General features: G+C 44.6%; 2 protein-coding genes across 2 annotated transcripts; one reads left to right on the top strand and one right to left on the bottom strand.

The window, feature by feature from the left end:
* Positions 1 to 98,368: 98,368 nt before the first annotated feature.
* LOC147700848 (putative DBH-like monooxygenase protein 2) lies at positions 98,369 to 575,981 on the top strand. The gene is made up of 13 exons (XM_086929749.1): positions 98,369 to 98,727; positions 142,581 to 142,727; positions 143,311 to 143,472; positions 170,022 to 170,105; positions 184,133 to 184,297; positions 207,624 to 207,726; positions 282,861 to 283,027; positions 373,788 to 373,879; positions 380,553 to 380,649; positions 388,295 to 388,354; positions 422,816 to 422,946; positions 478,482 to 478,587; positions 572,352 to 575,981. Exons 1-13 carry the CDS (start codon positions 98,458 to 98,460, stop codon positions 572,586 to 572,588), a joined length of 1,821 nt encoding a protein of 606 aa, XP_086785875.1. The 5' UTR covers positions 98,369 to 98,457; the 3' UTR covers positions 572,589 to 575,981.
* Positions 270,198 to 271,136, bottom strand: LOC147700849 (uncharacterized). The gene has a single exon (XM_086928511.1). It carries the CDS (start codon positions 271,134 to 271,136, stop codon positions 270,198 to 270,200), a length of 939 nt encoding a protein of 312 aa, XP_086784637.1.
* Positions 575,982 to 576,716: the final 735 nt, after the last annotated feature.

Below are 576,716 nucleotides of genomic sequence, written 5' to 3'. Positions count from 1 at the left end.
TGTGCAATGCTGTTTTGGCTTTGGTTATTATGCTGTAAAATTACCAATAAACATATTTTTAAAAAAAAGAAAAGTTCACCTTAACGATCAACCACAGATATATGGCAAAACCTCCTTGAGCATGGTGTTCAATCTGTATACAACTGCTCAGAGAAAGCCAAAATAGTGAATGCCAATTCCAAAACAAATGCCCTGCTTGGACAGCTTTTATCCATATCAAACCACTGAGACACACCCAACCTACATTACGAAATGAAGTTGATATCAGTAGAGAACTGAGCAATGTAAACACTGTTCACTCTATGGAGTGAGTTCATTCCATACCATACTGTTAGCAAACAGTGAAACTCTCATGAGAAAAACACCACAGGGTATTGAAAATAATCTACTAAGAACAGCGTACATTCTATGGAAGGCACTATTTGCAAAAAATAACCAAGATCTGAAGATGCTAAAGATCAAACTACCTGCACAATTCGTACTGTAGTGAACACTTTACAGATAGCTCATCTTATGAAACAAAACACGCCTGCATACATAGGTAGCATCTGTTGCACACACTCTTCTGTTTTAAGTATAAATTATCATGCTGGCACAATTCTCTCTAATAAGTCATGGCTGCTCACAAAAAGTTAGTATCTACTACGTAGAATTGTTTTCCAGTTGGAAACTTTTTCTGTAGAGACAAAAAGTTGTGTGTAGCATAATAAATCCAAGGCAACAGCCACTTGCACACACGGTTACTCTTGAATGCAAACATGTATAACATGTTCAATCCCTCTATACAGCCATGGCACATTAGGAGCTCATGTGTTTTGTAAATACTTGCGCCCATTAGCTGGATCCAAGCTGTACAAAACTACTTTGAAAAGTAATATGGTAGTTACCTGCTCTGTAAACTGTAAAACAAACTAGCACACTCATTGGTAATGCCATCAGTGATGTCATCAATGATGTCTTTTGAGATGTCATCAGTAATGTCATAATTGATGTTGAGGAACATGTCATGAGTGATGTCACGTGTGCGGTCAAAAGCAGTGTGTGGAGAGGGATGCAAGTTATAGTTAGCACTGCTAACTAAACCAGTGAATTTCTGTGCTTTTGTTTAGTTCAACATCTGGGGCCTGGCACCAGGAGGCGGGGGCCAGGCGCCTCCCTACCCAAGCCAATTTTTGGACCCCATACCCCGGGGCCAGTGATAATTTTAGGGCGAAGAGAGTACGTGGCCCACCTCGCGGGGCTGATTTAGGCCTGGGGACCCCTGCCTCGGCATTAATATTAGCAGAAATAGACTGAAACCGGCCCCCTCCCTAGGCCAATTTCGGCCCCAGGGATCCCATCCCCTGGGGCTTGGCACTATTTTAAAGGGGGCACACAGCTCTCCTCCCTGGACCGGTCAACCCCGGGGACCTCATACACCGTGGCTTGGCACCAATTTAAAGCCCCTGCGGCCCCAGCCAGCTCTCCACATCCAGTAGGAGCCAGCATTGCTCCCAGCCTGAAGGATCAGCTAATAATGCTACTTTGTTTCCCTGCCGGCATCACTGCAGGCAGGGAAACAGATTTTAAGTCCGCTCCCAACAGCGGCAGCATATTTAAAGCCCCCATTAACTGGGAGAGATTTAAAAATCCTCCAACCAAGTGAAAGCAAACACAAGTTTCCCTGCTCATGCTGGTGAGGGCAGGGAACCTGCTATGTCGCATGCACATCCTCCCTGAAAGGAACCACCCCGGGCAGTGGGCTCCCTGGGGTATATTTACGCTCAGGGAGGGGGGGGTCACACAGCCCCTTCCCCTATATGCAATCAGCCCTGAGGGTAGTTTCCCTAGGCCATTATACCTTTAAATGCGGCCTGGCCACAATTTTGTTTTTGATGCAGTGAGAGCCTTGCAGGATTGCTTTTTTTGTTTTAGATCCCTCTGGCTCCCTCCCTCCCCATAGGGCCAAGGGGGTCATGGTATCCCAACCCAACCCTATATATCTTTTTTTTTTTTACATCTTCAAGACAGGGTACTAAGGGGCACATGCATCAACATAGACAATAGAGATTCTTTATCTGTGATTATTAAGGAATCACAATTAAAGAATCGATGTTGCCTATGCATGTAGGAATCGCAAACAAATTTGCGATTCCTACAAATTACTTAATTGCGGCTCGAAAATTGCGAGTCGCAATTAAGGAATTGATTCCCATTCATTCCTGTGGGCCCAGAGGCCCATAGGAATTGAAGGGAATTGCATGCGCAATTTGCGAGTACCCAATAGGTATTTGCAAATTGCGCATGCAATAATACCCTATTACACCCCTGAAATTGTTAAGTGAACACACGTTGTGCACACACATGCCCTAAGGGCATGTGTGTGTGTGTGTGTAACCTGGAACTTTGAAAAATGCACTTTAGTGCATTTTTCAAAGTTTTTGCCAAATACCATCAAGTTTCATTGGTCGGTAATTTGCGTCCCATATTAGCGAAATCGCAATTTTTAATGGCATTGTGCATTGCATTTGAGGCATCGCAATTTGCGATTCCTTAAATGAAATCGCAACTTAAGTAATCACAAATTGTGCGATTACTTAAATTGCGATTTTTGCATTTGGGATGATGCGTCCCTAATGCAAAAATACCGGTTGCAAAGGGGCAGATTCTGAGAATCTGCCCATTTGCAACCGGTTTTTCCTTTGATGCATGTGGCCCTTAGTCCCTAAGTCCCTGAGTCCTGTGGGCCATGATGCTTACAGCCAATCAAAGAGCTTGTGAGAGTCTGACTCCCGCCGGACCAAGATAGCTCAATGGAATGATTATAGCCAAAGGGAAATAAATCTCCTTGGGTCGATCAGAACGGTCTATTTTTAAACTGGCACTCCCATGAGAGTCTAGGAGACTCTCGGGAGCCCAACTGCCAAAAATTTCAATTACTTTTGACCTTTAGTTTACAAAAAACTATCGAATGGATTTGCACCAAAAAAGCACAGCGTGCAGACCAAGATCTAGCTTTCTGCTGAATTTGGTGTAATTCTGTTCAGGAGTTTTTTCTGTATCCCTGCCTACAGAAGTATGTGCATGAAGCTTTTGCATTTTAGGACCCCTTTTTTCTTGGCGCCTGCTTGACGGATCACCCCAAAACTTGCCATGCACAAAATAGTCAAAAGGTAGCACTTCTTTTTGGAACGTTTCGTGGAGATTCATCAAAAGTTATTAGCAACAGAATATAAGATTTTCCTATGGAAAAGCAGACCTAACTATAACTACCTAGTGGTAACATAAGTATATATATATATATATATAATATATATATATATATATATATATATATATATATATATATATATATGTATATATATATATATATATATATATATATATATATATATATATATATATATATACATATTTACTAGTTTGCACATGGAAAGTTTTGGGGTGATCTGTCAGGTGGGGGCCGAGAAAAAAGGGAGTCCAAAAACACATTTTCACCATTTATTTTTCCACAGGAACTTCAGACGCAGTTACAGCCCAAACTGCTAATTTAAAAGCAGGAAGATCCTGGAGCCACCTCAACCAGAAAGAGGTGGCAGTCATCTAAGGACTCAGCACTCAGACATGAGTCCTAAAACTTATTTTTTTTAAAACATATTGGGGCAGGGTAGGGATACACTGAACCGCTAGGCCGGGTGGTAGTGTCCCTGAGGGACCCCCTGCATGACCCTCCTCAAGATCCCAGAAGCCCCATTCCCTGTGACTGATAACTTAGTTAAAGGGAAAGGGGGCATGCTTCATCGGGCCGTCTGTCAATTAAAGGGAAGGGGGCTGCACGGGCCCCTCCCTGAGCCATGCAATAGCCTTGGGGACCTGATTCCCTGGGGCCGGCTCAGTGATGGTGTCTCAGGGTACCCAACTCCTTGGACATCATCTATTTCACAGTGTCCTATGGTTCTCCTACTGGGTGGGAGCGCACTGTTCCCTGCCTACACAGGCAGGGAAATGCTTTGATTGCTCCCAACCCACAGAGCAAAAGAAAACTGCCTGCAGGTTTGGCCCAATGGCTACTCCCACTGCATCCATGATAGATGCAAGGAGGGGAGACAGCGGAGTTGCGGAGCCCTGGGCCTCTCCCCACTCCCTCCAATGTGGCTAAAGCTGTGGTGCGTCTCAGGTGGAAATGGGCACACCAATTTATATTAAAAAATACTTTATGCCGGCTCCTAGAGGAGCATGCATGCTGCAGGGCCGCAGGTCCGGGGTCCCCTTCCCTCCTCCGTGGCCCCTTGTGAAAAAAAAAACTGTGGATGTCCTGGTTGTAACTGGAAGATTGATCATTTCCTCACCTATTATCGTCTTCCAAAAGTCCTGAAGGTTCAACCAGATAAACTGTGAGTTTTCGGTTCACTCCACCACAGGTCAGGGTGCGCCTTAGCCCGCGCATACCGCTGTAGTGTGCTGGTCCTGATGAATGCTTCCTAATTGCATTTTGAAGCAGAAACATGTTGACCATTTTTTCTTCTCACAATAGGATGTACCTGGTCAATTTAACCAGTTATTAAACATCCGACGAACCTGTTTGTGCTGTTGTCTGGCTATCCACCATTAAAGATTTTTGGCTAAAACTCAGGCATCTTTTATAATCACATTTTTCCACTTGCACCATTGCACTCACATCAAACACACGAAAAAACCCGCTCCACTGTACCCAGGAATTGTAGCACACCGGAGAGGCACTTGGCCTCTCTGGTGCGGACTCTATGATGAAGCATGTCACCAACTAGTTTGGTGAGTGAGGGTCCTTCTGAACAAGAGTGACTCCTCTCGCTGGCTCATTTTTGGTTGCGGTACACTCTTTTGTAGTATTTTGGTAATCAAAACTGTGTAAAAAGAAAGTCGTACATATGTAGTTCAAAAACACTTTATTAAATATATTTTTTAAGTCATTATTGAAATATTTATTTGAACACAATGATTGATAATTTCTGTAGATAAATGAGGGGTGTGATTTATATATAGGGTAGATGTTGGGTGGGGATGGGGAGGGGGAGGGGAGGTTTAACAAAAGGTAATAAGGGAAAATTGGAATAAATTATAAGACAGCTGTGAGAAATTTGGATATTAGTTGAGGGAAGTAGACACCCATCACAGGTGATAGGCACAATCCTTGAAAGGTGAACCCTCAAAGTTATGAAATAAACCTAATTGTAACACCCTGATACTTATGGCACACGGCAGACAGGTCTTTACTTACAGGCAATGTATAAAGTATTTATGTAGCACTAAAACAGTAGCAAAGTTGAAACGCCTAACAATAAAAATTCCAAAATGAATCAAAATAAAAGAGCAACATATATTAAACAACTTGACACTAAAATGACACAAATCTAATAAAGGAAACTGGTAATATGGATTTCTAAAGTTTAAAGTATAGATAATGCCAAGAAGCACAAAGTGCCAATGATATTTATTATTTTCTTTATTTATGCGATTTTTATAGCGCGAACAAATGCCCAAGGGCGTCTCGGCGCTGTGGACGGAGCAGGGTGTGAGCAGAGGGGGGGAGATTTATTGGTTGAAAAGCCAGGTTTTAACTTTTTTTCTGAAGATGGTCAGGGTAGGGGCTGATCTGATGTCAGGGTCAAGGGAGTTCCAAAGTTTAGCTGTTGATACTGTGAAACTGCGATCACCCCAGGTTACAGTTCTGGTTCTAGGAACCGTCTTGATTAGTGTATTCATTGATCGAAGTGATCGTTTTGGGAAGTGAAATGCTAGGGGTTTTAGGAGAAAATGCGGACCTTGTTTTTGCATGGCTTTGAAGGCGATGCAGAGGGCTTTGAACTTTATTCTGTTCTTTACTGCTAGCCAGTGAAAGCCTTTTATGATATGGGCAATGGGTTGAAACTTGGGGGTACCAGATAGCATCCTGGCCGCAGCATTTTGTATGGACTGTAGCTTTTTGATGACTTTAAGTTGGGCATTAAGCAGAAGTCCATTGCAATAGTCCAGTGAGGACATTACAAAAGCGGTAACCAGGGTCTTGCCAGAGTTGGGGGGAAGATAAGGAAGAATCTTTTTTATGGCTTTTAACTTTAAAAAAGAGGAGGACACGATGGAGTTTACATGTGCGGAGAAGGTGAGTTTGTCATCGATGAGGACACCTAAGTTTTTAACCTTGGTGACTGGGAGGGGTGGAGGGCCTAGATCCATGGGCCACCAAGCATTAGGCCAGGTAGGGACAAGCTTGCCAAAAGTGATGACCTCCGTTTTGTTGGAGTTAAGTTTGAGACAGTTTATTGTCATCCAATTGCTGATGGCAAGCATGCCCTGTTGAAAATTGGCGGCAATTTTATCTCCATTGTCTTTGATGGTGAGAACCAATTGGGTGTCGTCTAAATAGGATGTTAGGCTCATCCCACAGTCCTTAATGACCTTAGTCTGTAACATAGATAATAAAAAGGGTTGGACTGAGGGATGAGCCTTGAGGGACACCACAGGGTAACGCCATTTGTGCAGATTGGAATGTTCCTAGCTGAACCGTCTGGGTACGGTGAGCTAGGAAGGATGACAGGAGATCTTTAGCTTTGGCCTGGATGCCCATGGCTTTGACACAATCGATCAAGATTTTGTGATCGACCGTGTCAAAGGCCGCAGTGAGGTCAAGAAGGATGAGCACCGCCGCCGCTCCTCCTTGATCAAAGGCTGCTCCTATATCATCTGTGGTCTTGATAAGGGCAGTTTCGGTGCTGTGGTGCTTCCGGAAACCAAACTGCATGTGATCGAGGAGGGAGTGTTCTTCAATAAATTGAGAGATTTAATGGTTCATCAATTTTTCGTCGCTTTTTACCGGGGAAAGGCAGACTGGCTATGGGACGGTAGTTATTGGAATCGTCTGCATCAAGGTGGGCTTTTTTTAAAAGAGGTTTGAGAAGGGTGTCTTTCCAGATTGCTGAGTATATGCCGGAATTAAAAATAGCATCGAAGATGTTAGTGAGTTGAGGTGCTATGATATCTGAAATCGGAAGGAGTATAGCTGAGGGACAGGGGTCCCTGGATGATCATGATTTAATAGCGTTCCGAGTTTTGGCAACCTGAATGGGATTGGTGTTGTCAAACTACAAAAAAGTAGGGTGATTTTTGGCGATCACAGAGGGAGGGGGTACTGTATTAGCATTGCCAGAGAATTGGGTGTAGATGTTATTTACTTTTTCAAAGAAAAATGTGGCTAAGTTGTCGCAAAATGATTGAGATGGTTTGGGAGTGGATTGTGGGGGTAGGTGAGATAGTTTGGTTACAACCTGGTAAAGCTGTTTATTAGAGTTTTTAGCTTGCTCAATTTGAGAGGAGTAATAGTTGCTTTTTGCTTGCAGGATTAGGAGTTTGTATTGGGTAATCTCTTTTTTATAGATTTCCTTCTCTTCTCCGGAGTAGGTCTTTCTCCAGTGTCTTTCTTTATTCCTGCAGATTTGCTTCTGCTGTCTAAGGGCCTCATTAAACCAGGGTGCCGAGGGTGTACTGCGATTTCTAGACGTGGATTTAGTGGGTACTAATTTGTTAAAGGTGGTAGTGAGCCATTCTGAGTACTCTCCGGCTGCTATGTCAAGATTGTGGGACAGCTCAGTTATTGAAGAGGGCAGAAGGTTTCTAAGTTGCTGGTAGTCCAGGTTTTTCCATGGCCTAAAAGTATGTGTGGAAGGAGTGTTATGATCAGAATGTGGGGAAGAAAATGATAACATTGTGAACATAACCACATGATGGTCTGTCCATCCTAAGGGGAGGATCTTAGTGATGTTTATATTTTTATCATTGGTGAACAGGCCATCTAGGGTGTGACCTGCATCATGAGTACTGCCCATTACCAGTTGCGTGAGACCTAGGGTTGCTAGGTCCGTTAAGAGGTTTTTGGTATCGTTATTTACAAAATTTTCAAGGGGAAAGTTCAAATCGCCTAAGATGGTGGTGGCGTTGTCTGTAGCGAGGGACTCCATAGTTTCCAAAAAAGTGGCAAGAAATTGTGTTTTGCTGCCTGGTGGTCGGTATAAAAGGATACCTTTGAAACGTTGGGATGGGCCTAAGGTGATAGAGAATTGCAGTGCTTTACATGTGGGAAGTGGGACTGGACTGATGATGGTTTTGAGTGAGTTTCGGTAAATTATGGCAATTCCTCCACCAGTTTTTAGCTTTCTGTCCTGACTAAGTATGTTATAGCCTTCTGGAGTGGCTATCAGGAGGTCAGGTTCTGAAGAGGGGTTGGTCCATGTTTCGGTTATAAAAAGTAAGTCAAGTTTATGAGCGCTAATAAACTCAGCGATTTCATCTTTGTGTTTACTTATGGATTAATGAGTGCAGCATGAATTTGTTTTGTGTTCAGTGAAGGAGAGGGTGGAGAACATGCATATGTTCGTTGTGGGGCCCTAAGTTTGTAATGACAGCTTGGGCAGCTATTGTAAAAGTAGTAAGGGTTATTAAGGTTGAAATCAAAGTCAGGGCAATTGGTCGGTGGACGTAAATTGAAAAGGGTTAGGCGATTGTAGCCTAGAGTGGAAACTGATGTTGAAGGACTAAGAGTTGTGGCCCTGGGCCCGGTACAGGCGCGGACGGCCGCAGACGGGCTTGCCTTTGGCGCGCCATTGGCGTGCCTTAGGCGCGCCCGCTGTGCGCGTCCGCTGTGCTTGCGCTTGCTCTCCGATCTAAGTAGTCTGGGGCCGTCGAGAGATGGGAGCGCTGCTTGCGGCATCTGCCGGAAGTGGGGGTGTGTCTGCTCCCGGTGTAGCCCTCCAGTCAAACGGCACAACCTGGGCTGGAATGGGGCCTCGGGGCACAGAGGAGTACGTGGGTTGAAGAGTGAGCAATATGAACACCACAATACGATTTTAAGGTAAAGTGCAAGGGACAAATTATTTTTAAAAAGCGACACCTCTTACATCAGGTTGCACGCGTTTGAGCAAAGCAATGCAATTTAAAAATGCAAGTGACAATTTTAAAAACACTACGATGGTTACACTATTGCAAAGGCACAATTAGACACTTACTGCATGGAGTGCTGATCAGATAGACATTCGTCTTGGTCAAATATATTACCTTCAGACCTCAGTCCTTCATGTCCCAGTTCACCACAGAACTATACATCTGAAGCTTGTTTGTTTGTTTGTTTTATTGTTTTATAGAGCGCAAAATTGACCCGTAGGGTATCAGAGCGCTTTACAGGGGAACATAGCAGTGTACACTAGGCAAGGAATCACAATAGTTTAGCGGACACGTATGAACAGTTTACATATAAGTAACCCCAGATAAGGCCCCAGATTTCTTGAAGAGGTAGTTCGATATTCCGAAGGGAGGTGCTAGTTCGTATTTGTTCAAGGTCTGTGTATTGTTCAAGGTCTGTGAATCGGCCGGAGGCAGTATTTAGGAAAGGAATTTACCCATAAGGAAGGTTTTGGCCTCCTTTTTGAAACGTGCCAGAGAAGGGATTCTCTTGATGGCGGGCAGGAGAGAGTTCCATATTCTTGAGCGGATCCAGAGAAAGCCAGGTTATAAGTTCTTTTTTTCTGGAAGCGTGCAGGTTGGAGTAAAAAGTCTCTGGTGGAACAGGAGTTTCTGCTCCCGCCCGATACCACAAATTTCTGTGCAAGGTAAGCAGAAGAGTTAGAGTATAAAGCTTTGTGTGTGATGCAAGCCAGTTAGAGTTGTATTCTGGCCTCGAAAGGGAGCCAGTTCAAAGCTTTCAGGTGTGGAAAGATGTGGTCAATTTTTTTTGAGCTTCTAAGAAGTCGGGCGGCGGCATTAAGGCAGGCTTTTAGGGATGCCAGGGAGATCTTGGGTAAGCCTAAGAGAGTGGAACAGCAGTATTCCAGTTTAGCGATTACTAGCGCTTGGACTGTGCTTTTTAGGTCGGTAGGGTGAAGGAAGGATTTCAGTTTCCAGAGGTAGCTCAGGTGGAATCTGGCTGATTTGGCCATCGAGTTGATGTGGTCTTGCATGTTAAAATTGCAGTCAAGGGTTATTCCCAGAGATTTTGCTGAGACCACGATGGTCGGTGGGCAATCTAAGACTGTGATAGCTTTGAACCATAACTGCATTTCGGGATTGTTTTTTGGAGGGGAAGTTAGGAGAAATTCTGTTTTCTTGGCATTAAATTTAAGTTGATTGGAGGTGAGCCAATGTATGGTTGATTTCAGGGCCTCGTTCAGGGAGAGAATATCCTCGAGAGAGGAGGCTTTGATGTAGTGCTGAGTGTTGTCAGCATTTATTTATTTATTTATTAATTACATTTATATTGCACACAGCTACCCTGGACAGGATTTCCCGGCGCAGGTAGTTAGACTACTGCAACTGAATAACCAGATAACTCATCACTGGGAAAAGAGCCAGGTCTTAAGATCTCGCCGGAACCTAAGATAACACGGTTCCTGCTTCATAGACCAGGGAAGAGAATTCCATAATCTGGGGCTGAGGAATGCAAAGGAACGACCACCCATTCTGGATAGTCTACAACTAGGTGTTACCAAGTTGCCCTGAGTGGCTGAGCGTAAGGGCCGAGAAGGGACATAGGGATGGATAATCTCCTTAAGATAAAGAGGGGCATACCCTTGATTGATTTTAAAAATAAGACACAGGGTCTTAAATTTAATATGGCTCTCAATGCGGAGCCACTGCAGATCCCGCAAAACAGGAGAGATGGATGATCTCCTTGGGATCTGACATACAAGACGGCCTGCGGAATTCTGGACTTCCTGGAGTTTCTTCAGCACCTCCTGATTTTCCCCAAGGTACAGAACGTTCCCGTAGTCCAGGCGCGAGGTGACCAGCGCCTGGACCACAGTTCTTTTTGTGGAGTCAGGGAGCATCCAGATAATCTTCCGCAAACATCTTAGAATAGTGAAGCATGTGGAAGCAACGCTAACCACCTGTTGCCGCAGGGAGAGGGTACTATCGAGGATAAACCACAGGTTACGAACTTGGGTCACCGGTTGAGGGAGAGAGCCCATTTCCAATGGCCAATTTTGGGGCCCCCAAAGGTGCTTGTGTTTACCTAGAATAACCACCTCGGTTTTCTCTCCATTTAATTTCAACAAATTAGCACTCATCCACTCCGACACCCGCCGTAAACCGACTTGAAGGGAAGAAGGAGACACTTCCTGCGTAGAGGACAAGGTAGTGTGGTAGGTAGTGTGGCTCACTGGTTAGAGGCGGCAGACCCGAGAGCAGAGGGCGGCCCGGGACCAGGGTTCGATTCCCGGCGCGGCAGGTTTCTGGACTAGGGTCAGCGGACTCGATAATTCTCTCGCCTCGGTGCCCACTCTGATCAGCGATCACACTCGGCAACTCTGGGCATTAGCTTTCCTCATCCTCACTAACGGCCCCACCAGACCGCCGGGGATGCCTGGTCTCACCCTGGAGATACCCATTAAGGGACCATCTCTCAGGGAAGCCAGGAAGGGTTTCGCAGCGGTCGAAGCGCCTTGGGACCCTCCGGGTAAGTAGTGCGCTATATAAATGCCTATACATACATACATACATACATACAAGATGATTTGTGTGTCATCGGCGTACGAGAAGAGGGATAAACCCGCATCCTCTACGATTGATGCCAGGGGTCTCACATAGATGTTAAAGAGCACAGGGCTCAGAGTGGACCCCTGGGGAACTCGGTACGCAGATGACCTGATAGTGGATGAGGATTTAGAAGAGAAAACCTGAAATGAACAGTTGCTGAGAAAGGAGGACAGCCAGGTTAACGCAGGCCCTCCAACTCCTGCTGAATGGAGAGACTTTAAAAGAATGGAATGCGACACTGTGTCAAATGCGGTGCTCAGATCAAGTAAAATGAGCGCCGTTGTCTCTCCTCTGTCTAAGCAGGAGTGCAACTTCTCCGTAACTCCCAGCAAAGTGGTTTCGGTAGAAAAATGGATTCTGAACCCCGATTGGGACGGGTGCAGAAAGCCTGAACGTTCCACATGGGCTAAAAGTTGACCGTTAACATGCTTTTCCAGAATCTTGGAAAGCACCAGCAGCAGTGAGATAGGGCAGAAGTTTGACATGACCGTAGGATCCGCTCCCGACTTTTTCAGCAACAGGATCACAATTGCATCTTTCCATTCAAGGGGAATGCATGATTCTCATAAAGAAGCATTTAAAAGTGTTTTAAGAATACCATGAGCTTCTTGAGAAAGCTGTTGCAAGATGTTTGCGGGGAGAGGGTCTAAAGGAGAGCCAGATTTTACCCTGGCTAAACAGTCCGATAAGGATTCATCGTCGAAAGGCAACCATGTAGAGATCTTAGTTGTTGAGGATAATGACTCCCGCTTGCCATCTTGGTCTGGGGACTCACTATATTCACAGAATTGAAGGTCTTTATTGAGCTGTATATTGTTTCAACCTTGGTGGTAAAATAGTTTGCAATATCATTGCATTGGGTATCATCTAAGGCTGGAGGCAGCGGAGTCGTGTTAGATCCTGCCATCTTCTTGACCATGGAAAATAAGGCCCGTGGATAGTTCACTGCGGTAGAGATGGCCTTCGACACAAAAGATATTTCGCCACCTTACATGCCAGATGATATTTGTTTAAGGAGGCCTTGTAGTCTGACTTGCCATTCAGAGAGTAAGTCTTCTGCCATCTTCTCTCTAAATGTTTACATTTTGATTTCATGTCCTTTAACTCATTATTAAACCATGGGACAGGGGGATGGTGAGTCGAACTGCGTTTTATTGCCAGGGGCAGACATATAGCAATAGACTTGGCTAGCCAGTCGGATACCGCGATGCTTAAGGAGCAACAGGGTAAGTTAGTATCCGGGAGATTTACCCATATCTGGTTGTTAAGGGAGTCTAAGTCTAGGTTTTTCCAGGGCCGCCTACTACCTAGGTCATCACTGCTGGTCGACCAGATATCCCCTGGAGTGACTAATTTAAATAAGATGGCATAGTGATCGGACCACTCCAGGGGAAGTGCAGGTACACCGCAGTCCCACGCCAGGTTGGAGATAATAGTATCCAGCAAATGACCCGCCTGGTGAGTAGGACCTGATTATGTAGCAGCAAATTGAGAGCTTCAAGATCAGTCAACAGAGTTGAGCTCCCCGCATCCAGGGGGTCCTCTAGATGAAAGTTGAGGTCCCCCAGGATAGTAAAATTCGCAGCCTTCATAACCAGTGGGGCCACTAAGTCAGAAAATGTAGACAAACAGTTCTTAGGATTCCCCATAGGGCGATAAATAAGTAAACCCGATAATTTCATTTGAGGGGAAAGGGCCAGTTTAAACAGAGCAGCTTCACAATCTGGGAAAGGTTGAGGCTCAAGTTTGCAAGAATAGAGGTCTTTAAAAATCACAGCAATCCCACCACCTTTCTTAATTCCTCGATCACTTCTGGAGATGACATAACCAGGAGGAAGGGCACTGGTGACATCTGGACCTGAACTGGCATGAAGCCAGGTTTCAGTCAAGAACAAAGCATCGTGCATCATTGAAGACAAAAAGTCGAATATGTAAGCTTTGTTCTTCGAAAGGGAGCGACAATTGATGCTCCAGAAATTAAGATGTTTGCCTACCTTTGGGGAGGAGATTTTAATTACGGGATTGTCTCTGCCTCTCGATGAAGGTGTGGCCGGGTTCGAGTGATTAGATCCCAACTTAAAACCGCAACTAAGGCAGTTAAATCTATGCAAAGGAGAGTTGCACACAGTACAGGATGAAGAGGTTTTACCTCTGAGTACCATAAGTTCTTCAGCGGTATACCTAAGGTGGCTAGCCAGAAGTATATCAGTTGCAGCATAATAGCTGGGCGCTGGTCGCGTCAGGGCGCGGACGGGCGCAGGGGGGCTTGCCTCTGGCACGCCTCCGGCGCTGCGCGCGCTGCGCGCGCTGTGCGCTTGCATCAGGTTGTTTTTTAAGGTGTCAGTATCAGCGAGAATGTGGCAAGAATGTCGCCCCGACTAGCGAGCCCCTCGTGAGTCTAGGATGGACCGGACGCATAGTTAGAACGCCGCCATCTTAGTAGTAGCCCAATACAAATGAAGCATACATATGGTAGGAGATATTCTGTGCGTAGTACTTTGGCAAGTGGTTCAAGGTAAAGGTTGAAGAGGGTAGGGGACAGGGTTGATCCTTGAGGGACTCTTACCTTGACCGGAGAGGGAGTAGATAGGTTGCCGTTGATTAGGAATTGCTGCGATTGGTTTTGGAGGAAGGATCTAAACCATTCTAGAACAGAGCCGTCCAAACCCATCCTCAGTTTGAGGTGTTCGATTAGTGTTTTGTGGTTGACTGTGTCGAAGAACAAGGATAGATCTAGGAGGATTAGGAGGCACATTTTCCCTTGGTCCAGGGCTTGGAGGGCATCGTCAACGATGTGGAGCATAGTCGTTTCAGTGATGTGCCCAGGTCTGAAACCAGATTGGAAGTCATCGGGAAGGTGGAAGTTATTGATGTGCTGACTTAGTTGCTGTTGTACACACTTCTCCAACACTTTTACTAGGAGGGGGATGTTGGAGATAGGTCTGAAATTGTCGGGGAAGGCTGGATCCAGCGATGGTTTTTTCAAAATGGGGAGGACTTGACCGGCTTTCAGAGAGTCAGGATTGGAACCCTGCTGGAGCGAGGCGTTAATTATTGCGGTCCAGCTAGGAATAATGGATTGGGCGACAGCCGCTAGGCAAGGCACTTAGAGACTGCTTGGGTGGGTGGCAGAGGCCAGCATGAAAGTTCAGTCTAGGGCCAGTTGACACTGGTCAGCGGGGCACTTGCAGGAAAAGGCCTCTTTTAGCTTGTTGTGTCACTGTAGCTTTAACAGAAGGCCAGACTTATGACCCTTCAAGTCCACTTCTTTGTCCTGGTTACAAGAGAGAGAGAGCAGGTGCAGTCCTACAGGGCTCTTCACAGGTTGCAGACTGCAGGTGCAATCCTATTCTGATCTTCCTTGGGTCCAGGAATTTTCTGAAGTATATGTCTGGAGATGACCCCTGGGGATGCCCTAACCAATGGGGTAAAGGTTCACATGGCTACCCAACTAGGTTTTTGCATTTTCAAGATGGCCGAAGTCTTCTGTTAGACAGATTAGCCCCCCTCTTTCTCCATAAGTCTCTTTGGAATTTGAGGGTTCTCAGAGTGAGGGGGCTACATCCTCAGGTGGGAGGCACTCTCCTTGTACTCTCACTCCTACCATCTCAGGAGTGGTGTCCTGGTTTCTCAGCCAAGGATGCGTATCCTGTAACTGAACAGGTGCCTGGCAGTCCAGGGCTTTGGAAAACAAAGCACCCTTCCGGAGTGACACATTCTATCTGTGTCATGCAGAAGTATGCCTTTGTCTCTGTGACTGCACAGGCAGCATCTCCAGTTCGGAAGTGGCCTCATAAGGGTCAGTCTTGGGAGACTGTAATATTGTAAGAATGAGGGTATCCAGTGGAGATGGTCAAACAAGATAAAAGTTTATTCTTAATTTCAGGTAAGTCCCAGGCTTCAAGTATTGTAAGTAGTAAGGTAGCAGCCCCACTAGGAACAGAATTCCAACTGCTCAACCAACACACTCCAACTGACATTCACTCAACCAGGAACACATAAACATTCCATGACATCACACTGGCTGAGCAGCAGGGCACATAAAACAAAGAGGAAATACATGGCAATAAGAGCAGGATACCACACACCTCCCTCCTTTGAGGAAACAATAGCAAACAATAATACATATAAGAAGAAAACACTCATCATCATAAAAACTGACATACAAAGAAAAAAGAAATACAGAGGGAAATCACACACACACTCTCTCCCCTTCAGAATATGGGTGCAATACATGTGCCCCTATGGGTGCCAGTATGCCCCTATGGGTGCAACACATATGCCCTAGGTTTCAGTGGTCCAAAGTAAATGCCCCATCACCAGCAATCGTAAGGAGAGCACCAGGGTGCAAGACATGTGCCCCACGAAATGTAACTCTACCATGATTTGGGCGCAAATGCCCAACAGCAGTAAACGTAAGTAGTGCTTAAGGTTATATCCAAAATTCCCCATAACATGTAATGTAAATGTAAAATGTAAATGAGAGAAAGGTTTGAGTATAATACAAATGCCCATTACCAGTAAAACATAAGCACTGTGTGGAGTCACAAGGAATATGCCTCATGACATGTAATGTAAATGTAAAATGGTTTGAGCCCAGCAACAGAAAATGCAAGTGAATTTTGGGGTCGCAATATGCCCCCTTAACATGGTTTGAGCGCAACAACATGTACCACCACCTGAAAATGCAAGTAAAATATGGGGTCGCAATAATCCCTCTCAAAATGGTTTGAGTGCAACAACATGTTCCAACATCATAAGTTCATACAGCAAATAAGGCTTGGGTTACCGGGTACCGGCCCCAACACCCGTAAAAATAATGATTTGTTTGGGATGCATACAAACAGGCATATCCCAGTACAAGTAAAAGCATGTAACGTGTGGGTGAAAAACATAACCCTCACCGACAGAACCGTAAGTAAAGTTTGTAAAGGGGACAAAACTCACACATTCGACCAAAACACATGCAACACCTAGTAATGTATTCAAGCTAAATGTAATAGTACAAAATCAGTAGCAGTACAAAAAATGGCTTAAATAAATAAGTAGACTCCTGCAATGTAAAAAAAAATACATGACTGACAGGTAATGCAAAAGTATGCACAGCCAAGAAACACAAAATTAATGTGTGCAGCATGTTAACATGTCAGAAATGATAGGGGCAGCAAATGTAAGAAAGACATTCAAACACATGCAGGAATAATTCAGCATAGCACAAATAACTAGGTAGAAAATAAGAATAGCGCTTGAAATACTTCTCAGGAGACGCTTCTTAAGATCATTACTCTACGAGGCGTGCTTATCACTGGTAAAGACAAAGGGCCTCATTTATGAAAAGTGACGCATCGCTGCGTGAAAACAGCGATGCGCCACTTTTCACTGCTCCCTCCTTGCGACATGATTGATGCGTCATATTTATAAAATGACGCATCATGTCGCAAGGAGTTACAGATACGTCAGTATTTCTAACGTATCTGTAGGCACAAAAGTGACGCATTGCTGGAGTGTGTCACAAAAGTGACGCAACTCCAGCAATGCTCCCTTTCACATGGGGAAAGCCCCATGTGAAAGGGCTTGCGTCAGTCTTACGCCTGCTGTGAGGCAGGCGCAAGATTTTGACGCAACAGCGTCCTAAAAGTGACGCAGTGAAATCTCATAGATTTCACTACGTTACTATTACGAGGCTTTTTGCGGGTGAATGCCCCCTCTGCATACATTATACCTGATGCAGGTATAATGTAGCGCAGGGGTTTACAAAATGACGCATCTGCTTAGATGCGTCTGCTTTGTAAATAGTGCGCAACAGGAGGCAGGTTTTACGCCGCCGATGCGTCACAAAAAGTGACGCATCGGAAGCGCAAAACTGTCGCAAGGCCTCATAAATGAGGCCCAAAGTACAGGTACCAGCACAAAGAAATTGATGTCTCAGGCTTCAGATGATAGGTAAGCTAAGCCAGAGTAACAGTTTCCTAGTTAAATGTTGATGTCAAAGCTGTGCTCATCAGCGTGGGAGTTCTGCTGCAGAGAACATGTCCCTCGAAGTAGATATGTTTCTTCAACAACGTTCTTCATAGAAGGCTGAGTCACTGCTGCTTAAAGAGGACTCTAGAGTTGTGGCAACAAATGTAGTGCAGCAACATTCTGTAGTTTCTGATGCGAAGCTTTCTCCTAGGAAGCCTTAGGTAACGTCAAACACAGCCGACCCGGCTGCATTCCAACTACGGCTCTAGGGCCTCTTGTAGCTCAGTCCATTGAGTAAAGAATACAGAGAGAAGAGGGCGCGTGCATGTGCCACGAATGTCTGTGGACATCAAATGTCGCTTTGCGATGTCAGTGCGCGTCACAGCTAAGGCGCAGGTAAATTCAAATACTGCATGTTAAAGCGCATAGGTGAAAAGGCTCGTCGCCAGTGTAATATAGTAAGAAAGAGTGGGGCATATTATCAAGGAGGTTTATCTCCGCTTTTTTGGCTTTAAAAGCCAAGAAAGCGGAGATAAAAGTATCTCCCTATTACCTAGCTGTCGCTAACACCAGTTAGCGACAGCTAGTAGGAGATAGCGACCATCTTGGGCCCCAATTTGCATGTCAGAGAAATGTATCACTAATGACATGCAAAGTGGGCGTGCCAAGATGTTAGCGACTGGAAACAGTCGCTAACATCGCTATCTCCTATTACCAACTTTTGGAGATATTCGCGCAGGTCGGCGATACATTTTTGTCTCTAACCAAGCAATAGCGATAATTATCGCTATTGCTTGGTAATATGCCCCAGTGTTTCCAGTGGAGATGATGAAACAAGATAAAAGTTTATTCTTCAGTTTCAAGTAGGTCACGGGTTTCAGGTATTGTAAGTTGTAAGGCAGCAGCCCCACCCGGAGCAGCATTCCACCTGCTCAACCCACACACTCCAACTGACATTCACTCAACCTGGCACACATAAATATTCTATGACGTTGCACTCACACAGGCTGTGGCTGAGCAGCAGGACACATAAAACGAAGGAAGAAATGTGCGGCAATAAGAGCAGAGTTTCTTCCCTCAGAGCAGGTAACCCCTGACCTACTGGTCCTCCCACTGTGTTATTGCCTTCACCTCCTACAACTTACTCTCCATCTGGGCCTCCATGCTCTCCACCTGGAGACGGTACCCTAGAAATCTGAGGGGTTGGGGCACCCGGTGCAGGTGCCCTACCTAGCTATTCTCTCTCCGGCAGGAGTTAATTTCCAAGAATGCAGCTAATGGGCATCTGGGGACTGACAATGACCATCCGCTGTGCCACATCACCCCTATCCAGCGATACATGATCCATCTGGCTTAAAATACCCTGGCCATGGGGCTAGTTTAACATTCATAGCTGTCCTGTTATATACGCTCTGGGGAGACCATCTTTTCCACCACCATGGTCTGGCTGGCACAGTTATCCCTCAGAGCAGTTTCTAAGAAAAACAGATTGTGTGGCTGACCAAGGTTAAGCACATCCATTTCAATGTAGATTTAATATTTAGTTTGTGCACAATACATCCGGAGCTTGCCACACATATGCTCCACTGCAGAAACAGACATAAAATCTTGGAGACAAGGATGGTGCACCAAGGATATGAGTCCAGAGATTTTCAATGTTATGAAAGTTAAATCCTTTATTTGTTCAATCTTTAAAAGGCCTCAGCCAACGCGTTTCGTTCCTTTCGGAACTTCATCAGGGTTGCATATAGCCATGTCTGAACTGGGGTGGCACAGTGGGCTAAAGAACGGTGATGGATTAAACCCAGATCTTTTGACTGGGTGTGAGTGTTTGATTGATTCAGATGCTCAGTCCATCACCACCCCCTTTTGTACCACCATTTACTTCGGAGTCTCACACACCCTCACCCTCACACCCTCTCACCCTCACACACCCTCACACACCCTCACTCTCACCCCCCTCACCCTCACACACCCTCACACTCACCCCCCTCACCCTCATACACCCTCTCACACCCTCACTCACCCTCATACCCTCACCCTCACAACCCTCACCCTCACAACCCTCTCGCCCGCAAACACCCTCTCACCCACCTTCACACCCCCTCAGCCTCACACCCCCACACTTTCACATCCCCTCAACCTCACATCCCCTCACCCACCCTCACACCCCCACACCCTCACACCCCCTCACCCTCACACCATCTCACCCTCACACACCCCCTTATCCTCACTCTCACACCCGATCACCCTCACACCTCCTCACCTTCACACCTCCTCACCTTCACACACTCTCACCCTCACACAGCCTCACCCTCACACCCCCTCTCACCCCCACACCCCCTCTCACCCTCACACACCCTCTCACCCTCACACACCCTCTCATCCTCACACCCCCTCACCTTAACACCCCCTCACCTTCACCCCCTCACCTCACCCCCACACTCACACCCCCTCACACCCCCCTCACACCCCTTCGCTCCCTCACACCCCCTCACACCCCCTCACCCTCAAACCCTCACACACCCTCACCCTCACACCCCCTCACCTTCACACCCTTACCCTCACACACCCTCACCCCTGTCACCCTCACCCTCACCCCCTCACCCTCACCCCCCCACCCTCACATCCTCACACCCTCACCCTCATACCTTCACCCTCACCCCCCCTCAGCCTCACAACCCTGCCCCCTCACCCTCACACACCCTCACCCTCACATCCCCTCACCCTCACACACCCTCACCCTCACACCCCCCTCACCCTCACACCCCCTCACCCTCACACACCCCTTCACCCTCACACCCCTCACCCTCACACCTCCTCACCCTCACACACCCTCACACACCCTCACCCTCATACCCCCTCACCCTCATACCCCCTCACAACCCTCACCCTCACACACCCTCACCCTCCCTCACTCACCCTCACACCCTCACCCTCACACCCCTTCACCCTCACACATCCTCACTCACACTCACACCCTCTCACCCTCACACCCCCTCACCCCCTCACCCTCACACACACTCACACCCTCTCACATACCCTCTCATCCTCAAACACCTTCCCTCACCCTCACACCCCCTCACCATCACACTCCCTCAACCTCACACCCTCACACCCCATCACCGTTACACCCTTACCCTCACACCCCCTCACCCTCACACACCCTCACCCACCCTCACTCACCCTCACCCTGACACCCCCTCCACCTCACACCGCCTCACCCTCACCCCCCCTCACCTTCTCACCCTCACTCACCCTCACTCACCCTCATTCACCCTCTCACCCTCACTCACCCTCACTCACCCTCACTCACCCTCACTCAGCCTCACTCAGCCTCACTCACCCTCACTCAGCCCCACTCACCCTCATACACCGTCATACACCTTCACACACCCTCACCAGCATAGCATAACAAAACATAGCATAGCATAACAAAACACAGCATAGCACAACAAAAAAAGCATAGGATAGCATAGCATAGCATAACAAAACAAAGCATGGGATAGCAAAATAAAACATAGCATAACAAAACAAAACCAAACATAGTATAGCAAAACACAACAAAGCTTAGCATAACAAAACACAACAAAACATAGCATAACAAAACATAGCATAACAAAACATAGCATAACAAAACAAAGCATAGCATACCATAACAAAGCATAGCAAAACAACACATAGCATAGTATACCAAAACAGCATAGCATAACAAAACACAACAAAACATAGCATAACAAAACATAGCATACTATATCAAAACAAAGCATAGCATAACAAAACAAAGCATAGCATAACAAAACATAGCAAAACACAACAAAACATAGCATAGCATAACAAAAGACAACAAAAGATAGCATGCATAACAAAACATAGCATAGCAAAGCATAGCAAAACATAGCATAGCATAACAAAATACAACAAAACATAGCATAGCATAACAAAACACCACATAGCATAGCATAACAGAACAAAGCTTAGCATAGCATAACAAAACATAGCATAACAAAGCATAGCATAGCAGAACACAAAATAGCATAGCAAAACAAAGCATAGCATAATAAAACACAACAAAGCATAGCATAACATAACATAGCATAGCATAACAAAACACAGCATAGCACAACAAAAAAAGCATAGGATAGCATAGCATAGCATAACATAACAAAGCATGGGATAGCAAAATAAAACATAGCATAACAAAACAAAACCAAACATAGTATAGCAAAACACAACAAAGCATAGCATAACAAAACACAACAAAACATAGCATAACAAAACATAGCATAACAAAACAAAGCATAGCATACCATAACAAAGCATAGCAAAACAACACATAGCATAGTATACCAAAACAGCATAGCATAACAAAACACAACAAAACATAGCATAGCATACCAAAACACAACAAAATATAGCATAGCATAACAAAGCATAGGATAGCAAAACAAAACATAGCATAGCATAACAAAACTAAGCATAGGATAGCAAAGCAAAACATAGGATAGCATAACAATACAAAGCATAGCATAACAAACCACAACAACACATAGCATAACAAAACATAGCAAAACACAACAAAACATAGCATAGCTTAACAAAATACGACAAAACATAGCATAGCAAAACAAAACATATAATAGCATAGCAAAACATAGCATAGCATACCAAACACAACAAAACATAGCATAGCATAGCATAACAAAACATAGCATAGCAAAACAAAGCATAGCATAATAAAACACAATAAAACATAGCATAGCATAACAAAACATAGCATAGCATAACAAAGCATAGCATAGCAAAACATAGCATAGCATAACAAAACATAGCATAGCATAGCATAACAAAACATAGCATAGCATAACAAATCAAAGCATAGCATAGCAAAACATAGCATAGCATAACATAACAAAACATAGGATAGCAAAAAAAAACATAGCATAACTTACAGCATCACTGAGCACCACCACAGCATCACTCAGAGCACCACAACATCACTATGCGCTACCACAGCATCACTGAATGCCACAGCATCACTCGTACGCCATCACAACATCACTCAGTGCCACCACAGCATCAATCTGTGCAACCATTCAACAACAACTGGTTCAAATATGTTCTCTCAATGTTTCAAGCTTTATTTCAAATGTAACAAAAAGATGTTAATCTTTCACTTCGGTTCTTGAATTTTCGTCACAATAAAATACACTGAACATAATCTTCACAAAAGTTATTTACAAAAGTTTAAGCTATTGCCATTATAAATTACAATAACTTTTATTTAAGTATTAAATATTACAAAAATTAAAAGCCATTGTTATTTGTAATATCAATACATGTAAGTCACGTAAATACAACACATATTGCATTACAAATGCTATACGTGTCACATTTGCGAAAGTTATAACTATTGGCATTGTAAATGACAAAGCTATTAATTTTTCTATTTTCAAAAACAAAACATAAATAAAAAATGTGTCATTTACAATACCAATAGCTCAAACTTTCCTAATCCGAGACCTATTGCATTGCAAATGCTGGTTTTATTTGTTCACCCCCTCTGTGTTTTCCCGTTGTCATTTTTAAAACATTTTAGTTTGTTTCCTTCCCTGTACATGCCAGCCCACCTCCCACGCCTCTCTGTCTTGCCATTCCCTAACAGTGTTATTTATGAGCTTTTCATCTGCAGAGCTGCAGACAGAAGACGCCCATAAACAACTAGCTAATGTTTAGTGGCACCCAATTCTCCTGCCACAGGGGTCGAGGACCAGTCCTCAACACTTTAGCGGCTTAAGTGGGGGGGTTCACTGCTCCGCAGGCACATACACATATTCGTTCTAATACATCAAGTTAGTTCTGTGGTGCCTTTGCTGTAATTAGGAGTACTGTGCTGCTCTTTCAAGATAAAAAATCTTCGGTAGTTAACTACACTTGACTTGCATCGCTTCCGCAGCCATGCCATGGGTTTAAAGGCATCACTAATCTGTGAATGAGCGAATAGATTGGTTTGACAGCTTATGATGTTCCACAGCTACAATTGTCTAGGTAAGTCAACAATTCTTTGACGGCGTCTTCCATTTTTCCCAACATCCCTTAAAATGTTAAGGATGAATACTCGATTGAACAGTTAATAATAAACATGTCAATAATAGTGTTACATATTAAGCACACAATTAAAAACAAGTATTTGTAATGCAATAGATCTCGCATTTGCGAGAGTTTAAGCTATTGGCATTGTAAGTAACAATGCCTTTTATTTATGTTTTAAAAACCAGCACGTAAATAAAAGGCATTGCCATTTACAAATTTGCATTGTAAATAACAATGCCTTTTATTTATGTTTTAAAAACCAACACGTAAATAAAAGGCATTGCCATTTACAATGCCAATAGCTCAAACTCTCACAACTGCGAGACCTATTGCATTACAAATACTTGTTTTTAATTGTGTGGCTCAGAAACTATATAAATGCTTTTACAGTATTATTTCATAATAATCCTTTTACTGTACGCACTTTACTTTATGACAAGTAGTGCAATTGTGGCAATTCACTTCTCTTGCATGAGAAAGAAGACGGCTCAATAAATAACCACTTTTATTGAAAACGCCGGTCTCTCTATTTCTTTGCACTCCTGGTGAAACTAAACATGCACGTTTGACTGAGTGAAATAGCTGTCTATTGTTTCCGCGACTCTGGAGATATACTCCTTATTCTGGAGGGAGCAAAGTTGTCATGTTTATGCGGTTGTCAAAAACTAATCCCTTCTTGTCTTTTCAGGAAAGTTAACACCTTCTTGTTTACTCGGGAAAGTTTCTAGTGACCTCTGAGCTAGCTGGCATTCATAATTAAGTCTAACATATTCAATAGAGACCTAGTCGACCTCAGTCTTACGTCTAAACTATCGTTTATGTTATTCCAATGCGCAGAGCCTATTGGGAATATCGGAACTACACTACATGGCGCACAATGTTTGGTAAGGCGATCATTTAACGCTAGATACTAGAGTAACTCAGTCGTGCTTTTCACACAGACCCCTTTTTCCCTTAAAAACTCCAATAGACGTCTGGAGTGGGTAAAAGGTTAATATCCGCCAGAACTTAGTAGGATGAGAATCCTATGTATTAATTTTTGGTTTAGTCAACGTTGAAGGATACAGTGTTCCAAAATATTGTGCACCTAATCTTTGTTTTCTTGAAACTTGCTCTGCAAAAAACCTTTCAGTCAGTAACATGACGGGAAATGACAATGAAAGAGAAGCGTTAGCAACTCAACTTTTAGTGGAAGACACAAGTCTCCGGCAAGATGACCCGGAGGCTATAATAATCCCGGTCAATATAAGAAAAACTATAACTATGAAACTTTTAAAAAATGGAGTATCACCAAGAGGTGGTACAGTCATATTTGTGGTAGAGGCTCATGAATATCGGCAGACAGAGGTATTCTATTCCTGGATACACTTTCCAGCAGCACATGCTGTGACACGCGAGTTTCACTACTACAAAATAGATGAATCTCCAGAGGAATACGTCCCCTTCGAGGACATTGAAATTCCGATAACATACCAAGAGCATCAGCTCTGGTTTTATGGCACCCTAAAACATCAAAATCACTTCACCAGGCTCGGTCCACTAGGCAGACCAGGAGCCACATGGCCGGCTCTAGCCAGCTATACACCATATCCCGACATTGAAAAAATGTCAGACCAAGAACTTTTAGTTAAGCTAAACGAATTAACAAAAGTATATAGAGAATTAGTTCAATTGACAATTGACGGTACGGCGATCCGCTAGAAATTAAAAGAAACAGATATAGCAGAACAACCTTTTGAACTTTCCAGAATAATTGAAAAATCCTATGAAGAACTAGGTAGAGATAGTTTGGGTGAGAAACCACTAAAACCCCAACTAACTGAAAATCCTGAAAAAACTTTTATCAAGAATAATCTCAATACTCCAAAAGAGGTGGGAGGGTAATAAACAAACCACTCCCAGAGAAAACAGTTTCAGTGCAGAGAGGGTTAAACCTCTTTACGAATTAATTAAACCTGATTTCAAACCAATTATTTGGACTCGGACACACAAAGAAATTTTACGATCATTACAAACAGACATGTTAACTAAAACAAAACTGCAAACACGCGCAAATGAACGCAACCTTGTAATCCGAGTCATCCCAGGAAGATGCGGATTCACATACCTGACCTCTAATGAGGGAGAAACGGTACCGATAGCTTATAGATCACACTTGTGCACACAAGCTGAAATGAAATTCAGTTCTACTGAAAAAATTCTAACTCCGGTTCAAACTGCTGTAGCAAAAGAAAAAGCCCTAGCCAAAGGGAGGAACATATCTGTCCTAACAGCAGTATCAGCCCTTGAGGCAGTAACAAGACCACGCATTCCGAATGCTAAAGCCTTAGATCCTAAATTCTCTTGCTACAACAGACGTGAAACACGCATTTGATCCCAAAATGGAAAAGCTAGAAGATCTAGAATACGAACATGAATATCCTCTGCAAATCGAAATTCTGCCTCCAGAACAATACGCCTGCGTAATATACACGGACAGATTTTGTACAACACTACGTTGTGGAAAAACAAGTTTACAATACAGCGCGCGCGATTGTTAAAGGTCATTGGCGCTTAGGTAAATTCAGACCGATGGTCACTAAAACTGAATCACTCAGAAACTGTACAGCTCAGCGAGCTGAAAAAAAATCTTTAAAGATGGTACTTGAAAATGCCGATCGCAAATTCCCCACACTAATAGTGTGCGATTCGCATTGCTGCTTCCAGTCTTACAATATTTACATGCAGACCTGGATTAAGAATGGTTGCAAAGATGAGACAGGTGCCACAATAAAGCATAAAAAGCTCTGGGAACAAGTAGTTCTTTTACAGAAAGAACTACGAAAGACTCACGTGATACATACGCAGAGTCTTCGACGTGATGGCGTTCACGTTGCAGGGAATTCATTGGCTAACAAAGCCACAGAGGCAGCTGTTCAATCGGCTTCCGTAGCTGCAAAGAAGTGTTCTAGAAAACAAATAGATGGAGAGAACATGGTGGCTGTAAAAGCCTCATTAAAAGGCGACTATGCAGCATTACCTCTCAACTATCCACTCAATAATACATACATAATTGATGTGAACTCCGTTCCGTTTGCTCGAATCCCTGGAGTGGGGGACAGAGTAATTCCAAACACGAACAGGAGGGCTTACTTGATTCAAGAAGCACACATGGGAATGGGTCTGAGGCACCAAGAGATCTTGAAATGTCTAATAGAATTGCAATCACAATACTGGTGTCAGGACTGCAACAGAGATCGCAGTTGTGAACCGGACCAGATACCAGCCCAGACACCTCTATTAGACAGCATTAGGCTATCTACACGCAGACGTCCACACGGAAAAATGTAATCCCATAAATATTAAGACGAGATTCATTTGGATGTGGCCCCAGCGTTCGGCTGATGCCAGAACTATTATAAAAGATTTGTGAGTCTTTATCGGCACATACGCAATTGGCATGCTACATTCTGACCAGGGTCCTGCGTTTAGCTCTCAAGCTTACAAGGAGGCCATGGCCAGCATGGGCAATACATTGCGGTACTCTAGTCCATTCCATCCCGAGGGAAATGTGGTAGTGGAGAGAAAAAACTGTGACATAAAGCAATCTGTAACAGCGTGGGTATTAGGTTCGGGTGACGGGTGGGTCAAACATCTAATAAGTGTCCAACGTAGTCTTAATAATCTGCCAAGAAATTCTCTAGGAGGTATCACTCCCTACGAACTTTTGTTTGGTACTAGAATGATCATTCATGACCTCGATTGTCAGACTTCAGTGGTGAAACAAAAAACTTTTGATATCAAAGATCGTTTGGCTGTTTTACAGGACTTAAATGAAACAAGAAGAAGTCTAAGTAACACAAAGCTAAAGCCAACGACCACTGAAGAAAAACCACCTGTCCCAGAAAGACCTGTCTGGATTCCAAAGATTGGGGATCTGGTCAGAGAAAAGATCGCGGTGAAGAAGGAATTTGGGCCTTCTTACAGAAAAGCAGTACCTGTTTTAGCTGTCAGCGGAACAAAATCAGTAGTACTACTGCCCCTTGCCGGTAAAAAGGACAACAGAGTTGTATCAATCAACCTGGTAAAATCACAATCATGTGGCCAATAATAAGTAGTAGGCCCAGTGGACTCCCAAGAAGTAGCAGAAGATCAAACCTTGCTACAATTCAAGAGGTTCAAACTGAGAGACTAATCCCATTTGCTAAACCTGCAGTGAATAAAAAAGGACTATGTAACAAAGCCACGGAACTTGTGCCTCTTGAAACCCAAATTGAAACAGTTCGTCAAGAAACACCTGTCTACAATGATGTAGCCTCTGAACATAAATATTCAAAGATTAATGAAAATCTGGAAGCAATTCCAACAATTGACAGAACCGCATCTGGCTACTTCATCAATTTCGATGACTTTTCCGAGGATCAAAGTGAACATGAGGAAACGCCAGCAACTAAAACTTTCAAAGACAAAATGACTGAACTCTTTCAACAACTCAAAGAAACATATCTGATTTCACCATGGATTGAATTATGGATGGTGTTAGGTGTACTTTTCCTCCTTCTGTGGCTCATCTTGGTTTTAGGTTTGGGTAGATTTATTGATGGAAAATATAGTACAATGGACACAGCAAGTCAGAACATCAACTTGGTCCTAAAGCCTCACAGATCTTCTCACATTGAAAAAAGAGAACTATCGTCAGTAAACTTCACAGCCATTCCTATACCTGGTGGTGTAGCATGTGACACAACTGATTACGAAATCTATGGCTCGATTGAACTCCTGAAATATCCGCATCAGTTCAAGGTTTCATTAAAGTGACTTTATGACACCTAGTACTTTCTCTGATGATTGGGACTTTGAAAATATTAATAATATGATGTCAGATTTAGAAATGTCAGCAAAATTTACAGAACATGATTATTTACAGGGTTCATCAAATTATGAAGAAATGTATTGCTTTAATCATTATGGGCAACACTATTTGCATAAATCTGCTAATCCTAGAAATGTTTTTACTTATAATCAATGGGAACATTGTCCAACACCGCCAAAGGGCAGTTCGAAAACATTTTATGAGAAATTCCCATACTTCTCAGGGTTTAATAACACTGATCCAGAAACGTTTTATTTTAAAATGTTAAATAAGACAGGAATGAAAAACATGTTGAAAAATACTAAACTGATTTACTCTGAAAAATTTTATGAAAAAATGTCTACATTTGGTTTTGAATTTTGGAAAAACAACATTGAGACAAAAACCATCTGGGGTACAAAAGACTGGCAGGTACAAGGTCTAGAAGCATTATTCAGAGCCTGCATGATCCCAGAACAGATAATATTCCTGAATGAGACCATTCAACAAACAACCTGTCTTGGCCTAGCCAAGATATAAGACTTAAACAAACAGTCTATTCCAAAACCCATACCTGATAGTAATAGCACTACAGATGTAGAGATAGACGTATCCCATATTTTACACCAAAACAGAACAAATCCTGATTGGAAAAAATGGTTGATCTGGCCCACAGGAACTAATAACTGTCAAGATAGATTCCTGAACAAAACACAGGGGTTCAAACAGACCAGACCAGACCCAAGATATTCCCAGAGACAACACCCAGGGATAGTTACAACATACAGTGTAGGAAAACTATGCCTCGAGTGGCTAGAGAAATCCACACTACCTGAAATTAAGCAACACCTGACTTTACTTAAAGAAGGTGCTGACTTGCGAGATTTCATATTGGGACCTCGCAAACAGCGTCAAAAACGTTTCATATACGCCGGTATATACGCTGCTTACAACGAAGCTTGGAAAGTAATGCAAATTGAAACTGCTGAAAAAATACGAGAAATTGATCGTATTAATTTGGAAAAATCACTGTCTGTAGTGGACAATGGGTTAACGACTCTGTATTTTCCTTATCTTGGCGTTAGTGTTAAACGCCATTTTGTATGTTACGGCGGTCATTTTAAAGAATGAGTTGCCTCGTGGTCAGCGTGCCCTTTAGTCCTTTGTCCGTACCACTGACCACTCGAGTTTGCCCAGCAACAGGCTATTTTTAGAAACGGTCAAGCCCGCACATGCGCAGTTCTGACTGACCAGTCATTTCTTAGGAATGTTCCGCCAAACTGACCAGTGGTATTGTAACTCCTCCCATGAGTTGGCTGTGTTCCAAAAATGACCATATATGTACCTAATACTCTGTAACCATGTACCTCCCATCTTTTAATGTCTGTAAAACTGTATAAAAGAAGGACTTACACCGATGTTCGGGGTGATACTTCTTGCATTGCCGAAGGGTGCTGTAGGAATGTACCACCACCCCATGGGGTCTTAATAAACTTGTCTTTTACATTTTCTAGTTTCCGTGCCAACAGTTCTTATGGTGTAGAGGGTATTCTGTGGAGTATGTAGGCCTGGAGAACCCAATACCACAAATTTGCGACCACGAAGGGACTCATCGGCGACTCAGATGCCCGAAGGAGAGGTTGTGACGAAGGATTGGAAACTCGCCATGGACGGGTACACTGCCACTGAGTGACCCGAGTCTTGGCACCTACGGTGTTTTCTTCCCTTCCTTCTGATCTGACCTTCCAGGTGGCGCCGGTCCCCGACTGAGATCCTGCTCGTTTGTGTTGTCGTACAATGCCGGTTTGGCTGCTTTGATCAAAGACCTTGGCAGTTGGAACCTGGATATTTGAGATTTGGGTAAGAATTGTGATTGGTAAGGTAGTCTGCGGACGCTTACTGTGGTTCTATGAATATGACTATGATTTGAGTTAGCTAACATTTGAGTTTGTGAATTTGATTTTATATGTGTAGTGCACTTCACATAGGCAGGCATGTAGAGATGTTTCTCTAACTTCGTTTGTACTTTGAGCGGCACATTTGTGTGAAGTATAGTAAGTGCCATTTTTTACAGTATCACATTTTCGTGGTACTTTTTGAACATGCCTGTTTTAAGCACACTCCGAGGGATGTGCTGTCTCTGAAATGGTACCACGTATAGATTAAATGAATCTCAGCCGGCTCCCCCAGAGGGGACCCCTAATCGTGAAATGTATATAAAGTTTGGCCTTCCCCCTATACTGTACAGTAAATTATGGAATAAATACACCAAGTCTGATCCCGAGTTGCAATGGCCACTACATGGGTCGTTTGATTTACGAAAGTTTCAGTTTGTAGAGCAATGTTTGTTTCAACGCAGGTCTAGACAGAATATGTTTGATTGTGTGCGAATGTGGGAGAAAGCAGTGCGTATGAAGCGTGAGATTGCCTTGGCGGAAAGAGAGCAGCGCAAGGCTGCTCGAGATAAAGCTTTACAGCAGGAGGAGAAGGAGTTACAGGAGAAGAAAGAGAGGGAGGCACGGGAACGTAATTTGCAAACGTCCGGTCAATTTCCTATTCGACGTCCGCTTTATCCTGTCCTTACTAATGAAGTTGATGATTTCTCGTTATTAGATCGGTCTCCGCCCCCGTACGTTTCGCCTACGGCTCCGGATGAGGACTTCGGTGATGAAGATCGAGATAGTGCGAGTACGAGGTTAACTGCTAATAGAGCCGCGGAATTACGTGGTTTAGCCAGGAAATTGAATTTGAATAGAATAACTATGTCAGAAGTTAAAGTTGAAAGGGATAACTGGTCAGAACGAGTACAGATGTGTTTTTTAAATACTTTTGCAGGTGAAGTTATTGAACAATTTCGTAAGAATTCAGAGGATTTAGAACCCAAGGATATATCAGTTCATCATGAGAATATGTGTAAAGGTTTATTTGTTCTTGCAGATGCAGATGCCTTTTTCTTACGATTGGTCCAGCTACGGGATGAGGCGTCCAGATTGCGGGAAGTACGAAAGGCATCAGAGAAGCCCGTGCCGGAGTCGACGGAGCAGTCCAAACAGTGTTCTATCCTTGGAGCAGATAAGGGTTCTAAAGTGCATGTTATGCCTATATGCGTGAAGCTGCACCTTTGTATGTTCCCCCTAAAGGGCAAGGTACCAGTGATGATAAAACGTCCGGCTATGCAAAAGGGTATTTCATATATAATTGGGTGTATACGCCTTGGAATAGAGCGGATGTTATGGCACTGAAAAATGCTTTACCCGATCCTCGTAAAAATCCGGCAGCTTTCTATGAAGGAGTGGAGGGGGCTATTTCTTCTTGTGTTATGACGCTCGTTGATATAGATCTTTTCTTTGGATTAATACTCCCCCTGATATGTGGAGAGCGATTCGTAAGTTTGACGATCAAACGATGTTCGGAGCAACTTGGAAAGATATAGGCCAAGCTGATTTGGACCGGGAGCCTGCATGCAAACCTTGTCAATTGATTTTAGATCTTCCAACAGCTATTTTGAATAAATTGAAAACGCTTGTTCCCCCTAAAAAGATTGATTGGACTATGTTAACCTCGTGTAAACAGAAACAAGACGAGTCGGTATCTGACTTCTTCACACGTTTTGAAGAAGCGTTTCATGATTACAGTGGGCAATTGTTAACAGATGATACGGGTAGGCATCTGTTTGTCGATAAGTATGTGTCTAATCTCCTACCGGAGATTGCAAAGCGGTTGAAAACAAGTGAAAGTTCCTGGACCACGGCGACCCCTGCATCTTTGTTAACTATGGCTCAGTATTACGAGCGGCAGGAATTAGAGGCTAAAGAAAGTGTTGATAAGAAAGCGAAGGAGTTGAGGACGAAGGTGATGTTGGCACAGGTTCGTGGTGCACAATCTAGAGGGAATGATAGAGGTAGGCGAGGAGGGGGTAATGCGTTGTATGGTCGTACCGATATTGCTGAGGATCAATGTGCATATTGTAAAGAATTTGGACATTGGGTTGACGATTGTCCGGTGCTCCGTGAGCAACGTAGTCAGCGTGGTCGAGGAGGTGGAAGGTCACGGAATAATTATTCGGGAGCGAGGGGTGGTGGAGGTGATCGTGGTAGGTTTGAAGCGAGGGGTCGTGGTCAGGATGAACGAAATGCTTTTGATCGGTGAAATCAGTATCACATATCAGAGAGTGAGAACGTGGAGAGTCAGGATTATGTGCATGCATAGGACTGCCTAGGATGGGGTGTGGAATCGGTTGAAGTGCCAGTAGATCAAAGAGGTCCATATGTATCAGCGGGCATTTTGGGTTCTACTGATCAGTTTTTAGTTGACACAGGAGCTACTCGTAGTGCTTTGTCTAAAAACTTGGTTCCAAGGGCTCCCCTGTCTGGCGAAACGATAACATGTATAGGGTTCAATGGCACACCCTCTCCAAGCCCATTATCACAACCTCTTGCATTTTGTATTGAAATTTTTTTTTGTTTTTGTCCATTTTTGTTGTCGCCCCACACTTTAGACAATATTATGGGCATTGATTTGCTTAAATATTTTCGAGCAACGATACGCTGCGCTCCTGAAGGAGTGCGGGTTATTTTGAATGATAATTACCCAGATTCAGGCAGACTCTGTACCATGCAAGAAATTGAAGCATTAGCCTCCCTCCCACACACGTTATGGGCGACCTCAGATACAGATGTGGGACAGATGCTCATCCCGCCTATTCGAATTACTGTCAAGGAGGGAGTATCTTTGCCACGTGTACCACAGTGCAAGATATCCAGGGAAGGTGAAATTGCCCTGACGCACATCGTTCAGGATTTGATTATTGCAGGAGTAGTGGAGGAAGTTCCTTACAATGTCTGTAACAGCCCTATTCTCCCGATCCTTAAGAAAGACACTGACGACAAAGTCTATCGATTTATTATTGATTTGAGAGAAATAAACAAAATTGTCATTCCCCAGTACCCGGTGGTGTCTGACATCACCACCTTACTTACTCTGGTTCCCCCCACAGCTACGACTTTCTCTGTTATTGATCTTAAAAATGCGTTCTTCTCCATTCCCATCCATCCTGATAGCACATACCTATTTGGTTTCACGTTAAATAATAAATCGTATAGATTTTGTCGTGTTCCCCAAGGTTACACGGAAAGCCCTAGCATTTATAGCCAGGCTTTGAAAAGACAGCCTGATTCCTTTGAATTGCGATCTGGAGTGGCCCTTATTCAATACGTTGATGACCTCTTATTGGCGGCAGACACTTATGCACAATGTGAGGAGAGTACTCTTGCTTTGCTCTCCTTTCTTGCTCAGAACAATCACAAAGTTTCTAGAAAGAAATTGCAATATTGTAGACCAAAGGTGACCTACCTCGGTCATCTTTTGTCTAAGGAGGGACGTGCATTAACATCTGATCGAATTCAAGCGATTTTAGATACACCAGTCCCCCGCACTCAGAGAGATTTACGTGCCTTCATAGGTTTAACGTCCATTTGTAGACAGTGGATAATGGGGTTTTCGCACATTATAAAACCTTTGTTAGCGTTACTGTCCAAAACTACACCTATGCCCCTTGAATGGACAGATGAATGTCAAAATGCTTTTGAACAATTGAGACAGGCCCTTTGCTCTGCACCCGTGTTAGGTACACCAGATTACACTAAGATTTTCACGTTGTATGTGCACGAGAAAGATGGGTGCGCATTATCAGTGTTAGTGCAGACACACGGGGACAAGCCAAGGCCATGTGTGTACTTTTCAGCCATTCTTGATCCTGTAGCACGAGGGTTACCTGGGTGTTTCCGAGCAGTTGCAGCGACAGCAGTAGCTATACGGCAGAGTGAGGGAATAGTTTTGTCTCACAAACTGTTGGTGTTAGCTCCCCATGCAGTGGACGCTCTGCCAAACCAAACGAAAACCCAGTATCTTACGAGCGCACGTTTAACAGGATATGAGCTCACATTTCTGGCGCCACATATCACACTGAAAAGATGCGCTACCCTGAACCCTGCCACTTTATTGCCGTATCCGGTTGCGGAGGGCCAGGAGGAAGAACACCATGATTGTGTTTTCCTGACCGAAGAACAAACAAAGGGTCGTGTCGACTTACAGGATACGCCACCTCCAGAAGCGGATGGGGAACTGTGGGTTGACGGATCGTGTTTAAGGCTGCCAGATGGCACAACTTCTGCAGCATACACGATCACGACACTTAAGACAGTGGTAGAAACAGCACGAATACCACAGAAATCGGCCCAAGCAGCGGAGCTAATAGCTTTGACAAGAGCCTGCGAATTGAGTGCTGGCTTATGTGTGAACATCTACACAGACAGCCGGTACGCCTTCGGAGTAGTGCATGACTTTGGCCTACTCTGGAGAGAGCGTGGGTTTTTGACTTCGCATGGAGTACACATTATGCACGGAGAGCTAGTGCGTGATCTCCTAAACGCGTTACTTTGTCCAAAGAAAGTGGCGATAATTAAATGCAGTGCACATAAAAAGGTCACTGACAAAGTGGGACAAGGTAATGCTTTTGCAGACAGTATAGCAAGACAAACGGCTATGTCACGAAATTACTCCCCAATGTATGTAGTGAAGTCGCAGGCTGAGCGATGGCATGATGCTAGAGCGGAGATATTAGACATTCAGAAATCAGCGTCTGAAGCAGAACTCGCAACCTGGGCAACAGAGGGAGTGTTGGATGATGAAGGTTGTTGGAGGAGTAAAGATATGGAACGATGGAAATTGCCTGCAGCTTACTTGCAAGCGATGGTCCAGATGACACATGAGTTGGCACATGTTGGAGCTCTTGCAATCACTCAATTGTTAACGCGGGTTTGGGAGCATCCTGAGATTGCCAACACTGCCAAGAGAGTAGTGCAGACCTGTTTGATATGTTTACAGCACAATCCTGCAAAAGGGACGCATACTCCAAAAGGAGGGTTCGTTCCACCCACTGCACCTTTCGAGGTACTACAAATGGATTACATCCAGCTTGAGCATTGCAATAACCTTAAGTATGTCTTAGTGGTGGTGTGTGCCTTTAGTAAATGGGTTGAGGCCTTCCCCACGAAAGATAATACAGCTTTGACAACAGCTAAGGTTTTGCTCAAAGAGTACTTCCCTCGATATGGCGTTTGCAAATTTTTGTGGAGCGACAATGGTCCCCATTTTGTCGGGAAAATTGTGGAGTATGTGTTGAAGGGATTGGGAATCCAGCAGAAGTTTCATGCTGTGTTCCATCCTCAGTCAGCAGGCCTTGTTGAACGGTACAATGCTACTTTGAAACTAAAGTTGGCCAAGATTGTGGCATCCACATCTTTGAAGTGGCCGGATGCCTTGCCGTTAGCATTACTCTCTATCAGATCAGTACCCCATTCTCGAACTGGCCTCACGCCTTATGAAGTGGTGTTTGGAAGGCCGATGAACATATGGGGAGTTCCTAAGCCTCGATTGTTACATGATGTGCCTTGTATAATGATGAACAATTATTTGGCACGATTAACAAATGATTTACTTTCTATTCATCAACAGGTGCGAGAAGCGCTCCCTGACAACTCCATTGGAGAGGCTCACAATCTTCGTCCTGGTGACTACGTTATGGTCCGCTCGTTTGAGAGGACGAACAGCTTGGAACCGAGGTGGCGTGGCCCCGAGCAGGTATTGCTCGCAACTCGAACGGCTGTGCGAGTGACCAACAGGAAGCGGTGGGTACACTCTACTCACTGCGGCCGTGTCTCTCCGGACCTGGTGAATCCTACCGTGCTATCTGACAACAGAGATATCTTGGACGAGGAGAAGAGCCCAGCTGTAACGTCTGCTGAATCGGAGGGAGCCTTCCCGGACCACATTGTTTCTGGACGACAAAGATACAATCTGCGACCATGATAAGAAGAATTTTTTTTTGGTGCGAGACTGGTTGAGTTACCGCTCCAGGTTTGTGAAACGGAAGCCGGGAATCTCAAGGGGGGGGGGATCAGTTCTGCCAAGAGTAGCGACACCCGTCTTGACCCTGGAGAAGAAAACAACGGCTACCTCGGAGCTCAGCACTCATATTTTATTTTTTAGTTGTACATTTGAGACATTGTGAACTTTTTGAACTATGGCGTCTTCTGCAGCACGAGACAAAAGAATCCTTGGTGCTGTATTATTTGTGTTGACAATTGTGGTAATAGCTGTGATAGCCTGGGTAGTAGAACTTGTGGTACCTGTGCGAGAACATTTGCTGCCGACTACCCCGGCTCCATCTGAACATTTTCATTTCACTTTACCATACCATGAAGAACGACACCAACAGACTTACTTGAACAATAGCTTCATTCAAATCCTGCATCATACCCATAATATGACGAACACTTCTAACTGTTGGGTATGTGGGATGTTGCCTGGGCATCAGAAGAAAGGAGGCACACCGCTTATCCCACTTCCGTTTTCCCACAATGGGTCTTGTCATGCCTGGTACACTCTCCTGTTCACTTTGCGCTGGCCAACAAAAGGGGGGCAGCTTTTCCGTTTAAATAAAATATGTTTTAATGATCGAGATGGCTATCCACAAGCTGAAGGTACTAAGTTCGAATGGGAAGAGTACCGCCCGGACAACGTATCTACACCTCGAGTTTACAGCAATCAGCGAAATGTTAATATGTCTAACTCTCATGTTATTAATGTTATTGATACAAAGGCCGATCTCTGTATACGTAATAAAGGTACCATCCCAGTTGGCAGAAGTGAATGTAACACCACACTTACATTTGACACCCCGAATGGCATCTCATTTGTGGCCTCCCGAAATACGTACTTCATATGTGGCAATAAAGGTTATCATCGTCTCCCGTTAGGATGGCTAGGAATATGCTACATCTCTTTTGTATTGCCCCCTGTATTCATTGCCCCGCCAATGTATCATAATGATTATGTTTTGTACCACGACTTTGTATTGAACAGAGTCAAAAGAGCAGTAGTCCTTGAAGACATAGACCAGACAGATACCGCACTGCAACAATATGTAGATTTCAATTTGGGTTTGTTTTCTTTTGTGGGAGCTGCTCTGAACAGTCGGAAAATACGACTATTAACTCGTGTTGTTGAAGCTGTTGCCAATGATACTGCTTTTGCTTTGGGGAATATAACTGAGGAGCTTCATATCTCTAGAATTGTAACGCTTCAGAACCGAATGGTTCTAGATGTAGTTCTAGCCGATCGGGGAGGGTCATGCCGCATTATCGGAAGTAGTTGCTGTGTTTACGTCCCTGATAATTCACCATCTGTATATGATGCCATATCCAAATTACATAAAATTGCTGCTGAGATACATCCGGACAATGGTACATGGACCTTTTCGGGGTGGTTCTGGTCAATGCTTAGTACATGGGGCTGGAAGCTACTGACAATCTTATGTATAATAATTGGGATATTATTCTTCTTATGCTTATGTATTCAATGTGGTCCTGCATTATGTTCTATGTGTTTATCTGCTTGCATTCCATCCAGACGAGCTTTTGCCCAAAATGAACAAATAATTCATAAAGAAGTGGCCCAAATTATGTCTATCGATATAGAAGATGAGTATCCCGATTATGTCCATTATGAGGTAGCTTCAGCTAAACGCTAAAAGGGTCGTCTGTCGTAATTTGACAATGACTGGGTTAGCGTTAAGCTTTTGCTAAATGTATTTTCCTTATCTTGGCCTTAGTGTTAAACGCCATTTTGTATGTTACGGCGGCCATTTTAGAGAATGAGTTGCCTCGTGGTCAGCGTGCCCTTTAGTCCTTTGTCCGTACCACTGACCACTCGAGTTTGCCCAGCAACAGGCTATTTTTAGTAACGGTCAAGCCCGCACATGTGCAGTTCTGACTGACCAGTCATTTCTTAGGAATGTTCCGCCAAACTGACCAGTGGTATTGTAACTCCTCCCGTGAGTTGGCTGTGTTCCAAAAATGACCATATTTGTACCTAATACTCTGTAACCATGTACCTCCCATCTTTTAATATCTGTAAAACTGTATAAAAGAAGGACTTACACCGATGTTCGGGGTGATACTTCTTGCATTGCCGAAGGGTGCTGTAGGAATGTACCACCACCCCATGGGGTCTTAATAAACTTGTCTTTTACATTTTCTAGTTTCCGTGCCAACAGTTCTTATGGTGTAGAGGGTATTCTGCGGAGTATGTAGGCCTGGAGAACCCAATACCACATGTCCTCCAGAATGTATTCACTGGACAGCATTGTATCATCTGCTATTGATATAATAGAACAGGATATGCTAATGTTACAACATGGCCAGTCCCAATTACGTTCTATTGTACAGTTAGGCTGGACGTTACAAAACCTCCGTTCAGGCTACATGCCATGGCGTCTAATCAACACAACGTCATTATTTTCTATCTTTAACCTTACAGATAAACAAATCTCTTTGGCACAAAAAGGAGCAGACTATACGGTGCTGAGCATTGAAAAACTAGAAAAATTACCATTGACAATTTCAGAACGACCTGTCATTGACTGGATAATACAAGGTACAATTACAATTCCGATAACGACTTTTCAGTTTCAATATTGCCAAAAATATATACCAGCAGGCCTGTATGAAAGGTTGGGTAAAGGATGCATCAAGTCAACCTGGAATTTACCTTATACACATAGATGTTATAGTGAAGGGAAAAAAGAGGTATTTCTTAGTGGCAACAACTGTAAAACATCACTAAGCAGTACACTTCTGTGTCAAGGTATTAACTTGCATGAAGCCTGCGAAGGTTCATCAAATAACCTTTCATGTCACCTGCACGCCACCCCTGCCACACAGATAGAGCCTTTTTTCTGACAGCTTTCCAACGGCAGCTCCGTTATAATAAGTGACCACAGCTGTTGTGGCATTGTGCCAGGAACGGCCTATCTCGTGAGCGTTACTTCCAGGGTCATTTGCTGTCTGCAAGTATTGTATCTAAACAGCAAACCAGACAAGGAGGCAGCAATATGGCCTTCTCTGAATATCTCTTCTATTCGAATTGATACTTTAAGCAGAATGAAGTCTATTCTTTTGCAGACAACTGTGCCTTTAACCTCGTCCAGAGAAATGTATGATCTGCAAGTTGCAAGGACAACGGCAGAGATACATACACTATTATCAACAAATTGCCCTGTACATTTGGTAGAAATGTTAGGTCAAATCTTAAACATGTCAGATACCAGTGGCATCGCACATGTATTTAAGACAATTTGTTCGGGACTATTAGCACCCTTTGAAGCAGTCCTGAGCATCTTCCCGAATTTCGTGCACTCTGTGTTCGGCGGCCTGCCTCTCATCTTGGGACTCGTAGCAGGAATTTTATTTTTGTTCCTTCTGCTCCGATATGGCAAGTCAAGCCACAGACAAAACCCAGGCAACAATGGAAGACACGATCCTAGCAATGCGATACCGAGAGCGAATTACTAAAGTCCTCGGCTTGGCTAAGCTAAGAGATCTGAAAACTACCTGGTTTCTTTCATTCAGACCAATCTGGCAAGATTGCATCTTACCTGTTCTACGATGTCTGCTATGAGTAGAAGAATGCGTGTTGGATGTCTGTCTTACACTACCATCAGCAGTACCTATGGATAGCAATACTTTGCTTGGTTCGGTAACAGCTCATGCAATGTGTTGTCCCCAGCGGCTACCTATTCTGATGACGGCATTCGGCATGGTCCGGGTTGTCCAGGACCCAATGGTCTGCATCCGCGGGCATGGCAGCAGCAGTGGTGGCCTACATGGAGGAATGGAGGAACCACCACCCGTGGCTAGAGGTATGGCAGGGTGGGGCACTTTGAAGAAGCTGCCCGTGAAGCGAGGAGGCATGCGTCGGAGCCTGCCTGCGCTGCTGAGCGATGCTGCGCCAGCTGCGGATGAGCTGCTGCTTGAGGCTGGCAGGCCTGGGGGACTCCATAGGCAGCGGCAGGGCGTGGTGGGTGGATCCCTTGAGGTGGGGGAGGCGTTGTTGGCGGATGTGCGACTTCTGTTGGAGAAGAAGGCTATCGTGGACGTTCCTCCTCTGTAGAGGGGCGAGGGTTGTTATTCAATCCTCTCTGGTCTCCAAGCAGGATAGTTCGGATCTGCGCCCTGTTCTGGATCTGAAGCGGGTCAATCGCTTCATTCTCCATTGTCCATTCAAGATGGTGACTCTGCATTCCATCCTGCCTCTGGTGCTTCCAGGGTGCGTCCTGGCATCCCTGGATCTGACACATGCATATATACACGTCCCGATCCATTCGGCGGATCAGAAATATCTCCGGTTTGCTGTGGGTTCCTGTCACTACCAGTTCCGGCTGCTCGGCTTCAGCATTTCATCGGCGCCCAGGGTTTTCATAAAACTCTTGGCCCCTCTGATGGGTATTCTTCATTCCAGAGGGCTGCAAGTTTTTTCCTATCTCGATGACTGGTTGATTGTTTCTCCTTCTTTTTCTCAGGCTTTGTCGGATGTGGACCATCTCCTGGGTTCTTTTGGGTTCTTCATCAACCACCGGAAGTCCTCCCTGATGCCCTCCCAGTCCCTAAAGTCCCTGCGGGCTCTCTTCCACATGGATCTAGACATGGTGTCCCTCTCCCAGGAGCGCCAGTTGACTTTGTTTCATCACCTTTCTTGTCCCAGTCCCAGGTGTCCACCCGTCTCTGGTTGAGGAGTCAAGGGGAGGTGGCGTCCACTTTACATCTGTGTGGTGGTTAATTTCAATTCATACCACCTGGTTCAGCAATTGCCTAATTGGTTACCTACAGGTTCATCATTGAACACCCAAATGCTTGTGTTACTGCAGGTTTTTTTTATAAACCGGCTAGGACCAGTCCTTGAGGGCTAGCTCCTGTGGCCCCCCAATGTCCCCACCCTGAGCCCCAACCCCTTCTTTCGGGACAAACCTTTACCCCCCCCTCCCTATCCACAATCTATTCAGTGTATTAACAGGCCTTGAAGGCTGAGATTGACAGAGGAAGAACAGGAGGGGTTCCCACTCCTGTACAGAGTTGTTACATATCAGGATCTAAAAAGCCCATGCAACCTTTGGCAATATGTGATCAGCTCGACCATGCCAAACTAGTCATCTGGACTAAAACTGTCTAAACTGTCCGAGCATTACTGGTTAACAATTGTCACCACTTATGCTCTGATATGTTTCCAAGGAACATGGGAGACCGGTCCAATTAATCTAGATGGTTACCGCTCTTTCCATACTCCTGCCCACCCGTCAAAATCAGGTCGTGCCAGGGGTGGGATTCTGATCTCGCTGAAAAACATCTTAAGACTGGAAGTCTTGCCATTTCACAATGATTCCTCTTACTATCACCTTTTACATCTAAAAAGCACAGGTGTACAAACAGTCCTCTTAATGAACTTTTACAATAATAATTTCAAAGGCGACATGAAGAAGGTAGTTGACCGGTTGGAAGGAGAAATGATTGTACTTTTTAACACTCTTAAACAAACCCCAAATATTCTATGGGTGGGTGATTTTAATGTGCACAATTGTTCCTTTTTAAATAAATCAGTATGTAGCATAAGTTATGCTACATACCATAACCAATGAGGCAGGTGAGCTCATATCACATTTATGGAGATGCTCTGAATAAATTCCTTGTTATTAATGATTTAGGGATCCTGAATTCCATTGATGCCAGCTCAGGTAAGCTACAAAATACATTTGGCATTTCTACTCAGTGCTCAACCATCGATTATCTGATGGCCTCGGACCCGTTTAAGAGACTCATTTGCAATGTTCAAATGAATCCTTTTAGTCTTAGTGATCATGCTGCCATTACTGGTAAGCTGGAATGGGTAGGAATCTACCCGGAGCAGATGAGGCATGTCAAGCCGACTATAGCAAGGAACAATGGTATTATACTTAAATGGGCTACAACAGATAAAATATACATTTTTCCTGTTGTTGTTGCAAACAGGAAAGATGACATTACGATCTGCCTTGAACCGGTATCTGATCCTGCCCAGATAATCAGGCCTTCGAATGGATATTACTGGAGATTAAAAACCTCCTAACTAGAATAAATCCTACCGCCAACATGTTAGGCCAAAGATGGTTTGACAAATCCTGCACCAAGACCCTAACAAATTTACATCAGGCTCTCAGATCTACCCCTAGAGATGCTGAATCAGTTCCGCTTGTACGTCTTTGGTATAAAGTGGCAAGGAATACCAGAATTAAAACTCTAAAGGAAGAAGCATTGAAGAATTGCACCTAGCGGCTATCTCAAAAAATGCCAGGGATTTTTAGAGAGTTGTTAACGGTCCCTTCCTCAAATCCCCGACTGGCCCGAGTTTGGACTGTCACATGGAAGAGCAATCCTGGGTTCAATATTCGGCCCAAAAGCTGATTGAGGGACCATACAGTGGGCAGTCAATACCCCCCTAACAATTCGTGTCTCATTTTTAATCATCATGAGATCAGAGAGGCCCTTGTTCAGTGCTCTAGTAACAGAGCCCCAGGCCCGGATGGCACTCCAATAAATTTTTTCACTGAGCAGCAGGATCTCTGGGGACCAGTGCTGACAAATGTTTTGAACGCAGTCGCTAGTGTGGGCCCACCAAACCATTGGCCAAAATCTTTTTTAATTCCCATCTACAAGAAAGGAGATACATCTAAGGCCATAAACTACAGACATATCTCACTCCTGGATAGCACCGCCAAACTCATGGCTCAGGTTCTACTGAACAGACTAGAGGAATGGGCCACTCACAATAACGTCCTGACCCCGGTGCAATACGGTTTTAAAAAGAGGAAAGGCAGTCAGGATCAATGCCTCAACCTAAGGCTGCTGATTGCCAAGTATGCACAAGCAAGGCAAGCTATACTTGGCTTTTATAGACCTATTGGCAGCATTTGACTGCGTTGCCCATCATCATCTATGGAGGATAATGAAAGAAATGGGCATTGATGAGGCAATTATCCTTTTTATTAGGCAGCTTTACTCTTCGGCTTTGGCCTGCATCTGCTATGGGAAGCAGGGCGAGTGCCCTAGGTCATTCCCAATCAAAAGGGGTGGCCAACAGGGTTGTGTTCTTGCCCCATTTCTCTTTTCCATCTACACTAAAGGGGTGGAAACTCCCCTGTCGACACAACCCAAGATGTTCCTAAGATTAATAATGTACATACCCCAAATCTCCTTTATGCAGATGATGTGGTGTTAATTGCCCATACAGGTCTAGCCCTACAGAAATTATTAGAGGTCTATGTGCATTATATGAGCAATTTGGATCTAAAAACCGAATCTATGACATAATATCGACAGACAGAATATCTACATACAAAATTATTGACACAAAAATATCGACATCAAAAATATCAGAGTTATATCTTCATAAAGGTAAGTACAAAAATATCGAGAAAAAAAATATCGTAGTACAAATATATCAAAATTAAAAATATCGTTTTTAATGTATTAATAATAATGTAAAAATATTTTAAAAATACATATTATTTTACAAATATTAAATAAAAACATTAAAACATATTTAAAAAAGTAATACCTAACACATATACATTTAAATTAAATTAAAAACTCTACATATAAATTAATATATATACTTACTCCACATATTGCAACAGTAGGAAAAGTGCTGGATAGCGTAGGGGTAAAAATTACTATTCCCAATCCAGAGGGTGCAACAGTAGAGAAAGCATTGGATAGCATAGGGGTAACAATTACTCTTCCAACTCCAGAGGGTGCAACAGTAGGGAAAGCGTTGGATAGAGTAGGGGTAAAAATGACTATTCCCACTCCAGAGGGTGCAACAGTAGGGAAAGAGTTGGATAGCATAGGGGTAAAAATTACTATTCCCACTCCAGAGAGTGCAACCGTAGGGAAAGCGTTGGATAGAGTAGGGGTAAAAATTACTATTCCCACTCCAGAGTGTGCAACAGTAGGGAAAACGTTGGATAGCGTAGGGGTAAAAATTACTATTCCCACTCCAGAGGGTGCAACAGTAGGGAAAGCGTTGGATAGCGTAGGGGTAAAAATTACTATTCCCACTCCAGAGGGTGCAACAGTAGAGAAAGCGTTGGATAGCCTAGGGGTAAAAATTACTATTCCCACTCGAGAGGGTGCAACAGTAGGGAAAGCGTTGGATAGCGTAGGGGTAAAAATTACTATTTCCACTCCAGAGGGTGCAACAGTAGGGAAAGCGTTGGATAGCGTAGGGGTAAAAATTACTATTCCCACTCCAGAGAGTGCAACAGTAGGGAAAGCGTTGGATAGCGTAGGGGTAAAAATGACTATTCCCACTCCAGAGGGTGCAACAGTAGGGAAAGCGTTGGATAGCGTAGGGGTAAAAATTACTATTCCCACCCCAGAGGGTGCAACAGTAGGGAAAGCGTTGGATAGCGTAGGGGTAAAAATTACTATTCCCACTCCAAAGGGTGCAATAGTAGGGAAAGCGTTGGATTGCGTAGGGTAAAAAATGACTATTCCCACTCCAGAGGGTGCAACAGTAAGGAAAGCATTGGATAGCGTAGGGGTAAAAATTACTATTCCCACTCCAGAGGGTGCAACAGTAGGGAAAGCGTTGGATAGCATGGGGGTAAAAATTACTTCCCACACTACTTCCCCTTTAACACACAACACACTACACATACAAAAAAACACAATTAATATAAATTTCAATTAATCAATTAATAACAATTAATATTATTGAATTGATGTAATTATAAATGAACTAATTAACACATATTAATTACCAATTAATTAACAATAAATACCAATAAATAAATACAATCTCTTTAATTAATTAAATTTAAATATATCACACCCTATTCCCCTATAAACACACAACTTACTACAAATAAATAAATCACATCATTTAATCACTTAATAATAATTAATTACCAATTAATTATTAATTAACAATAACAAACATTTAAATATATTAGCACATTAACTCTAATTAATTTAATCAACTAATTAATAATATTTAATTACCAATTAATTATTAATTAACAATAACAAAAAATAGTAAATACTACTACATTAACTCTAATTAATTCAATTAACTAATTAATAATAATCAATTACAAATTAATTATTAATTAAAAATATTAAAATAAATATTAATTAATTAATTGTTATTAAATTACTTCCCACCCTATTCTGCTATAAACCCACAACCCACTCTGATACTAAAACGCAAAATGTAAACAAAATTACTAATTTCCAAACATACATTAAAAAACATATTTAACAAACATATAAACAACATAATAAAATACATAACACTAAACAAAATTTCGATATTAGTAAATTTCGATATTAGTAACATACATACCTTAAAAACAATATTCTGTCTATCGATATTTTGCACATCGATATTCTATACCATCGAAATTAAAACATCGATATTATTGTATGTCGATATTTTCATTTAGATATTTTGTCTCTCTACCCTAAAAACCAAAGAGGCAAAGTCCTTCATTTTAATCACTGGCCGTAAAGATAGGAAGGTTCCAAGTTTTTATATAGAAGGTCAGAAAGTAGCCCAAACTGACACCATCTTTTACCTAGGGGTGACTTTCTACAGACAACTAAATTAGTCCAATATGCATACCACTAGGGGCTCATCACTAGAAGAAAAGTATCACTGCCCTACATTCCTTTACAAAAAACTGGGAGCTAAACCCCTCGACATGGTTAAAAAAGTTTACACCGCTAAATCTGTTTCGGTAGCAACCTCTGGGGCAGGTATTTGGGGATATTCTAATTCCTCAGTTCTCCAGAACATTGAGGATACCTTCTGTAAAAAACTAGTAGCCCACCCTGTTTGCTGCTCACATTTTATCTGTCACACAGAATTGGATGTCCCATACATTAATGATATTATTAGCTTGGCCCCAATTACTCTATGGCATTCTATCCAGAGAAGAGAATCTGTCAATATCACTTGGAAGCTAAAAGAAGACTGTCTCTTTGTAGCACATGTCCTTAGGATCCCATGGATCACCTTTATTAAAAAAAAGTATATCCTCACTTGGCTGAGAGCCTTTATTTGTCTCGCCAAATGAATGCTCTAAGATTTCAAAAAAGGAGATCAAAACCTGATTACTCAAACAAAGGCTAAATAAGAGATTTAAAACAAGCTGTTCGGAAATATCAGTAAAATCCTACCTAGAGGGACCGATTGACCAGGAAATGACCCCATACTTACTTACTCTTACAAATCCACGTCACAGATGTATTTTACTTAGGTTTCATCTTAATTTTATCCCTTCTCTGTTGGCTTATCCATCAGAAATTTTTTCCATCCACGATCTCCCGCCCCGTCCATGTGACGGTGTTTCACCCAATCAAATTTGCATACATTTTTCTTTTGCAAATTCTACGTGGCATACCTCAAAATATTCATACTGGCACTTATATGTTAATATAATTTCACCCAATGCCGCCCACGAATGTTTTTTGCACAACTACAGCCTGATCACTTTGTATGTTATTCCGTGGCATCTTTTCTATCTCCTTCCTGGAAGACTAGGCGATTGCACAATACTCAAGAATTAATTATATGTTCTTATTCTGTTTTTAATGAATGTTCCTGGCTGTTTTTCTCAACATTCTGCACTTTGGAAGACCAGTCGATTTGCACAACACTCACGAATGAGTTGTATTTTCTTACTTAGTTTTTAATAGCTTGCTCTTAATTGTTTTTCTTAATATTTTGCACTATGATGGACATTCTTTTTATTCTGTATGTTTGTACTTTCATGATCTTATCATATAAACATCAAACAAAGTGATTTGAGCGACTGCCTCCAAGATGTTTCTTATTGCCCCCAGCTGATTGGCCACCTCGCTGGTGCCACTTTGGCAGGGCAGCTTTTGATACCTCTACCTCATGACACCAGCGATGTCAGCCAGGGACTGCTGGAGGCCGCGGAAGCCACAGAGGCCATGGAGTCGAGAGTAGGGGCCCATAACGGTGGCAGTTGTGTCCCTTTTTGGACTGAGGCACACACAGACCCCCTCAAGGGTGACCCACCACAGTCTCTTTCCCTGTTCCCATCTGCTCCACCAACTCCCCCTGGACTCCAACCACAGAACGTTGGAAGTAGGCATGGGTGGAGTTTGTGTAGTTCCGCTACGTGGAACTCCACAAAGTGACTAAAAAACTCTGCCTTGCTGAGCAGATTTCTGCAAATGGCGGAGTGCATTTAGTCACATTGTTCACGTTGATTTTCAGCGCTGGGTGTTTGTCCCAGACTGTAAAATCCGCATGAATGGCACCATGCCCAGAGCAAGAGTGCGCTACTGCTTGAGTAGATTTTGTACTTGAGGGGCAGCTTTCTCAAAGCAAACAGGAGTTTTCTCCAAGCGAGCGGGTGTGACTATCCAACACTGCCCGATTTGAAAAAACTGACCACCTGCGTTGAGAGTTAGCAAGCATGAGTGAGGAAAAACTCCGCTCTGTGGGGCACATGCTCTGCCGAGTGCGAAAAACTCTGCAAGCGGAGAAGAATTTACCAACCAGGCCTAGTGGGTCCTCGGAGTCAAGCAGTCTGGTTGGAGTGGGTGGTGGTACCTGTCGGTTGTTAGGCGGGGTTTGTGGAGAGGCCATAATGCTGCTGACCCTCCGCATGTCCAGAGATGATATTCACAAGGAGATTGTGCACCCCATGTGTTTTCCCTTGTGCTGGGGCGGATAAGAACAGCCAAGCACCAACACAGACACCCTTGTGCCATGGTGCAAGGATGCCTGCGTTGGCACACAGCTGCTCATTTTGCAGTTGAGTTGAGGTGAGCACAAAGATGGCACATATTCCTGTAAATACAACCCATCCATGCATTTTGGCAATGATGAAGCTCGGTACTGAAGATTTCTTTGCATGGACCCACTGCGCCTTTGCACTGCAATTATGATCCAAGTTCCCCTGGTGTGCATCACTTGCATTCACCCCCACACCCAGTTATATTTAGTTGATGAGAGGAGTCCAGGTGGTCTCTACCATGGCAGCTGACACCTGTGTGGTCTGAGTCTGTATGCAAGGACAGCTGCGAATCATGTAGTTTAATCTAGACGAGTATGGAAGTGAGTATTTAAATGTACTACCCATGGCCTCATATCCTCCATCCCTCAGGTCTGTTGTGTCTCCTGTGAGATACCAATTCTATGCTGGGGGACATATTTCATAGACATGTGGTGCAGTGCAGTGCAATAGACCAACTTGCTGCACCAAGCTGTGTGAATAGGAAAGTGCAAGGTTCCACTGTGTTCAGAACAATACAACACATAGCACAAATGTAGATACCCTAGAACCTGCTTTGGAGGACTTCTGCTGTTTGTGCACAAGTGCAGGCAGTAAGGACAGGAATTTACCCTTACTTGTAGAAATGGCACATTGTTGTACTCTCCTTCTGATGTATGATAGCCCAGCTAGAAGGCTTGCAGCGCTGCCCTAGGCCAACATATTATTATTATGATGGAGCCCCTATCCAGATTCTGTGACCATTTTCAACAGCCCATCATCAAGAAAACCCCCTCATATGTGCGGGACACCACCAACATAATATGCATCGTAGAGGAGATACAAGACACCACTGAGATCAATCTTCTTCTCACCCTTGAAGTAGAAGCACTCTACACTAACATCCCCCAACAAGAGACACTCAGTGCAGTAGAGATGTGACTTAGGAAGTAGGGCTGGAGCTCCCCTACACCCATCTCCTTCATTATGGGATGTGTCACAATGGCCTTAACTGAGAACTACTTTGAGTACCAGAAACAATTGTTCCACCAGTCGCAAGGTACTTCCATGGGGAGTACATTTGCTCAAAGTGTGGCCTGCCTCTACATGGCCACATTTGAAGAGAACACCATCAGAAATGCCAACAACCCATACATATATAACCTCACCTTATGGAGGAGGTTTATTGATGATATTTTGGTGTTCTGGAAAGGCGACTGCACCACGTGCGAGAAATTCTGTGAATGGGCCAATGCACAAAATCAATATTTCAGGTTCACCCACACCATTTCTGAAACAAATATCCCCTTCCTGGACCTCAATTTACAGCGGACACCAACGGGTCTGAGCACCAACCTATACAAAAATCCTACTGACAGGAACAGTTTACTGCTTTACCTGCGCCTTAGATGCAATTGTAGCACCACCAGTGATTACAAGATGGAGGCTAAGGCACTTGATAACAACCTCAGATAGAGAGGTTACCCTGCCAAACTGGTCAAGGATGCCGCCAAGAGGGCATTAAACAGAGAAGCACTCTTGCAAAACGTAGAAAAGATACCCACAGAGTCATTAACGTGCGTTACATCATATACACCTAATTCCAATCACATAAAGGGGATCATAAAGAAACATTGGGCCATCCTGAGTACGGGCGAACTAGAGTTCACCCAGCCAAGATTCGCATTCAAGAGAACGAGCAACCTAAAAGATGTAATTGTGCATACTAGACCCTGCACCAGACAGAATGACACCCAAAGAACACCCTGGGACCTCCCCGCCGTCACGGGGCATTCCCCCTGTGGCAACTGTGTGACATGTGACCAAACGAGGGTGGTGAAAACGATAGACCTAACTGACACCTTCACATGGACTATTAAGAGACACACTAACTGCAATAGACCTAAATGCATTTAGTTGGTTACCTGCCCATGAGGCAAAATGTATGTGGGGGTGACGATGAGAGCTGTTAAGATCCGAATTGCAGAACATAAAAGCAACATCAGATGCTAAAGGGTTACAACTAAGATGTTCACACCACCGAGAACAGGGACACAACCCAGAATCACTACAGTGGCTGGTATTAGAATGCCATCCTAGAATCACTCAAAAAGCACTATTCAGGATAGAACAGCGGTGGATATATCGTTTGTCCACATCCACTCTTGGACTGAACGATGACTTTCGGTGGACAGCACTGAACAAAAGATGAATTGCCACATATGTATACCTGAGTAGGAACTCCTCCATGTGACATATTCTGATCTACGAGCAGACCATCACTGCATAGGCGCTGGGTGCCATCATGTAGAAGCATGTCCAACCAATCTCATGGTATCCCTATACACATGGTGTGACAGTAGGCACTCATTTCACCTGATTTTTCTAGCTTCTAGGTACCACTGACCACATTTACCCATACCACAATAATGAGCAACACCTTTATTGGGGAGAGGTATTACATTTGCTGCAATTGTGGCTCTAGCACCTGGCCAACCTCCCTTTAGGGACCAGGTACCACTAACCAATGCAGTCAACCCACTGACCCACTCGATTTATAGTGTAGGAGCCACCACGCTGTGCAGTACTCTTACCATGTGTCCATTTTTTATTCACGCCCTGTTGAATTTAATGCGAGCCTCATTTTACCAACTCTGTTCAAGCATGAGTGTCCTCTTTGATACACGCCCCGCTACACTGCTATCGCAGCTCATTGCACCAGCCCTGATCACACACAAGACCCTCTGACCCACTCCAATATGGCCACCGCAGAGTGCCGCGGGGGTGCTCTAGTTTGCCTTGTATGACCCGCAGGTCAGGTGGTCCGGACTCTGCCCGCCCCCACCAGCCTGCACGTGCCCCGGAAACAAGGTCGTATTCCTGCTCGGGAGTCACTCACCACCAACCGGTTGTAGACGTAGAGGGTAGGTGAATTGCCGTGACCCCGTGGCGGACATGTAAGTACTTGTTGTAGGCGGTTAGCGTTGGATCCAGGACCTACTAGATTTTTAGCACGACGCATCACTTTCCGTGCGTTGAGCTGTGTGTCACCAGGACCACGCACTCCACTGCCATTTGCCGGCCCCATACGCTCGGTAAAGTCCCCAACATTATGCTGTGTGAGCACGAGGGCTGCTGTTCACAACCACGAATGGCTCCACACACGCGCGTGATGTTCGGGTTTCGCCAGTGCTGGCAGGCGGGCTGTGGCTTAGTGGAGTAGCTCTTCCACGTTGGCAACTGTCTGCATAAATAGAGGGGTTGATTGTCTGAAATACATGGAGGTTCATCAATCAAACCGCTACCCATGCCACTTGTACATTTTATTTTATTTTATTTAATTCGCAGGACACCATCCCCTGAGGTGTCTTACTGACTCACCGCACCGGCTGAGGCATTACTCCGTTTACAGGGAGATGAGTTTTGCCATGGCTTTTCAATACACCCCCCACCAATCTGCAGGCATTTGACCCGTGTTTGCAGCATGCCTTCCCTACACCAAAGTGCCTGTTTGCTTGATTATTGGTACTCGCGGACCGCGCACCATGGCCCAATGTCCTTGACTGAGAGATGAGTCTTCTGATGTACGGTGGATTCCCACCTGGATTACCTGATGTACGGTGAACCACCTGTATATTTTTAATCTGCACTTGGGGTCCTATTCATGCCCCCTTTTCCACGGTATTCGCGGTGCACCTTCATGTTGTCAGTGCCTGTGTTTGCTTTCCACTTCATGTTTTTAAAGCACCAACTAGGAGGTCGGATGAACACTTAGGGGCCCATTACGATGTCGGGTGGATTGCCACCGCCGGCCTGGTAGGGGCAATGTGCCCGATATCCACTCCCAAATGCCCCCGCCATATTAGTATGGTGGGGGGACCGCGGCGGACGGAAAGACCGTTCGCCGCTTTTCCGCCCCGGGCGCCTTGCGGCCGCGGCGGAAAAGGTTTACTATGGTGGTGGTGTCTAATAGACACCGCCAGCCATATTATGATGGGCCAAATCGGATGCCTTTCTGTGGCGGCGATGCTGCCACGGAAAGGCATGCGGTCTTCACTCTGGGGGCCCCCTGTGGGCCCCCAGAGTGAAGGAGGGGTGGGGGTGCACACGGGGTGTACCTGTGGTACCCCATCCTAATGGGGGCCTAAGAGTTACCATTTTAGGGGTAGTCACAGATAGTTTGTGAATAACTCAAGGGCTTTTTCCATCTATTTTGTTTTCTCCCTAGGTCATCATCAAGCACTACTGGAGTAACCCGAGGTAGTGCCCTTCCCTAGTTGTAGTTAGCAAATAGCAGCACCACCAAGATCCTGATGAAGTGCCACTGTATTCCATAACCACGAGGCAAGAAACATGTTGACCACAGAGAGATGAGCATAGCTTCAACTGAACCCTCACATTAGGGGAGCTGCCACTCTTCACACATTTTTAATAAGGAGGATAACCAACTTGAATAAAATTATCCTTTGGAATATCCTACCTTTTTTAAAACACACTCACTACACTTCACTGTATCTGCACTTTCACGGGCCCCACACTACCACTTCATCAAAGGACAAAGGAACAAAAGATCTGCGACAAAGAGCCGCTTCCCGGGTGCCGGTTGGGTATTGCAGCACCGACCCAAAGAGGAGCAGGTCCAGATGATGAAGCATGACACCTAGCTTGCTGGGTGTGTGAGGACCCTAGTTCGGCAAAAGCGGGATCCCCAGTGTTTCCCGACCCCTTCTAATATCCCCCTATCACCACCATCATCCTTTGATGGATGGTGCACACCTACTGCTCAGGCGCCACTAATAGAGGAACAGGGCTCACTTTATAATATTGACCTGATAGGGCACGGTTGCTGGACCTCTCTAAACAGCCCTCTAGCCCCTCCTCCACCTTGGAGAGATATTATTAAGATGCCCATGAGCCTTCCATTGATGTCATGTAGTTCATCATAGGCAGCACTGTCCTTTCCAACTACTCCAACCACAGACTCCTTGGAGATGAATGCAGACACCTGCTCCTCCGAGGGATCCAGTTCCTCCCGGGGGCAGTGGACTGCTACCTCTGATCTGCAATGCTGCATTGAGATTGTTTGCCAGTTTCTCCTTAGTTCTGCACCTAGAATCATGCCAGGGCTTCTTCCAGTCAGTCATTGTTCCCTTGACTTCAGCAGTGCTGTTCATCTTGTTCACTATGGAGTGCCATATGGTCTTCTTACTCCCCAGTGATGCTTTGGAGCTGACGAAATGCTGGTGTTGGTGCCTCATCACCTCCCTAATCAAGATCACATTCTCCTGTTGAGTGAAATTGTACTTCCTCTTCCCCTGAGGCTGGTCATCCTGGCTGGTAGTGGGGTTGCTGGGGTTGTTGTCCTGTGCTCACTTCTGTCTGCTCCATTGCTGCTTTCAGGTAGGTTTAACTTTGGTTTGCAAGTAGTGGTGTTTTTGCATTTTTTCCCCTTTAGGCGCAGAAAAGTGACCTTAGGATGGCTAGAGCTTATTTTCCAGCCGCTAATTGGCCAATCGTCACTTTTTGTCCATAGCATGAATATTTTTAACGACTTGACGCAAACTGCAGCATCAAGTTTTCACAGCTGCTAGCTCATCCTAATGCCACGTAGCGCTGTATTGGGAATACAACGCTAGCATGATGTTAGGATCTGTCATACCACAGCAGTACATTTTTTGGTGCTCGCTGCTGTAAAACAGCTTGCAAATATACCCCCTTTGTTCCTGATTACAATCTTGGCAGACAGAGTTACTCCAACACAAACGTGACAGATATCCTGTCTGCCACATTACAAATCCATTATGTCCAATAGAATTTGCAATACAGTGGACGGGATATCCATCACATTTGTGGAGTATCCCATCAACCAAGATCATATTAAGGCACTTTGTTCTGCTTGTCCTCCGCCACATAGCATGACAAGAGGTCAGCCCTTAGAGGCATGAACTAATCCACAATTACAGAACCACTGAATGGGATGGAGGCAAGGGCCATGTTCCTGTTTGAAGTGGAAGTGTGCACAGGGCAATGTTCCTGTTTGAAGTGGAAGTGTGCACAGGGCAATGTTCCTGTTTGAAGTGGAAGTGTGCACAGCTGAAGTGTTCTACTGCTCCAAGTACAGGAGCTAGTCGAACCTGCAAGCAGGCGAGAACTGTTTAAGCTTTTGACAATCTGCCTGCACTGACATAGAAGGTCAGCTCCTACTAAGAGGAGAGTTTAAAAACAAGTGGTTTTAAAAATAGTAAATGAATACATCATTGTGACAACATCAAAACAAAAAAAAAACAAAAACGAATGTTGTCCAGCAATGCACATTGTGCAAGACAAAATTACTGCCACTGACAGTCAGGTAAGCCAGTGGCTTAATAGGGCTAACCCTGTGCTTTATACTATACACTTTGGAAGGCAGAAGCAAAATGTGACTGACAGTAAAGCAGACCAGTGGATCAAGAGGGCTAACTGAAATCCTCTTTAAATATGTATAGTATATATATTTTTAATAAAACAACATGTCTTGGCTAATGCTAGAACAAAAAGGTTAGGACACAACAAACAAAATTAAAGGAATACCCTTTAGCAATGTAATGACATTCCTAGCCTAAAACTTACCTCTGCGTTTTGTAGGGTTGATTAAAGTCCTCTCTGTTGCCCTGCTGCATTAGGGAGCCCTCCTAACCCAGCTGTAGCACCCAAGACACTTGAAATAGTGATTGTATAAGAAGAAGGAAGATTAAATGAAAATGACCTTAAATCTCAATGTATTTAAAGTCTGTGTGTTAGAGGCTATGTTTGAAAGGTGTGTATGTGAAGTCTGCAAAACAGTGTAGGTTTGATGGAAGGGGTGAGTTGGGTGAGTGGTGGTAGCATTTGTTTTAGGGATAGAGAGGGAGTTTAGTCCTTACCTGGTGTATTAGTATTGTCTGCAACAGGCAGTCTTATAGCAGATGAGGGAGCATTAGTGAGAGCACAGCCTCCTCCAGGAGTGTGCAACAGAAACAGGATCCCAGTGTGCTTCATGGAATAGCTTGTGCCAGCTGAATGAGGGACGCTATTTTTGCAACCACCTCCTCTTAACACCCTTACAAGGTACAGAGCTCCTCCCCCAATGCATTGTCTGAGTCAAAGATTTGCTACCACAAATCTGCATTCGGTCCTCCACTAAGATTAAATGGAGGCAGCCCATGTAGTTGCTCTTAGTGTTTTTCCGCCACATATTTCAATGCAAGGGCTGTTTCCACCTTAGCATATTTCTTCTTGTGAGTGTTCTGCATCCTAAAATTGAAATGTGGCTCCTGTTAGTAGCAGAGTCAGACAGTGCTGAGGGTGTGGTATGTACTTATGTGTTGTGAAGTAAATTGATCCTAGATGTTTGTCATTTGGCACATGTGCATAGTATTTGCCTATTCTATTAAGTCTTCATTTTCCGTGGTGAAGGTCTGCGGCAGAGGTTGCACAGTGCATGTAGAGATTGTAGCACCTGCTGAGATGGAAGAGTGCCCTGCATGGTGACACATGTGCACCCCTACCCTGAGCAGGTCAGGTCCCAGGTCATCTGGACCCCTGGTACTGATTTGTGGTCATGAGTGAATACCGTTCATGCATTTGTGCAATTACTAGGACTGTCAAATGGTAATGCTGCCGTGTTAGACTAGGTGAGGCACACTAACTGTTACCTTCATAGTGGTAGAGGGCTACTTCCCCTGCCAGGAGTTAAGTGACAAAAGTATGATGGTGGAAGCATACCCATTCTAGTTGTGAATCAGTAGTGTGAAGGGGTCTTTTCACCTGTGTCACTGCCGGCCCATTCATGTAGAGTTCTGCTGCTTTTTACTTAACGTGTGCGTGCTTTGATATTTGTCTGCCTGTGCTTGGTAAATAAATAACATGGAGTATTGTGGGTTCCATTTTGGAAGCCCAGGGCCTGGAAAGGCTAGCTGGTGGCGAGGACAACCCCATACAAGAGATGTGGGTTACTGACTTTCCTGGAGGCTGGAGTGGGGAGGCACACACAGGAGGAGGGGATTAGAGCATCCTCTGTGTACATCAAAGGTGTCTTTGGCTTAGGAAAAAATTCCTAATCAGGTGGGCTTGGGCTCATTGTTAGGAGAGATGGTGGGTCAGGAAAGGTTATCCCTGCAGGACTGGGGATTCATAACGTAGGGAAGGGTCTAGATCTTTCATATTTCAAGAGAAGCTGACTGGCAGGTGTGCTCACTATTTACTCCCTTGCCCCATACTGCAGAAGCTCCTGCTGAGGAAATCCCACAGAAAGTCAAGACCACTCGCCCTGAGTCTGGAGTACTTACTTTTGGCCTGTTTGCATATAACCAGTGTACCCTGAAAGGAGGAGGAGCAATCTTGGAGGGAGCGAAGTCCAGTCTGGATCCTGCTGTGTGGATCCTAGTAAGCAAAGTTTAAGATGCATGGTCTGGTTGAGAACATTGCGAGATTGTGGACTGTCTGCCCCGCTCATTGTCAAGTTGCCAGTCCCTGAATGCCAACTTGAAGATTAGGGCCATCATCTTGAAGTATCATGCCAAGAGTATCCCTGCTGATAGATCTACAAGAAAGTAGCCGCTGTAGAGAGCACCTCTTATGGTAACATTTACCAAAAAGACAAATTAGATGCAAAGGAGATAGTTGACAACACTGTGGGCTGTCCGGACACCCCAAAACATCATATTTGAGAGGCCGCTAGATGATGTGTCCCTTAAGCATTAGGAGGTTGAGTACAATAATACGTGTACCAGTCCTCCTTGAACTCATCTGCTGCCCTTGGTCAGTAACACTGCTTCTAAGGGTGTGCATCCTAAATACCGAACCCACAAGAGTGGTGGGACAGAATATCAAGGAGAAAATATTGAAAAGAATATTGAAAGGTAAGTAAGTCAAGATTTCCTATAGCTAACTCTACATATACTTAACTGTTAGACCTGTCAGCCTTAGGGTGGTCTCCTCCTAACCTTTTTCCCTCTCTCCTCCCGCTCTGGACTACAAGCTACTAGAGGGTGGGTGTGGGATTCCCTAGGGTGTTTTGGAGCTTACCCTGAATAAAATGGTGGTCACTACTTGGACAAGTGTGCATTACCTGCCAATTATAGACCCCATTGTTAACATTGGTGATCAGCTGTGGGATAGGACTTGTGCTTGTGTGATGCCATACAGTAATTCAGTGTGCGCTGCAACTCTACACTTGAATCAACTCAAGCCTATTTTTGCTAATTGGCAAAAAAAAATGTTGTCTGTCCATTCTGATTGGCATTTTTCTTTTTTTCCAATTCTCCCTGATTGGTGGCTGTGAGTAGTTCTTTCTCAAAGTCCTTTTCCCAAATCTCATTGTTTTTCTTTACAAACCTCTGTGGTCCCACCTAGCACGATGGAATTCGGGCAGGCCAACCTGGAAGCTTGCACAGTGGCACAGCTCAAAGATTTCTGCCAGGATAAAGGCGTACTCTACAAGCAAAGCTCCAAGAAAGCGGAGTTCAGAAAAGCCTTGAGAGCATGGGCAGCTGCCCACCAGAAGGAGATGGGGATGAGGAATGGTCAGGGTCCAAGGAAGGATTAGAGTGAGACGACACAGAGGATCTTGACCTATCGCCTACAGAAGAGGGAAATCCTTTTTTCCCAGAACTGAAAGTCCCTTCTAGGGCAGGCAGCAGTATATCTTCAAGGAGCCATTCCTCAGAGGAATTGGAGGACAGGAGAGAGGAGAGAAAAATGAAATTGGAGCTTGCCAAGTTGGAGCAGGCTCGGGAAGAAGGAGACTGGCCATGGAGGAGAGTAAACTTGCCCATGAGCTCAGCCTAAAGGAACTGGATATCAGGGCCCTACAAATAGAGGCCAGCACCAACATGAATGGTGGCAGCATACCTATTGGAGCTTCAAGTGAGTCTAGGTCTTTATGCCCAAAGATGTGGTGGCCAGTTTCAATGTGGGGGATGATAATGACAGATGGCTAGCAGCCTATGAGTTGCCTTTAAGAGCCCATGGGGTCCTAGAGAGTCACTTGGGGGTAGCCTGTACAAGTACATGCCTCTGGTGGGGAGGGACACACTCCTTATGCTAGAGAAGGCAGATCAGACCACTACCCTGTCATGAGAGCTGCCTTAGTTAAAAAGTTTGGTCTTACCCCTGGAAGGTATAGGCAGACGTTCAGGAGTAGCCACAAACTCCATGCAGAGAACTGGATAGATTTCCTTGATTACGTTAGTAAGGGGAAACAACCATTACAATGCAGTAATTACAACACACTACATTTACAACACAGTCATTACAACGCAACCACCTTTACATTGCATGCAATTACAAAGCAGCCATTAAAACGCATATCAATACAGCGTATGCCATTACAACGCATGTCAATACAACACATGCCATTACAAGGCATTATAATGTAAGTAATGGGGAATAGTAATTTTTAACCCTACACTATCCAACACTCACCTTACTGTTGCACTCACGGGAGTGGGAATAGTAATTGTTACCCTTACACTGTCAAACACTTATCCTACTGTTGCACTCACTGGAGTGGAAATAGTAATTTGTACCCCTACACTAACCAACACTTACCCTACTGTTGCCATAAAAGTATTATGCTTTCTAATCGTATGCTTTGTAATAGAATGCGTTGTGAATGTAGTTTCTAAAAATGCGTTGTGATAGCATGCGTTGTGTAAAATCATGAGTAATGGATGTTGCTCTGTAAAAACCGTGTTGTGAAGAAATGTGTTGTAAATGCTGACAAACTGGATGTGCAAGTAAATATACTCCAGACTGTAGCCACCTTAATTACAGGATCCGATAGCAAGTTGACCAGATTAAATAGCCTGATACGCAGAGCACAAGACTCAGTAGAGCTGACCCAAAACAGAAAGTATGCCAAATGTAGCTCAATACTAAAGAAATTAGAGGCACTGCTGGATGTGATGAATTCCCTAATTGAGGACCTGAAGAAAGGAGCAGGAGGTCAAATATGCATAAATAGCTTTGAGCGCCATAAGAACCTAAATCGAACGATGTTGATCCCAGAAAAAATAGCATCTTCAGAAACTAGGTGATCAGGCTGACAACATTGACAACATAAAGGACAGAACTGATCAAGAACACACTTCACCAAAATGCCAAAAAGTGCTACGAAAGCAACCAAGTCAGAGGCTCAGTTAGATACTAAACAAGCAATTAACAGTGAACACGAAACTGAGCCTAAACAAACAAGCATTGGCATAGCCAATAGGTCTCGCCTTTGAGACCTTAGAAGTGTTAGCCATGCAACAGTTGATGTTGTTGCACCAAGGATATTGTGGTGGATAACTAAACACTTATAAGGTCCCAAAGGCGAGATCTATTGGCTATGCCAATCCTTGTTTAATAGTTGTAGCTGTCGCAATTCAAGGGAGAGGTGTTTTCAGATCTAATGTTATGCTGCACTAGTCTGGATTGTCTGTGTTCAAGTTTGTTTTTAATTAGGCAGGGTAACACAGATTAAAGCAATCTGTGTTACCATGGCACTCTGAAATCGCAGTTAAATGTATTTTAGTCTTTAGCTGAGTAAACATGTTTCCATTGATGTAATGCACTTTACAATTATAGGTCTTAATTAGTTTTATGGCCGCAACCAAGGTCTGGGCGGATTGACGTAAATTTGTAACCCGTTTCTTCTATTTTAGAATTGCCTTGATTTTAATTAACTGCGCAAATAAAGATTTTATTTGTGTACTATTAACACAGGTGACCCAGCACGTGAACTAGATACTTCCTGTGCCTACACTACTAGGTGTATCTTCAGGAAAGTATCTAGGCTTTTCTTTGCACTGGAAGCCTATCAATGCTTTACTATGGAAAAAAATTCACAGCAAATCATGTTTTATCAGCACATATTATATTAGGTGAATCAGTTTGATAGACGCCAATTGAAAAAGCACACTAAAGTATACTATTTATAAACTTCCCATGGCCTTGATAAGACCACCTACCTACCTTGACATTTATAAAATTTAACATATCAAGAAACTTGATTGTCAGCCGCAGGGTGTATGGGTAGGGTGATCAGAATTTTAAGCCAAAAACCGTGACATTTCACAAAAATAGAAGAAGGACTGCATTTATATTTTAACTCAGCACACAGAATGGCAGCGCTCCACAGTGGATATGATAAAGCGGGCTGCAGAAAATATTTTATTCTGGCCTGTAGATTCAATTCCCTATAACATTAACTGATTAATTAATGCACTGTTGCATGATTTATTTTACTAATCCAACCTAGATTAAGTTTGCACCACACATGAACACGCGGGAAACTAATTATATGTGCTTATGTGCATTTGCAAGTCTGTTTTTGTAACACATTATTAATATTGTCCTGTTTATTATGTCTGTCCTATTGTCTTTGTCACCATTAACATGCAGCTGATCATTCATGGCATGTGCTTTTATATGTGCTTATATGTAAGTCTTATGTTGTGTATTGTCTGTCTGTGTGTCATTTAATTATCTTTTTATTCTTTCAGAAACATAAAGCTGGACTACATGAAGAGTGGTGGTTATTTTATGTGCTGTTTTAAATGTTTGCTTCTGCTAAATGTTTTTATTAGTGGGTTAATTAATAATTAATAAGGGACTGGGTGGTACACAAGGGTTTGCTTTACTTGAATTAATCACTCTTTTGTGTTTGTTTAAATAATAGCTCAAGTGTGAGCTGAGGCCTAGTTCTTGCTTGGAGAAAATTGGTCGGCCTGAATTGAGCAGAAGCTGAGCCAAGCTGCACGGTGAAAGAAAAAAAAACATTGCAAGAGGTCAATGAACTTGCTTCTCTGGCTCAGAACTTTTATTAAAGAAAGACTTTTTAAATGGAGTTTATTCCATGGACTGCTCTGGCTGTTCCTATTCAAGGTCGAGGAAGTGACAAGCGTGAATCTGCCGAGCTCTGGTGGAAGTGGATTGGCAACTTTTTGTTGCAAATGCCTCGGAAGTCGTTGTCACTCTGAATGGACAATGGCACAGTGACACGCATATTCTCTGGACTGGTAGCTGAGGTGGCCTGATGGCCATAAACCAATCACAGTGCTGAACTTTCCTAAATAATAACATTTAGTTAGATTTGGGAGATAAAATTAATATAAAATTGGCTCTCTTGTGGGGTTGGGAACGTTCTTTTCCAGAGGGGCGAAGCGCTGTCGGATTGCCTTGGGAGAGAGTAAGCATGCAACTGTTTATTATTTGTTTCCCTTTCAGGCTTGAAAATTAACCTGGAGAAAAGGCTAATGATTACTTAAATTCATCATTTTGATTAATTCTGACAGCTTACTTTGTGCCAATGATTAATGTGATTTGAATTAATAAAACTAAATGTTTGATTTTAATAAAGTGAGTTATTAAAGATTTTACTTATGAATTCTAAAAAAATAAACTTTTCAAAATGACAAGCTGGACTTGTTTTTGTAGATAGTTTATTGCTAAAAATTACACAACATATAGAATCCATTCACCTCATTCATTATGTTTATGGGCCTGGTATTGTTGGTAAGTGTGATAGTGGATTGAGTCATCATTTATAAAGAATTTTAGTTTCTGGGCTCTAACAATTTGGTAGCTTCAGACGGTTTATATGTTGTTTTTGACATGCATGTTACATATATGTTGGTATAGACATAGGATTGATGTTTAACATATGTTAAGTTTTTGATTCTGTTAAGTTGTTATATGTAGTCTTAAGGAATTTTTCCAGCAGTGTGAGAGATTCCTGGTTATATGCCGGCCGGCAAGATAGTGTAGCTAGAAGAGTTACACAGTGCATTTGTCTGTTTCAAAATTGTGGTATAGCATATATCACGTGTTGTGGGCGTACAACACAAGTTTAGGGACCTTAGATTGCATGGTTGAATGTGTAGTGAGGATTGCCTATGAAATTGTAGCATTAAGCAGAGGGACCTGGTGAGCCTGTTTTAAAGCTTTCTGTGAAAAGAGTAGTAGGAGTTATTCAAACTCGAGTGAAGGGTAAAAATAGCGTCGTCTATTCTTATCAACGCCTGACGTTTTCTGTGGTTGGTTCAAGTCCTGCCAAGAATTTGTGTGTGTATGAACAGGGTTTTCTTTGTTTGAAAGGGTGTGAATGCTTTGTAAAACTGAAGGGTAGGGTAAGAATTGCCTTACTAGTGAATGAGACTATTCTGTGAGAATAGCGTCGTCTATTCCACACTAGGGATACTTGAATGAATGTGTAAAACTATCTCTTTGTTAGAGAAGCAGACAAATGGTTTGTTTTTATGTTGTTATTAATTGCGATTTTATAGAAAATGATTTAAAGTGTTTCTAAGTCTTTATGGTGAAGAATATGCTATTTTAGGTATTGTGCGTTATTCAAAACTTTCTATAAGCATTTTGCGTTATTTAAATGCTTAAAAAACTGTCCCGATCGAAAATTGTAAGGGAGGGGCTGTTTGGAGGAGTGAAAGCGAGTGAGGAGACTTTGCAGCTGCAGCCTGCTGCATACGTCAGAGCCTGCCGCGCTCTGATTGGTTTAATATCCCTGGACTGACAGAGCAAGCGCTCTCATTGGTTGAAGAGCGATCTAAATGTTTGAAATGGTATTTGTATTGTAAATACCTTATTAAAGTCATTGCGCGCTATTTTTAGGGTGGATTTGACCACATTCCTGTGAGCCCTTTGCTATTTGTATTTTGCGCTCTTTTTATTTGGCAACCCGCCTATCTACATGCGCTTGCCTCGAGCCTATCTAAATATTTTGCTCGTTTCCCTCTAAATTGTGCGTTGTTTCCCTTCCTTCGTTTTCTTCTGTATTACACCGAGCGTTCTCGGTGTTTGTAAAGGAGGGGGGAGGCCTGTGAGTGAGTGGAGAGGGGCTGACACTGCAGCGGCTGATTACGTCAGCCGCCGCGCTGCCATTGGAGGAGACGCCGTCGCGTCACGGCAGAGCCGCGCTCTGATTGGGCGAGGCCGGCGAGCCTCCACAGAGGAGCTGCGCAGTGATTGGGCGAAGTGATCGAGCCTCGGCGAAGCTCCGTGTGTTGTTGTGCAAGATTAGGGGGAGCCGCGCTCTCATTAGGAGAGGCTTTAGTAGTAATTAGTTTAATTAATTGTTTGTCCTGTTGATAAAATTTGCAGCGTGTCCGCTGTTGCGCAGATTAAAAGCTCTCTCGCATCGTCTTAGTGAAGCTGCGCTCTCATTGGCCATTAGCGCGTCGCGTCATATAAAAGGCCGCGCTCTAAAAGGGCGAGACCGGCGAGCCCACAGAGGAGCCGACGAAGCTCCTGTGCTATAATTGGGCGAAACTGACGAGCCCCACGAGGGACCCGGCGGGGATCCCCTGTGTTTAGAAAGCGCGCTCGCTCTCTCGCTCGTTCTCTCTCTCGGTGAAGGCTTGTTTTCTACGCGCATAGGCATTTTAGAGCGCGTGTTGATTGGCAGTGTTATCAGCGCTTTGAGTGACGGCGGAGGAGGCTTTAAAGGGCTCTGGAAAGCGAGCCATTGCAGTGTAGTATCTGGGGAAAGTTGGTAGTGACGTGTACAGTCACATGGAGTTAAGCTTTGTGTTAATTGGTTGTTGACACTACAGTGTCACGGGGAAGTCTGCTGGTGACGTATGCAGTCACATGTTGGTGTTATTAGAGGCAAGCTTTGTGATGGTTGGTTGTTGACACTACAGTGTCATAGAGAGGCCGCGACCGGATTGGTTGAGGGACTGTAGGCATTTTTCATTGGCTGAGTGCTGTGTAGCCACATAGTGATTGGCTAAAATACATAAATACATTGTTTACATTTCCCAGAATTAGTTTTTCCCACGCTATTTATGCCTAAAGTTTCATTTTTTTTAATTTATAAATTGATTTGATATTTATTATTGATAATTAATAAATAATACAAGAATAAAGACCTTAATTAGGATATTAGTACCAAAGGTGATTAAAGTAAGGATATTAATTATTTAATTAATACAAATTAGATAAAAATAGTTGTTTTAAATTGCAAATAAAATTATAAATTTATAGGTTTGGAATTAAAATACAAATATGAGTTATTGGGATGATCATAAAAAAAAGCCTACATGGTTTCAAAAGGTGAAAAATTATTTTAAACCTGATAAGAAAATTGAGACACGTGGTGGTAAATTACTTCATAAGTATAAAACACCTGCAGCTTATATGGAAGGTGAATATGGTTATCATACAGTAATTTGATTTGATAACTGGATGCAGTATACCAAAAAAGATGGTGTACTAGCCTGGCCAGAAGATGGGTCATTTAATATGAAAGTTTTACAAAATTTGAGAGGAAAAATGATGGATCTTGTACCAAAGCCAAGACCTACACAATTTGAAGCCCTAGTTGAGTGGGAAGTTGAGATGATGGAACTCGAACGCGAAAGCAAGTGTACAGCACCTAAATATTCAAAACATGTTGTAAATAAAGAAACACATGAAGATAAAGTAAGACGCTGGAGAAAAGCAGACATGTATGATGGTTTGTATCCCATAAGAATAATGATTAACGGAGATTTAGAACAAAAGACAGCTGGAAGAGAAATTGATGAGGAATTAGATGATGCAGTTTTAGAAGACATTTATGCCACTAAACCTAAGCCGCCACCTTATCAAGCAGGTTCTCACTCTACCCCGAGAGTTTCTACAGAAGCATCTCCAAGCGCACCACCTAGAGAAGTTGAGGAAGGTTCTCCTAGATTTTTAAAATTACCTGGAAGGGTAGGTTCAGTAAATACTTCTAGTACACCTAACAGAGGCAGAGTAGCTTATCAAGAAAATAATTCTGTAAGAAATCAGGAAAGATTACCAGCTGAGCAAGAAATTTCTAGTTATAATAAAGCAAAGCATGATTTAATTGAACAGCTGACAAAAGGTATGGAAGCAGTTACAGTACCAGTAACTATTGGTCCTGTGGTACCAGTTTTTGACCAAGGAGAAAATAGACAAACAGCCTTAACAGTTCCATTAAATGCTGAAATTCAAAAGGTTGCTGAAAAGTTTTATTCAGAACTTTCAGAGATTCATAGAGAAAAATCTATAATGCCAAATTTAACACTACATGGAAGTTTATCAAGTTCACAGTCACCAACTGTGGCAGGTTCAGACTCAGGTTTGTCAGAAAAAAGTTTAAACAGAACAGAATTATCTCAAAATGGAATGTCTCCTGAAGTCCCTGATTATAAAAAGCTTGATGTAGCTAAATTAAAAGCTGATCTGGAGGAATTGATCATTGGCACAATTGGTACTGATAATTTGAAATTGTATCAAGATGACGAATTATTATTCATATGCAAGAGCATTCAGTGGAAAACTAAAAACAGGTATGAACAACTGGAAGAAATGGCTGCTGAATTAGAAATTGATTTAAGCAAACAAAAACATTTACAGAAACATTACAGGGTAGATTTCTCTGAGAGGGACATTGATAATTTAAACGCTTCTGGAAGAATAATTCATATAAGAGAATTAATAAGCTTTCTCAGAAAATTAGGTGAATTAGGTAAATGGAGAATGAAATGGTCAAAGAAAGAACAAGATAAAAGACTAAGAAATGATGAAATTTCTGAATTTCCAATGAGAGAAATAGCAGGAGGTGGGTATGTGCATGTTCCTTGGTCCAGACAGGATATACTCCTGTTTACCAATGATTTTCCACGTTTAAGGGAGAAACCAGTGGACTGGTACCGACAGGTAGACAGATTCATAAGGGTGTCAAAAGTTCTGTGGATTGATCTGGATGGATTCTTTGACATTGTTGTTCCATCAGATCTTTGGACAGAATGCAAAATCTCTATAGATTGGCCAAAGGAAGAACCTGCCCGAGATAAAATTACAGGTGCCCCATCAAAAGATGTCATGGATCTTTATAAAAAAGTAATTTATTGGCTGAAAGAGAAAATTCCCCCAAAGGAAGTGGACTGGGTTAAAATAGACAGAACAAATCAGGAACCAAAAGAATCAGTTCATTCATTTTATGAGAGGTTACTGTTAGTCTTTAAACAGTACAGTGGCTATGAAAAATTAAGTGAACAAGACATGAGCCACTTCATATACAAATTTGTATATGGCCTGAGACCTGAAATTGGTGACATGATTAGAAATGGAATTGTTTGTTGGCAATCATCACTTGATGACATCTTGAGAAAAGCAAAATGTTGTAGTGATGAAATAGATGCAAAGCAGAAGAGTCTCAAGGAGAAAGCAATGTGGGCACAGGTGAAGGTAGCTGAGCAGCAGCAACAACAACAGCAGTTAGGTTCTATGCAACAGGGAAAATTTAAAGGTAATTTTAATAATTCAAAGCCAAAATTTAATGTAAATATTGAAGAGTTAAAACAAAAGCTCCCATGTTTTAATTGCGGCGAAATTGGACACTGGAAGCGAGAGTGTAAGAACCCGCCCAGAAATTTTAAAAATAATTCATTGAATTCACAGGTGCAGTGTGAATTAAGTCCGCAGCAACAACAACAGCTACAGCGGCAACTGCATGAAATAAATCAGCAGCGACAGTTACAGCGACAGATAGTCAACCAGACACAGCAGAGCCAGTTTCAACAACAAAATCAGGTACAGCAGAATCAAATTCAACAGAATCAATTACCTCAAGCACCATTTCCTGGTTGTGCTAACACACAGAGATTTTCTCCTGAAACAGGTTTCTGTGGAAATAATTTGGTTAAAGATGTGTCAAAAGTCAACATGGCAAATGCTTCTCAATTTTGGTTAAATGACAAAGAGCTGAGTGATTCATCAGAAGATTACTCATGACGGTGCCTGAGAGAGGAGGAAGAGTGTGTGCTTGGACCCACTCTTGAGGTAGATCAGTCTGGTCCATTTGTTAATGGAAAGGTGAATGATAAAGATATCACTTTTCTTGTGGACACAGGTGCTACCCGTTCTACTGTTAGATCAGCAGAAATAGAAAACCTTCCTCTCTCGGGTGAAACCATTCAAGTTGTAGGTGTAGCTAATCAACAAATTAAAACCAGTCTAACAGATCCAGTAAAAGTGGAGATAGGCAATTACAAAGATAAACACAGATTTCTAGTTTGTGACAGCAGTCCTGTGAATTTATTGGGTCGTGATATATTGTGTAAAATGAATTGCAGAATATATTGCTCACCAGAAGGCATTGAAATGCAAACAGCAGAAGAAGATGGTCTTTATAAATGGACCATGATGATGGTGGAGGAAGAGAAAACACCACTATTTCCTGTATTTGATAAAAATGATTTACCAGAAGAGCTCAAAGAGCCAGTCAATCCAGCAATTTGGGACCTAACAGGTAATGATATGGGTCTCATGAAAAACATTGATCCAGTAAAAATCACTGTTAAACAGGGAGTTGATTTTCCAAATGTTCCTCAATATAAAATGAAGGCAGAGACAATTGAAGGTGTTATTCCTGTGATTGAAAAATTCATAAGTCAAGGAGTGTTAAAAGAAATTGAAAGCAGTCCATGCAATTCACCAATTATGGGTATTAAAAAGCCAAATGGAACATACAGAATTGTTCAAGATTTAAGAAAGATTAATCAGATAGTTGTTCCCTGCTGTCCCATTGTTCCAAATCCTGCAGTAATTCTTTACCAGATTCCACATGATGCAGAATGGTACACGGTCATTGACCTGTGCAATGCATTCTTTACAGTTCCATTGCATCCAGATAGCCAGAAAATTTTTGCTTTCATGTTCCAAAATAGGATCCTAGCATGGTGTCGAATTCCTCAAGGGTATACTGAGAGTCCATCTATCTTTAATCAATTATTAAAGAAATCTCTGGAAGATCTAGTGTTGCCTGGTAATTCCACATTGGTACAGTACATTGACGATTTGCTTGTGGCAGCCAAAACACGAGAAAATTGTGTTACTGATACCATCACCCTGTTCAACCGTTTGGCAGATGAAGGACATAAAGTTTCACCAGCAAAATTGCAGTTTTGTACACAAGAAGTGAAATATCTTGGTCACAGAATTGCAAAGGGAACCAGAAAAGTGACAGTTGAAAGAATTAAAATGATTCGAGCAATACAACCACCAACAACACAGAGACAGGTGAGAATGTTTCTAGGAATGGTTGGTTACTGTCGACAATGGATTAGTGGGTTTTCAGTCATTGCAAAACCACTTCAGAGACTGACAAAGGCAGATGTAAAAGATCCCATTAGATTGTCAGAAATTGAGCTGGAAGCTTTTGAGCAGTTAAAAAAGAGCTTATGTGAAGCTCCTGCTCTGGGTATGCCAGACTATGAAAAGGAATTTGAACTCTACTGCAGTGAAAGAGAAGGTTGTGCATTGTCAGTCCTTATACAAAGGCATGGAAACTTAAGAAAACCAATTGCATATTTTTCAGCAGTTTTGGATCCTGTTGCAAAGGCTTTGCCAGGTTGCTTAAAAGCAGTGGCCGCAACAAGTGTAAGTCTTGAGCAAAGTGAGGGTATCATTATGGGTTTTCCTGTAAAAGTATATGTACCTCATTCAGTTGAAATCCTCCTTACTAGAAGTAGAACTCAACATTTAACAAGCAGTAGACTGACAAAATATGAGAAAACAATTTTGGGTTCAGACAATGTAACAGTTGTTAGATGTGTAAACTTGAACCCTTCCACATTATTACCTGATGGAGCTATTACTGAGGTAAGTAATGAGGATGATATTGATCATGAATGCATTAGATTATTGCACAAAACCAAGACAGGACATAAAAGATGTCCCATTACAAGAATCAGATGTGGTATACTTTGTGGACGGATCTTGTTTGAGAAATGATGAAGGGATTCTGAGAGCAGCATACTCAGTGTGTACAGTTTCAGATGTTGTTGAAGGTTCACCTTTGGATGGAATTCGTTCCGCTCAAATTGCAGAATTAATTGGTTTAATTCGAGCCTGTGAAAGAGCAGCTGGCAAAAGAGTAACCATAGTGACTGATAGTCAATATGGTTATGGAGTTGTTCATGATTATGGACAGCTCTGGTCCAATAGAGGTTATTTAACTTCTGCAGGAACTCCAATAAGAAATGCTAAATTGATTAAAAGATTAATTGACGGCATTCAATTACCAGAACAAATAGCTGTTGTGAAATGTTCAGCGCATAAGAAGGGTGATGATTACATCACCAAAGGTAATGCCTTTGCAGACGAGATGGCAAAATATTGTGCCAGAAACAATTACGCAATCAATCGGGAAAAAGACAAAAGTCACACAATGAATTCTCTCATGCTAATTTCTGTAGTTGAGACATGGCAGGAAATAAAAGATTTACAGGATGAGGCAAGTGAAGAAGAGAAAAACATATGGCTAAAGGGTGATTGCAGACCAAGAGAGGAAGACGGGATCTGGGTACACAAGGATGGAAGAGTTGTATTGCCAGACAGTATGATTGCTGACATGGCACGATTGTATCATGGTCAAACTCACATGGGAAAAGGGTCTATGGTTAATTTATTCAGACAAACATGGTTCAATGTAAAATTTAGATCAATTGCGGAGTCACTTTGTCAAAGATGTTTAACATGCCAACAGATGAATATTCACAAAAAAATTGTTACAAGCTTGGGAACCATAGGACGAGAGGGTGGTCCTTTTACCAGGTTGCAAATGGATTTTATTGAAATGCCAAGACATAATGGTTTACATTATGTTTTGGTGTTTGTTTGTTTGTTTTCAAGATGGGTGGAAGCTTTTCCAACTCGTCATGCCAATGCAGCTACTGTGGCAAAGTTACTTCTAAGAGAAATCATACCTAGGTATGGATTTCCGGTCACAATTGAAAATGATCGTGGAAGACATTTTGAAAACAGTTTGATGAAAAGGATCTGTAATGCTTTAAACATAGAACAGAAAATGCATTGTGCTTACAGACCACAAGCATCAGGTGTTGTTGAACAAATAAATGGCACAATCAAAAATAGGATCGCAAAGATGTGTGATGCTACAGGAGTGAAGTGGACTGATGCACTTCCACTCGTTCTAATGTCATTGAGAAGCATCCCAGATAGAAAAACAGGTCTTAGTCCTCACGACATCGTGATGGGCAGAGTGATGAGACAAGCATTTGTACCAGTTGGCAAATTGATGAGCATTAATGACAGTGCAATTTTTGAATATTGCTGAAATCTGTCTGATGTGATGCATTCTGTGTTTCATCAGGTGGGAACTGACATTATTACAAAAGAAAAGGTACAAGCTCATGATTTACAACCCGGTGACTGGGTTAGGACGAAGGTTCACCGAAGAAGGAACTGTTTGTCACCAAGGTGGCAAAGGCCACGTCAGGTTATCCTTATAACAACAAATGCAATCAAATGCAGAGGACTAAAAAGGTGGATACATCCAAGCCATACAATTCGTGTGTTACCTCCTGAAAATGGTGAAGAAGGTGATATAACAGCTGATTCAGATTCAGAAAGAGACCCAGAAGATCCAGATTCTGATTCAGATTCAGATTCAGATTTTGGTGATCCCCAAGAAAATCAACATCAAGAAAATCTAGATGGAAGTCAGAACTTGAATAAAGAAGATCTGAATACTGGAATTCAAGGTGTTGATGATGATGATTTGCTTGAAGAAGAGTCTCTGAGAGAAAAGAGAGATTCAGAAGAAGCAGAAGATTCTGAGCGAGACAAAAATCTGAGTGAAACTCTTGAAAAGCAAGGAAGAAGTAGCTCTGTGAACAAAAAGCTTGAAGCTGGGAAGCTGAAGGTGATTCCTGAAGAAGAAGAATTGCCAAGTACCAGTAAAGGTATTGTTTCAAATGGAGTGAAGTTGCCGAGTAGAGAAATTCCTAGATACAGATTTGATGTCTCAGATACAGACACTGAAAGTGATGAAGATTCTGAAATAAGAAAACACAGAAAAAGAGCTTGGAAAACTGAATGCAACGAAAGTGTGCCAAAGAAAAAAGTCTTGAGAAAAGGAGACATTTGGCCTGAAAATAATCTGAAATTCAAACTGGTAAAGAAATCAAAAGAACAAGTCAACGAAATTACTAGTCAAGGAAGTGAACTTGAAAAAAGTAACGAAGGTGAAAACAAAAAAATAGAAGTCATCACTCGCAAGACAAAAAGAATAATTAGGCCAAATCAGAAATATAGGTCTCCAGAATGGACTTATATAATCATCCCACCTATTGTTGAGGTGGGCAGCAGTGGTCAAGAATTTTTAGAAAGTGACAGGGATTAAAATTTGTTAGAAATTAGTTGAGGATCTATTTCCTAGCACAAGGCTGAAGAAAACATGTATTAGGTACTTTTTGTTTCCTGGCATAAGGCTGAAGAAATTGTGTATTAGGTAACTTTGTTTCCTGGCATAAGGCTGAAGAAAATTTGTTAGGTGACATAAGGTCGAAGAAATTCTGTTTAGTTATTTAAAAAAAAAAAAAAAAAAAAAACATATTTTGTGACACAAGGTCGAAGAAAAATTGTTTAGGGTAAAAAAAAATCTTAAAAAAAAACAAATATTTTAAAAGGGGGGATATAATTGTTACTTACATTTACTTACATTTTATTTAAAATTTTTGTTTTTGGAAATGCCTAGATCAGATACTTCTAGGTGTACAATTTTTAAAAGGTGTTGTAAGATGACCTCAATTTGTGTGATATTATTAATTCTACTTTGGCTAATTTTAGCTGTGGTCTATCCTTTTGATGTTAATAAGCAAAAATCTAAGACTAATATTACTAGTAAAGCAGAGTCTATTCATGAGAAGCATGCTGGCAGGTCCAGTAGAGTTATTAATCATGATCCACTGTCTCATCAAGATAGATCAATTGGTGATTTTTCAACCAATTCATTTTCAAGGCTTTTATCTGAATATGTCAAAGTAATGAATGTCAAAGATTGCTATGTGTGTGTAAAATTACCCACTTCTGTTTCTGAGGGAGTGACTTATAATATGTTACCTCTCACGTATGGCATTACCTGTAGTGTGATTACTAGTCTGTTCTATCAAACTGGTCGTTTGGAGTATTATTATTCAGACTTTGAAGAGGTTTTTGCAAATCTCAAAATTGTAAATAGCTTAAACAAAGTAAGATCTGCGAAACAGATGAGGGAATTCTTTTTAGTTACTAATGAATTAAACTATGAATATGCCTATAGAAATAATTTAACATGCAAAATGAGAGCTGAAGAAAAGACTTTCCTTAACATGGTTGAGGAGAGAAGGGCTGTTTACAAAAGAAATGAAAAACTAAAACATGCTAAGTCTAAATATTGGCAGTTAGAAGATGCCAAATTAAATGGTGTTAATACTAATGCAGCAATACATATTGACGAACCAGTTAGTGGTACATTTTGTATTAGGAGAGACAATACTTTGTACGATAATCTTTTTGTAGGTGCTAGTCAATGTGAAGATACTTATCGTATTGAAGGGGGATGGGGATTCACAGGTGGAAAGGATCCAATTTTCCCTGGAATTTATTTTATTTGTGGCAATAAGGCTTATTTTAGTCTCCCAGATCACTGGTATGGGACATGCTATATCGGCCTGGTCTTTCCAAAAATATTTCATATTGACAGAAATGAAAAAGGTACTTTTGAATTTGGTGAACACTTGAATCAAAATAGATACAAGAGAGAAAGCTTCTCAGAAATTCTGGGAGACATTTTTGGTGCTGTTATTCCTATGGTGGGGATAACGATGAATTCTATTAAAATTAGAAAAGTGTCCACAATTGTGGATAGGTTGTCAACTGATACTGCGAGTGGTTTTCAATTGGTTAGCACAGAACTTGTCGCAATCAGAAGTATGGCTATTCAGAATCGTCTTGCATTAGACATTCTGCTTGCAAAAGAGGGTGGAGTCTGTGGGGTCCTGCATGTTCAACATTGCTGTACCTATATTCCTGACAAGAGTCGGGATATAGAGTTACTTGTTAAAAACATTACACATTTTCATGAAGAAATTGAACCTATGGAGGAAGAAACCTTTACGGAAAAGATTGGAAAAAGAATGGAGGCTATTAAAGATTGGTTTTCAGAACTTGGCAGGTCCATCATTGGCAAAGTGCTCTATCCAGTAATTGTCATTGTTATAATGATAATGCTGCTAAAAATTAGTTGTTTGATTCACAAAAGAAGAAAGCGTCAGAATGAAAAGAAAAGAATTTATAAACTCAGAAAGGAACAGGAAAAGGAATACGAATTAGAAGAAATGCGAAGAGTTCAGTTTGATAAAGATAATCAGACAGCTGAGACAGGGGTTTAGGGAAACTAATATCGAGAGAATTCAGTGTGTGTTGTCTCTAAAATGGGTGAAATTTTTCTAAAAATTTTTGGAGTGTTGTTTGGTGATTTTACTATCACCAGATGAGGGAGTTGATAAAGCGGGCTGCAGAAAATATTTTATTCTGGCCTGTAGATTCAATTCCCTATAACATTAACTGATTAATTAATGCACTGTTGCATGATTTATTTTACTAATCCAACCTAGATTAAGTTTGCACCACACATGAACACGCGGGAAACTAATTATATGTGCTTATGTGCATTTGCAAGTCTGTTTTTGTAACACATTATTAATATTGTCCTGTTTATTATGTCTGTCCTATTGTCTTTGTCACCATTAACATGCAGCTGATCATTCATGACATGTGCTTTTATATGTGCTTATATGTAAGTCTTATGTTGTGTATTGTCTGTCTGTGTGTCATTTAATTATCTTTTTATTCTTTCAGAAACATAAAGCTGGACTACATGAAGAGTGGTGGTTATTTTATGTGCTGTTTTAAATGTTTGCTTCTGCTAAATGTTTTTATTAGTGGGTTAATTAATAATTAATAAGGGACTGGGTGGTACACAAGGGTTTGCTTTACTTGAATTAATCACTCTTTTGTGTTTGTTTAAATAATAGCTCAAGTGTGAGCTGAGGCCTAGTTCTTGCTTGGAGAAAATTGGTCGGCCTGAATTGAGCAGAAGCTGAGCCAAGCTGCACGGTGAAAGAAAAAAAAACATTGCAAGAGGTCAATGAACTTGCTTCTCTGGCTCAGAACTTTTATTAAAGAAAGACTTTTTAAATGGAGTTTTTTTCCATGGACTGCTCTGGCTGTTCCTATTCAAGGTCGAGGAAGTGACAAGCGTGAATCTGCCGAGCTCTGGTGGAAGTGGATTGGCAACTTTTTGTTGCAAATGCCTCGGAAGTCGTTGTCACTCTGAATGGACAATGGCACAGTGACGCGCATATTCTCTGGACTGGTAGCTGAGGTGGCCTGATGGCCATAAACCAATCACAGTGCTGAACTTTCCTAAATAATAACATTTAGTTAGATTTGGGAGCGAAAAATGATATAAAATTGGCTCTCTTGTGGGGTTGGGAACGTTCTTTTCCAGAGGGGCGAAGCGCTGTCGGATTGCCTTGGGAGAGAGTAAGCATGCAACTGTTTATTATTTGTTTCCCTTTCAGGCTTGAAAATTAACCTGGAGAAAAGGCTAATGATTACTTAAATTCATCATTTTGATTAATTCTGACAGCTTACTTTGTGCCAATGATTAATGTGATTTGAATTAATAAAACTAAATGTTTGATTTTAATAAAGTGAGTTATTAAAGATTTTACTTATGAATTCTAAAAAAATAAACTTTTCAAAATGACAAGCTGGACTTGTTTTTGTAGATAGTTTATTGCTAAAAATTACACAACATATAGAATCCATTCACCTCATTCATTATGTTTATGGGCCTGGTATTGTTGGTAAGTGTGATAGTGGATTGAGTCATCATTTATAAAGAATTTTAGTTTCTGGGCTCTAACAGATACATACAGAAGAGGCAGTAACAACATAAATGAAATGCAATTTTTATAGTCCGTAGCAGGCCTGTTAATTAAATTTAACAGCTGAAAAATATCCCTGCTTGAGAAAACATAAAAAGGCACGTCCCACAGTTTTCATTCGACCCTCTCCTAAAACAGGGACATGCGCCTTATTTTCCAGACAGCTGGTGGGAAACCGGGACAACCTGGAAAATCCGGGACACGTGGCCAACCTATGTATGGGTTATGCACCAAAACTAGTAACGATCCTTGACATGTGTCTACAGCAAATGACTTTTACTCTCTTTAACCTGAGGAAGGGATATGCATTGTTTGTATGCCACTGCTGCTCGCTTAATTCTACTATTTGTGAACATGCTGCCCATGTCATACTCGACCTTCCATTAGCCTTGCCATCAACGAGTTATAAGCAGCATCGCGTTGAGAAAGTAAACATAAGTTTACTAGCCTTTATCGGGAAGACTTTCACAGCTGGGCTTTCCAGACACAGCGAAAGCGCCCCCTGGCCTTTATCTCTAGTAGCTGCAGGGGTCTGAGGCCAACTATAGGGGAAGTTGGTGGTAGCCCTGGGTCCTGATTGATGTTTTTTTTTGTATGTTCTTATATAGCGCTCGAATCACCCGGAGGCATCTCGGCGCTTGCCTTGGGAACCCGTCCTGGCTTTTCCCTGTGAGATAGCCCCTAACGGGCATCCCCAAGGTGAAAGCCAGGCATCCCGCCGCGGGGGGCCGTTGTGGAGATTAAGCAAGCTTAATGCCCAGAGTTGCAGAGTGTGAACCCATGATTAAGTCAGGCACCGAAGCGAGAATTATCGAGTCCGTGGACATTTGAGCTCAAGACCCTGCTGCGTCGGGAATTGAACCCTGGTCCTGGGTCTGACCTCTGCTTCAGGGTCTGCCTGCTCTAACCAGTGAGCCACACTTCTCCACAGTGGAAGTGGTTAAATAAGCGAGGACTGCACAATGGAGAGGCTGTAGGCCTCAGTGAAACGAGGTAGGTGGGCCCAAAGGGCAGATTGTTCAAAAGGATGGTGAAAAATAAGCCTGCAAATATGCACAAGAGTAACCTAGAAAGACGATGAAAGGTCCAGGCTTTAAAAACCAAGCGCACGCACCTCGAGCTCCCAAGTGGGGAGTGCTGCCGAGAGTAGGGACGCGCAGCATTTCCCTTGCGGGAGCGAGCGCGATTATTGCTACCAGATGGTGCCGCTCGCTCCCACAAGGGAATCGCCAAACATGCATGCATTGCCATTCAAATCAATGCAACGTGTGCACGTGTTTGCCTCAAAAAGGGAATCGATGGCTCAAGGTATTTTTCCTATGCATCAAATGCGTGCTGCGTAGGCGAGACATAAAAAGGGAACAGCCCTCTCCAGAATCAAAACCAGAACTTGAAGAAGTGAATAGCGAGCTGCAAGGCCCCTAAAGGGAAAGTAAGCCCTTATCCAGGCAAAACAAGAAAAAATAAAAAGGTTCGACAAGTGCAAGAGAAGCATTGAAGGGGCACTATTACATTTGCTATAGAGTTATAGCAAGGAGATAACAGAGAAAATGGATAAACACACAACACAATTAAAATTCTCAATAAGTTCTATCTACATGGAAAGTAAGACAATGTCAACAAACACACAAACAAAGAAGAAGCCCAAGGAGTATAACAACAAATGATTGACCCCTCAAGGTGCCTCCATAGAGCGAGCAATTGTAGAAGCAGTGGATAATTTCAGACCCCAAGAACAAGGCTACAAGGAAGGAAACAAGGGCAACCCCGTAAACAGTATGAGCTTCAATATATCTTCTATAGAAAAGAGGAACAGTAGTGAACTGGCAAGAGCTTAAGGTGATATTGGGTGATATTGCACCTTGAGTACATCTCGCAAGGGAAATTCGACACTCTTTTTAAGTTCAATTTTTTTTATTGAAGCAATAGAGGTGTCAGCAACAATACAAAATATTAATTCTTTCATTACATTGCAATTCCATCTTAAAAGGATTACTCAGATCGGATCAATTAATAGATAAGGAAAAAGTAGAACACTATAAGTGGAATATGAGCAACATTAGAGTATAAATAACTTTAGGAATGTTTGGGAGTTTCAAGGTGGTTTAAGGACCTACTGTTGGAATGGCTGTGGCAAAGTGTGTTGTTTGGCACTTGCATCAATATAAATTGTAACAGGTGACCCGAAAGGTAAGCGTTTCACTGCCAAGTGTATAGGATAAACAAAAGAGGTATCTAACCTAGGGTGATGACACAAGGCATACCATCAAGCCTAATAATAAATCTTTGCAAAGTCTTTCCAGTTTGTGGTAATTTGCTGAAAAGCAACCACAATGAGCAAATCAATGATTTTGGTGCACATGTATCAAAATTCGGTAAAGCGAGTCCTTATTAGGGATAAATAAGGATTTGCAAATGAGGATTCGTTTTTCGGTATGCATATACAGATTCGGTTAATTTTAGTGATTCTGTAAAAATCGCTAAAATAAATCCAAATACATGATAGTGATTCCTTAAAATAAAAATTAGCTATTACCAAATTCGATATTAGCGATTTCAGTAATAGTGAAAACGGTAATAGCGAATTCGCAAAAAACGGGTCATTCGGGAAGCAGGCTGATGACATAACAACCAGGAAGTCATCCAGCCCATGCTTCATTCAGTGCCCTGAGGAGCTCAGAGGAGGAGGCAGAGGCCAGAAGCTGACCTGAGAGACTTCACCCTCACAACCTAGCTACCCTCCACCTAGATGGACAACAATGCTGCAAAGACATCTGCCACGCCCAGGAAGAGGAAGAGAAAGTTCTCTGATAGGGAACTGGAACACTTGATAGAGGGGGTAAGCAGCAACCATGATAAACTTTTAGGAAAGTTGTCCCTGAAAGTGCCAGAAGCTGAAAAGTGCAAAATATGGCTGCTCATCAAGGAAAGGGTAAATGCTGTGGGTGTCACGCACAACAGCATTGACGACCTGAAGAAGAAGTGGTATGACCTCAGGAAACGTGCAAAGGAGCGCATTGCAGAAAGAGTGAAGAAAGAAGCTGGCACAGGAGAGAAGCCAACCAGAGTACCCGCCAACACAGCCCTGGAGGACCTCGTTGAGGGGACTATGAGTCAGAGGCAGTTGTGGGAGTCACCCAAATGGACACTTCCGGCGTAGCAACCACACAACAAGGTAATATGCATGCCTGCACTAATACGCTGCATATTGTATACCCATGCACATCCTCCCAGGCTAATCACAAGGTGCAGGAAGAAGTGCATTACACATATACCCTCACATACGAATTAAATCATGGGAGTCGTAGTCATGTTTGCCAAGTGTGCATGTATAATCACCAATGCGCAAGAAATGAGACCAGCAGTACAGGTCGAACAGTGTGTCTAAATATGTTATTTATTATGTGAAAAGTAGGCTAAATGATGAACAGATAGAGTAACAAAATAAAATAACAATGCACTGTTTCACACACAGATGCATCTCCGGTGGTCTCAGATGACAGCGAGCGCCTCATCATTTCAGAGACACCGGCAGAGACAGATGGAGAGACTCCGCTGGACCGCCAATCCCCACCACCCACAACACCACCACCACCCACAACACAACCACCACCAAAACGCAGGGCACGTTTCCCTGCACTGCAGGTAATGGAAACAGAGCAGAGCACAGCACCCACAAGAGTTCCCAGCCAGACATGTGTTACTCCACCAGCTCCAACACCAGCACATGGCTGAGTCAGACAGCGGTGTAGTTCCATGGGCAGTCTTGCGGTGGGATCCGAACAGGCTCCAAATGTCTATGGTGGGCTCTAGTCCCAGATGCCACGTGTTCAGCGGCTGCAGGGGAGACATATGGGCACAATGAACCTGCATATCTCAAAACTGGCCAAACACATGAGTATGATGACAGACTGTGTGTGTCACCTAACCACAGTTGTAGCAGAGGGGAATCAATAAATTAACAAGACCATACAGGAGCTCACCCATGCCGTCCTAGCAGGACAACACAGTGAGCGCAGGAGGCATCGGCAGAGCTTGCTTTGTTCTGCTGCGTCTACTAGGGCCATCACCAAGCTATGCAACAGCACTGCTGTCTAGTCACGCCGCTCCGTGTCAATGCAGATAGACCAAGGACATTACTGCGGGGATGTAGGGAAGGCCTTAGGCCAGGTAACCACTGCTGTGGAGCATCTACAGTCTGGGACAATGAGTGCTAGCAACCTGGAAGTGGAGGAGGGTAGTAAGGCGGCATCGAGCGTGAGTAGCGTGTCCGTGCTGGAGACTAGAAGCAGGAGGCACAGCTCGTGCAGCTCAACAGCCACAGGCACACATCATGGTGATGTTGAGGAGCCATGCGACAGGAGGCTGGGGGTACATGGCAAGAGCTGCTAGACATGCTGTTCCGCCTATTTGTCCATGGTGGTGTAACCATGGGCCACTTAAATATTGTGATGGCACTCCCGTGCTGTTAGCGGGTATATTTCATTTCACAAAGTATTCAATCACTGTCATGTTTCCTAAATATGAATATTTACTTTGACATGTGCTCATGTGAATAAAACATTTGCACTCAACAATATTTTGTGATGGCTCATTCTTACCTGGCTCTGAAGTGATGTGGTGTGAACTCTGGAGGCGCCGCTCAGGAAGCAATTACAGGGTTACAGCAGGTGCCCAAGTTGAAGTTAATTCCTTTGTAACCATTTTGTAAATGGTTACACAGAAATTAGCTTCAACTTAGGCACCTGCTGTAACCCTTTAAGTGCTTCATGTACTTCAGTTTTTGAAAATCCGTCCCGCACGCGATTTCGCAAATTTTTCTGCAATTTCGCGATATTTGCAGACTACGAAATTGCAGAAAATCCGCAAATTTCGCAAACGGAACGGATTTCACGCCCATGCTTAGTCAATGGTAATATAAGTGGAATTAATGGTTGACTCCAGGAGTTTGGAAGTAGTCTTAATTATGGGGGTGTAGAGGGCCTGTGGTTTTCGTGAAAAGGAAAGATATTCGAGGAAGGAAAAGGGAGATAAAAATAGACCTTCAAGTGAAGTCCAAAGAGGGCATTCATCTGTGGAGTCAAGTAGCCAAAGGGAAGCTTGACGCAGAAGGCAAGCTTTCTGTTATGCAGAGAAATCTGGGAAGTTAACTCCATCCTCTGATTTGGGTCTTGTTAATTTTAATAAAGACATTTGGGTCTTCTTATTACTCCACAGGAAGGAGGAATAAATGCATTTTGACAAACGGAGAGATTCCAGTCCGGTCGAGGAGCAGGGAGGCCGAACCTTTGATTTTAGAGTTGGTAATTGAACACAGGGAGGTCAACCCACTAGCCCGCAGTGCCGTAACAAAAAGAAGGCCTTCTGCTGTAGCGATTGCCATACCATATACAAAAGAAACTTTTAATTGAGAAAAATCTTTCCACATATTATCGGTGGCTCCCCCCCGACTGCTCAAATCTGATATCAACCTAATAAAGTCCCTAAAATCGATGGGAAATGCCAGCAGACCGTTCTCATTATATAACGAATTAACAAAGAGCGCAACAGCTTCAGTATATCACTGAGCCCAATACATTTCCACTGTTTTTAACATTGAGAATCTGTCCTGAAGAAGGTGTTTTATTCACAAAGAAAACGAAACACCGCGTCAACACTTGTTTGTTCCTGTTTCTCTTCTTTATCCCTTGTGTTATTAATTAGGTATTTTATGTAATTATGTAACATGTGATTGATTATTAAATTTTGTGATTGATTTTTTGTTGATTAACATATGTTTTTAAACACGAATTGTAAACTGTTTCCAAACAGCTATATGTAATAAATACTTATAATATTTCTTATTACATAGCTGAAAGACTGTTCATTAATCTTCTAGAATTAACATGTTGGTCTGATGCAGATAATTACTACTCCTAACTTGTAACAAATTAGTTCTACCTTGCCTCTCTCATAATCAGCAGTTTATGTTTTTTGCGATTAAATTAGTCGCACTGGGTTGTATTTAACTCTGATAACAGTTGATAGGATATTACATTAGTGTAACTTTGGGACACTCTGTGTTTCTCTACTTATCTCCCCTGGTCCCACAAACCAAGATAGGGGGCCTTCTTATCTTTTTTTACTTAATTTTAATAAAGACATTTGGGTCTTCTTATTACTCCACAGGAAGGAGGAAAGGATAGAGTTAATTTTCATAAATAAGTTAGCAGGTATAGTAACAGGAATGTTAGAGATAGTATATAAGACTATGGGTGTCAACGTCATCTTTATAGCATATAAGCGTCCCTACCAGGATAGGTAAAGAGGATGCCATTTAGAAGTTAATTCTGAGATTATTTTAATACACTTATTCATACACAATGTAACTGTGTCCGATAATGAAGATGTGAAATGGAGTCCTAATTATGTAATATGCCTAGGACTCCACGTAAAATTAGATGCGCTAAAATCTGGTTTAAAAGTATACTTAGTTAAGGTCAAAATCTCACATTTGTCATTATTCAATTTATAACCAGAAATTAGGGAATAAGACTTCACATCCGCTAAAAAAGCAGGAATTAACTCTTCAGGTTTTGACATAAAAAGCAAGATATCATCAGCATAAGCTGCAAGTTTGATGTGGGAACTAGATGTTTGGAAACCATATCAATTTGGATTTTGGCGTAATTTGCACAGGAAGGGTTCTAGAGCCAAATTAAAAAGGAAAGGATAAAGGGGGCATCCCTGTCGTACCCCTCTGCCTAAATCAAAAATAGGGGAAATGAAGCCATTACCGCAAACTGCAGCTCGAGCGTTGTAGTATAGAAGGGATATCAAAGATGTCAATTTAGGGCCAAAGCCAAACCATTTGAGGGTGTAAAATAAATAATTCCATTCAACTCTATCAAACGCCTTTTCCGCGTCTAGTTGCTAATGGAGGTTTTGGGTGGGATGATTTAGATAAAACATTAAAGAAAAGTCGTGTGTGATCTGTTATAACCTGTCCCTTAACAAAACCTGATTGCTCTTTACCCAATAAGTGCAGTAGATAGGAACCTAAACGTATGGCTAATGCTTTAGAACATATTTTGTAATTGGTGTTGACTAGGGAAATAGGTCTATAATTTTTACAATGTTGGGAGTCTTTTCCCTCCTTAGGTATGAGACATATGTGCGCTTCTGAAAAGGAGCCAGAGGACCTATTTAGTGAAAAAAAAGAGTTTACTAGGGTATATCATTTGGGCACTAGGAGTTTAGAGAAGTGAAGATAAAATTCGACAGTGAAGCCATCTGGACCAGGTGCTTTATCTTTTTTAAGATGAAGGAGAGCTTTAAGAATTTCTTGTTGTGTTAGGTGTGCTTCCAAAGAGGCTAGGTCAACGGGATTACTTTAAGTTTTTTGGATATAGAGAACAAGTGTGATAGTGATTGGTCTGTAGGGTGTGTTTCAGATGTATATAAGGATTTATAGAAAAGAGAAAACATCTAATATCTCAGAATCTTAAATTTAAGAACAGAATGTTCGTCATATATAGATTCAATATTCAATTTGTTATGACAAATTTTTAAATAATTAGCCAGTATTTTCTCTGCTTTATTTTTGCCTCCATAAAATTTTGCACTAGACTTTAAAAGATACAATGAGTCCGTGGATTTTTTGTTGAATTGCAGTTGGGCATTTATAAGAGCTGCTAAGCATTCTTTTGAATGTGATGTATAGTACATATGCTCCAATCTTTTAATGTCAAGAAGAAGATCATTTGTAATTTTGCTCGACCTAATCTGTGGGCGTGCTGGATGTTTATATCCAATAATGAAATCCCTTGCTGAAGTTTTAAAAGCATCCCAAACAGTTGAGAATGACAAAGATTCATTGTGATTTATAGCAAAGTACTCATTGAAAAAAGTGGCAAAAGAGGCTGTAAAAATTGGATCTAGAAGGAGAGAGTTATTAAAATGCCACCTTCTAGGTGCATTCATTTGAGGTAGCATGTTGAGTCCAATTGAGACAGGAGCATGATCTGACAGGAGAATATGGCCAATTTCTGCATGTGTGAGAGTTTGAGAGATATTATGTGATACAAAAATATAGTCTATTCGTGACTGAGTTTGATGGGCTGGCAAATAAAAAGTATATTCACTAGTAATTGGATTACACAAACGCAATGCGTCTAGAAATTTATGCTGAGTAATTGTGTGAACAAAAGATTTATGAGGCTTATTAGGGTCAAGAGAAACTTTGGAACATCTGTACACAAACGGGTCATAAATCTGATTACAATCGCCAGCCAATATAAAATTGTCTTCAATGCAATGAGTAATTTCCTTAGCTAGGGTATGCCAAAAAATAGTGTCACCACCAGTGGGTGCCTAAACATTAAGAAGAGAAACAGGAACACCTTTAAGAGATAATTTGACATTTAACCATCAGCATGCGAGTCCTGTGAAATGAGTTTAACTGGTAGCGATTTTCGACAAAGTATCATGACTCCATTGCGTTTGCCATCACCTTTAGAGAAGAAAACTCCTCCTACCCAACCTCTTTTTAATTTTAAAGATTCGACCTCAGTGAGATGTGTTTCTTGTAGAAAAACTATATCCAAATCTAATTTAGCTAGATGAGTTAAAATTTGTTGCCGTTTAATTGGAGAATTCAATTCACTAACGTTCCATGAAATTAATTTTAAAGACATAAAATTTCAGAAAAAAGAAAGGTACAAGAAATATGACAGATAAATCCGATCCGTTGAAACCATCAATGCAAATATATCAAGAGAAAGGAGTGAGAAAAATAGTTAGCGTAGACATAAGAGAAAGAAAGGAGCATAAACCTGATGGGTTATGCTGAGAGTAGAGGATAGCAATGATAAAACACAGAAAAAGGAGTGTAATAGTTGAGTTATGCAAAGGCAGAAGTACAAAAAATAAATAATTGCAAGCTTAATAATAATTTTGAAAGAAAGAACAATACTAATGGAGACACCTAAAGAGGAAGAGATAAGGAAAAACTGAACAAAACAAGAAACAGAGGACAAAACAAATAACATACCTACATAAAGGGAACATGGATGTGGGGGTGGGTAGAACCACATGGAGGAGACAAATCATTCAGAGGGGACTGGACTGAACCGGGGGAGAATCACGCAACGACGAAAACACAGCTGTAAAATTAAAGAGTAACATTTTAGCCCTGTTCTAAATAATGAACGATGAACAAGAGAATACGAACAATTAACTTGAATTGAAAACAGTAGAACCAAAACTGAATTATCACACTATTAAAAGTAAGTTAGACACAAATCTGCACAATATTAGCCCCTTCCTGTACTTAAAGAAACAATAAGAAGACAAATATAAAGATCAAGGAAGTCATGTTATATGTGAGGAAGAGGGTCTTTAAGAATCCATAAGATCTGTCTTGTGTGAGTTAATGAAGCTTTGAAGACGTAATGGATCTTCATAAGAAGTTGTTCTATTATTATAAGTAACTTTAAAAAGATATGGGTGGTAAAGACCATATCTAGCTCTCATGGAGCGCAAATTGGGTCTCATGTCGAGGAAAGCTTTACGCCTGGCTGCTGTAGCCTTGGAGTAGTCCTGTGCAAAAAACAGTAACGATCCAGACCAGGAGATCCATTGGATAGCTTTAGCGGCTGACAGTACTTTCAATAAATCTGTGTATTCAAGGAAGTGAAAGATGACCCCTCTTTGCCGTTGTGAAGAAGTGCCATTAGTGGAATCTCGACCTAATCTGTGGGCGTGCTGGATGTTTAACACAGTGTCATCTGATAGGTGCAGGATCTTAGGGAGAAAGGATTTGAAGAAACCGATGGGCTCCCACCTTCCGCCCCTACCACCAGGCCGTATATACGTATACTGTTCCTTCTGTTGTGGTTTTCAAGATCTTCAATCTGCTTTTGAAGTAATGATACTTGTGATTGCATGAACGTGACAGTATTGGTGGTGTCAGTGAAAGAGCACATACTATATTCCACTGTTGTAAGTCTTGTGTCGAGTTGAGACCACTTATCTGATAGGACCTGTAATTTAGAATGTGTTTTCTCAACAAAAGGTCTGAGGGCCTTTATCTCTTGTAACAATACCTCCATCAAAACTGGTGATGGTGATTTGGGTGGCAAAGGTGGGTCTTTTTTCAAACGCTTTACATTAGACTTCCCCGATACTGCTGACATGGGATCCTTTGTTGTGCTGTGATCTTCTGAGACCAGTATGCCAGAATCTTCAAGTTTGGAGAGTTCCAATAAGAGCTTTGAATTTTTAATGAAGGAGCGTTTTGTTTTAGTTGCAGTGTGAAGAGAGACCTTCGTCCTACCCATCAAGTTATGAGGTGAGTACAGTGAGAAGTTCAAACAAGCAGACCATAGAGAACAAATATTCAGTCATTGAGGGCCAACAGCACAGGGTAAGTAATGCAGCCAGAGGAATTGTGGTATTATATCATGCCCCATGCACTAATGAAGTACGTTTGAAAGCCAGGCTCATTGTATTGTCCTCAGCGACATAAGCAAATATAGTGCATGCTGTTCATTCTCCTTGAAAACTATATAGAACACAGGAAAGATTTCTTGGCAAAGCAATATGCATGGACAAATATCCAAAAGGGACTTAAATTCCATGTCAAGGACTTTTTGGGGAAACATCCTTCACAACGCAACTAAAACAACGCACTACGATTACAACAAAACTTTTACAATGCAGGATCCATTACAACGCATGCCATTACAACGCATGCCATTACAACGCAGCTGCTATTACAACACATGCCATTACAACGTAAGGCTGGGTAAGTATTTAATTTAATTTTAATCCCCTACACCATCCAACACTTACCCTACAATTACGGCCCCCTGGAGTTGAAAAAATAATTGTAACCCCTACACTATCCAATACTTACACTACTATTACATTCCCATTAATAATTTTAAAAAAATACTTACCCATACTTACGTTGTAATGGCATGGGTTGTAATAGCAGCTACGTTGTAATGGCATGCGTTGTAATGGATCCTGCGTTGTAAAAGTTTCAGTGTAATGGTATGCGTTGTGAAAGTATGCGTTGTAACGTCATACATCCACTTTTTGTTCATCAAGTTGAATGAAGCTTGAAACACTCCTCAAAATGGTGGTCAAATCCAGCTGTTACACAATGCATATATTAGTAAGGTAATGCTGACAGCTTCACTGCCTCAAAAATCAAATATAAACAGGGGAGCAGCAGTTGTAGGCATGGCAAATTGTAACGCGCTCAGCAATTTATGACATTTCCGCCGCTTCTGAGGCACAGAAGATAAAACGCTGCAAAAATGGGAAAATAAGCAAAACAAAATGGCAGCCGCTGTAAAACGGCACGCACTCGGGTGTTTAACTTCGAAAACAGCCGCTTTGTTGCTGTAAGAATTGGCAAACAGAGTTGTTTGGAGATGAGCGTCTGTTTAGATAAGTATTCCTCCGGTCAGCATCGTGCAGGATAATCCGTAAGCCCGGATTCACTGCATAGGTTCAGGGAGCCTCACTCGGTCGCCGCCATTCTCTTTCTGCGCTAAGCCACTCCCTCGAAATGGGACACTCTTAATAGAGCGAATGTATTGTAACGCTGCTCCTATCTGTCAGGCCTAAGAAAAAACCAGCACTTCTAATTGAAAAACCTGATGGCTCACTCGCAAATACGTGTCACTCAAAGGGCAGTAAAAACAAGATGAGGACAATGACCAGTTCCATGCTAAGGGGCACTAGTGAGGGACCAATAATCATGCCAATTAAAAGAGGAATCTTGCAAATTAAAGTAAATAAAGGAGGGTGCACTAGCCAATGCACCATGCAAATACAGAACACAGCAGGCTGGACAGGGCTCCCAACAGCGCTTAACTTATGCTCCTAACAAGCTGGCGTGGAACAACATAAAAAAGTGATAACCCCGAATGTCAAAATCTGCTCATGGAAAATACGTGAGTTAAGTGATGGTGAAGCTTAAATGTCAGCCATTAGTAAACTAAGGAGTTTCAACCTCATTGCCTTGCAAGAAATTTGGCTGACTCTCCAGCAGCCTAAACGCATGACTCTTGTTTTAGAATGGCTACTTTTGACTATATTTGGGTCTCAATAGCCCATTTTCACATCATCCGAAATTTGAACATGATTCCTACTCTGGGCAGTGACTACTCAATGCTCTACTGTGAAGTTGCAGCTTTGCGAAATTCTCACCCTAAGACAAGACCTATTGGCTCTGTGGAACAATTTGAGTCTGTAAAGGAAGTAAAGTGGTCTATGATGAACCAAATTAAGCTGGGAGAAAGGGTGGACCTATTCTTCGACAGCATGAAAGCAATAATTCAATTTCGGCAAACCTCTGGGAGCCAGCAGTTGACTATTGCGGAAAATGAAAATAGCGTGGTGAAGATAGAAATAGATAAATCACCATCAAAACTCCTTCAAGTAGCTGAAAGGAAGCAGCAAATGGCAACCATAAAACTCGCCTCAAATAATACAATGTGAAGGATCAGCAAGGACAAGGCTGAAAACACACAACTATGCCTACAGGTTACTTCAATCCATCAAGAATACACAAAAGCCTAGAATGCCTTTAAGAGAGATGACGAAGATTGGAGGGGGAAGAAGGCACATGAAGTGTTAAAATCAAAGGAGCAGAGAAAATTCTGGTTCTGGATGAACAAATGTTTTAAACCAAACCACCAGAAAAACGCAACAAACATCGCCCCCAGTGACTGGGAAGCTTACATTCAGACCCTCTATGCGGAACCTATGACAGATGATGGCCACCTTAGACCCAAAGGGCCAGGAAAAAATTAGTCAGTGAAACTCATTGATCTATGGATGCGAGCCGAAGATAATTGCGCTAAACTATGAAGAAACAACAGCAAAAATACATCAGCCCTAATAACACAAGCTATTAAGAAAGCGCGAGTAAGTGGGGAGCACGACTCAAATGGCATTCCGGAAGCAGCAAACAAGTGTGCACTACTGAGATGGGCAGCAGTGATGGCACCATTGTCTCAGGAATGTCGATCTGGGGGAACCATCCCGGAGAGATGGAGAAGGTCCCGCTTGATCCCAACCCTCAAAAAAGTTCCTGAACATGAACAGAGAGCTGCATATTATTTGCACTGTTAGATGTGGAAGGGAAGTGCTACTGTAGCAATAGCTATTGGGCTGGGTGGAAGGAAAAAAGTTGAACCTTATATATCAAACTGCATTTCAAAAGAGTTGTAACATCAGGGACAATCTCATCTGCATCGCCTATCTGACTGAAGACACATTATCAGAGGAGAAAAGGGCCCTATACTTAGTATACACTGACTTACATACTGTTTGATAGTGTATCATGCTCAAGGCTCTAGGAAAAACTAAATAAATGGGGTATCCCCCAAACTTTAATAAAAACAATCATCTATCTCTACTTGGGCACTTGGGTGAAAATAAGAGCCAGCTCCAGATGGGCCACTAGGAGAACAATTGAAAGAAAGAAAGGATTGAAACAAGGGTGCATCCTGGCTCCATTGCTGTTCAACTCACACTTGGCAGATGTCCTAGGGCATCTAGCAAGTGAGAGGGCATTCTCCCCTAAATTAGGAAGAGTGAAAGTTCAATTTCTACAGTATTCAGAAGACAGAGTACTGTTACCCCAAACACGGTGGGACTGCAGAGGGTCTTTTCAGCGCTGACTGCTTACTGTAAGACAAGCTTTTTGAAAGTAAATATTGGGGAAAAAAGGTGATGATAATTTCCTAGAAACAGGAAGGAAAGGGTCTTGGTTTATTGAAGGAAGAGCCATGGAAGTGGTGACCACATATAAATACCTTGGTGTGCAGATCATATGGGTCGGTTACACGCACATATTACCGCCCAGCAGGGGTTGCAAAGTCCCTAGAAGGGGCATTTACCAGGGTGAAAAAATCAATGAGCACACCAGACTTATCCCCCTCCTAAAGGTTATAGGCTGCAAATTTCTCTCCACAGTGGCCTATCAGGCTATGGTTTTTAGAGATTGAATGGAAACCTGGCTGGACAGATCGCAATCATCTTGTTATCGTAGAGTATTCGTGTTGTGGAATTGTAACTCATCAGCCCAAATCAGCCTAGAATTCAGGTTAACATCACAGCAATGGTTATTAAAAGATATCTAGCTGGTTTTATTGTCTTAAGAACTGCATTTATTGTAAAGCGGTCTGATATCCGCAAGGGTCTTGTTCGCGCTCTATAAAACGTTCTAAATAAATAAATAAATAAATAAATACATAAATAAATAAGTACATAGCATACTTCTCGAACGTAAAGCAGGTCCATGAGAGCAATGTAAACAAGTCACATCTGGTCATTTATAAGTAATCCAGCAACAAATTGGCACCAGTATTTAACACATGCTGTGGAGGCACTGAAGCACAATCAATATGGGCAAGCGTATTGCCTCCCCTCGTGGCGCCTAAATTACTGACAAAACAAGCAGAGATAATATCAGCAGAACGCATGCACAATCAGTGAAAAAGCTCAGTTGGGCCATAACACTCTACGACTCCGAGTCTCTTCCCTCTTATCTCTCCTCACCCCTTAACTTGACAATGAAGTGTCAGTTAATGGGGTTGTCTTGGTCTGGTTCTGTTAAAGGCGGATTGGTGTGGGTGGAGGAACCGGGAGGGGAAGGACAGTCAACGTTGCCTTTGCACCAATGGAGTAGAATCATTGAACCATGAGCTTTGCATCTGTAGTGCCTTGAAGTTGCTAATAAAAATTCTGGCTCCCACCAATTTTGCACATTCTAAACACCCCCACCTGCCAAGGAGTGGCAGAGGCATGCTTGAGAGGGGACTCTGTATAATTAGACGCTCGCTTCATGAAATTAATGAAAGCTGTAGTGTAGTATCCCATGTTATCCTATGTTAGTGCACCATTCCTTCTCAGAATTGTTATTGTACATTCCTGGCTTAACATTCTATCTGCACTAGCTGGTCAGTTACTACTGGTGTTATGCTGGAGGTGGTTGTTAAGCTGTCTTCTCAGAATAAACTACTATCAACTTCTCTCTGCTTCCTTGGACTAATTACTACATAAATTTGGCGACGAACGGGATTCACTACCCAGCTTCAAGAGAAGAATTTCCACCTTTAAAGATTTTTTTTTTTGGAAAAATTCTGAAAACCTGACAGCGTTCGCCTTTACAGCTAAAAAAATTACCAGGTATTTGTTTTCTTTATTATTCTTATGTGTGTAAGATTGCACCAGCGGCTGCCTACTATGTTAAGTGCCTTGATTGCACCAGCGGGAGTTTTATTCTAAGTTTTCCCCGCACCTGAGCCTCATTTAAGGATCTTCACTGCCTATTCTAACTGTCGAGCGCGTTTGGTGGGGTGCGCTGAAAGGTCTTCACTGTCTACCCTATCTGTCAACCGCGTTTGATGAAGTGCGCTTTATTTACTGTTTTCAGCAGTTTGGCAACATTTGACTTGGTTTCTGAGTGGTATCGCTGGCCTTTCGTTAGCGCGCGCCACTCATGTTGTTGTCTCTGCACAGCGCCTTTTAAAAAATAACAAAGCCATACTTACCAACGCGCGCCTGCCTCGCACTGCTTCCGTGTCTTCCCGAACGAAAGAAGCAACACTCTACACGTCATTCCGACGTCACCACGCATCACGCTACAACGTGTGCGTTTCAGCGGCCATTTTGGTTGTGACTTTTCCTTCGTTTCCATGACTACAAGACTACGATCTTGTTTATAAGCATTTCTCCACAATTTCTTCACCGTTTTCGCTCGTTTTCACTGCATTTACCCTTGACTCCTCATAAGAACCACACTTTTGTCATTTAATTAACGTTCTTATTAATTTTTCTTTTTTCTCAAAAACAAAAGAAGAACAAACTGTGAGAACTTTATTGTGGATGTTTCCATCTCTTCATTCTCCACTACAAGACAACGGTGACTACTTTCTTTATTTTGGGTATTTTGCTACCATTTTCTTTTATTGTCATTTATCTTAATTTAAGTATCTTTCAACTCACAATGTCTAATAATATTACTTCTCCTGCACATTTTCTACCTACTGCTGGAGATCCAAAGGTAGAATGGGATCTTTGGTATCCCACATTTCTGGCTTATGTTGATGTTATTGAGGAAGATGGTTGTTCTCCGAAAAGGAAGCTAGCATTGCTAAAAAACTGTTTAGGGGGTGCAGGACTTAAAGAATTGGAAAATTTACCTCCCATTGAAAATGTTGGTTCTGGTGATGTAAATGTATTTGATATAGTTATAAAACAACTTAGTACTAGATTTGGAAGAAGGATCAACATTGTTATGGAGAGATTCAAATTTTACTCTCGAATACAAAAGGATGATGAATCCATAGAAAATTACGTAGCTGCTTTACGCACTTTAGCTGGTTCCTGTGCTTTTGAAACTATAAACTTTGACCAGGTCCTTAGAGATCAAATTATGATGCGCACTAAAAGCAAAAAAATTCAAGAACGTCTCTGGATGGGGACAGATTCTTCTCTCAGTGCTGTTTTGAACATTGCAAAGGGCATCGAACAGTCTGAACTATTTGTAAACGAAATTAGAAACCAGGATGTTAAAAGTAAAGTGGTCATTCCTGAAGTTTCTTTAGTCAAAAACGTCAATAATTTTAAGAAAACTCCCGTTCCTTTCAGAAAAGATTTTGCAGGAAGGGAGAATAGATTTCCTATTAGGAAAAGTCAAATTATTTGCTATAGATGTGGGGCAAATGACCACGTAGGCAATTATAGAGGTTGTCCCGCGTGGAACAAAATTTGTGTCAAGTGTAAAAAATCTGGGCATTTCAGTAAAATGTGTAAGTCTCCTCAAAAAGTTAACTTTTTGTCCTATGAAGATTGTGAAGATGTCGAACAACCTTCTGAAATTAACACGTTGTTATGTGTAAGTGACACAAAATGTGAAGGGTTTCCCTCTGACATCATCAGTATTAATGGTAAGGATATTTCTATGCTAATAGATTCCTGTGCTTGGTACACCTTAATTGGTAAAAATGTTTTTGATCGCCACTGGCCTTCTACTAAGTTACTACCACCTGACGTAAATCCAGGTGGGTATACTGGTAAGAAGATTGACATGGAAGGTTACATGTGGGCAGACATCAAATTCAAAGACAGGACCATAAAAGGGAAGGTTTATGTTTCATCTAAGGGTGCGTCACTGTTATGTTGGCCTCACCAACATGATCTTGGCATTAAGCTTGACCCAAATGCATCACCCCCTGTCTATGTTGTTCCTCCTGAAAATGATTTCATCCTTCAGTTGAAGCAAAAATTTTCATCTATTTTTTCAGACAGTTTAGGAACTTTCACAAATTTCAAACACCGCATAATACTTAAAGATTCAGCTGTTCCCATCAGACACAGAGTAAGGAACGTCCCTCTAGCCTACCGTGAAAAATTAAAGGGAATTTTAGCAGATTTAGTTGATAAGAAAATCATTGAACCAGTAGAGTCCTCTCCGTGGGTTTCGCCAGTAGTTTTGTCCCTCAAAAGTAACGGCGAACTCCGTTTATGTGTTGACCTTCGGAGTTTAAATAAGGAAATTTGGATTGACAGACACCCCTTACCCCATATCCATGAACTCATTTCCACTTTATCAGGAGCTACTGTGTTCTCAACTCTTGATCTAACTAGTGCATACCACCAAGTGTTGCTCCATGAAGAGTCAAAGTTTTTGACGACATTTATTACGCCTGAAGGCATGTTCCAGTATTGCAGGATGCCCTTCGGCTTAGCCAGTGCGGCTTCGGTCTTCCAAAGACTAATGAAGACTGTTCTAGAGGGTTGTCTTGGTGCCATCGCCTTTCAAGACGATATCCTTATTTACGGGAAAAGTTATGAAGAACATGATGTTAATTTAGAAAATGTTCTAAAATGTGTCCAAGAGAAAGGTCTAACTTTAAAATTATCAAAATGCAAGTTTAGGCAAAACAAGGTCGAATACCTAGGTCACGAAATATCCTCAGAAGGTATAAAGCCCAAATTCAATCATATACAGAGTATTTTAAAGGCACCAGCACCATTGAACAAAGAACAACTTGTGTCTTTCCTCGGCTTAACTGAATTCTATAGCAAGTTTGTCCAGTGTTATGCATCAAAGGTACATCCATTAAGATCTCTGCTAAAGAAAGATATAAAGTTTGTTTGGAGCCACGAACAACAACTGGCTTTCGATTTGATGAAACAAGAAGTAGCAAATGCCCCGTTTCTTAAACCATTCACTTTGGGTAATGAATGCATAGTTTGTGTGGACGCAAGCAATGTGGGTTTGGGTGCCGTCTTAATCCAGAAAGACAAAGGGGATGAATGTGTAGTCTCATATGCTTCTAGGACACTACGTGGTGCTGAATATAACTATTCTACAATAGAAAAGGAACTCTTAGCATGCACCTGGGCCTGTGAACATTTTAGGCAATTTATTTGGGGAACCAGATTCCGTTTAAGAACTGATCATAAGCCCTTGATAAACATGTTGGCAGCTGGTGGCGGTAGAACGTTAACTGCACGTCTAGCCCGTCTCGCAGCAAAACTACAAGAATTTCAGTGTGTTGTAGAGTATATTCCTGGTCGTCTTAACGTACACGCTGATTGTATGTCCAGGTTACCGTTAATTAATGCTATTTGGTGTGAACAGTGTGATTCTGATGTTGTGTTCAACATCGATGATGTCAATGAATGTGCCACTGCTTGTTCTGCTGATAGCATATCTGAGACTGTTTGGAGAGAAGCCATGACCAAGGACACTTGTTTGTCAAGTGTAGTGGATCATTTGCAACATGGTTGGCCTCAAGAGAGGTATCTTTCTGGTGACATTCTCTCATTTTTTAAAATCCAGGATGAACTTATGTTTGATCAAGGTTTTTTAATCAGAGGTGACAAAATCATTCCTCCCCTTACTTTGAGAGAAAGAATTATTTCTATGGCTCATGAAGGCCACATGGGCATGTCCAGCACCAAGAGGCGCATCCGTGAATTCTACTGGTGGCCCGGCGTTGACAGGATGGTGGATAAGTGGGTTAGTTCCTGCTCCCCGTGTGCTAAAAGTGACAAGACTGTCAAACCTTTGTCTACGAGTGTTTCTCCTATTGAATTTGTAGCCTGTCCTTGGAAAAAATTGGGCATTGACATTATTGGTCCCCTATCCTTATCTTCCAACAAGGAGGTCTTTGCTTTAGTGCTCATCGACTATTTTTCTAAGTGGCCTGAACTTAAAGTCGTGGATAAGGTTGGTTCTACTCAGGTTATTCAGTTTCTGGATGAAGTTTTTTGCAAGGAAGGAATACCAGCCGAAATTGTGTCTGACAATGGGCCACAATTTGTGAGTAGGGAGTTTGAATCTTTTCTTGCTAGGTGTGGAATTGTGCATAAGAGGGTGTCCAACTATAACCCTCAGGCAAATGGTCAAACAGAACGCTTTAATAAAGTCGTCAAGGAATCTATCCAATTGGCCATTAAGAGTAACCTTGATTGGAAGAAATCTTTACGTGCTATGCTTTTGTCTTACCGTACCTCTCCTAATTCCGTCACAGGTCTATCACCTTTTGAAATGCTCAGGGGTAGGAAACCTGGTTCCAAACTGCTTCCTTGGTGGTTAAAATCCAAACTCCCATTTGAATCTTCTTTTGATTGTAATGAAGTCAAAGACAGGGTTTTGAGATATCAGGAGAAGATGAAAAACAGTTTTTTGTCTTTAAATAGCCAAAGCACCAAAATCAAAGTTGGCGATTTTGTACGAGTCAAGTTGGGTAGGTCTGTTGGGAACAAATGGAACAAATGGTCTGACCCTTGTAGGGTGATTGAAATTTTCTCAAAAGCTATTCGTGTCGAAGGGGGGAAGGTATGGAATTTCAGGAGAGTGTCTCTATGCAAGAACCCCAGCTGGGAAAATAACAGCCTGTGTCCTCCTATCTCTGTACCTAGTCATCCCACTGTTGAAGATGACACCTCTTACTCTGCCATGGTTGACACCTTTGCACCGGAGAGTCCGGTTCCCAGTGTTCCTGCATATATTTCTCTTCCTCAATCCTCCCCGTCCTCTGATGATTGTGTTATCAATAATTCCAATGTTCTGGAAAGTGCTCCTGATTCCCTAAGTTCTTCTACCAAACACAGTGTTGTTCCTTTCACAATGCAAAGGAAAAGTTCTCGCGTCAAGCAATTACCTGTAAAGCTACATGATTACTTATGTTGAATTTCTTTACTTATGTTGTATTTTTTTTTTGTTTTTTTTTATTTTTTTTTTAGGGGGGAAGGTGTGTAGTATCCCATGTTATCCTATGTTAGTGCACCATTCCTTCTCAGAATTGTTATTGTACATTCCTGGCTTAACATTCTATCTGCACTAGCTGGTCAGTTACTACTGGTGTTATGCTGGAGGTGGTTGTTAAGCTGTCTTCTCAGAATAAACTACTATCAACTTCTCTCTGCTTCCTTGGACTAATTACTACATGTAGCAGCACTGTTGGAGACCGGTCATTAACAAAAGACATAGACTGATACATGTCAGACATTGTTTGATTTTAATAGCCTACCAGCATATTTTTAATGAGATTTTATGGAAGAAGCATTTATGAATAGTATTGTATGTTTTAATATCTTTTGGCAGACCGCTACTGAGATTCTTTGAAGAAGTATTTATAAGTAAAAGTGTCTATTTTTATATACAAAATCTTTTTCTAAAACAAGCGTTCTATGTATGTAATGATTGCAATGATTTTAAGTAATTGTGCAATAAATACATGAATGGAAACATCCACATTTATGTATACCTTAGTGGAGATATATCTTTAAGGTACCTAGATGTGGTGTTAGGAATAGTAAATCTATATTCCCTGTGCACTTACCTGTCGATATTTTGTCCCTCGTAATTCTCAGTACAATATTCTTCTATCTCAATATTGTCTGTGTCAATATTTATCAACACAATCCTTCTAGGCCGCCATTCCTCCTTGGGACGTGCATGAGTGTAACCCTTAGCACTGCTTTATTGACTCTAGAACAAGACTTTGCTGCATGTTGACTACTGCAGGCCTCTCGTAAAAGTTGCCTCCATTATCAAATGGGGAATAAGTAACGCAAATACTTCATTAGAAGGGATGTATGACGTTACAACGCATGCTTTTACCACGCATGCTGTTACAATGCAAGTATTACAACGAAATCCTTTACAACGCATTACACTTGGGGGTGCTGGATAGTGAATAGTTTAATTTACTATTTCAACTGCAGTCCCCGTGGACACTAGGGAAGGTGTTGGATAGTAAATTAAAACTATTCCTTATCCTAGAGCGCCCCCCAGTGTAATGCGATGTAATGGTTTTTGTTGTAATACATGCGTTGTAACAGCACTGTGTGGTAAAAGTTGCGTTGTAAAGGTTGCATACCCATTAGAAGAGAAGGGGGCACTCAGGGACAGTATCCTGGCAGACGCTTGCAGGCCTACCTTAATAAACTGTGGATATTATTTAGGGTGCTGTGTTTATACCTCGTATCTTATTAAATACTACGTTAGGTATGTGACTGGAAATTAGTTATTGGGTTTACGTTTTGTACGTTCTGCCTTGCCCCTGTGTATGCCTTGCATCTTCCAGAGAAGTCTCAGACTGATTGACGTGTACTACCACGTAAGGTCCGATTCCGATCTCTCTAGGAAAGCCCCCGTACAGATCGAATCCAGAGGGCTTTCCTAGCGAGAGGCGTTGTGCAAGTCCGTCCGAGCGAGTAGGATGCAACCGCATGGTTAAGGACTCGATTCAGCCAGACTCCCATAGCACTCTATGGGAGCTTGTGTACAGGCTCCCTTAGCAAAAAAGGGTTGGGTGCAGAAAAGCGTGCACACCGTGGCGGGCACCCCATTTTGCCCGCCACACTGTGCATGCTTGGATCGGGGGACCCATGCGCACACCCCTGTGTTTGATTAGGAGAGCTCCAGGTTCAAGGGGGCCTGCTCTGGTCTCCGGAGTCCGATTCCGACAACTGCTTCTGCTCGCTGAGACGAGTCGATGCAGCTGTCTGAATCGTGCATCGTACTCGGGGGCATATTATCAAGGGGGTTTATCTCCGCTTTTTTGGCATTAAAAGCCAAGAAAGCAGAGATAAAATTATCTCCCTAGTACCTAGCTGTCGCTAACACCAGTTAGCGACAGCTAGTAGGAGATAGCGACCATCTTGGGCCCCACTTTGCATGTCAGTGATATTTATCACTAATGACATGCAAAGTGGGTGTGCCAAGATGTTAGCGACTGGAAACAGTTGCTAACATCGCTATCTCCTATTACCAACTTTTGGAGATATTCGCGCTAAGCGAGAATATCTTCAAAAGCTAACACCTGCCCTGAGCAGTTCTTAGCCATGTTATCCAATGGGAGGTGGATAACATGGCTAAGAGCATTAGCTCCGTAATGCATGAATATCGCTGACTTTTCATGCATTTAGGCCGATTTTTATCGCTTAGGAGATAAACCTTGATAATATTAAGGCTCCTAAGCGATAAAAATCGCCGCAGCTCGTCGATAAAAATATTGCCGCTGAGCCAACCTAGCGATAATTATCGCTAGTTGTTGGTAATATGCCCCTCGGTCTTTCAGAATCCGGCTCCATTGTGCAGCACGATTCCGCTGCGTATGAGTCGCTGCGTATGAGTCAGACGGATAGCTTCGCGTTTGTAAATGAGTCGGGCAGAGCGGACGCAATCTTTGCATCGTACTTGCTTGTTTGTAAACAAGGGGCAATTTGGTCGGAAACATGGGCTCCGAATCGGACTCGCATGCTTCGCATCCTGTACGGAGCCCTTCCTAACGAGATTGGAATCGACCCCTTACAGTGAAGCACTGTAGGGCTAGTACTTGGCACATCTAATCAGGACTAATAATAGGTTGGGCCCTGGAACAGTAGAAGTAAAGGGCCACAATCTCATGGTTGGACCCAGTAACTTCTGACTTCCCATCGCCCTCGGAAAGGGGTTCTGTCAGCGCCAGTGGTGGACATACCCACCACTAAGGCAGAATGTGAAATACAGTTGTAGAGTTACAAGGAGATTCTGTGGTACAAGGGTTCAGCCCCCACTGGAGGGGGTGGAGACTCACAAATCCATACAGAGGTGTAAATCCGCTCACAAATTGACAATAGCAAAAAGTGTAGAGATACATCTAGGTGTAGAAGCAAATATGTAAGTGAATACATGTCATGTGTAGACACCTTCGTGACTAGGCAATTTACAGTTGAAACACAAACACAGTTGATGCAGGTGAGAAACAATACAAGGCCCTGTGCCCCAGTGTCACTCTTTTACTCCTATTTCAAGCAACCTGTTAGACAGGAAAGAGAGAACATCTATACAGAAACTAAAAAAGCTCCTACCTTCCAGGAAAGTTTCGCCCCTTAGTGATTATTGGTCAAAACGTTTCCAGTGCACAGCCACGTGACAGACCTTTTAGTGCCTTGTCTGTCATAGGTGAGCGGTGATAAGTACCAGGCGCACCTGTCACGGTCCTCAGAGCAGCGGTGAGGTCTGGTGCCTGTTGGTTGATACTGAAGACCCCCCCCCCCCCCCCCAGACCATGAGCCCCCGAGCACTCTTACTCCTCTCCTTGGTGCCCCTGGTCCTGGGCCAGCTGCCTGACCTTAGGTTTTCTCTGACCCTTGACCCCGAGGGGAGAGTTCTCCTGCAGTGGGACTTCAACAAGACCACCGAGGAGATCACCTTTGAACTTCAAGCAGCGACCACTGGGTGGATCGGATTCGGCCTGAGCCCCGGCGGGGGCATGGCGGGGGCAGACATCGTGATTGGTGGAGTGTCACCAGCATCAAATCAAACCACTTATTTTGCAGTAAGTGCTCTAAAGATTCCGGGGGGGGGGGAAGGGGGTCGGGGGTTCTGGTTATTTAAAGTGTGGTTTTGTGGCACCAAGTGTTCATATTAAACAGCAGTGGACCATCCACTTATGAAACGTGTGCTCCTGGGCAGAGGACAGCCCCTTCCAGACAGGGCAGAGTATGAAGAAGAGAAGCAAGTGGAGGGGAGGGATGAAGCAGCTGTGAGGCCATAGGGGGGGGGTAAGGGGGGAGGGAGAGGTGGTGCAGGAACTACACCGATCCAAATTCAAGTTGACCAGTTTGGGAAAGTTGTAAACAGATGGAGCGAATTCATTTTCCATCCATACAATTTAGAACCATGTTCAAAATGTGGGTGGTCTGCAGGGGGAGCAATGTTTATGCAACGGGTCAGACATGACACAACCCGATTCACATAATTTTTGCAGTGCTTTTTAGATAAAACTATATCTGATACAAAATTACGTTTATTCCATTTTCAGTACATATGTAGAAAAATCGTTCACCATCGTGGTCTTATATATGTAGAACAAATATTTTCATGGATGAGAATTTCGTTTCGTTTCTCCATGAAACTTGAATACAGGCGCCTATGTACTAACACATATCAGTGGATTTCAGTCACAAAAGAGATGCGAATCCAGGGCAAGGTGTTGAAAGTTTTGTTTTAGAAAGTTGCATACATTAGCTCAAAGTAGTGCGATGCGCTATATAGCGCTACTTGGGGGCCAGCAGGTCTACCATGGGTGGAACATGGACAATTCCATACAACACAGCTCCGTTTTTATAACAATGTTTATTTTTAACATATATAGGCATGGAAGTTGGCTAAACATTTATACCTCCCCGAAGATCAAGTGTTTTTGCAACATAATAACATTTTCATATTAAGGGGTGGTTATCTTAATCGTGACATAAATATAAGGTGAATAATAATGACATTATGTTCCAAATCCTGTTTAACAGTTTGCCGGTGCCCTCTTTGTCGATCAGGTTACAATAAATTCTAGTGCAATGTAACATGGGAAGTAACATGACAATGCATGTCTGTGTATTTCCTCGTACCTGTTAGAATGTGATATAGGCAGTTAGCGCTTCAACCCACTCTATGTTATTACTGGGTATGAATTTTGAACAGCTTGACAAACTCGTAGAAACTTTCACATATTATATAAAAGTGCAAAAACAGTTCTTTGCAACACCTGGAGCTGTTATAATTTAAGATAAAAAAACTATTCTTCATCTCGGAAGAGAAAAAATACCACTTCCAACCCCTGTTGCCATCTAGTACTGAATACTTGCAGCTGGCTGAGCAGTGGTAAACAGGGCAGGCTTGCTTCAAAATCAATAAATGAAGTTTGCAGCACAGAGCCCTAAAAAGCACAGGCATGGGAAATAATGCCCCCCCCCCTCTGCCACCCCTTTAAAGGGCCATGGTAGGATGTTATCCCTGCAGCCTGGGAGTCTGAAGAGGGAGATCCTTTCCCTGGCAGCTATTTTACCATTATACATGTTTAAATACCTGTCCAACCTTAAAACCTTTCCAAGACCTTCATCGAGTATAGAAGTCTTGGTAAGAGCAAAACTTTTTTGTGCTCTGGAGTAACCAAGAAATACATGTGGTCCTCTCATGTATGTACTTGGGTGTGCACTGTGACCCTAAAGATATATGGAAGAACTTGGAACTAGACAACTCCAGTTTGAGACATCTCTTTCATCAACATTTAGGTTTGCAAGAAAATTGGGCAAAGCGCCTATAAAATAAATGCTGCAAATGCATATGTGTGTGAGCATGGTCACCTAATGGGATGTGGTGAGGGGCCATACAAAGATGAGTTCTTTACAAATCACAGAAAATAGGTTCTTGAAGCAACTAATGGCAATCCGCAGACGAGTTCCTTCTGTTAGCCATCAAGAGGTCGGGGTAAGCTTTCTAAAGGACATTGGGGCAAATTTACAAGCCCCTTGCGCCACTTTTGCGCCACTTTTCCCATGTTAAAAGTGACGCAAAAGTAGCGCAAGAGGCTTGTAAATATGCTCCATTGTTCACTTTGGCCCCCTTTTATTATGGCGCAAGATCTGACATGCGAGGAAGCAGTACTTAACAGATTCATTATACAAGACTGTTTAGCGCTAGATTCAGCATAGAGAGTGGTCCGGATGGTGCCACGTCAAGCGCGTCTCCAGGCGATTTAGGCATTGATGGTATGAGAGCAAGTTGCATAATATTTGGAATGAGTTGCTTAACTTGTATATCTCTAACGTGTGGATGGTCCACATACTCGAACTGGTGTTAACCTTTTTCTTTACATCCTATTTCATTCTCTTTCCATCATGTTAATATTAACTGTATTTGAAGAATTTTGAATGCTAAGATGTGAAGTGACACTTATGCAAATATTGTTAATATCTTATTACTAAATACCACTTACAAGATTTGAACAAAAACATAGGGCCATATTCTCTTGGAGCTATCGCTGATTTAACAGCGCTTTATCCCAGCCAAATTCGTGATAAATGTATCGCCCCATTCACAAGCTTGTGCTAACAGCCCACATCACCAGTTTACCCGTGATAGCAGTCGCAAAAATCATCGCCACAGATGACCACGGCAAATAACGCTATTGAGATGCAGAGCAGGCATTCCCATGCAAAAACACACAACACCACCACTCCACAACATTCTCAACGACCAGCCAGGTCGGCAATAAGATCACAAAACATGCAATAAGGCACATTAGCAACAGGAAACTAACACCTGCTCTGGTGTAAAGTGGAAAGAAAACCTTTACCGGAAAAGGGAGCACAGCCCACAGCCAAACATGAAGAAAAACAGATGCCCACGAGCAACTGTTCATGCAGCCCGGAGACCCAAGAGGGCAACAACACACACCGGCACTCCCCCTTTACCCCCCCCCGGACCACCACAGAGGCAGCACAGACCAAGACAGCGGACCTTCAGTAAACGCACCAACCTCACTGATCCAACACCAGAGAATTTCATTGCCCACTACAGGCACAAAAGGACAACCATCATATGCATCCTGACCACCATTGCCCACAGGCTGATGGTGCCAACATAGCAGACAACCAACATCCCTCCACAGACAAAGCAGCTGGCTGTGCTGCCCATGTGGGCCTCATGGACCTTATAACCAACAACCGCCAGCCCCATCAAAGTTCAACATAACTGTCTTGGATGTCATCATAAGTTTGAAACCCCAGTACCCATACTCCCCCCACACTGTGCAGGAACAGCTGGAGACCAAGCAAGGCGTCTACACCATAGCTGGCTACCGGCACGTGTCAGGTGGCAACACCACTAACTGATCACGAATGCCAAGAAAGCCGCTTTCAAGGACCGACTAGATAGCAACGCCCACAACAGCAAGGAATTATTCAACATCGTCAAGGAATTTACCAACCCCTCAGCCAACTCCAACAACATCACCCCCTCTCAAGCCCTCTGCGACTCCCTAGCCTCATTCTTCCACAACAAAATTGCAGACATCCACAACAGCTTCGACAACCGACCCGAAGACCAACCCACCCAACCCTATGCAGAACCCCCACCCCTCTTGAACATCCTCAATGACTGGAACACAGTCTCCACTGAGGACACCATCCGCCTGATGAACTCTATCCACTCAAGATCCCCCACAGACCCATGCCCTCACCACATCTTTAACAAAGCAGATTCAATTATAGCACCGCACCTCCGAGACGTCATCAACTGCTCCCTCAACTCCGCCACCTTCCCGGAAAGTTGGAAACATGCCGAACTCAGCGCCCTTCTGAAGAAACCCACAGCTGACCCCACCGAACTCAAAAACTACCGCCCTATCTCGCTCCTTCCATTCCCGGCCAAAGTCATCGAGAAAGCTGTCAACAACCAACTCGCCGCCTTCCTCGAAACCAACAAATCCCTCGACTCCTCACAGTCTGGCTTCCGAGCCAAACACAGCACTGAGACCGCACTCATCGCAGCAACAGACGACATTCGAACTCTGCTAGACAACGGAGACACAGCCGCCCTCATCCTCCTCGACTTCTCCGCAGCCTTTGACACAGTTTGTCATAGCACCTTAATACAACGCCTCAGAAACATCGGAATCCAAGGAAAAGCACTGGAATGGATCACCTCGTTCCTTGCCGGAAGAACTCAGAGAGTCCACCTTCCACCATTCAAATCGGAAGCTACCGAAGTCATCTGCGGCGTGCCACAAGGATCTTCACTCAGTCCCACCCTCTTTAACGTATACATGAGCCCCCTCGTGGCCATCGCACGCAAACACAACCTCAACATCATCTCCTACGCTGATGACACTCAACTGATACTATCACTCACCAAAGACCCCAACACCGCCAAAACCAACCTACATGAAGGAATGAAAGAAGTAGCCGAGTGGATGAAGTACAGCCGTCTAAAGCTGAACTCCGACAAAACTGAAGTCCTCATCCTTGGTACCTCCCCCTCCGCCTGGGATGACTCTTGGTGGCCAGAGGCCCTTGGAAAAGCACCCATCCCGACGGACCACGCACGGAACTTAGGTGTCATCCTGGACTCCTCACTCTCTATGAACAGACAAGTCAACGCCGTCTCATCTTCTTGCTTCAATATCCTTCGCATGCTCAAAAAAACATTTCGCTGGATCCCCACCGAAACTAGAAAAATGGTCACCCACGCACTGGTCACGAGCCGCCTGGACTACGGAAACACCCTATACGCCGGTACCACCGCAAAACTCCAGAAAAAACTCCAACGCATCCAGAACGCCTCAGCCAGACTCATACTGGACATCCCGCGTAAAGACCACATCTCTGGACACCTGAAAAACCTCCACTGGCTCCCCGTCAACAAGAGGATTACTTTCCGCCTCCTAACCCACGCACACAAAGCACTCTACGAACTTGGACCCGAATGCCTCAACTGACGACTTTCCTTCTACACCCCCTCCCGCCACCTACGATCCTCCAACCAAGCCCTTGCAACTGTACCTCGCATCAACAAAACCACCATGGGAGGCAGATCCTTCTCCTACCTGGCAGCTAAAACCTGGAACTCACTTCCCACTCACCTTCGCCTCACTCAGAACCACTTTACATTCAGAAAGCAACTTAAAACCTGGATATTCGACAAGTAATTCCCCACCCTTCCTCAAGCGCCTTGAGACCCTCTGGGTATGTAGCGCGCTATATAAATCACTTGACTTGACTTGACTTGACTATTCTAGTGGGCACCTTGCACCAGTTGAAACGAACCTTATTGATAGTAGGTTTAGACAACCTTTATAGAAAGCTATCCTAGTGCTAGCTGTGGAGAGCAGCCTGCAGGCTAAGTCTTGAAGGAATGTAAAACAGCGTGTTTTACCAGTCTATCATCTCATGAATGATCAAATGAAAGGAGAACCACACCAGGTATATATATAAAATATATGTATTTATTCTAAACACACCGCCCTAGTCTCTTTATGAGGCTAGGAGTAAAAGTACAATACAAGAACTTAAATAGCACACAGTAAATAAGCACAGCATACGTTTTGCCCTAGGGGCCTAACAAACCATTTCCTAAGAAAGTGGTATAAGAACCACGAGAGAGATAGAAGCAAGGCCTAGAGCCTGTAGAACCGCTGGGGCAACGAGGAACCACCGAAGGTAGGGATGCAGGAGACCCACGGGGGATGCGTGCAGTGTCTAAACACTGCTCCGAATCACCATTGACTTCTATGGAGAAAGTTAAAGGTACAAGTTTAAAGAATAAGGACACTTAGGAGTGGACTACGGTAAAACCCCTTAAGTACTGGACAATTAGAGAGGCAAGACCCATGGGAGCACCAAAGTACTCGTGTTACCTCACCCAGGGATGCATAGGTGTCTTTCCGTGTCGGGTTTCGTCGTCGTTTCCAATGGAAAGCTACAAAGAAGTGCTGCAGGCGACCAGGTGAAAAGTGTCCGGATGGATCCAAGGGTGGATTGGAGATCTGAAGAACCTGAAAGCAGAGGGGACAGAGTCAGTGACCAGGAAGGTGACAAGAAGATTCCAGCCAATGTCGGGTGATTTCAGGATATGTAGGTGAAGCTTGACTCTTCAGGCACGAGGACCAGGAGGCGTCAACGACAATCAGGTGCTGGATTCGAACTGTCCCACGTCGGATGTTGAGTGCTATAGCATCGGTATCTGGATTGGACCCAACAAGCCTTGGCAACAGCAACCCACACAGAATGGAAAGATTGGGTTTGGCGCAGACCAGCAAGGTCTGTGGAACTCACCCTTTGGAGGGGAGTAAGGGCACGTCTGGAGCAACCAGGACAGCCCAAAAACAAAGGATTTACCTTTGTGGGGAACCACCAGTCAACGGACTAGGGATCGCGAAGGAGCCTCGAGCAGAAATGGCAAAAGTGGGCCCACGGAACACTCATGGAGTGTAGGCCCACAATCTTTGATGCAAAAGGTGCTCAGGGCTTGGACTACAAGTAACCCAATGCACAACGTCAGGAAAGTTGATGCACTAGCAAATGTGCTGGATGTCCAGGAGTTCCGGTCCCACGTCTCTCTTGAAGCCTAAAGGTCTCAGCTTTGCTGGGGACTCGTGTCAGCCTCGGAGATGTCTGAAAGTCTGTGTCCTGTGTCGCAGATTCTACGGGATCCGGTGGGAGCCTCAAAAATGCAGACCCGGCAAGATGCTTCTCGGGTGCATGTTTGTACAAGGGAGTCACTCCTTGACCCCAAGGGAGATTTCTTCCATCTTCCAATCGAATTGAAATGTCGAAGGTCCAAGATTTATGTTTCAGAGTTTCGTCCAGGGTAATCTAAAGTCCTAGGGACTGGGCTCCTATACTCATACTAAGTTTAGGAGTTGGACTAATTCTAGGGTCCCACCTATGTGAGGACCTGGGGAGGGGGTGGCTACACCACTGTCCCTTTGTCCAGTTTCACGCCAGAGCTGGGGCTGAGTGCCCCAGCAACTGGTTTGAACTGGGAAATGCACAGGGACACCTTGTGTGCCCCAGGCACTGTCTGAAAAGCATTCACTGAATGCACCCACCCTGCCTCAATACACTAAAGCCCAATATACTAAAGCCCTGCCCCCAATACACTAAGGCTTTAGTGTATTGGGGCAGGGTGGGTCCTGGGAGGTGCTTGCACCTCCCTGGACAGGAAACCTATTGTCCAAGCCTCCCATGCCGGAGTTTTGTCCAGCTGCAAGAGGTCAGACTCGTGTCTGTGGCAGCAGCATCCATTTTGTGATGCTGGGGCTCTTTAAAACTATCACCGAGTAAGTAAGTGTGTACATGTCTTCTTCCTCTAGAAGGGTGGAATGCTACTCCTGCCGCCAGGACTGGTGGGAGGTAGTATTCCAAAGTGTTTGACACCAAACACAACATGTTTTGATGCGGCCATTCAAAAAATGGCATTAACCGCAAGGTTTATAATGCACTTAAGAGTATATGGTATGGCTGTATCACAGAACAGTTATAAGGAAGGGATTCTGAAAGCTGCAGAGGGGCTCAGCTCATGCTAGGGCATCCTCTCACACAAAACCAAGCACTCTGCCTCCAGGATTGCCAAGGCCTGCCATAGGAGTGACTTATAGGTTTATATGTGTCTGTTTTAAAAGGTAGATATAAGTATACTATATCTAAGTAAGGGGTACAAGTACCACCTTACCCAGGCTGCAGTAGCAGACCTGTGGTGCCATTTTGGAAGGCTTCCCAGGGGTGGCATAATACATTCTTCAGCCCCTGGTAGGCCTCTGGGTACCTATGCCCTTGGTACCTAAGTTACCATATACTAGGGACTCAAAAAGGTAACCCAGTATCCAATCTGGAGTGTACCTAATATACATGCAATCAATTTAGAGAGAGAACAGCTAGGCTGGGGTCCTGGTTATCAGGGCCACAGCCAGACTAAAATCGATGAACCAGTGAAACACAGCAAAACGTGGGGGTAACCATAGTAAGCAGATCCTACTCTCCTAAACAACCCTCCCAAACACAGGGATATTAAACTAACCTTGACCAGTTGAGTCTTCACGTTCTATGTGGAAATATCTGGAGAGGCCATCTGCATTCGCATGGTTACTACCATGTCTATGTTCCACTGTATATTCCATCTCCTGTAGGGAAATGGACCACCTTAAAAGTTTGGGGTTTTCACCCTTCATCTGTTTTAGCCATAAGAGGGGCTTATGGTCTGTCTGAACAGTGAAGTGAGTACCAAACAAGTATGGCCTCAGCTTCTTCAGAGCCCAAACCACAGCAAATGCCTCCCTCTCAATAGCTGACCAACGTTTCTCTCTAGGGGTCAGCCTTCTGCTAATAAAATCTACTGAGTGGTCCTGACCCTCATCATTCAATTGTGACAGCACAGCTCCTATCCCCAACTCAGATGCATCTGTTTGGACAATGAATTCCTTGGAGTAGTTAGGACTTTGCAGAATTGGTGCTGTGCACATGGCCTGCTTCAGGTCATCAAATGCCTTTTGACAGCTGACTGTCCACTGAACTTTCTAAGACATTCTTTTAGAAGTTAAGTCATTCAGGGGTGTCACAATGGATCCATAACCCTTGACAAATCTTCTATAGTACCCAGTCAGGCCCAAGAGAGCTCTGACCTGAGTCTGGGTGGTTGGAGCAGCCCCGTCTATTATGGTCTGGATTTTGCTCTGCAATGGTTGAACCTGGCCTCCACCTACAAGGTGGCCCAGGTACCCAACCTGACTCTGCCCTATCTGGCACTTAGTAGCCTTGATAGTTAGGCCTGCTTTTTGCAGGGCCTCCAAAACATTTTTTCAGGTGGATCAGGTGATCTTCCCAGGTGGAGCTAAAGACAGCAATATCATCTAGATAAGCTCCACTATAGTCTTCCAGGCCTGTTAAGACTTTGTTCACCAACCTTTGAAATTTGGCAGGTGCATTTTTCACACCAAAGGGCATTATCACAAATTGATAATGTCCACTAGGGGTTGAAAATGTTGTTTTTGGCTTTGCATCATCAGCTACTCTGATCTGCCAGTAGCCAGCTCAAATGTGCTCAGAAATCTGGCAGAGGCCAACATATCCATGAGCTCATCTGCTCTGGGTATTGGATGGGTATCAGTCCTAGTGACTCCATTGAGACCTCTGTAGTCAACACAAAATCTCATCTCTCTCTTACCACCCTGGGTGTGAGGTTTTGGTACCAAGACTACTGGACTAGCCCAAGGGCTATCTGAGGGTTCAATCACTCCCAAATCCAACATTTCCTGGACCTCAGTCCTGATTCAGTCCCTGACATGATCAGGTTGCCTGTAAATCTTATTTCTAACAGTCAGACTGTCTCCAGTGTCCACTTCATGAGTGCACCAGGTAGTCTGACTTGGAGTCATTTCATTTCATGAAGCTTTATTCCGTACATTATTATACAAATGACCATAAAAGCATACAGGCAAAAAACACAATTACACGAAAATATACAGAAAATAGATAAAACATGATTAAAACATCATACTTTTACAATGGTAAATGGATTTACATATAAAAGTTGCAATAAAAATGCATATATCCGGCGAGTTCACATTAAAAATCAATTTCATAGCCTCATCAATGCTGCAGATTCCATAGTTTATGAATATTGGTTTAAGATAAACCAATCTAAGGTTCAGGAATAAAGTACAAATTAGCATAAAGTGCAGTGTGCTTTGCTTTGAATGCCCATCACATAGGCAGGGGCCAACAGGATGTTTCTTAGGATGAGAAAAGGCCACAAAGACATGGGCCAGTCCGAATCTAATTCTTGTAAGAACGAACCTGTGGGCTGGTCTGGATACCTGGCTTAAGTACAACTGCGGACCTTCGCAATCAGTATATTTGTTATAAAAAATAACAGTAGTCATGTGGGCATTGTTAACTAGACGCCTCTCCACTTAATATGCCAAAAATTTGTTTTTTAGTACCTGTTTAGGAATATCTCCAGCACCATACGGTTTATGGTCTATTATATCCAGTCCAAAAATATCCTGAAGAGCATCTACGGTACATTTTAGCCAAGGGATCTTGTTATAGTTAGCTAAATTAAGACAATCCCGGATGACATGTTGGTAAAACGTGTCTCTTCCTTGTTCCATATGGCACGCCAGATCATTAGGGGCCTTTATGAAACGAGATCAGACAAATAATCAACCCTCAGTTCCCTATGGGTCAACTCAGTTGCGGCCGAGGCAGGTAAGCAGAGAAGTTTTTTCAGGAAGATATTTTCTTCAGTTTGTAGACTGCCTGCATTGGAATAACCCCACACCCCAGCCCCATATAAAGCAATCAAGACACTTCTTGCCTTATAAATCTGCATCATGTCAATAATACGTCTGTCGCCGATTTTAGAAGCGAATTTAAATATTCCGTAGGCACTTTTGGACATCTTGGACCTTACGCTAGCAAGCTCCCTAGACCAACTGCCATCACCAGAGAAGGTCACACCCAGGGAACTGAACTTTTCAACTTGCTGCACTTTTACCCCTTCTATATAAAAAGAGTATTTTTTGTTGGTCCTAGCACGGCAAGTCATGGTATGAGTTTTGCTCTTGTTAACTAATAATTTTCTTTCATTAATAAAAGCAGAAAATCGATCCATCAAGCGTTGCAATCCAATGGGAGTCCGGGACAAAAGCACAGCATCATCTGCATAAAGCAGTACTAGCACTCCAGACCCATTAACCTGCGGTGCATCAGCTTTAACAGTTTTTAAAATTTTGTCAACAGCATTTATGAAGAGGGTGAATAGCAGGGGGGCGAGAACACAACCGTGCCTTATTCCTCGCTTAACATTAAAATTAGGGGTACATTCCCCACTAACCCCATATTGCACACAGTCTTGCATTTTTCCATATAAGCGGGCCAAAAAGAAAATAATTCCCTCTGCTGCGCCAAGGTCTAACAAGACGGGCCATAAAATGGAATGGTCAACCAGATCGAATGCGCTGCTCAAATCGGTGAAGAGAAAGACACAGGGTGCTACGCTTGGCCTTGGTGTATTTGCCGATTAGTCATTCTAGATTAAAGCATTGATCCGATGTACCACAGCCCTTTCTAAACCCATACTGGGAAGTCACAAGAATCCCTTCTTTAATCACCCACTCTTCCAGCCTGGTAAGCAGCACTCTGCTCATAATTTTCACAGAAGAGTCGAGTAAGCTGATTGGGCGGTAGTTGCATGCCTCTGACTTCTCACCCTTCTTATAGATTGGGACAATGATAGAACCACCCCAGGTTGGTGATATCATGGTGGTTACGGCAGCATTAAGGACCAAGGTAAGTATAGGGCCCCATACCAGCGGAAGTGTTCTGTAAACATCAATGGGTACCCTGTCCGGTCCCTGGGCCTTGCCCCCCTTGCTAGTTACAATACTGCTTTCTACCTCAGCTAAAGTAATATCCAAAGGGACTATTGGCCAAGGTGTCATATTATAATTATTTGTACCAGCTGCCTGGAATATATTTGAGAAGTGGGAAACCCAAGCCTTGCTACTAACATTTGAAGCAAGATGGGGAGCTTTATCATCCCTCAAAAAGGGGGAGTTAATCGTGGCCCAGTACAGGCGACAGTCAGAGGTCTCCGCGGCCTGCGCTAGGTTATTCCATGCTTCCAGTTGTAACTCTCTCTTCCTTTTAGAGACAGCCATTTTATATTCATGTCTCAGGAGTGTTACCCTATCCTTGTCCCTGGGTCTGAGAGCTAACGCCTGTTTTAACTTAGAATTAAATGCTGTACACGCATGATCAAACCATCCTTTTTTCCCGGCGGTTTTCTCATTACTTGTCCTAGTAAATATGGTGTCCACAGTTTTGTTAATAATAATAACATTTTCTACTATAAAAGAGGGGTCACTCCCTGCTGTCAGGATATCATAAATGTCTGCCACTGATTTTGTTACTATTAGGCTCATTACCTTTTCAGACTTTTCCCCATTCCACCTCAACCTTGTCCCATTTAATCTATGCGATTCAATATTGTCTACAATTCTGGAGATCTGGTGAAAGCTAGATTTCCAGATCTCAGTCCGCAATATAATACGGTTGTGGTCGCTTAAAGGGGATTCATCGATGACCGGGGTTTGATAGTATGGCACGATACAAGATGACACCATAACATGGTCAATTTGGGAATTACTATTCCTGCCTGTGTAGGTCGGAATTGTTTGGCCCTTAGCATCTTTGGCAGGTTGTAGGAGCTCTAGATCATAAATTGACAACAGATTGTTTATTGCCTCCCCGTACTTGTTATGCGGGAAATGTGGTGTATTGTCACCCCTATTATTTTGTATCCCACAGACCCTGGAAGTCGACATAGAACAAATTGGAGAATTAAAATCACCTAGCCAGATAAAATCAAAAGCAGTGTTAGCCTGCAATGCAAGCTTCAGTAAGGCACCTTCCAGTTCTTCTATTGCTTTATGTCGTGTATGGTCGAAACAATTATTATAAAAATTAATTATAAGCACCTCTTTACCTTTCTTCTCACGTAACCATAAAATTTGCGAATGAGCCCCAACAGTTAAATGTTTAACAACAGTCAACATTAGATTCACAATAGGATAAGCGAACCACCTTTAGCACTACCATGTCGTGACTTGATTGCTTCTAAATGATAGCTAACAAACCCACCAGGGCTCGGATTAGTAGAGCACCAAGTTTCTTGAAAACAGAGGATATTGTAAGACCTTATCAAATCATTCCACCCCAACATCGTTTCCTTGGAAGCCCATCCAGCTATGTTCCAGCTAATGATAGATGTCCCACTCATATTATAACAATTCAGCTGCTCCTGTGCATTACAACAATGAATGCCATCAACTCTAGTCTCTATCTCATATAATCCAGCACTTATTGGTTGCACAGCTGTAGGCCTTGGTTAGAAGCAGGCCTCTCGGTAATAGAAACAATTTAGTCCCCTTCGTCAATCGAACATAAATCACCCATCATAATTCGCTCCGGCTCTGTGCATTTATCACCTAGTTCGTTTTCCCAGTCAGTTGGAATCACATTAGTAGGGGGCTCACAACCCTGTAAATGTCAATCGTTCATATCCAAAGAGCTCAGAGCTTGATACTTGTTCTGTACCGGAACCTCATATAAGGAGGGCTGGATAGGTGTTAAGGTAGGGGTGAAAGGTCTACCTCTACCATTAACAAGTGGAGCGTTGTTGAGATGGCTGTAGAAGTAGCCAAGAGGGCGAACATATATGCTAGTCTCATCCTGTAAAAGAGAGGCCGCTCTTAGCAGAACAGTAGCGACGTGTTGGGGGTGCTTAAAATTAACGATGACACAGTCCCCCCTGCAGGCCTTACTAGAATTACCTATCCAATTTACCCTTCTAGTAGTGAGTATTTGGTCAGAATAGGCATTTGGAAAGCCACATTGCTTGTGCAGCCAAGAAACATTTTTGTTTTTAAGTGAGTCATGCGTTTCTGGCTGAGATTGACTTGGATTTGAATCAGAGGGGAGTACATTAGTTAAGACTACTACGTAGGGTGCACAATCAGGTGGGAGATTGATGAAATTACTTTTCTTTACCATAGTTGACCCTGTCTTACATTCGAGTATTGTCAACATGTGTTCTTTCCGATGTATTATTGGCATAGGTACAGACGTGGGTTCTTTAGTTATATTTGACCTCCTATCGGATGTCTGTCGAACGTTGGTACTAACTTCAAGGTTCTTATCATCACCCCTACAACATTCGCCCTTGCCATTATGCGCTTCTGAAAGCCCACCCAGTCTTGACACCTCTGCTGACAACTGGTCAAGCTTGGATAATAGGGGTTGGATGATCTTGTCGACCTTATCCTCTATAGAGCTGGTTAAAAGATCGAACGCTCTAAACTCAGATTGACTGTCTCCTTACTACCAGTTGCGATCACATCAGAATTGGTGCTTTTGGGGGCAACTTCATTTTATCTCTTATTGTGGTTCCCCCCTTTTTTAAGTTGTTGTTTCCTGCAAGTCCTCACAGCTCTAGGAACTGGGGAACGCTGTCTTGAAGTGTCATTAAATGTATCAAGAACAGTCTGAGCAGGAATAGGAATAGTTATCACTTCTGGCATGATATCAACAAGATCACACCTGTCGTCCACTGGTAGTACTAATGATGGTGAGGAGGGTGAAGAGGATAAAACTGGAGGACTCCCCCTACCTAGCGACTTTCGCCGCTCATCATTGATTTTATTAACTACTTTCACCAGGTAGTTATCCAATGTCGCCTTTTATTTTGACATAATGCCTTGACCGTAGGAACTCAAGGTTACGGAGGGCTAGACACTAGACACTGAAGACAATACAGGCAAAGTTTGTGTCTCCTCGGGAGGACCTTAAGGAATACTAAAATAGTTATATCAATGTAAAATTAAAATGCAGCAACAGTTTAATATGAAATTAAGATCTCACTTGACTTGGCTTTGGCAGTTGGGTTCTGCAGTGAGACAACCAGGATTGCTGGCCCAGCCTAGCCTCGTCCTGTCCCGGACTGTCACAGACTGTCCGCCCATTGTCCGGGCTTCGTCCGGCACGTCTCGCTCACATACCGCGCCGCGGGGGCCAGAAGTAACTATATCTACAGGTGGGCGGGGGCGGGGCTCCTTGCAGGTGCAATCCCGCACGGACTCCTGGTCTCTCTCTCTTGCGGCGTGGTTTTGCAGCAAATTCAGCCCCCTCACCAGGTGAGAACTGATGGCCCTCGGTGTAGAGCCCCTCCGGCACCGGCAACAGCTCCGCTGTCAAATATCACACCAAATGAAGTGGGACCCGCTCCAGCGGGTCGGGCAAAGAGTTATGAGGCCCCGGTGAGCAGGGGGCGGGGCTCCTCGCAGGTGCAATCCCGCACGGACTCCTGGTGGAGTCAGTGAAAACATGTGTTTAAACTGATTTAGAACTCATCTGCAATCAGTTTGCTGCTGATCAGTGAGGCTGCCTGTCAAGGCTACTCTATCAACTGATCCATCATCAGGGTTCTGAGAGAGCAGGTCTGGGAGAGGGTCACTCTCTTCCTCCTGTCCTTCATCAGTAGCCATGAGCAAGCCCATTTCTGCCCTGTCAACATATGGTTTTAATCTGTTGACCTAAAGCACCCTATGGGGCTCCTGGGAGTTCCAAGATCTACCAAATAGGTAACCTCTCCCTTCTAATCAACAATAGTGTGGGGTGCACTCCACTTTTCTTGGAGAGCCGCTGAGGCCACAGGCTCCAACACCCACACTTTCTGCCCTGGCTGGTAAACAGTACAGCCTTTTGGTCATGCCAGGCTTTCTGCAATTCCTGGTTAGCCTCAAGGTTTTTAGTTGCCTTTATCATGTACTCAGCCATCCTGGAGCGGAGACCAAGTACATAGTCCACAATATCCTGTTTAGGGGGTTGGAAATGTAAATGTACAGGAATTTATATAGCACAAATTACCAAGCGGTTTCTAAGCGCTTGCTTAGGGAACCCGCCCTGGTATTCCCCTGTGAGATAACCCCGGCAGGGTATCCGCAAGGTGAAAGCCAGGCATCCCGCCATGAGGGGCCGTTGTGGAGATTAAGCAAGCTATTGCCCAGAGTCGCAGAGTGTGAACCCGTGAATCGAGTAGGCACCGGAGCGAGAATTGTCGAGTCCATGGACAAATTAGGACTCAAGACCCCACTGAGCCGGGAATTGAACCCTGGTTCCGGGCTGACCTCTGCTTCCAGGTCTGCCTCCTCTAACCAGTGAGCCACACTTCTCCAGGGGGTTTGAGAAGTAACTCCCATCCCTCCTTCACCAGACAAAGTGGTCCTCTGACAGGGTGTCCACACAGAAGTTGAAATGGGCTGTAAATGTAAATGTGGGTGTACTTGTAAAGCGCACTGCGACTCCATGGAGTATCCTGGCGCTAAAGACCGCTGGGGAACCCGTCCTGGTCTTCCCTGTGAGATGGTCCCTTTCTGGGTATCTCCAAGGTGAAACCAGGCATCCCCGGCGTCTGTGGGGGGCAGTTGTAGAGATGAGGCAAGCTTAATGCCCAGAGTTGCCGAGTGTGTTCCCTGGTTAGAGTAGGCACCGAAGCGAGATTTATCGAGTCCGTTTTGACCCTGGTCCATGACCCTGCTGCGTCGGGAATTGAATCCTGGTCCCGGGCCGTTCTCTGCTTACGGGTCTGCCGCCTCTAACCAGTGAGCCACACCACTCCACTGTAGCCAACCCCCTTCTGAGGAACCTCCCTGTACGCAAACAAAAGGCAGGGTAGCAGGATATCCAATCTCCGCCTGAACTTTTCTGTGAGACCCTTAATCATACCCTTAAAGGTTTTGTTGAACCTTTCAACTAAACCATTGCACTGTGGATGATAGGGTGTAGTGAATGTATAGTTCACTCCACATTCCTTCCACATTGCAGTTAAGTAGCTAGACATAAAGGGCCCGATGTAGGTGCCCCAAATACCGGTCGGTAAGGGTGAAATTCTGTAAATTTAACAGTTACCGACCGGTTTTTAGGGATTAGAGATGTAGGAGGCAGGTTTTAAGGATTCAGTAATTTACCGAATCGGGAAATTACCGAATTCTTAAAACACCGATTTGGTATATTACCGAAACCTTAATTCCTATGTAGGAGGCACTCAAGTGAGTGCATTTTAGCTTTCAGGATTCGTTATTTACCTCCTACTATAAGTTGGTGGTAAATACCGAGTACCTTGGAAAAAGCAATTTTTAGGTTTTTTTTCAGTGCCAAGGCCTCTTTCTCATTTATCACTGGTGTTTGTCTGTACTTGCCCAGGTTACTGGGACTCACAGAGGAGGACATATCCATGCCTCCATCACAGACTAAAACAGCTTGAGTTGGGACTCTGACTAGGCCAGAGCACATTTCAGATCCCAGGGTTAATCCTACTACACCCTTTTGCGGAGTCCACCATTTGTAGCTGAACTAGGGGGAACAGTTGACTTAGGGGCAATGGTGGCTGAAGTTGTCTCCTTTTTGGTGCAATCACTGGTGCAGTGACTATTCTGCTTACAGACTTTGCACCATGGTTTTCTTGGGCCTGCTTTCTTTTTGGAAGATGGGAATTCCCACCATTAGAAGCTTTTTGGGGACCTTGTGAAGACTTCTGGTCTTTACGCTTCTCTCTACCTTTTTGATCTTGCTTCTTTTGGTCACCACCTTGGTTCTGTACCTTCTGCTTCACCCTGGTTCTGACCCATTTGTCTGTCTTCTTTCCCAATTCTTGGGGAGAGGTCAGATCAGAGTCTACCAGGTACTGATGCAACAGCTGGTTTTGACAGTTATTAATAATTTGCTCTCTCATGATCAGATTATACAATCCTGTATAGTCACACACTTTACTGCCCAATAACCAGCCTTCCAGAGCCTTAGTAGCACAATCTACAAAGTCAACCAAGTCCTGAGAGCACAATCTACAAAGTCAACACAGCCCTGAGTCTGTGTCTTCTGGGTGTCTCTGAACTGTATTATAAACTGATCAGTGGTTAAGCCAAACCCATCTATTAGAGCACTCTTTAGGACCTTGTAATCATCAGCATCCTCTTCTCTTACAGTGAGGAGCTTATCTCTACCTTTGTCTGCAAAGGAGGGTCACAAGATTGCTGCAGAGTGCTCCTGGGGTACCTTCTGTACTTTGCAGGCCCTCTCCAGTGCAGTAATCCATTTGTGGATATCATCCCCATTCTAATAGGGAGAGACATTCTTGTTAAGGTTTCTATGGTCATAAGACCTATCCCTACCACTAGGGAAATTGCTGCCACCGTGGGGCTCTAGCCCCATCTTTTTTCTTGCTCTTTCAAGCTCTAGGCTCTCCTTCTCTAAGGCTACCTGTTGTCTCCTTATTCTCAGCTGAGCTTCTTTCAATGTCACATGATGCTCCCTCTTCTCCTGGGAGGTACCCCTCCTATGTGAAGAAGCAGAGGACCCAATAGATTTCCCAGAATGATTAGATTTAACTGAAGGTGATCTTGGTCTTCTTGGCACACCACCAACTCTTCCTGGGGGGACAAAGAGAGGGCCACTTTAACCTTCCTCATCTCCAGTAGGAGATGGATTCCCCAGGTCTAGGTCATTTTCACCTGCCTGGTTTTCATCAGAGTCAGAGTCCTGGTGGGGCAACCCACTGGGATTCCCCTCCTCAGATGTATCCACCCCATTGCCTACCCTGTCAGGATCTGATGCCTTTTTAAATTCATCAAGCAATAACACCTCTATAAGGCGTTGGGATTAGGATTCTGTACTGGCTTCAATTTTCTCATGGCACACAGCCCTTAACTCTTGGAAAGGGAATGTGTCATACTTAGATGTCTGTACTGACTGACATCTGGAAGAGACCCACTAGGTTCTTCCTTTGAAGACATGACTAGTGAGGTGTGGTGTATGCATTACCTACACTATTTGTTTACCTACTAAACTTCTCCTGAGTTGTAGAAAGGGTGTGTAAGACCTTGACACACAACTCTAAGTTCAGTAGAACTTCCTGTATTATAAGCTAATACTAGTAAGTAAGAACTTTATTGTTTGAATAATAAAAATCATTCCAATGGTAAACATGCATCAGTGATAATAAAAACGTGTATCAGTATTACTGAAATATTTACACATGGTACAAAAAACACATGTCTATTCTCAAATATTTATTATTTTTCCTTTAAAAATCTTTAAAGTGTTGACAGGCTATTGATAATTGGTGAGCAGCAGCATATCGCTTGGTTCAGATTGACTTTGGATTGTGCTTTTGTAATTAGGGCATTCAAGCCTTCCAGTTTGTTGTCAATCCCTGCTGTGTGTACAGCTAGTGTATTTAGAAGGTCAACTTGTAAGTCGAGTTTATCTGAATGGTAGTTTAATGCAATACTGTAGATTGTAAGGTTTGTAAAAGCTGAGGCCAGACAGCAGAGGGTACGAACGCTATAGAGTCGTGACCTTCAGTCTCGATTTTTGTTTTGTTTGATTCTGTTTAAAAAAAAAGATAAGTCCAAGAAGGAGCAATCATTAGTTTTTCTTTGCTTAGCTACTGGTGATTCCTGAGGGATTTCCTGAAAAAATCAACGCCCTTCTGAAGAAACCTACAGCGGACCCCAAAGACCTCAAGAACTTTCGCCCCATCTCTCTTCTTCCCTTCTCGGACAAAGTCATCGAGAAAACCGTCAATAAACAGCTGACTGCTTTCCTAGAGGCAAACAACTTGCTTGACCCATCCCAGTCCAGATTTCAAGCCAACCACAGCAACGAAACCGCCCTCATCGCAGTCACCGACGACATCAGGACCCTGATGGACAACGGAGAGAGAACCGCCTTCATCCTCCTGGACGTCTCGGCAGCCTTCGATACCATATAACCCGCCTCTTCACCACTGGGATCCAAGGAAAAGCCCTGGACTGGATCACCTTGTTCCTCTCCGACAGAACCCAGACAGTCCGCCTCCCTCCCTTCCGCTCAGAAGCTACCGAAATCATCTGCAGCGTACCCCAAGGATCCTCACTCAGCTCATCCCTCTTCAATATCTACATGAGCCCCCTCGCCGCCATCGCACGCAAACACAACATCAACATCATCTCCTACGACGACGACACCCAGCTGATACTCTCCCTCACCAAAGACCCACCCACTGCCAAAACCAACCTACAGGAAGGGATGAAAGACGTCGCAGAATGGATGAAGCTCAGCCGCCTGAAGCTGAACTCAGACAAGATGGAGGTCCTCATCCTCGGACAATACCCTTCTGCCTGGGAGGACTCCTGGTGGCCCTCAGCACTGGGGTCCACGCCGACACCCTCGGACCACGCACGCAACCTGGGATTCACCCTGGACTCCTGCCTCACGATGACCAAGCAAGTCAACGCCGTCTCGTCATCATGCTTCAACACCCTGCGCATGCTCCGAAAGATCTTCCGATGGATCCCCACCGAAACCAGAAAGACGGTCACCCAGGCCCTCGTCACCAGCCGACTGGACTACGGAAACGCCCTAAACGCAGGAACCGCCGCCAAACTTCAGAAACGACTACAACGCATACAGAACACCTCTGCATGACTCATCCTCGACATCCCTCACCGCAGCCACATTTCCGCCCACCTGAGAAACATGCACTGGCTCCCCGTCAACAAGAGGATCACATTCAGGCTCCTCACCCATGCACACAAAGCACTCCACGACATGGGCCCCGAATACCTCAATAGCCACCTCTCGTTCTACACTCCAACCCGCCAGCTCCACTCCGCTAGCCTCGACCTCACCACCATCCCACGGATCCGCAGAACCACCTGCGGATCCGTGGGATGGCGAGGAGGAACGTTCTCCTACCTGGCGGCCATAACCTGGAACTCCCTCCCCGCACACCTACGAATGGCCCATAACCATCTCTCCTTCAGGAAACACCTCAAGACCTGGCTGTTCGAGCAGTAGTAGCACCCCCCCTTTCAGCGCCTTGAGAATCCTCACGGGTGAGTAGCCCGCTCTATAAATGTATTGATTGATTGATTGATTGACTAAGACGGGTGGCGTCGTTGGTGTTAACGGTTTGATAGTACCCGGAGTGGTCCTGGTCCACTGTGCTGCTTGTGGGCTGAATTGTATTCTATTTCCGGGAGAGATTGATTTATCTACATGAGGGTTGATTTCCTGCTTCACGGACAGTCTAGTATTGAAAGGAGTATCGTTGCTTGAGATTGATATTGGCGATGAACATTGATCCTTATTTGGTTGGTAAACTTCTTGGAAAGTGGGGGATATACCTCCAGACTAAGTGGCTGATCTTAGCCCCTTTTTTACTGGCGTACGGGGTTTGTCCCTTAAGGGATGGATTTCTGGGGGTGTGATGGTAACCTGGTTATGAAGCCGTTCATGAATCAGGGCCTGCACTTTAATCTGAACTAGATCAGTGTTGGGGGGAATTTGAGGGGACTGAGCTAATGAGAACAATGTTTCGTTGGGGTTGATTGGGGTTTGGACTTTGGATCCGTAGTTCTTAAAGCAATCTCTGAGTGTCTTCTTTTTTGAGTCATTAGTTGTTTCGTCCTGCGTATGATGATGTTTAGTGGGAGCACTGGAGAGATTGTTATTTCCTTCTTGATAGTGTGGCCTAAGGGTCCGGGTTCATAGTCATGATGCTGTGAAGAAGGTGTTGGTAGCGCCTGAGGGGGTGATTGGACCATCTCCTGTTCCCCGGGTGGTTCTATGGGGGTCTTTGTACGTCTTCTTGCAGGTTTTTGTTATTTCTTTTTTAAGCCTTCCAGACTGCATTGTGATGTGACTGAAACTTAGGGTGGCCGGGTGCCCTTCTTTAAAGTTTTATTTTTTTATTTTTTGCCTTCCTTGTGGAGGAAGGGGTCTCACTGAGGCTCATGTAGATTGCAAGTTTTGGCCTCAGCGGGCTACTGCTGGACTCCACTTGTTTTTTTTGGTTGGTTAATATGGGGGTAGCGAGTGTGGGGGAGCGGGGGTGCAGGGGTGCGCTGACCTATATACTGGACCCTGCTCAACCCATCTTCTCGACCCTCTCTGCTCTTCCAACTCCACCCCCGTTGCGGGATAGCACACACGCTGATCGCAGCCATTCACAGCTCTGTCCTGGGCCATGCTCTCCTCTCGCAGCGGCTCACCGCGAGGTACAGTGGTGGTGGTGACGGCAGCAGGGGGGAGCAAGATGGAGGAGCAAAAGTGGATAGGGAGGGCTGCCTCACAGAGCCCTACAGCACTTCTCTCCAAGGGTGCAAACCAGAAGGGGGGCAGAGGCAGAGATTTCCTGTGTGCCGTTTGTTCACTCCTGCTATCTCCAGTTGTCCCCCGTCATCGCTCACTTTGGTTCACTATGCGATGTGGGGTGGGGAAGAGCAGACTGGGGTACTTCTGTTGCCGCTGGGACCCTCGTTGTCCTCTCTGCAGCTACTGCGGCTGTTGAGAACTCCTCCAATTCAGGGCGCCGCCGCCGCTTCTGCGGGTGCTGCACAACACAGTGATGTCCCGTGGCAAGCACATCTGCACCCGCACCTGGGACAATCCAGACGTACCGCAATCCAGATGCCCCCGGTGAAGGTGCCTGATGCTGGAGCTGGAGGCTGGAGCCGGGCGTAAGCCATGAGCACGATCGCCGCAGCCTCGGCATCTCCCCACTCCCTGCTTATTCGGGGCAATGGTAAAAACAGGATCTGGGTCTGCAATCAACGTGTCTCTGGTGGATGCTAGCAGGAGTCTACAACCCCACGCCTGAACGTCTGGTGCCTCACGGCCCGGCAGCAGTCTCAACGGGCGAGCAGGCAGTCTCGGCAGGCAGCTCCGAGCTCGCCACGGCACACACGGCATAGGCCTGCTCAGGGGTTCCCACAAGGACCCCCAAGGCCCAAAAAATGTATTTTATTTTAAATCCCAGGATACGCAACCTTGCCGATCCCCCCAAAAAACATTAAGACACCACTCTGCAAACGTGCCCCCTGGCGCCTTTGCAGAGGGGGGAATAATTCCCCTTGAATACTCTCGCAGCGGCTCACCGCGAGGTACAGTGGTGGTGGTGACGGCAGCAGGGGGGAGCAAGATGGAGGAGCAAAAGTGGATAGGGAGGGCTGCCTCACAGAGCCCTACAGCACTTCTCTCCAAGGGTGCAAACCAGAAGGGGGGCAGAGGCAGAGATTTCCTGTGTGCCGTTTGTTCACTCCTGCTATCTCCAGTTGTCCCCCGTCATCGCTCACTTTGGTTCACTATGCGATGTGGGGTGGGGAAGAGCAGACTGGGGTACTTCTGCTGCCGCTGGGACCCTTGTTGTCCTCTCTGCAGCTACTGCGGCTGTTGAGAACTCCTCCAATTCAGGGCGCCGCCGCCGCTTCTGCGGGTGCTGCACAACACAGTGATGTCCCGTGGCAAGCACATCTGCACCCGCACCTGGGACAATCCAGACGTACCGCAATCCAGATGCCCCCGGTGAAGGTGCCTGATGCTGGAGCTGGAGGCTGGAGCCGGGCGTAAGCCATGAGCACGATCGCCGCAGCCTCGGCATCTCCCCACTCCCTGCTTATTCGGGGCAATGGTAAAAACAGGATCTGGGTCTGCAATCAACGTGTCTCTGGTGGATGCTAGCAGGAGTCTACAACCCCACGCCTGAACGTCTGGTGCCTCACGGCCCGGCAGCAGTCTCAACGGGCGAGCAGGCAGTCTCGGCAGGCAGCTCCGAGCTCGCCACGGCACACACGGCATAGGCCTGCTCAGGGGGTCCCACAAGGACCCCCAAGGCCCAAAAAATGTATTTTATTTTAAATCCCAGGATACGCAACCTTGCCGATCCCCCCAAAAAACATTAAGACACCACTCTGCAAACGTGCCCCCTGGCGCCTTTGCAGAGGGGGGAATAATTCCCCTTGAATACTCTCGCAGCGGCTCACCGCGAGGTACAGTGGTGGTGGTGACGGCAGCAGGGGGGAGCAAGATGGAGGAGCAAAAGTGGATAGGGAGGGCTGCCTCACAGAGCCCTACAGCACTTCTCTCCAAGGGTGCAAACCAGAAGGGGGGCAGAGGCAGAGATTTCCTGTGTGCCGTTTGTTCACTCCTGCTATCTCCAGTTGTCCCCCGTCATCGCTCACTTTGGTTCACTATGCGATGTGGGGTGGGGAAGAGCAGACTGGGGTACTTCTGCTGCCGCTGGGACCCTTGTTGTCCTCTCTGCAGCTACTGCGGCTGTTGAGAACTCCTCCAATTCAGGGCGCCGCCGCCGCTTCTGCGGGTGCTGCACAACACAGTGATGTCCCGTGGCAAGCACATCTGCACCCGCACCTGGGACAATCCAGACGTACCGCAATCCAGATGCCCCCGGTGAAGGTGCCTGATGCTGGAGCTGGAGGCTGGAGCCGGGCGTAAGCCATGAGCACGATCGCCGCAGCCTCGGCATCTCCCCACTCCCTGCTTATTCGGGGCAATGGTAAAAACAGGATCTGGGTCTGCAATCAACGTGTCTCTGGTGGATGCTAGCAGGAGTCTACAACCCCACGCCTGAACGTCTGGTGCCTCACGGCCCGGCAGCAGTCTCAACGGGCGAGCAGGCAGTCTCGGCAGGCAGCTCCGAGCTCGCCACGGCACACACAGCATAGGCCTGCTCAGGGGGTCCCACAAGGACCCCCAAGGCCCAAAAAATGTATTTTATTTTAAATCCCAGGATACGCAACCTTGCCGATCCCCCCAAAAAACATTAAGACACCACTCTGCAAACGTGCCCCCTGGCGCCTTTGCAGAGGGGGGAATAATTCCCCTTGAATACTGGGAGTCCCTGGGGGCAAAGTAGCCCACCAGGAACCTCCAGTATGCGCTAGGGGGCTGCCGAGAGGTGTAAATAGGGGCGTGGCCTCAGAACACCTCTCTACAATGCAGCCCCCTGGCGCATACTGGAGGTTCCTGCTGGGCTAGTTGGCCCCCAGGGACCACCAGTATGCAAGGGGAATTAGTTCCTCCTCAGCAAACGCGCCAGGTGGCTGCCTTGCAGAAAGGTGTAAAAAAGGGTGGGGCCTCATTACACCTCTCCGCAACGCAGCCCCATGGCGCATACTGGAGGTTCCTGGTGGGCTAGTTGGCCCCCAGGGACCCCCAGTATGCAAGGGGAATTAGTTCCCCCTCTGCAAACGCACCAGGGGGCTGCGTTGCAGAGAGGTATAATGACGCCACGCCGCTTTTTACACCGCTCTGCAAAGCAGACCACTGGCGCATACTGGAGGTTCCTGGTGGGCTAGTTGGCCACAAGGGACCCCCAGTGTGCAAGGGGACTTAATGCCCCAACTTAGAACACGCTACGGGCGCGTTTTTGCACAGTAATGAAGGTATGGGCGGAGCTTAGTATGCTTAGTTTTACTTAAGTTGGAGAAATAATTCCTCTTCAATCCAGTAGTCCCCTAGGCGCCAACTAGTCCAACAGGTACCTCCATTAAGCGCCATGGAGCTGCGTTGTAGAGTGTTGTAAAAAGGGGGCATGTCCTCTGAACACCTCTCTGCAACACAGCTCCCTGGCACATACTGGAGGTACCTGGTGGGCTAGTTGTCTCACAGGGGACCTTAGGATTGAAGAGGAATTAATTCCCCAATCTAAAAGTCGCCACAGGGCGTGTTTGCACACATGTCACCTCAGGCCCGCACCCCTTCCTTCACTATTGAGCACAATATTCCTCTAAAATCAGCGGAACTACGAATTCCGATTTATTCACGTGCTATCACAAGAGACGTCAGTGTTGCAACTATTAGCCCAGTACGTACCCTGAAAAGTAAATCTATGCGTACCTACCAGTAACTTGTATTTCCTTTAAAAAAGGAATCTATTGTGTGGTTTTCACCAGAAAAGTTTCTAAGTGTCTATTTTTGAAACGTACAAATATTCCTCTAAAATCAGCCGAACTACGAATTACAATTTACTCACCTGTTATCAGGAGAGACCTCAGTGCTGTATCTTCCAGCCCACTACTGATCCTGAAAAGTAATTCTAACCATACTTACAGTAACTTGAATTTCCTTCCATAGGCTAACATTGACTGGTTTCACTTGGAAATTCTTCTAAGTGTGGAGTTTTGGAACTTTAAAAAATTCTTCTAAAATCAGCCGAACTACAAATTCCGATTTACTCACCTATTATCAGGAGAGACCTCAGTGCTGCATCTTTCTGCCCACTACTGATCCTGAAAAGTAATTCTTACCATCCTTACAGTAACTTGAATTTCCTTCTGTAGGCAAACATTGACTGGTTTCACTTGGAAATTCTTCTAACTGTGGAGTTTTGGAACTTAAAAAAATTCCTATAAAAGCAGCCGAACTACGAATTCCGATTTACTCACCTGTTATCAGGAGAGACCTGAGTGCTGCATCTATGAGCTCAGTACTGATCCTCAATAGTAATTCTAACCCTAACCATACTTACCAGGAACTTGAATTTCCTTCCATAGGAATCCATTGTATGGTTTTCACCAGAAAAGTTTCTGTCTATTTTCACAAACTAAAAATATTCCTAAAAAATCGCCTGTATGACTTAAACATATTCTTTGAACTGTTTACAGGAGATGCACCAGTGCTGGAACCAGGATCCACCACTGAGTAAGAAAAAGTAATGATGACACTACTTACCTGCTAAGTGAATTTCCTCCCATAGGATAACATTGGTGATTCTATGTGAACATTTTTCGAAGTGTCAACTTTTAAAAGACAATATTATTCCTTAAAAATCACTACTGTAACTAAAACACTTTTACTCAACCGTTTACAGGAGATGTCCAAGGACTGAATCTAGGATCTAGTCCTGACGTTAGAAAAGTAATCCATAAAGTAACTAATTGCATTTAACTAGAAAAACACATTGAGGTCAATGTTGCTTTGTGTTTGAAATTGTCTTGCCCATTGCAACAACTGTAACTACTGTACTTAAAAGTCTATTGCCTATTTGGAAAGTATTTAAACTAAAGTAATTCATTCTGAGAAAGTATATTTTGTGATGTAATGTATAATGTAATTACAATGTAATTTAAAAAAATAAAATATCTAAAGATAAATAGTTTAAAAAATGTAGCAAATCAGTATAAAAAAACAATTAATACATTTAAATATTGTCATTTACAAAACCTTCGAAATTCACTGAAAAAAACAAAGGTTTCAGGCGTGATATAGTTAGGAATTAGCATTTAAAAAAACTTTGAATTTCACTGAAAAACATAGGTTTCAGGCCTGATATCTTTAGGAATTAGCATTTAAAAAACCTTAGAAATTCATGGAAAAAACTGTAGGTTTTAGGGGTGTTATAGTTAGCTGGACTTTCACTCGTACAAAACCATTGAAATTCCTCCGATCTAGTTAGTTGTACTAACTATATCTCGCGCGCCTGCAATCCACTGCAGATGATGTCACATATTACATCATTCATGACATGGTCAGTGACATCACTGATGACATCTCAAATGACATCACTGTTGACATCATCCACGTGATGATACATCTCATCATACACTAGTATAACTTTTCATCACTCACTGTAAAATACAGAGTACCATATTTAAATCCATTGACACACCAATGATGATTCTGCATACCCACTCAGTGATTCCTAGATCTATACACACATCTAATCACTTACCTACATATTCACTCATACATGCAGTCAATGATCAATAGAACACAATCAAATATACTTATACACCTATATCGACATTACACACTAGCACACATCATATTCACTTATAAAGTCATTGTTAGACCTGACATCATTGACGTGAGTCTCCCTTCCATTTTTGATGGATTGCCTCCTCTGTTTTGACCTATTTTTGCTGGTTGTATGTTTTGGGCCCTGTGCCACTGCTAATCAGTGCCACAGTGCAAGTGGTCCCTATGTTAAATTGATATACTGATTGGATTCCATGATTGGCTTATTTGATCTACTGTCAGCCCCGAGTACAGTGCACCATGTGTGCCCAGGGCTTGTAGAGCAAATACTGCTGGTGGGCTTGCAGTACTGGTTGTGCCACCCACAGAAGCAGCTTGTAAAGTGTGTCTCAGGCCTGCCATTGCAAGGCCTGTGTGTAGTCTATGACTACCATGTCGACTTGGCCAAGTACACCCACTTGCCAGTCCCTAAACCTTCCCTTTGCTTCATATTAGACACCCCTATGGTAGGCCCAAGGGCAGGGTGCATTGTAAGTATAAGGTAGGACATGCTCTGATGTGTGTAGCATGTTCTAGTAGTGAATTACAGCCATTTTCGTTTTTCACTATTGAAGGCTACCTGTTCTCATAGATTAGAATGGGCAGTGAAGATTGTTACATCCCTACAATCCTAACTGACTAATGGAACATGGTAGAAATTCGAGTTTAGTATGCCTGAACTCAGAATAATAAAATACATCTTTTAGTAAAGTTTATTTTGATATTCTGTGGGCCTTCCCTCCACAATGCTGGCTCCACCCCCTGTGGCTTGTCTGATGTCTCTGCCCTGCACAGTGAAAGGAGAAGGGGAATCCTGTCAACAGAGTGCTCCAGAGCTGCATCTTCCCCCCCTGTGCTGGCTCCACCTCCTGTGGGGCGTCTGATGTTTCTGCCCTGCACAGTGAACGGAAGAGAAGAGTCATGTAAACACAGTGCTCAGGAACTGGTTTGAACTAGACAGAGGCCTCTCTGCCTTCAGAGAACAAAGGATTTTGGGGTATAAATATTGGGACCCAGTCCCACAGACTTTAGATCACTTCTGGAAACAGAAACCTTTCTGCCAAGGAGAAGAACCAAAGAAGCTGCAGGAGTTTGGACTGCCCCTCTGTCAGTGTGCTGTTTGCTGGGTTGGCCTGCAGTGGTTACTTCATTGCCAAGGGAAAGGAGAAGGAACTTTGTAAGGACTTTCATTTACAGAATATTCTCCAAGGGCTTGAACTGTGCTTGCCTCCTGCTGAAGTCTCAGGGCCAAAAGACTTCCAGCTCCCTCCTGAATTTCCTTTGTCGCATTTACCAACAACTTGAACTAAGAGACTTTTATCATCCTTTAAGTAACCTTTAGTATAGTATTGTGGATTTTTGTCTTTTGTGGTCTTGTGTTTAAGTCTATATAAAGAATACCTATTTTTATGAAACCTGTGTTGTGTCCATCTGTAGTGTTATCACTGTATTACTGTGTATATTCACAAATGCTCAACACACTGCCTCTAAGATAAGCCTGTCTGCTCGTGCCAAGCTACCAAGGGGGTGAGCAGGGGTTATTAAAGAGAGTAATCCCCTTGACCTGACTTAGAAGTAAGGGTCCCTATTTGGACAAAGGTGATAACCATTGCTAACTAGAGACCCCCAGATCTAACATTGGTGGTCAGCGGTGAGGATTTGGACTTTGCATTTGTGTTTCATCTACAGTAATTGGCGTACACTACTAGTGAGTGAAGACCACACGCGACCACATACTTCTTTTTATAGAATCCTTTTTCCTTGGAACTGTTAATTTTTCTAAAGACTCCCAATTCTTATTCCAAGAGTAAACCAGCATCTGTTGCATCTATGGATCTTGATTTTGAGGAACAGAGGTTGGAAACCTACACTGTGAAACAGCTCAAGTATCTCTGCAGGAAATTGAAAGTTGCTACATCAGACATTTCTAAAAAGGAAGACTACCAAAAGGTGCTGAGGGCCTGGGTAGAAGCCATATATATCCCTGATCTTGTTGTGGAGCCTGTTGGGGATACAGATGGGCAAAATGATGGGCTAGAATTTCCAGCCAGGGGATGTGTGCTGTCCCCACCTGGCAGCAGCATCTCTTCCAAAGACCTGTCCCCCAGACAACTGGAAGACAGAGAGAGAAATAGATCACTGAAGCTGGAGTTGGCTAAGCTTAAGATGGAGGGTCAGAGGGAAGCAGAGAATAACAGGTTGTCTTTGGAGAGAGAGAGAGAATGAGAATGGAGCATGAGAGAATGTTGAGGGAGTTAGAGATCAAGGCCAAGGGCTTAGAGATCAATTCCTCTGGTGGAAGCGCACCATCTGTGCCTTCAGAAGGCAGAGTACATATTCCCAAGGATGTCATCAAAGAGTTTCAGAAAGGTGAAGATATTGGTCAGTGGTTTGCAGCCTATTAGATAGCAATGTTGGCCTACCGGGTCCCTGAGAAGGATTGGGGAGCGGGGTTGTGGGGCCGCTTTGTCACTGAAGGTAGGGACACTTTGTTAACCCTGCCCAAAGAGCATAGGATGTCTTATAACCACATGAAGGAAGCACTGATGACAAGATATGGGTTAACTCCAGAACTTTATAGACAGAGGTTCAGGAATTGTAAGAAACTGTAGGGAACCACTTGGGTAGAATATGTGTCTTTCTTTTGCAGAACCATGGATGGTTGGGTGAGGGGTAGTAATATTGATAATTTTTCATCTCTCTATGATTTGATTGCCAGGGAGCACTTATCTGCTAATTGTTTTCCAGAGCTACGCCATCACCTTGTTGATAGCAAGTTGACTAATCCTAGAAAGCTTGCTGAGGAGGCAGACCGCTGGGTCAGTACCAGGGTCCACAAGGGTCTTGGAGGAGACTCCACCAAAGGTGGGCAGGGTCCCCAGCAGAAGAGTGGAGGGGACAAGGGTAAACAGAGGGAGTTCCATAAATGTCCCCAAAGTAATTCCCAAGGGAACCAGGGTAAGGGTTCCCAGCCTCCCCCTGAAAAGAAGTCAGGACCCCCAACAGGTAAACCTGTTCATAGGGGGGCTGTTACCTGCTTTCAGTGTAAGCAGGTGGGACACCGTTGGTATGATCCCCAGTGTCCTCAGAAAGTGCCACCCCGTGCACCACCCCGTCAGATGGCCAGTGTAGCCCTGGGTGGGGAGGAGATGGGTGCCCAAGGTGGGTGGGGTCCCGCAGCAATGTCCCTTGTCTCATTAGGAGATTTTGAGATGGTCCCTAAAACTCAGGTGCCTGATAACATTAAAAAATACCGGCAGTGGGTGACCATCAATGGCCATAGAGTGGAGGCTCCCAGAGACACAGGAGCAAGTGTGACAGCTGTCAAATGTCACTTGGTCTCTGAGGAGCAGATATTCCCTCATGCATTCGTCCCAGTTGTTGCCGCTGACAACACAGAGAGCCATTGCAAGGTGGCTCTCAAGTTCCTTTTGAGTGGGGGGGGTCTCTGGTACTCTTCAAGTGGCTGTGAGGCCGTCCATGCCTGTTGATTGTCTGTTAGGCAATGCTTTAGAAAGCTCCCCTTAGGCTAAGGTGGAGAGGAAGGCACATTTGGAGATGTTGGGTCTGCCTGAGTGGGCATGTGTGACCAATCGGTCTATGACAGCTAAGGGTGTTCAAGAGACCCTGGAGCCTGAAAGTATGGCCCATGGATCTGCCTTAAAGAGAAGAGGTCATGGGCATGGGAAACCAGCCCTATTGTTCCCACGGTCCAGGAGCAGGCAGACCCTGAGGGGGATGCCCTGGAACCCACTGGTGAGCAAGTTTCTGAACTGGGGAACCTACCTGAGCTGACCCATTGGCAGCAAGAAGGGGGTCCCTCCAGGGAGGAAGTTTTTTGAAGAGCAAAAGAAGTGCCCTTCTCTTGTGGGTTTGAGGCAACAGGCCACAAACCAGGCAGCAGGTGATCAGTCTGGATCACATTGGAGCTACTGGAGAACGGTCTCCTCTATAGCGAGCCTAAGGTTGCTGAGCCTGGGTCAGCCCGTGTGCTGAGGGTACCCCAGCGCTTCAGAGCCTTCCTACTGGGTTTGGCTCATAATGTTCCATTAGCTGGTCATCTGGGGCAGAAAAAGACATTTGAAAGGCTTGTCTCCCACTTTTATTGGCCCCAGATGAGAAAGAGTTCAGATACTCATTGTAGGACTTGTCAAACTTGCCAGGCAAGTGGGAAAAGTGGAAGGAGGCACAAGGCCCCTCTCCAACCTTTTCCCGTAGTCAGTACCCCCTTTGAACGGGTAGGTATTGACATTGTGGGGCCACTGGACCCCAAGACAGCCATGGGCAACATGTTTGTTCTGGTCTTGGTGGACCCTGCTACCCGGTACCAGGAAGCCATTCCACTCAGGACAGTGACCGCCCCCGTGGTGGGACGTGCACTGATGGGGATTTTCTCCCATGTGGGGTTCCCCAGAGAGGATGTGTCTGACCGAGGTACAAACTTAATTTCCATTTATATGAAGTCTCTGTGGAAGGAGTGTGGTGTTACCTACAAGTTCACCACTCCTTACCACCCACAAAGTAATGGGCTGGTTGAAAGATTTAATCGGACCCTTAGGGGCATGATCATGGGTCTTGAAGAACCAATGAGGCATAAGTGGGACGTCCTCTTGCCATGCCTTCTGTTTGCCTACCGAGAAGTGCCGCAGAAGTCTCTAGGGTTCAGCCCCTTTGAGCTTTTGTATGGTCACCGGGTAAGAGGACCTTTGAGTTTGGAAAAGGAAGGCTGGGAGTAATCTCCCAGGAAACCTCCCCAGGATGTAGATAGCTACATGCTGGCCTTCAGAAAACAAACAAGGCGTTTCAGGGATCTCGCTCAGGCGAATCTGGAAGCCAGCCAGGAAGAGATGAAGCGGTGGTACGATCAGAATGCCACTCTGATTGAGCTTCAGCCTGGACAGAAAGTTTGGGTCATGGCCCCTGTGGAGCCGTGTGCGCTCCAAGACAGGTGAACTGGTCCATATGAGGTGGTGGAGCGCAAGAGTGATGTCACCTATCTGGTGAACTTGCGGTCTCCAAGGAACCCTTTGAGGGTCCTTAATGTTAACCGCCTGACGCCCCACTTAGAAAGGTCCGAAGTGGGCATGCTCCTAGCGACAGGTGATAGAATGAAGGAGGAGACCGAGCCTCTTCCTGACCTGCTGTCTGCAACAGAGCAAGATGGGTCAGTGGATGGTGTCAGCCTCTCTGCCTCACTGACCCCTGATCAGCAGCAAGATTGTCGCCAACTGTTGGGGCAATTCTCTGATCTATTTTCCTTGGTTCCTGGTGTCACAGATTGGTGCGCCCATATTGTGGACACTTGTGACAGTCCTCCTGTGAAGCACAAGGTTCACAGAGTGACTGACAAGGTTAGGGCTCACATTAAGGAGGAAATCTCCAAGATGTTTGCTTTAGGGGTCATTGAGTCCTCCAACAGTCCTTGGGCAAGCCCAGTGGTCTTGGTCCCAAAGGCTGCCTCGCCGGGTGCCACACCTTAACTCCGGTTCTGTGTGGAGTACAGAGGGCTCAATTCAGTCACCAGGACTGACGCTCACCCCATCCCCAGAGCTGATGAGTTCATTGATCGGCTCGGAGCTGCACGGTACCTCAGCACGTTTGATTTGACGTCTGGGTACTGACAGATCACCTTGACCGATGGGGCTAAGGAGAGGTCAGCATTCTCCACACCAGATGGGCACTACCAATTTCGGGTTATGCCCTTTGGGATGAAGAATGCCCCTGCCACCTTTCAGAGGTTGGTCAACCAGGTGTTGGCTGGACTGGAGGATTTTAGTGATGCCTACCTGGATGACATCGCAGTGTTCAGCGCCAGTTGGGAGGAACACTTGCAGCACCTCTGGGAAGTGTTGATGGCACTGCGCAAGGCAGGCCTCATGATCAAGGCAAGTAAGTGTCCGATCGGGCAGGGCTCCGTTGTGTACTTGGGTCACCAGGTAGGAATCGGCCAGATGGCGCCCCTAGAACCTCCAAGATTGATACCATCCTGGCATGGGAACCCCCAAAGACTCAGACACAGGTGAGTGCCTTTTTAGGACTCATGGGATACTACAGGAGGTTTGTCAAAGGGTATGGCAACATTGTTGCACCTTTGACTGAGCTGACTTCCAGGAAGCAGCCCAAGAAAGTGAACTGGACTGGCACCTGTCAGAAAGCTTTTGATGCCCTGAAGACTGCCATGTGCACAGCACCCGTGCTTCAGGCACCCAACTTCTCAAAAGAATTCATTGTACAGACAGACGCTTCAGAGCATGGCGTGGGGGCTGTTCTAGCACAGATTACTGAAGAGGGCTTTGACCAACCTGTAGCCTTCATCAGTAGGAGGTTACTTCCACTGGAACAGAGGTGGAGTGCAATTGAGCATGAGGCATTTGCTGTGCTTTGGGCGCTGAAGAAGTTGAGACCATACTTGTTTGGGACTTACTTCCGGGGTTCAGACCGACCACTGGTCCCTCAGATGGCTGATGCAGATTGGGGTGAGAACCCAAAGTTGTTGAGGTGGTCCATCTCCCTACAGGGTATGGACTTTACGGTGGAACACCACCCTGGTACAGAACAGAGCAAGGCTGATGGTCTGTCCAGATTTTCCCGCCTTAGTGAAGAGAACTCCCAAGGGGAAGGGTAGTTCTCCCCACATTTCAGCTGGAGGGGACACGTGTTAGACCTGACATCATTGGCGTTAGTCTCCCTTCCATTTTAGACGGATTGCCTCCTCTGTTTTGACCTATTTTTGCTGGTTGTATGTTTTGGGCCCTGTGCCACTGCTAATCAGTGCCACAGTGCAAGTGCTCCCTATGTTAAATTTATATAAATGTAAGTTGATACTACTCACTATTGATACTACGCACTACTCACCCGCAAGTGTCTCAAGGCGCTTGTACGAATACCGCTGTGGAACCCATCCTGGCTTTCCCTGTGAGGTGTCCACTCCTGGGCACCCCCAAGGTGGAGGCCAGGCATCCTTAGCGTTGTGGGTGCCGTTGTAGAGATTAAGCAAGCTATTGGCCAGAGTTGCAGAGTGGGACTCCATGATTGGAATAGGCACCGAGGCGAATATTATCAGGTCCGTGGAATTTTTGAGCCCAAGACCCGCCGAGGCGGGGAATTGAACCCTGGTTCCGGGCTAGACCTCTGCATCAGGGTCTGCCGCTCTAACCATTGAGCCACACTTCTCCGCTGATTGGATTCCATGATTGGCTTATTTGATCTACTGTCAGCCCCTAGTACAGTGCACCATGGCGTGTAGGGCAAATGCTGCTGGTGGGCTTGCAGCACGGGTTGTGCCACCCACAGAAGCAGCTTGTAAAGTGTGTCTCAGGCCTGCCATTGCAAGGCCTGTGTGTAGTCTGTGACTACCATGTCGACTTGACCAAGTGCACCCACTTGCCAGGCCCTAAACCTTCCCTTTGCTTCATATTAGACACCCCTATGGTAGGCCCAAGGGCAGGGTGCATTGTAAGTATAAGGTAGGACATGCTCTGATGTGTGTAGCATGTTCTAGTTGTGAATTACAGTCATTTTCGTTTTTTACTATTGAAGGCTACCTGTTCTCATAGATTAGAATGGGCAGTGAAGATTGTTACATCCCTACAATCCTAACTGACTCAGGGAACATGGTAGAAATTCGAGTTTAGTATGCCTGAACTCAGAATAATAAAATACATCTTTTAGTAAAGTTTATTTTGATATTCTGTGTTTGCAAATACCACTTTTGAAAAGTAGGTATTTGCTTGCCTAACCATTTGAGCCCGCCTCTGCTGACTTGTGTATTCCTTGTCTGGGTTTGTGTGTGACAGGGCTGGGGAAATTCCAGGAGACAGTCTGGGACATCCCAGTGGTGAATAGGGAGATTTACTTCCAGATGGGAGGGGAGAGTGCACCTGGGACCTGAATAGGGCTGGGCCTTCCCTCCACAATGCTGGCTCCACCCCCTGCGGCTTGTCTGATGTCTCTGCCCTGCACAGTGAAAGGAGAAGGGGAATCCTGTCAACAGAGTGCTCCAGAGCTGCATCTTCCCTCCCGTGTGCTGGCTCCACCTCCTGTGGGGCGTCAGATGTTTCTGCCCTACACAGTGAAAGGAAGAGAAGAGTCATGTAAACACAGTGCTCAGGATCTGATTTGAACTAGACAGAAGCCTCTCTGCCTTCAGAGAACAAAGGATTTTGGGGTATACATATTGGGACCGAGTCCGACAGACTTTAGATCACTTCTGGAAACAGAAACCTTTCTACCAAGGAGAAGAACCAAAGAAGCTGCAGGAGTTTGGACTGCCCCTCTGCCAGTTTGCTGGTCTGGCCTGCAGTGGTTTCTTCACTGCCAAGGGAAAGGAGAAGGAACTTTGCAAGGACTTTCATCTACAGAATATTCTCCAAGGGTTTGAACTGTGCTTGCCTCCTGCTGAAGTCTCAGGGCCAAAAGACTTCACCTCCAGCTCCCTCCTGAATTTCTTTGCTGGGAATTCTGACTCCAGTCACTTGCATGCCGCTGGGAGCTGGAAGCGCGACGCATCGAGAAGAAGCGTGTCGCCGTCACAGCTTAAATCATTGCAACGCCGGAGAAGCAAGAGTTTGTCGCATCTCTCTGGAAGCGTGTGTTCATCGAAGCTGTCTGCTGTCGCATTGCCGGAGAAGCGTGACAAATGGAGAGAGCTGTCATCGCATCACCGGAGAAGCGCATCGCGGCTCCAAAGTACAGAGTTGTCGCAAGGCTGCCAGGGCGTCATTGCATCATCATCGCATCGCCGGATCAAGGGCGCCATCTTCTCGCATCGCAACTGGATCATCGCATCGGCATCGCATTGCATCAAGGCGCCATCTTGCGCACCGCAACAGGTCGAGAATCTACGCATCACCTCCGTACCAGTAATGCTCACGACGAGTCCCCTACTCTGCGCAAGCATTGAGGAAGGACGCAACCGTGTTCCCCCGGGTCAAGGAACCAACGCATCTCCCCTCCTGCGAGCCTTTTGTTTACTTTGCGTGCCGCATCCAAGAACTTTGTTGAGAACTTTGTCGCATTTACCAACAACTTGAACTAAGAGACTTTTATCATCCTTTAAGTAACCTTTAGTATAGTATTGTGGATTTTTGGCATTTGTGGTCTTGTGTTTAAGTCTATATAAAGAATACCTATTTTTATAAAACCTGTGTTGTGTCCATCTGTAGTGTTATCACTGTATTACTGTATATTCACAAATGCTCAACACACTACCTCTAAGATAAGCATTTCTGCTTGTGCCAAGCTACCAAGGGGGTGAGCAGGGATTATTAAAGAGAGTAATCCCCTTGTCCTGACTTAGAAGTAAGGGTCCCTATTTGGACAAAGGTGATAACCATTGCCAACTAGAGACCCCCAGATCTAACAGTCATCCTATTCACTTATGCAAACAATGGATCATACTTACATTTACTTAGCTAAACACTTATACAAACACCACTTTATTGATTCATATAATAATAATAATAATAATAACAATATTAGTTACATTTGTAAAGTGCCGGGTTACACTGAAACCAGTGTGTCCCCACGCTACGGTATCAACAGAACTCAACAGCAAAAACCAAAAAGGACCAGGGCAAAATTCAGGAAGCTGGGAATAAATACGTCTTCAGACCCTTCCTAAAAATGGGCTCAGAACTCTCCAACCGGAGTGCCTAAGGAAGCGAATTCCACAACTGAGCTGCTAAATAGCAGAACAAGCGTCCGCCCATCCTGGCTCTTTTAATTTTAGGGACATACACCCTACCTGTTCCACTGGACCTTAACGATATAGATAGTAAATTATACTTGGTGTGTTATAAAATCACTATTACAAGTATACAGTTATCCATTCAGTCACGCATACAATCACTGAGTCTTATGTATACTTATTTATAAACAACAACTGGCACATACATTGCCTTTTATTTTTCTACTTTGTTGGACATGTACCATTAAGAGAGACATTTGCTCATCACCACACCTATAAAGATATTCACTCACCCAAACAACTGTTATAACATGTAGTCTTAAAGTCATATACCTAATAAAAGAACTATTCCCACATCGTTGGGCAGTCACACACCTCCCACAGAACCACATATACATTCACTCTCCCACACAAATACTCAGTTAACTAATCAATAACTAATATAGACTTTCAAATAGCTAGCAACCAATTGGAGAAGTAGTTTTTACAAGGTTTTTTAAATGATAATTCCTAACTATATCAAGCCTGAAACCTTTGTTTTTTTCAGTGAATTTTGAAGGTTGTATATATATATATATATATATATATATATATATATATATATATATATATATATATATATATATATATATATATATATATATATATATATATATATTACATATGTATGTATGTGGACGTATTTATGTATTTATATATATACACATACACATACACACACTTATAGTCTTGAAACGCGTTGGCTCATGAAAATATTGCATGGTGGAAAGCAGCCTGCAGCTTCAAACCGAATGGTGGGACGATGTTGTGTGACATTGAAAACCAACAAAAGAAGGTAAAGGGCAGTTATGGTGCACTTTGGGAGTTGCAGTCCCTGTAATGTTGGAACAAGAATGAATGAATATTGCAACGAGGGAACACTTGTATCACAGAACCATTTGGGGATTGAAAGTAGAAACCTGAACTATAAAATTGTACTCACCCTCGCAGCACTGGTAATAATTGCACAAACCACGAACTTAAACAAACAACTGACTGCCCTTTAAATTTAAATCAAGATTGGAAGAACAGACGTTTGTCCTTTTTCAATGTCTAGGAAGTTACGTTTTAAGAACCAAACGAACCCACTGATGTAACGGCGTGGCATATGATTAAGAGTCGCTAGACTCGAAACGCGTAATGCCTGTTGGTCTTGAAATAAAAAGAACCTTTTCTGCAAGCATTGTTGGCGTGGTCCGTTCTGTGCTGCTGAAGGAGCGCAGGTTGCTGTGATTTAAAATGAGGTGTCTGACACACCTGGAAACGGGCCCCAATCCGTGAGGAGCAGCACTCCTACCTGTCAGGTTGTTGCAAAATGAAGCGAGGAGCTTCTTTGAAAGGAGTGCCCCCGGCTGGAATATTGTACAGGAACGAAGTTTCGATGGAAGGGCCACGTTGAGAGGCCCGCCTCAACTTGGGGAATGAACATTCTGACAGCCAGGATTTGCGAGTGAATTTTCCCTACGCACTTCATGCTTTGAAAATTGACCTTTCAAAGGCGAACTACAAGCTGTAAAATGACTCGGTGGTAGCGGGACTATGATGTTGAACTGCGACTGAGTAATGGATTATCCTCTTTGAAGCAAGTTTTTTGCACTCAGAAAGCAGCGAAGCAAGCAGAGTCTTGCCAATATCGACATTGAAAACCAACAAAAGAAGGTAAAGGGCAGTTATGGTGCACTTTGGGAGTTGCAGTCCCTGTAATGTTGGAACAAGAATGAATGAATATTGCAACGAGGGAACACTTGTATCACAGAACCATTTGGGGGTTGAAAGTAGAAACCTGAACTATAAAATTGTACTCACCCTCGCAGCACTGGTAATAATTGCACAAACCACGAACTTAAACAAACAACTGACTGCCCTTTAAATTTAAATCAAGATTGGAAGAACAGACGTTTGTCCTTTTTCAATGTCTAGGAAGTTACGTTTTAAGAACCAAACGAACCCACTGATGTAACGGCGTGGCATATGATTAAGAGTCGCTAGACTCGAAACGCGTAATGCCTGTTGGTCTTGAAATAAAAAGAACCTTTTCTGCAAGCATTGTTGGCGTGGTCCGTTCTGTGCTGCTGAAGGAGCGCAGGTTGCTGTGATATATATATATATATATATATATATTACATATGTATGTATGTGGACGTATTTATGTATTTATATATATATGTGTATATATGTACATACACACACACATACACACACTTATAGTCTTGAAACGCGTTGGCTCATGAAAATATTGCATGGTGGAAAGCAGCCTGCAGCTTCAAACCGAATGGTGGGACGATGTTGTGTGACCTCTCACAGCGCGAAGGCACTTTGGGAAACATAAAACTTACGCGGTGGTCTTACCGCGGAGAGGAGCACCATCTGCTGCCGGTTTGGACTGTAAAGCCGGTTGCAGAGGCATTCGGTCCAGAACCTTTCAGGACTGTGTGCACAGCGTCCCCTGCTTTAATAAGGCTGCACCCACATTTGCCACCTACTAAGGTACAATACAGCCCCAAAATTACATTGCACCACTGAACTTACTAAAGACTGAGTGATATCGAGCACTGAACTTCATGTCCCAGAATTCTTGTTATAATGATACGCCTACTTGGGACAGCATGATAACGAATAAAAACAACAAATTAACACAATGCTCATTTTTTCAGTGAGGTGATGTGGCAGCCCTTGAAGAAGAGACAGGAAGTCTTGAAACGCGTTGGCTCATGAAAATATTGCATGGTGGAAAGCAGCCTGCAGCTTCAAACCGAATGGTGGGACGATGTTGTGTGACCTCTCACAGCACGAAGGCACTTTGGGAAATATATATATATATATATATATACAAAAGGCATTATCCTTAATGAGGAACATTGCTCCCTTAGACTTGCATAAAGAGCATAGAGATTGACCCCGCTTATGACAAACCTAAACATCTACCGCAAAACCAGAGCGCCTATAACAGGCACATCAGAAGCTCCAAATCATCTAATTTTCATCAACAGCTTGATATTGCAACTAACCGACCCAAAACGCCCTTGTAAATTGTTAAAAATCAAACTAATGGGAAACAGAACTCTCCCTCCTCAGACATTAAACTCTACCAAATTGTTAAGCATTTGAGTCCTTCTTTTTCGAGAAAAGAAAATGTATTGACATTGATCTCCGGAATGCTACAAATCTCTTACAGATCAAAAACCCAAAAACATTGCACCTCCATATCACAGGCAGGCTATCCTGGTAGTCATCCCTCCAAACCTAAAATCAATGCCTGTTGGTCCATCTTTCAGCCATTCAATGAAACTATGATATTAAAGCGGCTAACTTACATAAAATACTCAAACAACTTCAATGACCCTCTTCCCTCCAAATTACTCATTGTGACAGTACACAGCTAGCTGCCTTTATAGACCAGAATCATCAATACCTCTCTTACACAAGACTCCATTCCTGACTGCCTAAAAAGTGGCCAAGTCATCCCTATCTTAAAAAAAGTCTGACTCAGACCTTTCTGATCCCAACAACTAATGTCCTATTTCCAGCATTCCAACTATTGCCATGCTTCCGAATAAAAGTGCTTATCAGCAACTCAGCAATTACATTGCTAAATACCAGGTACTCGACCTTTGCCAACATGGCTTCAGAGCGGGTCACAGTACTGAAACTGCCATGGTAAACATTGTCGATGTGGCATTATGCTTACTCAATCAAAACGAGTCCTGCTTACTAATCCTATTTGACCTATCAGCGGCATTTGACACTTTCAAACACAGATTCTTATGAACCATTTACAACATAGGATGGGACTTGCTGGTACTGTCTTAAAATGGTTCTCCTCATTCATACAAACAGATCTCAAAGAGTCTTGATCAATCATTCCCTAACCAACCAGACACTAGTCACAATCATCATTACCCAAGTCTCTATTCTGTCCCCCACCCTGTTCAACCTGTTCATAGAACTCCTGACCAAAATCCTCAAACTCTCTAACATCTACTACCACATGTATGCTAATAATGAGCAACTTTACATGAAAAAACCTCATCTGAAGACATCAGCATCCTTAATAACACCTTGACTAAATCTCAACAGTGGCTTATTCTCAATGACCTAAAAATTACCACCCTCAAAACCGAATTCTTATCAATCTCTCCACCGAACTCCACCTTTAACATCAAGCACTGGCTCCCACTCCTTACAGCCTTGAATTGTACCCCTCATACTGTTGAATCAGCAAATCCCTATGTATAATTTCTAGACATCAACCTTTACCTTCAGAGCCACATCAGCGCCTCCATTAGAGGGGCTTATCACCAAGTCTACATGAGCCCCCTCACGGCCATCGCACGCCAACACAACCTCAACATCATCTCCTACGCTGACGACACCCAGCTGATCCTCTCCCTGACCAACGACCCCGCCGCCGCCAGAGCCAACCTTCACGAAGGGATGAAAGACGTAGCCGAGTGGATGACGACCAGCTGCCTGAAACTGAACTCAGACAAGACGGAAGTCCTCATCCTGGGCCCCTCGCCCTCCGCCTGGGACGACTCCTGGTGGCCCCCCGCCCTGGGCACCGCACCCAAACCGACAGACCACGCACGCAACCTGGGCTTCATCCTGGACTCCTCCCTCACCATGACCAGACAAGTCAACGCCATCTCCTCGTCATGCTTCAACATCCTGCGCATGCTACGGAAGATCTTCCGGTGGATCCCCACCGAGACCAGGAAGACGGTCTCCCAGGCCCTCGTCACCAGCCGACTGGACTACGGCAACGCCCTCTACGCCGGAACCACCGCCAAGCTCCAGAAGAGACTCCAGCGGATCCAGAACGCCTCAGCCAGACTCATCCTCGACATCCCACGACACAGCCACATCTCCGGACATCTGAGAGACCTGCACTGGCTCCCCGTCAACAAAAGAATCACCTTCCGTCTCCTCACTCACGCACACAAAGCCCTACACGATCAAGGCCCGAGCTACCTCAACAACCGCATCAACTTCTACTCACCCAAAAGCCATCTCCGATCAGCCAGTCACGCCCTCGCCGCCGTCCCCCGCATCCGAATAACGACAACAGGAGCAAGGTACTTCTCCTACCTGGCCGCCAACACCTGGAACTCCCTCCCGACTGACCTGCGCCTGACCCAAGACCACCTCTCCTTCAGGAAGAAGCTCAAGACCTGGCTGTTCGAGCAGTAGCAGCACCCCCCCCCCCCCCCCCAAGCGCCTTGAGACCCTCTGGGTAAGTAGTGCGCTCTATAAATGTCTTTGATTGATTGATTGATTGAATTTCACGCATTAAGGAAACTTAAACCCTTCCTGCCCACTCAAAATAGCAGTTCAAGCTCTTGTGATCTCCAAACTTGACTATGGAAATGCTACCCTTGTGAACCTTCCAAAAATAAAACTTGCACCTCTGAGGGATACCCTAAATGTGGCTGCTTGGCTCATCACAACACTAAAAAAAGTGATCACATTACCACTGTCATTCATTCACTGAACTTGCTACCTTATGAGGCTAGGATTCTTAAAAGAATTGCCTGCATGACGCATATAGCTATCAACCAAAATACTCCTTGCTATCTGACCCAGACACTGGTCCTATCTGGTGAGATTAGATCCTCTTGTAACACAAGCTCCCTACTGCTGAAACCATAAAAATTCAACAAAAAGAAAACCTACCACCGTCCCTCATCTGGATCAGCCCCTAAAATCTGATACTATCTTCCTGTAAAGATCAGGCCCTACCCTTTGACAATCTTCTTTAAAAAAGAAGTAAAAGTGATATTACTGAATACCTTCCTTGTTCGACTTTTTTCGCTTATTTTTATGACAACACCTATTTGTTTCCTGTCAATCTTCCTCTCACCTCATCATGAAAGTATAATGCATTGAAAGCCTAGCTACCAATTTAGATATGCTTCTTGATAAGACCATGTGGGGGAAATGTGCAATGAAGTGGCAGAGCGTGTCATTAGCCTCCTGGGCTTAACGACATGCTCCGCCACTTCAGAAACACGAGGCTGCACCATATTTGCAAGAATGTGGCGCAGCCTAGCTTTTCCCCCTGCAATGGTGCTAAGTTTAACAACTTAGCGCCAACGCAGGAACCCTTGCACCAGAGTGCAAGGGTGTCTTTGTGCAGGGGAGGATTGGTTATGTGTAGGAAGGTGTCCCTTCCTGCACATAAACAATCCTAAAACGCCATTTTGTAACTTTCATGTGTGCTGCTTCACGCAGCACGCATGAAAGTTACAAAATGGTATTTTTTCAAAAAGTTTGGTTATGTACAGGAAGGAACACCTTCCTGTACATAAACAAACCATGGTATTTTGCTTTTTCCATGTGTGCTGCACAAGACAACACACATGTAAAAAGAAAAAAAAGTTTGAAAAATAATGCATTTCTCCTTGTTTTGCAAACTTAAGACCTGAATTTTCTTGGTCTTAATTTTGGCACTGCCTCCTATGTTCGCCACCCTTGTGCATAGGAGGCAGCACCAAATACAATGGGTGTTGCGGTGGAACTCCCACCATAACGCCCACAGCACGCCACTTTAACACAAAACATAGCGTGAAAGGGTGCCTTATGTACAAGGCAGCGTTAAGCCACATTAAGTGGCTTAAATCTGCCTTCACATAAGGCAAGGGTCCTATCGCCACGGGAACGTCACAAAAAGTGATGGTCCCGTGGAGATAGGGGCTTGTACATATGATCCTGTGTCTCTTTGTATTATCTGTGCATATTCTATGTTATCTCCATTGTACAGCACTCTGTTTACACCCTGCTACTCTATGTTTTACCAAAATGTACATTCTCCACTATTTTCCATTGTACAGTGCTCTGTTACCAGAAATGATTTTGTTTGCACTATATAAAAGTTCATAATGAAAATAAATAAATACAAATTTGTGGTAGAGGAATGTGTTGTATTAAAATATGACCACAACATATTATCTCGGTACTGTTGGATAAACTGCAAATTGTACGTTATTTCAGGACTACCACGGTGTTGGGGAAGTTCCTCCGGTTCAGGATACAGTTCAAAACTACAAACTTGGGTTCTTGTCGGAAAATGGAGGGTTTACAACGATGAGGTTCAGCCGCAAGTTCAGAACATGTGACCCCTTTGATGTCGATGTCTCAGTAAGTGGTTATCATATGAGGGAGGATGGTTGCCCATGACATAGACAATAATGTAAATGTAAATGTGTTTGTATTTTATATAGCGCACTTCTACCCAGAGGTCTCGTAGCGCTGTATTCATACTGCTGTGGTACCCTTCCTGGCTTTCCTGTGAGATGTCCACTCCTGGGCATCCCCAAGGTGAATCCAGGCATCCAAGCGCTGCTGGAGACATTGTAAGCGCATGTGATGTAATAAAGAATCCCGAATTGTGTCTTGCATGATCAGCCTTTTCTCTTTGATCACTGTTCCCTAGCATAGTGGTTAGGTGTGATGACCACCATAGGGTGAGATGGTAGCATCCTTGCAATCTAATTTATCATGATGGTAATTTAGTGCTGCTGTTGTCTATTGGTTACATGTTAACTGAATGCAAAAGAGATAACCATTATAAAGGATGGGTAAAAATATGCTCCTGCAAAGTACAAACATGGGTGATAGTTAATTTATTCTTTCCATCCCACACCCCTGCCAGAGAATCTAGAAAAATGTAGTTAGAGGTTGAAAAATTCAACAGTAACATTGTCTATCTTCCCCTCTGTAGGCGGACACCCAGCGCATCATCGCCGCGTATGGGACTTCTGACACCATTCGCTATCATGGATCCAGTCAACGTTTCATGGCATCTGTCCAGTTGCTGTCAGAAGCACCAGTAGCAGAACCAGATCCAGAGCCATCCTTCACCTATGACATTAAAATGTCTAATGTGAGCATTATATATAAAGTTCATTAACTTGTATCCAATTATTCGTACGAAACTGTGCCTCCTATGTTTGACAGAGGGATCATTTGGACTCCGGGCATTGAACACTGTTTATACAGGCATCTGAAGACTCTTCTGGCTTGGCACAGCTTTTAAAACACTGCAATAGGACCTGATCTATAGCTTTAAATACCTGTTTTCTACTGCAAGTGGTAAGAAAAATGGTAGTTAATGTTACTCATTGGGTTACATATTAGTAATAGGTGCAGTGCAATTTTTTGGTGCTTGCATCAAAATTTGAATCAAGCAGGGCCACTCCTCCGTTATGGCGAAAGGGCGTCACCCCACTGAAAAAAAATGCTAGTAAAACCATTTTATTATAAATTTTATTTTTCTTTCCTAATCCTAGCTGTGGATGCCTGGTTCGCACACACTGGTTGCATCTACGATGGGGTGATTGGTGAACTTGTTTATGCGTGTACCAGGGTATCACTTTCTGATCAAAAGCATGTCTGAAATACTTAAAAGTTGCGCTCCCCCAGGGGAAGAGGCCCCTAGATGCACTGCTGAATTTTCAATAGGGAAGTAATCCAATATTTGATCCGGATCACTGTAACTCCAGTTAATCCTTTTTGAATGTTGTTCGTTAATGAATTTCTTAATTTCTTTATATGATCAATCATGAAATTGCAGCATTCTATGTAGGTGTCAATCAATAAGTGAACTCATTTGACAAATCTCACTGTTTACATGATCCCAATGCATTTTGGGCTAGAATGGCCCTTCATCAGGAGTGGTTATTCTGAAAGGCAATATGTTAAAGTGAAGTGAAAAACAGGCCCACTGCTTAAAGGGACATGTCATAGTGTGACCCAAATAGTCTCAGTGATATTCTCATGAACCAAAACTCATGGATGCCGTTAAAGTGAAGAAAATTAAGTAGGAAATGCTCCGGTAAACAATGAGTATGTGCATGTTAATATGAGTGCCCTATGTAAAATAAACTAAACATGCATGTATTCGTCAAGCAAAATCGAGATTATAAAGGTGAATCTAATGCGGACTCCAGAGGAAAAAGTGTTTAGAAGAAAAATCTGTGAACACTTTGCCACGAGCGTGTTTAACATAAGTGCCATGCATATTTGTTACTGGTTGGTGACTTTGCTGGTGGACTCTAAAAAATTCACGCCATTAAAATATACCGTAAATATATTTGACAGAGGGAGATATACTGAATAAAGAGGATTACTGGAGATACAGTGATTTTTGAATCAGTATCAAATATTGGATTACTTCCCTTTTGCCAATTCAGCAGTGCATCTAAGGGATGCTTCCCCTAGGGGAAACACAGCTGCTAGGTCTTTCCTAATCCTACCATTATCAACTGAGGTTAGAGATGGGTGGGGAAATCATGATTGAGTGTCACAGTTCAGAGAGGACTGGTAGGCACTTTAAAGTGTGCATGTCAGTTGGGCCGGTCGTTCGAGGCCGGCTAAAAAGACATGAGCATTTTGGTTTCTCCAGCCCAGCTGTGTTGTACAGCTGGGTTGGAGAAAAGCTGCAGGCTCCCTGTGCCTGGGCGAGCATCAAGTCAGCCCACTCAGGCCAATCACAGTGCTGCTCTCATGCTGGTAAATAGCAGCACTGTGATTGCCCTCTGGGAGCCTGTGCAGAGTGACCAGTGCCGGGAGAGATTAATTGACAAAAATGTGCCTATGAAAATATAGCCATACCAAAATATTGTGGCCAAAATATCGATGTCAAAAACATTGCCATCCTATTTTTATAATGGTAAGAACAAAAATATTGTTGTCAATAATAAGGTTGTATTTAATATTGTTTTTTAAATATATATACATTTCAATATTAGATATATTTAATAGTAACATTATTTAATAAAAATAGAGTACATTTAATATAAAATCAACAAATACAACAAGTTCACTTTTTAAAAAAAGTGAAAGAAACATATATAATAAACAACACCCTTTCATATATTTACATATATATAATTAAAAACTTTTATTACATTTATAATTTTAATATATACTTTCAGATTTTTTCTAATAATGTAATACTATAATAAGGTAAGTGGGTAAGTGGTTTTATTTATTTATTTTTCATGTTCCCTTCTTATGTCGAATCCACTACCCCACACCCCACCCTGCACCCACCCCACCTCACCGCCCCACAGCGTTTACCTGTGCAAGCCACTGCTGCACTAGGGATAATGTTGGATTGCGGAGGGATGAAATTGACTATTCCCACTCCAGTCACTGTAACAGTAGGGAAAATATTGGATTGCAGAGGGGTAAAATTTACTATTTCCACTCCAGTCAGTGCAACAGTAGGGAAAGTGCTGGAAAGCGGAGGGGTCAAATATACTCTTCCCACTACATTCAGTGCAACAGTAGGGAAAGTGTTGGATACTGGAGGGATCAAATTTCCTATTCCCACTCCAGTCGGTGCAACAGTAGGGAAAGTGTTGGTTGCGAAGGGGTCAAGTTTACTATTTAAACTCCGTTAACTTCATCAGAAGGGAAAGTGTTGTATTGCGGAGGGGTAAAATTTACTTTTCCCACTCCTTGCAGTGGAACAGTAGTAAAAGTGTTAAGATTGCAGAGGGATAAGATTTACTGTTCCCACTCTAGACAGTGGAACAGTCGGGATAGTGTTGGATTACAGAGGGGTAACATTTTCTATTCCTGCTCAAGCCAGTGCAACATTAGAAAGTAAAAAATTCTCTTCAACATAATCAAATGAATGCAAAAACACAGGGGCTTATCAGGCCAGCAGAGGACCACCACCGCACGGCCGGTGGTGGCAACAGCCGGCCCTGCATTGGCGGGTCCTTCTGCCATCTAACATAATTTATCCCACCGCCAGATTAGGATGGCGGTGGGAACATGATAGCGTTTGCTGTGGAAGCAAAGACCGTCTGCCGCCAGGAATCGGAGCGGACGGTGCAAGGGGTCCAAAGTAGTGGCGGTGCCTAGCAGGCATCGTCCACCAGATTAGGATGCATGCCAGAACCGGCCTCATGGAAAGGCATACAAAGTTTTGCATCGGGGCCCTTTGCAGGCCCCCGGGAAAGTGGAGGGGTGGGGGACTGCACCTGGGGGGTACCTCTGGTGCGCCCCCTACATTGCCATGCCCAAGGTGGCAGGAAAAGCACACATTGTGCATGGCAATGTACGACGTGCCTCTTTGGCATTGCGGCAGGTGCTGTCTACAGCACCGTCCTCCATAATGTTAAAGATGCAAATGCGGCCACCAGGGTGGCGGTCAGATCCTTATTAGTGGTGCGGGACCGCCGCATCACTGGCGGACGCTCCCAGCACCGCTAGGGTGGTGGGCGCACAAATGTCCGCCCGCCATCCTAATAAGCACCATAGTAAACAAAAAAATATTTACATTTTATATGAAAAATCAAATAAAAGATAAATACATATAACAATATTAAATAACTTCAAATATTAAAATAATTAAAGTAAAAAAATACTTTTTATTTAAATACATGACTTCATGTAAATTTATTTATTAGCAATTTATTTTTATTTAGCTTACATCCCAGCCTATACCTCTGCAGAACTTTCAACCCAGACCTAAAACGTAACTTTAAAAAACTAACTATTCACACTAACATAAATATTTTTCAATAAACTAATTATCAGTAATTGAAAATTGATTTTCCTAAATTAAAATTGATTCCCACAATATACCCACACAAAACATTCCTAAAATTTAACTTAACCCAAATATAATTACACACTTAACATTTAATATTTATCAATTTAAAAATTAATTAGAATTTATTTAAAATTAATTTGCTGCTCACCCTATACCCCTACAAACCCACAACCCACTCCTCAAGTAACAGAATTATCAATTCAATAATTATTAATAATGAAAAACGAAATATGTATTACTTATAATTAATTTACTTCCCACACTGTATGCATATAAACCCCCCAACAAAACATAAAATAAGAAAAAAATATTTACACAATTAACATAGTTAATTATCAATTTAATAAAAAATATTGATTAACTACTAATTATTTATTAATTCATTGAAATTAAATTACTTCCCATCGTGTACCCTATAAAACCTACAACTCATTCATAAAATGGTAATAAAAAAATATTTGCACAATTAACATAATGAATTACCAATTAAATAAATAATATTAACTTAAAATGAATTATTCATTTATTATAATAAAATTACTTCCCACCCTGCACCCATATAACCTCACAATCCGCTACATTAATAAAAATCTCAAAAAAGAATTACATTAAATGTCATATCTACTAAAAATGTAACAACTATATTAAAAAAAATAAACAATAAATATACAAAAAATATGCATCATATACATTTAAGATATATAACAACAATAAAAAAAAATATCATAAAGAACTATGGGACTGAATACAATGTCAGGCTGATGCAACCGTATCGGTCAGGAACCGCCCGAACATAGGTCAGCTTTCCGACCTCGCAACTTGGATGCCAGTAGGAAACATACATTTCATTATGGCAGCTTGTGCGTCAAGCAGAAAAGGCCTGCAGCACAAGCATCCACAGGGAAATGGATGTTTGTAAACATCCCTGCACCGTGTCACAGCCTCAAGGTGCAGGGATGTTTACAAACATTCATTGGGATGTTTAGGAGGCACATGGTGCCCCCTAGGCCCACAGCTAAGGGCCATGGGGGAATGGGCCTTGCTAAGGGCCCCCAAAGTCATTTGCCGTCAGGCTTTCCATGTCAGAAAAGGCCGACATGTAACGTCTGTAGGAAATAACATCATAATCCTGACAGCGAAGCCACAGTCATAAGGGGATTATGGTGTCTCCCTCCACCCTATGCCTCCACCGGCTGCATTGTGATGTGGCGGGCAGACCACAGGGGCAATTGTTAGTCAGTCAGACAGTGCTATCGCTGTTGAACCCCCACCAACAACGTAACCAACCCTTATATTTTTGAGAGCGATATAAATGACTTTGATATTTTAAAAAGCGATATTACTTACCTACAATAGATATTCTTGGCAATGATATTCTTGTAGACGATATTCCAATATCACAATATTTTGGCGACGATATTTTGATACAGGGATATTTTCATTTCAATATTTTGTCTGAATACCATCGGGAGAGTAGTCCCGAGGCGACAGTTGCATGGGAAGGTAAGTGGTTTCATTTATTTACCCACAAGCCCACACTCCCACCTCCCGTTCACGTTGTCTCACTGCTTCCATGTTTAGTGAACCGCCACTGAAATCAAGTATGTTTGGTGCCCCAGGCAAAGTATGTTATTGCTGCAGAAGCATTCCCCTTCTATCCTCTCATTAAAATGAACTGTCACTCTTATGTATCTGTCTTTTCTGATAAGAACAGCTGTAAGTTGTGAGCCTCTCGTTTCTTTATAATTGTAACTCTTTTCTTTGTGTCAAGTCAAGTCAAGTCAAAGATTTATATAGCGCGCTACATACCCGGAGGGTCTCAAGGCGCTTGAAGAAGGGTGGGGAATTACTTGTCGAATATCCAGGTTTTAAGTTGCTTTCTGAATGCTAGGTGGTTCTGAGTGAGACGAAGGTGAGTGGGGAGTGAGTTCCAGGTTTTAGCTGCGAGGTAGGAGAAGGATCTACCTCCCATGGTGGTTTTATTGATGCGAGGTACAGTAGCAAGCGCTTGGTTGGAGGATCGTAGTTGGCGGGAGGGGATGTAGAAGGAAAGTCGTGTGTTGAGGCATTCGGGTCCAAGTTCGTAAAGTGCTTTGTGTGCGTGGGTTAGGAGGCGGAAAGTAATCCTCTTATTGACGGGGAGCCAGTGGAGGTTTTTCAGGTGATTAGAGATGTGGTCTTTACGTGGGATGTCTAGTATGAGTCTGGCTGATGCGTTCTGGATGCGTTGGAGTTTATTCTGGAGTTTTGCAGTGATACCGGCGTATAGGGTGTTTCTGTAGTCCAGGCGGCTGGTGACCAGTGCATGGGTGACCGTTTTTCTGGTTTCGGTGGGGATCCAGCGAAATGTTTTTTTGAGCATGCGAAGAATGTTGAAGCAAGATGATGAAACGGCGTTGACTTGTCTGTTCATAGAGAGTGAGGAGTCCAGGATGACGCCCAGGTTCCGTGCGTGGTCCGTCGGGATGGGTGCTTTTCCAAGGGCCTCTGGCCACCAAGAGTCATCCCAGGCGGAGGGGGAGGTACCTAAGATAAGGACTTCTGTTTTGTCTGAGTTAAGTTTCAGACGGCTGTGCTTCATCCACTCGGCTACATCTTTCATTCCTTCATGTAGGTTGGTTTTGGCGGTGTTAGGGTCTTTGGTGAGTGATAGGATCAGTTGAGTGTCATCAGCGTAGGAGATGATGTTGAGGTTGTGTTGGCGTGCGATGGCCGAGAGGGGGCTCATGTATACGTTGAAGAGGGTGGGACTGAGTGAGGACCCTTGTGGTACGCCGCAGATGACTTCAGTGGCCTCTGAGTGGAATGGTGGGAGGCGGACTCTCTGGGTTCTTCCGGTGAGGAACGAGGTGATCCATTCCAGTGCTATTCCTTGGATTCCGATGTTGCTGAGGCGATGTAACAGGGTGCTATGACAGACTGTGTCGAAGGCTGCAGAGAGGTAGAGGAGGATGAGGGCGACTGTGTCTCCATTGTCCAGTAGAGCTCGAATGTCGTCTGTTGCTGCGATGAGTGCGGTCTCAGTGCTGTGTTTGGCTCGGAAGCCGGACTGTGAGGAGTTGAGGGATTTGTTGGTTTCGAGGAAGGCGGCGAGCTGGTTGTTGACAGCTTTCTCGATGACTTTGGCCGGGAATGGGAGGAGCGAGATGGGGCGGTAGTTTTTGAGTTCGGTGGGGTCAGCTGTGGGTTTTTTCAGAAGGGCGCTGAGTTCGGCGTGTTTCCAGCTTTCTGGGAAGGTGCCGGATTTGAGGGAGCAATTGATGACGTCTCGGAGGTGTGGTGCTATGATGGAGTCTGCTTTGTTGAAGATGTGGTGAGGGCAAGGGTCTGAGGGGGATCCAGAATGGATGGAGTTCATCAGACGAATGGTGTCCTCAGTGGAGATTGGGTTCCAGTCATTAAGGATGTTCAAGGGGGGTGAAGGTCCTGCAGAAGGTTGGGTGGGTTGGTCTCCGGGTCGGTTGTCGAAGCTGTTGTGGATGTCTGCGATTTTGTTGTGGAAGAACGAGGCTAGGGAGTCGCAGAGGGCTTGAGAGGGGGTGATGTCATTGGAGTTGGCTGAGGGGTTGGTAAATTCTTTGACGATGTTGAATAGTTCCTTGCTGTTGTGGGCGTTGTTGTCTAGTCGGTCTTTGAATGCGGCTTTCTTGGCAGATCGGATAAGTTGGTGGTGTATGCGGGTGGCGTTTTTGAAGGCGTCCCTGGTGCTGGTGTTTGGGTCTTTTTTCCAGGCCTTCTCGAGGGAGCGACAGAGTTTCTTTGATTTCTTAAGATCATCGTTGAACCAGGAGGCGTTTTTGCTGCCTATTTTGGTTTGACGTTTTTTCAGCGGTGCTAGGATGTCGGCGCTGTTGGATAGCCATTGGGTGAGGTTAATTGCTGCTTGGTCGGGGTTTGAGGAGTGGGTAGGGGGGTTTTGAAGAAGCGATGAGGAGATCTGGTCATTGGTGATTTTGTTCCAGTTTCTTCGCAGAGTAGGTTGAGGAAGGTTGTGAGTTGTGGTCTTATTGTAGGTAAAGTGTACGCAGCTGTGGTCCGTCCAATGGAGAATAGTGGTGTGACTGAAGGAGACATGTTTGCTGGAGGTGAAGATAGGGTCGAGTGTGTGACCTGCGATGTGGGTGGGCGTAGTGACAAGTTGTTTGAGTCCGAGGTTGGCGAGATTGTCCAGAAGGGAGGTGGCGTTGCTGTCATTGCTCTTTTCCAGGTGAAAGTTGAGGTCTCCCAGTAGAATGTATTCCTCGGAGGGGAGGGCGTGTGGGGTGATAAAGTCAGTGATAACGTCGCTGAATTGTGCGCGGGGTCCTGGAGGTCGGTAGAGGAGTGTGCCTCTGAGTGTGGTCTTGGGGTCGGTGCGGATCTGGAAGTGAAGGTGTTCGGCGCTGGCAAGGTTGACGTCTGAGCTGGTTGAGATGCGGATGGAGTTCTTATGGACGATAGCGATGCCTCCTCCTGTTTGGTCGGTGCGGTCCTTACGGATGATCTTGTAGCCTTCCGGGATGGCAATGGTGATGTCTGGGGCTGATGAGGCGTTCATCCATGTTTCTGTTAGGAAGGCGACGTCGGGAGAAGTGGTGTCTAGCAGGTTCCAGAGGGCGATGGCGTGTCTGTGGACTGAGCGGGTGTTGAGCAGGATGCATTTTAGGTGGTTGGAGTCAGATATCTGTTGTGCGATCGTGGATTAGGAGTTTATCTTGGTGCCGTCGAACTTGCAGGAGTAGCATGTGAAGGGTCCATGGGTGTGTCCAGGAGCGGCTTGGGCGCAGTTGGGGAGTCGGCCGGGGTTAAGGGCTAGGAGGGTGGAAGCATCGTATGTAATGCGGGAGGGCTGGGCATTGCATGGACCAGGGGGTCTGGCGCTGGGCGCGGCCTTGGCGCGGACGGGTGTAGACGGGCTTACCTTTGGCGCACCTTCGGCGCGGCCGCAGCACGTGGACGCTGAGCGTTGGGACATCTGACATAAATGGAGAGTGGAGTGGGGCAGAGGAAGGGAGGAGCAGCTGGGGAGGCGGGTGCGGGGTGGAGAGGAGGGGCTTGCTCGAAAGCACAACAAACAAAATGGCAGTAGAGGAAAATACGAGCTGGGCGAGCTTGGGGCCAAAAAGTGAATTAAGCAAAGGAGAGAAGGCACAGGTAAACGAACAGCAATATATACGGTAGAAGCCTAACAAAGCGAGCGCAGTGCAAAATGAAATATGCTAATGTTAGCAGTCAAATGCGGGCGGTTACAATGAGGACAAGCGCCGCGATGCAAGTAAAGAATAGCAGTGCTAATGAGAAGCGCTACGATACCAGACGGCAGTTTTCAATCAGGGAATCACTCAGAGGATTAGGATAGCGCTGAGGGAATCGGCAGAGAGCGAGTGAGCGGCCGCCTCTTACAGCGTAAGGGAGGTCACAGCGCTTCAATCTACGGGGCAGTTGTAATCAATCCTTGGAAGGGAGGAGCAGCTGGGGAGGCGGGTGCGGGGTGGAGAGGAGGGGCTTGCTCGAAAGCACAACAAACAAAATGGCAGTAGAGGAAAATACGAGCTGGGCGAGCTTGGGGCCAAAAAGTGAATTAAGCAAAGGAGAGAAGGCACAGGTAAACAAACAGCAATATATACGGTAGAAGCCTAACAAAGCGAGCGCAGTGCAAAATGAAATAAGCTAATGTTAGCAGTCAAATGCGGGCGGTTACAATGAGGACAAGCGCTGCGATGCAAGTAAAGAATAGCAGTGCTAATGAGAAACGCTACGATACCAGCCGGCAGTTTTCAATCAGGGAATCACTCAGAGGATGAGGATAGCGCTGAGGGAATCGGCAGAGAGCGAGTGAGCGGCCGCCTCTTACAGCTTTATTTCTCATGTGCTCTGTTGTTAATATTGTTTCTCCTATAGTAACTACATGCTGATGTAAATGTATGTTGTTATTGTTAATAACTGATGCGAATTAACAAGAATACACCCTGTAGTGTGAAATGGTGGATGGGAAGGGTAATACTCCCCTGCAATCAACAGCTGGTACAGGGGATTGTGGCCGCTGGATAATGGTGTGTACGGGAGGTATACAGGGTGCTGAGGAAGTAACCATGAAAAATTTGTTTGCGGGGGGCATGTTACAATATTGATAAATATTTTACTAATAACTCCAATATTTAGGACATTTTTTTTTATGATATCCAGGCTGAGATATTCTGCTACCATACTGACTTCTGGCCAAGCAGCAGTGGAGACTTCAGGGTGGGTGCGGAACAAGTTATAGCTTTGCAAGTGTGTGGCTCCCATCAGATAACTGGGACCCACTGCTTCCTGACACCACTTCCACTGTTGCCCTAAGCAGCCACCCTGTGGCTATAGAATCAGTTAGTTTCCAACTGCTACAAAGGGCCACAGATTTTGCTTCCCATTTTCTCCTTCTTGAGGAGCTTCATTCTGTTGCTGTTCCAAAAATAACAAAGTTGCAAATCTTTTGTTTAAGAATGTATGCAGGGCCAGGAATGAGACAAGAAGTGACCTCACTCTCTCCAAAAGCACCTTTCGAAATAGAATAGTCTCATTCCTTAGACTATTCAATGGGGCCCAACCAAGTAAAAATTCCTTGATAAAACTAAATGGAAAATTACTACATGTTAATTTCTAATGTCTGAAAATCACTACAGGTTCCACTCTCTGTCTGAACATTATTGTAGGGTCAACAGGTTAACTCATGGTTGAACCTTACTGCTTTCCGGACACCCCTGCACGATATGAAGTCCTATAGTCATGCTAGCGCACAGTGACACTCAAAGCCCCCCTAGTCCTTCACAAGGAGTGAATAGTTTCTGGTAACCACTGAACATGACAACCCTAAACCCTTAGGGATTGGGGATACAGTACATTACTTTTTGCTTAGTCTCTCACACTCACTTGTCCTCAGAGAGATGCACAGATTAAACGATGGAGCATTTTGAATAAGTATTTATTGAACCTGCGTCCTTCTAGTGTAAAACATATGTGCTGCAGGAACCATTAGAAAGAAGCAAATGTATAGGATTACGAGCACAGAAAGAGTAAATAGTAAATAGATTTCTACCATAGCGCTAAAGCAGTGGATATATGAAGGCATATCAAACAGTAATCTTTACGTACTCCTACTAATGCTGACCCAATCTAAGTATACCTAGATGTACATGGCATGTATATACATATAAAGCATCTATGTGGGTGTATGAAGCCAAGAATCCCCTAGGAGAAAGCCAACCTTATTACCTTGCGGAGTGAATGAAGGACCCCTTCTTGTCTTTGAGTAGTACACCCCCGCAAGGGATATCAAACCATGTTAATGATTCAGCATGCAGGACACTGTGTCAGCATGGTAGTGTCTCCTCTGTAAGCCCAGTGATGGTGTTCTTCTTCTATACAAAAAAGGTACCCAAAGGGGTTCTACCTTGATTGATATATTATGGTTGCAGTTATGCAAATCAACCTGAATCAATTGTAACTGTCCACAACAGACTCGTCATTCAAGGATGACGATTATGTTGACAGAGTGTGCAGAGATTAAGATATGATACCGAGAATCCTCATGCATAACAGTCAGTCAGTCAGTCAGGATATCTTTATTTCGACTTATTACAAGTCATACAAAGAAAACATAAACGATAAACAGTAAGACATAACATAGGATACATATGCCCATACATACATAGCCCAGCATATTCATAAAACATTAAAACTACCAATAAAAAGTTAAATACTATTCACATGTTAAGACACTTTAAAAATTACTAAGGCGAGTTGTGACCGGCAGCTTTTGCCCTAGCTGCGGCAACTAGAAAATTCGCAATGCAAAAGGTGGTGCGGGGGTTTGGCAAAAGCTGTAAATAGAGCAAGGCAGGACGGACCTGGATAAAGCCTGCTTCTTTCAGGACAGGGAGTAGATATTTTTTCCTCTGCTCCTGGAAGAAGCTACAGAACATGACGAAATGCAGTGTGTCCTGCACCGAAAAGTCGTCGCATCTGCAAGGTGGGGCTTCATCTGGCTTCTGCCATCCCTTATATGAACCAAGATAATAATGTATCAGGTTAAACCTGAACTTGGTTAGCAGAAACCTGTGGTAGGGAACGGTTACAAAAATAAGATAGGATGCAATAGAAGGGGCGCTAACCAAAAGGTCATGAGACCTAACTGATGGCTTCAGTAGTTCTATATCCTCACGCTGCGCTTCCTTCCTATTCATAAAGGCCTTCTTAATGTAACCTATGTCTTCCACCCTGATTGTATCTGGGCATAAAAAGAGCTCAGGGCGGCCCAGGTCGGTAAAAGATTTGATTAGATATGCCAACCATGGGATACTGCTATGCTTATCTAACGATAAAACATCCTTCAAAATTGTATGGTTTAATGGGAGGTCTTCGTTTAACCATAGTTTCAACCATAGGGTCAGGGGTGCTAAGTTCAGTAGGTCGGACAAGTATGGTAGGCCCACCTCTTGATGGATTGAGTATGTTGGGGTGCACTGAGGGACAGATAAAAGAGATCTAATAAATCTGTTTTCCGCTCTCTGAATGGGGTCAAGATTGACATAGCCCCACAGAGGCGAACCATAAAGTGCAATGGCCACTGGCTTACTCTTATAGATCTTTAAGAGAGCTTCCATAGGCCGAGCACCCAACTTGCCTGCGAATCCGAGGATTGCCGAGGAGGATCTGACTACCGCCAGCTTTTTAGCTTTTATCTGTGGTCCCCATGTACCCTTTTGATCAAATAAGACACCCAAGTATGGGAATGTTGTTACCATTGAGACGGGGACCCCACTACAGAAGAAAGATTTGTGCCTTTTTTTAGTACATTCACGCCCCATTACCATGGTATGAGATTTTAGCACATTCACCTTTAAGTCCAAATTGTTCATAAAAATGCCAAAAGCGTCCAAAAGAGTCTGAAGGCCAACACCAGTTCGAGCAATCAGCACGGCGTCGTCTGCGTACAGGAGTGCCGGAATTTGCACATCCCCTGCACGTGGAACGTCCGCTTTCAGGCTGCGCAAATGTGCCCCCAAGCCATTAATGTAGATGGTAAAAAGCGTCGGGGCTAGGATGCAGCCTTGGCGAACCCCCTTTAAAGATTTAAATAATGAGGTGCATCTGCCGTTATTTGACACTCGGACTGCTGCGAAGAGTTCCTGATGCATGGTGGCCATGAAGGAGACCAGGGCTTCTTCAATGCCCAACTCTAACAAAATCGCCCATAGTTTTGATCTATTAACAAGATCGAACGCTGATGACAGGTCCATAAAGGCAAGAAACACAGACCCCTCCTTGACTACGGTATACTTAGAGATAAGAAGATGCAAGTTAGTACATTGTTCGATGGTACCCTTTCTTTCTCTAAATCCGTATTGCAAGTCGGATAGGCCTCCACAGTCCTCGATGTTTTCCCTCAATCTGGCTAGCAGAACTCTGCCCAAGATTTTTATAGTTGAATCCAGTAGGGATATGGGCCTGTAGAATGCGGGGTCATCCCTGCTCCCTTTGTTTTTGAAAATAGGGACAATCGTGGATATGGCCCATGTAGCTGGCGCCGAGTTACCATTCACTGCGTTAAACAAGTTTGTCATAACCTCGGCCCATAGCTTAGGAGAGAACATGAAGAAGTCGGCCGGGACCCCATCCGGACCAGGTGCCTTGTGTTTAGTTGTATCCAGGAGTGCTTTTTCGACTTCTTGTGGGTTGAAGATAATGGGTTGTACATTGCTAATAGTCATCTGGACCTTTTTACTGCCGTCGTCATCATTCCCCCCATAAACATTTTTGAAGAAGGCAAGCCATGTTTCGTCATCGATTACACAGTCCATAGGTGCATTGTTATCTTCTGCAAAAAGTGGTTGCCTTAAAATCTCCCAGAATCTCCTGCTATCCTTTAGTACAGCCACGGAGAGGAGATTGTCCCAAGTTTCGCGTTTGATTGCGTCTTTACGATTTTTTATGGTCACTTTGTAAGTCTTCCTTTTCCTGGAGATTTCGGCTCTATCCTTGGGAACAGATTTTAGTGCCGCTAGCAGTTCTCTATGTGCTTTCGAGCACTCGTGATCAAACCAGCGCTTATGGCCTTGTGCTCCCGGGGTGGTTTTTACTAGGAGTTCCTTGGAGACCTGTGTACAGATTGCCTCATATGCTTCAACTATGGTATGCCCTTGTGTGTCCGGGTTTCTACAAAGATCAACTTGGACTTTAATTTTGGGAAAACATTTATTATAGAAATCAGCCGGTATCACTTTGGCCCACTTCACTCGTCTATTTTGATCAGTGGTCCTCAAAGGGTGTGCCGCTTTTTCCGTTGCTGGGGGTGCCCCCATGTAGGCGCCCCAGGCCACTTCTAAGAGGACCGGGTTGTGGTCGCTGAAGTGAGTTGGTACAGTGACATAGGACATAGTCGATCTTAGGATTCCCCGGGTTACAAAGATGTAGTCAATCACTGTGCCATATAGAGTGCCGGTGAAAGTTGGAGTTCTTAGGGCGCAGTCGGGTTCAATTAAATCAAAGTTGGCCAAAAGTTCCTCCAACTCCTGTCCCTCTGCAGAATGTTCAAAATGAGGGCCCTGTATTGCTGTGTCTTCCGCATCCTTTGCATCACTACCTTTGCAAGCTAATTCACACAAATGAATGTTAAAATCGCCTAATAAAATTAACTCATAAACAAAATTATTATCCTGAAGTACTATATTTAAGATAGTGTCTAGGCTTGCGATATTACGGCCATTATAATCGCTATTCCTAGAGTTATAAAAGTTTACATATAGAGACTTACACTCTTTGCTTATCACCCTCTCTATCATTAGGATATTGTCTGATTCAGAGCTTATCTGCCTATAACTGCCTTTTAGGGCCAGTGAGAACAGAATCGCCAAGCCCCCCTTGGCTCTACCCGCTCTACTCGGAACTGCAGGGTTAGTAAAACTAATGTACCCATCCCACCAAAGGTTATTCGATGTGTCCCAGGTTTCTTGCAGGGCAATTATGTGATACTTAGAAATAAAGCTTAGCCATGCATGATCCTGGCGTTTGGCGTTTAAGCCCGCCACATTCCAGCTCATTATCTTACAGTGGTTAGTGGGAGATCTTAGGTCTACTGGCGCATTTTCGTCTGCGCGATCGGCTATTGTTTGTTGCAATACCTGGCCGCCCCCTGTAGGTAATGGCTCGGGCTCCTCAGCCTGTTTTTGGACTGATTCTAGTTCGAGTCAGTCGCAGGAATTTAGGTCAGACAAGGGGGCAAATCTATTGCCGGTGCCGAATCCCCACACAAGGGGAGTGGCTGCCTGGGCCTGTCCAAATGGAGCCTGTCCAAATGGAGCTAGGTTCCACTGAAGTTGTGGAGTTATTGGATGTACCGGAAACTGATCGTTTCCCCACCAATGTTTAGGCCTTAGACCCCTAGTGTTATATTCGAAGTCCCTTGTACCAGAACCCCAAGCATTCCCTCTTGTCTCTTGTCCCAAAGTTGCCCTGATATTTAAATCATATGGGCGATAGGGTCTACCTGGCTCCCTATAGGCTGCTAATTGAGACCACTCGTTGTGGTGTCGGAGTCTAGGTCCCCCTCCCCATCTATCAACGTTGGAAGGTCTATTATAGGTTGGGGGTTTAGGTAAAGTGGTAAACCTATTTTTATCAAAAAAGAACTTGAGAGTAAGAGGAATTATGGAGCCACTACGTCGTTGAGGCGGGTAAATATTGTTTAAAATGTCTGGGAGGACCTCGGCGTTGCCAAAATTTAAGATGACGCAATCCCCTTGGAACTTTTTGGGCTTGTTGCCAATCCATGGGACCCTCCTTGACATAACAATATCGCCTGCCAGCTTATCATAGCCCTGATCTGTCATACGCATGTTGTTAGTTAACCAGTATAACGCTTTGTCTTTTAAGTCTTGGTTGGACTCTGCTTTGCCTTGCGATAAGACTGGGACGTTGGCCAGCACCAAGACAACCGGCGAAGCCTCCAAGATAAATTGGGCAGAAGTGTCCACTTGGAGTTCTTCCGCTATAGCAGCAGATGCACTAATGCTAGGGGCTGAATTGTCTACAGCCTGACCCTCTGTAAGTAATGGTGGTAGAGGTAGAGGTAGTGAGGATAATGGGGGCGGGGATAACTGTCCTTGCTGTATGGAATGCGGGCTGCTCTCATTAGTATTGGCTTCTGCGTTAATGGGTATTAAATTTGTGACGAGGGAAGATAAATTTCCGACCTCGTCTGCCAACTTACTATGTGCCTCTCCCAGTTTTTTTACCTCAGATGATAATTTGTCCAGTTTCCCTAGCATTGGTTTGATGATAGTCCTGATTTTAACATCAATCATATCCTGGATTCTATTAAATAGATCCTCATCGGTAGTGCTTCTTAACTCACTGTCAGTGACAGGATCGGGCTGTTTCCTTGCCCGAATCTGGGTTGGTGTAGCGACCTTCTTCCTGCTGGGATGTTTACCCCCACGTTTCGCAGTGGATTTCCGACAAGCTCTGACAGCCCTTGTGACAATTGGCGGTGAGTGAAGTGCTACTTCCGTGGCGTCTGTATGTTGGTTTGGATCGTTGATGATGTTGTCTGATAAATTGATCAGAACTTGGGTGTCTGATTGGGGGTAAGAGTCAGCATTATCCTCTGGGTCCAAATCTTGGGGGATTAGTATTTCTGGATACCCTGAAGAATTATCAGGCAGTAGTTCGGATGACTCAGGAATAACAGCGCTTGTTGATGGACTTACTAATGGCATAATGGGTGATTGACTCAGCCCCAAGGATTGCCTGCGCTTGTTGTTGATATCATTAACTACTTGCACAAGATAAGAATCCAGAGTGTTCACAGATTCCACTGGGACCGGAACCCGTTTTTTCCCCATACTTAGAATAGTAGCAATAGAAGACGCTAAAATCCCTACGTGGAATAACACCGTGTAGGTTGTGCAGCAGGAGAGGATATCAATAGCGTGGTAATAACACTCTGTAAAAACCTGCAAGTCACAAAGGGGTACAGTACCTTAGTTTGCGGAGAATGGTGTTAGGAGGGAGGCCTAGCCTGGCCTTTTCGTGCCTCAGAGGGCCCGCCCTTTGCCCGGGCTTCGCCCCGGGCGCTCCCGCGCGCGACTCGCGGGGCGAGAGGCACTCCGCTGTTAAATCGCGCCTCCGGGCGCTGGTGATGACGCTCCAGGTGCGCCGCTTGCCTCCGGGGCACCTGGGAAGTGTAGTCCCGCAAGTGGGAGAGCCTCGCTATCCCGGCCGTTGCCCTCACGGCGCTGGAAGGGTGAAATTGGCGCCACAAACTGCCGTTTTCCGCTCGGCGTGTGTCTCTGTTAAGAGGTGAGCCCCCACTGAGCGCTCGGCGCTCCGCTGTTAAATCGCGCCTCCGGGCGCTGGTGATGACGCTCCAGGTGCGCCGCTTGCCTCCGGGGCACCTGGGAAGTGTAGTCCCGCAAGTGGGAGAGCCTCGCTATCCCGGCCGTTGCCCTCACGGCGCTGGAAGGGTGAAATTGGCGCCACAAACTGCCGTTTTCCGCTCGGCGTGTGTCTCTGTTAAGAGGTGAGCCCCCACTGAGCGCTCGGCGCTCCGCTGTTAAATCGCGCCTCCGGGCGCTGGTGATGACGCTCCAGGTGCGCCGCTTGCCTCCGGGGCACCTGGGAAGTGTAGTCCCGCAAGTGGGAGAGCCTCGCTATCCCGGCCGTTGCCCTCACGGCGCTGGAAGGGTGAAATTGGCGCCACAAACTGCCGTTTTCCGCTCGGCGTGTGTCTCTGTTAAGAGGTGAGCCCCCACTGAGCGCTCGGCGCTCCGCTGTTAAATCGCGCCTCCGGGCGCTGGTGATGACGCTCCAGGTGCGCCGCTTGCCTCCGGGGCACCTGGGAAGTGTAGTCCCGCAAGTGGGAGAGCCTCGCTATCCCGGCCGTTGCCCTCACGGCGCTGGAAGGGTGAAATTGGCGCCACAAACTGCCGTTTTCCGCTCGGCGTGTGTCTCTGTTAAGAGGTGAGCCCCTGCATAACAAATAGGAGAAATTTTCAGAGAAAAACACACAACATTTGTTCATCTCATAACTTGGCAAAATGTCAGCGCCAAACCATTTATATAGGGAAAGGTAGGACGAATGTAGGTGAAATGTCGCCTTACTATATAGGCCTAACTTATAAAGTATAACATCCACTCCACATCCGAAGGACGTTAAGGTCATATGATGCTAAAACAATCTTTTTAAAAGCATAAACGGCTAAAAACATCTAAAAACATTACGTGTTAGAAGGTGCTAAGAGAACAAGGATGTCTGAAAAAAAATTAAGCTCTCAAAAATTCACTAAGGGGTCGATTCCGATGTCGGTGAGAAAGCCCTCTGGCCGACTCCATCCCGTAGAGCTTTCCGAGCGACTCGCACTTGGTGGCTTCGAACGACCAAGTACGATGCAGTAGAGAACTTACGGAGGCGGGTCACTTGGAGTCCTATTGAAGTAAAGGGGAGGCCTGTTGTATGCCTCTTGCATAGGCTCCCATAGCAAAAAAGATAGGTCGCGGTAAAGGGGGCCCCCTGTCTTTGGAATGCCTCGGCGCCGGTGGCGCCATGTATGCATGTGTATGCATGTGTAGGAGGGACCCTTGGTTCCACCCCGTAACGGATTCGTAGGGTCCCGGGTGAAGGGGGGACCCTGCCTGCCCCCGAAGTCCACTTCTCGAAGCATTATGGAGTTGGAGGCTCCGAGTTGGTCCGGCTGCTCGACGTGCGCATTGTACTTGGTTGGCCAGATATTGGGCCCATTACGGTGCACATCGGTAAAGTCGGAGTCACCCAGATGGCATCACTGATGGGTATGGGTCGTTCAGAGTGCAAGGCTATCCTCACATTATACTTGCTCACTCGTTAAGCGGTCGGAGTTGACTGGAAATCGTGCTTACAAAATGAAGTCGCTTCTCACGGATGCCGCCTGGAGCCCCTCCGACTGACATCGGAATCAACCCCTAGGAGTCAATATATGATTAGCCTCAATGAGGACATCAAAAGCCATGGTGCTCAGTGCAGAGCAGAAAAATAAAACAAAGCTATATTTTCATTCCAATTTAGATATTTTTGAGACATCACTGTCACTCGCGTTCGCAGATAATGGTTTCTCCAACACCTTGTGTATCAGGTCAATTGAAAAACATGTTCCAGTTCCCACAGCAGCCACTAAGGAAGCACCTGATACCTGCATACCCATTGCAGAGCCGTTATCCATTCCACTAGGAGCTGAAGAATTCCGTTGAGGTTCGAAAAATGCCATTATGAACATGGGAATACGCTGGGGATATCGATACCCATGGGCCTTTAAGGGGTCAAGGAGTACATCTATGTCCAGTGACACAACCAATTGAAGTGTCAGAAACCTATCCAACATGCAGAAGAGGCAGTGGAACACAGGCAAGATGCAGGTAAATCATGCCGGCCTGAACAATAGGAGCCAATGCTCACTTAGCCCCCGAAGCCGAGGTGGGTCCCAGATGGAGCACCATGTGCTCACGAAAGTGTTGTACCGGCAGGGCTCTTGGGACTGAGACGTCCATTGAGAAGCAGATAGATTGAAATCAGGATGCCCACTACAAGTAGTAGGACCAGCGGAAGCCCTCTAAAAACACTTCATAATACGGAGTGTATCAAGGATGTAATGACTACGAAAGTAGTCTGAAATGCGCTAACCAGTCCAAAGCCTATACGTTCAAATTCGTTTATGATCCCCCTCTTATCAGACATGTTAAAGATACAATGAACCATTTCCCCGAAAGTTCGTATGGACTAGAGCTTTTATCTCAGATGAAGACCTTGGAACCTAGAGGTCAAAAGTCTCTCTGGCTGAGGTTAAGGCCACATCCTTCTGAAAAAAGCATGATTTCAGTATGCTCAGAGAGTAAAACCGTATAAAGGAAACATTCAGCAAAGTCCATAGTGGTGCCTCCCCAAATGTGTGGGCCGGTGGAAACAATACTTGCATACAACAAGTAACCCTGGAACTTGCTATGACTAGAAATGCGATGCCTGGTACCATTCCACACGGCGGCCTGGATCATCCAGCATTTAGTAACTCCCATTCGAGAGTAACTCAAACACTGGATGAATCACTGCAGCTGGATGAGCCCTCCAAAAAGCAGGACAAGTTTGCAACTGAACTATTACAAGTTCTGTGAAGTGTTACCTCTCTGCACATCAAAGATCCAATAAATGCATTTTCACAGATTGAACAACTGAGAAAAACTTCAGTGTCCTCATTCCTACATCAAATCTTTACGGCAGTTCCCAGTACTCATGAATGAACCCCTCACCCAATGCCTCATAACTGCCTACCTAATGGTGCTGGAGCAGTATTGAAATTGGAAGGTCATGACTGGCAGTGTAAAATAGCCATGGATTAAGCATTCTGTGGAGGGGACTCAGCCACAGAAAAAGGTCACATTTTTCAATCTGCAACGTAATGTATTTTGCATCTCTTTGTGCCATAACCCTCTGTCTGTTCATTAGATTGTATGCAGCAAACATGGAAATGCTGTTAATGTAATGCCGGGGCATGTGGCTAGAACGCAAGGATTGTAGAGCTATGTCGATCATCCATGTTGTAAAATAGACAAATCTTATTTCATTATATTGATAGCAGAAGACACAATGTAGCCCAGTGAATACATTCTGGAGGAGAAAGTGGTCATGCCATTGTGAACCACAGCCAAAGCCATTTCTAGGTTAACCATATCTATTTCAAGCAATCTCTCAGCAGCTTCCTATTGGGAGATCTTCGGTATTTCATTGTAAATGGCATATATGATGCTCATACGACCTGGCTTCAGGGGACCTAACAAAACATCCTTAAGATCCATGTTGGCTGATAGCAGGGACAAGTGTTGTTTCACCTGAGACAATGTCAAGGTTTTTAGCCACTCAAGCCATAAATTCCCGACACTGTAAGATGTCACCACCCCAAGTGTTCTGACTGTACATAGCGTGGGTCAGTCCTATGGATACTAAACCCTTTGGTGGTAACCCTTAATCTTGACTGGCAACTATTTGTGTCTATAGGTCAAATCAGCCATCCCTTCCAATTGGGGTCAGAAGAATTATACGAACCAATATGCATCAGGGCATCTAGTGTATCCTCACTGTATGATGTATAATTTTTCCAACCCTCAAAGTGTGTAGGCGAGGGAATAAGAGGTTTATTCAAATCCTTAAACCTGGCTAGCACAAGACAGGAAGTCTGTTGCACAGTTGTGTTCAGGAAAATATTCTGAGTGTGTATGAGGCATACTTTAAACAAGTCCTCGGTTCCCTGAACCTGCCAATATTTAGTCCCCCGGACAGATTTTGTCTTTTGTGTACCTCCAGAAGATGAAACCCTGTAAAGACAGCTGGGAAATGAAAGAATCAGAGGATATCAGCTTGGTGTTAGTCAGCATATTTTTCAGTGCAGATGTTGGTGCCAGCCCATAACAATGAGTATTAAACCCAGAAAAATAAGAAATCATCTATGCAAACGTATAACAACCTACCTTTTTGGTGGTGTCAGGTAATGTTACCATTGATGATGAATGAAAACATTTCATAGGATACTTGCTTTGTAACAAAAATGATCACCATAATGCTGATAACAAAAAACTGTGTCAAAATTAGATTTTTAATCATACAATTCATTGCGTGCAAATGAGGCATAATGTTCTAAATTAGACATCATAGTGCAAACAGTTTCAATGTCCCAGTCATCAAAGATTGTATCAGACGTAATTAAATCATTCAAAGTAAATTTTAAAGTTATGTGGAATATTTAAAAGTTCGGTAGGACCATACACATCAAAGGAAACCCTACCCCATACTATTTCCTCAGGAACTAGAACTGCTGTAATGTTCACTAAGGACAAGTCTCTTTTTTCATGGTATGATAATGTGTGTGGTTTCAAGACCAAGGTCACATGTTTTACTTCAGAGCATTCACGGAGGTTATGTGCTTTCAGGAGCAAGTAATAGACTGCTACCATACCAATCCAAAGCATTAGGAAAAGTACACCAATTGCCAGCCAGGGATAAACAAGGTAAGTCATTTTCAGCCAAAGGTAGAACCCACAAATTTGTGTCTTGAAGGGAACAGTTGGTTGCGGTGTCTCGGCCACACTTGGATCTGATGAAAAGTCATTACATTTGTTGAAATAGCCAGAAGCAATTTCATCTATCCTTGATAGTTCCGCAGGTTTTGTAGAACTGGTAGATGAATCCGTTCAGTTCAGTTCAGTTCAAAGACAAAGTTTATTTGGACTATACAGTCCTTAAACGTATAAAATCGTCATAAAACAGTACTTAAAATCACAATTCTACACAATAAACTGTAAAACATCATCAAAATTAATGAGTTAAAAAAATGTTTTGTTCCTTAACTTCCACCATTAAATATATCCTAAAACGTTCCATAGGTTAAAACAAAACTCATTATTGCGAGTATTTCAAATTACTTTAGCATGTTGCATGCACCCCCAGTGGGAGTGCATGCAACTTTAAATGCAACACCATGGTAGATGACTCATTTCAAGACATATTCATATAGACGTGGGTGTTTAGCCAAATTGAATTCTGTGTTTAATTTGTAATTTCATTTTATTCAATTTCAACAGGGACAAGCTGCATTCCACTGTTGATAACTCCTTCACTTCGCAGAGTTGAGCCATCAAAAGTTTTTAGTCTTTCCATCTGAGCTTCCTGTATGGTAGCGAGAGGAGATCGGTGGTTACCCAGGAGTCCACGTGGCCTACTGTTAAGAATCAGCCACATTGTGTGGTTAAATCGGATCGATTGAGACTAATCTCTTTTTTTTTACTGCCGGCAAGAGGCAGAAGAAGGTCAGTTCTTGTTCCTTCGACAGCGAGGACAGGTACAGGTGCCCTGTAGGATGGTCCAAATTCTTTCTTGTCCTCAATACGTTCTCTGACCAGATCCCCAACCTCCGGGATCCAGCAAGTCTTGCCGGAACAGCTTTCCCTTCTCCAGTGATGGTGTGTTTTAAGTGGGCATTGTTTTGTAATGCCCGGAATTCATTGAGTTCCTATAAAACAGCCAAATGATCATTGATATCAAATGTTTTTATATTCGTCACTGTGCTGCCACTATCAGCATCAGGTGTCCACATTCTTATCCCAAACTGGACCTCGTATGGGGGACGGCCTACCAGGGATTTTCTTGGCATGTTGTTTAGTGCCCTCTGGATCCCATGTAGGCGATTGACCGAACTGACACCCAGGCCTAATACCCAAGACATTAAGGATTGCTTTAGATCCCTGTTCTTCCTCTCCACAATTGAATTTCCCTTGAGATGATAAGGGGAGGAGTACTGCAAGGCCACACCCAAAATTCCCATGGCTTCCTTGTAAGCCCAAAAGCTAAACGCGGGACCATGCTAGGAATATAATGTGCCAATTCCGTATGTCCTTATGTAGACTCGCAAATCCTTTATAACAGTTTGGGTGTCAGCCGAGCGCTGAGGCCAAACCCACAGGTATCTAGAGCATGAATGTACCAAGATATATTTGTAAGCCCCGTCAAATTGTAAGGGGCTGCAGTGGTCCAAATAAACACATGCAAGAGTTCTGTCAGATATTAGTAGTGGTGTTTGAGGTGGGCGTGCTACGGTGAAACCCTTCATCTGCTAACAGATGTGGCACTTGAGAACAAAATTCTTGGTCTGTTTATTAAGACCTGGCCACCAATAAGGCTGCTTCAATAATGAAATTGTTGCAGTGAGCCCTGAGTGTGCAGACCCCAGACCTTTGTGCGCAGCCATAATTAAACCTAATCTGCGATCCATGTTTGATATTACTCTAACTCCCAGTCCTGGAATTTGAGCATATGGGATGTTTTGTGCATCCAACTTGTAGGAGTACTTGAGTGGAAAACCTTTTGGCAAGGCAGAGCTGTTATGCATAGCTTTGACAGTTATCATGATTGCCCCTTCTATCATAGTGCTGGAATGAGCGATTGTAGCAATGGCGACAGTAAGCACTGTCACCTTGGTGGTTTCATCAGCCGAAGAATTCCCTTCAACATGAATGCCAACACGCTGATGATTCAATGTGTGAATTACATCATCCTATGGCAAGCCTTCTTTCAGCTTCGCCAACTGTTCCCAGAGTAACTTGTGTTTGATTGTGCAAACTTTAGAATCTCTGAAGCCATTTTGACCCCAATAGTGAAGATAGAGATCGTATGACTGGACACCGTAAAACGAATCCCACACTATGAGTATGGGGAGTTCCCAATCTGTATTTTGCAGTGCCAATATCAGGGCTTTCAGCTCTGCCAGCTGAGTAATACCCTACTCTTGCAGCAAGCCAAGGTTTCCAGTTACGTTTTCCAACCAACTATTTGGGCCCCCTAGGTGCCTTCCAGCATCTTGTGGTTTATGGCTTGGCCGATATGAAAGCAAGGTCCTGGAATCTATTGGTGACCCTCGGTTTAGATGATTGAGGGTTATAGGCTAAGGAGACAGTGCACCAGCGTACAAGGAACCACTTGCTCAGTTATTTTTGCCACTTCAGCAATGACTTCCTGCCAGTATGGGTATGTGGTACAGGGTAGGGCAGCTCGAGAACATGTGCAGCATATCTACCCAGATGTCTCCACATCATGGACATCCCACGGCCTCCTTGTCAAAGTATCGGTTAATGAGTTCTGGGGTTAGGTATGCCCGATGAAGAACATGAAAGTTAATCAGCATGAATCAGGCATTCCTTGAAATTTTAGGGATTCTGTCCAATGTATTTTCCAAGTCCTTATTTTCCATAGGAATGCCCAAGCTGTTTTCTCATAGGTCCCTCAGTACTGTCAGGGGTTGGACAGGAGTCTTGTTGCTAGGAGCTTACTCAATAATTTAAAATCCAAATTAAGTATAGATAAGGGCCTGTAGGCCGCACAGTCTAAAGGTGATTTACCCGGTTTAAGCAGGGGGATTACTAGCACCTCTCACGTGGTACTGGAGAGGGTATTCAGACAGAATATCGAGTTGGAAATGTCGATTTACACAAATATTGAGTTGGAAATATTGTGACACAGAAATATAGACAGCAAGAATATCATGGTCAAGAATATTGACATTAAGGTAAGAAAAAATGTTTTCAAAAATATTGAATTAATTAATTTCATTTGCAAAAATATAGGGGCCGGATATGATGGCGGACGGACTAAAGTCCACCCGCCATCATAGTGGGGATCTCGACCGCCAGCCATGCATGCGGTGGTAACGCCACGGTCGAGGTCTGGATCCGCCCGCCATCCTAATCTGGTGGGCGATGAATCTTCGTTCGATGGCGGAGGAATCACCACCACACGGCTGGCGGTGGCGGACCTTCCGCCACCGTAATCGGCCCCAAATTTGTTTAAAATATTGATTTGTTAATTAGTGTTATGTATTTTAGTATATGTTTTAAATGTATTTGATATGTGTTTTTGTATAAGTATTGTTTATGTTTTTTAATATAGGTGTTTTTAGTAGTTATCAATTGTATTTTAATTTAATTTTGCATTTGTTAGTTCCGTAGCAGGTTGTGGGTTTATAGGGGAATAGGGGAATAGGGTAGGAAGTAATTTAATTATAATAAATGAATGAATATTTTTATTTATTAATAATTATTTAATTGAGGTTTTATAGTACTGAACTGGAGATTGCTTGGGCCTTGAGGTAACTGTCCACATACGCCATCCTGCTACCCTTGACTTGCTAACTGCCAAAGATGGTCATCTAAAGTAAGCCAGTGTACCCAAACACAACTTCTTTAAAAGTTTCCAAAAGGTTTTAAATTTACAGCTAGCCGTGACAGTGGCCAATATTTGCCTAGTTTTAAGTCAAAAGCTGTGATTTACGAATTGCTTGAATATTTATACTACCGGATCCCTCCAGTGGATTTTGTAGCTATGTGAGCCATTTTTGTGAATTAGTGTTGGAGTTTCTTAATGTGTTTCTTTCTTGTTCCACTGTGTTGGTACTACTAAATGTTTTGCACCTTTACTTTTGACAAGACCTGACTCCTCGAAGCCACAGCTTCCCAGGATTGAGCTAAAGTTTTCTCAAATGAGCCTGCCTGGACTCAAGATGGGTAGGCTAGTGTAGGACATGCTGAGGTCGCACAACCACACCATGTAAAACACCTTAATTCTCACAGACATTCACAAAGTGAAAGCTGCCCAAGGCAGTCAACTTCCACTATGTGAATACCAGCTGCAGGCAAATGCGAGTGTTTACAGGGAGAAAGGGGTCCCTATGATGTCCACTTGCAGCATGCTTATTTTATTCTGAATGCAGAACCTGTTCCTCACATAAATAGCAATTTTAGATTATGAATGCAGGGTTGAAGGTCTGCTTTCCCTTGTGGGGCTCCATCTCTGTACTCACATGCTTTTGCTTGGATTTTCAAAGGGATGCCAGCCTCAATTCATAAGGTAGATTCATCAAATCATTTTGAATGGTCATATTGTGCAATGATAGATCTGTATGTGTGTTGCAGCATGTGGTGCAGCACACACTTTAGGTTGAGTGGCAAAGCAATAGGTGTACATTGCCTGCTTTAAGACTTTACCTTTAGCACATTGGACCCTTGGCACTTCATTGTATTTGATTTGGGACTTTAACTTAACTGGTGTTTTAAGGTTACATCAGCAATGGTGGAGGACAAGATTTTTCAATAATTAAACCAAAAAAGGTTGCACTATGTAATTCTCTCATATGGGTAGTCAATTCTAAGTCATTTAGGATTTCTGTCTTGACACTATTTTCTCCTGGCTCTTTAATAACAGTCAATTTGAATGAGCTTCATTATGGCCAGCTAGGGTTGGTGAAATTTTAACATCCATCTTTTTTCTCCCAACGTTTTAGTTTTCCATACCATCTAATGCAACTACCTACGGCTGCGCATACATTCCACTGCCACAACTAGCTGAGAAAAATCATATCTATAAGGTAAATCTTTCTACTCCCTCAATATAGTGCATTGTCTATGAGACCCATCGGGAATCACTAAAAATGCTGGATGGAGTTGTGCTGGGAATGCAGACCACCATGTCTGTGTTTGCTTTTAGATAAAGCAAATTAAAAAAATATGCAGCCCATTTCCTTAAAGGAAAGCAGGATAGATTTTAAAAACAAAAATACATGCTTTCAATTTTTTTCTTTAAGAGTAGGCAGTGGTCCGTGGCATCACTACTTGCTCTTAAAAAACTTTTCCTCAACCATTTACAGAGGGCAAGTGGTCCCATGGGGATCCCTTCCCGTTTGCAACTGGATTACCACCTACTTGAAGTAGGCGGTAAAATGCACATGTTTTGTGACCACATTTTGGTCGCAAAACATTTTTATATAGCACTGTGATTCGGCATTAGGAAAAGACGCCCTTAACACGCCTCTTCCTAATAGCGACACAGTAACCCATTTTGTGATTCGGTAAAAGGTTACCAAAATGGAAATTCGGCCTTTGTAGATAGAAAAAGGCTTTATATTGGTCGCACATGACCCAATTCTGCAAATCAGGCCTTTGTGATCAAGAAAAAAGCTACACACTTGTGGCCTTTAGTGAAGTTCAGGACCATCTAGCAGGGACACTAGCAGAGTACAGAACAAGGTAAGGTGACAGGGAGGTAGTGGTCCTGTGCAGGGACAAAGGTTTTCCAGAGAAGAGGCTAGTATCTGGGAGCAAACAGGTAGTGAACAGGGAACTAGAATGTCTGCAGTGGAAACTATTACAATAACACAAGTGCAAATAACAGGAAGGTGAAACCAGGTAAACAGTAGACAAACTGTCAGCAATAATTGTGTATCTGCTCTGTGAAAGTGATCTCTCTGCGAAGTGAAAAATATGAGACATATAAACAAGGAGCAGAATAATTTTACATACTTCAAAGAGCCACTCAACATCTTCTATGGAGAAAAAGCCCTGAATGGTTCTCAGTGCCAAGGCACAAGCTTTGGAGTTTAATGGGCACCATTTGGAAGTATTGAAATCAGGATAATAATATAACACACAAGAAGAAAAGGAAAACACTGGAAGGTATACAGAAACTGAGGTCAGGGAAAAGAAATCCTGGAAAAGGAGGTCGATGCCTAAACTGGAATACACAGAAATGTCAATCTGCACGTGACGCTACATAGGACTACAGATACTGGGGATGGGCTCTTAGAAACAAAGAATTGTATAAAAGTTGGGTGTTCAGAATAACCTTCAAACATGCAAGTAATTGTCACTGATCATATTTATGTGTAGATATGACTGCATATTTATTGTTGCCAGGCTGGACTTTTACTTTTTTTGTGACATGAGGAATACGTGGTGCCCTAACATTTTTTAAAGGTGTGATCTAGAATGAGTAAGTAACTAACGAATTTATAAAGCGCAAAAATGCTGAGGTGTCTTGTCGCTAGGGTGTGCAAAGAAACGAGTAAAGAGTCCTAAGTAGGGAATAACCAAGTTTTAACCATTTCCCTAAACAAGGGTCTAGTTGACTGAAGCCTAAAATGGATCGGTAGCTCATTCAAGAGGTTCAAAGCTTGATAGGTGAGGCATCTACCTCACTATTTTTTCTTATCGATTTTAGGAACCCGAACAAAGACTTTACTGGCTGATCTCAGATTTAGACGGGGGTGTACCACTGAAAGAGTTTTTGTAGGTCCAATGAGTGCTTTATGCACCAGGTGTAGCACATTAAACTCAATGCGCTGCCTGACTAGCTGTCAGTGAAGCTTCTAGATGCTGATAGAAATATGGTGGTATTTTTTAACGATTACAGTTTTAGCAATTGATGTTTGTCAACGCCTGCATGAAGTGCATTGCAATAGTGAGAGAGAAGTAAAGCAACTACAACTGTTTTTCTAAGGTCTGATGGAATGAAAGACAGGATTTTAAAGCACATTTTTAGTAGGACAAACGGGGGGTGATGTCACAAGCTTTTTCTACCCTAGGATATTTAACTGGACATCATACAGAAATGCTAAATTCCTCACTTTAGACACCGGTTCCAGGCAGACCCTGCCACAGCCGGCCACCAAGATTGCTTCCAGATTCGAGGTCCATTTCCAAACTCCAGGACCTCTGTTTTAACCACATCTGTGCGGTACGATTTACCACCGGGTGCTGAGCCCTAATGGAAACGGGCGTGGTCATGACAGAACGGTTCCGTCATGAGCACAGCTCAACCGATGCTCATGACGGAGCCGTTCCGTCATGAGCATCAAAAGGGTTATCTCCGTGTTATCTGTATTTAATTTGAAGTAATTCTTATGCATTCATTCCATATTTATGTATTTATTTATTTATTTTTTGAGATTTATAAAGCGATCAAATACCTGAGGGTGTCTCTTCGCTAATATTATGCGCAAGACAACTGTAGAATCCCCCCACCACAGTATCTATACTTGAGGAAATAACAATCTGAGTGTCGTCGGCATATGATATCAACAAACAAATGTAAGCCCTAATTAGTTTGGCCAGGTTAACTAATGTTGGCACCAGTACTGAGCCTTCGGGGACTCCACAGGGGAGAGAAAACCTCTCAGATTTGAAGTTGTCCCAGCACACAGTCTGTCCCCTGGAAGTCAGGAAAGTGGTGAGAAGAATTAGAGCGGCCTCTTTGATTCCTATTGCCTTTAGCCGCTGCATGTGTACTGTATGATTCACAGTAACAAACACGGCTGAGTAGGATCAGGATAGCACTACCTCCACCATCGATCAGCATGAAGATTCTTTCAGTGGCCATTATTAAAGCTGACTCTGTGGAGTGATGTGGTTGGAAGCCATGTTGAGTGGAATCAAGGCCTTTCTGTTCTGAGAATTTGATTATTTGAATGCTTGGATCGGGAAATTTAGGCTGTTCCGAATTAATTTTTAAAGCTGTTGACACATAGACTGAGAGGCCACCAATTGCTCGACCATAGATTTTGCATTTTTCTGCAGAAACAGTATAGTGGATGAAACCAGCTAACGCAATATCTTCTTGCAACCATGTTTCTTGCAAAGCGATTATATCACAGTTAGCCCATTCTTCTAAGGCTAATCCATCCTCTAACAATCTTTTCGCACCGGCAATATTCCATGATAGCACATGTATACCATCCTTTGCTGCGTGATTCACCTTATCTTTTTTCGGTCAGTTCTTCCGCTTGTCATTTAGCATGCTCGGAAGCCATTTCTAGTAATATTATGTTAATGATGATCCCCCAACTCTATCTGCTTCCATTCTTTCCTGGATGAGAGCTGTGTCGCTTCTGCCTTTAGCGTTGTATTCGATTGAGTAAACGGATTTTTGGGGATCAAGTTTGTCCGATTTCCAAGTAAGTGGCTGACTGCTGGGTTTCTTAAGAGGAAACGGATAATGTGGTATACTGGGCTGTGACAGTTGTATGCCCCATGTTCGAAATAGGTCTGATTTTCCTAATATTAATTGCACTATCCCCGGGGATTTCCAAGTAGTCAGTGTTTGTTCATTTGTTGGATCCTTGGACCCTTTTAAAAATTGAACTAGTTCTAGATCTGTAGTTTTAATGACACTTCATTCCTTAATTTCGGCCATAAGTTTCAAGATGTTGCTCCTATTCAATATATCATGACAACCCTGTGTCGTATACTCCGGTGTCCAAATAATTTGAAACCAATCATCACCGGGCTTAGGAGAATCTATCCTTAGTTGTTTACCATCCTCCTGATTTTGTTGCATGATTTTCTTATTTGTTAAGCAAAAGCTTAATTTGCCCATATCCGAATTATTCGGTATTTCCAATGTTGGTCTTAGGAAAAGACTTTGGGGATTATCTACAATATCTTGGACTCCCATTTCTGAGGCTGTTTGTGATGAGGAGACAGTCATTACCCTTTCCCCTGCTTTTTTGCGATGTTCCGTATGTGATTGACTGATTTCACAGATTGATACCCTATTTATACCAGCTGAGTTTTTTGCAACTTGCAGGTTTTGAGGTTTTGGGATGGATATTGACTCGGTAGTTTGTGTGTGCCCCTCCACGTTGTTGTTTTCCAGGGCTAAAGCATTATCTTGGGATGGAATGCTCTTCCAGATTGCTTTAGACTGCGTGATCTCTTTAGAATAAGGATCACAGTTTTTTTCCTGGTTTATGGTTTTGTTGGAGTTTTGGCAGAGCCACTGGTAGCTGGATAGTTGGCTCTTGACGGCTCTTTTTGCTGATTCTTCGTCATTTGTGAGGGGTTTATCTCTCTTCCTGATAGATGGGAGCCCTTGTGTTCCTTTTTGGTCGTTGGTTTTACATTGATGGACTTATCATCTCTTCCTGATATTTCCAAACTATTTTCCCGTAGGCCATCCTCTTCTGTTCTTCTAGTATTTATTTTTGAAAAAATAGGGTATATTCGAATACCTAACTGTGGATCTGCTTCACATTTTTTGTTCCTGGTTTTCCGTTCTTTTTTTTTTTGTCTCTTTGTTAGTTTTTGCTTTTTTGGTTCTGAGACAATTGCCTTGGTTGTTACTATTTTGTTGGTATCATCCCTACTAATAGCGTTACCAGACTTGAGGATGGCTTCATTATTATATTGCCCTAATGAGGGATCATTATCGGTTGGTAGTTGGTGCTCAATTATGAGAGTGCCCGATCGGTCTGGCTCTGTGGCAGGGTTGATGAGGCATTTATTTAGAGTAAGTACCTAATAGAGAGTAAAGATCCTCCATTGATTGTAAACAGGAGGTGGTGGGGGCAGGGATCCTGCCAGAGGTGGTGGTGGGGGCAGGGATCCTCCTAGCCAGTTCATCATATATCGTTTGAACCTTAGACTGGAAGAAGTTGGGCATTTTATCGGTGAGAGGTTGATCAAGAGCAAATTGATTCTCCTGTTGCACATTGGACAAGGCAGTGAGAGTCTTAAAAAAGTTCTCTTGAGGTGTTTTTTGCTGCCCCGATTTCACTTATGTAATAAATCTTTTTTCAACTTTTGAAAGCTTCCTTGTATACAGTTAGTGCAAGTTTGTAGGTAGCTTTAACTTGCTCGCTATATTCTGTCCCCCATGCATGCTCTGAGCATCTACACTTAGATTTTAGAAGTTTAAGGTCAGAGTTATACCAGGGGGCAGAAAGTTTGTTTCTCCACTGTTTCATTGTTCTTTGTGGGGCCAACTGGTTCATGGCTGACCTAATCCAATTTTCGTAATTGTCAGCCGCCTTATTGGTGTCTGCCACTAGGATGGGTGTACTATTATCAAGTATTTCTACTAAAGCGTTTTTCTGATATTATGCCAAGATCTTACTTTGGTGGGGGACAGGTTTTGTACTTAGTTGGTTATTCAGACTGAGTAGGTTGAAGAGAATTGCCATATGATCAGTTCAGGTGAAAGGCAATACTTTTGTCACTGTAATTGAAGGATGGTGAGGAAAGATCACATCCAGCACATGACAAGCCTTGTGTGTGGGTTCTGAGACTATCTGTGTCAGTTCAAAACCGTCCAGATTGTCTAGTAAAGGCGAAGTATCAGCATTCTCGTCACACTCTAAATGAAAATTTAAATCCCCCAGTATCGTAAAATAATATTTGAAATGATACATTACGTTCAAAAGGTAGTCAATGGATCAGAAATATGAATACAAAAGCATGCCCAATAAAGGGGAACTTAGAAAGTATAAGACCAAAGTTACAAAAAACTGAGCCGAAAAGAGGATGTGATAAGCTAAAGTGTCTCCACTCCATACAGAAAATAGATATTGCTACAAATATGTATCTAAACAATGTAACTCTGCACAAATGTGAATTGTGATACAAAAGTAAGCCATAGGCAGATATATCAATTCCTGGTAAATACCAGACCAAGCTTTGGTCAGCCAGAAATCATCTCACTAATAGATTTACCTCAAACAAAAGTCATGGTGGTCTATTGAGCAAGGAAGAAATTATCCCTGGCTCAGGTTTGAAGTAGTCAGTGAAAGTAGGTGAAGATGAAAGCTGAACCACACTAGGGTTAATGAACAAAGCAACACAGGTGCATACTAATTTGTGAATGTCCGACCATACAGATTTAAAGGGAAACCAGAGATTATGTAGATGATTGTAATTTAGGTTAAATGTATGTGAATTTATCCCGTGTGAATATCTTGAAATACTGACAAAGTTCCTGCGGTTGTGGACCCCTTGTAAATAAAGTCTTAGTTAAAATCTGATAAATAGCAAGTATAACTTTTTTTTGTATTTTTTTTTCTTTCTGACCAGTAATTACATAGCCTTTAGTATCATACATATAGCAGAGTAGTAAATACAATTGACACTTAGCGATTGCAATATAAGTAATAAACAGACACATTAACATTTGCACTTCAACAATGTCCATTGACAGCAGAATATGTCCATGTGACCACATCGTTCCCTGTAGTGGCATCCCCACTGGCAACACACCTCATCCAAGTCTGTTAATGGAACTCTCCCCCAAGCACTACATCGCCATATCAACAGCACGCACTGGTTCTCATCACTTATTCAGTAGTATCGTTTCCCAGAAGTCTCTGGGTCTTGAGGCTAGTGGGATGTCGTCCTCATATGTCTCTAAAGTTTCTTTACAATAGGTCATGTCTTTTATCCAGTCTTTTAGTCTGGGCGGCCTCTTGCTCCCCCATCTGAACGCTACTCGTCGCTTCGCAAGTAGTAGAACTACCACCAAAGGTTTCCTACGTCTAGCGTATTTGAATTTCTTAGCTCCCAGTATGCATGTCAAGGGGGTGTTTGGAATTTGTTCTGATAACATAGTAGTAAGGGCTGTGGTGACTGCGTTCCAGTATGTCTGCAGACCTGGGTATCTCAGACAGGTATCAGTTTCTCTATGCCCCAGTTTGTGTAATTTAACTGGTGTGTAATATAGTTGGTGAATAAACTGTATAATGTATAATGCGTAGATTGCAATTGAAAGTAAGAAGTGTGAGTTGTGTACAGCTGTGGTGCCAGTCTTGTTCTTCTATTGAAATACCCAATGATCTTTGCCATCTACTTTGCACTGATACGGGCTTATTTGCCTGTTCATCTTGGGCTGCTGAGTATAGTTGTGTTACTAAATTCTTGCAAGTAGGAGCTGTTAGCAATATTTGTAGTGTAGACAATTGTTCGGGCTCAGTCGGAAATGTGGTGTATAGTGACCTCACAGCCGTGTGTAGCCTTAAGTACGCAAATCTTTTCATTGGGGTCTGATGTGCACATAGGGAGGGATCTGTCCACTTAATAAATGTATTATGGGGGAACAAATGGCCCATGGTGTTTAACCCCATCTCTGCAAGTAATGTCTGCATGTTCTTTTCTTGAGTTACAGTAAGGTGGGGGTGTTTGGCCATGGGCAGTGCATGCGCATATATCGGTAGTTTGTCAGCTCTGTGTGCCAACGCATGCCACGCTCTCGAAGTGCATTTAGCCGTGTGAATCACGTCTCCTGTCGTGTAGCAAATTGTGTCTGCTAGCAGAACTGTCAAAGGCATAGGGGAAATGCTATCTGTTTCCACGGCAATATTTTGTATGTATGATTGAGGTTTAGTCCAAAAGTGTGCATGTTGAGCCTGCGCACATAGGTAATATAATTGAAAGTCCAGTGCCTCAAAACCGCCCAGGTGATATGGTTGTGTAAGGACTCTCCCACTTGCTCTAGCCTGTTTACAAGCCCATGTTAGTCTCTGGAGGGCAGATCGTAGTCTATGAAAGAAGGACTTATTCAGCCAAATTGGTATGTTCCAGAACAGAAATAGGCAAAATTATCATTTTTTGAAGGGCTATCCTGTAAGCCATTGATAAAGGCATTTTTATCCACCTGTTTATCTGATCTTCCAGTCTTGTCATTGTGATACCATAGTTTTCCCTAATGACTACCTCTGGATCTCTGTGTACCCAGATTCCCAGGTATTTAACCGGATCTGTGCGCCAGTTCAGAGGGAATTCTAGCTCAGGCCTTCGTGACTTTAGTAAGTGGAATCACAACCGATTTATCACAGTTTATGCGGAGGCCAGCGTAGTGTTCTTATTTAACATATTCCCGGATGAGCGAGTTTAGATTCCTTTCTGGGTGCGTGGTGTATAGGACCATGTCATCCGCATACAATGCTATACCAATCGGCCTGAGGCCAAATTTTAGAGCCTTTGCAGAGTGTATCTGCCAGATTTTACAGGCTAGTGGCTCAAGTATTAGTGCAAAAGCATTGGTGATAGTGGGCATCCTTGTCTAGTACCACGTGTAATCATTATAGGATCAGAGGTGGAGCCATTTATCCTGACTTGTGCTTTGGGTGTCGTATATAGCAAAGAGATCCATTTTTAAAAGGGTTTGGGGAACCCCATTTTACACAAGCTTACAAACATAAAACTCCATTCCACGGAGTCAAATTCCTTGGCGGCGTCCAAAAGGGCTGCAGCTGCCGGCACGTCTGGGTCTAATTGGTTATAGAGCGAGAAAATAGTGTGGAGATTGTGGGTAGTAGACCGTGTGGGCATAAAGCCCGCTTGTTCCGGTAGTATTAAATTACATAGAAGTGGTTGTCTTCTATTCGCAATTATTTTTGCTAAAATTTTCACATCAATATTTATTAGGGATAAGGGCCTGTATGAATCTCACACCTGAGGATCTTTACCTGGCTTTAGGAGTGCTATTAGGAGGGCCTCATTCAGTGTGGTTGGTAATGTGCCTTCCTCATATGCTTCTTAAAGCATTTTTGCAAAATGTGGAACCAGTATGTCCCAGTATGCTTTATAGAATTCTCCCTGGAGGACCTCAAGTCCAGGAGCTTTATTATTAGGCAGAGAGTTAAATGCCTCTCTTATTTCCTCCTTAGAAATAGGGAGGCAAAAATGTTTTCTATGAGTGTCAGATAATCATGCCACCCCGATGTCCTTCAGATAGTACCAGATAACCGGAGTGGAGGCCGTTACCTGGGCCGTATTCAGTTGGGTATAATAGTCAGTGAAACATTTCAGTATGACCGGTGCGTCCTAAACTGGATCGCTCTGTGCGTCTTGGATCTGCGTGATAAATGCCATAGTGTGTGTATGCCTGATTTTATATGATAAGGCGCTTTCAGGTCTGCCCCTCTCCCCGTAGTTCAGAGCTATATACTTGCGAGAGATGTCCAATCTCGCTAACTTTAGACCCATATCTTTGTTGCCTGTTTTTTCAAAAGTGTTGGAAAGGCATGTTAACACTCAGTTAAATCATCTTGTGGAAAGTTCGGGATTCTTACATCCCTCCAAGTCCGGCTTTCAAGCGCACCACTCCACCGAGACCACGCTCCTTGGGGTGACGGAGAGTTTACGGCACGGTATCGACCGCGGGGAGACATCTGCACTCATCCTTTTGGATTTGAGTGCGGCGTTCGATACCGTGTCCCATTCCATCCTCCTGAACTCTCTTGGGTCCCTGGGAGTAGATGGTCCTGCGTTAGCCTGGATTGCCTCCTTTTTAAGTGAGCGCACTTTCCAGGTTTTTTCAACAAAGGCTGTATCTGGTACTTGCTCATCGGCGTATGGCGTTCCCCAGGGGTCTATACTCAGCCCCCTACTATTTAACATCTATGTTAGACCCCTGGCTACCATCGTGGAGGACGCTGGGCTGACCATATTTTCATACGCCGATGACACTCAGATTGTTTTCTCCCTTTCCAGCAGTGAGTGCAGCAACATATCGGTCCTGAAGGTCGGACTGTCGCGTGTCGCTGAATGGATGCAGAAGCATCTCCTCAAGTTACACGTGACAAGACCGAGATCGTTATTTTGGGGAAGAACAAAGATCTCTCGGGCCCTCAGCACTGGCCTAGTGACATGGGACCCCTTCCCCAGCCGGTCTCTGCGGTTCGCAACCTCGGATTTCTTATAGATGACAAGCTCTCTATGAGGCAGCAAGCCACTAAGGTGGCCTCCGTTTGTTTTGCCACCTTGCGATGGCTCCATAAAATCCTATGGATGCTGCCCCGTGCCACCCAGAGAACCGTTGTCCAGGCGTTAGTAATCTCCCGCCTGGACTACGGAAATGTCCTATATCTCGGTGCCAACACTTCAACCATCAACAAACTTCAGGTGGTGCAAAATTTGTCGGCCCGACTTCTCTGTAATGTACTGAGGAGATCTTCGGCCTCACAGGCTCTTCGTGACCTACATTGTCTTAGGGTCCCAAGCCATATCAAATTTAAAGCCCTGTGTTATCTCTTCGAAATTAAGCAGATCTCGGCCCCAAAATATCTACAGAGCCTTGTCCAAACATACAAACCCAGTCGCACATTGAGATCTTCTGCAAATGGCGATTTTGTTGTTCCAAGATTTAAACTTGTAAAGATGGGGGGGCCGGTCCTTCTCCCATCTAGGCCCCAAATCCTGGAACGCACTACCTATCGCCCTGAAATCAGAGACTGATTTGTTTTGCTTTCGGAAAACACTTAAGACCCTGCTCTTTCAGTAAATCTGCCCTATTGCTCTAGCTGGCTCATTGCACTGTGCTGCGTCTTCTTTTCTTCTTTTGTCTATCCCTGGCGCCGGGAAACCCACTGCGGGTAGCTGTTGCGCATTATAAGTTCAAATAAATAAATAAATGTATTTAATCTCATCGTCAGCAAATTCATTATACTTATCAATGTGTTTCCTAATGTCGGCCAATATCTTGTCACATGGAGTGATTTCGAATTTGCGTTCCAGCTAGATAATGTTAGTCTCAATTTTCTCTAACTGTCGTTGTATATCTCTCAGTATACCTGCATGTGCACTTATACAGTGTCCCCATATGGGGACTTTGAATGCTTCCCAGAGGACCCTTGTACTCTGGACAGAGCCAGTGTTTTGCTTGAAAAAGTTTAGTATGGCTTGGCGCAGTCCCTTCCGGAATACCTGATCTTGTAATGCCATCTGTCTCAGTCTCCATGTTAATTGCCTCAGGGTGTGCATAGGTATTTATAGTTTTATTTGGGCCGGTACATGATCCGACAATGTCTTAGGCAGGTGTAGCACCTCAGTAGTCTATGTACATACATCTTGTGTAACTAACCAATAATCTAGTCTGGACCACGTAAGATGTGTTGACGAGAAACACGTCCCATCTCTTCTATCTGGGTGTCCCATTCTCCATATATCCACTCAGTTCCAATCTATCATCCCTTCTCATAATTCTAGCCGAGTGTTTACCATATCTATCTAGGCCTGTCGATCTATCCACAGCTGGGTTAAGCAAGTATTAAAATCGCCTCCCAAGAGTATGGTACCTGGCTGGAGGGCGCTCAGTTGTGCTCAAATTCCAGCATAAAAAGAGGGGTCATCAGTATTTAGACCATATACATTTAGTATGGTTAACACCGTGCCCCCATAATCTCCTTGCAAAATCAGAAAACGCCCTTGGTCATCTTGTACAGATTTAATTAGTGTGAATGGCACAGAACTAGTGGAGACAACCCCTTCAACAATGATCAACATATCCCCTCAAAAGAATCAAAATAAAGAAGAATACAACAGTTGGTGCGGTTCACACATAGTGGTCAGAACTGCCTACCCTTTGCTTGTGACCTAGGCTACAAGGTTCTGCGCCCACCCATTTACAGCATCACTTCAACAGTTGACATTGATACCCCTCAATGTATACGGAACCGTGTGGGTATCGACTGGAATTTGTCTACTTCAAGCAACGCACAATGCCCTTATAACATAACATAACCCATAGCCAGTACAGTATTATCTTATCGGTTGTCAACTAATCTGACATTGTATATCCTCAGTAGTCTTATAGGTGAGTCTTAGACAGCCTCCGACAGCTGGACAAGAGTTAATTTCACTGCATGGGTTGGCATCGCCTCATCATCCACAGCGTGCCATTTATCCAAAATTATTCGACATCGGACATTGTGGACTATTCTCCATGTTCACCTCGTGGCAATTTCCTCCGTGTGCCCAATTTTCCTTTCTGTTGCATGACTTTCTGTACTTCCGATGATCCATTGAAAATCCACGATTTACCTTCGATGGTGATTCTGAGTCTGGTCGTATATAGCATGGCACATGGTATGTTCAGCTCCCTCAATTTTTGCTTTACGTCGACAAATTTCTTGCCCACTTCTTGCACTGCCGAGGTAAAGTACGGGTATATTGAGATGCCCATGCCGTCACAGGATAAGTTTCCCAGTTCGCTGGCTTTGCGCAGTGCCGCATCGCGCTCTCTATAGTTCCGAATTTTGCCAATGATCGGCCACGGTCTGGACCCAGTAGGTGGTTTAGGCGCCAAAGATCTATGGGCTCTCTCGACAACAAACACTTCAGAAAAAGTGTCTCTTCCAGCAGCCATCCTCTGGGTCAAGTAGGGTTTACTGGCATTGCTTCACGTCTACTCCAGGTACATCCATAGGCGCTCTTCACTTGTGCTCTCCGTGGGTTGCACTGTACCCCTGTCATCTCGTTATTCCTTTGTTTGTGCCACAGACCCTGACTGTGCACCCAATCAGCAAATTCCAGCGCAGTCTCAGAAGTCCAGACTCCGTAGACCCCCAGGACACACCACCGCAGTCCCAGCGTCACCAGTTCAGGGCACTATAACGGATCACGTAGTGCTCAGTGTTTTTTAGGTGAATGGGGGGCAGGGCTTGTACTTATTGGTAGTCCTATTGGGTATGATCGTAATTCCAGGTGGATTCCACACCTGCCTCAGTATTTTCAAATAGCGTGTGGTCTTATCGGTGATTGAGGTGCCCCTCAGTGGGTTGCCTCTTCCTGTTTGACTTACTTGAGCCCACGTGTTGTAGAAGGCCCGGCCGTGACACCACTCCTCAGCGCTATGGTGGCAGGACTTCTCTGGCCCCTCTGTTATCCGGCCACCTCAAGCACAGTATGTGCGTGTTCAGTCACCAGTGACTCACCTCTCCGTGTGAGGTCTCGGGCAGAGCATCACTCCACCTCCGAGGAATCAGCGCTATGAACCAGGAGAGGCGTGGCGCCTCAGGGAGGTCGGTCAGGCAAACGGTATGACCCCTGCAGGTCTCAGTGCTATGGTTGTTGACTTGTTCTGTTTGCTCCCCCGGCCTGTGATCTTTGCTCCCACGGGTCAGGATTGATGTGCCCTGCCACCTTGGGTGTCCAGGCCCAGCCAGCGCCCCGGGGGTCTGAGTCGTGTCGCAGTAAAGGAGCAAACCGGTCCGTTCAGCCAATCTCCCACGCTGCGTGCTTTACATCACGGGATGGCCGCTCACTGTGACCCGGGGATTTGCTTTCGTTTTCGCTCACAGGGCCTCAGAAGTCCAGACGGCTACGCAGTGTGGCAGGGCATCTGTTGTGGGGATGTAATGGCCCACTGATTGGATTGTCGTCTTCCCCACGGCTCCGATATGTTTTCTGGACGACTCTAGTCGAAGTGAAGGATTTTGTGGGCGCAGGCGAGAAGCTCGCTTAGTTAGCGGCCATCTTGCTTGCCGGCTAGCTCCACCCCCCCAAATCACAAGTATAACTTAATGTATTTTTTCTATGTATATTCAAATATGTTGTAGCTTGAATGTTATTACCTGATAGATCTAAATACACACCAAATTGCTTATCCTCTCACTGACAAAGTTTACAAACACATTATGCGTCTCAGTTGTTATTGTGCATTTTTACCTCTCAAGCATGTACACTTGAGTCAAATGTGTTTATTTGTAGAACATTTTGGAAATGTGCCTTCTTGCACTAGTCCACTTATCCCTCTGGCATTCACTGTGCAAAAAATGATACCTCCTTATGTGCAAATATCTCGACTCTTATTTTTAAGGAGCAGGAATGAGTCTAAATGTAAGCAAATTGGATAACAGTCTCCCTGGGTTAAATTCAAGAGAATTTAAAAACAGAGGTGTTGAAATTAAATGTATTTCCATTTTAAATAATAGAAATGTAACCTGAATTTTTGCTCTGCTTGTCATTTTATAGAGTGCAATATTTCTGCTCCTGCAACATTTCCCTCCTATTTTAGCACAGGAAACAAAATGTACATTCTATAACTCGTTTCTGTTCTGTGATCCCCTCACAGTTTGATTCCATCATACAAGACAGCAACAAAAATCTGGTTCATCACATCCTGGTCTACGGCTGTCCAAACTCCACCAACGTCAACATTGCACCTGGCATATGTATGTCCAATCCAAAATTTTATGCCTGTACAGAGGTGATTGCTGGATGGGCTGTTGGTGGCAAGGTAAGTCAATGAATGAAAAACTGGGCTTGTCCAGAGTTTGCGGTCACAGTTACACGCACCATTGAGTACGGAGGTACTCAATGGAGGTGGAGGTATTCTATCATGGAGGCGGGCAATTCTATGGCATCTATAACTCAGACTCTCTATGCATTCTTGGTGCTACAGGGTAGCTTTCCATGTTGCTCAACGATCACTTCCATTTTGATGAAACATCTTTTATTTTTTGCATCAGAAAAATTTCTCTTGTAACTCAAAGTTCACCTCCTGTCTTGTAGCCTCCATTGCTCAACTGTAACATGCCCCCTTTCTCACCTCTCACCTCCTGTTTTGTTCCACCCACTAAGCAACATAACCCCCCCACCCCAAAAGCTATTTTACAGGATTAATCAGACACAGAACTGATTCAAAGGGGTCAAACTACGGGTGCAGAAGACTAAAGAAAGGAGACACAGGAAAAGGAAAATAAAGGAGAGGACAATCTGAGTGCAAATGTTTGATCTGTGTCACAGTGTGAAAATACAAAAGGAAACCTTAAAAATGCAATGACTGATCTTAAACGTTTACACAAACAGCACCATATGAACTATGAATCAGGAGGGAAGCTATACACTAGCAGAAATGACTCAGCATTCTCTTTTAGGTGTTCTTTAAGTCAATGTGATTTCCCCTTTTACCAGGACAACTGTAGCTCAAAATGATGACTTACGTACATAATGTGGAAAGTGTGAGGGCCTAAGGGAATCACCAGGCCTAAGATAATCACGTGCCACAATGCCCACGCATGCAATAAGGAGACATGCACACTTGCTATGCTGGTGCGGACCGGAAGTGCTGTGCCACTCCCGTCCTTTTATTTAAAGCCTTCTGGCCACGCCTGGCCAGAAGGTGATACATTTGTGGATAGTGCTTCCGGGGCTCAAACTGAGACCCTCGGAGCACTAGAGCGCTACATCCCTTCCCAACTTGGATTTTTGAAAAATTGAAAATAAACAGTTCAGCATGCAAAGTCTGCTAGTCTATGGTTAGGCCTAGGATTGGGCCTGAAGTTGTAGTGCCACTTGCCTCTCATGGGTGTTGATTCTTGAGAGCGTCCCGGTGAAAATGGGGTCGTCGCCTCCACAGCATCTGTGGGCAGAAGGGTGCTTGTCTCTACCCTGTTTCCTCCTTCTTCCCTTGTTGCTGATTCATCCGGGTCGTGGGGTTGTTCTCGCGTCGGTGGTATTTGCTTGAACCATGACATGTTTCGGGTTACTTCCTCTCCGTTTCGGCTGGCTGTGATTGCTGTTCCCTTAGCTTCTTTGATGGTCCAGGGTTCTGGCTCAAACGATGTCTTGAATTTTCCTCCTGGTCTTCGTGTTCGGATTAATAGTCTCTCCAGGGTTTAGGGTCCTTGTCTGAGCTCGTCTTTTGCAACTCGCCTACTCATTCGCCCTTCTCCTCCGCTCTTGCGTGTTTGCTGGTGAGTATGGTGCTGGAATCCAGTTGTCTGCCATGGGGAGCAAGTCTCTCCTCAGTCCAGCTAGCATCAGTGCCCATGGCGACTGCTGCGTGGTGCTGTGCGGTGTGCTCCAGTATTTTCTTAGGAACGCTTGTAGCGTTTCTTCCGGGTCACTCCCTTCCGCTGTGGATATTCGCAGAATTTTGTTTACTGTCCTCATAAATCTTTCCACTTCGCAATTTGCTTGAGGCCACAGAGGGGTGACTCGGTGGTGCTTTATGCCTAGACTTTGTAGAAATTCTTTGAAGTCACTCCCTTGGAATGGGGGTCCATTATCTGTCTTGATGAGGAGCGGGATTCCGAACATTGCAAACGATTTGCTGAGAATAGGGCGAATGTTTGTGAAGCTGATGGATGCTGCTAGGTCCACAATGGGATATTTTGTGTAGCTGTCGATTAATACCACAGTGACTCTCCCATCTGGGAAACTTCCAAAGTCTAGACTTCGCCACGCCCAAGGTGATGGGGCATGGTCTTCCGTGATCACCGGGGCCGGCGCGTCTGGATTACTGGTTATCTGGCATGCTCGACATTCCCGCACCACTGCGTCGACGCTTTCTTCCAAGCTGGGGAACCATACTTTCTCGGGCATCCGAGCCTTCATCCTGCGGGTGCCTTGGTGTCCCTCATGCGCTAGGACGGTTGCTCTTTCCTGCAGAGTCTTCGGGATGACCACTCAGAAGCCCCTCAGAATTAGTCCATTGTCAGCGCTGCTTAGATCATTGTGAACTCTCCAGAATTGGTGCAGGCGTGGTCTGTCTGCTTCTTTCCAGCCACTGACATTCTTCAGGAAATTCTCCCACGAGCCTGACAGTATGGCTTCCTTCACGCGTTGGATGACCGCATCATTGTCATAGTGGGAAATGATGGTGTCCGCAGTGAGAGCTCGGGGGCATGCTCCGGTTGATATTATGTTTATGAAGTCTTCAGTCTGACACTCTTGTTCAGTGTTGTGGGGTCCTTCTAAAGAAGGGTGTCGTGAGAGAAAGTCCGCCGGGTTCCTTGCTCCGGGTCGATAGACGAGGTCCATTTGATATTGTTGAACTTGGATGGCCCACCGTTCAATCCTCGGCAGTGGGTGAGGAGCTGTGCCGCGGAATAGGGGGATTAGCGGCTGGTGGTCCGTCACCATTCTGAACGGGTGGCCAGATATGTATAGTTGAAAGTGGTTGCACGCCCACTTAACTGCCAGGGCCTCTCTTTCAATTTGTGAGTATCTTGACTCTGTCGCCGTTAGGGCTTTGCTTGCGAACGCTAGCGGGGCCCACACCCCTGGCTTGGTCTCTTGTGAAATTAGGGCTCCTAGTCCCACTGGGCTAGCATCCACCAGTATCTCTGTGGTTTTTGCGGTGTTAAAGTACGCCATCGTGGTGCTATCTAGTAGGGCATTCTTGATTTGGTGGAATGCTTTGTCTTCGGTGTCTGTCCACTTCCACAAGTTTTCTTTCTTTGTCAAATTCCTTAGAGGTTCCGCATTTGTGGCTAGGTTGGGTATACACCTCGCACAGTTTTGTGCCATCCCTAAGAAACTCCTCACTTCAGACGCGGTGGTGGGTGCAGGGGCGTTCTTGATGGTGTGTGATTTGCGTGGATCTACCTTCACTCCTTCTGAATCAAATATGTAGCCAAAAATTCAATGGATTTCCTAAAGAACTGGCACTTCTCCTTGTGCAGTGTCACCCCATATTGTGCGAGTCTCTGCAACGTGGCTTTCAGTCTGTGGTGGTGCTCTTCACTCGTTTTGGCACGGATCAGAATGTCGTCGCTGACATTTAGTACCCCTTGAAGTCCCGATAGTATTTCCTTAATGGCATTCTGAAATATTTTGGCCGCGGACGATATACCAAAATTCAGTCTTTTGTATCGTCTCTGCCCCAGGTGCGTTGAGAATGTTGTTATATAGCGGCTTTCTTCGGCTAGCCTCAGCTGATGGTATCCTGCATTAAGGTCTAGTTTAGCGAACCACTGGGCCCCGTTTAGATCCGTCAAGATGCCATCTACAGTGGGCGTGAGGTGTCGCTCCCTCCGTATGGCTTTGTTGGGGACCCTCATATCTATGCAAATCCTGAATTTTCCGGGTTGGCGTGGTTTTTCGGCTATCACCATGGGGGACACCCACGGTGTCGGTCCAGACACCTTCTTAATCACTCCCTGTGCCTCTAGCTGGTTCAGCTCTTGCTCTACTGCTGTGCGAAGGTGAAATGGGATTCTTCGGTGCCTCAGTGCTACTGGTTGTATGGCAGGGTCTATGTGTAGTTTAATGGGCAGTCGTTTGATGGTTCCAAGGCCTTCAAATAACGTGGGAAACATTTGTAAGATGTCCTCGGTCTGGAGTACTTTCACTGCGTTTGCAAACGCAATAAGGCGGAGATCTTCCGCAGTGTTGGTTCCGACCAGTAGGTCTGCTTCTTTGTCTATTACATGAAATGTCATCATTACTTCATGGTCTTCTGCTTTGACCTGCACCACCATCTTCCCTCGCAACGGAAGTGGTTCTTGGCTGCCATAGGTGAGTATTCGTGCCTTGGATGGAACTAGTTTTGGCCTTGGTTTCAGGGACTTGTAGTGTTGGATGCCCATTACATTTACCGTGGCCCCTGTGTTGATGACTCTGGTCACTGGTGATCCATCAGTTTGTATTTGGCATTTTGGCTGGGGTCTTCGTCGTTTCTTTAACTCACTTATGAATGATACGTAGTAGCACTCGTCGTCCGCCTCGGTGGATGACTCATCGAACTGTGGATGTGGCTGTCGCTGCGTTTTGCCTGAGCGTGACGATGCTGCGTCATCCAATGATAGCTGTCTTACGGTTCCAGTGACTGTCTTTCTTCCTGAAACTCCTCTTCCACGAAAACCGCCTCTGCACACACTTGCGAAGTGGTTTGGCACTCCGCACTTTGAGCATGTTTTCCCATGTGCTGGGCAGCCATCTTGGTTGTGCTCTTCTCTGCCGCAGTAACCGCATGGTGCTCGGCGTGGCGTTCTGGTCGGCCATCTTCCTCTGCCCCCTCGGTTGAAGCTGCGAGCTGCGTCCACTCTTTCTGTCTTCACTGTTGTCCCTGCTTCTGATCGTGGGTTCAGGGCTGCTTCCATCGCTGTTGCTCGAGCATCTGATAGCTCATGGGACCTGGCGAGGATTAGTATTTCTTCGAGCGATATGCGCGGTTGTCTCAGAATTAGGGTTCTCAGGTGTTTGTTGCGACACCCCTGGATGAGTTGTGCAGTTACTTCCTTCTTTTCATCGTCTTTTGTGCACGTGCTTATGAGGTCCCTCAGGCGTGCATGAAATGCGTCCATTGTTTCCCCTTCTCTTTGTTTGGATTGTCGGAATTTGAAGCGTTCATAGTGGGGATTTATTGGGGATCAAAACGGGCGTTCAGCGCGGCAACTGCTGCGTCGTAGTCGGTGTCGGCCCCGGTGTTTGGTAGGTGTTTGAATAGCTTATACAGTTCTGTGCCTCCAAAGTGTAGCAGTAGTGATCTCTTCACCTCATCATCTTTTTCTCTAGTGGCGGTGAAGTAGTTGTTCAGTTGCCCTAGCCACACGGCCCACCGTGGCGCTGCTGTGCCTGGATCTATCAGTTCACTGAAAGGCGGCAATGCCTGTATTTGGGAGTGTACCGATGGTACTGGGGTTTGGGCTATGGGGACTACTGCCTGAGCTGGGGGTCCTGCTCGTTGTGCTGGGTCCGCCGCTTGCTGCACCCCTCCTGTCGCTCCTCCTGGGTTGGTAGACATGTTTGTGTTTGATAAAGTTGCGTTGTTTCCTTTACTGAGGTCTCACCCTAGCTCTGCTTTTGCCTTTGACTGTGCTTGTTCGATGCTGGGTCCTCGCTGTGTTAACTGGCTAGCCTCTGGGTTGAGTTCTTTCACTAGGTGTTTTTTTTTTCTTTCCACATGCTGGTGCTTGTTTTATGTTTCCTTTCCTCTTTGTGTCTGATCGCCGCTTGGCGTGTGCAGCCGCTCCCTTTTGTTTAATTACATGCGGGTCTTTATTTATGCACCGTCCGGGCTTCGCGCTCGGGTACTTGCGTGCGCCTCTCCCCGCGTGTGTCTGAGCGGAGCTTTTCTCCTGTGGGCGTCAGCTTTTGCTCTTCCGCGCATGCGCACAATGCGGGGCCTGCCAGCGGAGCTTTCCTGACTCGGCACGTCTTGCTGCTTGCGCCGCCCTGGAATTTCCACCACCGGTGTGTCACGCAGCTCCTTGCAAATGCTGCTTACCGGTAGGTGGCTTCTTCTTAGATTAGCGGGCTTGCTTCGGTCTCCTTCTTTGTACTGCTCCGGCGCTGCTGTCGGTATGTTCGAGCGATGTCGTGCGGGGCAGGAGTCGTTCTCGGTCCACGTTGTTTTTAAGTTTATCCCACCCTCGTCGCCAGTGTGAGGACCTAAGGGAATCACCAGGCCTAAGATAAACACGTGCCACAATGCCCACGCATGCAATAAGGAGACACGCACACTTGCTATGCTGGTGCGGACCGGAAGTGCCGTGCCACTCCCGTCCTTTTATTTAAAGCCTTCTGGCCACGCCTGGCCAGAAGGTGATACATTTGTGGATAGTGCTTCCGGGGCTCAAACTGAGACCCTCGGAGCACTAGAGCGCTACAGAAAGCACCTGTGCAAAAAAACAAAATGAAATCACTAAAGAAACAAATCATAAAGAAAAGGAAGAAAAGATAGAAGGTAAAAAGAGGGAAATGTTAAAAAACATGAATAGGAGAAGGAAAGTAGGTTCATGAAGTGGAGAAATTAAAGTAGAAAGACAGCAAATGAGGAATATAGGAAAGAAGATTATCAACAATGTTTACAAAACAGACAACTGTAAGTAGAGCAAGATGGGCCACATATATATTTGCAGTTGAGACTTGTTTTAAAAATGAGAATAACATAATCAAAGAATAGGGAATAACTCAAACCTTTAGGGCCAGATGTAGGAGCCCTAATAATGTCAGTAACGGCCGAATTCGGCAGTAACCGACCGGTATTAGGGTTTCCAGATGTAGGGGGCCTATATTTTACCGATTCTGTAAATTTACCGAATCGGTAAATTTACAGAATCGGTAAAATAACGAATCTGTATATTTACCGATTCGGAAAATCCACATGTAGGTGGCACTCCTTAGAGTGCCACAGGCCCTTAAGAATCAGTATTTTGCCACCCAATCCTATTGGGTGGTAAAATACCGAATTCAGGTGTGCATGCACATCTGTGCAATGTGACACACAGACATGCCCATAGGGCATGTCTGTGTGCCACATGGCACACAAGTCCGGAATTGGGGTGCTAGAGGGTATCAAAGTGACACCCCCTGCACCCTTGCAGGATTCGGTATTTACCGAATCGGTAAATGCCAAATCTGTATTTCCCATTGATTCCTATGGGCTTCAAGGCCCATAGGAATCAATGGGAAATACAGATTCAGTATTTACCGATTCGGTAAATACCGACTCTTACAGAATCGGTATGAGTCGGTATTTAAGAGTCGGTAAATCGGATTTACCTACATCTGGCCCCAAATCTTTTACTTCTAACCTGAATGAAACAAAAGCTTGACCTTGAGTGCAGAGCAACAGATACGGATTCAATTGGTAAAAAAGTGTTAGGACAGGAATCTATTCCAAAGAAAACTAGTGAGACTAGTGAGTCTTGGGATGTTACTGAGCTCACAGCTACAGGATTGGCTTGAGTTTGCAATGATTATCAAGAGAAGAACCTGGTATTCCTTAGCATTACTCTGATCCAGGTTCTGTTGGGATACACAGCCCTTGCTTGTATCTGATTTCCTCAACCATCAATGCTCACATTACTCACTATTCACTTTCCCTCCTGTTCAAATATTCATCAGCTAAAATTACACATTGCATCGCAACTATAAAGCAAGGCAAGTAAGTGCATAGCTCATAGAGATAACTCCCCCAGACAGTATTTACTTATGTAGGAGGCACAGCCCCATCCCTCAATGTGGGTTCCCTTCATCACCAGAATTTGATAGGTGGTGCACCACTTTTCTTGGAATGCTAGAGGCCTTCTTGGCCTACACAGCTGGTATCAGGTTGCCTCTCAGTGTTTCAGTCAATATATGTGCCCTACACTGTGACCAACTCAATTTGCCCATCTGCAGGATTCAGTGTATACAGGACATACATCTGATAATAGAACACAGTAAGATGAGTAAGAGTTGTACATCTTTCTAGGTCTTGAAAGATCAGCATTGTATTCTCATGTCCACTCACAGGAAATGTTTTGGAGATTCCAACAAGACCCAGCAGATCTGTACCAGAGTGTTAGGATAAACATTTAGTGTTGACGGGGGCGATGCCCATTCCACTTTAGCTAAAGCCTCCAAGGTGACATCATTCCTGTTGTATGTAATAATGGGTGGAGAAGGGGGCGAGTGTCTAGGAAGTGATTTTGTAAATATGATCTCGCCGGGCCCTTCAGATTTTCTATGGTTCCTATCCCAGACCTCACCCAATTTGGAGATCCCAATACAGTCCCAGTCTTTAAATCCATCCAGGGGCTCCAATTGTGAACACTAGAGCCCTGCCAAAGAAGGGTTTCCCTTGTGAACTGGCCTCCAAAGCATATCCACCTAAGGTCCATATGCCGCTCTTGCAGGTTGGCCTTCATGACAGAAGTTAGCAGCGAGTTTAGAACTCCAGCTCTGATTATGTAACGTGCAACGGCCATTCAAACAGACCCAGTTCCTACCTGTGTGCTGGTTCATTGGTCATACCAAAATGACAGTTGTTATTCGAGACAGGCTGGGCTGTCCAATAATAAAGCTGCATGGTGGATATATCTTCTCCACTATTGTAGACCACTTGCAAGCTCATAGCAAAGGCTACCCTTGATTGTTTGCCTGCACACAGGAAATTTCTTACCGGTTGAAATACCGTGTTAAAGAAGCTGGCTGGCATATTGTATAGTTCTGGAGTGCATAAAGGATCCGTGGTAGAGCAATCATTTTAAATAACATAGCTTTATCGAACAGGGAGAGGGAGGGTGTGTGAGTTACAAAAGTTGTTGTGCAGTGTATGGGGCATGGTGAGTATATTGATGCCCCAGCAGAACTGCGAGCTCAGCAAGAATTGCACATCCAGGTGTTTAAGATTGTCAAGTTTGACTCGCTGCTGGGACTGCCACACCATTGCCTGGGGTCCACTCTGCACCGGGATCATTATTAGTCCCAATTGACCACAAAGCCTGAGATCCCTCTTGTAATGATTGAAAGCAGCGCAAGAATTCGCAGGCGCCACTAACCTGAATCCTATGCCCAGCAGGGACGATGGGTTGACAGTCCTTGCCACCTCCCACTGCACGTCACCCAACAATGGGATAAGCACCGCTACTGGAGTGCGCACAGCAAGAGGCCGCAAGGGAAAGGAGTGGAAGGATGTGGGGGTCACGGATCTCTTCGGGTTGGTTTCTGGGTTCAGCGGCTTATCAGGGAGCTCTCCCACTTTCGTGAAAGAAGATTCCGTAAATGAAGTCAGTCTCCTCAAAGAGTTGAAGGTAGGTTTTTCCCCGAGGCGTTGAAAAGTTAACTCACTTTTCAACCTGGATCCAGCAGAGAATGCAAAGTAATCCTTCCTCTCCACGATAAGTGAGAGACGTCAGCTGAGGTTTATACAAAGACCCAAAATGCCTCTTTTGAGTGCTTTGCTCTCGAAGTGAATCTGCCGGTTCAAGCAAGTTTGTAGAAATATGGCTCCGTTAGATACGGCCAAACAAAGGGGTTGCCACCGGCACCGTAAATGAACTCAAGGTTGACCTTAACAAAACGAAAAGGTATCTTAAGAGAGCGAGCCCGCTCTCCTCACGGTTTCACAGCAACCGCAGCTCTGTTGTACTCACAGGTAAGCGGCGGGTGTCTGCAACTCTGACCACGCTGGCACTTCGTCGTCGCGGCGAGTGTCCTAAGCTCTGACCACGCTGGCACTTCGTCGTCGCGGCGAGTGTCCTAAGCTCTGACCACGCTGGCACTTCGTCGTCGCGGCGAGTGTCCGAAGCTCTGACCACGCTGGCTCTTCGTCGTCGCGGTGAAGGTCTGGTAGGCTAGTCACTGAATTCTCCAGGTAACGTTCAAAGGGACAACAAACAAAGAACTGACCAGGAACAGGATTGACAAGCCCCGTTTTGTTCCAGGGGTGGAGCTTAAGTAAGGTCTTCCCATTTTCCCAGATCCCAGTGCCGCTTGGCCTTCTGGGACTTGTAGTATTTCCATAGGTGACCTACAACATGATGTTTGCGACAATCTGCCGCTCTGCCAAGGGCGATCGCTACAGAACCCCCTCTCGAGGACTGCCGTCCCGGCGGTCGTCCTGGCTTACCGGGATAGCGTTCGTGGAATAGCGCCACCAAATCAGGACAATGCAAGTGGTCCCAAGGCTCCCATGTGCGGTCTTCGGGGCCGTAGCCCTTCCACGCGACCAAATACTGGACCCGTCCCCGTAGGATACGTGAGTCCAGGATTGACTCCACTTCGTATTCCTCCTGCCCTTCCACTTCCACAGGGCCCGGGCGCTCAGGCAAACGTACGCCAGGCAGGCAAGGTCGTAGAAGCGATACGTGAAATACCGGATGGATGGACCAAGACACGGGCAAAGACAGTTTCATGGCCACAGCATTTATCACCTCACAAACTCCATATGGACCGATATATTTAGGTTTCAGTCTATTAGTTCCTTTGAGGTGTAAGTTGCGAGTAGAAAGCCAGACTTTATCTCCTACCTTGTATTCAGGTTCCTGTGATCTTCTTTTGTCAGCGAATGCTTTCTGGGAGTCTTGCGCCTTTTTCAAATTGTTCCGAGCCTCTATCAAGACAGCCCGGAGGTGAGCATGATGTTCATGGATGGCGGGCACCGGGGACTCAACAGGCCACTCAAAGGGAAGCACGTTGGGGTGGAAACCGTTTAGACAGAAAAAAGGAGAACAGCCCAGTGTGGAGTGCACTGCATTATTGTATGCAAATTCTGCCAACCATAAAAGAGTGGTCCAGTCGGTGGTGTTCTGTAAAGTGAAACAGCGAAGGTATTGTTCTAGAGTTTGGTTCAACCTTTCTGTCTTACCATCAGTCTGAGGATGGTAACTAGACGTTAGGCGAGCGTCAATCTGGAGGATAGTGCATAGTGCCTTCCAGAATCGAGAGGTAAATTGCGTACCCCGATCGGTTATTACCACACTCGGTAGCCCATGCAGACGTACAATGTTTTGCAAGAACACTTTTGCTAATTCACCAGAGGTAGGCAAGCCCGGTAGGGAGATGAAGTGTCCCATCTTGGTGAGATGATCTATCACCACTAAAATGACAGTTTGTTTCTCACAGGGAGGCATTTCTACAATAAAATCCATAGACAAGGTATGCCAGGGTTTGGTTGGAATAGGTAATGGTTGCAACAACCCCGCGGGTTTAGCACGACAAGATTTTCCTTGTGCACAAATCGCACAGTTTTTAACATATTCCGTCACATCAGTTCGGATACTGGGCCACCAGAAGGACCGTTCCACATTAGCGATTGTTTTGTATATACCCATATGACCTCCCAATACTGAGTCATGGGCCCATTCCATCACCTTGTTTTGCAGCTCGAGTCGAGGAATATATAAGGCATGATGATGATACGCTAAATGATTCGTTTCACTGCGATGTTCCGGATCCTCAAGAACCCATGCAGGGATGTCTAAGTCAGTGAGGGCGATTCTGACGTCCTCTAGGAAGTCGTCCGAAGTGATCAATGCTATGGAGGCTTCGGAGTTCTCAATGCCCTGAAGTATAGAAGGAGTCTCAACAGGTTTCAATGTGTCCTCCTCCCCCAACCGAGATAGGGCATCGGCCTTACCGTTTCTGGTTCCAGGTCGATATCGAATAACGAAATCGAAGTCCGAGAAGAAAAGGGTCCACCTTAACTGACGAGGCGTCAATGCCTTTGCAGTCTTCAGAAACAGGAGATTACGGTGATCCGTAATGATCTCTACAGTGTGCACGGCTCCAAGGAGATAGTGTCTCCACTCCTCACACGCTCTTTTAATGGCCAGTAGCTCCTTGTCCGTAATAGTGTAGTTTATTTCACAAGGAGAGAGCTTCTTGGAATAAAAAGCCACTGGATGGAGCTGGCCGGTGGTGGGGTGACGCTGTGACAATATCCCACCAAGAGCATATTGGGAGGCATCCGTTTCTAGAATGAAAGGCAGTTGAGGGTCAGGGTGCCGAAGAATAGGTGCTTGTGTAAACTTCTCCTTGAGAGTCTGAAAAGCCTCTTCCGCTTCTGGACCCCAGTTAAACAAGACATTTTTCTTCAGGAGGGATGTGATTGGATGGATTATCTTGGAGAAATCCTGAACAAAGCGGCGATAATAATTGGCAAAGCCAAGAAAGCTCTGAACGGATTTCACCGTCTGTGGAGTTTTCCAAGTAAGGATGGCCTCGACCTTCCTCATGTCCATCCTAAATCCTTGTGCATCGATCACATAGCCCAGAAACGCCACCTGTCGGACGTGAAAAAGACACTTCTCAAGTTTAGCATACAAAGAGTGTCTTTGCAGCCTCCCCAAGACCTCTTTGACATGTGTGATGTGTTCCGGTAGAGTGGCAGAGTACACCAGAATATCGTCGATATAAACGATACAAAAGGACTCCAAACACCCCCGCAACACCTCATCCATGAAGAACTGGAAGGCGGCAGGGGCGTTACATAGGCCAAACGGCATCACTCGGTATTCGTAAAGACCAAACTTTGTTCGGAATGCCGTTTTCCATTCATCCCCGGTTTTTACTCTCACAAGATGGTAGGCCCCTCGAAGGTCGAGTTTGGTGAAGTATTGCGCACCTTTGAGTTGGTCCATCAAAACGGGAATCAAGGGCAAGGGGTAACGATTTTTAATCGTCACTCTGTTGATGGCGCGGTAGTCTATGCATGGACGCAACTCCTCACAGTCCTTCTTAGGGATAAAAAACATAGGGGAAGACACAGGGGAAGTTGAGTGTCTAATAAACCCCGTAGCCAAATTGTCGTCTATATAAGTTTTGAGATACTGCGTCTCTTTTTCAGTCAAAGCATAGACTCTGCTGCAGGGGAGCTCAGCACCCGGAACAAGGTCCACACGGCAATCATATGCTCGATGTGGAGGCAGATGTGTAGCCTTTTTTTTGTCGAACAAAGAAACAAAGTCATGGTATTCATCAGGTAAGACCGTAGCACAGCAGAATTTGTCGACTGCACAGGCCCCTGCTAAACAAGTGGCAGGCGATGGTTCGGAGGAACCGTGGAGAGCTTCCCTATTCTGGCAATGTTCATGGCAATATTTGGATGTCATCCTTACCGTGCGAGTCGACCAGCATACAGAGGGGTCGTGTAGGGTAAGCCAAGGCATGCCTAGAATGAGCCGAAATTGAGGGGCATCTATAAGGTCAAATTGAATGTACTCATAGTGATTGGTTCCGTACTCCATTAATAATGCGAGGGTGTGCTGAACGACAGGTCCCGATGACAGAACGGTGCCATCTACTGCCTTTACTGTTTCGGGCACGGTTTTCTTGATGCAGGGGATGCCCATTTTACCTGCATATGCTTGATCAATATAGTTCCCTGTGGCCCCCGAATCCAGCAGAGCGTCAACCTGAAAAGGATTCTGGTTTTTCACCTGTAGAGACACATTAATATTCATGTGCGCAACAGCGGGGTGAAGGGTGTTGGCTACATAGGGGGAGACCGGAGTGAACGGGAGTCTTGAATCAGAGGTCTCTTCCTGATCCAAGACTTTCAGTTTTCCGACGGCTCCTCCATCCTCAAGGTTGCCTGTGCTTTGGGAAAGGGATTTTTTCCTGATGCAGAAGCCCGAGCTCTGCAATCATTGATGAAATGTCCGCTCTTTCCGCAATACATGCACAACTTGAGTCTTCGTCTCCGGTCTCTTTCTTCTTTGGTAAGGGGGCCCCGGATTCCTCCAATTTGCATGGGTTCGGGTCCTTCTTGGAGCTTGGCTTTTTCTTCCCCCGTTTGCCGAGGTCTGAACATAGGATAGGAGTACCTGGCGTCCCCTCTGCTCCTATCCCCTCTCCGTTCCAACAATCTGTGATCCAGTTGTACCGTTAAATCGATAAGTTCTTCGCACGTAGAGGGCAATTGGACCACTTGTGCTAATACGTCCTTCAACTCCCCCCGAAGGCCTTGATAGAATAGAGATATCCGTTTCTGAGCAGGCCAGTCTGTTTCCACTATAAGACGATTGAATGTCGTAATATATGATAAGAGATCCTGTGATCCCTGACGTAATGTCATCAGCTCTCGGTCTAGAGATAACATATGGGACTTTCTGTCGAACAGTTTTCGTAGTTCCAGACAGAAATCGGCAAAATTGTGCAATACGGGATCATTCCTTTCCAACAAGGGTATGGTCCAACTAGACGCATTTCCCCCCATATAGGACATGACGAAGGCTGTCTTGGATGATTCATCCTGAAAAATCTGGGGCTTACAGAGGAAGTGCAGGCGGCACTGGTTTAGGAAAGTCTCGAACTTACGGGGGTCTCCGTAAAACCGTTCGGGTGGAGCTAGTGGTATTCCATGGGTTTGTAGTATGTGTACCGTAGGGGCAGCGTCAGCGGACGTGGTAGGGGCTGCAAACGTTCCTCCTGGTTGAAATGAAGGAGGAGCGGGCAAGGTTGCAGGGCGAATCAAAGGTTTAACACTCGGTTCTTTATGAGCAAGATCGGACATTTCTCTGCGCAAGTCCGACACCTCTTTATATAAAGCTTGATTTTCAGCACGTGATGTCTGTACCTCTGTTTGCAACTCTGTGAAGCTTTCCAACAAAGAGGTGAGGACGGCATTGGTATCCATCGTCCGGGCTGGTTAGCGTTCTTGGGCTTGTCAATCTGTAATGATTGAAAGCAGCGCAAGAATTCGCAGGCGCCACTAACCTGAATCCTATGCCCAGCAGGGACGATGGGTTGACAGTCCTTGCCACCTCCCACTGCACGTCACCCAACAATGGGATAAGCACCGCTACTGGAGTGCGCACAGCAAGAGGCCGCAAGGGAAAGGAGTGGAAGGATGTGGGGGTCACGGATCTCTTCGGGTTGGTTTCTGGGTTCAGCGGCTTATCAGGGAGCTCTCCCACTTTCGTGAAAGAAGATTCCGTAAATGAAGTCAGTCTCCTCAAAGAGTTGAAGGTAGGTTTTTCCCCGAGGCGTTGAAAAGTTAACTCACTTTTCAACCTGGATCCAGCAGAGAATGCAAAGTAATCCTTCCTCTCCACGATAAGTGAGAGACGTCAGCTGAGGTTTATACAAAGACCCAAAATGCCTCTTTTGAGTGCTTTGCTCTCGAAGTGAATCTGCCGGTTCAAGCAAGTTTGTAGAAATATGGCTCCGTTAGATACGGCCAAACAAAGGGGTTGCCACCGGCACCGTAAATGAACTCAAGGTTGACCTTAACAAAACGAAAAGGTATCTTAAGAGAGCGAGCCCGCTCTCCTCACGGTTTCACAGCAACCGCAGCTCTGTTGTACTCACAGGTAAGCGGCGGGTGTCTGCAACTCTGACCACGCTGGCACTTCGTCGTCGCGGCGAGTGTCCTAAGCTCTGACCACGCTGGCACTTCGTCGTCGCGGCGAGTGTCCTAAGCTCTGACCACGCTGGCACTTCGTCGTCGCGGCGAGTGTCCGAAGCTCTGACCACGCTGGCTCTTCGTCGTCGCGGTGAAGGTCTGGTAGGCTAGTCACTGAATTCTCCAGGTAACGTTCAAAGGGACAACAAACAAAGAACTGACCAGGAACAGGATTGACAAGCCCCGTTTTGTTCCAGGGGTGGAGCTTAAGTAAGGTCTTCCCATTTTCCCAGATCCCAGTGCCGCTTGGCCTTCTGGGACTTGTAGTATTTCCATAGGTGACCTACAACATGATGTTTGCGACAATCTGCCGCTCTGCCAAGGGCGATCGCTACACCTCTGTAAAGGGAAAATATGTTTTCAGTGCTATAACAAAGTTTTGACCTTTGGTGTTTTCACTGGATTTTTAAGGAAATTTATAAAAAATGTGTTGCAAATTGCAGAGTCCAACATCGCAAGTGGAGAGTTGTTATGTGAAGTGACATACAACACAGTGGAGGAGAGTGTTGTAAAGTCCATTGTCATAGACTGGAGTATTGTAGATTGGAATTGAGTGGAGTAGCGTACAGTGTATTAGCATGTCATACAGTGTAGTAAAGTCTTCTATAGTGTGGTGGCATTGTGTCTCATATAGTGGAGGCAAGTATTGTAGACGGGAGCAGCGAGTCGTTCAGTTGAATGGCATGTCAAAAAGTGGAGTAGGGTGTATTAGACTGTCATAGAGTGTAGTAGAGTGTTTTAGAGTGGAGTAGGGTGAAGTAGTACATCATAAAGTAGAGTATCATCAAGTAGAGTGTTATAGAGTACAGTGGGGGAGGGTGTCGTAGAGTGGAGTGCCATGTCATTTAGTGGCGTGGTGTATTGTGGTGAGACTTTGAGTGTTGTGGCATCGTGTCATATAGTGTAGTACAGTGGAACAAAATGGATGGGCATAGAGGCGAGTAGAGTATCATAGAGTGTAGAACAGTGTTGTAGAGTGGAATTGCATACAATGAAGTAGAGTAGAGCAGCGTAGAGCTGAATCTGGCACAGTGACTTAGAGTGTGATAAAATGTAGTGAAATGGTCTATACTAGAGTGGAGTTACACTAGAGTGGAGTAGTGCATAATGGAGTAAAGTGTCACAGAGTGGAGTGGCTTGTTGTGGACTACAGTGGTGTGGAGTGCAGTAGAGTGGAGTGGCGTGCCATACATTCTAGTAAAGTGTCATAAATCAAAGTGTTGTGTTGCATAGTAGAGCACAGTATTGGAAAGTGATATAGGCCACAGTAGAGTACAGCTACAGAAAGTCTAATTGGTTTTTGTAGAGTGAAATGGTGTACAGTACAATGTTGTAGAGTGTGGTACAGTGGATTGGCATATATTGTTATAAAGTACAATGGCATTGAGTGGCGTACAGTGGAGTGGCATACATTAGAGTTGTGAAGTAGAGTGGAGTACTATGTCAGACAAAGAGTTGCATACAGTGGACCCGGAACTGCAATCTTACCTCCAAAATTTTGATATGGTCTCTCTCTAAGAAATAGTAAATAATACTGTTAAAAAAGAATCACTCATACAGGACAAAGATGCAATGATAGTGCGCACTCATGGCTGGTTCACCATACAGTCCTACATCACGGCGTCACCCCCAGCCTATCTCCACACTAGCTTCTCTAGAACCATCAAGGATAAGTTCTTTGAACTGCACCTAGGCATATTACAATCTGCATATCATATGCCGCCGTGGCTACGCCCTCCGAAGCCAGCAATCTGCTCACTATGCGGGGAGGGAGAGGAGGACATAGTACACCTGCTAACCATATGCAGGATTCTATCAAAGGAGCGTTGGACCCTCCTTAGAAAAACTCTTTAATAAGAAACACACCCTGTCTTGCAGACAAGCAGTGTTAGCAAGCTTTGCCGGCGAGGATGTCCAACTAAGCTGCCGCTTTGTGAAATTCCTATCCATGGGTGAACTGAGCATTAAAAGACAAGCCAAACAACTAGTAGACGGTAATGCAGCTGAGTGGATCATGGTATCCTGACCCAACCCTCATAAGATGCTGATTGCTGCTGCAGTCTTAATGAGAACTTCAGCACAGTTAAATACCGGTACACCACGCACTTTAAATGGACCCGCTCTGGGTAGATCGCACCATAGAAACTATTTTTATGTTGAGCATTCAGTCTCTTCTAAGTATCTAACAATTTTAAATGAATGCATTGTTTTATTCTACTGCAAGATTTTATGCAAATTGCTGCTTTACTTATTTGCACTTTTCTCTGCTGTAAGTCAGGCGGAACACTTATGATATTTATCAGTATCTTGCAGAGGTTGAAAATTGCTGCTCTTGCACTTTGCACTTTCCTTGCATCCTCAAGCACTTTGCTTTCTGTTATTTCACCTATTGTGCTGCTAATTATTTGAATAATGAGGTCAGCTACTCTCGCTCTGCTTCTAAGTTTATACCCACAGGGAAACTGACTGCCTGTTCAGAAAGACTGCCGTGTTGAACACTCATGAAACTCACTATAATCCCTGCAGAGGTTAATTGGTGTCTTGCACATTGCACCTTCCCTCGCATGCCCCAACACTTTGTCTTTTGCTGCTTCATCTATCCTGTTGTCAATCATCAGATTAACGAGGGTAGGTCTTTCTGTTAAGCCACTAAGTTTATGATCATAAAAAAACAGATTTCTCATACTTTTTCTCTCAAAGATTTCAAGTTACTCCCTAAGGGGTATTGTGGTTATATTTTATCTAACTTTTTATGTGTTTTAATGATTACTTATTTTTTTGTTCAAACTGGTGCTGTGAAAATACAATAAGAGATGCACGTTAGTAAAGTAGATGATCTGACGGCCCTTAATTTGACCTTAGTCAATTCTGGACCTACACATAAAGCGGGCCATCTGCTCGACCCCATTATTTCCAATATCAACGAGCTAAAATGGTATAACACCACTCCCATTTGTTGGTCTGACCATCATTTAGTAAAATTCAGCATCAATCTCCCACCTACCTCCACTATGCAATCTGACTTTCTAGCTACGTCCAGGAAAAACTGGAAGTTACTGGACATGGCAAAACTTAACTCAGCACTCCAGGAAAAACCTCCTAGAAATGGTCACAACATGGACAGCCTAGCAGTAGCTACTCAAAAATGGCTCAGTGACGCCGCTGATCACTGTTTACCCACCCCTCATATCAAAGGAAACAGACACCGCCACCCTGCCCCATGGTTTAATGACTTTTTAAAAATCGAAAAATCGCAATGTAAGGCACTTGATCATCAATGGCGTAAAGACTACGCCCCTGACGCAAAAAAGACCTATCATGAAGCCAGAAATGTATACCACACTGCCTGCGCAAAATCACAAGCCTTATTTGTCTCTAACACTATCATGGAAGCAACTAATAAGCCGAAAACTTTGTTCAATAAAGTCAAAGAACTAGCGGGCGCACAAACCACAGCCACGGCTCCCCCCCTAAATATTCAACAATGCCAAGACCTAGCATGTTTCTTTACCGAAAAAATCGAGAAAATCATCAGGGACATTAATACCAACAACAATGAACCATCCCCTTTGGCTGACTCGGAACATGCTCCCTCCTGCGAAAATACCTTGGAATCCTGGCCTCCCATCTCGGTAGACACACTGAAGACCATTTTTAAGACCATCAAGTCTGGCTCCCCCAGGGACCCGATTTCGATTAAAGTAATTAAACAACTGGACGATCGCTCCCTGGAAATCATCGTAGATACGCTTAATTCCTCGTTAAAACTCTCCACAGTTCCGGCCCTCTGGAAACACGCCATGATAACGCCATTGCTAAAAAAGCTCACAGCAAATCCGGACATTCCAGCTAACTATAGACCCATATCCCTGCTGCAACAATGTATAGTGCAAACAAAACAGGTGATGGACAGAATGTGGATCAATGTCACACATTCAACCCAGTCAAACCGGTCCGGTCCTCGGATGCTTGATTCCGTTCAGGGAAGGACATGGCCTTTGTAGTTCGGACTGGACTGTTCCCATGGGGCACAGGGTCAGAGCTGATTTGCATATCGCCATTGTCTAACCCAGGGTGGTGTGGAGTGCAAAAAAACGATGGATTTGGGCCCAGATCTTTGGACTGGGGTGAGTGTGTGACATTGATCCACATTCGGTCCATCACCTGTTGTGTTTGCATATTCCGCCCTAAGTGCGCTGGGGATGCCCAGACGTGGGTCCCAGGCACTCCACACCACTGGAGTCAAGCTAGCCGGGCTGATGAGAGGTGTTACCTCGAAACCGGTCCGGTCCTCGGATGCTTGATTCCGTTCTGGGAAGGACATGGCCTTTGTAGTTCGGACTGGACTGTTCCCATGGGGCACAGGGTCAGAGCTGATTTGCATATCGCCATTGTCTAACCCAGGGTGGTGTGGAGTGCAAAAAAACGATGGATTTGTGCCCAGATCTTTGGACTGGGGAGAGTGTGTGACATTGATCCACATTCGGTCCATCACCTGTTGTGTTTGCATATTCCGCCCTAAGTGCGCTGGGGATGCCCAGACGTGGGTCCCAGGCACTCCACACCACTGGAGTCAAGCTAGCCGGGCTGATGAGAGGTGTTACCTCGAAACCGGTCCGGTCCTCGGATGCTTGATTCCGTTCTGGGAAGGACATGGCCTTTGTGGTTCGGACTGGACTGTTCCCATGGGGCACAGGGTCAGAGCTGATTTGCATATCGCCATTGTCTAACCCAGGGTGGTGTGGAGTGCAAAAAAACGATGGATTTGGGCCCAGATCTTTGGACTGGGGTGAGTGTGTGACATTGATCCACATTCGGTCCATCACCTGTTGTGTTTGCATATTCCGCCCTAAGTGCGCTGGGGATGCCCAGACGTGGGTCCCAGGCACTCCACACCACTGGAGTCAAGCTAGCCGGGCTGATGAGAGGTGTTACCTCGAAACCGGTCCGGTCCTCGGATGCTTGATTCCGTTCTGGGAAGGACATGGCCTTTGTAGTTCGGACTGGACTGTTCCCATGGGGCACAGGGTCAGAGATGATTTGCATATCGCCATTGTCTAACCCAGGGTGGTGTGGAGTGCAAAAAAACGATGGATTTGGGCCCAGATCTTTGGACTGGGGTGAGTGTGTGACATTGATCCACATTCGGTCCATCACCTGTTGTGTTTGCATATTCCGCCCTAAGTGCGCTGGGAATGCCCAGACGTGGGTCCCAGGCACTCCACACCACTGGAGTCAAGCTAGCCGGGCTGATGAGAGGTGTTACCTCGAAACCGGTCCGGTCCTCGGATGCTTGATTCCGTTCTGGGAAGGACATGGCCTTTGTAGTTAGGACTGGACTGTTCCCATGGGGCACAGGGTCAGAGCTGATTTGCATATCGCCATTGTCTAACCCAGGGTGGTGTGGAGTGCAAAAAAACGATGGATTTGGGCCCAGATCTTTGGACTGGGGTGAGTGTGTGACATTGATCCACATTCGGTCCATCACCTGTTGTGTTTGCAACAATGTATAGTATCACCTGGAGGTCTCCCATTCCCTCACACTGCCTCGGTGCCTCATGTAAAGGCTGCCATCTTCGTCGGTGCTGAAGCCACGCCCCCAGTTAACAACATTCTTGATGCAAAACAAAAAATGCTAGCTCATTGTTTGCTGCGTAAGTTTGTGAAATTTTTTAATGGCAGTTTTGCAGATGCGTTTTGCTACAGGGTTATAGGACCTTCTTCAGCTAAGCTCCAGCCTCTTACACAGACTTTTCTCTGCTTTAACGTCAGCCGAAAGCCAGGGAGCAGATGGCTTAGATCGGTTGGGTATTACTGTTTCCAGAGGAGCGAGCAGGTCTAGCTCCTTACAGATCTATAGATTGAAAAGGATCAAATCTGCTCGGGATTGCCTGTAAAGGAAGGCAAAGTAGATTGAAGAGAGGGGAAAAAGGACTCCTTTGTAATATTTTACCAATGCCTCCTCCTTTCAGATGCTGTACTTATCTCTGGCTTATTGCTCGCACCATAAAAGGTGAATGGGACAAGAAAATGATCCATCCATATTAGGCACAAATGGACATCAGTTTGAGGGCCAGTAATATTGGAAAAAATTAGGTCCATTATATGGCCAGCTTTATGGGCAGAAGTTGTAATTAACTTTGTCAGAATAATGCATTCCAAAATATGAGAGGCCTGGGAGCAGTTTGGCTCATCAAAATGCAATGTTAAAGTCTCTCAAAACCGTGAAGTTAGCTAATTGTAATGATAGTTGGGCAATAGCATCATATAATTCTGGGGGGCTACTGTTTAGGAAATCCAGGGGTTTATATATCAACAAACCTGCAAAAGAAAAAGAGGGGGGGGTAAGTTTGACACAAAAAATAAGGCCCTCCATATTCTCGCTTTGACACAGCTTAGATGATGAAACTTCCTGTGTATCCCTATGGATAACAGCTACACCCCCTCCTACACTATCCCCACCCTGGTTGACACACAGATTCCAATAACCTGGGGAAAGGACCAAGGCAAGATCAGGATTAGCGCCGTCCTTCAGCCACGTTTACATGAGAAACATAAGATCCCAAGTATTATCTGATAGGGAGAGCCATATGCCAGCAGAGTATTTAGGAAGGGACCTACAATTAGTAAGGCAGGCTCTAAAACTCGCCACTTTGTGTGCTGTCTTTTTGGGCAAGACAACTTCATCCTCAGACATGGTCATGGGCACTAAACTGAAACCGCAGGCATTACAACTAAAAACAGTGCTCCTTGCGGCTGGATCTTAATGCAAGGCAGGGTGACAAGGACTGCCATTCATGGAGGAGGCACCCTGGAGGTTAGTAAAATGGTCAGCATGACTGGAGCTGGACGAGATCTGGAAGCGGACGGGCACAGACGGGCTTGCCTTAGGCTTATGTGTTTCACTGCTTCTGTTGAATAACACAGGCCCCTGTTCTTTAGATTGTCCATGTGTGCTTCCCATCGTGTGCGAGAAGTGTTTGTGGTGATGGTCACTGTGGGAGTTAGTAGCTTAAATGCTTTCACCATGGCAATATGCTGTGTGTTCCACCAGATGATCTCCTTTTGAATCCTTTCTGTGACACCACTAGATCCTGCCACCTCCCTGTGCTCTGTGAAAATGTATTGTTGAGCCATTCTTGTAATGGACACAGGGGAAGCTTGGCCTGTGGTGTGAGCACTATGCATGATGACATTGTTCCCATCAGCCTCATTACTGTCTTCACTGTTAGGGACTGACCCTTCCAGCCATACAGAGTAGGCTTGTCTGTTCTATTTGTGACTTGACTCTCTTGGGCACTGGGTAGGCTCTTTCTGTCCTTAAGTTCCGTATCTCTCCTTGGAACAACTTTACCTGTTCAGGCTGCAGCAAATAGTTCGCCTGGTTTAATGGGAACCCCAATTTGTGGAGTTTCTGGGTGAATGTTTGTATATTCTGTTGACACTTGTGCTGTGAGTTTGCTTTCACTAGTCAGTCTTCTAATTATGGGTAGACGTGTATGCCTTGTCTCAGACGTTTGGCTATTGCTTTGATGTAGATTTTATGCAGAAGAGTGGCACATGACGTATCTGAGGTGTCTTTGATTCACCGAGAAATGTAGATATGTGTCCTTTACATCTATTGTGACCATGAAGCCTCCTTTCTTCAGGAGTTGAATGAACTATTGCAACTTTGCCATCTTGAAGTGTTGCGTCCTCATGAGGGTGTTTAAAAAACCTGCAGTTTAGTATTGGCCTTAATATCAGCTCCTATTTTGATACTAGGGAACAGGAGAAATAACTACCCTTTCTTGTCTATCTTTGTGGCACTCTTTCTAGTACTTTTTTTTGGAGGAGTTCTTTGACCTTCTGGTGCAGTTGTAGTTTTTTCCTATGTTAGTCGCCTCGATGTTCAACTCTTGCTGTAAACCACTCTCCAGAATGTATTTTCCTGTGACTGTTAACTATTGCCTATGATGCAGATCTCTTTTCCAAAACTTGACTATGCACAGTCATGTTCTGCACTCATTGCTTTGTAGCTAGACTTGCATTACATTATTCAAATTGTCATATATTGGTGATATTGTTTTTTAATTTGAAAACGCCTTGTGTGGCACATTTACTGTGTTCCTGTTTTACAAATGATGCATGAATGCCTAAGCAAATCTGTTAAACATCAGTGATGTGGTCAGCTTCTTTCTTGTCTCCATTGGTAAAAATGATTTCTTTTGTTCCACACCAGGCCTTCACATACCCCAGCAATGCTGGCATCCCATTGGGTAAAGGTTTCGCTCCAACCTACGTCAGGCTAGAAATCCACTACAACAACGTAATGTTGGAAAGCGGTAGGTGCTCGGGTGTGGGATCCGTCGCTTTCCTTTAGTGTATGTTCTACTTTAGAAAGGACCAGATCACTTGGGATCACATGTGTTGTTTCTTTTATAGCCTTCTTAAATTCGGGGTATAACGCTCAAGACTCCATGATTTTTACAGTAGATATGCATAGGGCAAAGTACGGCATTTATAGTGCACCAATGAAAAGTAAAAATATACATATTTAAGAAAAATCTGCAAAAAAAATACATAAATACCCAAGTATACGACACATTAAAATACCTTTTAGCAACTTGTAGCAGTAGATCAAAAGTAAAATTAGTTTGCAGCAAACTTTACTTTTGATATTTGAAAGTCTTTTCAGTAATGTGTATGTTATCTTGGCGCCTCGTATATTGGAGAACATTTTCACTGGTTTCAAGATCTATTTTCTTTTTACTATACATTGGGGTCCCAAAGTTTGCCAATAAATACCTTCTTTACATATTTTAGGTGAAAAGGCTCTCTTCTGGCTTTCTGATAAACTGGTCAAAGAACACATATTTTCCTCTTACAAATTTGCCTTCATCATAATGTGACTGCCCATTTCTGAAATCAAGACAATGCTTTCAATTTCTTGGCATGCACATCTCCAGGGAGACTTTCGAAGGACATAATTATCATCAATGATCTTTATTTCGGCAGACTGACATAAAAGAACAAATAAAAATAGAAATAATATCCATAAAACTTTTTAAACATATGATAAAATAAATTCCATCAATAAAAACAATTTTGTTTCTTATTATAAAAAGAAGTAAAAAACATTTTGGTATACAGCTCGTTTTATCCACCAATCAAACAAAAGTGCTCTAAAAACTGAGCTCCTTAATCAACTGAGAGGCTATGATACACAGAGTGCTTGATCATAAGTCTGTTTTCTTTGTCTACATAAAGTGCATTATTCTAGAGAAAAAGTGAACAACAGTTAGATTACACCACTTGATTAACACGTAGGCCAGTTATTGGTAAGCTTGAGTTTTGCCTAATTCACTACATTGAAAACAAGTACTGTGAAACAGCAAATCATATATGTTGTCTTGTGTCAGTTTGGAGGGATCGGAAGGTCTGCTTGAGCTGCTTGTTTCCTAATGTCCTACACACTGTATTTAACATTTTGTCCTAACATTCTTATATGCAGGGTAGAAGAAGGGCAGAGGAAGAGGGCTTGTTCCACCGTTTCCTTAGTGGTTACCCAAGACGGGCATTGCCACTCTGTTGGTCCAGGGACGCAGTTAGTAAATGAGAAATGTGGCTGGTCCCATGTCTAAATTGGATATATAACTTCCTGGCCAACACGGGCTGAATCTCACCTGAATACTGCTCTGCTTTGTATACACCCCTCTTTAGGAGGAAATGATATGTCAGAGTAGCCAAACAGGGACTGGTCAAAAGAAAACTCAGTGTGTACTCGCTTAAATGTTTTTGTAGGACTATTTTGGGAAATGTTTGCATCTGCCTTGGATCACCCCACAGACTCTCATCCCCCATCCTTCTCAAGGGTTGTCTTACATACTTGAGCCAGGAAAGCGCTCCTGAGCCTGAAATACTAAACACCTCTTCCAGCCACAAGAGGTAATACTGGAGCTCTGGGGTAATCCAGATTCTTCTCCAATATAGGATCTTACACCAATGCAATTAGAAATGCGCCCATATCCAACCTAAGAGGGAGTAGTGGGGTGCTGACCAGAAGCCCCATAAGCTGCCACAAAAATTGATTCTCTGAAATCACCAGAGCATTACATTCTTATGCCCCCATAATTCTGCACCATAAAGTGCAACACTCAGGGCTGGTGGGTGTATATTTGAATCACCTGTGAAATTGAAAGAGAATGGGAGACCCAATAGGCTTTCACCAGCCCCCCAATATAATGTTTGGGTTTGAACCTGCACCTTGCAATGTGGGTAGCCCATACTAGTTGCTCAGTAAGGGTGAGTCAGAGATAATTCATTTCTAAACCCCTCTGTCTGCAGAAACTGTCAAAATTGTCTAAAGTTTTCTGAAGCCCCACTAGGATTTAGACAGGAGGAGGGTGTCACCTACAAACATTAGAGGAGGGACCTTTGTGTTAGCAAATCTTGGGTCATCACTCACAAAATGGTTTAGAACGGCACCTAAATCATTAACATATAGTGTGAAGAGGGTTGGGGCAAGGACACAGCCCTGTCTGACCTCGCTGTTACCATAAAACGCTTCACTCACTCACTCCACCCAACCAACCACATCTAACCTGGGCAAAATGCTGTACATAGAACCTATATGGCAGGACACCCATATCAGCTAGCACCAGCCACATTCTGGGCCTGGGGACAAAGTCAAAATGAGAGTACAGGTCCACAAACACCATGAACAGTCAGCCACCATCTAACACCACAGTTATCCAGAATAATAACTGAAGGCAAAAGACCTGGTCTATAGTGGAGGTGCAATCCCGAAAGCCTACCTAAGTATCTCATTATCTTCCATCCAATCCTGGCACCTCTCTATGATAATTCTGCGGAACATTTGTTTTGTTCTATCAATGAAGCCTATGGGCCTATAGTTAGTTGGTAAAAGTGGGGAGCCTTTTTTGTAGATTGATATAATAGTTGTCCCTGCCCAAGATGGAGGTAAGGATGTCCCTTTTGTGATCACATTAAAGAATTACTCAAGGTATGGGCTTCAGACAACGATCTCAGTTAGAAATAAATCTGCTGGGATCTTACCTAACCCTGGAGCTTTATTAGGTACAATATACTTGTTTGCTGAACTCACTTTCTGACACGTAATATTTGATTATTGTTCGCATCCAGTTTCACCACTCGTTCCAGCTGTATAAGAGCACACCCCATCATCATTATTTGGAGCAGTACCAGTTTCCCTGCCCACAGAGTACAGACTAGAGGAGTGTGCAATTCAATCAGCAGCAATATTATTCTCAACGGAGCAATATCCCTCCCTACTCCCCGTGAAAGTATGGTGGTCTCCCTCTTTTTCTGCGGCAAACAAACCTTACCACTTCCTCTGTTCCCAGGTCCTTTTTTCTTCAATAACAGCTTTTTTATATGCCACCCTCCTATCTTGTATCAACATTTCATCTTGCTGCTTGACAGAAGCAATAAGTGCTAGCTTGGCACTTCTACAGGCTCTATTGAACCAGGAAGGAGGGCTTATCTGCTTATCTTCCCTACCGCACACTCAGGGGGTGATTACGATTGCAGGGGGACTTGGTCTGCCCGCCGATATAGCGGTGATGAGGACCGACTGCCACACATGCGGCGTTCCCACCACAGCAAGCAGGATGCGCCCGCCATACTGGCGGGTGCATCCTGGGCTTTCAACAATGCGGGCGGTGCTTCTAGCTGCAGCACCATCTGCAATGGTAAAATGTATTTATTTATTTATTTATTTTTCACATTTTTAGAGCGCACTGTTACCCGGAGGTGTCCTGGCGCTGACTGGCTGACCATAGTGCGTGAGAGCTGAAAAGTTAGTGCGTAAGGAGCCAGGTCTTTAAAGCTCTTCTGAATGATAGAAGGTCAGACATCTGTCTGAGGTTTAGCGGCAGTGCGTTCCATGCTTTCGCAGCGCCCAAGGAAAAGCTCCTACCCCCCACCGAGCTTTCCGGACTCTTGGGACTGCCACCAGCCCCTGCTCGGATGATCTGAGGGATCTCACCGGTCTGTACCAGTGGAAGAGCAAGGTCATACAGTGGGGGCCAAGGCCATTGAGTGCCTTGTAGACCACACACAATGATTTACAGATTAATCTTTTGCGAACTGGTAGCCAATGTAGCTTCACCAGGTCCCGTGCAGCCGAGGCGAGTTTAGGTGTGCCGGTAATCAGGCGGGCAGCTGCATTCTGCATGATTTGGAGTTTGTTTAGAATTCCCTGTTGCGCATTCAGCAGAAGGCTGTTGCAGTAGTCCAATCGGGACATCACCAAACCTGTGACCACTGTCTTCTTGTGCTCATCCGCTAGAACCGGAAAGACTTTCCGGATGGTTCTAAGCACATAGTGAGTAGTTGAAGAAAGGGCATTTATTTGAGGCCTGAAGGATAGAGCGTCATCCATCAGTACACCCAGGTTTTTTACCTTTGTGACCGGTGATGGGGGGGGGTCCCCATTTCCTTTGGCCACCAACATGGGGACCAGAAGTTATCTTTGGAACTGAACAGCATAACTTCGGTTTTTGCTGAATTCAATTTAAGGCAGTTTTCAGCCATCCAGTTGCTAACCTCCCGCATGCAGCCTCTGAACCTATCTGCTGTGCCGTCAGTTTCTCCCGGTAGCAGTGACACCACTATCTGTGTGTCATCTGCGTATGATGTTAAGTTGAAGCCAAAAGATCTAATGACTGGCGCCAGGGTAGAAACGTGCACATTAAAAAGAGTTGGACTCAGGGAGAACCCCTGAGGAACTCCACAAGGGAGCACAAAAGGGTCGGATTCAAAGGTCCCTAAGGCAACTTTCTGAGTCCTGCCGGAGAGGAAGGCGTGCAAGATTTTAAGTGCCTTTCCTTGGATCCCACAGGCCCTCAGCCGGTCCACCAATAACTTGTGGTGGACCGTGTCAAAGGCCGCGGACATGTCCAGCAAGATCAGGGCGGCTCTGCCCCCTGCATCCATCACCGTTCTTATGTTCTCTACTGATTTAGTCAGTGCGGATTCGGTGCTGTGCCCTGCACGGAATCCGTGCTGTGACGAGTCTAGATGTTGACCTGTCCCCAGGAAGACACTCAGCTGTTTGTTTAAAATACCTTCCATGATTTTCGCTGGAAGGGTAACCTGGCAATGGGCCAAAAGTTATTCAGATCGGTCATATCTAGGTTAGGTTTCTTCAGTAATGGTAGTATGGAAGCTTGCACCTCATTTTCCTCCACCTTGTGGCACCTCCCAGTGCAGCGACACCCCCCCCAAAAAGGGGGTACCACAACAGGCTCCAATCCCAATACCCCCATCCTAATATGGCCGGCGGTGTCTGGTAGTCACCGCTACTATATTAGCGGCCCAGCACTGCTGGCCTAGCACTGCTTTTCCGCCAGTGGCAATCGGTGCGATTGCTACCAGCATAAAAGCGGTGGACGGAACAACCGCCATCCTAATATGGCGGTGGGTAAATCTCAATGTTATGGCTGAACAGATCACCACAGCCGGCCCTGAGGTGGCGATCGTTCAGCCATGGTATTAAGCCCCCCAGTTTCCACAATAAAGAAGTTCTTTAATCCCTCAACCATTTTCTTGTAAATATCACCAATCTTTAGTGGAGACTTGCCTTGATCCAGGGCTGGGTCCAAACAAGCAGCTCCCTATACTTCCCACCTCTAATGTGTATATTGACCCAACCAACTCCTGACAATATACCATAGCACTGCACTTAGCTCTGCAATAATATGGTGGTTAATCCCATCCTTCTATCAAGCTGTTGGACACGGCTGGATGACTCCCTGCAGACTGGTAGGTCTGTGGCAATAATTAAAGCACTGTGGTTGTTATCATGCCAAGAAGTAACTACCATGTCCATAAGGTACGACCATCGTCTTCCATCTACCAAGAAATAATCTATAGGACTGGTGCAGTGAGCGCCATTAAAGATATTCTCTCCATCCCTGTCTGAAGGGGTTCTAACATTACAGGCTTGAATGCCCTGCTTTAGGAATAGTGCATTTAATTGACGAGTGAGAGGAGACCATTTCTGATGAGGGGGATTATTAATTTAGGACTGGACAATCCTCCTCCTGCATGAGAATATTAACGTTGCTGTGCAATCTTTCAGATTGGCAATTAAAGCCACCCTCTCAATTAGTAAGACTCCTACTGGCACTGTTCCCAGTCGTGTGGTTAGCAACTCAATAGTTGGTTCTCCACAGGTCTTAAATACACATTATAAACATAAAGAACAACATCAGGTGAGAATGTTAGGCTAACACATAAAATATCACTGGAGGCTATCTCAGTCTCCTGTACCAGGCACCCAAGTGTGGTGCTGACCCAAATCGTAAATCCCCCAGATTCGGCGATAGCGGCTCAATGCATGAATATCCCTGGGAATCCAGCGATATTCAGGCATTAACGCTAATAGGGGCTTAACCTGAATATCCACCTCCCATTGGATATACAGGTTAAGAAGTGGTCTGAGCAGGCGTTTTGGCGATGTTCGCGCTCAGCGCAATTTTTTGATCGCTTCGCCTGCCTTGTTAATAGGCAATAGCAGTGTTAGCGACTGCTTTCAGTCACTAACAGGTTGGGTACACCCTCTTTGCATGTAATATTAATACTAAAATAACATCCTTAAAAGAAGCACCAACAGCAGTACACATTGTAAAAAAAAACTAAAAACTAGCATCACATAAACAATGATGGGTAGGTACAGGTGTTCCACATTGCATTATACATCTCCCTATTGTAAACAATCCACATAGCATTGAACTAACTTTAAAAAGTAAGGAAGTTGTGGTACCAATGATTAGCAATGTTGGACTTGTAGACCTACCAACCAATGACAATCATTACACATTTTAAAAGTAAATTCAGATAAAAATAGCAGCAACAATTCAGCATCAGCGAGTTATAAGAAAATACAAAGGTAAAAGGACTTTTTACCAGGTTAAAAGTAATGCAATTTAATTTAGGCTGTTGCCGACAGAAGGCGATATGCGAGGCGTATGAAGGTTGTGAGGCCTATGTTTAAAGCTGTGTTTTCTGGGCTTAGGGCCGCGATGATCGCCTGTCTGCAGGACCGGATTCCCAGCCTGTTCCACTCCGCTTTCAATTTATGTCTACGCTGAGACATGAGGGCTGGGCAGAGACAAATCACGTGCTCCATTGTTTCAGCCGTCCTGCCGCATCCTCTGCACCATAATACATCTGACGTACGACGCCAGCCTGGCAGGTCATTTAGAAATTGCCAGTCAACGAGTCTGATGGCCATAAAACTAAGTTTTAGATGCAGGGAGTAGGTGCATGACAGGTAGGTTGCAGGAGCTAAACGCCCATACGAGTTCGTAATGGCCCATGAGTGTCTGCGTTTGACAAGGTGGTTTTTATCACTAAGGAGGGAGCTCATTCTGACGCATTTCTTTACGGTACTTTTAAATACTGTCGTACTGGGGTTGAGGTCCCATAGATCACCCACGGATAGTTCTTGGATGGAATCTTTAAAAAGGCGACCATACGAGCCCCCTGGATTTTTTCTCAGTGATGTCTAACCAAACTAGTGACTCTAATGAGCCTGTGTCTGCTTGTCTAAGTTTGTGGCAGAAATTTAAATACATGCCAGTGCTAGAGACTTCATAATTTAGCAGGCCCAGTTCTATCCTGATCTGGGCGGCAGAGGCACTTTTGGGCAAGCGAAGGACTTTTTTATAGATTTTAGTCACGTGTTGGTTTAGATTCGTATTTAATTTACCCCTGAAAATCTCAATACCATATGCCAGTGTCGGACCAATTTTTCGCTCTCATAACCTCTAATAAGGGTGTTAGACTTGGGCTGGACAGTTTTTTTGAGAGCTTTGAGAGGGTCACCTGTAAGGTCACAGCTTTGCATGATATCTCCTTACGTTGTTTCACAAAATTGCCCCTAGAGTCAAGATTGACCCCTGAGTATTTGTATGCGCTTCCTACTGCAACACTCATGTTGTTATACGACCATCCTCCCCCGACTTTTATTTTTTTCCCAAAGGTAACCACTTGGGTTTTCTTTAGGTTGACCTCTAATTGATTTACAGTAGTGTAATTGTATAGTTTAGTCAAGAGCCTTTGTAAACCTACACGTCTAAGACTAAAAAGCACTAAATCATCAGCATAGAGCAGGTTACTTATGGGAGCTCCACCCATCTTTGGTGGGTGGCTGTTGATTTCTTCTAGGGCTGTCGGCAAGTCAGCTATAAACAGATTAAAGAGAAGTGGGGCCATCACACAGCCCTGTTTGACCCCCCTGGTTGTCATGATTTTCTGAGAGAGATGTGTGCCGGAGTGAAGTAGTGTGGCTCACTGGTTAGAGGCGGCAGACCCGAGAGCAGAGGACGGCCCGGGACCAGGGTTCGATTCCCGGCGCGGCAGGTTTCTGGACCAGGGTCAGCGGACTCGATAATTCTCTCGCCTCGGTGCCCACTCTGATCAGCGATCACACTCGGCAACTCTGGGCATTAGCTTGCCTCATCTTCACTAACGGCCCCACCAGACCGCCGGGGATGCCTGGTCTCACCCTGGAGATACCCATTAAGGGACCATCTCTCAGGGAAGCCAGGAAGGGTTTCGCAGCGGTCGAAGCGCCTTGGGACCCTACGGGTAAGTAGTGCGCTATATAAATGCCAATACATTTACATTTACATTTACATTTACCCCAACTTCACCTGGACCCATGTACCTGAGTGTAACTGAATAATTGCCTCCAGGAGTTTTCGTGGGATTCCCCATTTCTTTAACGTTTCCCATAAGGCTGCCCTAGGTTGGGTACGCCCACTTTGCATGTAATTAGCGATAAATATCGCTGACATGCAAAGCGGGCCCCAAACCGGTCGCTATTGCCTAAAAGCTGTCGCTAACTGTTGCTAGCGACAGCTTGGTAATAGGGCGATAAAATTATCGCCGCTTTAGCAGGAAAAAGTCCTGCTAAAGCGGCGATAATGCCCTTGCTAATATGCCCCATGCTCTCGAGGTGATCGAGGTGATCCAAGTTTGCCATTCCCAAAAAACCGCTCCATACGTTACCACTGCCTTTGTTTTAGCATGATAGATATTTTTTATCGTATCCAGATGGCGGCTCACACCTTCCTTACACAGCCCTTAATAGCCTGAAGGCTCCTTTCCATGCTTTGAGCTCTAGCCACCACCGGATTTTTCCAAGAGTGGTTCTTATCAAATAAGACCCACAAATGTAGAAAGGAGTCTACAATTTTCTTTAAGGCCAACTGGAAATGAGGGGGTTTAGCTCCTCTGCTGGCTCCCACTATAATAATAAATGATTTTGTTTTGCTTACTCTAAGTTCAAGTGAAGCCATAAATGAGGCATATAACCTATGGCAGTGAGGCCATGCGAGGGTCGGATCAAGAAACCCTGAATAAAACGGTCGCCAAAGCCCTTAGAATAATCTTCAGACTTCCAAAATATACCTCCCCTACCCAAGTAAGACTTGAATTCAGAATAGCAAATCAGACAATAAGTAGGAAGGCCGCATACGTAAAAAGCTGGTATAAAATAAAGAGCGCAGCGGCGGGATCAATGAATTCATTTCTATGGAAGGAAATATCAAAAAGAAATTACTCCCCCACCAAGGCCTACCTTCAGTCAGGGATTAGGATGTTAGCCTTGGAAAACGTCTGGGTGTCAGGACTTCCATTTAAAAATGTTAAAGACCTGGTAAACAAGTCGGCAAAGCTTGTCTCTATTGAAAACGACAAAAAAAGCTTAACTAGGAGGGCCCACAGCTGGCACGCCATAACCATACCTCGGAACCAGCTTCTCAGGCTCACTAAAGGAAGGCTTCTTAACATGGAGGATGGGCATTTTACCTGTCAAACCCCACATGCCCCCCTGGAAACGATCATTTGCAACCACATGTGCAGATTATGCGGCGAAACCAAAGAAGATATGCTGCATCTTCTGTGTATATGCAAGTCTCTAGACCGGGAAAGGAGAGAGCTGTTCAAAACGCACATAAACGAAATGCATATCCGGTCTTGCAGACAGGCAGTGAAGGCATGTTTTAACGGGGTCAATACCAGACTAACCTGCAGTTTTGTCCGCTTTATGAAAATTGCACAAACAAAACTTTGCTCTGCAACCTGAGCATAGTCGCCCTTGCTTAAGGCTCCCAAGTCGGTGATTTCTCGACCCCACTGTTCACCGACACAAAGTCTAGTAGATCATGATCAAACAATCGACCATTAGATCTACGGACACACGTGTTTTCTCCAGACCGGGACTCTCCCATAGCCTTCACTCGAATTACACACTTTTACCCCAATCATATTTCATGGATTTTTAACTAACGAACTGTTCGCTTTTGTACATCGGCAACATGTTTTTAATGAGATTCTGAATTTATGCTATATATGTATTTTTTATACTGCTGTGTGAGCTGCTAAGATTTTAATTAATCAAGCAATAAAACTGAATTGAGGCATATAATGTTACAAGAGACTGTAAAGCAACCCCTGTCCTGGCGATTAGGACTTTATCATCAGTGTATGCCAATATTGAAAGGGGGATGTTATCAAATGTAGGCACATCCAAAGGTGAGCCAGTCAAGGCGGCCTCCACCCCGTTTGTATAGATGGAAAAAAGAAACGGGACAAGGACACTACCCTCCATGCCCCCCGTCTTGTCCTTAAAAGGATGTGTACATTCACCATTTGTACTAAACAGAACGCATGCAGTGGCATTGGTGTATAGCTGGCGGATAATGCTGATTATCAGGGGGTCAACACCTATCCCCTCCAGCATAGGACATAACTTCTGATGGGAAACACAGCCAAAGGCTTCCAACAACTCCATAAAGGCCATGTAAATCCTCCCCCTTTTCACTTTAGTATATATTATCTATGCAGAGTGACAGATTTAGGCATTTGGTCCACCATCCCCTTTCCTTTCTGGAATTCATTTTGCACCTGCATCAGTATAATATTTTCTTCCTCCCAGTCCACCAATCTCGATAATAAGAACCGGCCCATGAACTTCGCAGTGGTATCCAGAAGGGAAATTGGACTATAATTCTTAGGAGTGCCCCTATCTCCTTTCTTATAAATAGGGAAACTTACACTTACCCACATATCATAGTTTGCTGGAAAAGATCGATTGCAACCCCATCAGGGACCGGGCCTTCCCTGGTGCACAACACTTCAACCCTCTTCTGACATCTGTTAGAGAGAATCTCAGATCACCCTGTAGCAATAAGGGTAGCTTAGTGGAAGGTTGGACAGAAACAGTGTTAAGGCCAAAGATACTTTCAAAGTAACTCACTCATGCATCATCATCTATGTATGAGTCCAATGAGGGAACCTTGGAGTCTCTAACATAAGGGGCATTTATGACTCTCTAGAACTCTCTACTGCTGCCTGAGGCAGCAGCTTGTTCAAGGTTTTTCCAAGCTTTCTCTCCAATATCCTTCTTTCTTCATTTCCTGGCATTGTTATAATTGATACTTAGGAGTTTTATCACTACTAGGTCTCTACGGTAGGCGTTTATGGCCTTGATAAGGGCACTCCTTGTTATGAAACATTCATGGGCAAACCATCCTTTGGTTCATTTCAGGTTTGCATGCTTGGCACGAGTAAAGGCCAATTTTAGTTTTGATAGGAGTACTGTAAACGGGGTAGCTAAAAGCGGGGGGAATCCCCTGAGCCAGGCAGTGTATAATGTCTTCCCTTGCTTGAGCTATTACTTCATGGCCTAGATTCAACTTCTCAACCTGTGCCCACTTTAGCTGTAGTTAGTTTAGCTATAATATCTACTGCCTGTTGGTATTTTTCCTCTTTGTAGGGAACATTTAAAGAGATGAATAGGTTGACATGATCATTATAGCAAGTAAACAGATTTTCTAAGTGGGCCACTTTTCAGCTCATTGTGAGATAAAGATAAAGTCAATTGTTGACTCCTGTCTGCTCTGCCTAAATGTTTTAGCTATATGCTCTGCTTTTGTTTAGAAAGTTATTTAGGCTATCACATATTCATTATGTGGAAAATGTGTGAGGGGATTGCCCTGGGAGTCAACTAAGCCACATACCCTAGACTCATTATTTTTTAAAAGGTGAGTGTTAAAGTTTCCCACCCAAATAATGTCGGGGTGGGCTTTTTTTCTTGGCTAACTTCATTTTCCCTAACTCCCTGTTTCGATCTTCTACCACCTTCTTCATATTCCTCCCAAATTCATTGTTATAGAAGTTAATTAGAATGCCGGGACCTTCATTTCTGAGCTCAAGATGGAAAACCTGAAAGTGGTTGTTATGGGAGCCAACTAGGTGTGGGCGGAAAATCCGTTCCGCTCGCGGATTTTGCGGATTTTCGGGAAATCCGCAATCCGCGAGATTTGCGAATTTCCCGCAAAATCCGCAAATCCGCGAGCAGCGGATTTTGCTCGCACTGCTCGCACTGTTCGCGTGAGTTCGCGCCCCGCGAATAAGTGCAAAACTAAGTAACTACTTACCAGGTTCAAAAGTTCAGGCACATCATTAGTAGCCATTTCCTGTAGTGCTTCCTGAGGGGCCCCTCAAGAGTTCAGTTGCCAGTTGAAACTATTATGTGACCCTGCTCTGAACCTCAGAATAGTTACACATATGCCACAAAGGTCCTGAATTACAGCTAAGGGAGACAAGCAGGAGCCAGGCTGGAAGTTAAAATCCATTAATCAGCCCCTAATTCATTATTGTCAGTTGGGGCAGGGCAGGTGTTGTAACTAATTTTGCAACAATGAAAGCACTTAGCAAGTGCAAAAGATCACTAATCAGGGCGCACTAAGGAAGCAGGTGCCAGCTAAAAAAATATTCTGTGACACATTAATCAGCCCCAAATTAATTCAGGTCACTTGAGGCAGGGAAGGTGTGCTTTGCTTTGCCGAAAATAATGTACACTGGACAACCAGAGGGTGTGGTGATGAAACAGAGGGTGGCATGGGTGGGCCAGAGGGTGGCATGAGTAGTCAGAGAGTGGCAGTGGTGACAGAGAGTGGCAGTGATGAAGAAGAGTGTCCCAAACAGGCTGGACACGTAGAAACAACAAGTTCGCAAAACTTGCGACCCGACAGGTAAGTTCGCAAATTGCGAAATTGTAAAAACCCTCGCAAACTGGCAGAAACACGGGCGAACACAAAAAAAAAAAAATCCGCAAATTCGCGGGAATTCGCGGATTTTGCGGATTGCGAATCCGCAAATCCGCAAAATTCGCGAACGCGAGATCCGCAAAATTCGCTCATGCTTAGAGCCAACCTGCCTTACTTGTAGAGGGAGGATGATATTTGAAAGCAAGGTGAATAAACCCCCCTTCGCTCTGCCTGACATTGAGGCCACTGTGGGAGTGTGGAGAGTGTAGATCCCAGGAAATAAAACAGGATTCTTAGCCCATGTTTCCTGGAAGCAGATGATCTCCAAGGATTGCCAGAGGTTATACCATTGTTCGTTTCCTACCTTCTAGGTAATTCCAGCTACATTCCAGGATGCGAGGATAGAATTTTTGTATCCACTATCCCCCGCGAGAAAAAGACAAGGGCTTTATCTGCGATCCATGCGGTGGGCTAGTTGGTGTAGCTATTCTCCCAGTCGGCGATGACAGTCAATCACATGATTACAAATCGTAGAGGGGAGCGAATCTATTTTGCAACCTTACCCTATTGAATGTTAGGACCCTCCAAATGTCTCTCAAACGAGTACATCGCCTTTGTCTACCACTTTTTCCCACTCCTGAGTTTATAGCCTGGTTATAAAAGTGTTCCAATGGTAAAGGAATAATTTGAGTATTCCTAAAGGGGGACCTATTGAGGTTAGCCAGGAGGATTTGACCCACATGTGTGTTATTAAAATTTATCACAACAGAATACCCCACAATGGTCTTTGGTGAGTTCCCCACCCATCCCACTCTTCTAGCCATGAATATTTTGTCGGCCAGCTGATGATTCCATTTGGCTGAATTCTTAAGATTGTGAGAAAGCCAATGGAGAGATTTGTCCATTATCTGCGTCATGGATTCCTTCTCGTTATCCCAGAGAGGGAGTGCATTGGCCAAAACCAGTACCAAAGGGGCAGCTTCTGGTGGAAGATGGAGGACTGGTAAGATATGGTCATCTGCAAATGCGGCATTAACATCTTGTATTTCTGTTATCTGATGGAGTGCTTTAATTCCTCCCTTGTTGTAGATGCCTGTTGGAATATATCCCTTAATGCTGTATCTTGTGTAATTGAAGCCTCACTTTGAGCATTTACACGTTTGCTTGTTACAAAAGATGACCCACAAATCAGTGTAGCGGACCTAGTGGTATTGCCCAGCATTGATGGAGTTGGCAGGGCTCAGGCATCGGTGCAGTGTGTGTTACAGTTACATCTGTGGGCATACACGGAAGCTGCACTCTGGGTGGCTCACTCAGGGACCAGGCGTATATGTTGTGTATTTCTAAACCGGCCAGTCGCTGTTCAATCTGTGTTAGCTTAGTCAGAATAGGATCCAACAGTAACATAAACCTTTTGCTTGCTTCTGCCTTTAATTCCTCATTAAGAGGGCCTTTTAGTGGAAGTGTGTTTCCAATTTGAGTCCCTGCTGACCTAACATGACTCGGTGTGAGGGTTTTAAGATGCATACCCCTAGGTTTGGCGGCACAAATAGCTTTGCTTTTCTTGGGCTTAGTAATCGCGCCATCCCTGTTCTGCGGGGGTCAGTGATAGGGTCACTTGCTGATGTGGCGGGGGCTAAGGACTCTGAAAACCCTTCTAATTATGTTGAGCAGGCCAGCAATTAGGGGTGACGATTCATGTTGCCCGGGTAGGAGGTCACCCGGTAATATCAATTGGGGAATGAGCTTGAGGCAGAGCCTCCGCTTTCTCTGTGTACGGGACCCCAACGGGAGAAGAAGGGGTTTCATTGACTGACGTCTCCGAGTTAGTTCGATTTCTTGGGTGAGGACACTAGCTGCTCTAGACAAGAACACGTCCAGAATTGCAACAGTCCCACCTCCTGATCTTTGCACTTTCCCATTTTAATTATACAAAACAGCAGGGGAGGCAAATACCCTTAGTCAGATGTGGGATGTTAGATGGGGGCCCATCCCAGCCTCTTTCTGGCTCCTCAGGGTCACTCCCGGGCAAAGCACGGAACAAGGGTGGGCCCGTCTCTGCATGCGCCCTGCGCCGCGGGTCCGCGCTGGCATTTTGTAGGCACTCCTTGCGCTAGGGAGTGTGGGGATTGTAGTCCCCCAGCTGGGCACTTCCTAGTTCCTCGGGATTCCCGATCCACGTCAGATTAAGTGTCACAGATTCCAGAAAGGCAAAGACCTCCTCTTGTATCAGCAGCAATCACTCCCACAGGTATGGAAAACAAAGTTAGTATTACTTTATTCATAAAAAAATATCATCTCTTATATGTGCAAATAATCGAGTGATCAAACTATCCTCCTTCTAGGGCATGAGATTCTTATTGTCAATACAATGACCATAAACCTTGTTCTTATATAGTAAGAAGATTACAATTTCTTCTCATCACACAAGTGGAAATATGCAGTTAACAGTACACAAACATTTCATAAGAGCAAATAAAAATGGACGCATGAATAAAAACATAGAAAGGGGAGAGTACATTAGACAATCATATTTGTCTTAAAATGGTCACTTATCGATTATGGTCATTGATCAAGGTGCAAAGTATTATAAAATCATTAATATCTACAATGTCACTCAGTGTCTGGTCAATTTAGTACAGAAACATTTTTGCATCTATGTGTTTCGGTAGACTCTTATTGTTCACTTCCACCTTCTTCAGGATAACTAGATGTCTCTCACCATTACACAGTTAATTTGTCTGGGGCTCAGATTTGTCTCGTTCTTTAAAGTTCCCAGTATAGTCCCATGTTACTGTGGACCAATATTCCTTCTTTCATAGTTTCATCCTTCTGTTGATGAATTCATTCTTTGGTATGAGGAGTTCAAATAATATCCACTTTCCTTCCCGGTCAAATATTCTATCACTCAGTCACATGTATTTGCCTATGTCCTGGTTCTTTGCTGATGTCTTAACCTGCCTTTCTTTAAAGAGGCTCAATGATGCCTGTTGGGTACAGAGAATCAGCTTTTGAAAATTCCTCCTTGCGTTCGTCTGTTTAGCAGTACAGCACATTTCATGGGATGCTTAACTAGTCAGTCAGTCAGTCATTAAAACTTTATTTGAGTTATTACAACCATAAAAGTATACACTATACAATTATAAACTTTATAAAAACACGAGTTAAAATTTATAAAATTGCAATTCAGGCATTTCCCGGAGGATAACCCTGGCAACATTATTTCTAACAGTATCCTCCTGAGATGTTAAAAACACATGAGAAAACATATCTGACTAGACCTTCCAAACATAATACATACATTAGAGTACAGTCTCGATAACATATGCCTATAACTCTGTATTCTGGAGGAGCTCCCTAACTCGAATCATGTATTTCCCCAGGGCGCAGGCTATATCCAGGTTTCCCATCCGCACCAGGAGCTCTGCAGCTTGCTTCCTATTCGTAATCCTGTAATTTTTGAATAACGGGCCTAAAATCTCCTTACGTATATCAAGGGTCCTCCTACAGTCTAATAAAACATGAGTAATGTCACAGGTGGAGCCTAACGTACATGTGCAATTACCATTACTATTAATCATGAGGTTTTTAACCCTGGTATTTACATAACAGGGGTTTACACCCATTCTCAGTTTTAAAACCTCTCTTCTTAATTTCTGATTCGGCAACCTATCCAAGTACGGGTAGGGATGATCTTCTGAATTCCATACTTGGATCATATGGGACACTGATATTTTTTGCCGAAGGTACTCGTGATCACAAGTACGGGACACATCCGCTCCCAATGACCGTAGTTCTTTTTTGCCTATATTGGTGTGTCCTAACTGGGCATCTAGTTCTATTCCTAACTTCCCATAAGCTTCCTTTAATGAGAGTCTGACTTCTTTAGCCCATGATAACTCACTGGTGGTAATTTCCTCTCTACACCACTGTGATATTTTTCTGGGTGCTTCCCCTATCTCCAGACGCTGCCAAAACCGTATTAGTGCCATCCTGGTTGTAATTGCCCAGGAAGTGACTCCCATCTCCAATCTTGCTGCCTGTACCATAGCTGATTTAGGTAACGAGAATAAGCTTTTCAGGATCATACCCTCCTCTTTATCCCAACCTTTTTTCCCACTGAGGAGGAGAACCTCTGATCCATATAGGAATTGCGCGGGGACCATTGCCAGATAGGCCTTAATAACCGGCCCGTCTGACAAATCTCCGTAAAAGCTATTAAACCTTTTTATGCCCTTTATAGAAGCTGCTGCCCTAATTTTTAAAGCCTCCAGATGGGTGGTCCAATTCAGGTTACTCGTGAACCATACACCCAAATATCTATATTCCGAAACTCTCTCAAGAAGTTCCGTACCCAAATACCAAGGGAACCGGGTCTTACTTTTGCCGAAACATAGGATTTTAGTCTTTTCCATATTTACTACCAATTTTTTATTTAGGCAGTATTTATGGAACATATCTAGTTTCCTCGGCAAACCTATCTCCGTATGGTCCATGATCACCAGATCGTCTGCATAAAGCAGACAGGATATATGGTTACCCCCTAACTTTGGACTCGCCCCTCTAACCTCTTTTAGGATCTGGGGTAGGTCCGCTATAAACAAAGAAAAGAGCAACGGGGCTAATACGCACCCCTGCCTAGGGCCATTTCCAATCTGGATCCTACCAGATAATCCACCCTCCACATCCAGGACTACCTGGGCCCAGTTGTCTGTATGCAAGGCCTGGATAAGGGCTAACAGGTCTGCATATAATTTATAGCCTTTCAAGGTAGACCATAGTTGCTCCCTGCTTACAAGATCAAATGCTGCGCGGAAGTCCACAAAGCAGCAAAACAGGTTACCCCTTTGCTCTATGGACTTCCGCGCTACTGCCCAGAGGGCAAAGCAATGATCCACAGTTGAATGACCTTCTTTAAAACCCCCCTGTTCAGGAGGTACTATACCATTTTCTTCAGCCCAATCTTTTAGCAACCCCAAAATAATTTTAGAGAACACTTTTTCCCCAATGTCCAAGAGATTTATCAGGCGGTAGTTTTACATCACCTTTTTTGTGTATGGGTCTAATGATAGCCCCTTTCAGCTATCTGGTAATGTTCCTGTTTTTAGTATACTTAAGAACGTCTTTGCAAACAAATTGGCCCACCAATCTATATTTGTTTTTATAATAATGGCGGGTAGATTGTCTGGGCCAGCAGCTCATGTTAAATTTAAGGTCGCTATCACGATTTTGATGTGACCTAGGGAGAACTGCTCCATTACTTCTTCCCTCACTCCTGGCCAACTAGATGGTTGTATTGCCTCCCTCCTTGGCCAATTGCCATAGATCTCCTCAAGGTAAATTACCCACTTATCCTCTGGAACAGAACATTGCATGGACCCTGATATTTTCCCTGTACATTCCGGTATCAATTTCCAGAAGCCTTTGACATTTTTTTCTTCAATTGCCACTAATAGACTCTTCCAGCAATTTTCTTTAAAAGATCTTTTTTGTCTCTAATTGATGCCTTATATTTTATCCTTTGTTTCTTAAGGGTTTGATGTTCTAATTCATTGTAACTGCGCCTAAGGCTTCTTTCACTCTTTCTAAGATTGCGGCAATCTGCATCAAACCATGAGTTATTAGTAGCATGTATTGGGAGTTTCGTTGTCAAACTGTGCTTCCCACGTTTAATGTTTATTCTAAGGCATTCTACAAGTTGTCTTATCATTTCCTCATACCAGGATAGCTCTACCCCATTACTAGGTTTTCTAAGTCAGCTACTAACTGAAAGTCCTTCAGTTTGTTTAGATGTTCTTCACTTATCCGAGTTGTAAGTCGCTTCGGATATTCGACCTCGACGTTCAACACCTTCTGTCTTGGCGGAGCCTTATTTACCAACATTTCTAACAATAATGGGAAATGATCGCTGCCCTCTACTTGAAGAATTTCAAAATGTAGAATTGAGTGGAAGCACCAGGCCTGAATAAAAACATAATCAATCGGGCACAATTGCTATCCTATTTTAAATGTCCGCTTAGCGGGCCGATCTCCTTCTTTCCTACCGTTCACACAAACCAGACCCATAGCCCCCAACAGCCGTCCAAGCTCCACATCCTGATTTGAGAGCTCGGTGTTGATGAACATTGCAGGCTCTATATTATACACTTTTAGTATATCACTATTCCAGGCATCTGTTTTTAGGGGATTCAATCTATGATTAAATTCCCCCAAAATTAAAATCACATCTCCTGGATAGAGTTCTTGTAAATTCTCTAAATCCTTTTTTAAGCGATCCAACTCTGCTTTATACTCATGTTTTTTGCCTTTCCGTATGTACACTTTGATGATACAAAAACCTTCACCCCCTTATGTTGCTTAACTAGATTTGATCTTCTGAAAGAAGGCATTTCTCACAGTTTTCAGTGAGAACAGACAAAATAACATTTGTGCCAAATCTTCAGTGCTTGCATCCACTGCATATATCTGTTAATTAACTAAACATGTCACAGTGTTTTTTTATGTTGTGGCATACAACAGAAGTCGGTACTCCTTAACAAGAATTTTGAAAGATTTTCCATCTTCCTCTACATTGTATGAGTAGGAGCAGCAAGACAATTTGCCTTAGATGATGGCATTGGCTACCATAGGGCTTATGTTCACTGTTGAGAGCACAGGACTGCTTACACAAAGAAAGTACCCAACATAATTAGTTGAGACCCTAGCCATGTGATTAAAATCAGAGTTCAAAGCTGTTTTTCCAAACAATTCTTGAACTGGGCTCATCCCCTGGTAGGTTTCCGCGTGAGATTATATTAGGCTTCCTTACTCCTGTCTCATGTATTTGTAAAAAATTGATAACCGATCAGGTTACTGTTGAAGGTCCACTAATGCAAATCATAGTGTACAAGGAACTGGTGCCATTGTGGCTTTGAGACATCCAATCTTATGTCTGTCCATTTTTTTCTTTAAGCAGCCTCAATAAAAGCTTTTTTTTTTGTTCAATAAGTTTATTAGTTTTTAAGAAGCATATAAATAGTTAAATACAATAAAAAAAGTGATACAAGTGATGGAAGTCAAGAAGAATAATATATCCTTTGGTCTAGTCACAAATAAGTCTTCTTAAATATTACATAAGTATAATATGAAAGAAATAGGGGTAATGCAAAGGAACTATAATCACCATCGAAAGCATCACCATGATATGAGAAAAAATATATGGAGAGAGAGAAAGGAAACAGGAAAAAAGAAAGAGCGCGAAAAAACAAGATAGTGAGAGAAAGAAAAAGAGAAGATAGAAAAGAATACAAGGGGGAAGGGGAAAAAAGAGGAAAGGGAAAGAATGATCTTCTGCAGTGCTACATGTACACAACAATCACAACAATCAACTAGACGATACAAAGGGATACTGATCAACCAACCCTTTCGAAGCCAAATCCATATATGTATCCAAAGCTCTCCAAACACCACTAGAGATAGTAGGGGAAAGATGCGCCTCATACACCGAAGTGTGTGCACTTCTTAAAAAGGAGACCCATGCCCACCAAGTATGGTATGATATGGAAGAAAAAGACTTCCATTCCATAAGAATCACTTTAACAGCTACAGTCAATAAAAGATCCAGTAATTGTAACTCTAAGGAGTCCAAGGGCAGAGGTACTCAGGAAGCCAATGGGCCCAACATAATCATGGGAAAGGAAAGCTGGAATTGAGATTGAAAAATTAACATAAGATGTTTATATATTAAATCCCAAAAGGGTTGTAAAAGTGAACACTCCAAAAACATATGTGGATCATCACCAGCAGTCAGACCACAACTCCAACAAAGATCATCGTCATTCAGATTCAGAGAGTGTAGGCGCACTGGAGTCCAATGAAGAAGATTGATAGAGAAGAATTTAGATTGAATTAAAGAAAGGGCAATTTTATTACGAAGAGAAAGCTTCCCAATCAACTGCTAAGACTCTGGAGATGTATGATCAGTGAGTTCCTGATCAAAATGATGTAACCATTCTTGTTGGGTAACAGTAATCAATGCAGAGGAAGTGGAAGACAGAAATGTATACATTTTCGAATCCACATGCCCAGATCTAAGCCACAACTGGAACAACGCAATAGTAGGAGAATTTGGATCCAGACGCAGTTTAGCAAGAGCAACTTTTATTTTTAGAAAGGTGTAAAAGTCTAAATTAGTGAGAGAGAATTGTTGAGCTAAGGAGGAAAAGGGTAACGGATCATTATTGGAATCATAGAGATGACGAACCAGCATAATCCCCCTAGAAGCCCAATAAGTTATCAATGTTGGATCAATAATAAGTTTAATTCTAGGATTACACTACAATGAAGACCACCTCGATTTATGATTCGGGGTAGCACCTTTCTTATCAATTGACCTAACTGCTGCAATGGTGTCTAAGATGATGGTACGGGGGAACGGAATAGATAAGGTGGATGTGGTTAAAAAGGAAGAAGTTGGCAAGGGAAAAGAAAGATCTTGCTCAATCAACACCCAGGAAGGCGTGTGGCCAGGGATAGAGGAAAACCATAGAGCCCCTTGAGAAGCTAAGAAAGCAACCTGATATTTCTCCCAATCTGGAAAATTACAACCACCCATATCATAAGGTTTTCTTAAAAAAGTATATGCAATTCTAGCTCTCTTATCATTCCAGAGAAATTTAGAAGTAAGGGAGTCAATCTCTTGAAAAAAAGGCAGAAGATAATTTCACAGGGAGCATAGAGGACAGGAAGTTAATGATAGGTGTGATCATCATTTTTAAGGTCTGTAGACAACCCCACCAAGAAATATGCTTAAGGGATCGGTGTAAGCCACTGTGTCATAGAGAGTACTACAGAACCAGATCCCCAAATATTTAAACTGTTTAGATTGCCATTCAAAACTTGCTGTACCCATATGTGGTAGAAAACAGTAAGCATTCAGGGGAAACATTTCTGTCTTATTCTGTTGAGGGTATACCCAGAGACATTAGAAAAAAGAGTGATAGTATCTGTAATAGCGGGAATGGCCGACACAATATCATCAGAAAAGATGAGAACATCATCCGCATAAGCAGCTGTCTTTATGCAATGTGAGCCGAAAGTAACCCCCTTAATATCTGAATGGAGATCAGTCTAGATAATAAAAACAAAAGCTGGGACAAGGGACAACCTTGTCTAGTGCCTTGGCAAAGACTAAAAAACTCAGACATAGCCCCATTGACTCTAATATTTGCTCTAGGTTGGGCATATAAAGACATAACCATATTAACAAAAGAATCACCAAGATTATGTGCACGAAGGATAGCGTGTAAAAAGGGCCAAGAGACCTTATCAAAAACCTTCTCAACGTCAAGGGCCAGAGCAGCTGCTGGGAGGTTAGATCGCTTAGCTGTACCCAAAATATGGTAAAAGGTACGGATGTTGTCCCTAGCAAGTCTACCCTTGACAAAGCCCGTCTGAGATGGATGAACAAGATTCGGAATATAGGATTCTAACCGCTTAGCTAGTATCTTGGCCAAAATTTTTGCTTCCATGTTAAGAAGGGAAATAGGGCGATAATTTTGGGGATTTGAGTGATCCTTACCTTCTTTTGGGATCACCACGATAGTAGCATCTGCCGCTGAACCCGAGACCGAACCTCCTTGATTAAAAGCATCAAAAATAGACTTAAGGCGAGGAACAACCGAAGGAAGACAGGTTTTATAAAACATAATGGGAAAGCCATCAGGACCGGGAGCTTTACCTGAATGTGTGGCCTTAATTGCATGCATCATTTCCTCAGACGTAATCAAACCACCCAATTTCTCACCATCCTCCGTCGACACAGACTGAATAGGGATTGTCTTTAAGAAATCTTGGCATTGCTCAAAAGACAATTGATTAGTGGGAGTATAGAGTTTACTATAAAATTCACAAAAGACTTCAAGAATCTCTTTGGTCTGAAATTTTTTAACACCAGAGCTATCATTAATAGAAGATATCTGGGAAGACTTAAAATGAGATTCCTGAAATGTCAACGTCGCTGCTAAAATCCTACCAGCACAATACTTTAATAGTAAACATTTGGATTTCTGGGCCTGAACCCAAATGTGAGCTCTCTTCGTAACAATAGTATTATAGGAATACTTTAAGTTCTTAATGGTTTGTAAGAAAGAAGCTCTTGTTGTTTAATACTATCTGCTAAATCTTTAAGTTCTTTCTTGATAACAGCATTTCTTTTCGCCATAACTTTAATAATTTGACCTCGAAGCGTACATTTAAATGCATCCCATAAAACTATTGGAGAGCTAACTGAGCCTTCATTATCAGAAAAGAAGTGTTCAATTTCTTCATGCTTGAGATTCATCATGTAGAATTTCTGTATTTAATCTCCAAGAGCGAGGTTCTTTTTTAGGAGCAAGGTTTAAGAGAGAAAAGGAAACAGCCGTGTGATCTGAGACAAGAATAGGATGGATGTATGGGGAAGATGAAGATTGCACGAGAGACGAGTGAACCAAAAGGTAATCAATACGAGAAGAGCTAGAATGAGGAGAGGAAAAGAAAGAAAAATCACTACCTGTAGGATTATGAAGACGCTAAATATCCTAAAGATTAGCAGAGGAGCACATGTTTAACATTTGTTTGTGAGCCCTGGGAGGACGGAACGAAAAAGCAGAGTTCCTATCCAACAAGGGGTCTATTGGTAAATTAAAATCGCCACCAACTATTATATTGCCTTTATGCGGTGTGTCAGCTAGTTTTTTTGTGATCTCCCGCCAAAATGAAGGATCATCACTATTTGGAGCATAAATGTTCAAAACATAAAGATCAACAACACCATCAGAAAGTCTAGACAACAACCAACGGCCCTCAGAATCATGTTCAGCAGAGACCACTGATAAACCAGAAGTCTTAGAAATGAGTGTTATCACACCATTCTTTTTGCCCAAGGCATCAGAACACACCACATCAAGGACCCACTCTTTCCTCAGCAACAAAGCCTCCTTGTAAGATACTTTCGTTTCCTGCAATGGTACCAAGTCCAAAGATAAAGATTTACAGTAATCCAGAATTTTGGATCTTTTCACCGAATGATTTAACCCTCCAACATTTAGGGAGAGAACATTCAAACCAGGCATACTCCTACAAAAACATTAAATCCGAAAAACATTATTAATAAAAGAAAAAATACAAAAAAAATACAGCCATCCAAAGACCCACAATAAACACCACAAAAGGAAGCACCAACAGGAGATCCAGCAAAAGAAAGAAAAAGAGAAAAAAGAAAGAGGAGAAAGAAGAAAGAGGAAAGAGAAAAGCAAAAAGAGGAATAGACAGACAAAAAGAAAAAGACCCACCAGGGGAGGTCTATAAGGGACCAAATTCATACCAGGGGGGACATGGAGGGACAAGCAAGGGGACCGCCAGGAAGGACAGAGTAATAGATCCAAAACCCCAGATTAGATGATAATATAAATAAAAAGGCATAAAGGGTAATAAAAGATATGTGCCAATATACATTATAATGTATAGGAGAGAGAAAAACTAGAATAAAAAGCATAAGCTAACCAAACAAGACATATATCATAATAAAGAAGTTCTCCGTACATATTAGCTAGCTAGAAAAAAGGTAAAATTGCAATATATAGTATAATAAAAACATCATGAATAAATACGAACAAGAAATATCAATAAATACAAATTCATCACAAAGAATAAAATACTCAACGAGATATGTATTATATAAGTATGAACCGTATACCTAACACTCATAATAATTACAAATAATTCATTAGACAAGCAGGATAAATATATAAATACGAAAACAAAATACATCAGTCTCAAATATCTTCCATCATATAAATCATTGCTATATCCAGAAGAAAAGATCTGACTAGTGAACAACAACCAGAAAGAAGCGTGTAATCCATAACGAATAAGCTAGACATAGATTGAAATGAAATAATATAATCATATCGATATGTAAAAGAACAAAACTAAGGAAATGAACACATATAATAAAACATAAGTATATATAAAAAAGTGTAATCAATAACACCAAACATAAACAATCAATAAAAACAGACTAAAGAATATAAAACATAACAGCTAAATACGAAAGAAAGGAAGGGAAAATACAAGCGTAAGAAAAATCGCAACACAAAAAGAAAAGAGGATCAATCGTTGTATACCTAAAAAGAACAACCAAAAACAGCCAACAAGAACATGAATGGTATAAGAGGAACAAACAGAGAGACCAAAAAAAAGAACAACACATCAGAAAAAATAGCAAGCAAGACGAGAAGCTACCACCAGTGACATTGAGGCTCAGCAACATATATCCTTAAACACGAAAATAAAGAAAGAAGAAACAACAATACATAGAAAGGAAAACACGAAGAGAGGGAACAAATATGAATAGCCATAAGGTATAAAACAAGAAAAAACAAATAATCACACCAGAAAATCTGTGCAAAAACTATCAGTACTAAGAGGGCCAAAAAATGACAAAGAATAAATAGTAGCACACAAAGTCTCAGTAAATCCTTTAGATAATCTGTAAAAGGAGAAAAATTTCAATAGAATGTAGCGTTAAGACACAAAATGGCAGTCGTTTACAAGTAGGAAAAAGAAAAGCATAGTAAATGCTGAAGAAGCGTTGAAAAAAAACTGATCAAGCCCACAATGGTAGATATATCAGGCTAATCAGCTCATTATACAGTCTTGGGCAAGATTCTTTGAAGTGACGTCGAGGTGAGGCAAAAGACATCAGCCATGCAGACAAAGAATCTAAAAGGTCCCAAAATAATGCTTTTGAGCAAGTTAGTGCTTCCTTGAAGCATAGAAATGGACAAATATGGTAAAGATCACCATATTCCCAACGTGAAACGCAGGTTCCGGTAAGCTGTCACAATTTCTGAGGAGAAACGCGAGCAACGCCACCAAAAAACAAAATGCCGGCCGCTCGCGAAATCCAATGAGCAGGGCTTCAAAACGCTGAAAAGACAGGATCCTGCCATCGCATAGGAGAAATAAGCCTGTCAAGATGCTCACGGCATAATTAAACGCCGAAAATGCCGGTTCCGGGAAGAAAACGCCGTCTATGGGGATCCGAAAATCACCCCAACAGCCTCTGTTGCACCGGAGCTCCAGCGCGATCCTCCATCTCGCAGTGGTGCGCAAGCCACGCCCTCCAAATAAAAGCAGGAGAATTAGACAGAGACAGAGAAACAAAGTGACACTCATTGCTCTTGTTGTTAGTACACTCCAGATCACAACTTTATCATGGACTTCAATCCTTCTTGGATCATAGATACTGAGATGATTATAATGAATCACCTTCGCCTGATATCTTCCAGAGTTAATGTTTGCATGGAAGCTGTGGGCGCTCAGTCCTTTGATGTTTACGTGTACTGATTTTGAGGTATCACACCAGAAAGGTGACCATTCACAAGTTACAAGACATTTTTAATGTTGTAACATGTAAATGTAAATTGTAATGTAAATTGATACTTGTATAGCGCACTACTCACCCGCAAGGGTCTCAAGGCGCTTGTACGAATACCGCTGTGGAACCCATCCTGGCTTTCCCTGTGAGGCGTCCACTCCTGGGCACAAGACATCAGCCATGCAGACAAAGAATCTAAAAGGTCCCCTAATAATGCTTTTGAGCAAGCTAATGCATCCTTGAAGCATAGAAATGGACAAATATGGTAAATATCACCTTATTCCCAACGTGAAACGCAGGTTCCGGTAAGCTGTCACAATTTCTGAGGAGAAACGCGAGCGACGCCACCAAAAAACAAAATGCCAGCCGCTCGCGAAATCCAATGAGCAGGGCTTCAAAACGCTGAAAAGACAGTATCCTGCCATCGCATAGGAGAAATAAGCCTGTCAAGATGCTCACGGCATAATCAAATGCCGAAAATGCCGGTTCCGGGAAGAAAACGCCATCTATGGGAATCCGAAAATCGTCCCAACAGCCTCTGTTGCACCGGAGCTCCAGCACGGTCCGCCATCTCACAGCGGCGCGCAAGCCACGCCCTCCAAATAAAAGCAGGAGAATTAGACAGAGACAGAGAAACAAAGTGACACTGATTGCTCTTGTTGTTAGTACACTCCAGATCACAACTTTATCATGGATTTCAATCATTCTTGGATCATAGATACTGAGATGATTATAATGAATCACCTTCGCCTGATATCTTCCAGAGTTAATGTTTGCATGGAAACTGTGGGCTCAGTCCTTTGATGTTTACGTGTACTGATTTTAAGTAGCACACCAGAAAGGTGACCATTCACAAGTTACAAGACATTTTAAATGTTGTAACATGTAAATGTAAATTGTAATGTAAATTGATACTTGTATAGCGCAAAACTCACCCGCAAGGGTCTCAAGGCACTTGCACAAATACCACTGTGGAACCCATCCTGGCTTTCCCTGTGAAGCGTCCACTCCTGGGCACCCCCAAGGTGGAGGCCAGGCATCCTTAGCGTTGTGGGGGCCGTTGTGGAGATTAAGCAAGCTATTGCCTAGAGTTGCAGAGTGGGACTCCATGATTGGAATAGGCACCGAGGCGGGAATTATCAGGTCCATGGAATTTTTTGAGCCCAAGACCCACCGAGGCGGGGAATTGAACCCTGGTCCCGGGCTAGACCTCTGCATCAGGGTCTGCTGCTCTAATCATTGAGCCACACTTCTCCACATATGGATGGGCCCTAGTCTCTCAAGTTCCTTATTGGCCAAGCACAATAGCAATAAGGGCAAGCAAACAGCAGAGCTAGAGTTTGCAAAGTTTTTATCACAAGGAATTTGGGAGCCATTCATCAATCCTGCTATAACATTTAAAAATCTTATAGATCGTTTTACTTTATGTAATTTAATAAAAATTTCCCAGTATGGTATACAGGGAACTGCTGTCCTTTGATGATTACATGGAATGATGTTAAGTAATTGACATGAATAAAATTACTTACTATTACTCAGTAGAAAATCTGAGTTAAATGTAAAAAGCAATTTCCAGAAGAACAATGAAACTTGACAGAGGACACAACATTAATACAAGAGAAGCATAGAATTGTTGCCCTACTTATGCAGCCATTTCTCAAAGACATTCCGGCACTAAGAAGAGTCCTAGTTAAGTGTAGATGCCTTGTTAATTAAAGGTTTACCACTAGTACAGGGTTCCTATGCTCCTGAATGGAGGTTTTTGTCACGACCAGGCTTCCTCAGGATTAGGATGATGCTTAAAAGGGGTCCACCTCCAGATTGCCCTACACTCTGACTGTATTACAACACAGAGCATAAAGGAAATCAGGTGAGGGAAAATGTAAGGAAGGGTCTGGAACGGGAAAGGGAGGTTGAAACGAGAAAAGAAGAAAAACCACAAAGGTAAGTACAGTAAATTACTACTATTCTCATTCATTTCTCGCTATAACACCACCTACCAAGTCGACTAGCTGTGGACTGTTCTCCTCTTTCTTGGTAGGTTTCAGATAAACGCCTCTATACCCTAGCATATGCTTCTGTAATACATAAAGAAAAGAAGCATTCATACATGGGGTTCAGCACACCAAGCACCTATAATCACTTCTCTCTAGTTCCATGCATACCTTCCAGCCTTCCCAATATCAACAGAAAAGAAAACCCTTCTTCAAAGTCATCAAAAATAAGGGGCAAAAATAAACGTGGAGGAATCCAGAGGTCAATAACAGTCTTGCACAACTGACTCCAATCAAAGGAAGAACTGACAAGTTTCTTTATCCTTAAATAGAACCAAGTCCCGAATATGTAGTTCCACTAACATTAATTGCCAAGTTCTTTTTGTCCAGTCCAATGCAACAAAACATCGAAGCGCGTCTCAGTCGAGAACGCGAGTACTCACGTTATCCAGAAAGCACTTGCTGATTTCAGCGTAGAAAAAGAACCCAAGGATTCCAATGTTGATCTTACACATCGGGCAACTCCAATGTTGCTGGCGAAGTGTCTCAGCCGAGAACACGTTCGTTAACCTTCTCTTTTTCCCCAAATGAAGGAAGCCGGTTCCAGGAAGGCGTTCAGCAGCCGCTGAACGCTTTAACTAAACGGCTTTGAAACAGACAGCTTCTCTCGTGTCTCAGCCAGAACATGGGAGAATCCAGGGAGGCGCTCGGCAGCCGCCGAACGCTAGCAACAGCTGAAAGCAACCAGCTGCTCTCGTTTCTCCATCAAGACACGATAATTCCCCGGCATGAAACAAAGACATCCAGCAGCCGCAGAACGTTGACAAAATCCATAAACGGAAGAATACCGTGTAGGCACACAAGAACTCCTGAAACGGTTTCAAACAGTTCCTAGAACACAGATCCAGATCGGGTAGCAAAATCACGTACAACACGCAGCATAAAAAATGGCCACCAAAATAGATTACCCAACTACTCCCGGTCGCTAGGCATTGTGGAACATGGAGTCAAATAATCGCATATGGTAATCATTAAAGCAATGCTGAACTTGTATTCATGTAGGCGCTTTATGCAGGTCAAAGGCAGATCATGACAGTATGTCCCTCTCCCTAGCGCCTCCTAGCACCAGACTTCTCCGGATGTCGGGCATAGAACCGGCGAATAGCAAGAGGGGTATGGACACCAGAGCTCAGCTTCCACAAATTATCCTCTGCTGCATAACCCTTCCACGACAAAAGAAACCACAGGTGCCCCTGCCGGAAACAGGAGTCCAAAATCCGACGCGCCTCATATTCCAGGTTCCCGTCACAGAGAACCGGAGGTACTGCCTTCCGGCGAGCCGATCGAGCCGGTTTCAACAGACTGCAATGGAACACCGGGTGAATCCTCAATGAGGCCGGGAGTTTCAGCTTATACGCAACTGGATTCACACGGTGTACTATGGTATAAGGCCCAATGAAACGAGGATGGAATATACTGCGGAGACGAAAACAAATGTTCTTTGTGGAAAGCCAAACACGTCCCCCACCATATACACCGGACCTTCCAGCAATGCCTATCTTCCCATTTCTTATATGTTTCCTTGGCCTAAACCAGATGTACCAGCACCCTCCTATGAATCTTCAGAAGAGCCTTCACCTGGCCAGCCACCTTGGGATGGTTCATCACATCACTCGGGATTGTCACAGGCAGAGTGTTCGCATTGAAAGCAGAGTTAGCGAGAAATGGTGACTCACCAGTGGAACAATGCCAAGCATTGTTATATGACAGTTCAGTAAGCCATAACAGAGAAACCCATGAGTCCGCCGCTTCATCGGCATAGCAGCGCAGATACTTCTTCAAGGTCTGATTTAACCTCTCTGTCTGACTATCAGACTGTGGATGAAAACTTGTTGATAGGGCAGCAGAAATGTTTAACGCCTTACACCAAGTACGCCAAAACCTGGCGACGAAGTGCGGACCCCTGTCGGAGATGATAACCTGAGGGATTCCATGAAGACGAACCACGTGGGTTAACAACAACTGTGCGGTTTGAGATGCAGTCGGGAGGTTTTTACAAGGGATAAAATGTCCAATTTTTGTGAAATTGTCCACTACCACCAATATGGCATCGCTACCTTTATCCAAAGGCAGACCCAACACAAAATCCAAGCTAATGACTTGCCATGGTCTGGAGGGAGTCGGAAGTGGCATAAGCAAACCCGATGCTTTCGATTGAACACTCTTTGCGCTTGCACATGTCTCACATTGGTTTACCCACAATTTCATATCCTTGGCCATGCCTTCCCACCAGAAGTGACGTTGTAAAGCATGAACAGTCTTCTGATGACCCTGATGCCCTGCCAACAATGCGTTATGGCACCAGTTGAAAGCCATTAACCGAAGGGCGTGCACTGGAAGGAACAGACGATTTAGCACCATCGGCAAGCCATGTTTGAGAGAACGATCTACGTTTGCAGCGGCCCATTCCTTTCATTGCTGCAAAGACCGTTGTTTAGCCACCACCTCCAAAAACTGTTCAACTTGTATGGAACACAACACTACCTCTGGAGAGAGAATGGGCCGTGGATCTGTTTTTTGATGACTTTCTGAATCCAGTTGTCTAGACAAAGAGTCCGCTTTCCTGTTCTCTACTCCTGGACGGAAAGTGATGGTAAACTCATACTCTGACAAAAAAAGCATCCAACGCATCTGGCGTTGAGACAGATGTCTTGCTGTTTTCAGGTACTGAAGATTACGATGGTCGGAATACACAGTTACCGGATGATGCCCACCCCACAGATAGTGTCTCCATTCCTGGAACGCCTTCTTCACTGCCAGAAGCTCCTTCTCAGCGATTGTATAATTTGTTTCTGCATAATTGAGTTTTTTGATAGAAATGCTACAGGATGCAACTGGCCTGTCAGTTTATCTCTCTGCGACAAAACCGCCCCGATTGCCACTTCGGAAGAGTCTGCTTCCACTACAAAGGGCACATCCATCTGGGGATGCGTCAGGATAGGAGCAGTACTGAAAGCCGATTTAAGTTGTTCAAAAGCATCCGAGGCTTCAAGTGTCCAAAAAAAAGGAGTACCTTTTCGCAACAAACGAGTGATTGGAGATGCTAGCTGTGAAAAATGGGAAATAAACCTCCTGTAATATTTTGAAAACCCCAGGAAGCACTGGACATCCCTCACATTCATAGGCACCGGCCACTCCTGAACCGCCTTCACTTTCCTCTCCGCCATTCTGAACCCTTTCAGGTTAAGGATCACTCCCAGAAACTCCACCTCATCCACATCAAACTCACACTTGCTTAATTGACAGTATACGCTGTTTTCCTGTAACCTCTGCAAGATCATGAGAACATGGCTAACATGCTGGGCTGGGGACTCAGAGTATATCAACAGGTCATCGATATAGATGACCACAAAGCGGTCCAGGTACTCTTTCATGATGTCATTCAAAAAGAATTGGAATGCCGCCGGGGCATTACAAAGCCCGAACGGCATTACCAAATACTCATAGAGACCTAAACAAGTCTTAAACGCTGTTTTCCACTCATCACCCGCCCTGATACGGACCAGATGATAGGCTCCCCTCAAGTCCAGGCGCATATAAATAGCAGCCTTCCGAACCTGATCCAGCAGGACGGGGATGAGTGGAAGCGGGTATCGATTTCGGATGGTAACCTTGTTAAGTTGTCTGTAATCGATGCACGCCCGCAATTCCCCATTAGCTTTTGAAATGAAAAAAAGTGGCAAGGCTGCAGGAGAGCGCGAGGGACGAATGAAACCTATAGAACAGAAGTGTTCCAGATACTTTTTCAAATGAGCTGTCTCTGAAACTGACAGGGCATACACCCTACATGAAGGCACCACAGCCCTGACTACCAAGTCAATCCGGCAATCATACACTCTATGTAGGGGGAAGTGTTTCTGCTTTCACCTCACTGAATACATCATGATAACCTGTGTATGCCTGAGGCAACTCTCCTTCTTTTCCCGCAGCGGTAGCAATGGTAAATGCTTGGGCCAATGAGGACACATGGGATATGGAAGACTGCAAACAATGATACACACACCCTTCTGACTCAAAACCAACAGATTTACTCTTCCAATCTATGGAAGGGTTATGTTGCCATAACCAGGGCATACCTAAAATCACCTCATATTGAGGAGCCTCAATGATGTTTAGCATAATTCTCTCCCTATGATTGTTTACCTCCCCCGGCATAACGAGTTCCAGAGCCTCAGTACGTGCAATAATGGGGCCTGACTTCAACGGCGTGCCATCCACAGCCAACACTAACTCAGGTTTAAAGGTCGGCACTCTCACTAACCCCAATCTGTCTGCCAGTCCTTGGTTTCCAGTAGCTCCGGAATCGATCATGGTCGATACAGGATGACTGTTATGTTCAGTGTTCAACAACATGGATAACACTATATGTGTTTCTGTGTTCTTACATTTGGACACCTCCAAAGAAGGTATCTTCCACTCCTGGGAAGACTTAGGGTCTGTCAGTACTTTCCTGCTATCTTGCGGACATGCAGGGTTTTCAGTAGCCTTCATTACTGCAACTTTTTTACCAGGGGAAAAGGGATTACTCTTCTTTGGTCTCATAGTACATTCCCGGACATAATGCCCCTTTCTACCACAGTACATGCAGAGACCCTGAGCACGCCTGCTTTCCCTTTCTGCCTTGGTCAAAGGAGGTCTAACGGCCCCTATCTCCATAGGCTCAGGACCCGCATCTTTCATACCGGTGCGTCCTGCCATTTACAAACCCCCTCCAGGTTTATCACCCTTCTTGCATTCTCCTCCTCTTTCAGACATGCGATGATCTAACCTCAGAGTGAGATTTATTAAGTCAGTGCAATTGGTGGGTTGAGGATCAATCTGCACCAACACGTCCTTAAGGTCTTCATTCAGACCTTGATAATATAAGGCCATTCTTTTTTCTTCGGGCCAGGATGTCTCCACTACCAACCTATTAAAGGCAGTCATGTATGTAACAAGCTCCTTTTTGCCCTGTCGCAACCCCAAAAGCTCCCTATCCGCACTAAGCGTAGTAGCTCGCATATCAAAGACTCTTTCGAATTCTTTCCGAAAGTCATCCAAATCCGTCAACAGCGGATTATCATTACGTACTAACGGCACAGCCCAACTTGCCGCATCCCCAGTCAGGTACGAAATAGCAAAATCAACTCGGGATATATTAGTAGGGAATGAGGCCGGTCTACATGAAACATGTAACGCGATCTGAGTCAGAAAGGTTGGTATTTTGTTAGGATCACCAGCATACCGTTCCGGACTAGCCAAAGGTATGGGAGGTGACACCGTGACTTGTATAGGGGAACCACTAGCAGTTGCATCAAATGGATTCCACGCTTGTCTATCCAAACGTTCTTTCAATGCAGCTGTTTCAGCCCGTGATGCTTCTAACTCACCAAACCCAAAGCATGCAACACATCTTCCATAGTGGCCATCTTCCAAACACCCCTGACCGGGAGGAAGAATATTCTTGGGTACGTGATTCTGTCACGACCAGGCTTCCGCAGGATAAGGATGATGCTTAAAAGGAAACACCACCTCCAGATTGCCCTACACTCTGACTGTATTACAACAGAGCATAAAGGAAATCAGGCGAGGGAAAAGGTAAGGAAGGGTCTGGAACGGGAAAGGAAGGCTGAAACGAGAAAAGAAGAAAACACACAAAGGTAAGTACAGTAAATTACTAACTACTCTCATTCATTTCTCGCTATAACACCACCTACCAAGTCGACTAACTGTGGACTGTTCTCCTCCTCTTTCTTGGTAGGTTCTCAGATAAACGCCTCTATACCCTAGCATATGCTTCTGTAATACATAAACAAAAGAAGCATTCATACATGGGGTTCAGCACACCAAGCACCTATAATCACTTCTCTCTAGTTTCATGCATACCTTCCAGCCTTCCCAATATCAACAGAAAAGAAAACCCTTCTTCGAAGTCATCAAAAATAATGGGCAAAAATAAACATGGAGGAATCCAGAGGTCAATAACAGTCTTGCACAACTGACTCCAATCAAAGGAAAAACTAACAAGTTTATTTATCCTTAAATAGAACCAAGTCCTGAATATGTAGTTCCACTAATATGAATTGCCAAGTTCTTTTTGCCCAGTCCAATGCAACAAAACATTGAAGCGCGTCTCAGTCGAGAACGCGAGTACTCACGTTATCCAGAAAGCACTTGCTGATTCCAGCGTAGAAAAAGAACCCAAGGATTCCAATGTTGATCTTACACATCGGGCAACTCCAATGTTGCTGGCGAAGTGTCTCAGCCGAGAACAGGTTCGTTAAACTTCTCTTTTTCCCCAAATGAAGGAAGCCGGTTCCAGGAAGGCGTTCAGCAGCCGCTGAACGCTTTAACTAAACGACTGTGAAACAGACAGCTTCTCTCGTGTCTCAGCCAAAACACGGGAGAATCCAGGGAGGCGCTCGCCAGCTGCCGAACGCTAGCAACAGCTGAAAGCAACCAGCTGCTCTTGTATCTCCGTCAAGACACGAAAATTCCCCGGCATGAAACAAAGACGTCCAGCAGCCGCAGAACGTTGACAAAATCCATAAACGGAAGAATACCGTGCAGGCACACAAGAACTCCTGAAACGTTTTCAAACAGTTCCTAGACCACAGATCCAGATTCGGGTAGCAAAATCACGTACAACCCGCAGCATAAAAAATGGCCACCTAAATAGATTACCCAACTCCTCCCAGTCGCTAGGCATTGTGGAACATGTAGTCAAATATTCGCATATGGTAATCATTAAGCAATGCTGAACTTGTATTCATGTAGGCGCTTTATGCAGGTCAAAGGCAGATCATGACAGTTTTTCATTCTTTTTCCCTGTAAGGACTACTGGACCCAACCACAAACTTAAAAAATTCATGAGACAATCAAGCTGAAACTTCAAACAAACTTGCTTATTCTGCCAGATAACCTTCTTCTGTATGTCTATATGTGCCACGTGCATTGTTAAATCCACTTTAAGCCGGGTATGGTCCTTAAGCCATGAAAAGCTGAAGACCACATATAACCAAACAACACCCTAGACTATACACCTAGTGCATCTACATTGACAACGGTTCAACTAAACAAGGTATTTGTTCAATAAATTATGAGAAAATGTAATCCTCTAAAAAAACATTTTCTATTAAGATATTTGTGGTCCATTGGAGGCTTCTACTGAAAACAACTCATTAGGTCCGCTAGGTGTGTTTATTCCAGGTTTAAAAGATGAAGATGTTACCTTGTGTGCGCATCTACTGCATGATCAACCAAACGTGTCTCATTCTCTTGATTGGCAAGTCAGGGGACCAGTCTAACAAAACCGTAATGCCACTGGCAGGGGCAGAGACAATTTTTGACTTCCATGTTTTGGACAGGTTTGATTGGTTGGCTGCAGCCCATGCTTGACGATAACTAGAAGCATTACCCAACTGGAGCATTATTGCTAACTGGAAGAGCATCATTTTCTTTCTAGGATGGAGATTTAAAATAAGGGTCTTTATGTTATAGGGCCCTATCTTCAAGTCATTTGCAAGACTTAAGCTATAAATGTTGAGTAATCTAGAGGTCTGCTACTTCTTGGCACCCCCTTATCACTAGCTGTGTGTTGAGGTGTTTAAACAAGCAACTCCAGATGATCCGAGCTATCCATTTACAGCTAGCTATAGAAGGGTGTATGATTCAATTTATTTTATTTACTTCATTGTTAACCTGTGAGGGGACTTCTTTGTTGTGCAAGCAAAATGAGCTAACAACCCCAAAAGACCCCTCCAAAAGACATATTCTGTGAACTAGTAGCATGATCCTAAAATGCCCAGTTTATCAAAAACGTGGCACATGCATTAGATACAAGTTACAAACTTATTAGACACTTGTATGACTAAAGGGTTTTCTGAAATACTATAATTTAGTATAACAGGTTTAGACAGTACACTCTTTGAAGCACAGAGACATTTCAGGTTGAATCACTATACAAAGTGATGAAGAAATCAACTACCAAAATAACCTGGGATAAAATCCACTTTGTGCTCTCACTTTGAGAGCTCAGGGGAGGAAGATCAGGCTTGTCATTACTTTCTACACTGCACAGAAAAGAAGCCCCAGTAGAGTCCAGCGCTCTTACAAGCTGGTACCTGAATGGGAATACAGCTCTTGTCACTGGATATCTCAGTGTTCTTTTGCTGTGCGACAAATTGATAAGTGCATTATATTATGACAATGGGGAGCACTAGATGTGAGATAAGATGCACATGAGTACTAAGGCAAAAGCAGGTAAGAATTGCAAATAGGGATAGGGAAGCCCCACCAGAAACCTGTTTTAGAGAGCTTTCATGAACTTCAGAAAAAGATGATACATAAAACGTGGAATAGCTATAGTGTTTGTTAAAGTTGAAGTGAACTCTATATTATTCCTTTAAAGTTCTTGATTATGGGACCACCGCTGACCCCAACATCAGAAACCTGGCGCTTCTTTCTTCCCTCAGTGAGATGTGTGAAGTGGGAGTTTAGCAGGACAGAATACTCATTCAGACTCTGGAAATAAATACATACAATTCGGACAACAACCAATTCATCATATAAACATGTTGATAATACAGTAAATAACTTAAATTTTATACATTATTACAATTGAAGAGAGTGTGTCGAGATGAAGTAGAATGATTTAAGCAATTAGAACTGTTATTGCTAATAAAAATCTAACATGTTAACATTTTTTCTCACCCTATCCTTGGTTGCATTTAGTTTTCTCCTGGAGTTGTTGGTTGACTGGGGTGTGAGCCCTGGTCAAGCAACAGCCACAATCCCTTCCAGGGTAAACCACAAATATCACTAAATTAAGCTGTGCTTACCCCTGGGTAGCTTGGCGCAAAAAGCAATCAGCTTTAACTTAGAGGCAATGTGTAAAGTATATATGCAGCACATAAATAGTAATAAAGTGAAAACACAACATAAGAAAAAATTTAAACCAAATTTGGAAACATTGAGTACATTTTAATAAAGTATTTGACCTAAAAGATCAAAGAGCCAAATGTGGACATCTAGTTGCGTGAGACCAGGCCAAAGTTGAAAAACATGGCTGGCCACAATGAAGCACTGTTTAGAGATTACCTTCAGGCTTAGAGGAATTTTTGAGAAAAACGCCTTCAGAAGGTATAGTTCAGCGGAGCAAGATTGCAGGATGTGTCTGAGGAGATAGCGTTGTCGCCCAATAGCCTTAGTTTGAAGCTGCAGTGAAGATTTTTACATTAGAACTTAGTCTCTGAAATGGAAGTCGAAAATCCCCGGTGGGACAAGGCAGAGGGCTGTAGCTGATGACAATTCCATGAGGCTGGATATCCCTTTGGCGAAGGACCACTGAAAAGGATTTGCGGCTGCGGGGAAGAATGTAGCAGGAGAAGCTGAAAAATCAATCTGACCAGCAATGCAGCTCGGGAAGATAAGGGAGCAGGTTGTTACCAGTGTCTTACTGGTTCTCAGAGGAGTTTTTTAACGAAAATCTCCTAAGTCCTCAGTTTTAGTGTTTGGTCATCTGGTCACCTTTAGCACCACAACCAAGGGTCCAGGGCTGGTGGGACACCTCTAGTGGGTCATGTCGGCACAAATTTTACCATCATTGTCTTACGGTCTCATCACCTGGTGTGGCAAGGAAATAGACCTACTAAATGAGCTCCAAACCAAAATCTATAAAGCAGTTTTTAACCTTCCAAAGAGTGCTTCAGCCCAGCAAGTAAGGCTTGAATTCGGTCTGCAAAACCAGAAATATAGGAGCATGAGCGGCTTCATAAAACTGTGTCACAGGTTAAGATCTGCAGAACCGGATTCAATGGATTGGTTAAACTGGAAAGCCATAAAAAATGAAGGAGTGAAGGGAACCCTGTGCCCTTGGGGAAAACATTTGAAAACCTGCGTAATAGAGCTGGGACTGGAAGGAACATGGGAGTCTGTGACGGATAAAGCAACCATAAGCAGATTAGCCAACAAGGCAGCAAGGACAAAATCTTTCCAAGATGACAAATCGTTACTTCTCAAGCGGCGACATGGTTGGACCATAATCAACTCCTTCAAAGCTGGACGACCGCACGCATACTTAACCTCTCACTTCAATGTGCACATAAAAAGAGCCTTTACAGCCTATAGGATGGGTATGCACATTTCGAAGGACTTAGTACCATCCTGGAAAGGTAACCACCAGACCGAGAGTTGTAGACTTTGTGGCTTCAAAACAGAATCACTAGCTCACTTTTTGTGCATCTGTCCGGCTCTCCTGGTACAACGTCGTAGATTACTAAAACAGATCTGCAGCGAGTTAAAAATCCGCACCTGCAGGCAAGCGGTAACTTGTTGGCTGGGAGGGAGCTCAATTATTTTGGCATGCCGGGGAATAAAATTCCTGGCAGAAGTGAAAAAACGCCTGAGTCTTGTGGAACAAGGACAGGGTGAAAGAAGCGGGTTAATAACGCTGCCTTGATCCCAATGACTGGTAATCCTTGCACAAACATGTAATAACATTCTGACGTCCTAACGCCGGTGAGAGTTTCCCCGGAAGAAACCCTTTTTTAAAATTGTGTTACATCATTTTAACAAAGGAAGAGTCTAATCTTTTTAGTAAGCATTTTTTGTACCATAACATTAACATGTGGAAATTGTAATGATTTTAATTAATTATGCAATAAACCTTTTTGACCTTTGACCTCTAGTGGGTTCAGGATTCACTCAGGCTGTGACGAGGTACAGGTTCAAGATAGTGTGAGTGTGAGCCTTTTGTGTCCCAATGGCTCTGAACAGGAGGTCAGTAAACTTGCCCGTGAAGTCACTCTGGTGGTCCTGATTTCAGCTGGAAATGCAGGGCTCAACTGCAGACCTGGACTCTGAGGGTTCATGGCAGACTACAGACTTCAAAGTAGTTCTTTGAGGTACAGCAGCAGTACAGCAGAGTGCACAGCAGGTCACAGCAGTAGGCAGTACTCTGAGAGTACTTCCACAGATACAGAACTGTACTGAAGAGTGGGTCTGAAGGTCCTATTGTTATACCCTGGTGCCCCTCTGGAAGGTGGGAGAATGTTCTAGAAAGATTCATTGAAGTTCATGGAATTTCCTGCCTACTGGTCCCTGACTTCAAGCTGGCTGCAGTGGCAATATGGGGTTATTGGGTCCATTGTGCGAAGGCAGAGCAGAGGCTATTCAGTTGCAAGCGGGGCTATGCTCAGTTCCACCCACCATCATGCCAGCAGATGGGCCATTCAGGTACACCTATTCCTCCAATATTGTGATTGCTTGGGAGAAATTCTCATAGTCTAACTGTTAGTTACACCCTCTCATGTGACCCAAGAAAGGATACAGTTACAAAAGGCATACAAATCCAAACTTTCAAAAAATTGCATTTTCAAAATTATCATAAAAAATTCTAGGGTTTTTCATTACATCTCCAAAGCCACCAAATAGGATATAGCTATATGCTTCTGATTGGAAATTACAGCTCATTAAATGTAATAGGGAAGGACCAATACTATCCTATGGGAGGGGTAGGCCTCTCAGGGCATCTCAAACTTAAAAGTACATGCCCAACCTTTTAATTACACAGAACCCAGCCCAATGGCCTACCAGGGCCAAGCTTAGGGGTGATCTATATATAATAAAATGGGAGTTTAAGGCTTGGCACTGGGTTTTAATGCCAAGTTGCCATGGTGACAGTGGCAGACCTGAGACATGTTTTGAGGTTGCACAGTAGCTGCTGCAGATCCACTGGTGCAAAAAGAACAAATGATGGGCAGAATGCTGCACAGTGGCAAACATTCACCCCAGTACAGAGATCTGGGCCTATATCCATTGCTGTTGGCTCCTAATGCCATTCCAGTTCAGACCCAGCCAAATGCAAATCAGTCTTGACCCTGTCCCCCAGGGGAATAGTCCAGCCCGAACTACCAGACCCTCCCTGGACTGGAAACATGCATCCTGGGACCAGTTGTGGGGCATCACCCTTCATCAGCTAGGCTAGCTTAACTTTAGTAGCATGGAGAGCTCTGGACACACGTCTGGGCAAACCCGTCCCACCCGAGGTGACAAATGCAAAAAGAACACATGATGGACAGAATGCTGCACAATGTCAAACATTCACCCCAGTGCAAAGATCTGGGCCTAAATCCATCATTTGTTTGCTCCCCATGAAATTCCAATTCAGAGCCAGCCATATGCAAATCATTCTTTACCATGTCCCCTATGGGAACAGTCCAGCCTGAACTTGCCAGGCCAGGTCCTCCCTGGACTGGAAACAAGCATCCTGGGACCAGTTTCGGGGCATCACCCCTCATCAGCAAGGCTAGCTTGACTCCAGTTGCATGGAGAGCACGGGACGGTGACAAATGCACAAAGAACAAATGATGGACAGAATCCTGCACAATGGCAAGCATTCACCCCAGTAGAAAGACCAGGGCCTAAATCCATAGCTTCTTTGCTCCCCATGCAATCCCAGGTCAAACCCAGCCATATGCAAATCATTCTTTACCATGTCCCCCATGGGAAAAGTCCAGCCCGAACTGCCAGGCCAGGTCCTCCCTGGACTGGGAACAAGCATCCTGGGACCAGTTTTGGAGCATCACCCCTCATCAACCAAGCTAGGTTGACTCCTGGGGCATGGAGATTTGGGGACCAATGCCCGGGCATTTCCGTACCACTTGGGGTGACAAAATGCAAACAGAACAAATGAAGGACAAAATGATGCACAATGGCAAACATTCACCCCAGTACAGAGATCTGGGCCAAAATCCATTTTTTTTGCTCCCTGTGCCATTCCAGTTCAGACCCTGCCATAAGGCAAATCAGTCTTGACCCTTTCCCCCATGGGAACAGTCCAGCTTGAACTGCCAGGCCAGGTCCTCCCTGGACTGGAAACAAGCATCCTGGGACCAGTTGAGGGGCATCACCCTTCATCAGCCAGGCAAAGTTGACGCTAGTGGCATGGAGAGCAAGGGACCCACGTCTGGGCATACCCGTCCAACTCTAGGTGACAATTGTAAAAAGAACGATGGACAGAATGCTGCACAATGCCGAACATTCATCCCAGTACAAAGATCTGGGCCTACATCCAACATTTATTTGCTCCCCATGCAATTCCAATTTAGACCCAGCGAAATGCAATACATTCTTCACCCTGTCCTCCATGGGAACAGTCCAGCCCGAACTGCCAGTCCAGGTCCTTCCTGGACTGGGAACAAGCATCATGGGACCAGTTTTGGGGCATCACCCCTGTTCAGCCAAGCTAGCTTGACTCCAGGGGCATGGAGAGCAAGGGACCAACGTCTGGGCATAAACTTACCAGTCGGGGTGACAAATGCAAACACAACAAATGATGGACAGAATGCTACACAATGGCAAATATTCACCCCAGTACAGAGATCTGGGCCTAAATCCATTGTTTGTTTGCTCCCCGTGTCATTCCAGTTCAGAACCAGCCTTATGCATATCAGTCTTTACCCTGTCCCCCATGGGAACAGTCCAGCCCAAACTGCTGGGCCAGGTCCTCCCTGAACTGGAAACAAGCATCCTGGGACCGGTTTCGGGGTATCACCCTTCATCAGCCAGGCTAGCTTGACTCCAGTGGCATGGAGAGCACGTGATCTACGTCTGGGCATACCTGTCTCACTTGGGGTGACAAATACACAAAAACAAATGATGGACAGAATCCTGCACAATGGCAAATATTCACTCCAGTACAGAGACAAGGGCCTAAATCCATTGCTGTTTGCTCCTCATGCCACTCCAGTTTAGACCCAGTCATATACCAATCAGACTTGACCCTATCCCTCATAGGAACAGTCCAGTCCGAAATGCATCCTGTCACCAGTTTCAGGGAGTCACAAGGAACTGTTTTTAATCCATCATTCTTTTGCTCACCACACCACCCCAGTTTGGACGCAGCCATATGCAAATCAGTCTTGACCCTGAGCAAAATAATGATGTTTGCAAGGGACTTAAAAGTAAATAAAACATGCTAATTTGAGTATAAGCCAACTCTACAATTTTTTTAAAGAGAGAACACAAGCACTTCAGCAAGGGCTAGCAGTTGTAAAATGCCAACAATGAATTCAGCAATAAAGCACACTTGTACTCTTACACTGTGTAATAAATATGCTTGTATCGTGCTCCTGAATGATTTTATTAGCTGGCTGCAACTCGGAGCAAACTGTTGCATATGTCACTACAAGGTTCAGGACTATCTCCCGGAGTACTAAAAAAATGATTTGAAAAAGGCCATGAGGAACTGAGTGGACACACCTTTGTTTTTTCAGTTTTTTTTACATCGCCTGAGATTTTCCTTTTGTACCTAACTATTATATATATATATATATATATATAGGCCCTGAAGCCTCATTGCCCCCAGGCAACGCTGGGGCGGGCTGCTAGTATATATATATATATATATATATATTCACTGAAAAAAACATTGGTTTTACACACGTTATAGTTAGGAAGTAGCATTTGAAAAACCTATGAAATTCACGGAAAAAAACCATAGGTTTGACACCAGTTATAGTTAGCTGGAAATTTTACTGATATAAAACCAATGAAATTCCACGTTATAGTTAGTTGGACTCACTATAACTTGCGCGTGTAATGCACTGCTGATGACATCACTGATGACACTATTCAGCGAATGTGTGTCTTTTTAAAAAATAAATATGTTTTATATATGTATATGTAGAGGTTGATGGAAAAATAAATGTTTAAATACGTGTCTTCATGGATGTGCAGGACTGTATGGATGGCTGAGTGTGTATATGTGTGTGTTAGTGAGTGAATACCTGCTTCACTAGTGTGTTTATTAGTAACCACATATGTTTTAATGTAGTTTATGTAAGTATTGATATATATAACTGAGTATATGTGACAGTGAGAGATTGAAAGAGTTCCTGTTTAAATAGGTATGTGTTTCTATAAGTGATTGTTTAAAAGAGTAAGTAACTGAAAGTTTACTTAGAAGTAAGGTGTTACTGTGTGTATATCTGTATATGTAAATAAATGGATGTTTATTAGTTTATTTCCAAGTGTGAATATGTGTGTGATTTACTTTTGGATGTCTGTCGGTATATAATAGGATGTATAGCTGTATCACTATATATAATCAGTAAGCATATATACGAGTGACTATATAGAACTGTTAGTGAATTAGTGGATGTGTATATAAATGTTGGAATTACTGAATTGGTTGTTGTAACTGGTATAGGTATCTCCATTTTTTTGAAAATGTTAGTTTCTATTTTTGAATATGTGTTTCAAGGGTTACATTACACTGAAATTATATCTATCACTTTCTCACAAGGATGGTGTCATCAGTGATGTCATGAGTGATGTCACTGACCATGTCATGAGTGATGTAATATGCGACGTCATCAGCAGTGCATTACACGCGCATGTTATAGTGAGTCCAACTAACTATAACGTGGAATTTCAATGGTTTTATATCAGTAAAATTTCCAGCTAACTATAACTGGTGTCAAACCTATGGTTTTTTCAGTGAATTTCATAGGTTTTTCAAATGCTACTTCCTAACTATAACGTGTGTAAAACCAATGGTTTTTTCAGTGAATTTCATAGGTTTTTCAAATGCTACTTCCTAACTATAACGTGTGTAAAACCTATGGTTTTTTCAGTGAATTTCATAGGTTTTTTGAATGCTAGTTCCTAAGTATGAAGCATATACCTGAAATAAATATCGACATACCAATCTTACGTGCACAACCGAGTGCACGCACCCACCTATTTATTTCATGAAGCTTTCCAATTTAAACCTAATGAATTTCTTCATAGACCAATGAAAAAACTTATAGTACGTTAAAGACACTGAACCTAGGTTTTTTTCTCCTATAAACTTTTTAATTAAATGGAGCCGAATTTTTTTTATTCATTCGTGCGTGACTGATTGTACACACCTTAATATTTATTTTGAAAAATATAACAGATTTTATAATTTATTAATTGTATACTTAAATAGAGCTGTAAAAATATGTGAAATCCGTATGTGTTTGAATTCACTTCTTTTCACGTTTTTAAACTTCAGTAAAGAACATCGCTACTTCCAAATCACGTTCGTAACTAGATAGTGTCACCGCCTACACGTCCTAAAAAGCGCATGTAAAGTCATGTGACTTGAAAACAAGACTTCCAATTGGTTCTTAGTAGTTTCTGTTCTGGAATTTACACGAAGCACTCCACCCACTTTCCTCACAATCTTTTCTACTCTGAAGAGACAACAACGTCGAGCATCTTCCGGAAAACTTTGCTGAAATGGCTGCCGTTCTGCATTCATCTTCCGAATCTGAAGGAAATGAGCGACCACCGTTAAGAAGAAAAAAGGAATTTTTCATTTGGCAATTTTTTACTTATCCTGAAGATCAAAAGAAAGGGAATGCGCCAAAAGTAACCCGCACGATATGCAATTCGGAGCTCTCAAGGGGAAATCCAAGTAGAAAATATTCGTTTTCTATACACACCATGCTGCGGCATGTTAAACAAAGGCACCCTGAGCATTATGCAAAAGCATCGACAAGAGCCCTGGCAACGCTATTACCATCAGAGGTGGCCAGCACATCTTCTGGTGGAGGACCTGTATCTCCATCGACTGCTGAGATGGACTTGAGACCATATCTTGCAAAAGTACACATGAAATGCAACCAGTGTGCAGAAATTCTTTTGTATGGAGAGCAGAGCCTTGTTCTTATTAAACTCAAAATTGAAAGTCATAAATGCCCCAAGAAAAAATAAATTTCTTCACTTCATTTTCATAGTATTACATACTGAAAAATGTAGTACAAACTTTAAGAAATCGAAAGCATCATAACACTTGTTTCCAAAAAAAAAAAAAAAAAAAAAAAGTTCTTTTCAGAACTAACTATTGCTACCAAAACATGCTCCAAGAGCATCTTATGACATATTTTTTCGCCACTTCATTGTAGTGCGCAACCGGGTGCGCGCACCCTCCTATCGCGTACAGGGCCTGAGACTTGCATGTGAAGTCATGTGACTTCTAAACACTTCTAGCTGATATTTTCTCGCTGCTTTCATTTTGTGCGCGACCGGGTGCGCGCACCCGCCTATCGCGTCGAGACACGCATGTGCAGTCATGTGACTTTAAAATAACACTTCCAATTGGTTCTTACTAGTTTCTATTCTGCAATTTACACGGAACACTCCACCCACTTCCCTAGAAAACCAGTTTATCGAAAAACGTTTAAAGCCTCCCCTTATGAAACATTCGACATTGTTCACATAGCAGTGTAGTAAATAGCACTAGATACACTCCGTCCCTTAATTATAAAAGACTTATCAGTATGTGAGAAAAACTTTTGTTTTCACGTGATAATGTGAAATGCTGAGCCTGTTACAGAATTTTTTTTCACATATATGTTACTATTCTCCTTCGACCACTAACACCATAGAAAATACCACCAATAGCGGTGATATTTTGTACACCGACAACGGTCAATTTCTATCGCTTAGAGCCCTAGCTATTATAAAGTTTTATTTCCTAAGTCTTTGATCTCCAACTGTGGAACGTGACTCCCCTGTGTGTCGTAATGAGTTGCTAAGAGCAGCACGTACACTATACTGTGACTAAGCATCTATAAATTCCGCGGACATTTCTACCCTGCTATCTGCAATTATAAACATCAAAAGGAGCTACGCTGCCCCCCTTGGAGAGGCCTCACTCCCACTGCTACAAAGGCTTGGCAGTCGCCAAGATACACAAAAACAGCGTCTCGGATCCATTAAACTTCTGTGACGATCTCAATGAAAATAAGCACTAAACATCGCGTACAGGGCCTGAGACTTGCATGTGAAGTCATGTGACTTCTAAACACTTCTAGCTGATATTTTCTCGCCGCTTTCATTTTGTGCACGACCGGGTGCGCGCACCCGCCTATCGCGTCGAGACACGCATGTGCAGTCATGTGACTTTAAAAAACCACTTCCAATTGGTTCTTACTAGTTTCTATTCTGCAATTTACACGGAACACTCCACCCACTTCCCTAGAAAACCAGTTTATCGAAAAACTTTTAAAGCCTCCCCTTATGAAACATTCAACATTGTTCACATAGCAGCGTAGTAAATAGCACTAGATACACTCCGTCCCTTAATTATAAAAGACTTATCAGTATGTGAGAAAAACTTTTGTTTTCACGTGATAATGTGAAATGCTGAGCCTGTTACAGAATTTTTTTTCACATATATGTTACTATTCTCCTTCGACCACTAACACCATAGAAAATACCACCAATAGCGGTGATATTTTGTACACCGACAACGGTCGATTTCTATCGCTTAAAGCCCTAGCTATTATAAAGTTGTATTTCCTAAGTCTTTGATCTCCAACTGTGGAACGTGACTCCCCTGTGTGTCGTAATGCGTTGCTAAGAGCAGCACGTACACTATACTGTGACTAAGCATCTATAAATTCCGCGGACATTTCTACCCTGCTATCTGCAATTATAAACATCAAAAGGAGCTACGCTGCCCCCCTTGGAGAGGCCTCACTCCCACTGCTACAAAGGCTTGGCAGTCGCCAAGATACACAAAAACAGCGTCTCGGATCCATTAAACTTCTGTGACGATCTCAATGAAAATAAGCACTAAACAATATTCAAGTATGTAGTATTCCTTCTACTTGGTTAGAGACTAGGGGGCATATTATCAAAGGGGTTTATCACCGCTTTTTTGGCTTTAAAAGCCAAGAAAGAGGAGATAAAATTATCTCCCTATTACCAAGCTGTCGCTAACACCAGTTAGTGACAGCTAATAGGAGATAGCAACCATCTTGGGCTCCGCTTTACATGTCAGTGATATTTATCACTAATGACATGCAAAGTGTGTATGCCAAGATGTTAGCGACTGGAAACAATCCCTAACATCCCTATCTCCTATTACCAACTTTTGGAGATATTCGCGCTAAGCGCAAATATCTCCGAAAGCTAACACCTGCCATGAGCAGTTCTTAGCCATGTTATCCAATGGGAGGTGGATAACATGGCTAAGAGCATTTACTCGATAATGCATAAATATCGCTGTCTTTTCAGCGATATTCATGCATTGCGGCCGTTTTTTATCGCATTTGCGATAAACCTTGCTAATAGCAAGGTTTATCTGCGATAAAAATCGCCGATGTGCGGCGATAATTTTTGTCTCTAAACAAGTTAGAGACAAAAATTATCGCTAGTTGTTGGTAATATGCCCCTAAACATTTACCGCAGCGCTGCAGCGATTTCTTCCGCAAATAAACCTTGGTATAATGAGGTTTAACGCAAATGCGTTAAAACACGTTGCAAAGCATAAGTATCACAAAAAAATCAGGATTATTCATAGATAGCGACCTAATGCTATTAGCCATGTTATCCACCCCCCATTGGATAACATAGCTAAGAACTACTCAGGGCAAGTCTTAGCTTTTAGAAATATTCCCGCTTAGCGCAAATATCTCCAAAAGCTAGTAATTAGACATAACGATGTTAAAGACTATTTTCAGTCGCTAACATCTTGGCAAGCCCACTTTGTATCTCATTAGATATAAATGCTATAGGCCAATATCTTTATTAGATGGCCTTATGAAACTAGCAGGGAGGATTATCTTAAAGAGACTCCAAGAATGGGAGGAGGAACACAATGTAGTTTCGCACCTCCAATATGGTTTCAGGAAGGGTTTAGGGACTGCTGAGCAGTGTCTAAACCTGGCCCTTCTTTGTGCCAAATACACGCAGGCTAGAGGTGGATCACTTTTTATTACTTTTGTCGATTTGAGTTCGGCTTTTGATTGTGTGGACCACCTTTTGTTATGGTCAATATTGGCCGAAATGGGCATTGATGCACGCCTAATCACTTTTATTAGAGAATTATACCATAACTGTGGGGCAAGAGTGAGATTTGGCAAGCAAGGCGAATGTACTGACAAATTCGCCTTGTCAAGAGGAGTCAGGCAAGGGTGTATCTTAGCCCCTAGGCTATTTACTTACTATATCAACTCAGTGGGCCACTACCTTTCTCTCTTTCAAAATGACTACCCTACTGTGAAAGGCCAACCGGTTCCGATCCTTCTGTACGCAGACGCCGCGGCCATAATGTCCCGAACACAAGTGGGACTGCAGAGGGCAGTGTCTAAATTTGCAGGTTTCATGCAGGATAGAGGGTTAAAAGTAAATATCCAGAAGACTTTCACCATGCCATGTAGTAACAAGCTCACTAAGATCCCTTGCAAAGTACTCCTGAACAATCAGAATATAGCCACCGTAGACAAGTTCTGTTACCTTGGCATAATGTTTGAAAGGAAATGTCGCTGGAAACAGGCGATCGAAGCCAGAAAGCTGGCCTTCATCCATACTATAGGTGCCCTACGCGCCTTTTCTAACAGAGTGGGTGGTAAACCAGCCAAAGAACTGGTCCAAATATACCAGGCAAAGTGTGTGTCCACGGCCACCTACGGGGCGGGTCTTTGGGGCATCGAGAAGGACCAATCCTTGCAGAGTTGTGAGAATCAGTTCATCAACTACCTTCTGGGTGTCCCAAAGACTACATCCTCATTCATGACACACATAGAGGCGGGAGTCAAACATCTGGGGGACATAATTAAGATAGCCCCAATCCTCTTATGGCACAAGGTATGGACTACCAGAGAGGCCAGCTTTAACAGGGACCTTCTGGAGGACTGTCTGGCCCTAGATGGGGTCGCAAACTTCCGGTGGTTGTCATATGTAAGATCTGTACTCAATGACATAGGCCTTCTGGATTACTATGTAAACCCCAGGAGCATGGAGGGTGTACCTAGAGCAGTTCTCAAGAAAACACTGACCACCCATCTGGAAATCTTGAGATGGAACACCGAAAAAAGTAAGCAAACCATCCTAAATTTCCAAGAAATCACCCCTATTGAAGGCATGCAAAAGTATTTAAAAGTGGACCCCAGCCCTTATTATAGAATGCTTTTGACTCGTTTACGTCTCGGTACTTTCTTTCGTATTGTTTCTGTACCGGAGATGAATAACTGGTCTACATCGACTTTGATATGTCCGTGTGATAATATCGCACTCCAATCTAACCTGCATTTAATGCTCTTTTGTCCCTTTTATTCCATCCCCAGAAAGTTTTATTTGAAACCTCTGTTAAAACGATGGGGAGTAAGAAATTGTAAGCCTGCCTTCGTACGATTGTTGAAACTGGAAGACGAGCATGTGATTTTTGTAGTATCTCGTTTTTTAAGATCGGTCATGTTGTTGCGGAAAACCATGTTGTGAAACATTTCTGCCTGGGTCTTTTTTCATGTATTTTGTGCTGGTTATCACTATTTGTGATTCTAACTGTATGATATTGGATGATTTTTAAGATTTGCTCATGACTGTAGCTCTTCTTAAATGCTAAATTTAACATGTAAGCTTTTATTAAGTGTGATGTTTTTATATGCATTTGTTGTGCTTTTATGATTTTATGCAAATCGAATAAAGCTTATTTCTACTAAAAATATAAATGCAACTGACATGCAAAGTGCGGCCCAAAATGTTCACTATCTTCTACTAAGTGTTGCTAACTGGTGTTAGCAGCAGCTAGGTAATAGAGAGATAATTTTATCTCTGCTTTCTTGACGTTTAAAGCAAAAAAAACACAGATAAACACCTTTCATAATATACCTCTATATTCAAATTGAAGTAGGCGTACGTCTTCACGCAGCAATCACATGCACAGTTTTGAAAGAATATGGCCAAAAAGTCACTGAGTAAAATCTCATAAATGACAGTCAACCACTTTCAATACGCATTACTTCAGAAGAACAGTTCTTTATGATACAGGGCTCTAGAATGACAGACATATCTCGTCTTTATAAAAACCCTTCAGGTTTTTTTAACAGCTGGTAAATGCTTCCATACTCATCACATACCTGCTCCATCATGAACATTGCCTGATCTGTCCTCAGGACCGACAACATTTGTGATGAACTTGCCGCTGTCCATGCAGAACACTAACATTGTGCTTCCTTAACACGTTCTATTCACTAAGCAGGACCATGACGGAACCACTTTATCATAAACACACTTGAACCATGACTCATAAAAGGAGTACCTCAATCATGACCATACAAGTCCCACTAAGCCCCCCAGCTCCCTAATCTTGAGTCAGAATTGGAACTGCAACACAGGATTTAAAGTCCTGCAAAGAACACCATGTAACATTTAATACCATATACACCATTGTTTTCATATATCACTTTTCCTAAACTCACTCAGTGAAATATCGCTCATTTTATTTAATCACTTTTAAACCATACCTTCTAACAATGCACCCAATCCTATGTGGAAGTGTTCAATATAAAAGATGACATTGTTTTAAGAAGGATAGAGAAATAAATAACACAATGTTGTAAAAATTTCTTTATTATATATACTTACCTAATAAAAAGAAAAAAAAGAAAATTTCTTATGAAAACGTAGCACCTGTGGAAAGAAATTAAAAATAAAATTATAAAGTATATTATTTATAGAAAAAACAATACGAAACAATAAGACAGATGCAAACAAAACTGTCAGATATTATTAATTAAACTTACCTTATAAATATAATATCTGTGGAGGAGAGTAAAAAAAAAATCTGTTATAATACATATTTCTGAATGCAATGCAACAAAATAAGTAAACAACATATTAAATGATTTATTTTTGCTGTCCTCAGAAAACATTGATTTTCACTATCAAGAGTGATTTCAACATTAATCATCATATAACAGCGGGAAAAAAAAACACAATCAAAATGATTGTGTTTAAAAAACCCATACAAAATCTGCATACATATTATAAATACTTGAAAAAAACATGTCATAAATGTTTTCCTCAAATTCGCAATTTCTTGAGTAAGCACACTACATCTTCCACAGTTACAATCTAATTAAAGTATACCACTTATTTTTCAAGATATCTCAACAAAATCCCGTGCAGCAATGTCCTTTAAAAAATGTATTTGAAAGACACAGTTTCTTCTCTCATACCTTTCCGCGTGGCCAAATTGTATAAGCTAACTCATTATCTTTTAAATACCTCTCACAAACACTTACGTCCATATAAGTTTCTAAATAATTCTCAAAAGTACTCATTTTATTCTCTCATATTTTTCCACGTGGCCAAATACTATGAGTTAAGTAGTTTTTTTCTGAAATTTTGTAATCTTAGTCTCATCTATTATTTTCTGTACTTTTACAATCAAAATTTGTACCATATTTTATACCATCAAACATTAAGTAAATTTGTACCTGATGTTATCAATATGCAAAACACAAATTTCATTTCTAGATTTGTACACTCTTATTTACATGATATTTCTAAACTAGTAAGTTTCAGATCTTTATAGTATACATATTCCTACAGCAAACCACTCTACTGAAATTTGGGTTCCAAAAATAACAAATAAGAGTTACTTAAGGCAAAAAGCAAACGTTTTTTAAAAGTCAATTGGCTATCATTGCAAAATGTCCAGCCAGTAGCACACTTCAAATAAGCCGTATAATGTCCTGATGATGTAGAATGCCCTTCATGATAAATAATGGCTACAGTTACAAATGTTCTTCTAGAAATAGAAACTTGAGAAGCCACAAAATTTTTAATTAAAGTGGATAATTTACTCCCATCAGCTCTGCATCGTTGAAACATTAAAATTACATATTGTCCGTATCTCTGGATAAAAAAAGTTGATAACATTTCAGACTTGCATTGAGAACAGACCATATTTTGATGTGCATTTTTAACTAGTTTATTAAAAGGCACTTCTTTGCAGTCTGGTAATGTCAAATATAAAAATCTTTCACTGGGTATCTCAGTACTACTTAAAAATGAGCAATTATCACACTTATGTTCCCATTTATAAGAAAGCCCAAAAAGACTATCAATATCTACACCTTCATCTTCCAAAGCTGTAAACATATACATAATAAATTCCTGACAATCTTGCTGTATATTCTGAGAAAACTGATTTACTTCTGCACATATATCTAAAACATTCCTTAATTCCGAAACACTTCCTATTTCATTATCACCACTACTACACGTTTCAAATATAGAATTTAAAGAATGACAAAAGGTATGCTCCTGATTTTCTATAATCTGTTCCTTAACATTTTTCAAAAAGAAAACAACATTAACTACTACATTTGCATAGCAGTTGACATCACACCTATTTTCCAACTTAAATCCAACAATCTCTTCAATACCAACAGTTTTCCTAGAACGACCAACAACAGCTACATCTTTTTTTCGTCGTTTCTGGACTACTTCAGCACATTTGTCCTCATTTTTCCTTTTCTGACCAACTATACGCCTTTCAATTAAAGGATATTGAGGTAAACTTGGAGCATATTCTCTTCTTAACCTATTGTACTCCTTCACACAATTTAAATCTGCACTAATCTTTGTCTCATCATAATCAATTAGATAAAGTCCACATAAAGTTCTAACACGCGACAGAGCAACATACGCCATACCCTCTTTGAATACAGTACTTCCAATATTTACCAAAGCACAATCTACACTTAAACCTTGAGATTTATGTATAGTCACTGCATATGCCAAACAAATTGGAAATTGCTTACGACGGACATATAAGTCTTTCACAAGCAAAAAACGAGTTGAACATCAACTAATTTGTTGAACTTCCTCAATCCCATCAAATTTTATCCTCAAAAATTCAATCTCATCTCTATTAGTATAATTCACAAAACCAACAACATTACCCATTGCTCCATTTACCAATCCTCTTTCTACATGTAAATTTCTTCTTAAAATTATCCGACAATTTAAACATACATACAGATTTTTTTCTAAACCAGCAGTTTTAGATATAGTTTTTTGAAGAGAATCCAATTTCAATTTCAACTTTTCAGACAAAACAATAGTACTACCTTCATGCTCTATTCTATCTTTAGCTTCCAGTTTCTTAATTTCTTGCTTTTCTAAATTCAACATTTTCTCATTAAAAACTGAACATTCTTTCAGAGTTGGCATCAAGCATATCACTGACTTATCTACAACCTCTTTACTATATATTCTCTCAGGAACATTATCTTCATTAGGAAACAGCTTGGAAAGTAATCGCGTTCGTAGAGTTTGTTTCGCATCTTCAGTTAATTTTCCAATCCAAATATCTTGATACTTCCATATTTAGTATCCTTTGCCTGTCGCATATTTTGAATCAGTTCAGTATATTTGAAATGTGACCATATATTTACATTTCCAATACTGCCCAGACACTTTCTGGTCTCCTCATGTGTAACAGTTTCAAATACAGGTTGTCCTTTGACAGGAGTCAGCTGGAGTAGATCTCCAAAAACGATGACATGTTTACCTCCAAATAACACATCATACTCTGTCTTAAGTGTCTGTTGCATTCTTAAATGCACAAAAGCAAGCATTAAATTAGAGACCATGCTTACTTCATCAATAATAAGAAGTTTCATTTTTTTAAGGACTCTAGAAACTTCAAAACAAGCTTCTCCAGATAGCTTCTGATATTGTAATTTATTTTCATGTTCAACTGGCAGCATCAGCAAACGATGTAAAGTTACACCTTTTATATTATGTGCTGCCAATCCAGTTGGAGCAGTAACAACACACGACAGTGTTGACTGAGTTGTTTGCTGTAAATATGTAGTAATTCCTTTAATTAGGAAACTTTTACCAGTCCCAGCTTCTCCACTTACATATAATCGAATAGGCTCAAATGACATACATGAGCAATCTTTTCTCTCATGACGAAAGCCATGCTCAATGTGCTCTGTCACTTCATCATATATCTGTCTTTGCTCAACATTAAACTGCTTCTTTAATTCTTCTAAGTCGATTACTTCCTCTTGACCTTGCTGCATTGCGCTTTCCACCTCATCCATGGCGGTGGCTGCTTCATTTTGAATAATTGGTTGTCCCAGTGGATCTTGACTTAATGATGCCGAACTTTGACTATCTTGTGAACTATCTCTAGCAATCTCTGCTGCAATTGTTGCTTCTTGCTCTATTTCGTCATTCAACATTTGAAGATAATTGCTGAAAACAGGACATTCAATACTACTTTTAGATGCGTTGAATGAATCTTCATAACTATCAAAGTCTCCAAGTAGTTCTTCTTCTCTACGCCATGGTTTAAAGAGTTGCAAAAGAGCAAAATAGTAAAATTCTCTTTTATCAGGTGTTTCGCAACTCAGTTTCCGATGATTTATCAAGTGTCTTTTTCTTTGTTTTACCAGACATCCTTCATGTCCAATTACAGCATGTACACCTTTATCAATATTCTCGGTAACATTTCTCTTAAAAGTATAATTTTGAAGTATTTCATACAGACAAATGTTTTCAAGCAGAGTACTTCTATTTGGATAGTATGTATCCAACATATTTGTTTTCAAAATGTCTGTACTGTTTGGTTCTTTCTGGGCTAAGTACTCAATTTCTTGCACAGGTTTTAGAACACGGTTTCGTGTTTCTGCTAGGCCCAAACTCACCCAGAGAATAGTCCTTGACTTCGCATAAAGACTTGCTGATGATAATCTATCACAACATTCATATGCTCCAATTTCTCGATGAGACAGCATCTTCAAACTGTACGTATATAATTTCTTGCTCAGGCTCTTTTCATGAGAAATGTCTTCCCACATCTCCTTCAGTTCCGTCTTTTCAGATTTCGTGATGTAAGACGTTACATATCGAGCCACAGCAATAGAGTTGTCTGCAACATATTGTATGTCCATGTTAGCATTCCACATGGACAAAATGACTGGATTATAGTCATTAATATATTTTGATTCTTCACCTCTTCTTAAATTGTACGTATTTTTAGGTGACCTCCTTCTGATATTATGTCGCAAACATGACATCAAATTGTTCACTCTTCCTTTCGAAAGTACCCGTCGTGCAAATCCAAAGCGACATTTGGTATAAAATTTGCTCTTCGTTTTGAATTTTCGCCGACAATATTTTCCACAGCAATGACTTTGGAAACGTAACACTTTTCCTCTTAAGTCCTTATCAGTGGTACTATTAGGTATGTCACAAGTGGCATACTGTTCAATAAAAGACAGTACAGTCTCATCCGAGTCTATTCCAAATTTAGGAGCATCCTTGATCCATAGTAGCATATGAATATGAGGAGCACCTCTTGCTTGATATTCTTTTCTCCAAAAGAAATCAAGTACTTCACCAAGAGGCGGATTTTTCTTGTTAGTAATGAAAGACATCATAGCTTCAAATCTATGATTAAAATACCTGCAAACATTAACTGGATCTAATGAACACAGTTCTCCAGGTGTCTTGTAGTTTATATTTTCTATATTTGCATTCGACTCCCGAAGAAATTCAATTAAATCTTCCCAAGCATACTCTGCACAGCTTAGAGTTAAAAACCATGTTGGTGCGCCTAAGTTCCTAAGCATACACTTTAAATCTCCATGACGACGGTACCAATACTCATTAGTACCCCGCTGACAAGCCATTAAATTAATTAAATGAGAATCCAAAACACTATCTTTCTGATGCACTCTATCCATAAATTCCTTTGCTGAAATATTTTGCAGATGTACACCACTTTTTAAGATATGATTTACTGCATAAGACAGACCAGATAAGTCACTCTCAAACAAAAGATGAAACAGATATGGAATACATTGGCGAAACCTTGGATCTTCTGCATATAATCTAGTTGTCCGGTACTCAGATGCAGGAATCTGCATAGGTCGATCATCATATCGTGTACCTTCACCTGTAGGAAATAACTGTGGGAAACAACGACCTTCCAAACTTTCTTCCCAGACACTAATAGGATTTCCTTTCGCCTTTCTCATCTGAAATAATTCAATAGCATTCCCTATTGCTTCTTTGGAATGCAGTGGATGAACACTGTAATGTTCATAAATTTCTTCAGATCTAGATACATCAACTTTTTCAATGTGTCCACTACACAAATCACTATCCTCTTCTTCACTTACATCTTCTTGTTCTACGTATATATCTTTGTAATACTTATTATTTTGCACTAAATACAACGTTGCCTTTTTCACTTTCCTAACATCCACTAAATCTTGCCAGATTTTCTTACTCTTTGTGGGTACACCATTCACTAGAATAACTAGAGGTTCCTCTTCTACATTTTCAACACCAATTGTTTCCATATTTTTTTTAAGATCAAGAGGCAAATACACAACTCTACCCTTTAATCCTCTTAGTAAATCTGAAGGATTTAATTTACCAGTCTTAGGCTCCATTCGAACAATAGCCTGAAAAGGATGTACACATTGAATCAGAATTGTCTCATAAGTATTTAAATTCATCAATTCAGATGGAATATTTACCAACTCTAAATTATTGTGAACAGCTCTAGCAGGCATTTTATTTTCATCTAATTTATTATAACAATATTTACAAACACGTTGCTCAAAACCCAAATCAAAATAGTTTTCCACCAACAAATAAGTTGCAAAATCTTTCCATTGACCATTACTTTCATCTTCACTTTTTAAATATAAATCAACTAACCTCGTTTGACTTTTGTAATGAATTCGTCGACAACAGACACAAGAAAAATTTGGTTTCTCACCTGCAATTACCTTAAACTTTATTATTTCTTGTTCAAAGTTTTCAATATTTACATTCCCAACATTTTCTAACACATTTCCTTCTATAATTATATCACCTTCTGCATTATCTTCCTCGGGACCAAAATAACTTACCTCAATTTCTGCACAAATCTTCTTAACATCTAATTCACATCCATACAAAAGAGCACTATTTAACTGTTTAAGTTTAAGTGCTGGACTTTTTGCATAGTACAACTTTCTCACTAATTTTCTCATTTTAGTGTGATGCACTGCTAACATCCGGAAGTGATGAAATACACTCTGACATATTTTTTTAGAGAGACAAGCCAGAGAATGGCCTTGCAGACCTATTTTCTCACGCACTCTGCATTCATCTAATTCTTGCAACATTTTAATTTTTTTCTTTAGACTTTCTTTAGTGTACTTATGTAAGAAATTGCGAAAGAAATCAATTGAATCCTGTCGTACACTACAAATGCTACTACAATTCCAACTGTAAACAGGAGCATTAGGACGTCCCTGTAAAGCTTCTCTAACCATAACATCTTCTGCATTTCTAACCACAATTTTCTCTTTCTCAATAACACAACCATCCTTCACCTCATACGCTCGACCAGTGGTGTCAACTGCATGCAACAGATCGTTACTTTGAAAGTAACTCTCTTCATTAAAAAATGGCTCAGAAGTTGAAGTATGCATCCACTTCCCAGAAAACACTTTACAAAAATTACTCCTATTTATATGTCTCTTCCATTTACTTTTACTTTTGAAAACTCGAATCGCCTTATTTAAAATATTTATTCTATTAAGTATTAAAATAAATAACTTTCGTTTTGTCTCAAATGCGCGCTCAACAAAAGCCTCTATATATAGTTTTTTTTAAAGAAAAACAGATCTTTTTTTAGAAACTTTTTCCTTTTGTAATAAATTCGCAACGACTCTGTTGTAAAACATACGCTTCCTGATTTGGCTAAATTGATTGGTCCGGGTTTTACTGTACTGACTTTCATCTTTCCTAATTCCAGTAATAGTACTTTGTTTAACTCCAGATGTCTTTTTAGATGATGAAATCGTTTTCTCCTTCTGAACTTCAATATTTAAATTTTTCCTTCCCAAAATACTTTTCACAAACTTTTTAGTTTGCTTACCAGGAGTACTCTTCTTTGTATCCGTCCTCTCAGTCTTTGAAAATAATTCTGTACTTTTCTTCTTTAAACTGTACGTCCGTTTGTAGAGTTTCTTTTTTTCAATTCTAGTCGGCATCTTAATTTAAAATTTTGATGAGATTGTGAACCTGTAAGACACAAAAATAACAAATATTATTTATTTTATTTATTTATTTTTAACATTTCTTAAGCGCGAACAAATGCCCGCAGGCGTCTCGGCGCTGTAATGTCAACAACTCTCCTGAGATAAGTAGTGGGTACTAAAGGTTAAACAGCCATGTTTTCAATATTATAGTTCAGTACTACCATATACCGTACAAATTAAAACCACACATTCATTTTTTAATAAAATACACATAATAACAGAAAATCTCTGAACAAAGTAGTAAATCCTGTAGTGAATTGTCCTTGTAAATTTATCACACTATATATTTCTTTAAACTTCATAGACAATTTTGAAATTTTTTTTTAAAAGCATACAAACAGTACACTTTTTTCAAAAACTATCGGTCATCATAAGTGTTTTAATCTTTTTTTCTACAATCTCTTTTACACTTCATGAGAACATATCTTATCACTCTCATGAAGCACTTTATCGACGAATATATGAAGAAAACTATCATCACGAATGGTTTGCTATCACTTTTTTTTATTTATTTAAAAGTTCATAATTTAAAAGAACTTCTAACATCAGTTCATCAGAAACTTCTTCAACTTCATTGTCCTCCTCTTCTATCAGCTCTAAATATGCTGAATCTAATGAAATGTCCATAAAGTATTCATTTTCATCTTCTTCCTCTCCAACAACCGCGTCTAATATTTCCTCCATTAGTTCATTAATAATTTCAAAATTCACTTCATTTTCTTCCCCAAAAAATTCCATTGTATTTTTTTCTATAAATTCTTCTTTTTCCTTTTAAAAAAATATAAAGACTAAATTATATCTTTGTCCATAAGTGTATAATTAAAAACTACCTTTACTAATTTTTAAACTACAGATAATTTTATAATCTCTAACTTATTGACTCTATAATTTGTAAGATACGACATTCCTCTTATTTTGAAAAAGAAATTGGCAATATAACTCTAAACTTTGACACTGTGTTTTTTTAAATTAAATAATTACTGTTGATAAAAGACATTTCACTGTAAAATGTATTTTTAGATTTTCTACATATTTGAAATATGTATTACCTGTACAATAATTTTTAGAGACCCATTTCTTTTATTTCATCACTACAAAGTGCAATATAAATATATGCACTGTAAAGAAAATAATCACACTATACAAACCATTTAATTCACTTTACAGATTACTACTTCCCACAGAGATAGTTCCATTTATATTACAACAGTATACTCACCATGTCAATGTCTTACCATATGCATATGTCATACTTACCATGAACAACCACCTCATAATAAAACTCTACATTAATATTTAAAAAACTGCCTATACATAGTATATTCACAGATATGCAGGAAAATGAGCATTACATTTCGATCCATATCATAATACCTCTCTCTAATTAAAAATGGAACACTGCCAAACATAATACAACAAGATTTTAAAAATAATGAGCACTTCACAAGTATTACTAAAAATAGCCAGTATCTCCTACATTTCCTGCGGTCTAGTGCCTATAGAGCACGTTTTTCCAACACATTGCAGAAATTAATCATATTGCTTTCCCACCATTATTCAAAAAGCACAGATATATCACTGCCACATCCAACATTATGTGTTCCTCATGTACAAGCAGCAGGACCTTAAGAGAAAAAACCAATTAGGGTCCTAAAAAATGTCCAACAAAAAACAGTGAAAAGTTCTTATCTTAATCAAGTGAAGTGACTTCATTATTCGCTGGAGAAAAGGGTAGGGAAGAAGTGCAGTACATTAATAAAAGTGATGTCTCCCTTCCTTTCCTCCTGAAAAAAACATATACACAAAATTAAAATATGCATTAAAATAAATCAAGACTCGCTTGAACATTCTACTTATATACAGTTCAGTACATTTAACATAGATCAACAGGCTAATATTACAACTAGTTTGTTTATCGTACTAGATGGTATTCTCCTGGGGCATTACACAATCCACCCTGAATTATGGACTACTCTTCATATAAGGGATTTGCAAGTTCTTCATCTAAATTGTGACCCCGAGAGAATCTGCTCTCTAATTCCATGATCCATTTGGATTCTCTCTTTCTAAGTGCTAGAACCCGATTGCCTCCTCTTCTGCCTACGTTAACTTGTTCACCTGCAAAGTATCTTAGCAGAGAGGCATTGGATTGGTGGAACTCCTGAAAATGTCTAGCAACTGGGTAGTGGGCTTCCACATTAGTTATAGCTCTCAGATGTTCCTGTATCCGCTTTTTAGCCGTACAGGTTGTGCTGTCCACGTATCTCATTTAGCATGGACACTCGAGTACATAGATAACAAAACTAGTATTGCATGTAAGAAATTGTTTGATTTTGCGCTTTTCTATGTGTCCAGGAATATTAACTTCTTTTACCATGTAACTTGATTTACAAGCCCGGCAATGTCCGCATGGGTAAAACCCTTTGAGGCCCTGCACATGTTGTTTTTTATTGTCAGAAATATCACCTTCCACTAAGATATCTCTGAGATTTCTCCCCCTTCTATAGGTGATTTGGGGTCTTCATTCAGCTCTGGTCCTATTATGTTGTCTGACTGTAGGATATTCCAGTTATCCACTAGGATTTTGCGGACTTTTTCTGATCGCTGATGAAAAGTAGTTATAATTCTGGTTGTGTTATGGTGTAAGGGGTTAAGGTTTCTGATCTCTCTACTTCTGCAGCTTTTCTCACAGCTTTCGTCAACACCTATTCGGGTTAACCTCTTTCCCGAAACCTAGATAGCATACGTTCTTGTTCTAAAACAAACCCATCTTTGTCGCTACAATTTCTTTTGGCTCTGAGTAATTCCCCGTAGGGGATGCTCCATTTCAGGGGGTCAGGATGGGCACTCAAAGCGTGGAGGAGACTATTCCCAGCTGTCTCTTTTCTATGTAAACTAGAGATGAGTCTACCATCGACCACATTTATCTCTGTGTCCAGGAATTCTACGTGATCTTCGCTTATCGTGTAGGTGAGCTGTATGTTGTATATATTCCTGTTAAGTTTTTCAATGAAACTAATCGCTTCCTCTTTTGTACCGCACCACACTATAAACAGATCGTCAATATATCTGATCCAAGTTTGTACCTTGGCAAAACCTTCTGTCAAAATATCCTCATTTCTAAGCTCCTCTTCCCATTTGCCCACAAAGAGGTTCGCGAAGCTAGGCACAAAGGCAGAGCCCATAGCTGCGCCACGGGTTTGTTTGTAAATTGACCCATCAAACATGAAAATATTATTTCTTAAACATAATTTCATCATTTGTATTAAAATGTTGGTGTGTTCTCGAAAGCCTATTTCCCTCTTTTTAAGGAAGTAATAACTAGCTTCCATCCCTTGGATGTGGTCAATGATTGTATATAGGGCACTCACATCCATAGTGATAAGCAGAGAGCCCTCTGACCACTGGATGCTTTCAAGTTTATTTAAGAAGTCTTTAGTGTCCTTAGTATAGGAAGGTAATTGACATACAAATTCCCCAAGAAAATGATCAATGTATTTGGACAGGTTTTCATTGATACCAGCTATTGAAGAGATAATAGGTCTCCCTGGAGGTTCTCTTGGGTTTTTGTGAACCTTCGGTAGAAGGTAGAAAATGGGTAGTTTAGGGTAATCTTAGTTAAGAAAACGGAATCATGCCATGAAAGTAATCCCTCATTGTGCCATTCAGTGAGTTGTTCCCATGTTTCTGTAATGCTTGTACTGTATTCATTCATGCTACTTTTACAGTAGAACTTTCCCCCGTCTAATTGAAACAATGCTTCTTTTATATACAATTCTCTACCCCACAACACAATATTTCCTCCCTTGTCTGAGGGTATCAAGATAACATTTTTATCATCTGCTAAAGAGAAAATAAAATCCATCTCTCCTTTAGTCAGATTAGTATCTCCTCTTCTCTGTTTGGGGCGGGTGTGTTTCAATTTAGTAAGTTCTCTAGTCACCACCTCATGAAAGGTATCAATCGAGTCGTGAGGAAGGGTAGGATAGAACACTGATTTTGGCTTAAAAGAAGTATTAGCAGCCCTGTCAGTTCTTGCCTCTCTCACTCCCACGACCTCTTGATCCAGTTCATTGTCTGAGGCTAAGCCACCTAAGGAGTAAACAGTTTGTAACATATCCACATCCCCCACTGTAAGTTCCGGTGCACTCACGGTTTCATCTGGGTTTGTCCCTGGTTTCTTTTTCACTAGTGAGGGCCATTTTGACAGTTTTAGTTTCCTAATGAATTTGAAAATGAGAACCCTTGTGTCTGCATAATCAAAGAGTTCAGTGGGGCAAAATGTGAGTCCCAAACAAAGGGTTTGTTTTTCTTTAAGCGTTAGTGTTCTTGATGAAAAATTTATTATTGTTTTATTTACCGTCAGTTCATCCATCTTTATTTTCTTTTTTTGTAACCCCCACGTTTGGTTCCCATTGGTTTTCTGCTGTTCTTTTCTTCTCCTCTGCTGGAGCTTGAGTCGTCTCTGTCGCGATCTCCCCTGCCTCTTGCTCTTCCCCTTGGCCGTCCTTGTGTTAGATTCTGTTTGAATTCCGGTTGATGTAGCATTTCTGCTTCTTTTTTGCGACGTGTTCTTAGAACTCGGAATTCCTGTAAAAAATTCACCGGTTTCTTGGTGATATCGACCACAGAGATTGTGCTTGTAGTTTGTTGAGAAGTGTCAGTTTCAGAGCCACTTGTTAAATTCACTCCTGTTTGGTCGCTTTCCGTGTAAGTCTGATTCTGTTTACTTGTTGTAGTATCCTGTTGGTTATACAAGTAATCATACTTAGGACTATATGTCAGGATGCGCCCACTATCATAATCCCCGCAATCGCAGTGTAGTTTTCTTTGTTTGCGGTATTCAATGTCTTCCTCGTGCTTCTTTAGTCTGCCTTTTAGCTCTTCTTTGAATTTTTTTATTGTCTCTTGTTCGCTACTTTTCAAAAATTCATCCTCCAATTCTTTCAATTGCTGTAGGATTACATCCGGATCCTCCCATGCATATTTAATTAATATGCACAACATATTTTTAGAACTATTAGCGGAATTTTGCGACCATTCCTCCAACATTTTAGTGTTCATTGATTCATGGGACGGTGTGATATAGATTCTTAGGCCTCTTGGCACCATTTCTTTGTCCACATAGTCCTGTAGCGATGTTGCCTCCCACCATTTGGCACTTTCTTGTTTTTTAAGTCTTTCATATTTGCGTAGTTGTTCATTTAAGGGATCACTAGCAGATTTACCCTGTGTCGTTACATTGGGTCCTCCTTTGCCAGGAGCTCTGGCAAATAATGACGCTGCCTCGCGTCTTCTCTCCCCTTCCTCATCCATGATGGTGTGTGCATCCCCACCTGTTGATATCTTGAATATCTGTACTGACTGCTGTTTCAACTGTTTACTTTGCGTTAGGTTCTACTGAGAATATCGCGGTACTCCGTACCGCATCGTATGCGTGTAGATAAAGTCACAGCTCTAAGTTTCGCATATCGATACTACCCCGCCTGTGATCTGCGGTTCCTGATGCCGTATTTATTACACTCCAGGACGGTGTTGACAAGAATTTCGGACAAAGTCATTCAAATCACATGTTGAAGTGTGTGTATTTAGTATTATGCTGTGTTGCCGTCTTGTGCCCGCCTGCCCCGACTCAGCACACTCCCCGTAAACCTCTGTACTCGACCGGAGAGGCCGCCGCACTCCTGTGTTGGCTTTCTCCGAGAGACACAGAGGAAAAAACAAAGGAAGGCTTACCCTTCGGGGTCAAGGCATCACCTCCGATCCTGGTTTTCTCATGTGTGGAATCCACTTTGTAACCCTCAGTCAGTCTGCTCAAAAAGAAGGGTCCTTCCGGGATCCTGCTCCCATAGTCAGGTGGCGCGTTTATTCGGCAAACCCATCTGGCGAAAGATTAATTTTGAATCCACAATGTGCTTGAAAACGTGTTTTCTCCATGTTAATTTCTATAGGAAACTTTAGACAAGGCTACAGGTCGAACGGGTGAACGGAATTACCCCAAAATTGGCAGGGAGAAGGATCTTGGTCTAGAAAGCATGCTTTTGTTTATTTGGTGTAAATCCGTTTGAACTACTCATACCTACCTGCCTGAAAGTGCTGGGCTATGGAAATAAAGTGAGGTATTGCCTAGAGTCTGATGCTGCTAAGGTGAGCTGGTGCGGGAGTCAGGGATTAAAGCGTGAGCCCAAACTGTGTGTCTTATGGTGTGAAGTCATGTGCCCTGGCCGCTGCAGCACACCTGTGGAAGTAGTGTCATTGTATGTTTATACCTACTAGGACAAACTACTGACCCCTACTGGTTTGAAAGTCCTGGGTACGGAAAATATATGAGGTATTGTCTAGAGTCTCATGGTGCTAAGCTGAGCTGCCGTCGGGGATGAAAGCGTGAGTCTAACTGTGTGTCATATGCTGTGAAGTCATGTGCTCTGGCCAGTGTGCCACATCTGTCCAAGTAGTGTCAGCATGTAGGTATACCTACTCGGAGGAACTTTTGTTTCAAACATTGTAACTTGTGTATGGTGCTTGAGGGGTGTTATATAGTATTTGTTAGCGCAAACAAATCACCCCTATGGGTCTGAAGGACCTCGAGGCAGGTATGGAAATTTTGTGAGCTATTAAGTGAGCTATTGCCCAGAGCCACATGTGCTGAGCTGAGGTGCTGCCGGAGCAAGGGATGAAATTGTGAGCCCTGTGCTCTGAACTCATGTTTTCTGGCTGCTGTGGCACACCTGTCCAAGTAGTGTCAGCATGTGTGCATACGTAGTAGGAGGAAGTTTTGTTTTAAACAGTGTGACGTCTGTAGGGTGATTGGGGGGTACTACGGAGGGAGTGTGAAGTTCAATTCTGCCATTTCGAATCAATCCGCTATTTGTAATGTGAAAACTTCTCACTCGTACGGGTATGCAGGCGCTGGGGGACGGCGTCGAAATTAAGTGAGCTATTATCCAGAGTCACATGGTGGTATCCTGAGCTGTTGCTAGAGCCGGGAAGGGAAGGGGAGTGAGGGTGAGGGTGAGGGTGAGGGAGGGAAGCAGAGGAAAGGAGAGGGAAGGGAGAGGGAGGAAGAGGGAGGGAGTAGGAAGGAGAGGGAGGGAAGGAGGGAGAGGGAAGGAGAGAGGGAGAGGGAGTGAGACAGTCAGAATGAGGGAGAGAGAGGGAGTGAGACAGTCAGAGTGAGCGAGACAGAGGGAGACCGGGGAGGGAGAGAGGGAGATAGAGGGATGGAGGGAGGGAGGCAGAGAGAGAGAGATAGAGGGAGGGAGAGAGAGAGAGAGAGAGAGAGAGAGAGAGAGGTGTGTATGCCTGGTCTGGTAGCTCAGTGGACGAAGGCGTCTGCTGCAGGGACCTGTGTTCAACCTCATGAACACAGTTTTTTTGTTGCTCTAGCCCCGTCCGCTCCCCCACTGACCCCGCCCCCACCAGTGTGGCCCTCGGACACAAACCACACTGTAAATTTGGCCCCCAAGAGAAAGTTTGTGAGTACCCATGCTGACCCCATTCTATGGTCTCTGAGGTATACAGATACAGCTTTGTTGACATTCTTCCTAGATTTTTCAATCTGAGGACAAAATTGTTTTTACCATTTCCACTTCTGTCTTTGGCATATATTGGATTGTACAAAGACAGTTTGAAGCAAAAGTAACATCAATTGTCCAACGGTGTCCTTCATAAGCATTTCCAACCCTACCCCAGTCAATGTGCCTAGGTCATTTCCACGGGATGTTTGATAGTACAACGCGATTATTTTTATCGCGGTACTTTACATCGCGGATTTTAGGAGGACGAGAGAAGGAAAAAAAGGCCAGAGATAAAAAGAGAGGGAAGGAAAGAAAGGGAGTGAGAAAGGGAGAAGGAAGAGAGAGAGACAGAAGGAAAAGAAGGAAGGGAGGAAGAGAGAGAGAGAGACTGCCGCCCCTGCGCATGAATTAACAAAGAATTACCTGGTGCCACCGGAGTGTGCAGCAGTGGGCACTCCACGTGCCCGTCAAAACATCCCAGAGATGTTGCTGAGTGCTAAGTCATGAATGGCGGAGACCACATCAGCTTCTCTGCGGATTTCACAGATGTCTCTGAGTCCTGAGTCACGAATGGCGGAGACCACATCATCTTCCACACGGTCCAGCAGATCTGACACATGTCGCTGAGTCATCAATGGCGGAGATCTCATCAGGTTCCCCACGGTCCGGCAGATCTCAAACATGTCGCTGAGTTCTGAGTCATCAATGGCGGAGACCACATTAGGTCCTCTGTGACCCGGTAGATCTCACACATGTTGCTGAGTCCTGAGTCATCAATGGCGAAGACCATGGAGCATCCGCCATCCAGTCAGCACCGGCAATAAAGGATGTGACATTGTCGATCCATTATATTTGCGTGGTCACATGGTCTGTGACGGAAGTGCCAGATATGTGTGTTGTGTGTGCAAACCTGGATTCAGGGAGTGGCCGTGAGATGTTGAGAACTTGACCACTGACCTGCACACCAACAGCAAGTACGCCTGCAACAGGTAGCTATGTGGGGCCAACCTCGGAACGTAATCGGAGTGGTGTGGCGTGGCATATGACGGAACAGGGCAGGGATAGCCACAATGATACGGACAGCTCGTAGTTCTGCGTCTGTGAGTTGAGCGGTTGGGCCGCAGCTCTCCTTCTGCGAGCCTGGGTGCGAACTGTTCATAACTCACACTACATAAGTATTGAAGAATCATTTTGTGATTCAGTCCGTCAGCTGGCATGTGACAGAGGCATTTGTGAAAACATATCGGAGTTCTTTCTGTGAGAGATACCCCTTTGACACTGCCTCTCCCCATATCAGCAGGTAACGCACCCTCTTCCCACATTACCAACATACCCCCAATAACCTTCTTGGGCCAGAGTGTCCCTGTGCGGTTGGAGAAAGAAGAATCTTAATCATGTATAGGTTTACATATAAAAAAAATTATTCAAAGAAAAGAACAACAAATAAAACTGAAGGGAGTCTGGTGCTGTGGTCGGTGCCACAAAGTCGGGGTCACTGCCATTCAGGACTCAAGACACAGTTACACATGTGGGATCGGCTTGTGTTGTACAGTGTTAGTGGGACTACATGTCGCCGGCCTTTGATATGGAAATATGCCTCACTTATCAGAGGGAGTCTGGTGCTGTGGTCGCTGCCACGGACTTGGGGTCACTGCTATTCAGGACTCAGGATACAGTTACAGGGATCAGATTGTGTTGAACAAAGTTAGTGGCAGCACATGTCCAAAATTCAAATTGGGAGCTCTGCTACCCACAGGTTTGACTTGACCTGAAAATTAATTTAGTTATTGTACTAAAGTTATAACTGATAATATAAAAAAGTTCTTGAAGCAAGGATACTAAAAGGATATTATATAGGTTTTAGGCTTGTGATAGTTACTTGTGTACTGGACATTGTAATTAAAGAATCAAGACTTAATTTTAATTGTGAGCCCTGATGACTGCAGTGTAGACCAGAGATAGCGGTCAGCAAGGGCCTATAGCCACGTGGCGTTGAGTTGACGTGCACAGTTAGTGGCATCAGAAGCATTGAGACTGTATGAGCCTTTGAGGATGTTTGGTGCGGACGGGGCACACTGGAGCAATGTCTCTTGCCTACTGGACTGCGTCATCTCCAATCGGGAGTCTATCTGAATTGTGAACCCTGCTGACCGCAGTGTAGGCCGCAGGTAGCGGTTAGAAGGGCATTGAAAGAATATTCATAGCAGTCACAATCTCCAAGTTATTCCATTTCAGTCTGCCAAGGTTTGAAGAGTTGCAGAAAAGCTAAATAGAAAAACTCTCTTTTATCTGGAGTATCGCAACTTAGTTTCCTGTGATTAATCAGATTTCCTTTGGCATGCTTTACCAAACACCCTTCAGACCCAATTACAGCGTATTTTCCTTCATTTATAATTTCCATACATTTTTTTTCGAAAGTATAATGTTGCAGTATTTCATATAGACATATGTTTTCGAGGTATGGACTTCTATTTCATTAGTACGTATCCAACATATTTGTTTTCAGAATATCTGTACTTTCTTGTTCATTCAGTGCCAAGCATTCAATTTCTTGTACAGATTTCAAAACTCAATTTCGTGCTGCAGGAAAACCAAGACTTATCGAGATGATCCCTCTTGACTTTGAATATAAACTTGCAGATGTCTATTGACGCGAACATACGTAGGATTTCTCAATGTGAAAGCATCTTTAAGCTGAAGCTGTACAATATTTTGTTAAGTGTCTTCTCCTGTGAAATTTTTACTAATATTTCTTTCAATTCTGTCTTCTCAGACTCAGTAATATATGACGTGACATAGCGAGAAACAGCAATTCAGTTATGTGCAACATATTGTATGTCCATATTTACATTCCACATCTTCTAGATCACTGAATTGTAATTATTAATGTACTCTGATTGTTCTGTTTTTATATTATAAGTATTTTTGGGTGATTTTCAAGTGATAGTATGCCTCACTGCTGACATAAAACTGTTCAGACTTCCTTGAGATGACTTATGGCGCAGTGACTTAGTAGTACCTTTAGCGCTCAGCGTGTATGTACCCTGCGATCATGCATGGTTCAGGGAGGACCGCACTCGGACCAATGTCTTTTGTCTATTGAATTCTGCCTGGCTGCTGATGAACAGAGTTAGTGGCACTAGAAGCATTAAGACTGTATGAGCCTGTGATGATGCTTGCTGTGGACGGTTCGCACTAGGAGCAATGTGTCTTGCCTACTGGACTGCGTCATGTGTAATCGGGACTCTATCTGAATTGTGAGGTCGGCTGACCATAGTGTAGGCCAGAGGTAGTGATGAGGAAGGGCCTACAGCCACGTGCATATGTTGGTGGCCCCACCGGCCTGCGTAGTGCAGGTTCAGTGGCACCACGTGTCGCCAGCTTTCCATATGCAAATACCCCTTACTGAGCGAAGGGAATCTGGTGCTGTGGTCGCTGCCACGGACGTGGGGTGACTGCCAGTCAGGACTCAGGACACAGTTACACATGTGGGATTGGCTTGTGTTAAAGAAGGTTAGTAGGACTACGTGTCACCGGCCGTCCATATCAAAATATGCCTCACTGATCGAAGGGAGTATGATCCCTGCCACGGACTTTAGGTGACTGCTATTCAGGACTCAGGACACAGTTACACATGTGGGATCGGCTTGATTTAAAGAGGGTTAGTGGGACTACGTGTCGCCGGCCTTGCATATCGAAATATGCCTCACTGATCGAAGAGAGTCTGGTGCTGTGGTAGCTGCCACTAACTTGGGGTGACTGCTGTTCAGGACTCAGGACACAGTTACACATGTGGGATCGGCTTGTGTTAAAGAGGGTTAGTGGGACTACGTGTCAAAAATGCCTCACTGATCGAAGGGAGTGTGGTCTCTGCCACGGACTAGGGTTGATATACACACACACAAACCGACACCGGGTCCCTGAAGAAACGGGACACCCCTGACTCAGATTACTTCTCCAACTTTATTTTGCTAAATTGCTGTGCTGTTGTTATGAGTTTCGACAGGATCCCCTGCCTTGCTCAAACAAAGAGCGCCACAACTCTGTTCCCTTCATAGGGAGTGCTGGGTCACATGATGTCATAGACACAGACAAAATACTAGGAGAATATAAGGTATATCAATTCATACATTTTACAATTAAATAGACTTTGCTTTTTTTCCTCAAGCAATATAGGTGTTACATTTTTTTTATTTAACATTTTTGCTGTATCCATTTTGTTGTCATTTGATATATATTTATTGCTCATGCCATGAAAATAAATCCACTTGCAATGCGTTTCAAAATATCGCATTTGTTTGTCCACTCTCAATCAAAGTCTGTTTTTGAAATATCTATTCTAATGGTTCAACAACATTGACTATTGTTGCCTAAGTTATTACTTGTCACAAGTGTGCAGATTATCGAGGACGGAGTCTACTGTCAGTGTTACAGACCAAATCAAATAGACATTACAATAGGTGAAGATCTTCTCACTGATTATTTGTAGGCACACAAAAAGAAAAAAAGAGAAAACAATTCCTGGCTACTCATCAATGTCAATACTGTCCCATATGTATAACAGCAGCCTCTAATTTTCTTATAATCAGCAAATAGTGACACCCCCAGTTGCTGAATATAAACAAAACATTGATCAACAACAAGAGAGATAGGGAGAGTCACGAACACTCTTAGTCCCCAAACTATATTAGACAACAACAACAAAAGAGTGTTCCTGTTCTGATTTGAAAGAAATGCACAGAGCACAAGGAACCAACAAAGCCCATTTGGTTTGTTAAGAAAGCCCTCACTCACCGACCTGGTCGGTGACTTGCTTCATCACCGGGCCCCACCGGGTGTGACCGAATGCCACCCCGGTGTGCTGCGACGCCAGGATTACTGCGGAGCTGGTCTTGTGAGGGTGGGAGGGCTATGTGAAAGATTATGTGGATAGTGTGAAGTGGTGAATTAAAATTGCCTTGTATGTATCAAAAATTCTTTTAATCAGAGATCATCAAGGACAAGGTTAAAAAATGTGATGGTAAGTAAGGCCAACTAATTGGATGGTCTACTACCACTAGCATTAAGTGACAACGTGAGTGGTCAACATGAACATGTTTCAGCCGGTGTGGTATAATTAACCTGGCATTCGTCAGGACCTAGAGTGTAAACCTCGGCGGTATGGGCACGCTAAGGCCCACCCAACCAGAGGACTTGAAAGTGAAAAAAGTCTGTGAAGTGCAAAAAACGAGGGGGCATCACCACCCGAAGGCAGGACGCACACAGCCTCAGGTCTCTGAGTTTGGAGACAAAAAGTAAAAAGCACCTGTGGGGAATGAAAAAGATACAGACAGACATAAAAAGACAAACAGACAATTAGAATTTTTGTCAATAGGCTAGCCAATTCAAGCCAGTTACTTGTGCTCAAAGTGCCAGGGTGCACAACTCATACCTAATAGCAGAGGTGCGTGGCTCTGCCTGTGGCTACGACTAAATGGTAGGTAACATAGCCTTAAACAGTGAAGAGACACTCTCGTGGTAGGTTACCAATTGCAAGATCCCTCAGTGCGAGTGCGCAGGGAGGGAAATAAGTGAAAAAGGAGGCGAATGGCAGTGAGGACATTCAAACACAACTAGATCACTCTGCGATCAATGGGCCAAATGGCCAGTGACCATTCAGCACACAAGAGAACGAAAGGGGTGATAGAGGTAAGTTCTCACTTCACAGGGGATGAAAATCCACCCCTTAGACCGCGGGAGGGAGGGGACGGCGCATTTGGCACATCCTGTAATAGAAGCAAAAAATGGGAAAGAAAAATGGGACACACACTGTCAGTAAGCAGCGTCAGTACTTAGCTCAAATGATCCTTTGCAGCCAGGGTGGTACTCACGCCCACGGCGCCTGTCTCCTGTAGGTACACCTAATCAGCCCTCGGAACCGGGTCTCGCCGATCCGGGCTTGAGGAGTATGAGCGGTTTTATGAGCCTCAGTAGAATGTCGCCGCGTCCGCGCTTCCGGGTTGGGAAGCGTGCGTGGTGCGCATGCGTGAGACTAACGAGAAAAGAATGGAACGTGAACCGCTTTGGGTAGAGGATACTCACTTCCGAGTGGGAAGGTCTGTCTATTGCGCATGCGTGCCGGTTAAACTGTCACAGTAGAGGCAGCCGGACTTGGATTTATGTATGATACGCATGCGCGGAAGTTGGACCAATGCGGACAGATGTAAACAACCTCGGGCTTACAATAGTGCGCATTGGAGGCATAATTACCCATATGAGTATAACATAAATGGAGGGGAGGGGGGAGCGTGGACAGACTCAGCACATGGAGCGTGGACAGACTCAGCACATGGAAAATATCAATATATAAAGAGATAAAGATATCCCAGACAAAATACCCATCTCTGATTTAGCGCGAGTATTAAGTAATGGAGGTAAATACTCATCATTAGGTTGGTTTATTCTGGACAGCTGATTATGGGGCAGTATACACCCACAGACAACAGGAGTTTACGGAACAGCAACGAGTCAGAAGGTATTGTAGGTTTACTTGAGGACAGAACCCCAAGGTATATCGTCATTAAGGCCATTTACATGAGTGCCCAGGCGGTATACCCAACGCTGTTCCTTTTCAAACAGTCTTTCTGCAATGTTGGTGCCCCCAGGGATTTGCTCGATCACAGTCCATCTCAGATCATTAGTAGTATGATTGGTTTGTAAAAAATGATCACTCATTTTTGTCGTCGACTTCTTGCACCTGATATTACTCCTATGCTCACATATCCGTTGTTTGATTTTTCTAGTCGTCATCCCCACGTACCGAAGTGAGCAGGGGCATGTGACAAGGTAAGCAACATTTACGGAGTTGCAGTTAGTGTGTGCTTTTTGCCACCATGTTTTCCCGGGTTCAAGGGTCAAAGATTTGGTGGGGGTTGGTTTCTTTAAGAAAGGACACAGCCTCAAAGATGCCCTGGTCCACATGAGACCCAAAGATCTACCAGCGACCCCCATGAGAAGTGTCACTGATGTATGGAACCTACCGAAAGTCACAGGCCACTTCCCTTGTTCGAACTGCTCCGTCTGCCACCTGACAACCCCCACCAAATCTTTGACCCTTGAACCCGGGAAAACATGGTGGCAAAAAGCACACACTAACTGCAACTCCGTAAATGTTGTTTACCTTGTCACATGCCCCTGCTCACTTCGGTACGTGGGGATGACGACTAGAAACATCAAACAACGGATATGTGAGCATAGGAGTAAATCAGGTGCAAGAAGTCGACGACAAAAATGAGTGATCATTTTTTACAAACCAATCATACTACTAATGATCTGAGATGGACTGTGATCGAGCAAATCCCTGGGGGCACCAACATTGCAGAAAGACTGTTTGAAAAGGAACAGCGTTGGGTATACCGCCTGGGCACTCATGTAAATGGCCTTAATGACGATATACCTTGGGGTTCTGTCCTCAAGTAAACCTACAATACCTTCTGACTCGTTGCTGTTCCGTAAACTCCTGTTGTCTGTGGGTGTATACTGCCCCATAATCAGCTGTCCAGAATAAACCAACCTAATGATGAGTATTTACCTCCATTACTTAATACTCGCGCTAAATCAGAGATGGGTATTTTGTCTGGGATATCTTTATCTCTTTATATATTGATATTTTCCATGTGCTGAGTCTGTCCACGCTCCATGTGCTGAGTCTGCCCACGCTCCCCCCTCCCCTCCATTTACGTTATACTCATATGGGTAATTATGCCTCCAATGCGCACTATTGTAAGCCCGAGGTTGTTTACATCTGTCCGCATTGGTCCAACTTCCGCGCATGCGTATCATACATAAATCCAAGTCCGGCTGCCTCTACTGTGACAGTTTAACCGGCACGCATGCGCAATAGACAGACCTTCCCACTCGGAAGTGAGTATCCTCTACCCAAAGCGGTTCACGTTCCATTCTTTTCTCGTTAGTCTCACGCATGCGCACCACGCACGCTTCCCAACCCGGAAGCGCGGACGCGGCGATATTCTACTGAGGCTCATAAAACCGCTCATACTCCTCAAGCCCGGATCGGCGAGACCCGGTTCCGAGGGCTGATTAGGTGTACCTACAGGAGACAGGCGCCGTGGGCGTGAGTACCACCCTGGCTGCAAAGGACCATTTGAGCTAAGTACTGACGCTGCTTACTGACAGTGTGTGTCCCATTTTTCTTTCCCATTTTTTGCTTCTATTACAGGATGTGCCAAATGCGCCGTCCCCTCCCTCCCGCGGTCTAAGGGGTGGATTTTCATCCCCTGTGAAGTGAGAACTTACCTCTATCACCCCTTTCGTTCTCTTGTGTGCTGAATGGTCACTGGCCATTTGGCCCATTGATCGCAAAGTGATCTAGTTGTGTTTGAATGTCCTCACTGCCATTCGCCTCCTTTTTCACTTATTTCCCTCCCTGCGCACTCGCACTGAGGGATCTTGCAATTGGTAACCTACCACGAGAGTGTCTCTTCACTGTTTAAGGCTATGTTACCTACCATCTAGTCGTAGCCACAGGCAGAGCCACGCACCTCTGCTATTAGGTATGAGTTGTGCACCCTGGCACTTTGAGCACAAGTAACTGGCTTGAATTGGCTAGCCTATTGACAAAAATTCTAATTGTCTGTTTGTCTTTTTATGTCTGTCTGTATCTTTTTCATTCCCCACAGGTGCTTTTTACTTTTTGTCTCTAAACTCAGAGACCTGAGGCTGTGTGCGTCCTGCCTTCGGGTGGTGATGCCCCCTCGTTTTTTGCACTTCACAGACTTTTTTCACTTTCAAGTCCTCTGGTTGGGTGGGCCTTAGCGTGCCCATACCGCCGAGGTTTACACTCTAGGTCCTGACGAATGCCAGGTTAATTATACCACACCGGCTGAAACATGTTCATGTTGACCACTCACGTTGTCACTTAATGCTAGTGGTAGTAGACCATCCAATTAGTTGGCCTTACTTACCATCACATTTTTTAACCTTGTCCTTGATGATCTCTGATTAAAAGAATTTTTGATACATACAAGGCAATTTTAATTCACCACTTCACACTATCCACATAATCTTTCACATAGCCCTCCCACCCTCACAAGACTAGCTCCGCAGTAATCCTGGCGTCGCAGCACACCGGGGTGGCATTCGGTCACACCCGGTGGGGCCCGATGATGAAGCAAGTCACCGACCAGGTCGGTGAGTGAGGGCTTTCTTAACAAACCAAATGGGCTTTGTTGGTTCCTTGTGCTCTGTGCATTTCTTTCAAATCAGAACAGGAACACTCTTTTGTTGTTGTTGTCTATAAACAAAACATGTCACACACACACACACACACACATATATATATATTATTGTAAATCACATCATAAATATAAATAAAACTGAAATAAAGTGTACACTCTCTATAGACATTTACCAGGACAAAATGATGTTAATCCACAATAATTCATTGTAACCCAACAATGAGATATGCTATCATTATATTAAACTGTTTAATTCATGGAAGTATTGTGTGTCTCTTTTCTTCCAGGGCGAACAGACAGCTCTGGCATCCGGCTGTTCTACACCCCAGTACTAAGAGAGCATGATGCTGGCGTACTGACAACGGGGATTATACCACAATATTTGAGCTTTATCCCTCCAGGGGCAGCATCTTTCAACCTGTACTCACTCTGCAAAACAAATTATTTCAATCTGGTAAATAAATGGCATATATGTGTTGATCTGCTTTTCCCCTGATTATATAGGATAATGTACATACACACTGGAACGCTGAAGACCCCATTACGCTTTGGAATTGCTAAAGCAAGTGGAGCCACTGTGCCAATTTGCTCTTTAAAACAATGTGAAGGTAGCTCAAGCCTGCACTCAGTGGGGCACTGGGCTGGAGAAAATTGATATCTTATTAAGGGGGCATTTAATTAGCTTCTCACTACTCTACGGTTTTCATTTGTTGTGCAGTGTTTGATGCTTAACAGTTACTTTTGAGCAACCATAAGAATTAATCCTAATGGAGGCATTTTCAAGCTGGGGTAGTCACCAGTTTGATGACTGTGCAATGACAAGCATTGACCAGATATGGGGGAGAGATTGTCAGCAACAGTATGGGTGATACCCTAGCTTCCTTATGTTTCCATTGCTAATACTAAGCTCTTCCACCAGTTATATGCTTGCAGGTGTCCATATTAGTGGTTGAGTGTTGAGGGATCTTGCTGGCCCACTAATTCAATTTTATTGCCGCCATTCAGCAAGTGAAACTTTGAACTCATACCCAAACAGTGTGATTCACATAAATCGGCCATTTGCGTTCCCAAAATGGCCTTTTGCAATGCATGAAAGTGTGTGGGATTCGCAATTTAGGTAATCAAAGTTTCTTGCGATTTCTTAAATTGTGATTGCATTTAAGGAATCGCAATTTGCGATTCCTTAAATGCAATGCAAAAAGCAATTTGAAATAGCGATTTTGCTATTAGGGGTCGCAAATTACCGAAAATTAAAACTGGTCGGTAATTTGTGAAAACTTTGAACTCATACTCTGTACAGACCATGCATCTGTGGGGGTCAGTGAGATGGACTTTGATTTTAAGTCAGGTTAAACAATTGTAATGTGAGTGAGGTTATGCTATCAAACATTATCTATCATCAAGCGCCGTTAGGCAGTAGAAGTCCTCTTCTTTGAGGTTATTAAGCATGCTTTAAAAACATCAGTGATCTGTTCTAGTGATGGTGGTCTAGCAGTTCATAGTGGTATTTATATAAAGAAGATTGGAAACAAACTTGAAAATTGCAGCAAGTTGATAATGATACTCTAACAACAACTGTTCCCGACATCAAATAAAACTTTAAAGATAATGGGGCATGTGCATCAAGCTATTTTGCAATCCCAAACAGTGTGATTCACAAAAATCGGCCATTTGAGTTCCCAAAATGGCCTTTTGCAATGCATGAAAGTGTTTGGGATTTGCAATTTAGGTATTCAAAGTTTCTTGCGATTTCTTAAATTGTGATTGCATTTAAGGAATCACAATTTGCGATTCCTTAAATGCATTGCAATACGCAATTTGAAATAGCGATTTTGCTATTAGGGGTCGCAAATTACAGAAAATAAAAACTGTTCGGTAATTTGTGAAAACTTTGAAAAATGCAGTCACATGTTACACACACACATGCCCTTAGGGTATGTGTGTGTGCTACATGTGGTCACATGGCAATTTCAGGGGTGCAACAGGGTGTCCTTTTAGTACCCCTGGACCCTTGAAATTGCATGCGTAATTTGCGAGTACCTATTTGGTACTCGCAAATTGCGCATGCAATTCCCATTCATTCCTATGGGCCTGCAGGCCCATACGAATGAATGAGAAGCCATTCCTTAATTACGACTCGCAATTTGCGAATCGCAATTAAGTAATTTGTAGGAATCACTATTTTTTTCGCGATTACTACATGCATAGGCTTTTGCGATTCCATAATTGCGAATCCTTAATAATCCAAATGAAGGAATTGGAAAAGCCTACCTTGATGCATGTGCCAGAATGTTTCTCTTGACTGCATTCCATTATTATGTTGAAATATATAAGTAGCAGTGGTATATTAGAAAAAATATCAATTGAACAATGAAGATACATGGATGTAGAAATCTTTTTTGAACACGTTTAGCTACAGGAATCAATTACCTTCACATGTCCTTAATCAGTTGTTTCTTTTCCTATTGCTTCCCTTTCTATGGTTAACCTTCAAAACTTTCAATATGGTGCCTGTTGGTCATTTATATGATTGTTGCTTGCATTTTGAACTACATCAGATACAGATTAAGGACATATGAAATGAGATTATTGCTTTGGCTAAACTTACACATATCCAGGAATTAATTTTAGGTATCATTGTGTAATGAAATTGATCGCATTATGTGAAGTATTCCACTATTATGGAAGTTCCTTAGTTGTAACCTAATATATTATAGCTACTATGCTTCCTAGCTGATCAGCACCATGATCCTTTTGTGTGTCCTTTGTTTGTGTTTACCACATGTCACATTGTATTTGTATGTGGTCTGGAATATACCACTCTGACCTGTGACCAAGGCTTCGGCCGAAACTCATCAGGTGCATTAAAATACATTTGCATTTCTTCAGAATGTAGCAAAGTTAAAACTAAAGTAGGTTAGTTTAAATTCTAAAACCCCCGATATTCACTGAAAAAAAACAAAAAATAAAATGGTGTTGAATCATGCACAAGGAAAACAGCATTTCTTCAATAATCCTCAACACGTCTACAATTTTCTAAAAACCTTACCCAGAGGGCATTCAGATCGGGCCTCCCTTTCTCACCAAACTGCCGGTACCGATGACCTCTCAGACGTGGAATTATGCCTGTTCCATTTTGCGGTGTTCTTCCGCGCCTATTCATTCTATAGATGCTGGAGACACTTCAGATGTGGAGTAACGATTGTAACACGCTCTGAACTCTTTGCAGCGGCTGTCACTGGTTATTAGCTTCCAGAATCGGCCTTCTTGGCTCCCACCAGCAATACAAAGCCCTGATTCATGACCCACTGTACCTTCTGAACTGTCCACGGATCGTGCTTCCCCCACCACTTGTTCCAACGAGGCTGGAAGCACATCACCTGTAGAATGATGGTCATATCTCTCCTTAAGAAATCTAACAGGCCTTCATTTGGTTGCGGCTGATCCCATCCGATCACTGTTTGATTAGCAGCGCCCTTCACTGTGGTCATCTGCAAGGCCGATACTGGTTCTCTTCTGCAGACGACATAGCCGCTTCCCTTTCCGACGACACCACGTCAGAACTCTGGGTAAGATAAGACTTTCTACTATTTATCCCTGAGTGCCCTCACCGTCGCGAGGAGACTCTGATTCACCCTCTGGCTGTTACCCACTTAGGGAATCCCTATAGTGCTCTGGTTTTTTAGGTACACAGCCCTGCATCCACCCTCCCCCATTGGGAGCATGGAGCACGAGGCATTGGGGAAGGGAGGGAGGGGATCACAACGCAGAAGTATTGGGCTGCTGATGTGGGTGGGGGAGGGGGGAGGTTTTGTATACTTACTGTTGACCCACTCAATACGTACAAAACAATCACCACAACATCCCCGACATGTAACCATGGAGAACCGACCTAGCCCACCCAAATACAACCTCTTGACTTGGAATGTGAGAGGTCTGGGAGACCCTGGCGAACGCCAAAACATCCTTTCTTACCTGGACCGACACAACATACACTGGGCTATGCTCCAGGAGACGCATCTTAGCCCCACCACCCTAACCTCATTTGCATCCCACTGGGTAACCTGCCGATGTTTTTTTTCATACTCCACCTACGCACGTGGCACGGTCATTTTGATTAGGCGCACACTCCCCTATGCCCCCATTGGGTCCTAGGCTGACCCTGAAAGGCGGGTACAGTATCCTATGGGGCAGACTGGCTGCTCAATTCATTACGCTTGTCTCCTGTTATGGCCCGAATATTGACGACCCCGAATTCTTCCGGGTCCTATGGGACAAGATACTTGACACTGGCTCAATGCATGTGGTGTGGGGAGGAGACTTTAATGTCACCCTCAATCCGTCGCTAGATCGCTCACACACACACTACCTCATCACTACTCCAAAGCACATCATACTCATAACCACATCATCACTGACCACAGCCTTGTTGATGCTTGGCACAGCCTTTACCCACAAGATAGAGAGGGCTCCTGCTTTTCCACTGCCCACTCCTCCTGGTCCTTGATTGATGGCTGGCTAATCTCTAGAGGGTTAACCCTGTGGCTGTCCCTTTCTTCCCATTTAACGTGCACCTACTCTGGCCGCTCACCGGTCCTCTTCACACTCACACCCCCTCATTAAGAACCTCCATACTTTGATTGATCGATTTATTGATTGATTGATTGATTGATTGATTGATTGAACCTCCATACTTGTCCTGGCGCTTACCCACGCATGCCTTGTGGAACTTGAGCAAGAAATTGTTGATTTCTTTCATTGAAATGAACACTCATTCACACAATACTCTACTATATGGGAGTCCTTCAAAGTTACCATGCGTGGAATCTGCATCGCTAAAAGTGGGGGAATTCTGAGGGACATTCGTTCAACACTCCATAAGTTAGATAATGAACTTAAGCATACTGAAGCTCAAATACAAGTCACACCCACCCCAGAGCTACAAACGCGCCTGCGGGAACTACTCTCTGACTATCAAGAGACAGCATATAGGGAGTGCAAGTTCAGAGGGAAATATCACCAGGCCCGTTGCTATGGGGAGGGTGAAAGACCAGGAAAAGTGCTTGCGGCCCTAATACGCCTGCCTAGATTCTCCAACACTATCCTAGAAATCACTGATGAGAACGGCCACACACATAGCTGACACTTCAGACATAGCTGCCACCTTTAAACGATTTGCAAACCCTGTACACCTCACACAGAAAACAGCCTGCCGATTTCACCCCTTTCTTTGAAGACACTGCGATTGCCTGGCTTGTGGACAGCCAAAGAGAATTCCTCCTTGCACATCACGAGGACGACAAGCTCATCACTGCTATAATGCAGCTGCATTCTAGCAGGGCCCCTGGCCCTGATGGTCTCCCGGATGAATTTTACAAAAACTTCTGTACTATAAATATACCAATTCTACGACAGGTCTACGAGGAGGCTCGAGAAACAGGCATACTCCCCCAGACAATGCGTGAGGTGCTCATAATATCCTTACCGAAGCCAGGGAAACCGGCTGCACAATGCGATTCATATAGGCTCCTCTCACTCATAAACGTAGAAGCTAAAATCTTAGCAAAACTTATTGTGAACCTCATTAGCACCCTTATGACCACCCTCGTCCTTTCTGACCAGTAAGGGTTAATGCCAAGCAGAGGTATATCCCACAACCTTCGCACCCTGTTTACTGTCCTACAGGACATTGACCCTGGCACAAATGCGGGGGCTGCCTTCATTGACGCCACCAAGGCATTTGATTCCCTGGAATGGGACTATCTGGCATTTGTTCTCCAGTGCATGGGCATCCCCGCTCCATTCTTGGCATGGATTAACCTGCTATACACAGGCCTGCCGGCTAGCATATTGGTCTATGGTACTAGGTCCTCCCCCTTAACAATAGCCAAAGGCACCAGACAGGGGTGCCCTCTATCTCCCCTCCTATTTGCCCTAGCAATTGAAGCCCTGGCTGCCAAGATTCGCCAGCATTTCCGTAACCACGCCCTCATATAGCCCGAAAGGCAGATACTAATCTCCCTATACGCCAATGACCTCATACTCTATCTGAGCAATCCGGAAGATAATTTCAAACCAATTTTGAGGTTGCTCATCCTCTTTGGACACCTCTTGGGGTCAACACAAACTGGGGAATATCCCAGATTTTTCCCCTTACTGAGGCCACCCCACGGTTCATATCAGACTACCCCCTTGCATGGTGTGAAGATACAATCACATATTTGGGAATAGTAATCCCTCAAAGTCAGAACAACTTGATGACAGCCAACTACGGGCACATACTAGACCTCCTTACTGACAAAATCACCAGGTGGATCGCCATGACAATTTCATTGGCCAGAAGAGCCTCACTTATCAAGATGGTCATCCTGCCCAAACTATTCTAACTTTTCATTAACATCCCCTATGCCCCCAGCAGACACATCTTTAAAGCCCTAAAAATTCAACTCATCAGCCTAACCTGGGGAGAGAAACAAGCTCGATTGCGCCGGGACACTCTCACTTGGCCACTCTAGTGCTGGGGGTTTTGAAATTCCCGACCTGGAGCAATATTTCAGCTGTGCTCAAACTCACTTTGCAGCATATTGGATGGACCCCCTTCCTTATATGCCTCACCTAGCAATCAAGGACGAGTATATGACCCCGACTCATTGTTCTGCATATTTAAGAGCACCTGCCATCCCGAGGTGCCGTGCCTCCTCCAAGGTAGACTGCACCACAAGCGGTTGGCGTGACCTGGCTCGTCGCCTTCACATAATCACAGTATACTGCCCCTTGTTGCCCTTTCAAGGCAGACTTAACCTCCTAGTCGCACAGGAAGGAGGCTGCCGCCAACTCCTCCGAAAGCTTTCCATTCAGACCTGGGGTAAGTTATATGTTAACAGTACATTTTTCACCAGCAAATAATTCTTCGGCGCTACTACACCTACCCCACTTGAACGCTTTTTCTACATCAGACTGAGACAGGACGTTAAGGCCCTCATCGGATGTATGTCATTACATCGCATACTAATACCACGCATGCCATTACAACGCTGGTATTAGTACGCAATGACATCGCATGCCATAACATTGCATACTTTTACCACGAGTATGCTTTTACCACGCATGCCTTCACAATGCAAAGGCATGCATGGTAAAGTTATACTTGTGGAAAAAGTATGCAAGGTAAGTAACATCCCTATCCCTACACCTACACAACAGACTAATCCCACCACTACACTGCCCCAACCCAAAAACACTGCCACACTACTACACTACCCACACTACTCCCGCCCTTACACTACCATAAACCCTAAAACAGTACTACGCTACCCACACTACTCCCACCCTTACACTACCCTAAACCCTAAAACACTACTACGCTACCCTCACTACTCCCACCTCAACACTACCCTAAACCCTAAAACACTACTACGCTACCCACACTACTCCCACCCTTACACTACCCTAAACCCTAAAACACTACTACGCTACCCACACTACTCCCACCCTTACTCTACCCTAAACCCTACAACACTACTACGCTACCCACACTACTCCCACCCCAACACTACCTTAAACCCTAAAACACTACAACGCTACCCACACTACTCCCCCCCCTACACTACCCTAAAACCTAAAACACTACTACGCTACCCATACTACTCCCACGTCCCCGCCGCCATCCATTACACATTACATCGCATGTGTTGTAAAAGCGCATGCGATGTAAAGGTATGCCTGGTTTTACCACGCGTTGTAACATCGCATGCGTTGTAATGCATGCAATGTAAAAGCAGCGCGTGGTAAAACCCGCATTGTAATGGCTGTTCCCCGCCCTCACCCCATGCTTCCCACAGGAGCCCCCTACAATGCTACCCACACTACTCCCACCTCTACACTACCCTAAACCCTAAAACACTACTACGCTACCCACACTACTCCCACCCCTACACTACCCTAAACCCTAAAACACTACTACCCTACCCACACTACTCCCAATCCTACACTACCCTAAACCCTAAAACACTACTACGCTACCCACAGTACTCCTACTCTTACACTACCTTAAACCCTAAAATACTACTACACTACAACACTACCCACACTACTCCCACCTCTACACCTACCCCTACACTACCCTAAACCCTAAAACAATACTACGCAACCCACACTACTCCCACCCCTACACTACCCTAAAACACTACTACGCTACCCACACTACTCCCACCCCTACACTACCCTAAACCCTAAAACACTACTACACTACCCACACTACTCCCACCCCTACACTACCCTAAACCCTAAAACACTACTATACTACCCACACTACTCCCACCCCTACACTACCCTAAACCCTAAAACACTACTACCCTACCCACACTACTCCCACCCTTTCACTACCCTAAACCCTAAAACACTACTACGCTACCCACAGTACTCCTACTCTTACACTACCTTAAACCCTAAAACACTACTACACTACAACACTACCCACACTACTCCCACCTCTACACCTACCCCTACACTACCCTAAACCCTAAAACACTACTACGCAACCCACACTACTCCCACCCCTACACTACCCTAAAACACTACTACGCTACCCACACTACTCCCACCCCTACACTACCCAAAACCCTAAAACACTACTACGCTACCCACACTACTCTCACCCCTACACTACCCTAACCCCTAAAACACTACTACGCTACCCACACTACTCCCAACCCTACACTACCCTAAACCCTAAAACACTACTACACTATCCACACTACTCCCACCCTTACACTACCCTAAACCCTAAAACACTACTATGGTACCCACACTACTCCTACCCTTACACTACCCTAAACCCTAAAACACTACTACACTACAACACTACCCACACTACTCCCACCCCTACACTACCCTAAAACACTACTACGCTACCCAAACTACTCCCACCCCACACTACCCTAAACCATTAAACACTACTATGCTACCCACACTACTCCCACCCCTAAACTACCCTAAACCCTAAAACACTACTACGCTACCCACACTACTCCCACCCCTATACTACCCTAAAACCTAAAACACTACTACGCTACCCATACTACTCCCACGCCCCCGCCGCCATCCATTACACATTACATTGCATGCGTTGTAAAAGCGCATGCGTTGTAATGGTATGCGTGGTTTTACCACGCGTTGTAACATCGCATGCGTTGTAATGCATGCGATGTAAAAGCAACGCGTGGTAAAACCCGCGTTGTAATGGCTGTTCCCCGCCCTCACCCCATGCTTCCCACAGGAGCCCCCTACTATGACTCTGCTGCACAACCTCCTGCAGAAAACTACCCCCACACATGTAATTTCACTGCTGTACTGCACCACCCAAAGACACTGAACTGATGACCCCCTTCAGCTAGGTCCCGCAGGAAGGATGATCATGCATGACTCCCCCCTCACTGACGATCAGTGGTCCTTCTGCTGCCAACAGACTAGGAACGTTTCTGCCAGCAGCAGGCTGTGCATCATTAACTACAAATACCTACACCGTCTCTATTATACCCCCAAACACCTGATGCGCCTTCACCTCTGTGACACTGGCTGATGTAAATAATGTGGGTGTGAGGGAGTGGATTTCAGCCACTTAGCTTGGTATTGCCCTCCCATCTGACGCTACTGGTTGGAGGTATTGGTGGCGCTTGATCAAACGACTGGACTGCACATTCCCGATGACCCCCTTGTCGTGCTCCTAGGATACACCGAGGCACTGACCGCTTCTGCGCGGAGATACATCTCCATGGCCCTCTTGCTAGCTAAGAGACGAGTCGCCTGTAGATGGGGAACAGGGAGGGTGCCCAAATTCAAAGACTGGTTGAATGACCTTATATATTGCCAAGAACAATTGTACACTTATGCCGAGCTCTTACCGCCCTCCTCCCGCCCATGTGACATATAGTATCCCCTCCAGTTATACTTCCCGGAGCAAGCTGCCACAGATGACGCAGATATGGAGCCCCAACCGGATGGTTGATGGGGATTATGCATGGTCTGAATTCTGACTCATTAGAAACCTAATACTGTCTAGAAGGCAAACACTTAAGATGGTTGCGTACGTGGGGCTTTGGTCGGTTCATATACAATGCTCAAGACACTTTGATGCTGCATGTTTGGTCAATCTGCATTGTTGACATTGTTAATTGGTAATGCTCATTATCTCCCAAGTATTTTTTCCTTTGCTTAAAACTCAATAAAGAAATGAGCAACAACAAAACAATCAACTTTTCGGATAATTTGGTGCAACTATGTCTAGTAAATTTACCTGTACTGCTTTCCAAAATTCTTATGGGAATTAGCATGTGAAAATAACCCTTTGGCGCACCCACTTTTTCTTGTCCCTGCTTGACAGATCACCTCGAAGTTTCCAGGAAGGATCTGAGATGGATGAATTTTTGGGGGGGAAAGTTTTGTGAAGATTTGTCAAACAACATGAAAGTTATTAATCAATGACGTCATTTGAGATTACATCAGCGACGTTATCAATGATGTCAGTTAACATTTCATGTGAGCAATGTATTATATGAGGCCATATGCAGTACATTGCAGTGGCACATATTATAGTTAGCCCAGTAAACTATAACTGGTGACTTTCAGTGTTTTTTTAATGCTAGTTTCTTTATATTATTACTATCATTACCAACAACCAACTATAGTGTCAATTTAACCTTTAGTTTTTCCAATGAACTTCTGAACTTTTATTCAACATAAAGTAAGATATTATTACCATACCTAATTATGAAGTTTACAGCAAATAAATGATGGACGGAATGCTGACAATGCAAACATTCTCCCCAGTCAAAATATCTGGGTGAAATCCATCCTTCTTTTGCCCACTACGCCACCCCAGTTTGGACCCAGCCATATGCAAATCAGTCTTGACCCTGTGCTCCATGGGAACAGTCCAGACCGAACTGCCAGAACAGGTCCTCCCTGGACCGGAAACAAGCATCCTGGGACCAGTTTCAGGGTATGTCACCTTTTTTCAGCCAGGCTAGCTTGAATCCAGTGGCGCATTGAGCAAGGGACTCACGTCTGGGCATACCCATCCCACTTAGGGTGAAATGTTTTATAGCAAACAAATGATGGATGGAATGCTGACAATGCAAACATTCTTCCCGTCAAAAGATCTGGGATAAATGCAGCGTTCTTTTGACCACAACGCCACCCCAGTTTGGACCAACCATAAGAAAATCAGTCTTGACCCTGTGCCCCATGGGAATAGTCCAGACCGAACTGCCAGGCCAGGTCCTCCCTGGACTGGAAACAAGCATCCTGGGACCGGTTTCAAGGTATGTCACCCTTCTTTAGCCAGGCTAGCTTAAATCCAGTGGCGCAGTGAGCAAGGCATACCCGTCCCACTTAGGGCGAAAAGTGTTTCAGCAAACAAATGATGGATGGAGTACTGACAATGCAGAAATTCTCCCCAGTCAAAATATCTGGGTTTAATCTATCTTAATTTTAAAGTTTTACTCTATCACAAATGTGATGGATATCCCGTCCACCATATTACATGTGCTCTAGGATATAATGTACTTGTAAGGTGGCTGACGGGACACATGCCATGTTTTGTGACAGACTAGCCCATCCGCTAAAATCTAAATCAGGCTACAAATGCCATATCCTTGTCAACTCAATATTAAAATATTAATGCAATCAACATTAAATGCCCATTCAAAGAAAACAAAGGGTCTGATTTACAGTTCAGAGCACGAGATACTCTGTCTCAACGTGATGGATATCTTGTCAGCTGTATTACAAGTATCAAGTTCAATAACACAATATTACAATTCAAACCTGCACTTTGAAGATTACACCAAAACCTTAATTGCATCATTATTCTTTACTCCTCTGCCACAAGCATTGGCAATGAGAGTGCATGTGTTGCCACTAGGCAGTAGTTTGTGGGCCAGCACAAGGAAAGGACAGGCATGCGCTGTATCATGTTAATTACCATCCTCATCCCAGTTTTACCTCCTACATTCCCTTTTTCCCACACCCTGACAAACGTTTTTCTCATTCCATCAATCCCCAAGCTCCTCCCATAAAATTCTCCCTATTTCCAGGCACTTCCTGTTTTGCTTTTGTGCACCCTTTTTTTTAACACTTGGGAGGAAGCCAGGGCACTCCTCAGTTTCTTTCCTTTTTTAATTTTCTTTTTGAACTATACCAACAGAACGTGGTATTCTCCCACTGACTCGTGGCGGGTCTGTTTTTCGAAGATCAGGTGCTTTGCTGATTTGGGTCATACCATTAGAACAGGTAAGCCTTCTAGATCCACCCTAGCTACATGGATTGAACAAGTTATTTCTATGGCTTACAAACATTCTGGTTCTAAGTTCCCACACAGGTTAGAGCTCATTCTGTCTCTTGGGCTGAATGGGCAGGGGATCCAGTGGTGGATATTTGTGCAGCAGAAATCTGGGCTTTGCCATCGACTTTTGTGTCTCCATATTGGCTTACGGTAGTGACGTAAATAATTAATTTACTCTCTTAATTTCTATGCAGGTAAGTACTTAATCAATAATAACTCAATCAGAATGAAGGAAAACAGAGTCCGTGGTGTAAGAGTTTCTAAGGGTTTTATTCCTCATAAAGGAATCAGGATATCATGTTCTGACCACCACACAGGGTGTCAGAAGGGATAGAGCGCTATATTTTATTAACAGTACATAGCTTATATACTTATTTCATTCCATAAGTAACAGTGCAAGAGGCGTAACAGCTGAGAGAAGACAAGATAACAATATTACACGTGGTACATGTACGTAATCAAGAGGCGTGAACTAGAGGTGTGTTCTGGAAACGTCACTGATAGGTGTCACAAAGGGGTGGCACTAACAGAAAATGTGGCAATGTCAGCAGAAATCGGAAGCTTGGATGCGCGCGCAGCTGCATGACGTGTAACTGGAGGGGTGCAGGGGACTTGACATTTACACTGACGGAAAGAGACAGAAGTCTGGCATGTCAGATCAACTTGTGCTTCTATCATATCTGATATCTGATGTTTGGGAACTAAGCTATCTGGGCAGAAAGGTCTCTAGAGCAGAAGCTATTCTATACTTGCTGTGAGTGCGTGTATAAGCGCCTGGGTGTCTGTATGAGAAGCGTGGGGCAAGGGGCCTTCCATGAAAGCATGGCAACGGAGCTATGAATTACTTGCACAGAGACAGGTCGGCCCTTTAGCCCTGTAGCTGAGGAAGGATGTTTACTGAAGCTAGCAGGCTGGAATGTATTTTCGGGGAGGGAAACAGATAACTCGAAGGTTATAGTCAATCTTGGCAGGCAGCAGGCTGAGCTGAGCACGGAGGGCCGCGCTAGAAGTAAGTCAGAGTTCACGGATACGGGGGCTGCCTGGGCAGAGATTTCTCGGAGTCAGAAGCCAGAAAAGAGGCTCGGTGGCAGAGATTCAGGGCCTACTTCAGCCAGGGCTGAAAAACGTAGGAGTACACTACAAAAAGACGTTGGCATAGCATACTTAGGAACGGACCATCCAACCCATTCATGGTGGGTCTGAAAGAGGACAAGTTAACGTTGGACGCAAATGTATTTGCGTCTTCGTAGCTGGTACAGGAGGGAAGTTACATGCACTTTAACTCGTACATGGAGTCGGTGGGGTACGCGCTAGGGAACATAACTTGACCATAAAATTTATATTACCTCATTCCCTCCTTGTTCCCTACGGACCCTTCATGATATATCGATCCTCATGAATCGATCGGTCTGTTCTTGTAACATTATATGTTCATCTTTCTTTCTTTGACTGTTCGAGAGACAACTGGAATGCTCAACGCAGGATGTGGCACACAGTCCACAAATCGCTGGCCCACACTGTAGGCATAGGCAGCAGCTGAATACTATAACAAGGCCAATGCCTAGGAATGATAAGATCTTCCATCCCCAAGCTGTTAACGTAGTCCAGAACCAACCGGACCAAGTCCAGGTGCCTGGATTCTGATGTATCTGATTTGCAATTTTATGCAGACGGGTAATAGCTTGATAGACAGATGGTGCATTTTGTGGAATGAAAACACAGCAACTTGACCCGATGACCTTACAGGCTCCACCTCTATCTGCCAAGATGACGTCAATCACAAGACGATTTTGAAGGACAACAACCCGCATAGCAGATTGCTCCTCTGTTAAGTTACCTAAGGCGGAGGCAGTTTCATGTACTACTGCTTCAAGTGTTCTAGTTAATCTGCGTATCAATTTACTGTTTTGGACAGGTCCTAGGAAGAAAAAGAATCCTTTATTAAAATCAGTGTACTGTTCCCATGCCGTTTCTGTGTAGTCGACAAGGGGAATATCTCTTTTGGGTCTATTCGGTGCTAGATTCGTATTTCTATGGTAATCAGGGGGAGCTAGAAAAACAGGTGGCAGTAGGAATGCAATGTAACAGGTACCATCCCAATCTGGAGGTAGACGAAGGTATGCGGTATGACCACAAACAAAGTAGGAATGACTGGTAGCTTTAAAGGACGATTTACCATGATCACTGAATTCGACCACAGTAGTGCATTTACTATGACCTACGTGTACTGAACCTTTCTTGCTAACACATAATTCACCTGTGACTGGTAATACTAACATATGGGGCAGAACTGGAGCAGCTTCGGATTCAACAGTAAGGATCATAAGGCTAATTGTGTAATTACCTAATCCATATACTTCATTTTCTAGATCAGTTCCTATTCGAGTGGGAAGTCCCTCTTTATCAGGGTAACAGACGTTGAGCAGGACTAAGTTCAAGTTTCCCCAAACCCAGCCCCCATCGAAAACAGCAGTATCAGGATCTAAGGAATTAATTATTTTGAACCATGCTCCACAGGAGCCATTGTGAGTGAACGGGTACGGAAAGAGGGGCAGAGCTCCCTTGTAATTCTGGTAGGGAGGGAGTCGGCCACATATCCAACAGTCTGTAGCATTATTTGTCTGATGGGAGTGGTGTAACATACTAATGAATGTATTGTTGCGCAGCGCAAGTCTGTAAGAGAGTTCATGTGCAGGAAGTTCACTAAAAGTGTGTTCAGCAGAGACATTGTAAGCAGATTGTTCACGCCTGAAAATAGGCCAATATATAGGTAGCAGAATGCTGGCAATAATAATTAGAATACTTAGAAAAAACATTATTAACAACGTCACTATGCAGTGACTACGCAGTGATTTGCAGTATGTACGTTTCTTTGCTTCTCTCTCTCTCTCTCTATCTCGATCTAGGGGATACATGTCAGAAACTATTTAACCGATTCACCTAGGGGAGGACTTAAACAATTAAACTGTCTGACTTGCTAGATCTGAGTTTCTTTCGATATAGTTCTTGGGGAGTCTTTTCTCGTTCGCTAACGGTAAAGTCTTTCGTTTCAACACAGTCTTTGGTGGGGGTGGACGAGTCAGAGTCCTGTTTCAGTCCGTTTTTTAGTTCATTGCAAAGTTTGATGTGACTCGTGTGGACCCACCCCTTTCTCCCCTCGATTTTCACAGCGGTCCTGGTGGTGAGCAGAACGGTCTTCGGGGATTTCCAGCGGGGCTCCAGCGGACTTTTCCGGTCGAAATTCCGGACGAGTACCAGGTCCCCAGGACGGACCTCATGCGCCTTTACATCGGTGTTGTCAGGGAAGGCTGCGGCAACCTGTGAACGACATGATTGGAGTGCAGACATCAAGGAGGCAAGGTAATCTGTCAACATATTACAATCAACATCCGTGATCTTCTTCGGAATGGGCGTCCCCCACATATTCGGTGGTCTGCCAAAGACCACTTCGTACGGGGATAGCCCTGATCTTGAGTGGGCGACCATTCTCATGTAGAATAGTGCCACGGGCAGGGCGACTATCCAGTCGACCCCTTTTTCCTGACAGATCTTGGCAAGGCGGATTTTTAGTGTCTGATTATGCCTTTCTACAAGGCCTGCTGCTTCGGGATGTCGGACACAGTGGAACCTCCACTGATATCCTAGCAAAAGGGAAACCTGTCTCATCAACTCGGACGAGAACGGCTGTCCGTTATCTGAATACACGACACGGGGCAAACCGTACCGTGGGAAGAATTCACGAACCAACTGTCTGGCAGTGGTCGGAGCAGTGTAGTCTGGAACTGGGTATGCTTCGGTCCAACGGGACAGAGCACAAACAATTACAAGGACATATTTAAAACCTCGACAGCTATTCATCTGGATATAATCCATCTGGAGGACTTCAAAAGGGTGATCGGGAGGATGAAATCCTCCTTGCTCAACAGGGACGCTTTTACCTGGATTGAACTGACAACAGATCATGCAAGTACGCACTTTCTGTTTTGCTGCTGCTCGTAAGTGTTTATTGTACCAGAGATTCTGTAAACTGTCTAACATCGCCTTCTCTCCTAGATGTGCCGGGCTATGTGCTGTATTTATCATGACTTGAACCATCGAGTCGGGGAGAAACCATATAGATTTTCCCTTCGTCACCCAACCTTGATCTGTCTGAATCCCTCCTAGTTCAGTCCATTTCTTTATCTCATCTGGAGTAGCATGTGTCTGGATATCAATTACGTCTAGGGCGGGATCTCTAACTACCATACACGGTGTCGGTACTATTGTCTTTGTCATGTCAGTAATCTGGGTGTGAGTCAGTGCTGTATGTTTTGCTGTCTGGTCTGCCAGGTCGTTACCCTGGGAAACAGAATCTGTGACTTTAGTATGTGCCTTACACTTCATGACTGATATGCCCGAGGGCAAATGTATTGCTTCTAACAGTGCTTGAATGAGGGGGCCATGTTGTATCTTGGCCCCATGGGAAGTCAGAAAACCTCGTTCTTGCCAGAGGACTCCGAAGTCGTGTACAACTCCGAAGGCATAACGGGAATCAGTATATATGTTAACATTTCTGTTCTTGGCTAGAATACAAGCTCGGGTCAGAGCGATGAGCTCTGCTGCTTGAGCAGACAGTGTGTCAATACGATGTGTTTTTTTAATTTCAGTTTCAGTGGTCACGGCATACGCGGCCACTAGTTCTCCTGTACTTGTTCTCATGCATGAACCGTCCACATAAAGTGTCAGGTCTGGATTTGTCAATGGGACATCTGTTAAGTCTCGTCTAGGTTTAGTTACTGCATTAATTATTTCTATACAATCATGTGGAGCTGGATCTGTCATAACTGTAGGTAACAGTGTTGCTGGGTTCAAGATACTGCAGCGTCTGATTTCTATGTGTGGCTGGAATAGTGTTAATTCATAACCTGTCAATCGTGCTATAGTCAAGTGTTGAGTCTGGGTTCTGTTTAACAAAACCTCTACAGAATGTGGAACTTGCACTGTTAACTGATGACCTAAAACAATTGAATCGCTTTGTCTTATTGCTAACGCTGTTGCTGCTACTGACTTTAAGCACGCAGGGAGTGCTTGGGCTACTGAATCCAATGTACTAGAAAAATAAGCACAAGGCTTATGTGAACCTGCTTGATCTTGAGTGAGGACAGACAACGCTGTACCATCACGTTCTGTAACAAAAAGTGTAAACGGTTTGCTGTAACATGGTGTCGCTAAAACTGGTGCTTGACATAAGGCTTTCTTTAAGTCTTCAAAAGCTTGTGCGTGTTCCTGAGTCCAAGGGAGGGCAGTCGAAATCGCTGCCTCCTGTGTCGTTAACTGGATGAGTGGCTTGGCTAGAAATGCATACTGGGGAATCCATTGTCTGCAGTACGAGGTGAGGCCTATGAAGGCCCGCACTTCCTTTTGTGTCTGTGGTTGTGGCATATTTGCAATTAACTGAATGCGATCGGGAGTGAGCTGTCTCCCCACTTTGGACAGCAAGTGACCCAAGTACACAACTTGCTGAACACAGAACTGTAGCTTCGAAGGAGACACCTTGTGTCCCTTGTCGGCCAGAAAGTGTAGAACTGTCAGTGATGCTTTTTCACATTCGGGCTCACTTCGTGCGGTGATCAGCAGATCATCGACGTATTGCAGTAAAGCGGTGTTAACTGGCATTTGAATACAATCTAGTTGTCTTTTCAGTGCTTGACTATAGATGCTGGGGCTTTCTGTGAATCCTTGAGGTGCGCGTGAAAATTTGAAACTGCGTCCATTTAAACAGAATCCGAAGAGATATTGGCTCTCTGGATCAATAGGCACGCTGAAGAAGGCGTTCTTGAGATCAATTACAGTAAAGAACGTTGCTTCTGAATCAATAGCAGTCAATAAGGATGAGATATCGGGGACCACAGGATACTGTGGGATAATGCATTTATTCAATTCTCGAAGATCAATCACCAGCCGATATACTGGCGGTGCATTGGGATCAGTACGTTTAAGAATCGGAATGATGGGTGAGTTACAGATATTGGAGTCGGTTTCGACGACCACTCCTTGGGCAATGAGCTCTTCAATGATTTTCAGTAAAGCCACTACAGCATCGGGTGGTAACTTGTATTGTCTGATTCTGGGTAATACAACACCTGCCTTGAGTGTAACGCGGTATGGTGTAATGTGCATACATCCTACATCAGTTGGGCCTTTTGCCCACAAGTAATCTGGTACATTTTTCAATCTGACGTCAAACTCACGCAGGACATAGTGACCCTTGAAATCCCGCAGAAAGAGTCTAACTCCCTCCGGGGAACAGCAGATTATAGCTCCTAGAGCCTTCAATGTTTTAATTCCTAACAGATTTTCTGGACATGATTTCGTGAGTAACAGGTCTGTAACGCGTGATAATGGACCCACAGCCAGGGGAACTGGTTCGGATACTTCATTTACAATAGGCTGTCCTGAAAAACCCAGGGAAACATTCTGTGAGCCTGAGAGGGGTGCCCCTGGAACTTCGTCATGACTTATTGTAGTGCGACTTGCCTCTGTGTCAATTAAAAACTTTCTGTCTTTTCCCAATACTTGACTGTGTACATAAGGACCTTCTTGATCTACAGGAATCTCAATAAGAGGCAAGCCACCTTCCCTCTCTAGGCTGTTTCATGTATATCGGGAATATTCGGGGTAAGCAGACTGGGCATACTGGTACATCTGCTGTGAAACCTGCTGAGTTGCAGCAATGGGCTGTGGCTGTGATACTGCTACGGTCTGTGCTGGAGTCGAGGAAGCATGCATAGGCTGTGTATTCTGTGGGGAGACCTGTAGGTGAGAGGACTCTGCATATCTTTGAGATTGAATCTGTGAGTTGGTGGCGGGGTCTGAGGACCCGCGGTCGCACCTCCTGAAGCGGACGCTTGTACATTACCTCCCTGTGGAGTCTGTATCTGGACTGGAATTTGTCGTTTGGGTGGATCAGGCAAACGTGGTTTCGGTAGGTCAGTTTTGAGTACGGGAAGTGGCGGGGCTGGCGGAACAGGGGAAGTCTGTTGCGGTGCCGGCGGAACGTGACCTGGGGGTGGAGTGCCACCCCCGTCCCTGTCTATAGGCAGGGCACGAACAGGCAGATTGGTGTAAGCTGGTGCTACATCGTCTAAGTATGAATTTAGGAATATGTCTTTAGTAGTCTTATGCATTACTTTAGTTGGAACTAATGGTGACGGCAAATTTTTCGGTATTTCTGAAATGGCGTCAGGGGTACCTTCGGCCAAAAGATACATGTTGTTCACTTGGCTATTTCGGATGCGATCTATTTGTTCTGATTTTACTCGAATTCCTTCAGTAACTAATTCGTTTTCTTGAGCCTTTTCTGATTCTTTAAGTCTGTCTTCTCTACGGAGTGCTCTTTCAGCACGTTTATGTGATTCCTTACGCCAAAATTCTATGGCGTCTTTCTGAGATTGTCTGGCTTTCTTTTTCCGTAATACTTCTTCTACCTTTATGATGCACTCGGCATCCCATGTTCCGTTAACTGGCCATCGGTATCTTTCCTCTAGGTGCTTGGTATAATCGGTCCATAACTCTAGATACAGGATGGCGTCTATGCCATGTTTATTATACATAAAATTACCTGGAGTGTCCCTAGGGGGAATTGGAATTTCTTCCTCTAACATCCCTTTCCTAGTTCCTATCTGCTTTAACTTGTTGAAAAACGGCATTGTGCCTACTTGATACTGAAATGCTTGATCCTTGATACTTAATTTCGACTGTAACTATTTATACAAGAAAAACACAATAATGCACAAAACAATCACATTCATACCACGACATTAATTACAAAAACATTTAAAACATAAATGACTACCCCTCTATACTAGATGTACTGCTCAACAGTACAGATACACTGTTGTAACAGTGCAGAATTTCAGAAATTCGGAATACTAGATATACTGCTAAACAGTACAGATACACTGCCTAAAAACAGTGCAGACCGGACTTGCGTACCCAAACCCGTCTAGATACGACCCAGCAATGGTACTCACCGGGAAGCACGGAAAACAGAAGGCCTCGGAAAACTCGACTGGACTCGACTCGGAACTTCGGAAAACTTCGGAAAAACTTCGGAAAACTTCGGAAAACTTCGGAAAACTGGTGGGCCTCTTCACACCTCGGACCTTGCTTCTTTCGGCTGGGCTCTGGTCGGGATCCTCCGCACTCCTCACCGCCTCGTCTGGGCACTGATTGCAGTCTTCGTCACCTCCGTGGGTCAGAGGGAGATGCAGGAAATCCTGCCAGTACACGTGTGTTCCATCTAACTGATGGCAGGGGACACAGTATGCAACGCGCCAACCGGCGCGTGAGGTGGGGGAGGGGTCCCTGTTCGGGCGCCAAAATGACGTAAATAATTAATTTACTCTCTTAATTTCTATGCAGGTAAGTACTTAATCAATAATAACTCAATCAGAATGAAGGAAAACAGAGTCCGTGGTGTAAGAGTTTCTAAGGGTTTTATTCCTCATAAAGGAATCAGGATATCATGTTCTGACCACCACACAGGGTGTCAGAAGGGATAGAGCGCTATATTTTATTAACAGTACATAGCTTATATACTTATTTCATTCCATAAGTAACAGTGCAAGAGGCGTAACAGCTGAGAGAAGACAAGATAACAATATTACACGTGGTACATGTACGTAATCAAGAGGCGTGAACTAGAGGTGTGTTCTGGAAACGTCACTGATAGGTGTCACAAAGGGGTGGCACTAACAGAAAATGTGGCAATGTCAGCAGAAATCGGAAGCTTGGATGCGCGCGCAGCTGCATGACGTGTAACTGGAGGGGTGCAGGGGACTTGACATTTACACTGACGGAAAGAGACAGAAGTCTGGCATGTCAGATCAACTTGTGCTTCTATCATATCTGATATCTGATGTTTGGGAACTAAGCTATCTGGGCAGAAAGGTCTCTAGAGCAGAAGCTATTCTATACTTGCTGTGAGTGCGTGTAGAAGCGCCTGGGTGTCTGTATGAGAAGCGTGGGGCAAGGGGCCTTCCATGAAAGCATGGCAACGGAGCTATGAATTACTTGCACAGAGACAGGTCGGCCCTTTAGCCCTGTAGCTGAGGAAGGATGTTTACTGAAGCTAGCAGGCTGGAATGTATTTTCGGGGAGGGAAACAGATAACTCGAAGGTTATAGTCAATCTTGGCAGGCAGCAGGCTGAGCTGAGCACGGAGGGCCGCGCTAGAAGTAAGTCAGAGTTCACGGATACGGGGGCTGCCTGGGCAGAGATTTCTCGGAGTCAGAAGCCAGAAAAGAGGCTCGGTGGCAGAGATTCAGGGCCTACTTCAGCCAGGGCTGAAAAACGTAGGAGTACACTACAAAAAGACGTTGGCATAGCATACTTAGGAACGGACCATCCAACCCATTCATGGTGGGTCTGAAAGAGGACAAGTTAACGTTGGACGCAAATGTATTTGCGTCTTCGTAGCTGGTACAGGAGGGAAGTTACATGCACTTTAACTCGTACATGGAGTCGGTGGGGTACGCGCTAGGGAACATAACTTGACCATAAAATTTATATTACCTCAGTAGCACAGGGCTCTGAGTCTCATTTCGCTTCTGGGATTCTTTCTAAGGCTGATTCCCAAATTCCTTTAAAGACAGGTCAATCCTAGGTTAGTCTAGTGGGTCTATTTCTTTTTAAGACTTTAAGTAGTACTTTTTTATTTGCATAGTTAATAAAAACCATTGCAATTTCTCCATTTTAAAAATACATATATGTACTGTACATTTTCACCGTAAACTTAATATTACATATAAAACGATATAATTCCTTTTTAAAATCGTGAGTATTAAATTCAAATTGACAATGAAGTTCAATTTGGCTTAGATTTTCTTTGTGAGCTTAAAAAAGAAGGTTGAGTTCCAGTTTCATCTTTTCGCCACCTTCGTAAATTTGATAATATTAAACAAACATTTTAAATATAGTTCAGCTTAATCAAGTAACTGCAAGCTAAATTGAGAATCAAGTTTCTGCATTTTTCTCTCCACCTCCTTCAAAAACTTCACCAAGGTGCAGTTCAACTGCGGGTCGTCGGGTGTGAAACAGGCAAGAACTGCATGCCATCGAGTACGTATTCCTCGTTGGTTGAACAGAAATTTCAACATGCGTTTTTTTTCCTTTAGCAGTTTGTCCCAGAAACACAACAAATGGGGCATGTCCTCAATTGCCTTGCCACATAAACGACAGAGGAACACCCCTTTATCCCTCAGCCAGTATGGGAGATGGGTTAGGCAAGGTAACAGGCCCAATCTAAATTTTACAAACTTCAATTTTATAGTTCTTGAGTACCCCTGGTCGAGGTAACTCTGTTGACCTTGTTTAGAGTAGGAATTTAAAATAAACCATCCGTGTGACCTCTTGCCGACTGTCGCCTTATCTTCAATCCATGAAAGATATTTTGTTGTTTTCTTTACCAATATTTTGACCGTGGTTTGATTAGTAGAGGTGTTCCACAACTCCTGTATGCCTAGGTTCGCCAGGCTTTTTTCCAAGTACTTGGCAGCTGGCGAGGCAGGTTTTCACTGTAGTTCCGACCATAAGAAGCTATTTAAGGTCCCCTTTTTGGCCTTCCTGATTTTGTCCCACATGATTATGTACACCCCCTGTCTTGCAAGAGACTGTTTCTGACCACCAAACTCCTGCCTAAGTTGAGCTGGGGAGGTATATTTTGGCATGCCAAATATGATCCTGTATGCTGCTGTCACAACCTTATCCAGAACTGCTGCATCTCTTCCTCTTTGTACTTTGCTACCGTATGTAATTGTGGGCACGAGTTTGGCTCGTATAACTTGTGCAAGCGGAAGAAGAGATGGGCTGGTGAGTCTGCCATTTAATTTTTTTAGCAAGATTGCTATAGCAATGCCTTTTCTTCTGATTCTTTCTTTTTGGGTGATAAACTGGCCACTGCTATCAACTTTGACCCCTAGATATTTGTACATTGTTGTATCCTCTATACGGGTGTTGTTCCAAAACCAACTGTGTGATGTTTTTCCTTTCTTATTGATTGAAATTGTTTGCGTCTTCTCCAAGTTTATTGTCAGATGATTCTCATAGGAGTATCTTTTTGTTGCATCCACAAGATTTTGCATCCCTAATTTTTGTGTGACTGATTAAAACCAAGTCGTCTGCATATAGTAGCGTGGGCAATGTTTGACCTCCTAGTTTTGGTTCATGAGAATTGCAATTGTTAAGCACCGGAATGAGATCTCCTAAGAACAGATTAAAAAGCGTTGGGGCCAGGACACATCCTTGTTTAAGGACCTTGCTTGTTGGGATGCATCTTGACAAATGGGAGCCGCCGCCCAGCTTCACCTGTATCCACGTCTCGCTGTGTAAGTTAATCAACAGGTCTAACAAAGGCTTTGGTATCCCCCATCTCTTCAGTTTTGACCATAGAAGATTCCGATTGATGTGGTCAAAAACCGCCTTGTAGTCTATGAAGCACAAGTGGATTGGCATTTTAGTTGTTTTTGCTTTGTCAATTAGCAGACCCATAGCCAAAATGTTTGTTGATGTCCCTACGGATTTAGCAAAACCAGTCTGATTTGCAGGAATTAAAGAGTTTTCTGTGGCCCGTGCCTGCAATTCCTCCAAAAGGATCCCAGCAAAGTACTTTGCTTTGTTATCCATGAGGGCAACCAATCTGTAGTTGCATGGTAGAGATTTTTCCCCTGCCTTGAAAATTGGGGAAATAATGGAACCCTTCCAGGAGACAGGTAATACATTAAGATGTTTAATTTCCAAAAACAGTGGCTCGAGGGCTTCAGCCCATTCCTTTTCATTCCTCTCTCCTACCTTTTTTAATTTGGCGCCCGATAATCTTTTGTAGTTTTGTCACGCCTGTACTTGTAATTCGGCCTATTTGTTTATATTGAGTATCGCGCAGTTGTATTAGTTGTATTGGTTCGTTGTCATCGTTTTTTGTCGCCAGATCGTAGTTTGTGTGTTGTTTGAAATGTTCTTTAAGATGGTTTACCCATGTTTGTTCGGAGATATTAGACGAGACTCCCTCATGTCTAGGGTTTATAAAGGAATTGATTGTTTTCCCAAATTTTGCCCCATCATTCTGCTTGGTGTCTGAATATAATTTTGCCCACAGATTGTCCTCCATTGCTCTATTCGCTTCCCATTTCGTTTTTTTCAGGGATACCTTTAGTTCTCGCAGATGGTTGTGTCTCGTCATATCTCTTGGGAGATGCCGAAATTGGCGCATAGTTTGTGCAATGCATTTTTTTATATGTTTTATCTTTACTTTGTGATCTTTTGTGAAAGAAGTCATATTGCCATCCTTCTGTGCATATTGGAGCTTTGGAGTTGTAGTGTAGCCTGCCATGGTGGTTGTAAAATTCTCCCATTTCTCAACCTCACTTGCTCCAATTCTCCCATTGAAGTGTCGCTTTGCCATTTCTTGTATGTCTCCATCCTTGACTACCGAATACTTTTGTAATTGATGGTATAAATTAGATCATTCGGTACCAGCGATTGCTCAAATTTAGGTTTGCTGATGTTAAGTATGATTTCCTGGGTACAGTGGTCGCTGTCAGCCTTTTCCCCTATTTGAAATGAGGCAATATGACGGAATAAGGATAGTGACATAAAAGTGTAATCCAATATTTTGCTGAATCTTGTTGTGTAAAATGTACACGCTGGTGGAGTATCTCCATTAAATCTCCCATTTAATGCTCTGAGGTTATAGCACTCAAGGTTCTCTAACACCTCGTCTCCTAACTTTGAATATTTGGATGTTTGTGGAGACTCTTGATATGGTATGTTCCAGGCTATGTTTTGATAGTGATTCTCATCATTTGTTGAGTTTCCCATCAGATTAAGATTAAAATCCCCAGTGATCATAACGTCTGTTATCGAAGTTTCGTTTATAATTTCCTCCAGGCTTTTACATAGTTCTTTTACAACCTTTCCTTTCCTTTTTGGATGTATGTTGGCGTTGATCAGTGTAAGAATGTGACCTTCTTGCCTAGTTTGGAGTTTAATAAATGTATTATCTTTAGATCTGGAGTGATTGATCCTAGTTCCTTGATATCATAGACACAGTTGAGACGTAGGTTACTAGGCCCCCTTGAAGATGGCCATATTTTGCTGTTCTCACCGCACTGGTGAAGAAGCGTAGAAATCCATGCAGGTGCGGGGGCTCTAGTTGCCAAGTTTCTTGCATGGACATAATATTAAAGGATCGTAGATAGCTAACAAATTCTGGATCAAATATTTTAGAGGCAAGACCGTTGATGTTCCATGAGCATATTTTAAGTTAGTTTTGCCTGATTAATTTCGGGAGGTTTTTCGTTGATCAATTTGATTGATTATTTATTGTTCTCGAGATTCATCTTAGGTCGAATGAACCTAATGTACGGCCCCTGACTTTGAGATCTTCCATGCTTCTTCCTCCTTCTGTCCCTTTAGCACCTCTAAGTACTGTTGATCCAATCCTATTAGAGGAGTTCTATTCCCCATCAATTGCTGCTGGAATTAGTAGATCCGGATATTTTGGTTTTACATATGGGGCAATTGTTATTCCCCAATTTTGAAAGGTTGTAGTTTCCGACAGTATGTTTTGTGCAACTAAAGGTGTTGTCCATGTTGCTTTTGTTTTCTCAGCCTTCATTCCAACTTCTGTTGTGAATTCAATAGAATCCAAGTCCTGAATTGTCACACCTGCTAGGGATGGAATGAGAGCTAGCAGCCGCAAGATGTTGCCTCTATTCAATATGTTGTGCTTTCCTTTTGAGGTGTAATCCGGGTTAAACCATACAATATTTTTTGCATCTTTTATTGTTTCCATGCTGCTGTTTTTTGTTGTTGTCATCGTTTCGTCCTTGTACCAATTCATGTCCTTGCGGTGATCTCACTAATGCTTGATCTGAAAGGGGTGTTACGTCATCCCACCCTCCCTGGCGAAGAATTTGCCCTCCTATGGTTGACTTTGGTTTCCCGTCTCCCTGGTCATGGAATGCTGATTCAGTTCCCCTTTCATGTGTCTTAGTGTCATTTCTATGGATTGCTCTTGAGTCAATAGATTTTCATGTTCGTCTGCTAGGTACCAGTTCATTTTCATCTAATTGTTTAGGTTCCCCCTTTGTTGTTTCCTGCTGTATTTTCTGTGCGCTTTTTCTCATATGCTTTGTTCCATTTGTTTCAACAGAGTTCATTGCAGTGACAGTGGTCGATAGATCCGTGGAGTTCTGCTTTACCATCTGGTTCTGGGCTGACCCTTTGATTTTATTGTCATTCACTGTTGGCGGAGACGATCTATTAGTCTCTCTTTGATGCAGAGCATCTACTTTTACAATTTTATTTGTTTCCTTTTTGGGCTCCCCTTCTTCCTTTTTGCTAGTGTCATCCAGAAAATTGGGTTCACATTCGGTTGATTGAGACGTCGAGCAGAAGGGAAGGCTGAATCCCTCTCGAGCTAGGTATAGTTTTTGATTTCTACCTTTGCGTTTTTTTGCCCGCCTTTGTTTTGCGTTAAGTTGCTTCTCACCCTTGTCTTCCGTTGAAACTGCAGTCCGTCGATCTTCTGCTGTTGTTATATCTTTAGCTTCTTCATTTTGGTTATTGAAAATCTGTGTGTCCTTTGCCCCCGGGCACCCGATTTTCTTAATGATTAATGTTCCTGTGTTTTTTGTTTTATCAGTTGAATTTGCAGAACAGCCATCAAGGGAATGCTTGTCCACTTCTGCATCTGCTTGTCTGTAACACAAATAGCTGTCTTTTCTTTGCGAGGGCTTTTTATTTGTGTGCATAGTCGCTCAGAATTGATGGTAGTGTGGCCAGTTTGTCAATAATGGGGCCACATCCACATCCCACATTCTTATTGTGGGCTTGGTCCTGTTTATTTTGTAGCAGTGTATTTTGTGAACCCAGCTTCCCATCGATAGTGACCACAAAAACAGCCAGAGTATCTAAAAGGGTCAGCTGGACATCCATCTTTTCTGACTGATAGTGGAGTGCTTCTACCAGTAGTTGCATTGTTTTTAGCAAGCTAGGCCACGCCGTTCCCTGGCTGGCGTTTTTTGTTGAGTCCTCTACACAGGCCGGAATTGTCGTATCCTTTCGATCTTCATTTATTTTTCCTCCGTCAGGTAAGTCCTGTGTAAATTCAGTTATATTACCATGAGTTTTGGTATTAAGCCAATTCCTGCTTGTATCATGGCTGTAGGCTGCCATAAGGCCTTTCCATTCTTCCGTTCCAAGGTATGAGGAGATGTCTATTTCCTCTGTATCTTTGACTGTGTTTTTTACTGTGATCGGCTCATTGATTTTCTCCCCCCCCCTTTTTAACTCTAATTGATGATTTGGTGTTTCTTTATTCGATGATGGAGTAGGCGTTGTCATTTTAGAACCCATGTCTTCCTGTACCTTACCCTTCTTTGTTTAGCTACAGTCATTTCTCTTGAGCAGCGTTTTTCCCCCCAGGCTTAATTGGCTGTTGATCGTTGATGTAATAATTATGGCACAGTTGCCAATTATGTTTTTACTGTATTTGGGTCTACTGTCGCCATTCAAATCATAGCCGATTTCTTGTATATCACGGTTTTTTCCTTGGGCGTCGTTGGGCATCTTATTTTCCTAACCTGGCCTGTGTATTTGGACTGACTCTGTATTACCGGGTAATTTTCTACCTGTAGTTTCGCAACTTATCCGTATTTTGCTATATTGAGGTGTTGATGTGGGAAACAGCCATTACAACAAAACTTTTACAACGAAGTGCTATTACAACGCAACTTTTACAACGCAAACTATTACAACGCATTGCTGTAGGGGGCGCTCTAGGATAGGGAATAGGTTAATTTACTATCCAATAACCTTCCCTAGTGTCCACGGGGACTGGAGTTGGAATAGTAAATTAAACTATTCACTATCCAGCACCCAAAAGCATTATGAGTTGTAATGGCATGCGATGTAAAACCTGCGTTGTAACAGCATGCGTTGTAAAGGCATGCGTTGTAGTGTCATACATCCGTTGATGTTATTTGTAAAGGGCTAGTAGCTACTATACTAGCATTTCTTTTTGTGTCTGGACTTTTCATTTCGTAAGTTGGTTTCAGGCCCTCGATAGCTCGTGATGATTGATTTAGTTGTAGAGGCTGAAGAGGTGATTGAAGACCTGGGACATCTCTTATGTTTGAGAGTAGAGTGTCCCCTGCATTTTTTAAAAAGCAAAATTTTGTATAATGTTTTGGTTTGTAAGAAAACCCCCTTTTTGTGGTTTTATAGCTTGTCTCCAAAATTTGTGGTTGTCCATTCTTTCCTGTCCCAGAGATGTTTCCATGCTGTTATGTCTACGAGGGAACAGTTTTTCTGGGTTGCCAGACCTATTTCTGATGGTGGGTCAATCTTTTCCTCTTCCAACATCATAGTTTTCCGCTTCCATTTTTTTGTCTCTCTTTTAAGTATTGTATTTCCCCGGACGCGACCTGACCTCATAACGCCCTCTGCTTGATTTTGCTTTGCTTTGCTTTTTTTTGTTTTTTTTATTGTTTGGCTGTATAGGCTCCTGTTTTTATTTATTAATTTTATATATTCTTTTTTTTTTTTACTTACCACAAGCCACACTCAACTTGAAGTGATAGCTTTGCTTAGGATTTTAGAACAAGATCCAGGAACTTGAACCTTTGACCAGTACAGCAGCAGTAGTTTGAAGACTTGGTGGCTTAAGGCTCCAGTTAGCCCCACACAAGGTCACAGACCTCACACAAAGTCACGAGGCCACTTTACAGCCTGATCGCTCCTGGTAGCGCCGTGGAGAGCAAAGTCACATGCAGAATGCTCGGTGCTCCTCCCCTAGTAGCCCGACTAGCCTTGGGCTTCTGCACACACAAAAGCAGATTGGGTTTCCTCAGTAGTATAGAGCAGCGTGGGTGATGAATCTGACGAGTCTGAGAAGTATTCTCTGCACCTAACCTCACTTCATCCTACCCAACTGCTGTAGCTGCTGTTGCTGGTGTTCCTTTACCCCTTGCTTTTCCTCTTAGACCTTTTACCCCAGAAGACGTGCATCCCCTTCTCCTCACCTCCGCCTACTCTGCGCCGTCACCATTCGCTGCCTCACAGAGCTATCCTGCCTCCCGGCCTGTCTGCTCAGCTTCCCAAGAGCATGGGGAGAACCATACACCCACTGAGCCCGCCGGCCGGAAATCCGCAACACAGGTGAATCAACAATGGGTGGAGGGGGCGGTCAGCCGAGCAGCAGCCGTCAGAAAGGCAGCCATCAGCGCGTCAGGCAGTGGCAGCAGAACAGCGGTAACAGCACTAGTACACTGTTGCGGAGGGGGGGAGGGTGGACCAATGCCTCCTGAGTGAGATCCAATAGTCTTAGTTGTATCCGGTGGCTGGTGAGCTCAGCACGGCTTGGCTTGGATTTCCAGCTCTTGGTGCATTAACTGGGGTGGTGTGGAGTGCAAAAAAACGATGGATTTAGGCCCAGATCTCTGTACTGGGGTGAATGTATGACATTGTTCTGCATTCTGTCCATCAACTGTGGTTTTTGCATTTGTCACCCCGAGTGGGATGGGTATGCTCAGACGTGAGTCCCATGCTCTCCACACCTCTGGATTCAAGCAAGCCGGGCTGAAGACGGCTGAAATGCCAGAAACCGGTCCGCTGAAGCTTGTTTCCGGTCCTAGGAAGGCATGGCTTGGCAGTTCGGGCTGGACTGTTCCCATGAGGCACAGGGTCAGACTGATTTGCATATGGCCATGTCTGAACTGGGGTGGTGTGGAGTGCAAAAAAACAATGGATTTAGATCCCAGATCTCTGTACAGGGGTGAATGTATGACATTGTTCTGCATTCTGTCCATCAACTGTGGTTTTTGCATTTGTCACCGCGAGTGGGATGGGTATGCTCAGACGTGAGTCCCATGCTCTCCACACGACTGGATCCAAGCAAGCCGGGCTGAAGACGGCTGAAATGCCAGAAACCGGTCCTTGGAAGCTTGTTTCCGGTCCAGGGAAGGCAAGGCTTGGCAGTTCGGGCTGGACTGTTCCCATGAGGCACAGGGTCAGACTGATTTGAATATGGCCATGTCTGAACTGGGGTGGTGTGGAGTGCAGAAAAACGATGGATTTAGGCCCAGATCTCTGTACCGGGGTGAATGTATGACATTGTTCTGCATTCTGTCCATCAACTGTGGTTTTTGCATTTGTCACCCCGAGTGGGATGGGTATACTCAGACGTGAGTCCCATGCTCTCCACACGACTGGATTCAAGCAAGCCGGGCTGAAGACGGCTGAAATGTCAGAAACCTGTCCTTGGAAGCTTGTATCTGAAAGAAACACGTTAGTGTTAGATTCCTTACCTTAGAATATCCCCAGGCGTCAGTCTGGATCCGGAAACTTTTGCGTAGCAGTACCCTTGCGCGTCGGTAGGCGTCGTCTGCAGGCGTCCCCTGCGGCTCCGCGTCCGTCGTTGGCGTCGTGCGCCGTGATGACGTCGCTGGAGTATATAGACGCCGCCTCCGCGCGCTGACGTCATTTCTTCTTTTTTCCGCGCCAGTGGACGCAGATCTGAAGAGCGGTACCCGTTCTTTTGACCAAGTTATTACTAGTTATTTCTATCTTTGTGCCTGGCAAAGCTAGGCGGGAGCGGTCCCGCAAGCTACTCGAGCTCCGGGTGTCGGCCCCGCGTCGAGAGCAGTCTCGGTCCGGCCGGAGGTCCAGGGAGCGTTCGAGGGAGCGGTCGCAGAGCCGCGCCGGGCGCTCCGGAAGTCGACATCACTCGTCGAGTTCGTCAGGTAAGAAACACAAGAAGTCGGGGCGTCGTCATCGTACCCCCGACTCCCCCCGACGCTCGCGCGATGCGGCCGGGGGTTCGGGTGACCGCGGCTCCGCGAGAGTCGCCGGCGCGGCCTGCCCCATACCCTCAGGTCCCTGGGCAAGGTGCAACGCCTGAGGAGATAGAGGCGTTCCTCGTGGCCATGAGGGCCCTATCTCCTCCGGCAGGTTCCACGGTGCCTACGGGCCCAGTGAACCCGTCCGGGGGCCCTAGCGGTTCAGCTGACCCTACCTCGACGCCGTCGGATGCTCCGACACCGGCGCCGATCCCGGCGCCGCTAGGGCCTTCGGGGTTGACGCCGGATGGACGTCCATTCAATCCGGCGCCGATTCCATAGGGGTTGCCCCCGACGCCGCCTCCGCGCGACGCTGGTTCCTCGGTGCCGGCTTCGGGCGGCACCGGGGCTCCGGCGCCGGCTCCGGGCGGCGCCGTCCCCATACCCTCACCGAATCCGGACGCGGAGTCGGACCGGCGTCGCTCGACGCCGGGCTCGACGCCGATGGGGCCTGTCGACCCCATGGAGCCGGTCTACATGGTTGACACCGACTATGGTGATGATGTGGAGTACGGTGAGGGCTGGGAGGGGTCTGAGGACCCTCTGTCACGTGAGTGTCAGTATGACATGGACTGGACAGGTGATTTGGGGGACGCCAGTGGTCTGGATGACTCTCCTAACCCTGGTTTTGTCTCTCCTCCTTCCGTGGCATCGGAGGAGGGAGCTGCCTATTCAGTGGTGTTGATGAGGGCTGCCAAGGCCTTAAACCTTGAGCTCCCCGTCGCGGCCGTGAGGCCTAACATCCTCACTGAGGTCTTCAAACCGCGGTCATGCCCACAGGAGCCTCTGCTGCCGTTTAACGAAGCCTTATCAGATGTTCTGTTGGGCACGTGGTCCAGGCCCTCTTCAGGTGCGCCTGTTGATTGGAACGTGGCCAGACGCCACCGTCCTTGTCCGGACGACCCCAAGTTCCTGTCCACCCACCCCACCCCTGAGAGTCTGGTGATCCAGGCCTCTACCTCCCAGTCCGCATTCCCGTCGGCCCCGCCCGATCGGGAATCCAAGAGGTATGACCAATATGGCAAGAAGGTCTTCTCGTCCCTGAGTTTAGGACTGCGGTCTTGCAACACCGCTTGCCTCTTGGGCCGCTACACCCACTCTGTGTGGGATACGGTCGCGGAGCTGCTGCCAGAATGCCCCATGGAGGTGCGGGCAAAACTCGGCAAAGCTGTAGCTGAGGGCCGAGATGCAGCTAGATATTCTATTCGATGTGGTCTTGATACGACCGACTCACTAGGCAGAGCGATGTCCACGACGATGGCGATTCGTTGCCACGCCTGGTTGAGATCCGCCAACTTCTCGGCAGATGTCCAGAATACTTTGATGGACATGCCGTTCGATGGCTGTCATCTGTTTGGTGACAAGGCGGACCACGCGCTGGAACGCTTCAAGGACTCCAGGGTCACGGCAAAGTCCTTGGGTCTCTCGACCCAGCGCCAGCAAACGGGTTCGTTTCGCTCCTTTCGTGGCCACGGAAGGGGCGCCCCCACACGTGCTGCCAGCCACGCACCGCAGCAATCATTTCAACGCGGTGGCGGCCGTGGAAACAGCCGTGGAGGCGGTCGGGGTCAACGGCGGGGTCAGGCCACATCCCCGCCCGCAGCATCTGCCTCAAAATCCTCCTAGTCCGTGCTTTCAGGCCCACGTGACGCCAGTGGGTGGCAGGGTTTGCCATCACCACGTCCGCTGGCGCACGATCACATCGTACAGGTGGGTGCTGCAAATCGTCCGAAGGGGCTACTCCCTCCCCTTCGAGACCACTCCTCCAGCCATGCCACCGCAGAACCACCGTGTGTCGGGGGACCACTTGCGACTTCTGCAGGAGGAAGTTACGGCCCTCTTGGCCAAGGGGGCCATCGAGCGCGTTCCTGGGCCAGAAGTAGGACGTGGTTGCTATTCCCACTACTTTCTGGTGCCCAAGAAAGACAAAGGGGGCCTACGTCCTATCTTGGATCTACGGAACGTCAACGGCTTCCTCCGGAAGGAGAAGTTCAAGATGTTGACTTTGGCTCAGGTCTTGGCTGCCCTAGACCCGCAAGACTGGATGGTAGCGTTGGACTTGCAGGATGCGTATTTTCACATCCCCGTCCTGCCGGCCCACCGGCGTTACCTGCGGTTCACGGTAGGCCAGGAGCACTTTCAGTTTATCGTGCTCCCCTTCGGCCTTACCAGCGCCCCACAGGTGTTCACAAAGGTGTTGGCGGTGGTCGCAGCCCATCTGCGCAGGTTAGGGGTTTCAGTCTTCCCCTACCTAGACGACTGGTTGTTGAAGGCGGGCTCGCCCCAGACAGTCGTCCACCACCTCCAGATGACGGCAGACCTCTTGCACGGCCTGGGGTTCTCCATCAATGTGCCGAAATCACACCTGTGTCCCTCTCAAAAGCTCCTTTTCATCGAAGCGGTTCTGGACTCGGCGCAGTTTCGGGTTTATCCTCCGGAACGGCGGATCCGGGATATTCAGGCATTGATTCCCATCTTTCAGCCGCTATCCCGGGTTTCGGTCAGGTTAACGCTGCGGCTGCTGGGGCTGATGGCTTCCTGCATCCTTCTGGTGCATCACGCCCGGTGGCGGATGCGGGCTCTGCAGTGGGACCTGAAGTTTCAGTGGGCCCAGCATCAGGGCAACTTGTCCGACCACGTCTTGATCTCGGAGGGCACTGCGAGACAACTGCAGTGGTGGCTTACAGACCGCGATTGGGTCAGGGGCAAGTCCCTCTCCCTTCCCCAACCGGAGCACGTTGTCGTGACGGACGCGTCCCTCCAGGGCTGGGGAGGCCACTTGGGAGATGCGGAGATCAGAGGCATCTGGTCTCCGGCGGAGTCCGGGCTCCATATAAACCTGTTGGAGCTGCGGGCGATTCGTCTGGCACTGAAGGCATTCCTCCCCTTTGTCAACGGGAGTGTAGTGCAGGTGTTCACGGACAACACCACCGCCATGTGGTACTGCAACAAATAAGGCGGGGTGGGGTCGTGGACCCTTTGCCAGGAGGCTCTGCGCCTCTGGCAGTGGCTGGAACGTCAGGGCGTGACTCTGACGGTTCAACACCTGGCAGGTTCTCTGAACGCCAGGGCGGACAAACTCAGCCGTCGGTGCTCGATGGATCACGAATGGCGTCTGAACTCGGACGTGGCGCATGGCCTCTTTCGGCACTGGGGAGAGCCTTGGTTAGATCTATTCGCCACAGAAGAGAACGCGCAATGTCATCAGTTCTGCGCGTTGGAGTTTCCAAGACGGCACTCGCACGGCGACGCCTTTCGGCGCGAGTGGAGTTGCGGTCTGTTATACGCCTTTCCGCCTATACCACTTCTGCCCAGAGTGCTGAAGAAGATCAGGCGCGACCGGGCCCAAGTTATTCTTGTGGCTCCGGACTGGGCTCGAAGGTACTGGTATCCCGAGCTACTCAGCATGTCAGTCGGTCCCCCGATCCGCCTTCCCCTTCAGGAGGACCTTCTGTCGCAGCAACAGGGGACGGTCCTCCACCCGAACCTGTCCAGTCTCCACCTCCATGCTTGGAGATTGAGCGGCGGCAGTTGAGGCCATTTGACTTGCCTCCTGAAGTCTGTAATGTAATTCTGGCAGCCAGGCGTCCCTCCACGAAATCTGTATACGCCTGTCGGTGGAACAAGTTTGTGGCATGGTGCACAGCAAAGGCTGTGGATCCTCTTTCTGCCCCTCTCTCCGAGGTTCTTCTGTTCCTTCTCTCTCTTGCCCAGCAGGGCTCTGCTCTGGGCACTATCAAGGGCTACCTTTCTGCCCTTTCAGCCTTTCTTAGGCTTCCTGATCAGCCTTCTTTGTTCAAGTCCCCAATTGTAACGAGATTCTTGAAGGGCATCACACACATGTATCCACCTGTTCCGTTTGTGATGCCTCAGTGGGACTTGAACCTGGTTCTAACCTTTTTAATGTGTGCTCCCTTTGAGCCCCTTCATTCTTGCCCTCTCCGTCTCCTGACTTTAAAGACGGCTTTCCTGGTTGCCATCACCTCTGCCAGGAGGGTGAGTGAGCTCCAGGCTCTTTCTGTCAAACCTCCTTTCTTGTCCGTCCATCCTGACAAGGTGGTTCTGAGGACTAGACCTTCTTTCCTGCCCAAAGTAGTTTCTGCTTTCCATATCGGGCAGTCCATCACCCTCCATTCCTTCTTCCCGCCTCCGCATCCTTCAAAGGATGAAGAGCGGCTCCATCGTCTGGACCCAAAACGTGCGCTTTCATTTTACATGGATCGCACACGCCAGTTCCGGGTGGATGACCAACTGTTTGTTGGCTACGTGGGTGCGAAGAAGGGACGGGCGGTACATAAACGGACCATCTCACGGTGGGTCGTTCTCTGCATCAAAGCGTGCTACTCTTTGGCTCGGAAGGAGCCTCCTGTTGGACTGAGGGCCCATTCCACTCGGGCCACGGCGGCTACTACTGCCCTGGGACGGGGAGTCCCCTTGCAGGATATTTGCCAAGCGGCTACGTGGGCCTCGCTGCACACCTTTGCGAGGCACTACTGCCTGGACAGTCAAGTCCGGAGGGATGGCTTCTTTGGCCGTTCTGTCCTCCAGGACTTTCTGGTGTAGGAATGTATTGGTTCGCAGACCCACCACCGGGGTTGGTATTGCTGGGGTATCTATTCTAAGGTAAGGAATCTAACACTAACGTGTTTCTTTCAGATGAACAAGTTACTTACCTTCGGTAACGATATATCTGTAAGAAACATTAGTTAGTGTTAGATTCCTCACCGAACCCACCCATCCTCCCCGTTCTGCGAACTGATACCTAGGGTTAAGGTCATCCCTTTCAGGGCCCTAGTTTCAAATGGCACCAGTGTTGGTTCTCTCATGGCTCTGCGTCTTCTGGCGCGGAAAAGCTGTGTACAAAGAACTGACGTCAGCGCGCGGAGGCGGCGTCTATATACTCCAGCGACGTCATCACGGCGCACGATGCCAACGATGGACGCGAAGCCGCAGGGGACGCCTGCAGATGACGCCTACCGACGCGCAAGGGTACTGCTACGCAAAAGTTTCCGGATCCAGACTGACGCCTGGGGATATTCTAAGGTAAGGAATCTAACACTAACTAATGTTTCTTACAGATATATCGTTACCGAAGGTAAGTAACTTGTTCTTCCGGTCCAGGGAAGGCATGGCTTGGCAGTTCGGGCTGGACTGTTCCCATGAGGCACAGGGTCAAACTGATTTGCATATGGCCATGTCTGAACTGGGGTGGTGTGGAGTGCAAAAAACTATGGATTTAGGCCCATATCTCTTTACTGGGGTGAATGTATGACATTGTTCTGCATTCTGTCCATCAACTGTGGTTTTTGCATTTGTCACCCCGAGTGGGATGGGTATGCTCAGACGTGAGTCCCATGCTCTTCACACCACTGGATTCAAGCAATCGGGGCTGAAGACGGCTAAAATGCCAGAAACCGGTCCTCGGAAGCTTGTTTCCGGTACAGGGAAGGCATGGCTTGGCAGTTCGGGCTGGACTGTTCCCATGAGGCACAGGGTCAGACTGATTTGCATATGGCCATGTCTGAACTAGGGTGGTGTGGAGTGCAAAAAAACAATGGATTTAGGCCCAGATCTCTGTACTGGGGTGAATGTATGACATTGTCTGCATTCTGTCCATCAACTGTGGTTTTTGCATTTGTCACCCCGAGTGGAATGGGTATGCTCAGACGTGAGTCCCATGCTCTCCGCACCACTGGATTCAAGCAGGCCGGGATGAAGACGGCTGAAATGCCAGAAACCGTGTCCTCGGAAACTTGTTTCTGGTCGAGGGGAGGCATGGCTTGGCAGTCCGGGCTGGACTGTTCCCATGAGGCACAGGGTCAGACTGATTTGCATATGGCCATGTCTGAACTGGGGTGGTGTGGTGTGCAAAAAAACAATGGATTTAGCCCCAGATCTCTGTACTGGGGTGAATGTATGACATTGTTCTGCATTCTGTCCATCAACTGTGCTTTTTGCATTTGTCACTCCGAGTGGGATAGGTATGCTCAGACATGAGTCCCATGCTCTCCACACCACTGGATTCAAACAAGCCGGGCTGAAGACGGCTGAAATGCCAGAAACCGGTCCTCGGAAGCTTGTTTTCGGTCCAGGGAAGGCATGGCTTGGCAGTTCGGGCTGGACTGTTCTCATGAGGCACAGGGTCAGACTGATTTGCATATGGCCATGTCTGAACTGGGGTGGTCTTGAGTGCAAAAAAACGATGGATTTAGGCCCAGATCTCTGTACTGGGGTGAATGTATCACATTGTTCTGCATTCTGTCCATCAACTGTGGTTTTTAGGTCTCGCGACCTATCGATGCGCGCAAGCGCATCGATCGGAGCGAGAATTCATGTGGCGAAAACATCGTGAAACCAAAGGGCTTTCAGCCCCGCGGTTTTCATGCAGTTCCCGTGTACATGCACGCGCATCGCATGCAAGCCCAGCCCAGTCCTCCCCTCATTCATGCCCACCCACCAGGCTCTCCCCCCCCATCAGGCTTCCCTCCCAATCCGCCTGCCTCCCCTCACGCATTCACGCCTCCCACCAGGCTTTCCCGCCCCCATCCGGCTTCCCTCGTAATCTGCCTGCCTCCCCTCGCTCGCATTCCCGCCCCAGGCTCTCCCGAAACTTTACTTTTTTCACTGCTGGCCGGCCCATCTAGTTTTGCACGTTCTTTCCCGCCCCCATCCGGCTTCCCTCGTAATCTGCCTACCTCCCCTCGCTCGCATTCCCGCCCCAGGCTCTCCCGAAACATTACTTTTTTTTCACTGCTGGCCGGCCCATCTAGTTTTGCACGGCTTTCGTTTTCCACTTGTTAGGGTTTGCTGCAAAGCATGGCTTTACATCGCTCTCCATCAGAGCCTCCTCTCCGCCCCCTTCCCTGCTGCTGCTCGCATCGCACTCCCTCCTCCCCTTTCATCCGCTTTAATCCGGCTCATCTGCTGCTGCCATTCTCCCCTCCCTTCTCGTTGTATTTCCTTCATGTTGTATTTTCTTGAGAGCGAGGTCGCACTGCTTTCCACAGCTGTGTTTCTTCCTGCGTGCAGACTACGCTTCTATTCATACCTATCAACAGCGTGAGGACACGCTGCAATCCTCATTGTAGCGTTTTTTTCTTGTTTCCTTTGGACGCGCAGCCAATTCACTTTCATGCAAGCCCAGCCCAGTCCTCCCCTCATTCACGCCCACCCACCAGGCTCTCCCGCCCCCATCAGGCTTCCCTCCCAATCCACCTGCCTCCCCTCGCGCATTCACGCCTCCCACCAGGCTTTCCCGCCCCCATCCGGCTTCCCTCGTAATCTGCCTGCCTCCCCTCGCTCGCATTCCCGCCCCAGGCTCTCCCGAAACTTTACTTTTTTCACTGCTGGCCGGCCCATCTAGTTTTGCACGTTCACGCCTCTCACCAGGCTTTCCCGCCCCCATCCGGCTTCCCTCGTAATCTGCCTGCCTCCCCTCGCTCGCATTCCCGCCCCAGGCTCTCCCGAAACTTTACTTTTTTCACTGCTGGCCGGCCCATCTAGTTTTGCACGGCTTTCGTTTTCCGCTTGTTAGGGTTTGCTGCAAAGCATGGCTTTACATCGCTCTCCATCAGAGCCTCCTCTCCGCCCCCTTCCCTGCTGCTGCTCGCATCGCACTCCCTCCTCCCCCCTCCCTTTTCATCCGCTTTAATCAGGCTCATCTGCTGCTGCCATTCTCCCCTCCCTTCTCGTTGTATTTCCTTCATGTTGTATTTTCTTGAGAGCGAGGTCGCACTGCTTTCCACAGCTGTGTTTCTTCCTGCGTGCAGACTACGCTTCTATTCATACCTATCAACAGCGTGAGGACACGCTGCAATCCTCATTGTAGCGTTTTTTTCTTGTTTCCTTTGGACGCGCAGCCAATTCACTTTCGTTCACTGCGAGGTCGCGTTGATTCCCTTCACACTGCTGTCGCCAGTTCAGGACGCGTTACTTTCCCCCACCTATTTTGACTTCCCAGAAGGGCATGAAGTGCTGAGTCCGCCTCTTTATTTCATGTCCTTTTTGCTGGCACTAAAGTTCTGTTGGAGCACCGGAGCGCTCAAAATTCCTATGACTTTATACCGCGAATTCAGTTTTACACTAGTCCCATGATCTGCTGGTGTTTATTTCACTATTTTAAGATCTGCACATTGGAGAATGAGCAGACGTATGCTCTAGGATTGTTTTCATTTTTTGATCTCGCAAGTGGCCCACCATGTACAATATACAGATATATTTGTAAATCATGTGTTATGTGTAACAATAGTAGAACAGTTCTTTCAGCACAAATGCAGTCTGTGATAGCTGCAACGCACTCGAGAACGAGTATTCCCAGATTGTTATAATGTTTGGCTTTTGTAAATCTTGCATCTGTGTTTTCTCTGCTGTCACTTCAGCTCACCAGGCTACAATCCCTCACCCCTCGATCGCCAATGTCACTCCCACCCTTGCTTTGATCTCGCCCAGAGTTCTTAAAGGCTAATGGCCCTCCCCCTCACCCAGCACAGAGCGCGCATAGTTTGTCGACTCTCCCAATTTGTCTTACTGCCTCGCGTTCTTTCTCCCTTTCGCTCTAATAGTCTATGCTGGTGGGAATTATTTAAGGATTTCAGCAGTGAAAAAACGGGTCTAGTGTTTTGTGAGCATCACTGTTTGAGCATAATTGGGTATAGTACTTGAGGAGGGTGCTCTATTCACATCTTATATCTGTTAATTCCAGGGAGCACCCTTGCAGCCAAAGGGTTGTTGGCGTGTACGTTTAGTCACACCATTGGTATTCATGTGTTTATGTACCCTGTTCGTAATTCTCGGAGCTGCCCAACAAGAACTGTAGAGTTCACTTTCAAACACTCAAAGTCACAGCCTTACATCCTGCTTTACGTGATTCATTATTTTATATTGCAGGGCTTCTATGGTCGTGGTTGCGTCGCTCTCCATCAGAGCCTCCTCTCTGCCCCTTCCCTGCTGCTGCTCGCATCGCACTCCCTCCTCCCCCTCCCTTTTCATCAGCTTTAATCAGGCTCATCTGCTGCTGCCATTCCCTCCCTCCCATCTCGCCCACTCCTTCTTGTTTAAACTTGTTCGACTGACACACACACTTCTTGTTCGGACTACTGGGCATGAGACCCTCTGCTTCTTCCCTTTCCACACATGCCATCCGTGTAGCTTCTGGTCAACCCTGTTGCTTCCACCCTTCACGTCCTGTCCCCCTCCCCCCCACCCCCCCCACACACACTACTCCTCCTACCCCCAATCATGTGTTGCATCACCGTTCTTTAGCCCACTCTGCCACCCCAGTGTTTGATTGATTCAGATGCTCCGTCCATCACCACCCCCTTTTGTACCGCTCTGATTAAACTGAGGCATCCTAAAAGACACCCAAAAGAACAGTCGGTGAGCACACTGAATGAAATGCAGAGTTGACGAGCGGGTGGCACTGTTTAATTATCAAACTTATTCACGACTGTCCTGGGAAAGGTAAAATAAAAAGCACATGCATGTTTGCAGATTAAGGACAAAAAAACGGAATTCTCCATGAAAATAACCTCGAATATGACTTCACTTATGTATTGCCCATGGTGGACTCGGAAGCATTTAATTAATACAAATAAAAACAAGATCCAAAGGTTATTTGTTTTAATCCTACAACCTTTTTTTGATATGGTACGTAACGTTTCGTCATGAAATCACAAACATTCCGTCACCAATGGCGGGATGTGCGTCAGGTGTAGGCCTCTGCGGTGCGTGCCACAGCTCTGGGTAATGTGCCCGGTCCTCTACAGACAGACAAGTGCTGTTCACGGAGCTCGAGATCTCGGCGACCAGTAAACAGTGCTGCACTTGTACAGACCCTTTTAGTCTCGTGAGCCGCAGCTCTCTGCCAATGAAGAATTGACTTTGTTATATCAATAGCACCAGCAATAACAAGCACTGGCGTTGCCAATAGGTCTCGCAGCAGGAAAGTTGGAGCTATTACAATTGCAAATAACAATGCCTTTTATTTTTGTTTTCATTTTAAAAACATAAAGGGCTTTGTCATTTACAAAACCAATAGCTCCAACTTTCCTACTGCGAGACCTATTGGCAACGCCAGTGCTTGTTGCATTTGTCACTCCGAGTGGGATGGGTATGCTCAGATGTGAGTCCCATGCTCTCCACACCACTGGATTCAAGCAAGCTGGGCTGAAGACGGCTGAAATGCCAGACACCGGTCCTCGGAAGCTTGGTTCCGGTCCAGGGAAGTCATGGCTTGGCAGTTCCGGCTGGACTGTTCCCATGAGGCACAGGGTCAGACTGATTTGCATATGGCCATGTCTGAACTAGGGTGGTGTGGAGTGCAAAAAAACAATGGATTTAGGCCCAGATCTCTGTACTGGGGTGAATGTATGACATTGTCTGCATTCTGTCCATCAACTGTGGTTTTTGCATTTGTCACTCCGAGTGGGATAGGTATGCTCAGACATGAGTCCCATGCTCTCCACACCACTGGATTCAAGCAAGCCAGGCTGAAGACGGCTGAAATGCCAGAAACCGGTCCTCGGAAGCTTGGTTCCGGTCCAGGGAAGTCATGGCTTGGCAGTTCGAGCTGGACTGTTCCCATGAGGCACAGGGTCAGACTGATTTGCATATGGCCATGTCTGAACTAGGGTGGTGTGGAGTGCAAAAAAACAATGGATTTAGGCCCAGATCTCTGTACTGGGGTGAATGTATGACATTGGCTGCATTCTGTCCATCAACTGTGGTTTTTGCATTTGTCACCCCGAGTGGAATGGGTATGCTCAGACGTGAGTCCCATGCTCTCCGCACCACTGGATTCAAGCAAGCCGGGATGAAGACGGCTGAAATGCCAGAAACCGGTCCTCGGAAACTTGTTTCTGGTCGAGGGCAGGCATGGCTTGGCAGTCCGGGCTGGACTGTTCCCATGAGGAACAGGGTCAGACTGATTTGCATATGGCCATGTCTGAACTGGGGTGGTGTGGAGTGCAAAAAAAACGATGGATTTAGGCCCAGATCTCTGTACTGGGGTGAATGTATGACATTGTTCTGCATTCTGTCCATCAACTGTGGTTTTTGCATTTGTCACCCCGAGTGGGATGGGTATGCTCAGACGTGAGTCCCATGCTCTCCACACCACTGGATTCAAGCAAGCCGGGCTGAAGACGGCTGAAATGCCAGAAACCGGTCCTCGGAAGCTTGTTTTCGGTCCAGGGAAGGCATGGCTTGGCAGTTCGGGCTGGACTGTTCTCATGAGGCACAGGGTCAGACTGATTTGCATGTCTGAACTGGGGTGGTCTGGAGTGCAAAAAAACGATGGATTTAGGCCCAGATCTCTGTACTGGGGTGAATGTATGACATTGTTCTGCATTCTGTCCATCAACTGTGGTTTTTGCATTTGTCACCCCGAGTGGGATGGATATGCTCAGACGTGAGTCCCATTTTCTCCACAACACTGGATTCAAGCAAGCCGGGCTAAAGACGGCTGAAATGCCAGAAACTGGTCCTCGGAAGCTTGTTTCCTGTCCAGGGAAGTCATGGCTTGGCAGTTCAGGCTGGACTGTTCCCATGAGGCACAGGGTCAGACTGATTTGCATATGGCCATGTCTGAACTAGGGTGGTGTGGAGTGCAAAAAAACGATGGATTTAGGCCCAGATCTCTGTACTGGGGTGAATGTATCACATTGTTCTGCATTCTGTTCATCAACTGTGGTTTTTGCATTTGTCACCCAGAGTGGGATGGGTATGCTCAGACGTGAGTCCCATGCTCTTAGCACCACTGGATTCAAGCAAGCCGGGCTGAAGACGGCTGAAATGCCAGAAACCGGTCCTCGGAAGCATGTTTCCGGTCCAGGGAAGTCATGGCTTGGCAGTTCGGGCTGGACTGTTCCCATGAGGCACAGGGTCAGACTGATTTGCATATGGCCATGTCTGAACTGGGGTGGTGTGGAGAGCAAAAAACAATGGATTTAGGCCCAGATCTCTGTACTGGGGTGAATGTATGACATTGTTCTGCATTCTGTCCATCAACTGTGGTTTTTGCATTTGTCACTCCGAGTGGGATAGGTATGCTCAGACATGAGTCCCATGCTCTCCACACCACTGGATTCAAGCAAGCCGGGCTGAAGACGGCTGAAATGCCAGAAACCGGTCCTCGGAAGCTTGTTTTCGGTCCAGGGAAGGCATGGCTTGGCAGTTAGGGCTGGACTGTTCTCATGAGGCACAGGGTCAGACTGATTAGCATATGGCCATGTCTGAACTGGGGTGGTCTGGAGTGCAAAAAAACGATGGATTTAGGCCCAGATCTCTGTACTGGGGTGAATGTATCACATTGTTCTGCATTCTGTCCAACAACTGTGGTTTTTGCATTTGTCACTCCGAGTGGGATGGGTATGCTCAGACGTGAGTCCCATGCTCTCCACACCACTGGAATCAAGCAAGCTGGGCTGAAGACGGCTGAAATGCCAGACACTGGTCTTCGGAAGCTTGTTTCCGGTCCAGGGAAGGCATGGCTTAGCAGTTCGGGCTGGACTGTTCCCATGAGGCACAGGGTCAGACTGATTTGCATATGGCCATGTCTGAACTGGGGTGGTCTGGAGTGCAAAAAAATGATGGATTTAGGCCCAGATCTCTGTACTGGGGTGAATGTATCACATTGTTCTGCATTCTGTCCATCAACTGTGGTTTTTGCATTTGTCACCCCGAGTGGGATGGGTGTGCTCAGACGTGAGTCCCATGCTCTCACAACTCTGGATTCAAGCAAGCCGGGCTAAAGACGGCTGAAATGCCAGAAACCGGTCCTCGAAAGCTTTCTTCCGGTCCAGGGAAGTCATGGCTTGGCAGTTCGAGCTGGACTGTTCCCATGAGGCACAGGGTCAGACTGATTTGCAAATGGCCATGTCTGAACTAGGGTGGTGTGGAGTGCAAAAAAACGATGGATTTAGGCCCAGATCTCTGTACTGGGGTGAATGTATGACATTGTCTGCATTCTGTCCATCAACTGTGGTTTTTGCATTTGTCACCCCGAGTGGAATGGGTATGCTCAGACGTGAGTCCCATGCTCTCCACACCACTGGATTCAAGCAAGCCGGGCTGAAGACGGCTGAAATGTCAGAAACCAGTCCTTGGAAGCTTGTTTTCGGTCCAGGGAAGGCATGGCTTGGCAGTTCGGGCTGGACTGTTCCCATGAGGCACAGGGTCAGACTGATTTGCAAATGGCCATGTCTGAACTAGGGTGGTGTGGAGTGCAAAAAAACAATGGATTTAGGCCCATATCTCTTTACTGGGGTGAATGTATGACATTGTTCTGCATTCTGTCCATCAACTGTGGTTTTTGCATTTGTCACCCCGAGTGGGATGGGTATGCTCAGACGTGAGTCCCATGCTCTTCACACCACTGGATTCAAGCAATCGGGGCTGAAGACGGCTGAAATGCCAGAAACTGGTCCTCGGAAGCTTGTTTTCGGTCCAGGGAAGGCATGGCTTGGCATTTCGGGCTGGACTGTTCTCATGAGGCACAGGGTCAGACTGATTTGCATGTCTGAACTAGGGTGGTCTGGAGTGCAAAAAAACGATGGATTTAGGCCCAGATCTCTGTACTGGGGTGAATGTATGACATTGTTCTGCATTCTGTCCATCAACTGTGGTTTTTGCATTTGTCACCCCGAGTGGGATGGATATGCTCAGACGTGAGTCCCATTTTCTCCACAACACTGGATTCAAGCAAGCCGGGCTAAAGACGGCTGAAATGCCAGAAACCGGTCCTCGGAAGCTTGTTTCCTGTCCAGGGAAGTCATGGCTTGGCAGTTCAGGCTGGACTGTTCCCATGAGGCACAGGGTCAGACTGATTTGCATATGGCCATGTCTGAACTAGGGTGGTGTGGAGTGCAAAAAAACGATGGATTTAGGCCCAGATCTCTGTACTGGGGTGAATGTATCACATTGTTCTGCATTCTGTTCATCAACTGTGGTTTTTGCATTTGTCACCCAGAGTGGGATGGGTATGCTCAGACGTGAGTCCCATGCTCTTAGCACCACTGGATTCAAGCAAGCCGGGCTGAAGACGGCTGAAATGCCAGAAACCGGTCCTCGGAAGCATGTTTCCGGTCCAGGGAAGTCATGGCTTGGCAGTTCGGGCTGGACTGTTCCCATGAGGCACAGGGTCAGACTGATTTGCATATGGCCATGTCTGAACTGGGGTGGTGTGGAGTGCAAAAAAATGATGGATTTAGGCCCAGATCTCTGTACTGGGGTGAATGTATGACATTGTTCTGCATTCTGTCCATCAACTGTGGTTCTTGCATTTGTCACCCCGAGTGGGATGGGTATGCTCAGACGTGAGTCCCATGCTCTTCACACCACTGGATTCAAGCAATCGGGGCTGAAGACGGCTGAAATGCCAGAAACCGGTCCTCGGAAGCTTGTTTTCGGTCCAGGGAAGGCATGGCTTGGCAGTTCGGGCTGGACTGTTCTCATGAGGCACAGGGTCAGACTGATTTGCATGTCTGAACTGGGGTGGTCTGGAGTGCAAAAAAACGATGGATTTAGGCCCAGATCTCTGTACTGGGGTGAATGTATGACATTGTTCTGCATTCTGTCCATCAACTGTGGTTTTTGCATTTGTCACCCCGAGTGGGATGGATATGCTCAGACGTGAGTCCTATTTTCTCCACAACACTGGATTCAAGCAAGCCGGGCTAAAGACGGCTGAAATGCAAGAAACCGGTCCTCGGAAGCTTGTTTCCTGTCCAGGGAAGTCATGGCTTGGCAGTTCAGGCTGGACTGTTCCCATGAGGCACAGGGTCAGACTGATTTGCATATGACCATGTCTTAACTAGGGTGGTGTGGAGTGCAAAAAAACGATGGATTTAGGCCCAGATCTCTGTACTGGGGTGAATGTATCACATTGTTCTGCATTCTGTTCATCAACTGTGGTTTTTGCATTTGTCACCCAGAGTGGGATGGGTATGCTCAGACGTGAGTCCCATGCTCTTAGCACCACTGGATTCAAGCAAGCCAGGCTGAAGACGGCTGAAATGCCAGAAACCGGTCCTCGGAAGCTTGGTTCCGGTCCAGGGAAGTCATGGCTTGGCAGTTCGAGCTGGACTGTTCCCATGAGGCACAGGGTCAGACTGATTTGCATATGGCCATGTCTGAACTAGGGTGGTGTGGAGTGCAAAAAAACAATGGATTTAGGCCCAGATCTCTGTACTGGGGTGAATGTATGACATTGGCTGCATTCTGTCCATCAACTGTGGTTTTTGCATTTGTCACCCCGAGTGGAATGGGTATGCTCAGACGTGAGTCCCATGCTCTCCGCACCACTGGATTCAAGCAAGCCGGGATGAAGACGGCTGAAATGCCAGAAACCGGTCCTCGGAAACTTGTTTCTGGTCGAGGGCAGGCATGGCTTGGCAGTCCGGGCTGGACTGTTCCCATGAGGAACAGGGTCAGACTGATTTGCATATGGCCATGTCTGAACTGGGGTGGTGTGGAGTGCAAAAAAAACGATGGATTTAGGCCCAGATCTCTGTACTGGGGTGAATGTATGACATTGTTCTGCATTCTGTCCATCAACTGTGGTTTTTGCATTTGTCACCCCGAGTGGGATGGGTATGCTCAGACGTGAGTCCCATGCTCTCCACACCACTGGATTCAAGCAAGCCGGGCTGAAGACGGCTGAAATGCCAGAAACCGGTCCTCGGAAGCTTGTTTTCGGTCCAGGGAAGGCATGGCTTGGCAGTTCGGGCTGGACTGTTCTCATGAGGCACAGGGTCAGACTGATTTGCATGTCTGAACTGGGGTGGTCTGGAGTGCAAAAAAACGATGGATTTAGGCCCAGATCTCTGTACTGGGGTGAATGTATGACATTGTTCTGCATTCTGTCCATCAACTGTGGTTTTTGCATTTGTCACCCCGAGTGGGATGGATATGCTCAGACGTGAGTCCCATTTTCTCCACAACACTGGATTCAAGCAAGCCGGGCTAAAGACGGCTGAAATGCCAGAAACTGGTCCTCGGAAGCTTGTTTCCTGTCCAGGGAAGTCATGGCTTGGCAGTTCAGGCTGGACTGTTCCCATGAGGCACAGGGTCAGACTGATTTGCATATGGCCATGTCTGAACTAGGGTGGTGTGGAGTGCAAAAAAACGATGGATTTAGGCCCAGATCTCTGTACTGGGGTGAATGTATCACATTGTTCTGCATTCTGTTCATCAACTGTGGTTTTTGCATTTGTCACCCAGAGTGGGATGGGTATGCTCAGACGTGAGTCCCATGCTCTTAGCACCACTGGATTCAAGCAAGCCGGGCTGAAGACGGCTGAAATGCCAGAAACCGGTCCTCGGAAGCATGTTTCCGGTCCAGGGAAGTCATGGCTTGGCAGTTCGGGCTGGACTGTTCCCATGAGGCACAGGGTCAGACTGATTTGCATATGGCCATGTCTGAACTGGGGTGGTGTGGAGAGCAAAAAACAATGGATTTAGGCCCAGATCTCTGTACTGGGGTGAATGTATGACATTGTTCTGCATTCTGTCCATCAACTGTGGTTTTTGCATTTGTCACTCCGAGTGGGATAGGTATGCTCAGACATGAGTCCCATGCTCTCCACACCACTGGATTCAAGCAAGCCGGGCTGAAGACGGCTGAAATGCCAGAAACCGGTCCTCGGAAGCTTGTTTTCGGTCCAGGGAAGGCATGGCTTGGCAGTTAGGGCTGGACTGTTCTCATGAGGCACAGGGTCAGACTGATTAGCATATGGCCATGTCTGAACTGGGGTGGTCTGGAGTGCAAAAAAACGATGGATTTAGGCCCAGATCTCTGTACTGGGGTGAATGTATGACATTGTTCTGCATTCTGTCCAACAACTGTGGTTTTTGCATTTGTCACTCCGAGTGGGATGGGTATGCTCAGACGTGAGTCCCATGCTCTCCACACCACTGGAATCAAGCAAGCTGGGCTGAAGACGGCTGAAATGCCAGACACTGGTCTTCGGAAGCTTGTTTCCGGTCCAGGGAAGGCATGGCTTAGCAGTTCGGGCTGGACTGTTCCCATGAGGCACAGGGTCAGACTGATTTGCATATGGCCATGTCTGAACTGGGGTGGTCTGGAGTGCAAAAAAATGATGGATTTAGGCCCAGATCTCTGTACTGGGGTGAATGTATCACATTGTTCTGCATTCTGTCCATCAACTGTGGTTTTTGCATTTGTCACCCCGAGTGGGATGGGTGTGCTCAGACGTGAGTCCCATGCTCTCACAACTCTGGATTCAAGCAAGCCGGGCTAAAGACGGCTGAAATGCCAGAAACCGGTCCTCGAAAGCTTTCTTCCGGTCCAGGGAAGTCATGGCTTGGCAGTTCGAGCTGGACTGTTCCCATGAGGCACAGGGTCAGACTGATTTGCAAATGGCCATGTCTGAACTAGGGTGGTGTGGAGTGCAAAAAAACGATGGATTTAGGCCCAGATCTCTGTACTGGGGTGAATGTATGACATTGTCTGCATTCTGTCCATCAACTGTGGTTTTTGCATTTGTCACCCCGAGTGGAATGGGTATGCTCAGACGTGAGTCCCATGCTCTCCACACCACTGGATTCAAGCAAGCCGGGCTGAAGACGGCTGAAATGTCAGAAACCAGTCCTTGGAAGCTTGTTTTCGGTCCAGGGAAGGCATGGCTTGGCAGTTCGGGCTGGACTGTTCCCATGAGGCACAGGGTCAGACTGATTTGCAAATGGCCATGTCTGAACTAGGGTGGTGTGGAGTGCAAAAAAACAATGGATTTAGGCCCATATCTCTTTACTGGGGTGAATGTATGACATTGTTCTGCATTCTGTCCATCAACTGTGGTTTTTGCATTTGTCACCCCGAGTGGGATGGGTATGCTCAGACGTGAGTCCCATGCTCTTCACACCACTGGATTCAAGCAATCGGGGCTGAAGACGGCTGAAATGCCAGAAACTGGTCCTCGGAAGCTTGTTTTCGGTCCAGGGAAGGCATGGCTTGGCATTTCGGGCTGGACTGTTCTCATGAGGCACAGGGTCAGACTGATTTGCATGTCTGAACTAGGGTGGTCTGGAGTGCAAAAAAACGATGGATTTAGGCCCAGATCTCTGTACTGGGGTGAATGTATGACATTGTTCTGCATTCTGTCCATCAACTGTGGTTTTTGCATTTGTCACCCCGAGTGGGATGGATATGCTCAGACGTGAGTCCCATTTTCTCCACAACACTGGATTCAAGCAAGCCGGGCTAAAGACGGCTGAAATGCCAGAAACCGGTCCTCGGAAGCTTGTTTCCTGTCCAGGGAAGTCATGGCTTGGCAGTTCAGGCTGGACTGTTCCCATGAGGCACAGGGTCAGACTGATTTGCATATGGCCATGTCTGAACTAGGGTGGTGTGGAGTGCAAAAAAACGATGGATTTAGGCCCAGATCTCTGTACTGGGGTGAATGTATCACATTGTTCTGCATTCTGTTCATCAACTGTGGTTTTTGCATTTGTCACCCAGAGTGGGATGGGTATGCTCAGACGTGAGTCCCATGCTCTTAGCACCACTGGATTCAAGCAAGCCGGGCTGAAGACGGCTGAAATGCCAGAAACCGGTCCTCGGAAGCATGTTTCCGGTCCAGGGAAGTCATGGCTTGGCAGTTCGGGCTGGACTGTTCCCATGAGGCACAGGGTCAGACTGATTTGCATATGGCCATGTCTGAACTGGGGTGGTGTGGAGTGCAAAAAAATGATGGATTTAGGCCCAGATCTCTGTACTGGGGTGAATGTATGACATTGTTCTGCATTCTGTCCATCAACTGTGGTTTTTGCATTTGTCACCCCGAGTGGGATGGGTATGCTCAGACGTGAGTCCCATGCTCTTCACACCACTGGATTCAAGCAATCGGGGCTGAAGACGGCTGAAATGCCAGAAACCGGTCCTCGGAAGCTTGTTTTCGGTCCAGGGAAGGCATGGCTTGGCAGTTCGGGCTGGACTGTTCTCATGAGGCACAGGGTCAGACTGATTTGCATGTCTGAACTGGGGTGGTCTGGAGTGCAAAAAAACGATGGATTTAGGCCCAGATCTCTGTACTGGGGTGAATGTATGACATTGTTCTGCATTCTGTCCATCAACTGTGGTTTTTGCATTTGTCACCCCGAGTGGGATGGATATGCTCAGACGTGAGTCCTATTTTCTCCACAACACTGGATTCAAGCAAGCCGGGCTAAAGACGGCTGAAATGCAAGAAACCGGTCCTCGGAAGCTTGTTTCCTGTCCAGGGAAGTCATGGCTTGGCAGTTCAGGCTGGACTGTTCCCATGAGGCACAGGGTCAGACTGATTTGCATATGACCATGTCTTAACTAGGGTGGTGTGGAGTGCAAAAAAACGATGGATTTAGGCCCAGATCTCTGTACTGGGGTGAATGTATCACATTGTTCTGCATTCTGTTCATCAACTGTGGTTTTTGCATTTGTCACCCAGAGTGGGATGGGTATGCTCAGACGTGAGTCCCATGCTCTTAGCACCACTGGATTCAAGCAATCGGGGCTGAAGACGGCTGAAATGCCAGAAACCGGTCCTCGGAAGCTTGTTTTCGGTCCAGGGAAGGCATGGCTTGGCAGTTCGGGCAGGACTGTTCCCATGAGGCACAGGGTCAGACTGATTTGCATATGGCCATGTCTGAACTGGGGTGGTGTGGAGTGCAAAAAAATGATGGATTTAGGCCCAGATCTCTGTACTGGGGTGAATGTATGACATTGTTCTGCATTCTGTCCATCAACTGTGGTTTTTGCATTTGTCACCCCGAGTGGGATGGGTATGCTCAGACGTGAGTCCCATGCTCTTCACACCACTGGATTCAAGCAATCGGGGCTGAAGACGGCTGAAATGCCAGAAACCGGTCCTCAGAAGCTTGTTTTCGGTCCAGGGAAGGCATGGCTTGGCAGTTCGGGCTGGACTGTTCTCATGAGGCACAGGGTCAGACTGATTTGCATGTCTGAACTGGGGTGGTCTGGAGTGCAAAAAAACGATGGATTTAGGCCCAGATCTCTGTACTGGGGTGAATGTATGACATTGTTCTGCATTCTGTCCATCAACTGTGGTTTTTGCATTTGTCACCCCGAGTGGGATGGATATGCTCAGACGTGAGTCCCATTTTCTCCACAACACTGGATTCAAGCAAGCCGGGCTACAGACGGCTGAAATGCCAGAAACCGGTCCTCGGAAGCTTGTTTCCTGTCCAGGGAAGTCATGGCTTGGCAGTTCAGGCTGGACTGTTCCCATGAGGCACAGGGTCAGAACGATTTGCATATGGCCATGTCTGAACTAGGGTGGTGTGGAGTGCAAAAAAACGATGGATTTAGGCCCAGATCTCTGTACTGGGGTGAATGTATCACATTGTTCTGCATTCTGTTCATCAACTGTGGTTTTTGCATTTGTCACCCAGAGTGGGATGGGTATGCTCAGACGTGAGTCCCATGCTCTTAGCACCACTGGATTCAAGCAAGCCGGGCTGAAGACGGCTGAAATGCCAGAAACCGGTCCTCGGAAGCATGTTTCCGGTCCAGGGAAGTCATGGCTTGGCAGTTCGGGCTGGACTGTTCCCATGAGGCACAGGGTCAGACTGATTTGCATATGGCCATGTCTGAACTGGGGTGGTGTGGAGTGCAAAAAAATGATGGATTTAGGCCCAGATCTCTGTACTGGGGTGAATGTATGACATTGTTCTGCATTCTGTCCATCAACTGTGGTTTTTGCATTTGTCACCCCGAGTGGGAAGGGTATGCTCAGACGTGAGTCCCATGCTCTTCACACCACTGGATTCAAGCAATCGGGGCTGAAGACGGCTGAAATGCCAGAAACCGGTCCTCGGAAGCTTGTTTTCGGTCCAGGGAAGGCATGGCTTGGCAGTTCGGGCTGGACTGTTCTCATGAGGCACAGGGTCAGACTGATTTGCATGTCTGAACTGGGGTGGTCTGGAGTGCAAAAAAACGATGGATTTAGGCCCAGATCTCTGTACTGGGGTGAATGTATGACATTGTTCTGCATTCTGTCCATCAACTGTGGTTTTTGCATTTGTCACCCCGAGTGGGATGGATATGCTCAGACGTGAGTCCTATTTTCTCCACAACACTGGATTCAAGCAAGCCGGGCTAAAGACGGCTGAAATGCAAGAAACCGGTCCTCGGAAGCTTGTTTCCTGTCCAGGGAAGTCATGGCTTGGCAGTTCAGGCTGGACTGTTCCCATGAGGCACAGGGTCAGACTGATTTGCATATGACCATGTCTGAACTAGGGTGGTGTGGAGTGCAAAAAAAACGATGGATTTAGGCCCAGATCTCTGTACTGGGGTGAATGTATCACATTGTTCTGCATTCTGTTCATCAACTGTGGTTTTTGCATTTGTCACCCAGAGTGGGATGGGTATGCTCAGACGTGAGTCCCATGCTCTTAGCACCACTGGATTCAAGCAATCGGGGCTGAAGACGGCTGAAATGCCAGAAACCGGTCCTCGGAAGCTTGTTTTCGGTCCAGGGAAGGCATGGCTTGGCAGTTCGGGCTGGACTGTTCCCATGAGGCACAGGGTCAGACTGATTTGCATATGGCCATGTCTGAACTGGGGTGGTGTGGAGTGCAAAAAAATGATGGATTTAGGCCCAGATCTCTGTACTGGGGTGAATGTATGACATTGTTCTGCATTCTGTCCATCAACTGTGGTTTTTGCATTTGTCACCCCGAGTGGGATGGGTATGCTCAGACGTGAGTCCCATGCTCTTCACACCACTGGATTCAAGCAATCGGGGCTGAAGACGGCTGAAATGCCAGAAACCGGTCCTCAGAAGCTTGTTTTCGGTCCAGGGAAGGCATGGCTTGGCAGTTCGGGCTAGACTGTTCTCATGAGGCACAGGGTCAGACTGATTTGCATGTCTGAACTGGGGTGGTCTGGAGTGCAAAAAAACGATGGATTTAGGCCCAGATCTCTGTACTGGGGTGAATGTATGACATTGTTCTGCATTCTGTCCATCAACTGTGGTTTTTGCATTTGTCACCCCGAGTGGGATGGATATGCTCAGACGTGAGTCCCATTTTCTCCACAACACTGGATTCAAGCAAGCCGGGCTAAAGACGGCTGAAATGCAAGAAACCGGTCCTCGGAAGCTTGTTTCCTGTCCAGGGAAGTCATGGCTTGGCAGTTCAGGCTGGACTGTTCCCATGAGGCACAGGGTCAGACTGATTTGCATATGGCCATGTCTGAACTAGGGTGGTGTGGAGTGCAAAAAAACGATGGATTTAGGCCCAGATCTCTGTACTGGGGTGAATGTATCACATTGTTCTGCATTCTGTTCATCAACTGTGGTTTTTGCATTTGTCACCCAGAGTGGGATGGGTATGCTCAGACGTGAGTCCCATGCTCTTAGCACCACTGGATTCAAGCAATCGGGGCTGAAGACGGCTGAAATGCCAGAAACCGGTCCTCGGAAGCTTGTTTTCGGTCCAGGGAAGGCATGGCTTGGCAGTTCGGGCTGGACTGTTCTCATGAGGCACAGGGTCAGACTGATTTGCATGTCTGAACTGGGGTGGTGTGGAGTGCAAAAAAATGATTGATTTAGGCCCAGATCTCTGTACTGGGGTGAATGTATGACATTGTTCTGCATTCTGTCCATCAACTGTGGTTTTTGCATTTGTCACCCCGAGTGGGATGGGTATGCTCAGACGTGAGTCCCATGCTCTCCACACCACTGGATTCAAGCAAGCCGGTCTGAAGACGGCTGAAATGCCAGAAACGGGTCCTCAGAAGCTTGTTTCCGGTCCAGGGAAGGCATGGCTTGGCAGTTCGGGCTGGACTGTTACCATGAGGCACAGGGTCAGACTGATTTGCTTATGGCCATGTCTGAACTGGGGTGGTGTGGAGTGCAAACAAACGATGGATTTAGGCCCAAATCTCTGTACTGGGGTGAATTTATGACATTGTTCTGCATTCTGTCCATCAACTGTGGTTTTTGCATTTGTCACCCCGAGTGGGATGGGTATGCTCAGATCTGAGTCCCATGCTCTCCACACCACTGGATTCAAGCAAGCCGGGCTGAAGACGGCTGAAATGCCAGAAACTAGTCCTTGTAAACTTGTTTCTGGTCCAGGGAAGGCATGGCTTGGCAGTCCGGGCTGGACTGTTCCCATGAGGCACGGGGTCAGACTGCTTTGCATATGGCCATGTCTGAACTGGGGTGGTGGGAAGTGCAAAAAAACGATGGATTTAGGCCCACATCTCTGTACTGGGGTGAATGTATGACATTGTTCTGCATTCTGTCCATCAACTGTGGTTTTTGCATTTGTCACCCCGAGTGGGATGGGTATGCTCAGACATAAGTCTCATGCTCTCCACACCACTGGATTCAAGCAAGCCTGGCTGAAGACGGCTGAAATGCCAGAAACCAGTCCTCGGAAGCTTGTTTCCGGTCCAGGGAAGGCATGGCTTGGCAGTTCGGGCTGAACTGTTCCCATGAGGCACAGGGTCAGACTGATTTGCATATGGCCATGTCTGAACTGGGGTGGTGTGGAGTGCAAAAAAACGATGGATTGAGGCCCAGATCTCTGTACTGGGGTGAATGTATCACATTGTTCTGCATTCTGTTCATCAACTGTGGTTTTTGCATTTGTCACCCAGAGTGGGATGGGTATGCTCAGACGTGAGTCCCATGCTCTTAGCACCACTGGATTCAAGCAAGCCGGGCTGAAGACGGCTGAAATGCCAGAAACCGGTCCTCGGAAGCATGTTTCCGGTCCAGGGAAGTCATGGCTTGGCTGTTCGGGCTGGACTGTTACCATGAGGCACAGGGTCAGACTGATTTGCTTATGGCCATGTCTGAACTGGGGTGGTGTGGAGTGCAAAAAAATTATGGATTTAGGCCCAGATCTCTGTACTGGGATGAATGTATGACATTGTTCTGCATTCTGTCCATCAACTGTGGTTTTTGCATTTGTCACCCCGAGTGGGATGGGTATGCTCAGACGTGAGTCCCATGCTCTCCACACCACTGGATTCAAGCAAGCCGGTCTGAAGATGGCTGAAATGCTAGAAACGGGTCCTCAGAAGCTTGTTTCCGGTCCAGGGAAGGCATGGCTTGGCAGTTCGGGCTGGACTGTTACCATGAGGCACAGGGTCAGACTGATTTGCTTATGGCCATGTCTGAACTGGGGTGGTGTGGAGTGCAAACAAACGATGGATTTAGGCCCAAATCTCTGTACTGGGGTGAATTTATGACATTGTTCTGCATTCTGTCCATCAACTGTGGTTTTTGCATTTGTCACCCCGAGTGGGTTGGGTATGCTCAGATCTGAGTCCCATGCTCTCCTCACCACTGGATTCAAGCAAGCCGGGCTGAAGACGGCTGAAATGCCAGAAACCAGTCCTTGTAAACTTGTTTCTGGTCCAGGGAAGGCATGGCTTGGCAGTCCGGGCTGGACTGTTCCCATGAGGCACGGGGTCAGACTGCTTTGCATATGGCCATGTCTGAACTGGGGTGGGGGGAAGTGCAAAAAAACGATGGATTTAGGCCCACATCTCTGTACTGGGGTGAATGTATGACATTGTTCTGCATTCTGTCCATCAACTGTGGTTTTTGCATTTGTCACCCCGAGTGGGATGGGTATGCTCAGACGTGAGTCTCATGCTCTCCACACCACTGGATTCAAGCAAGCCTGGTTGAAGACGGCTGAAATGCCAGAAACCAGTCCTCGGAAGCTTGTTTCCGGTCCATGGAAGGCATGGCTTGGCAGTTCGGGCTGGACTGTTCCCATGAGGCACAGGGTCAGACTGATTTGCATATGGCCATGTCTGAACTGGGGTGGTGTGGAGTGCAAAAAAACGATGGATTGAGGCCCAGATCTCTGTACTGGGGTGAATGTATGACATTGTTCTGGATTCTGTCCATCAACTGTGGTTTTTGCATTTGTCACCCCGAGTGGGATGGGTATGCTCAGACGTGAGTCCCATGCTCTCCACACCACTGGATTCAAGCAAGCCGGTCTGAAGACGGCTGAAATGCCAGAAACCGGTCCTCAGAAGTTTGTTTCCGGTCCAGGGAAGGCATGGCTTGGGAGTTCGGGCTGGACTGTTACCATGAGGCACAGGGTCAGACTGATTTGCTTATGGCCATGTCTGAACTGGGGTGGTGTGGAGTGCAAAAAAATGATGGATTTAGGCCCAAATCTCTGTACTGGGGTGAATGTATGACATTGTTCTGCATTCTGTCCATCAACTGTGGTTTTTGCATTTGTCACCCCGAGTGGGATGGGTATGCTCAGACGTGAGTCCCATGTTCTCCACACCACTGGATTCAAGCAAGCCGGTCTGAAGACGGCTGAAATGCCAGAAACCGGTCCTCAGAAGCTTGTTTCCGTACAGGGAAGGCATGGCTTGGCAGTTCGGGCTGGACTGTTACCATGAGGCACAGGGTCAGACTGATTTGCTTATGGCCATGTCTGAACTGGGGTGGTGTGGAGTGCAAAAAAACGATGGATTTAGGCCCAAATCTCTGTACTGGGGTGAATTTAGGACATTGTTCTGCATTCTGTCCATCAACTGTGGTTTTTGGATTTGTCACCCCGAGTGGGTTGGGTATGCTCAGATGTGAGTCCCATGCTCTCCACACCACTGGATTCAAGCAAGCCGGGCTGAAGACGGCTGAAATGCCAGAAACCAGTCCTTGTAAACTTGTTTCTGGTCCAGGGAAGGCATGGCTTGGCAGTCCGGGCTGGACTGTTCCCAGGAGGCACGGGGTCAGACTGCTTTGCATATGGCCATGTCTGAACTGGGGTGGTGTGAAGTGCAAAAAAACGATGGATTTAGGCCCACATCTCTGTACTGGGGTGAATGTATGACATTGTTCTGCATTCTGTCCATCAACTGTGGTTTTTGCATTTGTCACCCCGAGTGGGATGGGTATGCTCTTACGTGAGTCTCATGCTCTCCACACCACTGGATTCAAGAAAGCCTGGCTGAAGATGGCTGAAATGCCAGAAACCGGTCCTCGGAAGCTTGTTTCCGGTCCAGGGAAGGCATGGCTTGGCAGTTCGGGCTGGACTGTTCCCATGAGGCACAGGGTCAGACTGATTTGCATATGGCCATGTCTGAACTGGGGTGGTGTGGAGTGCAAAAAAACGATGGATTGAGGCCCAGATCTCTGTACTGGGGTGAATGTATGACATTGTTCTGCATTCTGTCCATCAACTGTGGTTTTTGCATTTGTCACCCCGATTGGGATGGGTATGCTCAGACGTGAGTCCCATGCTCTCCACACCACTGGATTCAAGCAAGCCGGGCTGAAGACGGCTGAAATGCCAGAAACCGGTCCTCGGAAGCTTGTTTTCGGTCCAGGGAAGGCATGGCTTGGCAGTTCGGGCTGGACTGTTCTCATGAGGCACAGGGTCAGACTGATTTGCATGTCTGAACTGGGGTGGTCTGGAGTGCAAAAAAACGATGGATTTAGGCCCAGATCTCTGTACTGGGGTGAATGTATGACATTGTTCTGCATTCTGTCCATCAACTGTGGTTTTTGCATTTGTCACCCCGAGTGGGATGGATATGCTCAGACGTGAGTCCTATTTTCTCCACAACACTGGATTCAAGCAAGCCGGGCTAAAGACGGCTGAAATGCAAGAAACCGGTCCTCGGAAGCTTGTTTCCTGTCCAGGGAAGTCATGGCTTGGCAGTTCAGGCTGGACTGTTCCCATGAGGCACAGGGTCAGACTGATTTGCATATGACCATGTCTGAACTAGGGTGGTGTGGAGTGCAAAAAAACGATGGATTTAGGCCCAGATCTCTGTACTGGGGTGAATGTATCACATTGTTCTGCATTCTGTTCATCAACTGTGGTTTTTGCATTTGTCACCCAGAGTGGGATGGGTATGCTCAGACGTGAGTCCCATGCTCTTAGCACCACTGGATTCAAGCAATCGGGGCTGAAGACGGCTGAAATGCCAGAAACCGGTCCTCGGAAGCTTGTTTTCGGTCCAGGGAAGGCATGGCTTGGCAGTTCGGGCTGGACTGTTCCCATGAGGCACAGGGTCAGACTGATTTGCATATGGCCATGTCTGAACTGGGGTGGTGTGGAGTGCAAAAAAATGATGGATTTAGGCCCAGATCTCTGTACTGGGGTGAATGTATGACATTGTTCTGCATTCTGTCCATCAACTGTGGTTTTTGCATTTGTCACCCCGAGTGGGATGGGTATGCTCAGACGTGAGTCCCATGCTCTTCACACCACTGGATTCAAGCAATCGGGGCTGAAGACGGCTGAAATGCCAGAAACCGGTCCTCAGAAGCTTGTTTTCGGTCCAGGGAAGGCATGGCTTGGCAGTTCGGGCTGGACTGTTCTCATGAGGCACAGGGTCAGACTGATTTGCATGTCTGAACTGGGGTGGTCTGGAGTGCAAAAAAACGATGGATTTAGGCCCAGATCTCTGTACTGGGGTGAATGTATGACATTGTTCTGCATTCTGTCCATCAACTGTGGTTTTTGCATTTGTCACCCCGAGTGGGATGGATATGCTCAGACGTGAGTCCCATTTTCTCCACAACACTGGATTCAAGCAAGCCGGGCTAAAGACGGCTGAAATGCAAGAAACCGGTCCTCGGAAGCTTGTTTCCTGTCCAGGGAAGTCATGGCTTGGCAGTTCAGGCTGGACTGTTCCCATGAGGCACAGGGTCAGACTGATTTGCATATGGCCATGTCTGAACTAGGGTGGTGTGGAGTGCAAAAAAACGATGGATTTAGGCCCAGATCTCTGTACTGGGGTGAATGTATCACATTGTTCTGCATTCTGTTCATCAACTGTGGTTTTTGCATTTGTCACCCAGAGTGGGATGGGTATGCTCAGACGTGAGTCCCATGCTCTTAGCACCACTGGATTCAAGCAATCGGGGCTGAAGACGGCTGAAATGCCAGAAACCGGTCCTCGGAAGCTTGTTTTCGGTCCAGGGAAGGCATGGCTTGGCAGTTCGGGCTGGACTGTTCTCATGAGGCACAGGGTCAGACTGATTTGCATGTCTGAACTGGGGTGGTGTGGAGTGCAAAAAAATGATGGATTTAGGCCCAGATCTCTGTACTGGGGTGAATGTATGACATTGTTCTGCATTCTGTCCATCAACTGTGGTTTTTGCATTTGTCACCCCGAGTGGGATGGGTATGCTCAGACGTGAGTCCCATGCTCTCCACACCACTGGATTCAAGCAAGCCGGTCTGAAGACGGCTGAAATGCCAGAAACGGGTCCTCAGAAGCTTGTTTCCGGTCCAGGGAAGGCATGGCTTGGCAGTTCGGGCTGGACTGTTACCATGAGGCACAGGGTCAGACTGATTTGCTTATGGCCATGTCTGAACTGGGGTGGTGTGGAGTGCAAACAAACGATGGATTTAGGCCCAAATCTCTGTACTGGGGTGAATTTATGACATTGTTCTGCATTCTGTCCATCAACTGTGGTTTTTGCATTTGTCACCCCGAGTGGGATGGGTATGCTCAGACATAAGTCTCATGCTCTCCACACCACTGGATTCAAGCAAGCCTGGCTGAAGACGGCTGAAATGCCAGAAACCAGTCCTCGGAAGCTTGTTTCCGGTCCAGGGAAGGCATGGCTTGGCAGTTCGGGCTGAACTGTTCCCATGAGGCACAGGGTCAGACTGATTTGCATATGGCCATGTCTGAACTGGGGTGGTGTGGAGTGCAAAAAAACGATGGATTGAGGCCCAGATCTCTGTACTGGGGTGAATGTATCACATTGTTCTGCATTCTGTTCATCAACTGTGGTTTTTGCATTTGTCACCCAGAGTGGGATGGGTATGCTCAGACGTGAGTCCCATGCTCTTAGCACCACTGGATTCAAGCAAGCCGGGCTGAAGACGGCTGAAATGCCAGAAACCGGTCCTCGGAAGCATGTTTCCGGTCCAGGGAAGTCATGGCTTGGCTGTTCGGGCTGGACTGTTACCATGAGGCACAGGGTCAGACTGATTTGCTTATGGCCATGTCTGAACTGGGGTGGTGTGGAGTGCAAAAAAATTATGGATTTAGGCCCAGATCTCTGTACTGGGGTGAATGTATGACATTGTTCTGCATTCTGTCCATCAACTGTGGTTTTTGCATTTGTCACCCCGAGTGGGATGGGTATGCTCAGACGTGAGTCCCATGCTCTCCACACCACTGGATTCAAGCAAGCCGGTCTGAAGACGGCTGAAATGCTAGAAACGGGTCCTCAGAAGCTTGTTTCCGGTCCAGGGAAGGCATGGCTTGGCAGTTCGGGCTGGACTGTTACCATGAGGCACAGGGTCAGACTGATTTGCTTATGGCCATGTCTGAACTGGGGTGGTGTGGAGTGCAAACAAACGATGGATTTAGGCCCAAATCTCTGTACTGGGGTGAATTTATGACATTGTTCTGCATTCTGTCCATCAACTGTGGTTTTTGCATTTGTCACCCCGAGTGGGTTGGGTATGCTCAGATCTGAGTCCCATGCTCTCCACACCACTGGATTCAAGCAAGCCGGGCTGAAGACGGCTGAAATGCCAGAAACCAGTCCTTGTAAACTTGTTTCTGGTCCAGGGAAGGCATGGCTTGGCAGTCCGGGCTGGACTGTTCCCATGAGGCACGGGGTCAGACTGCTTTGCATATGGCCATGTCTGAACTGGGGTGGGGGGAAGTGCAAAAAAACGATGGATTTAGGCCCACATCTCTGTACTGGGGTGAATGTATGACATTGTTCTGCATTCTGTCCATCAACTGTGGTTTTTGCATTTGTCACCCCGAGTGGGATGGGTATGCTCAGACGTGAGTCTCATGCTCTCCACACCACTGGATTCAAGCAAGCCTGGTTGAAGACGGCTGAAATGCCAGAAACCAGTCCTCGGAAGCTTGTTTCCGGTCCATGGAAGGCATGGCTTGGCAGTTCGGGCTGGACTGTTCCCATGAGGCACAGGGTCAGACTGATTTGCATATGGCCATGTCTGAACTGGGGTGGTGTGGAGTGCAAAAAAACGATGGATTGAGGCCCAGATCTCTGTACTGGGGTGAATGTATGACATTGTTCTGGATTCTGTCCATCAACTGTGGTTTTTGCATTTGTCACCCCGAGTGGGATGGGTATGCTCAGACGTGAGTCCCATGCTCTCCACACCACTGGATTCAAGCAAGCCGGTCTGAAGACGGCTGAAATGCCAGAAACCGGTCCTCAGAAGTTTGTTTCCGGTCCAGGGAAGGCATGGCTTGGGAGTTCGGGCTGGACTGTTACCATGAGGCACAGGGTCAGACTGATTTGCTTATGGCCATGTCTGAACTGGGGTGGTGTGGAGTGCAAAAAAATGATGGATTTAGGCCCAAATCTCTGTACTGGGGTGAATGTATGACATTGTTCTGCATTCTGTCCATCAACTGTGGTTTTTGCATTTGTCACCCCGAGTGGGATGGGTATGCTCAGACGTGAGTCCCATGTTCTCCACACCACTGGATTCAAGCAAGCCGGTCTGAAGACGGCTGAAATGCCAGAAACCGGTCCTCAGAAGCTTGTTTCCGTACAGGGAAGGCATGGCTTGGCAGTTCGGGCTGGACTGTTACCATGAGGCACAGGGTCAGACTGATTTGCTTATGGCCATGTCTGAACTGGGGTGGTGTGGAGTGCAAAAAAACGATGGATTTAGGCCCAAATCTCTGTACTGGGGTGAATTTAGGACATTGTTCTGCATTCTGTCCATCAACTGTGGTTTTTGGATTTGTCACCCCGAGTGGGTTGGGTATGCTCAGATGTGAGTCCCATGCTCTCCACACCACTGGATTCAAGCAAGCCGGGCTGAAGACGGCTGAAATGCCAGAAACCAGTCCTTGTAAACTTGTTTCTGGTCCAGGGAAGGCATGGCTTGGCAGTCCGGGCTGGACTGTTCCCAGGAGGCACGGGTCAGACTGCTTTGCATATGGCCATGTCTGAACTGGGGTGGTGTGAAGTGCAAAAAAACGATGGATTTAGGCCCACATCTCTGTACTGGGGTGAATGTATGACATTGTTCTGCATTCTGTCCATCAACTGTGGTTTTTGCATTTGTCACCCCGAGTGGGATGGGTATGCTCTTACGTGAGTCTCATGCTCTCCACACCACTGGATTCAAGAAAGCCTGGCTGAAGATGGCTGAAATGCCAGAAACCGGTCCTCGGAAGCTTGTTTCCGGTCCAGGGAAGGCATGGCTTGGCAGTTCGGGCTGGACTGTTCCCATGAGGCACAGGGTCAGACTGATTTGCATATGGCCATGTCTGAACTGGGGTGGTGTGGAGTGCAAAAAAACGATGGATTGAGGCCCAGATCTCTGTACTGGGGTGAATGTATGACATTGTTCTGCATTCTGTCCATCAACTGTGGTTTTTGCATTTGTCACCCCGATTGGGATGGGTATGCTCAGACGTGAGTCCCATGCTCTCCACACCACTGGATTCAAGCAAGCCGGGCTGAAGACGGCTGAAATGCCAGAAACCGGTCCTCGGAAGCTTGTTTCCGGTCCAGGGAAGGCATGGCTTGGCAGTTCGGGCTGGACTGTTCCCATGAGGCACAGGGTCAGGCTGATTTGCATATGGCCATGTCTGAACTGGGGTGGTGTGGAGTGCAAAAAAACGATGGATTTAGGCCCAGACCTCTGTACTGGGGTGAATGTATGACATTGTTCTGCATTCGTTCCATCAACTGTGGTTTTTGCATTTGTCACCCCGAGTGGGATGGGTATGCTCAGACGTGAGTCCCATGCTCTCCACACCACTGGATTCAAGCAAGCCGGGCTGAAGATGGCTGAAATGCCAGAAATCGGTCTTCGGAAGCTTGTTTCCGGTCCAGGGAAGGCATGGCTTGGCAGTTCGGGCTGGACTGTTCCCATGAGGCACAGGGTCAGACTGATTTGCATATGGCCATGTCTGAACTGGGGTGAATGTATGACATTATTCTGCATTCTGTCCATCAACTGTGGTTTTCGCACGTTCCAGTTGCTGCTTCATATTTTTAAATGTCAACATGTACTTGCGTCTGTCCACCAATAGTGATTGCCTTTTTGTAAGTTCCCTGCAGGGCTGGTCAATAAGTCAACAAGGCTCTATCGCTGTGAGTTGCCTCCCCAGGCTACCTATGGCTGTGCTGTGCTGCAGTAGATGATGATAGATAATGATGAAATAATGGCAAGCAGTGGTGGGGGAGGGGGAAGATTAAAAGATCGCAGTGCTGAACTTCTCTGGAAATTGTTCCAATTGCCAAGAAAATTGCTAAGAAAATGCCCCCTTACTGAAACAGTGTCACTGGTCACTGTAGACAATGGGGGCCAAGCAGAGGCGGTTTTAAACTGCTTTGATCCTCATTCTGCGCTCCCACTCTCCCCCCAGCATCCACGCCCTGCTGCACTGTCCTGCTTTGGTCCCCAACTCAGGCGGCAGCAGCAGAGGCTGGACTCAGCAGCTTACCACGCCGCGGGGGGCAGCTCACCGGGGGAAGCTCACCGCGCACACAGCGCTGGCGCTGGCTTCACTCCTTGGAGCTCCTCGCTGCAACTCAATGGCAGTAAATGCAGGCTCTCAGCGGGGCTCCTTCAACAATGGCAGGAGCAAAGGCAGGCTTCCAGCAACCGTAGTAGGCACCCGCGTGGCTCTACTGCCAACAGCACTACAGGGCACGGCAAGGCAAGCGGGCGGGGGCGACTCCCGGCGATTGCGGCTCTCTGCAGCAGCGTTTGCTCTCGCAGCTTCTCGCTCCCAGCTCTCTGCTAGTTCTCTGTTCTGACAGCAGCGCTCAGCGGAAATCTCAGGGTATAGTTCTGTGAGGTGCTCATTCGTTTAAGACTGGCATATGGGTATATGTTGGGGTGTACTTTATGGCAATAAAATTGTATTTACTCTTACGTGTCTGTGTGCTCTTGTTTTTGTTGGTATTGGATGATAAGAAAGCCTTTGCTTGGGAATATCTTCATTTAGTAAGGACTGGGACGAGTGTGAGGATAAGGATGGTAATGCCCAGATTACTTACCAATATTCTTCAATACTCCAATTCTCCTCCTTGTCCCAGTACACATGACCTTCCCTCAATTTTCTGAGCCTTCTTATCTGGGCTTCTTTAAACCGCCCTTGGGTATCGTTCAGGAAGTGCCTGGAAATAGTAAGGGTTTTAAGGGAGGAGCTTGGGGAATAATGGAAAGAGAAAAAAGCTTTGTAGCGTGTGGAAAAATGAAAGGCAGGAGGTAAAACCTCACGTAGTAACGCCTGGGACTAGGAAGAGTGAATAGGAGTAATGAAGATTATGGGTCAGTAATCCGAGTATTGCGGCCCATTCCTACCCTTTCCCTTTCACATAACCCAGCAGGTGGCATACTGCACTGTGGGAAAATGTAAGAACTATGCCCCTAATTATTTTTTTTATGTTTTTATAATGCTTTACCAGATTCCAACTTTATAAAAATATCCAGCCATGCAGCGTATTGTCCATTGAGCAATGCCACCTGTATACACATTGCCACTAAAATGTATAGCTTCGAAACACATTTTTGATAAAAACAACCTTCTGAATACCTATTGAAACATTTGAAAAAATAAACTATGGGAGACAATTCGCAAAGAAATTTATGAGCATGTGCAACAGTGATCCTTTAATACTACTTCACATTCTTATGAATGTGATTCACTTAAGTGCAGATGATTAGCTGTGGGTACCCCTGTCCTGTCTCTCATAATTCTACTTTTTAGGTTTAAAAGTGGAAGAGAAAGGCAGATTGATAAGAAAACGGAAATTAATATCACAGAAGAACACTTACAATAGTTAAATCAGTTGAAAATCATAAAAGTTACTTGCACATCAACTTTAATAATAATATTGTCCAATCTGGCTCATCTCTACTCCAGCTTATCATTGAGTCCCAAGAAATGGCACTTACATCAGTGTAGGCAGGCAATACTACTACCAGTGCAAAGACGTACACCTATAAAAATAAATAGGTACATATAAAACACTCTACATTGCAGACCCACATATAACACATATGTATAACATGCTTAAAAAAGGAAAAAATATGAAATATTTGTAAAATAATGCACAAATATCGTTATGCATTACAGACACCCAATAATAATCACATTGTAAAAATGTTTAAAAAGCAGTCATTTAAAAGTTTTGATAAATATAACTTAAGGCATCTCAGACACCCTAATACATTTTTAAAATATAAACTGAATAGTTGAACGACAAAGACTGCCAAAATTACAAATATGTGAATTGGAAAATGAATTCTAAAATTTATTTGAACCGTCTCAGAAATAACACTACCCCACATACATTTATAATCATATAATAAACTGCCTGTCCCGACCAAACATATACACATGCGCAGGCTCGTATACGCACACACACGCACTCACACATACACAGACGCGCACATGCACATGCACAAACACACACACACACCCTGCCCCCGACACACACACGCACACACTTCATCTGGCAGCACAAGCAAAAGAAAGCAAAGCCCATGGTGTGGGCCTCATTTATCTGCTTCAATTTGTGCTATCATGAACATATTATTTTTCTCAGATGATGCCTGTTGCTCTGTTCTTTTCAGTGTATAGTTCTCTATATAACATATGCAGAGATCTACACCTATCCAATCTAGAACTATATTTGGCAGATTTATGGCCACAATATACCTGAAATGTTCCAAATAGAGCTATATGACCCTGAGAGTGCTTACATCACTCTACATTGTACTGGTGCACTATACTCATGATTTAAACGCACTCACACGTATTCTTGTTTTTTGGAGTGTTTTATGATTAAGATGCATTTATTTGAATCGTTTTAACATTGAAATGTAGTGAAAACATTTAAGTAGTACTTTGCACGTATTGCAATTCCTGTATGTGCAATGTGCAGGATGAAATTATGTTTGTATAATGTAATCATGTTTAGTTTAAGTTGCCCGAGTTATAGGCCCAAATTGTAGGTCGTCTTGAGTTTCGTTTCTCCTTGGTTGCTCAAGAATTAATTAAGTGAATCCTTTTTGTGCTCGAAGACATTGTGTTCTCACCCTACTGCAGGTGCAGGAATTCGACCTCGTTATTCTTAAATTTAAGGATATACCCGGAATGTCAAGAAGGGAGGACACCTTTTGTGTCTGGCTTAGCTGGGAACCACGGCCACTGGAAGAAGAGTCAAATTAATTAAAGCTTCTGTGGAAACTTACTGCATAAAGTTGCAATGGAAAAGTTTTAACAAATGACATATTGTGGATTGAACAGTGTCTTTTTGTATGATGCGCAGGGACAGATTTGGTGGACTTCTGCTAGCTTTCGGAGGAGAAGGAGCATCTTAGAATGAGCTCCACAGCTTTAAGCCCATTTTGACGTGAGTACTTCTTAGGAAGTCAACACGTGCTGACACCTTTGGGATATAATGAAAGGGAGATAGGTAGGACTCTCATTTAGAGCATGGTAGAGAAAGAGATTTTTGTTCCAATTTTGAATGAAAAGAGAATTGGACTCAGCTTCTATTCTTTGTTGCATTTTGATTTTGGAGTTCATCATATTATGCCTTCTGTGCCAAATGAATTATATTAGTAGACTCGGCTCTGTATTGATTTTCATGTACCTATATACTCTGATTTTGCAGGGGTGTTTATATTCAATTGTTTTTAGCCTTATAATAAACCGACAACACTGAAGTTCGGAGTCTGTGGTCTTTTAAAGCATGACTAAATTGAAAGTATAATCTTGAAGTGTCTACTCCCCTCTACCACTTTTAGCAGGAAAATAAAAGAACAGGGGCCATATGTAGGTAGCCAAATACAGGTCAGTAACAGCCGAAATTTGGTAATTTACACTACCGACCGGTATTTAGCCCTTTCCAATGTAGGTGATGATTTGGTAAATACCGAATCGGTATTTACCGTTTCTGTATTTACAGAATCGGTATTTACCGAATCGGTAAATGCTATGTAGTAAGCACATTAAAAAGTGCTTATGTGCTGTAAGAATTCGTTAATTACCACCAAATTCAAGTTGATGGTAATTACCGAATTCTCAAAAAAATTCACTTTAGAATTTTATTTTAAGTGCCATGTGGCAGACATACAAGTTCAAGTTCAGTGATTTGTATAGTGCACTACTCACCCAGAGGGTCTCAAGGCGCTTGAGGGAGGGTGGGTGCATTACTTATCGAATAGCCAGGTTTTTAGCTGTTTTCTAAATGATAGTTGGTTCTGTGTAAGTCGGAGGTGAGTGGGGAGAGAATTCCAGCTTTTGGCCGCTAAGTAGGAGAAAGATTTTCCTTCCATGGTGGATATATTGATGCGCGGAATAGTGGTGAGGGCTTGATTGGATGAACGTAGTTGGCGGGTGGGTGTGTAGAAGGACAGTCGTTTGTTGAGGCATTCGGGACCTAGGTCGTAGAGGGCCTTGTGTGCATGGGTGAGAAGACGGAATGTTATTCTCTTGTTAACGGGAAGCCAGTGAAGATCTTTCAGGTGCCCGGAGATATGAGCTTGACGGGGGATGTCCAGTATGAGTCTGGCTGAGGCGTTTTGGATGCGTTGGAGTTTTTTCTGTAGTTTGGCTGTGGTTCCGGCATAAAGGGTGTTTCCATAATCTAGTTGGCTAGTGACTAGTGCGTGGGTGACTGTCTTTCTTGTTTCGGAGGGGAGCCAGCGGAAGATTTTTTTGAGCATGCGTAGGATGTTGAAGCATGATGATGAGACGACGTTAACTTGTTTGGTCATCGAGAGGGAGGAATCTAGGATGAATCCCAGGTTACGTGCATGATCTGTAGGTATTGGTGCTGTGCCCAGGGGCGGTGGCCACCATGAGTCATCCCATGCAGAGGGGGATGATCCTAAGATGAGAACTTCCGTTTTGTCCGAGTTTAGTTTTAAATGGCTGTTCTTCATCCATTCGGCTACTTCTTTCATTCCTTTGTGTAGATTGGTTTTGGCGGTGTTGGGGTCTTTGGTGAGGGAGAGGATTAGCTGGGTGTCGTCCGCGTAGGAGATGATGTTGAGGTTGTGTTGTCGCGCGATGGATGCGAGTGGACTCATGTATACGTTAAAAAGGGTGGGACTGAGTGATGATCCTTGCGGTACGCCGCAGATGACTTCGGTGGCCTCTGATCTAAAAGGGGGGTGGCGGACTCTCTGGGTTCTTCCGGTGAGGAACGAGATGATCCAGTCCAACGCTTTCCCTTGTAATCCGACGTCGCTGAGGCGTTGTATGAGGGTGCTATGACAGTCTGTGTCGAAGGCGGCGGAGAGGTCAAGTAGGATGAGAGAAACTGTTTCTCCGTTGTCCAGTAGTGTTCGGATGTCGTCTGTAGCAGCGATGAGGGCGGTTTCGGTGCTGTGTTTGGCTCGGAAGCCGGACTGTGAGGGGTTGAGTGAATTGTTGGATTCAAGGATGGCGGCGAGCTTACTATTGTCGGCTTTCTCGATGACTTTGGCCGGGAAGGGGAGGAGAGAGATGGGGCGGTAGTTCTTAAGTTCAGAGGGGTCCGCTGTGGGTTTCTTAAGAAGGGCGCTGAGTTCAGCATGTTTCCAGCTTTCTGGGAAGGTAGCGGATTTGAAGGAGCAGTTGATGACATCGCGGAGATGTGGTGCGATGATGGAGTCTACTTTGTTGAAGATGTGGTGGGGGCATGGGTCAGTTGGTGAGCCTGAGTGGATGGAGTTCATTAGCCGGATGGTGTCTTCAGTAGTGATTGGGTTCCAGGCGCAAAGGTTGTGAGAGTGCTGTTTTTGTTCGGAGGTGGGTGGAGTGGGTTGTTCTTCGGGCAGGTTTTCAAAGCTGTTATGAATGTCAGCGATTTTGTTGTGGAAGAAAGAGGATAGAGAGTCGCAGAGGTCTTGGGAGGGAGTGATGTTGTTGGTGCCGGCAGTGGGGTTGGTAAATTCTTTGACGATGTTGAATAATTCCTTGCTGTTGTGGGCGTTGTTGTCTAGTCGTTCCCTGAATGCTGATTTTTTTGGTGGATCGGATCAATTGGTGGTGTTTGCGGGTGGCGTCCTTGAAGGTGGTAAGGTTGTTAGTGGTTGGGTTTTTTCTCCAGGTTTTCTCGAGGGATACGACATAACTTCTTGGATTTCTTAAGGTTGTCGTTGAACCAGGGGGCCTTTTTGCTAACTTGTTTGATCTGGTGATTTTTCAAGGGTGCTAATTCGTCAGTGCTGTGGGTGATCCATTGTGTGAGTTTGGTTGCAGCTTGGTTAGGGTCCGATGATATGGCAGGGGGGTTTTGGTTGAGCAATGTGAAGAGTTGGTCGGTGGTGATTTTGTTCCAGTTTCTTCGAGGAATAGGTTGCGGTGGGATGTGGGTCGTGGTCTTTTTGTAGCTGAAGTGAACGCAGCTATGGTCCTTCCAATGGAGATCTGTGGTATGATCGAAGGAGATGTGTTTGCTGGAGGTGAAGATAGGGTCTAGTGTGTGACCGGCTGAGTGGGTGGGGGTGTCAACAAGTTGTTTGAGTCCGAGATTGGCCAGGTTGTCCAGAAGGGTGGTGGTGTTGCTGTCGTTGTTTTTTTCCAGGTGGAGGTTGAGGTCTCCCAGTAGAATGTAGTTCTCGGAGGTGAGGGCATGTGGGCTGATGAAGTCAGTGATGTCTTCGTTGAATTGTGTGCGGGTTCCTGGTGGCCTGTAGATGAGGGTGCCTCTAAGTGTGGTCCTGGAGTCGGTGTGGATCTGGAAATGAAGGTGTTCGGCGGTCGCGAGGTTATCGTCGGAGCTGGTTGTGATTCAGATGGTGTTCTTATGGACGATGGCGATGCCTCCTCCTGTTTGATTGGTGCGGTCTTTTCGGATGATCTTGTAAGCATCTGGGATGGCTATGGCGATGTCGGGCGCTGATTATGCGTTCATCCAAGTTTCTGTAAGGAAGGCGATGTCCGGTGATGTGGTCTCGAGTAGGTCCCAGAGTTCAGTGGCGTGTTTGTGGACCGAGCGGGTGTTCAGCAGGATGCACTTCAGGTGGTTAGAGTTGGAGCTGTGTTTGGGGGAGGTGGATTTGGTGTGGGTCCTGATGCAGGCAAACTTGCAGGAGTGGCAGGCGAATGGTCCATGGGTGATTCCTGGGGTAGCTACGCAGCATTGTGGGGTGCGTCCGGGGTTCAGGGCAAGGAGAGTGGCGGCGTCATACGTAAAACCAGTGGATTGGGTCTTGCGAGGACCAGGGGGTCTGGCGCTGGGCGTGGTCCAGGCGCAGACGGGCGTAGACGGGCTTACCTTTGGCGCACCTTCGGCGCGCATGGGGCGCGACCGCTGCGTGTGAACGCTGCACGCAAAAGCATCTGTCATATGTGGATAGTGGAAGGGGAGGGGCGAGGGAGGGTCAGCTGGGAGGCGGGAGCGGGTTGGAGATCAGGGCACGGAGTCACAAACAACAACAACAATAATGGCCGCAAGCCAGTAACCAAACGGGACTGGGGCACAATCGGTAACAGCGCGAAGGAAATGGCAGTGGCGCCGGCACAATTAGGCAAAATGAAACTGCAGGCAGCGTAGCAGCACAATTTAAAACTCCAACAAGTGCACCTTGGCAATCAAGCGCTACGATGAACTATATCTCAGTAATTGTAATTAGTAATAGGCAGGCGGGGCAATCTATTGCTACTAATTTACATGAAATAATGATGCAGGCAGGCGGGGCAATCTGTCGCTACCACAGTAAATGAAATATGGAGGCTGAAGCAGTGCAAGGCGAGAACGCTACGATACCAGCAATGAGAGGCAGGGAGCAGCGTGTGGAGCATGCACGATTCAGGGGTGCAACAGGGTGTCAATGGGACACCCTGCCACCCTTGAATCTGTTCCCCCTATTACCGATTCAGTATTTACCGAATCGGTAATAGTGAATGGCTTCCTATTCATTCCTATGGGCCTCCAGGCCCATAGGAATGAATGGGAATTACAGAATCGGTAAATACTGATTCTAAAATACTGAATATTACTGATTCTGTAAAATGTACCAATTTTTTATCTAAATACTATTTACCGATTCTGAAATACCGAATCGGTAAAATTCGGTATTTTAGAATCGGTAAATAGAGATTACCTACATATGGCCCCATCTGCGCTAAATCAAGTAGGAAAGACATAGAGTAACATTTAGCGTAATCAAATGGTAGCAGAGGATGGTTTACCTCTTAAAGTGAGGGGAGAAGAGAGAAACTAGGTGTAGGGTTGGAAGAATAGAGTCTTTGGATGCGTAGTGGACGACTGCGAAGATTGGCGGAGTCTGGCGTACGTTGACGGTGCAGCGGAAACAGTGGTAGCGTGAGTATGAAAGGAACTGTGTGGTGTGTTGGATTGCGTTGATGAAATAATTGTGTGATGTCTTGCGAAGTTAGGATGCAAGTTGAGTGATTGTGGGTTTATCAGTTTACGGGTCGTGAAGCACTATCGATGATTCACACGTGATAGGGAACTTTGTGTGAATGTAGGAGTATGTCGCAATAGGAAGCCTCATGTACCCGGGGTGGGCTATGGTGATTGAGTGACCGACGCAGGTCGGGGGTCTGAGCGTAAGTTATTGTGACTGTGTTAGGAACAGTTACTTGGTTTAATAGCTTTTGGATATACAGTTACTTGTAGTATGAATGTGTGTGAGTGAGTCCGTGGTGAAATTGTAAAGGAAGGTGTGCTGCTGCAAGGAGTGAGCAGTGACGTCAATGTGCGTCGCGCTGGGATTGGTCGGTTGGTGTAACGCCGCACTGGGATTGGTGAAAGTTCGTTCGCAGTGGCATATTGAACTTTGGGTTTGCAATTATTCAATTTTCAAGAGGAGATGTTTTAAGGTGTTGCGAGATTTGTGTAGAGGCAACAAAGGGGTGGTGACTTGGGTAGGAGAAGAATACACCAGCACATTACATGGCAACAGATGTAGGACTCCATACCATAGTGTGGCTTCAAAATGGGCATCAAATTACAGTGAAGAAGGAAGAATTGGCTTTCCCCCATTATGGGTCATTTCGTATTGAGGTGCTGCATCGGCTGAGGGGAGTGATGTCTTCTCTGCAACCTCCACATAGGCCCACACATAGACCCACACCCACACAATTTGAGGCATTAGATGCCTGGACGAGAGCAGCACTAGCGAAGAGAAGAGAGGCTTCACAGGGAAGAATGCAGAAAGCAATGAAGGCATATCAGGATGCCAGATGAGATGCACAGCGGAAGAGATGGAGAGTAGACACCATAGAGGGAGAACAATTGTACGCATTTTGGTTGCTAGAAGGAGGATCTGAAGGAAAGAGTAAGCCTGAGGAGGAAAGTGATACAGATGACAGTTTTCTTGATAGATTGTTGTATGAATATCCTCCACCTTGTGACTCTAGGTAGGAGAGAGAGAGGACGCAACAAACAGAAGACACTCTAGGAGTGGGACCAATGGGTTCAGAGGAGCAGACAACAGGAGTGAGAGGGAGGATTTCAGAGGGAAGAAGAATCCCAGGAGGGTCTGGAGGAATAGCGTACTCAAATCCTAAGCCAGGAGAACCTGCATGTAATATGCAGTTACCAGAAGCTCTTAGGGTACCAGTTACTATTGGACCGGTGGTTTGGATATATAACCCTAGAGAGAGAGCAAGTGAAAGTCAACAGCAATCAGGAGAAGGGGAAGAGACTATATCTGGAGGAAGTCTTACAATGAGTGGGACAGGCATGACTCAGGTGCCAGTGGAAGCTAGTACTCCACTGCCAGCTACGTCTGATTCATCGAGGATGGACAGTGGGTTGGAACAAAGACGGACAGGAGCTTTGGCAAATTCCAGATCAGACATTAGAATGTGGGTTCCACCGGTGAGGGAGTCAATGATACAGAGAGAGAAAATGGGGATGAGACGAGAAGCACCTAGGGTACTGTTTGAGCCACAGTATGTTTGTGAGGGTAACCATTTAAGAAGTTGAAGCTGGGAGAGAGAAAGTTGCCCAGTTTTGAGAATGGAGGCGAGTGGAGGTCCAAGCAGAACGCAAAGTTGTGACTGGGAGGAATCGTGAAGTAAAAGAGGTCAGAAGGTTTTACAGGTTGCAATTAAGGCACCACTGTTAGATGTGGTAAGATTAAAACCATAATTAGATGAGGTGATTGAAGGGAACCTGCCATTGGACAGAATTAAGACATATGACCCAAGCGAGTTGCTATTTGTAGCTAAGGATAGTACTAGAAAGTCAAAGCGACCCCATGATTCATTGTCACAACTAGCACAAAGGTATGAGGTGGATTTGACAAAAAGACCAAAAAGATGCAGGGACTCTGCAGATTTAATTATACGAATAAGGAACTGAAAGAGAAGCGAACAATGGGACTAAAGGCACATATTAGAGAATTGGTGATAGGGATGTGAGCGTGGTAAGAATTAGACAGATGGGAAGAGAGATGGCCCAAAAAGAAAAGCTCCAGGAACGGGATAGGAAACACTCCGCCTCCGGGTAGAGGGATGGGAGCTGCAGGACATTTCCCTCTGAGAGAAGTACAGAATGGGGGGTATGTACATGTGCCATGGAGCAGGGGTGATTTGGCAGCATTCACTAATGATTTTCCTCGGCTGAGGGGAAAACCTGCTGAGTGGTACATACCAATAGATCGGTTTGCCAAGGTTTCGAAGGTGTTAGGGATTGATTTGAACACCTTCTTTGATATAGTGGTCCCAGGTGATTTGTGGACAGCATGTAAAGTTGCCGTTGATTGGCCCGCTTCAGAACCAGCTAGAGATCCAGCGACTCATGGTCCTTCACCTGAAGTAATGAAGAAATATGAGCAAGTGATTACAAGGTTACAATCCAAGGTAGCTCCTCAGACCGTTGATTGGCTTAAGATTGATCGTACTACTCAAGAGCCTATGGAGTCGGTACATGATTACTCTGAGAGACTTTTATTGGCTTTTAAACAGCATAGTGGATTGGATACTATTGAGCAGAAAGATATGGAACAGTTTGTCTCGAAGTTTGTTTTGGTATTAAAATCTGATATTAGTCTGATAATAGAGCAACACTGGATATGTTGGCAGAATAAAACGGTGGACAAAATTCTGTGTTATGCGAAATACTGTAGTGATCAGTTGGAATCGGCACAAAAGAAAATGAAAGACAGGTTGATGTTGGTGTAGTTGAGGAATGCTGAAAGTAAGTATGGGTGAAATTAGCGAATTTGCGGTACGAATTTGCGATTTTTTTTTTCGTGTTCGTGGGGCTTTTTGCGTGTTCGCGGGGCTTTTGCATGTTCGTGGGATTTTTTCAGCGCGGCTACCGCGAGGTTACCCATGCGGTCGTACATGGGCTAGTTGCATGCTCGCGTTGTGCAATTGCATGTTTGCGTTCGTTTTTGCGTGCTCGCGGTCAAAAAGTCTCGCGACCAAGCAAAAAAATCCGCAAGCTTGCGAATTGCGGAGTGTTTGACAAATTTGCGCGATTCAAGGAACACAAATTTGTCAAAAACTCACAAATTCCGCGAGCGGAACGGATTTTACGCCCATGCTTAGCTGAAAGGCCCGATCTGATACAAGGAGTTGGAGGAGCGATGAGTCGAGGTAGAGGAAGTGGTAGAGGAATTGATCAACAAATGGTGACTCAACCTGGACAGTTAAGAGGAAGGGGAATGGAAGTAGGTATGGGAGTTTCCTGGGTGGCAAATTAAAAGAAGGTCACTGCTTGTCATTATTGTCACAAAATCATGCATTTAGAAGCTCAAATGTCGATTGAATCCAGCAAATAAATTCCAGAATGAGGTAGAGGGACAGATGTCCAAGACTTTGAACATTGTTACTAGACCTAGGTCCATGTATGGGGGAGGATATGAGCTGCAAGTGCAGATACTTTAGCCTCCAAGAATACCTATGCATAATCAAGTGTATCATCAGATGCCCTATTTTGAAATACAAGACAAGACTGATTTGACCAAAATCAAGATCCTCATGAGTGTCCGAGGGGGATGCAGGGGTGTGGCCCTGAAAGTAGATGAGAGTGGACCAATTGTAGATGCAGAGGTGAATGGATATCCTGTTACCTTTTTGTTAGATACTGGAGCTGTGCGCTCCACAGTAAGAACAGAAGTGGTTCCAAATATATCCCTTTCAAGACAGTCGATTCAAGAAGTGAGAGTTACCAATCAGAAAATGAATAACCCATTGACAAATTAGTTACCTGTGAGAATGGGACCGTTCCGAGACAGACATCAATTTGTTGTGTGCAATTTAAGTCCAGTCTGTCTATTAGGGCGAGACCTTTTGTGTAAGCTAAATTGTACTATATCGTGCACTCCGAGAGGTGTGGAGTTGCAAACCTGTGATGACGATGCCGATTTTAAAATGGCTAACATGAGCTTGTGTGCAGAAATGTTTGTGTTCTTACGATAGAGGAATTATCCATTTCCCAGAAAGTGTGGGATTTCATGGGTGAGGAGATAGGTTTGATCCGAGGGGCTGAACCTGTTAAGATATAGGTCAAACCAAATGCTGAATTTCCACTAACTTCGCAGTATAAATTGACTCCAGAAACTGTGGCTGGAATAAGATCTGTAATTGAGTCTATGATTGCAGAAGGCATTCTCAAAGAGATAAGAGGAAGTCCCTGCAACTCACCCATAATGGGACTGAAGAAGCCTATTGACAAGTGCAGAATAGTGCAGGACTTGCGCAGAATTATTGAAATTGTGATTCCATGTTGTCCAGTGGTACCGAATCCAGCTGTTACATTATTTCAGATACCATGTGAAGCAATATGGTTTACGGTCATAGATTTATGTCAAAATCCATTAGTGGGGAACGCAACATTAACGTTCCACACCCTGGTGCACAGCATTTCATTTAAAGGATACTAGATCCCCCTTAAACTCATCCATTTTTTCTGATACTGATTTGTCCATGTTTTAACTTTAACATATTCTTTTCAATATGTCCATCCGTTCCACATATCCATCAAATTGCGTGTTTTTTGAAACTTTAAGTATTCACAGGTGCCCATCCAAGCTTCCTTGTGAATATGATTCATACATGAAAAGTAGTTCTCAGCAGCATCCTTTATTTACAACCCAATGCATTTTGAGCAATTACTTGCTCTTCGTCAGGGGTAGCTGTAATACAACATCACAAAATTTGCATTAATAATCAAGACACCTCATTAAACTCAAAATTCAGTTTAGTGCAGACTTGGTGATCAGAATGATTTCATTGCATGGTTTAATTACATCAAAATACGTTCACTTTGAAATTCTCCCCTAGTGTTTTACCATAGCTAAATGACTGCCCAGACATTTCAGAGTCGAGATACTTTGCAACGAGGCTATCTGTCATTTTATCCTTCTTTTTTATATATAGGTATACACCTGCTCTCATAACCTACTTGGTGTTTATACACTTGTTCATTACACCATAGCTACACTTTCCGCCTTAAAATGCTACCACTTCTTCTGTTTCCAACACGGACCAGTTTTTTCACATTCCTGCTTAAGTATCTTCCTCATTTAAAATCCAAGTTCCTCTCGAGCTCCTGGGTGTATTCCCCTTCGCCGCTAACTTTATCAAATACTTCAGCTCCTATTAGCAACCTGCAATTCACCATAATGTGCCCACCCGACTCATAATCCCATAGTGCATCTTGATTACACCGTAAGCTTTGTGCGCACAGTCCGTAAGTCGATCGTTTTGCATATATGAAAAATGGCACAAGCTTTAAATATAAAAATAGATATCTCTCTATTTTTAAGTCCCCTCTTTAAAGTGTTCATGAGAACTCGCTGTTCCGATAATGTGGCCCTCTTTAAAGTGCTCATGAGAACTCGCTGTTCCGATAATGTGGCATTTTTCAGACGGGAGTTCCTTACGTACACTCAATTCATCTTCGGTGCATCACCAATGTGGCAGTTCAATGTTAATGATGAATGTGGTGATGTGCATACCAGAATTTTCACAATAATCCATAATCCATATATTTAAACATCCTTGCTCTTGCATGCAACATGGGTTTCGCCTTGCCATCGCGCAATTTCAAAATCCATTAGTGGGGAACGCAACATTAACGTTCCACACCCTGGTGCACAGCATTTTATTTAAAGGACACTAGATCCCCCTTAAACTCATCCATTTTTTCTGATACTGATTCGTCCATGTTTTAACTTTAACATATTCTTTTCAATATTTCCATCCGTTCCACATATACATCAAATTGTGTGTTTTTTGAAACTTTAAGTATTCACAGGTGCCCATCCAAGCTTCCTTGTAAATATGATTCATACACGAAAAGTAGTTCTCAGCAGCATCCTTTATTTACAACCCAATGCATTTCGAGCAATTACTTGCTCTTCGTCAGGGGTAGCTGTAATAAAACATCACAAAATTCGCATTAATAATCAAGACACCTCATTAAACTCAAAATTCAGTTTAGTGCAGACATGGTGATCAGAATGATACGTAAGCAGGTACGCAAGGCGCACAGAGAGAATTAGCAAGTTCTAGTGTATGAGAGAGACTGAGGATGCTTGCAGGATTGATACTGTGGCTTTGCTGAATCACTTTGCAGAAAATGGGCACAAACTTCAGTATTGTCTGCCTGCAGTTCAGTATCTAGGTCACCGGATTGAGAAGGGAAAACGAAGAGTGTCACCAGATCGTATAGAGACGATTCTGGAAATGGGAACTCCAAAAACACAAAAACAATTATTTAGATTGACTCGAAAGGACATTCGTGATCTGGTACCATGGGATGACGATTGCTTGAGAGCCTTCCGCGAGCTGAGAGAAAGCATATGTTGCGCTCCAGCTCTGGGAATGCCAAACTATAACAAAGCATTTTCGCTCTTCTGCTGTGAAAAGGAGGGATGTGCGTTAGAGGTAATTGTACAGACACATGGGGGTGCCCATAGACCAGTGGCTTACTTCTCAGCTACATTAGATCCAGTAGCTTCTGCGTTGCCTGGATGTCTCAAATCCATTGCTGCAACAGGTGTCAGCATTGAGAGATGTGAAAGCATGGTGATGGGTCACCCACTTATCATTTATGTGCTACATTCAGTAGAACTGTTAATGACAAGAACCAAGAGTTACAAAGTACGAGCAGGTTATATTGGCTTCTAAAAATGTCACTGTTAAATGCTGTACCACCTTGAACCCTGCTACATTGCTACCTCTCCCACAAGAGGAAGATGAGGAGGATTGTGAACAGCATGACTGCCTAGATGTTACTGAACTATCTACCAAACCCAGACCTGGCATTGTAGATGAACCTCTGCCTGAATCTGATTTGATCTTTTTTGTTGATGGTTCATGTTTAAGAGGCGATGAAGGGTATTTGAGAGCAGTGTTTGCTGTGTGCACCATCTTGAGGGTGGTGGAAGCTGCCTGTTTGAATAGAGTATACTCTGCTCAGGTGGCCAAGATAGTTGCTCTGATACGTGCCTGTACCATCTCCAATGGAGTCCAAGTTACTATCTATATGGACAGCCAATATGGGTTTGGAGTGGTTCATGATTTTGGGGAGTTATGGTCACTGAGGGGATTTTTGACGTCCTCAGGGTCCCCAATCCGTAATGGAGAATATGTGCGCCAATTGTTAGAAGCTTTGCAGAAACCTAAAGAGATCGCAGTAGTCAAATGTGCAGCCCATGGGAAGGGAGAGGATTTTGTTACACAAGGAAATAACTACGCTGATGGAGTAGCCCATTTTTGTGCTATACATGCTTGTGTTTTCAATGGAGAATATATAGGAGAGAGCGCAGAAGAGACCCAGCTCAGCATAATGTTAGCTATAGCCAATACCTGGGATGAGGTGAAGGGGCTGCAGGATGAGGTCTCAGAGGAGGGAGCTGCATCATGAGTTAGAGCAGGCTGTGAGAAAAGAGAAGATGGCATTTGGGTATCAACAGATGACAGATCAGTGCTACCCAACTATCTATTGAGCCCAATGGCAAGGCAGATTCACGGAGCAGTTCATCTTGGGAGAGATGCCATGGTGCGAGTGTTTAGGCAAACTTGGTTTAACCCCCGATTTTGTTTGTGTGGTGAAGCAGTGTTTCACAGGTGTGTTACGTGTCAACAAATTAATTTTGGAAATAGATCTGTAGTTACGTTGAGTCACATTGGAAGATCGAGAGGTCATTTCATTAGGATACAATTGGACTTTATTGAAATGCCAAGGTGCAAAAAGCTGAGATATGTTTTGGTGGTGGTGTGTATCTTTTCACGTTGGTTTGAGGCATATTCAGCTGGACGATGTGACAGTCTCACAGTAGCAAAGCTGCTATTAAGGGAGCTGATAACATGCTTTTTTTTCTGACCTCAGTGGAGACAGATAGAGAAACACACTTCCATAGTGAAATCATGAAACTGTACACCTTTGAATATTGATAGAGATTGCACTGTAGCTACAGACCTGAGGCATCTGGTCTTGTGGAGCAGATAAATGGCACAATCAAGATGAGGGAGTCAAAGGTTTGTTCGTCGACTTCATTTAAATGGCCGGATGGGCTGCCATTGGTATTGATGAGTCTGCGTAGTACTCCTGATAGGCGAACAGGGCTCTCTACCCATGAGATATTGACGAGAAGAGCTATGCGATTGCCTATGGTGCCAGCAACAGCATTGATAAACATCACTGATGATTTGGTGTTGGATTATTGTAGGGGACTGGCTGATGTGGTTAATTCTGTGTCCCATCAGGTTGAGGCTGCGACTGCATCCACCTCGAGAGACCTGCTGCATGATCTTAACCTTGGTGACTGGGTGCTTGTTTGAAAGCACGTGAGGAAGAGCTGCCTTGATGCTCGTTGGCGAGAACCATACCAAGGGATATTGGTCACAAGTGCAGCCGTGAAGTATGGAGGATTGCCAAACTGGATTCACGCTTCGCATCCTGAGTCCCGGAGCCTGTGGAAGAAACGACTCCCCTTGTTCCAAGAAGTGTAACAGAAAATGGAGGAACAGGATCAAGTCATAAGGATTCCTGATGAGGCTGAACAATCAACTGAGCAAGAAAGAAGAGGTCAAGCTGCTCCAGAGCTGAGTTCAGATCCGGAGATAGACGAAATTGCAGAAGTAAACTTTGAACCAGATCAATGTGAACGGCCTAGTGCAGAAGAATCAGGCCAAGCGGAAGAGAGGAGAGCAGGTGCTAGAGCAGAAAAGTGGATAGCAAGAAAATAAAGGCTGAACATAAGGCTTGCATCTGAGGAAAATCTCGCTCCAATTCCTGCGACGTCTGAATCAGATGAAAGTGAAACCAAAGAGAGACCGGATGGTCTAAGACGATCCAGAGGAGGGAGGGTACCGTTCCAAAAATACGCTTCTCCTGAGTGGACGTACTCGGCTGCAGATGCAGAGACCAGCGAGATCCAGTGAGGTTGGGGACCGGTACGGTGAGCTACGGAGGGGACACCCCCTCGATTGATATTCAGTTGATGGTCCCTGGAGTTGAAGCCTTCGGAGCCCTAACTCTGACAGTCCCTACTCCACCAAGGCTGAGAGGGTTGCGATTTTAGATCCTTAACCAGGTTGCTTTTTCTACCTTTGGTCGACAGCTCACTGTACAGGAACTAGGAGAAATTTGTGCGGAGATTCTGCAGCTTGTTCTTACCATACTTGGATCTAATATCATTACTGATGAAGCTTGAACTGTGAAAGAAGAACGCATTAGGCCTTAGAAAGAAGATAACCTAGCCCAAGTGGAAGAAGATTTAAATGAGAAACTTTCAATAGAATAAGAACTGAGGGCTAGGGCTGACTAAATCTCTACAAAAGGTTTAGTACCATTGGACTGAGTATTGCCATAATCGAATGAAGAACGGAAAATAAAAAGACATTGTAAATAACAGGATAAAGCAAAGAAAAGAAGAAAAGAGACTTTGTTGATTTAACTTGCACCTCAAAACCAAACAGTGGTCAGAATGGAATCTGGAAATTCAGGACGCAAGCAGAAGTGCATAATTGGTACCCTTTTTGTTGTGGTGCTTATTGTCATAACTGTGGTGATTGTTACGTCTCTGGTTGTGTCTCAAGATGCTGAAAAAAATGGGGAACAGACAACACTTACCCCACCTGCCTCAGATTCAGAAGAGAGTGCATCCATAAAGGATAGAGAGATAATCAAAGAAACTAGCCGAAAGTTACACATAGATTTGTCAAAAGGTGATTTCACTCTGAATGCATATACTCGTTTGTTGTATGAGTATGTTGATACAATCGAAGCGAAAGACTGCTATGTGTGTATGCAACTGCCAGCATCAGTGGAAGAAGTCATACAATACCATAATTTGCCTTTAACATGTGGCATTACATGAAGTGTATTGTTGAGCATATTTTATAGTAAGGCACACTTTTAGTACTACTCCTCAAATTATGATGTGGTACTCTCAGAAGTCCCGGTTCTTAAGTACATGAATAAATATGATTACTATAAGGAGGTAGAGAGGATGTCTACGTATTTTGGGCCTACTATTACCTTAGATACAGCTTATGCCCATAGACACAATTTGACCTGCATGTTATCTGACATTGAGAAAAAGTTTGTGGTTCATATAGAAGATCGGCATAGGCAGACCTTATTTAGACCATATCCAAAGCATAAGGTTATTCCATGGACACATAAAGAATTAGATCATAAGGCAAAGAGAAGTTCTGGACCAATAGCTTTAGACTTCTGGCAGAAAGGGAAACTGTGCATAAGACACCTTCAACATATTATGACAAGATATTTGTGGGTGAGAGTGATTGTGAACAATTTTCTTGATGAGGAATCAATTAGAAAAGCAATGTGTATTTTGTGTGTGGGAAAGGTGCCTATGTGAAGTTGCCCCAAAATTGGTATGGTATGTGTTATTCAGCTGTAGTATTTCCCAAAATCTTCCATGTCGATGATTTATGGTCCTTGGAAGGAAAAAGACCTCTTAGAGGAAAACGTGGTGTAAGTGCGGGAGAAATTATTGAGGATGTATTTGGAGCCATGATACCTAGTTTGGGTGTGATTTTGAATGATGTGAAAATTAGAAAGTTGGCAACGCTAGTGGATAAGCTCTCTATGAATATGGCCCAAATTCTATACTTGTTGATGGGGAGATGGTTTCGATAAGGGCTATGGTTCTTCAAAATCGTCTTGCTTTAGATGTGTTACTAGCAAAAGCCAGAGGAGTCTGTAAATTATTGAAAGTCCAACAGTGCTGTACTTATATTCTTGACAACAGTCCGGATATAAAGAGGTAAATTAGTAACATTTCAGAGATACATCAAGATTTACGTGATCTAGCTGCTGGCTGACTCTGGGAACAAATTGGTAAGGGATTTGGAAAGATTGGAAGGTGGTTTGGAAGTTTGGGGCAAGGGATACATCTTGAAACCTGTCATTTGTATAATTGTATTATTGGGAGCCATCAAGGCTTTCAAATGGCAAAAGGCACGACATCATGAGAATTCTTTGAAAAACCGAGAACAGCAATTGGAACGACTGCAGGACAGTCATTATCAGCACCTTAAGGGGTTAGAAAGATTTAGACAGGGACGACAAGCTGCCACTTCTGTTGAGGTCAGTCTTTTCTACAAGGAGAAAACTGTTAGAGGTCAGAATGTTGGTGTTATGACACTAGTCATAAGAGGGGGGAACTGATAGAGCGCTTACAGCACTCTATATTGTATGGGTGCACTATCCTCATGATTTAAACACACTCACAGATATTCTTGTTGTTAGGAGTGTTTTATGATTATTAAGATGCATTTATTCACTGCCTTCTCCCTTGGTCTTAACTACGATCTGGCCCTTACCTGCACCTTCATTTGTGGAAACATCACCGCTGTTTGGCGGGTCCGGGTGACCGGGAGGTTGTGGGTGCCAGCGCCATCTTGGTTTGGGGTAGAAGCGCGAGCGCCATCTTGGAGCGTCCAGGTGATCTGGGACGCCGACACGACGCTATTTAGGGCGAGCTCGACATGAGGTGAGCCTGCTTAGGTTCCTGAGGCCGAGATTCACTTCGGCGCCTCGCTGCTGGTCGCGCTGGTCGCGCGCTCGTCTCCTCATTAATAATTTAAAAAAAATCCCCGTTTTTGGATTTAATTTCTTTTTTAATCACTGCCTTCTCCCCTGGTCTTAACTACGATCGCGCCCTTACCTGCACCTTAATTTGTGGAAACATCACCGCTGTTTGGCGGGTCCGGGTTACCGGGAGGTTGTGGGTGCCAGCGCCATCTTGGTTTGGGGTAGAAGCGCGAGCGCCATCTTGGAGCGTCCAGGTGATCTGGGACGCGGAGACGACGCTATTTAATGCTCGCTTGAAGAGCGCAGTGGTAACGCGCAGCGGTCGTGCCCTCCCTGCGCCTGAGTCATGCCAGAGTCCTGCCCGTCTGCGCTCGTCAGCGTCTCGGAGGCGTGTGAGGCGGGACTCTGGTCTTCGGCTCAGACATTTAGCAGTGAGGTCTTGCTGTTCTTGAGGTTTGTATCGTGCATTGCCGCTCTGGGATGATTACTTACAGTGCTGCTGCTTTGTCTGCTCTGCGTTGTCACCCTTTGGGATGCAAATGTCTTTTTCCTGGTGGCCGCCTTCTGGGGAAAGGCTGTCCAGCATGTGGCTGGCGTCCAATGGCCTCACCAACTCCGGCCCCGCCACCTCCCAGTCAGCACTGTCACTGTGCTCTTTTGAACACCATGTCCCTGGTCCGCCATTCCACGGACATCTGGAATCTTCTTGCAGACTCCAATATATCATGTCTGTTTCTAACTGAGACTTGGTTGGGGGCAGGATCTGAACCGGATGTTGCCTGTGCCCTACCATCTAACTATACCATTTTAAGAAGAGACAGAATTGGGGGCAGAGGAGGAGGAGTGGCCCTGATAGTGGATAAGGCCCTTGTGTGTTCCTCTTTCCCTGTGGAGAATATCGCAGGATGTGAAGCCTTAGGCTTTACACTTAGTCTGTCTGCCTCTCAGACTTGCACGGGGATCCTCGTTTATAGACCACCTGGGCCCATTGGCTCCTTCTTCGAGGACCTGCAGGCGGCTCTTTCCGTACCCTGCATGCGATCAGCACACTGTGTGTTGTTAGGTGACTTAAATTTGCATATGGACTCGATTGTGGATTCCGATGCCTCCAAGCTGCGGGACATTACTGCACTGCTGGGGCTAGTCCCTTTTATTGATAGTCCTACCCATGTTAAAGGCCACACGTTAGATCTAATCTTTTCTACAATGCTGATTGAGGTGTCCCCGCCACTCTCTGTCCTATGGTCAGATCACTTTTTAATAAACTTCGCTATCTTACATGAGACAAGTTCCAACCAGAGAGCACAGAAGGGTGTGACTCGACAGACTAGAGCGTTTCATCTAGTTTCAGCAGATATGCTATCAGATGCTCTTTGTCAACATCCGTGCAAACTTACAGGGATTCTAGACGCTGACCTGGCTCTGGTTCAGAAATGGCTGCAAACAAGATTTGAGGAGCTAGACCCAGTGAAGTCAGCTAGAACAGCCCCCAGCCACGACTTCGCTCCCTGGTTTACCTCCGCACTTCGAAAAATGCGCCAAGACTGTAAAAAGGCGGAAAGACTATGGCGTCGCAAATACGACCCAGTTGAGAAAATAAAGTACCGTGATGCCATAAAACAGTACCACAAACATATTTCGGAAGCCAAAAAGGAATATCTTGAGCACAGAATAGATCAGGCGGATAATATGAGTAGGGAACTTTTTAGAATTGTTAAGGAATTTGTTGATCCTGCCGCAGGTGCCCTTTCACACTCTCATACTGAAGGGTGGATTAGGCAGCTTGCTGAGTTTTTCGTCACGAAAATTAAAACTATTCAAGATTCCTTCCCCCCCTCGGACCTATCCATGGACATGGACGCCTCAGCTGGTAAATGGAGGCCTGTATCATCCTTAGGGGCAGAGTCTGGGCCCACACTATCGGTCTTTCCACAGATGTCCTGTGCAATATCACTTGAGCTACTGTCCCGGCTTCAATCTGGCTCACCCCTGGATGTATGTCCAGCAAAGTGCTTGGGCAGAGTGGCATCGTCAGTAAACAGCTTGCTGAACCCCCTGCTCAATCTGTCCTTGAGCTCCGGAGTGGTGCCTCGGGAATGGAAACACGCATTGATTCTGCCGCTGATCAAAAAACCTCTTTTAGATCCCTTGTTGCAGGCTAACTATAGACCGATCTCCCTGCTCCCTGCTCTGGCGAAGGTGGTTAAGAAACATGTTCAGCATACACTTACCAACTTTATTGAGAGTAAAACATTCTCCATGATTCTCAATCTGGTTTCCGTGCTAATTATAGCACGGAGACAGCCCTCGTGGAGGTGACCGAAGCCATCAGGGAGACGCTCGACCATGGGGGAAAGGCTATGTTAGTCATGCTGGACCTGTCGGCGGCTTTCGACACCGTCCCACATGCAGGTCTCCTTTCTAGACTCTGCGAGATCGTATTGCGTGGGACGGTGTTGGATTGGTTTCAATCCTTTCTATCGGACCGTCGACAGGTGATCTGGGCTCCACCGTTCTCCGCTGAAATGCCATCGCTAGAGGTAGAGGTTCCTCAAGGGTCCATTCTGAGCCCCACCCTCTTTAATATCTATATGGCCCCTCTGGCGATGGTAGCGGAGACTTATGGGGCCCAGGTCATTTCCTACGCTGATGACACCCAGCTCCTGTTTACTTGCAGGAAAGGAGAGGTTTTTGACGGCGACAGGATCAAAGACTGCCTGAGTGCGGTCTTTGCGTGGTTCCAGCGGCACAGCCTGAAATGCAACTCGGATAAGTCTGAGTTGCTTTTCTTTGGCTGTGCCCCTGATCCCGGCTGGAAGTCGTGGTGGCCCCAGGACATGTTCCTCCGGAGAAGACGTCCTCCCAAGTGAAAAATCTTGGAGTTGTGTTTGATGACGACCTTTCTTTTCGACCCCACATTATGGGGCTATCAGGGAAATGTTTCGGCATCCTCAAGATGCTTAGAAAATTTCTTCCATTGCTTTCCCTGCAGTATCGAAAGACTGTTGTCCAGGCGCTAGTGGGGTCTCGGTTAGACTACGCTAATGCGCTATATGCAGGTCTGCCCAAGTACCTATTGGCTAGACTGCAAATTGTCCAAATCTGGGCGGCTAGAGCCATTTTTGGCCTGCCAAGAAGAGCCAGCGCCTCATTGCTTCTAAATAGGTTGCATTGGCTACCTATTTCTAGAAGAATCATGTTTAAAATCCTCACGCTGGCGTTCAAAGCCCTTCACTCTGTTGGTCCTAATTACATCAGAAAGCGTACCGCTTTCTATCTGCCGCGGAGGATGTTGCGGTCAGCCGATTTGGCTAAAATGGAGGTGCCGGCTGTTAAACGCGTTCGGATGGGAGGACGGTCTTTCGAATATGTGGCGGCTTGCCATTGGAATGAGCTCCCTCTCTCCCTTCGCAAAGCCAACAGCCTCCTAGCTTTCAGGAAGGAGCTTAAGACCACGCTCTTCTCCGTGTAATCCTGAGACTGTAGCGTTTTTAGCCTTTGTGTTTCTGGGTTTTCAGGCCTCTTTGTCAAAGCGCGGGACACCCCCTGGGGTAGCCGTGCGCTCTAAAAGAATGGTATAACATAACATAACATTCATTCAAATGGTTTTAACATTGAAATGTAGTGAACACATTTAAATAGGACTTTGCACGTATTACATTTCATGTATGTATAATGTGCAGGATGAAATTATATTTCTATAACGTAATTGTGTTTAGTTTAAGTTGCCTGGCTTATAGGCCCGAATCGTAGGTTGTTTTGAGTTTTGTTTCTCCTTGGTTGCTCAAGAATTATGTAAAATAAATCCTTTTTGTGCCCGAAGACAGTGTGTTCTCACCCTACTGCAGGTGCATGAATTCGACCTCGTTATTCTTAGATTTAAGGAGATACCCAGAATGTCTTTGAAGAAGGCTGGAAGGCGAGAAGGGAGGACACCTTTTGTGTCTGGCCTATCTGGGAACCGGATCACTGACAGAATATCGACAGTCAAAATTTTGACCTGTCAAAATATCGAGTTAAAATATCGAATGCCAGAATATCGACTTCCTGTCTACAAACAGGTGAGTTCAAAAATATTGACTCCAAAATATCGATGGTAAAAAGTATAGACAGTCAAAATATCGAATTTTTTAAATGTCTTAAAATGAATTTAAAACTAATATAATAATAAATATAATTAATTTCAACATACTTCAAATACTTAAATAAACGTAAAATTAATAAATAATTAATGTAACTTTAAAATAAAAATAAAAATAATTTTATTACACACATATATATATATATATATACATATTATTAACAAAACATATACAATATTGTTACCGTAGGATAGCGAGAGGGTTACATTTACTATAACCACTCCAGTGAGTGCAACAGTAGGGAAAGCATTGGATAGCGTAGAAGTAAAAATTACTATTCCAACTCCAGATAGCACAACAGTAGGGAAAACGTTAGATAGTGTAGGGGTAAACATTACTATTCCCACCCCAGAGAGTGCAACAGTAGGGAAAGCGTTGGATAGCGTAAGGGTAAAAATTACTATTTCCACTCCAGAGAGTGCAACAGTAGGGAAAGCGTTGGATAGCGTAAGGGTAAAAATTACTATCCCAACTCAAGAGAGCGCAATAGTAGGGAAAACGTTGGATAGCGTAGGGGTAAAAATTACTATTCCCTCTCCAGAGAGTGCAACAGTAGGGAAAGCGTTGGATAGTGTAAGGGTAAAAATCACTATTCCCACTCCAGAGAGTGTAACAGTAGGAAAGGCGTTGGATAGCATAGGGGTAAAAATTACTATTCGCACTCCAGAGAGTGCAACAGTAGGGAAAGCGTTGGATAGCGTAAGGGTAAAAATTACTATTCCCACTCCAAAGAGTGCAACAATAGGGAAAGCTTTGGATAGCGTAGGGGTAAAAATTACTATTCCCACTCCAGAGAGCGCAACATAGGGAAAGCGTTGGATAGCGTGAGGGTAAAAATTACTATTCCCACTGCAGAGAGCACAACAGTAGGGAAAGCGTTGGATAGTGTAGGGGTAAAAATTACTATTCCAACTCCGGAGAGCGCAACAGTAGGGAAAGTGTTGCATAGCGTAGGGGTAAAAATGACTATTCCCACTCCAGAGAGCGCAACAGTAGGGAAAGCGTTGGATAGCGTAGGGGTAAAAATTACTATTCCCACTCCAGTGAGTGCAACAGTAGGGAAAGCATTGGATAGCGTAGGGGTAAAAAATACTATTCCCACTCCAGTGAGTGCAATAGTAGGGAAAGCGTTGGATAGCGTAGGGGTAAATATTACTATTCCAACTCCAGAGAGTGCAACAATAGGGCAAGCGTTGGATAGTGGGAGGGTAAAAATTACTATTACCACTCCAGAGAGAGCAACAGTAGGTAAAGCGTTGGATAGTGTAGGGGTAAAAATTACTATTCCCACTCCAGAGAGCGCAACAGTAGGGAAAGCATTGGATAGCGTAAGGGTAAGAATTACTATTCCCACTCCAGAGAGCGCAAAAGTAGGGAAAGCGTTGGATAGCGTAGGGATAAAAATTACTATTCCCACTCCAAAGAGTGCAACCATAGGGAAAGCGTTGGATAGCGTAGGGGTAAAAATTACTATTCCGACTCCAGTGAGTGCAACAGTAGGGAAAGCGCTGGATAGCGTAGGGATAAAAATTACTATTCCCACTCCAGTGAGTGCAAAAGTGTGGAAAGCATTGGATAGCGTAGGGGTAAAAATTACTATTCCCACTCCAGTGAGTGCAATAGTAGTAAAAGTAAATACTTCCTATATAAATATAAATAACATAAATATTAATACCAATTACAAATTAATTAAAATATTTTTACAATTGTATAAAATATATTAATTAATCAATTAAAATTAAAAATTAAAATTAATTAATTATAAAAATTACCTACTAGTACTAATTATTTACCAATTAACAATAAATGAATTTTCAATTTAAAAATTGTAAAAAATTAGACACGAAAAAATATTTAAAAAATGTAATTACTTACAATTAAATTACTCCCCAAGCTATTCCCCTATAAACACACAACCCACTACAGAAAAAAATTAATAAAAGTAACATAATTATCAATCAATCAATTACAATAAATTACAAATTATATTTTAATTATTTACCAAATAATAATTAATTAACAATTAATTCTAAATACATACAAATAAATAAAATAACATATTTAATTAATTATAATTAAATTACTTCCCACCCTATTCCCCTATAAACCCAAAACCCGCTACAGAAATATATTACTAAAATTAACATATTTATCAATTAATCAATTATAATAAATTACAAATTATATTTTAATTAATTACCAAGTAATAATTAATTAACAATTAATTCTAAATAAATACCAATAAATAAAATAACATATTTAATTCATTATAATTAAATTACTTCCCACCCTATTCCCCTATAAACCCAATACCCAATAAAGAAATTAAATTACTAAAAATAACATATTTATCAATTCATCAATTACCATTAATTACCAATTATATTTTAATTAATTACCAATTAATTATTAATTAACAATTAATTCTAAATAAATACCAATAAATACAATAACATATTTAATTAATTATAATTAAATTACTTCCCACCATATTCCCCTATAAACCCACAACCCGCTACAGAATTATATTACACAAAAATTAAAAATGTATATTAACTTACCTTAAATTCAATATTTTTGCTGTCTATATTCAGTCTAGTCGATAATATGTCCATTCTATATTTTTGATTCGATATTATTGCTATTCTATTCGCTATTAAAATTTTCTAGTCGATATTTTGGTAGTCTATATATTGTCTAGTCGATATTATGTCTGTTCTATATTTTGTACTCAATATTATGTCTAGTCGATAAGAAAAACTCGATATTTTGACTCTATACCCTTTGAACCAAGGCCACTGGAAGAAGAGTCAAATTAGTTAAAGCTTCTGTGGAAACATACTGCATAAAGTTGCAATGGAAAAGTTTTAACAAATGACGTATTGTGGGTTGAACAGTGTCTTTTTGTATGATGCGCAGCAACAGATTTGGTAGACTTCTGCTAGCTTTCGGAGGAGAAGAAGCATCTTAGAGCGAGCTCCATAGCTTTAAGCCCATTTGATGTGAGTACTTCTTAGGAAGTTAGCACGTGCTGACACCTTTGGGATATGATGAAAGGGAGATAGGTAGGACTCTCATTTAGAGCAGGGTAGGGAAAGAGATTTTTGTTCCGAATCTCAATGAAAAGAAGATTGGACTCAGCTTCTATTCTTTGTTGCATTTCGATTTTAGAGTTCATCATATTATGCCTTCTTTGCCGAATGAATTATATTCGTATACTCGGCTCTCTATTGATTTTCATGTACCTATATACTCTGATTTTGTAGTGTGTTTATATTAAATTGTTTTCGACAAAACTGAAATTCGGAGTCTGTGGTCATTTAAAGCATGACCTAATTGAAAGTATAATCTTGAATTGTCTACTCCCCTCCACCACTGTTAGCAGGAAAATAAAAGACCATCTGTGCCATATCTAGTAGGAAAGACATAGAGTAACATTTAGCATAATCAACCCTATTTTGAGTCATACGTGACCCCATTTCCTCAGAGGGCAAGCGCACAAGCCCCTCACACCGGCAAAACTCTCAGCCTGTAGTGGCTGAATCACATTTATGCAGGAAATTTTCAGCTCAAGCATATGTGTAAATCTATGTAGATGGTGAGCTCTGACCACTGAATTACCTCTTGATTGGGCCAATGAGTTTCTTGCTTTTTGATTGACCCAATATTTGTAGCCCCCCCTTACTCAATGGAGGTTAGTTTTAATAATAAAAATCGTGCTCGTTCTACAGAGGAGGAAATGGTCAAATGGGCCTTTCTCTCTTTGACTAAAAGGTTTTCATCCATCCCAACCACTCTCTGAGATGTTCCTTGTTGTAGCAAGAGCCAGTCTAACACAGTGGGCTTTGGAAGCGGCTTGAAGTGGGAATGCTGTTGTGCAGCACTGTTCCCTGAAGAGATGTGTCCTTTGTTGTTGTAGGTGACGGGCAAGGAGAATCCAGATATGCAGGTGTTTGCTAGCCTCCTCCATACTCACCTAGCTGGAACAGCGGTACAAGTGGTTCAGTACAGGTAAGCAGAACTGTGGTGTGGTGGCATCTCCAAGGGTGATTGTTAAGGCTTCTGGTCAACAGGAAAATGGTGATGTACCAATAACAAATTGCATATATTGTTTTATTATCGTTAGCATTTACAATTGTTTCTCACAATGCCGACCTCTTGTGTTTCTGGTACCAGACTTCAGTTTAGTAGCCCAAACGTCTCACAGTGTTCATTATTGAAATTTTCAGGTTACGTCCTCAAGGTAACTGTTGAATACGACATGAGAGAAAAAAATGTATACTGCTTTTCTTTGACCCACAAAAGCTCACCCTTATATAAATAAAGGAAATGCAGTCTGGGGACATGCAAAGATCTTATTTATTTATTTATGCGTTTTTATATAGTGCGAACTTAACCTGAAGGTGTCAGAGCACTTTTACAATAGAACCAGTTATATTATATAAGGGCTTCAGAAGAAATTAATAACATACAAGATGCAAACAGATAAACTCTAAACTCACACAAGAATGGTAGTAAGTGCAAAAACATACTTGAAATACAAGTGGTTAGAGTTGAATATATACAAGTTGTAAATTCACTCAAGATTACATTTTAAGAAGCGATTAGGCTTGGTCAATTATTTATTACATATTTACAGAGCATGATTTTCTCGCAGTTTTTCTACTAGGCCTTCAGGGTGCTGGTGCACTTACAGGCGGTAAACTTGGGCCTGGTGGGATCCCCAAGCCGGTGATGGCTGTAGGGGTAGAAGGCCGGGTGGGGGTGGGCAGATGCAGCATGCAGGATCCCAGAGCTGATCTTGAGCCCATGCTGGGCTCCAGCTGTGGGACGGGGAAGGACGCTCAGGGCAGGAGGATCCGTGCCATGAAGTTAGGTCTCCTTTTGGGTTCAAGCACCCACAGCGCCACTGGGTCCCGACCTCCAAACCACAGGGTCAGTCCTCGAGGCACCCCTGGGGGAGGGCACTCTCGCTACTCCATCGCTCCTGCTGCTAGTCTCAGCCTCCGGGACTCTCTCACTAGCAGGCCTCTGGTGCCGATGGGCCTTGCTAGGCTGGAGTCACAGCCCTCCTCCGCCATCTTGAGGACCGCACGCATCTCTGTGGCCATAAGCCGCTGACTGCTATAACCAGCGCTGTTCGTTGCTGTGGACCCGGCACTCAACACTGGTGGGTCCTGAGGGGTTCCATCAGAGCTCTCCGGTGCTCTCTGGGCCCTTATCGCCTGCAGGATGGCACCAGAAGGGGGGACTCTGGCAGGAACCTCCTTCAGGAGCACCGGAAGCAGAAATAAGCAAGCGTGTTTGGCCAAATTTTGGCTAATGATGCTGGAGTCCAGGCCAAGAGTTAGGCCTTCTTTACCAGTGACCCAATGCCTGATGTAATAAAAATGGGGCCTGATACAATTTGTCACTGGTGTTAGTGCGATAAGTATTGGCTATCCCAAGCTGTACACTCAAACAAGGAGCATACAATGCAGATATGGGTAATTAAAGGACAACAATCGTCATGTCCTGGTTTTTACCACCAATTGTTGCCCCAGGAAACGTTGACAGGGCTGACCTGCTGAATTTCTCTGGGGATGAAGAGGTTACTACATCCTGTATTTACTGGGTGGAACAATATCTGCACTACTCATAATTTTGATACGTACAGTAGAATTGTTAGCTCTAACCATTGAGTGTGGCTCAATGGTTAGAGCGGCAGACCCTGATGCAGAGTTCTAGCCCGGGACCAGGGTTCAATTCCCCGCCTCGGTGGGTCTTGGACTCAAAATTCCACGGACATGATAATTCTCACCTCGGTGCCTATTCCAATCAGTGAGTCCCACTCTGCAACTCTGGGCAATAGCTTGCTTAATCTCCACAACGGCCCCCGCAACGCTAAGGATGCCTGGCCTCCACCTTGGGGGTGCCCAGGAGTGGACGCCTCACAGGGAAAGCCAGGATGGGTTCCACAGCGGTATTCCTACAAGCGCCTTGAGACCCTTGCGGGTGAGTAGTGCGCTATACAAGTATCAATTTACATTTACATCTCGTAAATCTAATTAGAATTGAGCCCTTGTAATTGAGGTACATGATTAATGTAGCAAAACTGTTGATTGGTTTCTTGAATTTTGTTTGTGTTCAGAGTTATTTGATTAATTATATACAAATACATATAACTAGAAAACTAGAGAAAAACTAAAATATATACCAAGTTGTATAAGAGAAATGCAAACGTATTTGAGAAATGATAAAATGCAACTTTAGATGGCAAATTTATAATCAGAAACAAATTAAGCAAATATTGGCCAATCTCAAAATATGATGGAAGGTAATAGAATGCATAGACAGTCATATCCAACACAAAGGCCATGCATAAAGTACAAAATTAGTCACTACTTCAATACACATTTATTACATAAGTATTAAGAGGCTTCCAAAAAGTTGAGGGGCAGTAGTCATTTTTAAGGCTTTAATTAAGTAGATATTTGTGCCTTTTCTATTACATATAACTCCAAGTTCATCATGTTTGGACAGGAAGCAATTCAACATCCTTATAATTAGTGGTAATGGATTTAATACCTGAAAAAAGAAAAAAGAAAAAAAAAACAGTATGGCTTGACTGTGGATATCTAGGAGAAAAAAATTAAATGAATAATGTTAGTATCATATGCAAGACATACAAGATATCTCCAATAGTCAACATTTGTATAATAATCTCCCAAACAGTCTTCTAAAATTCAAGCATAAGAGACATAAGTTGTTACAGTGAACTCTCTTTGTGTTTACAGTGCAAACATACTGTTGATACCACTAAATTGCTGCTATATAATGTAGTTGGAGTCAAGTCAAGTTCCGTCAATGGCTTTATTATGCGATAAAAATATAACCCTATAAGTAAAATATAAACATGCTACAAAACACATGCTACAAAAAAAACTTACTGAAACAACTTGGTTTCATATTAACATCCTTAAAAAAGATACAGACTATTACCCCACCTCAATACATTTAAAAGTTCTTAAGGACAAAAGGCCCGATGTACGTATTTTTTTTTTGGTCACAAACGGCCCAATTCGCAGAATTGGGCTGTTTGCGACCAAATAAAAGCATTTTCCTATGTACAAAACCCAATTTTGCGATTTGGTAACCTATTACTGAATCGCAAAATGGATAAGCTATTCGGTATTAGGAAGGGGCATGTTAAGGGCGTCCCTTCCTAATACCGACGTCCTATGTACAAATGTTTTGGAACCGAAATGCGGTCACAAAACAGATGCTTTTTAACACCAATTTCACCTTGGTGCTATTTCATTCGCAAACTGGCAGCCTAACACCTGTAAGCTCCATGCCACGAAATGATCCTGGGGCCATAGAAATCTTTCCAACCCCTTTCCAGTACCCTCTGCTGACTGATGCAATTTGCCAGCTTGGGCATGCTCAGTGAGGTTTGCGTTTTCACCACATTCACCGCATTACCACCACTCCCGCTGCCATCACTGGCTCGCCCCCACGCTCTGCTGCGACCTCAGCCACGGCTCTCAGCTTGTGCTTCCTGAATTTTTGTGGTTTTCGCCCTCAATTGTTTGCATATTTCTACACAGACTGCAGTGGCTCAAGACAGGGCCGAGGCGGCGGACTTTTAATAAGCACATGGACACAGTTCTATTGGTGCTAAGCCTTGTGCGCGACCAGGAACTAATTAATATTACAAATAAGTTAAACTGATGTAAGGTCACTGTTATTAAATCTGAGACACTGAAAACCCACATTTTGATGCATTGGTCTGAAAAATCAGGTAAAAGAAACTCTTCAATTCAGAACGCACCTAAAATTATCTTAAAGGCTTCTTGAATTTCAAAACATATCATCTTGGGGGAATGGCTAACAACACATAAATAGGACAGTGAACGGGAGGTAATGACTTTTCCATGGAGCTATGACAGAACCACGAAAGCCATTACCATGCATTCCTTTACGACGCGGTCAATACAATGACAGTGACGATACCAAGCATTCTTTACCACACATAGCCTTTACAATGAAATTTGCATTCTCAAGGCTTGTATAGTAAATGCATATGCATGGTGAAAACTTACCAGGTAAGTGTAACCCCAATTTGAATATATATTTTTAAATACATATAAATGTATATATATATATATATATATATATATTACCTACTGGCGGTCGCCAGTAGGTATATATAGTTAGGATTTTTTCTCTATGGGATTTTTGAAAATTCTATGTCTAATAACTTTGGCGTTTGTGGACGGAATTGGCTGAAATTCTCAGGATATATATATATATATATATATATATATATATATATATATATATATATATATATATATATATATATATATATATATATATATATATTGCCGTGTATGTGTTGAAATGCATTTGTGGCCTCAAATATGTAGGCAGCACAAAGCTACCGGTACAAGCTAGAATACTGCAGCACCTAAGAGCCACGGTCAATTCTGACCCAACTTACCCAGTGGCCAGGCATGTAAAAGCTGAGCATGACAATAATGTAAATGTCCTGCAGTATTTTGTGATAGATAGCATTCCTTTTAATAAGAGAGGGGAAGACAGAGAGAAACAGTTACACCGACTTGAGACAAGGTATATAGTGGAACTTGAGACAAAGACCCCAAGGGGGCTTAACATTTGCGAAGATTTACACCATTTCTTGTAAATAGTTTGTCGCATTATAATTACCGGTCTTTAGTTCCCCGGTGTGCGGTTCGGGGCCAGGATTCATTATGAAATGTATATTTATATATTTAACAGAGTCGTTGGTTAGACATTTTTTAACATATTGAATATTCTATATGTTTTAAATGGTTTTAGATAGTATTTATCATAATGGGGGTTTAGCCCCTAATAATGGGATTCACACCGTTATTGAACAAGCTTGTGGCACAATGTGATGATAGCTAATGGTCCTGACATCTTGAATTTAGTCCATAGATAAGAGGGGGAGCACGTAAAGGCTTTGACGTGAGGAGGTAATTTTTATATTACACATTGTAACTTGTCAGCATAAGGTGTCTTAGAGGGTTGTGTGTTTTCTCTCTCTTCTTTCTTTTTTATCCCATCATGACTACCGGTAGGGTTAAATGGAATGTTTACAGTATTAGTATTAGTACAGGTAGTAATGCCGAACAAAGAATTTTATCCTGCCCAAGTTTTTCCTGCCCTTTCTATAGATTACGAATGTTATTTAATATTTAAGATATATACTCCCGACTGGGAGTCCACACAGCACATGATTATACACTCAGGAGATTATTTTGCACTATTTTAGTCATTTAATGGAGTCTTTTTACAGAGGGCACAATGTTGCTAATGGGGGCATAGTGAACAGATTATGTTTTTACTGACATTATGAATAATGTGCAAGCGTTTTTGTATTTGTACAGTAAGATGAATTATTCCCTAATATTAAATTCGGTATATATTGAATTATGTATACATAGAATTTATATGAATTGTGCTTTTTAAATTAAAAGAATTGTTTAAGTACATCGGGATGTCATACATTAACCTGAATTAAGGGGTCTGTCTTTGCATTTTAAGTTTGTCTGCGTCAACATGCCCGTAGGAGTCTGTCATTGATTTCCATGATTCTATGGTGACCGGGGATTGGTGGAGTTGTAATTTAAAAATTAAGGGGATTGTGAGCACTTGTTACCAGCGAGCAAGGCGACTGGGATCGCCGAAACGCGTTTGGTTGAGCACAGCAATGCACAGATAAAATGTTAAATAAAGATACCAGCGGCTGCTGATTGATTGAAGAGTCCGCCTCTCTCGTCTTTGTTGGCGCGTGCAAGCGGCGCTGAGAGTGGAAACTGGATATATATATATATATATATATATATATATATATATACACGCACACACACACACATGCATGCACCATACCCACCCTAAACCATAAAATTACCCTTTTTTCACTCTTACATAAACAGCTATATATTTATATATACACTTAATACATACAACCATTAATACTTACACATACTTTAAAACTTTTGCAACAAATATGCCTTTACCATTCATGCCTTTACAACGAAATACATTGTAATGGCATGCTTGGTAAAGGCATTTTGGTTGCAAAATCCTGCTTGGTAAATACTTGTGTGGTAGTGTCGCCTGCGTGGTTAAGCCTGTGTGGTACCGGCTTTGTGCTAAAGGCTGTTTCCCCTTTCCCATGATTTCATTTCCTATGAATTAGATTTTCTGTCGGAGCAAGCAAGTGTCTGTCTGTTTGGTTGATTCAAATAAGAGTAGGTTATCAGCAATCAAGGGGCAAATATAACTGGGCCTGAAAGTTCAGATTCCATATATTATTGTCTGAGAGGTTTTGTTATGCTATGTAAGTTAGTGTCTCTCATAGGGCTGCCTGTAGCTGAATGGTTTCTGGGGGTCCTGATCAGATTCGAAGTTGTGGTGTTACATTAAATGTTGGTGCTCCCTTCAAGAGCTGGTGTAAGAGAATTCCAGAATATAAACTTCATGGATATAAAATCTGTGCTATCACATTTAGAGGCCCAATTTTTTAAACCTTTTTTTGGAGCAATTTGGCTGTCTAAATCAAAGGGGAAACTCTTATACATCCAGCCCAAATATAATGTTTTGAAGATGCTTTACAATGAGAAAGTTCTTAACAGCCTTTCATATCTACAAGGAATGAAACCCAGATTGGCTTCTTGGGCCGAGACATGTCCTACGACTTCAGCCTACAAGAAACAAGATACCTGCCTGCGGTCATACCTATCAAAATGGTAAGTGCATCACCTGAGACTGAATGAACTGTTATGATCAGTGAACTACCTATTTCATCTGGAACAGGGGTTTAATTTGGTATTACATTCCACAATTACATTCATGCTTAACAAGTTTGTCCATCAATCTAATATGTTGAATTAATTGAACTAAAAGTATTTCTAGCAGCTCAGTTCTCTACTGCACATATGTCATACAAACTATTAACAACTGAAATAAATAAAACATTACAGGCTAAATGTAGTAAGGGACAGGTTATAAAAAATGATTGCAAACAGTGCAGTGGTATATGATCTGGCTGGTAATGTGCAGTGCGCCCATCTATTACTAGGTCACTTTGTAAAATCTGTAGTCGTGGGGGTTTCAATCTGACATAACTAATCATTATTGATTAACCCATTCGTTGCGCCCGTCGGTCAACGGCCGTCGCAAGCACTACCTCGGTAGAGCAGCGCACGCCCGTTGGCTGACGCGGCCCCGCCCCACTCAATAGAATGTCCCGCAGCAGAATTTACGCCGCAGTTAACTCACTAAGCTCACTACTTGCAACACCCGGTGATTAGCTACAAACACAGAGATGGTGGTCTTCAAGAAACAGCAAACCACTATTCCTGCGTTTGCATTCTCGAACTCGATTCTTTTTTAAAGCAGCCCATGTCCCTAAAGGAGTCAGTGCTGCTTTAAAGAAAAACTACTGGGCCAGATTTAAAAACATTTTGCGTCATGGTTGCACCACTTTTATGGATCCACAATGATGCAAAACGCTAGTAGATATTTACAAAGATACGCAGGGGGCAATTTGCACAAGCCTGTGTGCCTTTCTAAAAAAATTAACAAAAATTAAGTGTTCCATAGGTGGAGCATGGGCGTTACTGTGCATTCATCCATGAATTTCATGCAATCACAGATTTACAAGATTACTTTTATGGCTGCAGACACTCCACACTCGTGTTGGAGACTCTGCACATAAAAAGATAGTCCTGTCCTATCATTTTATGTGCAGAGTTCTCCACTACTAATCGTAGGAAAGCTCCAGGCCTGCCCCCGACCTGAATCCTCCAGCTTCTGTGTCGTATGGACCTCTTTGTTTCTTTGTAGTAGGGATTAAGTGTGCACAGGAATCGATTGAAGCATAAACCCCCCCCCCTGCTATCCCCTTCTGTCTCTTATGCATATTCCTGAATCATCATTAAGTTCCTCAGGATCAATAATCAAGGAGTTATCATTGATAAATGTGGAGTATTGCCATCGCTGCTAAACTGACGGTTGGTTTGTTGTTGAAAAAACCATCATGGCATGTTTCCGCGGATGGTGTCCTAGATGGATCAGGCCAGTGAAAGGTTTATACCAAACACCCAACAGACGTCAGCCTTTGGCCTAAGGACCTCAGACTGTCTGACCTATTTAAGTTCTAGTTTGGGAATTTGTTTTGGAAAAAACTAAGATATTGCTGAACGGTTTTAGAAAAGCCTAAAGGTTTGCTGAACACTTGCTGAAAACATTGCAGCCATTCAGCAAACCTACAGTGCATTCAGAGGAGCCGCCAGGAAGCCATTGAGTTCTTCACCAGGAAGGTGGAGATCTCTCAATATTGAGAGTTGTTGTCTGCCGATGGGTGAGGTTATAGCCCCCTTTGCCCTGTCAGTACGGCCAGTTACCCACCAAACTTTACATAACTCCCTTTGTCTGCGCATTTTTGTTACATATGCTGCTCTTCCACTGTAACACTAAGATCAACAGTAAAACATAGGGGTATATTTACAAAAACCTCTGATAACTACCGCAAGTGTAGCATAACGCAACTTTCAACATCGCAGCCTATCGCGGGAAAATACCCTGTGTCAACGTGGAATTTACAACACAGCGGTACCATGCGATAGACACCAAATAACGCATCAAAGTCAACACCACTCAGCAAAAATGCGAAACACGAACACCAAAAAAGCTGCGATAAGGCCAATTGCGATACAAAAAGCGCCGAAAACCAGCGGCAGGCCTGCAAATCCCACGTGTCTGGCGTGAAAAATCACAATAAAAACAACACACCAGAAAGAATCCAAAGTCCGCAGCAACATGGATGCACCCTGACCCAGCGCAGAGGTCAACGCAAACCCCACAAGTCCCACAGACCACCAGCAAGGAACAACGGGGTCGGCGAAGGCCACAGAGAAGAGGGAGAGGAAGATGGGGTGCAGTCCGCAGGAAAACAAGACCAGCGTCACAGAAGGGATAGGACACTACCAACAACTGACCCACAATCAGACTACCTTAAATGCAGCAGGAGTGTTGAGGACGCCAATGGAGGAGGACAAGAGGTGCTGACATGACGTGAAAGATAAACCAGGCCCAAAGCAGCTGCCAACAGGAAGGCAGCAGAGGCGACAGGAGGTGGGAATTCTGCACCACAGGAGAAGCTGTAGGAAATGGAGGCCAGTCATCCTTGTTGAGACGGTGCAAGAAGGTGTGAGTACAGACACAGCTTGAGAGGATCTGACACAACAACAACAGGGTGAGAAAAACACAGGGAACGGGGGGCCAGGGGGAGAAGGGCACAATGGCACACATGCACAACAATGTGTAGCACACTGCACACCCACAATTACCCAGGGTCATGTACCTCATCCCTGTGGCACACTGCAGCACACACACATAGCAATCACAGCGCATTCCATGACAATGTGGCACAAAGTGCAACCCAGAGACTGCAGAACAGGGGACCCAACTGGGTACGCCCATGCGCAACAACAGGCCAATCACATTTGGAAGAGCAGGGAACTGTGAGATGCATATGTACGGATACACCCTCGCATCAGTCATGTACTCTAAATGTCCACTGCCCCCCCTCAAATTGCGAGCACCGCCCAAACAGTCACAATGTACAAATGCATAAAAAATGAGAGGTACCCCTTAATTGAATCAAGGGAACTGAGGTTGAAATACCTATAAAGAGACTATCCCCTTGATTCACCATTCAGTACACTGGTAAACAATAATGAGTGGCCAAATATTAAGAAAACAGCTGTATAATTTATTCAATGAAAACATTTTTTACAATTTATAATAAAAACACAATATAATACACATCAGATAAAAAATTAATTAAAACAATTTGACAAAAGTGTAACAAAGTTAAACTAATACAAAATCGATTATGACCCGCATAATCACAAAAACAGACAGAAACATGTAAGACATGATAAATTGTTCAATACAGTTAGTACATTCAATTGCCAATGATGACACTTTGTTTTATACAATGATTACATCTGTGTTTCAACAAAAGTGCCAGGATCATGAAGTGTACAGGAAAAATGCGTCAAAGCGTTTCGATGGATACGTTAAATTACACCATCTTTCTCTTTATCTGAAGTGTATTATATTGTGTTTTTTAATATGAATTGCAAAAGAATTTTCATTGAATAAATTATACAGCTGTTTTCTTAATATTTGGCCACTCATTATTGTTTGCCAGTGTACTGAATTGTGAATTTAGATCAAGGGGATAGTCTGTTTATATAAGAAAAATGCACCAACATAAATGTCAACACAATGTCAACATGCATCTCACCTTCACATTTCAGAGGGACAAACAACACCTCCAGCAGGGCAGACCAGACAACCCATCAGTGATGCCGAAGACGACCCCCACACCCTCAACACCGATGCCCCACAACAGCCCATGGACATCCGACGCAACCCACCACCAGGACCCGGGCAGACAAGCTACTTAGAGGAGAACCCAGCCCCTGCAACTGACCACAAGCCTGAGCATCCGCAAGCACGGTTGGCTCACAATTTGTCACCGACCCACACATGGCACCCAAATGCCAGGTGCCAGATCGCCAACAGGAGGTGGCTGAACAGGTGCGGGTGTGGTCCGATCCCATGGCAGGCGAACTAGATCACAGACGTGGGTGTCTATTACCCTTCAGGGACCACCCACACCCCACAAAGGAGACCCACACTGCCATAGAGACACATGCAGATGTACACTCCCATCTTAGAACTACGCCCAGGGGAACACACATATCAGTCTCACACCCACACCTACGTTGGCTCTGCGTACGACAGCCCAGTCCCTTCCCTTTATGAATTGAGACGGTGACGACAAAGCTACATGTCCAAGCTCTAACAGGCTGCCTGCGGGGACATGTCTGCATCCGCTGTACACAGCACAATGTAATGTCATAGGGCCCAAGGCCCTCATGCAGGCAACAAGACCACAAGGACACACACAGATATGATGTTGAAGTGGCTACGGACACGTGCACCCGGCCCTTTTATTGGCAGGGCCACATGTATAGAGACGCCTGTGCTGGATGTGTGTGGGGTGAGTGCAAGCCAGCCCACGGGGAGGTGTTGGTGCTGGCAACAAATACAACAGTGAAAACTATGAATACGGAAACAGACAACATCAGCATTACAGGGACAACTGCGGAGCATCATGGAGGTAGCCGGAGCAAGTCTAGGGGTCACACAATGAGCAAACAGAAGTGTCCGTGAGTTGCAGTGCGCTGAGTTCGGGGCACTAGAGCTGAGCGTGCACATGTGAAGAAAATGTCTAAGATTGTGTCCCTTTGGGACATTTATGAAGCAGCTGCGGGGGGATGTCACACCCACATCATCTTCATCATCATTGTCCCAGGCCTCCCACACTGCCTGAGGTGACATTGCTGCATGAGCTCTCAACAGCACAGGCCAAAAACAGTCATGGTGGATGATTCATGGTGCACTGAGCTAGAGGCACCTGGAGCACTGAGCAGGGGAGCAGGCAGAAGATGGCATCCACAACAGGTTTGTGCAACTCTGTCAGTCTGCCAGTATGACCGTTTCAACACTGGCAGTTGGCGGTTGGAGTCAGTCCTGGCGGTGATGGCTTGTGTCTTCTGCTATGATGCGACATCCGGCCGATCAGGACTCAATTTGATGTGTGAGACCTGGTGGGCCGCAGTTGAGGCCAGAGGCAGCGGACAGCGCAGGGCCACAGACACATGGCGTCGATGAGCCCAAGACCACTGTCACAGAGGTCATCCAATATCTCAGCAGAAAGGGTCCCTGACCTGACCAGCACTGAGATAGTGGCCCCGGATGCACAGCGGCCGGCACAGGCACCCCACCACGGGATGGTGACTTGAGGTCCACTGAGGTAGGGCCATGCAGACTGAGCGGGTCCTCATCGATGTCGAAGGGGAATGTGGCGGAGGGTCGCGGAAGGACAGTGGAAGGTGTCCCCCAGGGCATGATGCAGAGGCCAGTAGCTATCCGGTAGCAGCAAATGGAGGAATGGAAAGCGACTGCCTCATTGCCACCACCAATTCAGCATCAGATGCATGAAGATGGGTACTACTCTGTGACCTACTGGTCAGCAGTGTAGGCCAGAGGCAGGGGTCAGCAGTGGGCCACAGCCATGTGTCACCGGCTGGTGTTGAACCGGGTTAGTGGCACCACGTGTCGCAAGCTGGTGTTGAACCGTTTTAGTGGCACCACGTGTCGCATGCTGGTGTTGAACAGGGTTAGTGCCATCAGGGCAGTTGTCGGTAGTGTTCGATCACCTCTGTGACGATGATCCTTTTTTCTGCCCAAATGCAATGTGTCATCCTTTTACGCCTCTCCTTGCATGCAATGATTCGTACTTGGCCTTTGAATAATCAATGTACAGTTCCAATTCTGTGACCTACTCAAGCGCAGTGTAGTCCGAGAGCAGACGTCCGCATGGACCTACAGAATCTTGCAGCTGTGATGTAACTATGCCCTCTCGCCACCACAACGAAGCGTGTATAGTGACATACACTCAGCCATGATTCATGTGCTATGCCATTTTGTACTGAAGACTCAGTTCCAAATGTGTGACCTACTTGTCCGCTGTGCATGCCGGTGGAGTATGTCAACAAGAAAGGTTTTACTGTGGGCCTGTGCTGCAGAGGGTGTGATGGTCTGAGGAGGCTGCCAAGGTCGCAGGCCTCGGGCTTGGAGATTGCACCTGCACGTAGTCGGCCCTCTTTGACACACCGGTGTCAGTAGGTGGGAATTGAGGCCTGGGTGCGCAGGGGCGGGCAGGACTGGTTTGGGGAGCAGCGTCCCGGAGTGCAGCAGGCGCAAAGTATCGTTGTCCACACCGCTCACGGCGTTGGCCTTGTGGCGGGGTGTGAGGCGCCGCCCTGGCAGAGATGCTGGGCTTTCTGGAAGAGGACCACGCCTAGAGTTACTTGCCTTTTATTCACACCCCTACGCTGGTCTGGCTCAAGCTTACGGGGGATGTAACAGGCTACAGTTCCGCATACTTTCCCGCTGGCTGAGGTTACATGGTTGCGTCCACTGTCAACTGTACTCCAAACACCAGGGGTGTGTGTCTCCATGAACATGTGTTTTGGCTGCTTACTGCAGTGTGGCTAGCACATCCACAATACACTTGACATTATGTACATTGTCATTCATTGGTCCCTTGCCTCCTTCCGCACATGCCAGGTCCCCACCTCTGCCGACATTCTGCTATTGTGTGTCTGAGGTGCCATGCCGTTGATGGCATTTGGTATTGGCCAACGGGCAGTGCATTTCCGTGGGTACCATCCTGGTGGCGCAGATGTATGATGGACTGTCAGGACGTGCAGGTATCATGCACACTACCTGGGTGGTTGGCTGCGGCTCAGCGGTGATTCCACAGTGGTCCACTGATGCCTGCACATTGGTGGGATACGTGCTCTTTCTGTTGCGCTTCTTGTTGACAAGAGCCACTGGTAGGACATGTCTGCAGTCCATTGCCCCCTGACATGTGCGTGAAGCCAGCTGTGGCGTACATGCCTCGCTTGGTCTCCATCTGTTCCTGTGCAGTGTGTGTGAAGTGTAGTTAGTGGGGTACCATGCTGACCGTTGCGGGGGTCTTGTATTGGCCTGGCTGTGTGACTCCTCCATCTCAGGCGGATGTCGTTTAGCGGGTGCCAGTGGCCAACAGGTGCAGCATGGCCAGCAGCTTTGTTCACAGTGGGATGTTGGTTGTCCGCTGTGTTGGTGCCTTCAGCCTGTGGGCAATAGTTTTCCCTTTGGGTATATAGTGGGCAATGTCATTCTCTGGTATTGGATCTGAGAAATTGGTGCATTTTCGGTGGGTCACTGTCCTGGTCTGTGCTGCCTCAGTGTTGATCCGAGGGGGGGGGGCAGTGTGTTCTCTTGGGCATCTGTTGTTCTTCAGGTGTGGGTGTGGGCTGGTCTCCCTTTTGTGGTGCAGGCTGCTGTCCGACTTTACACCAGGTCAGAGCAGGTGTTAGTTTCCTGCTGCTAACGCACCTTATTGCCTGTTTTGTGTTCTTTTCGCCGATCTGGCTGTTCATTGCGAATGTTGCGGAGTGATGGTTTTGCTGCTTTTTGCACTGGAATGCCTACTCTGCATCTCACTAGCGATAGTTGCCGGGGTCATATGTGGCGATGTTTTTTGCGGCTGCTGTTGCGGGCAAACTAGGGTTATGGGCTGTTTACACCAGCTTGTTAATAGGGTGATGTGTTCATCTCAACTTTGGCTGCGATAAAGTGCAGGTAATTCAGCGATAGCTCCTCGTGAATATGCCCCATAGGGTTGACACACACCGAATTCTTCAAAATGTATGCCTAGATTTGGTAATAAACAATTTCTTCTTTATTCTCTCATTGCAGGGTGATGAGTTGCAGACAGTTTGCACCTACAACACATCAGGACGTCACAATGTAACATTTGTAAGTTCATTTTTAAAAACCATACTCTCATTCACCATTATTAGGAGCCTGAAAGGAATATTACCAGATGTGTGTTTGCTCAAACAGTCAACTTTCGGTTAAATGTCGAAAGCTATTTCAGCAAGGGGTGCGAAAGGGCCGTTTCCTCCTAATTGTAGTGTTGAATGGTGTGCATCAATAGTTTGCAATCACATGTGATTGAAACTCTGGATCAAGTACGGGCGAAGAAGATGGCAAATCATGGTTTGCAATGAGGAGAGGGCCCTCCTGCGACTCAAAATCACTAAATTAAAGGCTGGTCGCAAAAGTTAGGGCCTTACAGCCTGTCTCTGCATGGCCATAAGGAGAGAGTAGATTTCTATGCAACTTAGAAAAATTTTAATTTATCCTAGTACTTCCAGAAAGAATGTTGAATTTGAATAATACTATCGCTTTAGAGGCTGCTGCATGAGTCAGAGGATCGTTCTATTCTTTCAACAGGTTCCATATGAGAGGTTTATCAGTTTTAGGGCACAGTAGGATGCACCATGGAAAAAGCACAGTTTCAAGTTGTGAGTGGGGATGAGAACATGTTTTCAAAAATGTTTATGTATAACTTTAAAACAGATGTTGCACCACTCATGAATTAATGCATGTTCATGTGTTTGATGACCTGCCGGTCTCTCCATCCATGCAGTATTTGGCCTGGTGTCATTTCCAAGTTCTTTCTTCCTACTCATTGTTTTTTCTGTCTTAGAGAGTCACGGGTAGTAAACCCATTAGCCACTCTTTGGGCTTCTCTTCTGTTGGGCACATGTTTTGTAAGCGCAGGACTTCCACAGCATGAACTAAGTATGTTTAATGGTAACATACAACGGCCCACGATGGTCTGCCAGCTGCTCCCTCTGTCAACTGCTCTCTATGCCATTCCAGAATACCCCTACCTCACGAGAATCAAGTTACCAGGGAACAGCAAGTATTCCACAAGGAATGTACACTATGAAATACAGAGTATATCCAGAAATACAACACATCTATGAAATACAACACATCTAAGAAATACAGAGTATACAGAGATACAACACATCTCCTCCCTTAACAAAAACAAAACAAAAACAAGAACTTAAGAACATACAAAATCATCAAGATGCTTAGGTTTAACTCTGACACTAGAAGAGCGATCACAAACAGGAATCTCCCCCGACTTGGCATTGGAATCAATGTAGTATTCATAAAAGTGTGTACACTCTCAACACTTGATTGAACTCAAATTATAGGTTCCTGATAAACAGAATTGGGTTTCTTCCTCAGGGTGCGTGGGTAGTGTGCCCGAGCCGCATGTACCGGTCTCTGTGTCCTGTGATGACTCTGCCCCCGGTGGCAGTACTACACAAATGGTGTAAGTACTTACCTGTTATCTACTTTGTCCTGACGAATGCTCTACAGACCCGGCTGGGGCAGAAAGAGCAGAAACATTTCGACTGTTTTTTATAGATATAAGGAGATCTAGTAACCTCGATTTACCAAAGTATCCATTCTACTTTTTAACAAACACCAACTCTCCTTTTATATTAAAGTTTCTTTTGGAGAGATTCTGTTTTTTAATTCACAAAAACAATCTTTACACTTTAACTTTCTACTTGCACCTTCCCTCTGTGGGTGTCCTTTACTCTCTAGACACTGCTACCCAGACCAGAGGTTGCCTCAGATTGATGTTGGCATATAGCACGTAATTGGGTGCCCGATGACTATGCCATAACGCTGATAATGGGCGGATAACAGATATACACCGCAAATAATATCTAAGCGTTTATGAGGGTGCACCATCACAACCAATGGTTATGAAGCTACAAGTGTCCATTCTCCTTTCTGATTAAACTGACTCTTGCGTATTATCGTCACTTCTGCTGCCCTGTCTGGCATTGTTAGAGCCCATTCTCTGTTCTTGAGTTGTGTCCTCAGAATCCTCGGCATGTTTTACCTTGATGCTGGCTACCTTCTTTTTTTCAAATTTTATTTTTTTACTTTGTAGAGCAGGTTCCTTGTCTTTGGACTTGACGTGCTCTTCTTTGTGTTCTGATCGTCCTCTTCTTTCCGATTTCTGTGAAGAAGTCTGAAAAGATAGAGAGGAACGTGTATCAGTGTCTTGATATCTATCAGGTTTTTTCAAATTATCCCTATTTCTAAGATTGTATCTTTTTTCAGGGGGCTCCCGTTGGGGAGACCTATCCCCCTGTTCTGGAGATCTATTCCTCCTCCGGGGTGATCTTCCTCTGTTTTTGAACTGTTTCTCCTTGGGACCAGTATCTTTATTACCTTCCCATTTCTTTTTTGTAGTAGTTAAGGTGTTTTTTATAACAGATTTTTCTGTATTGTCAGGTAGTTGAGGTTTTAGTGGTTTCCCACCCAAACTGTCTCTACCCAATTCTTCATAGTACTTTTCCAATATTCTGGCAAGTTCAAAAGGCTGGTCTGCTATATCAGTTTCTCTTAATTTCTGGCGGATCGCCACAGATGCTGCTTCGCCCCTTACATTTGCTAATAGTATAGCAGAGACTTGCTAAAAGTCTTTCAGTAATTTCATACCTAGATTGAAAGCTGGTTCTGGACCATATTCATTCTGAATCTGCTTCAGAACGTCTGGTATTACCGTAATAGACGGAACACCATGTGTTTTTGTATAGATTGAAGCAAAGACTGTTCCCCAAGTGTCACAGTCCTCCACATGTTGTGCGATACCCATTGGTAAACAGATTGTCAGAATTCTGTGTTTTTCATGAGGTGTACTATCAGGAAATACTGCCTCTATTTGAGTAATCTTTTGAGCTAACCAAAATGGAATTTGTTCCCGTTTTGTGGGTAATTTACCAATGACTGATTGTATAGTCTGTGGTGTTATTTTATGTGTGTTCCCCATTTGAGGGGTGTGTTGTGGAATTCTTATTGTCGGTTTGACTGTTAAAGTCCTCATGACATACTGGACTAATTGTCTGTTTATTTTAATCAGTTGATTTAGCTGGACCAATAATTCACCGGTTGACATTTTTCCTAAGTCGGGGTGTGGTGTGTAACTAGCTAATACCGGCCATGTTGCTCCTGGTCTGCCAAGTGGACCGAGCCTGGTGATGTGATTGTTGTGTTGTAGGGTGCCATTAAACTACAGCTGATGCTGCTGGTAAGTTAGTGGAATTTCGATTTCCTCATATGGAACGTATTCCACTGGAGTTTCCCCTGGTTGGTAGGAGTGGAACTCCTTTGTTACCGGATTTGCTTCAGGGATTTTTATCCATGAATAGACTACCTCTGTCTGCCGATACTCGTGTGCCTCTACCACAAATACAACTGTACCACCTCTTGGGGATGCTCCGCTGTGTATAAGTTTGTAAGTTACACTCTTCCTTACATTTACTGGGATGAGCTTAGCATCCGGTTCGTTTTGCAAAATTGTAGCGTGACCAGCCAGCAGCTGGTTAGCTACTGCTAGCATTTCGGTATCATCGTCTTCGTCTCCAGCCATTTTATTGACCGAAAACGTGCAGAGCAAGTTTCAAGGAAACAAAGATTAGGTGCACAATATTTTGGAACACTGTATCCTTTAACGTTGAATAAACCAAAAACGTCCACATAGGATTCTCATCCCACTCAGTTTTGGCGGATATTACCCTTTTAACCACTCCAGACGTCTATGGAGTATTACGGAAAAGGGGTCTGAGTGAAAAGCACGACTGAGTTACTCTAGCCTCTAGCGTTAGATTATGGCCTTACCAAACCGTTGGGCGCCATGTAGTGTAGTTCCTATATTCCCAATAGGCATCAGCGCATTGGAATAATATAGACGGCAGTGTAGATCTAGGACTGAAGTCGACCAGGTCTCTGCTGACTATATTAGACTTAAATATGAATGCCAGCTAGCTCAAAGGTCACTAGAAACTTTCTCGAATGTACAAGAAGGTTTTATGCTTCCTGAATAGACAAGAAGGGATTCGTTTCTGACAACCATACAACTTGACAACTTTGCATCTCCATGAATGAGGAGGGAATCTCCAGAGCCGTGAAAAACAATAGAGGGAATTTTACTCAGTCATACGTGCATGCTTCGTTTCACCAGAATTGTAGAGAAAGAGAGACAGGCGTTTTCAATAAAGAATGTTATTTATTGAACATTCTGTTTTCTCATTCTTGAGAAGTGAATTGCTACAATCGCAATACTTGTCATAAAGTAAAGTGCGTACAGTAAAAAGAGTATTATGAAATAATACTGGAAAAGCATGATATAGTTTCTAAGCCATAAGATGCATCTAAAATGGATAAAATATATACAACAATAATAAAATGACTAAACCAACTCAACTGGTGCTTCTAAATTATGCCAACCCCGGTGTACCTAACCTAAGCCTAGTACTGGGAGGAGGTAAGTGAGAAGTACCTTAAATTAAATAGTTTTCTGCCAAGAATCTAACACCAAGAATTCTCTCAGAGTCTAATCAGCTCCGTACATTTGTTTAGAATGTGGGAGGTCTTGTATCTCTCTCTCAGAACTCGATCTCCCGGCAACTAGCGAGGGCAGCTGGGGAACACTGGAGCTGGATTTCTCGGCAGGATAAAAGACAGCGTCTTTCTCAGTGCGTCAAACGGGAGGGTCGGCTTCCTTCAGCTCTTGCAAACAGCAGGGCGTCGGGCAAGTAGTTAGTTGAGCTGCTCCAAACCACTGTGTCTCTAACTAGGCAAACGTGGGCATACTTATACTGAAAAGGTGCTGTGTTTGACGTAAAGGGTGGACATATCAACGTCATTAGGAACATGAAGTGCGCAACACGCTCCAGGGGTCTGGGGCAAATCAATACTGGAGGTTCAGGGAATTCCCTCGGGGCTACAGTAGGCTGGTCATCTCTCAGAACCTGTTGTACTTTCTAGGAGCTTAGTTGGCAGAGGAAATGCCATGTTAGGACTGCACTGACTCTGTCTAAATATGGTAATGATTCTTGTACCCATATAAGGGTAGTATAGGTTAGATCCATATTTGGGCATGAATCGGGAAATACATATTAGGGTCCTAGATTTCATCACAACACTGTGACTCTTTCAATTATTTCATGAAAGGCTTTTTACTTGCCAATAATTTCACTTAGCATCATGTTTTCTGTTTCCCTTCGTAGATCGATCGGGTCCATGGACACTCTAATGTCACCCTACTCCTTCATTAAAGACTCTCAAACTAGAGGTTCAGGTTTTTGGCCAGTTTTCATTTACTTTTGGGTCCTTTCCTATTGAGTTGGACATATTTTTGCTTACTGTACTAAGTAAGGATTAGAAATCAGTATGAGTGAGCAATTGTGAGTGTTCCTACAGAAATTCTTTGAAATTCCCAAGCTATTGGGCATTGTCTTTGATAAATGTATGATGGAAAATAGCCACAGTTCAGATTCAATCCACAACATTGCAAGGAGATACTAACAGATTTTAATAAGCTTGGACATTCACCACTCTTTTAAGGCTGAGATGCAGACTGAAAACAGACTGTCGATGATGGCGCCACTGTGAGCTCAAAGCATGCTGGAGACAAATATATGCCATTCAATTAATTACTGATCATTTCACAAAATATGGTGATACACGCTTTCACTTAGGAGTGCTCTATTCTCCTACACATAGATTGAGGCCTGTACTCTTTAATTGGAATTTTATTTATTTTTTATAGGTAAGATGTACTTGTAGAAATACAAAACTCAAAAAGTATTTACTGACAAAACTTACATTTACTCAAATATTGGTTAAAATTATTTCAATCATACATATGTTAAAGCCTCATTTATGTAAACCCTCACTTTGGACAATTGTTACTAAATTAAATCAGCCACTATTCTAGGAAAAACACACCGGTTGCAATATTTCACAGAGTACAAATACTTCCTTGGGGCTTGATTGACAAAGGTAGTGTAAGTTTACTATTTTTTGGGTATTCATGAATACATTTTGAGAGTTGTAGCTTTACGATTGCGGAGGCTCTGCACTCGTGGTGGAAACTCCGCTCATAAAAAGATGGGACAGGTCTATCTTTATATGAGCGGTGTCTCCCTAATGTGTACGTTGACTCCCCAGTCATATAGATACTACTAGTATAATTCCTTAGTGAATCAAAAACAATTCTTTAACGTACACTAAAGTGTAAGTTTACCTTTGTGAATCAGGCCCTCTGTATCTCAAAAAAGTGCTTCTGATAGAATTCACAGTAGAGTCCCAAAACTCATTAAAGGAATCTTGTCTGTATCAATATGACGTACTTCACAAATGTAATATCCATAATTGTCTAATGCTAGGTATTGTCCAACCGATGCAAGACTGACGGCAGTGCTCCTTACTCATTTGTGGGGAACTTAAACAAACAAGTCTTATGACAGAGTGATCTACTGATTGCTTCAATCTATATAAAATCTATCACAGGTCTTGCAACAAGTGACCAAAGTGACCAAATTCCGGATTTGATCTGATGGAACAATACAGTGCACATATGGTTTATTGTGCTTAGTTGCATCCTAAAGGATATAAATGTCGGTATGTGAAAATAGTCTTTACTCTTTGCTGTCCACCCTATGTATAAGAATCGTTGTGCCATAAAACTGAGGCCTTTGCATTAAAGAAGAAGACGTTTATATATCATAAATATTGTCAGGATGTTTGTTGAATGTTTATGCTTGCATTCAAAGTCCCTTCAATGAGTGTGCCCTTAATGGACCCAAAAAGAAATTTAAATGTCTACCCTTATATTAACTATGAACTTTTTGAGTCTCTTTTATAAACATTGTGGAGTATTTGGTATGCGTGGTTCGTATAGAATTATGGGCAAGATTAGGAAGGCGGGCGGACTCACATGCACCCCCCACGCTAATGGAGATGGGGACTGCCCAACATAGGTTTGGGGGTCCCATAGGCCAAATTACAATGCGGCGGCCACCACGGCGTGCGCATTGTTCAGGTTTTCCATGGCGCAGGTGCTGCTGGTACATATCTTTTTTTTTGTTTAAAAAAAAAAACTTTATTATTCACTATAGCGTCGCACACAGCTTGTAGCCTACAACCCGGGGGCCGGCAGCGTAGTAATCACAGGTTAACTAAACCTTCAGTCATAATTTACATGGCCGAATAGCCGACAACCCGGGGGTCCGGCGGCGCTGCACATACTAAAATCGTCATTACCGATAAGGACTGTCGAATTGTGGTTTCCCCAATTAGTTTAGCGTGTGTGTGCAATCCCTTAGGTCCTGAGTACATTCCCAACTAAACAAACCCCAAACTCCCCCCACCCCTTCCTCAATGCGACCACCCCCCACCATCATCCTTGTCATGATCTACACTCTGCCATTTATCCTGCCCACAGTGTGGTGTTCTGTTACTGTGCTAAGTGCCCATCCCAGTGCATGAGACGACAGCCCTCTACTGAGCAGCACCTCTGCCTGGCAGGATCTCCTGAATATCCCATCGTGAACTGTGAATAGTTGTCCTGACCATTAGTGCGTGCCTACCCCGCCAACGTGTACCTAGGCCCCCTTCCAAGCGTGCCAGATGGGTCTGTATGGTGTAACATTCAGATGCTCCCTGTATCATCATCCGAGCTTGGCAGTGCATGTCCCTCGTGCCCCTCCTCATTTGTCTCATCATCTGCGTCCCTTGCTCTCAGATGTGCCTGATACAAGCTCCAAAAGTTATTCGGACGGCTCGTGGGAGGTAAAAGCTCACTATAGCATTCGGATTGTGTGCAGCTATATATCATGTCACGTGCCCACAGTTTGGCCGTTGGTAGCGGCCCTCTCATCCAGCACATAGCGACCGCTCGTCCGGCCATTAGCATGCCCATGTCGGCTAAACGCCGTACTGTGACGGGCAGCCCTCTAGAGTGCCCCAGAAGGGCCAGCGCCGGGTCTGCCGATAGCTCTATCTCCAGAATCGAACTCACTCAGTGAATATGCTCTCCCAGAATATATAAATGCCTGGGCACTGCCATGCCAGGTGCATGAGGTCCGCAACTGGCTCATGGCACCGCTCGCATTCAGCTGATTGCCTAAGTCCGTACCGGTGCAGTCTCTCTGGAGTATAGTACACCCTTTGAAGATATTTAAAATGAATTAGCCGGTGCTGCCATTTAGGGACAATTTTCTAGTGCTGGCACAGCAGTAGCGCCACATGTCGTCATCTATTATTATCTGTAGGTCCTCTTGCCAGGCAGCCCTGGGTTTCGAGTATTGCGGCTCTCTGTGCGCTATCGCTATCCTGTATGGAAATGGAAATGTATTTGAGCTTGTAAAGCGCACTGCTACCCGTAGGTTTCCTGGCGCTGTATAACGCTAGGGAACCCGTCCTGGCTTTCCCAGTGAGATGGTCCCTACTGGGCACCCCCAAAGTGAAGCCAGGCATCCCCGGCGTTGATGGGGCCGTTTGTGGAGATTAAGCAAGCTATTGCCCAGAGTTGCTGAGTGGGACCCATGGTTAAAGTGACACCGAAGGCGAGATTTATTGAGCCCGCTGACATTGGCCCAACACCCTGCCGCATCGGGAATTGAACCTTGGTCCCGGGCCGACCTCTGCTTCTGGGTCTGCCGCCTCTAACCAGTGAGCCACACTACTCCACATATAAGTTAGTGATTAGCTTGTGAGGGGAAACTGTTTTGAGAACATAAGTGAGTTCCGGTATCTCCGGTGGCTCCGCTAGCCCTGGTCCGAGGAGTTCCAGCATCGGGCTACGAATTCTATGATATTGAAACCGTAGGAGTAGAGGACACTCGCCGGTCCCTGGGGCCGTCTGCTCCCACGTCTTCACTGTACCATTGGTAAATAAGCCTCCCGCACTCGTGATGCCCACCTGGCATAGTGCCTGGGTAACCTCCGTCTCTGCCACTGGCGCCAGCCACAGGGTCCATTCTATGGGCATAATCGGTGAATACTGTCATATAGCTACTTCTTTTCTATATACTGTGTTAAGTTAGCATGAGCTTCTTAAATGTTTAAACACCGTTTTTCCTGTTTGCTTCACTTTGCATACGACACATAATTGTTATTTTAGCTTTCAACCTAGAAGAGCGTTGTGATTTACTTGAGAATAATATGTTATTACTCTGATATCAGTTTTGCTTGGTACACTGTCTGCACAGTGAGTGCTGAAGCCTCCAATGATAACTCGACACAGTGTTATTGTGAGGTCTGATCTTCGCACCTTCATAGACATAACACAAATGCAGCTGCTGCCAAAATCTGGCTTTAAGCGGGTTTTATATTGCTTTGCAAAAGACACACGTAACACACTTGATGGTGCTTCGCATGCAGAGAGCTGGTGGAAGATGATGTGATCCTCTGCCACTGAGATTTTGAGGTATGGGCCCGCCCAGCTAAAACCCAAATGAGACCTTCAGATATAAAATACTATGCTAAATAGGGAGGGTGAGAATTAGGTATTGTAAATTCCTATTCATTACAGCATCTTAGTATGCTGTCACCTTTTGCTTTCTATGGACTAGTAACTATGCTGATAACTTTGCTTCTTATAATATGTTTGCTAGTGTTATATAAGATACTGCGTTTGAGAACCGTGCATTAGTAAATAAATATTTCAAATATGCACGTGTCCTCATTTACTCCACGTTCTGGTTTGAAATGATTATATAGCGAAAGAGTGTTCATGTGTTCCATGATACCTGAGGTATTTCAAGTTTATGTTCTGGTTTGTCTAAACATTGGGAGTTTCTTATGACCAATGAGACACTGTAGCTAGCTCGGTAAGGGGATTTTGGGTAGTGAGGTGAGTTTTGGACCATCCTAATTCACTGAGGTTCCAGGTCTCTATGCACAGTTCTGTAGGAGAACGGAATTCCCGCTACATGGCGCCCATACGTTGTTGGCCTTATATCATGACACTTGAGTAGTATATCTTTCAATCCTTAACCCCTTCACTGCCGTTTCCGGAAAACGGTGGTGTCGGAAAACCTACCTATTTTTGAAATAGGTCCTTTCAAGCTTGATTCTTACTAAAACGGTTTCCTTGAATTACTACCCAGTTGTGCTACAAAGTTTACTTTGTTTTTCATATTTCCTGTGCTATCATGGCTGCCGTGGACATTCCGCAGCATAGTCGCATTGCGGTGCAAGATCATCTGCGGATGTACAATGTGCCTTTGGGCGGGCTTGGCTGTGATCATGGTGGTGAGTGCGGATGCAGCTTACCCTTACGAACTGTTTCATTCGTGGGTGACATTTCCGGAGGTGGACGCGAATTCTAATGTGTTCCACACGTACACTCCCACGGCTGTACCTAATGAGTATACTCCGTACAGGGCACAGAAGGTTCATATTGACGTTTGGCAGCATTGAGTTTGGTTTGGTGGTGCCCTACCCCATTCTTTGTCTGCTCCGAGGTTAGGTCCTTTGTCCATACCAGGCGCTAGTTGGCCTGTTTTGGCAGGATTTACTCCTCATCCTCTACACGGCAATTGTAACGTGTCTGAACTTCGACAACTAAATGAAGTCGCAATTGCCGTGATTAGAGCCTTAGTGCATTACATGGGCCGTAATCTTCCGGGTGGAGCCCCGGGGGGTGCGTCGCTTCCAGCTGGACAGCGTGGTTTGAAACTCAGTCCTGTAATGGTCAATGCCGTAATGGGCAAGAAGCCCCAGGATAAGGATGATTTTCCTTTCTGGCTTGCCGAGAAATTTGACCAGCTGGAAGCTGTATTAATACGACTCCTGGTGAAAAACACTGGATTCTTATGCTTAGTTTGCTTAAAGATTTGGCCTCTGAGCTCGTTGACTGTGAGACCTGGGGTAAGACTTTTGCAGCGGTGTATGCAAGGTGCTACGGCACCGCGTCTATGTCAGTGCTGTCTACGGTCCTTAAACGTGTTCAAGATGATCACGGACCAGAGTCTGCGGTTGAGTTGGGCATGCGCCTGTGTGGCACTTTTGATGTGGTTTGCGATCTGATCCTTGCTAATGTCAAGGGGGATGCAGTGAACTTTCAGGTTGCTAACGCGTTGGCGGCGCTTCCCGAGGCCGAGAAACCCCGACAGTTAGCGAAGATTATTGTGGCGGCTTATAAAACTGTGGGTCGCAATAGTAAGGGACTTAAGCCTTTTTCTGTTAAGGATAAAAAGCAGCCCCAGGGACAAGCTTTGGAAATGGAAGTTCAGCCCAAGTCCAAGAAACAAAATTGGCCTAAAAACAGAAACAGGGTAAGCAACAGCAACAACAACAAACACAGCGATCTCGTCCTGCATCTCCGTTGCCTGCGCAGTCGATGACTTGCGCGATCGCGCAACGATTAAAACTCCTGATCGATTTCAGGCTTCTGACCAACGCTCTCCTCGTTCCTTTCAGGACTCATCGGCCCGACAACCGGTGATGGAGGGGGCGGCAGGGGTCGGGGTGGCCAACAAGGACGTGACCAGCCCCGCCCGAGGAACGGTACAGAAAAGCAGGAAGGCTCTACGCCTAAGAGGCCGCAGTTTGCCAAGAAGAAAGTCACAGCCTTAACAGCGCATCGATATGCCACAGATAGTGAGAACGCGGCTTCGGAATCTGACGTAGGCTCTGACCTTGGTGGACAGCGCGGCGGAGATTACCATAGTGAGAGAGGCCCTGCGTCCACTACTGAAGGTGACAGCGACTGATACTTATGTTGTCATTGAAACAGCAGATACCAGAGTTGCTCCCCCTGATAGACTTTTTGAAATTGTCCTGTTAATAGAAGGTGACATACAGCGAACTATAAAAGGGGTATTTTGGGAAAATCTTTCGTCTACATATGACATTTTGCTTTCGGAGGCTGACTGGCCCCACCTTTTGTTCTCGCAGCTCCGCGAGGGGAGGAGGTAATCCTCCCCAGTTTCGCGAACACAGTCTCGAAGGAGGATGCGCTGCATTTTGCAGAAGAGTGGGCTCTGGCTCTAGCGCCGGCTGTGTACCGCTATCAATGTGGTGGGATAAATTGTCCCCATGCCACGAGATTCCTTTGCGGTCTCAGCCACAACCTCAACCTCAATATCCCATACGACGTGAAGCAAAGGCTTCCGTTGCAGCTATCCTTGAACAATTGGAATATCAAGGTGTAATTGAAACATGTGTGTCACCGATGAATAACCCTCATTTTACTGTGAACAAGCCGGACGGTTCATATCGTTTGGTATTGGATTACCGGCATTTAAACTCGCATTGCCGTAACTGTGCAGTACAGAATACTCACGGCTCTGCACTAGTGAATAGTCTTGTGCGTAAGCGGTTTAAGACCACGCTTGACATTCCCAATGGTTTTTATGCCCATCGATTGGATGGTCTAAGTTCCCAATGGACCTCCTTTACTTGCGGCGGTGTCCAAAAACATTTTGACGTTTGCCTATGGGCTATAAGAATAGTCCTGGGATTTTTACTGCTCGGATAGTGTCTCTTTAGGAGAGAATCGACCCGGATGCTTGTTCGTATGTGGATGACATTTATCTCACAGACAACGAACTTTGGGAGCACCTGTGTCGAGTCAACGGGATTATTTGTACCTTTGCAAACTTAGGTTACAAATTCAACTTTGCAAAGTCGCACATTGCAGAGTACACAGTGTTGTTTCTGGACTACGAGCTCAACAATGAGGGAAAGGGATTAGCTCCTCACTTCCTTGAGAAATGCGCACAACTGCGCGCTCCGACAACACTGAAAATATTACAATCATTACTGGGCTTCTTGAATTTCGGGAGGACTTACATTCCGGAATATGCCCAGCGTATCAAGCCTCTGTATGCTTTGATACAACCATCATTTTCCAAATCATGCTGGCTGCCTGAGCAATCAGCTATTCTGCAGTCATTGCAAGCTGATCTGCTCGCTTCTAAATTACTTACAGACTCGTGATAACCAGACCAACCTGGTGATAAGAATTATCCCTGGGACGGTAGGTTTCACGTACCTAACTTTTAATGAAGGAGACACAGTTCCTATTGCTTACAAGTCACACTTGTACACTTCGGCTGAAATGCGTTTTTCCACTGTGGAGAAGGTTTTGACGGTTGTGCAGATGGCAATTCTCGAGGAACATGCCCTGTCGCAGGGGAAACGCATTTTGGTTGTTACCCCGTGTCCTTGGTGGCAGTTACGAAAGCCAGTGTACCAAATTCTAAAGCTTTGCACCCTCGGTGGATTCAATGGGCTGCATCCTTGACGTCCCAGGATGTCACGTTTATTTTTGACGCCTCGTTACGGTTGCAGGAGTACTTACAGTATGAATTCGTTCATCTGGCTCCTTTAGGAATGCGACCTTTGGAGGATTTCCATTGCATCATTTACACTGATGGTTCGGCGCAAGTTGCGCATGGCTCTAAACATGCCTAAGTTTCCGCATGCGCCATTGTGGTCCTTGCCATGGTGAACGATGAGTTCAAGTCCAGTGTTGTGCACACGCAGACACTAGGGGACTGCACTGCACAATTAGCAGAGCTTCGTGCGCTGATTCTTGCATTGGAGTACCCTGATCCTAGTGTGACAACACTTATCGTAAGTGATTCTTACTACTGTGTCCAGTCTTACAATGAGAACTTGTTCTTTTGGATTCAGAATTACTTTCTGATTCCAAGGGTAGCACCATAAAACATAAAATGAACTGGGTCCGAGTGGCTGAACTTAAGGAAAAGTTGCCACTTGTGTTTGTGATTCATACTCTTGGCTATCAGCGTGTTGGGGTTCACGCTGTCGGTAACTCGCTTGCTGATGAAGCCGCAAAATCAGCGGTATCCAAATATTTAGTTGCAGCAGTTACACGGTCCAAAAGTAAAATATATGATGACATCTTGGCGGCTGTTGCTGCCACTGAGAAGGGAGGTAAATATCCTACGGGGTTCCCTTCTAAGTACACATACCACTTAAGTCCCGATAAGGTTCCTTATGTGAAAATTCCTGAAGTTGGGGAACGGTTGATTCCCAACATGGATCGCAGGGCTATGTTGATTACAGCGGCTCATGAAGGTGTGGCGTCTGCCCATGCGGGCATCTCGGCCACTGTAACTCAGCTACAACAACGTTTCTGGTGGCGAGGACTGTACAAACAGACTCGCGATTATGTCCTTCAATGTGATATTTGCCAGCAGATTAAGCCTTCGACTGCTGCGTGTCCGCCTCAGACACAGTTGTACATATCTAATAAACCACTGGGTCGCGTTTATTTAGATCACTGCGGTCCTTTTTTCTTCTGATACTGCGTATAAGTACATCTTAGTCGCAGTTGATTCATGCACACGCTTTGTGTGGGTCTGGCCCCATCGCAGCACTGATTCACGGACTGTCATTAGAGATTTGCGTGTCTTTGTAGGGATTTTTGCCTGTGGTACCTTCCATTCGGATCAGGGTCCGGCTTTCGCCTCTAAGGCGTATAAGGATGCTATGGTTTCGTTGGGAGTCCAAGTCAAGTTTTCGTCTCCATACAGACCTGAGGGTAATAGTGTAGTGGAACGAATGAACCGTGTCTTAAAGCAATCTTTGACAGCTCGAGTTATAGGCACTGGCAGAAACTGGCTGGCCCATCTGAATGGCATGCAGCGTGCTCTTAATAATCTCCCTAGAAGGTCTCTGGGTGGGAGGACCCCGTACAAAATGCTCTTTGGTATCAAGATGTATGTCCCTGACCTCGACGGTCTAGACTGCGTGGCCCAAGCCACGGCCTTTGACGTAGATGAACATTGCAATGTTTTACAGGATCTACAAAAGACCAGAGACAGTCTTGCAAAGGAACATTTGCCCTCCAAATCGGATGATGCGTTGCAGATCTCGGTAGTTGGCTGGCTACCCCGAGTTGGAGAACTGGTTCGAGAGAAGATCGATAACAAGAAAGAATTTGGTCCTTCCTATCGAGCTCCGGTTCCCGTTCTTGGAGTGAAGGGCACAAGAACAGTCATTTTACCACCACTTCCAGGTCGTAAGGAAAACAGGTTTATGTCAATTGACAATGTCAAGATACACAGGGTGGCCGATTCTTCATAGTATGACACCGGCGGTCTCCTGTCCTTCGATTGTGATAAATTCTGTTTTGGCCACTACTTCTAATGCTGAGCCAGAAGTGGCCCTCGAGATGCCTGCTGCTTCCCATACTTTATTAAGTACTTTGCCTGTTAATACCATTGATGACCTAGATCACGCCTATCCTGCTGACTTATCGATGCCTGATTTGCAAACACGTTTGGCCACAGAATCCAGATTCTCCTTTGACTCTGTTTCAGTGAATTCGAAAAAACCCTCAAGTTTTGCGGTCTATTCCGCTTTATTTAAAAAACATTTTTTGATCCCCCCTTGGACATATATTTGGCTGGTACTTTTTTCATTTTACCTTTTCATGTCAATTGGCTTTGTGTTTTATTTTTTCAGACTTATCGATGGACACTATGTCGAGGAGAGAACATGCATTCGGCATCCTAATGGAACGTTGGGCCCCCTTTCCTCATCACATTCTGCACACAGACTGAAGAGAGACTTGAGTTTTGTTAACATCACTGCTTGGCCTGTTCTTAATGGGATTGTGTGGGATGCGGTTAAATTTCAAATCCATGGCCCTACTGAAGTAGTTAATGTCCCAAATGTGCTCAGAGTGAACAAGAGGGGATGTGGTGAAACAAAACATACGTTCTGATGATTGGGATATTCAGGCCGTAGAATCATTATTTGCTGATTTGAAATATTATGCTGCCTTTGATGCTGAAGATTTATATTTAGAATCTGCTAAATATGGCGAATTGTTTTGCTTCCAACATTTTGGTAACCATTATCTACAAAAAACAAGTTCCAGAGGGCTACTGTAAATTACACACAGTGGGAACATTGCCCAGTGCCAATACAAGGCAGCTCTAGTACATTTTTGAAAAAGTACACTTATTTTACCAACTTTAATCAATCAAATCCTGAGTCCTTTTATTTTAAAATGACACAAAAGTCCATGTCCAAAGTTAGACTTACCGATACAAAATTGTTGTATTCGAAGACACTCCTAGACAAATTAGCTGTAGAGAGCTACGAGCTATGGAAGAGACCATTGACCTTAAATCGGTTTGGGGTTCTAAAAGTTGGCAGATACAAGGCTTTGAGGCTTTGCACCGTGCATGTCTCATCCCGAATCATATGTTGTTTTTAAATTCTACCATTTTCCAGACAACATACTTTGGATTGGCTACTTCTAAAAAGTTGAATACACCTACTATCCCTATTTTGGAAGAATATTCCGGTTGGAATAATTTTACACAGTTTTCCATTGATGACTTGCAAACACAATTGCACAATTCATCCTTTAATGTGTCCAGTTTGAATCCAAAGGTTTGATTAATGTGGCACAGAAGCTCTGATTCGTGCCAACGTCGCTTTCTGGGTTTATCTGACGGTTTTACACAAGTCAGGCCTGATCCCCGTTTTGCATCTGACCATTCTGTCACCACTTACTCTGTAGGCAAATTGTGTCAGAATTGGCTTCAACATTCTATATTGGCTCCAGTTAGGTTATATCTTTCCAAACTGACAGATGATGTGGATTTAAATGATTTCATAAAAGGCCCGGCTAGTGGTAGGTCTAAAAGATGGATGTATGCAATTTACAATGAAATCTGGAAAACTTCACAGATTGAGGCTGCTAAGCGCCTTAGAGCAATTGATCAAGCTAATTTGGAAAAAGTGCTTGCTGTTGTGGATAAGAGTATTAACATGCTTTCATCACGCATTTACACATTGAATAATATTGTGTCTTCTGTTGTTGATATTGTACATGATGAAGTGTCAGTGTTATACCATGGTCAAAATCAATTGCGTTCCATTATGCAGTTTGCGTGGACCCTGCAGACGCTTAAGGCTGGTAGAATGCCTTGGAATTACATGAACCTGCCCTCACTCATTGCCCCTTTTAATTTGACTGACAAGCAGCGCATGCTTTCAATGCGTGATGCATCCTTTTCCATGTTACACATTGAGAAGTTGGAGTCTTTACCGTTCTCTGTAGATGTAGCCACTGCTGCAACGTGGCTTATCCACGGGCTAATCACATTACCATTTGCTTTGTACACATTTACAAATTGTATGCAATATATTGCGATAGGCAGATATGAACCATTAGGTAGCTCATTTCTCCATGAGGCATGGTCGCTTCCATTCACTTATCGATGCCTGAAAGACGAGAAAGAAGTTTATCTTAAAGGTGAGGAATGCACAGAGACACCTGATCATTCATTGATATGCAGACACATCCAGTTGCACGGTACTTGTAACCAGGACTGGCCGAATTTAGCCTGTGTTTTGAAAGGTACTCTGGTTCCCGCAATAGTTCCCACGTTCACTTTACTGGCGAACGGTAGTTATTTACTGTTGAACAACGAAGAATGTTGTGGGTTAATTAAAGGTATCGCTTATGTGGTAACAGTATCAGAACGTGTGGTCTGTTGCAAAAACGTTCTGTATCCTCCTACACATGGGAATTCAGAGGTTTCCATCTGGCCGTACATCCCAACCTTGAAAGCAGAGTTCAATGGTATGAGTAGAATTAGAGCCCTTTTGTCTCAAAAAGAAGTGGCCCTGAGTTCGGCCCGAGAAACATTTGTCCTTCACATTGCTAACAAGCGCACAGAGGTGCAGGCGCTTTTAAATACTGATTTGCCGTTACATTTCAGCAAGCTTGTTCATCAAATCTTTAATGCCTCCTCAACGTCTGGCCTCGCTCATTTTTTTAAAATAGTTAGCAGTGGTCTTGTGACTTCCTTCAAGAAAATATTTGGAGTCATCCCTGCTTTCTTTCATTCTTTGTTTTCAAGCCTGTTTGGTGGCTTCCCAGTTTTGCTAGCATTAGCTGCAGGCGTTTTGGTGGTATTTTGTTTTATTAAACATGGATGCCCGTCCTGCGTTAGTGGCCGCACAGCCCCTCCTGTCAGTGTTTCGCAACCGGATGCTTGATTACTATGGCACACTGCCGCTTGCGACTTTAAGCACAGCGTTTGGATTATCGTTTCGGTTTTCCCATTTCACATGTGTCCAGCCTGTGTTTCATTGCCTGAGCTGCGAGTTCGACTGGGCCCTTGATTTGTGTCTCTGCAAGACGGTGTCTCCTGACGTCGATTTTAATCATCTGATGAGCCCTGTAGTTGATCACGAGTTGGTTTGTTCTGGCGAAAGGATTATGGCCTTGGCAGCGATGCATGGACTAATGGGTCATTGGGACATACTAGCAGCAGTGCATGAGTTCTTGGCACAGAGCTTTCTTGAGAACCCACGAGTTGTCCTCTGATGATGCTAGAGGATCCTGTGCTGGAGCAGAACGTATGTTCTTTCCCACTACTTGATAGGGTGGCTGAACTGTTTTCGGATGATGACAGTGATTTCATGCTGGAGGCTGTTGCTGCATATTTTGCATAATCAGTCCTGTCCTGAGAAGCCTTCAGAACTTTTGCTACTTGCACGTTCCGGATTACATTTTTTTTAATGGTACTTTTTGCGTACAAATGATTTTGTCAAGCCCCAGGCCTATTGACTTGGTTGAATGTGGGCCTTGAACGTTTAGGACTTTTTAGTTTGGCCGCTGTAAGGCCTTCGCATTTGCTTTTGAATATTAACTCAGCTCATTATTATTGAACTTTGCTTTCATGTTTATGCACCCATTCTGGTCTTACCTTACCTTATTTTTGACCGTGCTCGGATCATTGGGGGGGTGTCATATAGCTACTTCTTTTCTATATACTGTGTTAAGTTAGCATGAGCTTATTAAATGTTTAAACGCCATTTTTCTTTTTTGCTTCACTTTGCACACGACACATAATTGTTATTTTTGCTTTCAACCTAGAAGAGCGTTGTGATTTACTTGAGAATAATATGTTATTATTCTGATATCAGTTTTGCTTGGTACACTGTCTGCACATTGAGTGCTGAAGCCTCCAAGGATAACACAGTGTTATTGTGAGGTCTGATCTTCGCACCTTCATAGACATAACACAAATGCAGCTGATGCCAAAATCTGGCTTTAAGCGGGTTTTATATTGCTTTGCAAAAGACACACGTAACACACTTGATGGTGCTTCGCATGCAGAGAGCTGGTGGAAGATGATGTGATCCTCTGCCACTGAGATTTTGAGGTATGGGCCCGCCCTGCTAAAACCCAAATGAGACCTTCATAGATATAAAATACTATGCTAAATAGGGAGGGTGAGAATTAGGTATTGTAAATTCCTATTCATTACAGCATCTTAGTATGCTGTCACCTTTTGCTTTCTATGGACTAGTAACTATGCTGATAACTTTGTTTCTTATAATATGTTTGCTAGTGTTTTATAAGATACTGCGTTTGAGAACCCTGCATAAGTAAATAAATATTTCAAATATGCACGTGTCCTCATTTACTCCACGTTCTGGTTTGAAATGATTATATAGCGAAAGAGTGTTCATGTGTTCCACGATGCCTGAGGTATTTCAAGTTCATGTTCTGGTTTGTCTAAACATTGGGAGTTTCTTATGACCAATGAGACACTGTAGCTAGCTCGGTAAGGGGATTTTGGGTAGTGAGGTGAGTTTTGGACCATCCTAATTCACCGAGGTTCCAGGTCTCTATGCACAGATCTGTAGGAGAACAGAATTCCCACTACAATACAGCAGGACACAGCCCTGTGCCCGCTGCAGCGAGTGCCGTGCATGGTTAGTGGCTGTCATAGAGTCTAATATGCCGGTTCTGCGATCCACTGGTTTAAATATTGTGGCCGGGAGCGGAATCGGGGCAGCAAATAGTTGTTCCATGCGCACATGGGGGATTTGCGTGCTCCCGTGAACCCACGAATGCAGGTGGGCTGCTTGTGCCACTCTGTAGTATAGCTCCATGTCTGGGGCGCCCAATCCACCCATCTCATACGGGAGTGTGAGTAGGGTCCATTTCACCCTGGGTTGTTTACCTCCCCATGCCAGCTTGATCAGAAGTTGCGTCAGAGTTTTGAAGAAGACCTTCGACAGTACCATAGGTATGGCATTAAATAGAAAAAAGAATCTGGGCAGAACTACCATGTTCATGATGGCTATGCGCCCCAGCAAGGACAGTGGCAGCCTGCACCACGCCTCTACGTCATCCTCCAGTTTGCTGCATGCCACCCCATAGTTCTCACGCAGCAGGAGGTCCTGGTCAGTGTGAAGCATAACTCCCAGGTACCGTACCGGTTCCACCGACCATTGCATCGGGTATTCCATGTCGAAGTGACCTGTAGCCGGAGTCAAAGGGAAGGCCACCGATTTAGTCCAATTGATCCTAAGGCCGGAGAGCGCACCAAAGCGCACCACCTCCCTTAGTACCGCTGAGAGGTTAACCTCAGGGTCGCGGACATAGAGCAACGTGTCGTCTGCATACGTCGAGATGACAATTTTGTACGTTGGGAAGTTTATGCCTTTGTTGCTGTGATATTCCCTGAGAGCGCATGCCAGCGGCTCAGCCACTAGCGCATATAGCAGTGGCGAGAGCGGACAGCCTTGCCTGGTGCCTCTGCTAATCCGGAAAGTGTCAGTGACCCGATCGACTATGCGAAGTCTAGCCATTGGATGGTGATACAATGCTCCAATCATTTGCAGAAATGGTTCACCAAGCCCCAGTCTCCGTAAGACTCTTACCATGAATGGCCACTCCACGGAGTCAAAGGCCTTCTCCATATCGACTATGGCTATGGCCTTTGTGTCCTGTCGTACGTGTTACATCGTGCCTAGCAGTGTCCTGATATTATAAGTAAGGTTTCTGCTAGGGATGAATCCCGCTTGTTCCGGGGCTACTAACTCAGGGGCTAATAATGCTAGGCGCGTCGCCAGAACCTTTGCATACAGCTTGGCATCAACATTTAGTAAAGATAATGGACTGTACGAACCAAATTCATTTGGGGGCTTACCTGGTTTCAGAATGGTTACTATCAATGCTTCCCTCCACACAAACATCATCAAAGAGAGTGGATAAGTGTGGAATCAATTTGTCCTGAAACGCCTTGTAGAAGCCCACTGTGAGCCCGTCTGCCCCGGGGGCGCTACCGGTATGCATACTTGCCATAGCCTCGGATATTTCGTCTTTAGTGATGGGTAGCATTAAAAACTCTTGCCGAGTTTTCGTAAGCGTAGGCAAATCTATATGGCCCAGGTAGTCCTCTATGTCTTCCGAGTCGCTTCCCGATCTAGTGGTATAAAGCTCCGAGTAGTAACACCTGAGCTCGTCTGCTTTCTCAGCCTCGTCTGTGATTATTTCTCCGGAAGCCGATTTTAGCTCAGAGATGTACAGATTGCCTCTGGTGCCTTTCAGCATCTTGGCTAGTAGGGAGCTAGGTCGCTCCCCCTCTCCGTACGTCCGGGCTGTCGCGTACTTCCCCATATGTTGGACTTCCCTATCTGCTTCTTCATTGTATTCTGCTATGAACCTTTTTATGTCTTCTTCCACAGTTTTGTCCGCGTCCCTCTGCTGCCGTCTTTCCAGCTCAGCGAGCTGCTTCTCTAAGTGCAGCAACCGTTGGCGTATAGATTTGAGGACACTCGAGTGCTTAGACATGGCAATGCCCCGTATGTATACTTTAAATGCCTCCCAAACTGTCTGAAAGCTATCTACCGATCCTACGTTGATTTCAAAGTAATTGTCGAACTCTTCAGCTAATTCTCCCCGAAATTGCTCATCCAGCAATGAGTACGGAGGAAAGCGCCATGTAAAAGGCGGTATCCTCTTCACTGGGGTCTCCAGCACCAGTAGCAGCGGTGAGTGGTCAGAGAGGGTACGTGTGAGCACCACGCAGGCCTTAAGCCTTGTCTTGTAAGAGAGGATGATGCTAGCCAGTAGTCTATTCTAGTGTGAATATCATGGTAGGCTGAGTAATGCGTGTACCTCCCTTTTGTTGTGTACCTGTTTCTCCACACATCAACTAGGTCAAGCGTCAGTAGCTCAGTTCGTATCGTCAGCGCAGCCGCAGACGGCCTACGCAGTGGGCCCGCAGATCTGTCCAATTCCGGGTCCAGCACCAAGTTAAAGTCCCCTCCCCAGAGCATTCTCGCTGTGGTATATGCTCGGCAATGCTGTGCAAGGGAGCTATAAAAGTCTGGAGAGTCATAGTTGGGGCCGTAAACGATAACCACTATTAGATCATATCCCTTCCCAGTGCATCGTGATATTAAAAACCGGCCTTCCAGGTCGGCTCTCACTAAGGACAATGTTAATTTCGATTTGGGGTTAGCCCACGTCAGTACTCCCCTAGAGTGAGTTGTAAATCCAGCTGCTGTAATGTTGCCCGCTAGGCCTCTACTGAGGAGCATTTTACTTGTGAGCGGAAGGTGAGTCTCTTGTAGGAGTTCCAAGTCCACGTTTTGGCGCTGCAGGTAGTTCAAGACCTTTCTGAGCTTGCGATGGTCATTCAAACCCCTTACATTCCATGAGAGTGCCCTGAGCGTAACCATCTCGCCCTTCCCACTCACTTGGTTTGTGCTAGTCATCTCCGCAAGTAAGTCATTGGGCAATTGTCAGCAGTTAGCACAAGGTCAGTGTAGGCAGTGCGATCAAGCAGAATGTGCAACATTAATCCTGATTCCCCCCCAACTGTGTGTATCCGAAAGCCCACCGTCTTCCCCACCCCCCTCCCACAGCCGACCTCCCCAAACCTGGCCTGGCCGAACCCTTTACCACCCCACCTCCCCTTCCTTCTTACTCCCAACTGGGACTGGAAACGCCCCAAGGTGCTTTGCGCGCTGGGGCCAAGGTCGCCTTTTAACTTAAGTGATCCAGCAGTAAGTAGAATTGTTGTGTGACAAGCATGTACTGGTCCATACTCCTCCCCCCCTTCACCCCAACTGCCTGCACAGGCTACCTGAAGACAGACCACCTGTTGTTGGCGAGTTTGCAACTAATGTTCAGGGTTTCGTAACCCCCCCTCCAACATGTGTATTATTGCGCAAAGGGTGGGGGAAGAGAGGTAAGAGCTGTAGCATGGGAGCACCATCGCCGTCAGCGAGCCCTACCGCACTTTAGTCGATCACACTCACTCCTGTTCATCTAGGCGGCTGCCTCCCTCTTCCTCCTCATATGTGTCGTCGGTTCTGTTAGTCTGATCCCTCGCCCAGTTCTTCAGCGCTTTCTGCAGTGTATTTGTGTCCCTGAAGATGTGCGACCGTCCCTGCCGATTGACCCTGAGCCTCACCGGGTACAGCATCGCATAGTCTAGGCCCATTTCCCTGAGTCGCTTCTTGTAGGGCACGAAGGGCTTGCACGCCTCCTGCACCCTGGCAGTGAAATCAGGGTACAGGGAGATAGCCAAACCCTCAAACTGCAGAGACTTGTGAGATCTTGCTAGCCGTAGGGCCGTGTCCCTGTCCTGATAGTTGAGGAGTTTTGCTATCATGGGACGGGGGGAGCGCCCGGCCGCGGGCGAGGGCCTAGTGTGCGGTGCGCTCTTTCCACCACAAACATTGACGAGAATACTCCATCACCTAGCAAGGTAGTAAGCAGTTTTTCCACAAACGTCTCCATTGGTGCAGTGGAGGTGGTCTCTGGCAGTCCTGTAATGCGTAGGTTACAGCGTCGTGAACGGGCTTCCAAGTCTTCCGTCTTGTCTAGTAGGGATTGCATGAGCCTCTCAATTTTCTTGTGCCCCACATCCAGATCCGCCTGTGCTTCCTCGACCTCGGTCACTCTGCGCTCCGCCATATCAAGTCTTTCCACGTGCTTGTCCAAGCGTTCTGCCATGCGGTTCATCCTATAGGTCAACGCATCTAGTTTAGTACCCAGTGAGGATATACTCGACTGCAAACCCTTCTCCATTGATAACAGGAGTGTCTTGATGTCAGCACCCATCTCCCACCCCTCTTCAGTGCTCGCTGCCGCAGTGTCAGCTACTGGCGATCCTTGTTGCTACAAATGTCTCTGCGAAAAGGGGAGCTTGCTCTGTGTTTTATCACCCTTTCCCATCTTGCCTTTCGGCTATTCCACCTTTATCTCGGGCTCTACGCTCTGGACCTGACTCAGCCAGGCGCTCTGCGGCCACAGTCCGCCCTATCCAGCACCACCGTTTCTTGGCAATCCCCTGGCGTGCTGTTTTGCGTGCCCAGTGTGCAAAAGTAAACGCAAACCCTCCGGACCCCCGAGCTTGGATCGCCGCAGCGCTGTACTGTGTGGTCGCACTTTGTAGCTTGTAGGCATGCCCGCCTGGTTTTGGGCCTTGATGCGGCAGTACCGGCTCCCACTTCTCTGTTCCCTTCTCCCAGACGTTCCGTTATACCTAAGAACGGTTCTACTGTTCCCTCAGCCACCAGTTGCTGGCTGCGTCTCTTTGCTGGGGGGGGGGGGAGGAAGGGGGAGGCACACGCTAAGGAATCCGGGCCCCCGCTGCCAACTTACGAGCTGGCCTCCGAGCACTGCCTGCTCTCTGCGCAGCCCAGTCTCCGCAGCCCACTTCAATGTCTAGGGGCCTTCAGGGCGTTTGTCCGTCGGCGCCTGTCGCACCGCCAGTGCCGCAGCTCCGCAGCTCCGCTTCCGTTGTAAGATCCACCGGCCACCGCTCAAAGTATCGTGTTGCGCTTGCTCCTGTGCTCGTCTATGGTGCCTGCCACAGGCCACAGACCCGTCGCGTATCACCTCACTGCGCTCCTTCACCCCCCGCTGTACTGTCTCTTGGGGTAGCGTTGCGTACTCGATGCCTGATGATCCCTCTGGTCAGTGCACCGTGGTCCAGAGCAATCAGGACCCGCTGGCTCCCGCTGGCTCTGTTCGTCTGGCCGGCCAGAGCGCCCCTCCTCCTCAGCCAGTGCCTGCACGTCGTGTGATGCACCGCGAACCTGCTGGCTACTACAGTCCGAGGCTCCCAGGCCTGCCGTCTCGCTGGTAATCACCACATCCTTTTCGATTTGCAATTCGCTGTGGCTTGACCGAGCGGGCTCCGCTGGTTCCCCCTCAAGTCCGATGCTCGGGAGAAGACCGGGTGTAGTTGTGGTCGCACTTAGGCGCAGGATAATGCAGGATACTTAATCGGCTTGGCCGAACAGTAGGAATATGCGGCCATCACGGTAGCCGGCAAGCTCCGCCCCCTGCTGGTACATATCTCAAGGGCCCGGGATGAAGGGGGGTCCACTGTGGGCCCCCAATGTCCATCCCCGCCAGTCTTTCCATGGCAGATGCCAGCAGTGGAAGACTATGTATAGTTATATCACAGAGCATACTGAGACACGCATGAGTCTCCGGAGGCACAGGGCTGCATGGCGTTGCATGAAGACAGCCCTGCAAGTGAGTAAAATGTGCACATCGAAAGTTTCTCAAAGTCAGTAGATTGCAAAGTGCCGAGAAAGGAATTTCAATGAAGTAGAGTTCTTGGTAAAAAAACACCGGTTTATTGTTCCTCTTGTACTGGCCAACACGTGTTTCATCGCAGGGAAACAGACTGCGAATCTTCAGGGCTGGGTATAGATACAAAAGATGCATTTGTATGGTTGTTCTATACGAATTAAGTGAAAAGTGGTTGGTGACCATAGGTGAGTGAAAAACTGGGCATGCCATGGAGTGACATTGTGTCAAAAAAGTGACATGGATTTTGTTGTACAGGTGACTTTGGTGTAGGTGAAAGGTGATAATGTTTTTTTAATGAGCATACAGATTGCGTGGATATAGATCCGACTATTAACAATCTAGAGCATTATTAATTCTTAAATGCAGACACACTGACCAGTGCGAGAAGATATAAAAGGTGGCGAAGTTTAGCAACAGTGTCTGTGTTTGTTATCCGGTATACACCCCATTGTGACTCATAGTGACTGTTTAGTGAGCCCATACGAGCTAGTACGTTTAACATTATACATATCTTTTTACTTTTGTAGAATAAACGGTAATTTCGCAAAGTAAAAGTGATTTAGAATTGGTTACAGTAAATAAGGCAGAAGTTGTTAAGAAGAAGAAAAGGGGTGATTGATTTATTGGATAGACTGTTATTTATAGATATTGATGTGTTTCAAAGTAGTCTATTCGATATTTAGAATTTTACCTGGACGAAGATAATAAGATAGAACCCCAACGCTCAGCATGTGATATATGGGACAAAAACATAATCCAAATAGTGAATTGTTGTAGAGCCAAGGGGTAGTGCCAACAATTTTTATAGAGACAGTGATTATTCCGTACGCCACTGGTCACTGTGTGCTCAACACGGAAAAGGAGGATATCTGTAAAGAGGTGCTGTGAAATAACACTTGTATATCTTATCGGAACACCAAATATAGAGTATCTCGTGTTTTTACAAAACACGCATTACGAGCTATAGCGGTAGTTATAACCCGTATCTTAATGAATGTAGGTTGTATTATGGGGTAAGGTCAAATTTGAGTTTTTTTATGCCCAACTGTACGGTATCTCGAGTTTTTTTGCCCAAATGTAGGGTATCTCGTGTTTTACAAGGTACGCTTTACGAGCTGTAGCGGTAGTTATACCCCTTGTCTTGATGATTGTGGCTTGTACTATGGGGTAAAGTTAAATTCGAGTTTTTATGCATGGCGGTGAATAAGACTACAAGACTCACCCTTTTGGAAGAAAGAAACGGAAGTGGTGTTATGGCCAAAGCCCAATATGCGCTTAAAACAAATACCGAGAGGCTTGCGCTCCAATACCTTCCCGACATATGATGATCTCGATCTAGACCTAGTAAAAAAATGGGAAGATTCCGTAACTAACAACTCTTTTGCCCTTATGGACATTCTGATAGAAAGTGCGGATCGTAAATCCAGCAAACTACTGGGGGAAATTGCGATACTAGAGCAAGAAATAAAAGACCTTAACCTACCTGAACCCACCGTAAAAAATTACACCATTTTAGACGAGGTATTATTTAAACATCAGGAAGAAATAAAAAACAGGAAGGCCAGGCAAATAAAAAGAGATGATGCAGATTACCGCAATGGTCGAATCTTTACTTATGATCGCAAATACGACTCTCTAATTCGTCCCAATAACCCCAAAAAAAGTGGCAACATCTCATCTGCCCCTAGCTCTGTCTCATCCAGTAACGCATCCCTAAATTCTGCAGGCGTAAGCGAACCCGAACGGGAAAGGGGGGACTTACAAGATACCAACAGTACCCCTTTTTTAGTGGAGCTAGAACGGATGCGCAAAGGGAACAAGACCCAACCCCAAAGGGATACAACAGATCAAAGACCCATAGAGGCAGCAGGGGTGGCAAACGAAGATTACAGAAAAAAACTAAGGTCAGGGACAGCAAGGAAATAGGGACCGAACATAATGAAGTCCAAGTGGTTAACCTTTCCTCTTTTCCACTAACTCCCGACATGACCAATCTTCTTTCTAAAGGCCTCAATTTCAACCCTTACTCAACAGGAGACACATGCCAAACAAAAATAGACCTCTTTAAATTTGTACGGAACCTCAAACTAAAAAAGCATTTTGCTGGAAAAATCACTAACACCAAAAATGTAAAAAATATTCCTGATGTTCTTACAGATAATGTGACAACAATAAAAGATATACAAGCCATTCACCTATTGTTATCCATTACTGAATGCGAAGACAGCCCCTTAGAGATCGGACAACTTTTAGAAGAACTGAACATAGACACAGATCTGGGGGTTGTTAGTGGTCTTAAAAGCAAATCCACTTGGACACCGACACTACCAGGTGGTAACAACATTGACACTTTCTACAAACGAGTTCTTGATGATATCAACAGAATTAACACGAAAAAACTCAATGAAACATTTACTTTCAAAGACAACCTCACCAAAGGAGAGCGTCTTGCCCTCACTACACTCACACAGACTTCCACCATTGTGATCCGCGAAGCGGATAAAGGAGGGAACATTGTGATCATGAATGCAGACGACTATAACAACGAAGTACTAAGTCAATTAGCAGACACCTCTTGTTACGAACCGATCACACTTAACCCCATGGGCACCTTAACAATGTCCATCAACAACCACCTACATAAATGGAAAGAAGATGGCCTTCTAAATGAGGATGAATACCTGTACCTGAAAGTACTCAAACCCACATTCCCATGGCTATACACCCTTCCCAAAATCCACAAAGATCTCCCCTTCCCACCAGGCAGACCTATTGTCTCTGGTATAGGGGGCCCCACTGAGAGACTGGCAGAATATGTGGATTTATTTCTAGGCCCACTGGTTAAAAACCTACCCTCATTCATTCAGGACTCAAAGCATATACTGAGTGTACTAAACGACCTAGAATCGCAACCAAATACTACCATAGTGACAATGGATGTGGTTGCCCTCTACACGAGCATCAATCCTGTCCTAGGTATAGAAGCTGTAACACGAGTTCTATCAAACAGACGGGCATCCCTGTGGGCCCACACCCAAATGTTAATATCTATGATGACCTTAATCCTCAACAACAACTTCTTTATGTTTCAAAAAAACTGGTATCGACAAAAACGCGGAGTAGCCATGGGCTCCAAGTTTTCGCCATCTTTCGCCAATCTTTTCATGGGTGCTTTCGAAACTGATCACATCTGGGGTACCAAAGGCATTGAATATACCGACTCCATACTATATTGGGGACGTTATATTGACGACTGCATCTTACTCTGGACAGGCTCGGATGAACTACTCCAAAGTAACCCTGGGCGGAGTTCGCGGAGTGGGGCTTCGCGGAGCTACGCGAAGTGGGCGAGAAACTACGCCCACCTCCGCACTCCGCGTAGCCCCACTCCGCAAACACCACTGGCCGCCAGCCCCGCCACCCGCCTCCCTCCCGCCCTCCCTAAATACTTTAAAATACAATAATCAAATAATTTAAAAGCACTTACCTTGCCGCCGCTGCCCGCCGCGTCCCCGGGGCTCGCGATCTTCCGTCTTCCGTACTAATGCGCATGCGCGGGCGGCCGCGCATGCGCATTTTCTCGTGAAAATGCGCATGCGCGGCCGCCCGCGCATGCGCATTAGTACGGAAGACGGAAGACGGAAGTAAGTGAGCCCCGGGGACGCGGTGGGCAGCGGCGGCAAGGTAAGTGCTTTTTAAATTATTTGATTATTGTATTTTAAAGTATTTAGGGAGGGCGGGAGGGAGGCGGGTGGCGGCCAGCTACGCTCCGTCTGCGGAGTGCCGCCTGGCTCCGCCAGCTCCGCAAAATGCGGAGTAGGCGGCACTACGCACACTCCGCAGACGGAGCGTAGCTGGCCGCCCACCCCTACTCCAAAGCTTCTTTGATTACCTCAACCACAACACCTGGGAATTGAACTTCACCATGAAGTCCAGCAAAACCAGAATGGAATTTCTGGACTTGGAATTCTACGTCCTCGATAATAAACTACACAGTAGACTTTACAGAAAGCCTACGTCGTGTAATGCTATTCTCCGAGCTGACAGTTATCATCCGCCACACCAGATCAAAGCCATACCTTTTGGTGAGTTTCTCAGAGCCAGGAGAAACTGCAGCAAGGAGAGCGACCTGGCGGATACTCTACTAGACATGGAACAGAGATTCGAGAGACGTGGATATCCTCAAACCATCCTGTCCACAGCTAAAAAGAGACTGACCAAAATTACAAGACCAGAGACACTTAAATGCAACAACTCCAACAAGGCGAAAGACTCTACAGTGAGGATGATCACTGAGTTCAATAGTCTACACAAATCAATTCGCACCAGTATGACTAAACACTGGAGTCTGCTAAAAAATGATTCAGTGCTCAAGGATCTAATTCCTCCAACTCCTCAAATAACTTTCCGCAGAGGAAGAACTTTGAAAAATAGACTCAGTCCCACTGTTCCACGAACAGACACGACCCCGGACTGGCTGACACAACGCAGTATGGGGTTTTTCAAATGCGGCTTTTGTGTAATGTGCAAATGGGCTAAACACAAGACAACAAAATTCAATGGACCAAATGGAGACACATATGATATCAGGGTAAACATCAACTGCACTACGAAATATGTAATATACATAATTGAATGTCAATGTGGGAAACAGTATGTGGGCAGCACAATAAGGTGTCAAAAGGACAGAATTTCCGAACACATGAGAGCAATACAAAAACAAGACCCTAAGTATCCTGTTGCCCTACATATAGCCAAATGTCAACCTACCATTGAAGATTTTCGAATCTGTTTCTATGGCATTGAAACAGTACCCATCCACATAAGGGGTGGAAACCGAGAGCTGGCTCTAAGACGCAAAGAAGCGACTTGGATTATGCGTCTTCGTAGCATAGAATTCGGTCTGAACTACGACCCTGAGATGCAATATTTCTTGGGTAATTAATCTGAACATCACACTGGGACAAGACTATATATACATTTACAATGCTATATACCCATCTCCACATTACAGCAACAGCAAAAATAGATTTATAAAGGCATAACTTCACCAATACGCATAAATATCACTGTGCCTTTCTAAGTATGCCTACACAACAGAATTAATATGTTGATGCAAACGTCTGTCTTTTCTGTTGTTTCATTGAACTGTGTTTATTTAACTGTATATTTTCACTTAATATTTTTCTTTATAATCGTGTACTTTATTGCTATGTCGTCTGCTGATTGACACACTAGATAAAATCTAGAGACACCCATCCATGGGACCAAGAATCAACTCAATTAACTTCTGTTTTACCGCCACTCACTGATTCTTGGTAGTCCTTAATAATTGCATTCCCTTTTCGGAACACCGACTTTTTAATGAATCAGTATTTCTTCCAAAAACTCCATCACCAGTCTTCCACTTACTCCACACAATGGAGCCTCATAGTATTTCTTCTAAATGTAGTCAAGCTTTAACTTGAGGTAAAACACACCGCCGGTCTAGTTCTTTAAGAGCGGGGGAAGAAAAAAACGGAAGTACATCATAAAAGACGTCCCAACTTCCTGTCAGGTGACCGTCTTTGAAAAACGGCACCGGGAACTACAGGAGGGGGAACCAATCCAGTCAGGTAAATCATCTCGCGCTTATTGAACCGATCACTTCTTTTCTCGGAAAAACTCCGGACTAGAAAGGATTAAGATTCCACCATAGCCCTTTGTTTATCCATGCTCCCATTACAGGTGTATCCGCCTGTCTACTCGACTTTGGGCACTACCGCTTCAAACTCTTCTCCTCCCGGTTATGGCCTCCTTATGACTACATTAAGGTAGGAGTATTGATCCATAGTTTTTCTTTAGAAATACCACCCCGCTCCGGAGTTTTGGTACGATATACATAACCGTCTGTTCATTATTAAATTATGACACGCTTTATGTACACCCATAGGAACCATCAATCTACGCGAAGAAGCTTCATCACCCATACATCGCCTTCTTGGGCTTTGGTCATAACACCACTTCCGTTTCTTTCCTCCAAAAGGGTGAGTCTTGTAGTCTTATTCACCGCCATGCATAAAAACTCGAATTTAACTTTACCCCATAGTACAAGCCACAATCATCAAGACAAGGGGTATAACTACCGCTACAGCTCGTAAAGCGTACCTTGTAAAACACGAGATACCCTACATTTGGGCAAAAAAACTCGAGATACCGTACAGTTGGGCATAAAAAAACTCAAATTTGACCTTACCCCATAATACAACCTACATTCATTAAGATACGGGTTATAACTACCGCTATAGCTCGTAATGCGTGTTTTGTAAAAACACGAGATACTCTATATTTGGTGTTCCGATAAGATATACAAGTGTTATTTCACAGCACCTCTTTACAGATATCCTCCTTTTCCGTGTTGAGCACACAGTGACCAGTGGCGTACGGAATAATCACTGTCTCTATAAAAATTGTTGGCACTACCCCTTGGCTCTACAACAATTCACTATTTGGATTATGTTTTTGTCCCATATATCACATGCTGAGCGTTGGGGTTCTATCTTATTATCTTCGTCCAGGTAAAATTCTAAATATCGAATAGACTACTTTGAAACACATCAATATCTATAAATAACAGTCTATCCAATAAATCAATCACCCCTTTTCTTCTTCTTAACAACTTCTTCCTTATTTACTGTAACCAATTCTAAATCACTTTTACTTTGCGAAATTACCGTTTATTCTACAAAAGTAAAAAGATATGTATAATGTTAAACGTACTAGCTCGTATGGGCTCACTAAACAGTCACTATGAGTCACAATGGGGTGTATACCGGATAACAAACACAGACACTGTTGCTAAACTTCGCCACCTTTTATATCTTCTCGCACTGGTCAGTGTGTCTGCATTTAAGAATTAATAATGCTCTAGATTGTTAATAGTCGGATCTATATCCACGCAATCTGTATGCTCATTAAAAAAACATTATCACCTTTCACCTACACCAAAGTCACCTGTACAACAAAATCCATGTCACTTTTTTGACACAATGTCACTCCATGGCATGCCCAGTTTTTCACTCACCTATGGTCACCAACCACTTTTCACTTAATTCGTATAGAACAACCATACAAATGCATCTTTTGTATCTATACCCAGCCCTGAAGATTCGCAGTCTGTTTCCCTGCGATGAAACACGTGTTGGCCAGTACAAGAGGAACAATAAACCGGTGTTTTTTTACCAAGAACTCTACTTCATTGAAATTCCTTTCTCGGCACTTTGCAATCTACTGACTTTGAGAAACTTTCGATGTGCACATTTTACTTACGCTACAGTAACTAGAAGTCACCCAGACATTATTGTTGTTTTTCCAGTGCAGGGGTTTTGTTGTTTGTGTGCAAATTGTGTGGATTTTAGGATCCAACTTTGAGCGGTTACGAGGGATTACCGCCCGCCCTTTTGCCTGGATTCGGATACCTCATAGCAGTACAACACTTTGCGGTTACTGGGTTGCGCGCCTGACGTTCTCTGGAATACCTTAAACCCTCCCAGTAGATCAATAGCCCTGCAAGTGAGGTTTATAATAGGTTACCTAAAGGGATATGGGTGACACCAAGTAAACTAAGTTACAGTCATCCTCAGCATGTGTTGGTATTTACGGAGGCGGGAAGATAAGTGCTCCACGTTGAGACACTCGGCATTAGCATATAAAGGATGCACGAGCATTGACGCAATCCATGCACAGACACGTTCTCATGCCTTACTGAACTAATCGTAACAGTCGGTGCGCGATTTATGCACGGTGAGCGACTCTGCATCAGTACGGAAAGGGTGCATGATGAGGTACAAAGATAGTCCATGCACTAACACGCTCTGTGGCCTTACTGAATACCTTAAGTAGTCAGATTGCGCCGTATGGGATTGCTCCAACAGTTTTATCTGGGTAAAAACTAGCAGAGAATGGGCACACAATGACTTGCATGAACACACTCCACCATACAAAGGGACAATGGTTTACATTAGCACAACTAATTAGTGTGCTTGCCCAGAGTTAGAACAGTGAACATCACATTACTTTTTTTGAGGATTCATGCATCGTATGCTTGACTTTTGCAGAATATACGTACAGGCAGATTATTCCATGCCAGTTTTGTTGATGAGTTTGGAATCACAACATGGGATGGGTGGTTGACTCGGATGAGTTTAAACCACAGATATTGGACCGTTTATTGTGGCCACTTTTGGTAAGTTGGAGTAGAGTGAGGCAGCTTCTCATAGTGAAACACCCTAAGAATTTAGTGGAAATATATTGATGATGGGCTTTGGTTTCTACGCCCCAATGTTTGCAGGGACTAAGTCAGAAGACAATTGTCCTGAGGAGACCCCGAAACACAACAGGGGTCGAAACTTCAACATTTGTTTCACTTGTTTGCTTTGACTATTGATTAGTCGACATGCTGGGATGTGACACCCGCATTTCTTTATCATCCGTACTTAGAACCAGTGAACTTTTTATTTTGAGTCTTTTGTGTATCTATTGTATATGTTCTTCACACTAGAGCACTGCGTCGCCTGCACTTATGTTATTAATTATACTGTCATCTGCATATGAAAAGAAATATGTTCTGACAAACAATACAGAAAAATAACCCCAGAAACCAGTCATCATTAAAAAAAAAAGCATTGTTTCATTTCCCGTTTACATTAGAAAACTCAAAGTGTGTCGATATCACTTAAAATGTATGAGTGAATACATGGAATGCAAGCTTCCACACATGAAGGTAGAGGGGGGCCCATGGTTTTGAAAAGAGTCCCACGGCGGACGTTATTTGCATAAGTATTAGTAACCCTGGTCCACGTGGGCATAGAAGGTATTGTCCTTGTGATGATATATGGTTATAGTAAGGGAACATCACACTGTAAAATTATCGTTGTCACTTTATTTCCACTTCCCTGTGCGACCTGTGAATATAGGGTGAGAAGGAATAGAATCCCACCAGAGAGGTCCAGTTATGAGGCAATGTGAAACACCTCATGGTACAGGCACATTACAAGCAGCACTGATGTTCGTGGCCACTGTCTGCTACTTTGTAGTCTATTTGTTAATCTTGTTTGCCACAGGTAGCAGTCATATCACCTTCAAGGCAATACATTGGAATAGCTGCACCTTCCTAACTAGTCTTGTCTGGTTGTGTCTCCCTTCAGGGTGGTCTTAGCACTGCTGATGAGATGTGCCTTGCGTACCTTTTCTACTACCCCAGAAACGACATCGCTCAGTGCTTGAGCTACCCAGAATACAGCCCTGTCTCATCAGTCCTTGGCTTCGACATCACCAAGTATGTATATATTCTCATCTTGTATCTGATGTAAATTTATAAATGAGCTAGTGTTAATTCTCATTTTGCCAAGTCCAAATCTTCCAGTCAAGCTCTTTGCTCTGTGAGGTGTATCCCCTTCTCAGAGACAGGTTATGCTGTAGCCCCCTCTCAAAACAAGTGAATACTTCCCTTCGAATTCCAGTGAAAAGTTTATTTACTATTGCTGTTTTTCTAACTCTGTCCATCCGTCTGGCATTTAGGAATCTCATCGTCCTCCCGCCAACACCAATCATGGACAGCACCCGCCCAAAGGGCACAAGCAGGGAGGACGGTAGGGCCACGGGGACTAGCGCTGGAGTTGGAGTAATGGAGGTTATCAGTAAGCAATGGGTTTGATGTCATATCAATTGACCTGTCTTGCTTGCCTTGTACTTCCATTATGAGGTTATTACAACGGGCTTTGGCCTTAGACCATACATCTGGAAAAAGGGGCATTCTTAAGTACTGAATGTGGTCCCACAATCAACTGATCTGACAAACACAAATAAATTCAACCAGCAATTGAGGTGTAACACGCCAAGACCATTAAGGTACACTTGAAGTCAGAAATAGATTTACAGACCTGTAATTTTCTGAGGCTCAATGACTTCCCTTCTAGGATGGTCAAGATAAGCAATCAACAGCCAGCGTGGCGGGGGCAATCCACCCACCATCGTAATGGGCCCTTTAGTTTAATATTTTATTTTTAATAATATTTTTAGGTATTCGAGGTATGTCTTTAACATTGTATTGTTTTTAAATGTATCATATTAAATATATGTGGATTTTATTTGTCAACATATTTATATTTACTTTATTTTTGGTTTGTTTTTATTTTGTTGGAGATATTTTGTTTGTTTGTTTGTAATGTTTAATGTTTTTAATGTTAAACTTACTGCAGTGGAAACTGTAGATTTTACCCCAAGGCACGCTAAAACCTTCCCTACTGTTATATTGACTAGAGTGGGAATAGTCAATTTTACCCCTCTGCTATCCAACACTTTCCCAACTGTTGCACTGACTGGAGTGGTAATAGTAAATGTTACCTCTCTGCTATCCAACACTTTTCCTACTGATGCACTTATTGGAGTGGGAATAGTACATTTGACCCCTTTGCACTTTAACAGCTTCCCTGGTGTTGTATTGGCTGGAATGGGTGCAGTAAATATTACCTATGTGCACTATATCACTTTTACTACTGCTGCATTTATTAGAGGGAGATTTGTAAATGTTATTTTTATTCAATCTTATGGCCGATTCTGATCTTGGGCACAAGTCCGTCCGACATCAGCCAGGAACTTGAACTGAACAACCTCTTGTCTTCGGTTCCAGACCTACAATTCGGTCACAATCCTATACTTAACAATAGGAGCATGCATTCCGAACGGAATGCATGCTCGCATTGTGAAGTGCAGAGGCACAGTTCATCCCTGTACCCCATGGTAGGCACCCCAAGGTGCCTGCCACCTGGATCTTTTATTTCATTTTTTATTTATTAAACAGTTTTATATAGCGCTGGCAGGATCCATAGGTATCAGAGTGCTTTACATAAGGTCAACAATGTTACAACAATGATAAAAATTACACATTACATCAAATATATGAGGCACATTAACAGTAGAGACATATAGAGAGGGAAAGGGGAGAGGTGGAGTGAGAAGGGAGAGGACGAGGGGGAAGACGGAAACGAGATAAAGGGAAAGTCAACCTAAAGACTGAGTGGGTAGGTGATGGCCAGGGAGATAATCCAAAGCCAGTCTCCCACATAGCTCTCTAGGAAGCTTCAACTGGCATCGGTCCGAAAGATGGAAAGAAAGGCGACAAGGAGAAAGCAGAGCTGCAGAAATACGATGAGGGGGGGTGGGTGAGACAGGGAGAAGGGGAGAAACTGTGCCCAATGTCCGGCTGGGCAGGTGAAGATCAGGGGATGAACCAAGGCCGATCTCCTCATTAGCTGAACAGAGCAGCTCCACCAGGCGTCAGACAATATTCTCGGACTCCGCTGTCAGGGTGGAGATCATGTGTACTCAGGGCAGACAAGCAGAGAAGGAAGGAGGAGAGGGGGGTGAGAAGGGAGTGGACGAGGGGGAAGATGGAATACAAGATAAAGGGAAAGTCGGCCCAAAGACCGAAAGGGTAGGTGACGGCTAGGGATAAAATCCAAAGCCAGTCTCCCCTATAGCTATCTAGGATGCTCCAATGGTTATCGGTCAGAAAGATGGAAAGAAAGGAGACAAGGAAAAGGCAGAATGGCAGAAAAATGCAGTGGGGGAGGGCAAGACAGGGAGAAGGGGAGAAACTGTGTCCAGTGTCCGGCTGGGCAGGTGACAGTCAGGGGATGAACCAAGGCCGATCTCCTCAATTAGCTGAACAGAGCAGCTCCACCGGGCGTCGGACAAAATGCTCGAACTCCGCCGTCCGGGTAGGGGTCAAGTGTACTCAGGGAAATGTCGGAATAGTGCGGGTGGGGGGGGCATGGAATTCTAGACATCCTCTTGAGGTTAGGTACAGTCCTGGCAGGGTTTTGTAAGTAAAAGTAAAAGATCAGCAAGGGGGGAAAAAGTCACCACTGTCGGTCATGCTCGGGTTGGGCATCCTGGGACCCTTTTCCACACCGTAAGTGTGCCGAGAATGACAGAGGTTAAAAAGGACACACGATCTCACCATTGCCCTCCACAGGGGTTGGAAGGGGGCCTGCTGAGGTTTTCTCGCACCCATTCGAGTTGTGGCCTGATTTTCAAAACAACAGGCAGTTGTCAGGAAAATGAGTGGCATCTCGCTGTTGAATTTGAGGTGATATGTCACGAGGAGCTGCCATTTTAGGGTCAGGCATCCATGGTTATCTGACCATGTCTCTGTAATAAGTACAGTTGCGCTCTCGATTTGGAGCCACAATTTGCAGCTATCTTAACATCAGTCAAGCATACAGCAATGTGCGATTTTTGCGCCACCGCACAGCTCATTCAATACGCTCCGGTTGCGCAGCCGTATCTAGGATAGTGTGCTCAGTTTCCACACTTCAATTCGGGCAACTTATCTTGTATGCAGGGTGCATATTATCGGTGGCTTAATACAGTGTCTTCAGCAGCTAGTACCTGCACTGTTACCCATGTTGTTGACTCAGTAGACGAACGAAGTTCACAGCGCAGTTTCGAATTAGGCGATTGCGCTCGCCTCCATCTTGTCCCGGCTTGATCGCCTGGAGCTGCGGGTATTTCTCTCGAATCTTTCAGTGGTCACAGTGCGTTTTCCCACATTGTAATCGCATACCCTGGTAGCTGGTATCTTCCGATGTTAATATTCATAGCATTTTGATAGCTATTGTGGCCAAAATGCACCTTTTGGTCAGATTTCTGTTCCGGCCGATGGAACAGCACTAGGGTGCAGCCATTCCATAGCGCGCCCTCCCCAATGTTCAGGATCAACAGGGGGCACCATCGGTGCCCCCTAGGCAACCATTTGGCAGCCTTGCACCAATGGGGGCCCCTATTGGGGGCTCCAAAGACGGTTTCCCGCTGCCTTTTTGTGTCGGAAAGGCTGGCACAGAAAGGCAGTGTATTCCCTCCTCCGGAAAGAGCCAGCTGGGGGAGTACCGAAGGGTTTTTGGATGACGGACAGGCTCTCTGAACCCGCTGGAAGCCATGGGGAAAACCAATTCGGATTCCTTTCCGACCGAGCCCATTGGAATGGCTCTGTCGGAAAGGAATCCAAACGGGCAAGTTTGATGCAGTTAGGATGGCTCCAACCGAGGGTTAGAGCCATTCCCAACCGCATTGGAATCAGACCCTTAATATTTATGTGCTGTGGGAGGGGTACATTTTTTATATATTTACTTTGATAGTTTGCGTAGTTTGTTTAAATTATAGTGGGAATAGTGTGTGTATTACATTTTATGATTTATTTTGTGTTGTTATAATTACAATTTTTTTTTTCAAATTATAATATTTTCAATTATTAATATTTGTAAGTTTAAAAAAAGTTTTTACTAAATGTAAAGATTGTTAAGTAGTTTAATGTTTTAATTTAAGTAGAATGTTTTTTTTTATTATATTGAATCTAATTTAAAAAAATAAAATAATGTTACTATTAAAATATTTAATATTTATTATTTTATTTTATATATCTAAAAAATTCTATTTTGTACAACTATATTAATCACATCAAATTTTTTTTTCTACATATTTTTGTACTTACCATTATATATAGGATGTCGATATTTTGGCATCGATATTTATGTCACAATATTTTGGTAATGGGAAATTATGGGTGTCGATATTCTATCAGAGAACTGGGTGGTATAGGGTTGAAAACACTGTGCCAGGAAGCACAAAGGGTCTAGTGGTGGCTCGACCGCCAAGGGATCTATCTGGCTGGTAATCATTTGGTGGGTTCTTTAAATGACAGCGTGGAGGACCTTAGCAGACATCATGTGGTGTGGCATAAATGGCGTTTGCACCAGAAAGTGTTTCAAAGCATCTCATTAGTCAGTGGGGCATGCCTTGCATTTGTGCAACTGCAGAGAACAGTGTCATACTTACTGCACACTAGAGTTTCTGCCTCAAGTCTCCCAGGGATACATTTTCAGTCTGCATGCCTTTCCACTGCTGCTTCTTTTTTCCAGAGTTATGACGGTCAGGAGAGACCGAGATCATCTCATTCTGGCTGCCCTGTATTAAGCCAAGAGAGTGGTACTCTGGTCTTCTGAGACTTGACCTCCACTTCATCTACCTCCTCAGGAGGGTGTTCTGTCTCAGCAGTTAATCAATGATCTACACTCAAATATCCACAACCTACACCCCTTTGAATGGAACCATCTCAATAGTTTTTATCTGCCCTCATAACTAGTAGACATAATTCTGGCAATGCAAAATACAAGAATTACATCAGTTTATTCTTGCCTCCGGGCAAACGTTTGTGACCTGATGTGAGGACCCTCAGACTGACCCCCTTCAGGCCAAGTTATCTGATGTGTTGCTGTTTGTTTTATTGGAAGCCCAGCAAGGCTTTGCTGTGAACATAGTTAAATGTTATTTGTGACCCATTTAGATCTTTTTTTCATTGTCTTGTCAAGCTTTGTTGTTTAAGTCACCTATTTTCATGTAGTTCCTGAAGAGGCTCATTTACAATCTTACTCCTGCACCTTTAATCCTTCCAAAGTGGGATTTTTTTTGTCTTATTCTTTTTTTGTCCTCATCTCACCAAATATGCGTCTGCAATTCCTTAAAAGGCGCCCTTCCGACCTGTGCAACCCGCGGCAGTTGCATTCGCTTTCGTCTGTACCCTGGACCAGACCTACCCCATTGTTGGTGGCTTAGTGTAATCATAGGACCGAGAGGGACTATGCAAGTCCCAGACCTCTACCCCACAATGTAAAGGCCTGCCAGATGTTCGTATAGTTCTCTTTTCCTCCTCACTGGTCCAGTCAGGCCATTGCAAAAGCAGCTTTAGGCCAGTCTTCAAGCCTGGGGGGCGAAGGCTCTCTCCAGTTCATACATATTTCCCTCCGTGTTATTAAGACAATAGATAGCAGTAAACCTCTATGTGAATACCTCATCTTCTTACTTCACGTACCATCATTGCCCCAAAAAAAACAGAGTCACATTTAAGATAATTTCCTCTCCAAAGATACCACAAAGGGCTTTCTCAACTCCCCTCCAGAAAGCACTGAGTCTGGGACACTCAAATAAGATATGGATGTCATTGGCTTTAATAAGGTCGCATCTTGGACATTTAGGGGTGAAGAGTGGAGCAAACTTAGCAATCCTTGCAGGGGTATAATATAATTGATTCAACACAAAAAAATTGTTCTTCTTGAGATTTGCCAGCTTAACGTACCTATGCAAAAGCTTCAAAGAAGGTTCATATAGTTCTTCAATGGTGCATTCCAAGGGGACCTGATTCCAGACTAGGTGTTGTGGGGGGTATTCCTTCTCCTCTGCCTCCAGGAATTTCTTATACCATTTTGAAATTTCCCTCCTCTTAAGGTTTACATCTTGAAGTGATTGCTCCACCTCCAAGTCCCCGTATATACCCCCCTTCTCTGCTGTAAACCATGAGATTAATTGCATGTATTTAAATCTGGAGAAGCCACTTTTAGTCCTAGCTCTTAAAACCTCCCATTGGTGAACTTCTTCTGATGTTAACAGTTCTGACCATATGGTAACATTCGTTTTTCTAATTGATGTGGCAAGACTATCCTTAAGACATATTGGGGTCCCTGGGGATTCCTAAATTGGAGCGAACTCGGAGTAACACCCTAACCCCCATCTGCTTCTGACCTTGTACCACAGACTAAGGGCAGCCTACAGTACTTTCGATCGAACTTTTCTAAAGTATCCTAGGTACCCTGATTTTATACAGAAAGCCGTCTCCGCCACCATCCTGCCTTGTCATTTCAGCCAAGAGTCTGCCCCAGGATGACTCATCTGGCTTCGTAAGTGACATCCAAATATTTTAAAATTTAAAGGCAACACAGTACCACTTAATACCCGGAAGGGCCTGCCCCCCTTTAATAAGCCTACGTCTAAGCTTTTTCCAAGCCAGTCTTGCACCTTTATGGGCCCAAATAAAACTCACGATCTTACTTTGAATTTTACTAATGTCCAGATTTGGGAAATTAAGGGGGATGGCATTAAAACGGTACGTTAGTTTTGGGAGGATAACCATTTTTACTAGGTTGACCCTGCCGTAGATTGTTACTGGAAGATTTTTCCACCAGGCAAATAGTTGGTCAACTTCTTTTATGGTCCTGTGGTATTTTCTCAATTTCCTTAATAATTTTGATACCCAGGTATTTAAACTCTTGGCTTATTCTACCACCCCCAATTATCGATTTTCCAGCACATCACCTCGGTTTTTGAGGTGTTGGCTAAGTACCCAGAATTTCAACCCTTGGTATTGCCACCGCTGGGTTATTGGTATATTTATTTATTTATTTATTTACAGATTTGTAACGCGCTAGGAACTCGACTCCCTAAGGAGTATCTCCGCGCCTTTGGCAACATCTGTGAACAGAAGCCCTGACCAGTGTATAACAAATGCCCTAACAGAGCTAGTAATTGAACAGGAAAGTTTTTAATTTTTTTCTGAAAGGAAAATGTTCCTTACACACTCTGATGTCATAAGGAAGATCATTCCAGAGCTTTGGCCCAGCTACTGACAGAGCCCTTCCCCCTTGTCTAGATTTCCTGAACCTGGGGACACATAGCAATTGTTGCTCTCCAGATCTGAGAGACCTCAGGGGGGTGTAGGGAATGAACTTTTTGGTCAGGTAATCGGGACCTTTGCCAATGAGGCATTTGTGAATGGTGCAGCATGTTTTAAACAGCACCCTCTGTTTTACAGTAAGCCAGTGGAGTTTGTTAAGAAGTGGCATAGAGGGGGTACGGGCTGGGGCATTGAAGACAAGCCGTGCAGCTGTATTTTGCACGACTTGTAATCTGGTCATGACGTCCTCATTGGCGGCCAGCAACAGACCGTTACAATAATCCAGTCTGCTTAACACTAGCGACTGTACTAGTGTTTTCCTTGTTGTATCAGGTAACATGGGAAATACCCGTCGGAGAAGACCAATGACATGGAAGCAGGAGCTTACAACTTGATTGGCATGATGTTTAAGGGCAAGCTCCTGATCCAATTTAACTCCTAGATCTTTCACCACGACTCTAGGTACGGGGACTGGGCCTAGGTCTTGAGGCCACCAGTCAGGAGTCCAGAGTCGTTTGGCTTCCCCAAAGAGCATGACCTCAGTCTTGGCGACGTTACACTGAAGGAAATTTGCTGCCATCCAATGTGCCACCTCTTTCATTCCCTGTGCAAAGGAGTTACGCACCTCAGGGGTCAAGGTTTTAAAGGGGAAGAGGAGTTGGGTATCGTCTGCATACGATACAGGAATGAACCCATGAGATCTCATGATGTATATATGTATATATATAGCAGCAAATAATCCTCCTATAAAGCGACCTTACTGCTATATTGATAAGATTTAAAGGGTGTAATCAGATCGTCAGCTCTTATTGCTTGTGCCAAGAGTTCTATATAAATGTTATATAATAGGGGTGAAAAGGGGCAGCCCTGTCTTGTTTCTCTTAGAATATTAAAGCCAGATGTTAAAATCCTGTTTAATAATATTTTAGCAGAAGCCCCTTGATAGCAATTTACCACAGTCTGAATGAAAATGGACCCAAAGCCCATCGACCTTAATACTTCCCAGAGATATAACCAGCAGACTCTGTCAAACGCCTTGGCCGTATCTAGTGCCACCATGGCCAAGGGTTCAGATCGAGCCGTGGCCAGGTCTATATTGCCTATTAATTGCTGCATTTGTTCTTGAATATATCTTTTAGAAATCAATCCTTTCTAGTTGGCATTAATCAGCTGTGGGGCAATTTTAACCAGCCTCCCTGCCAGAATGCTCATGAAGATTTCATAGTCAGCATTCAACAGGGAGATCGGTCTATAGGAGTCCGCCCTTAAGGGATCCTTTGCAGATTTCAAAATAAGTACTATAGTTGCCTCTTTCCATGACCTGGGTATCTTGCCCGCTGACTGATAATAAACTGTGTTAAATAAAATCTCATATTCAGGACCAGCTCTTCCAGCAGAAGTTTATATACCTTGCTGGGGAACGCATCTGTACCTGCTGCTTTATTATTTTTACAATTCCCAATTTACTCTCTAATCTCACCCTCAGTAATTGGGGCATCCAAGCTTTCACAGCTTTCACCTGTTAAAGCCGATAGGGATTTCTCCCTCAACCAAGTTTTGAGGATCTCAGTAGCTGGTATAGTCTCCTCCTGATAGAGCTCCGAGAATAATGAAAGCAGTCAGGTTTGCATGTCCACCAATCTACTTGCTGTTTCCCACTTTCGTTTATGATTAATTCATTTATATGTTTTTTTGCACGATCTGCTCTGGCTTTCCATGCCAAGAGCACTCCTGCCTTCTCTCCATATTCGAAGTTCTTCATAGATTTGGTCAGCCTCTGGGCCTTACATTTCTGATTGAGCCTCGCCCTATATTCGTGGCGGGCATTTTCCAGATCTCTCTGTACTTGTAATATTCTTTTAGGTGCCCCCTGATTAAGCCGAATTCTTTCTGCCTCAAATTGGGAGATTTTATCCTCCAACATTCGTAGCTCTTGTGACTCCTCCCTATTCTTGGAACAAATGCGACTATGTAAAAAGCCCCTCAAATAAGCCTTGAAGGCATCCCACACATAATCCATAGACCTTGATCCAATATTTACAGAGAAATAGTCTTGGGATGCAAGTTTAAGATCTCTTGCTATCTCTGGGTCAGTCAGCATAGATCTTTTAAGTGTCCATCTGGGTCTTAAATTGTACCGACTCCCTGCTAAAGCAAAAGCAACTGGGGCATGATCTGTTATATGGCTGGGCTGAATGGCTATTGATGTCATACCATCTACACTAGACTTATCAATCAGGACATAGTCAATTCTAGAAGTGTGTCCATGTTTTTTACTATGAAAGGTGAAGCCCTGTTTGTTACCCATCTTTGCCCTGCACAGATCCAAAAGCTCCAGATCATGAATCATATTGTTTAGAGCTTGACGCACCCGGGACACCCCTACATACTGGCTCTGATTTGATCTATCCTTTAGGGGATCAAGGAGAGCATTAAAATCTCCACCAATTATTATAGGGGAGGCTGCTTCCATCCAATTCGATTGTAGCTTGCATATGTATGTGAGGTCATCAGTGTTAGGACCATAGAAGGATACACATATTAACTCAGATCCTCAAAAGTCTAATTTTGCAATGATCCATCTCCCGGTTTGGTCAGTTTTAATTGATTTGATTGTGGAGCCCGCCCCCTGTTTTATCAAAATGGCCACCCCCTTGCTGTGAACTGTCTGTTCTGAGGTGCAAAAATACTTCATCCAAGAGTACCTGGCAAATATAGTGTGACTCTCTAGGTGGCTCAAATGGGTCTCCTGAAATAAACATATTTCAGTGGGACTTTGCTCTAGATATTTCATCACTAACCTTTGTCTGTGAGGGCATCTTAAACCATTAATATTCCACGAGAGGAATTTTAGATCACAAACACTCATTGCAAAAGCTCAACTATTAACAGTGGCCTTTCAGTTGTGCCTATACATAATATTGGAAACCCAGAGCAGGCTACCGGACATTGAAAGTGTGATAGAGGATTTTTTTGAATTTTTTTCCACTGCTCCCCACTCTCTGCTCCTACTCAGCTTCTACCCCCATCCCATCCACGTGCCACTCCAACCCCCGGGGAACCCTCCCTACTATTAGGCTATGGACCTATTCGGCTTCAGTCCCTCGGGCCTAAAAAAATAAGAAATATTTAAACCTTTACATTTTCCTTTCTCTGGTCCCTCTAACCTCTCAGGGCCTCACTTATTTGACATTACTCCTCCCCTATACCCGTGCACACTTCTTGATTTTATCGATAAGAACATCCGCCTCCTCAACCGAGCGATGGATGTACATGTGATTGTTCCACATGGTACGAAGTGATGCCAGAAACTTCAATTGTGTCCTAGCCCCCAGCGTATTCAGTTCCTTCCTATGTTTGCCCATGTTCAACTGTTTCAGTGCAGTGGTATAACACATGTCAGACCTAATAGTAAATGAAAAAGAGTTAGAGAGGGAATTGGATGCTAATGTACCTTCCTTGAGAGCTGTTAAAATTGCCTCTTTAACATAATACGTATGAACATTTATCAGGATTTTTCTGGGCTTCTGTTTTGCTGGGTTTCTTTTATAGGTATCTCGATGCACCTGTTGTATCTCTTGAGAAAGATCTATATTTGGGGATTTTTTTAAAACTGTCTCTTTCAATAATGATGTAAAAAACCCCCTAATGTCAGTGCAATCAAGTGCTTGGGGAACATTGATCAGTCTCAGGTTGTTTCTCCTAGCATTGTAGTGTAGTTCCTATATTCCCAATAGGCTCTGCGCATTGGAATATTATATTCAGCAGCGTAGACGTAGGACTGAGGTCGACTGGGTCTCTACTGACTATATTAGACTTAAGTTTCGCCAGCTAGCTCAGAGGTCACTAGAAACTTTCTCGAATAAACGAGGAGGAGTTTAACCTCCCTGGATAGACAAGAAGGGATTAGCTTCTGACAACCATATAACATGACAACTTTGCTGCCCCAGAATAAGAGTACATCTCTAGAGTCGTGTGAAAACAATAGACAGTTATTTCACTCAGTCAGTTGTGCGGTCTTAGTTTTACCAGAGTGCAGAGAAAAGAGAGCCGGGCGTTTTCAATAAAAAGGTGTAATTTATTGAACAGTCTTCTTTCTCATGCAAGAGAAATGAATTGCCATAATTGCAATACTTAATATAAAGTAAAGTGCGTACAGTAAAAAGAGTATTATGAAATAATACTGTAAAAGCATTGATATAGTTTCTTAGCCATAAGATACTTTAAAATGGATAAAATACATACATACATATATACATTGACTAACGTACTCAACTGGTGCTTCTAAATACGCCTACCCCGGTGAACCTGACCTAAGCCTAATACGTGGGAAGGAGTAAGTAAGTAGCAGTTTAAGTTAAGTTGGTTATGCCAAGAATCTGAATTCTCTTCAAAGGTTTAGTCAACTCCGTACCTGGGTAATAGAATGCAGGAGGTCTGGTATCTCTCTCTCAGGACTTGATATCCCAGCAGCCCGCGAAGGCGGCTGAGAACACCGGAGCTGGATTTTCTCAGGAGGAGAAAAGACAGCGTCTCTCTCAGTGCGTCAAAGAGGAGGGGCAGCGTCCGTGGGCTCTCGCATCAGCTGGGCTCTCGGGGAAGTAGTTAGCTGCTCGGCTCCAAAACCACCACTGTGTGTTTGCTTAAGGCAACATTGGTATATCTATACCTGAAAGGTGCCGGATTTGACGTAAGGTTGGACATAAGACGTCAATAAAGATGTCACTAAGAACTGGCCGTTCTTACAGTGCTCTACAGGAGTTCTAGGATGAAATCAAAACAAAAGCAAGTGGGGATTTCCCAGGTTGCTGGAGGTTTGGTTTGTTTATAGAACTCGTTGTGCTTTCTAGGAGCTCGGGGAAGTAGCCTTGCTTAATGTACTGCACGGGCTACAACTAGATATGGATATGGTTCCTTATGCCATTATAGGGATATTATTGATTATAACCGTACAAAGGCATAAAATAGAAATTTCGATATAGATTCCTAGATAAAAACGCAATACCCACTCCACGATCTAATGTCCATCATTACTAAAACTAAGCAATAGTGAACATTTAAAGGTGCATGTGTATTCCAACCCACCACAAAATACATTGTATGCATTCGAAATGGTGCATACGAAATACACGAAAATGATAATTGGTACTGCACGCATTCAAGCAGTGTAATCATTCAGAAAAGAAATTGCTTATATATATCAACCGAATGATTTTGCGAAAATTACACATGAAATGGATCTTAATACAGAAAAGAAGTCGAGACCATTTCATCACATTTAAATACAGTTGCTGTAAATGTGCTAGAGGCTGAGGTAATATATTGTCTCTAGAGTTCCTAAAAATAGAAGCTCTGTTCTTTAACACTATGGCCGGTAAGGCAATTCCCCTCCTGGAAATTGCCATTTTGCTGGTGTCATGACGAGCTCAGCTCGTCATGAGCACAGCTCCAGGCTACCTCATGACGAGCTGAGCTCGTCATGAGCATGGAAGGGGTTAAGAATAGTTCTACTTTAAGCAGAGTACATGTGCCAGAAAGAAAGTAAATATTTTGGAAGCTGAGAAAAAAATAATTTCACTTTCAGGGGAGAAAATAGTTCCAATTGTTTTCAATAGCTTTTGTTTATCAAAGCCGAAGGCCGAATTCAGAGTTCATGGGAACGCTGTGTGCTCGTTGCTTAAAAGTTTATTCTTTCTGTTCAGGGGAGAACATCATTTCAGACAGACTCTCAAAAAATTGGTCTACATATTCAGAGTTCGACCAAGTTTGAAAATGCTGCAACAGTGCAGTCGTGAGGATGATTGCTATCATCGATGTCAGGATCAGCAATGCTCACAGAAGGTTGTACCTGGGTGATGCTGCTCTCATCTCGTACTTCACTGCCACCTAATCATAGTGGTGAAGTCTCAACGAATGCCGTCATCAGAATGGGTAGCCGCTGGGGACAACACGATGCATGAGCCATTACCGGACCTAGCAAAGTATCTGTATCCACTGGTACTGCTGATGGTAGTGTAAGACAGACGTCCAACACGCATTCTTCTCCGCATAGCATACATCGAAGCACAGGTATGATGCAATTATGCCATATAGGTCTGAATGAAAGAAACCAGGTCATATTCAGATCTTTTAGCCGTGCTAATCCAAGGACTTTAGTCATGCGGTCCCGATAGCGTATTGCTAGGATCGTTTCTTTCATCGTTGCGGGAGTCTTCTCTGCGACTTGGCTTGCCATATCAGAGCAGAAGGACCAAAAATAAAATTCCTGCAACGAGTCCCAATAGTAGTGGTAGGCCGCCAAAGACAGAATGGACAAAATTGGGAAAAATGCCCAGAACTGCTTCGAAGGGTGTCAGCAGTCCCGAAATAATTGTCTTAAATTTATGTGGGATACAACTGGTATCAGACATATTTAGGATTTGGATTAGCATTTCTACGAAATGCACGGGGCAATTTGTTGATAAAAGGGTATGTATCTCTGCCGCTGTGCTTGTAACTAGAAGATCATACATAGATGACGTTAAAGGCACTGTTGTCTGTAAAAGAACAGACTTCATTCTGCTTAAAGTATCAATTCGTATAGAAGAGATGTTCAAAGGAGGCCAAATCCCAGCCTCCGTGTCTGGAGTGCTGTTTGGATACAATACTTGCATACAGCAAGTGACCATGGAACTAACACTTACAAGATAGGCTTTTCCTGGCACCATGCCACAACAGCTGTGGTCCACTATTAGAATATAACTCCTGTTAGAAAGCCGTCTAAAGAATGGCTCTATCTGTGTTGCAGGTGTGCCCTGCTGGTGACATGAAAGGTTATTTGAATTCCCCTCACAGGCCCCATGCAGATTAATACCTTTACACAGAAGTATACCACTTAGTGATTGTTTACAATTGTTACCACTAAGAAATACATTTTGTTTTCTTTCACTATAACATGTGTGTTTGTAAGGCGATTTCCATGATGACTTAATGTACCATTTACCCAACCTTTCATACTGGCCTGCTGGTATATATTCTTGGCAGTATTTAAATTGGAAAGTTGTTATCGGAATTGTAATTATCCCGTGTACTATCCATTCAATGACAGGTCTCTCTGACATTGTCAATGATAATCTCTCAAGTTTTTCAATGCTCAGAATCATATAGTCTGCTCCTTTTGTGCCAAGCTGATTTGTTTATCAGTAAGGTTAAAGATAGAGAATAATGACGTTGTGTTTATCAAACGCCATGGCACGTAACCTGAACGCAGATTTTGCAACGTCCAGCCGAGCTGTACAATAGAACGTAATTGGGACTGACCATGTTGTAACATTAGTAAGTCCTGATCTATTATATCGATTGCAGATGATACAATACTGTCCAGTGAATATATTCTGGAGGACAGAGTCATTAACCCATTGTCCACAACAGAAAGTGATTTTTCCAAATTAATGCGATTAATTTCTCGTATTTTCTCTACTGTCTCAATTTGCATTACTTTCCAAGCTTCATTGTACGTAGCATATATACCGGCCGCTATGAAACGTTTTTGACGCTGTTTGCGTGGCCCATTAGGAAATCACTCAAGTCAGCACCGTCTTTAAGTAAAGTCAAGTGTTGCTTAATTTCTGCCAGTGTGGATCTCTCTAGCCATTCAAGGTATAGTTTCCCTACACTGTATGTTGTAACTATCCCTGGATGTTGTCTCCGGGAGTATCTAGCGTCTGGTCTGGCACTTCGAACCCCTGGATTTTGTTCAGGAATCTATCTTGACAGTTATTTGTGTCTGTTGGCCAGATCAACCACTTTTTCCAATCAGGATGTGTTCTGTTTTGTTGTAAAATATGGGATACGTCTATCCCAACATCTGTAGTGGTGTTACTATCACGTATCGGCTTTGGAATAGACGGTTTGTTCAAGTCTTTTATCTTAGCTAGGCCAAGGCAAGTAGTCTGCTGAATGGTGTCATTAAAGAATATTAGTTGTTCTGGGATCTTGCAGGCTCTAAATAATGCTTCCAAACCCTGGACCTGCCATTCTTTTGTACCCCAGATGGTTTTCGTTTCAATATTTTCTTTCCAGAAATCAAAACCAAATGTAATCATTTTTTCATAAAATGTTTCAGAATAAATTAATTTAGTATTTGTCAACATTGTTTTCATCCCTGTCTTATTTAACACTTTAAAATAAAAGGTCTCTGCATCACTTTGTGCTAAACCCTGAGAAGTATGGAAATTTCTCATAAAATGTTTTCGAACTGCTTTTAGGTGGAGTTGCACAATGTTCCCATTGATTATATTTAAAAACATCTCTAGGTTGAGCACATTTATGCAAATAGTGATGTGCATAGTGGTTGTAACAGTAAATCTGTTCATAGTTTGAAGAACCCTGTAAATAATCATGTTCTGTAAATTTTGCTGACAATACTAAACCTGACATCATATTATGTATGCTTTCAAAGTCCCAATCATCAGAGAAGGTACTTGGTTTTACAAAGTCACTTAATGAAACCTTGAATTGATGAGGATATTTCAAGAGTTCAACCGGGCCATAGATTTCGTAATCCGTTTTGTCCCAAGCTACCCCACCGGGTATTGGAATGGCTGTGACATTCACTGATGATAGTTCTCTTTTCTCGATGTGAGATGACTTGTGTGGCTTTAGGACCAAGTTGATATTCTGACTTGCTGTGTCCATTGTACTGTATTTTCCTTCAATGAATTGTCCCAAACAAAGTACCATGACAAGCCAAAGCAGGAGGAAAAGTACACCTAACACAATCCAAAATTCAATCCATGGAGAAATCAGATAGGTTTCTTTGAGTTGATAAAAAAGTTCAGTTACTTTATCTTTGAAAGTTTTTGTTGTTGGCGTTTCTTCGGGTTCGCTTGGATCTTCAGAAAAGTTATCAAAATTGATGAAGTAGCCAGATGCAGTTCTGTCAATTGTTGGAATTGCTTCCGAATTTTCTTTTGTTTTTTCAGATTTTGTTTCATTAGTATACTCTGAAGCTACATCGTTGTAGACTGGTGTTTCTCGACGAACTGTTGTAATTTGGGTTTCAAGAGGCAAAAGTTCCATGGCATTGTTGCATAGTCCTTTCTTATTTACTTCAGGTTTATCAAATGTGATTAGTCTCTCAGTTTGAACCTCTTGGATTGTAGCAAATTTCGGTATTCTGCTATTCCTTGGGAGTCCACTTGGCCTACTACTTATGATTGGCCACATGATTGTGGTTTTACCAGGTCGATGGATACAACTCGGTTCTCCTTTTTACCAGCAAGGGGCGGTAGTACAACTGATCTTGTTCCGCAGATAGCTAAGACAGGTACTGCTTTTCTGTAAGAAGGCCCAAATTCCTTCTTCACCGCAATCTTTTCTCTGACCAGATCCCCAATCTTTGGAATCCAGACAGGCCTTTCCTGGGACAGGTGGTTTATCTTCAGTGGTTGTTGGCTGCTTTTTTAACTTTATGTTGCTCAGGGTTTTTCTTGTTTCATTTAAATCCTGTAAGACAGACAAACGATCTTTGATATCAAAGCCTTTATTTTCTTTTACCACTGAAGTCTTACTATCTAATTCCTGAATATACATTCTAGTTCCGAACAGTAGTTCGTACGGGCTGAAACCTTTAAGAGAATTTCTTGGCAGATTGTTAAGACTACGTTGGACACTTGTTAAATGTTGGACCCACACATCACCCGAACCTAATACCCTTGCCGTTATAGATTGCTTTATGTCCCGGTTTTTTCTTTCCACAATGCCATTTCCCTCAGGATGGAAGGGACAAGAGTACCGCAATGCAATGCCCATGCTGGTCATGGCCTCCTTATAGGCTCGAGAGCTAAAAGCAGGACCCTGATCAGAATGTAGCATGCCAATTGCGTATGTGCCGATATAGACTCGCAAATCTTTTATAACAGTTCTGGCGTCAGCCGAGCGCTGGGGCCTAAGTTTTTAAGTGTATCTAGTCCTAAAAGGATTTTAATGGGACGCTGGATTTTACGTATAGATAGCCTTATGCTAACTACTAGAATAGCCATGGCACTACTCCGGTCGGTTCACTGCTGCGATCTCTGTTGCAGTTTGGACAGCTCTTTACAAATTTGTAGTGTTGCATGCTCATCACCGGCCACCAGTATTCCGATTGTAATTCTATCAGAGATTCTTTGATCTCTTGGTGCCTTAGACCCAATCCCATGTGTGCGTCTGCTATTAAAAAGATTCTCCTGTTCGTGTTTGGAATTACCCCATCCCCCACTCCAGGGATTCGAGCAAAAGGAACGGAGTTTGCATCAATTATGTATGTATAAGTGAGTGGGTAGTTCACAGGTAGTGCTGCAAAGTCGCCTTTTGAAGACATTTTTACCGCCAGCATGGTTTCCCCGTCTATGTATTTTTCTGAACGCTTTTTTGTGGCTACGGAAGCCGGTTGAGCTGCTTCCGCTGTGGCTGTATTAGCCAATGAATTCCCTGCAACGTGAACACCATCACGTTGATGACTCAGTGTATGTATCACGTGAGTCTTTCGTAGTTCTTTTTGCAAAAAAACTACCTGTTCCCAAAGCTTCTTATGCTTTATTGTGGCACCTGTGTCATCTTTGTAATCGTTTTGAACCCAGTTCTGCAAGTCATTATTGTAAGATTTGACGCAAAAATGTGAATCGCACACTATTAGTGTCGGGAATTCACGATCGGCATTTTCAAGCGCCATCTTTAAAGATCTGATTTCAGCTTGCTGAGCCGAACCGTTTCTCAGTGATTCAGTTTTAGTTACTTTTGGTCTGAATTTACCACAAAGCCAGCGACCTTTAACGATCGCGCACGCTGCACTGTAGGATATATTATCCACATCGTAATGTTGTGCAAATCTGTCCATATAGATTACACAAGAGTACTATTAGAGAGGCAGAATTTCGAATGGCAGAGTATATTCTTCTTCATATTCTAGATCTTTCAGTTTTTTCAAATTCGGGTCAAAATAGTATGTCACTTCTTTTGCAGCAAGATAATTTTCCCATTGTATCCATTTCGAGTCTAGTGCCACCGTTTTTAGGTTAACTGGGGTTAATAACGCCTCAAGGGCTGATTCAGCTGTAAAAACAGTTATTCTTTTGCCTTGGGCTTGGGCTCTTTCTTTTGCTACAATAGTTTGAACCGTATTTACTATATTTTCTGTAAGACTGAATGTTTTTTCATCTTTTGTGTACAAATGTGATTTGTAAGCTATTGGTAGTGTTTCTCCCTCATTAGAGGTCAGGTACATGAATCCGCATCTTCCTGGAATGACTCTGATTACAAGGTTGTGTGTGTTATCGCGATTTTGTAATCTCGTTTTAGCTAACATGTCTGTTTGCAATGATCTCAAAATTTCTGTGTGTTTCTGAGTCCAATCGATTGGTTTAAAATCAGGTTTTATTAATTCATAGAGAGGTTTAACCCTCTCCGCATAATTTAGAATGTAAGTTCTTCCGAAGTTCAGGAAACCTAGTATTGATTGTAAGTTCTTCAGCGTTTTTGGCGCTTGGAGTACAGCACACTTCTCTAAGAAATTGTCTGCTAGGCTTTTGCCTTCACTTGATAATTCATATCCTAAAAATAGGACAGTTAGATGGGCAATTCATGACTTTTTAAAGTTGAATTTGTAACCCTCTGCTGCTAAACCAAGTATTATGGTGTTCACTCCTTTCAAGTGAGTATCCAAGTCATCGTCTGTGAGATAGATGTCATCGACATAAGATAATGCCTCATCATCATATATTTGTAGTAACTCTGTTACCCTTGCTGAGAATAATCCTGGGCTATTCTTGAATCCCTGTGGGAGTCGACAGAAATTTTCTGTGATCCCATTATTGAGAAAGCGGTTAAGTACCTGCTTTCAGGTGCAATATTTTGACAAAAGAATCCATTAAAGATGTCTAATGTTGTTTTATATTTTTTGCGAACGATGTTATTCATTAGTGCTGCACTATGTGTGTTTTGTACTGCAAATGGTTTGCAACATGAGTTAAGGTGTCTGTAGTCCAAGACTAGACAATATGAATCGTCTGGCTTGGAGACAGGAAACAAAGAATTGTTCATTTGAGAGGTGCATGTTGAGATCACCCCTTGGTATTCAAGCTGATCTAATATCTCCTTGACTTGTTTTTTAGCTTCTTGCTTAATTGGGTACTGCCTTTGTGCAGTTGGTTGACATTTTAACTGGATTTTGTGAGGAGGGGAGTCCTCATCCCATCCTACATGATTTTTATATAATGCAGGAGCTTGGGCGACTGCCCATTTTCTAGCATATATGTATTTTCTATGAATTGGAATATGATTTGAGAAGGCAGGCATAATCATTTCTTTGCCATGAGGGCACTCCTTGACAAACTCTGGTGGCCAGTCTTTCTCAGCTTATAGGATGTCATAGCCTTTTGAAAGGTTATCCCAAAACAGACCCCTTACATTCCTAGTCTTATCTCCCTCTATATGTAATGTTATTTCGTATATTTTATGAGGTTTGCTAACTCTGGTATCTGCAGTTTCCACCTGAATGTATTCATTTGTGTCGACTGTCTCCAGATGATTCATCAGGATCTTGCGAGCTATGGTCACTTCTGCTGCGCTGTCTAGCATTGTCTGGGCCCACTCTCCGTTTTTCAACTGTGTCCTCAGTATCCTCGGCATGTTTAATTATTTTAATACTCGCTACCTTCTTTCTTGGAAATTGTGATTTTTTTCTTTGAGCAGGTTCCTTGTCTTTGGACTTGACGTGCTCTTCTCTTTGTTCTGAACGCCCTCTTCTTTCCGATTTCTGTGAGGAAGATCGAGAAAGATTGAGTGAGAAGGATCGAGAGGGACTTGTGTCAATATCTTGATATCTGTCAGGTTTTCTTATTTCATCCCTATCTCTAAGGTTGTATCTCTTTTCAGAGGGCTCCCTTTGGGGAGACTTGTCTTCTCGGCTTGGAGATCTCTCTCTACGCTGAGGAGACCTTCCTCTGGACTGGAATCTTTTTCCTTTGGGAGTGGATTGTTTATTTCCATCCCAGTTCTTTTTTGGAGTGTTTAGATTATTTTTAATAAATATCTTTTCAGGATTTTCAGTTAGTTGGGGTTTTACCGGTTTACCACCCAAACTATCTATACCTAGTTCTTCATAGGATTTTTCTATGATTCTGGCAAGTTCAAATGGTTGTTCTGCTATATCTGTTTCCTTCAGTTTCTGGCGGATCGCCACAGATGCTGCTTCTCCTTTGATGTTGGCTAATAATATAGCCGAGACCTGCTTGAACTCTTTCAGTAATTTCATACCCAGAGTTAAAGCAGGTTCTGGACCGTATTCATTTTGAATCTGTCTTAGTACATCTGGTATTACCGCCATGGACGGAACACCATGTGTTTTTGTGTAAATGGAAGCAAAGACTGTGCCCCAAGTGTCACAATCCTCCACATGTGGTGCGATCCCCATTGGAAGGCAGATGGTCAGAATTCTGTGTTTCTCACTAGGGGTAGTATCCGGAAATACTGCCTCTATTTGAGTTATCTTTTGTGCTAGCCAGAATGGAATTTGTTCCCGTTTTGCGGGTGTTTTACCAAGACATGATTGTATGTTCTGTGGTGTGATTTTGTTTGTGTTTCCCTGATGAGGGATCAGCTGTGGAACGTTAATAGCTGGCTGGACTGTCGAAGTCCGCATTACATATTGGACCAATTGTCTATGTAATGTAATCAGTATTTTTAGCTGGGCCAAAAGTTCCTGGTCTGACATTTTTTCGATGTCCTGATGTGGTGTGTAGCTGGCTAGAACCGGCCATTTTGCTCCTGGTCTACCTAGTGGACCGAGCCTGGTTATGTGATTATTATGTTTTAGGGCGCCTTTAAACCAGAGCAGGTGCTCTTGGTATTTTAATGGGATTTCAACCTCCTCAAAAGGAGTGTATTCATCCGGAGGTTCCTCTATTTTGTAATAGTGGAATTGGTGTGTTACAGCGTTTGCTGCTGGAAAGTTTATCCATGAATAGAATACCTCTGTCTGCCGATATTCATGGGCCTCTACCACGAATATGACTGTACCACCTCGTGATATCAGTCCGTTTTCTATAAGTTTAAGAGTTATAGTTTTTCTTATGTTGACCGGGATGAGTATAGCATTTCGGTCATTCTGTAGGAGACTCGTGTCCTCCTCTAGGAGTTGAGCTGCTATTCTAGCTGCTTCCCTCTCTTCTTCACTTTCCTCCATTTTTACTGGTAGAAAGTTTTTTGTTGCAGATCAGGTTTCAAGGAGACAAAGATTAGGTGCACAATATTTTGGAACACTGTATCCTTCAACGTTGACTAAACCAAAAACTATACATAGGAATCTCTTCCTACTAAGTTCCGGCGGATTTTAACCTCTTACCCACTCCAGACGTCTTTTGGAGTATTTACGAGAAAAAAGGGTCTGTGTGAAAAAGCACAACTGAGTTACTCTAACGTCTTGCGTTAGTTTTATCGCCTTACCAAACGTTGGGCACCATGTAGTGTAGTTCCTATATTCCCAATGGGCTCTGCGCATTGGAATAATATATTCAGCAGTGTAGACGTAGGACTGAGGTCGACTAGGTCTCTACTGACTATATTAGACTTAGGTTTCGCCAGCTAGCTCAGAGGTCACTAGAAACTTTCTTGAATAAACGAGGAGGAGTTTAACCTCCCTGGATAGACAAGAAGGGATTAGCTTCTGACAACCATATAACATGACAACTTTGCTCCCCCAGAATAAGAGTACATCTCTAGAGTCGTGTGAAAACAATAGACAGCTATTTCACTCAGTCAGTCGTGCGTTCTTAGTTTCACCAGAGTGCAGAGAAAAGAGAGACAGGCGTTTTCAATAAAAAGGTGTCATTTATTGAACAGTCGTTTTTCTCATGCAAGAGAAATGAATTGCCATGATTGCAATACTTAATATAAAGTAAAGTGCGTACAGTAAAAAGAGTATTATGAAATAATACTGTAAAAGCATTGATATGGTTTCTTAGCCATAAGATATTTTAAAATGGATAAAATACATACATACATATATACATTGACTAACGTACTCAACTGGTGCTTCTAAATACGCCTACCCCGGTGAACCTGACCTAAGCCTAATACGTGGGAAGGAGTAAGTAAGTAGCAGTTTAAGTTAAGTTGGTTATGCCAAGAATCTGAATTCTCTTCAAAGGTTTAGTCAACTCCGTACCTGGGTAATAGAATGCAGGAGGTCTGGTATCTCTCTCTCAGGACTTGATATCCCAGCAGCCCGCGAAGGCGGCTGAGAACACCGGAGCTGGATTTTCTCAGGAGGAGAAAAGACAGCGTCTCTCTCAGTGCGTCAAAGAGGAGGGGCAGCGTCCGTGGGCTCTCGCATCAGCTGGGCTCTCGGGGAAGTAGTTAGCTGCTCGGCTCCAAAACCACCACTGTGTGTTTGCTTAAGGCAACATTGGTATATCTATACCTGAAAGGTGCCGGATTTGACGTAAGGTTGGACATAAGACGTCAATAAAGATGTCACTAAGAACTGGCCGTTCTTACAGTGCTCTACAGGAGTTCTAGGATGAAATCAAAACAAAAGCAAGTGGGGATTTCCCAGGTTGCTGGAGGTTTGGTTTGTTTATAGAACTCGTTGTGCTTTCTAGGAGCTCGGGGAAGTAGCCTTGCTTAATGTACTGCACGGGCTACAACTAGATATGGATATGGTTCCTTATGCCATTATAGGGATATTATTGATTATAACCGTACAAAGGCATAAAATAGAAATTTCGATATAGATTCCTAGATAAAAACGCAATACCCACTCCACGATCTAATGTCCATCATTACTAAAACTAAGCAATAGTGAACATTTAAAGGTGCATGTGTATTCCAACCCACCACAAAATACATTGTATGCATTCGAAATGGTGCATACGAAATACACGAAAATGATAATTGGTACTGCACGCATTCAAGCAGTGTAATCATTCAGAAAAGAAATTGCTTATATATATCAACCGAATGATTTTGCGAAAATTACACATGAAATGGATCTTAATACAGAAAAGAAGTCGAGACCATTTCATCACATTTAAATACAGTTGCTGTAAATGTGCTAGAGGCTGAGGTAATATATTGTCTCTAGAGTTCCTAAAAATAGAAGCTCTGTTCTTTAACACTATGGCCGGTAAGGCAATTCCCCTCCTGGAAATTGCCATTTTGCTGGTGTCATGACGAGCTCAGCTCGTCATGAGCACAGCTCCAGGCTACCTCATGACGAGCTGAGCTCGTCATGAGCATGGAAGGGGTTAAGAATAGTTCTACTTTAAGCAGAGTACATGTGCCAGAAAGAAAGTAAATATTTTGGAAGCTGAGAAAAAAATAATTTCACTTTCAGGGGAGAAAATAGTTCCAATTGTTTTCAATAGCTTTTGTTTATCAAAGCCGAAGGCCGAATTCAGAGTTCATGGGAACGCTGTGTGCTCGTTGCTTAAAAGTTTATTCTTTCTGTTCAGGGGAGAACATCATTTCAGACAGACTCTCAAAAAATTGGTCTACATATTCAGAGTTCGACCAAGTTTGAAAATGCTGCAACAGTGCAGTCGTGAGGATGATTGCTATCATCGATGTCAGGATCAGCAATGCTCACAGAAGGTTGTACCTGGGTGATGCTGCTCTCATCTCGTACTTCACTGCCACCTAATCATAGTGGTGAAGTCTCAACGAATGCCGTCATCAGAATGGGTAGCCGCTGGGGACAACACGATGCATGAGCCATTACCGGACCTAGCAAAGTATCTGTATCCACTGGTACTGCTGATGGTAGTGTAAGACAGACGTCCAACACGCATTCTTCTCCGCATAGCATACATCGAAGCACAGGTATGATGCAATTATGCCATATAGGTCTGAATGAAAGAAACCAGGTCATATTCAGATCTTTTAGCCGTGCTAATCCAAGGACTTTAGTCATGCGGTCCCGATAGCGTATTGCTAGGATCGTTTCTTTCATCGTTGCGGGAGTCTTCTCTGCGACTTGGCTTGCCATATCAGAGCAGAAGGACCAAAAATAAAATTCCTGCAACGAGTCCCAATAGTAGTGGTAGGCCGCCAAAGACAGAATGGACAAAATTGGGAAAAATGCCCAGAACTGCTTCGAAGGGTGTCAGCAGTCCCGAAATAATTGTCTTAAATTTATGTGGGATACAACTGGTATCAGACATATTTAGGATTTGGATTAGCATTTCTACGAAATGCACGGGGCAATTTGTTGATAAAAGGGTATGTATCTCTGCCGCTGTGCTTGTAACTAGAAGATCATACATAGATGACGTTAAAGGCACTGTTGTCTGTAAAAGAACAGACTTCATTCTGCTTAAAGTATCAATTCGTATAGAAGAGATGTTCAAAGGAGGCCAAATCCCAGCCTCCGTGTCTGGAGTGCTGTTTGGATACAATACTTGCATACAGCAAGTGACCATGGAACTAACACTTACAAGATAGGCTTTTCCTGGCACCATGCCACAACAGCTGTGGTCCACTATTAGAATATAACTCCTGTTAGAAAGCCGTCTAAAGAATGGCTCTATCTGTGTTGCAGGTGTGCCCTGCTGGTGACATGAAAGGTTATTTGAATTCCCCTCACAGGCCCCATGCAGATTAATACCTTTACACAGAAGTATACCACTTAGTGATTGTTTACAATTGTTACCACTAAGAAATACATTTTGTTTTCTTTCACTATAACATGTGTGTTTGTAAGGCGATTTCCATGATGACTTAATGTACCATTTACCCAACCTTTCATACTGGCCTGCTGGTATATATTCTTGGCAGTATTTAAATTGGAAAGTTGTTATCGGAATTGTAATTATCCCGTGTACTATCCATTCAATGACAGGTCTCTCTGACATTGTCAATGATAATCTCTCAAGTTTTTCAATGCTCAGAATCATATAGTCTGCTCCTTTTGTGCCAAGCTGATTTGTTTATCAGTAAGGTTAAAGATAGAGAATAATGACGTTGTGTTTATCAAACGCCATGGCACGTAACCTGAACGCAGATTTTGCAACGTCCAGCCGAGCTGTACAATAGAACGTAATTGGGACTGACCATGTTGTAACATTAGTAAGTCCTGATCTATTATATCGATTGCAGATGATACAATACTGTCCAGTGAATATATTCTGGAGGACAGAGTCATTAACCCATTGTCCACAACAGAAAGTGATTTTTCCAAATTAATGCGATTAATTTCTCGTATTTTCTCTACTGTCTCAATTTGCATTACTTTCCAAGCTTCATTGTACGTAGCATATATACCGGCCGCTATGAAACGTTTTTGACGCTGTTTGCGTGGCCCATTAGGAAATCACTCAAGTCAGCACCGTCTTTAAGTAAAGTCAAGTGTTGCTTAATTTCTGCCAGTGTGGATCTCTCTAGCCATTCAAGGTATAGTTTCCCTACACTGTATGTTGTAACTATCCCTGGATGTTGTCTCCGGGAGTATCTAGCGTCTGGTCTGGCACTTCGAACCCCTGGATTTTGTTCAGGAATCTATCTTGACAGTTATTTGTGTCTGTTGGCCAGATCAACCACTTTTTCCAATCAGGATGTGTTCTGTTTTGTTGTAAAATATGGGATACGTCTATCCCAACATCTGTAGTGGTGTTACTATCACGTATCGGCTTTGGAATAGACGGTTTGTTCAAGTCTTTTATCTTAGCTAGGCCAAGGCAAGTAGTCTGCTGAATGGTGTCATTAAAGAATATTAGTTGTTCTGGGATCTTGCAGGCTCTAAATAATGCTTCCAAACCCTGGACCTGCCATTCTTTTGTACCCCAGATGGTTTTCGTTTCAATATTTTCTTTCCAGAAATCAAAACCAAATGTAATCATTTTTTCATAAAATGTTTCAGAATAAATTAATTTAGTATTTGTCAACATTGTTTTCATCCCTGTCTTATTTAACACTTTAAAATAAAAGGTCTCTGCATCACTTTGTGCTAAACCCTGAGAAGTATGGAAATTTCTCATAAAATGTTTTCGAACTGCTTTTAGGTGGAGTTGCACAATGTTCCCATTGATTATATTTAAAAACATCTCTAGGTTGAGCACATTTATGCAAATAGTGATGTGCATAGTGGTTGTAACAGTAAATCTGTTCATAGTTTGAAGAACCCTGTAAATAATCATGTTCTGTAAATTTTGCTGACAATACTAAACCTGACATCATATTATGTATGCTTTCAAAGTCCCAATCATCAGAGAAGGTACTTGGTTTTACAAAGTCACTTAATGAAACCTTGAATTGATGAGGATATTTCAAGAGTTCAACCGGGCCATAGATTTCGTAATCCGTTTTGTCCCAAGCTACCCCACCGGGTATTGGAATGGCTGTGACATTCACTGATGATAGTTCTCTTTTCTCGATGTGAGATGACTTGTGTGGCTTTAGGACCAAGTTGATATTCTGACTTGCTGTGTCCATTGTACTGTATTTTCCTTCAATGAATTGTCCCAAACAAAGTACCATGACAAGCCAAAGCAGGAGGAAAAGTACACCTAACACAATCCAAAATTCAATCCATGGAGAAATCAGATAGGTTTCTTTGAGTTGATAAAAAAGTTCAGTTACTTTATCTTTGAAAGTTTTTGTTGTTGGCGTTTCTTCGGGTTCGCTTGGATCTTCAGAAAAGTTATCAAAATTGATGAAGTAGCCAGATGCAGTTCTGTCAATTGTTGGAATTGCTTCCGAATTTTCTTTTGTTTTTTCAGATTTTGTTTCATTAGTATACTCTGAAGCTACATCGTTGTAGACTGGTGTTTCTCGACGAACTGTTGTAATTTGGGTTTCAAGAGGCAAAAGTTCCATGGCATTGTTGCATAGTCCTTTCTTATTTACTTCAGGTTTATCAAATGTGATTAGTCTCTCAGTTTGAACCTCTTGGATTGTAGCAAATTTCGGTATTCTGCTATTCCTTGGGAGTCCACTTGGCCTACTACTTATGATTGGCCACATGATTGTGGTTTTACCAGGTCGATGGATACAACTCGGTTCTCCTTTTTACCAGCAAGGGGCGGTAGTACAACTGATCTTGTTCCGCAGATAGCTAAGACAGGTACTGCTTTTCTGTAAGAAGGCCCAAATTCCTTCTTCACCGCAATCTTTTCTCTGACCAGATCCCCAATCTTTGGAATCCAGACAGGCCTTTCCTGGGACAGGTGGTTTATCTTCAGTGGTTGTTGGCTGCTTTTTTAACTTTATGTTGCTCAGGGTTTTTCTTGTTTCATTTAAATCCTGTAAGACAGACAAACGATCTTTGATATCAAAGCCTTTATTTTCTTTTACCACTGAAGTCTTACTATCTAATTCCTGAATATACATTCTAGTTCCGAACAGTAGTTCGTACGGGCTGAAACCTTTAAGAGAATTTCTTGGCAGATTGTTAAGACTACGTTGGACACTTGTTAAATGTTGGACCCACACATCACCCGAACCTAATACCCTTGCCGTTATAGATTGCTTTATGTCCCGGTTTTTTCTTTCCACAATGCCATTTCCCTCAGGATGGAAGGGACAAGAGTACCGCAATGCAATGCCCATGCTGGTCATGGCCTCCTTATAGGCTCGAGAGCTAAAAGCAGGACCCTGATCAGAATGTAGCATGCCAATTGCGTATGTGCCGATATAGACTCGCAAATCTTTTATAACAGTTCTGGCGTCAGCCGAGCGCTGGGGCCTAAGTTTTTAAGTGTATCTAGTCCTAAAAGGATTTTAATGGGACGCTGGATTTTACGTATAGATAGCCTTATGCTAACTACTAGAATAGCCATGGCACTACTCCGGTCGGTTCACTGCTGCGATCTCTGTTGCAGTTTGGACAGCTCTTTACAAATTTGTAGTGTTGCATGCTCATCACCGGCCACCAGTATTCCGATTGTAATTCTATCAGAGATTCTTTGATCTCTTGGTGCCTTAGACCCAATCCCATGTGTGCGTCTGCTATTAAAAAGATTCTCCTGTTCGTGTTTGGAATTACCCCATCCCCCACTCCAGGGATTCGAGCAAAAGGAACGGAGTTTGCATCAATTATGTATGTATAAGTGAGTGGGTAGTTCACAGGTAGTGCTGCAAAGTCGCCTTTTGAAGACATTTTTACCGCCAGCATGGTTTCCCCGTCTATGTATTTTTCTGAACGCTTTTTTGTGGCTACGGAAGCCGGTTGAGCTGCTTCCGCTGTGGCTGTATTAGCCAATGAATTCCCTGCAACGTGAACACCATCACGTTGATGACTCAGTGTATGTATCACGTGAGTCTTTCGTAGTTCTTTTTGCAAAAAAACTACCTGTTCCCAAAGCTTCTTATGCTTTATTGTGGCACCTGTGTCATCTTTGTAATCGTTTTGAACCCAGTTCTGCAAGTCATTATTGTAAGATTTGACGCAAAAATGTGAATCGCACACTATTAGTGTCGGGAATTCACGATCGGCATTTTCAAGCGCCATCTTTAAAGATCTGATTTCAGCTTGCTGAGCCGAACCGTTTCTCAGTGATTCAGTTTTAGTTACTTTTGGTCTGAATTTACCACAAAGCCAGCGACCTTTAACGATCGCGCACGCTGCACTGTAGGATATATTATCCACATCGTAATGTTGTGCAAATCTGTCCATATAGATTACACAAGAGTACTATTAGAGAGGCAGAATTTCGAATGGCAGAGTATATTCTTCTTCATATTCTAGATCTTTCAGTTTTTTCAAATTCGGGTCAAAATAGTATGTCACTTCTTTTGCAGCAAGATAATTTTCCCATTGTATCCATTTCGAGTCTAGTGCCACCGTTTTTAGGTTAACTGGGGTTAATAACGCCTCAAGGGCTGATTCAGCTGTAAAAACAGTTATTCTTTTGCCTTGGGCTTGGGCTCTTTCTTTTGCTACAATAGTTTGAACCGTATTTACTATATTTTCTGTAAGACTGAATGTTTTTTCATCTTTTGTGTACAAATGTGATTTGTAAGCTATTGGTAGTGTTTCTCCCTCATTAGAGGTCAGGTACATGAATCCGCATCTTCCTGGAATGACTCTGATTACAAGGTTGTGTGTGTTATCGCGATTTTGTAATCTCGTTTTAGCTAACATGTCTGTTTGCAATGATCTCAAAATTTCTGTGTGTTTCTGAGTCCAATCGATTGGTTTAAAATCAGGTTTTATTAATTCATAGAGAGGTTTAACCCTCTCCGCATAATTTAGAATGTAAGTTCTTCCGAAGTTCAGGAAACCTAGTATTGATTGTAAGTTCTTCAGCGTTTTTGGCGCTTGGAGTACAGCACACTTCTCTAAGAAATTGTCTGCTAGGCTTTTGCCTTCACTTGATAATTCATATCCTAAAAATAGGACAGTTAGATGGGCAATTCATGACTTTTTAAAGTTGAATTTGTAACCCTCTGCTGCTAAACCAAGTATTATGGTGTTCACTCCTTTCAAGTGAGTATCCAAGTCATCGTCTGTGAGATAGATGTCATCGACATAAGATAATGCCTCATCATCATATATTTGTAGTAACTCTGTTACCCTTGCTGAGAATAATCCTGGGCTATTCTTGAATCCCTGTGGGAGTCGACAGAAATTTTCTGTGATCCCATTATTGAGAAAGCGGTTAAGTACCTGCTTTCAGGTGCAATATTTTGACAAAAGAATCCATTAAAGATGTCTAATGTTGTTTTATATTTTTTGCGAACGATGTTATTCATTAGTGCTGCACTATGTGTGTTTTGTACTGCAAATGGTTTGCAACATGAGTTAAGGTGTCTGTAGTCCAAGACTAGACAATATGAATCGTCTGGCTTGGAGACAGGAAACAAAGAATTGTTCATTTGAGAGGTGCATGTTGAGATCACCCCTTGGTATTCAAGCTGATCTAATATCTCCTTGACTTGTTTTTTAGCTTCTTGCTTAATTGGGTACTGCCTTTGTGCAGTTGGTTGACATTTTAACTGGATTTTGTGAGGAGGGGAGTCCTCATCCCATCCTACATGATTTTTATATAATGCAGGAGCTTGGGCGACTGCCCATTTTCTAGCATATATGTATTTTCTATGAATTGGAATATGATTTGAGAAGGCAGGCATAATCATTTCTTTGCCATGAGGGCACTCCTTGACAAACTCTGGTGGCCAGTCTTTCTCAGCTTATAGGATGTCATAGCCTTTTGAAAGGTTATCCCAAAACAGACCCCTTACATTCCTAGTCTTATCTCCCTCTATATGTAATGTTATTTCGTATATTTTATGAGGTTTGCTAACTCTGGTATCTGCAGTTTCCACCTGAATGTATTCATTTGTGTCGACTGTCTCCAGATGATTCATCAGGATCTTGCGAGCTATGGTCACTTCTGCTGCGCTGTCTAGCATTGTCTGGGCCCACTCTCCGTTTTTCAACTGTGTCCTCAGTATCCTCGGCATGTTTAATTATTTTAATACTCGCTACCTTCTTTCTTGGAAATTGTGATTTTTTTCTTTGAGCAGGTTCCTTGTCTTTGGACTTGACGTGCTCTTCTCTTTGTTCTGAACGCCCTCTTCTTTCCGATTTCTGTGAGGAAGATCGAGAAAGATTGAGTGAGAAGGATCGAGAGGGACTTGTGTCAATATCTTGATATCTGTCAGGTTTTCTTATTTCATCCCTATCTCTAAGGTTGTATCTCTTTTCAGAGGGCTCCCTTTGGGGAGACTTGTCTTCTCGGCTTGGAGATCTCTCTCTACGCTGAGGAGACCTTCCTCTGGACTGGAATCTTTTTCCTTTGGGAGTGGATTGTTTATTTCCATCCCAGTTCTTTTTTGGAGTGTTTAGATTATTTTTAATAAATATCTTTTCAGGATTTTCAGTTAGTTGGGGTTTTACCGGTTTACCACCCAAACTATCTATACCTAGTTCTTCATAGGATTTTTCTATGATTCTGGCAAGTTCAAATGGTTGTTCTGCTATATCTGTTTCCTTCAGTTTCTGGCGGATCGCCACAGATGCTGCTTCTCCTTTGATGTTGGCTAATAATATAGCCGAGACCTGCTTGAACTCTTTCAGTAATTTCATACCCAGAGTTAAAGCAGGTTCTGGACCGTATTCATTTTGAATCTGTCTTAGTACATCTGGTATTACCGCCATGGACGGAACACCATGTGTTTTTGTGTAAATGGAAGCAAAGACTGTGCCCCAAGTGTCACAATCCTCCACATGTGGTGCGATCCCCATTGGAAGGCAGATGGTCAGAATTCTGTGTTTCTCACTAGGGGTAGTATCCGGAAATACTGCCTCTATTTGAGTTATCTTTTGTGCTAGCCAGAATGGAATTTGTTCCCGTTTTGCGGGTGTTTTACCAAGACATGATTGTATGTTCTGTGGTGTGATTTTGTTTGTGTTTCCCTGATGAGGGATCAGCTGTGGAACGTTAATAGCTGGCTGGACTGTCGAAGTCCGCATTACATATTGGACCAATTGTCTATGTAATGTAATCAGTATTTTTAGCTGGGCCAAAAGTTCCTGGTCTGACATTTTTTCGATGTCCTGATGTGGTGTGTAGCTGGCTAGAACCGGCCATTTTGCTCCTGGTCTACCTAGTGGACCGAGCCTGGTTATGTGATTATTATGTTTTAGGGCGCCTTTAAACCAGAGCAGGTGCTCTTGGTATTTTAATGGGATTTCAACCTCCTCAAAAGGAGTGTATTCATCCGGAGGTTCCTCTATTTTGTAATAGTGGAATTGGTGTGTTACAGCGTTTGCTGCTGGAAAGTTTATCCATGAATAGAATACCTCTGTCTGCCGATATTCATGGGCCTCTACCACGAATATGACTGTACCACCTCGTGATATCAGTCCGTTTTCTATAAGTTTAAGAGTTATAGTTTTTCTTATGTTGACCGGGATGAGTATAGCATTTCGGTCATTCTGTAGGAGACTCGTGTCCTCCTCTAGGAGTTGAGCTGCTATTCTAGCTGCTTCCCTCTCTTCTTCACTTTCCTCCATTTTTACTGGTAGAAAGTTTTTTGTTGCAGATCAGGTTTCAAGGAGACAAAGATTAGGTGCACAATATTTTGGAACACTGTATCCTTCAACGTTGACTAAACCAAAAACTATACATAGGAATCTCTTCCTACTAAGTTCCGGCGGATTTTAACCTCTTACCCACTCCAGACGTCTTTTGGAGTATTTACGAGAAAAAAGGGTCTGTGTGAAAAAGCACAACTGAGTTACTCTAACGTCTTGCGTTAGTTTTATCGCCTTACCAAACGTTGGGCACCATGTAGTGTAGTTCCTATATTCCCAATGGGCTCTGCGCATTGGAATAATATATTCAGCAGTGTAGACGTAGGACTGAGGTCGACTAGGTCTCTACTGACTATATTAGACTTAGGTTTCGCCAGCTAGCTCAGAGGTCACTAGAAACTTTCTTGAATAAACGAGGAGGAGTTTAACCTCCCTGGATAGACAAGAAGGGATTAGCTTCTGACAACCATATAACATGACAACTTTGCTCCCCCAGAATAAGAGTACATCTCTAGAGTCGTGTGAAAACAATAGACAGCTATTTCACTCAGTCAGTCGTGCGTTCTTAGTTTCACCAGAGTGCAGAGAAAAGAGAGACAGGCGTTTTCAATAAAAAGGTGTCATTTATTGAACAGTCGTTTTTCTCATGCAAGAGAAATGAATTGCCATGATTGCAATACTTAATATAAAGTAAAGTGCGTACAGTAAAAAGAGTATTATGAAATAATACTGTAAAAGCATTGATATGGTTTCTTAGCCATAAGATATTTTAAAATGGATAAAATACATACATACATATATACATTGACTAACGTACTCAACTGGTGCTTCTAAATACGCCTACCCCGGTGAACCTGACCTAAGCCTAATACGTGGGAAGGAGTAAGTAAGTAGCAGTTTAAGTTAAGTTGGTTATGCCAAGAATCTGAATTCTCTTCAAAGGTTTAGTCAACTCCGTACCTGGGTAATAGAATGCAGGAGGTCTGGTATCTCTCTCTCAGGACTTGATATCCCAGCAGCCCGCGAAGGCGGCTGAGAACACCGGAGCTGGATTTTCTCAGGAGGAGAAAAGACAGCGTCTCTCTCAGTGCGTCAAAGAGGAGGGGCAGCGTCCGTGGGCTCTCGCATCAGCTGGGCTCTCGGGGAAGTAGTTAGCTGCTCGGCTCCAAAACCACCACTGTGTGTTTGCTTAAGGCAACATTGGTATATCTATACCTGAAAGGTGCCGGATTTGACGTAAGGTTGGACATAAGACGTCAATAAAGATGTCACTAAGAACTGGCCGTTCTTACAGTGCTCTACAGGAGTTCTAGGATGAAATCAAAACAAAAGCAAGTGGGGATTTCCCAGGTTGCTGGAGGTTTGGTTTGTTTATAGAACTCGTTGTGCTTTCTAGGAGCTCGGGGAAGTAGCCTTGCTTAATGTACTGCACGGGCTACAACTAGATATGGATATGGTTCCTTATGCCATTATAGGGATATTATTGATTATAACCGTACAAAGGCATAAAATAGAAATTTCGATATAGATTCCTAGATAAAAACGCAATACCCACTCCACGATCTAATGTCCATCATTACTAAAACTAAGCAATAGTGAACATTTAAAGGTGCATGTGTATTCCAACCCACCACAAAATACATTGTATGCATTCGAAATGGTGCATACGAAATACACGAAAATGATAATTGGTACTGCACGCATTCAAGCAGTGTAATCATTCAGAAAAGAAATTGCTTATATATATCAACCGAATGATTTTGCGAAAATTACACATGAAATGGATCTTAATACAGAAAAGAAGTCGAGACCATTTCATCACATTTAAATACAGTTGCTGTAAATGTGCTAGAGGCTGAGGTAATATATTGTCTCTAGAGTTCCTAAAAATAGAAGCTCTGTTCTTTAACACTATGGCCGGTAAGGCAATTCCCCTCCTGGAAATTGCCATTTTGCTGGTGTCATGACGAGCTCAGCTCGTCATGAGCACAGCTCCAGGCTACCTCATGACGAGCTGAGCTCGTCATGAGCATGGAAGGGGTTAAGAATAGTTCTACTTTAAGCAGAGTACATGTGCCAGAAAGAAAGTAAATATTTTGGAAGCTGAGAAAAAAATAATTTCACTTTCAGGGGAGAAAATAGTTCCAATTGTTTTCAATAGCTTTTGTTTATCAAAGCCGAAGGCCGAATTCAGAGTTCATGGGAACGCTGTGTGCTCGTTGCTTAAAAGTTTATTCTTTCTGTTCAGGGGAGAACATCATTTCAGACAGACTCTCAAAAAATTGGTCTACATATTCAGAGTTCGACCAAGTTTGAAAATGCTGCAACAGTGCAGTCGTGAGGATGATTGCTATCATCGATGTCAGGATCAGCAATGCTCACAGAAGGTTGTACCTGGGTGATGCTGCTCTCATCTCGTACTTCACTGCCACCTAATCATAGTGGTGAAGTCTCAACGAATGCCGTCATCAGAATGGGTAGCCGCTGGGGACAACACGATGCATGAGCCATTACCGGACCTAGCAAAGTATCTGTATCCACTGGTACTGCTGATGGTAGTGTAAGACAGACGTCCAACACGCATTCTTCTCCGCATAGCATACATCGAAGCACAGGTATGATGCAATTATGCCATATAGGTCTGAATGAAAGAAACCAGGTCATATTCAGATCTTTTAGCCGTGCTAATCCAAGGACTTTAGTCATGCGGTCCCGATAGCGTATTGCTAGGATCGTTTCTTTCATCGTTGCGGGAGTCTTCTCTGCGACTTGGCTTGCCATATCAGAGCAGAAGGACCAAAAATAAAATTCCTGCAACGAGTCCCAATAGTAGTGGTAGGCCGCCAAAGACAGAATGGACAAAATTGGGAAAAATGCCCAGAACTGCTTCGAAGGGTGTCAGCAGTCCCGAAATAATTGTCTTAAATTTATGTGGGATACAACTGGTATCAGACATATTTAGGATTTGGATTAGCATTTCTACGAAATGCACGGGGCAATTTGTTGATAAAAGGGTATGTATCTCTGCCGCTGTGCTTGTAACTAGAAGATCATACATAGATGACGTTAAAGGCACTGTTGTCTGTAAAAGAACAGACTTCATTCTGCTTAAAGTATCAATTCGTATAGAAGAGATGTTCAAAGGAGGCCAAATCCCAGCCTCCGTGTCTGGAGTGCTGTTTGGATACAATACTTGCATACAGCAAGTGACCATGGAACTAACACTTACAAGATAGGCTTTTCCTGGCACCATGCCACAACAGCTGTGGTCCACTATTAGAATATAACTCCTGTTAGAAAGCCGTCTAAAGAATGGCTCTATCTGTGTTGCAGGTGTGCCCTGCTGGTGACATGAAAGGTTATTTGAATTCCCCTCACAGGCCCCATGCAGATTAATACCTTTACACAGAAGTATACCACTTAGTGATTGTTTACAATTGTTACCACTAAGAAATACATTTTGTTTTCTTTCACTATAACATGTGTGTTTGTAAGGCGATTTCCATGATGACTTAATGTACCATTTACCCAACCTTTCATACTGGCCTGCTGGTATATATTCTTGGCAGTATTTAAATTGGAAAGTTGTTATCGGAATTGTAATTATCCCGTGTACTATCCATTCAATGACAGGTCTCTCTGACATTGTCAATGATAATCTCTCAAGTTTTTCAATGCTCAGAATCATATAGTCTGCTCCTTTTGTGCCAAGCTGATTTGTTTATCAGTAAGGTTAAAGATAGAGAATAATGACGTTGTGTTTATCAAACGCCATGGCACGTAACCTGAACGCAGATTTTGCAACGTCCAGCCGAGCTGTACAATAGAACGTAATTGGGACTGACCATGTTGTAACATTAGTAAGTCCTGATCTATTATATCGATTGCAGATGATACAATACTGTCCAGTGAATATATTCTGGAGGACAGAGTCATTAACCCATTGTCCACAACAGAAAGTGATTTTTCCAAATTAATGCGATTAATTTCTCGTATTTTCTCTACTGTCTCAATTTGCATTACTTTCCAAGCTTCATTGTACGTAGCATATATACCGGCCGCTATGAAACGTTTTTGACGCTGTTTGCGTGGCCCATTAGGAAATCACTCAAGTCAGCACCGTCTTTAAGTAAAGTCAAGTGTTGCTTAATTTCTGCCAGTGTGGATCTCTCTAGCCATTCAAGGTATAGTTTCCCTACACTGTATGTTGTAACTATCCCTGGATGTTGTCTCCGGGAGTATCTAGCGTCTGGTCTGGCACTTCGAACCCCTGGATTTTGTTCAGGAATCTATCTTGACAGTTATTTGTGTCTGTTGGCCAGATCAACCACTTTTTCCAATCAGGATGTGTTCTGTTTTGTTGTAAAATATGGGATACGTCTATCCCAACATCTGTAGTGGTGTTACTATCACGTATCGGCTTTGGAATAGACGGTTTGTTCAAGTCTTTTATCTTAGCTAGGCCAAGGCAAGTAGTCTGCTGAATGGTGTCATTAAAGAATATTAGTTGTTCTGGGATCTTGCAGGCTCTAAATAATGCTTCCAAACCCTGGACCTGCCATTCTTTTGTACCCCAGATGGTTTTCGTTTCAATATTTTCTTTCCAGAAATCAAAACCAAATGTAATCATTTTTTCATAAAATGTTTCAGAATAAATTAATTTAGTATTTGTCAACATTGTTTTCATCCCTGTCTTATTTAACACTTTAAAATAAAAGGTCTCTGCATCACTTTGTGCTAAACCCTGAGAAGTATGGAAATTTCTCATAAAATGTTTTCGAACTGCTTTTAGGTGGAGTTGCACAATGTTCCCATTGATTATATTTAAAAACATCTCTAGGTTGAGCACATTTATGCAAATAGTGATGTGCATAGTGGTTGTAACAGTAAATCTGTTCATAGTTTGAAGAACCCTGTAAATAATCATGTTCTGTAAATTTTGCTGACAATACTAAACCTGACATCATATTATGTATGCTTTCAAAGTCCCAATCATCAGAGAAGGTACTTGGTTTTACAAAGTCACTTAATGAAACCTTGAATTGATGAGGATATTTCAAGAGTTCAACCGGGCCATAGATTTCGTAATCCGTTTTGTCCCAAGCTACCCCACCGGGTATTGGAATGGCTGTGACATTCACTGATGATAGTTCTCTTTTCTCGATGTGAGATGACTTGTGTGGCTTTAGGACCAAGTTGATATTCTGACTTGCTGTGTCCATTGTACTGTATTTTCCTTCAATGAATTGTCCCAAACAAAGTACCATGACAAGCCAAAGCAGGAGGAAAAGTACACCTAACACAATCCAAAATTCAATCCATGGAGAAATCAGATAGGTTTCTTTGAGTTGATAAAAAAGTTCAGTTACTTTATCTTTGAAAGTTTTTGTTGTTGGCGTTTCTTCGGGTTCGCTTGGATCTTCAGAAAAGTTATCAAAATTGATGAAGTAGCCAGATGCAGTTCTGTCAATTGTTGGAATTGCTTCCGAATTTTCTTTTGTTTTTTCAGATTTTGTTTCATTAGTATACTCTGAAGCTACATCGTTGTAGACTGGTGTTTCTCGACGAACTGTTGTAATTTGGGTTTCAAGAGGCAAAAGTTCCATGGCATTGTTGCATAGTCCTTTCTTATTTACTTCAGGTTTATCAAATGTGATTAGTCTCTCAGTTTGAACCTCTTGGATTGTAGCAAATTTCGGTATTCTGCTATTCCTTGGGAGTCCACTTGGCCTACTACTTATGATTGGCCACATGATTGTGGTTTTACCAGGTCGATGGATACAACTCGGTTCTCCTTTTTACCAGCAAGGGGCGGTAGTACAACTGATCTTGTTCCGCAGATAGCTAAGACAGGTACTGCTTTTCTGTAAGAAGGCCCAAATTCCTTCTTCACCGCAATCTTTTCTCTGACCAGATCCCCAATCTTTGGAATCCAGACAGGCCTTTCCTGGGACAGGTGGTTTATCTTCAGTGGTTGTTGGCTGCTTTTTTAACTTTATGTTGCTCAGGGTTTTTCTTGTTTCATTTAAATCCTGTAAGACAGACAAACGATCTTTGATATCAAAGCCTTTATTTTCTTTTACCACTGAAGTCTTACTATCTAATTCCTGAATATACATTCTAGTTCCGAACAGTAGTTCGTACGGGCTGAAACCTTTAAGAGAATTTCTTGGCAGATTGTTAAGACTACGTTGGACACTTGTTAAATGTTGGACCCACACATCACCCGAACCTAATACCCTTGCCGTTATAGATTGCTTTATGTCCCGGTTTTTTCTTTCCACAATGCCATTTCCCTCAGGATGGAAGGGACAAGAGTACCGCAATGCAATGCCCATGCTGGTCATGGCCTCCTTATAGGCTCGAGAGCTAAAAGCAGGACCCTGATCAGAATGTAGCATGCCAATTGCGTATGTGCCGATATAGACTCGCAAATCTTTTATAACAGTTCTGGCGTCAGCCGAGCGCTGGGGCCTAAGTTTTTAAGTGTATCTAGTCCTAAAAGGATTTTAATGGGACGCTGGATTTTACGTATAGATAGCCTTATGCTAACTACTAGAATAGCCATGGCACTACTCCGGTCGGTTCACTGCTGCGATCTCTGTTGCAGTTTGGACAGCTCTTTACAAATTTGTAGTGTTGCATGCTCATCACCGGCCACCAGTATTCCGATTGTAATTCTATCAGAGATTCTTTGATCTCTTGGTGCCTTAGACCCAATCCCATGTGTGCGTCTGCTATTAAAAAGATTCTCCTGTTCGTGTTTGGAATTACCCCATCCCCCACTCCAGGGATTCGAGCAAAAGGAACGGAGTTTGCATCAATTATGTATGTATAAGTGAGTGGGTAGTTCACAGGTAGTGCTGCAAAGTCGCCTTTTGAAGACATTTTTACCGCCAGCATGGTTTCCCCGTCTATGTATTTTTCTGAACGCTTTTTTGTGGCTACGGAAGCCGGTTGAGCTGCTTCCGCTGTGGCTGTATTAGCCAATGAATTCCCTGCAACGTGAACACCATCACGTTGATGACTCAGTGTATGTATCACGTGAGTCTTTCGTAGTTCTTTTTGCAAAAAAACTACCTGTTCCCAAAGCTTCTTATGCTTTATTGTGGCACCTGTGTCATCTTTGTAATCGTTTTGAACCCAGTTCTGCAAGTCATTATTGTAAGATTTGACGCAAAAATGTGAATCGCACACTATTAGTGTCGGGAATTCACGATCGGCATTTTCAAGCGCCATCTTTAAAGATCTGATTTCAGCTTGCTGAGCCGAACCGTTTCTCAGTGATTCAGTTTTAGTTACTTTTGGTCTGAATTTACCACAAAGCCAGCGACCTTTAACGATCGCGCACGCTGCACTGTAGGATATATTATCCACATCGTAATGTTGTGCAAATCTGTCCATATAGATTACACAAGAGTACTATTAGAGAGGCAGAATTTCGAATGGCAGAGTATATTCTTCTTCATATTCTAGATCTTTCAGTTTTTTCAAATTCGGGTCAAAATAGTATGTCACTTCTTTTGCAGCAAGATAATTTTCCCATTGTATCCATTTCGAGTCTAGTGCCACCGTTTTTAGGTTAACTGGGGTTAATAACGCCTCAAGGGCTGATTCAGCTGTAAAAACAGTTATTCTTTTGCCTTGGGCTTGGGCTCTTTCTTTTGCTACAATAGTTTGAACCGTATTTACTATATTTTCTGTAAGGCTGAATGTTTTTTCATCTTTTGTGTACAAATGTGATTTGTAAGCTATTGGTAGTGTTTCTCCCTCATTAGAGGTCAGGTACATGAATCCGCATCTTCCTGGAATGACTCTGATTACAAGGTTGTGTGTGTTATCGCGATTTTGTAATCTCGTTTTAGCTAACATGTCTGTTTGCAATGATCTCAAAATTTCTGTGTGTTTCTGAGTCCAATCGATTGGTTTAAAATCAGGTTTTATTAATTCATAGAGAGGTTTAACCCTCTCCGCATAATTTAGAATGTAAGTTCTTCCGAAGTTCAGGAAACCTAGTATTGATTGTAAGTTCTTCAGCGTTTTTGGCGCTTGGAGTACAGCACACTTCTCTAAGAAATTGTCTGCTAGGCTTTTGCCTTCACTTGATAATTCATATCCTAAAAATAGGACAGTTAGATGGGCAATTCATGACTTTTTAAAGTTGAATTTGTAACCCTCTGCTGCTAAACCAAGTATTATGGTGTTCACTCCTTTCAAGTGAGTATCCAAGTCATCGTCTGTGAGATAGATGTCATCGACATAAGATAATGCCTCATCATCATATATTTGTAGTAACTCTGTTACCCTTGCTGAGAATAATCCTGGGCTATTCTTGAATCCCTGTGGGAGTCGACAGAAATTTTCTGTGATCCCATTATTGAGAAAGCGGTTAAGTACCTGCTTTCAGGTGCAATATTTTGACAAAAGAATCCATTAAAGATGTCTAATGTTGTTTTATATTTTTTGCGAACGATGTTATTCATTAGTGCTGCACTATGTGTGTTTTGTACTGCAAATGGTTTGCAACATGAGTTAAGGTGTCTGTAGTCCAAGACTAGACAATATGAATCGTCTGGCTTGGAGACAGGAAACAAAGAATTGTTCATTTGAGAGGTGCATGTTGAGATCACCCCTTGGTATTCAAGCTGATCTAATATCTCCTTGACTTGTTTTTTAGCTTCTTGCTTAATTGGGTACTGCCTTTGTGCAGTTGGTTGACATTTTAACTGGATTTTGTGAGGAGGGGAGTCCTCATCCCATCCTACATGATTTTTATATAATGCAGGAGCTTGGGCGACTGCCCATTTTCTAGCATATATGTATTTTCTATGAATTGGAATATGATTTGAGAAGGCAGGCATAATCATTTCTTTGCCATGAGGGCACTCCTTGACAAACTCTGGTGGCCAGTCTTTCTCAGCTTATAGGATGTCATAGCCTTTTGAAAGGTTATCCCAAAACAGACCCCTTACATTCCTAGTCTTATCTCCCTCTATATGTAATGTTATTTCGTATATTTTATGAGGTTTGCTAACTCTGGTATCTGCAGTTTCCACCTGAATGTATTCATTTGTGTCGACTGTCTCCAGATGATTCATCAGGATCTTGCGAGCTATGGTCACTTCTGCTGCGCTGTCTAGCATTGTCTGGGCCCACTCTCCGTTTTTCAACTGTGTCCTCAGTATCCTCGGCATGTTTAATTATTTTAATACTCGCTACCTTCTTTCTTGGAAATTGTGATTTTTTTCTTTGAGCAGGTTCCTTGTCTTTGGACTTGACGTGCTCTTCTCTTTGTTCTGAACGCCCTCTTCTTTCCGATTTCTGTGAGGAAGATCGAGAAAGATTGAGTGAGAAGGATCGAGAGGGACTTGTGTCAATATCTTGATATCTGTCAGGTTTTCTTATTTCATCCCTATCTCTAAGGTTGTATCTCTTTTCAGAGGGCTCCCTTTGGGGAGACTTGTCTTCTCGGCTTGGAGATCTCTCTCTACGCTGAGGAGACCTTCCTCTGGACTGGAATCTTTTTCCTTTGGGAGTGGATTGTTTATTTCCATCCCAGTTCTTTTTTGGAGTGTTTAGATTATTTTTAATAAATATCTTTTCAGGATTTTCAGTTAGTTGGGGTTTTACCGGTTTACCACCCAAACTATCTATACCTAGTTCTTCATAGGATTTTTCTATGATTCTGGCAAGTTCAAATGGTTGTTCTGCTATATCTGTTTCCTTCAGTTTCTGGCGGATCGCCACAGATGCTGCTTCTCCTTTGATGTTGGCTAATAATATAGCCGAGACCTGCTTGAACTCTTTCAGTAATTTCATACCCAGAGTTAAAGCAGGTTCTGGACCGTATTCATTTTGAATCTGTCTTAGTACATCTGGTATTACCGCCATGGACGGAACACCATGTGTTTTTGTGTAAATGGAAGCAAAGACTGTGCCCCAAGTGTCACAATCCTCCACATGTGGTGCGATCCCCATTGGAAGGCAGATGGTCAGAATTCTGTGTTTCTCACTAGGGGTAGTATCCGGAAATACTGCCTCTATTTGAGTTATCTTTTGTGCTAGCCAGAATGGAATTTGTTCCCGTTTTGCGGGTGTTTTACCAAGACATGATTGTATGTTCTGTGGTGTGATTTTGTTTGTGTTTCCCTGATGAGGGATCAGCTGTGGAACGTTAATAGCTGGCTGGACTGTCGAAGTCCGCATTACATATTGGACCAATTGTCTATGTAATGTAATCAGTATTTTTAGCTGGGCCAAAAGTTCCTGGTCTGACATTTTTTCGATGTCCTGATGTGGTGTGTAGCTGGCTAGAACCGGCCATTTTGCTCCTGGTCTACCTAGTGGACCGAGCCTGGTTATGTGATTATTATGTTTTAGGGCGCCTTTAAACCAGAGCAGGTGCTCTTGGTATTTTAATGGGATTTCAACCTCCTCAAAAGGAGTGTATTCATCCGGAGGTTCCTCTATTTTGTAATAGTGGAATTGGTGTGTTACAGCGTTTGCTGCTGGAAAGTTTATCCATGAATAGAATACCTCTGTCTGCCGATATTCATGGGCCTCTACCACGAATATGACTGTACCACCTCGTGATATCAGTCCGTTTTCTATAAGTTTAAGAGTTATAGTTTTTCTTATGTTGACCGGGATGAGTATAGCATTTCGGTCATTCTGTAGGAGACTCGTGTCCTCCTCTAGGAGTTGAGCTGCTATTCTAGCTGCTTCCCTCTCTTCTTCACTTTCCTCCATTTTTACTGGTAGAAAGTTTTTTGTTGCAGATCAGGTTTCAAGGAGACAAAGATTAGGTGCACAATATTTTGGAACACTGTATCCTTCAACGTTGACTAAACCAAAAACTATACATAGGAATCTCTTCCTACTAAGTTCCGGCGGATTTTAACCTCTTACCCACTCCAGACGTCTTTTGGAGTATTTACGAGAAAAAAGGGTCTGTGTGAAAAAGCACAACTGAGTTACTCTAACGTCTTGCGTTAGTTTTATCGCCTTACCAAACGTTGGGCACCATGTAGTGTAGTTCCTATATTCCCAATGGGCTCTGCGCATTGGAATAATATATTCAGCAGTGTAGACGTAGGACTGAGGTCGACTAGGTCTCTACTGACTATATTAGACTTAGGTTTCGCCAGCTAGCTCAGAGGTCACTAGAAACTTTCTTGAATAAACGAGGAGGAGTTTAACCTCCCTGGATAGACAAGAAGGGATTAGCTTCTGACAACCATATAACATGACAACTTTGCTCCCCCAGAATAAGAGTACATCTCTAGAGTCGTGTGAAAACAATAGACAGCTATTTCACTCAGTCAGTCGTGCGTTCTTAGTTTCACCAGAGTGCAGAGAAAAGAGAGACAGGCGTTTTCAATAAAAAGGTGTCATTTATTGAACAGTCGTTTTTCTCATGCAAGAGAAATGAATTGCCATGATTGCAATACTTAATATAAAGTAAAGTGCGTACAGTAAAAAGAGTATTATGAAATAATACTGTAAAAGCATTGATATGGTTTCTTAGCCATAAGATATTTTAAAATGGATAAAATACATACATACATATATACATTGACTAACGTACTCAACTGGTGCTTCTAAATACACCTACCCCGGTGTACCTGACCTAAGCCTAATACGTGGGAAGGAGTAAGTAAGTAGCAGTTTAAGTTAAGTTGGTTATGCCAAGAATCTGATTCAAGAATTCTCTTCAAGGGTTTAGTCAACTCCGTACCTGGGTAATAGAATGCAGGAGGTCTGGTATCTCTCTCTCAGGACTTGATATCCCAGCAGCCCGCGAAGGCGGCTGAGAACACCTGAGCTGGATTTTCTCGGCAGGAGAAAAGACAGCGTCTCTTTCAGTGCGTCAAAGAGGAGGGGCAGCGTCCGTGGGCTCTCGTATCAGCTGGGCTCTCGGGGAAGTAGTTAGCTGCTCGGCTCCAAAACCACCACTGTGTGTTTGCTTAAGGCAATGTTGGTATATTTATACCTGAAAGGTGCCGGCCTTGAAGTAAGGTTGGACATAAGACGTCAATAAAGATGTCACTAAGAACTGCCGTTCTTACAGTGCTTTACAGGAGTTCTAGGATAAAATCAAAACAAAAGCAAGTGGGGATTTCCCAGGTTGCTGGAGGTTTGGTTTGTTTATAGAACTCGTTGTGCTTTCTAGGAGCTCGGGGAAGTAGCCTTGCTTAATGTACTGCACGGGCTACAACTAGATATGGATATGATTCCTTATGCCATTATAGGGATATTATTGATTATAACCGTACAAAGGCATAAAATAGAAATATTGATATAGATTCCTAGATAAAAACACAATAGCGTGGTTCTCCAAACGCTCTAGATCATCCTTCATTTACCTATTTTGGCTTGCTAGCTTGCGATTTCTCTTGAGGAGGTATTGAGTGCCTCTTTAATTTTTGGACTCTCCTGCTCCAGAATGTCTGTTCTTAACGATACCTCTTCCAGCTTCTGGGCTAGCCCAATACATGATGCCTGAATTGCCTCTTTGTTGGACTCGGAGACAGTGAATCTATTCCCAATCTCGCCCTTGAGTGCTGAAAGGATATCAGCCAAAGACCCTGGGCTCGGTGTAGAAAGATGTTGGGGGGATGTTACTTGTTGCATTGGTTCTGAGCGGGAACATGACTGGACATACAGCGCCTCCAATATATAGAAACGGTTCGAGATAGTAACCGTAAGGTGAACAGATATTTGATGGCTCCCAGAAACCTCTGACAGTGCCTCTGCTGTTCTATCCAAGACCAAAAGTGTAGCGGGGGATTGTGTTTCTTCCAGTGGCGTGGTTAACATAGTCTGCGTCGTATCTTGGAGTTGATTCAATTCCATCTTGCTAGTAGTAATGGAACAGACACCTTACTTGTTGGAGACCCAGGTTACGGGGGCACAAAGAACTTTATAATATGACTTTAGTGAGGGTGTTATCTTTACTTTAGGGGCCAATACTTTCTTACCGCTGCCTCTTCCTTTTCCTTTAGTACATGCACAGGGCTCAATTTCTGTGCCCATTTCTTTCACCCTATCTTTTTCCAATCCTCCCTTTTTTTGTGTATTTAACACCTTTACAGTAGGTGTAGGGAGGGAGTCTCGGATAGTCGTTCCAATACTGTTACGGGGGAGCTGAACAGCTCTTGTTCTGAGAGTGTATCTACACACTTTGGATGAGGGGGCACCTATTTCTTGCAGGGCCTCACCTTTCTCCATAAAGTAAGGGGTTCCCCTCCTCCTCCTAATTTCCAGGCAACAGCAAGAATTTCCCCCTGTTGTCTCTGATACACACCACAGGGAAGGCAGGGCCCCGGGTAGCCAAAAAAGTCCTTACTTTCCTTCCCAGCCAAATGTACCCCCTCACGCCCTACCTGAGAGGCTTGCTCCCCCACCGCGGTCCGCTTTCATCCTGGCTCTACTGCCAAGTAGTCTCCAGTGCTGATTCCGCCTCCTGAGGCACGGACTAGGAAGCATGCAGGTATGCTTCGACGCCACTCTCAAGCCGCGCCCTCCCACTGTGAGGCTCGGAGCTCTGGAGCCCTTTGCCGTGCCAAGATCAAAAGAAGAGGACAGGAGGCAAAAAGGGGGAAAAACTGAGAAAAAAGAGGTACAAGGACGACAAAGGAGAGGCGGGGGAAAAATTTGCTCCGGATTTGTTGCAGGAGATCCCATTAGAGAGTCCTGGGATAACACCCTAGGAGATGTTCAGCCGGGACCGCTTAGCTGGCGGACACCATGTCCCTCCCCTCTTAACTATGTTTTCACTTTCTTGCTATGCACTCTTTTTGAGTCTGTGCACAGCTTTTCTCTGATGTAGCTGTACATTACGAATGCTTTCCTTATTACAAGTGCTTCTGTTGCATGTCAATGAGCTATAGGTGCTGTCAGTACACCATCCATATATCACATTCTTCCCTGACAATTTTGGGGCAGATTTACAAACCCCGTACACCGGTGCGTCACTTGTGTGTCGCAGCGGCGGCGCAAAGCAAGCGCCATGCTGCGGTGTATTTGCAACGTGACGCATCTAGGGAGATCCGTCACGTTGTAAACCCCTGCGCCACATGAGGGTGTTCCGGAGTAGGGGGTGAGGTGTTCCGGTACAGGAACGCCTCACAAAAGTAGCCGAGTGAAATCTACTTTTACGGCCATGCTGCATCAAAACCCTGCGCCTGCATGAAACAGGCGTAAGGATTGACCCAGCATGTTAGGCATAGGGGCACCCCCGGGCCTTACTGGAGCTGCTTCACGCTTGCGTTGCGACTCCAGCAATGCGCCGCTTTTCCACCGGGGGATGCAACACGCATCTGCCCATCCATGCGCCAAGATGCGCCGCATTGTGAATGCGGCGCATCAGTGGTGGCGCACGGGTGGTTTTGCCTGTCGTACGTTACTTGGCGCATCCCTGCTGATTTGCAGAGATGCGCCATGTAATGTAAATCTGCCCCTTTGTGCTTGGTCCTTCAACGTCAGGGAGTCTATCACACATACCAGCTTCTTTTCTATTCCATATAATTCTAAAGAGGTGGGAAGGCTTCATTAGTTGGATTCAAAGAGGGCCCTTAATTTCTATATAAATCTGACTTTGTTGTAAAGGGTGGACGACTAGCCTTTGCTAGCTTCCCTGGTACTAGGAAAGGAAGTGCCACTCTGAAACAAACCTTTGCCGAATGGATCAACCTGCACCTAAAAAAGTGCTAGTCCCTGGCAAAGATGGAGCATCCTGAGGGCATTTTGGCCCATTCCTCAAGAACCAAGGCTACCACTACAGCACTGGTGAGCGGTGTTCCGGTGGTGGACATATGCCAGGGTTTTACATGTGCATCTGTCAATACATTTATCAAGCACTCTCTCGGCACTCAAGTCGGCAAGCAGGGGCATTTTCCCCTCTGTCCTGCAGGACTGGTTAAAAGCTCATCCCTCAGATTCTCCACCTTCTGGGAGGCACATCCTTGATATCTATTCGTTATCTATGAGGAATCTGTAGATAGACGTGTCAATCAAAAGAGCAAATTACTTACCTTCAGTAAAACTCTTTCTAGTGGATAGTATCTCCAACTGCAGATGGCTCACCACCCTACCAACTGTGCTTCCTGTGGAGTGAGGTTTTACCTTCATAAAACAAGGCCTTATAGTTTCTCCACACTGTCATGTTTGTAATCTGCCATAACTGATCCACATCTAAAGGCTCACATAAGATTAAAAAGACAATTGGCAGCAGTGTGTGAGGATGAGGTCTACATATGGCACCTTGCTGTCACTTCTGAAAGCAGTGAAAAACACGCTGCATAGCCCAATAATACCATCTACCAGCATGTGGGAGTAATTGCTGAAAATGTTTCAGATGCAGTGTAGAGCTTGTGGAGAAACTCACAAGCTAAGAAATCTCTGGTTAGGTGGAGTATCCACCAGGTGTCTACAAAGGTAAATAACTAAATCTTCACTCCCTTCCAGGTCACACTCCAAACAGATCAACATAAAGTGCCTTACGTGTAGAATAGAGTACATTTCACAATTAATCTTTCAAATAGACATAGGCCCCGCACACCACATTTGTAAATCTCTGCAGGCCTGGTAGAGACCCATGTTCCTTTGAAGGAGCCGCTGCCGTGGTGGCTCCTCTGAAGACGCTGGAAATTTGCTGAGTGGTGGCCATGTTTCATGCTAACCTTTCACCAACTTTTTTGTTTTACAAAAACAAACTTCCAAAACGGGACTTGTTTTTGCAAAAAACGAAATAATGATGAGCATGACAACCTGGGTGGTTTCTCTAAATGTGTGGTTGTTATTTTTCTTTTTTTCGTTTTTGGACTGCCAGGCAGTGGCGTCACTAGGGTTGGTGTCACCCGGTGCGAGTAACTCGTGGCGTCACCCCCTCACGACTTACTGCATGGACTTCCTCCGCTCCGAGTCCGCCAGTGGACACAGTCTGCAAATAACGGGACCATACAGAATCCTTAGTAACGTTTGTAAATTTAAGTCCTATATTTACAAAGGCCATAGAAGAAAAATTTAATTCAACAAGACCTATTCACAAAATGCATTTGGAGTGCATTAAGTAATGCTCCTGTTGAATTTCTTTAGGCACTATGACACGAGATTGTGAATTGTCCTCAAAACATCTAAAAGTGAAATAATTGGGAACACTATGGGGGTATTCAACACAATTAGCACAAACAGAAAGGACGGTGTGTTTACTATTTGGGAGTTGAATATTTCTGGACTGGCTAACAAAGGCATGTAGGAGTAAGTTAAAGAGTACTACTCCTGTAGAACTACCACTGAGGTCTCTCCTGATACGGCCTCACCTCTGCTGCACTGTACTTCCAACCTGCCTGGCCAACGGTTTTTTCAGCGGCTGCTGGATGTGCACGAGACCTGCCGGGCCCACAGTGATACCGCGGGTCGGTTATTTCCATTGGAGCAGGTAACTCCTGCTATTGCCCTATCTTAGTAGCGCAGCATTTGGAATGGGGGCCAGAAAAGTAACTTGTAGTTAGAGTTTTAGAAAGACAAACAAAATAGAATATCATCTCTAGTTACAATATATGTAAACTGTCACTATGGTGGAACAGAGACAGAAAGAAAGACGCATACAGTGGCGCCCTATAGCACAGACCGAAAAAAAAGCGTTCAAATGATGCTCCAAATGGCATCCCATCATTAGCGTGGATAGTTCTCGACTCTATTACCTGCCTTCCGAACGGCTGTCCATTTTGTTTTGTCTGTCTGTTTTTCTTATGCCTGTGTATATGTTGTAAAGCGCTCTGATACCCACGGGCCCGCCCTATAAAACTCTAAATAAATAAATATAAGTAGCAACTTACATAAATTTGGCTGCACTCAATGTAAGTCTACACTTTTGATTAACTTTTCTCTCTGATTTTATCAATAGGTAAAATAAGTAAAGTTACTCAAAAGTGTAAGAATAAATTACACATTTAAATCACTCACATTTGTAGGTTACCTTTTGGACCATTGGTGTAATGCCTCCCACCCCTGACACAATATACAGCCTTCTTAACTTTGAATAATCCACGTTCAGCTATGTTGTCTGGTACTAATATTTGCATAATTGACCTGTTCTTATGTTATTATTCCAAAAATTAACTTATTTGATTATTAAAACGGTTGTGGCCTTCCAATCCACGCTCGTGTCGAGTTTATACTATGCAGTGAAGCAAGATTATGGCAGTAGAGTGAGTCTTTTCAGACTGTGCTTGGGAATGAGCAGGGAGAGCCTGAGGGATGCCCAGGGTGCACAGTTTCGCACTGGTTGTCAAAGCACACTGATCTGCCTCGGCGGGTATTCTGTCCCAAATAGGTCCAGTAATAAGGTTTGGAGAGAATGTCAGGACGTCTATCAGCTCGCAATGCCTCCTCATTCACGAGGACTAAAACGGAAAAAAAACTGCACAGTAAAGCAGGTGAACTGGCCCCGAAGACGAGAGAGATCAATCATTGGTTAAAAATTGTTGTTAGGGGGTATCTGAAGCCTCGCGGCTCCTGGGGCTTTGTTGGAGGCAGATAACCTCAGCCGGAATATGCAGGTGTATGAATCATTTAATCCACACGAGCCTCCGAGGCAGCGGTGAAAAAGTGAAGGCATTCAATGGATTTTCCTTTTAAACGGCGGACGGCAAAGACGTGTATAGATCGATTGCTTGAGAGATACCTGCACAGCGCTTCAGTTTCTACGATTGGACCTGACCTTGTACGAGAACCCTCCCCTCCCCTTCCCTGATACACAGTTCTTTTTCTCTCCTTAATCCCGACTGAACTTGAAGCAAAAGTATTTTTACATGTGACGAAATTCTGTTACAGTGATGATATCATATTTTACCTTTTATTTACACTCCACTGTGGTGGTGGCTGGCCTGGGCCCCTTCCGTGGGGGTTCAGCAAATCGCCAAGCAGCACTCCCCTGCCTACAGACTCTCCACTCTCAGTCTAGGCGCATGGTGGTTGCGCACGTCAGCGAAGCACAGCGCGGGGGCTGGCCCAGGGCCGTCATTGGTAGCACTATAAGATTGAAGGCCCTGGGACCCACAAACTGGGTACGCCGCAGCCACGCAGCGCACCATCACCACTATGCTAGTAGGTGGTGGTGCGTGCGTGCGTGACATGCACTGCAGTATTTGTTGTTGTAAGCTGCAGGTGTACTTGCACAGTGCAGTGCACTAATAACTGCACGCAATTGGTGTCACCCTAGGGGATGGTGTCACCCGGTGCGGCCCGCACCCCCCGCACCTCCCTAGTGACGCCACTGCTGCCAGGCTTTCCTTGGTGGTACAGAAAAAAGGTACTGTCTGCTATAAATAGAGTGGGCAGACTGATACAGGCCATCAGTGTAAGGTTTAAACTGAAGGAGACACCGGCGGTGCCAACAGCAGAAATTAGATGATTCATCTAACTATAAATAGAGCGAGTGGACCATCAGGTTGGTGGTGACAGAACTCTGTCATGTTTGCGGCGACATGCTCTCTGTCTGAGCTGGTGTTTTCCGGCACCGGCCCTTATTTGTCTACCTTGGCACTTGTCACAGAATGCCACAAGGTGGTGCTGTCCGGCTAATTTAAAGATGACCACAGCAACTGTTCATTATTAATTCAATATACATAAACATTACTATTACCTGCTTCCCGAGCCATTCTTATAGCTTTGGGGTGATGAAATAGTCTGAATTGTCACACTGGAAGGAGTGTGATGGTTAGTAGTTGTGTTGTTACTATACTTGGCAGCATAGCAAGGGCAATGTGTGGGGTAAGCTGCAGGGGCCTCCTGACAAAAGCCCTGGCATTTTGTCTTTTTTACAAATGAAGTATTGATTGACATATCCCACTTGTCTGGTCTGTGTGACGTTTCAGATTAAACCAGAGAGTGTGTTGTGTTGCTGCTTGAACCTAAAGGTCTTAAAGAAATATTTGAAGTAATTAGTGGACAGACCTGTTTTTGCTCAATCAATCAACCAAACATGGGGTTTTGAAGCACGCTACTCAACCGCGAGGGTCTCAAGGTGCTGGAGGGTGAGGGGGCATGGTGCAGCTCAGGATCAGTCGAAGAGCCAGGTCTTAAGGCATTTCCTGAAGGTGTGCAGAGTGGGGGCGCGTCTGATGTTGATTTGGAGCTTGTTCCAGGTCTTTGCTGCAACGTAGGAGAAGGCTTTTCTGCCTGCTCTGGTTCTGCATGTGCATGGGGTCTCTGCCAGGGCGAGGTCGGCAGAGCGGACGTTTCTTTTGGGTACATGGAAGGAGACTCTTTCGTTGAGGTATTAGGTTCCGATGTTGTGGAGGGACTTTCAGGTCTGAGTGAGTAACTTGAAAGAAACTCTCTTCTCAATGGGTAGCCAGTGGAGGTCTCATAGGTGCTACGGTGTTCTGCATGGTTTGGAGCTTGTGTAGCAGGGTTTTTTTGATTCCGGTGCAGAGGGAGTTACTGTAGCCCAGTCTGCTGGTTATGAGTGCATGGGTGGTGGTCTTTCTTCATTCAGGGGGATCCACTTGAAGGTCTGGCGAAGGGAGTTGAAACAGGTGGAGTTGACAGCGTTGATCTGGTGGGTCAAGGTGAGGGAGGAGCAAAGAATTATGCAGAGGTTCCGTGCAGGGTCGGCCAGGGTGGTTGGGTTTCTGAGGGCCGGGGGCCACCAGGAAGCTGTCCCACACAGTGGAGGAGGGTCCAAGGATGAGGACCTCAGTCTTCTCCGAGTTCAGTTTTAGACAGCTGTTGCTCATTCAGGTTGCAATGTCTTTCATTCCTTCTTGGAAGCGGAGTCTGGTGTTTTCGGGGTCTTTTGTGAGAGAGAGGATGAGCTGGGTGTCGTTTGAGTATGCTGAGCCCATGCTGTCTGATGATAGAGGCGAGGGGGGCCATGTAGATGTTGAAGAGTGTGGGGTTGAGCGAGGATACTTATGGTACTCCACAGTTGATCTCTGTAGATTCGGAGAGGAAGGGAGGGATTCTGGTCCTTTGGGTTATGCCGGAGAGAAAGGAGTGGATGCAGTCGAGAGCAGTTCCTTGTATGCCAGCGTCTTGGAGTCTAGCTGCAAGAGTGGGGTGGGAGACGGTGTTGAAGGCTGCTGAAAGGTCAAGTAGGATAAGGGCCGCAGTGTGGCCCTGTTCAAGTATCAGGTGGATGTCATCGGTGGGGCAGCGAGGAGGGCGGTCTCAGTGCTGTGGTTGCTGCGGAATCCGGACTGAAGGGGGTCGAGGATGGAGTTCTCCTCGATGAAGGTGGTCAGCTGGGCGTTGATGAATCTCTCTGTGGCTTTGGCTGCAAAGGGAAGGAGGGAGATGCGCTGGTAGTTTTTTGGGTCCATCGGGTTGGCCGAGGGTTTCTTGAGTAGGGGCTTGACCTTTGCCTGCTTCCAGTTATCGGGGAAGATGCCGGATTCGAGGGAGGCATTGATAGTCTGGCTTAATTTGGATGCTATGGCGGTGGTGCCTCTGTGGTAGATTTGTGGTGGGCAGGGGTCCATGGGGGCTCCTGAGTGGGTGTTTTTCATGGTCGTGGTGGTGTCTTCCATGGTGGCTGGCTTCCAAGTGGTGATGGTCGGCTGAATGTTGGATGTGGGAGGGTGGTTGGTTCCGGCGTCTGTTCACTGAAGTTGTTATAGTGGGCCTTGATTTTCAGGTGGAAGTAGGTGCTGAAATTGTTGCAGAGGTCCTGAGAGGGTGTAATGTCCGTGGCTTCGCTGGGGGGTTTGGTGAATTGCTGTACGACGTAAAGAGTTCTTTTGCGTTGCTTGCGTTGGTGTGGATTTTGTTCTTGATGAAGGTCCATTTAGTGGCTTTTATGCGCTGGTGGTATTCATTCATGGTGTTCCTGTAGTTGTTCTTGTCTTCAGGGGTTTCCCTGTTCCGACAGAGCTTTTCGAGGCATCTGCAGGAGCGTCTTGCTTCTTGGAGGTTGGTGGTGAACCAGGCTGCCTTCAGCGGGCGCTGTTTGACAGGGTGGCAGATGGGTGCAAGCTTGTCACACCACAGCCGGAGATCCAGAGGTGGAGTTCTTTGGCTACGGAGTATGCGTCGATCGTGGCGGGGGGGTCATTGAGGAGGGTGGTGTTGAGTTATTCCTCTGTGATCTTGCTCCAGTTCCTCTGAGGTGGTCGTGGGACGGGTTTGGGTGCTGTGGTGGAGCTGAAGGTGAAGTATATGCAGTGGTGGTCCATCCAGTGGGGCTGCCTGGTGTGGATGAAGTTGATGTTTGTCACTCCTGCGAAGATGGGGTAGAGGGCATGTCCAGCTCGGTGGGTAGGGATGGTGACGAGCTGCTTCAGTCTGAGGTCATAGAGGTTGTCAAGGAGGGTGGTGAATTTGGGGTTGCTGTAGTTGTTGAGTTGTAAGTTCAGGTCTCTGAAGAGAATATAGTCCGTGGAGGCGATGCCGTGGGGTGCCACAAGGTCGGCAATGGTGGTGGTGGAAAAGGCGGGAGACCCGGAGGGTCTGTAGATGAGGGTCCCGCGCAGCGTGGTTCTCAGGGTCATTTGGATCTGAAATTGGAGGTGCTCTGTGTTCAAGAGTGGGTCACTCATACTGGAGGGGGAGAGTCGGAGGGAGCTCTTGTGTGTGATGGCGAGTCCTCCTCCTGGGCAGTGGGGGCCGTCCTTTCTCTGGATCTTGTACCTGTCGGGGATGGCGGTGGCGATGTTGGGGCAGAGGTGGCGTTGGCCCATGTTTCCGTGAAGAAGGCGACATCTGGCGCGAAGGTGTCGAGCAGGTCTCAGATCTCTGTGACGTGTCTGTGATAGGAATGCACGTTGAGGAGTATGCACGTCAGGGCTTCGGTGGTCCAGGCGTCCGGCGTGGGTTCTGCGTTCGCGGGGGCTGTTGATGGTGAAAGAAAGTCAGCGGTGTTGGCAGGAGAACTGGCTGTGGGTGATGTTTGGCATCGATCTGTGACAGGTCTCTTACAGGGTTGAGTGTGAGGAGGGTGGCGGGGTGTAGGGGTGGGGGGTCATAGGTCCAGTGTTCCTGGCGCTGGCCACAGTCGGGTCGCGGACATGCACAGATGGGCAGCGGCTACATGAAATAGGGGAGGGGTGGGACGAGGTGCTGGGAGGCAGAAGCGGGGGCTGTCCAGGGGGGAGGGGCTGCAGGGGCAGCAGCATTGGGAAACCGGCTGAGAATCAGGCAACAATTATTATAATTTAAAAACTGGTGAAATTAAGCGGGTTAAAATAAAATTAAACCAGAGTGAGCAGGGCAGAGCACTGAGGAAGGCGGGGATCAGGCAGGAGGAAATCTGGCAGCCTGCGCGAACTCTCACCAGGAGGAGGTCTGCTGCTGCGGTGCGTTGAGAACACTGCAGAGTTGCTGGGGAGAGAGCTGACCCAGACCGAGGGTCAGTGTTTTACTCGCGCTCCCCCGCAGCGGCCACCATGAAATAGGGAAGGGGGGCGGGATGAGGTGCTGGGAGGCGGGGCTGTCCAGGGGGAAAGCAGGGGCAGGAAAACCGGCCGAGAATCAGGCAATAATTAATATAATTTTAAAAATGGTGAAATTCAGCAGGTTAAAATAAAATTAAACCAGGGTGAGCAGGGCAGAGTGCTGGGGCAGGCAGGGATCAGGCAGGAGGGAATCTGGCAGCCGGCGCAAACCCTCCCCAGGAGGAGGTCTGGCTGCTGCTGCGCATCGAGGGCACTGTGGAGCCGCCGGAGAGGGAGTTGACCCAGACCGAAGGTCAGGGTTTCACTTGCGCTCCCCCGCATTGGCTGACATGAAAAAGGGGAGGGGGTGGGGCGAGGTGCTAACATGACAGCATTAAATGCTTGTTTAATTATTAACAGAACAAATGTAATTTTACTAAAATAAATGAGCAGGTGAGGCACTGGATGTGCTTAGAATGACTAAACAAAGAAGTAAATAGTTTAGACTACGTATGTATAAGCAATTGAACCTCGTGTAAGGCAGTTAATATGAGTAAGGACTCCATGGTTAAGTTAGTGTTACAGGTCCAAAGGTCGTGAATGGCAGAACAGTACATCTGGGCTGTTTGCCACATGATGAATCACCAGGTTTAGATGAAATGACATCTTGACCACCAGTGACATCACAGGCTTGGCTATTTGTGCTTCCCGTGGCCTTTCATCAGCCTGATGAGGGGTAGCACATCGCCGAACCCTAATTAGAGTCCTGTTTCTCTCTTTGTGACTGAGCCTGGGCAGAGTTTGCAGAGTTCCGCAAGCGGAACGCCACGAAGAGACCAAAACACTCCCCCGCACTGCGCAGAGCTCTGCAAGCGGCGGGGTTTCTCTTGGTAATGCTGGTTTGCCTTTTTAACCAACCTGTCTTTTCTTTGCAGTAATCCCAGTGATTTGAACTCCATACCCTGGACCCCTGATAATATTACACTGGTGCAACAGGCAACAAAGGACACAATCCACTTTAATCCAGTGTTTCTTTTTGATGTAAGTTGTTTTCTATTTCCATATAAAGAACTCTAAAAAAGACATTTGTGCATGAGGATGTATTTGTAGATGTAAAACTACAAGGGTTGAGGCGGTATATGTTCAGTTCTTTATAGAAGGTTTTAGTCCCTGAGCTCCGGTGTAATGAAGGGAGTCTGTTATGTTCATTGCTCTGTGTAATACACTTCAAGGCTGGTGAATTGGGACCTTTCTGGACTTGGCCGGGTAGAAATCAAATGTTGCTTGTTTCAGTGTTCGACTGAAGACAACTGATGAGCTTTTTCATCAGTACAGGATCAGCTCATTTTTGCCCACCCTCATTCAATCAGCATCTGTGGTATTTTATTTCTTTGACATGAAAATGTCTTATTTGTAAACTGATGACCCTACATATGAATGTTAAGAACAGCCTGACTCTGAACTGCCTGTGCGTGTCTGACATTTCCCAAATGCAATTGTATTAGACTGGTATGATTCCTAGTAGCGTGCATTCTTTCTCCTTCAGGCTGTTTTTTGTATAATATTTTATTATTGATGTGTGGCTCTTTGAAACCCAGTGTTTCATTGGAATAGACTTGCAACCATATATTGGATTTAGGCATGTGCAGAACAGCCTTTGCTTCTCCCCCTGGGTGCAGGTGCATTCAAGCTTTCTGCTGGTCACACCTGCGGCTTGCCAGTGCGGCTTCTGCCGCTGCTTTCATTCCAGGACCCTGCCTGCGTGAGATGCTCCTCAGGAGGAAAGGAGAGAGTCACGTCTGCTGACACTCGCTTTCTTTCCGGACCTCAGCTTCTGGCGAAGTTCATCTCCTGCATCCATTGGTTTCCACCTGTTTTCAACGGGTGTTTCCCTTCAAGAACACTTCAGGGTCTGAGTCACGTAGCTAACTTACAGTTTGAAATAATTTACACTTTTGAGTAAGTGTTCTACTTTGTGGCTAGTCATAAAAAATCCCAGTGTAAAGTGGCTCAAAAATGTAAGATTAAATTGCCCGTGAAAATCAGTCATGAGTGTAAGTTACCTGCCCGAATACCCCCTTGTTGGGCCTGCTCCTATTAGTAGGGCCTCCTTTCAGACCTTTGCCTTCTGTTTTTGACCGTGTTTTTGTTGCCACTTTTTACCTGCTAAACAGTAATAAAGTGCTTGTGTACCTAAACACGATAAGCTTTAAATTGATTGCCCCCAAATTCAAAGAGTTCGGTACCTTTGGTGAATTTTGCGGCAATGAATTGTATTCTATGCATAGGAGTCCTAGCAATTGTGCTTAAACTCCTGCAAGACTATGGAGCATATTCTCAAGGTGATATCGCCACATTAACAGCCCTTTTCTGTGGCTAAAGCAGCAATATTTGTATCGCCCTAATCACAAGCTGTCGCTAACAGCGGTTAGCCTCAGCTCAGCTTTCTGGCGATAGCGGCCGCTAATGCCATCGCCAACGATGTTACTTACAACTAACGCTAGTCATATACAATGTAGGCATTCCCGTGTTAAAACGCATACTAACCCCACTTCGTTGTATTCTCAACGATCGCCCAGACCGGCGATGCTTTCAAAAAACAGCCACTAATGCTGCTGGAACGTAAGACCAGGAAATAGCTGTTCATAAAAATGGGGATAACACTTGGGGCCACATCTCAGCAGGTTTTGGTTTTGGACAGCGCTGCAAGCACTGTAGCAGCACTGCCCTGCGACAAAACTACAGCGCAGGAATGCGCACCATCAATAAGATAGTGCGCATTCCTGGTCCCCAGTAATTAAAAGTGTTGCGGCAAGACAGAATTGCAAAACTTCTCACTACACCCTTCTTGTGACAACATGGATGCGCTGTATTCACTGGACAGCGCACCATAAAGCAAGTAATGACAGATACATCAGGAATACTAACGTATCTGTCTGTGCTTAAGTCACGCATTGCTGCAGTCGTGTCACAACCATGACACAACTCCAGCAATGCATGGGGTCAGCCACCTTGTGGCACTGAGTCACCCTCACACCTACCATCAGGTGGAGAAGTGTGGCTCACTGGTTAGAGCAGGCAGACCCTGAAGCAGAGGTCAGACCCGGGACCAGGGTTCAATTCCCGACGCGGCAGGGTCTTGAGCTCAAATGTCCATGGACTCGATAATTCTCGCTTCGGTGCCTGACCTAATCATGGGTACACACTCTGCAACTCTGGGCATTAAGCTTGCTTAATCTCCACAACGGCCCCCCACGGCGGGATGCCTGGCTTTCACCTTGGGGATGCCATGTAGGGGCTATCTCACAGGGAAAAGCCAGGACGGGTTCCCAAGGCAAGCGCATAGATACCCCTTCAGGGGTCGATTCAGGCGCTATATAAGAAATATAATAAATATAAATAAATCAGGCAGGCGGAAGGTTCTGACACAGTGTCGTTCATCAGGGATGCCCGAATCTCATCGCTGTTGGAGCTCCATCAATGATGGTTGCGCGCTCCGGTGTCATCGTTTGAAAGCAATGGTGGAGTGTTGGTGCGGAGGGAGTTGACGATACATTCTTCGGGGGTGCGATGATAGTGGTGGTGTCCGGTGGGCAAGGTGAAGACGTGATGATACCAATGATGGTCGGTCCAGGAGATTCCACTGTTGTGGCTGTGGTTCAAGTTCCCGCTGGTGGAGGTGACATGCTTTACCGTGTGTCCTGCTATGTGGCTTGTTGGGGTGACCTGCTTCTTGCGTCTGATGTAGGGGATCTTCCCCAGTAGAACTTGAGTTCACCGAGTAGGATGTCGTTGGTGGACGGGAGACTCTAGGGTGCAATGAGGTCTACAATGGTATTGGAGAATTGGGGCCTGCACATGAACGTGCGGCAGATGATGTGCTTGGTCGGGATCTGGGAGTTCAGGTGGTCCACGGTCACCCTTGGGTCATTAGAGTGCGTGGTCAGTCGGAGTGTGCTGCTGTAGGTGATGGCAATGCTTCCTCATTGATGGTCGGGGTGCTCCTTGCTGGTCCTGGCAGGCGAGGGGTCGTCAAGGGTTGATGGCGAGGAGGGTGCTGGTGTCGTAGCAGTGGAGTGTCCAAGAGGAACGCTCCTAGGTGCTGAGCGCGGTCCAGGGGCAGACAGACACAAAGGGTATAGCCTGTGGGTTTACTTTGGCTCGGGAGATAACCAGTACTCAGCAGGCTGTACATCGTTAACATCGCAACTCTGAAAACGCAGGTGCCTTTACATCTCATTTGATTACAATGCATTGTGAGGTCAGTAATGGGATAATTTAACGTTTTTTGGGTGGTTATGGGTTTTGGGGGTAAAATATGAAAATTGGGGTGTGTTTTGGGGTAAATATGAAAATTGGGGTGTGTTATGGGGTGAAAAATGAAAATTGGGGTGTGTTTTGGCTCAAATTTGATTTTTTTGTGTGTTATGGGGCCTCAAAAAGGAATTCCAGGGTTCACCTTGGGTTTGGGGTGCAAAGGTTAGTTTTAGGCTGCACTCAGTGAAGTGGGAATAGTGATATTAATGTCTCCGCTATGCAACACCTAATCTACTGTTGCAATGTGCCTAGTATTAGTATGCATTGGAATGGAATGCGATGTTATGGCATGCGTTGCAACCACGTATGTGCCTTTGCCACAGTGGTATGCCCGCTGTGCATGGGCGCACAGCAGCCGCCATTGACAAGTTCTTGGGGGGACTGGACAGCTGTGAGGTGGTAAACGCTGGAAAGAACACTGGATGTGGCATGGATGCGGGGATGTGTGTGTGAGCGGGTGTTGTAAATATTTTAATAAGGGAAGTCTTACCTCGAAGCCGGGTCCCATTTTTTCGTTTCTCCTGCTCTTCTGCGTCAGCTTCCAGGAACAGGAAGTAGGCAGCCAGACTCCCCCTGAGCCAATCACAACACTGCGATACAGCGGTGGGATTGGCAATTGGCAATGAGACAAGACATGCAGCCAGGGGCTGGAGGAGTGGGCATGTTCTCCATGCAGGCCGTAATGCAGCCTGCATTATGAACAGGGAAGTGCGCATGACTGCTTTGGGCGGCCTGAGTGGGCTGACCAAACAGTCATTGCGCACTTGAGTGGGCATGGCAATCCACCCATGCCTTGCTCTGTGTTTGGAGCAGTCCTACCAACCCTCCCACCCGCAAAGGAAACATAGCATGGTTACATCATTAAGTTATCATCATGTGATGATTGTTCCTCCTCTGCACTGCTTGAAAGCAGGGGGTGATGCTCTTCTGCCATAGCCGATGAGCTGCCATTGGGGATGTGTCATCTACGTGTGCTAGGCCTGGGCGACACAACCCCCAGACGTCTTGCCCTTCGCGTCCCACCTTCTCCTTACCTGGACATTGACACTGTGGTGCAATCCACTGCACTCTCTCCAAATCTGTGACTCAGCCAGAAGGAGCCTCAGCCAGGTGGGATTTCACAAGCCTGGGTACAGCAGTCACCGCCGAGTCCGCTGGTAAACCTCCAGATGCAGTTGATGCAGCAGGGCCCCCTTAGGCATGAAGTTGCAGAGCTCCTGCCAAACAAGTTTGACTCAACTCAAGGGCCTCACCCTCCACAGCTTCCAGCCAGCCCAACATCATCCGGCCTGTGATGCAGAGAGGCGGCACCCACCACTGGTAATCTCCTCCGTGCACCCCAGTGTAGAGGTGGATCGTAGTATGCAATGCAGACCTCCCTACGTTGGGGCACAAGAGCCCCTCTACTATTAACAGCTCCAAGCTGCACAAGGCGGTCTTCTCACACAGGTCAGCAACGTGTCTCCATGCGACCAACCAGACTTCACCACCAGGTACAGGCGTTTGTCGCACCTCGATGTCTGCCACCACGGCTCATCAACTCCACAGCCCCTCCGCATCCCACTCCAGGCTCAAGGCGCAGGTCCAGTAAAGCATCCAGGCTCCAGACGCAGGTCCAGCGAGGCATCCAGGCTCCAGACGCAGGTCCAGCAAGGCATCCTGACTCTCTCATCCTGGTCATCCTGGATGTTCGGTGGCTTGCAGGGGTTGCTGATTTGTGCTGCACTTGGTCATGGATGCTCCATTCTGCATTTGTTTTGGTTTTTATACCTGTTTTCTATTGGATGTTGACTGATAGGCTATTTTTTGGATTAGAACAAAACAAACTCACGTTGGGCTGGCTATCATGATGTTTTTTGCCGATAATGGACCTATGAGTAGTTTTTGCCCGCTAACGCCGGATTACGTATCGTCTTCGCGCTGATGTTAGCGGCAGTTTTCACTGGCGTTTCCTGAAACTTTCGCCTGTTAGTGGTGTGTTGTGAATACGCCGCTAACAGGGTGATAATTTCACGCAGTACACTGGGATAAAAAAAAAACGCACGGTAAATGAGATTATGTTGAGGATATTGAGAATATCCCCCTATGTCTGTCCTTACATCGCGAGTGTCAGGCGTGGGCCAGTCTGTTGGTTGGTGAAGAGACACAGAAGGTGTAAAGGGCGCTGGACTAGACATTAACAAATACAATTAAGAACGTCTCCATGTTGATCGATGGACAGCCAATGACAACACATTTTAAGAAGCAAGTTAAAATCATTAATCTCCTTGACAAAACAGAAAATGGAGAAGAATTAGCATGGAGAAATTTGACTTACCTTCTATTTGCAGAAGAAAGATACAATGTCTGTGAACATCAGCTAATATGCAATTACAGCCTTGGAAAACTAGATTATAACTTGATGCCTTCACGTGGGATTCATCACAATTTGGAAATTTACCCCATCAGAGCTAGTCCAACTGAATTTATATGGAAGCATTTGTTTTTATAACAAATTTTATTAAGTTTAGTGGTATATGTGGGCGACACCAAAAACTTGGCACAGGTTATCCCACAGTTCACAAGATGAGGTATGTCCAGGTGTGTACATGGTGATGACGGTGCAGCTTAGCTAGTGTATCTAGGTGTCGGGGAGAAGTATGGACCATGTTTCAATAGGGTCCGAGGGTGGTAGGGGAAGTAAGTCTATGCCTCTATATGTCACCTAGCAAGACCATATTTTCCTGTGTTTTTGAGGGCAGCCACGTTCCTGATAGACTGCAACTTCTGCTCTATGAATCTATCCATAGCCACCCTCCATCCGCCTATAGTGGGCGGTATATTTCCTTCCACCGTTAGGCAATGTCCTGCTTGGCAAGTGTGAGGCCCAGGAACAAGTGGTGCTTTTTTTAGTGGTTACCGCCAATTACCTCCGTACTATGGAGCAAAAAGATCTTGGGGTCCAGAGGGAGGCTCCATGAAAGAACCCTGTTCAGACAAGATGCAATTTTTTGCCAAAACGGCTGCAGCGCCCGCAGCTCCATACTGCGTGGAAAAAGGTTCCCCCCTCCTCCCCACATCTAAGACACATAGGGGACTAAATCATACCCATCGTATAAAGGCGGCGGCAGGTAAAGCGGGCAAGCGAGGGCCTCAGTCCAGTCATCATTCGTCATTTCCTGCATATCCTCCTCCGATGCCCCGAGTCTTGTGTAGTGTGTTGGGAGTGTGTGTGGTCAATGTCTGGTAGGTCTGTTGGATTTTATGAGCACCTAGGTCCCCCATTAGTAAGCGGCCTTCGAGAGGATGGAATTCCGGTAAGTTGCTTAGTGAGCGGATCAAGGGGGTCAGAGCATGTCTCAACTGCAAGTATTTGTATAATTGCGGCAGGTGCAGTTGAAATTCATTTTGTAATTTCTAAAATGATTTGAGAGTAAATCCTTGCATGATGTCTCCTAGGGTAGAGATCACAACAAGGTCCCATGCATGAAAGCCGGAAAGTTTGGCCACTGGACGCAGGTATGTTCCCTGCTACAACAGGGTCATATGTGTAAGGCGCCCCTCCCAGTCCATTTTCTTGACTGTGTATCTCCAGAGCTAAACGACCATTCTGGAGGTGGGGGAAAGAAGTCTAGCTTCATGCGGCCATAGCGGAGTTGCAAGAGGAGCGTACCCTCCATTGCCAGGAGCTCGACTGCGTATGCTGGGTCAGTGTGCAGGGTGTACCACCACTCATTAATAATCAGCAGGTGTGATGCTGCATAGTATGCATATACGTCGGCTGCTGCATCCCGCCACACTATGTTGACTGAGTGCAGGTACGTAAAGCTACACGTATGGTTCCACCATCCCAAAGGAATTTATAGCATCAACTTGGGTGAACCATGTGTGGGGGATATCGTATGGGAAGTTTTGCAAACCGTAGAGAAGCTGGGGTAGGGGGACATCTTAAAACATGCAGATCATCCATTTAGGGACAATGGTAGGTGGGACCATATTGTGGTCTCTTCTTGTATACATGTTAGTAGTGACTTGATGTTAGGAGACCACGATGTCATGGGGCACGGTGAAATAAAAACACCCAAGTATTTAAATTGACCGCAGGATAGTTGTTCGGCCCGAGTGTCTCTCCACTGATCTCTGCACACACCCGGAGTATCTGGAGCACATGTGGCCCGAAGACCAAGGATCAGTCATTAAGGATAAAACATAATCCGTGTAATGCTCCCTGGCCTGCCACTCCCGTGCCCACTCGAACCCTGGGATCACAGGGTCCTGTCGCAACCATGCGGCTAAGGGCTCTATAGCAAGCGTGAATAACAGTGGAGACAGAGGGCAGCCCTGCCTTGTACCTCAGCATATAAGGAAAGGGTCTGACCTATATCCGGCCACTCACACAGAGGCCGAGCGATCTGTTTATAACACTGTGTATAACAGCAGAACATATGCCATAAAACGGGTGCCAAAGTTGAGGGCTCGGAGAAGTCGAAATAGGTACACCAAACTTAGAGAATAGAACGTCTTACCAATGTCAGCTAAAAGGATAGCTGCGGGACGGCCCAGCTCAGGAGCCTTCGGAATGGCATTATGGACATGCCAGATGTTATGTGGCGTGGATCGATGCGGCATTAAACCTGACTGGTCTGGGTGTACTAAGTCAAGAATATACGTGTGGAGACGGTCTGCAAGAACTTTACCTAGGAGCTTGGGTTTGAAATTGACTAGGGAGATAGGACCATATGAGGAGGGGTTGTCTGGTGAGTGGCTGGGCTTAAGGAACTCCAAGATTTTGGCATGTCACCAAACGGGGGGTAGTACGCACAGTTCAAGAGCCTCCTGGAGCGCTTCCAGCAAGTATGGGCCGAGTAGTGCCATTGGGACCGGGCGCCCGGCCATGGTGGATATTAACTAGCCCTGCATTGAGTTCGCCTATAGTTGTGGGGGCTTCTAATTGGTCGCATACCGGGTCCGACAGTGATGAAGGAGGTATGTCTGTTAGAAATTCCTAAATTAACTTCCTCGATAAGAGATCTTTCCGCTAGTATAGGGAGGCATAATAGTCAGTGAATGCTTGAGTTATAGCCTCTGGGGAGGTGCAGAGGACTCTGTCGGCATTGCGGAGCACCGGCACAGGCGTTGGGGGCATTGCAGCCTGGCACAGCCTATGAAACATCGTGCTTGATTTGTCATCCCACTGGTAGATCCTGTGTTGTGAGACTAGCCAAATATTGCACGCCTTATTAATAAGAAGTTGATGTATTTGTTGCTGTATTTGAAGGAGATTATAATGTGCTAAGGTACCTGTGTCAGCCTCAAGGGAGCTCTGCCGGTTTCCTAGTTGCACAATTTGGGCCAGTGCAATAACTTATATTCACACGGCGAATACTGGGTTTGAGAGCTTTCCATAGAATGACACTCAACGGGGCAGAGTGAGCATTTAATAACAAATATTCGGAAATGACTGGACGAATAGCGTCTTGGTATTTAGGGTCACGGAGATGCCATGGCAGCATACACCATTGGAAGGAAGGCCTCTGTGGTCCTATGTGTATCTTAAGAGAAATCAGGGAGTTTTCAGACAATCCCCTGGACAGGATAGAGACATGGGGGACCCTGTGTATGTATCGATATGGTAAGAAGAAATATTCTAATCTGGATAAAGAGCCGTGTACAGCAGATAGGAATGTGAAACCTGACTCATTGAATTATAAGCCTGCAACGCATCAGCCCACACAAATGTGGTGGCCAGGAGGTGAAGCTTGGATTCCTCCGGCTGGGGTACCCGCCCCAGCTCCCGCAAAGGATCAGAGGGTGACGTGATGGCCTTCCAGTCTCCACCCAGTAGCGTCAGTCCATCCAGGAGCTCCCCCAACAGTTGTGTATCAATGAATATTTGGCCATAGGGGACAGGGAGCATAGATGCTACCTATGGTGACTCATTTGCCATGTAGTGTACCTGACACAATGGTGTATCTTCCCCCGGGATCTGACCAGAGATGGACAAATTGAAGGGGACCAGCCAGTGTGCTAGGACAGCCGTGACGCAGAAGCCTTGTGTAAACCCGGAATGGTATGCTGTTTTGTATCCAAATCTTGTAAGGCATGGGGTTTTGTTGCCAAGTAGATGGGTCAGCTTTTCAGTGTTTGGCTTGTTTAGCATCCCTCTAACATCGTATCCGTGATACTGATGCGATGTTCAAGTCCCTGAGATGGGGAATATGTGCATATGTTGTCATTGGTTGTCTATGGGGGGGGGGCAGGCGGGGTCCACCTCTGCTATATGTGCGGTTCTGTGGATAGAACCCTGTACCTATATAGAAACTGCAAACCTTTTGACCTGGTACATCAGAGTGATCTCCCCCCACTACCCTTCCCAATACATCCACCAAGAAGGAGTATCTATCGCAGAGGAGGAAGTCCTGGGGCGCCAACTGACCTCTGCTAATGGTACCCAAACATCCCTCAAAACTTAAACTTTAATGTTCAGGGGCATTTTGATCTTGGAATTGGCCCCCAAGCCATGATCATTAAACACTGAGACTCAAAACACAACTGTTCCCTGTGGGTTCTGGCATACTGAAGGAGGTTATCACTGTCTGCATAGTTCAGCAGCTTGCAAAAAACATAGTTGATGGACAGAATGTAGAACAATGTCATACATTCACCCCAGTACAAGGATCTGGGCCTAAATCCATCGTTTTTTTACACTCCACACCACCCTGGGTTAGAAACTAGCTATATGCAAATCAGCTCTGACCCTGTGCCTCATGGGAACAGTCCAGTCCGAACTACCAAGCCATGTCTTTCCCAGACCGGAATCAAGCATCCAAGGACCGGTTTCTGGCTATCAGCCTTCCTCAGCCTGGATAACTTGACTCCAGTGGTGTGGAGAGCCTGGGACTCACGCCTGAGCATCCCCAGCACACTCGGGGTGAAAATTGCAAAAAACATAGTTGATGGACAGAATGTAGAACAATGTCATACATTCACCCCAGTACAAAGATCTGGGCCTAAATCCATCGTTTTTTTGCACTCCACACCACCCTGGGCTAGACACTAGCTATATGCAAATCAGCTCTGACCCTGTGCCTCATGGGAATTGTCCAGTCCGAACTACCAAGCCATGTCTTTCCCAGACCGGAATCAAGCATCCAAGGACCGGTTTCTGGCTATCAGCCTTCATCAGCCTGGATAGCTTGACTCCAGTGGTGTGGAGAGCCTGGGACTCACGTCTGAGCATCCCCAGCACACTCGGGGTGAAAATTGCAAAAAACATAGTTGATGGACAGAATGTAGAACAATGTGATACAATCACCCCAGTACAAGGATCTGATCCTAAATCCATCGTTTTTTTGCACTCCACACCACCCTGGGTTAGACACTAGCTATATGCAAATCAGCTCTGACCCTGTGCCTCATGGGAACAGTCCAGTCCGAACTACCAAGCCATGTCTTTCCCAGACTGGAATCAAGCATCCAAGGACCGGTTTCTGGCTATCAGCCTTCATCAGCTTGGATAGCTTGACTCCAGTGGTGTGGAGAGCCTGGGTCTCATGTCTGAGCATCCCCAGCACACTCGGGGTGAAAATTGCAAAAAACATAGTTGATGGACAGAATGTAGAACAATGTCATACATTCACCCCAGTACAAGGATCTAGGCCTAAATCCATCGTTTTTTTGCACTCCACACCACCCTGGGTTAGACACTAGCTATATGCAAATCAGCTCTGACCCTGTGCCTCATGGGAACAGTCCAGTCCGAACTACCAAGCCATGTCTTTCCCAGAACGGAATCAAGCATCCGAGGACCTGTTTCTGGCTATCAGCCTTCATCAGCCTGGATAGCTTGACTCCAGTGGTGTGGAGAGCCTGGGACTCACGTCTGAGCATCCCCAGCACACTCGTGGTGAACATTGCAAATAACATAGTTGATGGACAGAATGTAGAACAATGTCATACATTCACCCCAGTACAAGGATCTGGGCCTAAATCCATTGTTTTTTTGCACTCCACACCACCCTGGGTTAGACACTAGCTATATGCAAATCAGCTCTGACCCTGTGCCTCATGGGAACAGTCCAGTCCGAACTACCAAGCCATGTATTTCCCAATACTGAATCAAGCATGCAAGGACCGGTTTCTGGCTATCAGCCTTCATCAGCCTGGATAGCTTGACTCCAGTGGTGTGGAGAGCCTGGGACTCACGTCTTAGCATCCCCAGCACACTCGAGGTGAAAATTGCAAAAAACATAGTTGATAGACAGAATGTAGAACAATGTCATACATTCACCTCAGTACAAGGATCTGGGCCTAAATCCATCGTTTTTTTGCACTCCACACCACCCTGGGTTAGACACTAGCTATATGCAAATCAGCTCTGACCATGTGCCTCATGGGAACAGTCCAGTCCGAACTACCAAGCCATGTCTTTCCCAGACCGAAATCAAGCATCCAAGGACCGGTTTCTGGCTATCAGCCTTCATCAGCCTGGATAGCTTGACTCCAGTGGTGTGGAGATCCTGGGACTCACGTCTGAGCATCCCCAGCACACTCTGGGTGAAAATTGCAAAAAACATAGTTGATGGACAGAATGTAGAACAATGTCATACATTCACCCCAGTATAAGGATCTGGGCCTAAATCCATCGTTTTATGCACTCCACACCACCCGGGTTAGACACTAGCTATATGCAAATCAGCTCTGACCCTGTGCCTCATGGGAACAGTCCAGTCCGAACTACCAAGCCATGTCTTTCCCAGACCGGAATCAAGCATCCAAGGACCGGTTTCTGGCTATCAGCCTTCATCAGCCTGGATAGCTTGACTCCAGTGGTGTGGAGAGCCTGGGTCTCACGTCTGAGCATCCCCAGCACACTCGGGGTGAAAATTGCACAAAACATAGTTGATGGACAGAATGTAGAACAATGTCATACATTCACCTCAGTACAAGGATCTGGGCCTAAATCCATCGTTGTTTTGCACTCCACACCACCCTTGGTTAGACACTAGCTATATGCAAATCAGCTCTGACCCTGTGCCTCATGGGAACTGTCCAGTCCGAACTACCAAGCCATGTCTTTCCCAGACCGGAATCAAGCATCCAAGGACCGGTTTCTGGCTATCAAGCTTCATCAGCCTGGATAGATTGACTCCAGTGGTGTGGAGAGCCTGGGACTCACGTCTGAGCATCCCCAGCACACTCGGGGTGAACATTGCAAAAAACATAGTTGATGGACAGAATGTAGAACAATGTCATACATTCACCCCAGTGCAAGGATCTGGACCTAAATCCATCGTTTTTTTGCACTCCACAGCACCCTGGGTTAGACACTAGCTATATGCAAATCAGCTCTGACCCTGTGCCTCATGGGAACAGTCCAGTCCGAACTACCAAGCCATGTCTTTCCCAGACCGGAATCAAGCATTCAAGGACCGGTTTCTGGCTATCTGGCTATCAGCCTTCATCAGCCTGGATAGCTTGACTCCAGTGGTGTGGAGAGCCTGGGACTCACATCTGAGCATCCCCAGCACACTCGGGGTGAACATTGCAAAAAACGTAGTTGATGGACAGAATGTAGAACAATGTCATACATTCACCCCAGTATAAGGATCTGGGCCTAAATCCATCGTTTTCTGCACTCCACACCACCCTGGGTTAGACACTAGCTATATGCAAATCAGCTCTGACCCTGTGCCTCATGGGAACAGTCCAGTCCAAACTACCAAGCCATGTCTTTCCCAGACCGGAATCAAGCATCCAAGGACCGGTTTCTGGCTATCAGCCTGGATAGCTTGACTCCAGTGGTGTGGAGAGCCTGGGTCTCACGTCTGAGCATCCCCAGCTCACTCGGGGTGAAAATTGCACAAAACATAGTTGATGGACAGAATGTAGAACAATGTCATACATTCACCCCAGTACAAGGATGTGGGCCTAAATCCATCGTTTATTTGCACTCCACACCACCCTGGGTTAGACACTAGCTATATGCAAATCAGCTCTGACCCTGTGCCTCATGAGAACAGGACAGTCCGAACTACCAAGCCATGTCTTTCCCAGACCGGAATTAAGCATCCAAGGACCGGTTTCTGGCTATCAGCCTTCATCAGCCTGGATAGCTTAACTCCAGTGGTGTGGAGAACCTGGGACTCACGTCTGAGCATCCCCAGCACACTCGTGGTGAACATTGCAAAAAACATAGTTGATGGCCAGAATGTAGAACAATGTCATACATTCACCCCAGTACAAGGATCTGGGCCTAAATCCATTGTTTTTTTGCACTCCACACCACCCTGGGTTAGACACTAGCTATATGCAAATCAGCTCTGACCCTGTGCCTCATGGGAACAGTCCAGTCCGAACTACCAAGCCATGTCTTTCCCAGACCGGAATCAAGCATCCAAGGACCGGTTTCTGGCTATCAGCCTTCATCAGCCTGGATAGCTTGACTCCAGTGGTGTGGAGAACCTGGGACTCACGTCTGAGCATCCCCAGCACACTCGTGGTGAACATTGCAAAAAACATAGTTGATGGACAGAATGTAGAACAATGTCATACATTCACCCCAGTACAAGGATCTGGGCCTAAATCCATTGTTTTTTTGCACTCCACACCACCCTGGGTTAGACACTAGCTATATGCAAATCAGCTCTGACCCTGTGCCTCATGGGAACAGTCCAGTCCGAACTACCAAGCCATGTCTTTCCCAGACCGGAATCAAGCATGCAAGGACCGGTTTCTGGCTATCAGCCTGCATCAGCCTGGATAGCTTGACTCCAGTGGTGTGGAGAGCCTGTGACTCACGTCTGAGCATCCCCAGCACACTCGAGGTGAAAATTGCAAAAAACATAGTTGATGGACAGAATGTAGAACAATGTCATACATTCACCCCAGTACAAGGATCTGGGCCTAAATCCATTGTTTTTTTGCACTCCACACCACCCTGGGTTAGACACTAGCTATATGCAAATCAGCTCTGACCCTGTGCCTCATGGGAACAGTCCAGTCCGAACTACCAAGCCATGTCTTTCCCAGACCGGAATCAAGCATCCAAGGACCGGTTTCTGGCTATCAGCCTTCATCAGCCTGGATAGCTTGACTCCAGTGGTGTGGAGAACCTGGGACTCACGTCTGAGCATCCCCAGCACACTCGTGGTGAACATTGCAAAAAACATAGTTGATGGACTGAATTAGAACAATGTCATACATTCACCCCAGTACAAGGATATGGGCCTAAATCCATTGTTTTTTTGCACTCCACACCACCCTGGGTTAGACACTAGCTATATGCAAATCAGCTCTGACCCTGTGCCTCATGGGAACAGTCCAGTCCGAACTACCAAGCCATGTCTTTCCCAGACCGGAATCAAGCATGCAAGGACCGGTTTCTGGCTATCAGCCTTCATCAGCCTGGATAGCTTGACTCCAGTGGTGTGGAGAGCCTGGGACTCACATCTGAGCATCCCCAGCACACTCGAGGTGAAAATTGCAAAAAACATAGTTGATGGACAGAATGTAGAACAATGTCATACATTCACCCCAGTACAAGGATCTGGGCCTAAATCCATTGTTTTTTTGCACTCCACACCACCCTGGGTTAGACACTAGCTATATGCAAATCAGCTCTGACCCTGTGCCTCATGGGAACAGTCCAGTCCGAACTACCAAGCCATGTCTTTCCCAGACCGGAATCAAGCATCCAAGGACCGGTTTCTGGCTATCAGCCTTCATCAGCCTGGATAGCTTGACTCCAGTGGTGTGGAGAGCCTGGGACTCACGTCTGAGCATCCCCAGCACACTCGGGGTGAAAATTGCAAAAAACATAGCTGATGGACAGAATGTAGAACAATGTCATACATTCACCTCAGTACAAGGATCTGGGCCTAAATCCATCGTTTTTTTGCACTCCACACCACCCTGGGTTAGACACTAGCTATATGCAAATCAGCTCTGATCCTGTGCCTCATGGGAACAGTCCAGTCCGAACTACCAAGCCATGTCTTTCCCAGACCGGAATCAAGCATCCAAGGACCGTTTTCTGGCTATCAGCCTTCATCAGCCTGGATAGGTTGACTTTAGTGGTATGGAGAGCCTGGGACTCACGTCTGAGCATCCCCAGCACACTCGGGGTGAAAATTGCAAAAAACATAGTTGATGGACAGAATGTAGAACAATGTCATATATTCACCTCAGTACAAGGATCTGGGCCTAAATCCATCGTTATTTTGCACTCCACACCACCCTGGGTTAGACACTAGCTATATGCAAATCAGCTCTGACCATGTGCCTCATGGGAACAGTCCAGTCCTAACTACCAAGCCATGTCTTTCCCAGACCGGAATCAAGCATCCAAGGATCGGTTTCTGGCTATCAGCCTTCATCAGCCTGGATAGCTTGACTCCAGTGGTGTGGAGATCCTGGGACTCACGTCTGAGCATCCCCAGCACACTCAGGGTGAAAATTGCAAAAAACATAGTTGATGGACAGAATGTAGAACAATGTCATACATTCACCCCAGTATAAGGATCTGGGCCTAAATCCATCATTTTTTGCACGCCACACCACCCTGGGTTAGACACTAGCTATATGCAAATCAGCTCTGACCCTGTGCCTCATGGGAACAGTCCAGTCCAAACTACCAAGCCATGTCTTTCCCAGACCGGAATCAAGCATCCAAGGACCGGTTTCTGGCTATCAGCCTTCATCAGCCTGGATAGCTTGACTCCAGTGGTGTGGAGAGCCTGGGTCTCACGTCTGAGCATCCCCAGCACACTCGGGGTGAAAATTGCACAAAATATAGTTGATGGACAGAATGTAGAACAATCTCATACATTCACCTCAGTACAAGGATCTGGGCCTAAATCCATCGTTGTTTTGCACTCCACACCACCTTGGGTTAGACACTAGCTATATGCAAATCAGCTCTGACCCTGTGCCTCATGGGAACTGTCCAGTCCGAACTACCAAGCCATGTCTTTCCCAGACCGGAATCAAGCATCCAAGGACCGGTTTCTGGCTATCAGCCTTCATCAGCCTGGATAGTTTGACTCCAGTGGTGTGGAGAGCCTGGGACTCACGTCTGAGCATCCCCAGCACACTCGGGGTGAACATTGCAAAAAACATAGTTGATGGACAGAATGTAGAACAATGTCATACATTCACCCCAGTACAAGGATCTGGGCCTAAATCCATCGTTTTTTTGCACTCCCCAGCACCCTGGGTTAGACACTAGCTATATGCAAATCAGCTCTGACCCTGTGCCTCATGGGAACAGTCCAGTCCGAACTACCAAGCCATGTCTTTCCCAGACCGGAATCAAGCATCCAAGGACCTGTTTCTGGCTATCAGCCTTCATCAGCCTGGATAGCTTGACTCCAGTGGTGTTGAGAACCTGGGACTCACGTCTGAGCATCCCCAGCACACTCGTGGTGAACATTGCAAAAAACATAGTTGATGGACAGAATGTAGAACAATGTCATACATTCACCCCAGTACAAGGATCTGGGCCTAAATCCATTGTTTTTTTGCACTCCACACCACCCTGGGTTAGACACTAGCTATATGCAAATCAGCTCTGACCCTGTGCCTCATGGGAACAGTCCAGTCCGAACTACCAAGCCATGTCTTTCCCATTCCGGAATCAAGCATGCAAGGACCGGTTTCTGGCTATCAGCCTTCATCAGCCTGGATAGCTTGACTCCAGTGGTGTGGAGATCCTGGGACTCACGTCTGAGCATCCCCAGCACACTCAGGGTGAAAATTGCAAAAAACATAGTTGATGGACAGAATGTAGAACAATGTCATACATTCACCCCGGTATAAGGATCTGGGCCTAAATCCATCATTTTTTGCACTCCACACCACCCTGGGTTAGACACTAGCTATATGCAAATCAGCTCATACCCTGTACCTCATGGGAACAGTCCAGTCCAAACTACCAAGCCATGTCTTTCCCAGACCGGAATCAAGCATCCAAGGACCGGTTTCTGGCTATCAGCCTTCATCAGCCTGGATAGCTTGACTCCAGTGGTGTGGAGGGCCTGGGTCTCACGTCTGAGCATCCCCAGCACACTTGGGGTGAAAATTGCACAAAACATAGTTGATGGACAGAATGTAGAACAATCTCATACATTCACCTCAGTACAAGGATCTGGGCCTAAATCCATCGTTGTTTTGCACTCCACTCCACCCTGGGTTAGACACTAGCTATATGCAAATCAGCTCTGACCCTGTGCCTCATGGGAACTGTCCAGTCCGAACTACCAAGCCATGTCTTTCCCAGACCGGAATCAAGCATCCAAGGACCGGTTTCTGGCTATCAGCCTTCATCAGCCTGGATAGTTTGACTCCAGTGGTGTGGAGAGCCTGGGACTCACATCTGAGCATTCCCAGCACACTCGGGGTGAACATTGCAAAAAACATAGTTGATGGACAGAATGTAGAACAATGTCATACATTTACCCCAGTACAAGGATCTGGGTCTAAATCCATCGTTTTTTTGCACTCCACAGCACCCTGGGTTAGACACTAGCTATATGCAAATCAGCTCTGACCCTGTGCCTCATGGGAACAGTCCAGTCCGAACTACCAGGCCAAGTCTTTCCCAGACCGGAATCAAGCATCCAAGGACCGGTTTCTGGCTATCAGCCTTCATCAGCCTGGATAGCTTGACTCCAGTGGTGTGGAGAGCCAGGGACTCACTTCTGAGCATCCCCAGCACACTCGGGGTGAAAATTGCAAAAAACATAGTTGATGGACAGAATGTAGAACAATGTCATACAATCACCCCAGTACAAGGATCTGGGCCTAAATCCATCGTTATTTTGCACTCCACACCACCCTGGGTTAGACACTAGCTATATGCAAATCAGCTCTGACCCTGTGGCTCATGGGAACAGTCCAGTCCGAACTACCAAGCCATGTCTTTCCCAGACCGGAATCAAGCATCCAAGGACCGGTTTCTGGCTATCAGCCTTCATCAGCCTGGATAGCTTGACTCCAGTGGTGTGGAGAGCCTGGGACTCACGTCTGAGCAGCCCCAGCACACTCGGGGTGAAAATTGCAAAAAACATAGTTGATGGACAGAATGTAGAACAATGTCATACAATCACCCCAGTACAAGGATCTGGGCCTAAATCCATTGTTATTTTGCACTCCACACCACCCTGGGTTAGACACTAGCTATATGCAAATCAGCTCTGACCCTGTGCCTCATGGGAACAGTCCAGTCCGAACTACCAAGCCATGTCTTTCCCAGACAGGAATCAAACATCCAAGGACCGGTTTCTGGCTATCAGCCTTCATCAGCCTGGATAGCTTGACTCCAGTGGTGTGGAGAGCCTGGGACTCACGTCTGAGCATCCCCAGCACACTCGGGGTGAAAATTGCAAAAAACATAGTTGATGGACAGAATTTAGAATAATGTCATACATTCACCCCAGTACAAGGATCTGGGCCTAAATCCATCGTTTTTTTGCACTCCACACCACCCTGGGTTAGACACTAGCTATATGCAAATCAGCTCTGACCCTGTGCCTCATGGGAACCGTCCAGTCCGAACTACCAAGCCATGTCTTTCCCAGACCGGAATCAAGCATCCAAGGACCGGTTTCTGCCTATCAGTCTTCATCCGCCTGGATAGCTTGACTCCAGTGGTGTGGAGAGCCTGGGACTCACGTCTGAGCATCCCCAGCACACTCGGGGTGAAAATTGCAAAAAGCATAGTTGATGGACAGAATGTAGAACAATGTCATACAGTCACCCCAGTACAAGGATCTGGGCCTAAATCCATCGTTTTTTTGCACTCCACACCACCCTGGGTTAGACACTAGCTATATGCAAATCAGCTCTGACCCTGTGCCTCATGGGAACAGTCCAGTCCGAACTACCAAGCCATGTCTTTCCCAGACCGGAATCAAGCATCCAAGGACCGGTTTCTGGCTATCAGCCTTCATCAGCCTGGATAGCTTGACTCCAGTGGTGTGGAGAGCCTGGGACTCACGTCTGAGCATCCCCAGCACACTCGGGGTGAAAATTGCAAAAAGCATAGTTGATGGACAGAATGTAGAACAATGTCATACAGTCACCCCAGTACAAGGATCTGGGCCTAAATCCATCATTTTTTTGCACTCCACACCACCCTGGGTTAGACACTAGCTATATGCAAATCAGCTCTGACCATGTGCCTCATGGGAACAGTCCAGTCCGAACTACCAAGCCATGTCTTTCCCAGACCGGAATCAAGCATCCAAGGACCGGTTTCTGGCTATCAGCCTTCATCAGCCTAGATAGCTTGACTCCAGTGGTGTGGAGAGCCTGGGACTCACGTCTGAGCATCCCCAGCACACTCGGGGTGAAAATTGCAAAAAGCATAGTTGATAGAAAGAATGTAGAACAATGTCATACAGTCACCCCAGTACAAGGATCTGGGCCTAAATCCATCGTTTTTTTGCACTCCACACCACCCTGGGTTAGACACTAGCTATATGCAAATCAGCTCTGACCCTGTGCCTCATGCGAACAGTCCAGTCCGAACTACCAAGCCATGTCTTTCCCAGACCGGAATCAAGCATCCAAGGACCGGTTTCTGGCTATCAGCCTTCATCAGCCTGGATAGCTTGACTCCAGTAGTGTGGAGAGCCTGGGACTCACGTCTGAGCATCCCCAGCACACTCGGGGTGAAAATTGCAAAAAACAATTTTGATGGACAGAATGTAGAACAATGTCATACAGCAGCTTGGCAATCACCGACCTAGGGCGCTTCCCTTGTAGCGGCTTCCTGGTCAAAGCCCGATGTGCTCTCTCGACTACAAAACAGGAGGACAGGGAGTCCTCTGGCAGCATGGCCTTCAGCCATTGCATGAGGAACCGGTTCATGGAGGAACCCTTGCACACCTCTGGGAAGTCGATGAAGCACAGATCATTGCATCGGGAGCGCCCTTGTGCGTCTTCGACATGAGACGCCAGTATGTCCTCAACTGTAGAGACTCTTGTCTCTGCTTCCGTGATGCAATCCAGTCTTGCGGAAATCTTGATGTAGAAATGAGACTTCTGACCCCACCGCATCTATTTTTGCATCAAGGGTATCGCGGGGCTGGGTGATCGTGACCAGAAGAGCTGCGTTGTCAGGGACCGAGTTCCCAGTGTCTCCTCCACTTGTGCCACCTGGGGCCGTGGTGAACTGATCTGGGGTGCTCTGCTTAGGGCCAGAGCCCGCCGGCTTATCCTTGACCATGCCGGAATGGGAGGGGGGCGTTGGCCCAGTGACCGTGCGCTTGCCACAGTCAATGATTCTGGACAGCGTCCCCGTATACAGAGCTCTCCTCCCAAGCCCTCTGATGGGCAAACCCTATTGTCCCAATGCAGGCCAGACCTCACGGAATCCAACCCCCTCTGGCGAGAAGCCCCACCAAGCCTGGCTTGGCCGCTTCTGCAACCAGAGATGGCCAGCCAAGTAGACCCCCTAATGGGATCTGACTCGCCAGACCTCCAGCCTGCAGATTGTCTGGCACAGGCCTGAACATGTTAGCCCCAGGACCAATGCCTCACAGAATTTAACCATGTGTTCAGGGCGAGACCACCACCCCGTCCACCCTCTGAGCTGGTCTTCTGGCACGTGTAGGGACAAAAATTGCTGAGACTTAGTTCCACCGAGGAAATGAAAGACAGCCACAATGGCCCAGATGATTAGGGTCAGCAAGTCTGTCAGGATCTGTTACATTTGGCCTATGTTTTGCTCCATAGCAGTTCCGCCCAGCTGTGAGGCCCTAGGCCCATACAATGGCCTCAACTGTTCAAGGTGGGCCCTCTCTGTGCAGTCCGAGCGGGACGGGCGGCCCGAGCATCCCCGCGTATCCCACAACCCACAAGGCGATCAGGCCCCCCCGGGGACCGCACACCAGGCCAGCCCGACCCAACTCACGCTTGGCCCCCAACAGGTGCCAAGCCAGCGCTGATCAAACCCAGAGCCGTCCCAGGAGCAACAGCTGCCGGTCGCCTGGTCAGAGTTACACAAAGCAACTAGTGGTCTCCTCGCCCCCAACAGGCCCTGGCTTCCTGTGCATATCCCAATGGCCCCAGACACAGTGGCCCACGTCGATCACCTCACCTCGGCTGTGGGACCCGTGGGGGGTATGCAATTCTCCCTCGGGGGCAGCTCTCCTTCAGAAGTAGCCACAGCACCAAGACCATTCTGCTATCAGATGACATCTGCACCCTTCTTGACTGAGGCAACACTGCTGTCCTCAACCTCCTTGACCTCTCAGCCTCCTTAGGTACTGTCTCCCACCACACCCTCTGCACAAAACTATACAACCCAGGGGCTTTGGAGACCCTTGCAGCCCCCCCCCCACCATTTTTGTTTTAGCCCCGGGGGATAATGGGCCCTTGAGTGCTCCAGGAGGGGGGCCACGCACTCCCCCTCCCACAATACATAAAGCCCCGGAGGGTGGTGCTCACCGCGCCTTTGAGGACCTTGGACCCCTCCCCCCACCATTGTTTCCTTTTTAGCCCCAGAGAGTGACGATCCCCGGGGCTGGGGGTCCTAATAATTTTGCCCCCGGTATTTACCCCCCGGGGGGTAATTATAAAAAAAAAGCTCTGTTTAACGTCATTTATTTTACGGCAATGCTGACTTGAAGAGCCATAGCTTTTGCGTCAATTTGTCTCCGGTGCTTAGTAAAAGAGCCCCTGGCATTGATGTAAATCCCCAGATATTGTATATTCTAATCTGATGGGTATTGTATGTCCAGCCGCCCTCTTGGTACCGTTTTCTGCTGAATGTGACCATCTTTTTTTTAGATTAACCTCTAGGTTGTTGGTGGTTGTGTATTTGTACGGTTGATTTAGCAACTGTTGTAGTCCCACCCTCGTAAAGCTAAAGAGGGCGAGATCATCAGCGTATATGAGGTTACTTAACTGGACTCCAGTGATCTTTGGTGGATGACAATTTACTGTGTCAAGTGCCTGCAAGAGATTGGCTATGAACAAATTGAAAAGCAGGGGAGCTAGCACATGTCCTTGCTTGAGTCCCCATAAAGTGGGGATTTTCCTCGACTGACGTGAGCCCTCCCCCAGCGTAACTTGTTTCAGTATGCAACTGGATTATTGGTTCCAAAGGTTTAGGCGGGATACACACACTGACACACCCATGGACACACTGATGCATTAACTGACATACTCACGCACTCAGTGATACAAATTCTGACATACCCTGGGTTTCACTAATACATACACTAACACACCCATGCACACACTGATGCATTCTCTGACAAAATTACTGACACACTCATGTACACACTGAGATACTCAATGACTAACTGACACATACACTGACACACCCAGGTATTCACTAAGGCATTCACTAACAAACTCTCACAGTTACTTTTACACACCCTGAGCCAACCTAGGACTCCCTAATACATATACTGACACACCCATGAATACACATGTATAAACTGACATACTCAGTCAGTCATACACACACTGGCACACCCTAGGTCTCACTAATAGATATACTGATACACCCATTGAAAAATGAATGCACTAACTGATATTTACTCACTCAGTCATACACACAGCGACACACTCTACAATTCACTAATATGTACACTGACACACACATAAACAGACTGATGAATTAAGTAACATACTCACTGACTCATGAAGATTGACACACCCTAGCTCTTACTAATACATACACTGACACACCCATGAACACATTGACGTGTTAACTGACAAACTCACTCAGTCAGTCATACAAACAGTGACACACTCTAAAACTTGCTAATGAATACACTGAGCTACCTATGGACACATTGATGTATTAACTGACATAATCACTCACTCAGTCATACACACTCTGACACACCCTAGGTCTCACAAACACTAACACACCCATGGATACACTGATGCATTCTCTGACAAAATCACTGACTCATTCATATACACACTGAGATACCCTGGACTAACTGATGAATATACTGACACACCAAAGTATTTACTAAAGCATTCACTAACACACTCTTGCACTTAGTTCTGCATATCCTGACACAACCTAGCACTCCGTAATACATTCACTGACACACCCATGAACACACTGTTGCATTAACTGACATACCCACTCATTCAGTCATGCACACATTGACACACCCTTGGTCTCAATAATACATACACCTGCACACCCTTGGACACACTTATGCATTAACTGACGTTCACTCACTCAGTCATACACACAGTAACACACTCTTCAACTCACTAATGCACAACACTCAGGGGCTTACTGCTACATACACTAAGACACTCACAATCATACTAATGCACTCTCAAACACATTCACCCACTCACTCATACAAACACTACAACAGTCTGGGACTCAATCAAACATTCAGAACACACCCATGGGCACACTAATCCATTCACTAACACATTCACATACTCACTTATACACATCCTGAGACACCCTAGCAGTAACTGATATATACTCTGACACTCCAATACACACACTGAAACACTCACTGACATACTCATCCCCTCACTAATACAAATACTCTGACTAAAATGAACAAGAATAATATAGAGTCGGGCAAAGTTCTTTGTTTGAATGAATGGTGGTTCTTACAAGAACCTTTTTTATTTATTTTTATAAATATTTTTCATTTTTGTTTTATGATGAAAAATTAAAATGAACTTTTGTAAAAAAAAACTAAATGCAGGAACTTTGCATTATCAAAGCAAAATGTTGTGGAGAATATTTTCTTCTAAAGTAAAGTGTAAACAAAAACTAACAGTGGTGTTTCTTCACCTGCGAAAAAAATTGAAACATCTTTCCCTTTTTCGGTCACAAGCTTGTGGCAGGTGGCACAGTGGGTCACCATTCCGCCTAGTTCGGGACAGGTAGGTGGAATTCTATTTTCAGGAGCAGTGGCATGGTCAGAACCTGAAATCCAAGCTCCAGCATCCAGGTTTCCAACTTCATTTTTCCTCAGCATTCGTAGATAAGCACGCTCATGGATGGTCCGAAGATGCTACCACTTTCTCGATGTGCTATGACTATCCTTCTTTGCTGTTGAACGAGACAGTTGTTTGTCACACATAGTGCACATGACAACTTTGTATTCTCTCCACTGGGGATTGAAAAAACTTGCAACACTTCACTCTCTTTTCATGAAGAAGGTACCTCCACATCCTCTTCTTGCTGTTCATGTTCAATGAGCACTTGTTCTGTGGATAAAATTGCAGCTAAGCTTTCTGCCATTGTAAAAACAAATTCTCTAGAAGTCAGGCAAAAAGATGCTTCTCCCACAAAAGCAACAGCAGAAATAACCAATTTAGGGAGTGACTGTATAAAAAAAGGTGAGGCCCAATATCAACTAATCACATGGCAGATTATCTTTTTGACAACGTGCAAGTCTGGGGGTCTAGAACCACAGATTTGCGACTTAGTGTGAACTGTAAAACCTCTTTTTATTAAAATGAAAATATTGATGATCAATATCCAGCCTCCAAATATGTTTAGCCTTACCATAACTCAGCCATAAGTTACCCCTATATACTTAAAATAATTAAAAAAAAATGTAATTAAACCGCAGATCAGCCTTGCGTACTAGTTACAATCATGTGATCGGAAATAATACTATAGAGTTTGGCCCATTTATCAAGCTAAATAAATTACTATTTAGCTCTGTGCAACACTAATTAGGAATTGCAAACACTAACCAGGATTGGTTCTGGATTCCAAAAATCTTGGACTCCCGTTGGTCCTGATGAGATTCAGAAGCACAGGGATAACAGCTCTTCCATTGATCCAAAAAGTCATAAAAAAGAGCTAACCAACATCTGCTCATGGAATATCCATGGATTTGCAGCAGTGTCGCAAGACGATGAGACATTGTCCTTTCTTCAAAAATATTACGTAATTCTACTTCAGAAAATATGGAGATTAACGCTAATACCAATAGTAGGTTTTCCGGATCATCATACAACTGCAGAAAAAAAGACAACATATGGTCACCCAAGAGGGGAGTATGTCAATATATATCTCCTTGAAACTAAAGCAGTCATTGAAAGTAATCGACTCAGGAGTAAACTAGCTTCACATCATAAAACTCAAAAGCAATAATGATACTCTAGAGATATCCGATCCGCTCATCACAAACACATACATACATCCAGGGATGGCAAGAAAACAAGAAAGGACAACAACACTTGTGAATCTAAAAAATCTGTCATAAAACTTGTAACAGCAGGGGTGGATGCTTATTTCAGGAGATTTTAACACCAACTTAGTCAGCACACTTTTGGACACACTTATGCATTAACTGACGTTCACTCACTCAGTCATACACACAGTAACACACTCTTCAACTCACTAATGCACAACACTCAGGGGCTTACTGCTACATACACTAAGACACTCACAATCATACTAATGCACTCTCAAACACATTCACCCACTCACTCATACAAACACTACAACAGTCTGGGACTCACTCAAACATTCAGAACACACCCATGGGCACACTAATCCATTCACTAACACATTCACATACTCACTTATACACATCCTGAGACACCCTAGCAGTAACTGATATATACTCTGACACTCCAATGCACACACTGAAACACTCACTGACATACTCATCCCCTCACTAATACAAATACTCTGACTAAAATGCACAAGAATAATATAGAGTCGGACAAAGTTCTATGTTTGAATGAATGGTGGTTCTTACAAGAACCTTTTTTTTTTTTTTTATAAATATTTTTCATTTTTTGTTTTTGTTTTATGATGAAAAATTAAAATGAACTTTTGTAAAAAAAAAACTAAATGCAGGAACTTTGCATTATCAAAGCAAAATGTTGTGGAGAACAGTTTCTTCTAAAGTAAAGTGTAAACAAAAACTAACAGCGGTGTTTCTTCACCTGCGAAAAAAAATTGAAACATCTTTCCCTTTTTCGGTCACAAGCTTGTGGCAGGTGGCACAGTGGGTCACCATTCCGCCTAGTTCGGGACAGGTAGGTGAAATTCTATTTTCAGGAACAGTGGCATGGTCAGAAGCTGAAATCCAAGCTCCAGCATCCAGGTTTCCAACTTCATTTTTGCTCAGCATTTGTAGATAAGCACGCTCATGGATGGTCCGAAGATGCTACCACTTTCTCGATGTGCTATGACTATCCTTCTTTGCTGTTGAACGAGACAGTTGTTTGTCACACATAATGCACATGACAACTTTGTATTCTCTCCACTGGGGATTGAAAAAAACTTGCCACACTTCACTCTCTTTTCATGAAGAAGGTACCTCCACATCCTCTTCTTGCTGTTCATGTTCAATGAGCAGTTGTTCTGCGGATAAAATTGCAGCTAAGCTTTCTGCCATTGTAAAAACAAATTCTCTAGAAGTCAGGCAAAAAGATGCTTCTCCCACAAGAGCAACAGCAGAAATAACCAATTTAGGGAGTGACTGTATAAAAAAAGGTGAGGCCCAATATTAACTAATCACATGGCAGATTATCTTTTTGACAACGTGCAAGTCTGGGGGTCTAGAACCACAGATTTGCGACTTAGTGTGAACTGTAAAACCTCTTTTTATTAAAATGTAAATATTGATGATCAATATTCAGCCTCCAAATATGTTCAGCCTTACCATGACTCAGCCATAAATTACCCCTAAATACTTAAAATAATTTTAAAAAAATGTAATAAAACTGCAGATCAGCCTTGCGTACTAGTTACAATCATGTGATCGGAAATAATACTATAGAGTTTGGCCCATTTATCAAGCTAAATAAATTAATATTTAGCTCTGTGCAACACTAATTAGGAATTGCAAACACTAACCAGGATTGGTTCTGGATTCCAAAAATCTTGGACTCCCGTTGGTCCTGATGAGATTCAGAAGCACAGGGATAACAGCTCTTCCATTGATCCAAAAAGTCATAAAAAAGAGCTAACCAACATCTGCTCATGGAATATCCATGGATTTGCAGCAGTGTCGCAAGACGATGAGACATTGTCCTTTCTTCAAAAATATTACGTAATTCTACTTCAGAAAATATGGAGATTAACGCTAATACCAATAGTAGGTTTTCCGGATCATCATACAACTGCAGAAAAAAAGACAACATATGGTCACCCAAGAGGGGAGTATGTCAATATATATCTCCTTGAAACTAAAGCAGTCATTGAAAGTAATCGACTCAGGAGTAAACTAGCTTCACATCATAAAACTCAAAAGCAATAATGATACTCTAGAGATATCCGATCCACTCATCACAAACACATACATACATCCAGGGATGGCAAGAAAACAAGAAAGGACAACAACACTTGTGAATCTAAAAAATCTGTTATAAAACTTGTAACAGCAGGGGTGGATGCTTATTTCAGGAGATTTTAACACCAACTTAGTCAGCAGAGATATTAAGATTTTGAAGCACAAGGGCTAACAATATTGAACTGCCAACTAAGCATTGATAGCCCAGTAGCAAATACGTATTTAAGCGGAGAGCATCAGTCAATCATAGACTACACCATAGTAAGTGAAAATGTGTTTCCCCTGGTGAGCTCATTTAAAATGTATCCACGCCCTGAAAGTGGGCATCAAAATAATTAGAATAGACCTAAATCTGCAAGAAACCAGCATAACATGTGATTTAACATAAGGTCCCGAAAGGTACAACTTAAAAAGTTGAAAATGGCGTGGTGACAACATATTTCAAATCATGGATGCAGTTTACCAGCATGTAAACAACATGGGGATATGTTTAGAGGAATACCTCCTGCAGTCATAGACCGCCCACATTTAGGTATTACAAACAGAATTCCCAGCAAAACCAGCCCAATGCAGGAAACTCAAAGGACACAAAGTATATGGGGAAGAAGAAGCGAGCCCTGGTTTGATAGGGAACTGCATGATAGCAAACGGAAAATAGCCAGGGAGGTAAGAAGACTGGCAGCAGAAGCTAAGAAGGGTAAAAGAATAGACAGAACCTAGTTGACCTCTATGAAGAAAGAATACAAAAAAACTGCCGGAGAGCAAAAATGAGGCACTTCGAAGATCTCTGGGAAAAGTTAGTATGGTCAGGCAAACTGCCCAACAGCAAATAATTCTAGGGTATAATCAGTGGCATAACTAAGGGCCAGACCTGGCATCGAAACGCAAGCATCTCAGAGGAAACCTGGAAAACGTACGTACAAGAATGTACATCCTCCCCAACGACTGGCAGTAAACAATCACAGCTGAATCAGTACAAAAAGTGGCAAAATAATTCTCTTCCTGGAAACCAGATGCCTGATCTAAAACAAAGCCAGCACAAGGTAGGGACCACAGTTGCAATAAACATAGAAAAGAACAGGGCGGTTTGACAAAGTACCACAGCTAGAGACGGTAAAGAAGTACCAGTGAAAGCTCGCAGCTAAAGTACACAAGATTAACTGTCACAGTGCACCTAACTAACGTAAAACAATTAAAAGGAATTATAAATAAATTAAACTCAGAGCAAAATATGAGCTTCTGGGCCAGGTGTTTGACACTGCTTTTTAGCCACATTTATACCCAGACTAGAGTTCCGCCCTCTTGGGAAGGGAATATTTTCCATCCAATATATACAAACGAAAGTCACACATTGCCATGTAATTACAGGCTGATAGCTTTTATAGATCTGGAAGCAAAACTCTATGCCACTTGCATTTTACAGAACCTACAAACTTGGATAGAGGAAAAAGGATTGATACCAAAAGGCCAAACTGGATTTAGACCAGGCATTGGAATGGCAATCAACCTGTCAACTCTGGGCATCTTGACAGAAAGCGCAATAAGGAGAAAAACTAAGCTGTTTGCCTGCTTCTGTGACCTCATATCGGCAGTCAATCAAGTGCAGTGATAACGACTGTGGGCAAAATTGAAAGAATTGGGCATGCCAGAGAAAACAATCAATGCATTCATATATCTACACAGCGACACAAAGGCACAGGTAAAACTGGTCAAGGGCAGCAGAACCTCTTCAAAGATTAACACCAAAAATGGACTGAAACATAGATTGTTCTGGCCCGAGCTTGTTCAACTTATACTTAGCTGGCATGAACAGCCACTTGACAATTGTTGACAGTCATCCACCTATTCTGGCTAACAAAAAATTGCATCCTTGCAATATGCCGACAACATTGTGGTCCTAAGTCAAACACCAATCAGCTTGCAAAGAGTGATCACTGCACTGCCAAGATATATTGAACAAGGGCTAGAGCTCAACCTGCAGAAAACCAAAGTGGTGCGCCTAGTGGATTTCGAACACAATAAGTACAAGTCGTTCATCAAAGGCGTGCAACTTCAGTCAGCCAACTCATATAAATAACTAGGAATCACCTTGGAGAGCCAACTGTTCTTTACCAATCACACCAGGATCTTAAAAGCAAAAGCTCAGTCCTTAATATTCTCTTTCAAGCTTCTGAAAAAGAAATTGAGCAGTCCGACAAATAGCCATCTTTTGACCGTGATGGCTGCACAACTCCTAACGTCCTGGACGTATGTGTTGAAATATGGCATGGCAATGAGATAGCAATTTTGAATCAGCTCCAAAGAAAGGTTTATAAAGCAGTCTTTAGTCTTCCAAAAGGGTCCACTCTAGACCAGATAAGCTTGGAATTTTGGTCTCCAAAACCATAAATATCAACGAATCAACACCTTTGTAAAACATTGTTGGAGACTTCTGGGAGGGAGAGTGGTACCTTAAATAACCTATGTTGGCTTGAGAAAAAGGCTCAAAGGGAAAGAAACCAAGCCAACTCATAGGGTGCCTATCTTCTGGTAGACCTAGAGTTACAAGAAGTATGGCTAGAAAGATGGGTCAAGCTGCATTCGCCAAGTTTAGCAACGTCACATTAAAAAAGCTGTCACTCCTACAAGATAAAAGCATCCTAGCACAGTGGCTGCATGTATGTGCAGTGATAAACTAGTACAATAACCTGAGGCCCCAAGCATGCATCACTGCATCCTTCCATCCAGTTCTCAAACAGAGTTGTATGCTCTTTCGATTTGGCGCATTTGACTCCAAAGTTCTCCTCCTCATATTGAAGGGTGGGCACCAAAACACAAATTGCCAATTATGTGGCTTCAAATCGGAATCAAAGCATCTCATGTGCACATGCCCAAAAGTCATGGCACCAAGAAAGATTATTCTCAGCCAATCCTCTTGGAGTTGGAAATACTTTCTTGCTGGCAATCAGTTACCAGCAGGCTAGGCAAGTCTTCCATTCCACTGGTATGCCTAGTAGTAACATTTCTCACCCTGGTAAATAATCTACTCCGTTTCGCTGATCAACGCCAATTAATTTTACCACAAAGTGAAGTCATCCTAAGGCCTAAAAAAAAATTATGGAGTCAGAGGAAGCTTGTTTATTTAAAAGACGCACTCAGCAACACATATTGTTTTAATCTATGTCACATCATAAAATATGTGGCAGAAAACCAGGGAACACAGTACATGGATCAATCCTAAAAGAGTTTATGCCCCTGTACGACAAACTATCATCTTATAACTGATGTCCATATCAATTTTAGCTATGCACTTTATAGTTAGAAATAACCAAATAAAGTTCTAAATACAAACACGCATTACTAACACTAAAGAGCATACCTACTTCCCCCATATTTTAGAATAAATGACCTAACCATGTTAATGAAAATAAGAGTCCACTAATTATTACTTTATTGTTTCTTCTGTCTACATTTGGAAACAGTTTTTTCATTTTTTTTCAAAAACACTGATAAATTAGAACAAAGTAGGAATTTGGCCAACAAGTCTGCTTGCAGGGTAGAGCTGTGAACAGTCTACCACAGCACTTAAAAAACTGCCGAAATTCAAAGAAAAAACAAAATGTTAGAGGGACATTACATTTTGTAAATAGAATTTTCTTAAAACCTTACAAATTCACTGGAAAAAAACAAAGGTTAAAGGGATGTTATAGTTAGGAAATAGAATTTTAAAAACATAGAAATTCACTGAAAAAAAACAAAGATTACAGGGATGTTATAGTTAGGCTCACATTTCATTTGTTCAAAACTAGATGCATTCAGTAGCTATAGTTACCTGAGCTACCTATAACTTACTCCCTGCAATGCAATGCTTATGACCTCACATATTACACCACTGATGACATGGTCAGTGACATCACTGATGACATCTCAAATTACATCACTGATAACATCATTGATGACATCATCCACAGAACGACTCACACAATCACTCACACCCCTATACAACCTCATATACACCCACGTCCACACAACCACTCACAAAACAATTAACAGACTCATACAAGTACTCACATACCCTCTCACTGATTCATATAGCCACTCACACAACTATTAACTCACCCATACAGCGCTTCATGCACCCACTCACTCATTTAAACAGCCACTCACACATTCAATCATGTATCTATTCAGACACTTACACACCCACTTATATACCCATATAGCTACTCACACATTGAGTCACTCACCCATACAGGTACTCACATATTCACTCACTTATTCATACAGATACTAACACATGCACTCACTCACCTATACGGTCACTGATACAATCACACACTCAGCCATACAGCCACTCTCACATTCACACACTTACTCACATATACAGTCACACTCCGATGCACTCACCCATACAGCTACTCACACACCCCATCACTCACCTATGCAGCCTCTCACATACTCACTCACCCATACACCACTAACATACTCACTCACCCACACAGCACAGTCACACACTGTCACTTACTCACCCCTAAAGGCAATCACACGGCAACTCACAGCCACTCACTCACCCATACAACCACTCAAGCACCCATTGAGCCACCCACTCACACATGGATAAACGCAGTCCCACAGTCACTCACATAATATGTGCCACAAATATTATCTGTTGGAAGCTTGCTCTGTATATAGTTTCTAAAACAAAGAGCCCAGTGGATCCCATACTGGTACAAAGAGGTTAAAGTAGATAACATCAATGTTCTATTAGTGGTAGTGTGTGTGAGCAGTTAGGCTTATCAGTGGGTAGTGCTAAGCATTTGTTGTACTCACAAAGGCAATAAATGATACGCACACTCAAGAATAAATCCAAGACCAATTTATAAAAAATAATATAGATTTTTTGTTTAGTTTAGGACCAAGAACTTTGATCTACAGTAAGCTCTTTAGGAGTTACGATTTTTGAAAGTATTAAAAATATATCACTTTTGTGCGCAACTACGCACTATTTAAGTCAATGGAGAAAACCAAAAAATGCACATATAATCAGGCAATCCTTTCAAAACATTCACCTTCTTGTTTTAGGTCAATAGCACAACCAGGTCAAAAGTCCCAGGAGCAGAAGATTGGGAGCATCCTGGATTCGGCTCGGAGCTGGGTGCTGAAGGTGCTGGTAGCTAATGTGCTACCACAAAGAGAGCCACCTGGGGAGACCTTGCACAGGAGGACTTAGAATTAAGTACAGTGGGTCCCACTGAAGGGGAGAGGGCCCAAGGGTCGCAGAACCCTGGGAGCATGGCTGGTCAATTGTTACTGGGGACGATGGGGCCGGGTGCAGAGTAGATAGGTCAGTCGGGCATTGGGCATTGAGAAGTCCTCGAGGTCAGGAGCAGGCAACTTAGAGAGGTGTTTTCGGGACAGCTGGGCCACTAAGGATGTGGGCCTCAGGGTCTCGACGTTCCTTAACGGCTGCTGGCTTCTGGTATTGTTGGAGTTCGCCACGGTCTCTTTGTCTCGCTGTTTGCTGTTTGGTGTCCGGTACCTCGGGTATTAGTACAGTGCGACTCTAGGTTCTGGTGTCTCCAAACATGGTGAGGAGACAGATCTGACCCTCAGGAGATAGTGTACCTCATTTGGGCTGGAGCTTAAGTCATCAGGGAGTGGCACGTTGAAAAAACTGACTTAGTGGGATTGGTGCCTGCTGTGTACAGGGTATACCTTTACTACAAGGGAGGTTCTTGGTGATGACTGGAGGAGCTCTGGGGTTCTTGGAGTCTTCACAGGTTCAGGATGACATGGCACCCCATGATTGTTGAAGTCCCAGAGACAGCAGGCAGAGTTTGGCACCATTTATCTCCTGCAGCAGGGCTTCAGTACTTGGGCATTGACTCATCTTTGTCCTGGTCTTCTTATTATCCATCAAATCTAGGTTCCAGGTCTAGGGATGCACTACACTAGCCATGATAGGTTGTTCCTTCACCATCCCAAGATGAGGGATTTTTAGGAGAGGGGGGTCACATCGCCTGCCCCACCATAGGAGTGGTGCTGGCTGATTGTAGACCCTTCTCATCTAACTAATGTTCATGCCTGTCCTCCCACCAAATGTGGAGCAGGACAGGGGGGTTGGCATCCCAACTATCTCGAGAAGCCTTGGCTGAACTTCAAAGGTGGCAAAGCCTTTGTAGATTCTCGCACTGGAAGGCTATCCGAGCCTGGAGGAGGCGTGACGCACATCCTCCCAGGGCAGGCATTGCTTCTGTGGTACAAAAGGGGGTGGTGATGGACGGAGCATCTGAATCAATCAAACACTCACACCCAGTCAAAAGATCTGGGTTTAATCCATCACCGTTCTTTAGCCCACTCTGCCACCCCAGTTCAGACATGGCTATATGCAAATCAGTCTGACCCTGTGCCTCATGGGAACAGTCCAGCCCGAACTGCCAAGCCATGTCTTCCCTGGACCGGAAACAAGCTTCCGAGGACCGGTTTCTGGCATTCCAGCCGTCTTCAGCCCGGCTTGCTTGAATCCAGTGGCAGAGTGAGCAAGGGACAGGGTATGCTCAGACGTGAGTCCCTTGCTCACTCTGCCACTGAATTCAAGCAGGCCAGGCGTGGAAGGGTATGCTCAGACATGAGTCCCTTGCTCACTGCACCATCAGGATTCAAGCAAGCCGGGTCGACGACGGCTGAAATGCCTGAAACCGGTCCCCGGAAGCTTGTTTCCTTTCCAGTAAAAGAATTGGCTTGGTAGTCTGGTCTGCCCTGTTCCCATGATGCACTGGGCCAGGGATGGACTAATTTGCATATAGCCAGGTTCTGAACTGGGATGGTGCAGTGAGCTAAAAAACGGTGATGGATCAAGCCCTGATCTCTTGACTGGGTATGAGTGTTCTGCCTAATTCAGATACTCTGTCCATCACCACCCCCTTTCTAAATAGTTTTGGCCACCACAAGCGTGGAAGGGTATGCTCAGACATGAGTCCCTTGCTCACTGCAACATCGGGATTCAAGCAAGCCGGTCCGACGACGGCTGAAATGCCAGAAACCGGTCCCCGGAAGGTTGTTTCCTTTCCAGTAAAAGAATTGGCTTGGTAGTTTGGTCTGCCCTGTTCCCATGATGCACTGGGCCAGGGACGGACTAATTTGCATATAGCCAGGTTCTGAACTGGGATGGTGCAGTGAGCTAAAAAATGGTGATGGATCAAGCCCTGATCTCTTGACTGGGTATGAGTGTTCTGCTTAATTCAGATACTCTGTCCATCGCCACCCCCTTTCTAAATAGTTTTGGCCACCACAAGCGTGGAAGGGTATGCTCAGACATGAGTCCCTTGCTCACCGCACCATCGGGATTCAAGCAAGCCGGGCCGACGACGGCTGAAATGCCAGAAACCGGTCCCCGGAAGCTTGTTTCCTTTCCAGTAAAAGAATTGGCTTGGTAGTTTGGTCTGCCCTGTTCCCATGATGCACTGGGCCAGGGACGGACTAATTTGCATATAGCCAGGTTCTGAACTGGGATGGTGCAGTGAGCTAAAAAACAGTGATGGATCAAGCCCTGATCTCTTGACTGGGTATGAGTGTTCTGCTTAATTCAGATAATCTGTCCATCACCACCCCCTTTCTAAATAGTTTTGGCCGACACAAGCGTGGAAAGGTATGCTCAGACATGAGTCCCTTGCTCACTGCACCATCAGGATTCAAGCAAGCCGGGCCGACGACGGCTGAAATGCCAGAAACTGGTCCCCGGAAGCTTGTTTCCTTTCCAGTAAAAGAATTGGCTTGGTAGTTTGGTCTGCCCTGTTCCCATGATGCACTGGGCCAGGGACGGACTAATTTGCATATAGCCAGGTTCTGAGCTGGGATGGTGCAGTGAGCTAAAAACGGTGATAGATCAAGCCCTGATCTCTTGACTGGGTATGAGTGCTCTGCTTAATTCAGATACTCTGTCCATCACCACCCCCTTTCTAAATAGTTTTGGCCACCACAAGCGTGGAAGGGTATGCTCAGACTTGAGTCCCTTGCTCACTGCACCATCAGGATTCAAGCAAGCCGAGCCAATGACGGCTGAAATGCCAGAAACCGGTCCCCGGAAGCTTGTTTCCTTTCCAGTAAAAGAATTAGCTTGGTAGTTTGGTCTGCCCTGTTCCCATGACTCACTGGGCCAGGGACGGACTAATTTGCATATAGCCAGGTTCTGAACTGGGATGGTACAGTGAGCTAAAAAACGGTGATGGGTCAAGCCCTGATCTCTTGACTGGGTATGAGTGTTCTGCTTAATTCAGATACTCTGTCCATCACCACCCCCTTTCTAAATAGTTTTGGCCACCACAAGCGTGGAAGGGTATGCTCAGACTTGAGTCCCTTGCTCACTGCACCATCAGGATTCAAGCAAGCCGAGCCAATGACGGCTGAAATGCCAGAAACCGGTCCCCGGAAGCTTGTTTCCTTTCCAGTAAAAGAATTGGCTTGGTAGTTTGGTCTGCCCTGTTCCCATGATGCACTGGGCCAGGTACTGACTAATTTGCACACAGCCAGGTTCTGAACTGGGATGGTGCAGTGAGCTAAAAAACGGTGATGGATCAAGCCCTGATCTCTTGACTGGGTATGAGTGTTCTGCTTAATTCAGATACTCTGTCCATCACCACCCCCTTTCTAAATAGCTTTGGCCACCACAAGCGTGGAAGGGTATGGTCAGACATGAGTCCCTTGCTCACTGCACCATCAGGATTCAAGCAAGCCGGGCCGACGATGGCTGAAATGCCAGAAACCGGTCCCCGGAAGCTTGTTTCCTTTCCAGTAAAAGAATTGGCTTGGTAGTTTGGTCTGCCCTGTTCCCATGATGCACTGGGCCAGGGACACACTAATTTGCTTATAGCCAGGTTCTGAACTGGGATGGTGCAGTGAGCTAAAAAACGGTGATGGATCAAGCCCTGATCTCTTGACTGGGTATGAGTGTTCTGCTTAATTCAGATACTCTGTCCATCACCACCCCCTTTCTAAATAGTTTTGGCCACCACAAGCGTGGAAGGGTATGCTCAGACATGAGTCCCATGCTCACTGCACCATCAGGATTCAAGCAAGCCGGGCCGACGACGGCTGAAATGCCAGAAACCAGTCCCGGAAGCTTGTTTCCTTTCCAGTAAAAGAATTGGCTTGGTAGTTTGGTCTGCCCTGTTCTCATGATGCACTGGGCCAGGGACGGACTAATTTGCATATAGCCAGGTTCTGAACTGGGATGGTGCAGTGAGCTAAAAAACGGTGATATATCAAGCCCTGATCTCTTGACTGGGTATGAGTGTTCTGCTTAATTCAGATACTCTTTCCATCACCACCCCCTTTCTAAATAGGTTTGGCCACCACAAGCGTGGAAGGGTATGCTCAGACATTAGTCCCTTGCTCACTGCACCATCAGGATTCAAGCAAGCCGGGCCGACGATGGCTGAAATGCCAGAAACCGGTCCCCGGAAGCTTGTTTCCTTTCCAGTAAAAGAATTGGCTTGGTAGTTTGGTCTGCCCTGTTCCCATGATGCACTGGGCCAGGGACAGACTAATTTGCATATAGCCAGGTTCTGAACTGGGATGGTGCAGTGAGCTAAAAAACGGTGATGGATCAAGACCTGATCTCTTGACTGGGTATGAGTGTTCTGCTTAATTCAGATACTCTGTCCATCACCACCCCCTTTCTAAATAGTTTTGGCCACCACAAGCGTGGGAGGGTATGCTCAGACATGAGTCCCTTGCTCACTGCACCATCAGGATTCAAGCAAGCCGGGCCGACGAAGGCTGAAATGCCAGAATCCGGTCCCCGGAAGCTTGTTTCCTTTCCAGTAAAAGAATTGGCTTGGCAGTTTGGTCTGCCCTGTTCCCATGATGCACTGGGCCAGGGACAGACTAATTTGCATATAGCCAGGTTCTGAACTGGGATGGTGTAGTGAGCTAAAAAACGGTGATGGATCAAGCCCTTGTCTCTTGACTGGGTATGAGTGTTCTGCTTAATTCAGATACTCTGTCCATCACCACCCCCTTTCTAAATAGTTTTGGCCACCACAAGCGTGGAAGGGTATGCTCAGACATGAGTCCCTTGCTCACTGCACCATCGGGATTCAAGCAAGCCGGGCCGACGACGGCTGAAATGCCAGAAACCGGTCCCCGGAAGCTTGTTTCCTTTCCAGTAAAAGAATTGGCTTGGTAGTTTGGTCTGCCCTGTTCCCATGATGCACTGGGCCAGGGACGGACTAATTTGCTTATAGCCAGGTTCTGAACTGGGATGGTGCAGTGAGCTAAAAAACGGTGATGGATCAAGCCCTGATCTCTTGACTGGGTATGAGTGTTCTGCTTAATTCAGATACTCTGTCCATCACCACCCCCTTTCTAAATAGTTTTGGCCACCACAAGCGTGGAAGGGTATGCTCAGACATGAGTCCCATGCTCACTGCACCATCAGGATTCAAGCAAGCCGGGCCGACGACGGCTGAAATGCCAGAAACCAGTCCCGGAAGCTTGTTTCCTTTCCAGTAAAAGAATTGGCTTGGTAGTTTGGTCTGCCCTGTTCTCATGATGCACTGGGCCAGGGACGGACTAATTTGCATATAGCCAGGTTCTGAACTGGGATGGTGCAGTGAGCTAAAAAACGGTGATATATCAAGCCCTGATCTCTTGACTGGGTATGAGTGTTCTGCTTAATTCAGATACTCTGTCCATCACCACCCCCTTTCTAAATAGCTTTGGCCACCACAAGCGTGGAAGGGTATGGTCAGACATGAGTCCCTTGCTCACTGCACCATCAGGATTCAAGCAAGCCGGGCCGACGATGGCTGAAATGCCAGAAACCGGTCCCCGGAAGCTTGTTTCCTTTCCAGTAAAAGAATTGGCTTGGTAGTTTGGTCTGCCCTGTTCCCATGATGCACTGGGCCAGGGACGCACTAATTTGCTTATAGCCAGGTTCTGAACTGGGATGGTGCAGTGAGCTAAAAAACGGTGATGGATCAAGCCCTGATCTCTTGACTGGGTATGAGTGTTCTGCTTAATTCAGATACTCTGTCCATCACCACCCCCTTTCTAAATAGTTTTGGCCACCACAAGCGTGGAAGGGTATGCTCAGACATGAGTCCCATGCTCACTGCACCATCAGGATTCAAGCAAGCCGGGCCGACGACGGCTGAAATGCCAGAAACCAGTCCCGGAAGCTTGTTTCCTTTCCAGTAAAAGAATTGGCTTGGTAGTTTGGTCTGCCCTGTTCTCATGATGCACTGGGCCAGGGACGGACTAATTTGCATATAGCCAGGTTCTGAACTGGGATGGTGCAGTGAGCTAAAAAACGGTGATATATCAAGCCCTGATCTCTTGACTGGGTATGAGTGTTCTGCTTAATTCAGATACTCTTTCCATCACCACCCCCTTTCTAAATAGGTTTGGCCACCACAAGCGTGGAAGGGTATGCTCAGACATGAGTCCCTTGCTCACTGCACCATCAGGATTCAAGCAAGCCGGGCCGACGATGGCTGAAATGCCAGAAACCGGTCCCCGGAAGCTTGTTTCCTTTCCAGTAAAAGAATTGGCTTGGTAGTTTGGTCTGCCCTGTTCCCATGATACACTGGGCCAGGGACAGACTAATTTGCATATAGCCAGGTTCTGAACTGGGATGGTGCAGTGAGCTAAAAAACGGGGATGGATCAAGACCTGATCTCTTGACTGGGTATGAGTGTTCTGCTTAATTCACATACTCTGTCCATCACCACCCCCTTTCTAAATAGTTTTGGCCACCACAAGCGTGGGAGGGTATGCTCAGACATGAGTCCCTTGCTCACTGCACCATCAGGATTCAAGCAAGCCGGGCCGACGAAGGCTGAAATGCCAGAAACCGGTCCCCGGAAGCTTGTTTCCTTTCCAGTAAAAGAATTGGCTTGGCAGTTTGGTCTGCCCTGTTCCCATGATGCACTGGGCCAGGGACAGACTAATTTGCATATAGCCAGGTTCTGAACTGGGATGGTGTAGTGAGCTAAAAAACGGTGATGGATCAAGCCCTTGTCTCTTGACTGGGTATGAGTGTTCTGCTTAATTCAGATACTCTGTCCATCACCACCCCCTTTCTAAATAGTTTTGGCCACCACAAGCGTGGAAGGGTATGCTCAGACATGAGTCCCTTGCTCACTGCACCATCGGGATTCAAGCAAGCCGGGCCGACGACGGCTGAAATGCCAGAAACCGGTCCCCGGAAGCTTGTTTCCTTTCCAGTAAAAGAATTGGCTTGGTAGTTTGGTCTGCCCTGTTCCCATGATGCACTGGGCCAGGGATGGACTAATTTGCATATAGCCAGGTTCTGAACTGGGATGGTGCAGTGAGCTAAAAAACAGTGATGGATCAAGCCCTGATCTCTTGACTGGGTATGAGTGTTCTGCTTAATTCAGATACTCTGTCCATCACCACCCCCTTTCTAAATAGTTTTGGCCGACACAAGCGTGGAAAGGTATGCTCAGACATGAGTCCCTTGCTCACTGCACCATCAGGATTCAAGCAAGCCGGGCCGACGACGGCTGAAATGCCAGAAACTGGTCCCCGGAAGCTTGTTTCCTTTCCAGTAAAAGAATTGGCTTGGTAGTTTGGTCTGCCCTGTTCCCATGATACACTGGGCCAGGGACAGACTAATTTGCATATAGCCAGGTTCTGAACTGGGATGGTGCAGTGAGCTAAAAAACGGGGATGGATCAAGACCTGATCTCTTGACTGGGTATGAGTGTTCTGCTTAATTCACATACTCTGTCCATCACCACCCCCTTTCTAAATAGTTTTGGCCACCACAAGCGTGGGAGGGTATGCTCAGACATGAGTCCCTTGCTCACTGCACCATCAGGATTCAAGCAAGCCGGGCCGACGAAGGCTGAAATGCCAGAAACCGGTCCCCGGAAGCTTGTTTCCTTTCCAGTAAAAGAATTGGCTTGGCAGTTTGGTCTGCCCTGTTCCCATGATGCACTGGGCCAGGGACAGACTAATTTGCATATAGCCAGGTTCTGAACTGGGATGGTGTAGTGAGCTAAAAAACGGTGATGGATCAAGCCCTTGTCTCTTGACTGGGTATGAGTGTTCTGCTTAATTCAGATACTCTGTCCATCACCACCCCCTTTCTAAATAGTTTTGGCCACCACAAGCGTGGAAGGGTATGCTCAGACATGAGTCCCTTGCTCACTGCACCATCGGGATTCAAGCAAGCCGGGCCGACGACGGCTGAAATGCCAGAAACCGGTCCCCGGAAGCTTGTTTCCTTTCCAGTAAAAGAATTGGCTTGGTAGTTTGGTCTGCCCTGTTCCCATGATGCACTGGGCCAGGGATGGACTAATTTGCATATAGCCAGGTTCTGAACTGGGATGGTGCAGTGAGCTAAAAAACAGTGATGGATCAAGCCCTGATCTCTTGACTGGGTATGAGTGTTCTGCTTAATTCAGATAATCTGTCCATCACCACCCCCTTTCTAAATAGTTTTGGCCGACACAAGCGTGGAAAGGTATGCTCAGACATGAGTCCCTTGCTCACTGCACCATCAGGATTCAAGCAAGCCGGGCCGACGACGGCTGAAATGCCAGAAACTGGTCCCCGGAAGCTTGTTTCCTTTCCAGTAAAAGAATTGGCTTGGTAGTTTGGTCTGCCCTGTTCCCATGATGCACTGGGCCAGGGACGGACTAATTTGCATATAGCCAGGTTCTGAGCTGGGATGGTGCAGTGAGCTAAAAACGGTGATAGATCAAGCCCTGATCTCTTGACTGGGTATGAGTGCTCTGCTTAATTCAGATACTCTGTCCATCACCACCCCCTTTCTAAATAGTTTTGGCCACCACAAGCGTGGAAGGGTATGCTCAGACTTGAGTCCCTTGCTCACTGCACCATCAGGATTCAAGCAAGCCGAGCCAATGACGGCTGAAATGCCAGAAACCGGTCCCCGGAAGCTTGTTTCCTTTCCAGTAAAAGAATTAGCTTGGTAGTTTGGTCTGCCCTGTTCCCATGACTCACTGGGCCAGGGACGGACTAATTTGCATATAGCCAGGTTCTGAACTGGGATGGTACAGTGAGCTAAAAAACGGTGATGGGTCAAGCCCTGATCTCTTGACTGGGTATGAGTGTTCTGCTTAATTCAGATACTCTGTCCATCACCACCCCCTTTCTAAATAGTTTTGGCCACCACAAGCGTGGAAGGGTATGCTCAGACTTGAGTCCCTTGCTCACTGCACCATCAGGATTCAAGCAAGCCGAGCCAATGACGGCTGAAATGCCAGAAACCGGTCCCCGGAAGCTTGTTTCCTTTCCAGTAAAAGAATTGGCTTGGTAGTTTGGTCTGCCCTGTTCCCATGATGCACTGGGCCAGGTACTGACTAATTTGCACACAGCCAGGTTCTGAACTGGGATGGTGCAGTGAGCTAAAAAACGGTGATGGATCAAGCCCTGATCTCTTGACTGGGTATGAGTGTTCTGCTTAATTCAGATACTCTGTCCATCACCACCCCCTTTCTAAATAGCTTTGGCCACCACAAGCGTGGAAGGGTATGGTCAGACATGAGTCCCTTGCTCACTGCACCATCAGGATTCAAGCAAGCCGGGCCGACGATGGCTGAAATGCCAGAAACCGGTCCCCGGAAGCTTGTTTCCTTTCCAGTAAAAGAATTGGCTTGGTAGTTTGGTCTGCCCTGTTCCCATGATGCACTGGGCCAGGGACACACTAATTTGCTTATAGCCAGGTTCTGAACTGGGATGGTGCAGTGAGCTAAAAAACGGTGATGGATCAAGCCCTGATCTCTTGACTGGGTATGAGTGTTCTGCTTAATTCAGATACTCTGTCCATCACCACCCCCTTTCTAAATAGTTTTGGCCACCACAAGCGTGGAAGGGTATGCTCAGACATGAGTCCCATGCTCACTGCACCATCAGGATTCAAGCAAGCCGGGCCGACGACGGCTGAAATGCCAGAAACCAGTCCCGGAAGCTTGTTTCCTTTCCAGTAAAAGAATTGGCTTGGTAGTTTGGTCTGCCCTGTTCTCATGATGCACTGGGCCAGGGACGGACTAATTTGCATATAGCCAGGTTCTGAACTGGGATGGTGCAGTGAGCTAAAAAACGGTGATATATCAAGCCCTGATCTCTTGACTGGGTATGAGTGTTCTGCTTAATTCAGATACTCTTTCCATCACCACCCCCTTTCTAAATAGGTTTGGCCACCACAAGCGTGGAAGGGTATGCTCAGACATTAGTCCCTTGCTCACTGCACCATCAGGATTCAAGCAAGCCGGGCCGACGATGGCTGAAATGCCAGAAACCGGTCCCCGGAAGCTTGTTTCCTTTCCAGTAAAAGAATTGGCTTGGTAGTTTGGTCTGCCCTGTTCCCATGATGCACTGGGCCAGGGACAGACTAATTTGCATATAGCCAGGTTCTGAACTGGGATGGTGCAGTGAGCTAAAAAACGGTGATGGATCAAGACCTGATCTCTTGACTGGGTATGAGTGTTCTGCTTAATTCAGATACTCTGTCCATCACCACCCCCTTTCTAAATAGTTTTGGCCACCACAAGCGTGGGAGGGTATGCTCAGACATGAGTCCCTTGCTCACTGCACCATCAGGATTCAAGCAAGCCGGGCCGACGAAGGCTGAAATGCCAGAATCCGGTCCCCGGAAGCTTGTTTCCTTTCCAGTAAAAGAATTGGCTTGGCAGTTTGGTCTGCCCTGTTCCCATGATGCACTGGGCCAGGGACAGACTAATTTGCATATAGCCAGGTTCTGAACTGGGATGGTGTAGTGAGCTAAAAAACGGTGATGGATCAAGCCCTTGTCTCTTGACTGGGTATGAGTGTTCTGCTTAATTCAGATACTCTGTCCATCACCACCCCCTTTCTAAATAGTTTTGGCCACCACAAGCGTGGAAGGGTATGCTCAGACATGAGTCCCTTGCTCACTGCACCATCGGGATTCAAGCAAGCCGGGCCGACGACGGCTGAAATGCCAGAAACCGGTCCCCGGAAGCTTGTTTCCTTTCCAGTAAAAGAATTGGCTTGGTAGTTTGGTCTGCCCTGTTCCCATGATGCACTGGGCCAGGGACGGACTAATTTGCTTATAGCCAGGTTCTGAACTGGGATGGTGCAGTGAGCTAAAAAACGGTGATGGATCAAGCCCTGATCTCTTGACTGGGTATGAGTGTTCTGCTTAATTCAGATACTCTGTCCATCACCACCCCCTTTCTAAATAGTTTTGGCCACCACAAGCGTGGAAGGGTATGCTCAGACATGAGTCCCATGCTCACTGCACCATCAGGATTCAAGCAAGCCGGGCCGACGACGGCTGAAATGCCAGAAACCAGTCCCGGAAGCTTGTTTCCTTTCCAGTAAAAGAATTGGCTTGGTAGTTTGGTCTGCCCTGTTCTCATGATGCACTGGGCCAGGGACGGACTAATTTGCATATAGCCAGGTTCTGAACTGGGATGGTGCAGTGAGCTAAAAAACGGTGATATATCAAGCCCTGATCTCTTGACTGGGTATGAGTGTTCTGCTTAATTCAGATACTCTGTCCATCACCACCCCCTTTCTAAATAGCTTTGGCCACCACAAGCGTGGAAGGGTATGGTCAGACATGAGTCCCTTGCTCACTGCACCATCAGGATTCAAGCAAGCCGGGCCGACGATGGCTGAAATGCCAGAAACCGGTCCCCGGAAGCTTGTTTCCTTTCCAGTAAAAGAATTGGCTTGGTAGTTTGGTCTGCCCTGTTCCCATGATGCACTGGGCCAGGGACGCACTAATTTGCTTATAGCCAGGTTCTGAACTGGGATGGTGCAGTGAGCTAAAAAACGGTGATGGATCAAGCCCTGATCTCTTGACTGGGTATGAGTGTTCTGCTTAATTCAGATACTCTGTCCATCACCACCCCCTTTCTAAATAGTTTTGGCCACCACAAGCGTGGAAGGGTATGCTCAGACATGAGTCCCATGCTCACTGCACCATCAGGATTCAAGCAAGCCGGGCCGACGACGGCTGAAATGCCAGAAACCAGTCCCGGAAGCTTGTTTCCTTTCCAGTAAAAGAATTGGCTTGGTAGTTTGGTCTGCCCTGTTCTCATGATGCACTGGGCCAGGGACGGACTAATTTGCATATAGCCAGGTTCTGAACTGGGATGGTGCAGTGAGCTAAAAAACGGTGATATATCAAGCCCTGATCTCTTGACTGGGTATGAGTGTTCTGCTTAATTCAGATACTCTTTCCATCACCACCCCCTTTCTAAATAGGTTTGGCCACCACAAGCGTGGAAGGGTATGCTCAGACATGAGTCCCTTGCTCACTGCACCATCAGGATTCAAGCAAGCCGGGCCGACGATGGCTGAAATGCCAGAAACCGGTCCCCGGAAGCTTGTTTCCTTTCCAGTAAAAGAATTGGCTTGGTAGTTTGGTCTGCCCTGTTCCCATGATACACTGGGCCAGGGACAGACTAATTTGCATATAGCCAGGTTCTGAACTGGGATGGTGCAGTGAGCTAAAAAACGGGGATGGATCAAGACCTGATCTCTTGACTGGGTATGAGTGTTCTGCTTAATTCACATACTCTGTCCATCACCACCCCCTTTCTAAATAGTTTTGGCCACCACAAGCGTGGGAGGGTATGCTCAGACATGAGTCCCTTGCTCACTGCACCATCAGGATTCAAGCAAGCCGGGCCGACGAAGGCTGAAATGCCAGAAACCGGTCCCCGGAAGCTTGTTTCCTTTCCAGTAAAAGAATTGGCTTGGCAGTTTGGTCTGCCCTGTTCCCATGATGCACTGGGCCAGGGACAGACTAATTTGCATATAGCCAGGTTCTGAACTGGGATGGTGTAGTGAGCTAAAAAACGGTGATGGATCAAGCCCTTGTCTCTTGACTGGGTATGAGTGTTCTGCTTAATTCAGATACTCTGTCCATCACCACCCCCTTTCTAAATAGTTTTGGCCACCACAAGCGTGGAAGGGTATGCTCAGACATGAGTCCCTTGCTCACTGCACCATCGGGATTCAAGCAAGCCGGGCCGACGACGGCTGAAATGCCAGAAACCGGTCCCCGGAAGCTTGTTTCCTTTCCAGTAAAAGAATTGGCTTGGTAGTTTGGTCTGCCCTGTTCCCATGATGCACTGGGCCAGGGATGGACTAATTTGCATATAGCCAGGTTCTGAACTGGGATGGTGCAGTGAGCTAAAAAACAGTGATGGATCAAGCCCTGATCTCTTGACTGGGTATGAGTGTTCTGCTTAATTCAGATACTCTGTCCATCACCACCCCCTTTCTAAATAGTTTTGGCCGACACAAGCGTGGAAAGGTATGCTCAGACATGAGTCCCTTGCTCACTGCACCATCAGGATTCAAGCAAGCCGGGCCGACGACGGCTGAAATGCCAGAAACTGGTCCCCAGAAGCTTGTTTCCTTTCCAGTAAAAGAATTGGCTTGGTAGTTTGGTCTGCCCTGTTCCCATGATACACTGGGCCAGGGACAGACTAATTTGCATATAGCCAGGTTCTGAACTGGGATGGTGCAGTGAGCTAAAAAACGGGGATGGATCAAGACCTGATCTCTTGACTGGGTATGAGTGTTCTGCTTAATTCACATACTCTGTCCATCACCACCCCCTTTCTAAATAGTTTTGGCCACCACAAGCGTGGGAGGGTATGCTCAGACATGAGTCCCTTGCTCACTGCACCATCAGGATTCAAGCAAGCCGGGCCGACGAAGGCTGAAATGCCAGAAACCGGTCCCCGGAAGCTTGTTTCCTTTCCAGTAAAAGAATTGGCTTGGCAGTTTGGTCTGCCCTGTTCCCATGATGCACTGGGCCAGGGACAGACTAATTTGCATATAGCCAGGTTCTGAACTGGGATGGTGTAGTGAGCTAAAAAACGGTGATGGATCAAGCCCTTGTCTCTTGACTGGGTATGAGTGTTCTGCTTAATTCAGATACTCTGTCCATCACCACCCCCTTTCTAAATAGTTTTGGCCACCACAAGCGTGGAAGGGTATGCTCAGACATGAGTCCCTTGCTCACTGCACCATCGGGATTCAAGCAAGCCGGGCCGACGACGGCTGAAATGCCAGAAACCGGTCCCCGGAAGCTTGTTTCCTTTCCAGTAAAAGAATTGGCTTGGTAGTTTGGTCTGCCCTGTTCCCATGATGCACTGGGCCAGGGATGGACTAATTTGCATATAGCCAGGTTCTGAACTGGGATGGTGCAGTGAGCTAAAAAACAGTGATGGATCAAGCCCTGATCTCTTGACTGGGTATGAGTGTTCTGCTTAATTCAGATACTCTGTCCATCACCACCCCCTTTCTAAATAGTTTTGGCCGACACAAGCGTGGAAAGGTATGCTCAGACATGAGTCCCTTGCTCACTGCACCATCAGGATTCAAGCAAGCCGGGCCGACGACGGCTGAAATGCCAGAAACTGGTCCCCGGAAGCTTGTTTCCTTTCCAGTAAAAGAATTGGCTTGGTAGTTTGGTCTGCCCTGTTCCCATGATGCACTGGGCCAGGGACGGACTAATTTGCATATAGCCAGGTTCTGAGCTGGGATGGTGCAGTGAGCTAAAAAACGGTGATGGATCAATCCCTGATCTCTTGACTGGGTATGAGTGTTCTGCTTAATTCAGATACTCTGTCCATCACCACCCCCTTTCTAAATAGTTTTGGCCACCACAAGCGTGGAAGGGTATGCTCAGACTTGAGTCCCTTGCTCACTGCACCATCAGGATTCAAGCAAGCCGAGCCAATGACGGCTGAAATGCCAGAAACCGGTCCCCGGAAGCTTGTTTCCTTTCCAGTAAAAGAATTAGCTTGGTAGTTTGGTCTGCCCTCTTCCCATGACTCACTGGGCCAGGGACGGACTAATTTGCATATAGCCAGGTTCTGAACTGGGATGGTACAGTGAGCTAAAAAACAGTGATGGGTCAAGCCCTGATCTCTTGACTGGGTATGAGTGTTCTGCTTAATTCAGATACTCTGTCCATCACCACCCCCTTTCTAAATAGTTTTGGCCACCACAAGCGTGGAAGGGTATGCTCAGACATGAGTCCCTTGCTCACTGCACCATCAGGATTCAAGCAAGCCGGGCCGACAACGGCTGAAATGCCAGAAACCGGTCCCCGGAAGCTTGTTTCCTTTCCAGTAAAAGAATTGGCTTGGTAGTTTGGTCTGCCCAGTTCCCATGATGCACTGGGCCAGGGACGGACTAATTTGCATATAGCCAGGTTCTGAACTGGGATGGTGCAGTGAGCTAAAAAACGGTGATGGATCAAGCCCTGATCTCTTGACTGGGTATGAGTGTTTTGCTTAATTCAGATACTCTGTCCATCACCACCCCCTTTCTAAATAGTTTTGGCCACCACAAGCGTGGAAGGGTATGCTCAGACATGAGTCCCTTGCTCACTGCACCATCAGGATTCAAGCAAGCCGGGCCGACGACGGCTGAAATGCCAGAAACCGGTCCCCGGAAGCTTGTTTCCTTTCCAGTAAAAGAATTGGCTTGGTAGTTTGGTCTGCCCTGTTCCCATGATGCACTGGGCCAGGTACTGACTAATTTGCATACAGCCAGGTTCTGAACTGGGATGGTGCAGTGAGCTAAAAAACGGTGATGGATCAAGCCCTGATCTCTTGACTGGGTATGAGTGTTCTGCTTAATTCAGATACTCTGTCCATCACCACCCCCTTTCTAAATAGCTTTGGCCACCACAAGCGTGGAAGGGTATGGTCAGACATGAGTCCCTTGCTCACTGCACCATCAGGATTCAAGCAAGCCGGGCCGACGATGGCTGAAATGCCAGAAACCGGTCCCCGGAAGCTTGTTTCCTTTCCAGTAAAAGAATTGGCTTGGTAGTTTGGTCTGCCCTGTTACCATGATGCACTGGGCCAGGGACGGACTAATTTGCATATAGCCAGGTTCTGAACTGGGATGGTGTAGTGAGCTAAAAAACGGTGATGGATCAAGCCCTTGTCTCTTGACTGGGTATGAGTGTTCTGCTTAATTCAGATACTCTGTCCATCACCACCCCCTTTCTAAATAGTTTTGGCCACCACAAGCGTGGAAGGGTATGCTCAGACATGAGTCCCTTGCTCACTGCACCATCGGGATTCAAGCAAGCCGGGCCGACGACGGCTGAAATGCCAGAAACCGGTCCCCGGAAGCTTGTTTCCTTTCCAGTAAAAGAATTGGCTTGGTAGTTTGGTCTGCCCTGTTCCCATGATGCACTGGGCCAGGGACGGACTAATTTGCATATAGCCAGGTTCTGAACTGGGATGGTGCAGTGAGCTAAAAAACAGTGATGGATCAAGCCCTGATCTCTTGACTGGGTATGAGTGTTCTGCTTAATTCAAATACTCTGTCCATCACCACCCCCGTTCTAAATAGTTTTGGCCGACACAAGCGTGGAAAGGTATGCTCAGACATGAGTCCCTTGCTCACTGCACCATCAGGATTCAAGCAAGCCGAGCCAATGACGGCTGAAATGCCAGAAACTGGTCCCCGGAAGCTTGTTTCCTTTCCAGTAAAAGAATTGGCTTGGTAGTTTGGTCTGCCCTGTTCTCATGATGCACTGGGCCAGGGACGGACTAATTTGCATATAGCCAGGTTCTGAACTGGGATGGTGCAGTGAGCTAAAAAACGGTGATATATCAAGCCCTGATCTCTTGACTGGGTATGAGTGTTCTGCTTAATTCAGATACTCTTTCCATCACCACCCCCTTTCTAAATAGGTTTGGCCACCACAAGCGTGGAAGGGTATGCTCAGACATGAGTCCCTTGCTCACTGCACCATCAGGATTCAAGCAAGCCGGGCCGACGACGGCTGAAATGCCAGTGAGCTTAAAAAACGGTGATGGATCAAGCTCTGATCTCTTGACTGGGTATGAGTGTTCTGCTTAATTCAGATACAAAAGGGGGTGGTGATGGATGGAGCATCTGAATCAATCAAACACTCACACCCAGTCAAAAGATCTGGGTTTAATCCATCACCGTTCTTTAGCCCACTCTGCCACCCCAGTTCAGACATGGCTATATGCAAATCAGTCTGACCCTTTATCTCATGGGAACAGTCCAGCCCGAACTGCCAAGCCATGTCTTCCCTGGACCGGAAACAAGCTTCCGAGGACCGGTTTCTGGCATTCCAGCCGTCTTCAGCCCGGCTTGCTTGAATCCAGTGGCAGAGTGAGCAAGGGACTCATGTCTGAGCATACCCTGCCACACTTATGGTGGCCAAAAGCGGTACAAAAGGGGGTGGTGATGGACGGAGCATCTGAATAAATGAAACACTCACACCCAGTCAAAAGATCTGGGTTTAATCCATCACCGTTCTTTAGCCCACTCTGCCACCCCAGTTCAGACATGGCAATATGCAAATCAGTCTGACCCTGTATCTCATGGGAACAGTCCAGCCCGAACTGCCAAGCCATGTCTTCCCTGGACCAGAAACAAGCTTCCGAGGACTGGTTTCTGGCATTCTAGCCGTCTTCAGCCCGGCTTGCTTGAATCCAGTGGCAGAGTGAGGAAGGGACTCACGACTAAGCATACCCTGCCACACTTCTGGTGGCCAAAAGCGGTACAAAAGGGGGTGGTGATGGACGGAGCATCTGAATCAATCAAACACTCACCCCCAGTCAAAAGATCAGGATTTAATCCATCACCGTTCTTTAGCCCACTCTGCCACCCCAGTTCAGACATGGCTATATGCAAATCAGTCTGACCCTGTGCCTCATGGAAACAGTCCAGCCTGAACTGCCAATCCATGTCTTCCCTGGACTGGAAACAAGCTTCCGAGGACCGGTTTCTGGCATTCCAGATGTCTTCAGCCTGACTTGCTTGAATCCAGTGGCAGAGTGAGCAAGGGACTCACGTCTGAGCATACCCTGCCACACTTATGGTGGTCAAAAGCGGTGCAAAAGGGGGTAGTGATGGACGGAGCATCTGAATCAATCAAACACTCACACCCAATCAAAAGGTCTGGGTTTAATCCATCATCGTTCTTTAGCCCACTCTGCGACCCCAGTTCAGACATGGCTATATGCAAATCAGTCTGACCCTGTGCCTCATGGGAACAGTCCAGCCCGAACTGCCAAGCCATGTCTTCCCTGGACCGGAAACAAGCTTCAGAGGACTGGTTTCTGGCATTCCAGCGGTCTTCAGCCCGGCTTGCTTGAATCCAGTGACAGAGTGAGCAAGGGACTCACGTCTGAGCATACCCTGCCACACTTATGGTGGCCAAAAGCAGTACAAAAGGGAGTGGTGATGGACGGAGCATCTAAATCAATCAAACACTCACACCCAGTCAAAAGATCTGGGTTTAATCCATCACCGTTCTTTAGCCCAGTCTGCCACCCCAGTTCGGACATGGCTATATGCAAATCAGTCTGACCCTGTGCCTCATGGGAACAGTCCAGCCCGAACTGCCAAGCCATGTCTTCCCTTGACCGGAAACAAGCTTCCGAAGACCGGTTTCTGGCATTCCAGCCGTCTTCAGCCCGGCTTGCTTGAATCCAGTGGCAGAGTGAGCAAGGGACTCACGTCTGAGCATACCCTGCCACACTTATGGTGGCCAAAAGCGGTACAAAAGGGGGTGGTGATGGACGTAGCATCTGAATCAATCAAACACTCACACCCAGTCAAAAGATCTGGGTTTAATCCATCACCGTTCTTTAGCCCACTCTGCCACCCCAGTTCAGACATGGCTATATGCAAATCAGTCTGACCCTATGGCTCATGGGAACAGTCCAGCCCGAACTGCCAAGCCATGTCTTCCCTGGACCGGAAACAGGCTTCCGAGGACCGGTTTCCGGCATTCCAGCCATCTTCAGCCCGGCCCGCTTGAATCCAGTGGCAGAGTGAGCAAGGGACTCACGTCTGAGCATACCCTGCCACACTTATGGTGGCCAAAAGCGGTGCAAAAGGGGGTAGTGATGGACGGAGCATCTGAATCAATCAAACACTCACACCCAATCAAAAGGTCTGGGTTTAATCCATCATCGTTCTTTAGCCCACTCTGCGACCCCAGTTCAGACATGGCTATATGCAAATCAGTCTGACCCTGTGCCTCATGGGAACAGTCCAGCCCGAACTGCCAAGCCATGTCTTCCCTGGACCGGAAACAAGCTTCAGAGGACTGGTTTCTGGCATTCCAGCCGTCTTCAGCCCGGCTTGCTTGAATCCAGTGACAGAGTGAGCAAGGGACTCACGTCTGAGCATACCCTGCCACACTTATGGTGGCCAAAAGCAGTACAAAACGGAGTGGTGATGGACGGAGCATCTAAATCAATCAAACACTCACACCCAGTCAAAAGATCTGGGTTTAATCCATCACCGTTCTTTAGCCCACTCTGCCACCCCAGTTCAGACTTGGCTATATGCAAATCAGTCTGACCCTGTGCCTCATGGGAACAGTCCAGCCCGAACTGCCAAGCCATGTCTTCCCTGGATCGGAAACAAGCTTCCGAGGACCAGTTTCTAGCATTCAAGCCGTCTTCAGCGCGGCCTGCTTGAATTCAGTGGCAGAGTGAGAAAGGGACTCACGTCTGAGCATACCCTGCCACACTTATGGTGGCCAAAAGCGGTACAAAAGGGGGTGGTGATGGACGGAGCATCTGAATCAATCAAACACTCACACCCAGTCAAAAGATCTGCATTTAATCCATAACCGTTCTTTAGCCCAGTCTGCCACCCCAGTTCGGACATGGCTATATGCAAATCAGTCTGACCCTGTGCCTCATGGGAACAGTCCAGCCCGAACTGCCAAAGCCATGTCTTCCCTTGACCGGAAACAAGCTTCCGAAGACCGGTTTCTGGCATTCCAGCCGTCTTCAGCCCGGCTTGCTTGAATCCAGTGGCAGAGTGAGCAAGGGACTCACGTCTGAGCATACCCTGCCACACTTATGGTGGCCAAAAGCGGTACAAAAGGGGGTGGTGATGGACGTAGCATCTGAATCAATCAAACACTCACACCCAGTCAAAAGATCTGGGTTTAATCCATCACCGTTCTGTAGTGTAGTTCCTAGTTTCCCACTAGGCCCTGCGCATTGGAATAACATAAACAGTAGTATCGACGTGGAACTGCGGATATTCCAGGCCTCCACTGACTATGCTAAACTTAATTGGGTTGTGTTACCAACTAGCTCAGAGGTCACTGGAAACTTTCTTCTCTGCATAGGAAGTGATCAGCTTCCCTGGCACAGACAAGAAGGGATTCAGTTTTCCAACAACCGTGCAACATGACAACTTTGCTCCTCAGATCAAGAGTCGATCTCTAGGGTCGTGTGAAACAATAGACACAGATTTCACTCAGTCAGTCTAGTGCAGTTTACTTTCACAGTATGTAGAGAATAGAGAGACGGGCGTTTATCAATAAAGGGTTAACATTTATTGAACAGTCTTTCTTCTCGTACAAGAGAAATGTATTGCCACAATTGCAATAACTGTTATTATAAAAAGTACGTACAGTAAGATAAGAATAGCGAAATAGAACTGTAAAAGCATTGATATGGTTTCTTAGCCATACAATGGTTTAAAAGTAATAAAACATATATACAGTCATATATACATTAGGCTAACATACTCAACTGGTGCTTCTAACTAAGCCTACCCCAGTGTGCCTGACCTAAGCCTAACACGTGAGAAGGGGGAGTAAGTAAGTAGCTTAAGTTAAGTTGGTTTTGCCAAGGTTTGTTTCAAGAATTCTCATCTAAGGGTTTAGTCAACACCATACCTCTGAATAGAATGATGGAGGATTGGTATCTCCTTCAGGGGTCTCTCTCGATATCCCAGTCACCTGCGAGGGTAAACTGGAAGCGCCGGGACTGGATTTCTCTGCACGAGAAAGGCAGCGGCTTCTCTCAGCGCGTCGAGGAAGGAGGGGTGACAGCGTCCGCGGGCAGCTGGGCTGGATGTCTTCGCAGAGGACGGCTGCACGGCTCCTCAAGCGTACTGAACCACAGTTCGCGCTGTAGCGGCTATAATGGTAATCAGTAGCTTCACCACCACAGGATAGCAGGCTGCAGCGACAGAGTGCTAGTTGTTACCAACACGGGGTCATGCAGGCAGCTGGCATCAGCAACAGGCAACGAACTCACAGCTCGTATTTCTCTCATTGCTTAAGGCAACGTTGGTAATATTTATACCTGACAGGTGCCGGGTTTGACGCAAGTTTGCTGGACATAAGACGTCAATTAAAGATGTCACTAGGAAGTGACAGTTATCAGTTGCTCATTAGAGTTCTATTACTAATCAAAACATAGCAAGCGGGGATTTCCATGTTTGCTAAGTTTTTATCTTGTTGAAGAACTCGGAGTGTTATCTAGGAATATCAGATAGTGACTGCTGCTCTGTCATTGCACTAATTGGTCGCAAAGGAAGTAGCAGAGAGTCATGCTGGAATGTGGCTCTGTTCGTGTGAGGCCAGAGATGACTTTACAGAAAATCGCACTTGAACGGTTATGCCAATATAGGGAATAAATGGATTTATAGCCGAATAGGGGCATAAGGTCACAGTATCGATCAGGAACCTAGATAAACACATAACACCCACTCCACGTATACATGTCCATCAAAATTACTAAAACTAAGCAATTAGATGCATGTGTAACATTGTGTAACATAGCCCACCCCAAAATACATAAATGCATTCAAAATAGGCGTACTTGTAATACATGGAATTTAGGTACTGTACGTTTTTTAAAAGCATAGTAATCATTCAAAAATTATTGCATATGAAATCAATGAACGATTATGCATAAAGAATTACACATGAAGTATCTCTGACAGAAGAAATGCGAGATAAATCATCACATAAAAATGCATTGTAATAACATGTGTGCTAGAGGCTGGCGTAATGTTGTTATGTCTCTAGATGTGTCTAGGAATAGAAGTGTGAAGCTTCTGTTCTCTAAGAATAGTTTTTACGTTAAGCAAAGAATTGTTCGTGCCAAAAAAGGTCAATATTAGAAAAATTGTCCAATTCAAAGAAAATAGATTTCCAAAGCTCCTGGCAGTTTTTGTTGATCAAAACTGAAGGCCGAATTCAGAGTTCATGGGAAAGCTGTGTGTCGGAAAGCTTCTAAAAAGTTATTGTTTCTCTATGGGTGAGAACATCGTATCAGACAGGCTCGCAAAGAATTGGTCTACAAAATCAGGTGATAGTTCAACCAAATTAGATAGCGCTGTAACTTGGCAGGTGTGAGAATGATTGCTGTCATCGAAGGCAGGACCAGCAATGTTCACAGAACGTTGTACCTGGATGATGTTGCTTTTGTCACTCGCTCCACTGTTACCACTTGGCTGTAGTACAGGAGTCTCCACGAATGCCGTCATCAGGATTGGTAGCCGCTGGGGACAACACAATGCGTGAGCCGTTATTGGACTGAGCAAAGTATCGACGTCCATTGGTACTGCTGATGGAAGTGAAAGACAGATGTCCAACACGCATTCATCGCCGCAAAGCATACACCGTAGCACAGGTAAAATGCAATTTTGCCATATCGGTCTGAATGAAAGGAACCAGGTCATGTTTAGATCTCTCAGCCTGGCCAATCCGAGGACGTTAGTTATCCTGTCCCTGTAGCGCATTGCTAGGATTGTCTCTTCCATTCCCATGGGAGCTATGTCTGAGCCGAGGCTTGCCATAACGTAGCAGGATGGTCAAAAATAGAATCCCTGCGATGAGTCCCAAAAATAGCGGAATGCCGCCAAAGATGGAGTGCACAAAATTAGGAAAAATTCCCAAGATTGCCTGGAAGGGTGTTAGCAGTCCCGTAAAGACTGTCTTAAATATGCCTGGGATGCTTGTTGCACTAGACATGTTAAGGAGTTGGCTAAACATTTCTACGAAATGCACGGGGCAATTTGTTGATAAAAGGTCATGGACCTCAGTAGCCGTCCTTGCGACTAGAAGATCATACGTCTCTTTAGATGACGTTATAGGCACTGTTGTCTGTAAAAGCACAGATTTCATTTTGCTTAATGTATCAATTCGTATAGAATAGAGATTCAGACGAGGCCAGAGGGGAGTCACTATGTCTGGAGGCCCGCTCGGGAACAATGCTTGCATACAGCATTTGACCATGGACGTTACTTGTACTAGATAACTTTTCCCTGGCGCGAGGCCACAGCACCTGTGATCCGTTCTAAGAATGTAACTCCCGTTTGCAAGTTGCATAAAGAAGGGCTCTATCTGAGTTGCAGGTGTGACTAGCTGGTGGCATGAAAGGTTTTTAGAATTGCCATCACATGCTCCGTGTAAATTAATACCCTGACACAAAAGTATACCGCTTAGTGAGTGTTTACAGTTGTCACCACTAAGAAATACATTTTTGTCACTGTCACTATAGCAAGAATGAGTGTATGGTAATTTCCATTCGGATTTAATATATCCCTTACCCAATTGTTCATATTGGCCAGCAGGTATGTACTCAAGGCATTTATGAAATCGGAAAGTTGTAATCGGAATTGTGATAATTCCGTGTATTATCCATTCAATGACAGGACTCTCTGACATTGTCAATGGTAATCTCTCGAGTTTCTCGATGCTCAAGATTGTATAGTCTGCTCCTTTCTGTGCCAAACTGATCTGTTTATCAGTAAGGTTAAAACTGGAAAATAATGACGTTGTGTTGATTAAACGCCAAGGCACATAGCCTGAACGAAGATTTTGCAGCGTCCAGCCTAATTCTATAATAGAGCGCAATTGAGACTGGCCATGTTGTAACATTAGCAAATCTCTGTCTATCACATCAAAGGCAGAGGATACAATATTGTCCAACGAATATATTCTGGAAGACAGAGTCATTAACCCATTGTCTACCACAGAAAGTGATTTCTCCAAATTAATACGATCAATTTCTCGTATCTTTTCAGCAGTTTCAAATTGCTTTACTTTCCAAGCCTCGTTGTAAGCAGCATAGATGCTGGTCGCTATGAAACGCTTTTGACGCTGTTTGCGTGGTCCAAGAATGAAGTCGTGCAAATCAGCACCATCTTTTAATAAAGATAAGTGTTGCTTAATTTCAGCCAGTGTGGATGTAGTTAGCCATTCTAGGCAGAGTTTCCCTACACTGTATGTTGTTATAATCCCTGGATGTTGTCTCTGGGAGTATCTTGAGTCTAATCTGGTCATTTTTAAACCCTGTATTTTATTCAGGAACCTATCTTGACAGCTATTTGTGTCTGTAGGCCAGATTAACCACTTTTTCCAATCAGGATGTGTTCTGTTGAAATGTAAAATTTGTGACACGTCTAACTCAATATCTGCGGTTACATTTTCAGGTATTGGCTTTGGTATAGACGGTGTTTTAAGGTCTTTGATCTTAGCTAGGCCAAGACAAGATGTTTGGTGTATTGTGTCATTTAAAAACAACATTTGTTCTGGTATCATGCAGGTTCTAAACAGCGCTTCTATGCCTTGCACCTGCCAATTTTTTGTACCCCAAATTGTTTTCGTTTCAATATTATTTTTCCAATAATCAAAACCAAATGTCATCATTTTGTCATAAAATGCTTCTGAATATATCAATTTAGAATTTGTCAGCATTGTTTTCATTCCTGTTTTATCTAACAGTTTATAATAAAACGTTTCTGCATCACTGGTGTTAAACCCTGAGAAGTATTTGAATTTCTCAAAGAATGCTTTAGAACTGCTTTTAGGTGGTGTAGAACAATGTTCCCATTGATTATACATAAAAACATTTCTAGGCTGTGCAGATTTATGAAAGTAATGATCCCCATAGTGGGTGTAACAGAATAACTGCTCATAACTAGATGAACCTTGTAAATAATCATGATCTGTGAATCTAGCTGACATTACTAAATCAGACATCATGTCATTAATACTGTTAAAGTCCCAATCATCAGAGAATGTACTAGGAGTCACAAAGTCACTTAAGGAAACCTTTAGTTGATGAGGATACTTCAGGATTTCGACCGGACCATAGATCTCATAGTCTGTTTTCTCCCATACTACCCCACCAGGTATTGGAATTGCCGTGACATTTACTGTTGACAGTTCTCTTTTCTTCACGTGGGATGATCTGTGTGGTTTCAGGACTAGGTTGATGTTCTGACTTGCTGTGTCCATTGTAATATATTTTCCTTCAATGAATTTTCCCAAACACAGTACCATGATGAGCCAAAGCAGGAGGAAAAATACACCTAGACCGAACCAAAACTCTAGCCAAGGGGAAATTAGGTAGATTTCCTTCAGTTGATGAAAGAGTTCCGTTGCTTTTTCTTTAAAAGACTTTTTTGTTTCTGGCATCACTTCGGGGTCGTTTTGATCTTCAGAGAAGTTGTCGAAGTTGATGAAATAACCAGAGGCAGTTCTGTCAATTGATGGGATTGTTCTTTCAATCTGTCTCTCGGTAGCACTTTCTGATGCCACATTATTGTAGACTGGTGTTGTTTCTTGACGAACTGTTTCAATCTGTGTTTCAAGAGGCACGAGTTCCATGGCATTATTGCATAGTCCTTCATTGTGCACTGCAGGCTGATCGAATGTGATTAGTCTTTCAGTTTGAACCTCTTGGATTGTTGCAAGTTTGGGTATTCTGTTGTTTCTTGGGAGTCCACTGGGCCTACTGTTGATTATAGGCCACATGCTTGTGGTTTTACCAGATCGATAGACACGATTCTGTTCTCCTTTTTACCAGCAAGGGGCGGTAGCACAACTGATCTTGTTCCGGCGACTGCTAAGACAGGTACTGCTTTTCTGTAAGAAGGCCCAAATTCCTTCTTCACCGCGATCTTTTCTCTGACTAGATCCCCAATCTTTGGAATCCAGACAGGCCTTGCTGGGGCTGTTGCGGGTGGTGCCTCGTCAGTGGTACTTGGCTGTTGCTTTAACTTTATGTTGCTTAATGATTTTCTTGTTTCATTCAGTTCCTGTAAAACAGCCAAACGGTCTTTTACTTCAAACTGCTTTGTTTCTTCTTGTACCACTGACATCTGACTATCGAGGTCCTGAACGTTCATTCTAATTCCGAACAATAGTTCGTATGGGCTGAAACCTTTTAGAGAATTTCTTGGCATGTTGTTAAGACTAGTCTGGACACTTATTAAATGTTTGACCCACCCAGCGCCTGAACCTAATACCTTCGCTGTTATAGATTGCTTTATGTCCCGGTTTTTTCTTTCTCTCACACTATTCCCTTCCGGGGTATGACTGACAAGAATACCACAACCCAATTCCCACGCTAGCCATGGCCTCCCCATAAGCTCGAGAGCCAAAGCAAGACCCTGGTCAGAATGGAACGTGGTAATTGCGTATATGCCGATATGGACTCGCAAATCTTTTATAACCGTTCTAGCGTCAGCCGAGCGCTGGAGGACTCATTTTTAAAAAGTGCTTTTCGTCTTAACTAATTAATAGGACGCAGGTTGGGGTGCAGGCAGCGTTACGCTCTTTCTGACTGGTAGCCGGTAGCAAGGTTCGCTACTGCGATCCCTATTGCAGTTTTCACAGTTGTTTGCATATATTTGGTGTTCTACACTCATTCCCGGCCACCAGTATACTGATTGTAATTCAGTCAGAGAAACCTTAATTGTTTGGTGTCTCAGACCCAAACCCATATGTGCATCTGCTATTAAAAATATTCTCCTGTTCGTGTTTGGAATTACTCTATCCCCCACTCCAGGGATTCGAGCAAAAGGAACGGAGTTTGCATCGATTATCAATTATCGATTATGTATGCATAATTGAGTGGATAGTTTATGGGTAGTGCTGCACAGTCGCCTTTTACGGTCGTTTTTACTGCCAGCATGGTTTCCCCGTCTATGTACTTATCTGTACGCTTTTTTGTGGCTACGGAAGCCGGGTTCGTTGCTTCCGCGGTGGCTGTATTAGCCAATGAATTCCCTGCAACGTGAACGCCATCACGCTGAAGACTCTGTGCGTGAATCACGTGAGTCTTTTGTAGTTCTTTGTGTAAAAGAGCTACTTGTTCCCAGAGCAATTTATGCTTTATTGTGGCACCTGTGTCATCTTTGTAGTTGTTTTCGATCCAACTTTGCAGTTTATTGTTGTAAGAGTTGACGCAAAAATGAGAATCGCACACTATAAGTGTGGGGAATTCGCGTTCTGCATTTTCGAGCGCCATCTTTAAACATCTGATTTCACTGATTTTGATTTTACCGCACAGCCAACGACATTTAATGATCGCACATGCTGCATCGTAGGATTTTCTCTCTACGTTGAAATGCTGTACAGAGCTATCTGTATAGATTATACAGGCATATAGTGGGAGAGGCAGAATTTTGATTGGCAGAGGATATTCTTCTTCATACTCTAAATCATTCAGTTCTTCGTATTGCGGGGCGAAATAGTATTTCACGTCTTCCGCTCCTAGAGAATCTATGCACTGTATCCATTTCGGATCCATTGACACTGTAGGCAGGTTTACTGGGCTGAATAGCGCTTCGAAGGCGGATTCCGCTGTAAGGATATTAATCCGTTTGCCGTGTGCTAGTTCTCTTTCATTTGCTAATGCGATTTGCACTGCGTTCACAGTTCTTTCTGTGTGACTGAATGTTTTTTCTGCTTGTGTGTACAAGTGAGATTTAATTGAAATAGGTACCTTTTCTCCCTCATTAGAGGTTAGGTACGTGAATCCGCATCTTCCTGGGATGACTCGGATTACAAGATCACGTGTGTTGTCACGTGTATCTAATTTTGTTTTTGCTAACATGTCTGTTTGCAGTGATCTCAAAATTTCTGTGTGTTTTTGAGTCCAATTGATTTGTTTTAAATCAGGTTTAATTAGTTCGTAGAGAGGTTTAACCCTCTCTGCGTAATTTAGAATGTAAGTTCTTCCGAAATTCAGAAAACCTAGTATTGATTGTAAATTCTTCAGCGTTTTTGGAGCTTGGAGTACAGCGCACTTCTCTAAGAAGTTGTCCGCTAGGCTTTTCCCTTCACTTGATAATTCGTACCCTAAAAATAGTACTGTCAGATGGGCAATTCGGGACTTTTTAAAGTTGAATTTGTAACCCTCTGCTGCGAACCCAAGTATAATGGTGTTCACTCTTTTCAAGTGAGTATCCAAGTCGTCGTCTGTGAGATAAATATCATCTACGTAAGATAATGCTTCATCATCATAGATTTGTAGTAACTCTGTTACCCTAGCTGAGAATAGTCCTGGGCTGTTCTTGAACCCCTGTGGGAGTCGACAGAATTTTTTCTGTGACCCAAATGCGGAGAAAGCGGTCAAATATCTGCTTTCTGGTGCAATGTTTTGACAAAAGAAACCGTTAGATATGTCTAATGTCGTTTTATATTTTTTCCTAACTATGTTATTCATTAGGGCTGCACTATGCGAGTTTTGTACTGCAAAAGTTTTGCAACATGTATTAAGATGTCTGTAGTCCAAAACTAGACGATATGAATTGTCTGGCTTGGAGACAGGAAACAAAGGATTGTTCATCTGAGAGGTGCATGTTTCAATCACCCCCTGGTACTCAAGTTGATCTAAGATCTCCCTGACCTGTTTTTTAGCTTCTTGCTTTATGGGATACTGCCGTTGGGCAGTTGGTTCACCTTTTAGCTGGATTTGGTGAGGAGGAGAGTCCTCATCCCATCCTACATGATTTTTATACAATGCAGGTGCCTGGGCTACTGCCCATTTCCTTGCATATGTATATTTTTTATGAATCGGTATGTGATTCGAGAAGGCAGGCATAATTACTTCTTCGCCACGAGGGCACTCCCTGACAAACTCCGGGGGCCAATCTTTTTCAGCTAACAGAATATCATAGCCTTTTGAGAGCTTATCCCAAAATAGACCCTTAATTTTCCTAGTCTTATCACCCTCCATACGCAATGTTATTTCGTATATTTTATGGGGCTTGGAGTTCTGGACTTTTTGGTTCCGTCCAGAGGTGTCAGGGAACAACACCCAAAGACCCCGGAGTTCCACCTGCCTTGGTGCGCAAATGAACAGAAACACGGGCTTCTCGATGGTGGCGTCAAAGACCAAAGGTTTATTACTGCAGGGACACAGAAATCGCAGAATCTACACACAGGCAGAAACTAAGAGACTGTTCGATTTGTACATTGAGGGTTGCTCCTTATATACCAAAAATTGTGCTTCAGGCAAATATTTCACATGTCAGTACATTCCCAAACCTTTGTGTCTTAAACAATAAATATTTGGCGTTACACAGGAACTGTCGATAATATCTGATGCCAAACATCACGAAGAGGGGTTCCCACTAGTCCATCACAATCCCTTGTCAATATTGCATTCAAGAGCCGGACCGCCTCATCGTAAAGTTTGTTACCTCCCCCTAATAAAGATTCAGAAAGAAAGGAACGGAGCCAGGTGTGGAAGATGACAAAGTGGGATAGGAGATGTTTGTGGGTTGTAAATGGGCAAGGCTACCGGCTTCGGCCGCCTAATCATGATCAGGACAATGGACAGGAAAACCAGTTCAGGTGGGCTGGCCTCGGGCAGAGGAGGCAGCCTTTGTTGAGTCATGCAGCTTCAGCGTGATCTGGTTTAAGGTGTACGTGTCACTAAAAGGTGAATCTCCGGCTAAGACTACGTGTCCTTAATCAAAGTGGAGTGAATGAAGTGATCAGAGGCTATTGCATATGTGAGGGCAAGGAAACACAAAATGGCGGTCATGATCTAAGATGGATGCCATGGGTAGATCAGAAATGTGTTCATAACAGGAGTGCTCTTACTCGTATCGTAGCGAAAACACCAGGATATGCTAAATGGATCATTTGCGGTTCGCTGATACTAATATTATGTATTTCCGACAAACTTGAAAACACGGGTTCAAATCGTCACGGAACCTCAGACCCTCCTTTTGCCCTTACATAGGCAATTAATCAGTCTATATCAGAGTCTAATTCTATGCTCATTAGGTCAGTGACATGCTGTTGTATCATCATCCTTTCTCGTGCCTTTTCTCCAAACGCAGGTGGTTTCCTAAAACAGGTTGCAGCACAAAGACTACACAGAGCTGGACCACACTGGATAATCAGGCAACATGAGAATAGGAATACTAGGATGACACCAATGACCATAAGAACCTTCCATCCCCACGCTGAGATCAGAGTCCAAAACCACTCCATAAAGGACCAGTTTCCCTCATCTACATGTATGGAATCGGAGATCTTATGTAGTTTTGAGATCGCCTCATAGACTGTTGGAGCATTATTAGGAATAAAGATACAGCAGCTCGATTGGATCATTCTGCATACCCCACCTCGGTCTGCAAGTATAACGTCTAAAACCATACGGTTTTGCAACGTCATGAGTCTATCCGCCTGAAGCTCAGCTGTCAAGTTGCTAAGGGCACCAGCAGTTTCGGTAATAGTAGATTCAACTACCCGTGTTAGCTGACGTATGTTTCTACTATTGGCCATAGGCCCCCAGAACGGAAGGAAGCCTTTGAAGAAGTCTCCAGCTTCCTGACCAGCAGTATCTTCTTTACTGAAGACACCTCTCGCTACTCTTGTTCTGTGATAATCAGATGAAGCAGTGTATGTTGGAGGCAACAATCGAGCAATATAGCATGAACCTGAAAAGTCAGCAGGCAACCATGTATAAGCTCGGTCTCGACAAATGAAATAGGTACCCCTAGCAGTAAGGAAGGCAGGGGAAGAGTTAGCCGGAAACACATAAGTCTCAACGCACTCACTCCTCCCTAGCTGAGCTCTCGGATTTCTCCCATTACCTTGCAAACAAACCTGACCTCGGTGAGGTACGACCCAGATTGGAGTTGAGCTTTTTCGCTTGCTTTCTCCTAAACTAAGGCGATACTCTGAAGTATTCCAACTTAAATACACTCGCAGTTCGTCTCTAGGGTATGATGGAGTATTATTGACATCCTTGATCATGTCAATAATTCCCTGGACTAAAGCTTTGTTGGCAGAGTTATATTTAGTGGAACGTGGTGGACGCGGAGGATAGGTCTCAAGGGCATAAGCAAAGATGGTTTGAAGGGCCTGAAATGATCCATTGTAGCTGAAAGGCAAAACCAGATAGGGAATACCTTTATCCATAGTGTGGGGTATCAAGCCACACACCCAGCAGTCTGTAGTGTTAACTACCAGTTGGTGTTGGTGCAAGAGCTGTACAAAAGTGTTGTTAATGAACTCTGAACGTCGGGCTTGCTCATGTTCAGGAAACGAGTGAAAAGAATGAATAGAAGAAACAGTAGAAGTAGCAGGATCAAGGGGAGGTACTGTAGTAACTGGCACAAAAATCAAATTTATACTAAAGACGGTTCCACCCACCAATGTTGCTAAAATAATCAAAAATGTAACGGCACATTGCATCAAAAAGCATTTGCTACGAAGAATTTTGTACAGTCTGTTTCTGCGAACATAAATCACATTTTCTTGTTGCAGCGCAGGAAGCTCCATCTTCTACAATCCGCTCGCGACCACTGATGATGTGTACGTAGATGAAAATGCCTCTATCAGCCCTGGGAGTTCCCAGAACCAACAGAAAGATCGACCTTGTGTCAGATCCCTGCAAATTCAAACTAGGCACACAGCCACGACCCTACGGCTACCCAGACGGCAAGGCAATTTTAAAAACAATAAACAATAGCAAACTTCCTGGCTGAAAAGCAAAAAGGTTCAATATATATATATATATATCAAAATCACAATATGCAGTTGCCTGCTTTATTAGTCTTTTTTATGGCTTCTAAGGTTGTATCTCTTCTTCGCTGGTACTGTCTGATCGGAAAATAGTGTATCACTAGCAGCTGTTGCAGAGTTTAAGTTCGCAGATAACAAAGTTTCTTCTGATGCTGGAGACAAATGTTCAATGTTCGAAGGAGTTTTCTCAGGAGGAGAGTCAGGTTTCAAAGTGTCAGTAATCAAATCGGCATCACTGAAAGGGATAAATTTCGGGGTGATTTCAGATTCGGAGGCACCAATTCCCTTCTTCACCCAGTCGTCATAAGGCAGCGGCAACGGAACACGCTTTACGTGAGAAGCGTGGATCCAGTGTTTTCGGCCAGCAACACGTACGGCTGTCCTCGTTGCCAGCAGGACTTGGAAGGGGCCGATGTAGCGAGGCTGAAGATTCTTTGTCCTCGCGAAATTTCTGACCACCACGTGGTCGCCGGGTTTCAGTTGATGCCCTGGACTCTCCGGAGGCTTTGGTAGTGCATCGAAAACCTGTTGATGAATAAGACTCAATTTAGCAGTCAAGTCGTAAAGGTAGTCTATCAACATAGGATATTCAATGGAGCAAAATTGTTTAGGCCTTGGCACACCCCAGATATTTGCCGGGCGGCCAAACACAATCTCGTATGGAGAAAGCCCTAGTCTAGAATGCACTGTTGCTCTCGTTGATAACAAGGCCAAAGGAAGTGCGTCTGGCCAAGCCAAACCTGTGGATGCCTGTATTTTGGCTATCTTCAGCTTGAGGGTACCATTATAACCCTCCACTAGACCAGCAGACTGGGGATGGTTCGCACTGTGAAATTTTTGTTTCAGCCCTAGGCCTGCACACACACTCTGCATAACTTTCCCTATAAACTCACTTCCGTTATCTGACCATACAATCCGTGGCATTCCAAATCTAGGGAAATATTCTTTGAGAAGGATTTTGGCAGTTGATAAGGCAGTATTGTCCTTCAGTGGATATGCTTCTATCCACCTGGAAAAAGCACAAACCACCACCAAGACGTATTTCAAATTATTACAGCGTTCCATGTGAATGAAATCTAACTGAATCACTTCAAAAGGACAGGAAGGAGGAGCGAAATGACCAGCTGGAGTTGGAGTTCCCTTGCCAGGATTATGCATCAAGCACACCATACAGTTTCTCACCACTCTCTCTGCACACTTACTGATCCCATCATTCTTCCAGACCGGAGCCAACATCTTACAGATGCCTTTAGAACTTATATGCGCTACTCCGTGCGCCATTGTCACTACTGCAAGCACATACGCATTCGGCAACATCCAACGCTGCTGTTCTGTCAAATCAATCCAACATCCATTTGAATCCAACTTGCCCGTACTCTCTCTCCATACACGTTTCTCTTCCTCAGTCGCTTCTTTCTGAATCTCTTTCACACTTTCCATTGTATCTTCACACATTCCAGACTCAGCAATCCATCTTGCAGACGTTGCAACATACATTCTGCTCATCATGTCTCTAGCTGTCTGTTTAGCAATTTCATCAGCAAAAGCATTCCCACGACCAACATCATCCGTGATTGCTTTATGAGCACTGCACTTAACAATCGCAACTTCAGTCGGCAAGGTTAAAGATTCCAACAAGTCGTTAACTAGCTGACCATGTTGAATCTTAGTCCCATGGGACGTAATGAAACCTCTTTCTCTCCACAACCGGCCAAAACTATGGGCTACGCCAAATGCGTACTGACTATCTGTGAACACATTCACTCTCTTTCCCTCAGCTAAAACACATGCTCTCGTTAGAGCTATTAACTCTGCAGCCTGGGCAGAATTCTGATTCACTCTTGCAGTTTCCACAATCGTCTTCAAAGTCGTCACCGCGTAAGCAGCAGTCACATCACCATTCTCTAATTTAAAACATGACCCGTCCACATATAGCGTACCATCCGGATCGGGTAACGGAGTATCCCTTAAATCAATACGTCCTTTTGTCTCTTCCTCCGTTTTGAAATAGCAGTCATGTGGCTCAGAATCACTCGACTCATGATCAGTCGGCAACAGTGTTGCTGGATTCAATACATTACATCTTTTAATCTGAATATGACTCGCTAGTAATGTCAGCTCGTAACCAGATAATCTCGCACTAGTAAGGTGTTGTGTCTTAGTTCGGTTCATGAGTGTATCCACTGCATGAGGAACCATGACCACTAGCATGTTGTTCATTACCAGACCAGCAGATTGTCGAATGGAAGCCGCAGCTGCCGCTGTAGCTCTCAAACAACTAGGCAACGCTCTGGCTACCGGATCTAATGTTGATGAGAAATACGCACAAGGGCGTTGTTTATCACCAAACTTCTGTGTCAGAACACTCAACGCGCAACCTTCTCTCTCGTGAACGTAGAGCGTGAATGGCTTACTGTAATCGGGTGTACCCAATACAGGAGCTGAACACAAGGCTTTTCGTAATTCAGTAAAACTCTCTTGACATTCATCAGACCATGGCACCGGACTCGGAACATTTTTCCCAGTCAAAGCTACCAATGGCTTCGCTAAAAGAGAAAAATTTGGAATCCACTGCCTACAGTAAGAGGTAATACCTAGAAAGGCACGTACTTCTCTCTGTGTGCGTGGAACACTCATTTGCGTAATTGCTTTTATTCTTTCTGGGGTCAACTTCCTTCCCTCCTTTGACAAGAGATGACCTAGGTAGGTCACTTCTTGGCAGCAGTATTGCATTTTGGAAGGTGACACTTTGTGATTCAAATCAGACAAATGATGCAACAACGATACTGTAGCTGCTTTGCAAGTGTCCTTGTCATCGGCAGCCACTAGAAGATCGTCTACGTACTGTACTAAGGCAGAACCTGGAGGAAGGACAAAAGAATCTAGCTGACCTTTTAATGCTTGACTGTAAATAGATGGACTCTCACAGTAGCCTTGTGGAGCGCGTTTAAATCTAAAACTGCGACCTCCTAGGCAGAAACCAAAAATATCCCTGCTTTCCTCGGCTATCGGAATGCTGAAAAAGGCATTCTTCAAGTCGATGACTGAGAACCAATTGGCTGTAGCAGGAATTAATGTTAACAATGCAGTAATGTCTGGAACCACAGGAAACTGCGGAACCACAATCTTATTAACTTCTCTGAGATCTATGACAAACCTATATACTGGAGGTTTCGTAGGGTCAGTCCTTTTCAGAATCGGCAATACAGGACTATTACAAACATTTCCTCTAGTTTCTTCAACCACACCTTTCTTAATCAAATCTTGCACAATCAATAAAAGTGCACGTTCTCCTTCACTTGATATTTTATATTGGGGAATTCTAGGAAATTTCACATTCGCTTTCAAAGTTACTACATACGGTGGTATTTCTAAAAGGCCTACATCATTAGGACCAGTCGCCCAAAGAGAATCTGGGAGTGAACGTAGCTCTGGTGGGAGTGCGTCCATTGACAAGTACATCGGAGAAGTGAGTCTTTTACCCAAAGTAAGCTGTACCCCTTCCGGAGAACAGTACAATGTCGCATATAGTCGTTTTAACAAATCTAAACCAAGCAGATTTTCATTACAACCTGTTGTCAAAATCAAGGGTGCTTTCAATTGGCATGGTCCAAAGGATTAGATATCGGGTTGTAAACAGGGGCGCCTGAAAAACCTACGGAAACATTTGTTGAGCCAGACAAAGGTGCGCCAGGGAGTTTCGCATGAATTATAGAACTTTTTGCTGCACCAGTATCCAACAGAAACGGTTCGACTACACCTGATGTTGCTACTGCGACATAAGGCCCACTCTGATCCACTGGAACTGATACTACTCCCTCTCTCTGTCCATGGCTGTCCTAGTACCCTTTTTGTTGGAATCCCTCATCAACTTCACAATAATCCTCAACAAGATATTGCTGAGATCTGTTTTGTTGAGCTGACTGTACGTTTCGTTGATCAAAGTGATTAGAGGGACGATCATTCGTTTGCGGAGGCATAGCACCTCGCCCTCGACCTCTAGAATTCTGCGCAAAACTACCACGACCTCTCTGAGCTGCTGCCGCATTATTTTGTGCTAAAATCGGACATTCATTCTTGTAGTGACCCTCTTTCTTACAGTACGCACACTGATTCCACTGATATTGAGGCCTGGTTGAACCATAATCTGTCCTTTGATACGAATTCTGTTGCATATTAGTCTGGTTTGTGCGAGGCGGATACGCCTGCTGTAAAAGAACTTTAGTCTTTAAATCTTTCGTTTTCTTCTCTGATTTCTCCTTTTCCTCTTTATCCCTATTTTCGTAGTACTGTGCAGTCGCAAGTATTTGCGCAGTCGTGGAAACAGCCCACGCACTCTCTGAGTCCTTTAATTTATTGCATAATTCAGGTAACAGATTATGCACAAATTTATCGACAAACAATCTCTGTCCTCCTTCAGTGCTCATATCCTGACCACTATGATCTACAAAAGTCTCTTCGAACCTCGTGAAGAAGTCGGAGACACTTTCGTCTTTCTTTTGCTTGCATGCGGATAATTTATCCCAATTAACACGCAACGCAGGCATCAAAGTCTTCATTAAGTCAATTATTCTACCAGGAAGATTAGCAATTAGGGGTTCGGGTTTTGCACCACCCGTTTGCTGACCATCTGCTGCAGTGATAGCTGCCCAATCACCACCTAAAGCTGCCTGATGATCCTCTCTACGAATTTTAGCCCACACTGGTTGTGGAACTACATTGCCAAATAGCATGTCGATGTCTGCCAAATTCATGATACAAGCCTCAACTGTCTGTGTCAATTCCTTGTAATATCCGGCCGGATTCTTACGCGGATCTGGTAAGGCCTGTTTCACTGCTAGTACTTCTGCTCGCTTCCATGGAATGTGTATCCACACTCGTTGGAACTGTGCTGGAGCAGCTGCAATACCCGCAACCGCATCGGCTTGCACAGCTTCGCGCCAAATTGGAGGAACTTCCCTCATTGGATATTGGCGACCTAGCTTCAATTTACCTTTCTCTAATTCTCTCGGCGAACGAAGAGATGGATCAATCCTAAAACTCAAAATAAGTTCCATCGCTTCTTTTATATTATCACCCACTATCATTCCTGCAGCAAACTCTTTTTGTACCTTAATTAAATCCTCCAAGTCTGATTCAACATCATCTTCCTCTATTTCCTCACGTAACAACGAGCACATCTCATCAAAGACGTACCGTTGCGTTGGTTCTTTCCACTGCATAAACGTATCTAATACATCTCTCGTACTATATCTTCTAACTTTCGTAACCCATCTGAGAGCCGTGGAATCTAAAACTCCCCGTTCTTCAGTACTTGGTAGCTGACTACGTCTCTGAACTGAATCAGAAGTAGGAGTCTTAATTAGGGATTTATATAAAGGAGACAGAATATTGGCAACAGAATCAGTTATTTTTCGACGTACAGAAAGTGGAGTTAACATACTTGCAGATGTAGAGAAAGCAGTAGAGGTAAGAACAGATTGCGAAGCAGTAGGAGTATCGACAAAAATAGCTTGTGGAACATTAGGTGTAAGCGAGACAGATACAGGTATAGAAGACGGCAATCCAGGAAGAGGAGGAGCCGTAGGAACATTCACATTAATCACAGGAGGTACAGGAACTAGATTCTGAGGAACAAGAACACCAGGTTGTCCAGCAACCGGCAATTGAACATTCGGTACAAGTTGGGCCGCAGCACCTTGTGCATACGGTGGAGGTGACCGTAACAGATAAGACAACAGAGGATCGTTTTCGGGATCCTCTAGTATCTTAGCTGTTTTCGATGGCAAGGCAGGGTAGCACTTGTCAATCGCTAAATTACGCTCTCTAATGGCCACCTCAATAGCCTTCTCGCACTCATTATCTTGCAACTGTTTAGTTGCTTGCTCTAGAGTTAACTCTTCTTGCTCTTTTTGTTCTTTCTTCAACCTTTTCATTTCTCTCTGTTTAGATTCTTTTCGCCAATAACGGAAAGAATCAAACATTGCCGGCCGGGCTTTCTTACTAAATAGTTTCGCTTCTAAATTGTCAAGGATCTCGGGTTCAAAACTACCATGTAGTGGCCAACTAAGGACACCATCTTTCTTACAATAACGGACCCACACCTCATTATAGGATATAGGACCCACTCCAAATTTGCAATATAGGTCATAAAGGGGAGTCCCAATCGGAGGAACCAGACAGGAATCCTCCAATCGTGAGTCACAGTTGCAACTAAAACAAGACAACATTTTCCGACTTACCATTTTCAGTCTGGAACACAAAACAAGCAAAACACGAAACAAATATGTGCACTCGAACTAAGAACTTAGGCCTACCAAACCAAACTAATGTATCGATACCCAAACTGAACCAAATAGATTATCGTAACCAGAACAACTAGTGATAATCTTACGAAACCAAACCAAACCAAGAACCGATCAAGGATTTTTAATAATCCTCACAAAGTAACCAGCTAGCTATCACTAAATACTTAACTGAGGCACTGAAGACGTCACCAAGGAGAAACCCGTCACGTTTCGCTGTACTAAGGCTGCACCTCGGGTCCAAGACAGGGCGACGGTCAAGGCAACGGCCCACTGCAGCCGTCCTGAACGGGAATCCTCGTGGAAGAGAACTTCAGGGCCACTTTTGCGATATGCCGGGATCGATGAAGTGGGGCGCCTCCCTCAGGAATCTTCACACGAAGCTTCTCGAACTCTTCAGACTTTTGGACCGGTACCGAATGACGTCGCCCCACGTTGGGCGCCAATTGGAGTTCTGGACTTTTTGGTTCCGTCCAGAGGTGTCAGGGAACAACACCCAAAGACCCCGGAGTTCCACCTGCCTTGGTGCGCAAATGAACAGAAACACGGGCTTCTCGATGGTGGCGTCAAAGACCAAAGGTTTATTACTGCAGGGACACAGAAATCGCAGAATCTACACACAGGCAGAAACTAAGAGACTGTTCGATTTGTACATTGAGGGTTGCTCCTTATATACCAAAAATTGTGCTTCAGGCAAATATTTCACATGTCAGTACATTCCCAAACCTTTGTGTCTTAAACAATAAATATTTGGCGTTACACAGGAACTGTCGATAATATCTGATGCCAAACATCACGAAGAGGGGTTCCCACTAGTCCATCACAATCCCTTGTCAATATTGCATTCAAGAGCCGGACCGCCTCATCGTAAAGTTCGTTACCTCCCCCTAATAAAGATTCAGAAAGAAAGGAACGGAGCCAGGTGTGGAAGATGACAAAGTGGGATAGGAGATGTTTGTGGGTTGTAAATGGGCAAGGCTACCGGCTTCGGCCGCCTAATCATGATCAGGACAATGGACAGGAAAACCAGTTCAGGTGGGCTGGCCTCGGGCAGAGGAGGCAGCCTTTGTTGAGTCATGCAGCTTCAGCGTGATCTGGTTTAAGGTGTACGTGTCACTAAAAGGTGAATCTCCGGCTAAGACTACGTGTCCTTAATCAAAGTGGAGTGAATGAAGTGATCAGAGGCTATTGCATATGTGAGGGCAAGGAAACACAAAATGGCGGTCATGATCTAAGATGGATGCCATGGGTAGATCAGAAATGTGTTCATAACAGGAGTGCTCTTACTCGTATCGTAGCGAAAACACCAGGATATGCTAAATGGATCATTTGCGGTTCGCTGATACTAATATTATGTATTTCCGACAAACTTGAAAACACGGGTTCAAATCGTCACGGAACCTCAGGCTCGCTAAGTCTGGCGTCGGCAGTTTCAACCTGAATGTATTCATTCGTGTCCACTGTCTCCAGATGACTCATCAAGATCTTGCGCGCTATACTGATTTCTGCTGCACTGTCCAACATTGTCAATGCCCACTCCCCTTTTTTCAACTGTGTCCTCAGTATTCTCGGCATGGTTGATTACTCTAATACTGGCTACCTTCTTTTTCTGAAATTGAGATTTCTTATTTTGAGCAGGTTCCTTGTCTTTGGACTTGGTGTGCTCTCCTGGGTCTGACCGTCCTCTTCTTTCCGAATTCTGTGGAGAAGATCGAGAGGGACGTGTATCAATACTTTGATATCTGTCAGTTTTTTTTTATATTATCCCTATTTCTAAGGTTATATCTTTTCTCAGAAGGCTCCCGTTGGGGAGACTGGCGTTCTCGAGTCGGAGTTCTTTCCCTCCGTCGAGGAGACCTTCCTCTGGACTGGAAAACTTTTTCCTTGGGAGTGGATTGTTTATTTCCATCCCAGCTCTTTTTAGGAGTATTTAAATTATTTTTAATAAATAATTTTTCTGGATTTTCGAGCAGTTGGGGCTTAACTGGTTTTCCACCCAAGCTGTCTCTACCTAATTCTTCATAGCATTTTTCTATGATTTTTGCAAGCTCAACAGGATCTTTTATATCTGTTTCCCTCAACTTCTGGCGAATCGCCACAGATGCTGCTTCTCCTTTTACGTTGGCTAATAATATAGCCGTGACCTGCTTGAAATCTTTCAGTAATTTCATACCCAGATTTAAAGCTGGCTCTGGACCAAATTCATTTTGAATCTGTTTTAGCACTTCTGGTATTACCGCCATAGACGGAACACCGTGTGTTTTTGTGTAAATGGAAGCAAAGACTGTACCCCAAGTGTCGCAGTCCTCTATGTGTGGTGCGATTCCCATAGGAAGGCAGATGGTCAAGATTCTGTGTTTCTCTATAGGGGTAGTATCAGGAAATACTGCCTCTATTTGAGTGATTTTCTGGGCTAACCAGAAAGGAATTTGTTCCCATTTTACGGGTGTTTTACCAAGACATGACTGTATGTTCTGTGGTGTCATTTTATTTGTGTTCCCCTGATGAGGGGTCAGCTGTGGTGTATTAACAGCTGGCTGGACTGTTGCAGTCCGTATTACATATTGGACTAATTGCCTATGTATTTTTATTAATGTGTTTAGCTGTGCTAACAGCTCTTCTCTAGACATTCTTGTAATGTCAGGATGTGGTGTGTAGCTGGCTAGAACCGGCCACGTGGCTCCTGGTCTACCTAGTGGACCGAGCCTGGTTATGTGATTATTGTGTTTTAGGGCGCCATTAAACCAGAGCAGGTGCTCTTGAAATTTAAGTGGAATTTCAACCTCCTCGAAAGGGGCGTACTCATCCGGAGGTTCCTCTATTTTGTAATAGTGAAACTCTTGTGTTATAGCGTTTACCGCTGGAAAGTTTATCCATGAATAGAATACCTCTGTCTGCCGATACTCGTGAGCCTCTATCACGAAAATTACTGTACCACCTTGAGGTGTCAGTCCGTTTTGTATAAGTTTTAAAGTTATAGATCTTCTTAAGTGGACCGGGATGATAATAGCATCCGGGTCTGCTTGTTCGGGACCTTGCTGAGTCGCATCTACTGCGGCCCCAGAGGTTTCGTTTTCTACTGACATTTCAAAAAATGCAGGTTTGCAGAGTAGGTCTCCAAGGAGACAAAGATTAGGTGCACAATATTTTGGAACACTGTATCCTTCAACGTTGAATAAACCGGAGCTTTACATAGGAATCTCTTCCTACTAAGGTCGGGCGGATTTTAACCTTTCACCCACTCCAGACGTCTATTGGAGTATTTACGGGAGAAAGGGGTGTGAAATATGCACGACTGAGTTACTCTACAAGTCTTGCGTTAGTTTATCGCCTTACCAAACGTTAGGGCGCCATGTAGTGTAGTTCCTAGTTTCCCACTAGGCCCTGCGCATTGGAATAACATAAACAGTAGTATCGACGTGGAACTGCGAATATTCCAGGCCTCCACTGACTATGCTAAACTTAATTGGGTTGTGTTACCAACTAGCTCAGAGGTCACTGGAAACTTTCTTCTCTGCATAGGAAGTGATCAGCTTCCCTGGCACAGACAAGAAGGGATTCAGTTTTCCAACAACCGTGCAACATGACAACTTTGCTCCTCAGATCAAGAGTCGATCTCTAGGGTCGTGTGAAACAATAGACACAGATTTCACTCAGTCAGTCTAGTGCAGTTTACTTTCACAGTATGTAGAGAATAGAGAGACGGGCGTTTATCAATAAAGGGTTAACATTTATTGAACAGTCTTTCTTCTCGTACAAGAGAAATGTATTGCCACAATTGCAATAACTGTTATTATAAAAAGTACGTACAGTAAGATAAGAATAGCGAAATAGAACTGTAAAAGCATTGATATGGTTTCTTAGCCATACAATGGTTTAAAAGTAATAAAACATATATACAGTCATATATACATTAGGCTAACATACTCAACTGGTGCTTCTAACTAAGCCTACCCCAGTGTGCCTGACCTAAGCCTAACACGTGAGAAGGGGGAGTAAGTAAGTAGCTTAAGTTAAGTTGGTTTTGCCAAGGTTTGTTTCAAGAATTCTCATCTAAGGGTTTAGTCAACACCATACCTCTGAATAGAATGATGGAGGATTGGTATCTCCTTCAGGGGTCTCTCTCGATATCCCAGTCACCTGCGAGGGTAAACTGGAAGCGCCGGGACTGGATTTCTCTGCACGAGAAAGGCAGCGGCTTCTCTCAGCGCGTCGAGGAAGGAGGGGTGACAGCGTCCGCGGGCAGCTGGGCTGGATGTCTTCGCAGAGGACGGCTGCACGGCTCCTCAAGCGTACTGAACCACAGTTCGCGCTGTAGCGGCTATAATGGTAATCAGTAGCTTCACCACCACAGGATAGCAGGCTGCAGCGACAGAGTGCTAGTTGTTACCAACACGGGGTCATGCAGGCAGCTGGCATCAGCAACAGGCAACGAACTCACAGCTCGTATTTCTCTCATTGCTTAAGGCAACGTTGGTAATATTTATACCTGACAGGTGCCGGGTTTGACGCAAGTTTGCTGGACATAAGACGTCAATTAAAGATGTCACTAGGAAGTGACAGTTATCAGTTGCTCATTAGAGTTCTATTACTAATCAAAACATAGCAAGCGGGGATTTCCATGTTTGCTAAGTTTTTATCTTGTTGAAGAACTCGGAGTGTTATCTAGGAATATCAGATAGTGACTGCTGCTCTGTCATTGCACTAATTGGTCGCAAAGGAAGTAGCAGAGAGTCATGCTGGAATGTGGCTCTGTTCGTGTGAGGCCAGAGATGACTTTACAGAAAATCGCACTTGAACGGTTATGCCAATATAGGGAATAAATGGATTTATAGCCGAATAGGGGCATAAGGTCACAGTATCGATCAGGAACCTAGATAAACACATAACAGTTCTTTAGCCCACTCTGCCACCCCAGTTCAGACATGGCTATATGCAAATCAGTCTGACCCTGTGCCTCATGGGAACAGTCCAGCCCGAACTGCCAAGCCATGTCTTCCCTGGACCGGAAACAGGCTTCCGAGGACCGGTTTCCGGCATTCCAGCCATCTTCAGCCCGGCCCGCTTGAATCCAGTGGCAGAGTGAGCAAGGGACTCACGTCTGAGCATACCCTGCCACACTTATGGTGGCCAAAAGCGGTGCAAAAGGGGGTAGTGATGGACGGAGCATCTGAATCAATCAAACACTCACACCCAATCAAAAGGTCTGGGTTTAATCCATCATCGTTCTTTAGCCCACTCTGTGACCCCAGTTCAGACATGGATATATGCAAATCAGTCTGACCCTGTGCCTCATGGGAACAGTCCAGCCCGAACTGCCAAGCCATGTCTTCCCTGGACCGGAAACAAGCTTCAGAGGACTGGTTTCTGGCATTCCAGCCGTCTTCAGCCCGGCTTGCTTGAATCCAGTGACAGAGTGAGCAAGGGACTCACGTCTGAGCATACCCTGCCACACTTACGGTGGCCAAAAGCAGTACAAAAGGGAGTGGTAATGGACGGAGCATCTGAATCAATCAAACACTCACACCCAGTCAAAAGATCTGGGTTTAATCCATCACCGTTCTTTAGCCCACTCTGCCACCCCAGTTCAGACATGGCTATATGCAAATCAGTCTGACCCTGTGCCTCATGGGAACAGTCCAGCCCGAACTGCCAAGCCATGTCTTCCCTGGACCAGAAACAAGCTTCCGAGGACCAGTTTCTAGCATTCAAGCCGTCTTCAGCCCGGCCTGCTTGAATTCAGTGGCAGAGTGAGAAAGGGACACACGTCTGAGCATACCCTGCCACACTTATGGTGGCCAAAAGCGGTACAAAAGGGGGTGGTGATGGATGGAGCATCTGAATCAATCAAACACTCACACCCAGTCAAAAGATCTGCGTTTAATCCATCACCGTTCTTTAGCCCAGTCTGCCACCCCAGTTCGGACATGGCTATATGCAAATCAGTCTGACCCTGTGCCTCATGGGAACAGTCCAGCCCGAACTGCCAAGCCATGTCTTCCCTTGACCGGAAACAAGCTTCCGAAGACCGGTTTCTGGCATTCCAGCCGTCTTCAGCCCGGCTTGCTTGAATCCAGTGGCAGAGTGAGCAAGGGACTCACGTCTGAGCATACCCTGCCACACTTATGGTGGCCAAAAGCGGTAAAAAAGGGGGTGGTGATGGACGTAGCATCTGAATCAATCAATCACTCACACCCAGTCAAAAGATCTGGGTTTAATCCATCACCGTTCTTTAGCCCACTCTGCCACCCCAGTTCAGACATGGCTATATGCAAATCAGTCTGACCCTGTGCCTCATGGGAACAGTCCAGCCCGAACTGCCAAGCCATGTCTTCCCTGGACCAGAAACAAACTTCCGAGGACCGGTTTCTGGCATTCCAGCAGTCTTCAGCCCGGCTTGCTTGAATCCAGTGGCAGAGTAAGCAAGGGACTCATGTCTGAGCATACCCTGCCACACTTCTGGTGGCCAAAAGCGGTACAACAGGGGGTGGTGATGGACGGAGCATCTGAATCAATCAAACACTCACACCCAGTCAAAAGGTCTGGGTTTAATCCATCACCGTTCTTTAGCCCACTCTGCCACCCCAGTTCAGACATGGCTATATGCAAATCAGTCTGACCCTGTGCCTCATGGGAACAGTCCAGTCCGAACTGCCAAGCCATGTCTTCCCTGGACTGGAAACAAGCTTCCGAGGACCGGTTTCTGGCATTCCAGACGTCTTCAGCCCGGCTTGCTTGAATCCAGTGGCAGAGTGGGCAAGGGACTCACGTCTGAGCATACCCTGCCACACTTATGGTGGCCAAGAGCGGTACAAAAGGGGGTGGTGATGGACAGAGCATCTGAATCAATGAAACACTCACACCCAGTCAAAAGATCTGGGTTTAATCCATCACCGTTCTTTAGCCAGCTCTGCCACCCTAGTTCAGACATGGCTATATGCAAATCAGTCTGACCCTGTGCCTCATGGGAACAGTCCAGCCCGAACTGCCAAGCCATGTCTTCCCTGGACCGGAAACAGGCTTCCGAGGACCAGTTTCTGGCATTCCAACCATCTTCAGCCCGGCCCATTTGAATTAAGTGGCAGAGTGAGAAAGGGACTCACGTCTGAGCATACCCTGCCACACTTATGGTGGCCAAAAGCGGTACAAAAGGGGGTGGTGATGGACGGAGCATCTGAATCAATCAAACACTCACACCCAGTCAAAATATCTGGGTTTAATCCATCACCGTTCTTTAGCCCAGTCTGCCACCCCAGTTCAGACATGGCTATATGCAAATCAGTCTGACCCTGTGCCTCATGGGAACAGTCCAGTCCGAACTGCCAAGCCATGTCTTCCCTGGACCAGAAACAAGCTTCCGAGGACCGGTTTCTGGCAATCCAGCCGTCTTCAGCCCGGCTTGCTTGAATCCAGTGGCAGAGTGAGGAAGGGACTCATGTCTGAGCATACCCTGCCACACTTATGGTGGCCAAAAGCGGTACAAAAGGGGGTGATGATGGACGGAGCATCTGAATCAATCAAACACTTACACCCAGTCAAAAGATCTGGGTTTAATCCATCACAGTTCTTTAGCCCACTCTGCCACCCCAGTTCAGACATGGCTATATGCAAATCAGACTGACCCTGTGCCTCATGGGAACAGTCCAGCCCAAACTGCCAAGGCATGTCTTCCCTGGACCGGAAACAAGCTTCCGAGGACCGGTTTCAGGCATTCCAGCCGTCTTCAGCCCGGCTTGCTTGAATCCAGTGGCAGAGTGAGCAAGGGACTCACGTCTGAGCATACACTGCCACACTTATGGTCGCCAAAAGCGGTACAAAAGGGGGTGGTGATGGCCGGAGCATCTGAATCAATCAAACACTCATACCCAGTCAAAAGATCTGGGTTTAATCCATCACCGTTCTTTAGCCCACTCTGCCACCCCAGTTCAGACATCGCTATATGCAAATCAGTCTGACCCTGTGCCTCATGGGAACAGTCCAGCCCGAACTGCCAAGCCATGTCTTCCCTTGACTGGAAACAAGCTTCCGAGGACCGGTTTCTGGCATTCCAGACGTCTTCAGCCCGGCTTGCTTGAATCCAGTGGCAGAGTGAGCAAGAGACTCACATCTGAGCATACCCTGCCACACTTATGGTGGCCAAGAGCGGTACAAAAGGGGGTGGTGATGGCCGGAGCATCTGAATCAATCAAACACTCATACCCAGTCAAAAGATCTGGGTTTAATCCATCACCGTTCTTTAGCCCACTCTGTCACCCCAGTTCTGACATGGCTATATGCAAATCAGTCTGACCCTGTGCCTCATGGGAACAGTCCAGCCCGAACTGCCAAGCCATGTCTTCCCCGGACCGGAAACAAGCTTCCGAGGACCGGTTTCTGGCATTCCAGCCGTCTTTAGCCCGGCCTGCTTGAATCAGTGGCAGAGTGAGCAAGGGACTCACGTCTGAGCATACCCTGCCACACTTATGGTGGCCAGTTATTGCTACAGGCCTCTGAGAGGGCAGGCTCCCACTCCATGAGGTCAGAAACCTATTTGGCGGTGGCAGACTGGCTATGACTAGTCGGAGACCATATCAGTTCTTGGTAAGTTTTATGGAGATCCTCTGAAGGGTCTCCTGTGTGCATTTATTAATTAATTTTTCACTGGCACCAGGGAGGATTTATTAAGAAAAGATGCTTGGTACCAACATCTTAGGGTATAGTGAAGCCATCATGAAGCCTGGAAACCCGTAATGAGGTAATATGAATTTTTATGGTCAATTGTGTCCCCTAACGTGAACCCCACCGTCTCCATGTACGAGCTTAAAGTGCATGTAACTTCCCTCCTCGACCAGCTATGAAGACGCAAATACATTTGCGTCCAACGTTAACATGTCCTCTTTCAGATCCACCATGAATGGATCGATAATTCAGTTCCTAAGTATGCCTTGCCAACGTCTTTTCATGGTGCACTTTCACGTTTTCCTAGCCCTGCAGAGCTAGGCCCTGATTTCTGCCATCGAGCCCTTTCTGCTATCTGCCTCCTGAAAGCTGCAACGTGGGATACATCCCTGACCTCTGTCCTACTCCCTGCATGGCGAGCGGTGCCCGGCTCGGCCTGCTTGCCTGCCAAAGACAGTATTTTGCCTTCAAGTTATCAGTATAGCCGAGCTCAGATCCTCGAAAAACACATTCCAGTCTAGCAGAATAGATAAACAATTCCCCGGCTGCAGAGCAAAGGGCCCGGCCTCTCTGTCTCCATGCAAGTAATTCATTGCTCCTGTTACCATGGTAGGCCCATGGCCCCTCGCATTACACGCAGACACGTAGTCACATATGCACGCATTAATAGTCAGTATAGAGTAGCCTCTGCCCAAGAGACCTTTCCTTCTAGATAATATAGTTCCCCAAACACAAGATATCAGATATGATTTAGGAACGAGTCGATCTGACATGCCAGACTTCTGTCTCTTTCCTCTAGTACTAAATGTCAAGTCCCCTGCACCCTCCAGCCTCACGTCAGTCACACGTCATGCTGCTGCGCGCGCATCCTTGCTACAGATTTCTGATGACATTGCAAAATTCCACTATGTATCCACCCACTTGTGACACTTTCATGTGACGTTTCTAGCACACACCTCTGTGTACGCCCTCGTGCACGCCTTTCTGTTACGCACATGTGTTCTTATCTCGTTTCTCGCAGCTGTTACGCCTTCTGTATCCATCACCATTATATGCATTGACTATATATATTGTATTCTGTTAATAAAGCTTTGTCTATCCCTTCCTGATCCTTAATGGTGAAAGGAACATGATACCCTGGTTCGAACCATTCCATTTTATGGAATAAAACCCTTATAAACTCAGATATCACGGATTCTGCCTCTCATTTCCGATTGAGTTATTTTATTGAACTTTACTGCATAGAAATTCCGACGGTAAATATTTATTTACCACATTAATTTGGCGCCCGAACAGGGACCCCTCCCCCACCTTACACGCCGGCGGTGCGTTGCAGGCCTAGCCCCCTGCCACAGCCGTGACGGACAATTACGCGTACCCGCAGGATTTCCTGTATCTCCCTCAGGCCAACGGAGGTGACTGAGCCTGCGATCGACACCCAGACGAGGCGGTGAGGAGTGCGGAGGATCCCGACCAGAGCCCAGCCGAGAGAGCAAGATCCGAGGTGTCTAGAGGCCCACCAGTTCCGACGTGTCTGTGACGTCACGAGTCGAGTCGAGTCGAGTCCGGTCCAGTCCAGACGAGTTTTCCGAGGCCTTCCGTTCCGTGCTTCCCGGTGAGTACCGTTGCTGGGGACGCATCTAGACGGGTGCATTACTATGTATCCAGTCAAGACGGGTTTGGGTACACAGACCCGGTCTGCACTGTTTTAGCAGTGTATCTGTACTGTTTAGCAGTATATCAAGTAATTCGTGTCTTCAACGGTTCGATTTTGTTTACGTTATAGAATTCAAGCATAGTCAATATGTGTTCAAAATGTTTCTATGTGATTAATGTCGTGGTTTGAGTGACTGTTTGATATACATTACTGTGTTTCTGTGTAAAAAGTGTGTTCAAGTTCGAGTAAGTGTCAAGTGCCAGATATCAAGATGCCATTGTTCTCAAAGTTAAGACAGTTAGGAACTAGGAAAGGGATACTAGAGGAAGCGATTCCTGTCCCACCTAGGGACACTCCCGGAAATTTCATGTACCATAAGCACGGCTTAGATGCCATATTATATCTAGATTTATGGGTCGATTATACTAAGAACCTAGACGAGAAATATAGATGGCCCGTTACAGGGACATGGGATGCAGATTGCATCATGAGAGTAGAAGAAGCGCTATGGAAAAAGAAGGCCAGACAATCTCAGAAAGATGCCATAGAATTGTGGCGTAAAGAATCGCATAGACGTACAGAGAAAGAATACAGAAAAGCAGAAAAACATAGAGAAGATTCAGATAAAGCCCGAGAAAACGTACTAGTTGAAGAAGGAATACGAGTTAAAGCAGAACAAGTAGACCGGCAACGAAACACTCTTGTGAATGGTATGTATCCTCTTTTGGCCGAGGGTTTACCTAAGGCCACTCCGGAAATACCAAAAGATCTGCCCCCTCCATTGGTTCCGACTAAATTACGTCACAAGACTGCAGCAGACATTTTTATTTCTTCCTATTTAGACGATGTAGCTCCTACATATACTACTGCACCTGCCCATGTACCTGCACCACCTGTACCCGTTGACGGCCTCCTACCCCATGATCATCCGCCCCCAGGTCCGCAACAGCAGATCCCTCCAGGTCCGCTACCCGCACCCGTTCCCGTTGTCCCCACTGGTATTCAACAACTGCATCCATTAAATCCTTTTGGGACTGGCGTGGTCCAGGACCCAACCCAGCTACAGCAGGTACCGACCCTACAGCCAGATTATGCTCAAGCCTCCGCTTCAGGAGGTGCTACAGGAGGTTATCAAACACCCCCACAGTTACACCGAGTTACAATGAGAGATTTAGCAAAGGCTCGTACACCGAAAGGCGTTCCGGCCGAACTACTTAGAAAAGAACTTACAGACTGCAGATATGACCCAGTGCCTGGTACGTCAGGACCCATGTTGTTAGCGTCCATACGTTTGAGACGCGTTACAGATTATTTGATATTACTACCAGAAATGCCAGAACATCTAGACAAATTATATTATTTCATTAGAACAGGAGAAGGACCGGAGTCTGTTGCTGAAGCCATGTCACGTCAGAAAGTTGAGACTAAAGGTTTAATAATGCGATTTTTGGTTAATTGTTTAATAAGAGAACAAGATCAGGCAGGTTTTCCGCAAAGTGAGATGAATAGACTGATTAGATGGAGCCAGAATATGTCGGAGGGTAAACATAATAAGGAGAACAGTGTACATCATATGGTTAGAAAGATCCGTAAAGAAATAATAGATATACATGCCCAGCGAGCACCTGAAGAAGAATTTGAATTAGACGATCCAACTTCCTCGCAAGAGGAGGATGATATAGAGGATCTAGCAGAAACCTCCCAACAGTCAGACAAAGAGATAATAGCATATGTAGGTAAGGGAAAATACCTTAAGAAAACCATACGTCCAGAAAGTAAAAGACTTTTTCTCTCTGCTATATCAAATCCGAGTTCTCCTGAACATATGTTTCAAGCTACCGATAAAATACTTCAAGATCGAATGGGGTACCATGTACTCAATTCCATGGATGAACAAGAACTAGCCCGGTCCGCAGTACAATGGGCTAACAATTCTAGTACTTATAATGATGATACAGTAGCACAGACGTTTTTGAACCTTTCCCCTGATGAACAGAAATTAGCTGGTATATACATGATTCAGCATCTCATTACGTTGTTTAAAAGCCAACATTCTGATCCAGGTCCCTTACCGGATATATTAGTAGAACTGCTCTCGAATAGATGGAGAGGCCTAGGTACTGATTTAATTAAAGAAATTCTAGAACATAGACACAAGTATAGTGTTTCCTGAAACCACAGTTTATGTCAGCTCCACCACCCTCAGAAAGAAAAATGTTTTACTTTGACAGACAGAATCCCTTACGGGAAGTACATCCGGTCAGAAAAGACGATAACACACTAGAACGTGTATTCGTATATACACCCATCACTAAAATGGAATTATTGGAAATGAAGAAAATAGTGCCCAGTCATGATAAAGACCCTGCAGGTTTTCACCGAGAGATTAAAGATATGTTACTCATGGGCGATTACACGTATACAGATATTATGAAAATGTTAAAAGTACTGTTGCCTGCTGGAATTTACGAGAAACTAAAGGAGAAAGAATGGGAGGTGGGAGACACAAAGATTGATTGGGCTGCATTAGAAGTCGAAGAAAATGGTCGTACCGCAGGTTTAGGCCTTGGGGATAAAGCTAAAGCATTACCAGGTTTATTAGTACAGGTTTTGCCTAGACTGTTGACAACTAAAAAGGAAGACTGGGACGCAATCTCAGCCTGTAAGCAGAAACACGATGAAGACACTAGTGATTTTTATTCCAGATTCGAGAAATGTTTTATTATTAACAGTGGCCTGAAAACAAGTAGCGAGTCATACCCACATCTCTTTGTATCAAAATTAGTCGAGAATTCCCTGCCTCAAGTTAAGAACCGTGTTTTGAAAGTAGAAAGTACATGGCAAGCAAATACACCGTCCCAAATGTTACAAATGTTACAGTACCACCAGAATAGAATTAGGGAAGAACAAGATCACGAACAGAGACGAATGAAAGATACGAAAATGAAAATGTTAGTTGCTCAGTCCGTTAAGTTCCTGACGGTCAGAAAAGGGGTACGACACAGTCAAATAATACGGCATCTCCCGTTAAAGGGACATGCAACTATTGTAAACAGCCAGGTCACTATGTGAATGAATGTACGGTTCTGAAATACAATATAGCAACAGGAAAGACTAAAGAAAGACCACGTCAGCCTAGACAGGACCAGGTCCAACATCAGGTTCCGCAACATATTCCACAGAACGTACAGCCTATGCCTGCTCCACAACAGACAGTACAGACAGTAGCGGTACCACATCCACAGCCCATTGCTGCGACACAGCAAGTTTCACAGCAGATGTACCAGTATGCACAATCTGATTACCCCGATTATCAGCGATACTCATGAAACAGCCTAGAGAGGGAGGTTGGCTTGCCTCTCATTGAAGTTCCTGTAGATCAAGAGGGTCCTTATGTACATAGTCAAGTATTAGGAAAAGATAGAAAGTTTTTGATTGACACAGGGGCAAGTCAAACAACAATAAGTCACGACGAGGTTCCAGGGGCACCCCTCTCAGGCTCACAGAATGTTTCCCTTGGATTTTCAGGACAGCCTATTGTTAATGAAGTATCGAAACCTGTTCCCCTAGCAGTTGGTCCATTGTCACGTACTACAGACTTATTGCTCACGAAGTCATGTCCAGAAAACTTGTTAGGTATCAAGACACTGAAAGCTCTAGGAGCTGTAATATGTTGTTCTCCGGAAGGAGTTAGACTGTTTTTGCGTGACTTTAAGGGTCACTATGTATTACAAGATTTTGATGTCAGATTGAAAAATGTACCAGAACATTTGTGGGCGCAAGGCCCAACTGATGTAGGTTGTATGCACATTACACCATACCGAGTTACACTCAAGCCAGGAGTTGTACTGCCCCGAATCCGACAATACAAGTTACCACCCAATGCTGTAGTGGCTTTACTGGAAATCATTGAAGAGCTCATTGCACAGGGAGTGGTTGTAGAAACCGACTCCAATCTATGTAATTCCCCTATCATTCCGATTCTTAAAAATACTGACCCGAATGCACCTCCAGTTTATCGGTTGGTGATTGATTTGCGAGAATTAAATGAATGTATTGTACCACAGTATCCTGTGGTCCCCGACATCTCATCATTATTGACTGCTATTGATTCAGAGGCGACGTTCTTTACTGTAATTGACCTCAAGAACGCCTTCTTCAGTGTCCCCATTGATCCGGAGAGCCAATACCTTTTCGGATTCTGTTTAAATGGCCGTGGCTTCAAATTTGCACGCGCACCTCAAGGATTCACAGAAAGCCCCAGCATCTACAGCCAAGCAATAAAAAGACAACTTGACAGTATTCACATGCCAGTTAACACTGCCCTACTCCAGTACGTCGATGATCTGTTGATCACCGCCCATAGCGAACCTGAATGTGAACATGCATCACTGACGGTTTTGCATTTCTTGGCTGACAAGGGACACAAGGTGTCCCCTTCAAAGTTACAATTCTGTGTTCAGCAAGTGGTGTACCTTGGGCACTTGCTGTCCAAGAGGGGGAGACAGCTAACACCTGACCGCATTCAGTTAATTGCACACTTACCGCAACCCAGGACACAAAAGGAAGTGCGGGCCTTCATTGGCCTCACCTCTTACTGCAGACAATGGATTCCCCAGTATGCATTTCTAGCCAAGCCACTTATACAGTTGACAACACAGGAGGCAGCGACTTCGACTGTCCTCCCTTGGACTCAGGAACACACACAGGCTTTTGATGAATTAAAGAAAGCATTATGTCAAGCACCAGTTTTAGCAACACCATGTTACAACAAACCTTTTACACTTTTCGTTACAGAACGTGATGGCACAGCATTATCTGTCCTCACACAAGACCAAGCAGGTTCACATAAGCCGTGTGCTTATTTTTCGAGTACATTAGACCCAGTAGCCCAGGCCCTGCCTGCGTGCTTAAAATCAGTTGCAGCGACAGCCCTAGCAATCAGACAAAGTGATTCCATAGTGTTAGGACATCCCCTGACAGTACAAGTTCCACACTCTATGGAAGTTCTTTTAAACAGAACACAGACTCAACACTTGACTATAGCACGACTGACAGGTTATGAATTGACATTGTTCCAGCCACACATAGAAATCAGACGCTGCAATATACTCAATCCTGCCACATTGTTACCCTCGAACATAACAGATTCAGCTCCACATGACTGTATAGAGATCATTAATGCAGTAACAAAGCCCCGACGAGACTTGACAGATGTTGCACTGACTAACCCAGACCTGACACTTTACGTGGACGGTTCATGCATGAGAACAAGCACAGGAGAATTAGTGGCCGCATATGCAGTGACCACTGAAACTGAAGTCAAAGAAACACACCGTATTGATACACTGTCTGCTCAAGCTGCAGAGCTCATTGCTCTGACTCGAGCCTGTATAGTAGCCAAGAATAGGAATGTTAACATATACACAGATTCACGTTATGCATTTGGAGTCGTACACGACTTCGGTGTACTCTGGCAGGAAAGAAGTTTCTTGACCTCTCACGGAGCCAAGATCCAACATGGTCCCCTCATTCAAGCATTATTGGAAGCAATACATTTGCCATCAGCCATAGCTATCATGAAGTGCAGAGCACATACTAAAGTTACAGATACTATTTCCCAGGGTAACGACCTGGCCGATCGAACCGCGAAACACACAGCTCTGACTCACACACATGCAGCTGATATGACAAAGACAATAGTCCCGACACCGACACATTGCATGACAGTTAAGGATCCCGCACTAGATGTAATTGACATACAGACACATGCTACTCCAGACGAAATAAAGAAATGGACTGAACTAGGAGGGATCCAGACAGACCAGGGATGGATGACGAAGGGAAAAGCCACATGGTTTCTCCCCGACTCTATGGTGCAAGTTATGATTAACACCGCACACAGTCCAGCACACTTAGGAGAAAAAGCCATGTTAGACAGTTTACAGAATCTCTGGTACAATAAACATTTACGAGCAGCAGCAAAACAGAAAGTGCGTACTTGCATGATCTGTTGTCAGTTCAACCCAGGTAAAAGCATTCCTGTAGAGCAAGGTGGATTCAATCCTCCCGATCACCCTTTTGAAGTCCTCCAGATGGATTATATCCAGATGGAACGATGTCGAGGATTCAAATATGTCCTCGTAGTTGTATGTGCACTTTCCCGTTGGACAGAAGCATATCCAGTCCCAGATTACACTGCTCCGACCACTGCCAAACAGTTGGTTCGTGAATTCTTCCCACGGTACGGTTTGCCTCGTGTCGTGTACTCAGATAATGGTCAGCCATTCTCGTCCGAGCTAATGAAGCAGGTATCACTCCTGCTAGGATATCAGTGGAAATTCCACTGTGTCCGACATCCCGAGGCAGCAGGCCTCTTGGAACGCCACAATCAGACACTGAAAACACGTCTTGCTAAGATTTGTGCAGAGAAAGGGGTAGACTGGATAGTCGCCTTGCCAGTTGCATTGTTTTACATGAGAATGGTTGCACACTCTAGAACAGGGCTATCCCCGTACGAGGTGGTCTTTGGTAGGCCACCGAATATGTGGGGGACGCCTCTGCCTCGTAAGATCACAGATGTTGACTGTAATATGCTGACAGATTACCTTGCCTCCTTGATGTCTGCACTACAATCTTGTCGTTCACAGGTGGCTGCAGCCTTTCCCGACAACACCGAGGTGAAGCCACACGAGATCGTCCCTGGGGATCACGTCTTTGTTCGGAATTTCGACAGGAGGAGTCCGCTGGAGCCCCGCTGGCAGGAGCCGAAGCTTGTTTTATTAACTACAAGGACAGCAGTGAAGGTGGAGGGCCGTAAGGGCTGGCTCCACTCAAGTAATATAAAAAAATATCATGGACTGCCGCCAGAGTCAGACTCCCAGCCCTGCCCCATTCCAGAGACTGATACTAAACTCCCACTGGTAGAGAAAACTCCTCAGCAAGAGTATCGCATGAAGTTGAGGTCTAGCAAGTCAGACAGTTTAATTGTTTAAGTCCTCCCCTAGGTGAAGCGGTTAGACAGGTTCCTGACATGTACAAGTTAGACCCCAATAGAGAGAGAGATAGACAGAAACAGCTCAAGAAACGAGAATATTGTAAATCTCTTCGTAGTCACTGCATCGTGACATTATTGATTATGTTTTTTCTGAGTCTTACCATTATTGATGCAAGTTTATTATTACACATGTACTTTCCTATTTCCATACATGCACATTTTTTTCCAAATAGCACTGTCGAGCATACTTTCAGTGAATTGCCCCCGCACGAGTTATCTTACCGGCTTGCGCTGCGCAACAATACTTTTATCAGTATGTTACATCATTCCCATCAGACCAGCAATGCTACCAATTGTTGGATATGTCTCCGGCTCCCTCCCTATCAGAAATACAAGGGAGTCCTGCCCCTCTTCCCGTATCCGTTCACACATAATGGTTCCTGTGGTGCCTGGTTTAGTCTGATAAATTCTTTAGATTCTGATTCCATAGTCTACCAAGGCAGTTGGGTATGGGGAAATCTGAACACAGTTCTGCATAAAGCATGTTACCCTAACAAGGAGGGTCTTCCACAAAGGACAGGGACCGATCTAGAAAATGAAGTATATGGATTAGGTAATTATACACTTAACCTCATGATTCTGAATGTCCAGTCCGATACAGGACCAGACTTACCCTCTATGTCAGTGTTACCAGTCAAAGGCGAATTATGTGTCAAAAAGAATGGTTCAGTACCCCTAGGTCATAGTAAATGTACTACTGTGATCGAATTCAGTGATAAAGGCAAGTCTACATTCAAAGCTACCCGCCATTCCTATTTCATTTGTGGTCATACAGCCTATATACGTTTGCCACTAGATTGGGATGGGACATGTTACATTGCATTCCTTCTGCCACCTGTTTTTCTAGCTCCACCTGATTATCATAAGAACTCCCGTCTAGTACCTAATAGACCCAAGAGAGAACTCCCGATTGTCGACTATACTGAAACGGCATGGGAACGATATACAGATTTCAATAAAGGTTTATTTCCCTATTTAGGAGCTATCTTCAATAGCCAATCAATACGTCACTTGACCAGAACCCTTGAAGCAGTGGTAAATGAAACTACTTCCGCCCTAGGCAACTTAACAGAGGAACAGTCTGCTATGAGACTTGTTGTTCTTCAAAATCGTCTTGTTCTTGACGTCATCTTGGCCGATAGGGGCGGAGCCTGTAGAGTCATCGGATCGAGTTGCTGTGTTTTCATTCCAGAAAACGCACCGTCAGTATATAAAGCCATAACGCGTCTCCATAAGATTGCAAGTCAGATACACCAGAATCCAGGCACCTGGACTTGGTCCGGTTGGTTCTGGAGCGTGTTATCAGCCTGGGGATGGAAAGTCCTATCCTTCCTCGGAATAGCCCTTCTCATAGTATTCAGTTGTTGCCTATGTATACAGTGTGGGCCAGCGATTTGCGGCTTGTGCGCCACATCATGTTTTCCTCATCCAAGTCCACGTTCTAAATCCCGCCTGAAAAAGGAAGAGCAAATGATGTTATATGAACAAATAGATGGACTAATGAAGATTGATATATCATGAAGGGTCCGTAGGGGACAAGGAGGGAATGAGGTAATATTAATTTTTATGGTCAATTGTGTCCCCTAACGTGAACCCCACCGTCTCCATGTACGAGCTTAAAGTGCATGTAACTTCCCTCCTCGACCAGCTATGAAGACGCAAATACATTTGCGTCCAACGTTAACATGTCCTCTTTCAGATCCACCATGAATGGATCGATAATTCAGTTCCTAAGTATGCCTTGCCAACGTCTTTTCATGGTGCACTTTCACGTTTTCCTAGCCCTGCAGAGCTAGGCCCTGATTTCTACAATCGAGCCCTTTCTGCTTTCTGCCTCCTGAAAGCTGCAACGTGGGATACATCCCTGACCTCTGTCCTACTCCCTGCGTGGCGAGCGGTGCCCGGCTCGGCCTGCTTGCCTGCCAAAGACAGTATTTTGCCTTCAAGTTATCAGTATAGCCGAGCTCAGATCCTCGAAAAACACATTCCAGTCTAGCAGAATAGATAAACAATTCCCCGGCTGCAGAGCAAAGGGACCGGCCTCTCTGTCTCCATGCAAGTAATTCATTGCTCCTGTTACCATGGTAGGCCCATGGCCCCTCGCATTAGACGCAGACACGTAGTCACATATGCACGCATTAATAGTCAGTATAGAGTAGCCTCTGCCCAAGAGACCTTTCCTTCTAGATAATATAGTTCCCCAAACTCAAGATATCAGATATGATTTAGGAACGAGTTGATCTGACATGCCAGACTTCTGTCTCTTTCCTCTAGTACTAAATGTCAAGCCCCCTGCACCCTCCAGCCTCACGTCAGTCACACGTCATGCTGCTGCGCGCGCATCCTTGCTACAGATTTCTGCTGACATTGCAAAATTCCACTATGTATCCACCCACTTGTGACACTTTCATGTGACGTTTCTAGCACACACCTCTGTGTACGCCCTCGTGCACGCCTTTCTGTTACGCACATGTGTTCTTATCTCATTTCTCTCAGCTGTTACGCCTTCTGTATCCATCACCATTATATGCATTGACTATATATATTGTATTCTGTTAATAAAGCTTTGTCTATCCCTTTCTGATCCTTAATGGTGAAAGGAACATGATACCCTGGTTCGAACCATTCCATTTTATGGAATAAAACCCTTATAAACTCAGATATCACGGATTCTGCCTCTCATTTCCGATTGAGTTATTTTATTGAACTTTACTGCATAGAAATTCCGACGGTAAATATTTATTTACCACAGTAATGACAAGTATCCAGCCCATGTACTCTTTGTGGCTTCCCGGTGCACTTAAAATATCCAAGAAGGGCTCAAATATTGCAGATCCATTTCTGTCCCTGCAGATATGACCACCCATGGGATATAGTGCACCTTGTCCTAGGGCTGTAACGCCTGCAGTAGGGGTGACTTACTTATATCTCATGCAGTGTGAGAGGGCATGCCATGTTGACTCTTTGATATTTTCTGCACCAAGACACGCAGCCTGCAGTGGCAGTCTGCTTGGTCTTGGTAAGGGGGTCCCTGGCGTGGCACAATTCATGCTGCAGCCCCAGTGGACCTTCTTCAATACCTAGGCAACAGGGGTACCATTTACTAGGGACTTATATGAGTTACTGAAGTTGTGCCAATCATGGTACTGTTTTGGGGAAAAAGATCTGTCACTGGGAACCAGGGACGCAGTGCTCTTATAGTTCAAAATCATATCAGGCATCAGGCAAAAAGTGGGGGCTAACCATGTCAAAAGAGGCACTTTCCTACGGTATCACTCTTTAGTAAACTTTAGTAAACAAACTATACACATTTAATTTTTGTAGTATCTTAGTATATATCTTTAACACTCGGAAACATTTAGAAAACACACAGTCACTGGATGATGTCAGTGATGTCATTTGAGATGTTATCAGTGATGTCACTAACTATGTCTTGAGCGATGTAATATGTGAGCCTAATTATAACATACCTGTAACCTTTGTTTTTTCAGTGAATATATATTTATATTCCTTGTGGCCATCCTTCCCTGGCCTATTCCCTGGGGCCAAGCATTTTTAGAATGGGCGTGACACGCAGCCCTCCTCTCTGGGCCAATTACGGCCTGGGGACCTGATTCCCCAGAGCCCGACGTTTCTTTTTTTTAAAGTGTCCTTCTTTATTTTTTTAATTAAAGGAAAGGGGGCCCAGGAACCCCATCTCTCTCCCTTTATTTAAATGTATTAATTAATTATTTTTCAAAAAAGTGGAGGGGGCCTGCCGGCCCCCCTCCCTGGGCCGATTTCAGCCCTGGGGAACCTATCCCACAGGGCTGTGTCTTTATTTATACCTATTTTTTAAAAAGCGGAGGTGGCCTGCTCTGCCCCCCTCCCTAGGCTGATTTTGGCCCCGGGGACCCCATCCCCTGACTTCTCCGTTGGGGACCACAGGGGAGCCTCAAGGCCCACATGGTCCCTGCTGGCTCCCCACCTCCAGCAGGAACCGCATTGCTTCGTGACCCAGGGAGCTGCTGAACATGTAGATCCCTGGATCGCAAAGCAATTTGTCTGTTTGAATGTCTTGGGCAGAGTTTTGCTACGTGGAACTAGGCGAAGTTACAAAAAACACTCTGCGAAGTTCTGCGAGTGGAGGAGTGCAGTGCGAACTGCAGTTTGTGCTGATATTCCTGCCGCTCGGCTAGAAATTCTATCCGAGTGACAGCTCAAGCTCTCAAACGTGCTGTTCACGATTGCGAACTTACAGTTCATGGTCGCGAGCGGGGAAAAAACTCAGCTGCACATCACGAAGTGTATTTTTCTGCACTCCGCGGAGTGCAGAAAACTCCGTGAATGGAGCGAAGTTTACCGCCCTGGCCTATGTTTCCCTGCTCGCTTGACAGCAGGCAGGGAAACAGACTTGCTCTGCTTTCAGCAAACAAGAGCATTTTCTGCTCTTGCTTGCTGAAAACAGAGCTGAGTTTGGTATGGCTTGGCAGTGCTCCGATCAATAGAATCCCAGGCTTTCTTTCTTTGTCCCATGATACTATTCCTCAAACTTCACTCTTATCCTGCTATGCCCACAAGTATATTGCTTTGGGTATATAGAAGACTAGGTTGAATAATTTCCTTCACAATTTTACTTATTTAAGAAACCTTTAATCCCCCAACCCCCAAATGTAACACATTATGGATTATGACATAGCATCCATATTTCTAAAACTGTAGGAACCATGATGCATTAGAGAAAATAATCTATTTGGTGTAGAATTGGGAGAGCACTTGTAAGATGTCATTCTTCTGTAATCCTAGAAGAGGTTAGAACAGTGGCGTAACATTCCAGCTGGGCCACTCAGCACAGTACACTGACTGGGTCTGGCCCTGGGACTAGTTAGTTTTATACACTGTTGCTCATGCACACTGGTTTCCCAGAACTGTGCACTGCACCTTTACATGATACATGCAGCTGTGTGGCCTGGGATCAGGAACAGGGTGGGGCAAGGCCGATGTGACTGTGTTGTATGTTGTGGTCATGCGCAGTGTAAACTGCACGTGCGGTCACGGTGGGATCATAATTTACACGGCACCCGGGTTCTGCGTCTGCCACCAAAGCTGTAAGGTGTGAGTACAGTATTAGTAGTGGAATATATCACGTCTTATTTTCTGTGTTGGGGGCTGCTGTAATCAGAGACCCAGGGATCATGTTACTGTTGTGATTTATTACAATACTGTGAGGGGTGGGCTTTGATTCTTTATTCGAGGGGTTGTTGCAAGGGTGGGAGAGGGGATTGCGGGGGTAGCACTGCATTTTTGGGGTTGCTAAATGCAACCACAGACTAAGCCTGGAGGTGTGTGACTGGCACCAGAAGGGAGCTCCTATGGTGCAGGAGGAGTTCTAAGACAGGAGGACGTTTTATGGTATACAGGAGCCTGGTCTGAGACAACCACAAGGAGAGCTCAGAAGGAGGCATGGGACAGACAGAAGGAGAATGCACACTATGCAGCAGTAAACTAGAGACTGGCCTGTAGGGGGCAGCTCATGGTATGATCACCACCTCTTCCCTCTCTCTTAGCTCTCTCAGCTCTTGGGGAAATTCACAGCCTCTGTGTCTCTGGCACACTCTGGGAAAGGTGAGGGGAGGGGGAGGCAGACAGGACCAGGATTGGGCGACAGTTGAGAGGCAATATGAAATTGTTATTAATAATCAGCACATACAGCTGGGGGGGGCCAAAGTTTCATTACTCCACTAAGTTAGAAAAAAGAGGCACTGAACACCAAAACAAACTCAACAGATAACATATCATGGCCTCTATTTACCTAAGAAGATCCACAATTGTAAACAGCCAATATCACTAAGTTCCAATGCACTAGACTGTTTGTGTGCCTCTCTGCTAGACGTTTGTAAAGCACAAGACAATATTTATGCCACTGTTAATGCTCTGTTGCTGATGTATGTGTTCTATGATAATTAATACTCTCCACTCTGTACTCTGCTTTCAGGGATCGAAGTTTATAAACGCTGGCTATGTTCACAACATCTCTGACCCACCAACTACTCCCTGCGGCTCAGAGTCCACCAGTCATGCTCCATCTCCATCTACTCCATCAAATGTACCATCTAAGCCAATTTACACGTTTCCGACGGACACTGGCCACAGCTCATTGACAGGGGTCCTCTGTCTCACTGTATTTCTCCTGTCAGCTTTCACTGTGATCGTTACATTCCTAGATTCCTAGAGGTTAAACATGTGCCTGCCACTGTCCAGTGGAAAAATAGCAATTGGAATGTGACTACTGTATTAATGAAATTATATATCTACACAATACAGTAAGGGTATAGACCTACTCCAGACCTTTATTCTCTTTGTTAGCCCTCTCTCCACCATCATGTAGTTGCATCCTGCTTCCCTGTCACTAATGTCCTAGTAGCTGGCAAATGTTAGGTATACACCAAGCAGCAGAAGATATGCACATCAATTTTCACTGATAAACCAGGCAGAGAAGAGGAGAAAGGGGGCCAGATGTACTAAGCATTTTAAGTCACAAATATTCAAGTTCAGCATTTGCGATTGTTAATATGCAGTTTCCCAAGTTCAATTTTCAGATTTATAACCATTTTTCAAACTCCTAATATGGGATTACAAATGGATACCAAATGGTGTCTGGAAGGGAAGTGTTGGAAGTATTCCTTCCAAATACCGATTTGGTATCCTATATGTTAATGGTTGGCTACAGAAATCCATTGAACATTTACTGACCCCCTCACAGGAGGTGGCAAATCATTCACAATAGAAAATGTGTCCTTTTGGGACCTCTTCCCCTTCATGAATGAAAAAAAAGATTAGTAGAGAGTCTTAAACAGACTTTTTTAAGTTAGACCTGTTTTCTTCAAAGAAAATTGGCTGCATTTAAAAAAAAGATGTTTAATGCAGTCAAACACATGGTTGTCTGCTGGCATCAGCAGCCCAATATCCCTGTGATGGCCTTTAATCGTAGAGAGTCACAACTAGAGACCTAAATAATTAAAATTGATGAGGCAGATCGAATTGCGGTCCAGTACAATTTGTATTTTTGAGAACAGACCTATTAGTGCATATGATGGTTCTTTAAAATCTTTAATGGTCGCAAAAGTACTGTTAACAATGTGCAATTAGTATTTTGTGACCTGATGTTCAAACATCTGGCCCACGGTTCTTTAACTGAGCTTACAGATCCACTTTCAACTAGTAAGCTTGCAGCTGCTTCCCTTCGTTTTTTCTTTTCATTGGCATCAGTACTCGATTTTGGAGACCACAAGATAAAGCTGCCCAAATAAGTTCTGAATATTAGGATGGGACAAGTCTCCCCAGTGCATTGGGTTGGTCAGAGTGATGCTTAAAGTGTTTAAAGAGAGGACTTAAGAGGAGCTGTGCTATTGATCTTACTAAATGAAAAGGAATCACAAGGAAAGAAGGAATTACAGCTATTCAACCTCTTTTGTGCCTGCTTCTTGGGTCTCATGGTTACTAGCAAGTTCCAGGAAAGTGAAGAGGTCCTGCATGGGCGTGGGCATGCCTTATATGCCAGTGACTTACATTCCAAATAACCCAAAGGTCAGGCTCCTGGTTACCACTTCTTTACAGAGGTATGTCTTCCTGGACATAGAACCCATTATCCAGTAACACTAACACTTTAGGGTCATACAATATCTACTTTCAGAAACACTATCCATCCCTGACTCTAACCTAGGGCACAAATCTTTTTTCTTGGGTGAAAAACTTTGCAGACACTTGGTTTTTAATGTGCTATGCTCTTCTTTTCTTTATCCATGTGTTGCATCCGATAGGTGGTGATAAGCTAATGATCCCAAACATGTATTACGATGTATGAGCTATAACCAAGAGCACAGCGTTTTGGGAAATATAATCGTTAAAAAAGTATTTTATTAAATCATACCTTCTCGTTTTTTTTTTATTTGTACGACACCTTTAGCTATACATTTAAGGGGTTGTCAAATACATTTGAACATTCTATAGATATTGTAACTGTGATACTTGTACTGTATTCATTCACAGTCCTCATGTCTCCCCCATTAGGATATACTTTTAAGTATATTATTTTATGTTATGCCTATTTACACAGCATGTTAAACCCTGACACTCTAGGTTATTTCATGATCTTCCCTTCATTTAAACTCCAAAGTATCTTCAGTATTTGCACATATTTTCTGCTCCTTGGCTTGGACAAAAAAAACAAAATGTGTCTCTCTTACTGAAGAAGCCAGGACACTTTGGAAACATAAACATATCTATCCACTGTCCTTTTTACGTGTTGCTTACCAACAGAGTTAGCCGTTTGCTGGGAGCCTCATGTCATCATGTAACCAGCACACACACGTGTACACACATACACTCAAACATTTATACATAGAGACATACATCCATAAATACACTATAAAAGAGGCGTTGGGGTTTTCGGACAGCTCCCTTCAGCCAGAAGCTACTGTAGTACAGCTGGCACTAGGCAATAACTAGTGAGGTTGACATTCAGTGATGGGACCAATTTATTGTAATTCATGGATTATTACACCTAAGAAATAGTCTACATGCATATAAATATTATTTATTGGTTTTACTGTTAATGTATTTTTCCATCTTTAGGGTCTCGCCTCTACCTTTCTGTTTTTTACTTATCCCATTGAGTTACCCAGGAGGCATATTACACTTTTCCCTGAGCACCTTCATTGTCTAGCTTGGTCATTCTTCACATCTGCGAGCACTAAGATGGATCTGTGCAGCACTACACTGCATCCGCTTCCTTCTCCCACCTTGACACTCTTCCGTTCTGTGAGAGCCGGTGGGTTTGGGCCACTTCCCCATGCAGCCCCTTCCTTGTCCCACAAAGCTGCTCTAACCCTGTGTAAGTGCCTAGCAGGTCTGTGCAGATTCCATTGCAGCACCTTCCTTGCTAAATTATTACTTCTTCAGGCAGCTTGATTTTCTTTCCAATCTAATATGTCTCTGAGCTCTCCTACATTCATTGTAACACATCCCTTCCCTTTCTTCTCATGTGTCCCCCTTTCCCCACTTCCTGGCATCTAGTAGTTCCTTTCTTTTCCACTGCAGCTCTTACTGCAACTATCAGGTTCAAATAATCTGGATACTCTTCTATATGTGTATGTTCAATCATTCATACATACACTCATCAATGGCATACATGTTTTGTTACTCAATTTTTCAGTGCCTCTCTGATGTTGTAAGTTCAGATAAAGCCCATGAACTGCACTCCAAAATTCTGGTAAGACAATGGATGGGTGTCAGCCAATCAGGACAGACATGTGCTTCTCTTTTCAGTACTAAACCATTTTGGATGCTAATTAAAAAGAGATCCCATGTATAGGCCAGAATGTCTTTGGCCCTGTTACAGAAATATGTACATTATATCAGGGGCCTCAATTCAACCTAAAAAACATCTGTGAGATATAGGAGTGCCAGCGGCCCCTTATCCCATTATGCAGACAGACCTATTTTTTTTCTATTACGTACTGCATAACAGGTTTCAATCCTGGCGGGCAGACACAGCTTTTCTTTTTTTTAAGGTTGAAAAAAGTTGGGTCATAAGATAATCAATTATTAAAAACATCAAAGTATTGTTGATTGTGTCTAGTTGTATAGATGTAGTCTACACATTTAAAGTGTAAGGTTTTTCTGTTTTGTTGTAGGCTGAAACCTTTACTAAGTTTAAAGGTGCATATGTCATGTATTTTCTCTTAGTTGTGTTCTCTAGTACTGCATTTTATTCCATTTGTTGTTTTGTTTAGCGCTCATTCAGCCTTTCAACTGCTACAGAGTGCTGTTATGTTAGATGATTTTTTACAGTACTGGTCTAAATAGCTTGGTGGAAGAGGGGTATTTTCATACATTTTGTGTGCTCTTCAAAAACTCCCAAAGGTGTCGTTATTTTTTTATGTTTGAAAGCTTTATTGAAAGCAAAAATTGCTAAACAACAATAGACATCAGCAGGAAGTAAATATACAAGAACAAAAAAAAACTAAAGCAATGTTAATGCCAATGTCCTAACAGAAAAATAAAAGCATTTTATGGGATTTTAAGGTTATAAGGAAGGGAAAGGGAAGGAGGGGGAAAGGAAAAGCAATGCTACAGCAGAATAATAATAATATAAAATAATAATATAAAATATAAAGGATAGCGGCAATTCAAACTATGAGAGGAAACATTCGATTAAATAACAGTATACATAAGTAAAAGTTAATGTAAAATAGTAAACTTGCAAAAACCCTCAAGTGAACAAATAAGGAGAGAGTACAAGTCCTTCAAGGAGGTTTGAATTTCTCTGAGGTGGTATGATTGGGTAATGTACGAACTG

The sequence above is a fragment of the Lissotriton vulgaris genome, chromosome 7 (assembly GCF_964263255.1).
Source record: "Lissotriton vulgaris chromosome 7, aLisVul1.2, whole genome shotgun sequence".
Classification (NCBI taxonomy): Eukaryota; Metazoa; Chordata; class Amphibia; order Caudata; family Salamandridae; genus Lissotriton; species Lissotriton vulgaris.
Note: the sequence above shows the minus strand (reverse complement) of the source record. Positions and strands in the feature narration are given on the sequence as shown.

Excerpts from the sequence above, each read along its gene's own strand:
- LOC147700848 (XM_086929749.1), top strand. The coding sequence starts at position 98,458 with ATGAGCCCCCGAGCACTCTTACTCCTCTCCTTGGTGCCCCTGGTCCTG. Across the intron at positions 373,880-380,552 it reads GTACAAGTGGTTCAGTACAG|GAATGAAACCCAGATTGGCT; the intron begins GTAAGCAGAACT and ends CATATCTACAAG. Across the intron at positions 478,588-572,351 it reads ATCCAGTGTTTCTTTTTGAT|GGATCGAAGTTTATAAACGC; the intron begins GTAAGTTGTTTT and ends CTCTGCTTTCAG.
- LOC147700849 (XM_086928511.1), bottom strand. The coding sequence starts at position 271,136 with ATGGATGAGGAAGGGGAGAGAAGACGCGAGGCAGCGTCATTATTTGCC.